This window comes from Thunnus maccoyii, chromosome 8 (assembly GCF_910596095.1).
Source record: "Thunnus maccoyii chromosome 8, fThuMac1.1, whole genome shotgun sequence".
Lineage (NCBI taxonomy): Eukaryota > Metazoa > Chordata > Actinopteri > Scombriformes > Scombridae > Thunnus > Thunnus maccoyii.
The window spans coordinates 16,438,494-16,928,434 of NC_056540.1; the positions used below are offsets into that span (position 1 = coordinate 16,438,494).

Consider the following 489,941-nt stretch of genomic DNA (forward strand, 5'->3'; position numbering starts at 1 on the left):
CAGTCCTCCAAACATGTAAATAGTCTTTTGAAGAAGACATGTTAGCATTTATCATATCATCTATTAGAATACGAAAAATGTGCTGGTGCATGTTTTAAAGGCTTGTGCACATTTGTATGCATTTTTATACTATGTGCCCATCTATGTGGGTTGTTACGTGTGTGTGAAGAGTCTGACTGACTGAGTTATTTGAGGTCTGTGTTTGCTGATTTAGGTGATTCAGTGGGCCATGAATGGCTGGAGCTATGACAGAGAGTGGGGAAGAGAGAGCCTGCGGCTGGTGTGCAGTGACTCACAATGTACAACCAGTCAGGTGGGGTTAGGACACTGCCTCAGCTGGGATCTTCATTCATTACAGGACTGAAAAGCAGAATGCAATATTCTTTTTATTTTTTGCATTTGATTAGTCTAATGTGCTTTGGATTTGTTAAATATAATACAGTGATATAAAACACATACAGTATACAATAATACTCTATGCACATGTCTGAGCTCCTGTTTTCCCCCATTTTGACTGACTGAAAAATAGGTCATATTTTATCACATGTGTGAAGGTCTGCATGCTAGGCTTCTGGGCTGATTCGCTGTTGAACACTTTGTGTTGCCCATAGCAACACACAGGGAGATCCACCTCTCTGAGTCTACTGGTTTCCACAGACTAGCACGCGCTCAACACTCTTAGCAACAGCAGAGGAAGCGGATGAGGGAGGGATAGAGAGAGCATTGTAGAAGAGGGGGGAGGGGAAGTGGCTATTGTATGCCTCATCTATAGAAATCTCACAATATTTAATGAAAATGGGTTTATTTAGAAAGAAACACATGGATTATGTCAAAATCTCCACTGTAAATCAGGCAGCAGATGGTGCAGATATAGAAGTAATAATGAAGGCAGGAATAGTTGAGCTGATAATTAGATATTATATAGCATAGAGATAATCTATTCTTTCGAATAACTGGGTCGCCCTTCGATTTCCTACCTCGAAAATGACAGGCAGAAAAACATATATGGTAAACTGTGTCTAATTTTGCCATCACTAAAAGCTGATGGGATTGCATATTTTGACCCACTGAGCTGCATGTGTGTTAAAGCAGAAAGCCACAGTGGAGTATTAATAGAGGAAAGGAGAGGATCAATTCAGTCAGTGTTGTGACAGATTCAGAGTAAAGCATCACTTCTGCTTCATGAAGAAGAGGCTGAACTATGCAGTTCCCTCTGTCCAGTTGTATTCAGTGCTCTACTATACAGCAATAACTTCCTCTCTGCGTATATGTGTGCATGTATGCATATTTTATGTGCATGTGTTTGTGTGTGAGGCATTATGTGTTTCGCAATACAGCAGCAGTACTAAGCTGCGCCTGGACAGCAGATGCCCCTACAAGATTCATGGATGTGATTAAAAATGAGTGCATCTCATTAAAACTAATAAGTATGCAGTGGCATCAGTGGATCACATCTTTCCGGTTATACTTTGAGCTAGTCATGTATGAGAAAGAATTGTATCTTGCTGCACTTTTATTTATTTGCCATGGCATTTGTGCTTGCATAGTTGGGAGAGAAAAAACAGATGAGAGGGGGGAAGTGAATGAGTTGCAACTAGGGTCATGAGCTGCATTCACAATGAAAGCACATGGGATGAGCTTTAGTCCATTGATGAATCAACAACATTATGTGTGAGGATCATGCTGAATGGTTTTGCCTTGATGAAAGCATAAACAACACAATCAACATTTGTCTCTGCAATAATTAACATTGTTGTTAAACAGGAAAACTGAATGCTCCATGTCCAGTATACTATATTCCTCTCTTGGCAGGGGTGTGGCTGTTTGCTCCAGTGGCTTTGTCAGTCTGCTTGGCTGGCTCAGCAGATCTGTGCAATGGTGTTTGCATGCTTAGTATCTGCACTAGAAATCATTTAAAGTGCAATGACCCTTGTGTTTCATATGTCTGTGTATGTTGTCTTTGTTAAGTGGGTGAGAGCATTTTCCTCATTAAACTGCACTCAGTGTCATATGGAGAGAGGTTAAAAGGACAAGCTAAATGTCAAGGGGAGAGATAGAGATGCAGATGTTTCAGCAGGACTGTATATACTGTAATCCCAGCAGCTTTCGAGAAATGGCTTTATTCTATGTGGTTGCTCTTCTGCATTCACACATACTGACAACTTTCAGTAACTCAAACTCTTCTCGCCTTTGCTTTCTTATTTTTTCTGAAAACATCTCTTACTCCTTTACGTTTCAAAATTGGTTTTGCTGTATTATCTCTCTTTAATTTCACTGTCCATTTCTGGCTCCCCTTACAAACTCTTTCTTTGGCTTTTTTTTTGCTGTTTTTGTTAAATACTGCAATATGAATGTTACTCTGTAAAATGCCATTCCTTGCAGTACTTCCTGTTCTATTCTGCTTCTGCTCTGTTTCATGCAATCACCTGATTTTCCTTCCTCCACTTTTGCAGCTTCTCTTGCTGTCTCCTCACTTTCTCTCCTTCCTTACCCTCCATATTGATATCACTCACAGTTTTCCCTTCCCCATCTATCCCCTCCCCCACTCCACTCATGGCCTCCTTTTCCCGCTTTCATGCATGTGTCCTTCGTTTCCTCTTTCATATGCCACCCAAGCCTGTCTCCCTATCGTTTTCTGCCTTTCTTTCTGCAGTGTATCTCCTCTCCGGGTTCTGCCACATGCTCTTTAGCTCTCTGTTGCTTTGCCCCATGCCTGTGGGGTTGTGCCTGTGGATGCTGCACGTGCTGTTGTGTGTCAGTGGGGCACATTCTCTCTTATTGCTCCAGCTTTGTGGGAGGATGGCGCCACTCACATTGAGGTCAGCAGCAGTGACGCTAATCTTATTTACACACATAGTAGGGTGCAACGACAACAGCTACGATCTTAATGTTCACATAGACACACACACACGCAACAGCACTTCGCACATAATCCACCTTACTGAGCAGCACTATCACAGAAAAAAATAGGTTGAGCATACAGTACCAGTCAAATGTTTGGACACATTTTCTCATTCAAGTGAATGGGAAGATGAGTCAAAACTTTTAACTGGCACTGTAGGTTGAAACACACAGAAAACAAGAAAACAGAGCATAAGAAGAGACATTTCTATCAATCAAAGCCCTGTACCAAAAATCAGATGTCCTCCAGTATTTCTTTCATGATTTCAGAGTTTTTTTCTGAGAAACCTCTATTATGCCACTAGCTTGATAAGATTGTGTCAAACCACTTCGGTCTCTACACATTTCACTTTCCAATCCAGACGGACAAGACAGACCAAACTCTTCCTTTCAGCCACCGACAACAGCTCCAAAACATGCAAAATGAACCAAACAATAACAGCGACTAACCAGTGTTACAGAGTGTGCTCACTGTGTGTGTAGTTACACATGTAACACAGGTGTTTAATACTGGGAGTGAATATAGCTATTGTATCTCATTCTTTCTTGCTCAGTGTACACTACATTATAGTTTGGTTGTTCAGGCCATGATGTAAGTTTCACCTATTTAAATTTTATCTGTGTCCCTCTCTCTGCTGTTGTGCTTTGCAAACTTTAAGTCTCTATATACTCAGTTTCCCTGCCTGCTCTTTCTTTGTGTGAAACATTTTTATATTAATGTCTCTCCCCTGTAAGCCTTGGCTACCTTTGTCCCATCAGGTCATTAACTTAAAGTCACGTACCGAAACCGGACTCAATGATAAGTGTTCCACCTGGCTGAAACTTTGACATTTCACGCCCTCAGCACTATGTCTATCAAGAGCGCAGGTGAACATAGAACAAGTCAAGCTTGCCACTGACAATACTAATTGGTTTAAGAAATAATCCTGGTAGTTTTGTTTAGCAAAACTTTTCTCCTGCACTGGCACAGCACACAAATAGTGCTGAGATAAGCTTGACAGTGCAACAACACTCACAGCATACAATGGCAACTACATCTGTGTTTCTAGAGCAATGTTTTTATTTCCCATTGTGTGCTTTGCTTGTATTTGTCATCTATCTGTCTAACATGTAACCATACTGAGTTAATTCAGAATGCTACATAACATTTTTTTTTCTGTGTCACTGAGCACTGATCTTTTTTTTATTCTTTATCAGCAGTCACTTACAGTTGACAAGGTTGACCGGAGATTGTTTTTCACTAATTAAATGGATGTGGCTCTGTGGATGGAGGGAGGGGACTGTTGCATTAACTCTCACTGTTGAATATTACATTGGCATTGTGTTGATCAGCAGTTACATAAATACTTGCTGTTTTAGGTTCTTTTGTATTTTGCCACATAAACTGTATGCTGTACAGATGCTGCTGGACAGTTTGTTATGTGGGTTGAGAGTAAATTAACTCCCCCTGTGTGTCTGTGTGCTAGTGAGTATGTTTGTTTGCATCAGTAGTTCTTCTTTGCAGACCATTCAGATGATTTGGTGCTGGTGAATCAGGAGGTTGTTACTGTGAATGTCAGCAAGTACAGGCACTGCTGCAGTGCAGCTTATAGTGTTTGGTCAATAAGCTGTTTGTATACAGCTGTGTAGTGTTGTACTTTCGACATGGAGTGGCAGAGAAGGGTTGGACAACAATGAAAAATGCCTCTTCTGTATATCAAGTTTGACTAACTGTAAACAGCTGTTTCCCTGTGTGATCATATTTACATTTTGTGAGTTTAACTTTGAGTCCATGTTTAAAATCTTGGACTTGTGTGTGAATTGATATAAGTATTTTTCTATAATGTGTGAAACTGACAGATTTCAACAGAATGCCCCACTCTTGAGTATCTTGATCAGACTTCATAATGCTCGAACAGTACAGAGAAACATCTTTTTTGTGATGGTGATTATTTGACAATGACATTAAATTAACTATTAACAACACAACTTGCTGATATACTACATTTTTTTTACTGTTGCCTCTGGGTTAACAAGTGAAAGTCAGAGTCATCGGACCAAAATCTTATTGTAGGCTGCATTCACAATTGTGGGCCAAGACTCCCTGGCAGAGCTCCTTTTGCCCTTGTCATTTTTCCTGGAACATGACGAGACTGGTTCAGAGCCAAGTGTGGCTTGATGTGAATTGGCCCAGGCTAGTCACTGCTCTTCAGTATGGAGAGCTGTTTCATTCAAAACCCTACCCAAACCATGCACCACCTATCCAGTCGATGAAGTAACTAAGTATATTTACTCAAGTATTGTACTTAAGTACAATTTTGAGGTACTTGTACTTTACACAATTATTTCCATTTCTACTTTATACTTCCACTCCACCACGTTTCAGAGGGAAATACTGTACTTTCCACTCCACTGCATTTATTTAACAGCATTGGTTACTTTTTAGATGAAGATTTGACACAATGGATAATATAACAGGCTTTTAAATTACAACACATTGTTAAAGATGAAACCAGTGGTTTGCAACCTTTTTGGTTTTTGACCTCTTACAAAAAGGAGTGTGTAGTCGGGGTCACATTTCAGATGTCTATGAGTTGTTAACAGCTCCAACAAATAGTGATTTTTCCCTCTAAACTTCTCACACGGTTTCATTTCAATAAAATGTTCAAATGATCCAATATTTCACCAAAAATCAAAGATTAGAGAAAAAGTCCAAAAACAGATTTGTGTATCAGAACTTTGTTCTTTCTTCTTTCATCTCCCATTAATCATCTCACGACCCCTCAGATTCATCTGGTGGCCCCTTGGAGGGGCCCGACCCCTAGGTTGGGAACCACTGGACTAAACTAGCTAACTGTATATAAAGTAGTTCAAACTAGCTCCACTTCCAGCAGCTACAACAGTAACATGCTGTTTACACACTGATGCTTCAGTATTAATAATCTAATGACATCATATATAATAATATATCAGTCAGATATACTGATATAACCACTACTTTTACTGCAATACTTTAACTACATCAAGCTCATAATACTTATTTACTTTACTTAAGTGGGATTTTTCATGCAGGACTTTTACTTGTAATGGAGTATTTTTACATTGCTGTATTGGTACTTTTACTTTAGTAAAGGATCTGAGTACTTCTTCCACCATTGCTCTTCAGTATATGGGTCAAACTTGGTTCTTCCATCTTGATAACAAAACTTGGCATTTCTATTTGTGAGCTAGTCCAGCAAGCCTTTAGTAACCTTTAGTATCTTGGCAGCATTTTAATAAGGAGTAGTAGTATTTTTTAAATATTTTTTCTTTGTAAATATGTGCATATCTCTTTCTTTCTCAGACCTACTGTATCTCTTGAACGCCTGATATTGTGTGAGTAGGTCTGACCCTTTCTCCTCTCTACCACTCGGTTATATAAGCCCTCAGTTTCATTATGTCTCTGTCCATTGACTCATGGCTGTGTGGATGAGTGCTATAGGTTGGACATTGCCACTCTCATTTCAGACTCACTCCACCGCAGTTGAATCAAGGCACAGAGGCCTTTCTCCAGGGTGTGAGCCTGCTCTATTTTCATGAGCATTAACAACATTGCACTAATAAAAAACATTCGCCACACTATATTCATGTGACATTTTAAATACTTGCTGGATAAAATATGCTTCGCTCAGGGTGCTACATTTTGCTGATGTGTTGACTTACTTTATTTCAGAATCAACTTATCTTTTAACAGTGCAATTAACTGAACAATAAGAAGACTCATGTAATACTGTTGAATAATAATGTGCCTCTATATCTGTATGATGTAATAACATGTGCTTTATTTCTCTGTAAAGTGCAGTTAGCCCTGTGCTATGTTTAATTTTTTTTTCTGAATCAACAGAGATCAGAGCAGATGTAGGTCTGCGCTGCTCTTGTCTGGCATCAGTGCTTATACAGCCACAACATCTGCTGCTGTACTTAGATCATCACTGCCTGCCTGGAGGATTGAACTGACTGAGGGGTCAGCACAAGACTTTATGCAAGACAGTCAGCCATAAAGTGGAAAACTGGTGAAGACACAGTTGGTTGAAAGTTAGAGTTCACCATGTTGCATGTCCTGATTTCTAGATTTAGGGGATGAGGTTGTGATTTCTGATTGAAATGATGTATGAATGGGTGAGGGAAATCCAGAGTCAGCTGTTTGGACAGTGGATGCAGCCTTGGTAAGAGGATTGCCTTCTTACAGCCGTATCCTTGCACTGCTCACTGTGGGGTAGATGGAATATACAGTCACAGTTGCCATATAGTTGTCTGATGAATGCCGTATGTTGGATTTATTTTTGGCCTATGCATGGATGGGATCAGATGTTGGCTGTTAGAGAGATCTAGTCTCTAGCTGCAGGGTTCCTCTTTCCCCCTGTGGCTATTTGTCCCTTACAAGTGCTCCTACTAAGCATCTTGGGTAATTGCTTAGCCTTGTTTTTAGCAAGTCTATTATTTCTCTGAATGTTTCCTGTTTGGATATTCACATCAATAAAGCTCTATAGTGAGAGTTTCAATGTGTTAATCACTTATTTAATGCAGCCACAAAACAGTATTGTAGATCTGTCTTTTTCTTTTAATGCTTTTTTTACATGAATAGCCAGGAATGCAAGAATGAGTATACTGAAAGACAGCTACAGTTTATTTTCTGTGATGTGTGTATATTTGCAGACTGACTGGACTATTTCTCACCACATCTGTTCAGTTGTGATATGACTAAAACAAACTGATCAGAAAACTGGTACAGAGACTACTAAAAGGGGCAAGTTTTTCACTTGACATCAGTGTTACTACAAAACAGTTTTTTTCTATTAAAAAGGAAAATGTGGTCAGCAAGCACTCAGCTTAATGGCCTGTGTATTTAGAGAAGTATAATTAATTGATATCTAGTCTCCCCGGGATGCAAAGGGAGGGAGTCACTGTACTGATATCAGGTGTGTGTGAGATCATATCACATTGATATGGTTATGTAGATACTAAGAGAAAGCCTGTTTTTTTTAATAAAATGATGAAAGCTACAGCTGAATATCTGTTTTCTTCTTATTAAAATGAACCGAATGCTGCTTGACTTCTTCTGGTCATCTTTGTGAGTGTGAACCAGTAAGCTGTGTTGTACAGCGGATGAGTCATCTCATCCCACATGTAGCTTTTCATTTTGTGAAGTTGGTCTGCTGTGTTTATTTTTAGGTGAACCATCTGTCATAAAGAAAAAAAAGAAAAGAAACCAGGAACTTGTGCATTCAGGGTTAGTGCTAGTATTGTTATATCATGATATTAGGGAGATTTGGTTATATGATGCCCTGTAGCCACGCACACACTTGAGCTGTGTATGATTGTTTGTGTGTTTACATGTGTATCGATCGCTAAATGTTTGTCCATGTTTACCGCCATCTTATTAAGTGGGTGCAGTGTATGAATAAAACAATGAGACATGGGTGTGGAAGACGAGTGTTAATGCTGTAAGCCTGACTCATATCCCACCCTCTCCTCCCACCAACTGGCTCTCTCTCTCTCCCCCTTCCCCTGCCTTTGTTCTCGTTATCACTACCTCGTTTTTCTCCAGCCCCATGTGCTTTCCTGCTCGTCTTCACCTTTTACTGGATTCTTTTCCTCTGCAAGCTTGTTTCTTCAACCCTTCCATATCTCTTCAGTCTCATCCTCACACAAAGAATCTCCTCTGATTTTCTACATCCCTCTCCTCCTCCTCCCACGCATCTCCTTTGGCTGGTTCTCTCTTATGCCCCCTCCTGTCTCTTTGTGTGAGTACAAGCTGATAGAAAATGGCTGACACCTTTTTGGAGGCTGGGTTACTCTTTTTCTCTTTCCCTCTCTTCTCTATTTCTAAATTTTAAGCACTCATGATTTGGCTACAACTAATGGACAAAGACTAACTGACCAACCCTTTTGTCCACTTGTCTTTATTCCATAATACTCCCTCCTGTCTTTCTGACCACAGTACTTCTACAATACTTCCTCTTTCTGTAGAAACTGGAGCTGTGAGTAGAGCTGAATATGCTAGAGCACCTTTTTATTTCTCTCTGCCTTATGACTGCGGCAGAAGTAGGGAGATAGGAACCACTATAAACCTTAGTGTGGCTCCTCACAGCAGTCTCAGGCCTGGAGCCAAAGACAAAATAATCTGAAGCTGTTCTCTGTTACAGTGTGTCTTATGTTTGAACCCAGAGTCACTGTTTTGGCTATTTGTTGTTGAACTGACTTGACTTAAACCGATGTTCATGGCTATTTCATTGGCACTGTCAGACACATTGAGAAGACATGGTTTCATATTCATATTCGTATTTGTTAGACTTAAGATAAGTTGTGTCAGGTGAGATTAGTTATTTTGGTTAATGTTAGGGTACACTTGAGATGAAAGATATTTATTTTAATACAAATAAGGACATTTTTGTAAGGTGATGTGTTTTAGTATGATGGGTTTGCAATATAACCTCTAACCATCATTGAGCAATTAGGAACAACTTCCACCTTACAGACTACTAATATACTACTAATACATGTTGCTTTATTGACAGTGCTAATCTCATCATGTCTGATTTAAAGATGAAGCTCTGTGCCTCCTGGAGTACAGCCTTGCACAGATAATGTTATTGCTTCAGTTTGTTTGTTTGTCTGTGTGTGTGTGTGGCCTGTGCAAGTAATGATTATGGTGATCATGATAACTATTGCTACTGTTGACAAGAATCAGTAGATTGTTGCGCTGCATAAAATGGTTCAATTAACGAATTATTAGTGTTTTATTGCTTTGGGGCTAAAATACAAACCAGCCATCTCTCTCTTAGAGCCATCATCATTTAAAGCCAAAGGGCATTTTTTTCAGAAGCAAAATAATCATTCTCAGATGCAGCTGAATTATTTTTTTATACTGTTTTTCTTTCTTCCAATTCTTAGCCTGCTCTTGTTACATTTTCTAAGAGTAATTTATGTTAAGTTGCTTTCTTCCAGACACTGCCTTTTATTAAATATTAGTTGTGGTCATATGAGTGCATGTCACACATTTAAAACCTGTGATCATCCATGCATAATCAAAGAGCTTTATGTATCACTGCAACATTATCTGAGTAATGGCAATTTAGTGATACATTTCACAGACATGTGGATCTTAATTGCAGTAGCATGCAAGTATGATGCAGTTTCAGGTGTAATTCAGGTGTAATTCATTGTTCAGTGCTTTTATTCTTTAAATGTCTGTACCTCTCATCTCATAAGACCTTGAGTTCAGGTCTCAGTGCATCACTGTTTTTGCTGTGATTAGTCTGACGGTTTAGATATCAGCTGGGTTTAACAGCAGAAAACAAGATCAGGTATCACATGATGCATCAAATCGATAAACTAAATCTTTCATGCACACCAAAACTAAGTTGTCCGCAGTAGATGGGCTGGATAATCCATGCATCACATTACAGATAATGAAGCAAGAGTCTGCTTAATGTGAGTAAGAGGTGTAAAACTGAGCAGAGACAACAAAGGCGTTAAAAAACATGATACCAAAATAACAAGGAGTTTGGTGTGCTTGTTTACAGACTACTGTAAATGGGGTTTTCGCGATAAGACTGGAGTTTAATTGTTCCCTAAGCCCTTGTTTACTGCCTAATGTTCGTCTTAATCCTGACTCACATTGCTTTGTCCTCTAACTGAGAGCTGGAGTAGAAAGTTAGTCTGATGATGCTCCTTATGGAACAAAGGTTTATAATCTATGATATGTATTTTTTAAAAATACACTCAGAGACCAGTGAAATATAAACAGAAAACACCTGTATATTTTTATGTAGCCCTGCAGTATATATACAGTAGTGTTACCTATGTGAAACTAAATGTGAAATTACACCTCGATGAATGGGCAGTAAATAGTTGTTGTATGAAATACTTTAAATTCACTGCAAACAGCATCCCTCTTCCAGGTGTTTTTAATTGGAAATTCCTGTCAAAGCATTTTTTCCATTCTGCCACTGCTGTCAGTATTCCCAGTTGTCCTGGATTAAGGCCTCTGTAAAGTGATAATTCTACAATGTTGCTCCTCTAATGCGATTAGGTGGAATCATCTTAATGATGCCATGAAGAGTAGCTTTGGAAAGGCAGCAGCACAGAATGAAATAGGATGCCACTCACCCTTAAATTCCAAGTTAATGTCCAGGCTGCTATCTGTTTTTTTACTTTGTGTTCTACTATTGTCGCTTGTGTATTTGTTTTGGCCCTGTCTGCATTATCTGTTCATTCACAGTCACAGTTATATTAATGTTAGTAAAATTACAGGTGCTTAAAACCAACAAGTCTGTAATACTTGGCAAATGTATGCAATGTGAAGTCTGTTGCCTCTTAGATTTATTTATGGCCTTTTCTGTGTTGCATGTATGATTTATTGTTAGTGGTGATATATTCCAGTCAATGTTACCCCGAGAGGTGCTGATTCAACTTCATGGTCTTTGGAGGCCGTTGTGGTGCTGTTGAATTGTATTGCATTATGCTGAGAGCTATCTTTAATGTTTACTCTGACCAAATAGAGTGGGCAAAATATTAGAAATACCTCTCAGAATAACACAATACAAGTTAACAGCACCACCAACTACAGCCCTGAAAAGACCTGTAGGTTGAATTGACACTTTTGTAAAACAGTTTCAACAAATACTAAACTAATTATATCCTTAATGAAGGTAGGATTCTTTGCAGGGTTGTATCAGTGTGCATTAGTTTTAGCCAGATGTACCTAATAAAGTGGCAACTGAGTGTATACCCCCTCTACCTAACACACACTGACCAGCATATACCACACACATGCAAGCTAAAATGCACACTCATGTTGCACCTAAATACTTATCATCCTCACCACAGCAAGAAGCTGCTGTCCATGTAGCTCTTTAAGTTTTGATGGTGATGAGAGTGGAAGATGGTGTTTGCTATTCTGAGACAGCTCCACTAAGCTGAAATGATGGGCAGGCAAGTCATTATTTTATAAATAGTTATCATCGTTATCTGTGGAAAGTGGAGCAACCTCACAAAACCATTTCAAACATTTCCAACCTCAGACTCTCTGCAGGCCAGCACTCTCCTCTATTATTCAGACCCGCCCCCCCCTTCCTCTTTTTTTTTAAGAAATGGGCCAAGCCCTAGCGCAGCAGGCCTGCACCTGCAGTGCACTTCACATGCAGCACTGCCTGCTGCTTCCTCAGTACTGCATGACTAATAAGAAAGTACAAATACATTACACAATGCTTTAACATATATTGATCTATAGAGGTAGAATGTGGTGGTACATGGAAAATAGAAATGAGACACTCATGTGTGGATAAACTATATTTATAGTTCCTGTGCTGTGTTTGCCCTTCATATGTGAGTGATGTAAACTATCTGTAAGTGCTCTATAAAGGATATAGTATATTCTACATAATCTTCAGCTGTAGCAAATGGAATTATCTCTGTCTTTCCCTCTTTGTTTTGATATGTATCAGGCTGGATGAGAATGTGCAGGTATTGTTGGGTACATTCACATCTCCTTTCCCATCTAAAAGAGCTGACATTTTAATTTCCGCAGGCAGAGCGAATGTGTGGCAGACACCAAGGCTGCTACTGTATCTGTACCACTCATACAATTTTTGGAGTGTGTGAGTGTGCTTATCTAATATAAGGCTTTATAGCTTTGCCTGCCTCTTGCATCACTGTGTGTCTGTCTGTGCATGTGGAACCTGCTATTGGAGAACAAAGAAAAAGGGTGAAAAAGCTCCCCCTTGTGGCAAAAAGTGGAAATTCTTTTGTGCAATATGTGTGTCTGTGTGTCAATACATTCAATTATTTAGCATGTTGCCACTCTGTATGTGGTAGTGTATTGACTGGTATTGTTATTGAGCTTCTGTGTCAGTATTGATCCACAGATAGTGGGGTCCTGTCCCATTTTCCACTCTCTCTAGCTGACCCATGCCCTCTTCCCCTGTGAACTGTTTGATTGACAAATCTAGGTTACCCATGCTTGACTACAAAGCCAGATTTATTCTTAATCCCACAAAAAATGTTTGGTTCAGGCTGTTTCTGTGTGTGAGAGAGACAAAAAAAAGAGGAGAGATGAAGAGGAGTGTGAGAGAGACAAAAAAAAAAGAGGAGAGATGAAGAGGAGTGTGTGTGTTCTCTCTTCTATTTTATATTATACAACTCATCTATTCTATAAAATGAACGAGAGTGGAAAACATAATGTATAATGTAATTCAGTCAAATGTAACCCAGATATTTGAATTTCAATGAGGCAGATGCCCTGTCCTTGGCATATGTACTCATAAAGAGGGGTGCGGAGCAGGTGGGTGCAGGGAGTGGCACTTTCAGAGGCTGCATCTGCGTCACCATGGATACAAGAGGGGAGATAGTGAATCAATTATGGGTGCTCCCTGTGTGGAAGGAGAGATCTAACGGACACTGTCTTTGTCACTAGGCACAACACTGAGCCAATCAGAGTGTCTGTTACAGTCACATTGATTCCACCTGACCAATCAGATTTTCATGCTATACCTTTGTTGTTACTAAAGCTGATTGTAAAACCCTGTTTTATTGACAGCTTTGATTAATGGTCTGTTGTTGCAAAGTATACCATGACTGTGCCTCTGCTATCACAAGCTTTTTGCTAGATTAGATTTTTGGAAAGATTTTTTTTCTTCACAGAACGAACCACACACGACAATCTCCCTGAACTACCATATATGAATGAAATTCATGCACAGACACACATCATTTCTCTTTCTGTTTGTCTCTTTTTCCATTTCTATTTCTCTCACACCTCTCTTACACACACAGACACATGCAAATTACACAGACCCTGATCATTTCTTCCAGCAGCAAATCTCCACACACTGCAATTCATACAGTTTAGATGTGTACTAATAATTACTGTAGACTCACCATTACAGCTTCATTAACACACTCTGTCTTTGTTGACTTTGTGGTTTCTAAAAGAGGCTAAAAGATCAGATAACATGTGAAAGTGTCTCTGACATAGTACATAAATATATAAGGTACTTTATAAAACTGAAACTAAATACTGGATATGTACTTAAAAAAAAGAGTTAAAATCAAAATTCTGCTTTCATGTCTCCCCATCTGGGCAATGACATCTCATGACAGCATCAAATGGAACAATGGCTTCAGCAACAATAGCATGCGGTTTCCCCTGCCTGTTGTTTCACAGTAGAGTAACTAATTATGTGATTTTTTTGGGCATTACTTTCCAAATGAGTGAACACTGTGTTGGTGTGCTGCTATTTTTATCTCAGGGGGGTATGTGCATGTGTGTGTTTGGGCATGCTGCATATTGCCGTGTCCTGGTTTTCATCTTGTTCCGGCTCATGTTTCCCTGAACCCGCCCCTGTCCTACTTACTCCAGCAACCAGTGGAGGCGAGCTCAGATTTGGAAATAAATGATTAAGTGGTAGTTGGATTAAATACTAGGAGGGATTCATCTTCCCCTCCACCTCTCTCTCTCTCTCTCTCTCTATCATATATTACATTTTAGAGGATTTCTTTGTGTATCTGTTTATATATACCTGGTTAGAGTTTGAGTGCAGTGTGAGTCCAGCTGTCTAGTTAATGAATAGTATTCTATAGGGTTAATAAATCCACCCATGAATACAAATTTTAATATTTTAAAACATCTGTGTCATATGTTAGATAGGGAGGTAATTCTTCCATTTGGAAACTATGTTCTCATGAAAAAGTCAATACATTTTCTTGTATTTTTAGATTTCTTTATACTCCGAGTGCCATTTCCTCTCCTCCCTTCCCTCTGACTTAATTCTCTGCTGTTGTGTCACTTCTCCATGTTTCCTGTGGTTCCCTATACACCGTTTTTATTACATTATGTCGATCTTTTATCTCTTTATCTCCCTTCATCTCCTCTGCTTTATCAGAGAATCTAAATCATTAGTGTACTGCTGCATTTAGGTGTGGTTCTAGTCACACTGATGCTAAAATCAAATGCTGTATGAGCCATGTCACAGCTCTTCATAAGATAATCACCAGATTAAAAAAAAACAACAAACAATTAATTTGGTTAATCACCTCAGCAAGTGTAAAAATATCAATCTGTACAATAAGCATGATATGAGATAGGTACTGAATGAAGAAGGAAACATGCACAAGGAGTAGGTTGCCCCCTTGTGCTCTGATGAGCTCTACTCCACACAAAAACAGCCCAATGACATCAGTAACTCGTCACACAAAGCAGGATGTAGTGTGCGGACTGCAGGAGTGGGGGTGGTCTCCAGAGGCCTGGCCCAGAGAGGGTACAGTGGGCTGGGCATAGCTGAATGAAAAGGTCAGGCTCTCTGTGGGCTGTGGGGGTGGAAAGAGAAGCAGGCGCTGCTGCTGCTAAAGTGAATTTGTCATAGTGAATATGCTGCTGCAGTGCAACATTACCAATGCATGAGCAGCCCAACTGCAACCATGGACAGCCTGGCCTGGTATGCATAGGAGTGTGTTTTATGTTTGCTTGGGTGGGTGGGTGAGTGTGAGTGTGTGTGCTTGTCACTATGATGTGATCTGATTCGTCCAGTGAGATGAAAGGGCAGCATGAAAGTGAACAGTAGCAGACAAAAAGGTGGAAGTGGGAAGAAAATCTAGAGTGTTACTTTTCCTACTATTTCCTGCCTTCTGAAAAATAAACCCATAGGCTTGTGCATTAGCGTGTGTATGTGAGTATGTGTGCGCATGCACACATGCATCATGTCTGTGCAGGAGACGGTGTTGCTATAGAGACGAGAGCTGTGCAGAAGGAGAGAGGAAAGGGGGGGAGATACTCGCCTTGGAGCATGTTCAGATAGCACCCTTCCCCCATCTACTCACACACAGATGAATAGTACAGTACACGCCCTCATAACACACACTTACTCACAAGCACACACACAACTGTTGGCTATGACTATGATGAAATCATTAGTATGGAGGAGATACAGTAGCTAATTTGGTGACTCTATGTGGTGGTAGCCCTTTAATAATGCAGTGATATGCCTTAAAAAAGCAGCTACCCGCTGCTTCCACCTGTGCCGACCCCTCCCCTCACCTCCCACTCACTGCTCCCTCTCTTCCTCTCATCACACTGCTCTTGGTGCTCCCTACTGTTTCTCCTATATGACGTGATAGGTAAACCACAGACAGAGAAGGAAGTTAACAGACACACATGAATTTAACCACTAGATTTATTTACACAACTCCCTGTGCTCAGGGAGCAAACACTGTGTATCTTTCTTAACCACCATTTATTCACTATTAATTATTCAGCAAATTCGATTATCATATCCTAAGGAAATGTGACTTTCATCAATGCATACATACAGAGTTCATGATTAAAAATTGGAAGAGTCTAATAAAATAAAGCTTTAACAATTAAAGCAACATATGTGCATCAATTATTGTGTCTGCGCACACAGAGCTATTAGTTAATTAACTGACCCCTCTCAAGATGTCTCCCATTGGAGCTGTATCAGTCACTGGAAGAGGAGGTGATGTGGCAGCTCAGTGTGTTCAACATCTTTAACACCTCTATGACACAATCAGTGTTTCCTCCACAATGGCCAAATGAGCATGCTCCATAAAAAGGCCCTGACTTTGCTCTCAAGATGGATTCAATACTTCAGCCTCTGATATCATCCATACACTATATGTGGGCTATGAAGTACTAAATTCATTTGTACCACTGTACCTTTGTTTTATTGTTTCCTGGAATTCTGTGACAAATGGTGTGTTTAACATACATTAAAATCGCCTGTTCATTTAGCCTACAAAATAAGGTCACAGTGTCAGCAGGCCACAAAGCAGAATCTCCAGTAAGATTTATGAGTTTTAAACGGATAAATTCACTTTACAGAGTTGAGTAAACTCTAACATCAGTGGTCCACGTGTGTGATGTTGATTTTATGAGAAAGATAATCCAGACAGAAGTCCTTCAAGGTTGGAGCAATATAGACAGTGACCTACAAATAAACCATGAATCATTGAATTTCATCATGGGCTGTCTGGGTCTGATGGGCCGGGTGATCTTTGTGCGCTTGTATGTATATAAATAACCAACATGTGCATTCTATTCAGTGTCAATGTAAATACAATTTTCTCTTGCCATACATTAGGAAAATTGAGTATACAAGTCATTGTTTGTGAGCTATTATTATTATTGCATTTTGGGGTTAACGGATGACTGCGGCTCAGTGTGTGATGGTTATTAATATTTTCAAATCAAATCATGTTACCCACAGAGGGGAAATAGGACAGGAGTTTCTGAATCCAGAGCTTAATCCTGGGATTACAAATGAGGGAATGTTCATAAGCTCATGACTACTGTCTCTGTGGAAATGTGGTGAAACACTAAAATACACTGAAATATACCGCAGCACATGGATATCCTTCTTTTGTTCATAGAGTTAAATACATCTATTGCCCTCAAGGCTAACAGAGAAAAACAAAGAGAAAAGGAGAAAAGGAGATGGGGTAATGTGGGCACAGTGGGAAGAAAATAAATAATTTATTTCTACATTGCATTGCATTCATGTACCATCTTGTAAAATATGAATTTTGGCAGTCAGCACACATCCAGGCAGAAATAACAGGTTTTATATTCAGGACATGTCCATGGTGCTGAAAACTCATTTAAAGCTACATACATGAAAATGCAGTTTTTTGTAATATCAGTTAGGCTGTTCAACAGCACATATAATTATGATTACTTCTTGTTGATGTCCCTAGTGTTTTTTATAGCTCCTGTGAGGCCTTAAGAAGCAACAACACACATTCACTACTCTCTGCACTTTGCCACTTTCACCACATGGCGCCAGTGTTGATCCATCAGAGTCAACGCCTCTCTGTGATACAACTAGGCCCCTCCCGTTTTCAGGCAATAGGGATATTTCTTCAGTCTTTGTTATAAACAGACAGAGGACGGTGGAACAAGCACGCTTTATTCCTTCAGTATCCAGAGCTCATCTTCCATAGTGTCAAAAACATTTGACCGCAATTGGATTTTTTTTCTTTTGTTATTTATGCTTCGTTCACACTGGACAGAAGAATGTCTTCGCCTTGTAGATGGAGCTGTTTAGGGATATATCTAGGGCTATTTCTACTGGATTGTTACTGGGACACGGTGTCTGGGCAGCTCTCCTATTCGGTCTCAGAGGAGGTAAACCCGGGGACTCATGTTGGAAATATCGCTAAGGATTTAACCATTAATTTACAGGACTTGGAAACCCGCATGTTTCAAATTGTTACTGGATCAAAGAGGAAATTCTTCGAGGTAAATCTTAAGACTGGTGTTCTGTATGTCAGTGAGAGAATAGACAGAGAGGAGCTTTGCGCAGAGGAACTTAAATGCTCAGTCAATGCAGAGGCCGTGATAAATAACCCTTTGAAGCTTTATAGTATTGACATAGACATTTTAGATGTAAATGATAATGCCCCATTATTTACGACCAAATTGCAAAATTTGTATATTGCAGAGAATACTTTACCGGGAGTGAAATTCGCATTATCTGAAGCAACTGATGCAGATGTGGGGAGAAACGGAGTCAATACTTACAAATTAAGCCAAAATGAACATTTCTCTTTGGCAGTGCATAAAACAGGTGACAGTGTGTCTGCTGAGTTAGTGCTGAAGAAAGCTTTAGACAGAGAGAAGCAGCCTGTTATCACCATGACACTGACCGCTGTAGATGGAGGGACTCCTCCAAAATCAGGCACCTCACAGCTCGTAATCAATGTTTTAGACATTAATGATAACATTCCGATATTCAGCGAATCTTTGTATAAGACAAAGATTCCCGAAAACACGCCCCTGGGCACACTAGTTATCGCTGTGAACGCCACCGATGCAGATGAGGGCCTGAACGGCGAGATTGTGTATTCATTAAGAAGCAAAGATCAAGATCACGTACTTGATATCTTTGAAATTGAAAGTCAAACGGGCGTCATTAAGGTAAAAGGCAATATAGACTTTGAAGAAAGGAAAGCTTTTGAGATACGTGTGGAGGCAAGTGATAAAGGCCAGCCTCCAATGTCCGCTCATTGTAAAGTGTTGGTAGAAGTTGTGGACCTCAATGACAATGCTCCTGAGATCACCATTACGTCACTGCATAATACAGTGAAAGAGGACTCTAATATAGGTACCGTAGTTGCACTTCTGTCCGTCCTCGATAAAGACGGTGGAGAAAATGGTAAAGTGAAAATCCAAATTCAAAATGAGGTTCCATTCAAACTCGAAACAAACTACAAAAATTATTATTCGTTGTTAGTTGATGGGCCTTTGGACAGAGAGAGTATCTCTAACTACAACGTCACCATAGTCGCCACTGATAAAGGCACCCCGCCACTCTCTAGCACGAGTGTAGTTCCTATACACGTTTCTGATGTCAATGACAACCCGCCTCTCTTCTCAGAGCCTGTGATTAATGTTAACGTGAATGAGAACAGACCGGTAGGAGCAGTTATTAAAACGGTGACTGCAACTGATGCTGACACTGACCAGAACAGTCAGGTGAGCTACTCATTTTTACAGAGTAACACTAACTCGTTGTCGTTATCTACAATGGTGAATATCAACTCAGAGACTGGAGATATAATCAATCTGCAGTCTTTTAACTTTGAGGAGTTAAAAATGTTTCAGTTTAAAGTTCAGGCCACAGACTCTGGTGTTCCTCCGCTCAGCAGCAACGTGACTGTGAACGTTTTTATTCTGGATGAGAATGACAACAGTCCAGCTATTCTGGCGCCCTATTCTGAACACGGCTCCGTTAACAGTGAGAGCATTCCCTATTCTGCTGAAGCGGGCTACTTTGTGGCAAAGATCAGGGCTGTAGACGCAGACTCTGGATACAATGCGCTGCTTTCTTATCACCTGTCTGAGTCCAAAGGAAACAACCTCTTCCGGATCGGAACCAGCACCGGGGAAATCAGGACTAAGAGGAGAATGAGTGACAATGACCTGAAAACTCACCCCTTGGTGGTGTTGGTTTCTGATAACGGAGAACCCTCCCTGTCAGCTACTGTGTCTATTGATGTGGTGGTGGTTGAAAGCACAGCTGACATCCAGACTCAGTTCAGACATGTGCCTGTGAAGGAGGAGAGCTTCTCTGATTTAAACCTGTATCTGCTGATCGCCATTGTGTCGGTGTCAGCGATCTTTCTGCTGAGCCTCATCAGTTTAATAGCTGTCAAATGTCACAGGACAGACGGCAGTTTCGGCAGGTACGGCGCCCCAATGATCACCACCCACCCTGACGGGAGCTGGTCTTACTCTAAAGCTACTCAGCAGTATGACGTGTGTTTCAGCTCAGACACACTCAAGAGCGACATGGTGGTTTTCCCTGCACCGTTTCCACCTGTAGATGCGGAGCTGATCAGTATTAACGGAGGAGACACTTTTACCAGGACCCAGACTTTACCCAGTAAAGAAAAGGTAAGAGAAGTATGAAAAATCAAAAGTTCATATTATTCTACTGTCGGGGGTGAAGCTAAAACATGTTCGTCCGTGTTTTTGTTCTCACACATGAAGTTTGAAAAAGTATGAAAAGCCACATGTCTTCATCCTCGAGAGCTGCTGAAAAAATGTCCCTCCATTTTTTTCTTAAATATGACGTGAAAATACAACATTTCAACAACGTACATTTGTAGGGATGTCTGGTTTTTAAATTTGTACATACATGGACCAAAGTAATTACAACCTTCAAGTTATTAAAGAAAACTTCTAATTCATTTTTCGGGAGCACTACTGCAGTGTGTCGTTGTCCATGGTTCTGAAAAAGCGCCACTCTGTTGTGTACAGTCCGCAGGGTGCGAAACTAAAATTTCGTCGACCCAACATCTCACCATTATTACTATTTATGTTTACTGATATGAATTATGCAAAGAAGATTTCATCACAATTAAAAAATATATTTCTCTGGATAATTTAATTGTCTTGATTATATTAGAGGAAAAGAGAGACAGTATTGTGTTTGCATCTTTGTTTAGTTTTTTCTTAATTCTGTAGTATTTGTGAAAAATTAAATAAGGGAAACTGATAGTTTTTGAGTTGTGACTTCTTGTTAGCTGTGTGTGGACTTGACAGTTCTGAAGAATGGAGGTGATTTGTCTGTTTTTGTGGTGAATGTAGTTATTTCAAATGACCACACGGGGACATTGTAGACCATCACATTTCGATGCTCCTCTTCAGTGCTTCAGGCTCCTCCCAGATTCAGAGGATGATGATGTTTCTCGGGGCTTTGTTACAAAGAGACGCAGTGCAAGAGTGAATTGTGTGGCGATCAGTTATTGTCTCTTTGTTACCCCTTAAAAAACAAAGAAACTGGATTCTGGTGTTTCGCGTTCACCCTGAATCATTAGAGAGGATTTTTGAGACTGGGATCCATATGATCTGTTCAGGCTGGATACAAATATGTCGACACGGAGGATACGGAGCCCTTTTGGAATTTATATAGTCGTTGTTCTCTTGGATTGTTGCTGGGAAGCGGTATCAGGACAGCTCTCTTACCCGGTATCAGAGGAGGTAAACCAGGGGACCTCTGTGGGAAATCTCGCTAAAGATCTAAATCTTAATGTTCATGACTTAGAGGCGCGTATGTTTCAGATCGTCAGCGGATCAAAACGAAAATATTTCGATGTAAATCTGAAAACGGGTGTTCTTTATGTTAATGAAAGAATCGACCGTGAGGAGCTCTGTGCGAAGGCTACAAAATGTACTGTCAGTGTAGAGGCCGTGATCAACAATCCACTGAAGCTGTATCGTTTGGAGATAAATGTAGTTGATATAAATGATAATGCACCATATTTCCCTGAGAATTTGCAGTCTCTTAACATTGCAGAGAGTACTGTGCCAGGAGGGAAATTTGGATTTATCGGGGCGTCAGATCTCGACGTTGGTAAGAATGATGTTAGTACATATAAGATAAGTCCGAATGATTATTTTTCTTTAGAGGTTCACAAAGGGGGAGAGAGTGTGTCTGCCAAGCTTGTGCTTCAAAAAGCTTTAGACCGAGAAAAAGAAAGTACTGTAAAACTTACAGTGACTGCTGTCGACGGCGGAAATCCACCCAAGTCAGGGACATCTCAAATTGTTATCAATATTTTAGACAATAACGACAACGCTCCGGTTTTCAGTAGTTCTTTGTATAAGGCACGGGTTTCTGAGAACTTATCAGTAGGTAAAACTGTGATAGTTTTGAATGCGACAGATGCAGATGAAGGTTTGAACAGTGAGATAGAATATTCATTGAGAAGTAAAGGTCAGGATCAGGTTTTAGATGTATTTGAAATTGATTCTAAAACAGGTGCAATTTTAGTCAAAGGAAAGATCGACTATGAAGAAAATCCTGCGTTTGAAATTCATGCACAGGCCAGTGATAAAGGTACTCCTCCGATGTCTGCTGATTGTAAAGTGCTGGTTGAAGTGGTGGACATAAATGACAACGCTCCTGAGATCACTGTGACGTCACTGCTAAATACAGTGAAAGAGGATGCTGAAGTCGGCACTGCTATTGCACTTGTCTCTGTACTGGACAAGGATGGAGGGAAAAATGGTGAAGTAAAAGTCATAATCCCAAATGAGACCCCATTTAAATTGGACACGAATTATAAAAACTATTATTCGTTAGTAGTTAATGGGCCGCTTGATAGAGAGACTAAGGCCCAGTATAATGTCACTATTGTAGCAACTGATGAAGGGACTCCATCTCTCTCCAGCACAAGCATAGTGACTGTTCATGTTTCTGATGTCAATGACAACCCGCCTCGCTTCCCGGAGCCGCTGATTAATGTTTACGTGAATGAGAACCGACCGGTAGGAGCAGTTATTAAAACGGTGACTGCAACTGATGCTGACACTGACCGGAACAGTCAGGTGAGCTACTCATTTTTACAAAGTAACAGTAACTCGTTGCCCTTATCTACAATGGTAAACATAAACTCAGAGACTGGAGATATAATCAATCTGCAGTCTTTTAACTTTGAGGAGTTGAAAACGTTTCAGTTTAAAGTTCAGGCCACAGACTCTGGTGTTCCTCCGCTCAGCAGCAACGTGACTGTGAATGTTTTTATTCTGGATGAGAATGACAACAGTCCTGCTATTCTGGCACCCTATTCTGAGCACGGCTCCGTTAACAGTGAGAGCATCCCCTATTCTGCTGAAGCGGGCTACTTTGTGGCAAAGATCAGGGCTGTAGACGCAGACTCTGGATACAATGCGCTGCTTTCTTATCACCTGTCTGAGCCCAAAGGAAACAACCTCTTCCGGATCGGAACCAGCACCGGGGAAATCAGGACTAAGAGGAGAATGAGTGACAATGACCTGAAAACTCACCCCTTGGTGGTGTTGGTTTCTGATAACGGAGAACCCTCTCTGTCAGCTACTGTGTCTATCGATGTGGTGGTGGTTGAAAGCACAGCTGACATCCAGACTCAGTTCAGACATGTGCCTGTGAAGGAGGAGAGCTTCTCTGATTTAAACCTGTATCTGCTGATCGCCATTGTGTCGGTGTCAGCGATCTTTCTGCTGAGCCTCATCAGTTTAATAGCTGTCAAATGTCACAGGACGGACGGCAGTTTCGGCAGGTACGGCGCCCCAATGATCACCACCCACCCTGACGGAAGCTGGTCTTACTCTAAAGCTACTCAGCAGTATGACGTGTGTTTCAGCTCAGACACTCTCAAGAGTGACATGGTGGTTTTCCCCGCGCAATTTCCGCCTGTAGATGCAGAGCTGATCAGTATTAACGGAGGAGACACTTTTACCAGGACTCAGACTTTACCCACTAAAGAAAAGGTAAGAAAAGTATGAAAAATCAATATGTCTCAGTTCATATTATTTAACTGTCGAGAGATGAGACTGAAAGCATGTTCCTGCGAGATTTTGTTCTTACACACATTTGAAAAAGTATAAAATCAGATGAAGTGAGGCATGTGGCTTTTTCATCCTCAAGAGCTGCTGAAAACTTGTCCCTTCATTTTTTCTTGAATATGAAGTGAAAATACAACTTTTCAAGAGATGTATTTGTTTATTTATTTATGTATTAGCTTATTTGTCAGGGACGTTGCAAAAAACATTGTAACAGGTTAAAATAACATGAAACAGATGTGTTGTATATAGGATTTCTAGCCGAGGCTAATTTGCGACCCCTGTCCCTGGTTAGGCTTTTCTACTTAAAAATCGTCATAACATATCATCAACAGAAGTATATTAGTTAAATAGAGCTCATAATAAATAGTGACATTCTCAATAACAACAGTATTTACGTCACATAATCAATTTACATGTGTTGCGTGTGTGTACACGTGTGTATGTTCCCTAATTCATGGCAATATGTGATTATGTGTATAATGTTTATGTGTGTCCGACATACATGCACGTAGTCTTTATGAGTATGTATGTAAGTTTGTTTATCTGTATGTGTCTGTTCTTCTATCCGTATGTACATGTCCATGACCATGTGTGCGTGCACAAGTGCATGATCATTGATCAGTGATCGCAGGTTTGTTTTCTTTTTCAGCCAGTCTTTCACCTTTTCATTAAACCTTTTCAGATCAGTTTGTGTTTTTATTTCTGTTGGTAGGGTATTCCAAAAATTTAACCCCTTTTACTGAAAAAGATGACTAATCGAAAGTAGTTTTGCGCGGTGCCACCACGCAGTTGCCATTTGCTGATCCCCTGGTGGCCATACATTTTTAAAGATGTTTAGTTTTGAATTTGTAAGAAGACATGGACCAAAGTAATAACAATAATGAAGTTAACATAGAGGAGACCTCTAATTCATTATTCGGGAGCGCTATTGCAGTATGTCGTTGTCCATGGTGCTGAAAAAAAGCGTCACTGTGTGTTGTGAACAGTCTAGAGGGTGCGAAACGGATACTTCATTACTATTTATATTTACTCATATGAATTATACATATCAGGTTTCATCATAATTAAAGAATATATTTCTCTGGATAATTTAATTACCTTGATCATATTACAAAAACAGAGAGACAATGTTGTATATATGCATTTTTGTTTTTTTATTTTTTTCTTTATTTTGTACTGTTTGTGATTAATTAAATAAGGGAAATAGATAGTTTTTGGTGACCTATGAGCTGTGACTTCTTGTTAGCTGTGTGTGGACTTGACAGTTCTGAAGAATGGAGGTGATTTGTCTGTTTTTGTGGTGAATGTAGTTATTTCAAATGACCACGCGGGGACATTGTAGACCATCACATTTCGATGCTCCTCTTCAATGTTTCAGGCTCCTCCCAGATTCAGAGGATGATGATGTTTCTCGGGGCTTTGTTACAAAGAGACGCAGTGCAAGAGTGAATTGTGTGGCGATCAGTGATTGTCTCTTTGTTACCCCTTATCACGCAAAGAAACTGGATTCTGGTGTTTCGCGTTCATCCTGAATCATTAGAGAGGATTTTTGAGACTGGGGTCTATATGCTCTGTTCAGGCTGGATACAAATATGTCGACACGGAGGAAACAGAGCCCTTTTGGGATTTATATAGTCGTTGTTCTCTTGGATTGTTGCTGGGAAGCGGTATCTGGACAGCTCTCTTACTCGGTATCAGAGGAGGTAAACCCGGGGACCTCTGTGGGAAATCTCGCTAAAGATCTAAACCTTAATGTTCATGACTTGGAGGCGCGTATGTTTCAGATCGTCAGCGGATCAAAACGAAAATATTTCGATGTAAATCTGAAAACGGGTGTTCTTTATGTTAATGAAAGAATCGACCGTGAGGAGCTCTGTGCGAAGGCTACAAAATGTACTGTCAGTGTAGAGGCCGTGATCAACAATCCACTGAAGCTGTATCGTTTGGAGATAAATGTAGTCGATATAAATGATAATGCACCATATTTCCCTGAGAATTTGCAGTCTCTTAACATTGCAGAGAGTACTGTGCCAGGAGGGAAATTTGGATTTATCGGGGCGTCAGATCTCGATGTTGGTAAGAATGATGTTAGTACATATAGGATAAGTCCGAATGATTATTTTTCTTTAGAGGTTCACAAAGGGGGAGAGAGTGTGTCTGCCGAGCTTGTGCTTCAGAAGGCTTTAGACCGAGAAAAAGAAAGTACTGTAAAACTTACAGTGACTGCTGTCGACGGCGGAAATCCACCCAAGTCAGGGACATCTCAAATCATTGTAAATGTTTTAGACATTAACGACAACGCTCCAGTTTTCAGTAGTTCTTTGTACAAAGCACGGGTTTCTGAGAACTTATCAGTAGGTAAAACTGTGATAATTTTGAATGCGACAGATGCAGATGAAGGTTTGAACAGTGAGATAGAATATTCATTGAGAAGTAAAGGTCAGGATCAGGTTTTAGATGTATTTGAAATTGATTCTAAAACAGGTGCAATTTTAGTCAAAGGAAAGATCGACTATGAAGAAAACCCTGCGTTTGAAATTCATGCACAGGCCAGTGATAAAGGTACTCCTCCGATGTCTGCTCACTGTAAAGTGCTGGTTGAAGTCGTGGACATAAATGACAACGCTCCTGAGATCACTGTGACGTCACTGCTAAATACAGTGAAAGAGGATGCTGAAGTCGGCACTGCTATTGCACTTGTCTCTGTACTGGACAAGGATGGAGGGAAAAATGGTGAAGTAAAAGTTATAATCCCAAATGAGACCCCATTTAAATTGGACACGAATTATAAAAACTATTATTCGTTAGTAGTTAATGGGCCGCTTGATAGAGAGACTAAGGCCCAGTATAATGTCACTATTGTAGCAACTGATGAAGGGACTCCATCTCTCTCCAGCACAAGCATAGTGACTGTTCATGTTTCTGATGTCAATGACAACCCGCCTCGCTTCCCGGAGCCGCTGATTAATGTTTACGTGAATGAGAACCGACCGGTAGGAGCAGTTATTAAAACGGTGACTGCAACTGATGCTGACACTGACCAGAACAGTCAGGTGAGCTACTCATTTTTACAAAGTAACAGTAACTCGTTGCCCTTATCTACAATGGTAAACATAAACTCAGAGACTGGAGATATAATCAATCTGCAGTCTTTTAACTTTGAGGAGTTGAAAACGTTTCAGTTTAAAGTTCAGGCCACAGACTCTGGTGTTCCTCCGCTCAGCAGCAACGTGACTGTGAATGTTTTTATTCTGGATGAGAATGACAACAGTCCTGCTATTCTGGCGCCCTATTCTGAGCACGGCTCTGTCAACAGTGAGAGCATCCCCTATTCTGCTGAAGCGGGCTACTTTGTGGCAAAGATCAGGGCTGTAGACTCAGACTCTGGATACAATGCGCTGCTTTCTTATCACCTGTCTGAGCCCAAAGGAAACAACCTCTTCCGGATCGGAACCAGCACCGGGGAAATCAGGACTAAGAGGAGAATGAGTGACAATGACCTGAAAACTCACCCCTTGGTGATGTTGGTTTCTGATAACGGAGAACCCTCTCTGTCAGCTACTGTGTCTATTGATGTGGTGGTGGTTGAAAGCACAGCTGACATCCAGACTCAGTTCAGACATGTGCCTGTGAAGGAGGAGAGCTTCTCTGATTTAAACCTGTATCTGCTGATCGCCATTGTGTCGGTGTCAGCAATCTTTCTGCTGAGCCTCATCAGTTTAATAGCTGTCAAATGTCACAGGACAGACGGGAGTTTCGGCAGGTACGGCGCCCCAATGATCACCACCCACCCTGACGGGAGCTGGTCTTACTCTAAAGCTACTCAGCAGTATGACGTGTGTTTCAGCTCAGACACACTCAAGAGTGACATGGTGGTTTTTCCCGCGCCGTTTCCACCTGTAGATGCGGAGCTGATCAGCATTAACGGAGGAGACACTTTTACCAGGACTCAGACTTTACCCAGTAAAGAAAAGGTAAGAGAAGTATGAAAAATCAACAGTTCATATTATTCTACTGTCGGGGGTGAAGCTAAAACATGTTCGTCCGTGTTTTTGTTCTCACACATGAAGTTTGAAAAAGTATGAAAAGCCACATGTCTTCATCCTCGAGAGCTGCTGAAAAAATGTCCCTCCATTTTTTTTTCTTAAATATGAAGTGAAAATACAACATTTCAACAATGTACATTTGTAGGGATGTCTGGTTTTAAATTTGTACGATACATGGACCAAAGTAATTACAACCTTTGAGTTAATAAAGAAAACTTCTAATTCATTTTTCGGGGGCACTACTGCAGTGTGTTGTTGTCAATGGTTCTGAAAAAGCGCCACTCTGTTGTGTACAGTCCGCAGGGTGCGAAACTAAAATTTCGTCGACCCAACATCTCACCATTAGGCCTATTACTATTTATGTTTACTGATATGAATTATGCAAAGAAGATTTCATCACAATTAAAAAATATATTTCTCTGGATAATTTAATTACCTTGATCATATTAGAGGAAAAGAGACAGTATTGTATTTTGCATCTTTGTTTAGTTTTTTCTTAATTCTGTAGTATTTGTGAAAAATTAAATAAGGGAAACTGATAGTTTTTGAGTTGTGACTTCTTGTTGGCTGTGTGTGGACTTGACAGTTCTGAAGAATGGAGGTGATTTGTCTGTTTTTGTGGTGAATGTAGTTATTTCAAATGACCACACGGGGACATTGTAGACCATCACATTTCGATGCTCCTCTTCAGTGCTTCAGGCTCCTCCCAGATTCAGAGGATGATGATGTTTCTCGGGGTTTTGTTACAAAGAGACGCAGTGCACGAGTGAATTGTGTGGCGATCAGTTATTGTCTCTTTGTTACCCCTTATCACGCAAAGAAACTGGATTCTGGTGTTTCGCGTTCATCCTGAATCATTAGAGAGGATTTTTGAGACTGGGATCCATATGATCTGTTCAGGCTGGATATAAATATGTCGACACGGAGGATACGGAGCCCTTTTGGGATTTATATAGTCGTTGTTCTCTTGGAGTGTTGCTGGGAAGCGGTATCTGGACAGCTCTCTTACTCGGTATCAGAGGGGGTAAACCCGGGGACCTCTGTGGGAAATCTCGCTAAAGATCTAAACCTTAATGTTCATGACTTGGAAGCGCGTATGTTTCAGATCGTCAGCGGATCAAAACGAAAATATTTCGATGTAAATCTGAAAACGGGTGTTCTTTATGTTAATGAAAGAATCGACCGTGAGGAGCTCTGTGCGAAGGCTACAAAATGTACTGTCAGTGTAGAGGCCGTGATCAACAATCCACTGAAGCTTTATCGTTTGGAGATTAATGTAGTCGATATAAATGATAATGCACCATATTTCCCTGAGAATTTGCAATCTCTTAACATTGCAGAGAGTACTGTGCCAGGAGGGAAATTTGGATTTATCGGGGCGTCGGATCTTGATGTTGGTAAGAATGATGTTAGTACATACAGGATAAGTCCGAATGATTATTTTTCTTTAGAGATTCACAAAGGGGGAGAGAGTGTATCTGCCAAGCTTGTGCTTCAGAAAGCTTTAGACCGAGAGAAAGAAAGTACTGTAAAACTTACAGTGACTGCTGTCGATGGCGGAAATCCAGCCAAGTCAGGGACATCTCAAATTGTTATCAATGTTTTAGACATTAACGACAACGCTCCGGTTTTCAGTAGTTCTTTGTATAAGGCACGGGTTTCTGAGAACTTACCAGTAGGTAAAACTGTGATTGTTTTGAATGCGACAGATGCAGATGAAGGTTTGAACAGTGAAATAGAATATTCATTGAGAAGTAAAGGTCAGGATCAGGTTTTAGATTTATTTGAAATTGATTCTAAAACAGGTGCAATTTTAGTCAAAGGAAAGATCGACTATGAAGAAAATCCTGCTTTTGAGATTCATGCACAGGCCAGTGATAAAGGCACACCTCCGATGTCTGCTGATTGTAAAGTGCTGGTTGAAGTGGTGGACATTAATGACAAGGCTCCTGAGATCACTGTGACGTCACTGCTAAATACAGTGAAAGAGGATGCTGAAGTCGGCACTGCTATTGCACTTGTCTCTGTACTGGACAAGGATGGAGGGAAAAACGGTGAAGTAAAAGTTATAATCCCAAATGAGACCCCATTTAAATTGGACACGAATTATAAAAACTATTATTCGTTAGTAGTTAATGGGCCGCTTGATAGAGAGACTAAGGCCCAGTATAATGTCACTATTGTAGCGACTGATGAAGGGACTCCACCTCTCTCCAGCACCAGCATAGTGACTGTTCATGTTTCTGATGTCAATGACAACCCGCCTCGCTTCCCGGAGCCGCTGATTAATGTTTATGTGAAAGAAAACAGTCCAGTAGGATCAATCATTAAAACAGTGACAGCAGTTGATGCTGATGTCAATCAAAATGGTCAGGTGAGCTACTCATTTATACAAAGTAACACTAACTCGTTGCCGTTATCTACGATGGTGAATATTAACTCAGAGACTGGAGATATAATCAATCTGCAGTCTTTTAACTTTGAGGAGTTAAAAACGTTCCAGTTTAAAGTTCAGGCCACAGACTCTGGTGTTCCTCCGCTCAGCAGCAACGTGACTGTGAACGTTTTTATTCTGGATGAGAATGACAACAGTCCTTCTATTCTGGCGCCCTATTCTGAGCACGGCTCCGTTAACAGTGAGAGTATCCCCTATTCTGCTGAAGCGGGCTACTTTGTGGCAAAGATCAGGGCTGTAGACGCAGACTCTGGATACAATGCGTTGCTTTCTTATCACCTGTCTGAGCCCAAAGGAAACAACCTCTTCCGGATCGGAACCAGCACCGGGGAAATCAGGACTAAGAGGAGAATGAGTGACAATGACCTGAAAACTCACCCCTTGGTGGTGTTGGTTTCTGATAACGGAGAACCCTCTCTGTCAGCTACTGTGTCTATTGATGTGGTGGTGGTTGAAAGCACAGCTGACATCCAGACTCAGTTCAGACATGTGCCTGTGAAGGAGGAGAGCTTCTCTGATTTAAACCTGTATCTGTTGATCGCCATTGTGTCGGTGTCAGCAATCTTTCTGCTGAGCCTCATCAGTTTAATAGCTGTCAAATGTCACAGGACAGACGGCAGTTTCGGCAGGTACGGCGCCCCAATGATCACCACCCACCCTGACGGAAGCTGGTCTTACTCTAAAGCTACTCAGCAGTATGACGTGTGTTTCAGCTCAGACACACTCAAGAGTGACATGGTGGTTTTCCCTGCTCAATTTCCGCCTGTAGATGCAGAGCTGATCAATATTAATGGAGGAGACACTTTTACCAGGACTCAGACTTTACCCACTAAAGAAAAGGTAAGAAAAGTATGAAAAATCAATATGTCTCAGTTCATACTATTTTACTCTCTGGGGATGAGGCAGAAAAAGTTACCCTCCATTGTTATTCTTATATGAAGTTTAAAAATATGAAAAAGAGACATGTCTCACTTTGTGCGATTTTATTCTCTAGAGGCGCCTATAGTATGCCCCTCCGTTTTTTGTTCTTATAGATGAAGTTTATTACAACCTCCCACGTCATGTTTCTAAATGTTTTCGTGGCTTTGAATCTGTTAAAATCTACTGTCATGGGCCAAGGTAATGACAACATCTGAGGTCAAGTCTCACTGTACAGAAAGTGTATGTCGCTGTCCACGGTGCTGAAATAAGTACCACAGCGTGTTATGTGCGGGCCGCAGAGTGCAACGCGGAAAATGTGTTTACCCATAACCGAAAAGTGTACTGTTTTTTGTACATTTATGTAGATTTTATGGCAATTATTTTTATTTGGTGATAAATGGTGTTCACTCCATTTCATCACAGTTAGGGAACGATTTTTTTTAAACATTCAACTTTTTGTATGTGGAAAATAGGGAAAGCGCTATTTTTATTTGCCACCAAAACCTTCAACTTTCTCTGCATATTGATAAATGTGTTGTAATGGTTCTTTTAAGATGTCTAATTTTATAGCCGGTACATCAGTAACAGGAGAAGCTCTATCGGTATGGATGAAAACCAAGAAAACAAACGTAACAAAGAGAGGGAGAATTAAGTCAAATGGTGGTATTTTTGATAGTTTGACATAGTTGTGTCTTGGAAATTGTCTGAAAGCACTGAACACACATATGAAATAATACACAAAACACTGCTGGGTTGAAGATTAAAAATATTATTGTACAATAAGGAGACAGAACTCACACAAAGGTTAGCATCAGCTTGTCTCAACTAACAAAGAACAAAACTAACCTCTAATAGTTTCTGAGGAACAAAGAAATGATCTGTAATTGGTCAGTGTATATTACCTTAAACACTTTCAACCAATTGGCATAGGGCCATGAGATGTTACATGATCTGGTCACGCGTTTGCCTCATGCATGTCACATATATGGATTTTAACCTCCTTAAAACATAGGAAACCAGAGAGCCCCAAACCAAACATACCTCTTGACATATTTTACTGAGCTTAAGTCCAACACATTACCTTTTTTGGACATGAGACAAGATATCTTCGTTTAGGCCATTCTCACAGAATAAACAAAGGGCCTCTCTGTGGAGCACAGTATGGTTAAAGACAAAGTTGAATCAATGATAAAACAGTACAACTAGGTATTTGACTTATTCTGCTTTCACAGTTGAACACAATTATGTATCTTGTTAGTCTTATGCAATTGTTCTGTTTGCACACTTGGTTAGTCATTCCCGTGTTGTTGTCAGAGGTTGAATGCAGTTATGTTATATCACCACATGGGGACACTGTAGACCATGACATCTGGACGTTATTCCATGAGGCACAAGACTCCTCCCAGAAACAGAGGATGATGATGATGTTTCTCTGGGCTTTGTTACAAAGAGACGGAGGGCGAAGAGAAAGGAGTGAAAACATTTCCAGGCTGGCTGGTAAAATGCGAAAACGTGGATCCGTATACTTTGATTTTAATATTATTGTTTGACGGGAGTGGTTGGACTGGGATTTATACCTTTTCGGGCTGGATATAATTATGTATTTCTCAAGGAGAGCAAACGCTTTTCGGATATATCTTGTGGTCGTGTTGCTGAATTATTGCTGGGAAGCGGTGTCTGGACAGCTCTCGTATTCCGTCTCAGAGGAGGTAAACCCAGGGACTTCTGTTGGAAATATTGCCAAGGATCTAAATCTCAACGTCCAGGATTTAGAGTCCCGCATGTTTCAGATTGTTAGGGGATCAAAGAGAAAATATTTCGATGTGAATCTGAAAACGGGCGTTCTTTATGTCAATGAAAGGTTAGACCGCGAAGAGCTCTGTGCGAAGGCTACAAAATGTACTGTCAGTGTAGAGGCCGTGATCAACGACCCACTGAAGCTTTATCGTTTGGAGGTAACTATAATAGATACAAATGATAATGCACCCAATTTCTCTGACCAATTACAGTCACTTGACATTGCAGAAAATACTCTACCGGGAGTGAAATTTGGGCTCATAGAGGCATCGGATTTGGATGCTGGCAAGAATGGTGTTAGTACATATAAGCTTAGTACGAATGATTATTTCTCTTTAGATATTCACAAAGGCGGAGAGAGTGTGTCTGCCGAATTAGTACTGCAGAAATCTTTAGACCGTGAGCATGACTCTGTTATAAAACTCACACTGACTGCAGTAGACGGAGGAAATCCATCGAAGTCAGGAACCTCACAAATTATTATCAACGTGTTAGATATTAACGACAACCATCCAGTTTTCAGTAAATCTTTATACAAGATTCAACTTTTTGAAAACTTGCCAAAAGGATCTAAAGTGATCATTCTGAATGCAACAGATGCAGACGAGGGGTTAAACAGTGAGATAGAATATTCATTGAGAAAAAGAGGTCAGGATCATGTTTTAGATTTATTCCAAATTGATTCTAAAACAGGCGAAATTTCAGTCAAAGGTAAGATCGACTATGAAGAAAATCCTGCATTTGAGATTCATGCACAGGCCAGTGATAAAGGCACACCTCCGATGTCTGCTCATTGTAAAGTGCTGGTAGAAGTGGTGGATATTAATGACAACGCTCCTGAGATCACTGTGACGTCACTGCTAAACACAGTAAAGGAGGATGCGAAACTCGGCACTGCTATTGCACTTGTCTCTGTACTGGACAAGGATGGAGGGAAAAACGGTGAAGTAAAAGCTGTAATTTCAAATGAGACCCCATTTAAATTGGACACAAATTATAAAAATTATTACTCGTTAGTAGTTAATGGGCCGCTTGATAGAGAGACTAAGACCCAGTATAATGTCACTATTGTAGCGACTGATGAAGGGACTCCACCTCTCTCCAGCACAAGCATAGTGACTGTTCATGTTTCTGATGTCAATGACAACCCGCCTCGCTTCCCGGAGCCGCTGATTAATATTTATGTGAAAGAAAACAGTCCAGTAGGATCAATCATTAAAACAGTGACAGCAGTTGATGCTGATATAAATCAAAATGGTCAGGTGAGCTACTCATTTATGCAAAGTGACAGTAACTCGTTGCCGTTATCTACGATGGTGAATATTAATTCAGAGACTGGAGATATAATCAATCTGCAGTCTTTTAACTTTGAGGAGTTAAAAACGTTTAAGTTTAAAGTTCAAGCCACAGACTCTGGTGTTCCTCCGCTCAGCAATAACGTGACTGTGAACGTTTTTATTCTGGATGAGAATGACAACAGTCCTGCTATTCTGGCGCCCTATTCTGAACACGGCTCCGTTAACAGTGAGAGTATCCCCTATTCTGCTGAAGCGGGCTACTTTGTGGCAAAGATCAGGGCTGTAGACGCAGATTCTGGATACAATGCGTTGCTTTCTTATCACCTGTCTGAGCCCAAAGGAAACAACCTCTTCCGGATCGGAACCAGCACCGGGGAAATCAGGACTAAGAGGAGAATGAGTGACAATGACCTGAAAACTCACCCCTTGGTGGTGTTGGTTTCTGATAACGGAGAACCCTCTCTGTCAGCTACTGTGTCTATTGATGTGGTGGTGGTTGAAAGCACAGCTGACATCCAGACTCAGTTCAGACATGTGCCTGTGAAGGAGGAGAGCTTCTCTGACTTAAACCTGTATCTGCTGATCGCCATTGTGTCGGTGTCGGCGATCTTTCTTCTGAGCCTCATCAGTTTAATAGCTGTCAAATGCCACAGGACAGACGGCAGTTTCGGCAGGTACGGAGCCCCAATGATCACCACCCACCCTGACGGGAGCTGGTCTTACTCTAAAGCTACTCAGCAGTATGACGTGTGTTTCAGCTCAGACACACTCAAGAGTGACATGGTGGTTTTCCCCGCGCCGTTTCCGCCTGTAGATGCGGAGCTGATCAGTATTAACGGAGGAGACACTTTTACCAGGACTCAGACTTTACCCACTAAAGAAAAGGTAAGACCAGCACGCTTGTATCGGCCTACAAATTTAGCTAATAGGTGATGTTAAACGCTGACCTTATTTGCGATTCCTGTATTTAGTCATTAGTTCGTTTTTCCTTCTTTCTTTGACTCTTTGTAGATGTTACACATGTACAACGTGTTGTGGAAACTGATTTCTTCCCTTTTCTTGTACTGAATGTTTTGGAAAAAAGAGAGAAGTTTTGCATCTGTCATTGTCTACAATTTATAAGCCAGTCTCTTCCATTCAAATGCAATTGTCGCTGTCCATGGTGCTGTAGACGAGAACTAGTACCCACCTACAACTTGAGTGATGCATTAACATGAATACTTCATTCTCACTGTACAGAAAATGTATGTCGCTGTCCATGGTGCTGAAATAAGCACCACAGCGTGTTGTGTGCGAGCAGCAGAGTGCAACGCGGAAAATGTTTTTACCCATAACGGAAAAGTGTATTGTCTTTTGCACATTTATTTGGGTTTTATGGCAGTTATTTTTATTTGCTGATGAATGGTGGTCACTCCATTTCATACCATTTAGGAAAGATATTTTAATACCTAATACTTTTTGTGTGAAGAAAATAGGAAAAGAGCATTTTTTTTATTTGACATCAAAACTTTCAACTTTCTCTCTATCTTGATAAGTGTGTTGTAATGTTTCTTTTTATGCGTATTTTTATAGCCGGTACATCAGTTACAGGTGCTGCTCTATCAGTATGGATTAAAACCAAAAAAACAAACATTACAAAAGAGAAGGAGAATCAAGTGAAATCGTGGTACTTGGGATTATTTGACATAGCTGAACACAATTATATATCTCGTTAGTCTTATGAAATTGTTGCGTTTGCACAGTTGGTTAGTCATTCCCGTGTTGTTGTCAGAGGTTGAATGCAGTTATGTTATATCACCACATGGGGACACTGTAGACCATGACATCTGAACGTTATTCCATGAAGCACAAGACTCCTCCCAGAAACAGAGGATGATGATGATGTTTCTCTGGGCTTTGTTACAAAGAGACGGAGGGCGAAGAGAAAGGAGTGAAAACATTTCCAGGCTGGCTGGTAAAAATGCTAAAACGTGGATCCGTATACTTTGATTTTAATATTATTGTTTGACGGGAGTGGTTGGACTGGGATTTATACCTTTCGGACTGGATATAATTATGTATTTCTCAAGCAGAACGATTTCTTTTCGGATATATCTTGTGTTCGTGCTGCTGAAATATTGCTGGGAAGCGGTGTCTGGACAGCTCTCGTATTCCGTCTCAGAGGAGGTAAACCCAGGGACTTCTGTTGGAAATATTGCCAAGGATCTAAATCTCAACGTCCAGGATTTAGAGTCCCGCATGTTTCAGATTGTTAGTGGATCAAAGAGAAAACATTTCGATGTGAATCTGAAAACAGGCGTTCTTTATGTCGACGAAAGATTAGACCGAGAAGAGCTCTGTGCGAAGGCTACAAAATGTACTGTCAGTGTAGAGGCCGTGATCAACGACCCACTGAAGCTTTATCGTTTGGAGGTAACTATATTAGATATAAATGATAATGCACCCGCCTTCTCTGAGCAATTACAGTCACTAAACATTGCGGAAAGTACTTTACCGGGAGTGAAATTTGGGCTCATAGAGGCATCGGATTTGGATGTTGGCAAGAATGGTGTTAGTACATATAAGCTTAGTACGAATGATTATTTCTCTTTAGATATTCACAAAGGGGGAAAGAGTGTGTCTGCCGAGTTAGTACTGCAGAAATCTTTAGACCGTGAGCATGACTCTGTTATAAAACTCACACTGACTGCAGTAGACGGAGGAAATCCATCGAAGTCAGGAACCTCACAAATTATTATCAACGTGTTAGATAATAACGACAATCCTCCCGTTTTCAGTAAATCTTTATACAAAATTCAAATTCCTGAAAACTTGCCAAAAGGATCTAAAGTCATCATTCTGAATGCAACAGATGCAGACGAGGGGTTAAACAGTGAGATAGAATATTCATTGAGAAGTAAAGGTCAGGATCACGTTTTAGATTTATTCCAAATTGATTCTAAAACAGGCGAAATTTCAGTCAAAGGTAAGATCGACTATGAAGAAAATCCTGCATTTGAGATTCATGCACAGGCCAGTGATAAAGGCACACCTCCGATGTCTGCTCATTGTAAAGTGCTGGTTGAAGTGGTGGACATTAATGACAACGCTCCTGAGATCACTGTGACGTCACTGCTGAACACAGTAAAGGAGGATGCAAAAATCGGCACTGCTATTGCACTTGTCTCTGTACTGGACAAGGATGGGGGGCAAAACGGTGAAGTAAAAGCTGTAATTTCAAATGAGACCCCATTTAAATTGGACACAAATTATAAAAATTATTATTCGTTAGTAGTTAATGGGCCGCTTGATAGAGAGACTAAGGCCCAGTATAATGTCACTATTGTAGCAACTGATGGAGGGACTCCACCTCTCTCCAGCACAAGCATAGTGACTGTTCATGTTTCTGATGTCAATGACAACCCGCCTCGCTTCTCGGAGCCGCTGATTAATGTTTATGTGAAAGAAAACAGTCCAGTAGGATCAGTTATTAAAACAGTGACAGCAGTTGATGCTGATATAAATCAAAATGGTCAGGTGAGCTACTCATTTATACAAAGTGACAGTAACTCGTTGCCGTTATCTACGATGGTGAATATTAACTCAGAGACTGGAGATATAATCAATCTGCAGTCTTTTAACTTTGAGGAGTTAAAAACGTTTAAGTTTAAAGTTCAGGCCACAGACTCTGGTGTTCCTCCGCTCAGCAGCAACGTGACTGTGAACGTTTTTATTCTAGATGAAAATGACAATAGTCCTGCTATTCTGGCGCCCTATTCTGAGCACGGCTCCGTTAACAGTGAGAGCATCCCCTATTCTGCTGAAGCGGGCTACTTTGTGGCAAAGATCAGGGCTGTAGACGCAGACTCTGGATACAATGCGCTGCTTTCTTATCACCTGTCTGAGCCCAAAGGAAACAACCTCTTCCGGATCGGAACCAGCACCGGGGAAATCAGGACTAAGAGGAGAATGAGTGACAATGACCTGAAAACTCACCCCTTGGTGGTGTTGGTTTCTGATAACGGAGAACCCTCCCTGTCAGCTACTGTGTCTATTGATGTGGTGGTGGTTGAAAGCACAGCTGACATCCAGACTCAGTTCAGACATGTGCCTGTGAAGGAGGAGAGCTTCTCTGATTTAAACCTGTATCTGCTGATCGCCATTGTGTCGGTGTCAGCGATCTTTCTTCTGAGCCTCATCAGTTTAATAGCTGTCAAATGTCACAGGACAGACGGCAGTTTCGGCAGGTACGGAGCCCCAATGATCACCACCCACCCTGACGGGAGCTGGTCTTACTCTAAAGCTACTCAGCAATATGACGTGTGTTTCAGCTCAGACACACTCAAGAGTGATATGGTGGTTTTCCCCGCGCCGTTTCCACCTGTAGATGCGGAGCTGATCAGTATTAATGGAGGAGACACTTTTACCAGGACTCAGACTTTACCCACTAAAGAAAAGGTAAGACCAGCACGCTTGTATCGGCTTACAAATTTAGCTAATAAGTGTTGCTAAACGCTGACCTTATTTGCCATTCCTGTATTTAGTCATTAGTTCGTTTTTCTTCTTTCTTTGTCTCTTTGTAGATGTTACACATGTACAACATGTTGTTGTGGAAACTGATTTCTTCCCTTTTCTTGTACTGAATGCTTTAAAAAAAAGGAGAAGTTTTGCATCTGTCATTGTTTACAACTTATAAACCAGTCTCTTCCGTCCAATGCAATTGTCGCTGTCCATAGTGCTGTGGATGAGAACTATTACCCACCTACAACTTCAGTGATGCATTAACATGAAGGCTTCATTCATTCGCAGAAAATGATGCTTGTGGACATAATCCAGGCAGCGGTTACGTTTGCCATCGCAACTATCGGGAAAACAGTTTAGTAGTATATAAACGTAATTTCAAGGAGACAGGGTTGCCTTTTCTTACCCGAGAAGCAGACTGTGCTAGTGTTATGCTGTATTTTATACACACACACACACAGACACACACACACAGACACACACACACACACACACACACACACACACACACACACACACACACACACACACACACAAATAAAAGTTACGTTCATAGTTCTTGACCTTAATTGTCAATAATATCACGTTTTTATTTATTATCAATTATTTATTTCCACCAATTATTACATATATTTTCGCTCAGCTGTAAAGAATAACGTTCTTCATTTCTTCTTCTAATAATGCCACTGTTACATGGAGATCAGTGTTTTCTTATACATTTGATGGCTGATTAATTTGCAGTGTTGGTGTGCAGTATTTTTCATAGTCCATGCCTCTGTTGCTATGTAAGAGTCATTTTCATTTGACTTTCTAATTATTCGGAGGTGCACTCATTCAGTTACCTTCAATGACCTTTTGTTTGAGCATATCAACAACGACCCTTTGAGATTTACTGTTATAGCGCAATATCATTTACGGTATATTGTAAAGGATTGTTTGAATGTACTTTACACTCTAGTCAAAGACGTAACATGTCAATCACAAAGAAATGTGTTGACCCTCATTTTGTTATATATAAATCATTAAATATTGACAGACAATCAGACAATTTCATTCAGAAATTCCAAGAAAGCAAGCTGATATTTCCTGGCATTCTGTTCGTTTTGAAACTGGCTATTTCTGTGTTGAGCATTACAGAAAGGCGGGTTTTTGTAATGCTGTAGTCTGTTTCTTTTGGTTTGTAGTGTAATTTGTCAAAAGGCCACGGGGAGGCACTATAGACCATAAAACAGAGATGACTTTACTCTGGTTTTGACGCCCCTCCCAGATTAAGAGCGTGATGATGTCTTGTTGGGCTTTGACACAAAGAGACGCAGAAGGAGAGAGAGAGAAGGCTGGGACATGATCTGCATTGTGGACAAATTTAGATGAAAGGACCATAGTTTTTCCCGTACTTTCCTCGACGGATAACATCCACAACTTGTTTCTATGTTGATTTCACGTCGGATGGGATTATGTCTTCAATTAAGAGGAATCCTGTGGTAGCATACGTGTTATTTGTGCTGCTGGAATGTTACTGGGAAGCTGTGTCCGGACAGCTCTCCTACTCCATATCAGAAGAGGTGAATACAGGGACTTCTGTGGGAAATATAGCCAAGGATCTAAACCTCAGTGTAAATGATCTGGAGTCTCGCATGTTTCAGATTGTTACCGGATCAAAGAGAAAATTTTTCGAGGTGAATCTCCAGACTGGTATTCTCTTTGTCAATGATAGAATAGACAGAGAGGAGCTCTGTGCGAAGGCAACAAAATGCACAATAAGCGTAGAGGCTGTGATAAATTCTCCATTAAAGCTTTATCGTTTAGAAATAAACATTCTAGATGCTAATGATAATTATCCGTCTTTCAGTACTAATTCGCAAAGTATTGAAATACCAGAAAGCACATTACCGGGGGCCACATTTCTTGTGCTATCAGCCTATGATGCCGACGCAGGGAAAAATGGTATTAGTACATACAAGCTAAATCCAAATGACCATTTTTCATTAGCAGTGAACAAAAGAGACAGTGTGTCTGCTGAGCTCGTCCTCCAGAAACCTTTAGACCGAGAAAAACAGCCGGTAATTAAACTTATATTGACTGCTGTCGATGGTGGGACACCTCCGAAATCTGGAACATCAGAAATAATAATCAGTGTCTTAGACATCAATGATAACATCCCAGTATTTACCAAATCATTGTATAAAACAAGTATTACTGAAAATGTACCTCTCGGTGCTCCAGTCATAACAGTAACGGCATCAGACGCTGATGACGGGCCAAACGGGGAGATTTCATATTCACTGAGCAGCAAAGATCAAGACCATGTTTTGGAAATTTTTGAAATTGATGAACACACAGGTTTGTTGACAGTTAAGGGGATGATTGACTTTGAAGAGCACCCAGCTTTTGAAATCCGCGTGACAGCTAGTGATAAAGGCTCCCCTCCAATGGCAGCACAGTGCAAAGTATTAATAGAGATAGTGGATTTAAATGACAATGCCCCAGAAATATTTGTAACATCGCTGATTAACACAGTGAAAGAGGACGCAAAAATCGGTACTGCTGTTGCACTTGTCTCTGTACTGGACAGAGATGGAGGTAAAAATGGAGTTGTTCATTGTGATATTAAAAATGATAGCGCCTTTAAATTGGAAACAAATTACAAAAACTACTATTCTTTGGTAGTAGACGGACAGCTAGACAGAGAGAGTTCTTCACATTATAATATAACGATCACAGCTACAGATGATGGGATCCCTGCTCTCACGAGCACCAGAGACCTAACTGTTTATATTTCGGATGTCAATGACAACTCGCCTCGTTTTTCAGACACTTTGGTCAATGTTTCGTTGAAAGAGAACAGTCCGGTTAGAGCTGTTCTCACAAGAGTATCTGCAGTTGATGCAGACACTGACCAAAATGCCCAGGTGAGTTATTCAATTGTCGAAATTAACAGTAATTCATTGCCGTTATCTACGATGGTGAATATCAACTCAGAGACTGGAGATATAATCAATCTGCAGTCTTTTAACTTTGAGGAGTTAAAAATGTTTCAGTTTAAAGTTCAGGCCACAGACTCTGGTGTTCCTCCGCTCAGCAGCAACGTGACTGTGAACGTTTTTATTCTGGATGAGAATGACAACAGTCCTGCTATTCTGGCGCCCTATTCTGAGCACGGCTCCGTTAACAGTGAGAGCATCCCCTATTCTGCTGAAGCGGGCTACTTTGTGGCAAAGATCAGGGCTGTAGACGCAGACTCTGGATACAATGCGCTGCTTTCTTATCACCTGTCTGAGCCCAAAGGAAACAACCTCTTCCGGATCGGAACCAGCACCGGGGAAATCAGGACTAAGAGGAGAATGAGTGACAATGACCTGAAAATTCACCCCCTGGTGGTGTTGGTTTCTGATAACGGAGAACCCTCCCTGTCAGCTACTGTGTCTATTGATGTGGTGGTGGTTGAAAGCACAGCTGACATCCAGACTCCGTTCAGACATGTGCCTTCGAAGGAGGAGAGCTTCTCTGATTTAAACCTTTACCTGCTGATCGCCATTGTGTCGGTGTCAGCGATCTTTTTGCTGAGCCTCATCAGTTTAATAGCTGTCAAATGTCACAGGACAGACGGCAGTTTCGGCAAGTATGGCGCCCCAATGATCACCACCCACCCTGACGGGAGCTGGTCCTACTCTAAAGCTACTCAGCAGTATGACGTGTGTTTCAGCTCAGACACACTCAAGAGTGACATGGTGGTTTTCCCCGCACCGTTTCCACCTGTAGATGGAGAGCTAATCAGTATTAACGGAGGAGACACTTTTACCAGGACTCAGACTTTACCTAACAAAGAAAAGGTAAGGACATAGTTACATTAAGAACTTATTATTGCAATTTTTCTATGTTGAGAATTGGAGGTGTCCTTTTTAAAGTCACTTAAATGGGTTTGTGCTATGTAGCTGACAAGAAAATTTGAACTTCTGTTCGGGTTAAAATAGAAATTATATCAAGTATAACATGAGTAGAAACTAGCCTGCTGTGCATTTATTGATGGTTTCTCATTTGTTAACTACCTATTTGGTATTGTAACGTGTGAGTCGCTATCCATGGTGCTGAACGCAAGTTTGAGAATGTGTGGTCCCGGCATGTTTTAAACAGTGTTTTCTCCCTCTGCCTTTTGGATTGAAAAGAAACTAGATTTAGACAATTATACGGTTTTAGGTGATTTTTTACACACGTGTATTCTCTCAATTTTTAGCATTTTTGGAGGATTTATCTACGTCTCCCTCGTCTACATATTGCTTCTGCATTTACTGAAAAAAAGAGTGTTTGTGACGGGCTTTTGTTTGTGTGCTTTGTGTGTGCTATACTGATCTGGATTTGTATTTGCATTTTCTTCAGTTTAAAAACTATCTGACTCATTGTAGAAGCATGGTGGAGAGTAAATGAAATAGCTGAAAAACAATAAATAGATGAATATAACACGGGGTCTTATTGGCCATACGTTTCCCTCAGATTTGGTCAAATGTTTTCTAGGGAAATTAATGCGGGGATCTTTGTAATATTGTTTTGTGTTTGACGTCGAATGCAGTTCTTGCAAGTGTCCACATGGGGACATTGTAGACCATCACATTTGAGCTTCCTCTTTGGTGGCTCGGGGCTCCTCCCAGATTCAGAGGATGATTATTTTTCTCAGGCGACTGAAACAAAGAGACTTGGACGGTGAAAGAGGACGGTACCACGACGATTTTCGTGTGGTAGTTTAAATATGCTGACACATTTAATTCGTGTATTTTCTCACTGAGATCCAGTTCTTCGTTTCTGGGCGTTATTGGTCGGATATCTCTCTATGTTTTCTCTCGATGTATGGAATAATGCCTTTACCAAGCAGAACGAGCTCTGTGTGGATATATCTCTTGTTCGTGCTGCTGGATTGTTATTTGGAAGCGGTGTCTGGGCAGCTCTCTTACTCAGTCTCAGAGGAGGTAAACGTGGGGACTTCTGTCGGAAATATCGCCAAAGATTTGAACCTCAATGTCCAGGATTTGGAGTCTCGCATGTTTCAGATCGTTGCTGGATCAAAGAGAAAATATTTCGAGGTAAACCTAAAGACTGGTGTCCTCTACGTAAATGAGAGAATAGATCGAGAGGAACTCTGTGGCGATCAGCCTAAATGTTCCCTCAGCGTAGAAGCAGTTATTAATAACCCATTAAAACTGTACCGTATTGAAATTACAATTTTAGACGTGAATGATAATTCCCCAACATTTCTCAGCACGTCACAATTAATGAACATTAGTGAGAACACGGCAGCAGGAGCAAAATTTCCTCTGCATCCAGCTCATGATGCAGACGTCGGTAAAAATACTGTGAATACCTACAAGCTTAGCCAAAACGAACACTTCTCTCTTGATACACATAAAGGAGAGAGTGTAACTCCAGGATTACTGCTTCAGAGGGTTTTAGACAGAGAAACACAGCCTGTGATTCGACTCACGTTGACTGCTATTGATGGAGGAACTCCTTCTAAATCTGGCACTATGGTCATTATAATTAATGTCTTGGACAGTAATGATAATGCTCCCATATTCAGTAAAACACTATACAAAGCCAGTGTATATGAGAATGTCAAGATAGGAACATCAATAATTACTTTAAATGCTACTGATTTAGATGCAGGCCAAAATGGACAAGTCTTTTATTCATTCAGTGAAGTAGGTAGAGGGAAACAAACTGATCTGTTTGCTATAGATGAAAAAACTGGGACTGTAACAAATAAAAAGGATATTAACTTTGAAGAGAACAATGCATTTGAGATTCAAGTTCAAGCCAGTGATGGAGCTTCTTCTCCTCTGACCTCACACGCCAAATTATTGATTGAGGTTTTAGATGTCAATGACAATGCCCCAGAAATTTTGGTTACATCACTGTTAAACACAGTGAAAGAGGATGCGTCTATTGGCAGTGCAATTGCACTAGTTTCAGTATTTGATAAAGACGGAGGTAAAAATGGCATGGTGCAGGCTAAAATTTCCAATAATGTACCTTTTAAATTAGAGTCTAATTATAAGAATTACTATTCACTGGTGGTGGATGGTCCTCTTGACCGAGAGAGTGTATCATTATACAATATCAGCATCACTGCAATTGACGAAGGCAGCCCACCACTCTCCAGCACTAGTGTTATTCATGTACACATATCAGATGTAAATGATAACAAACCTCTCTTCACAGAAAGCATAATCAATGTCTATGTGAAAGAGAACAGTCCAGTAGGGGCAGTTATAAAAACAGTGTCAGCAATTGATGCTGACATCGATCAAAACGGTCATGTGAGCTATTCATTTTTACCTGACAACAGCAACTCGTTGCCACTTTCTACCATGGTAAACATCAATTCAGAGACTGGAGACATAATCAGTTTGCAGTCATTTAATTTTGAGGAGTTGAAAACGTTTCAATTTAAAGTTCAGGCCACAGACTCTGGTGTTCCTCCGCTCAGCAGCAATGTGACTGTGAACGTTTTTATTCTGGATGAGAATGACAACAGTCCTGCTATTCTGGCGCCCTATTCTGAGCATGGCTCCGTTAACAGTGAGAGCATCCCCTATTCTGCTGAAGCGGGCTACTTTGTGGCAAAGATCAGGGCTGTAGACGCAGACTCTGGATACAACGCACTGCTTTCTTATCACCTGTCTGAGCCCAAAGGAAACAACCTCTTCCGGATCGGAACCAGCACCGGGGAAATCAGGACTAGGAGGAGAATGAGTGACAATGACCTGAAAACTCACCCCTTGGTGGTGTTGGTTTCTGATAACGGAGAACCCTCCCTGTCAGCTACTGTGTCTATTGATGTGGTGGTGGTTGAAAGTACAGCTGACATTCAGACTCCGTTTAGACATGTGCCTGTGAAGGAGGAGAGCTTCTCTGATTTAAACCTGTATCTGCTGATCGCCATTGTGTCGGTGTCAGCGATCTTTCTTCTGAGCCTCATCAGTTTAATAGCTGTCAAATGTCACAGGACAGACGGCAGTTTCGGCAGGTATGGCGCTCCAATGATCACCACCCACCCTGACGGGAGCTGGTCTTACTCTAAAGCTACTCAGCAGTATGACGTGTGTTTCAGTTCAGACACACTGAAGAGTGACATGGTGGTTTTCCCCGCACAATTTCCACCTGTAGATGCGGAACTGATCAGTATTAACGGAGGAGACACTTTTACCAGGACTCAGACTTTACCCAGTAAAGAAAAGGTGAGTCCAATCAAGTGTACATACATTCCTTCTATGCTACTTTGGGGTTTCAGATCCATGCCACATTTCCAAAACACTGCAATAACTATGGCCTTTCATTTGAAATGTTGAGAGAAAACAAATTGTGCTACACATGGTATTGCATTTTTGCAAACAAACATCTAAGTTGCATATACTTACTTTTAGATTAAAAGAACATTGCTCGTATTAGTTAATACTGTATTTCTTGCATGCTATTATAATCTGATTCCCATTTCTGAAACTGAATAATGACCTTTATTTCCCCACACAATGTAATTTATCATGGTTATAAGTAGTAACAGTAGCTTCTAAATACTAGATATTTTGGAAACATGAACTGTTGGCACTGGCTTTCTGCTTTGAAAGTTTGGAAACATAATCTTCTCTATCATAATCTTTCAACCCTTCTGACTACATTTTGCATCTGAGTTAATCTTACTGAGCATCTACTCTCTCCAGATGCTTTGTTTCAATCACAGACCTATTCCAGCCTGGGAGAAAAGCGTTCGGTGCTGTCCGTGGTCCTGAAATAAGGACCAGTTTCTTAAATGAGCCTGTAATAAACAGATTCATTCGGTTTCCTGTTTTCATAAGCTTTAAAGACAGATCTATGTAACTTTGAATGAGAGGAGGAGAGTGATATCACTGAATTCGCTTTAGTAGGGCATGTAACTGCAGATATTAAAAATCACCACAAGGCGACAGTGTAGACCATAACATGGAGATTTCTCTTTTCGTCTTTAATGCCCCTCCCAGAGTTCACACAGCTTAGTAACAAAGAGACGTAAAACGCGAGGGTACAGTTCGACAACTGCCTTTCGAGTCCCGTCTGAAAAGAGGGGAAAAACCAACTACTATACTGTCTTCGCCTGGATTTTTTTTATAGGAACCGTCAGATCTGAATCTATGCCGTGCTTACATCGGAGGAAGTATGCCTTTACCGAGCAGCAAATCCTCTGTCTGGATATATTTAATGCTTCTGATACTGGGTCGTTTCTGGCATGCAGCGTCTGCGCAGCTCTCTTATTCCGTGTCAGAGGAGGTAAATCCGGGGACATTTGTCGCAAATATCGCTAAGGATCTACACTTAAACACACAGGATTTGGAGTCCCGTATGTTCCGAATTGTTGCTGGATCAAAGAAGAAATATTTCGAGGTAAATACGAAGACAGGAATCCTCTACGTTAGTGAGAGAATAGACAGAGAGGAGTTGTGCGCGAAAGCTGCTAAATGTACTGTAAATATAGAGGCTGTGATAAATGAGCCTCTAAAGCTGTACCGTATAGAAATTAATATTATTGACGTCAATGATCATTTTCCCTATTTCATAGCGAAGTCACAGAGTATAGACATTGCTGAAAGCACGTTGCCTGGGATAAAATTTCCCCTACTGCAAGCTTACGATGCAGATGTAGGAAAGAATGCCATAAACACATACAAGCTCAACACTAATGAGCATTTCTCATTGGCAATAAGTAAATCGGGAGAGAGTATTTCCACTGAGCTGGTGTTACAGAAACCGTTAGACCGAGAAAAAGAGCCTATGATAACGCTTACTTTAACAGCGTTAGACGATGGAAGTCCACCAAAGTCTGGAACATCAGATATCATAATTCATGTTTTGGATAATAACGATAACACGCCGGTGTTTGCAAAGTCACTGTACAAAACGCGTGTATATGAGAATGTGCCTATCGGTACCACTCTTTTGACTTTAAATGCTACAGACGCAGACGAAGGGACAAACAAAGAAATCGTATATACACTTAGCACACAGGAACAAGACCGCATACTGCAGATTTTTAAAATCGACCCAAACACAGGCACACTGACAGTTGAAGGAAATGTAGATTTTGAAGAAAATCCTGCATTTGAGATTCGTGCACAGGCGAGCGATAAAGGTACACCTCCGATGTCTGCTCATTGTAAAGTGCTGGTAGAAGTGGTGGACCTAAACGATAACGCTCCTCAGATCACTGTGACGTCATTGTTGAACGCGGTGAAAGAGGACGCTAAAATAGGTACTGCTGTTGCACTTGTCACTGTGATGGACAAGGACGGAGGAAAGAATGGTGAAGTGCATTGCACAATAGATGGAAAGACGCCATTTAAATTAGAAAATAACTATAAAAACTATTATTCGTTAGTAGTCGATGGGCCGCTAGACCGGGAGAGTATCTCTCACTATAATGTCACCGTAATAGCAAGAGATGAAGGCAACCCACCTCTCTCCAACACCAGTATTATTGTTATTCACGTTTCCGATGTCAATGATAACGCACCTCAGTTCTCAGCTCCTGTCATTAATATTTATGTAAGGGAGAACAGCCCAGTAGGAGCAGTTCTCAAAACAGTATCCGCGCTTGATGCTGACATGAATGAAAATGGCCAGGTGAGTTACAATTTTTTAGAAAGAAACACAAACTCTGTCCCGCTGTCTACAATGATTAACATCAACTCAGAGACTGGAGATATAGTCAGCCTGCAGTCTTTTAACTTTGAGGAGTTGAAAACGTTTCAGTTTAAAGTTCAGGCCACAGACTCTGGTGTTCCTCCGCTCAGCAGCAACGTGACTGTGAACGTTTTTATTCTGGATGAGAATGACAACAGTCCAGCTATTCTGGCGCCCTATTCTGAGCACAGCTCCGTTAACAGTGAGAGCATCCCCTATTCTGCTGAAGCGGGCTACTTTGTGGCAAAGATCAGGGCTGTCGACGCAGACTCTGGATACAATGCGCTGCTTTCTTATCACCTGTCTGAGCCCAAAGGAAACAACCTCTTCCGGATCGGAACCAGCACCGGGGAAATCAGGACTAGGAGGAGAATGAGTGACAATGACCTGAAAACTCACCCCTTGGTGGTGTTGGTTTCTGATAACGGAGAACCCTCCCTGTCAGCTACTGTGTCTATTGATGTGGTGGTGGTTGAAAGCACAGCTGACATCCAGACTCAGTTCAGACATGTGCCTATGAAGGAGGAGAGCTTCTCTGATTTAAACCTGTATCTGCTGATCGCCATTGTGTCGGTGTCAGCGATCTTTCTGCTGAGCCTCATCAGTTTAATAGCTGTCAAATGTCACAGGACAGACGGCAGTTTCGGCAGGTATGGTGCCCCAATGATCACCACCCACCCTGACGGGAGCTGGTCTTACTCTAAAGCTACTCAGCAGTATGACGTGTGTTTCAGCTCAGACACACTGAAGAGTGACATGGTGGTTTTCCCCGCACCGTTTCCACCTGTAGATGGAGAGCTAATCAGTATTAACGAAGGAGACACTTTTACCAGGACTCAGACTTTACCTAATAAGGAAAAGGTAAGGACATAGTTACATTAAGAACTTATTATTGCAATTTTTCTATGTTGAGAATTGGAGGTGTCTTTTTAAAGTCACTTTAAAGGGTTTTGTGCTATGTAGCTGACAAGAAAATTAAATTTGAACTACTGTTCGAGTTAAAATAGAAATTATATCAAGTATAACATGAGTAGAAACTAGCCTGCTGTGCATTTGTTGATGGTTTTCTCATTTGTTAACTACCTTTTTGGTATTGTAACGTGTGAGTCGCTATCCATGGTGCTGAACGCAAGTTTGAGAATGTGTGGTCCCGGCATGTTTTAAACAGTGTTTTCTCCCTCTGCCTTGTGGATTGAAAAGAAACTAGATTTAGACAATTATACGGTTTTAGGTGATTTTTTACACACGTGTATTCTCTCAATTTTTAGCATTTTTGGAGGATTTATCTACGTCTCCCTCGTCTACATATTGCTTCTGCATTTACTGAAAAAAAGAGTGTTTGTGACGGGCTTTTGTTTGTGTGCTTTGTGTGTGCTATACTGATCTGGATTTGTATTTGCATTTTCTTCAGTTTAAAAACTATCTGACTCATTGTAGAAGCATGGTGGAGAGTAAATGAAATAGCTGAAAAACAATAAATAGATGAATATAACACGGGGTCTTATTGGCCATACGTTTCCCTCAGATTTGGTCAAATGTTTTCTGGGGAAATTAATACAGGGATCTTTGTAATAATGTTTTGTGTTTGATGTCGAATGCAGTTCTTGCAAGTGTCCACATGGGGACATTGTAGACCATCACATTTGAGCTTCCTCTTTGGTGGCTCGGGGCTCCTCCCAGATTCAGAGGATGATTATTTTTCTCAGGCGACTGAAACAAAGAGACTTGGACGGTGGAAGAGGACGGTACCACGACGATTTTCGTGTGGTAGTTAAAATATGCTGACACATTTAATTCGTGTATTTTCTCACTGAGATCCAGTTCTTCGTTTCTGGGCGTTATTGGTCGGATATCTCTCTATGTTTTCTCTCGATGTATGGAATAATGCCTTTACCAAGCAGAACGAGCTCTGTGTGGATATATCTCTTGTTCGTGCTGCTGGATTGTTACTTGGAAGCGGTGTCTGGGCAGCTCTCTTACTCAATCTCAGAGGAGGTAAACGTGGGGACTTCTGTCGGAAATATCGCCAAAGATTTGAACCTCAATGTCCAGGATTTGGAGTCTCGCATGTTTCAGATCGTTGCTGGATCAAAGAGAAAATATTTCGGGGTAAACCTAAAGACTGGTGTCCTTTACGTTAATGAGAGAATAGATCGAGAGGAACTCTGTGGCGATCAGCCCAAATGTTCCCTCAGCGTAGAAGCAGTTATTAATAACCCGTTAAAATTGTACCGTATTGAAATTGTAATTTTAGATGTGAATGATAATTCCCCATCATTTCTCAGCACGTCCGATTTAATGAACATTAGTGAGAACACGGCAGCAGGAGCAAAATTTCCTCTGCATCCAGCTCATGATGCAGACGTCGGTAAGAATACTGTCAATACATACAAGCTCAGCCAAAACGAACACTTCTCCCTGGTCACACTTAAAGGAGAGAGTGTAACTCCAGAATTACTGCTTCAGAAGGTTTTAGACAGAGAAAAACAGTCTGTAATTAAACTCACGTTGACTGCTATTGATGGAGGAAATCCTACTAAATCTGGTAGTATGACTATAATAGTAAATGTGCTGGACATTAACGATAACGCTCCCCTTTTCAGTCAAACTCTATACAAAGCCAGTGTACATGAGAATGTCAAGATAGGAACGTCGATAGTAACGTTAAATGCTACTGATTTAGATGCAGGCCAAAATGGACAAGTCTTTTATTATTTCAGTGCAGGAGGCAGAGGAAAAGAAACAAACGTTTTCGCTATAGACGAAAAAACTGGGACTGTAACAAATAAAAGGAATATCGACTTCGAAGAGAACAATGCATTTGAGATTCGAGTTCAAGCCAGTGATGGAGCGTCTTCTCCTCTGACCTCACATGCAAAATTACTAATTGAAGTTTTAGATGTCAATGACAATGCCCCAGAAATTTCAGTTACATCACTGTTAAACACAGTGAAAGAGGATGCGTCTATTGGCACTGCAATTGCACTTGTTTCAGTATTTGATAAAGACGGAGGTAAAAATGGCATGGTGCACACTAAAATTTCCAATAATGTACCTTTTAAATTAGAGTCAAATTATAAGAATTACTATTCATTGGTTGTGGATGGTCCTCTTGACCGAGAGAGTGTATCTCAATACAATATCAGCATCACTGCAACTGACGAAGGCAGCCCATCACTCTCTAGCACTAGTGTTATCCATGTACACATATCAGATGTAAATGATAACAAACCTCACTTCACAGAAAGCATAATCAATGTCTATGTGAAAGAGAACAGTCCAGTAGGGGCAGTTATAAAAACAGTGTCAGCAATTGATGCTGACATCGATCAAAACGGTCATATGAGCTATTCATTTTTACCTGACAACAGCAATTCGTTGCCACTTTCTACCATGGTAAACATCAATTCAGAGACTGGAGACATAATCAGTTTGCAGTCATTTAATTATGAGGAGTTGAAAACATTTCAGTTTAAAGTTCAGGCCACAGACTCTGGTGTTCCTCCGCTCAGCAGCAACGTGACTGTGAACATTTTTATTCTGGATGAGAATGACAACAGTCCTGCTGTTCTGGCGCCCTATTCTGAGCACGGCTCCGTTAACAGTGAGAGCATCCCCTATTCTGCTGAAGCGGGCTACTTTGTGGCAAAGATCAGGGCTGTAGACGCAGACTCTGGATACAATGCGCTGCTTTCTTATCACCTGTCTGAGCCCAAAGGAAACAACCTCTTCCGGATCGGAACCAGCACCGGGGAAATCAGGACTAGGAGGAGAATGAGTGACAATGACCTGAAAACTCACCCCTTGCTGGTGTTGGTTTCTGATAACGGAGAACCCTCCCTGTCAGCTACTGTGTCTATTGATGTGGTGGTGGTTGAAAGTACAGCTGACATTCAGACTCCGTTTAGACATGTGCCTGTGAAGGAGGAGAGCTTCTCTGATTTAAACCTGTATCTGCTGATCGCCATTGTGTCGGTGTCAGCAATCTTTCTTCTGAGCCTCATCAGTTTAATAGCTGTCAAATGTCACAGGACAGACGGCAGTTTCGGCAGGTACGGCGCCCCAATGATCACCACCCACCCTGACGGGAGCTGGTCTTACTCTAAAGCTACTCAGCAGTATGACGTGTGTTTCAGCTCAGACACACTCAAGAGTGACATGGTGGTTTTTCCCGCGCCGTTTCCACCTGTAGATGCGGAGCTGATCAGTATTAATGGAGGAGACACTTTTACCAGGACTCAGACTTTACCCACTAAAGAAAAGGTAAGATCATACAAAGTCGATATGTTAATCATTTGCTTTAGTTCTTTGATTTGCGATATTATCTCTTACACTGCAACGTAAAGAGGATTGTCATGTGCTTAATTTTATGTTGGGAATCAGGCTGTTTCTATGCATCTGTAGAATTCATTCACGTCGCAGTTCTTATAGTCAAAGTTATTGCTGAATAACTTTTGAGAATGTTCCTTCCCGTAAACAGTCTCATCACATTTTAATGTGAAATAAACCCCGTAGTTTCATGATTTGATTTTTGTAAAGCTCAAGTCTAGAGGGCAACGTTGTCTTTCGTGTTGCTGACTTTGACGAGTCGGCCGTTCTACAACTAAGTGTAATTTGCGTAAAAACGAGCTAGATACTTCTTGTCGCTTCAACTTAAAAATATAATTTGAAGTGATCTTATTCGGTCCTGTTGCTTTGCAAACATTGAGATAAAATCTATTTTGTAAAGAATTGTAGGAATATTCACTACTTTTCATCTGTGATACCGCACACAAAATATCGCTGTCTGTGGTGCTGAATTCATGTTTTGGATGCAAGACCAATATGCAAAAACACAGTAAAGAGAGAAAAGCATATAGTTTTGATACTTTGCTGATCGGAGTGACCGTCTGATCATTGGTTCTAGATAGTCACAAACTATGTGCCTTGTTGCGTAAACAAAAGGTGAAAAAAATGTCTTTACGTCAGATCAACCATTTTAGGTCTTCTTACAGGATGCTTTGCCACGCTGCAGTGTAATGATGCTCTATCCATGGTGTTGAAATATGTGGCGAATGCACTCCGCTGAAACGGCTTAGTACTCAGTGTAATGAAGATTGTGTCCTTTAGTCGTTTATCACTGACAGTGATTTCAATTCTGGTGATTTCTAAGAAAAAGCAATGGTTGATGTGTTTATTTCTACACGTTGTAGTTATTTCAAATGGCCATGAGGTGACACTATAGACCGTAACACCGCCTGCAGGTCGCTGATGTGTAGAGGCTCCTCCCATATGAGAAGGATCATTATTTGTCTCAGTGCTTTGTTAGAATGAGCAGAAAGGCGAAAGAGAATGGAGCTATGAAATAATCTGACGTTCAGTTTGATGTTCATGATCTTTTGGAGTAAATAGGCGAAAAACACGTCGATATACGGATCTATGCTTTGTTCTCCCTGTATGGAATTATGCATCTGCCGACAAAAAAGACGACTATTGGAATATATCTAGTGCTTGTTATCTTGGAGTATAACTGGGGAGCGGTATCTGGGCAGCTCTCCTATTCCGTCTCAGAGGAGGTAAACCTGGGGACGTCTGTCGGAAATATCGCTAAAGATTTGAACCTCAATGTCCACGACCTGGAGTCACGTATGTTTCAGATTGTTACTGGATCAAAGAGAAAGTATTTCGATGTAAATTTGAAATCGGGCTTCCTCTACGTCAGTGAGAGAATAGATAGAGAGGAGCTCTGCGCGAAAGCTACAAAATGCACACTGAATATAGAGGCTGTGGTTAACAATCCACTGAAACTTTACCGTATTGAAGTTAATATTCTTGATGTAAATGATAATTACCCCACATTCAGTGCCAAATCACAGACTATCGACATAGCAGAGAGCATATTACCGGGAGCGACATTCCCTGTGCTGTCGGCCTACGATGCTGATGTGGATAAAAATGGTATTAACACGTACAAGCTAAATACCAATGAATATTTTTCTTTAGCGGTGCACAGAGGGGAGAGTGTGTCAGCCGAGTTAGTCCTTCAGAAAGCATTAGACCGAGAGAAACAGGCTTTAATTAAACTCACACTGACCGCTGTAGACGGGGGGACACCACTAAAGTCAGGCACGTCAGAGATCATAATTAATGTCTTGGACACAAATGATAATATCCCAACTTTTACCAAAACATTGTATAAAACAAGTATCATAGAAAATGCACCACTTGGCACTACAGTAGTTACAGTGACTGCAACTGACGCTGACGAGGGGACAAACAAAGACATTGTATATTTACTAAATTCGAAAGATCAGGATCATGTGTTGGACATTTTTGAGATTGATTCAGAATCAGGAATAATAACAGTTAAAGGAAAAATTGACTTTGAAACAAATCCTGCCTTTGAAATTCGTGTACAGGCTGCTGACAAAGGCCAGCCTCCGTTAACAGTACAGTGTAAAGTATTAGTGGAGGTGGTGGACCTGAATGACAATGCGCCTGACATCACGGTGACGTCACTGCTCAGCACCGTGAGGGAGGACGCTGAAATTGGTACTGCCATTGCACTTGTTTCAATTCTTGACAGAGATGGAGGCAAAAACGGTGAAGTCAAATGTGAAATATTGAATTCTGTCCCCTTTGAATTAGACACAAATTATAAAAATTATTATTCTTTAGTTATTGGTGCAGCCCTAGACAGGGAACTTATTTCTCACTACAATATCACTATTAAAGCTACTGATGAAGGAAAGCCCCCTCTCTCCAGCACCAGTGTGGTTATTGTTCAGGTTTCTGATATAAATGACAATGCACCTCTGTTTTCAGAGAGTGTAATTAATATGTATGTGGAAGAAAACAGTCCAGTTGGGACAGTTTTGAAAGCCGTATCTGCAGCTGATACTGACATTAGTGAAAATGGCCGAGTAAGCTATTCATTAGTCAGTGATAATAACTTAGTGTTGTTGTCTTCAATGATTAACATTAACTCAGAGACTGGAGATATAATCAGCCTGCAGTCTTTTAACTTCGAGGAGTTAAAAATGTTTCAGTTTAAAGTTCAGGCCACAGACTCTGGTGTTCCTCCACTCAGCAGTAACATTACTGTGAATGTTTTTATTCTGGATGAGAATGACAATAATCCAGCTATTCTTGCGCCCTATTCTGAGCACGGCTCCGTTAACAGTGAGAGCATCCCCTATTCTGCTGAAGCAGGCTACTTTGTGGCAAAGATCAGGGCTGTAGACGCAGACTCTGGATACAATGCACTGCTTTCTTATCACCTGTCTGAGCCCAAAGGAAACAACCTCTTCCGGATCGGAACCAGCACCGGGGAAATCAGGACTAAGAGGAGAATGAGTGACAATGACCTGAAAACTCACCCTTTGGTGGTGTTAGTTTCTGATAATGGAGAACCCTCCCTGTCAGCTACTGTGTCTATTGATGTGGTGGTGGTTGAAAACACAGCTGACATCCAGACTCCGTTCAAACACGTGCCTGTGAAGGAGGAGAGGTTCTCTGATTTAAACCTGTATCTGTTGATTGCCATCGTGTCGGTGTCAGCGATCTTTCTGCTGAGCCTCATCAGTTTAATAGCTGTCAAATGTCACAGGACAGACGGCAGTTTCGGCAGGTACGGCGCCCCAATGATCACCACCCACCCTGACGGGAGCTGGTCTTATTCTAAAGCTACTCAGCAGTATGACGTGTGTTTCAGCTCAGACACACTTAAGAGTGACATGGTGGTTTTCCCTGCGCCGTTTCCACCTGTAGATGGAGAGCTAATCAGTATTAACGGAGGAGACACTTTTACCAGGACTCAGACTTTACCTAATAAAGAAAAGGTAAGAACACTGGCATAAATTTTATTACTGCACTACATTTTGGTTGATAGTCAACTGTGAAATTGTAGTTTTTAATGGTAATTTCAATGGGCTTTGTGCTACCTAAGTAACAACAAGCTTTCATTGTAATGGACTTTATGTGCAGGTTTAATGAAAATTAAACAAGGTTGTTGTGATATGTTGATATAGGTCTGCTGTAGATACAGTATATTATATTGCAGTCTCCTCGTTTTTGGCTGCTGACTGCATTTCAATGTGTATGTAACTGTCCGTGGTGCTGAAAGCAAGATTCTGATCATCTTCTGCCTGCAGCACCCATCACATCTGGAAAAAATATACTTCCTTCCAATAAGTTAGGTCTACGTCCAATGATGCAGTATATCTACAAATGTACATATATATTTTATTCTTTTTTTTTATTTTATATTTATTGTATGATGAGAATAGCATGTGAAAATTCATCATTCAGTCATCCTTTGGCTACTCACTCAAAATTGTTCAAGTCAGTGTTCTTGTGACTTTCATTTGACAGTGCTAGTATTTTTGAGGTGTGTGTCTGACTATTCACAGATTCTATTATTTGGTGTTTCCATTATTATTTTATCTGTTAAAAGTGACTTCTGTAATGACTTTGTAATACCTAAACCAAATAGCAACCCATTACCTCAGTCTATAATTTCAAGTTTTGCAACGTGTAACCTTATAAACTACAAACTTGAATATCTCCATTGCCTGGCTTATATGATGCAAAGTATATCACATTCAGTAAGAGAGAAAAGAAATGTTTTTGTCATGTCCTGAAAATATCAATCACTCCACTTCATGTTTGATGGAAGCCATAATGTCAACGATGAGTATTAGTTAATATCCCTGGTCATTTTGGGTAATTTAATAGAGCAAAGTCACAGTATATTAACTAATATGATTAAGGATCCACATTCTGCCTGCAGCGTTACAAAAACTGTGAGACTGTCTATATGCTTTGAGATATATGGTGAGGTTTTAAATTTGTCATTCATCCCAATACTTGCAATAACTCATAGTGCTGTTTGAAATTGAGTAGTTATCAGCGTCTCTTAATTAGGAGGGGCATTTTAGATATTGTTTTATAAGGTGTGTAGTTATTCAACATCACCACGAAGTGACGCTATAGACCGTAACACAGAAATGTTGAGGCTCCTCCCAGAGAACAAAACGGAATGACTGTGGATTTTTATCACAAAGAGACACGAGAAGACAGGGGACGGCATAACGGAGTATTTTTCTTTAAAATGAAGAAAACTGAAAAAGCGTTGCCTAAAATTTTGTCACATTTCATCATTTCACGGTAGAAACACCATTGTGGATGTATGCTTCGTTCTTTTCCGGCGGAATTATGCCTTTACCGAGTAGCAGGAGGTCTATTGTTACATATCTTGTGCTTGTTTTGTTTGATTGTTACTGGGAAGCGGCGTCTGGGCAGTTCTCCTACTCTGTCTCAGAGGAGGTAAACCCGGGGACTAATGTCGGAAATATCGCCAAGGATCTAAACCTCAATGTGCAGGATCTGGAGTCCCGTTCATTCCAGATTGTTACAGGATCTAAGAGGAAATTCTTCGACGTAAATCTAAAGACCGGATTTCTGTATGTCAATGAAAGGATAGACCGAGAGGAGCTATGTGCAGATGAACCCAAGTGCACTGTTAGCGTAGAGGCTGTGATAAACAACCCATTAAAGCTTTACCGCGTAGAGATAGAAATTAGAGATGTGAATGACCATTCTCCGTCTTTTAACACAAAATCGCAAATACTGGACATTGCAGAGAACACCGTACCTGGATTTAGATTCGCGTTGTCGGAGGCAAGCGATGCTGATGTGGGTAAGAATGGTGTTAGTACGTATAAGCTCAGTCCAAACGAATACTTTACTCTTGCAACACACAAACGAGGGGAGAGTATATCCCCAGAGTTAGTGCTGCAGAAAGTCCTAGACCGCGAGAAAAAGCCTCATATGCAGCTCACGTTAACTGCAGTAGACGGGGGAACTCCGCCAAATTCAGGCACATCAGAAATAGAAATAAATGTACTAGACAATAATGACAATGCACCAATGTTCAGCAGTACTCTTTACAAAGTAAGAGTGTTTGAAAATATCCCGATTGGTACGGCAGTCTTCACTTTAAATGCGACCGACGCTGATGAAGGAACAAACAGTGAAATTGTATATTCGCTTCGTAGCAAAGATCAGGATCATATTTTTGATATTTTTAAAATTGACCCTGACACGGGGATAATTTCAGTGAAAGGCAAAATCGACTATGAGGAAAGAAAGGCTTTCGAGATCCGAGCAGAGGCTAGAGACAAAGGCCAGCCTCCTATGTCTGCTCATAGTAAAGTGCTAGTAGAAGTAATTGATGTAAACGACAATGCTCCTGAAATCACGGTGACGTCACTGCTCAATACAGTGAATGAGGATGCTGGTGTAGGAACAGCTATTGCACTTGTATCAGTTCTTGATAGAGACAGTGGCAAAAATGGTGAAGTGAAATGTGAGATCTTAAATAATGTTCCGTTCAAATTGGAGTCAAATTACAAAAACTATTTTTCTTTAGTGGTTACAGGGCATCTAGACAGAGAGGTAACTCCTCAGTACAATGTGACAATTTCAGCTACAGATGAAGGGACTCCTCCTCTTTCCAACACCAGTGTCATTACTGTTTATGTTTCTGACGTTAATGATAATGCTCCACATTTCCCAGAACCTGTGATAAACGTTTATGTGAAAGAAAACAGCAAAGTAGGAACAGTTATTAAATCAGTGACTGCAACTGATGCTGACACTGACAGGAACGGCCAGGTGAGCTATTCATTTTTACAAAGTAACACTAACTCGTTGCCCTTGTCTACAATGGTGAATATAAACTCAGAGACTGGAGATATAATCAGCCTGCAGTCTTTTAACTTTGAGGAGTTGAAAACATTTCAGTTTAAAGTTCAGGCCACAGACTCTGGTGTTCCTCCGCTCAGCAGCAACGTGACTGTGAACGTTTTTATTCTGGATGAGAATGACAACAGTCCTGCTATTCTGGCGCCCTATTCTGAGCACGGCTCTGTTAACAGTGAGAGTATCCCCTATTCTGCTGAAGCGGGCTACTTTGTGGCAAAGATCAGGGCTGTAGACGCAGACTCTGGATACAATGCGCTGCTTTCTTATCACCTGTCTGAGCCCAAAGGAAACAACCTCTTCCGGATCGGAACCAGCACCGGGGAGATCAGGACTAAGAGGAGAATGAGTGACAATGACCTGAAAACTCACCCCTTGGTGGTGTTGGTTTCTGATAACGGAGAACCCTCCCTGTCAGCTACTGTGTCTATTGATGTGGTGGTGGTTGAAAGCACAGCTGACATCCAGACTCCGTTCAAACACGTACCTGTGAAGGAGGAGAGCTTCTCTGATTTAAACCTGTATCTGCTGATCGCCATTGTGTCGGTGTCAGCGATCTTTCTGCTGAGCCTCATCAGTTTAATAGCTGTCAAATGTCACAGGACAGACGGCAGTTTCGGCAGGTACGGCGCCCCAATGATCACCACCCACCCTGACGGGAGCTGGTCTTACTCTAAAGCCACTCAGCAGTATGACGTGTGTTTCAGCTCAGACACACTCAAGAGTGACATGGTGGTTTTCCCCGCGCCGTTTCCGCCTGTAGATGGAGAGCTAATCAGTATTAATGGAGGAGACACTTTTACCAGGACTCAGACTTTACCTAATAAGGAAAAGGTAAGGACATAGTTACATTAAGAACTTATTATTGCAATTTTTCTATGTTGAGAATTGGAGGTGTCTTTTTAAAGTCACTTTAAAGGGTTTTGTGCTATGTAGCTGACAAGAAAATTAAATTTGAACTACTGTTCGAGTTAAAATATAAATTATATCAAGTTTAACATGAGTAGAGACTAGCCTGCTGTGCATTTGTTGATGGTTTTCTCATTTGTTAACTACCTATTTGGTATTGTAATGTGTGTCGCTATCCATGGTGCTGAACGCAAGTTTGAGAACGTGTGGTCCCGGCATGTTTTAAACAGTGTTTTCTCCCTCTGCCTTGTGTTCGAAAAGAAACTAACTTTAGACAATTGTACGGTTTTATGTGATATTTTACACAAGTGTATCTTCTCAATTTTTTAGCATTTTTGGAGGATGTATTTACGTCTCCCCTGTCCACATTTTGCTTCTGCATTTACTGAAAAAAGAGTGTTTGTGACAGGCTTTGTTTGTGTGCTTTGTGTGTGCTATACTTATCTGGATTTTGTATCTGCATTTTCACCAAGTTTTCTTCCGTTTAAAAACCATCTGACTCATTGTAGAAGCATTGTGGAGAGTAACTGAAATAGCTGAAAAACAATTAATGGATGAATATAACACGGGGTCTTATTGGCCATACGTTTCCCTCAGATTTGGTCAAATGTTTTCTGGGGAAATTAATGCGGGGATCTTTGTAATATTGTTTTGTCTTTGATGTCGAATGTAGTTATTGCAAGTGTCCACATGGGGACACTGTAGACCATCACATTTGAGCTTCCTCTTTGGTGGCTCGCGGCTCCTCCCAGATTCAAAGGACGAAGATGTTTCTCAGGCGAGTGAAACAAAGAGACTTCGAGGGTGAAAGAGGACGGTACCACGACGATTTTCGTGTGGCAGTTTAAATTCGTTTCGTGCATTTTCATGTTAAGCTTCAATTCTTTATTTTTGTGACGCAGTACAACGAATCTGTCTGTATGATTTCTCTCGATATATGGAATAATGCATTTACCGAGCAGAACGAGCTCTGTGTGGATTTGTCTCTTGTTCGTGCTGCTGGATTGTTACTTGGAAGCGGTGTCTGGGCAGCTCTCTTACTCAGTCTCAGAGGAGGTAAACGTGGGGACTTCTGTCGGAAATATCGCTAAAGATTTGAACCTCAATGTCCAGGATTTGGAGTCCCGCATGTTTCAGATCGTTGCTGGATCAAAGAGAAAATATTTCGAGGTAAACCTAAAGACTGGTGTCCTCTACGTTAATGAGAGAATAGATCGAGAAGAACTCTGTGGCGATCAGCCTAAATGTTCCCTCAGCGTAGAAGCAGTTATTAATAATCCGTTAAAATTGTATCGTATTGAAATTGTAATATTAGACGTGAATGACAATTCTCCATCATTTCTCAGCACGTCACAGGTATTAAACATTACTGAGAACACGGCAGCAGGTACAAAATTTCCTCTGCATCCAGCTCATGATGCAGACGTCGGTAAAAATACTGTGAATACCTACAAGCTTAGCCAAAACGAACACTTCTCTCTTGATACACATAAAGGAGAGAGTGTAACTCCAGAATTACTGCTTCAGAGGGTTTTAGACAGAGAAAAAGAGCCTGTGATTCGACTCACTTTGACAGCTATTGATGGAGGAACTCCTGCTAAATCTGGCACTATGACTATAATAGTAAATGTGTTGGACATTAATGACAATTCGCCAATTTTCAGTAAAACACTGTACAAAGCCAGTGTGTATGAAAATGTAAAGATAGGGACATCAATAATTACGTTAAATGCTACTGATTTAGATGCAGGCCAAAATGGACAAGTCTTTTATTCATTCAGTGAAGTAGGTAGAGGGAAACAAACTGATCTGTTTGCTATAGACGAAAAAACTGGGACTGTAACAAATAAAAAGAATATTAACTTTGAAGAGAATAATGCTTTTGAGATTCGAGTTCAAGCCAGTGATGGAGCAGTTTTTCCGATGACCTCACACTCCAAATTATTGATTGAAGTCTTAGATGTCAATGACAATGCCCCAGAAATTTCAGTTACATCACTGTTAAACACAGTGAAAGAGGATGCGTCCATTGGCACTGCAATTGCACTTGTTTCAGTATTTGATAAAGACGGAGGTAAAAATGGCATGGTGCACACTAAAATTTCCAATAATGTACCTTTTAAATTAGAGTCAAATTATAAGAATTACTATTCACTGGTGGTGGACGGTCCTCTTGACCGAGAGAGCGTATCATTATACAATATCAGCATCACTGCAACCGACGAAGGCAGCCCATCACTCTCTAGCACTAGTGTTATTCATGTACACATATCAGATGTAAATGATAACAAACCTCTCTTCACAGAAAGTATAATCAATGTCTATGTGAAAGAGAACAGTCCAGTAGGGGCAGTTATAAAAACAGTGTCAGCAATTGATGCTGACATCGATCAAAACGGTCATATGAGCTATTCATTTTTACCTGACAACAGCAATTCGTTGCCACTTTCTACCATGGTAAACATCAATTCAGAGACTGGAGATATAATCAGTTTGCAGTCATTTAATTATGAAGAGTTGAAAACGTTTCAGTTTAAAGTTCAGGCCACAGACTCTGGTGTTCCGCCGCTCAGCAGCAACGTGACTGTAAACGTTTTTATTCTGGATGAGAATGACAACAGTCCTGCTGTTCTGGCGCCCTATTCTGAGCACGGCTCCGTTAACAGCGAGAGCATCCCCTATTCTGCTGAAGCGGGCTACTTTGTGGCAAAGATCAGGGCTGTAGACGCAGACTCTGGATACAATGCGCTGCTTTCTTATCACCTGTCTGAGCCCAAAGGAAACAACCTCTTCCGGATTGGAACCAGCACCGGAGAAATCAGGACTAAGAGGAGAATGAGTGACAATGACCTGAAAACTCACCCCTTGGTGGTGTTGGTTTCTGATAACGGAGAACCCTCCCTGTCAGCTACTGTGTCTATTGATGTGGTGGTGGTTGAAAGCACAGCTGATATCCAGACTCAGTTCAGACATGTGCCTGTGAAGGAGGAGAGCTTCTCTGATTTAAACCTGTATCTGCTGATCGCCATTGTGTCGGTGTCAGCGATCTTTCTGCTGAGCCTCATCAGTTTAATAGCTGTCAAATGTCACAGGACAGACGGCAGTTTCGGCAGGTACGGCGCCCCAATGATCACCACCCACCCTGACGGGAGCTGGTCTTACTCTAAAGCTACTCAGCAGTATGACGTGTGTTTCAGCTCAGACACACTCAAGAGTGACATGGTGGTTTTTCCCGCGCCGTTTCCGCCTGTAGATGCGGAACTGATCAGTATTAACGGAGGGGACACTTTTACGCGAACTCAGACGTTGCCCAATAAAGAAAAGGTAAGCCATGCCTAATATCATTCATCTAAGGGAGTGAATCTCTTGAATGTTTGGGTTAACATGTTTTGCGTATTTTTTGTACTAATGTTGAAAAACCAATATTCATGCCCCCGTATTCCACATGATTGAAGTGTTGGTTCATTAAAATATGCACATTTATTGCAAAGTCTATTTCAACTTTACCTACAAATAATTATTATCTGCTGCTGTACTTGCTGTACTCTAAATTGTTTGATAGCGTTTTGGTAACTATAAAGAGGGTCTGTTATGAATGAGTATGTGTTGAGGACGGCTAAATGATGTGACAATAATTTTGAGTATAACAAAGTTGAACTCGGTTCACTTACTTTTTATGGTGTCTCTGATACTCTGCTGTCACTTGAGCAATGGCACGACGTGCATTGAAACTGCATTGAGACGCTTTCCGTGGTCCTGAAAACACCTCTTCTCTACAATGCATTGAGATAAGGGCGCTGTTCATGGTGCTGATGTTGTGAAGTGTATTTTTCAAGGTTATATTCGGTGTCTTAATGTTCAGTAACTAATTAGAGATGAAGATAGTGTAAAAACAAATTAAACAAGAGGATATTATGTCAATAAATTTCAAGACAAATTTATTAAACTGCATATTTTACAGATACATGTTTTATAAACAGGCTGCCAGTTGGGTTCAAGTCTTCTATAATCAACCTCATTGATACAGTCTACTGTAGTTTAGATGCAACATTTCCTCTTCTCTTTTGGGCCTTGTTTCTATATAAAAAAGTGTCACAAGATGTCGCTAGAGACCACGCAAAAATCTTGTGTTCAGTGTTTGGAAACTCCTCCTCTATTCATGACAAAAAAAGAAAACGTCATCATCTGAGAGTGCTTTGTGAAAACAGCGTACAGACGAGTCAAGCGCTAAAGGGAGAGGAACCTAAGCAAGAATGGATATATAAAAAGGATATTTTTTCATTTTCCGGGGAGAGGCCAAGAGGCAGAAACCAGGATTCGTTGCATTTTCTTTAGCAGCAATGGCCGCTCGGGAACAATGGGATAATATTGGAGGTCTGTTTCTCACTCTGCTTTGTCTCTGCGACTGGTCCGTAGCTCAGATATCCTATTCCATTTCAGAGGAGGTGGACAAAGGGACAGCGGTGGGAAATCTCGCTAAGGATTTAAATCTCAATGTGCAGCAACTCCAGTCCACGGGTCTTCAAATTACTTCTGGATATAAAAAACGGTATTTTGACATAAATCAGGAATCTGGAATACTTGTCGTTAACGAGAGGATAGATCGAGAGGAGCTTTGTCCTAATACGGTAAAGTGCTCTTTAAATATAGAGGCCATATTGAGTAACCCTCGCAGCCTCCATCGAATTGAAGTTGTAATTAATGACATTAATGACAATGCCCCGTCTTTTCTGGAAGAAATAACTACAACAGATATGTCTGAATCTTCATATGTCGGAGAAAGACATCCGCTGCCGATAGCTCATGATGCAGACGTAGGTGCCAACTCGGTTAAGACTTACAAATTGAACCCGAATGACTATTTCGTTTTGGATATACAGAGCATTGGTGACCAGAGTTTCTCTGCCGAGTTAGTGCTACAGAAAGCATTAGATCGTGAAAAACAGGCTGTTATTGATCTCACACTCACTGCAATAGATGGAGGAAAACCTCCCAAAACAGGGACTTTGCAGATACAAGTTAATGTACTGGATGTAAATGACAATTCGCCTTTATTCAGTAAATCTCTTTACAAGGTCCAAGTTGTTGAAAATGCAAATATTGGCACAGCGTTGTTAACAATAACAGCAACTGATTTAGATGATGGTGTTAATAGTCAGCTTGTATACTCTTTTACAGAAAGGGGACGTATAAACCCTGATGACAAATTTGCATTGAACGATATTACTGGAGAAATTACCGTAAAGGGTAATATTGATTATGAGGAAACTCGGGCATATGAGTTTCGTGTTCAAGCACGAGATAAAGGCAATCCTCCTCGCAGTGCACATAGCAAGGTTATAGTTGAGGTTATTGATGTCAATGACAATGCTCCAGATATATCGATGTCATCACTCATGAGTCCAGTGAAAGAGGACGCTGACATAGGCACAGCTGTTGCTATGGTGACTATCACTGATAAAGACGGGGGGAAAAATGGCCAGACAAACTGCAGGATAACAGGTACTGTGCCGTTCAAATTAAAATCCAACTATAAAAACTATTACTCTTTGTTGGTTGACGGGCCTCTTGACAGAGAAGTTGTTTCCCAGTATAATGTATCAATTATAGCTACAGATGAAGGAACTCCTCCTCTGTCGAGCACAAGCGTCATTACTGTTCAAATTTCTGACGTCAATGACAATCCTCCTCGATTCCTGGAACCTTTAATTAATATTTATGTTAAAGAAAATAGTCCGATTGGAACGACTATTCATACACTGACCACGTTAGATCCGGATTTAAACGAAAACGCAAAAGCAACTTATCATTTATTTAACAGTTCTCCTAAGACCACACAGATAGCTTCAATGGTAACTGTCAACTCAGAGACAGGAGATATAGTCAACTTGCAGTCTTTTAACTTTGAGGAGTTAAAAACGTTTCAGTTTAAAGTTCAGGCCACAGACTCTGGTGTTCCTCCGCTCAGCAGCAACGTGACTGTGAACGTTTTTATTCTGGATGAGAATGACAACAGTCCTGCTATTCTGGCACCCTATTCTGAGCACGGCTCCGTTAACAGCGAGAGCATCCCGTATTCTGCTGAAGCGGGCTACTTTGTGGCAAAGATCAGAGCTGTAGACGCAGACTCTGGATACAATGCGCTGCTTTCCTATCACCTGTCTGAGCCCAAAGGAAACAACCTCTTCCGGATCGGAACCAGCACCGGGGAGATCAGGACTAAGAGGAGAATGAGTGACAATGACCTGAAAACTCACCCCTTGGTGGTGTTGGTTTCTGATAACGGAGAACCCTCCCTGTCAGCTACTGTGTCTATTGATGTGGTGGTGGTTGAAAGCACAGCTGATATCCAGACTCAGTTCAGACATGTGCCTGTGAAGGAGGAGAGCTTCTCTGATTTAAACCTGTATCTGCTGATCGCCATTGTGTCGGTGTCAGCGATCTTTCTGCTGAGCCTCATCAGTTTAATAGCTGTCAAATGTCACAGGACAGACGGCAGTTTCGGCAGGTACGGCGCCCCAATGATCACCACCCACCCTGACGGGAGCTGGTCTTACTCTAAAGCCACTCAGCAGTATGACGTGTGTTTCAGCTCAGACACACTCAAGAGTGACATGGTGGTTTTCCCCGCGCCGTTTCCGCCTGTAGATGCGGAACTGATCAGTATTAACGGAGGGGACACTTTTACGCGAACTCAGACGTTGCCCAATAAAGAAAAGGTAAGCCATGCCTAGTTTCATTCATCTAAGGGAGTGAATCTCTTGAATGTTTGGGTTAACATGTTTTGCGTATTTTTTGTACTAATGTTGAAAAACCAATATTCATGCCCCCGTTTTCCACATGATTGAAGTGTTGGTTCATTAAAATATGCACATTTATTGCAAAGTCTATTTCAACTTTACCTAAAAATAATAATTATCTGCTGCTGTACTTGCTGTACTCTAAATTGTTTGATAGCGTTTTGGTAACTATAAAGAGGGTCTGTTATGAATGAGTATGTGTTGAGGACGGCTAAATGATGTGACAATAATTTTGAGTATAACAAAGTTGAACTCGGTTCACTTACTTTTTATGGTGTCTCTGATACTCTGCTGTCACTTGAGCAATGGCACGACGTGCATTGAAACTGCATTGAGACGCTTTCCGTGGTCCTGAAAACATCTCTTCTCTACAATGCATTGAGATAAGGGCGCTGTTCATGGTGCTGATGTTGTGAAGTGTATTTTTTAAGGTTATATTCGTTGTCTTAATGTTCAGTAACTAATTAGAGACAAAGATAGTGTAAAAACAAACTAAACAAGAGGATATTATGTCAATAAATTGCAAGACGAATTTATTAAACTGCATATTTTACAGATACATGTTTTATAAACAGGCTGCCAGTTGGGTTCAAGTCTTCTATAATTAACCTCACTGATACATTCTACTGTAGTTTAGATGCAACATTTCCTCTTCTCTTTTGGGCCTTGTTTCTATATAAAAAAGTGTCACAAGATGTCGCTAGAGACCACGCAAAAATCTTGTGTTCAGTGTTTGGAAACTCCTCCTCTATTCATGACAAAAAGAAAACGTCATCATCTGAGAGTGCTTTGTGAAAACAGCGTATAGATGAGTGAAGCGCTAAAGGGAGAGGAACCTAAGAGAGAATGGATATATAAAAAGGCTATTTTTTTCCATTTCCCGTGGATAGGCCAAGAGGCAGAAACCAGGATTCGTTGCATTTTCTTTAGCAGCAATGGCCGCTCGGGAACAATGGGATAATATTGGAGGTCTATTTCTCACTCTGCTTTGTCTCTGCGACTGGTCCGCAGCTCAGATATCCTATTCCATTTCAGAGGAGGTGGACAAAGGGACAGCAGTGGGGAATCTCGCTAAGGATTTAAATCTCAATGTGCAGCAACTCCAGTCCACGGGTCTTCAGATTACTTCTGGATATAAAAAACGGTATTTTGACATAAATCAGGAATCTGGAATACTTGTCGTTGACGAGAGGATAGATCGAGAGGAGCTTTGTCCTAATACGGTAAAATGCTCTTTAAATATAGAGGCCATATTGAGTAACCCTCGCAGCCTCCATCGAATTGAAGTTGTAATTAATGATATTAATGACAATGCCCCGTCTTTTCTGGAGGAAATAACTACAATTGATATGTATGAGTCTTCATATGTCGGAGAAAGACATCCGCTGCCGATAGCTCATGATGCAGACGTAGGTGCCAACTCGGTTAAGACTTACAAATTGAACCCGAATGACTATTTCGTTTTGGATATACAGAGCATTGGTGACCAGAGTTTCTCTGCTGAGTTAGTGCTACAGAAAGCATTAGATCGTGAAAAACAGGCTGTTATTGATCTCACACTCGCTGCGATAGATGGAGGAAAACCTCCCAAAACGGGGACTTTGCAGATACAAGTTAATATACTGGATGTAAATGACAATCCTCCCTTATTCAGTAAATCTCTTTACAAGGTCCAAGTTGTTGAAAATGCAAATATTGGCACAGCGTTGTTAACAATAACAGCAACTGATTTAGATGATGGTGTTAATAGTCAGCTTGTATACTCTTTTACAGAGAGGGGACGTATAAACCCTGATGACAAATTTGCACTGAACGATAATACAGGAGAAATTACCGTAAAGGGTAATATTGATTATGAGGAAACTCGGGCATATGAGTTTCGTGTTCAAGCACGGGATAAAGGCAATCCTCCTCGCAGTGCACATAGCAAGGTTATAGTTGAGGTTATTGATGTCAATGACAATGCTCCAGAAATATCGGTGTCATCACTCATGAGTCCAGTGAAAGAGGACGCTGACATAGGCACAGCTGTTGCTATGGTGACTATCACTGATAAAGACGGGGGCAAAAATGGCCAGACAAACTGCAGGATAACAGGTACCGTGCCGTTCAAATTAAAATCCAACTATAAAAACTATTACTCTTTGTTGGTTGACGGGCCTCTTGACAGAGAGGTTGTTTCCCAGTATAATGTATCAATTATAGCAACAGATGAAGGAACTCCTCCTCTGTCGAGCACAAGCGTCATTACTGTTCAAATTTCTGACGTCAATGACAATCCACCTCGATTCCTAGAACCTTTAATTAATATTTATGTTAAAGAAAATAGTCCGATTGGAACAACTATTCATACACTGACCACGTTAGATTCGGATTTAAATGAAAACGCAAAAGCAACCTATCATTTATTTAACAGTTCTCCTAAGACCACACAGATAGCTTCAATGGTAACTGTCAACTCAGAGACTGGAGATATAGTCAACTTGCAGTCTTTTAACTTTGAGGAGTTGAAAACATTTCAGTTTAAAGTTCAGGCCACAGACTCTGGTGTTCCTCCGCTCAGCAGCAACGTGACTGTGAACGTTTTTATTCTGGATGAGAATGACAACAGTCCTGCTATTCTGGCGCCCTATTCTGAGCACGGCTCCGTTAACAGTGAGAGCATCCCCTATTCTGCTGAAGCGGGCTACTTTGTGGCAAAGATCAGAGCTGTAGACGCAGACTCTGGATACAATGCGCTGATTTCTTATCACCTGTCTGAGCCCAAAGGAAACAACCTCTTCCGGATCGGAACCAGCACCGGGGAGATCAGGACTAAGAGGAGAATGAGTGACAATGACCTGAAAACTCACCCCTTGGTGGTGTTGGTTTCTGATAACGGAGAACCCTCCCTGTCAGCTACTGTGTCTATTGATGTGGTGGTGGTTGAAAGCACAGCTGACATCCAGACTCCGTTCAGACATGTGCCTGTGAAGGAGGAGAGCTTCTCTGATTTAAACCTGTATCTGCTGATCGCCATTGTGTCGGTGTCAGCAATCTTTCTGCTGAGTCTCATCAGTTTAATAGCTGTCAAATGCCACAGGACAGACGGCAGTTTCGGCAGGTACGGCGCCCCAATGATCACCACCCACCCTGACGGGAGCTGGTCTTACTCTAAAGCTACTCAGCAGTATGACGTGTGTTTCAGCTCAGACACACTCAAGAGTGACATGGTGGTTTTCCCCGCGCAGTTTCCACCTGTAGATGGAGAGCTGATCAGTATTAACGGAGGAGACACTTTTACCAGGACTCAGACTTTACCTAATAAAGAAAAGGTAAGAGAAAATGCAATCGTTTACGTCTCAGGTTATCTTTTCCTTATGGTATTAATTAATATTCAGATTAAAAAAACAAAATATCAATTTTATGTCATAGTGTAATGAAAGTAAAACCTCTGAAATGCTAGGCTTTCTGCGCGTTTCTTATAATGTTGTATACCTTCATTTGTTGTCTCGAAAGTTTTCCTGAACATGAACATATAATGTGTTGCTCGATTTTTGCAGTCTTCTCACTCATTGTTCACTAATAGCAAAACAATCATTTTGTAAACTGAAATTACGGATATTACACTAACAGCATTAACTTTTTCCAATCTGGTAGCATTTCACTCCAATTTTAACCAGCAGATAAAAATGTGTGGAAATACTCAGCCTCTCTTGGAAATATCGCCTGCTTTCCCATATAATATATATTAATGCAGTTATGGAAGATCTCCGCGTGGTGACACTATAGACCGTAACACTGAGTGTTTTTGTGTGGTAGTTTCACGCTCCTCCCAGTTTTAGAAGACGATTTGGCTTCTCCGGGCTTTGTCACAAAGAGAGAACGGAAGCACCGATGGCAGATCTATTTTATCCATGAGTACAATATTTGACGCAGTCCAAAGTTGTATTTTTCGATACCTGTGAAATTCGTGACGGGGTTTCATTGCATTGGATCTGTTTTTAAACATCCTTATGGAATTATGCCTGTACCAATGAGGACTTCTATTGTTTCATATTTGGTGCTTGTGTTACTGGAGTGTTGCTGGGAAGCGGTGTCTGGGCACCTCTCCTATTCCGTGTTAGAGGAAGTGAATCCGGGGACTTCTGTTGGAAATATCGCTAAGGATCTCAACCTCAGTCTCCAGGATTTGGAGTCCCGTATGTTTCAGATTGTTACTGGATCAAAAAGAAAATATTTCGAAGTAAATGTAAAGACTGGTGGTCTTTACGTTAACGAGAGAATAGACAGAGAGGAGCTCTGTGCGAAGGCACCAAAATGTACAGTCAGTGTAGAGGCCGTGATAAACAATCCATTGAAGCTGTATCGCTTAGAAATAAATATACTAGATGTTAATGACAACGACCCCTTATTCACGGAAAAGTCTCAAATTGTAGACATAGCAGAGAATACGCTGCCTGGCATGAAATTCGCTTTGTCCGAAGCTATTGATGCAGATGTAGGTAAGAATACGGTGAATGTGTTTAAATTAACACCAAACGATTATTTTTCTCTCGCTACAACTAAAGGAGGAGACAGCGTGTCTGCTGAATTAGTCTTACAAAAAACGCTGGATAGAGAGAAACAGCCTGTGATACATCTCACCGTGACAGCTATAGACGGAGGGACTCCACCGAGATCAGGCACGTCACAGGTCATTATACACGTTTTAGACATAAATGATAACCCTCCAGTGTTTAGTAATCCTTTGTACAAAACTCGTATATTTGAAAACACGCCAATCGGGACAACTGTGATTATACTAAATGCAACAGATGCAGACGAGGGGACAAACGGTGAGATCGTGTATTCTTTAAGAAGTAAAGGGCAGGATCGTATACTGGAGATTTTTCACATTGATCCCATAACGGGTGCGATTATGGTAAAAGCTAATGTCGATTATGAGGAATATACAGCCTTCGAGATCCGTGCAGAAGCAAACGATAAAGCCCAGCCACCGATGTCTGCTCACTGCAAAGTGCTGGTAGAAGTAATAGATGTAAATGACAACGCTCCAGAGATCACTGTGACGTCACTGTTCAAGACTGTAAAGGAGGACGCTGATGCAGGTACTGCTGTTGCACTTGTATCAGTTCTAGACAGTGATGGCGGTAGAAATGGTGAAGTGAAATGTACAATCTTAAATCAGGTGCCCTTTAAATTAGAGACAAATTACAAAAATTATTATTCTTTAGTTGTTGACGGGGCTCTTGACAGAGAAATTACCTCACATTACAACGTCACCATATCAGCTACAGACGAAGGGACTCCTCCTCTCTCCAATACTAGTGTTATTGTTGTTCACGTATCTGATGTAAATGACAACTCCCCTCGTTTCTTAGAGCCCGTGGTGAATGTTTACGTGAAAGAAAACGGTAAAGTGGGGGCAATTATTAAAACTGTGTCTGCATTTGATGCTGACATTGACCAGAATGGTCAGGTGAGATATTCATATTTAGACAGTAATAGTAACTCATTGCCAATATCTACAATGGTGAATATAAACTCAGAGACTGGGGATATAATCAATCTGCAGTCTTTTAACTTTGAGGAGTTGAAAACATTTCAGTTTAAAGTTCAGGCCACAGACTCTGGTGTTCCTCCGCTCAGCAGCAACGTGACTGTGAACGTTTTTATTCTGGATGAAAATGACAACAGTCCTGCTATTCTGGCGCCCTATTCTGAGCACGGCTCTGTCAACAGTGAGAGCATCCCGTATTCTGCTGAAGCGGGCTACTTTGTGGCAAAGATCAGGGCTGTAGACGCAGACTCTGGATACAATGCGCTGCTTTCTTATCACCTGTCTGAGCCCAAAGGAAACAACCTCTTCCGGATCGGAACCAGCACCGGGGAAATCAGGACTAAGAGGAGAATGAGTGACAATGACCTGAAAACTCACCCCCTGGTGGTGTTGGTTTCTGATAACGGAGAACCCTCCCTGTCAGCTACTGTGTCTATTGATGTGGTGGTGGTTGAAAGCACAGCTGACATCCAGACTCAGTTCAGACATGTGCCTGTGAAGGAGGAGAGCTTCTCTGATTTAAACCTGTATCTGCTGATCGCCATTGTTTCGGTGTCAGCGATCTTTCTGCTGAGCCTCATCAGTTTAATAGCTGTCAAATGTCACAGGACAGACGGCAGTTTCGGCAGGTACGGCGCCCCAATGATCACCACCCACCCTGACGGGAGCTGGTCTTATTCTAAAGCTACTCAGCAGTATGACGTGTGTTTCAGCTCAGACACACTCAAGAGTGACATGGTGGTTTTCCCCGCACCGTTTCCACCTGTAGATGCGGAGCTGATCAGTATTAATGGAGGAGACACTTTTACCAGGACTCAGACTTTACCTAATAAAGAAAAGGTAAGAGGCATAAAGAATGAACACTATCAAACAGTGCATATTTTGTGTCTTTTATATATAACTTTAGCTGCTTTACATGAGGGCTAAACACATGCCTTCACAAGGACTGAGTCACTGTTATTATCTCTAGGTGTTTTCAATAGATGATTTGATAAATAACTGAAGATGGTGCAGATATCAACCCCTTCATCATTAATTCCACCAAATTAATATCAACTTTCTGGCATTGAAAAAAAGTCTGGTAGATTGCATATGTCCACAATTTTAATAGTGTTTAATACTGCTCAAAGGGAAAGGAGCTCTCCATGGTGCTGATATTTATCTTTGTTTTTCAGTCTTCAGCACATCCTTGACTCCCAGTAAATGCATTCTTATGGTAAACATGTATTAATAGTGCCATGGTTCTGCATATTTTTCAATTAGACATAAGAGATCCACAACATGAATGTAATCAGTCGGTAAAAAATAAGGAGGAGAAAAAATACTTTCTGAAAGACAACTATGGTGCCCACAGACAAGTTCTGCCCTAAATGATCATCTGCTTTATGAAACATACTATATTCATATTTTGGTGGTAGAAGTGTATTGCTAAATATCATGTTTAGTAATACAGAAGCAAAGGCTAGACTTTAACTCATTTATTAAATTCACTTTGTTACTTTACAGCCATGCAAGTATTACAGTCCTTCTGTCCGTTACAGTCGTCTTTTGTGATTAACTTAGACTCAAATTACTTACTATTTTGTACTATTAAATATACTGTTCTTACTGTTTGGTTTTTGCAATCTCAGCGTAAGGCTTGACGGGAATCCGGTCATCACTCATACAAGTGTATACTTTAAGAAAAGACAATATTTCATGTGGTGTGTGGTTAGCAAAGAATCAATTGTGCTTAGGTCTATGAAAGGAACGCAAGATGTCGCCCGAGACCACACATTCAATCGTGTTCATTAATAACCTAAAACTCCTCCTCCACTGTCGGTACGTTTCTTAGGGGTTGGGTTAGTAAACCAGTTCGTCCTGAAAGATGGTCCCGAAATGAAGAGAGCTTGGTTGTCTGTTGGATATTTTTCCGTTTTTTTATGGATGAGTGGCGTTTGCTCGCTTGAATCCCTTGTCTAAACAAAAAGATGATTCGCCGGCAGTATAGAGGGGCCGAATGGATGTTGTGCGCCATTCTTCTTTGTTTATCTGACTGGTCCGCAGCTCAGATTTCCTACTCCGTTTCCGAGGAGGTGGACAAAGGCACAGTGGTGGGGAATCTCGCTAAGGATTTAAACATTCAACCACAGCAACTGGAAGAACGGGGATTTCGGATTGTATCGGGATACAGTAAGAAATATTTCGAGGCTAATCTAAGAACGGGAGCTTTGTTTGTTAACGAAAGAATAGACCGTGAAGAGCTTTGTCCGAATTTACCCAAGTGTTCCTTAAATATAGAGGGACTATTGAACCATCCTATGAATATTTATCGTATTGAGGTCAGCGTTGTTGACATAAATGATAATGCGCCATCATTTCTCGAGCAAACTCATGTATTTAACATCTCAGAGTCTTCCTCGACGGGAGAAAGGTACCCTCTCCCAATAGCTCAAGATGCAGACACTGGCAGTAATTCAGTGAAAACCTACAAGTTAAGTCCGAACGAGCATTTCTCCATAGATGTGAGTAGCGGAGGAGAGACTTTGTCTGCTGAGTTAGTGTTGCAAAAAGCTTTAGATCGAGAGAAGCAACCCATTATTAAACTAACATTGACCGCTGTAGACGGAGGAAAACCTGCGAGATCTGGCACTTTGCAGATTCTAGTGAATGTGGTAGATGTTAATGATAACACGCCATCGTTTAGCAAGTCTCTTTATAAAGTAAGTGTCAGCGAAAATGTGCCCATAGGCAAAACAATATTGAAATTGAATGCAACCGACTTAGACCATGGGTCAAATTCAGACATCAGATATTCTTTAATGAGGAGAGGAAATGTGGACTCCCCTGAAAAATTCACAGTAATTCCTGAGAGTGGTGAGATCATTGTGAAGGCCAATTTGGATTATGAAGAAAGCAATGCATATGAATTACGAGTCCGGGCAACAGACCAAGGTGCCTCCCCTCGCAGTGGTTATTCTAAAGTGTTGGTAGAGGTTGTCGATGTCAATGACAATGCACCAGAAATCTCTGTAACTTCACTAATGAGTCCAATAAAGGAAAGTGCTGAAATTGGAACAGTCGTTGCATTAGTGACTGTGACTGATAAAGATGGAGGACAAAATGGTCTTGCGACGTGTAAGATTAAAGATTCAGTTCCCTTTACATTAAAATCAAATTACAAAAACTACTACTCATTGATGGTTGACGGTCTCCTTGACAGAGAGATCGTATCCCATTACAATATAACTATTACTGCTACGGATGAAGGTACTCCTCCTCTTTCTAGCGCTGCTGTAATTACCGTACAAATTCTGGATATTAATGATAACGCGCCCCTTTTCCCAGAAGCGAGTGTAAGTATTTACGTGAAAGAGAACAGTAAAGTGGGAGATATTATCACAAGAACAATTGCACGGGATGCAGATGATCATGAAAATGCTAGATTGACTTATTCATTGTTAGATAATTATCCAAAAACTTATCCGATTTCAACTATTGTGAATATAAACTCGGAGACTGGAGATATTGTCAGCCTGCAATCTTTTAACTATGAGGAGACAAAAACGTTTCAGTTTAAAGTTCAGGCCACAGACTCTGGTGTTCCTCCGCTCAGCAGCAATATGACTGTGAACGTTTTTATTCTGGATGAGAATGACAACAGTCCTGCTATTCTGGCGCCCTATTCTGAGCTCGGCTCCGTTAACAGTGAAAGCATCCCGTATTCTGCTGAAGCGGGCTACTTTGTGGCAAAAATCAGGGCTGTAGATGCAGACTCTGGATACAATGCGCTGCTTTCTTATCACCTGTCTGAGCCCAAAGGAAACAACCTCTTCCGGATCGGAACCAGCACCGGAGAAATCAGGACTAAGAGGAGAATGAGTGACAATGACCTGAAAACTCACCCCTTGGTGGTGTTGGTTTCTGATAACGGAGAACCCTCCCTGACAGCTACTGTGTCTGTTGATGTGGTGGTGGTTGAAAGCACAGCTGACATCCAGACTCAGTTCAGACATGTGCCTGCAAAGGAGGAGAGCTTCTCTGATTTAAACCTGTATCTGCTGATCGCCATTGTGTCGGTGTCAGCGATCTTTCTGCTGAGCCTCATCAGTTTAATAGCTGTCAGATGTCACAGGACAGACGGCAGTTTCAGCAGGTACGGTGCTCCAATGATCACCACCCACCCTGACGGGAGCTGGTCTTACTCTAAAGCTACTCAGCAATATGACGTGTGTTTCAGCTCAGACACACTGAAAAGTGACATGGTGGTTTTCCCCGCGCCGTTTCCGCCAGTAGATGCGGAGCTGATCAGTATTAACGGAGGAGACACTTTTACCAGGACTCAGACATTACCCAATAAAGAAAAGGTATGTGTTCTTAAGTTTGCATTAAATTAAATTTACAACAATGTTTCAACTAAAGCGTAATTACTGATTGTCATAATTATCATTTTTGCTAAAATCTTTCAGTGTAACTATACAGACACAGTCAACAGAACCTGAAAAAAGCAATGGAAATAACATAAATCGCTTTCCAGTTGTCATAGCAACGATTTCCTGTGTTCACGTACTGTGATTTAATTACTATTGATTACTTGATTGACCAATTGTGATAAAATTCAGCTGCTAGCTCCTCACCCATAGTTGATAGTGTGTGCTCTAAAATACGCATAGTAGTATTGATACACTCAAAGTAGTGTGCGGCCTGCATTTGCAACGCTCTCCATGGTTCTGAAATGAGTCTACATGCAACCTTTTGATCCTCCTTTCCAACCTTTGAAGTTTCTGCAACCTTCTGTTGTTAAACCATCCACGTTTTCTTCACAGAAAGATTGTTTCACTGTATTATATTTGCATTTTCTTTCAATAATTGGTTGATTGATGAGTAGTTGAATAAGTAATTATTAGTTTATAAGTTTGATTAATAAAATAAAGTTGGCCTTTTTCTGGATCCCTGAACTTCATTGTAGCTTCAGACGGCTCCTTCACTGATCATATTTACATCTAAAATTGACATAGTTAAATATGAACATATAAAATATCAAACTCCACATGAGACTGAAAAATATATTTTGATTTCATTTTCACACACTGAAGCTAATTCATGTGCTAACGACTTAAACAAAACACTTTTACCCACATTTATATTGACTTATCTGTCATTTACCACAAGATGTCGCTGGAGACCACAGATATGATTGTTGCACTATGTTTTATAACTCCTCCCTGCACGGAGAACCTAAAACCGTCATTGGCCATCAGATTACAGATTCACTGGGATTGTACTGAGGCGAGGAGGGTTGCTGCTGCTGCTGCTGGAGAATCGTGTTTATGACGGATATATACATAAACTGGAGATATATGTTTAGCGGGATTCAGCGTTTATTGTACAACCATGAGTGTTCGACGACACAGTGAATACGTCTGGATTCACTGTGTTTTGTTTCTTTGTCTTTGTGACTGGTCAGCTTCGCAATTATCTTACTCCATTTCCGAGGAGGTGAACAAAGGCACCGTAGTGGGGAATATCGCAAAGGATTTAAACTTCAATGTACAGGAGCTAGAGACAAGGGATCTACGTATTGTTTCGAGTTACAGTAAGAAATATTTTGACGTGAATTTGCGGACCGGGAACCTCTTTGTTGATGAAAGGATAGACAGAGAGGAGCTTTGTCTGAATGTGTTAAAATGCTCTTTGAAAATACAAGCTGTTTTAAACAATCCAATGACGGCACACCGCATAGAGGTGAACGTTTTAGATATAAACGACAATTCACCTGCTTTCATTGAAAAGGCGTATTCCTTGAATATATCCGAATCGTCTTTAACGGGAGAGAGATATCTTCTCCCAGTAGCAGTAGATGCAGACATAGGAAGCAACTCAGTTAAGACCTACAAGCTGAGCCAAAATGAACACTTCTCACTTGATGTGCAGAGCGGTGGTGAGCACGGTGTGTCTGCTGAGTTAGTGTTACAGAAAGCTTTAGATCGAGAGAAAAAGTCGGTGATCACACTTCTTCTGACCGCTGTAGATGGAGGAAAACCTGCTAAATCGGGTACACTGCAGATACGCGTAAATGTTATAGATGTCAATGACAATATACCGACCTTTAGCAAATCGCTTTATAAGGTACAAGTACGTGAAAATACTGCACACGGAACAGTGGTAATAAAGTTAAACGCAACTGATTTAGACGAGGGCATGAACAGTAAGATCCTGTATTCCTTGGTCAAACGAGGAAATATTGATCCATCAAATATTTTTGATCTAAATTCAGAAACTGGAGAAATCACTGTGAAGGGTAATTTAGACTATGAAAAAACGCCTGCTTATGAAGTGAGAGTTCAAGCAATGGATCAAGGTCCTGTTCCTCGTAGTGCACATGCTAAACTGCTGATAGAGATAACTGATGTGAATGACAATGCCCCTGAAATATCTGTGACGTCACTGATGACCCCAGTAAAAGAAGACGCAGAATTGGGAACAATCGTTGCTTTGGTTACAGTGAGTGATAAAGATGGAGGAAACAATGGTGTAACCAACTGTAAGGTAATGGGGTCTGTTCCATTTAAACTGAAGTCCAACTACAAAAATGACTATTCATTAGTAGTAGACGGACCGCTGGACAGAGAAAACACTTCTCTTTATAATGTCACCATTACAGCCACAGATGAAGGAAGTCCGCCTCTGTCAAGTGTCAGGGTCATTACTGTTCATGTTTCTGATGTCAATGACAACGCACCTCGTTTTATGGAGCCTGTAATTAATGTTTATGTGAAAGAAAACAGTCCGACAGGCTCCGTCATTTATACAATAAATGCTTTTGATCCTGATTTGGACAGTAATGCAAAATTGACTTATGCATTGTTAGACAGTTATCCAAGAAATATTCCGATTTCAACAGTTTTAAATATAAACTCTGAGACTGGAGAAATAGTCAGTTTGCAGGCCTTTAATTTCGAGGAGTTAAAAACGTTTCAGTTTAAAGTTCAGGCCACAGACTCTGGTGTTCCTCCGCTCAGCAGCAACGTGACTGTGAACGTTTTTATTCTGGATGAGAATGACAACAGTCCTGCTATTCTGGCACCCTATTCTGAGCACGACTCCGTTAACAGCGAGAGCATCCCCTATTCTGCTGAAGCGGGCTACTTTGTGGCAAAGATCAGGGCTGTAGACGCAGACTCTGGATACAATGCGCTGCTTTCTTATCACCTATCTGAGCCCAAAGGAAACAACCTCTTCCGGATCGGAACCAGCACCGGGGAAGTAAGAACTAAGAGGAGAATGAGTGACAATGACCTGAAAACTCACCCCTTGGTGGTGTTGGTTTCTGACAACGGAGAACCCTCACTGTCAGCTACTGTGTCTATTGATGTGGTGGTGGTTGAAAGCACAGCTGACATCCAGACTCCGTTCAGACATGTGCCTGTAAAGGACGAGAGCTTCTCTGATTTAAACCTGTATCTGCTGATCGCCATTGTGTCGGTGTCAGTGATATTTCTGCTGAGCCTCATCAGTTTAATAGCTGTCAAATGTCACAGGACAGACGGCAGTTTCGGCAGGTACGGCGCCCCGATGATTACCACCCACCCTGACGGGAGCTGGTCTTACTCTAAAGCTACTCAGCAATATGACGTGTGTTTCAGCTCAGACACACTCAAGAGTGACATGGTGGTTTTCCCCGCACAGTTTCCGCCTGTAGATGCGGAGTTGATCAGTATTAATGGAGGAGACACTTTTACCAGGACTCAGACTTTGCCCACTAAAGAAAAGGTATGTGTTCTTAAGTTTGCATTAAATGATTCAAGTTAACAACAATGTTGCAACGAAATTGTAATTACTGATTGTCATGATTTCCATTTTTGTACATAAATCGCTTTCCAGTTGTCATAGCAACGGTTTCCAGTATTCACGTACTGTAGTTTAATTTCTATAGATTAATTGGATGACCAATTGTGGTTAAATTCAGCTGCTAACTCCTCACTCATAGTTGATAGTGTGTGCTCTAAAATACGCATAGTAGTATTGATAGACTCAAAGTAGTGTGCGGCCTACATGTGCAACGCTCTCCATGGTGCTGAAATGAGGCTACATGCAACCTTTTGATTCTCCTTTCCAACCTTTGAAGTTTTCTGCACCCTGCTGCAGTTAAACCATCTACATTTTCTCCACAAAGAATCCTTTCACTGTATTATATTTGCATTTTCTTTCAATAATTAGTTGATTGATCGAGTAGTTGAATAAGTAATTATTAGTTTATAAGTTTGATTAATAAAATAAAGTTGGCCTTTTTCTGGATCCCTGAACTTCATTGCAGCTTCAGACGGCTCCTTCACTGATCATATTTACATCTAAAATTGACATAGTTAAATATGAACATATAAAATATCAAACTCCATATGAGACTGAAAAATACATTTTGATTTCATTTTCACACACTGAAGCTAATTCATGTGCTAACGACTTAAACAAAACATAATATACTACACTTTTACCCACATTTATATTGACTCATGTCATGTCATTTACCACAAGATGTCGCTGGAGACCATAGATATGATTGTTGCACTATGTTTTATAACTCCTCCCTGCACGGAGAAGCTAAAACCGTCATTGGCCATCAGATTAGATTCACTGGGATTGTACTGAGGCGAGGAGGGTTGCTGCTGCCGCTGGAGAATCGTGTTTATGACGGATATATGCATAAACTGGAGATACATGTTTAGCGGGATTCACTGTTTATTTTACAACCATGAGTGTTCGGCGACAGAAGGAATACGTCTGGATTCACTGTATTTTGTTTCTTTGTCTTTGTGACTGGTCTGCCTCGCAATTATCTTACTCCATTTCCGAGGAGGTGAACAAAGGCACCGTGGTGGGGAATATCGCAAAGGATTTAAACCTCAATGTACAGGAGTTAGAGAACAGAGATCTACGTATTGTTTCGAGTTACAGTAAGAAATATTTTGACGTGAATTTGCGGACCGGGAACCTCTTTGTTGACGAGAGGATAGACAGAGAAGAGCTTTGTCCGAACACGGCGCAATGCTCCCTAAGAATACAAGCAGTTTTAAGCAATCCAATGAATGTGCACCGCATTGAGGTCAGTGTTTTAGATATAAACGATAACGCGCCTGAATTCATTGAACAGTCCTATTCGTTAAACATCTCCGAATCTCTGTCAGCGGGAGAGAGCTATCTTCTCCCAGTAGCAGTAGATGCAGACATAGGAAGTAACTCAGTTAAGACATATAAGCTGAGCCAAAATGAACACTTCTCGCTTGATGTGCAGAGCGGTGGAGAGCACGGTGTGTCTGCTGAGTTAGTGTTGCAGAAAGCTTTAGATCGAGAGAAACAGTCAGTGATCACACTTCTTCTGACCGCCGTAGATGGAGGAAAACCTGCTAGGTCGGGTACATTGCAGATACGCGTAAATGTAATGGATACGAATGATAACGCACCAACTTTTAGTAAAATGCTTTATAAAGTGCGTGTGAGTGAAAATACTGCACACGGAGCAGTGGTAATAAAGTTAAATGCAACTGATTTAGACGAGGGCATGAACAGTAAGATTCTGTATTCTTTGGTCAAACGAGGAAACACTGATCTATCAAATATTTTTGATCTAAATTCAGAAACTGGAGAAATCACTGTGAAGGGTAATTTAGACTATGAAGAAACGCCTGCTTATGAAGTGAGAGTTCAAGCAATTGATCAAGGCCATTACCCTCGTAGTGCTCATGCTAAACTGCTGATAGAGATAATTGATGTGAATGACAATGCCCCTGAAATATCTGTGACGTCACTGATGACCCCAGTAAAAGAAGACGCAGAATTGGGAACAATCGTTGCTTTGGTTACAGTGAGTGATAAAGATGGAGGAAACAATGGTGTAACCAACTGTAAAGTAATGGGGTCTGTTCCATTTAAACTGAAGTCAAACTACAAAAATGACTATTCATTAGTAGTAGACGGACCGCTGGACAGAGAAGACATTTCTCTTTATAATGTCACCATTACAGCCACAGATGAAGGAAGTCCGCCTCTGTCCAGTGTCAGGGTCATTACTGTTCATGTTTCTGATGTCAATGACAACGCACCTCGTTTTATGGAGCCTGTAATTAATGTTTATGTGAAAGAAAACAATCCGACAGGCTCCGTCATTTATACAATAAAAGCTTATGATCCTGATTTGGACAGTAATGCAAAACTGACTTATACGTTGTTAGACAGTTATCCAAGAAATATTCCGATTTCATCAGTTTTAAACATAAACTCTGAGACTGGAGAAATAGTCAGTTTGCAGGCCTTTAATTTCGAGGAGTTGAAAACGTTTCAGTTTAAAGTTCAGGCCACAGACTCTGGTGTTCCTCCGCTCAGCAGCAACGTGACTGTGAACGTTTTTATTCTGGATGAGAATGACAATAGTCCTGCTATTCTGGCGCCCTATTCTGAGCACGGCTCTATTAACAGTGAGAGCATCCCCTATTCTGCTGAAGCGGGCTACTTTGTGGCAAAGATCAGGGCTGTAGACGCAGACTCTGGATACAATGCGCTGCTTTCTTATCACCTGTCTGAGCCCAAAGGAAACAACCTCTTCCGGATCGGAACCAGCACCGGGGAAATCAGGACTAAGAGGAGAATGAGTGACAATGACCTGAAAACCCACCCCTTGGTGGTGTTGGTTTCTGATAACGGAGAACCCTCCCTGTCAGCTACTGTGTCTATTGATGTGGTGGTGGTTGAAAGCACAGCTGACATCCAGACTCAATTCAGACATGTGCCTGTGAAGGAGGAGAGCTTCTCTGATTTAAACCTGTATCTGCTGATCGCCATTGTGTCGGTGTCAGCGATCTTTCTGCTGAGCCTCATCAGTTTAATAGCTGTCAAATGTCACAGGACAGACGGCAGTTTCGGCAGGTACGGCGCCCCGATGATTACCACCCACCCTGACGGGAGCTGGTCTTACTCTAAAGCTACTCAGCAATATGACGTGTGTTTCAGCTCAGACACACTCAAGAGTGACATGGTGGTTTTCCCCGCGCAGTTTCCGCCTGTAGATGCGGAGCTTATCAGTATTAACGGAGGAGACACTTTTACCAGGACTCAGACTTTACCCAGTAAAGAAAAGGTATGTGTTCTTAAGTTTGCATTAAATTATTTAAGTTTACAACAATGTTGCAACTAAAATATAATTATTGATTGTCATGATTGACGTTTTACCAAAATATTTCAGTGTAACTGTGCATACACAGTAAGAAGAACCTTTAAAAAGCATCGGAAATAACATTCATCGCTTTCCAGTTGTCATAGCAACAATATCCGGTATTCACATACTGTGGTTTAATTTTCTATTGATTCATTTAATGACCAATGGTAATTAAATTCAGCAGCTAGCTCCTCACCCATAGTTGATAGTGTCTGCTCAAAAACACGCATAGTATTATTGATAGACTCAAAGCAGTGTGGACTGCATGTGCAACGCTCTCCATGGTACTGAAATTAGTCTACATGCAACCTTTTGATCCTCCTTTCCAACCTTTGAAGTTTCTGCAACCTTCTATTGTTAAACCATCCACGTTTTCTTCACAGAAAGATTGTTTCACTGTATTATATTTGCATTTTCTTTCAATAGTTGGTTGATTAATCGAGTAATTTATTAAATAATTATTAGTTTTACAAGTTTGATTAATAAAATAAAGTTGGCCTTTTTCTGGATCCCTGAACTTCATTGTAGCGTCGGATGGCTCCTTCAGTGATCATATTTACACCTCAAAATTGACAGTTAAATATGAACATATAAAATATCGAATTCCATATGAGACTGAAAAATACATTGATTTTATTTGCACACACTGAAGCTAATTCATGTACTAACAATTTAAATACAACATAATATAATATACTACACTTTTACCTACATTTATATTGACTTATCTGTCATTTACCACAAGATGTCGCTGGAGACCATAGATATGTTTATTACACTGTTTTCTAACTCCTCCCTGCACGGAGAACCTAAAACCGTCATTGGCCATCAGTTTACAGAATCACTGGGATTGTACTGTGGCGAGGACGGTTGCTGCTGCTGGAGAATCGTGTTTATGACGGATATATGCATAAACTGGAGATACATGTTTAGCGGGATTCACTGTTTATTTTACAACCATGAGTGTTCGACGACACAGTGAATACGTCTGGATTCACTGTATTTTGTTTCTTTGTCTTTGTGACTGGTCAGCTTCGCAATTATCTTACTCCATTTCCGAGGAGGTGAACAAAGGCACCGTAGTGGGGAATATCGCAAAGGATTTAAACCTCAATGTACAGGAGCTAGAGACAAGGGATCTACGTATTGTTTCGAGTTACAATGAGAAATATTTTGACGTGAATTTGCGGACCGGGAACCTCTTTGTTGACGAGAGGATAGACAGAGAGAAGCTTTGTCCGAACACGGCGCAATGCTCCCTAAGAATACAGGCAGTTTTAAGCAATCCAATGAATGTGCACCGCATTGAGGTCAGTGTTTTAGATGTAAACGATAACTCGCCAGAATTCATGGAACAACCCCATTCGTTAAACATCTCCGAATCAACGACACCGGGAGAGAGATATCTTCTCCCAATAGCAGAGGATGCAGACATAGGCAGCAACTCAGTTAAGACATATAAGCTGAGCCAAAATGAACACTTCTCGCTTGATGTGCAGAGCGGTGGTGAGCACGGTGTGTCTGCTGAGCTAGTGTTGCAGAAAGCTTTAGATCGAGAGAAACAGTCGGTGATCACACTTCTTCTGACCGCTGTAGATGGAGGAAAACCTGCTAGGTCGGGTACATTGCAGATACGTGTAAATGTTATAGATGCAAATGATAATACACCAATTTTCAGTAAATCACTTTATAAAGTCCACGTCAGTGAAAATACTGCACACGGAACAGTAGTAATAAAGTTAAATGCAACTGATTTAGACGAGGGCATGAACAGTAAGATCCTGTATTCCTTGGTCAAACGAGGAAACACTGATCTATCAAATATTTTTGATCTAAATTCAGAAACTGGAGAAATCACTGTGAAGGGTAATTTAGACTATGAAAAAACGCCTGCTTATGAGGTGAGAGTTCAAGCAATGGATCAAGGTCCTGTTCCTCGTAGTGCTCATGCTAAACTGCTGATAGAGATAATTGATGTGAATGACAATGCCCCTGAAATATCTGTGACGTCACTGATGACCCCAGTGAAAGAAGATGCAGAATTGGGAACAATCGTTGCTTTGGTTACAGTGAGTGATAAAGATGGAGGAAACAATGGTGTAACCAACTGTAAAGTAATGGGGTCTGTTCCATTTAAACTGAAGTCAAACTACAAAAACGACTATTCTTTAGTAGTAGACGGACCGCTGGACAGAGAAAACATTTCTCTTTACAATGTCACCATTACAGCCACAGATGAAGGAAGTCCGCCTCTGTCAAGTGTCAGGGTCATTACTGTTCATGTTTCTGATGTCAATGACAACGCACCTCGTTTTATAGAGCCTGTGATCAATGTTTATGTGAAAGAAAACAATCCGACAGGCTCCGTCATTTATACAATAAATGCTTTTGATCCTGATTTGGACAGCAATGCCAAACTGACTTATACATTGTTAGACAGTTATCCAAGAAATATTCCGATTTCATCAGTTTTAAACATTAACTCCGAGACTGGAGAAATAGTCAGCCTGCAGTCTTTTAACTTTGAAGAGTTGAAAACGTTTCAGTTTAAAGTTCAGGCCACAGACTCTGGTGTTCCTCCGCTCAGCAGCAACACGACTGTGAACGTTTTTATTCTGGATGAGAATGACAATAGTCCTGCTATTCTGGCGCCCTATTCTGAGCACGGCTCCGTTAACAGTGAGAGCATCCCCTATTCTGCTGAAGCGGGCTACTTCGTGGCAAAGATCAGGGCTGTAGACGCAGACTCTGGATACAACGCACTGCTTTCTTATCACCTGTCTGAGCCCAAAGGAAACAACCTCTTCCGGATCGGAACTAGCACGGGGGAAATCAGGACTAAGAGGAGAATGAGTGACAATGACCTGAAAACTCACCCCTTGGTGGTGCTGGTTTCTGATAACGGAGAACCCGCCCTGTCAGCTACTGTGTCTATTGATGTGGTGGTGGTTGAAAGTACAGCTGACATCCAGACTCCGTTTAGACATGTGCCTGTGAAGGAGGAGAGCTTCTCTGATTTAAACCTGTATCTGCTGATCGCCATTGTGTCGGTGTCAGCGATCTTTCTGCTAAGCCTCATCAGTTTAATAGCTGTCAAATGCCACAGGACAGACGGCAGTTTCAGTAGGTACGGCGCCCCAATGATCACCACCCACCCTGACGGGAGTTGGTCTTACTCTAAAGCTACTCAGCAGTATGACGTGTGTTTCAGCTCAGACACACTCAAGAGTGACATGGTGGTTTTCCCCGCGCAGTTTCCACCTGTAGATGCGGAGCTGATCAGTATTAACGGAGGGGACACTTTTACCAGAACTCAGACTTTACCCAGCAAAGAAAAGGTGAGTTGTTTGCATTCTTTCACTCAAGTTTAAGGAGTGAAAAGCCCATTAAAAGCAGCTTCTTCTGTCACCATGTTTTTTATATGCAACTCCTTCTGCTAGTAATTATCTTTGATCGTAAACCGGCCTGCTGTCTGTCGCGAAATGGTCTCTGTTGCTTTCAGGTTAATGCACACACAAATATGGGAGACATTTGCATACATAAGGAATTCTCATTAAAGAACATATCATTTATTAAAATCCAATACACAGAAATGCATTTGCATTCAAAGTGATTAAACACCAGGTCTGTAGGAACTTATTGAGGGGTGGAAAGTGTGAATATCCTGCAACTGAGTATAAGGCGCTTTCTGTGGTGCTGAAACCACTCTGGTGTCTTCTTCGTCCACTTGTACTCACAATCCAAAACTTCTGTCGTGACAGATTTGAATTTTGCCATCACTCTTTTTTTTTAAATACTTAGTCTGTCAATTCATAACTTCTTGGTACATGTTTGTTTTCGCCAGTGATATCGATTAATAGCCAATGGTTTATTACTTCCTGAACTTGTTTTTAAATGGTAGTTCGTTGACGTTTGTGACAACTTAACTATTGGGAAAATAGTGTCCGTGCATTTGAATTCATTATATAGTATGAAACAAGTCTTATTTTTTAGATGTATTAGATTAACGTCAGACTGTCATTTCCACCATTAAGCTTGAACTGTTGAGCTTAATTTCTCCTCTTTACACAACTGGACAAATGAAACTTTTAGTTGCGTTCTTAAATCTTAAAAGGCACAGTATTTCTCAGGTGTTGTGCTATGTGACATGGACTACCCTCATTTTTTTCTGAAAGTGTGTTCATATCTCAGATTTAACGCGTGGGGTCGCTATTGACCACATGTTTTTGTGAGCTCGGTGTTTTCAGTCTCCTCCCTTTCCTTGTGTAGCGTCAGCAGCTGACTGCGAGTGCTTTGTGAGAGAAACACGAACGGCGATGAAAAGGAGAGGACTGAAGTGGATGGGATTACAAATGCTGGCAGATCGAGTGGCGTTTTATGGATGAATATAATTTTTTCTCGCGTCAGATTCTTTGAAGGCAGCGATGGGCAGTGGACGGAATAATCGGACTCTCTGCTGGCTGTTTGTTGTGTTTTTATGTGACTGGTGTGCTGCTCAGATATCCTACTCGGTTTCCGAGGAGGTGGACAAAGGGACTGTGGTCGGGAATCTCGCGAAGGATTTAAATGTCAATGCTCGGGACCTGAAAACGAGGAAACTAAATATCGTGTCTGGGTACAGTAAGAAATATTTCGAGGCCAATTTTAAAACGGGGGATCTTTATGTTGATGAGCGAATAGACCGCGAGGGGCTTTGTCCAAACACGATAAAATGTACATTAAACTTCGAGGCCATACTGAGTAATCCTATGGTACTCCACCGTATTGAGGTGGTAGTTACTGATTTGAATGACAACGCACCTAACTTCGTCGAGAGGTCACATTCACTTAACATATCTGAATTATCACCTACAGGCGAGCATTTCTTGCTTCCCCTGGCTCTTGATGCAGATACGGGAAGCAATTCAGTAAAGACTTACAGGCTGAGTCCAAATGAATATTTTTCCCTAGATGTACAGAACGGTGGGGAACATAGTGTGTCTGCTGAATTGGTGCTGCTGAAAGCTTTAGATCGAGAAAAACAAGCCGTTATTAAACTAACACTGACCGCTGTAGATGGAGGAAAACCTCCTAAAACTGGCACTTTACAAATACATGTAAATGTTCTGGATGTCAACGATAACACGCCATCATTCAGTGAAACACTTTATAAGGCACGTGTAAATGAAAATGCACCATCTGGATCCTTAGTAATTCAACTAAGTGCCACAGATTTAGACGAAGGAGACAACGGGAGGCTCACTTACTCTTTTGTGAAGCGTGCAAACTTCAGTCCGTCAGATGTGTTTTTTATTAATGCAGAAACTGGTGAAATCACAATAAAGGGTCATTTGGATTATGAGGCACAGTCAGCATATGAAATTCATGTTCAAGCAACTGATAATGGTTTATCTCCGAGGAGAGCAAATGGAAAGCTTCTGGTGGAGGTAGTCGATGTGAACGACAATGCCCCAGAAATTGTAGTGACGTCACTCACGAACCCCGTTAAAGAAGATGCTGAGATAGGAAGCGTCGTCGCTTTAGTGACAGTGACTGATAAAGATGGAGGAAAAAACGGACAGACTCACTGTAAACTGATTGGTTCTGCACCATTTAAGCTCAATTCTAATTATAAAAATTATTACTCATTAGTTGTGGATGGACCTCTAGACAGGGAAGGATGCTCTTTTTACAATGTCACGATTACAGCGACTGATGAAGGGACTCCGCCTCTATCCAGCACCAGCGTCATTACTGTTCATGTTTTTGATGTCAATGACAACGCGCCTCGGTTCCCTGAACCCGTGATTCATATTTATGTAAAAGAAAACAGTCCAGTTGGAGCTAGTATCTATACAATAACTGCAGTCGATCCTGATGTAAATGAAAACGCGAGAGTAACCTATTCATTGTTGGGTGATTCAAAGAGTATTCCAATAACTTCAGTTGTAAACATCAACTCAGAGACTGGAGATATAATCACTTTGCAATCTTTTAACTATGAGGAGTTAAAAACGTTTCAGTTTAAAGTTCAGGCCACAGACTCTGGTGTTCCTCCGCTCAGCAGCAACGTGACTGTGAATGTTGTTATTCTGGATGAGAATGACAACAGTCCTGCTATTCTGGCGCCCTATTCTGAGCACGGCTCCGTTAACAGTGAGAGCATCCCCTATTCTGCTGAAGCGGGCTACTTTGTGGCAAAGATCAGGGCTGTAGACGCAGACTCTGGATACAATGCGCTGCTTTCTTATCACCTGTCTGAGCCCAAAGGAAACAACCTCTTCCGGATCGGAACCAGCACCGGGGAGATCAGGACTAAGAGGAGAATGAGTGACAATGACCTGAAAACTCACCCCTTGGTGGTGTTGGTTTCTGATAACGGAGAATCCTCCCTGTCAGCTACTGTGTCTATTGATGTGGTGGTGGTTGAAAGCACAGCTGACATCCAGACTCAGTTCAGACATGTGCCTGTGAAGGAGGAGAGCTTCTCTGATTTAAACCTGTATCTGCTGATTGCCATTGTGTCGGTGTCAGCGATCTTTCTGCTGAGCCTCATTAGTTTAATAGCTGTCAAATGTCACAGGACAGACGGCAGTTTCGGCAGGTACGGCGCCCCAATGATCACCACCCACCCTGACGGGAGTTGGTCTTACTCTAAAGCTACTCAGCAGTATGACGTGTGTTTCAGCTCAGACACACTCAAGAGTGACATGGTGGTTTTCCCCGCGCCGTTTCCGCCTGTAGATGCAGAGCTGATCAGTATTAATGGAGGAGACACTTTTACCAGGACTCAGACTTTACCTAATAAAGAAAAGGTGAGTTGTTTGTCACCCAAGAATATATTTGGGTTCTTTCTGATGATTGTGTCATTCTATTTTTGAAAGATGTGTAGGTCATCGTCATGATTTTTAGTTTCGGGGCATTTTCAACTTTTGTCGCCCTTTTGTAGATTATATTGTATTTTGGTACAATACTTAAAGCCCCGTGATACAAAGTTCTACTTTTAGGGATACTAACATAAAACATCATTTAGCCGTAATATTTTCCCATAAATGCCGTAGTCTGACACTTGATGTCGGAATATTTAGGTGGGATTCTCTTCAAAACTGTTACCTAAGAGTATGTTGAGCAGAGAAGTCATCGGTCAAGAGAGATCAGTGTTACATATTGCTGTCTACTGAGGACGCTGTCCATGGTGCTGACTCCGAATGGTGTTTTTGTGTGCAATAACAAAGACTGCCTCGCTTTTACATGATTTAAACTTTAATTGCAGACTACAAATCCCTTTTTAGCGTGTTTAGTGTGTTTTCTTTATTTTGGTAACACAGAAATTATATAGTATTTTCTTACACACCAGAAACTCCTTTTTGTAATGAACGAGGTTTTGTATAATCTTCCACTGAAATAGATTCTTCCACTGGTTTGACCTTCTGCACAAATATTATAGGCTCTACTCAAGTATTGAATATCCACATCTTTTTAAATTAGCACCAAAATAACAGTTGGTGTCGCTGGAGACCACAAATATTCGTGTGGCTCCTTTCTTTCCACAGACTCCTCCTCTCCTTACGAAGCATCAGTAGTCCACCAGCGCTTTGTCAGAAAGTACACAAATGGTCACAAGACAGAGAAGGATTCGTTTGTTACTCACCTAAAGCGTGGGTATGCTCGCAAAGTATTAGCCTATTTCTTTCATTTTGTGACAGCGATGGGACGTGGAGGACTAACAGTCACGATTTGGATACAAATAATAGCCTTGCTTTCTTTGTGTGACCGGGCTACAGCACAGCTATCGTTCTCCGTTTCCGAGGAGGTTGACAAAGGGACGGTGGTGGGAAATCTCGCTAAGGATTTACAAATTAATGTTCATGAACTGGAAAAACGGGATCTACGAGTTGTATCTGGGAATTCAAATACATATTTCGACGTGGATTTAAAAACGGGTGCTCTATATGTTCGCGATAGGATTGATCGTGAGGAGCTCTGTCCAAATACGGTAAAATGTGTTCTCAATATAGAAGCCATTCTGAGCCACCCGATGTATCTGCATCGCATAGAGGTCCAGATTATTGATATAAATGACAACGCGCCATCTTTTCGTGAAAAAGAGAAGATTTTCAATATTTCGGAGTCGTCTTTTACCGGGGAGAGGTATCTACTCCCGATGGCAAATGACGCAGACACGGGCAGTAACTCGGTAAAGAGCTACAAGCTGAGTCCAAATGAATATTTCTCACTGGACGTACAGAGCGGCGGACAACACAGTGAGTCTGCTGAGCTGGTGCTGCAGAAATCTTTAGACAGAGAGAAACAGTCCGTTATCCACCTGACTTTAACTGCTCTGGACGGAGGAAAACCTGCCAGGTCAGGGACATTAAAAATAGTTGTAAATGTAATAGATATAAACGACAATGTTCCGGTATTTAGCCAACCTCTGTATAAGGCCCAGGTCACTGAAAATGCTCCATTTCAGACATCCATACTGACTGTAACGGCTACAGATTTGGATGAGGGAATACATGGTGAGATTGTGTATTCATTTATTGAGAGGGGAAATTTCAATCCTGAAACTGTGTTCTCAATAAACCCAGACACAGGAGAAATAACTGTAGCTGGAAAAGTAGACTATGAAGAGAATAGAGCATATGATATTCGTGTACAGGCAAGAGACAAAGGCACGCCATCTCGTAGTGTGCATGGTAAAGTGTTAGTGGAAGTAATTGATGTTAATGACAATATTCCTGAAATAATCATTACCTCTCTTCTGAGCCCAGTTAAAGAGGACGCTGAGATAGGTACAGTGGTCGCTTTGGTGACTGTCACTGACAAAGATGGGGGTAACAACGGGCTCATCACTGCTAAAATTGTTGGGTTGGTGCCTTTTAAACTAAAGCTAAACTACAAAAATTATTATTCATTAACAGTCGATGGACCTCTTGACAGAGAGAGTGTTTCTCAATATAATGTCACTATCACAGCCATTGATGAAGGCACTCCGCCTCTCTCTAGCACCAGTGTTATTCCTGTTCACATTTCTGATGTCAATGATAATGCACCTCTATTCTCAGAGCCTGTGATTAATGTATATGTGAAAGAAAATAGTGCAGTGGGAGCTACTCTTTTTACTATAACTGCAGTTGATCCTGATGTAGAAGAAAATGCAAAAGTAACATATTCATCATTAGATGGTATTTCGAAAAGTATGCCTATAACTTCAGTTGTAAACATCAACTCAGAAACAGGTGATATAGTCAGCCTGCAGTCTTTTAACTTTGAGGAGTTGAAAACGTTTCAGTTTAAAGTTCAGGCCACAGACTCTGGTGTTCCTCCGCTCAGCAGCAACACGACTGTGAACATTTTTATTCTAGATGAGAATGACAACAGTCCAGCTATTCTGGCGCCCTATTCTGAGCACGGCTCCGTTAACAGTGAGAGCATCCCCTATTCTGCTGAAGCGGGCTACTTTGTGGCAAAGATCAGGGCTGTAGACGCAGACTCTGGATACAATGCGCTGCTTTCTTATCACCTGTCTGAGCCCAAAGGAAACAACCTCTTCCGGATTGGAACCAGCACCGGGGAAATCAGGACTAAGAGGAGAATGAGTGACAATGACCTGAAAACTCACCCCTTGGTCGTGTTGGTTTCTGATAACGGAGAACCCTCCCTGTCAGCTACTTTGTCTATTGATGTGGTGGTGGTTGAAAGCACAGCTGACATTCAGACTCAGTTCAGAAATGTGCCTGTAAAGGACGAGAGCTTCTCTGACTTAAACCTGTATCTGCTGATCGCCATTGTGTCGGTGTCAGCGATCTTTCTGCTGAGCCTCATCAGTTTAATAGCTGTCAAATGTCACAGGACAGATGGCAGTTTCGGCAGGTACAGTGCCCCAATGATCACCACCCACCCTGACGGGAGCTGGTCTTACTCTAAAGCTACTCAGCAGTATGACGTGTGTTTCAGCTCAGACACACTCAAGAGCGACATGGTGGTTTTCCCCGCGCCATTTCCACCTGTAGATGGAGAGTTGATCAGTATTAACGGAGGAGACACGTTCACCAGGACTCAGACTTTACCCAATAAAGAAAAGGTAAAGATAATATACATAATATACAGAGCTAGGACTTCAAGTTGTTGCCTACTCACATAATTTATTTCCAAAGCACCCAGCCAATTTAAGATTAACCACCCATTCCTTTATTGTATGACTTAAAGAAAATTATTATATTCTGAATGTGTTCTTCATTGCTCTCAGTTACTGTTGACCATTTAACAAGGCTCTTGTCTGCTGCAAAGAAAATTTAAGGACTGTGAAACAAATATTGTATATTTAACCTATTGCTCATTCCTCTTTAAAATTATTGAATGGGACTATTCAGACTATGTAGTCTTGCTAGAATGTCAGGTGTGTGTTTTTGTCACTTTTGGGTTAGTGGTGAATCAATATGGATTTTGTGTTTTCTTAGTTTTAGGAAAACTCCAATGTTTTAATTAATCTGTAATATTTTTCATCATTTTCTTGTCTGTGTTACCACAAGATGTCGCTATCAGCTCATACAGTTGAAACACTTCTGTGCGACGCTCCTCCCTTTTTTACTTAAGAGAAAGGGTTAGTAATTCTTTGTTCGTCGTATTGTACAGAACACCCTCATTGCATTGAGAGGCTCTGATCTGGGTGTATCAATACCAAACAATGTTACCGCTGGAGTCAATAATTTCAAAGTCACTTGTCTAGCGGGCTATGAAAAGAATGCAACGACACGGGAATATTTTCCGGCATTGGATGTATTATTTTTCCCATGCGTTTTACATATGGAGTGTCGCAGCAGCACAGATTGCATATTCGGTTACGGAGGAATCGAGCCCGGGTACCACTGTGGGAAATTTGGCGAAGGATTTACATCTAGATGTACAAGAATTGGAAAGTCGAGGTTTTCAAATTTCAGGACCTAACACGAGATATTTCGAGGTAAATGTTAAGACGGGAATACTTCTGGTGAAAGACAGAATAGACCGAGAGCAGCTCTGCTCTCGCAGCGTGAAGTGTTCTCTGGAAGTGGAAGCCATTGTGAACTCTCCGCTGAATCTCTACCGCTTTGAGGTTAATATTTTGGATATAAATGACAACGCACCCTCTTTTCGGATTCCAGGAATTGTTTTGAATGTGTCCGAATCAGCTTTTCCTGGTGAGAGATTTACACTACCAAAGGCCTTCGATGCCGATGTCGGTAGTTATTCGGTAAAAAGCTACAAGCTGAGCCAAAATGAACATTTCACCCTGGATGTGCAGAATGCAGAAGAGCAGAGTATGTCCGCTGAGATGGTACTGCAGAAAGCCTTAGACCGTGAGAAACAACCAGTTATCAAACTAATACTGACGGCTGTAGATGGAGGAAAACCTCCTAAAACAGGCACGTTACATATCACCGTTCATGTGCAAGATGTAAATGATAATATTCCAATTTTTGATAAGTCGTTGTACAAAGCCACAGTGCCAGAAAACACGCCTCATGGTACAAGCGTAATTTCGGTACATGCTCGGGATTTAGATGAGGGTCTTAACGGAGAAATACTGTATTCTTTTATCAACCAAGACAACGATGACGATGTCAATAAATTTGCCATTAATCCCATAACGGGGGAAATTACGGTAAAGGGTGAATTAGATCACGAAAAAAATAATGCAGTCGAAATTCGGGTCCAAGCGAAAGACAAAGGGCCAAATCCAAGAGCATCTCATTGTAAAGTACTGGTTGAAATCACGGATGTTAATGATAATACACCAGAAATATCAGTGACGTCTTTAGTCAATGTGGTCAGAGAAGATGCACAACTTGACACAATGGTTGGACTTATAACGGTGAAAGATAGCGACGCAGATAAAAATGGAGTTGTTCAGGTTAAAATAGTTGATTCTGTGCCGTTTAAAATTAAGAATACATACAAAAACCACTATTCATTAGTCGTAGACGGAACTCTGGACAGAGAACGAGCTTCTAAATATAATGTAACAATAACAGCGACTGACGAAGGGGTCCCGCCTCTTTCCGGCACAAGTGTTATTACAGTCCACGTCTCTGATGTAAATGACAATGCACCTCGTTTTAAAGAACCTGTGATAAACATTTTCGTTAAAGAAAACAGTCCCGTAGGCGCTGTTATCTATACTATGATTGCAGATGATCCAGATGTGGACGAAAATGCAAAAGTAACGTTTTCAGTTATTAATAATAATCATAAAAACAATGTAATAGGATCTCTTATAAACGTCAACTCAGAGACTGGAGATATAGTCACTTTGCAGTCTTTTAACTTTGAGGAGTTAAAAACGTTTCAGTTTAAAGTTCAGGCCACAGACTCTGGTGTTCCTCCACTCAGCAGCAACGTGACTGTGAATGTTTTTATTCTGGATGAGAATGACAATAATCCAGCTATTCTGTCGCCATATTCTGAGCACGGCTCCGTTAACAGTGAGAGCATCCCCTATTCTGCTGAAGCGGGCTACTTTGTGGCAAAGATTAGGGCTGTAGACGCAGACTCTGGATACAATGCGCTGCTTTCTTATCACCTGTCTGAGCCCAAAGGAAACAACCTCTTCCGGATCGGAACCAGCACCGGGGAAATCAGGACTAAGAGGAGAATGAGTGACAATGACCTGAAAACTCACCCCTTGGTCGTGTTGGTTTCTGATAACGGAGAACCCTCCCTGTCAGCTACTGTGTCTATTGATGTGGTGGTGGTTGAAAGCACAGCTGACATTCAGACTCAATTCAGACATGTGCCTGTGAAGGAGGAGAGCTTCTCTGATTTAAACCTGTATCTGCTGATCGCCATTGTGTCGGTGTCAGCAATCTTTCTGCTGAGTCTCATCAGTTTAATAGCTGTCAAATGTCACAGGACAGACGGCAGTTTCGGCAGGTACGGTGCCCCAATGATCACCACCCACCCTGACGGGAGCTGGTCTTACTCTAAAGCTACTCAGCAGTATGACGTGTGTTTCAGCTCAGACACACTCAAGAGTGACATGGTGGTTTTCCCTGCACCGTTTCCACCTGTAGATGGAGAGCTGATCAGTATTAATGGAGGAGACACTTTTACTAGAACTCAGACATTACCTAATAAGGAAAAGGTAAGATGTTATCCTCACAAACTAGTTTATAGACTACAGGTTTTTTAACTTTTGTATACATTGAAATTACCAACCCCTGTGGGCCCTAGGAAGAGTATTTTCTATTATTTGTCTCAGTAATCCACTTTTCCCTCTGTCTCTGCCTGCTGTGGCACAAGCGCTGTCCATGGTGCTGAAATTGCAGGGCCTGTTAAAGATTCTTTGTCACAATAGTGTGCTTGGTGTCCCCAAGTACTGTCCCACAGAGCACAGCAAAAAGCAGAAGTGGGTCATTCAGCCAAAAATATTCTTAGAAAAGGTATTTTACTTTACATTAATAAAGTAACAGTTGTTATAACTTCAAGTAGAATAAGAGTAAGAACAAATTTACTAAAACGACTAGTGGAACTCCCTGAAATGCAACAGTCAGTCATTTCTGGCGACCAAAAGCTCGGTATACAAACACTAAGCTGATCCTGTTACCTCTTGTTAACTCTCTTCATTGTATAGGTTTAATGAAAAGGTTTAAGACATGTAATTCAATGCTTAATATCCACTCACAGTCTATGCATTATTGCTCGCATTACTTGAATATTATGATGGAAAATAAGAATAAATTAACATATTAGTTAGTCAGTTAGTCAGTCAGTCACACTTTATTGTCCTGACAACATTATCAATATTACACTTTATATACATCATCACATAACAATAACAGACAGAAATAGGGCTGCTAAGGCTGCAGGTACCAAGTTTTTGCCAAAGCAAGCCTTTCTGCACCTCAGGTACCTGCACCCAGAGGGCAGTACAGTGAAGTGGTGACTGAGTGGGTGTGAGATGTGCTATTGTATTTGCAATCAGTGTAATGACCTTACGATTGAGCTCTGAGAGGTTGGGTGTGGGGATACCTATTATCTTGGCAGCATTGTTGGTTATGGGTGTGAGTTTGACCCGTTTTGTGACAGAGAGCATTTTGAAGAAACAGGTGGAGCAGTAGAGCAGGATGGGTTGAACATTACTTTGGTACAACAGTAGGAGGAGGGGGGGGGGCGACATAGAGTCCTTTGGGTTTATGGATGGCTGATAGTCTGTGATGGCTCCTTTTTTTGAATGTCCATTGTATTCTGGTCAAAGCTGAGTTTACTGTCCAGTGTGAGTCCAAGATATTTTAAGCTGTTTTGTTATCAATGAGGATGGGGTGCTGGAGTGACTGGGTACATATTACCATATCCTTTGTTTTCCTGACGTCAAGATGAAGGTGATTACACTCACATCACTGGGTGAAGTGTGCAACAGTATTGTGATAGTCCAGAACAGAATGGTTATCTGTGAGAAGGGCAAGAATGGCAGTGTCATCAGTGTATTTGAGGTAAATGGTAGTGGGTGAGGAGCTAGTGCAGTCATTGGTGTACAGTGTGTAGAGAAACAACAACCCTGCGGTGCTCTGGTGTTGGTGGTGAGTGCAGGTGATGTTGTTTTGCCCACCTGAACAGCTTGTTGTCTGTCAAATTGTGGAAATTGTGCAGGAGATGGATCAGATGGGGGAGAGTGTTGAGTTGGTGTAGCTTCTGAATCATCAGGTGCTTTTGGATGGTACTGAAAGCAGAGCTGAAGTCCACAAAGAGGATCCTGGAGAAGGTGCGTGGAGGAAGAGGTGCAGCAGGCAGATCACAGCATCCTTTGTGCCCCTCTTGGCCCTGTAGGCAAATTGGAGGGTGTCCAGTTGTTAGTTAACAATCAGCAGGATGGTGTGTAGTATAGCTTCATTATCATAGATGTAAGGGCAACAGGGCAGTAATGACTGAGTTCTGTGGGTCTGGGTTTAGTTTTTGTTTTTTTATATTGTTGTATTATATATTTATACAGTGTTAAAATTGTAGATTTAACAACGGCAAAAACGGACTTTATTTCAGTTCTGATTTTCCTCTGATTTACTCCACTCAAACCAGAGTTCACAACCAACGCTCCGTTTATAATCCTCCTTCTCTACGCTATGTATTAATTAATAGAGTTTGTGATCTGTGGCGGGCTCGACTAGGTCTCAAAATTGTTGACAGAAAGCATGTTATTTTGTAAAAATCCAGAGAGACTGGTAGCCTACTGCAGTGTGAGACTACATGGGTCTTGTATCACGAAACGTCAGTTAAGTGCACCTGCTTACTTTTGACCAAGAGGAATTTATCAAAAATATCTGTAACTAACGTCATTATCAATACAAGCTTGAAAGGTGGCACTGGAAACTCTGTAGCTTGCTCCTTCGCAGTCAACTTGAGTTCACAGCAGTTAAGCTAGCCAAATAGATTCAACCCAGTCACTGGAAAAAAGTGTCCAAACATATTAAAACATTTACAGCAACTTTTCAAACCACTCCTGTAGCGTAACCCACCTCTCCAACGTTCATCTGTTAGCTTAGTTACAAATACGCGTAGCTTTTTTGCACAACATAGTTAAAGAAACTGCTTCTGTGTTGTAATCATAGACTATATAAGAGGTTGTAATGTAGCCTCCTCACAGCGCCAAAGCTCCACCGACAGCAGCGCATTTAGCATAATGCTAAATAAGTGATTTACCGGCAAAACGGCTGTTGTTTGGAAGTGATAGCTTAACGGTAACCTTCGGTGGAAAACAGACTTTGCTATAGGAGTGATTTGAGAAGTTTCTCTCCCTCAGAAGTTCGGAGCAGTGATTGTCAATGACATTCAGTGTACATTCAGAGCTCATTAACTTACTTAACGGTCGTATGTTGAAAATATAAACTCACCGGAGGTAAGCTGAGCCTCTTAGCAACCTGTCCGGTGAAATAAGTGCGTGTCATGCGGGTGTTAATGTAACAGAAACACAACTTGGTCTCAGTGAGTGCTTCTCATTCATTCCATACTGTCATCAACTCATGTAAAATCCAAGATGGCGCATCTTCTTCGCTCAATAACTGCTGTTGACATCAGCTCCGCGCTCAGTGCTGCCACTGATGGCCCGAAGCATTACTGCAACCTTTCTGTTAGGAGCTAAGGTTAGCTTTGGGTTGTCTTATTATGCATCCATGTTTGGGCCACCGTTTAGGACATTTTGGACCGACCTCGCATGGGTTCCTCTTCTTCCTTTTTCGGTTGTATGGCGGGTGGCAACCAACATTAAGTTGACTCACACGGGTTGTATTGTGTTTTTCATGAAAATTGCTGTCCTCCAACTGAGTAAGTCTTGATTTTGTTACTTTACGAACGCCTTACATCGTCTTTTTATTGCCACTTTCATCCCAACTAATATAAAATAGTTCACTTGGCCCGTTGATGTGACATTTACACGTTGTCATTACATTACACGTAATTATGAAACCTGCCTCCTTCAGCATGTGAATCAGCTTTTTTGGCCAACTGTGTTACACATACACGGAATTTTACTCCAGTTTCTAGTGGCTGTCAATGTGCTTACTCACAGATCCGCAATGTACATGAAGATAAAGCCACATGGAGATAAAGCCAAAACAAGGACAGACAAGTAAACATAAACATAGCCTATTATGTTCAAGCAAGTAGGTGAAAAGAATTGATACACTAGTGCAATGGTGGGTGTTAGTGCAAAGAAGGCTGGAATAAAAAGGCATATATGGGAAGTGTAGGCCAATAAGTTATATATATGCTAGTGGGTGGTTTTATAGTAGTATATGCGTGTATATATGTCTATGTATACTATATACAGCCTGCTTAGATTTACAGTAGAAAATGATGGATAGCACAGTATGTAAGCTACATGTAATTCCACAATCTACATGTTAAACTCTAATATGATTTGTAGTACACCCAATGCATTAGTGTTCAGGGTGATTGCGTAGGGGTTGCTTTGTGACACTGATTTAACGGTTTATCAGAGTGATGGTTTATCAGTGTTCTGTGTCGCCTACCAGAAGAGAGAAGCTGGAACAGGTTATGTCCAGGGTGTGAGGGGTCTGTAGTGATTTTCCCAACCCATTTGCTGACTCTGAACAAGCTCAGATCTGGGATGGAAAAAAAGTAAATGGAACCAGTGATAACATTTTGAAAGCCTATTGCTCCATGGTATCTGTTCATATCCGTCCATAGTTTCTGTGGCATTGCACTTGCTCGGTGCATTATTGACAGCAGCTATATAATTGTGGTGATGACATTGTGTCAATTCACTTTGGATGTTTAGTCTACACATTTTTGAAAGGTTATACTTGTTTGTGTAAATAGTTCTGCATTGACATTAGCAGTGTCTTTTGTCTTACTGTTAGACAAACTGTTTCTCTTGAAGAAAAACAACTTGATATTTGGCTCTATCTGCCTTTCAAAACCCATTTCTCAGATAGATATTATCACAAGGCAAAACTTTTTAAGAAATTCTGAATTTCATAATGCTTTCCGTGTGTGTGCATACAGCTGTCTGACTTAGCTTTTCTTTGTATTCTGCAAAGATTTTAGTGTTACAGGCCCTGCACAATGTTCACATCCACATAGGTGTTTTCTTTAGTTTTTCTGTCCGATGAGCTCTCAACTCGAGTTGAATCTGTTTTTTATTTTTTTTACAGCAGACCTAGACATAGTTGGAAAAGCACAGGTGTAACTAATAACATTAACGATGGCTCTGTCTGTTCTATTCAAGTCTCCTCATACACCACGACAGTGAGACAGTGATCCATGCAGCATGCGCAATGTCAGGATGCTGAAACCAAAGCAGTTACGGAATTCAGCCAACATTCATTTTCATTATTTACAACATGTGTTTTTCCTACTGTGTCCATTTCGAAATGTCTTCTGTGAAAAAGGCTTATAAGAATGATAAAAGTGTATTTTAACCCACCAAGTCGGACACAACGGGAGAGTGAGGGAGATGTCAATCACGCACAATATGTACATTTTCTTTAGAGGGGGTCTAATTAGGCAAAATATGTGGAAACACCTGCGTTGTTGGATCATGGGTGCGTAGGGCTTTTAATTCTCTCAGGTTTGGAACTGTAGCTCTTGAGCCTTAAGAAACCCTCCATCTTTTTGTCAGTATTTGATTGTGCTCTGCTCATATTTGTTCAGTCCTGCAATCAACTGTGTTTCTCCTGAGATATTTATCTCAGCTTCAGTCATTATCCTTCCTCTATTGTTTGTATAATAAATTCTACCCAGAGCAATTACTTACATAATTGTTTAAGTAATATTTTTAAAAGCTCCATTAGTCTGTAATATAGGCTTATGTTTTCAACTTATTGAGCCATGCTCTCTTGTCTTAATATTGCAGCTCTTAGAGACTACACTTCCAAGACCTCAATGTATTGTGAAACACAGTTATACTTTTATAGGGTACTGTCTAATCATGTGTTACTAATAATAGATTAACACCTTGAGAAAAGTTGGGGATTTTTTCCAATATCTTTTTACTTTCAATACAAAAGATTTGTGAGCCAAGGATCCTGTGTTCATAGGCTATTCTCTGCTCTAAAAATACAACTGCTTTAAATATAAATGTAGATGTTCTTCATTAAAATACCATGCTCTCATCCTACAAATTCTGTATTGTGCAATTGGATCTACTAGTTCTATGTGTAATTCTCTTTACATTTCTATTTTTCTTACAAGTGCCTGCTCCATTTCCCCCTTTTTATTTTGCTCGGTAATATCAAGATATTATTCATCCCAAACCTGCTCCTTTTTCTCTCCTTCCTCCTCCTCATCCATGCTGCCAGATCTCTTTCCCCTCCCCCTCCTCTTCACCAGCAATCCCTGAGAAGGGGAGCAGCTGAGAGAACTAACAGGGAATTAGCGTCCATCTCTAAAGACATGTGTGCTATCAGCTTTAGAGCTCTGTAAACACGATTTAATATATTATCATTAACATTCCTATGACCCTGATCCGCTCATACCGAATAGCGTAGAAGCGCCCTGTGTGTTCTGTTTTGATTGAATTTGTCAGTGGTTAAATCTTCTGTTTTATGTACATTTGTTATATCTATAAGCATTCAGTAATAATGTTATTTCTCTTAACTGGTAGACTGTGTTCAAATAATCTCGGTGAAGTTTAGTGCACTGTGCGCTGCGGTGGATCTATGATGCTTTGAGTCACTCAGACAATATGACCTCATTTCAGGGAGTGGTTCAGCACAAACAAGCATGGCCCGAACTGTCAAAGCTCCGTTCGTGTGGTTGGCTCAGTGTGATGGAGACTCGACCAGAGCTTTGTGCGCTCACACTCAGACTTTGCATTTTGCATGCGATGTGTATGGGCTGTGTCGCTTTTAAGTGGGTCAGCGTGTGATTTAAAGGTGGCAGCGCGCTACATGCGCCATCAGAATAAACCTGCGTTAGGCTGTTGCTTTTTTCCCTCCCCTCCGATACAATCTACGTATGTACAAGCTCTCCATACTGTGTTTCCTCAAACAATGCCTGGGGCTGCCTCTCTGCGTAAAAGTGGTTCAGTATGTGTTCTGTATGCTGCAGCTCTCTGTGAATGTGGGAGAGCGGGGGGAGGGGCAGGTAATTTTCCGCTACTGGCTGCAGTCGCAGCAGCAGCAGCAGGGAGCTTCAGTACCGATCGAGGTATCAGCTCCGCTCGGCTCAGCTTTGCCTCCTGCTCTCCTCTGCGGCTGGGCGGGGCTGACTACACCTAGTCACAGCTAAACCGGTTGGGCGGGGCTAAAGGCCAGGGAGAATGAGGAGGAGAGGCTTTTAACCATGCGGCCATGAGAACATCGTGTGTTTTTGCTGGAGTGTTGTGTTACAGGATATTTTTATGTGGCCGCAAGACTGTGCATGTGTGCACATGACAGATTTTCTTGGCGTGGGTGTTTTATAGAACCACGGTAATGCTAATGATGTGTACACACTGAAGAGCTATTGAGAGAGCAGTAGTTTTCTGGCGGTACATAAGACGATGGTATAGGGTTTAGACTGTCTATCCAATGAAAGCTTCTAACTCTGCCTCCCCCATACTGCAAAATGCTTTAATTATTGATTCTACAGTACATTATCTTGGTTGAGGCACACACACTAAGTGGTTCACAGTTCATAGATTGCAGTCATACAGTAAAGTCATTTTGGTGGAGTAGGACTGCAACTAACGATTATTTTCATTATCGATTAATCTGTCAATTATTTTCTCGATTAACTGATTAGATGTTTGCTCCATAGAATGTCAGAAAATGGTGGAAAGACGCCAACCGCTGCCCAAGGTGATACAGACACACAAGATATTAAGTTTACTATCACACTATCTGGAGTCAGAGAATTTGGAAATTATTTTCTTAAAAAATGACTCAAAATGACTAATTTATTATCAAATAGTTGGCGGTTAGTGTAATAGTTGGCAAATAATTGTCTAATCAGTGCAGTTCTAGTGCACAGATGGGTTTAACAGATGGACAAAAAAGAAATGTCCTTACTGTGGCAGTTTTAATACGAGGTGACATAACAGCAATGTGATTGCCTCTTGGTTATTTGTGTCACTTTTGTGTGGACTGTTATCTGAATATGTTATCTGTAACATCTATACCTCAGTCACTCCCCCTTCTTTATTTTTCTGTCACACACTTATGTGTAGCACTTCCTGTTTTTCTCCCTTACAAGGGTGTGTCCTCTGTGTGAGTGAGGTTAGTGCTGCTGTCTGTGGTTGCCATGGAGACTGTTCTGAGCCTTAATGAAATGATGAACTAGTCTGTTTCCAGGGAGCTGCCAGTATGTACCCGCCCCCACCCACACTTCCATCCCAGCATGTGCTGTAAAGGCAAGCAGGAACGAAACAAGGTGGACACAATAGGAGACAGGAGAGCTGGAGAGAAAGACAAAGAGAAAGATGTACAGCACCAGGAGCAGAAATGCCAAGTCAGTAGACGGATAAAGGAAGTGAGCAAACGAGAGGAAAGTGTGTGAGATTAGAGAAATTGTTCTAAAAAAGGAGAGGGTTTTAGAGAAAGACACAAATACAGCACTCAAGCCTTGAGTGTGAGATAGTGAGAAAACGGGAGCTTCTTAGGATGAGATGGACAAAAAATACACATTAAATACATGCCCTGTAGCTGAGTGAGAACACCACATGCTTACAATTGGTCACAGATAAAGGGAAGAACTTATCACCACCCCACCCCTTTCTCCCCCACTTCCACCAACTCGTCCTTCATCCATACTCCCTCTTAGTGGCATCGGGATGTTGTTGTAGTCATTAGATTAGCTTTGTCATGCTCAGAACCACGGGTTCCATCCTCTCCCATCCGGCAAGGATACAAAGCCAGGGCATCCTAAGAGGGAAGTATCCAAAGCCTGCCTGCATTTCCTGATAGCTTTGTTCAGTGCCACAACAAGAATCTGTTTGATTTATGCACAGGCTGAACCAGGACAACCAAGGAGCTGTTTAACCCCTATCGAGCCCCAGAGGGAGGGATTTGTGCTGCTTTTAGTTTTCTCATGCCCTTTATATTTGAAAGCAAGGTACACGAGGGATCAAGACAAACAAACATACCCAGAGAATGCCTCCTCCACCCGCTTACTGTGTCCACCTGAGTAAAGGGATTGTGGTTACCATGGGACTTTGTTTTGGAGATTTTAAAATGGAAAAGTTTTTTTTTTGCCTAGAAGAAATAATGACAAGAAGGAGGTATGAGAGCACAGCTTTGTCATAAACCAATATGCTAAATAATACCATTCACTAGTCTGTAGAGGCTGATACAACTTAGCAGTCTGTATATCAAGATTTTTTCTGCACATTTTTTTATTCTTGTCATTTGATTATGCTGCCTTAACTGTGATAAAGTGTTGCGTCTAATGTTAAACAATAACCTTAGAGACAAAAATGCTTGAGATCAGCTGGCTTTTTTCTGGCATTTTGAATGAATCATCTTTTAAGTGTCATCTAGTAGATTTATGGTAAATTAATAGTCACTGTTTTCATTAAAAAAACATTGGTATTGTAGATTCTACCATCAGCATGTTTTATATGCTGATGCTTTACACTCTTTATCATTTCACCTCTGGAGGGTGTCTTGCCTTATCTTGCTCTATCCATTTCCTATCACTGTAGTGGATATGAGAAAGAAAATGAAAAGAAAATCTCTCTCCCCCCCCCCCCCCCCCCCCCCCCCTCTCTATTTCTCTCTCTCTTTCTTTCTCTCTCTCTCTCTCTCTCTGTCAAACACACACACACTCAGCTGGGATTATGTTTTAGTGCTCTGGCTTAATGAGAAAGCCTGTGTGGCTGGGCAGTGGGGTGATGATCACGTGTCCAACCCTTGTACTACCGATTTATTCCAACAGAGGGACCAATTTCACTGTCTCTCCCACCTTTGTTCCCTCTTGCTTAGGCTGCCTCTCCTGCTCTATCATACAGTAGGGTTAAATGTGCAGAGCATTCGGCATTACTTTTAACCTCTTTTTTTTTTTACTGGCATAACTGAATCTGAATACACAGCATTTATTACACTTATCCTGAAGAGACTCATTTGTCGTCATCCATATTTTATATCTTGGTTTCAGCAGGAGAGATTACCAAAGGACAACATGAACTGGGCCTAATGCAGCATTAGATTAATTGTTAATGTGATTGGCTTGTGATATTTAAACTATTTCCACTTTCTCTGAAGAATGTTACTGTAATTTTACACATGCCATAACAACACCCATCAAGGGTAGCTTTTTTTTTTTTAACTCATTTTGTATGATAAAGTGCCAGGTTGTGCTATCACCTCTAAGGGCTGTTTCTGTGTCAATTTCTTTATTTCATTGCATCTTTTTGAATTAACTAAATCTGAAAACACATTTTCTGGTACCACAGACACTGGTGTCCACCTACACAACACCCTGAAGACATTTCCTCTATTTCCTTCTCTCCTCTTCTCTCTGAAAAATAGCATGAAGAAAAATGAAGGCATTATTAGTGCCTTAAACATACCAGGACCAATGTAGTCCATAATACGATATGCTTGCTGTCACATTCCATGAAACTAAAGCTTTATGATATAAGGTTTTGAATAGGATTAAATTGATTTCAAACCTTAGGGCTAGCTGTCTTTGATGATGAAAGAGAATTTCCTTCTCCCTATAAATGCTTTAAAATAAAGCTTCTAATGAACTTTTACATGTGAACCTGCAGCCAGTTTAACCTCTAGTGGTCTCTCATTCCCTGTAGCCAGTGCATCTGTTCATTAAAGCCCATGATGGCTGTTGCACTTACATGTTCCCTGCCATTTAAGGCAGCCAATTCACTGTGACTGATGTCTTTTAATTAAATTAATTACAGCTCCTCAGACTATATTGAACAGAAGTCAATGAAAGAATGAGGGGACACAAAAGCTGGCATGCTCTGACAGTCATCCAGACAAAATAATTTAGTTTTTTCTCAATTATCATTTGGGTTTATTTGGTTGTCTTTTACACTGCTTGTGTGTGGGGGAGAGAGTGAGCGTGCACGCCCACAGGCACAAGTGCCCTTTAAGTTTGCATGACTGCCTCTTGTTTGTATATAAGTTGACTGAGGGAGTGATGTAAGGAGCCCTGCTTCATGATAGCCCAGCTGTGACCCATTTGGATCTCTGTTGTCATCTGACTCACTGAAAATGGGGGAATTCCAGACTCTTAGGGGAGGTAATATGAATGGCTTTTAGAATGGTCACTTACAATATTAATGAGGTTGAGTCTTTGGTGAAGGGGATGTTATTAATATAGTGGCCATCTTGCATAATTAATGGACAGGGGGATGTTAATATTCTGGCATAGGGATGATGGAGTCTTAATTTTTAAAAATCTGAATCGCCATATTGCAAATTTTTCTCACCCAGTTTTTTTGTGTGTGTGTCTCTATCAGTCTGTAAAAGGTATGAGCTCTTGTGTTCCCACTTAAGACCCCAGTATGCCCCTCAGCCAGCCCTCAGCTGGCACAGCGGATGTCGAGGACAGGGCCACAGCTGGAGACACTCCAGAGTGGAAAGAGAGGCGAGAGACGATGGGGGGAAGTGAGAGCATGAAGGGATTGCAAAGGGGGTTGAGGACACAAATAGTGTCAAGTTAAGGTAATTGAATTTATGTGGATGGATTAGAACAGAGTTAAGCCAACCTGTGGTTGTTTAAAACAAGGTGGACTTAAAAGAAATACCAATTCGCTAATTATCTCTGAAATCAGTGTTTGTTGATGCGTAACAGGCGTCTGTCTGCTGGTGGACTAATGGTGATAACTTTATTTGCAACACCCTTGAGTGAGAAATCCGCAGCTCCTCAGCGTGTAATTAATGCTGGAACAGATGTGCGTTTTTTAAACAGGTATGAGAAAGCTGTGACATATCCTTAAGCACATCGGAAGTGGAGAGGGAGAGAAAAAAGGTGCAAAGGTCACATGTAAATCCAGCTCTGTGTGTGTAATAGAAGAGATAAAAGTCGTTTTCATTTTTGTGTCATTGCCAAACAGGCAGATCCACACGTCCCACCGGGAAAATCTGCTAAATGTCACAGGTAGCGTGGCGGGCCGTACATGTAGACCCATCAGAGACTACTAGCCCCGGTTGAAAGGAACCCTGTTATCACCGCTGCTCAGAGGGATAATAGTGCAGAGAGAGAAAGTCATGCCAGATATAGACTCTTGCATGTTTTTCAGAAGCACTGCAAAGATAAGCACAAATAAATATTCAAATGGCGTCATACGAAATTATTTTCTTAACAGGCACACTTTGCTATTATTATACTGATACTGTTAGAGATTAACCACACCACAGACTGAGTCTTTTATAAACACATTGTATGTAGAATGGGTTTTTTGTATGTAATAACTAGTCTTCTTTCAAAGGACATTTAGCTGCTTCTCCAACTCCCCGTTTCACCACCTCCTCCTCGTCACCCAGGAGTGTGAAGAGTCGCTCTGTATCTACCCTTCCACTAGCAGCATCCGAGTGAGTCACTGTCTTCTCCCCGTCTCCTGGGATGCTAAGCGCTCTCATCGCCGTGGGCAGACCGGGCGTGGGTGAAAGTGGCAGCATACCAGGAGAGGGGAAAGATGTGGGCGGTGGACGCGCATCTTGGCCTAATGGCCGGGGTGAATCAGGATGGCTCAGGGTCTCACGAGGGCATCTCCACAGCATAATGTTTCAAGAGTGGTGATTGTTCACAGCAGAACAGTGTTAATGTCGGTGGATGAATTCATTTGGAAACCCACATAATTCATTTTTAGCAGATATTAAATTCTTGGAGAGTTATACCAGGAGCTTTTTGAAATTGCGAACATTGAACTCCTCAGGTTTCCCGCTGACGTTGCAGATATCAAATTGAATTGAGTGTCAAAAGATCTTCCATTAGTCTCTGTCATGTGGACTGCATTAGGGGTAAGGTCCCATCCAATTAACATGAATCCAGTTTAAATTATAATTTAATTGAGGTACATGGGTGCTGAGACTAGAGTACTTGGACCACTTGCTATATTACACATGCGCTGTCAGAATGTCTTGGACTCTTAAAAATATGTCTTGTCACCAGAAACTAAGAAGGTCTGATTTTCCTGTGATGACATCTATGAAGTCAGCTGTTTAAAATGCATAATTGCCCATTTGATGTGGTAGCAATATGATGTTGTGGCTGATTATGTGTACAATTATTAATTAAGGCTATAAAGGTGATAACAAATGAAAGCAAAACCCTTTCAACCTGTCACTCTTTGTTAGTGCTGCCTGTCAGGAGATGAGGTCAAAAGTGTATATTTGGCATGATGTGGTAAAGGGCCACATCTGGAGCATCTTGTCACTAAAGGCTGCTATAGTGTCGTCACCAGTGAACAACCTCATGACAGCATGGGCTTTGTGTGTAACTTATGAGGGACTGACCCTGTGGCAGGAAGGGCTCTGCAGCACCCAGCGTCCAATAGCGGTTTTAAGTGCATCGTCAGCTGTCACTGTGGGGCAAAGTGGTATCATGAAGGAACAGAAAATGTTTTTGTGCTGCCATAAATCCCCAGTGTCTCTGCAGTTAACTCACGAACAGACACAAGGTGAAACAGCCAGATTCCGCTGTTGGTCTAATGGCTCATTTCAGTTCACCTGTCACCTCCTCTTATCCCTATGGCTTTTATCTTCATATAAAATAGGCTATACGCTGAAAATTACTGAGTTGTTGCGCTAAAAATCAATTCGATTGTGCTTTTCATCTGTACAGTTTGTTTATTTAACCGTTTTCTCTTATTTTCTAAACATAGTCTGTATGTCAGAAATCTGCTTTGGCTAGAGGGCTCCTCAGTAATTGTGGGTTTGCATCAGTGAAGAAGTCTAATCGCCAGGCTGGTTCATAAATCAGTTTCCCGGCGCACAATGAAAAGGGCGGTGGCACTGACAAAAAGATGGAAAACGGTTGTGTCGAATTAATTTCCCCAGATGACGCTGCCTGCTCCATGTACGACGCACAAAATTTGAAGATAGACATATTGATAAAACTGAAAAATCTTTCGTCTTTGGGGGGTTTATTTTTATTAGATGGTGCTCGATCATTTTATCTAAGGTGCTGAAATGCAGCCAGCATCGTTTCAGCGAGTGGCTCCCCCTCCCCCTTTGCCCACAGACGCCATCACCACATCGCAGGGAGAGAGAGAGAGAGAGGGAGAGGGAGAGGGAGGGAGGGGGAGAGAGACCAATAGGCAGCATCAGTGAAAGGACTCACCCTCGCTAGGAGGATAGAGAAATTTAAAAACATCACCCAGCCAAACAAAGGAAAACATGGATGCACAGGGAAAAATCCACTTTAACCAGGCACCAGAGAGGATGCGGTGGTCGTCCTGCACATAGTCGGAGTTATGCACGGACTATTCCCTCGTTTTTAATGAGGCGGGTGGGGACGCACAGCAAGCTAAAAAGGCGGAAAGATTTCTCCAACCCGTCTCCATATCCTGCGTGCCTGCGATGGCTGTGACGGCGCGATGCTGTTACAGTGTAAAGGAGAATGTGCCTTTTTCTTTATATTTGGTTATGTTCGTACTCGGTGGCCTTACAAACGCACAAATTCGGTACTCCATTCCGGAGGAGTTGGAGAACGGGGCATTGGTCGGTGACATTGTCCGGGATTTGGGTCTGGACCTGAGGAAACTTTCCACCCGACGCGTCAGAATCACACCTGACAGCGGACGGAGATATTTCACCATAAATCACAAAACCGGGAAGCTGGTGGTGAGTGACCGCATTGACCGAGAGACATTTTGTGAATTCAGTGGCACCTGTTCACGCAACCTGGAGGTGGTATTAGAGAATCCGCTGGAGATGCACAACGTGGAGGTGGAGATTTTGGACGTGAACGATAACTCACCGCAGTTCCCTCGAGATGAGTATCAACTTGAGGTGTCGGAATCCGCACACACCGGGTCGCGGTTCCATATCGAGGGAGCTCAGGATGCGGATGACGGCTCCAACTCCGTGAAGCAGTACCGCCTCAGTCTAAACGACCACCTCACTCTGGACTCAATTAAGCCCTTTTTCAATAATAAGCACATCGAGCTCATTCTCAAAAAGCCCTTTGACCGCGAGCAGGTGCCCTCTCATCAGCTAATCCTGACAGCTATGGATGGAGGCACCCCACAGCGAACTGGGACAGCCAAAATCAATGTTCGTATCCTTGATGCAAATGACAATGTGCCTGCGTTTGACAGCTCCGTGTACAAAGTAAAACTGTCTGAAAACTCACCAAAGGGCGCACTTGTGATCAAGTTAAATGCTACAGATCCTGATGAGGGTTCAAATGGGGAAGTTTTTTACTCCTTCAGCAGTTACACGCCAGAAAGAGTCAGACAGATGTTTTCCATGGATACAGACACTGGGGAAATCAGGGTGAAAAACAATATAGACTATGAGGAGACAAACTCATATGAAATGTACATACAGGCAATGGACAAGGGGCCAGCTGCTGTGGCAGTGCACTGTAAAGTAGTAGTAGAAGTTTTAGATGTGAATGACAACATTCCTGACATTGTACTGTCTTCACTCTCCAGCCCTGTACGTGAAGACGCCCGGGCTGACACGGTTGTAGCATTGATCAGTGTGAATGACCGTGACTCTGGACCAAACAAACAAGTAACCCTGGAGATCATGCCTAATTTGCCTTTCAAGATCAAGTCCTTCCGTAACCACTATACCATCGTCACATCCGCTTTCCTGGACCGGGAAACCATCTCATCCTACAACGTCACGGTCAACGCCATCGATGGAGGCACTCCACCGCTGTCATCTCAAATGACCTTTAAAGTCGACGTTGCAGATGTTAATGATAACCCACCTCGCTTTGAACAGACATCATATACTGTTTACATTACAGAGAACAATGCTCCCGGTGCACCTCTGTGTGTTGTGAAGGCCACAGACGCTGATGCTGCAGAAAATGCACGCATCACCTATACTGTCCTCAACGATAACAATCATGGTATCCCAGTAGCGAGCTACGTCAGCATCAAACCTAATACAGGTGAAGCTTATGCTCTGCGAGCCTTCGACTTTGAGAAGCTGAGAGAGTTTCACTTTCAGGTTAAAGCCCAGGACAACGGCGTACCTCCCCTCAGCCGCGTGGCCACAGTCTATGTTTACATCATGGATCAGAATGACCATATGCCCAGGATCGTCTACCCACCTGCCAATGGGAGCCGCACCACAGAGACTCTGATGAAAAACGCCGAAGCAGGAGTGTTGGTAACCAGGGTGATGGCATGGGATGGTGATGCAGGACAGAACGCTTGGCTGCTCTATGCCCTGGAGCAGACCAATGCAGACCTTGACCTGTTCAAGGTTCATGAGCACACAGGTGAGATCCGCACCACAAGGCGTGTCATTGAGGACAACTCCACCTCCTTCGCTCTGACGGTGCTGGTGCGTGATAATGGCCTACCACCACTCTCCTCCACTACCACTATCCATGTACACGTTATGGAGCTGCCGCCAAAGTTGGCCCCTGACCCCAAGCGCATCATCAGGCCCAACAGCCCCCTAATGTTTTCCAATGTCACCCTCTACCTCATCATTGCCCTGAGTGCCACTACCTTTGTGTTCTTGGTCACCGTCTTTGTGCTGGCCATTGTACGTTGCCATGCCTACTGCACCCAGCCTGGTTCCTGCTCCCCATGCTGCGTATCCAAGAAGAGTGCGCAAGAGGGGGGTAACGCAGCAGGTGGTGGTGGGGGTGGAGCAAGAGCTGCAGGTGGAGGTGGAGGTGGAGGTGGAGGTGGAGCCGGAGGTGGAGGCGCAGGTGGGGGGCAACCAAACAATAATGTGGCCATGCGTCGTGACCTCAAAGTGGAACCGCATTATATTGAAGTGCGGGGTAATGGGTCTTTGACCAAAACATACTGTTATAAAACATGCCTGACTGCGACGTCAGGAAGTGACACTTTTATGTTCTACAACACGGGACGGCCCCACAGTGGCACCTGGGGCTCAGGCTACGTCACCAGCCACAGCGGACAGAGCCAGATATTTGTTCGGCGTCTCAGTATGCCAGACGCAACTGCCATTCAGGTGTGTGTCTGGTGTGATGTGTGTATTCGTTATTTAAGATTGTCCCACAGCAGTAAACTACCCAATAAACACAAGCCATAAATGGAAAACTGACTTGAGAGTTATGGTTTAGGTTTTGCTCTGGGGTGAGTTCTTGCAGTAGGGTTGCAGTTGACATTTACAGCTCTAGAGCTGTATACAAGTCTCAGCTGTTCCTCTGGCGTGTAATTTCAAAAATAAATTATCCTGCTTGCTTTTTAGATAGATTGTTTTTCGAGTGGTAAGTTGTATATGAACATTTATTAGGCATTTCAATCATTTGTACCCAAGACATCTTTGTAACAAAAACTGAAAAAAAGGTTCTTATTTGTGTGCCACTCCAATGATTTGCTTAGTCCTTTGAGGTATCTCATACACATTTAAATGATTTGGGTCTATCAGTATAAAGAGATGCCACCATTTTGTTGATGTATATAGTTCCATTATTACCTTTACTGTTTTTTTTCATTACATGACATTTATCCTCAGGTTCTGCATCTTGATATTAGATAGAAAGCTGGCATACTCAAGTGTGGGTAGCTTCTCTGGGTTGTGTGTTTATTTGAGTGGGTGGATGGGTTGGATGTGGTAGATAGTGCCTTTGTATGTCTGTCCTCGGCTTGCTAAAGACCAGTTGTTTAGTTGTTTATTTCTTTCCTCCACAGTTGTGCATAGAGCTGTACTCAAAATATTTTTTAAAAAGCATTCCTCTCTGTCTGTCTCTGTCTCACTCCCCATTACTTATTCTCGCTTCACCAAGACAAACTAGTAGCTTGTTCACCTATGACCTCACACAGCCAGTGTTGTTTGTCTGCTGTGGGTTGTGTGCCACAATATTAAAGTCCAGTGGGTCCAGAGGGCATACAGTGGTTATCTCTACATAGAGGGAGAGTCTGGGAAATAGTGCAGCCTTTGCCAACTTCAAGGGCCACCAGTCCCACTGCACCAAAATATCCTCTTCTGGTCACGTACCTCTCTGGTACGGAACAGTAAGCCAGAGTTTGTGAAACGGTGAAGAAGGCAGGAATGAGGCAGAGACTCTCATTCCTGCCGTCTGAGTTTCATGTAGATTGGAGCTTTATTTCATGGTTGCAAAGTATTTTTTTTCCCCACGGTATTATTTCTCCATATAAAAGGTTGATGACAGTATGCAGAGTTGTTTGCATCATCCCTGGTTGTAGCTAAATAAACAGTATTATTAGGATAAAACAAACATTGTTTGTTTTCAACACATTCATGTTTGCCCCAGAGCCTCTGTGGTTCTGTCTGTACAGTGCAGAAAAGGGTAAGGGAGAAAATAAGTGATAAAAAGAGGAATAAAAAAAATGTTTAAGGTAATTGTTCTGTTATCAATCGACGTGTGCCTCATTAAATGCCAGTCATGTTTGTTCTTGCTATGTAATTAACTGGCAGCGATGGGTTTCTCAGTACAGCGTGTGGATTGGCTGGCTCTGTACAGATGAGGCGGGGGATGAAAGGTGATTGGACACAGTGTTGATGGCGGAGGTGTGAGCTCTGTATCCATGCTAGAAAGTGTTCAGTCTGAGGGAGAGGGAAGAATGGAGGAAAAGGCAAGAAAAGGGTTGAGCAGCCAAACAAACTGCTTTCTTTTTACCTGATTTACGATGAACTGCTGGGCAAGGAAATTAGTGCACTAAAAACCTACAGGATTTTTATTTTCTATCTCCCCTTAATTTGATTTCTCCTTTTCAAATGATGAAACAAAATGCACTGATTTGTCTTCCTCATGAGTCTGATTTTTCTTTCTTTGTTTTATTTGTTTTTATCTACATTTACTGTGAAGACTGGTAATATTTTAGTTTTGCATGTGTGTCTTCTGTTGGGTGTATCTCAGACCGCGGACATGTTTAGGTTCCAGGTGCTCGTATCTAGTATGTGCTAGCATGTGTGTGTTTTAATTTACCCCCATAAACACCATACGGCCAAGCAGACCAGTCTCCCTTCGGCCACTGCCATGCCGCAACAGGGGAAACGTTTAGTAAAGCTCTTTAGTCCTATTTGTGAACAATCTGGCTGTATTTTGAATGTTTTTGTCTCATTCTCTTCCTTTTCATTGTGTAAAAGACAAAATTAGACAGAGGGATTTTGTTAACTCTGTGTTTAACACCATACTAACATCTTTTTCCTTTCAGTATCAATCTAAACTATCGATCCAGCCACTGATTGCTTTTTGATAGGTGATTGTCTTCAAATAATTGCACCTACTTCCAGTATGGATAAGTGTCAGAGATGCTGCTGCACTCCGTGTCCCTGTAGATAACCTGCTCTGCTTGAATGACTCCTGGAGGAATACCAGGCTTCTCTCATTAAGACCAAATATTGGATTTCAAGGGTGATGAATGTCCACTGCAGACTTCATAGAGGTCAATGCAGCTTCAGCGGCAAGTGAACATCTGTCATATTTGAGAGGAAATGGGATTGCAAATGGGTCTCTTATGAACTGCATGGCCAAGCAGGGAGAATTTTGTGTTCTCAGTCAGATTGGTTTAGCTCTATCAGTGGTTTAGGTTGAAATTAGAGAAAATTCAATGTCATATATGATCTCTATATGGTCAGGTTAACAGCCCATTATGCTGCACAATCTACACAATCTCCTCTTACCACATTTGGTCAAGTTTTATGATGTTGTATCTTAATGTATTTGTGGTAATAGGAACTTACAAGAAGCAAATACACTGATGTCTTATATTAGGATGTCACTATTGAATTGCATTAATGGCAGACAGAGGTTGTAGTGATGTGGTATTTCTTTGTGTCCCCCTGTTTTAATGTGTCTTGAGTCTTGATGATGAGTGGTGGGGATTGAATTGATATCTTTACCCCCCTCCCTCTTCCTTCCTCCACCTGTGACCTTCACAGGAGTGAAATGATAGAGGGCGATGGGTGGAGGGTAAAATGTAGACGGGGCTCTGCACAGTTTCCATGGTGAGATTTGTCAGACTGACTCAGGCGGACTGTGTGCCAGTGAAACTCAAGGTTTTGATCAGTGTAAAGAGGATGTAACAGGGAGAAAGAACTCAGCAGCACAAGAAAGGGAGTGATGAATATATAGAGGCAGAATAGAGGAAAAATACAGAAGATAGTGGAGGTTGTTCAGAAACCACTGCCATTATCTAGAATTGCTGAAAAACATTGCAATATTTCAGTACTATTGTAATGGCTTTTGTGATGTCATATTTTGAAAGTAATAAAGAGTAGTAGAGCATATAGAGAAAGGGAGGGACATACAACAATGTTAGAGTCCTGCAACATTTCCATGGTAGTGGACTGTACCACAGCCAGTCTAGTCAGAGTAGACTAACCCTGGACAAGAAGCTTCAGGGCCTTTGTGTCACAGCACCAGGGTCACTTGGCCACTGGAGTGAAATCTTTCAAAGTCATTTTTAAAGGACATGGATAGAAGGGAGGAGGGGGAGGAGAGGAGGGTGTAGGGTGGGAGGAGATGAGTGCACCTACAAGCTTCAATTCATCACTCACTTCCCTCCAAAGGCAGAAGCAAGCTGTCACTGCTATGATTGTGTGTGTGTGTGTGTGTGTATGTGTGTGTGCGTGCATGTGCATGTGTGCGGGATGCACATGCACTAACAGTTGGCGCCATGACTTATTAATGAGACAGTATTGGGTTTCACCTGTACTTAAGACTCTATTCCTCTCACTCTCTCTTGCAGCCCAAGGCGCCAAATGCAGACTGGAGATATTCAGCCTCCCTGAGAGCAGGAGGTGTAATGCAGAGGTAAGAACCCCCATTTTGTTTCTGTCACTTTGCAAGTATCTCATCATACCATACTCATACATTGAAATCATGATTTGTTAAAGACCAAAAGAAATGTTCAGTATTTTTTCCACCTAATAATGTATGAAGATTCGAACAACAACAAAAAAAACAAATTCTGCACCATTTAGTAGCTGACTGATCTTAAGCTGCCCTCCTTGGTTAAGCCTGATTGCTACCTAAGACAATTTACTACCAACAACATGGTGGTCTGTAATATATCCTCTAATAGTCTACAGAAAGGGCTTCAATAAACCATTGAGGCATATATTAAGATCATATATACATAAAATGGCATGTGGCTGCAAAACAGTAAGGCAAAGTCATGCTTCTGTCATCATTAATGGAGAGGAGTGATGGATGTGCAGAGGAGGCCACAGATATTAATTTCATACCAAAAAGTTAATTTCTGTTATAACATGGTTGTTTACAGCAAAGGTGCACATATTCATTCAATGACAATATAATTTGTGGCTTCGTCAAAGCAAGTTGAGTACAAAGTAGTATCTTGTTTTAAAAGATTATGACCCATGTTATCTAACATATCTGGCAACAGTTTTTATGTTGCTTTTCAAGTTGGGTCACCTTGATGCATATATTTTTTGATTTTGATTAGTTAACCTTTGGGTGATAATTTTACCCCTTTGAGAAGATGTAGAAATCATTTGCTGCCAGCTGTTGCTCAGCTGTGACTGCAGCACTGAGGGGGAAACGGGCTCTAACTCAAAATCAGTAATTTTCAAAACAGAATAATGATCATCTTGCCATTTACATTTCACATTTCCCATTGTACATTATATCTATTAATTATACAGTTACAATAAATTGTGAGGAAACCCCAAATGATCAAAATTAGATTACAAACATCACATTTTAATAAGAGGAAATGATTACTCTGATATGGATCGTAGAAAACAATGGAATGTGAAATATGAGAGAGGAGAGACAATGCAGAGAAATGCAGTTGGAAATGGCTCTCTTAATATTGCCACAGACAGATGGAGTACTGACAGGATGGAAGGGTAAGCAGGGGGTCAGTGATGGATGAAGGGCAGGTAGTCAGGTGGAAAGATGGCCTATCACGGACAGGGGGATTGCAGCATGACCACACCAATGATCACATTACCCATAAGACACTGGGCATGCACCTGCTGTGGGATCAGATGGACCAGACCAAATTAGGGGACATGCTAATGAGATGTCATCATAATTACAAAAAAGCTTCCATATAAACAGCATTTGTCTGTTGCTACGCAGAGACATGTCTCCTGAGGCTTGTGTGTGTGTGTGTGTGTGTGTGTGTGTGTTTGTGTGTGTGTGTGTGTGTGTTGAGCAGCATGTGTTACTTTATTTGCACTGATCCAATTGTAAAAGTAATGAAAGACCAAAGGATCGGCTTATCATTTAAACTTGGTGCTGCTGTCCAGTCTGCAAATAATGTCTCAGTGCATATGCAACCAGAGTCATGTAATGCTGTGTAGAAGCACTTCCATTACAGTATCAGTGTAGATACACATATGTATTTATTAATGTGTGTGCACTTTAATGGCAGATTACGAACAGTGAACCAACTGAGTGTCATTAATGTTACACAGATCTCATAATTACAGCAGGGATTAATGCGAGTTAATGTGCATGTGTGAACCAGTCGAATATATTAAATCTTTCTTGTGACTCGCTACCTCTGATGTATTTTAGGTTGACTCTCCCCCATGTACCAAGCCCCACTAATGTTCATCTTTTTATACTCCACTACATAATCAGAGCTTGTATAAGGGGTTTTGGATACCACACCCAAACACCATGTAATGACACTGACCTATTTAATTTCATTTCATTTTACAACCTTTCCTGAGATTTATGAGGTCGTGTTTGGGTTCATTTTGTCATCATTGTAGTTATGATTTGAAACAAATAAAGTTAGCCTAATGAAAAAATATTAACGCTGCAAACAGAAAGTAGAAAATCAGAAAGATCATTAGCATTAGCTGAAAGGTGTATTATCAATCCAGTTATTGCCATTAATATTTGATCAGTGTATCTTGATGACGCTGGTGCTTAACAGCACTTAAAATGGCTTCCAGCACCAAATCACTCGTGCTCTCTTCACACAACCACTGCGCATACTGTAAGCACAGGGATCTGGTCTGATACAACTTATAACTGTGTTTATCCTTTATTAACCACAGACTTGTACATGTATTTACAAAATTCTATTCCTATACTCCTCAAAACCTTTCATAAAGATTGAAAGCCTCCTGCTTTCAAGAAATAAAAAACACACAGAATAAGAGGAAGAAAGTCCAGATCACAGGGACCTCAGTGAAGGTTTAAACTTAAACCTTGTTTCATACTTGAGGACAGTTGGGAGAAGAGTGGACAGGTGTATTAAAGAGAAACAGCAGCAGGTAGAGAAAATATAATCATATCTTGTTAAAGATAAAGCAGAGTCAGTGAGAGAGAACTGTTTTTCATAGCAGCATTTCTGTTTGCTGTTGTTTAGCACTGCTGTTTTTCAGGGGAGAGGAGAGAAGAGGAGGGGAGGGTGCTAAAATCCCACAGAGTGGGTGTGAAAATGTAACGGCCATCTGTAATCCATAATCCAGAGAATGCTAGTGAAATGAAATGTAGGGTGAATACTTAAATCCTAATCTGAAAGTTCCATTTCTGAGATTGCGTTTGCTGCAATCCCAACCCCTCCCCACATGCCCCAGGGTTTGAATTGGTAATATGGGAAACATGCAGAGAAGAGAGAATTGAAAATGTGGGATCTTATATTTTAGACACATGAAGCAATCATCACATAGAGTCTCCCTAAGTAGTAAATTATGTGTATGGATACCTTGTGTTGTGCAGTTTAACACAGCATACTATATACTGTATGTGAGTTACAGTACATTATACTTTCTACTTTTCCAGTGTGTGAATATATGAATGTGTGGTTTTTTGTGTTCCAGCTCAGTGCACATGGAGGAGTCCTCGGTAATGCAGGGAGCCCAGGGGGTCCTGGTTCAGAACTGGCCTACCGCATCCAGTGCCGCTGGTAAGAATCAGTCAGCCCATCTTCACCCAATCAAAACCAACTTAAACAGTGGCATAGACACAGAAAAAAGAGACCACTCACAATTATGTGTAATGGATCTGTGTGTCCCAAGATGCAAACATTCCATGACACAGACAGAGCAAAATCTGACTATTAGTGAATACCAATGACTGTACAGTCCTCAAGAGCTTATCAAACCGCAAAAGAGTAATAAAATGAGGCAAACAGATATCAACTACAAGATCGCCCTGACCCACTCCTTCCACTTCCCACTACTGCAGGGAGAGGAAATGACATGTGCTACGTAGGCGTAGATGGATATCTCTGCTCTCTGTCGCAGGAAGAGACAATACAGAGAAAAGGAGGGAGGGAGAGGGCCAGTAGTTGATTGGATTATCAGCAAGATGTTTACAGAGGCATAAGCCACCAAACCACTGAGGACAAAGATTAGAGAACACATTAGAGAAGAATAATAAAACATAATTACATTCACTCTCCTTTAATGTGGATCTCTCTCGTTCTCTAGCTCTTTTATAAACTCACAAAGACCAACATTAGGGGTGGGTGATGTGGGCTTCAAATATTAATTTTCAATATGTAAATATATTTGTTTTTCATTAATTTTATTTAATGTACAAGGTTATGTATACGTGCATTATTACAGCCATTAAGCGGTTAAATGCTAACCGTTCCATAAGGGTAATTTTCAATATTGCTCACATGTAAGAAACAATCTTTTGAAGTACTTCAACCATCAGGCATTACAATTGCAAGATAGTCTGTGAAATTGAAAATTTGAGGCAAAAAGTGTAATTCAAATAGAATGGTAATTATTGGCAGTGCCTTTGCTGTGAAGCTGCTCCAGGCAAGTGACGCACATGGGAGCTTAAGTTAGCTCACTGCTAGATAAACACTAAGTCTAAATTTAACATTTCACATATTTTGCTGCATTTTGTTGTCAGAGCTGCAGAAGGATTGCAAGGGTACAGGCATATAGTATATAGTTTCCACCTTGCTTAGAAAGATTGGTGCCCTATCCTTATTATGTTAGCTAATGATGACACAACAGAGGGTCACAGTCAATGGCAAGAAATCATGTTATTTTCGTTATTTTCAAAAAATATGAAAACATTTTTTGTTTTCCCAACTGGCCTTCATCAGGATGGAACAGACCTCATCACAGCTCAAAGAAAGGATGGCAATGGTGCTGTTAGTTTAGTGCTAGTTTAAGAACAGAAACATTGGACAAATGACAGCATACTCAATGCCAGATGACATTTTAATGCATTGTAAGTGAATGTCATTGCATATGATGACATATCCACTGCCCTTAACTGAGATTTATGACCAAAGATGCACTGCATACACCGTGTCAGCGCCCCCTGTGCATCGAAGAGAATTCATTTGTTATCTCTTTACTTTTCCTCCCATTCTGTTTATAAAAGTGAAATTGAGAAAAAAAAGTGACCAAGCAGAGTAAAATGAAGGAAGAAACAGGTGAGAGAACAAGACAGAAGTATGCACAAAGAGAGGATTGGAGTGAGGACGACAGTGCAATTCATTTTCGATAAAGATGTGATTTATTGTAATTAAGAATGTAGAGGTGGCCTGGACTGGTGTCTTTTATAGACAGGAGGCGGTGGGCTGGGCAGGCAGACAAACTACCCACACACTGTCTCTTCCTATCCACACACATACGCACACACAGCCTCCTCCGCTCTGCCATCGATTTCCTGCCTTGGCTGAGGACTTACAGCCTGGAGGCACTTCAAAACATGAGAGATAGAGAGGCAAATAGATAGATAGAGAGACAAGGAGAAGGAGAGAGAAAGAGCAGAACAGGCAGTACTGGCGTCATCAGGATGGGTCAGTGGCAACAAGATCAGCTGGTGAGGATTTAAGGTGGTTTAATTAAGCCATGGCAGCTCTGTACACACTAACCCTGATTTGCCTTAGGGTTAACTGTCCCTTCTTTATCTCATTGTTAGCCAGGTTAAGAATGGAAATATTAGCTGGAGGTTGTATCAGCTTCAGGTCAAACTGGGTTGGAGTTGGATTAAAGATAATCATCGGTTGAGAATGTCAGAGAATATGAAGAGCATTTATTTCTAGAGCTTCCTTGCTGGAGGACAGTATTGAGAAAGATTTATGTTCTGACTTTCAGAATGATTATCATGTCGCAGAAATGAGAGAAATGGAGATATTGATTCAATGTGGCCTGTCACATCCCTATGAGTCATAGGCAGTGCTATTTATAGCTAAATTGTGTTGTTTGTTAGGCAGACTGTGGTCCTTAGGTGGGGAGCAGGAGTGTAGGGGAGTTTGGTCTGTTTAGAGAATTGTTTCAGTCTGGGTGCTGTAACTACAAGCTACTGTTCTGCCTCACAGTCTATTTTTTGCTCTGATGTGAGACCCAGAGGTGCAGCCGACAACGCCCCTGTTTCCTCCCTTCTGATTTAGAGCATGTGGATTTGTGTGTTGGTATTAATTTGTTGGTATTAATTTGTTTGTGTAGTTGCATACATGTGCTTGCGCTTTGTATTTTGTGTTTTCGTGTGTACGTGTGTGTTTGTGTGTGTGTGAGTGTTTGGCTGTGTTTCTAAGTGTGTTTTGGCTGCCTGCTCTGTGTGCTGCTCCTGCTGTGACAGATGGAGCGCAACCCACGCCCAGATTAACAGACCCACATTAATGAAATCAGGGTTCTACTTGCTGTCTAACTCTCTCCCTATCTGTTCCTCGCTCCCTTATCGTCTTATCCCTCTGTTTCACAGCTCTGTCTGTAAACCAAGGGCACATAGGGATTCAGAGAGAACTGTGCAGAATTGTAACCATCCCCTAGAGAGATGGGCAGAGAGAGACAGCAGGGAGGAGGGAGTTGGGTGGGTTGCAAAGCGAGGGACTGAAAAAGAACAAGAGACCACGCAATAAAGGATAAGGTGGATTGGAAGGTAGAGCAGCGACAGACATGGACTGTTTGGGAGGGAGTGACGATGAGTAAATCAGAGTGATTGACTGAAGCAAAGTCTGCAAAGGAAAGAGAGGAAGCTGTATGAGGCTGCTGTTGCTAGGGGAGAGTGGTTAGACCAGACAAAGAGAGTGAGAGAGAGAGAGAGCTTGCAGCATTATTCTCTATCAGCACAAGCACTGTCACCATGACTCCTACCAATGTCCTACTGCTTCACTGGAGGATGTAGTTTCCAAGGCAACCATTCATGGCGCCTAATATTGGCAGGAGAGAGAGGAAGGGAGGGGGCTGTTTTATAGAGGGGAGTGCAAACATATGGTGTGGGACAAAAGGTACTGAAAGAGGGGGGTAGAGGGGGAATAGAAAAAGCTGACTGTGGCATCAGGTGAAGGACAAGACAAAAAGAGGTGTTGACAAAAATGCACGTACATGAGCAAAATCTAAAACCAAACCAGAGATAACGGTAGAGTCAAAGGAGGGAGGGATGTGTTTGGAAAGTGAGAGTTGGAGGTAAGAGGTGTAAAGGGAAGAAGAGAGCAGAGGAGTGAGTAACAGAAGGAGAGTGACCTACATTCACTGGGGTGGTGGTGGTGTACTGCAGAGGTGGATGCAGGTTTACTGTTTTCTGTATCAGCCCTGATCGCACTCACATTGAATCATACACACAGAGAAAGATAGATTTGATTAGAGGGAATAGTAATCCTCTGCAGCAACCACCTGTCAAGGCACAAATGCAGGTGGAGGGTGGAGGCAACAGGAAAAGTGAGGGAGAGAAAGTGATGTTTCAAAGCCTAAGGCCTTGGATATGAGAACTGTTATTGAGCAGTTGGGCCCAAGACCTGATCCATATATGTCTACTAAATCATTGTCAGTCACATCAGGAAGGGCAGGTGAGAGTTTCAGGTGAAGTAAATTTTGAGAGATTTTGTCTGAGAGAGGTGGGTAAGGAAAAGATAAAGACAGACAGTTGATTAAATTTAAGGCTGCATGTCATACTTTATGGCTGCAGTCTCACAGGTAAAGTGTATTTGATGCAAAATGTTTTTTGGCAGAATCAGAAAGGCAAGGTAGAACGCTCGAGAAGCTGTCAGGGACTTCTCACTGTATCCGAATCCCTGCGTCCCATCTGTTTCCTATTCTCGACTTCAGTGCTTTGCTTTCCTTTATTGTCACTGTTTTTTGTTCCCATCCTGTGCTCTGCAATTCTTTAAATATCTTGCCAGCTCTCTCTCTCTCTCTCTCTCTCTCTCTGTCTCTCTCTCTCTCTCTCTCTCTCTCTCTGTCTCTGTCTCTGTCTCTGTCTCTCTCTCTCTCTCTCTCTGGAGAATGAACACATTTTTGCTTTTCTTTTTATTCATTTTTATGTCATAGCACCTACACATACTAACATATACACTCAAACTCCCCCCCACACACACACGCACACACACCTACATTGAGTGCTATTTTTATTGTGTTAAGTCCTGTCACTTGGGATAACTTGTGTCCACCATCTGCCACATGATCCAGCAGGTAACAGACTGCAAGGTGCTCAACCTGGCGTGAAACCCAAACAGATGCGCACACATGCACACACACACATTGTACACTCAAACATGCACAGACCTGCTGTTAAGAGCCTATAATCAGTTATCGTTGTTGTGTTCTTACCCATGACAGTTTTATTTATGTATTTCACTTACTTCTAGCAGATTGGGAAATCTATGGTAATTTATGCAGACACACAAATGTATTCTTCTAGCGCTACCCAGGCAAGGAAGTGAAAACACATACACATGGTTAAGAATTAGGTTTTGAATAGACTGCGATATCACATTTTGTTTTTATCAAAATGTACACACATACACTGCACAGTGGACAGACACACAGGTGCTATCTTGGAAAAGGGTGTGGTCCCTCTGAGAGTGTGCTGTCATAATAATCACAGATTATTTTTTTTACCACTGCAGTGTAAAAGAAAAGAGTTTCTCCTTCAGTATCTTTTAATCCATTTTTCCCCCCTCCTCCCACTCCTCCTTTTGGTGGTGAGCATTGTGTTTCATATCTGCATCCTTGCACTTCCTGGCCCCTCTTCCTCCTCCTCCTCCTCTTCTTCCTCAGCTCGTTATGTAACGCTGCACTGCGCTTCTGCCCAACTCGCCGATGGTAGGGCGAGACAGGGGGATGAATAAAGTAGACGTGGCAAAATGGAGCTTGGGTGATTTAAGTGGCTGTGAAAACCTTGGGCGGCACAGGGGAGCCGAGGGACACGCAGAGATGCCGGACTGAAGTCTCAAGAGATCAAACTTAGGGGTATAGATAGAGCAAGAATGACAGTCTGTAATGTTATTGATTACAGTGGCTTGTTTCAGTCTAGTATTTCAGATACAGAGGGATCAAAATAGTGTGAGTTACAGATACATGGAGAGGGTAATACAGTTAGGGGCAACAGCCGTCGTCATCCTCTATGAAGGAAAGAAATCATCCTCGTCTCTAATGTGCCGGGTAGTGATCACTGATGGACAAGCTGTTTAATACCCAATCACATTAATGTTATTACAAACATTGATAGGCATGATTAAGACTTTTGTCAATAACTGGGAGAGACTGGTGTTGGCTGGCTGGGTTTTCACGCTAGATTAGATGAAAGGTCAGGGGAAATGAGTGAGAGAGAGAGAGGGTGGCAGGGAAAAGAAAAAAATGGGAGGGAGATTGGGCAGGAGGAATAGAGAGGAGAGAAGAGAGGGAGAGTTTTGCTCTGCAACAGCCATCGACAAATCAGATAGAAGCAATGGCTGTGTGGGGATCAGTGCTGGGTGAGGTGAGTCTGTTACCACCGTGAAGGAAAAGAGAGGCAGAGAAGAGGCAAAGAGCAAATGAAGTGAGAAAAGACATGAAGAGATACATGAGAGGACAGATAAAAATGATTTAAATATAGAGGTGACAGAGGTCTAGTTGTCATTACAGGTCAAATCACATGTTAGTGTTGCTGGTAACATCAAAATGTACAAAAGCAGCAGTAAAGACTGATATGATATGACCTTTTCAGTTTAGGAGTATAATACAACCAGATAACAGCACATCCAATGATTTGTTTTTTATCTTTTTTTAAGCCAGCAATAAGACATTGACCCTTTTAAGAGAGTTGCCCTGCCCTGTCTTCCCTTTTTGCATATGTCTGCTCTCAGCATGACTCATCACTCTCCAGGGTGTTGTTTTGCTTATGAATGTAAGTTTGCATGGGGGCACTGGTGTCTCATCAAATTCCCACATTGAGTTAGACAGGTAATTTCTTAGAGGCAAGGGCATGGACACTTTAAAGCAAAGCATTGCCTGCACTCTAGTACTCTGCATTTTTGATTTATAATTTTTGTGTGCCTTTTCTTGCGTGTCTGCCATTTGGGAGTAGAAAATCAGGGTCATGTTTCTGCTGGGGGAGTCAGATGAGGACTTATCGTCGGCGGAAGACTTTCGCCTCGTAAATGTTGTAAATGAATGTGACTCTAGCTGTCTCTGTGTCTACATGTGGAGGAAGCAGTGACTGGATCTAGCCTGTCCCGTCCTAATCTTCTCAGTCTCGTTGTCAAATTCTGTCTTCTTTCTGAAGCGCTTGCAGCTGTGTTGTCGCAGTGGGTGAAAGCATGAGAACTTTTTGGCAAATAGTGATGTGCAACAATTCAAATGCATGACCCAGTTAAATCCTGTATGATGGTCCCAATGCTTGATTTTTAGAGAAATCAAACACAATATTAAAAATTACAGTTCAGACTAGTGCTGCAACTAACAAGTCTTTTCATATAATATATTATAGTATGTTACATATATTCAAATAGTGAAAAATTCTCATCATAACACATTGCTTGTTTTATCCAACCAACATACAAAAATACAAAAATATTCCATTTACGATGTTAGAAAATGGGGAAAAATTAGCAAATCATCACATTGGAGAAGCTGGAGTCAGATAATGTTTGTTGTTTTTTGCTTGGCATATGACTCAAACATTTAATCAATTATCAAAATAGTTGCTGAGTAATTTTCTGTTGATCAAATAATCAATAAATCAACTAATCTTTTCAGCTCTCATTCAGACAAGGTATTCTGGATACCCTTTCTAGAGCTGAGGTGTGTGTATTAATTCACGCTTTGAAATAAAATGCCATTGTCTGCTTCGACTCAGGCAGAAGGAGGAGCTTTGCAGCAGTGCGTGCCTCTATGACTGATTAGGATTGTGTGCCAAGCGGGAGACGTCATGTTTTCGGTGGATTTACTGCATGAATCCTTCACTGTGAGCCGATCTCACTGAGAGTTAGTGAAATATGGAAGGGAAAACAAGTCTGAGCAAAGAGAAGACTGAAAAAAAATATGAACAGAAAGCAGGGGGGAATTAAAAAGGAAATAAGTTTGGAGTGCATAATATTTAAAAAAGGGGACTCTAAATCTGAGACTGATCTCAGTTCTATAATCGAGAATTTAAGGTTATCAGTATCAGTGTTTAGAAACGGTATGCTAAAGTCTCCCTGGGATCATTTTGGTCACAATCTGTTGCATCACCAGAGTCATCATAATCTGAGAAATTTCAGAAGAGTAAATTAATTAAAGCCCTTACCACCCTCTGCATGGAGGCAGACCATGTCTTTACCTCTGACAATACATCCATGGTCAGAATTATGTTTCCATTCTATGTGTCCCACTATTTTTAGGATGACAAAGTCTATTTTGTGTAAAAGTTGCAACATGAGGAGAGAGGAAACTGAACATACACTGCATAGTTTGGAGCTGGCTGGGTCACAGAAGGATACGATAAGATTGTGGGATGGTATTCTCTGCCCTGGGTACTGCATTAGGTCATGCTACTTCTTCCAGACACTGTTCCTTCTGGTTGGATGGAGCCCTGCTCATCTAATCTCCCCTTTGGAAAGAACTCAGAAAAAGAGTCAGAGAAATAAAAGGGAATATGGGAGGCAAGTGTGGCAAGTAGGTCACTGCTGTGAGGAAAGAACCAAAGTGATGGGGTCTTTTGCTGGTAGACTGTGTTTAGTTTTGTTATGTACCACACATAAACATTAATACAATGACACACACTCACATGCAACATGGACTAAGGGTGTGATCACTCCTTAATATATGGTCAGGCTGGGTGTCCATGCCCTCCTAAATACAGTTATGCCTGACAATGAGTGAATAATGTTGTATTGGCTTTTGTCCACTTTTCTTACAAGTGTTATTCATGTACATGTTACCATCCTTTGAACTGTGGTATTTATTTGTTTGGACAAGACTTGTCTGTTCATTAGCAAATTGACAGAAATGCTGGAAGCTATTCACCTACACAGCTAAACCCAGTTCACTTTTCTTTAACTCTTTGAACTCTTTAAAATCACCATAAACAGACATCTAAGCAAACAGTAGAAGGACCAAATACGGTGTCAACTGCTGTGGCAGTAAATACAAATTACTGTGGAAAATACTCCATCTGATAAAAGTACAATGTTGCTGTTCTTACAAAACAGTTGAGCTAAATTCCACTAAAATCTTTAGTGGAATCTTTACTCCATGACTGTCCCCAGCCTTTAATACAATGATGATTCTAATGTTTTATTAAATTGTGCCACGGATATTAGCCGTGGCAAGAGGGAGCCTTTGATTCATTGCCACTTAGCAATCTCTTTAAGGAAACCTCCCCTTAAGTTCCACCACCTCCCACCTTTTATAGCATAGTCATGGCCTCTCCTCATGGAATGCCACTTTTTATTGGCGATAAGATTTTTGCAGTGGCTGCTGTGAAGATCAGTGGACTCTTGTTACGGTCAGATTTTTGTCACAGTATGCCAAATTTATGTATATAAAAGAGCATGACCGTTTCATTCAGTTTGTAGCAGCTAATTTTATGGTCAGCTACTAAAGCTGCCTCCCACAGGCACATTCTGCAAGTGACAAGCCTCAGAAGGTTTTAGTTCAGGGTGGGATTTGTCAGACATCAGCAAGACTGAAATGTAAGAGATATTGAAATCGAGATATTCCTTAATAGTCCAAGTTTTGATTAAGAGTGATGTATTGGCACAGATTATTGATTAAATAAAACAATAATGATATTAATTGCAAATAATACTTTTTTCCTTTTTTTTAACTAACGACATCTGTCAGAAGCAAATAAATAGCAAACAATAACCCATCATCCATCTCTTTTTGTTTCTTTCAGATGGTGAAGGAGGAGAGGTGTCACCCCCGATGGGTGCTGGGGTAGACAGCAACAGCTGGCACTTTCGCTATGGCCCAGGCGGTCCTGGTGCACCCCCACAGCACCTGAAGCCTGGTGAGGTTCCCCCAGAGGCTTTCATCATCCCAGGCTCCCCCGCCATAATATCCATCAGACAGAACCAGGGAGGCGAGGACGACAAGAGTGATTTCATCACCTTTGGAAAGAAAGAGGAGGCCAAGAAAAAGAAGAAGAAGAAGAAGGAGAAGAAAGACAAGAAGGATAAGGGAAAGGATGATGGAGATGAGTAGAGGAGCAGAAAGAGAAAATAGCAAAGAAGAAAAGGGCGTTGTTAAAACAGAGGTACCAACCAAAGTCCACTGGGCAAAAAGAAAATGTGAAAACTATTATGGATTTTTCAATTTCATTTTATCACCTATTTTCACTGAAAACATTTTAAAGCTCTTTCTGTTTTGAACCTGGCCTTACCAAGATTTATTTTACCTTCAGTCCCTTACTGAGGTAAATTATTGATCTTGCCTTGATAAACAATAAAAGGATTGATTTTCCTCCATGCCCCTATGTGCCTATACACTATAAGTCAACTAATGTCATCCTTTGAAATAAGGAAGGACCACTCTTTGCCCTCGTCTTGAATTTTTTCTCCTTTAACCCACTGGGCATGTTGGCACCTCTGTCTTACCCCCTCCCCAACTATGATGTGTTAACCATTCTCTGTGAGAGAAGACAACTTTGTACAAGAACAACAAAAGCTCTGTGCCAGCCAAGGAAAAGAAGAAAGACAAAGAAGATTGAGTCAGATGTATGCAATCTGGAGCTGGACACACACTACTTGTAAATAGCACAGGAGCGAGTCACTGAAACTACGGCTAACATGACACTGCTGCAAATTCCTCCGGTAACTACCAACAGTGTTTCCTGAGTTCTCAAAGAAACCACACGCACACACACGCATGCTCACACACTCAAACATGCGAACACTCATACACACACTTATCATGACACGGTGGACACGGAAAGCACTTGAGACCTGGAGAGAGGGAGAGTAATAAAAAAAGGAGAGAGAATCAACTGACATCAAAGAAATGTGCTTAAAACTAGACACTGCAAGCTTTTTGCCCTGCACAGTCACCGATGCGGTGCACATGTGTACATCAACTCTCTCAGGATGGAAGCAGCATCCTTTGCAATCACTCTGTATTTGCTCACTGCAGTTAAAGGACACAGAGAGCTACATCTCTAGCCAGAACCCCAACTGAGGAATGCAGAGAGCACAGGAAAGATGGAGAGATGGGAAGATACCTCACATTCTCCTGAGGATCACAGAGGGGAGAGTCCAGCTGAGCTGGCTTGTGACTCCGCTTTCAGTCAGTGGACTCTGATGAAACCTTACAGAATATTAGGAGAGTCTTGAGATTTTGATATCACCGTCTCTTCTCCCCCTGCTGCAGCAAAAGCCTAAAGCTTTCTGCTTTGAATGTTTGGTAGCAACCAGTCCTTACCTGATACCTTGAGTTTACAACTGCTCACCTGCTTGTACTTGCCCCAAGCTGCCACAAGCCGTCCTCTCCTCCCCCAGCTGCCTTTTTCCCCATGGTCACCCATCCCACAGACTGCCATGTGATGACGAAGTTTGTGAACTTAATCTGTTTTTCTTTATTCTCTAAAGGGACTCACTATTCCATACTTTTTTCATTTTTTCCTCACTGCTTTTTGCATGTCATGCCCGCCCCCATTTGCCCTCAGAAACTGCCCCTTACTCCCGCTCTGACCCCCCTGCTCAGGATCCATCCTGGGAATGGCCTGCTCTGAACATTGTGGTGTGCTGAGAACAGCATGGAGTAATGTGGATGAGGCCTGGGGAAGCCCAGTCGGGGGTCTACACCCTGAACTCTTTGTCAGATGTCTCTCTAAGTGCAAAACGGTTCAGTGCTTTTAACTTGTGAATACTACAGTACGCTGTTCATTTCCTGTTTGTAGCCACTGATGAGAGGGGACCAGGTGGGATGAGGCAGATTACAGGGGTGGAGGACTGGGATAAAGTGAGGAGACAGGTGCCGTGGGCTGGCCCTCCCCCTCCATGTGCAAGAGAAGAAAACTGATTGTTTAGGATCGTTGAGTCACATAGCTTTTATGTACGCTGTAAATGTAGCGTAGACTTTTCATAGATTGTCTCTACACTAGTATTTGAAACCTGCTAAAAATATGGGCATCTTAGGATTCCCATCCCACGGCTATATCCCACCAATCCTCTCTCAGGAGGTTTTGAAAAAGAGACATGCCTCAAGACCTGCTTCTGTTGGTTCCCCTCCCCTGCCTGTAACTTGTCGCCACGTCCCCAAAGTTTTGCGGTTCAGTATGACGTCACTCCATTAAGTGGCTGCTGCATGTACTGCTCTAAGGAAACACATACTATATAGAGAAATATATATATAAATAGATAGATGGCTATGAGTTTATTATTTTGTATTATCATTTTTCTTCATTACTCGCACAGGAGATATTTGTATGTACTTCTGTCTATGCCAAACATCTATGTACTACGATCTTCACGCTCCACAGATGTTGTATGGCATTCACTAAACCTCTTTAGATATTTGTAAATGCTATAGTGTGATACCTTTCAACGCAAGTTTTTTTTTTTTCTTTTCCAAACTATGATTTATGCTTTTGAGATCAAGCAAAGCAAGAAAAAAAACAAAAAAAAAAATAAACCACTCTCTGTGTCCGGCTTTGACATGACGATCTAACTAACACTGTAATATTGTAACTGAAATATGTATGATCCTATGATGAGCTATCACTTCCCTTTCACTCTTAAAAAAAGAAAAAAAAAATGACTGAAAAAAATATTCCAGTGTAAAAAAAGGTATATGTAGTGTATGCTTGTGTTTAGTGAGCGTTCATGCTGTCATTCTTTCCCAATGTATGGTGGTGAAATATGGTGGCAATGTGCTGTCCTAAATGGACCAGCCCAGATCTGTTGTAAAACCCTTTTTTTGTACACCCGCTCATCAACTGTAACAGTGAAGTAGTGAATTTCATTTATTTCATTTACTTTCTGACTTTTTTATTTTACCTAAATGGATACAGTGGTAATGTGTTTTGTTTATAAATCACAAATAAAGTTTTCTTTCTTAAAAATAAATTTGAATTTATTGTCTTGGGGCCATTTGTGTGTGGGGGTGTGTTTTGTGCTCTCTGTCTCTCATTATAAGAGATTCATTACAGTGTGATCAGTTTTAGGACATTACAAGCATAATGACTGGTGGAGAGGAGTAAAAAATAGAGGATAAGATTGAATTTAGATAATGGCTTTGTTTAGGTTTTTATTAAAATGGTGAACATTATGAGTACACAGTTCATCTGTATTTTTTTAAATACTGTGTAATGAATAGGATGATTTAAAATATGCAATTAAAGCTTTAATTCAAAATCAGTATCAGAATTGTATTTACAGAGAAGGCTTTTATCTCAGGGAAGTTTTAAAAAGGTCAATATAACACTCTATAAGAGAGGTAAAGAATTGATCAGTTAGTGGTAGAAGGAGTCTCATCTCATCACATCAGCAAAGGCTGGACAGACCAGCTGCTCTCTTCTTCCACACATACTCACATCCCACTTCTTTCTCTGCATGTAGAAAAGCACCTTCCCTGCAGAGGTAAGGTACACAGGCTGAGTGACCTGCCCAGCACTGATGCGTCATTTCTCCTTGTCGAAAGCCACGGTCACAGATGGTCGAAACAGTCCCTTGTGAAAGGAGGCTTCCAGATGCAACATAATTTAATAGAGTGGCTAAGTAGATTTATTGTATCCCAGTGGGTGAATATCACAATGAGGAGTCATCAGTCATGCTGGCCTAGATAAAATGCAGCATAGATAATCAATACTTTTATCCAGTCGGGCAACTCAATAGTTTCCTAAAAAGGTTATATAGAACTCCAGGAACAACAACAGAATTTCCATTTTGTTGTTACTTTTTCTGTCTGGAATAATCATTCACGGCTGAGTGTAAAATAGATGTGTTTGTGCATTTTTGTCTCTTTATACTAATGCTGCTGTTGAAATATATAAAGTTCATGAAGTCTCCCTCTTTCCAGTTTTGGCTTTCATCTTGGATTCAGAGAGGGGAGATAGCACTGAGAGAGGTTCAAGAGTTCATATTATGTTTGTGAGAATGCTACATCACATTGCCTCTCCAGTAGACACACAAAATGGTTTCCATGGTTACAGCTATTGGGGGAACAGTCTCTATGGCAACTGCCTTATATGCTTAGCAAACACAGGAGCGTCTAACCCGTGGGGTGCCCAGGATGGGGTCATGGGTGTGTCCTTTCATATCACACAGACAGCACAGATGACTGCTGATGTGATGGTGCTATAACACAAACAGCATCTCTGACTCCTTTAGATACACTACTGTTAAGAACGGGTGAACCATGGAAGAACAACATTTTAACAAAAACTACTACCACCCACACATTTAAAATCCCTGCAGTTACATATTCCCATGAGCATTCGCAAAATGTGTTCTGGTCTTTCTGAATTTTGGCTCATTTGAGTTATACAAACAAATTAACAAACAAGCAAACTGGCTCCGTGTGCAGAAAAGTAGCCTGCAGTGTTTGGTCTGCACAGCAGTGAATCTCTGGCTGATGAACATGGATACTTATATTGTGGCAGAGTGAACAGAGAGATGCAAGCAGAGCAGTGGGCCACTCTGCTCACTCTCTTTATAAGCTGTCCAGTGCGCAGAGACAAATGTAAACCAGATCAGACTTGCACAACATAAACACAGACTACATTATATTGTGCAGTGCATAGCCCCATAACTTCATTTATGCAATGGATTAAAACAACCAAGGAAGGCCAAACAGTGAAATAGAAACAACTAAATGGTCTTTATAATCATGTGAAAGGGATATTTGAACATGTGATGAAACTAATTAAGTGTATGCCAAGTCACGGTACAATGGCAACGAAGTGTGTATGTGTTTGTTTTAGTGGGTGTGTTAGCTGGTGATGTTGCCAGCTGCAGTGACTCAGCAAGACCCTCATCCTGCTGAGGAAGGCAAATGGAGTGACTTGGGAGCAGCCAGGATTAAGATGGAGAGATTAATGTGCACAATAATTTTGGCCTGTGGCAATAACAGCGCTAGATGTCACACTGTATAGACACAGTGTGTGTGTGTGTGTGTGTGTGTGTGTGTGCGTGTGTGTGTGTGTGTGTGTGTGTGAGAGAGAGAGAGAGAGAGAGAGAGAGAGAGAAAGAGAGAGAGAGAGAGAGAGTACAAGGGAGTTAATGAAACAGCGTGAGACAGAAGTTGAGAATTAAGCAAGTTTATTTCAGCCTGTCATAATTAATGCAAATGATCTTAATTGCCATTTACGGGTAGCCTAAATATAAGTAAATAATTCATAGGCTACTCAAGAGCAAATTTAGTCTTGGTATTTGGTGTTTTATTAAGTTTTCATTTAACGAAATAAAAAAATGAATAAATAAAAGCTGGGTGTCAGTCTCTTTAGAGTTGCATTTTGAATAATTTCTGCTAAATCCTACATTGGATCCAATGTACAAGATGCCAAAATATTGCAGGAAATAATGAATAAAAAGTTTGGCATGACAAAAATAAAAAATACTTATGGTAAGTTACAATTAGAAAATGAAATAATATATTATGACTTACTTTTTCCAAATAGTGAGATTTAACCCCAAATCGTTTTTCTATCTATCTATCTATCTATCTATCTATCTATCTATCTATCTATCTATCTATCTATCTATCTATCTGTTGCTTTTGTTAGTGTGGGCTATAATGTCATCATATAAAGATCCAATATTTAATTTATTTCGGCGTCGTAAGTTATAACGAGGCTGCGGAAGGATCTGGCAATGAAAAGCTACACATTAAGTACAAAGGGCATATGTACACATGCCTTGATAGTTTACAATGCAGGCTACCACCACACAAACTGTAGTCTTTCCATGAAATGATAAGAAATGATAGATGCACCTGAACAATAACTGCTTTCCATTGTATCAGCCTTTGCCGTAAGACAGACACGTTGCGGTCACAACGCAGAGGTCATTTGATAGTTTACTGCATGTCTATGGTTGTGCTCTGTGTTTTAGAGCTGACTTTGGGACTTTGCCATCTCCCGTGACTAACCTAAAAAGACTCACTAAGCTGAGCATCATTGCATTCAACGCTCACAGAGAAACATATGGATAATATAACACGACGGATGTTGGACTTCATGTACCATGATGCAGCGCGTGCAGAACGTAGAATACCCCCTTGCTTAGTGACGATGGTGCTTCAGCATCAATTATTTCTGTTAAATAAAGCAAACAATGAACTGGAAGAGGATGTCCATGCGTGTATACATTGTAAGATATTTCCCGAAACTGTTGGAGATCCATGTTACAAAAACCTTACTGCTTGAAGATAACCTACATAGCAGCACGTTGCTTTTCCATCTATCCCTAACTGCTGCACCTGTTTTATTTGCAGGAGTGGTGAGCAAAAGGCGCCATCTCCTGGCTCAAATACCTCAGCACATTTTGCCAAACTGACAGAATAACAAAACTGTCTTCATTTCATTTCAGAATCAAACTCACTTACAACAGAAAGTGGTGGGGAGCGAGGTAAATGTAGTAATAGTCATAATTTCATCCATAAAATGTGTGAATTCTAATTAGATACAGTAGGGCCTCAGAGGATGCATGGTGGCTGAGTATCCACCAGTAGTAGGGGGACTTCAGGTTGAGTGGGGCATTTTTGCTGATTGTCTACTGGAAAATATCATTGTCATTTGGATTGGCTCAATGCCACTGCAGTGAGTGTGGTGTTAGTTTGCAAACTGCCTGAGTGAGTCAACCTCATAGGAAGATTGCTGACAAATGAAACACTCTGTTAGAATGATAAGGCTGGCATTCATGCAATTGTCATGCAACAATAAAATTTTTGCTTTTAATCTATATTAATACTGCCAATGTTTTAAAATATGCTAATTGTTTATATATATTATTTGCTTATTATAGTTAGTATAATATTTATGTATTAGTGTTAGTGTGTTAGTGTTAGTGTGTTAGTATTCATATAAAGCACTGTCCCACTCAATCTGATAACTTTAGATTGAGTGGGACAAGGGGTTTCAGGTTGAGTGGGACAGCGCTTCGAGGATAAAAAAAACTCATAGCAACAGTAAAATGACTTCAAATATTAAATAAATGAAATTATTTGTTAATTAAAAGTTGATGATAACTATTGAAATAATAATAATAATAATAATAATAATAATAATAATAATAATAATAATAATAATAATAATGATGATGATGATGATTGATGAGATAATGAAAATGTTGAGGAATCAAATGTTTTGCATTTTTGCAGAGTTGAAATAGTTGCCAATCAAATTTATTTAGTTAATTAACTTTAATTTTCTTTCACTGTGTCCATAAAGGCAGATTTAAATAGGTTTTACTTGAGTTATGAAAACATAGCCCTCCAGACTGGTCTAGTGTTGGTCAGGCTAGTTTTCAGTTGTAGCTTCACCGTAAGTTTAAACCAGTGGTACACTTTATCAACTGGACTGAAATGCAGAATTTTCCGATTGCAGCATCAAAAATGACTATAAACACTCCCTGTAACAGCTTTGATAGAAACCTTTAAGAAGGTAGGATTTATTGTAGGGCTGATTTATTAAACTAACAACTGACTGTATGTCACCTAGTTGCATCTCAAGCCAAACTTGAATTAGTCTGATTTGCATCATCTCTAAGTTGTTATTTTATGGAATGGATTAGTTGTGGTTCAATTATTTTGGGCTGACTCAAGATAAGTTTTTTTTTTGTTGTTTTTGTTTTTTTGTTTTTTTTTACAATAAGCCTTGTACTCCTTTAGAGTAGACAGAAATAGTACTATTATTTCTGTCTTTTTGACATCTATTACATGTCTGGAAGAGGGATCCCTCCTCTGTTGTGCTTTGAGGCACATTTGTAATTTTGAGGTTATATGCATAAAATTCACTTGATTTTTCACTTGATTTTTTTATGACGTAATGGTTTGCATTAAAATTGTGTGAGATGATACTGCTTTATTAGCCCCAACACTGATCTTGTGAATTTGCTTGGGACCTATTTTAAGCAAGCACGGTATTGTGAAGGTCAGAGCCAACGCCCCTCAACTGGTTTTCTGGAGGAATGCCTTAGAAATCATAGGAAGCAGAGAAATAGACCATGCAGGCCAGAGACTGCTGAAGAAGACATTTAGCCAAACATCAGTCTTGTCTTGCCAGTCTCTGTGTTGTGAGTTCTCCCCTGTGCCCAAAATAACCCAATATCACAAATCACAAATTTACCTCAGGGGCTTTACAATCTGAACAGCAATACAGCATCCTCTATCCTTAGATCCTCAATTTGATCAATGAAAATCTCCCTAAAAAAACCCTCTAGGGAAAAAATGGAAGAAACCTCAGGAAGAGCCACAGAGGAGGGATCCCTCTCCCAGAGTGGGCAAATATGCAGCAGATGTTGTGTGTACAGAACAGATCAAGAAAGCAACATTACAGAAATACAGCATGGACAAACAGGATGACAAAATTATAGATAGATTGATAACATATATGAAGAATCTGATCAGGAGGATGTTGAACAACTTCCCGATGCTGCCAAAAACAGGTAAGACCTGAGCCCTGTGACCTCCATCACCATGGAGACCTGGAAAGAGGACAGACTACACATACACACAAGCTCACATCACACAATGCAGAAAAACACAGAGGAAGGAGAGCAAGAAACCACATGCACAAGGGAGAAAGAGAGAGATAAAGACATCATTCACACAAGAAAGGGAGAGACCAGAGGTGCAGCGCATGAGGAGGGAGGAACCAGATAGAAAACCTCTGTAAATGGCACCGACAGCCAGGGAAGCAGAACAGTTCCAGGATGGTTGATGGTCCAAAAGAAAAGAGAGAGAGAGAGAACTCATCAGATGTGCCTTCTGAAAGGGCTGTGAATATAGTAGTATGGCTGAAAATGATCTGGCCTCCAGATCAAGTAGTTGACTATATGAGGAAAACAGCCATTCATAGGGCAAAATGGATCTGAGATAATGGGACAAAACCTCTGTTCGACATTCTTCCTGAGTCTCCATGTTTATTGGATACCCAAGGAATGGTGGGTGTCAAAGTTACACATTTTGAAACCATTATTGTCAGATTTTCAGATACTGAAGTCTGAGGCATCATCAAAACTCATCAAAACCTGGGTACCAGTTTATAGTGCGAAGATGTTAAAGCTTCCCCTAGGAGAGAACGAAGTGCCCTGAATGTACTGCTACTGCTGGTCAGTTAACAGTCCAACTGAGCTGTTGTACTTATTTTTTGCACTATTATGATATGACAGCTGTCAACCACCATTTAAGTCCTGAAAAACATTAAAACAAGAGTACATACTGGATGATTATGAGTGATGGAGTCAAGAATGTGTTTGCTTTGGTGCTGAAATGATGTACATGCTACATTGGGTTTGAACGGCAGTCATAAGAATGACATTTACACATGAGTAAGTAATGTTGCTCTGTTGTGCAATCTTTAGAATTGGCTTCAGCATAACTGACACTATATACTTTAAAACTCAGAGTTTTAGATATTTAAAAATGTTTTAACATAAAACACTCTGTATTGATACTAATGGGGATCCTAAAAAGTGAAATAGATAAATATAACTAAGTATAAAAATGCCCTTAAATTTAAGTGTTGCTCTTCTGAAAGTGGGTTGTCTGGCAGGATGATAAATTTCATAGTGTTGGTGTGCAGTGCAATTTTGGTGGCAATTTTTAAACAGGAGCTTTGTATATAAAGTGATTACTATGTCTCTCAGTGAAGGCCAGTTGACCATATACAAGGTACGGTTGTAACTGGTGTAACTATCTGAAATACTGAATGATAAACTGAATCAATGAGCCTCAGAGTTCAGACAGCATCATGTTAATGAATGATATCCATGTAATTTAGAGCAAATCATTTTCAATAATCATCTTTCTACAACTCAGAGAAAAGCATAAACTTCCAATCAAACCAAGATATTTGAATTTTGTCACACTTTCAATATTGAATTGGGTCATGAAATATGTAATGTATGTATGTTGTCTTTTATTTGAATTAAGTGTTAATCTAAGGTAAGAGAGCCTTACAGTGCATTGGCATAGGCTATTTTTTCAGGCATTACAGACATGAATTCAGACTCAGAAGTTTCTCTCTCTCATTCTTACCAAACCCACAGAAGATAATCTTTGTCAACAACAGAAAGATCAACTGTATTAAGGGATTTTAGTAAAATACTGAGGACTGAGTAGGATTGTTGCACAGGTTTCTAGGTGAGGATAAATCCATAGAGTGTGTAATTGATAGTTTATTGTTAGGTTTGAGCATTGAAAATGGTTGACTGTTAGTTGACAGATGACTGTGACAGTTGACAATGGCTGTCATAATAATAATAATAATAATAATAATAATAATAATAACAACAACAACAACAACAACAACAACAACAACAACAACAACAACAACAATAATAATAATAATAATAATAATAATATTCTTATATTCTATAATATAATAATATTCACTGAGGCCAAAAAAGGGAACTCGGTGTTCTGCTGCTGAAGGTCAGTGAAGGGATTCTCACATGAAGCCCATCCTCTTTTATGGGCTGCTCAGCCAACTCTAGGCCACTCCTCTCTCCTTCCCTGGCAGGTTAACCCTTTCAATGCCATTCTTCTCAACACTTTTGGCAAATCAACTAATATGGAGACACAAAGTTTCAGTGATTATTTCATTCAAGACTGGGGCCTTCTGGATTTTAGCTAGCTGTGTTTGATTAAAACCAGGAATGGCTATTGATAGTCAATATACACCTATCTTCCTTTGACAAGGTTTCAGACAATATGATGATGCAGGGAAACAGCAATATTCAGTAAATAAAACAAACAGCTAATGTTCCTGAAGAATTCAACCTTAGACTTGTATGGGGCAATGGAGTCCATTTATATAAAAATCCAAATTATGGATTATTTGTGCTTCCATTTCATACAAAAGCAGTTCAAAGTGCTTAACATGATAGTAAATGTTACATTTAAATCCATTTAAATCCTAAATAATAAATCTAACATTGTATCCTACATGTAAATGTTTAATCTAAATTGTAAATATAAATATAAATGTTCAGTCTTAATCTAAATCCTAAATATAACAGTGGTGGCACTTGATGAACTAAATACTCAAATTGATATTCAAATATTCAAATTTGTTTTGGTGGATGCGGAAGTAATTAAGGTTACGCTCTGGTCCGTCCATGGGTCCGTCACGCAAACGATGACTCCGGAAGATGGCCGATGCCGTTAAACATACTGTAGAAGAAGAAAAAGAGGCGGTCACGCAAATGAGTCCTCTTCATTTGAATTAGCTGAGTGTGATGCTATGCTAACTCTGTCTGGCGTTGCTGGCCTCTTCTTTTCAATTATCTTTTAAACATCGTTTAAATGTTGAATGTGAAAGTCCCGCAATGTAGCTGAAACGATGGGAAAGACCGCCCCAGTTGTTCAGGACAACAAACTTAATTTCAGCGACATGAAATTATCGGTAAGTTAAAGGAGTTCACCATAGCAAACAAACATGGCAACAAACACGGCTAGTTAGCTCTAAAGCATCATTTAACAGACATTATCTGCTTTGTTGTTGTCTCGTTTTTCAAATGCTAACTGGTTAGATAGTAAAGTTATTGGACTCAACCATGTAACCAAGCAAGTAACATTATTTTATATTTACTTTAATTATTTATTAGAGAGTTAGCTAGTGCAATTGTCTGCTTCAGTTTTTCACAGAACACAGCTGGGCACAGAACATGGTAAACCCCCAAAAGACATAATGCTAGTCTAGGGCTTTTCACACTACACTTAGCCCAGGGCTAAAAGCATTACAGGACCTTCTTAGCCCCAGGCTAAGGGAGCCGCTAGCCCCGGGCTAAAGGGCTTTTCACGCTGAATATTCTTAGCCCAGGGCTATCATTAGCTATCATTATCATTAGTTGACCGTGGGATCATTTAGACACACACACACACATTGTTAACCTAAGCCCAGGGCTACACGATACACACTGCACTTCTACCAGCTCTGGGTAAAATGTTTGTTGGAACACACAACTAATGTTTACATTCTAGAATGACGCGTGACTACTCCACTGTTTACTGTAGCCCGTTTCACACTGGCAACTTTTAGCTCCGTGTTTAGTAGATTTGCATGGGATAGCCCCGCAATTCGGGACTAATCCTGCCCTGGAGAAAGGCCAGCCAGCTCTAGAGTGGAGTCCGGGTTAGCCCACTTTGGAATATACCAGGATTGTGCCAGTGTGAAAGCTTTCTTAGCCTGGGGTGAAGAGGGTTCTAAGAATGCTTTTAGCCCTGGGCCAAGTGCAGTGTGAAAAGCCCTAAGAAAGCTAATCCTGGCGCATTCCATAGTGGGCTAACCCTGACTTTAGCCCAGGATGCTGGGCTAGGTTACTTTACATATCTGCCTCTATTTCAGGACTTTTGTGGGCATATTTAATCTTTGACATATATGGACATGTTTGGGGAAAAAGTGGTCTTTGCACACCAGGTGCGTAGCAATAGTTCCGAACAAAAAATCACCTCCTGCGCACTGTTTACACTTACATGTTGAATTTATTCATCAGCTAAGTTCTGGTCAAGCAACCTTCATCAGACATTTCACACAGGTATACACGGACGTGATACCAAAATAAATCATGAAAAGTGTTAGGGTTTGCCTCTACAATGTAAATTACTTTATTAATTCATTCTCACCAATGTGTTTAGTGATTGTTTCTTTTCTTCATCTGCAGAGGGAACAGGAGCAACTTTTGTCAGTGATTTTGAAAATCGAAGAGGTGCGTTAAACACTTATGCCAATATGGGTAAATATTTCACCCTGACAGCATGGTGAGGTACAATTAGAAATTGTTGTCTTGTAAAGTTTGTGTATTAGGCTCAACTGACATTTTATTTTATATATATATATATATATATATATATATATATAGCTGGAAAGGATAAGGGTCGATTCATACCAAACTCTGCATCAGTAGAAAGTGCTGATTGTACACTAACTTGGATGGTCTTGTATTCTCTCCTTAGGTTTCTGTAATTTCCTGAAAGACAACCCCTGCTTGTGGATACCTGAAGAAGCTGTGTCTGCTCATCTTTCAGAACTACTGTGCTGGTGAGTAAGTTAAGTTGAATCATCTTTTATGTGACAGCTTAGTAGAAATGTACATTTCATAAGAACAAAAACCGGGATGTTGACAAATTGAAAATCATTTCATATTTTATCACATAGGCACTCTATCTTGAAAGTGTGATATGTCGGCATTATTTCTGTGATGACAAGGTAACTTAATGACCAGTATGATATTGCTGGAGTGAAGTTTGTTGATGCTGAAAGAGTGAACAACTAAGATGACCCTTGCAGCAGTTTTGGCAGAAGTGCTGAACTGTGACATTTACCATTTGGAAGTGAAAAAGAAAAGAATGGAGAAGAGGAGACAATCATAGTGGTACAGAGTTACTGCGACACACACTGTTACCTGGGACACATTAGAGTTTAGGACTTACAGTTGCTATATAGAAGCTATCAAGTGGAGAATTTGAAACTTTCTGACTCAGGCACTGGAGCAGACAGCAATGTAATCCAGCTCTCCGGTTTGGCACAGCCTGAGGGATCGGTCAGGCAGCTGAGTGGAGGCATAGGTGTGAGGAGATGGAGGAGCTGCTGGCCAGCTTGTTCCACTGAAACTAAAATATCAAGTGACTAACAGCTGAAAAGCAAAACAGATGGTGTTTGTTTACAGCTTGGAGACTCACAGCTAATTGGGAATGCTTCAGGCCATGGTTTCCAGAACCAGCGGCAAACAACATAATGAGTTTTTTTTTGACATACAGGAAATTTACCTGCAACCCGTATAGAGAAAAAGTTTGGAGTAAATGCCTTAATAATGCATTTGAATAGATTAGATTTTTATCATGTTTAGAGTGTTTACTGTCTTGTTTTTAAGCTAATTTTAAGTGATACTGTTCACTTGCAATGTTCAATGACTTGAAGGTAAATCTTCACTTTTACTTTTTAATTGTATATACATGACCATGCATTTAGTTCCACATCCATGTATTTACCATTTGACTCAACTGATGTTTATGAGGACTGCATGGACAGACAAGAGGAAATGTTTGGTCAATAAGTGACGCTTTCCATGGTGCTTAAACAGTTCATTTCTATCTAGTACTCACAGATCTGTGTGGTTGTTCCTGCTGTCTTATGACTGGAAACAAAATGGTAACCCAGGAGACCCAGACTTTTTTTTTTTTGGTAGAAAAAGCCATTCAATATGAGCCTCCTGTTGTCTCTGTCCGTGGTGCTGAAACAAGTGCAACTGGGAACAATTTTTCTCCCTTTTAGCCATGACTTCTGGATCATTCATTCATAATTTTTAATAATACTACTACTATAGTAGTAATGATAATAATTATGTAAATATTTTAATGTCCCCTCAGTGATAGTATCAATCTTGAATATTTTGTTAAACACTGTAAGATCATCTTAAAATCAAGTATATCTAAAGGCATACACATGCAGTATTTTATTTTAAATGCATCTTCCTAATAAACATTTTAGTAACACATATTTTAAAGCATTCTGTGTGTGAATTGATTTCATCCATATGGTCAAGACTTTATAGCTGTAACATATCGCCAAACCAATGGCACGTTATATCAGATCCTGACTGTATAAGGAGCGGCTGTAGTTTATCCATGGTGCCGAATCATGCTTTATCAGTACAAATTATTATTTTTTTAAAAATGTTTTTATCAGCTATTCAGGTTTTTATCTGCAAGTAAATACGCTTTAGACGTAATGTCAATAAACACAATTTTTTCCACATTGAATACGCTACTCATTTATCTTTGAACATTATCCATTAGATTTGTGTTTTACAAATGGCACACAGTTCGCGTGAAAGGTGGATAAGGCAGGGTCAGTTCAGTATTGCTTGCATGCAGGTGCAAGGAATGAAAAGCGACTCATGGTGCCGCTGTGGGCTAGCACAAAACCATCACAGACATCTCCACCCACTGTTACTGCATTACAGTTGTAATTTCTCACAAGAATCACTTCATTCCATGACTACTATTCGTCGTGTTTGCTTTTACGAAATATTGGATTACTGACTGCTTTTTGGAATTGGATTTTTTTTTTATCTGGACATTAATTTGTTCAAGCCGTAAACGTGTTTTTACGAGGATGGGAGACAAAGGATTTTCAGCGCTAGGCCCGATCTTCTGCTTTGCTTCCTTCTTTGTATCGCTGCACCTCGTTTATGGAGACCTGAGTTATTCTATTCCAGAAGAGATGAAACGTGACTCAGTCATTGGAAATATAGCCAAAGATCTCGGTCTCGACCTGAGGACTCTATCTTCACGAAAGGCGCGTGTTGATTTTGAAGGGACTCGTAAACGGTACTGTGACATTAATCTAAGTACCGGAGATTTGATTATATCGGAAAGAATTGATAGAGAAAGCCTTTGCAGCAAGAGACCCTCGTGTGTGTTTAATGTAGATCTGGTGTTAGAAAATCCTTTGGAGCTTCATCGTGTAACTCTTCATATTCAGGATGTAAATGACAACGCGCCGAAATTCAAGAAAAATTTGATTGAAATGGAAATAAGAGAGTCAGCAGACAAAGGCAACCGGTTCTCAATCGAGGAGGCCCATGACGCAGATATAGGTCAAAATGCTGTTCAAAGGTACAACCTACAGCAGAACGACAACTTTATTCTCGCCGTTGACAGCAACAAGGTTGAACTCGTGCTAGAAAATACACTTGATCGAGAGAAACAAAATGAGCTGAATTTGCTTCTCACAGCTTTAGATGGTGGCTCTCCTCAGAGATCAGGTACAGTAGTCATACACGTCACTGTACTCGATGCTAATGATAACGCCCCAGTGTTTAGCCAGGCCGTTTACAAAGCCAGTCTGCCTGAAAACTCTCCTCCAGGTACCACAGTGATTCGTGTCAGTGCTACTGACGCAGATGAAGGAGTGAATGGAGATTTGACATATGACTTTGGCCATGTGTCAGACGATGATGTAAATGTATTTTCTATTGACCCTACAACGGGAGAAATTAGAGTTACTGGTGTGATTGATTTTGAAGACAGTAGTTCTTTTGAAATGAGAGTGGAAGCTAAAGATGGTTTAGGGTTAACCTCATACGCCAAAGTTATAATAGATGTTACGGATGTAAATGACAATGCTCCAGTGATATATCTGAAATCACTGTCTAATCCCATACCTGAGAATGTGTCACCTGGTACAGAGGTGGGCATCATTAACGTGCAGGACAGAGACTCTGAGAACAATGGACAGGTCCGCTGCTCCATTCAACAAAATGACCCTTTTAAGTTGGTTCCTTCTATTAAAAACTACTATTCTCTGGTGACTACAGGACAACTGGACCGTGAACTAGTGTCTGATTACAACATTACAATCACTGCCACAGACGAGGGCTCTCCACCTCTGTCCTCATCTAAAACTGTTCAGTTATCTGTAGCAGACATCAACGACAACCCACCTGTGTTTGAGGAACAGTCCTACAGCGCATATGTGACTGAAAATAACAAACCTGGCTCCACTTTATGTTCCGTTACTGCCCGAGACTCCGACTGGAGACAAAACGGTACAGTAATTTATTCTCTGTTACCCGTTGAGGTGAACGGAGCCCCGGTGTCCTCCTATGTATCTGTTAACGGAGACACGGGGGTGATCCACGCTGTGAGGTCGTTTGATTATGAACAGTTCAAGAGTTTTAAAGTCCACGTGATGGCCAGAGACAACGGTTCTCCTCCGCTCAGCAGCAACGTGACCGTCAGTGTGTTCATATCGGATGTGAATGACAACTCTCCTCAGATACTGTACCCCGCCCCGGAGGGCAACTCCTTCATGACCGAGCTGGTCCCCAAAGCTGCACATGGAGGTTCTCTGGTGTCCAAAGTGATAGCGGTGGACGCGGATTCCGGACAGAACGCCTGGCTGTCCTATCATATAGTCAAATCCACTGATCCGGGACTTTTCAGTATTGGTCTCCATAGCGGAGAGATCAGGACACAGCGGGACATTTCTGAATCTGACAGCATGAAACAGAACCTTATTGTGTCAGTGAAAGATAACGGACAGCCCTCTCTCTCTGCCACCTGTTCCATGTATTTACTTATTTCTGATAACTTGGCTGAGGTCCCAGAACTGAAGGATATTTCTTATGATGAGAAGAATTCTAAACTGACCTCTTATCTGATCATCGCGCTGGTGTCTGTTTCCACGTTTTTTCTGACCTTCATTATCATCATCCTGGGTGTGAGGTTTTGTCGCAGGAGAAAGCCCAGACTGTTGTTTGATGGAGCAGTTGCCATCCCCAGCGCTTATCTCCCTCCGAATTACGCAGATGTTGACGGCACTGGAACTTTACGCAGCACTTATAATTATGACGCCTACTTGACAACAGGGTCCAGAACCAGTGACTTTAAGTTCGTGACATCTTACAATGACAACACTCTGCCTGCTGACCAGACTCTGAGGAAAAGTCCGTCAGACTTTGCTGATCCGTTCGAAGATTTGGAGGCTTCTGTAGAGGTAGGAACCATTCAAACACTCCTTACAACAGATATCATTTCTTGCGTCTTTTTTGAGTTGTCCTTCTTCCAGTAGTTATCTATGTTAACGAAATAGAAAAGTGGTTTATGGTTGTTGAAGTGTAATGTTATCTTAATGAAGGTGCATTTTCGTTCCAATTGTCACTATCTCATTTGTAAAACACCTCAGCAAATATTTAAATATTTTTTCCTGTTTATCTCCGCGACCATTGAACTCACCATTTCATTTATACTTGTGAAACGTGTCTTTTCTTCTTTTGCTCATGTAAAAACACAGTGTTTACTTATTGTAGACTGTGTTATTTCAGGGGTCTTGCTTTATAAAGATAAACATTTATTTTGACTTCTGACAAAGAATTGTTGATTATATCTACTTCATATCAACATTTCTATAAACGTATCATGTTAACATTTCTACCCGTTGAATAATGATGTTTTATGGTATAACAACGCTGTGGTTAAGGTATGGTTAGGTTTAGGCACAAAGACCACTTGGTTAGGGTTAGGGAAAGATCATGGTTTGGGTTAAAATTAAATAAAGAATAAAATAAAAACGGCTGCAAATGTCCCGATGTCTCACTAAAAACACCCGGTTTTCTCGCCAGAAAAACGGCTGCAAATGTCCTGACGTCTCGCTAAAAACACCCACCCGCTTTTGTCGGTTGAAACGGGAAGCGGGCATTGGTTCCGAGTTGGTCTCGAACCGTGCTCTCTGCTGATTTCCAACTTTAAACTTTCTGCCAAGAAACTTCCTAACCGCCCACCGACCCCTCTTCCAAAGTCAGCTCATATAGATCGCATGTGAACTACGTCACTTGAAAAATGTTGAGATGATACGTATTTTGGAAATGTTGAGATGATACGTTTTGTAGAAATGTTAATATGCTACGTATTACACGTGTTGAAACGTAGATATTCAACGTTTCTGTGGTTTGCAGAAACGTACAATGCCAACGTTTTATTCTGGCGACCAGGCTGGTCAAACAATTGTTTTCAAGGGGGAAAAAGGTATTATGAAAGAATGTATAATTATAAGGATTTTTACGAAGAATCTGCGGTTGTGAGAATAGCAAACACATTTAATAGGATTTAACGGTTACTGCAGCCTATCCAAATATTGACGTACTTGTTCGCTTTATTTTTGTGACTTATCAACAGGTGAAACTCAAATTAGACGAGTTAAAGGACAAATCTTAGACTGGTCGTAATCAGTAGAGCAATGTAAAATTTCTCTGTGCAACCAGCCCTTCAATGACTAATGGTATCTGTCCGTGGTGCTGAAACACTTCTCCGGCACAAGTTCAATTGTATGTTGTAGTGTATGTTTTTTTTTCCTTCAGTCATGTCTTACTGAAGCTAATAAGCCCAGGGAGATTTTCTCATTAATGATAATATTAAGAATAATATTATCAACAACAATTATATAATCGCAATTGTTGCTTTTTTTTTTAAACTTGGTGTGGACATTTTATATCAGCATCGGCAAATATTACATTAATGTGGTTTTGTACTCCGTGAAAAATGCTTTGTTACATACCAGTGTGAAAATAAAAAGCGACTCACGGCGTCGCTGTTGCCTGACAGAAAATATACACACACTACTCCACCCACTACTGCTGCGTGAGAAATAGTTGCAGTTTTTCTGCTGAATCGGTCAAACCCTTGATTATATTTCATCGTATACACTGGTGTAGAGTGTTGATGCATTGACTCTTTTTGGACATATTTAATGTTTCGCACTGCGCAGTAAATTCTACAAGCTGAGGAGGTGCGTTCTGTCAGGATGGGAGACAAAGGATTTTCAGTGCTTCGTCCGATCTTCTGCTTTGTTTCCTTCTTTGTAACGCTGCACCTCGTTTATGGAGACCTGAGTTATTCTATACCAGAAGAGATGAAACGCAATTCTGTTATTGGAAATATAGCCAAAGATCTGGGTCTCGACATGAGGAGTTTATCTTCACGAAAGGCTCGTGTTGATTTTGAAGGGACTCGTAAACGGTACTGTGACATTAATCTGAATACCGGAGATTTGATTATATCGGAAAGAATTGACAGAGAAAGCCTTTGTAGCAAGAAACCCTCGTGTGCTTTAAAAGTAGACCTAGTGTTAGAAAATCCTTTGGAACTTCATCGCATAACTCTTCATATTCAGGATGTAAATGACAATTCGCCCAAATTTAGGGATAATTTGATTGAAATGGAAATATGGGAGTCCGCTGAAAAGGGTAACCGCTTCTCTATCGAGGAGGCCCATGACGCAGATATAGGTCAAAATGCTGTTCAAAGGTACAACCTACAGCAGAACGACAACTTTATTCTTGCTGTTGACAACAAAAAGGTTGAACTCGTACTGGAGAATAAACTTGATCGAGAAAAGCAAAGAGAGATAAATTTGCTTCTCACAGCTTTAGATGGTGGCCATCCTCAGAGATCAGGAACGGTAGTCATACACGTCACTGTACTGGATGCTAATGATAACGCCCCAGTGTTTAGCCAGGCCGTTTATAAAGCCAGTCTGCCGGAAAACTCTCCTCTCGATACTATAGTGCTCACAGTGAGTGCTACTGATGCAGATGAAGGAGTGAATGGAGATGTGACATATCACTTTGGCCACATATCTGATGACGATGTAAATGTTTTCTCAATTGATCCTAAAACGGGAGATATTAGAGTAACTGGTGAAATTGATTATGAAGACAGCAGTTCTTTTGAGATAAGAGTACAAGCTAAAGATGGTTTGGGGCTAACCTCATACGCCCAATTTATGATAGATTTTATGGATGTAAATGACAATGCTCCACTGATATATCTGAAATCATTGACTGATCCCATACCTGAGAATGTGTCACCTGGTACAGAGGTGGGCATCATTAATGTGCAGGACAGAGACTCTGAGAATAACGGACAGGTCCGCTGCTCCATTCAGCAAGGCGCCCCCTTTAAGTTGGTTCCTTCTATTAAAAACTACTATTCTCTGGTGACTACAGGACAACTGGACCGTGAACTAGTGTCTGATTACAACATTACAATCACTGCCACTGACGAGGGCTCTCCACCTCTGTCCTCCTCTAAAACTGTTCAGTTATCTGTAGCAGACATCAACGACAACCCACCTGTGTTTGAGGAACAGTCCTATAGCGCATATGTGACTGAAAATAACAAACCTGGCTCCACTTTATGTTCCGTTAGTGCTCGAGACCCCGACTGGAGACAAAACGGTACAGTGATTTATTCTCTGTTACCTGGTGAGGTGAACGGAGCCCCGGTGTCCTCCTATGTATCTGTTAACGGGGACATGGGGGTGATCCACGCTGTGAGGTCGTTTGATTATGAACAGTTCAGGAGTTTTAAAGTGCACGTGATGGCCAGAGACAACGGTTCTCCTCCGCTCAGCAGCAACGTGACCGTCAGTGTGTTCATATCTGATGTGAATGACAACTCTCCTCAGATACTGTACCCCGCCCCGGAGGGCAACTCCTTCATGACCGAGCTGGTCCCCAAAGCTGCACACGGAGGCTCTCTGGTGTCCAAAGTGATAGCGGTGGACGCGGACTCCGGACAGAACGCCTGGCTGTCCTATCATATAGTCAAATCCACTGATCCGGGACTTTTCAATATTGGTGTCCACAGCGGAGAGATCAGGACACAGCGGGACATTTCTGAATCTGACAGCATGAAACAGAACCTTATTGTGGCAGTGAAAGATAACGGACAGCCCTCTCTCTCTGCCACCTGTTCCATGTATTTACTTATTTCTGATAACTTGGCTGAGGTCCCAGAACTGAAGGATATTTCTTATGATGAGAAGAATTCCAAACTGACCTCTTATCTGATCATCGCGCTGGTGTCTGTGTCCACCTTTTTTCTAACATTCATCATCATCATCCTGGGTGTGAGGTTTTGTCGCAGGAGAAAGCCCAGACTGTTGTTTGATGGAGCAGTTGCCATCCCCAGCGCTTATCTTCCTCCTAATTACGCAGATGTTGACGGCACAGGAACTTTACGCAGCACTTATAATTATGACGCCTACTTGACAACAGGATCTAGAACCAGTGACTTTAAGTTCGTGACATCTTACAATGACAACACTCTGCCTGCTGACCAAACTCTGAGGAAAAGTCCATCAGACTTTGCTGATCCCTTCGAAGATTTGGAGGCTTCTGTAGAGGTAGGAGCTGTGAAATTCCTCATCACAACTTACTAATTTTCTGCTTGTTTGTTGAATTCTTAAATGTCTGTCTGGCTGAAACAATTTAATGTGTCCGAATTTTCAAAGTGCTGTCTAGTTGTTGAAGATAAATTCGTTGTTTATTAGGAAAAAAAAAATCCCTTCTCATTATCTACTTTGTAAATTACGCCAGCAAATGTTAAACTTTTTTCTTATTTCCCCCAAGACATGGACCTGTTAATCAACGTTCTACATGTGAAACATGTAATTTTCACTTTTTATTGTTGTCAATACACTTTGCTTATGTTCAGTGATAAGTTAATTTTGGTGGTCTAGTTTCAGAAAGATACATACTCATTATGACTACTGACAAATACTCTTCACATCTAATTGGTTAATTTCAGAAAACTGTCAGTTAACGTGTGTGACTCCAATCAACTGTGATCCAATTTATGCTTAAACCAGATGTTTTCAAGCGGAAAACATGGGCCCTATGAAAGAATTTTGGTGACAAGGACATTTTACCCAGAAACTGCATTAATGGGAATCGACATTAGTAATAAAAATGATCTGTGCGCTCCTTCAAAAATATTTCACTTCCTGTTTTTTTATTTATTTTTCTCCGTTATCAGCAAGTCTCATTAAATGGTAGAAACACTGCAACTCGTAGTTCTCATTTAATTTAAGAATGGGAGGCAAAGCTTTTTAGCTCTAAAATGAGTAATACTTGACTTTGGTTAAGCTGTCTAACTCACATTAGACCAGTGTAAGGACAAAAGGAGGACTAGTTTAAGTGAGTATAACAATGTGACACATGTCTTCTATGTGCAACCAGCCCTCAATATCTAAAGGTATCTGTCCGTAGTGCTGAAACAAGCATAACTGGCTATACTGTATCTTATTTCCCTTTAGTCTTATTTTCTGAATTTGAATAGGCTTAATGACATTTGTTGTACTACTACTAATGCCGATTGGAAATGCCACACATGCACTTGTGTATTGATATTGTTGTATCATGACATGAGGTTACATCCCTCATTCAATAGTGAGATGCTGTATCTGTCAGTAATTCTGAGCTTTCGTCCCTGTTGAACTGCAGCGATGATTCTGGATCTTAACTTGTTCAGAACAAATTATGTTGTGCTTTTTGGATAATTACATTTCTCTCTGTGTGATAGAACAGTATAACATCAGAGAAAACCTGCACTAGTCATATTTAATCAGCTCTGCTATTTTTCTCTCAGCCTTATCAATTGCAATGTAGTAGGCTATATTTCAACATGTAGTGCGCACGAGGGTCAGTAAATATTACCTTAATGTGGTTTTAGAGTTTGTGCAGAACATTGCCTTGCATACCAGTGTGAAAATAAAAAGCGACTCACGGCGTCGCTGTTGGCTGACAGAAAATATACACACACGCACTCCACCCACTACTGCTGCATAAATTGCAGTCGCAGTTCTTCTCGTGAATCGGTTAAACCCTTGATTATATTTCATCGTATACGCTGGTGTGGAGTGTTGATTTATTGTCTCTTTTCGGGTATATTTGTTGTTTCGCACTGGACAGTGAATTTCACAAGCTGGGGAAGCGCTCTGTGTCAGGATGGGAGACAAAGGATTTTCAGCGCTTGGTACAATCTTCTGCTTTGCTTCCATTATTGTAACGCTGCACCTCGTTTATGGAGACCTGAGTTATTCTATTCCAGAAGAGATGAAACGCGACTCTGTTATTGGAAATATAGCCAAAGATCTGAGTCTCGACCTGAGGACTTTATCTTCACGAAAGGCCCGTGTTGATTTTGAAGGGACTCGTAAACGGTACTGTGACATTAATCTGAATACCGGAGATTTGATCACATCGGGAAGAATTGACAGAGAAAGCCTTTGTAGCAAGAAACCTTCCTGCATTGTCAAAGTGGACCTGGTGTTAGAAAATCCTTTGGAACTTCATCGCATAACTCTTCACATTCAAGATGTAAATGATAACTCGCCGAAATTCAAGAAAAATTTGATTGAAATGGAAATATGGGAGTCAGCTGAAAAGGGTAACCGCTTCTCAATCGAGGAGGCCCATGACGCAGATATAGGTCAAAATGCTGTTCAAAGGTACAACCTACAGCAGAACGACAACTTTATTCTCGCCGTTGACAGCAACAAGGTTGAACTCGTGCTGGAGAATAAACTTGATCGAGAAAAGCAAAAAGAGATAAATTTGCTTCTCACAGCTTTAGATGGTGGCTCTCCTCAGAGATCAGGAACTGTAGTCATACACGTCACTGTATTGGATGCTAATGATAACGCCCCAGTGTTTAGCCAGGCCGTTTATAAAGCCATTCTGCCGGAAAACTCTCCTCCAGATACCACAGTGATTCGTGTCAGTGCTACTGACGCAGATGAAGGAGTGAATGGAGATGTGACATATGACTTTGGCCATGTGTCAGACGATGATGTAAATGTATTTTCTATTGACCCTACAACGGGAGAAATTAGAGTTACTGGTGTGATTGATTTTGAAGACAGTAGTTCTTTTGAAATGAGAGTGGAAGCTAAAGATGGTTTAGGGTTAACCTCATACGCCAAAGTTATAATAGATGTTACGGATGGAAATGACAATGCTCCAGTGATATATCTGAAATCACTGACTAACCCCATACCTGAGAATGTGTCACCTGGTACAGAGGTGGGCATCATTAACGTGCAGGACAGAGACTCTGAGAACAACGGACAGGTCCGCTGCTCCATTCAGCAAGGCGCCCCCTTTAAGTTGGTTCCTTCTATTAAAAACTACTATTCTCTGGTGACTACAGGACAACTGGACCGTGAACTAGTGTCTGATTACAACATTACAATCACTGCCACTGACGAGGGCTCTCCACCTCTGTCCTCCTCTAAAACTGTTCAGTTTTCTGTAGCAGACATCAACGACAACCCACCTGTGTTTGAGGAACAGTCCTACAGCGCATATGTGACTGAAAATAACAAACCTGGCTCTACTCTATGTTCCGTTAGTGCTCGAGACCCCGACTGGAGACAAAACGGTACAGTGATTTATTCTCTGTTACCCGGTGAGGTGAACGGAGCCCCGGTGTCCTCCTATGTATCTGTTAACGGAGACACGGGGGTGATCCACGCCGTCAGGTCGTTTGATTATGAACAGTTCAGGAGTTTTAAAGTCCACGTGATGGCCAGAGACAACGGTTCTCCTCCGCTCAGCAGCAACGTGACCGTCAGTGTGTTCATATCGGATGTGAATGACAACTCTCCTCAGATACTGTACCCCGCCCCGGAGGGCAACTCCTTCATGACCGAGCTGGTCCCCAAAGCTGCACACGGAGGCTCTCTGGTATCCAAAGTGATAGCGGTGGACGCGGACTCCGGACAGAACGCCTGGCTGTCCTATCATATAGTCAAATCCACTGATCCGGGACTTTTCAGTATTGGTCTCCACAGCGGAGAGATCAGGACACAGCGGGACATTTCTGAATCTGACAGCATGAAACAGAACCTCATTGTGGCAGTGAAAGATAACGGACAGCCCTCTCTCTCTGCCACCTGTTCCATGTATTTACTTATTTCTGATAACTTGGCTGAGGTCCCAGAACTGAAGGATATTTCTTATGATGAGAAGAATTCCAAACTGACCTCTTATCTGATCATCGCGCTGGTGTCGGTGTCCACCTTTTTTCTAACATTCATTATCATCATCCTGGGTGTGAGGTTTTGTCGCAGGAGAAAGCCCAGACTGTTGTTTGATGGAGCAGTTGCCATCCCCAGCGCTTATCTCCCTCCTAATTACGCAGATGTTGACGGCACAGGAACTTTACGCAGCACTTATAATTATGACGCCTACTTGACAACAGGGTCTAGAACCAGTGACTTTAAGTTCGTGACATCTTACAATGACAACACTCTGCCTGCTGACCAGACTCTGAGGAAAAGCCCATCAGATTTTGCTGATCCGTTCGAAGATTTGGAGGCCTCTGTAGAGGTAGGAACCGTTCAAAACACTCTTTATTACAGATATCTTTTCTTGCGTCTTTGTTGAATTGTCCAATGTCTGTCTGGTTCTATTAGTTATCTGTGTTAACGAAATAGAAAAGTGGCTTATGGTTGTTGAAGTGAAATGTTTTATTAATGAAGGTGCGTTTTCGGTCCCATTGTCACTCTCTCTTTTGTAAAGTACGTCAGCAATTTTTTAAGTATTTTTGCCTGTTTATCTCCACGACCAATTCACTCACTATTTCATTTATACTTGTGAAACGTGTCTTCTACTTTTGCTCTCGTGAAAACACGATGTTTACTTATTGTAGACTGGGTTATTTCAGGGGTCTTGTTTTATAAAGATAAACATTTACTTTGACTTCTGACAAAGAATTGTTGATTATATCTACGTCTGTTGGTGTCAGTTGTAAAGTGTCCAAAATCGGACTAATTCGTTACTTGGTAAACTGCAAGCAAATGTGACTATGGAATTGGGTCCAACAGTTATTTTTTAAGGGGAAAATGGTCTTCTGAAAGAATGTATAGTTATAAGGAAATTTTAAAAAGAAACTGCGGGTTTGAGAATAGCAAACATTTAATAGGATTTAACGGTTACTGCAGTCTATATAAACACTGACATCTTCGTTTGCTTTATTTTTGTGACTTATCAACAGGTGAAACTCTCAAAGTAGCCAAAGGACAAATCTTAGACTAGCTTTAGTCAGTAGGGCAATGTAAAATTTCTCCTGTTTGTGCAGCCAGCCCCTCAATGTCTGATGGTATCTGTCCATGGTGCTGAAACACTTCTCCGGCACATGTGCAATTGTATGTCGCACTGTATATTTTTATTTTCCTTCAGTCATGTCTTACTAAAGCTAAAAAGCCTAAGGAGCTTTGCTCATTATTGATAATATTAAGAATAATATTAACAACAACAATAATGTAATTGCAAGTGTTGCTTTTTTAATCTTGGTGTGGATATTTTATATCAGCGTCGGCAAATATTACCTAAGTGTGGTTTTGGACTCTGTTAAAGACATTTTCTTGCATACCGGTGTGAAAATAAAAAGCGACTCACGGCGTCGCTGTTGCCTGACAGAAAATATACACACAACACTCCACCCACGACTGCTGCATAAATTGCAATTGCAGTTTCTCTCGTGAATCGGTTAAACCCTTGATCATACTTCATCGTATACACTGGTGTGGAGTGTTAATTTATTGGCTCTTTTCGGATATATTTGTTGTTTCGCACTGGACGGTGAATTTAACAAGCTGAGGAAACGCTTTGTGTCAGGATGGGAGACAAAGGATTTTCAGTGCTTCGTACAATCTTCTGCTTTGTTTCCTTCTATGTAACGCTGCACCTCGTTTATGGAGACCTGAGTTACTCTATTCCAGAAGAGATGAAACGTGATTCTGTTATTGGAAATATAGCCAAAGATCTTGTTCTCGATCTGAGGACTTTATCTTCACGAAAGGTCCGTGTTGATTTTGAAGGGACTCGTAAACGGTACTGTGACATCAATCTGAATACCGGAGATTTGATCACATCGGAAAGAATTGATAGAGAAAGCCTTTGCAGCAAGAAACCTTCCTGTGTTGTAAAAGTGGACCTGGTGTTAGAAAATCCTTTGGAGCTTCATCGCGTAACTCTTCATATTCAAGATGTAAACGACAACTCGCCAAAATTTCGAGAAAATTTGATTGAAATGGAAATAACAGAATCAGCTGAAAAGGGTAACCGCTTCTCTATCGAGGAGGCACATGACGCAGATGTAGGTCAAAATGCTGTTCAAAGGTACAACTTAGAAAAGAACGACCATTTTATCCTATCAGTTGACAGCAACAAGGTTGAGCTCGTACTGGAAAACAAACTTGATCGAGAGAAACAAAAAGAGATTAATTTGCTTCTCACAGCTTTAGATGGTGGGTCTCCTCAGAGATCGGGTACAGTAGTCATACACGTCACTGTACTGGATGCTAATGATAACGCCCCAGTGTTTAGCCAGGCCGTTTATAAAGCCAGTCTGCCTGAAAACTCTCCTCCAGATACCACAGTAATTAATGTCAGTGCTACTGACGCAGATGAAGGAGTGAATGGAGATGTGACATATCACTTTGGCCACGTATCTGATAACGATGTAAATATTTTCTCAATTGATCCTAAAACGGGAACAATTAGAGTAACTGACGTGATTGATTTTGAAGACAGTAGTTCTTTCGAAATGAGAGTACAAGCTAAAGATGGTTTAGGGCTAACCTCATACGCCAAAGTTATAATAGATGTTATGGATGTAAATGACAATGCTCCAGTGATATATCTGAAATCACTGTCTAATCCCATACCTGAGAATGTGTCACCTGGTACAGAAGTGGGCATCATTAACGTACAGGACAGAGACTCTGAGAATAACGGACAGGTCCGCTGCTCCATTCAGCAAAATGTCCCTTTTAAGTTGGTTCCTTCTATTAAAAACTACTATTCTCTGGTGACTACAGGACAACTGGACCGTGAACTAGTGTCTGATTACAACATTACAATCACTGCCACTGACGAGGGCTCTCCACCTCTGTCCTCCTCTAAAACTGTTCAGTTATCTGTAGCCGACATCAACGACAACCCACCTGTGTTTGAGGAACAGTCCTACAGCGCATATGTGACTGAAAATAACAAACCTGGCTCCACTTTATGTTCCGTTAGTGCTCGAGACCCCGACTGGAGACAAAACGGTACAGTGATTTATTCTCTGTTACCTGGTGAGGTGAACGGAGCCCCGGTGTCCTCCTATGTATCTGTTAACGGGGACACGGGGGTGATCCACGCTGTGAGGTCGTTTGATTATGAACAGTTCAGGAGTTTTAAAGTCCACGTGATGGCCAGAGACAACGGTTCTCCTCCGCTCAGCAGCAACGTGACCGTCGGTTTGTTCATATCGGATGTGAATGACAACTCTCCTCAGATACTGTACCCCGCCCCGGAGGGCAACTCCTTCATGACCGAGCTGGTCCCCAAAGCTGCACACGGAGGCTCTCTGGTATCCAAAGTGATAGCGGTGGACGCGGACTCCGGCCAGAACGCCTGGCTGTCTTATCATATAGTCAAATCCACTGATCCGGGACTTTTCAGTATTGGTCTCCACAGCGGAGAGATCAGGACACAGCGGGACATTTCTGAATCTGACAGCATGAAACAGAACCTTATTGTGGCAGTGAAAGATAACGGACAGCCCTCTCTCTCTGCCACCTGTTCCATGTATTTACTTATTTCTGATAACTTGGCTGAGGTCCCAGAACTGAAGGATATTTCTTATGATGAGAAGAATTCCAAACTGACCTCTTATCTGATCATCGCGCTGGTGTCAGTTTCCACCTTTTTTCTGACTTTCATTATCATCATCCTGGGTGTGAGGTTTTGTCGCAGGAGAAAGCCCAGACTGTTGTTTGATGGAGCGGTTGCCATCCCCAGCGCTTATCTCCCTCCTAATTACGCAGATGTTGACGGCACAGGAACTTTACGCAGCACTTATAATTATGACGCCTACTTGACAACAGGATCTAGAACCAGTGACTTTAAGTTCGTGACATCTTACAATGACAACACTCTGCCTGCTGACCAGACTCTGAGGAAAAGTCCATCAGACTTTGTTGATCCCTTTGAAGATTTGAATGCGTCTGTAGAGGTAGGAGCCATTCAATTCCTCATCACGACTTACTAATTTTCTGCTTGTTTGTTGAACTGTCAAATGTCTGTCTGGCTGCGACAATTTATTGTGTCCGAATTTTTAAAGTATCGTTTGGTTGTTGAAGATAAATTCGTTGTTTATTAGGAAAAATTGATATCTCTTCTCATTATCTACTTGTAAATTACGCCCGCAAATGTTAAGCTTTTTCTTCTTTCCTCTGAGACATGGACCTGTTCATAGCGTTGTATATGTGAAACATGTATTTTTCACTTTTTATTGTTGTCAATACACTCTTCTTATCTTTTTTGATAAGTTCACTTTGGTGGTCTAGTTTCAGGAGGACACATATTCATTATGACTACTGATAAACACTCTTCACGTCTAATCGATTAAGTTCAGAAAGCTGTCAGTTAATGACTATGACTTCAATCAATCGTGATCCAAAGTATGCTTCAACCAGAGGTTTTCAAGCAGAAAGCATAGGCATTATGAAGGAATGTTTGGTGAAAGGACATTTTACCCAGAATCTGCGTTCAAGGGAATCGACATTAATAATAAAACCGAGCTGTGCGCTCCTTCAAAAATATTTCACTTCCTGTTTTTTGATCTATTTTGTCCTTTTATCAGTAAGTCTCATTAAATGGTTGAAACAATACAGCTCGTAGTTCTCATTTCGTTTAAGAATGGGAGACAAAGCTTTTTAGGTCTAAAATGAATAATACTTGACTTTGGTTAAACTGTCTAACTCACAGTAGACTAGTCTAAGGACAAAAGGAGGACTAGTTTAAGTGAGTATAACAGTGTGACACAAGTCTTTGTGCAACCAGCCCTCGATATTTGAAGGTATCGGTCCTTGGTGCTGAAACAAGCATAACTGGCTATGCTGTATCTTATTTCCCTTTCGTCATGTTTTCTGAATTTGAATAGGCTTCATGGCATTTGTTGTACCACTACTAATATCGATTGAAAATGCCACACATCTACTTGTCTATTGACATTTGTGTATCGTGACATGAGGTTACGTCCTTCATTCAATAGTGAGCTGATGTATCTGTCAATGGTTCTGAGCTTTCATCTCTGTTGAACTGCAGTGATAATTCTTGATCTTATCTTGTTCAGAACAAATTATTTTGTTCTTTTTGGATGATTACATGTTCTCTTTGTGTGATAGAACAGTATAACATCAGAGAAAACCTGCACTCGTCATATTTAATCAGCTCCGCTATTTTTCTCTCAGCCTTATCAATTGCAAAGTAGTATATTTCAACACGTAGTGCGCACGAAGGTCAGTAAATATTACCTTAATGTGGTTTTAGAGTTTGTGCATAACATTTTCTTGCATAGCAGTGTGAAAATAAAAAGCGACTCACGGCGTCGCTGTTGGCTGACAGAAAATATACACCCACCACTCCACCCACTACTGCTGCATAAATATCAGTCGCAGTTTTTCTCGAGAATCCATTAAACCCATGATTATATTTCATCGTATACGCTGGTGTGGAGTGTTCATAAATTGACACTTTTTGGATATATTTAATGCTTCACACTGGACAGTAGCTTGTACAAGTTGAGGAGGCGTGCTGTGTCAGGATGGGAGACAAAGGATTTTCAGTGCTTCGTACAATCTTGTGCTTTGTTTCCTTCTATGTAACGCTGCACGTCGTTTATGGAGACCTGAGTTACTCTATTCCAGAGGAGATGAAACGTGATTCTGTTATTGGAAATATAGCCAAAGATCTCGGTCTCGACCTGAGGACTTTATCTTCACGAAAGGCCCGAGTTGATTTTGAAGGGACTCGTAAACGGTACTGTGACATTAATCTGAATACCGGAGATTTGATCACATCGGAAAGAATTGATAGAGAAAGCCTTTGCAGCAAGAAACCTTCCTGTGTTGTAAAAGTGGACCTGGTGCTAGAAAATCCTTTGGAGCTCCATCGTATAACTCTTCATATCCAAGATGTAAACGACAACTCGCCAAAATTCAAGAAAAATTTAATTGAAATGGAAATAAGCGAATCAGCTGAAAAGCGTAACCGCTTCTCTATCGAGGAGGCCCACGACGCAGATATAGGTCAAAATGCTGTTCAAAGATACAACTTAGAAAAGAACGACCATTTTATCCTATCAGTTGACAGCAACAAGGTTGAGCTCGTACTGGAAAACAAACTTGATCGAGAAAAGCAAAAAGAGATTAATTTGCTTCTCACAGCTTTAGATGGTGGCTCTCCCCAGAGATCGGGTACAGTAGTCATACACGTCACTGTACTGGATGCTAATGATAACGCCCCAGTGTTTAGCCAGGCCGTTTATAAAGCCAGTCTGCCTGAAAACTCTCCTCCAGGTACCACAGTAATTAATGTCAGTGCTACTGACGCAGATGAAGGAGTGAATGGAGATGTGACATATGACTTTGGCCATGTGTCAGATGATGATGTAAACATATTTTCTATCGATCCTACAACGGGAGAAATTAGAGTAACTGGTATGATTGATTTTGAAGACAGTAGTCCCTTTGAAATGAGAGTGGAAGCTAAAGATGGTTTAGGGCTAACCTCGTACGCCAAAGTTATAATAGATGTTACGGATGTAAATGACAATGCTCCAGTGATATATCTGAAATCACTGTCTAACCCCATACCAGAGAATGTGTTACCTGGTACAGAGGTGGGCATCATTAACGTACAGGACAGAGACTCTGAGAATAACGGACAGGTCCGCTGCTCCATTCAGCAAGGCGCCCCATTTAAATTGGTTCCTTCTATTAAAAACTACTATTCTCTGGTGACTACAGGACAACTGGACCGTGAACTAGTGTCTGATTACAACATTACAATCACTGCCACTGATGAGGGCTCTCCACCTCTGTCCTCCTCTAAAACTGTTCAGTTAACTGTTGCAGACATCAACGACAATCCACCTGTGTTTGAGGAACAGTCCTACAGCGCATATGTGACTGAAAATAACAAACCTGGCTCCACTTTATGTTCCGTTACTGCTTGGGACCCCGACTGGAGACAAAACGGTACAGTTATTTATTCTCTGTTACCTGGTGAGGTGAACGGAGCCCCGGTGTCCTCCTATGTATCTGTTAACGGAGACACGGGGGTGATCCACGCCGTGAGGTCGTTTGATTATGAACAGTTCAGGAGTTTTAAAGTCCACGTCATGGCCAGAGACAACGGTTCTCCTCCGCTCAGCAGCAACGTGACAATCAGTGTGTTCATATCGGATGTGAATGACAACTCTCCTCAGATACTGTACCCCGCCCCGGAGGGCAACTCCTTCATGACCGAACTGGTCCCCAAAGCTGCACACGGAGGTTCTCTGGTATCCAAAGTGATAGCGGTGGACGCGGACTCCGGACAGAACGCCTGGCTGTCGTATCATATAGTCAAATCCACTGATCCGGGACTTTTCAGTATTGGTCTCCACAGCGGAGAGATCAGGACACAGCGGGACATTTCTGAATCTGACAGCATGAAACAGAACCTCATTGTGGCAGTGAAAGATAACGGACAACCCTCTCTCTCTGCCACCTGTTCCATGTATTTACTTATTTCTGATAACTTGGCTGAGGTCCCAGAACTGAAGGATATTTCTTATGATGAGAAGAATTCCAAACTGACCTCTTATCTGATTATCGCGCTGGTGTCCGTTTCCACCTTTTTTCTGACCTTCATTATCATTATCCTGGGTGTGAGGTTTTGTCGCAGGAGAAAGCCCAGACTGTTATTTGATGGAGCAGTTGCCATCCCCAGCGCTTATCTCCCTCCTAATTACGCAGATGTTGACGGCACAGGGACTTTACGCAGCACTTACAATTATGACGCCTACTTGACAACAGGATCCAGAACCAGTGACTTTAAGTTCGTGACATCTTACAATGACAACACTCTGCCTGCTGACCAGACTCTGAGGAAAAGTCCGTCAGACTTTGCTGATCCGTTCGAAGATTTGGAGGCATCTGTGGAGGTAGGAGCTACTTAACCAAGTCCACTGGTTACAGTTGATGAATGTTGGCGTTTGTTAAGTACTTTTATGCCGTTCTGACAGAAAACTGCTTGTCTTTCAACTTAAAGAACGATGTCCTCTTTTTCGCTAAGTGAAATGTTTGCTTCATGACAGGAACACTTTTTTTCTCTTGTCACCATCAACCGTGTAAATCACGTTAGTTAATCTTCCAACATTTCTACATGCCAACCACAACTATGGAACTCATCACTGTATTTGTTAAAACACTCGTGTCTTTTCTTCAGTGTTCGTGTCACCACGTGGTGGTAATGTTTCTTTGGTGGATTTATTTCGATGGTTGCCTTTCACAAAGATCAAGGTTCACCATGACGTCCGACAAAGAGTTTGTCTTCATATATAAATCTAAGTATTTTGGTTTCAGAAAGTTGTCTTTTGTTGATTATCTAAAGCTGGACTAATTCGATGTTTATCAAATACAAGTATATGTGACCAAGAATATTCTTCAACCAGCTGTTTTCTGGCAGAAAATTGTGGCCTTTTAAAGGAAGATTTAGGTAAGAGAACAGTTTACTGGGGAAGTGCAGCTGTGAGAGAAGCCGTTACTGCAGCCTCTCAAATTTCGTAACTTGCTCGCTTGCGCTACTGTTTTTTCTAGTAGTTTCAGCAATTGTCATTTACTCACTGAAACACTGCAGCTTGTAGTTCTGATGTAACTGAAGGCTGTGTGGCTAATTTTTGTAGATCTAAAATCATCCATTTATTTTTAATGGTCTCGCTCACATTCGACGTGTCTAAAAACAAGTCTGACCATCTGAAGTAAATGGAGCAAATGAACATGAATTATGTCTATACAACCAGCCCCTCAGTATCCTTAAGTGTCTGTCCGTGGTGCTGAAACACATCTCAGGCACAAATGCAACTGCAGATACTGTACCTTTTTTCCTTTTAGCAGTGTTGGAATTTGAATAGGCGTAATTATATTTTTGTACTACCACTACTTCTACAACAACTAATAATAATAATAACAATAATAATAATTATAATATTGATAACAATAATATTATTAATAATAGCAATAATAATATATTGATAAAACAATCGCCACAAACACACACACACGAACACACACACACACACACACACACACACACGTATATCAACATTGATGTATAGTGACATAAATGAAAATCACGTCCTTTATTCAGTAATGAGTTGCTGTCCATGGTGCTGAACCTTGGGTGTTTGAGGAGCTGTAGCCATAAGTCTTGGTCTTATCTAGTCTAGAAATAATTATGAAGTGATTACTATGGATATTTTATGTTGTTCTATTTGAATGGTAGAATAGTGTAGCATCAGTAAATTCATGAAAGAGTTATATTGATTCAGCTTTTTGTCATTTTTCTCTGAGTCTTATCCATTGCATTCTAGCTTTTTTCGACACAGAGCACAGTCCATATGAACACGACTGCATATTACTTTAACTTAGTTTAAGACTTTGTGGAGACAATGCACTGCCAATGTCTATCTAAGTAGCGACTCATGGCGTCGCTGTTGCCTAACAGAAAACATACACACACCACTCCACCCACTATACTGCATTGATATCAGTCGACGCTTTTTCCGAGAATCGGTTAAACCCCCAGATATATTTCATCATGTATACCGCTGTGAAGTGCTGATCTATTAACACTTTTTGGACATATTGGATGTTTCGCACTGGACAGTAATTTGTTCAAGCTGAGAACGCGTTTTGTGTCAGGATGGGAAACAAAGGACTCTCAGTGCTTCGACCGATCTTCTGCTTTGTTTCCTTCTTCGTAACGCTGCGCCTCGCTTATGGAGATCTCAGCTATTCTATTCCAGAAGAGATGAAACGCGAGGCTGTTATTGGAAATATAGCCAAAGATCTCGGTCTGAACCGCGGCACCTTTTCTTCAAGACATGCCCGTGTTGATTTTCAGGGAACTCAGAAAAGGTACTGTGACATTAAACTGAACACAGGAGATCTGATCGCATCGGAGAGAATGGACAGAGAAAGCCTTTGTGGCAAGAAGCCCTCGTGTGTTTTAAAAGTAGATCTGGTGTTAGAAAATCCGTTAGAACTTCACCGTGTAAGTCTTTTTATCCAAGATGTAAACGACAACTCACCACATTTCAGAGAAAAATTGATTGAAATGGAAATAAGTGAGTTAGCTGAAAAGGGTAGTCGTTTTCCAATCGAGGAGGCCCATGACGCAGATATAGGTCAAAATGCTGTTCAAAGATACAACTTAGAAAAGAACGACCATTTTATCCTATCAGTTGACAGCAACAAGGTTGATCTTGTACTGGAAAATAAACTTGATCGAGAAAAGCAAAAAGAGATTAATTTGCTTCTCACTGCTTTAGATGGTGGCTCTCCTCAGAGATCAGGAACTGTAGTCATACACGTCACTGTACTGGATGCTAATGATAACGCCCCAGTGTTTAGCCAGGCCGTTTATAAAGCCAGTCTGCCTGAAAACTCTCCTCCAGGTACCACAGTAATTAATGTCAGTGCTACTGACGCAGATGAAGGAATGAATGGAGATGTGACATATCATTTTGGTCATGTTTCAGACGACGATGTAAATTTATTTTCCATTGATCCGAAAACAGGAGAAATTCGAGTAACTGGCGTGATTGACTTTGAAGAAAGGAGTTCTTTTGAGATGAGAGTACAAGCTAAAGATGGTTTAGGGCTAACCTCGTACGCCAAAGTTATAATAGATGTTACTGATATGAATGACAATGCCCCAGTGATATATCTGAAATCACTGTCTAACCCCATACCTGAGAATGTGTCACCTGGTACAGAGGTGGGCATCATTAATGTGCAGGACAGAGACTCTGAGAATAACGGACAGGTCCGCTGCTCCATTCAGCAAGGCGCCCCCTTTAAGTTGGTTCCTTCTATTAAAAACTACTATTCTCTGGTGACTACAGGACAACTGGACCGTGAACTAGTGTCTGATTACAACATTACAATCACTGCCACTGACGAGGGCTCTCCACCTCTGTCCTCCTCTAAAACTGTTCAGTTATCTGTAGCAGACATCAACGACAACCCACCTGTGTTTGAGGAACAGTCCTACAGCGCATATGTGACTGAAAATAACAAACCTGGCTCCACTCTATGTTCCGTTACTGCTTGGGACCCCGACTGGAGACAAAACGGTACAGTGATTTATTCTCTGTTACCTGGTGAGGTGAACGGAGCCCCGGTGTCCTCCTATGTATCTGTTAACGGAGACACGGGGGTGATCCACGCCGTGAGGTCGTTTGATTATGAACAGTTCAGGAGTTTTAAAGTCCACGTGATGGCCAGAGACAACGGTTCTCCTCCGCTCAGCAGCAACGTGACCGTCAGTGTGTTCATATCGGATGTGAATGACAACTCTCCTCAGATACTGTACCCCGCCCCGGAGGGCAACTCCTTCATGACCGAGCTGGTCCCCAAAGCTGCACATGGAGGTTCTCTGGTGTCCAAAGTGATAGCTGTAGACGCGGATTCCGGACAGAACGCCTGGCTGTCCTATCATATAGTCAAATCCACTGATCCGGGACTTTTCAGTATTGGTCTCCACAGCGGAGAGATCAGGACACAGCGGGACATTTCTGAATCTGACAGCATGAAACAGAACCTTATAGTGGCAGTGAAAGATAACGGACAGCCCTCTCTCTCTGCCACCTGTTCCATGTATTTACTTATTTCTGATAACTTGGCTGAGGTCCCAAACCTGAAGGATATTTCTTATGATGGGAAGAATTCCAAACTGACCTCTTATCTGATCATCGCGCTGGTGTCTGTGTCCACCTTTTTTCTGACCTTCATTATCATCATTCTGGGTGTGAGGTTTTGTCGCAGGAGAAAGCCCAGACTGCTGTTTGATGGAGCAGTTGCCATCCCCAGCGCTTATCTCCCTCCTAATTACGCAGATGTTGACGGCACAGGAACTTTACGTAGCACTTATAATTATGACGCCTACTTGACAACAGGATCTAGAACCAGTGACTTTAAGTTCGTAACATCTTACAATGACAACACTCTGCCTGCTGACCAGACTCTGAGGAAAAGTCCATCAGACTTTGCTGATCCCTTTGAAGATTTGACTGAGTCTGTAGAGGTAGGAACCAGTTAAATTCCTTATCACAATTGATATTTTGGCTCGTTTGTTGAGATGTCTGCCTGGCTACAACAATCCAATTGTTATTAAAATGCTGTGCGGTCGTTGAAGTGAAATTTGTTGTTAATGAAGGAACAATTAATTTATCTTCTCATTATCTACTTATAAATTACGCCAGCAAATGTTTAAAATATTCTTTTGCCTCCAAACCATGGAAGTGATAAGTGCTCTGTACGTGAAACATGTATTTTTTCAATTTTTGTTCCTGTCAACCCACTGTGCTTAACATTTTTGATACATTTTGGTGGTCTAGATATAGAAGGACACATATTCATTATGACTCCTGACAAACAGTCTTCACATCTGATTGGTTACTTTCACAAAGCTGTCAGTTGATGAGTATGAGAAGTGGGACTAGTTCAGTACTTGGTAAACTATCAAATGTGGTCAACACCATGCTTCATCCAGATGTATTCCAACAGAAAACATAGACCTTATGAAATAATTTTCAGTGATAAGGACATTTTACCCAGAAACTGCATTAATGGGAATCAGCATTGGTAATAAAACTGAGCTGTGCACTCTTTCAAAAATATTTTACTTCTTGTTTTTTATTTTTTTTTTATCTATTTTTCTCTGTTATTAGCAAGTCTCATTTAATGGTGGAAACAATGCAGCTCCTAGTTCTCATTTAGCTTAATAATGGGAGGAAAACCTTTTTAGGTCTAAAATTAAGTGTTTACTTTGGTTAAATTGTCTAACTCACATTAGACTAGTCTAAGGACAGAAGGGGGACTAATTTAAGTGAGTATAACAATGTAACGCAAGTCTTCTTTGTGCAACCAGCCCTCAATACCTGAAGGTAGCTGTCCGTGGTGCTGGATCACTTCTAAGGGAATTGGAGATACTGTGTCTTCTTTCCCTTTAGACTATTTGCTGAATTTGAATAGGCTTAATGACATTTGTTGTACTAGTACTAATATCGATTAAAAATGCCACAAATGCACCTGTGTATTGACATGAGGTTACATCCTTCATTCAATAGTGAGATGCTGTAGCTGTCAGTGGTGCTGAACCTTCCTCTCTGTTAAACTGCAGCCATAATTATTAATCTTATCTTGTTCAGAACGAATTATTTTGTACTTTTCGGATAATTACATTTCCCGCTTGTATGGTAGAATAGTATAACACCACAGAAAACCTGCAACAGTCATATTTAATGAGCTGTACTATTTTTCCCTGAGCCTTATCCATTGCAATGTGGTATATTTCAACATATACTGCGCATTTTATATGAACATGAGTGAATATTACTGAAATGTGATTTTAGACTTGGTGCATAACATTGTCTTGCATGTAAAAAAAGCAGCTCATGGCGTCGCTGTTGACTAACAGAACACAAACACATACCACTCCACCCTTGTTCCAGAGAATCCATTCAAACCCGGATTATATTTCATCGCGTGCACTGGTGTGGAGTTTTGATTTATCGACTCTTTTTGGATATATATATGACTTTTCGCACTGGACAGTGAATTTAACAAGCCGAGGAAGCGCTTTGTTTCAGGATGGGAGACAAAGGATTTTCAGTGCTTCGCCCGATCTTCTGCTTTGCTTCCTTCTTTGTAACGCTGCACCTCGTTTATGGAGACCTGAGTTATTCTATTCCAGAAGAGATGAAACGCGACTCTGTTATTGGAAATATAGCCAAAGATCTCGGTGTTGATCTTAGTACTTTATCTTCACGAAAGGCCCGTGTTGATTTTCAGGGGACTCGTAAACGGTATTGCGACATTAATCAGGGTACCGGAGATTTGATTATATCGGAAAGAATTGATAGAGAAAGCCTTTGCAGCAAGAGACCCTCGTGTGTTTTAAAAGTAGATCTGGTTCTAGAAAATCCTCTGGAGCTTCATCGTATAACTCTTCATATTCAAGATGTAAATGATAACTCGCCAAAATTTAGGGATAATTTGATTGAAATGGAAATAAGGGAGTCAGCTGAAAAGGGTAACCGCTTCTCAATCGAGGAGGCCCATGACGCAGATGTAGGTCAAAATGCTGTTCAAAGGTACAACCTACAGCAGAACGACAACTTTATTCTTGCTGTTGACAGCAACAAGGTTGAACTCGTGCTGGAGAATAAACTTGATCGAGAGAAACAAAAAGAGATAAATTTGCTTCTCACAGCTTTAGATGGTGGCTCTCCTCAGAGATCAGGAACGGTAGTCATCCACGTCACTGTACTGGATGCTAATGATAACGCCCCAGTGTTTAGCCAGGCCGTTTATAAAGCCAGTCTGCCGGAAAACTCTCCTCCAGATACCACAGTGATTCGTGTCAGTGCTACTGACGCAGATGAAGGAGTGAATGGAGATGTGACATATGACTTCGGCCACATATCTGATGGCGATGTAAATGTTTTCTCAATTGATCCTAAAACAGGAGAAATTAGAGTAACTGGCATGATTGACTTTGAAGACAGTAGTTCTTTTGAAATGAGAGTGCAAGCTAAAGATGGTTTAGGGCTAACCTCATACGCCAAAATTATAATAGATGTTACGGATGTAAATGACAATGCTCCAGTCATAGATCTGAATTCACTGTCTAATCCCATACCTGAGAATGTGTCACCTGGTACAGAGGTGGGCATCATTAATGTGCAGGACAGAGACTCTGAGAATAACGGACAGGTCCGCTGCTCCATTCAGCAAGGCGCCCCCTTTAAGTTGGTTCCTTCTATTAAAAACTACTATTCTCTGGTGACTACAGGACAACTGGACCGTGAACTAGCGTCTGATTACAATCTTACAATCACTGCCACTGACGAGGGCTCTCCACCTCTGTCCTCCTCTAAAACTGTTCAGTTATCTGTAGCAGACATCAACGACAACCCACCTGTGTTTGAGGAACAGTCCTACAGCGCATATGTGACTGAAAATAACAAACCTGGCTCCACTTTATGTTCCGTTACTGCTCGAGACCCCGACTGGAGACAAAACGGTACAGTGATTTATTCTCTGTTACCTGGTGAGGTGAACGGAGCCCCGGTGTCCTCCTATGTATCTGTTAACGGGGACACGGGGGTGATCCACGCTGTGAGGTCGTTTGATTATGAACAGTTCCGGAGTTTTAAAGTCCACGTGATGGCCAGAGACAACGGTTCTCCTCCGCTCAGCAGCAACGTGACCGTCAGTGTGTTCATATCGGATGTGAATGACAACTCTCCTCAGATACTGTACCCCGCCCCAGAGAGCAACTCCTTCATGACTGAGCTGGTCCCCAAAGCTGCACACGGAGGCTCTCTGGTATCCAAAGTGATAGCGGTGGACGCAGACTCCGGACAGAACGCCTGGCTGTCCTATCATATAGTCAAATCCACTGATCCGGGACTTTTCAGTATTGGTCTCCACAGCGGAGAGATCAGGACACAGCGGGACATTTCTGAATCTGACAGCATGAAACAGAATCTCATTGTGGCAGTGAAAGATAACGGACAGCCCTCTCTCTCTGCCACCTGTTCCATGTATTTACTTATTTCTGATAACTTGGCTGAGGTCCCAGAACTGAAGGATATTTCTTATGATGAGAAGAATTCCAAACTGACCTCTTATCTGATCATCGCGCTGGTGTCAGTTTCCACGTTTTTTCTGACATTCATTATCATTATCCTGGGTGTGAGGTTTTGTCGCAGGAGAAAGCCCAGACTGTTGTTTGATGGAGCAGTTGCCATCCCCAGCGCTTATCTCCCTCCTAATTACGCAGATGTTGACGGCACAGGGACTTTACGCAGCACTTATAATTATGACGCCTACTTGACAACAGGATCTAGAACCAGTGACTTTAAGTTCGTAACATCTTACAATGACAACACTCTGCCTGCTGACCAGACTCTGAGGAAAAGTCCATCAGACTTTGCTGATGTATTTGGAGAGTCCGATGAATTTCCAGAGGTAGGAATTATTTAATTTATTGAAGACTCAATTTAAACATAATGTCACTCTGTTTTTCGGCGGGGTTTTCCATTATAGAAAGAATATTTTCATGTCTGTTCACAGATATAACTAAATTCCTTTGGTTATTCATGTCAGATTTTGCTGTTGTGGTGTTTAGTAAAATATCTCCAATGTCTTATATTTTAATGCGTTCCATTATCCGTTAGGCTGCAAAGATCAGATATTTTTGTTTTTTCAAATAAATTGGCAAATCATTGATCCAATTCTCTCTTCAGCCACTGAGGGAACAGGGAATGTATTAGAGTATACTGTGTTGTGTGAAGTTGTACATTCAGTGTATCGATCTAGTGGTGTGGCAATAATAGTATCCTTTTGGACATTAATAATAATAATATTTATAACGATAATACTAATTATTATTATTATAATACGTGAAAAAATGTGAAGTCACGGACAAGGATAGGATGCCTTGTCTCTAAATGTTAAACTTAGTACCCACAAAAAATATATAAAATATAAAGCTAATTTGATTCGTGGGCCTGTTGAATCACAAGCTCCTTTTTGCTTTTAGAGCTGGCAGATTGTGAGGATCTACCTCTTGAGTTTTCTTGACAGAATGTTCTCTCTACATCAAAACACTATTATACTACTTCAGCATTGTTTTCTTTTAGACTGAGTATGAGTATGATGACCATGACTTTGATCCACTGCTGTTTTTTCCCCACGCAGACTTTGGTCAGCTGATTATCTTTCATTCAAAATAGCACTATGTGGCACCACCTGGGTGATACAGAGAACATTTACAGTAAATTTTTGAGAATTTTTTTGGAGGTCTGGTCTGATACTGTGTACCACCATTCAATGTAGTGCTGGTCTGATATGCCCCAACATTACACTTTACTGTCACCATATACTGCTTACCAGAATTCACTGTTTCATTGTTTCACTAGAGTCAAGCACATGTGGTTTATTTTTGTCTTCAAAAAAAATTAAAAAGCCCTAATGATGAATGTTAAAATGCTGGTACTAGCTTGTGAAAATCGAGTGGCATTTATAAAAGGCTGGTTAGTCTGAAATAATATTTTGATTAATAATCTTTTGGTAAATGTGTCTCATCAAGGCTTAAAAATGTTATTTTTTTAGCCACACCGCTAAGCTATACATATGCATTTGTTATGGTAATAAACAGCCATTGTCTCAACTATGGACACAAGTGAAGTGGCCTTGGATATGTTTTGTGCTTGTTTGATTACAATGAACTGTTGTTGTGACACATGGATTAATCTATTTTTCTACAGTCTTAAAGGATGGTAAAACAAATGAAGAAAAGACCCTTGACTTCAACCAAAGACTGATTAACCAAAATGTAACTTAAAAAATGAACAATGCCAAGTATGCAAGTCATTGAAATGTTGGTAGCAGGAAATTCATGAGACCACATATATTGCTATGTACAAAGATCACAGTTACAAAACTAAATCAAAGCAGAAGTGCAAACCATACACTAGTAGAGTGAGAGAGACTGATTCCACCAGTTTACATCAATAATGAGCACACCAGCAAGCATAGACATAAAAAAATCTACCCAATCTTCATGCCTGTCCCCAAATGTGTTTTCAGTGGAGAAGATAATGCTCAGGTCTCCCACAAGCTAACACTAGAGGGATATGACGACACTCATTGACACATTCTAAGAACTGATCCCTATTCATGATAGCCCTTTTAAATTTTACAAAGTAGAACCTTAAAGACTCCTTGGGCCATCAAAACCTGCTTCTTACTCCTCGTTGTAAATATGCCCTTGCCCTGGATGTATCCAGATATGGTAGTTGTATGCAGTGCAATAGGGCTTTCGAGACTGATTCCAGGTAACCTCTCCTTTCTTGTCAATGTGTTGATTCTGAATAGGGATTAGAGATAGTAGTAGATGTTTTGCGTGTACAACAATGGAAGTACATCATTAAAGTACACATGAGCATGATAGATCGCTAAGTTTATGAACATATTCTATAGCAAGACACTTGATTAAGGCTATTTTTTCCAGTGTAGCTCTCAGGTATATGTTTATATTGTCTAAGGACATGAATGGCTGTCATGTGTTAATGTAGGCTTTGTGTATAATTTTTCAATTGTAGCCTTTAGTTTGACTTTTAGCTCTATCCTTTTTACACTTCCTATTCTACTCTAAGATACCGCTACTGTTCATCTCTCTAATACCTTGTGTGAATGTGGTTTATCTTTTCTGCACATCAGTGGTACCCTCGCCAGAAAGTATGACATTTTTACTTGATGCTGAATTTACAGAAAGTAATATTTTTCATCTGCAGCCAGAGATAAAATGGTTTGAGCCAACTTAAAGACGGTTGATTTGCAGGTTGGCTTCCTATTGTCTTTTTTCTTTCTAAATCGAATACTAAACATGGCCTTTTTTAACCAATTTGTTTATTTTTTTCTCTCCATACATAGTATGTGTTTATTATAGTAAAACTCCTAAATAACTATTAATTGACTCAAATATCCATTACATGTCCTTGTTCGTGTTTACGGTACCGAATTATGATGAAATTAACAAATAAACCAGTTAGTTATATTGTATATATTAAGTGTTGATCTTTCACATGCAGAGATTAAATTGAACTCATAGTGTCGCTGTTCACCAGCAGAGGAAAACACCTCCACCCCTTGCTCGTGCTTTGTCACTGTAGGCTCAATCTCCTTGTCAAATTACAGTTCTGGAGGTGCTTTGGTCAACCATTCGCTACATATACGCTGTTTGCAAATGTAACAGATATTGGACCAGATTTTCATACCGGGATAATTAACACCATTCAACGTTATTGAGTTGTTTTCCACTCTTGTCTCATGATGGCAGACAATGGATATTCAGCGACGGGCCTGCTTTACAGCTTTGCTGTCTTTCTTCAGTTGATTCACATCGGTAATGGAGACGTGAGCTATTCTTTTCCCGAGGAAATGAAACCCGCATCTGTTATAGGAAATATAGCAAAGGACCTTGGGCTGAACGTGGGGAAGTTATCTGCTCGGAAGGCCCGCATTGACAGCGAACCGAACCGTAAACGGTACTGTGACATAAATCTTAACACTGGAGATTTGATTGTAGCTGAAAGAATTGACAGAGAAGCGCTTTGCGGCGAAAAGGCATCTTGTATCCTTAAATTTGACTTGATCTTAGAGGCACCTCTTGAATTGCACCGCATTTCACTACAAATACATGATATTAATGATAATCCACCTGTATTTACTAAAGATGAAATCAAGATAGAAATAAACGAATTCGCTCTAAAAGGATCTCGTTTCCGTGTTTTGGAGGCGCACGATGTAGATATTGGCCAAAACACAGTTCAAAGCTATGCATTACAGGCGAACAATTATTTAGTGCTTAAAATTCAGTCAAAATCAGATGGGGGTAAATTTGCAGAGCTAGTGTTGGATAAGGAGTTAGACCGCGAGGAGGAGCAGGAATTGAGACTACTGCTTACTGCACTAGATGGAGGCAGCCCTCAAAGAACTGGCACTGCAACTGTGCATGTGACTGTCCTGGATGCTAATGATAACGCTCCTGTGTTTAGCCAAACCGTGTATGAAGCTATTCTGCCTGAAAACTCTCCTCTAGATACTGTAGTTGTTACAGTGGCTGCAACTGATGCAGATGAAGGTCTAAATGGTGAGGTGACTTATGAATTAAGTCGCATTTCAGAATCAGGAAGAAGAGTATTTGCTTTAAATCACACCTCAGGAGAAATTAAAGTAATAGGGCCTTTGGATTTCGAGGAGGAGTCAATGTATGAAATGCGCGTTGACGCCAAAGATGGATATGGCCTCACCTCAGAGTCCAAAGTTATCATTCAAATCTCCGACGTTAATGACAATCCACCTGAAATAAATTTAAAATCTCTTAATAACCCCATACCTGAGAATGTGTCACCTGGTACAGAGGTGGGCATCATTAACGTGCAGGACAGAGACTCTGAGAATAACCGACAGGTCCGCTGCTCCATTCAGCAAAATGCCCCTTTTAAGTTGGTTCCTTCTATTAAAAACTATTATTCTCTGGTGACTACAGGACAACTGGACCGTGAACAAGTATCTGATTACAACATTACAATCACTGCCACTGACGAGGGCTCTCCACCTCTGTCCTCCTCTAAAACTGTTCAGTTATCTGTAGCAGACATCAACGACAACCCACCTGTGTTTGAGGAACAGTCCTACAGCGCATATGTGACTGAAAATAACAAACCTGGCTCCACTTTATGTTCCGTTACCGCTCGAGACCCCGACTGGAGACAAAACGGTACAGTGATTTATTCTCTGTTACCTGGTGAGGTGAACGGAGCCCCGGTGTCCTCCTATGTATCTGTTAACGGAGACACGGGGGTGATCCACGCTGTGAGGTCGTTTGATTATGAACAGTTCAGGAGTTTTAAAGTCCACGTGATGGCCAGAGACAACGGTTCTCCTCCGCTCAGCAGCAACGTGACCGTCAGTGTGTTCATATCGGATGTGAATGACAACTCTCCTCAGATACTGTACCCCGCCCCGGAGGGCAACTCCTTCATGACCGAGCTGGTCCCCAAAGCTGCACACGGAGGCTCTCTGGTGTCCAAAGTGATAGCGGTGGACGCGGACTCCGGACAGAACGCCTGGCTGTCCTATCATATAGTCAAATCCACTGATCCGGGACTTTTCAGTATTGGTCTCCACAGCGGAGAGATCAGGACACAGCGGGACATTTCTGAATCTGACAGCATGAAACAGAACCTTATAGTGGCAGTGAAAGATAACGGACAGCCCTCTCTCTCTGCCACCTGTTCCATGTATTTACTTATTTCTGATAACTTGGCTGAGGTCCCAGAACTGAAGGATATTTCTTATGATGAGAAGAATTCCAAACTGACCTCTTATCTGATCATCGCGCTGGTGTCAGTTTCCACCTTTTTTCTGACATTCATCATCATCATCCTGGGTGTGAGGTTTTGTCGCAGGAGAAAGCCCAGACTGTTGTTTGATGGAGCAGTTGCCATCCCCAGCGCTTATCTCCCTCCTAATTACGCAGATGTTGACGGCACAGGAACTTTACGCAGCACTTATAATTATGATGCTTATTTGACAACAGGGTCTAGAACCAGTGACTTTAAGTTCGTGACATCTTACAATGACAACACTCTGCCTGCTGACCAGACTCTGAGGAAAAATCCAACAGACTTTGCAGAAGTGTTTGGTCTGCCAGATGAGTCTCCAGAGGTAGGCCACTTCATTTTTTGTATCTAACATGTAACGTTGATTGCGCCCTTCAAATAGTATCGCTTTTCATCTAATTGTTTCAGTAAACATGACCGATTCGTCATGACTTCGTTCCATAATATAGAAGGTGTCATTTAAATTTTGTCTGGTTTGACACATTTAGTCCACTGCTTGAGTATGATTTTGTAGTATTTAACAAATAATTAATGAATCCAATGCTATTGAAATAATAAAAAAAAAACACATATGCCTTTGAATTTCATATTCCAATCTATTTGTTTTTTGTTTTGAATCCACTAAAGGACTTCTTGAGAAAAAAGGAAAACAAGCAAGCTTATTATTTCCTCACTACTTGTTAAGATACAAGCATTTTGTAGCCACTGATAGGTGGCATATTTTGTTTAAAATGGAAACAAGCTTTTGGCTTCTTTGTTTAATAATGTTGTAATATTTCCCCTGTCACTTGTGATGTTAACTCAGAATTACTTTTTATGCTATCATGTGTCCTAGAAATTATGCTTGTATGCTACTAATTTGTAACAGGAATACGTTTACAGGGGAACATAATCCCGTTTGCTGTCGACATAATGAGCAATGTTTTTTATGAAAGTATCTGGCAAGTCGCAAAAATGTTGATACAGAACAAACAAGTAAATGTTCAATGACAACGTAATATCAGATCTTGGGATACAATATCCGCTCGTAGTCGCTACAGCATTATTATACGTTTTTGTGGTTATGTTCAGGAACTGGCAGCACTTGATTACGGTTAGGGAAATATTATGGTCTTTGATTAATACATAAAAAGTCCGCAATGGATTTAAGCTCAAGACACGACGTATCTATTGACATTTAACGGAAACCACAATCTTTCACGCGAAAATGTACTGCTTAATTTATTCGAAAACTCGTTGCCTGTGAAAATAATCCAGGCAGTCATTGCGTGTTCACGGCAACGTAATTGAAAACCTATTTAGTAATATATAAACGCAATTTTCAGGAGACAGTGTACTGCTAGTTGAATAGTCAGTGCAGAAACTTTAAGAGCATAAATGTTACATGAAGGAAATCTGTTGGTCTACTCTTAATCGTTCAGACTCTGTCCATGGTGCTGAACGGTGTTTACTCTGCATACACCTATTACAAACATATCAAAACCTTCCTGGCAAAACATTCTCTGTGTGTTAATAATGAAATATTACGCTGCAGTGTTGAGAACACCATGGCAGTACTGCGGCATCCTATGTTGGTCCAGTAGTTATAAATCTGTAATATTCCAAATAAACTCACGGCGTCGCTGCTTACTTGCAGATATGGGGAGGTTCATTTCTCCACCTACTCCACCAGCATTAAACAACAGGCCTGCCATTGTTGTAGGAGCGGCTATACGTACTGTAGCAATAACGTTTTGATTTAATCGGCGCCTGTATGAAGATTGGCGTGTTCGTATCATAATACGAGAGAAACAATGGACCTCAAAGGACAATCGTTGTGGAGCTTTGTCTATGGATTTGTTCTTTTAGTCGACACCACCGTTGCAGACCTCAGCTATTCTGTTCCAGAGGAGATGAGACCCGGATCCATTGTTGGAAATATTGCCAAGGATCTCGGACTAGAAGTAGGAAAATTGTCTTCTCGTAAAGCCCGTCTTGATACTGAGGAGAAGTACCAGCATTACTGCGATATTGATCTAAAAACGGGAAATCTTGTAATGAGGGAAAGGATTGACAGAGAGGAGCTTTGCGGGGAGAAGGTTTCGTGTATGCTTAAATTCGAATTAGTCCTAGAAAGCCCTTTGGAGCTGCACCGCATTTCACTGCTCATTCAGGATGTAAACGACAATTCACCTGTTTTTCCAAAGGATAACATTAAACTGGAAATAAGAGAATCAGCCGCCAAAGGAGCTCGATATCGTGTCAGTGAAGCACATGACGCTGACATCGGACAAAATACAGTTAAACAATACAGTTTACAGAAGAATGAACATTTTGTTTTATCTGTTCGAGAGGATACTGATGGGTCTAAGAACGTCGAGTTGGTGTTAGATAACGAGCTCGACCGTGAAAAACAACACGATTTAAATTTCGTGCTCATGGCCGTTGATGGTGGTAATCCACAAAGATCAGGAACTGCCATTGTACACGTGACTGTGTTGGATGCTAATGATAACGCCCCTATGTTTGACCAAGCGGTTTATAAAGCCAGTCTACCTGAAAACTCTGCCCTTGAGACTGTTGTCATCATAGTAAGTGCCACTGATGCAGACGAAGGAGTCAATGGAGAAGTGACATATGAATTTAGCCGCATTTCAGAAAGGGCTAAAAAAGTTTTCTCATTGAACAGTAAAACTGGAGAGATAAAAGTCACAGGGCCACTCGATTTCGAGAGTGATTCTAAATATGAAATGCGAATCGATGCCAAAGATAGTTATGGACTTTCCTCTGATTCCAAAGTGATAATTGATATCACTGATGTTAATGACAACGCTCCAGTGATATATATGAAATCCTTGACTAACCCCATACCTGAGAATGTGTCACCTGGTACAGAGGTGGGCATCATTAACGTGCAGGACAGAGACTCTGAGAATAACGGACAGGTCCGCTGCTCCATTCAGCAAGGCGCCCCTTTTAAGTTGGTTCCTTCTATTAAAAACTACTATTCTCTGGTGACTACAGGACAACTGGACCGTGAACTAGTGTCTGATTACAATCTTACAATCACTGCCACTGACGAGGGCTCTCCACCTCTGTCCTCCTCTAAAACTGTTCAGTTATCTGTAGCAGACATCAACGACAACCCACCTGTGTTTGAGGAACAGTCCTACAGCGCATATGTGACTGAAAATAACAAACCTGGCTCCACTTTATGTTCCGTTACTGCTCGAGACCCCGACTGGAGACAAAACGGTACAGTGATTTATTCTCTGTTACCTGGTGAGGTGAACGGAGCCCCGGTGTCCTCCTATGTATCTGTTAACGGAGACACGGGGGTGATCCACGCTGTGAGGTCGTTTGATTATGAACAGTTCAGGAGTTTTAAAGTCCACGTGATGGCCAGAGACAACGGTTCTCCTCCGCTCAGTAGCAACGTGACCGTCAGTGTGTTCATATCGGATGTGAATGACAACTCTCCTCAGATACTGTACCCCGCCCCGGAGGGCAACTCCTTCATGACCGAGCTGGTCCCCAAAGCTGCACACGGAGGCTCTCTGGTGTCCAAAGTGATAGCGGTGGACGCGGACTCCGGACAGAACGCCTGGCTGTCCTATCATATAGTCAAGTCCACTGATCCGGGACTTTTCAGTATTGGTCTCCACAGCGGAGAGATCAGGACACAGCGGGACATTTCTGAATCTGACAGCATGAAACAGAACCTTATTGTGTCAGTGAAAGATAACGGACAGCCCTCTCTCTCTGCCACCTGTTCCATGTATTTACTTATTTCTGATAACTTGGCTGAGGTCCCAGAACTGAAGGATATTTCTTATGATGAGAAGAATTCCAAACTGACCTCTTATCTGATCATCGCGTTGGTGTCTGTATCCACCTTTTTTCTGACCTTCATTATCATCATCCTGGGTGTGAGGTTTTGTCGCAGGAGAAAGCCCAGACTGTTGTTTGATGGAGCAGTTGCCATCCCCAGCGCTTATCTCCCTCCTAATTACGCAGATGTTGACGGCACAGGAACTTTACGCAGCACTTATAATTATGACGCCTACTTGACAACAGGATCCAGAACCAGTGACTTTAAGTTCGTCAGTACCTATAATGACAACACCCTCCCTGCAGACCAGACTATAAGAAAAAGTCCATCAGACTTTCTCGAAGCTTTTGGTGATTCTGACGATTCTTCACAGGTAAGAATTTAAGAATAAACGGTTTTGTATTTCACATGAGAGTTCAGCTACAATTCACCTGTGACTGTAAAGCACACATATAGGCTATATCACATAAGTCTACATATTTAATCAAAAGACAAGAAAAAATCAGTCATTACATTGTCTAACCATAGTCTTAAATTGTTTTCCTTATATAATCATTCAATGACTGAAGATTCATTATGTAAATTAAGCACAAGCTAACTCTAATATTAAGAGGTTGAATTTGTATATACTGAGAATGGGAAAACATGGACCGATGGTTTAAACTGTTTGCTTTTGTAACATTGCCTCTGCATCCTTTGCTAGCCTATTATACTTTCTATTATAAGTTGATGGAATTTTGTTTTACAGCCCTTTAATGAAGTGTCGCTGTCCATGGTCCCGCACACAAGACAAATTCAGACATTCTTACTTGATTATTTTGTTATTATTATAATTATACTGTTAATGGAGCCGACCATGGTCATACTTTATAGCTATACCAAATACTTCTAAAACATCTTATTTTCCAGATGGTTTCAAGTTAAGCAAGTTACCATTAAAACAGTCTGCATTCAGATGTGAGTATAAATAGGTACATCTTGCAATGAAATCCATTCCAAAAATAGTAAATATTATATTTTCTGCTGTGTGAAACGTAGTTTTTAATTGTTGTTGATATTTTGCCTGAAAGTGGAGGTTGTGGCGAAGATACTAGGGTGCGTTGTATTAAGTGTTTCTAATAGGTTTGCTCATCTAAATATTTAAATAAACTGGATAAAACCCATTCAATGTAATGCAGCCTAAAACGCGTCTTAAATAACCTCGAGGACATTAGTTCAAATGTGTTTACATCTTTAGAACTCCCTTCCTTTTTTATAACATGTACCTGTAAATTATTCGGAAAGAAGTGGCTTAAAATCTTCACATTCATCAGTATAAGGCAGACAGCCATCTGCGGAATTGCAGAAATAACCCTCGTGATATATTGGACCCTTTATAGACCTACAATAGACAACACAATGCTCCTACAGTGCTACAACTCATCCGCAACAAGTTACTCAGTTTTTATGCTGGTTAAGAGTTGCTGCTTTAAGTATTATCAATTGTGCTTTCTCGTTAGTATGCTTAATTTCACACAAATTGGCCTTTTTTCTGCTTTACTGACTGTGTTAAATTGGACCCAGGCATACTTTTGCGTACTAGCAACACCCCCAATATTTGTACAAAATTACAAGTTTACCACATTTCAGTGTTAAGTCCGACCAACACCAGTCTTTTTGTTCGTGGTCGCCGAGTTCTGCCACGGAAGCATTGACGTTATTCTGTTATTTTGCGCATATTTCTTTTGGAATATAAATGTTTTAACAGGCTGCTAAGTTTCGTGGGTCATTGAAGAAGAAATAAATTATTTTTTTTAGAAGCCATGCATGGTGGTTTTCTCTTGAAGTGTTTTTAGGAACAGGCGTTTTTGCTGATCTCCTGATTTATCCTAATAAGCTCTGTCAATGGTGCTGAAATCATGGTAGGTTGTTACACGGGAGGCATTTCTAAGGCATGTCTGTATACGTTGCTACCGGTATATCGGTTCCCTTTAAAGACCCATATGTCAGTTAAATGTATACAGAAAACGGGAATAGTATTATTTACATTTTGCAAGTAAGTCTTGAAAGCCCCGTTCAGTATCTTTACATCAAATGTCTATGCGTGTTATACATGTGTCAAACATGTGCTTCGCATTTTATCACCTGCTCAATTTCAAACGAACACACTGTGTCGCTGTCTGCCAGTTTACGAGAGATAGTACAATGTCGTGTAGCATACCGTCTCCACCCATTGTTCTCAAGCTGTGTTTCCAGTTATGTTGCGGCTGTGGAATAACGATGCTGATTTCTGGCTTTGGATTTGTCTGATTTAGTCCATCTTAAACGAATTACCGAGTTAAACGAAGTACCTTTTAAATATTTTGTCTCAGCGGATATTTCTCATTTTATATAATGGAACACGAAGGATTTTCAAAGCTTGGCCTGGTTTCTCGCTTTGTCGTCTGTCTCCTTGCGCTGCAAAATGTATGTGCCGAGGTGAGCTATTCTATCCCAGAAGAGATGAAACCAAGAACTGTCATTGGAAATATAGCCAAAGATCTTGGTCTGGATATAAATACACTATCAACTCGCAAGGCTCGTATTGATACAGAAGGGAATAACGAACGATTTTGTGTTGTGAACTTGAAAACCGGGGATTTAAGTGTCGCTGAGCGGATTGACAGAGAGAGTCTTTGTGGCACTAAACCATCTTGCATTTTATCCCAGGATCTTGTACTTGAGAATCCACTGGAATTGCATCGTATAAATCTACATATTCAAGATATCAACGACAACTTCCCCCAATTCAAAAGGGATTTAATTCGAATGGAAATAAGTGAGTCGGCGGAAAAGGGCACTCGTTTCGTAATAGAGGAAGCACATGACGATGACATTGGTCAAAATTCAGTTCAGAGGTACAGCCTACAAAAGAATGAAAATTTTATTCTAATGATTGATGCTAATAAAGCTGAACTTGTTCTAGAGAATAAACTTGACAGAGAGAAACAACAAGAGATTAATTTGCTTCTAACAGCTGTTGATGGTGGTTCTCCACAGAGATCAGGTACTGTGATCATGTACATCACGGTACTGGATGCTAATGATAACGCCCCAGTGTTTAGCCAGGCCGTTTATAAAGCCAGTCTGCCTGAAAACTCTCCTCTAGATACTGTTGTGATCACAGTGAGTGCTACTGATGCAGATGATGGTGTTAATGGTGAGGTTAGGTATGACTTTGGTCATGTTTCAGAAACTGATGGAAAACTGTTTTCTATTGAAAGGGCTACTGGGGAAGTTAAATTAATTGGCAGCATAGACTTTGAGAAGAAGAATTCATTTGAACTTCGTGTCATGGCAAAAGATGGTTTAGGATTAAGCTCCTACGCTAAGGTTTACATAGATCTTATTGATGTAAATGACAATGCCCCTGTGATACATTTGAAATCTTTGACTAATGCCATACCTGAGAATGTGTCACCTGGTACAGAGGTGGGCATCATTAATGTGCAGGACAGAGACTCTGAGAATAACGGACAGGTCCGCTGCTCCATTCAGCAAAATGTCCCTTTTAAGTTGGTTCCTTCTATTAAAAACTACTATTCTCTGGTGACTACAGGACAACTGGACCGTGAACTAGTGTCTGATTACAACCTTACAATCACTGCCACTGACGAGGGCTCTCCACCTCTGTCCTCCTCTAAAACTGTTCAGTTATCTGTAGCAGACATCAACGACAACCCACCTGTGTTTGAGGAACAGTCCTACAGCGCATATGTGACTGAAAATAACAAACCTGGCTCCACTTTATGTTCCGTTACTGCTCGAGACCCCGACTGGAGACAAAACGGTACAGTGATTTATTCTCTGTTACCTGGTGAGGTGAACGGAGCCCCGATGTCCTCTTATCTATCTGTTAACGGAGACACGGGGGTGATCCACGCCGTGAGGTCGTTTGATTATGAACAGTTCAGGAGTTTTAAAGTGCACGTGATGGCCAGAGACAATGGTTCTCCTCCGCTCAGCAGCAACGTGACCGTCAGTGTGTTCATATCGGATGTGAATGATAACTCTCCTCAGATACTGTACCCCGCCCCGGAGGGCAACTCCTTCATGACCGAGCTGGTCCCCAAAGCTGCACACGGAGGCTCTCTGGTGTCCAAAGTGATAGCGGTGGACACGGACTCCGGCCAGAACGCCTGGCTGTCGTATCATATAGTCAAATCCACTGATCCGGGGCTTTTCAGTATTGGTCTCCACAGCGGAGAGATCAGGACACAGCGGGACATTTCTGAATCTGACAGCATGAAACAGAACCTTATTGTGTCAGTGAAAGATAACGGACAGCCCTCTCTCTCTGCCACCTGTTCCATGTATTTACTTATTTCTGATAACTTGGCTGAGGTCCCAGAACTGAAGGATATTTCTTATGATGAGAAGAATTCTAAACTGACCTCTTATCTGATCATCGCGCTGGTGTCCGTTTCCACGTTTTTCCTGACCTTCATTATCATCATCCTGGGTGTGAGGTTTTGTCGCAGGAGGAAGCCCAGACTATTGTTTGATGGAGCAGTTGCCATCCCCAGCGCTTATCTCCCTCCTAATTACGCAGATGTTGACGGCACTGGAACTTTACGCAGCACTTATAATTATGACGCCTACTTGACAACAGGGTCTAGAACCAGTGACTTTAAGTTCGTGACATCTTACAATGACAACACTCTGCCTGCTGACCAGACTCTGAGGAAAAATCCCACAGACTTTGCAGAAGTGTTTGGTCTGCCAGATGAGTCTCCAGAGGTAGGCCACTTCATTTTTTGTATCTAATATGTAACGTTAATTGCGCCCTTCAAATAGTATCGCTTTTCATCTAATTGTTTCAGTAAACATGACCGATTCGTCATGACTTCGTTCCATAATACAGAGGGTCTATTTTAAATTTTGTCTGGTTTGACACACTTATTCCACTGCTTGTGTATGATTTTATAGTATTTCTTAACAAATAATTACTGAATCCAATGCTATTGAAATGCAGAAAATGACCACCCCATAGGCATAGATTTGCTAATTTGCAGGATAAAGGACGTCTGTGGGTCCAGGTTAAAGTTTGTTTACATGTCAGTGACCACCCTTTCACGTGTAACCAGGACCTGCTACACTCTGATATGTAGTCATCTAAACATGGTTGAAAGAGATATTAAATGTAAACTAGACGTCGAAACCGCTTAATTTTTAAGCAAAATTCAGCGTACTTTGAGCCCTGACGTCTAGACGTCATTTGTCCCGTGCGCAACAACTCAGTGGTCACTGGGCTGCAATATGTTGCTGCGTTTTTTTCTTTGTATGGTGTTAATCAGTTGGATATGGACGTAACACATGGTATTCCACCAAAGATTAATGTAACTAATCAAAGTTTCAATTAATCTATATATTTTTTCTTGTAATCACAAACTGACCAAACACGATCAAGTGACAAAAGTGTTGTGTTTATCTTTAACATATTTCAAGCGACGTTAGTAAACAATACTGATTTTCTCAGGAACAAGATTAAAATGTTAAGTATTAAACATCAGCTGAGTTCATGAAAAACGTGTTTTTTCAACAGATGTAGCCTTCGGGTATATCTGCCTTAATAACAGATATACCTTTGAATTTTATATTCCAATCAATTTGTTTTATTTATTTTGAATCCACTAAAGGACTTCTAGAGAAAAAGGGAAAACCAACAAGCTTATTATTTCCTGACTAGATGTTGAGATACAAGCATTATGCAGCCACTGATCGGTGAACATGTTTTTGCCGTTGTTAATTAATGTTGTGATATCGCCCCTGTCACATGTGATGTTAGGTCAGAATTGTTTTTATGTAACCATGTCTCCTAGAAATTATGTTTGTAGGCTACTAATTTGCAACAGGAATACGTTTACAGGGGAACATAATCCCGTTTGCTGTCAACATCGTGAGGAGTGCTTTTACTGAAAATATTTGGTAAGTCGCAAAAATGTCGATACAGAACAAACCAGTAAAATGTTCAATGACAACGTAATATCAGATCTTGGAATACAGTATCCGCTCGTAGTCGCCACAGCATTATTATACTTTTTTATGGTTATGTTTAGGAACAGGCAGCACTTGATTATGGTTAGGGAGATATTATGGTCTTGGATTAAAACAGAAGAAAGTACGCAATGGATTTATTCTCAAGACGAGACTTATGTATTGACATTTAACTTAAACCACAGTCTTTCACTCATAAATGTACTGCTTCATTTACTCGAAAACACGTTACCTGTGAACATAATCCAGACAGTTATTGCGTGTTCACCGGAACGTAATGGGAAAAACTATTCAGTAATATATAACACAAATTTCAGGAGACCGTATACTGCAGAAATGTTAAAAGAAGAAAATCTGTGGTTCTACTCCTCACTGTTCACACTCTGTCCATGGTGCTGAACGGTGTTCACTCTGCATACACCTATTACGAACATACCAAAACCTTCCCAGCAAACACTTTGTATTTGTGTGTTAATACTGAAATATTACACTGCAGTGTTGAGTACATCATGACAGTACTGCAGCATCCTATGTTGGGCCAGGAGTTATTTATTTGTAATATTCCAAATAGACTCACGGCGTCGCTGCTTGCTTGCAGATATGGGGAGGTTCATTTCTCCACCTACTCCACCAGCATTAAAACCAGACCTGCCATTGTTGTAGGAGCGGCTATACTTACTGTAGCGATAACGTTTTGATTTCATCAGCTCCTGTATGAAAATTTGCATGTTCGTATCGTAGTACTGGAGGAACAATGGACCTCAAAGGACAATCATTGTGGAGCTTTCTCTATGGATTTTTTCTTTTAGTCGACGCCACCGTTGCAGACCTCAGCTATTCTGTTCCGGAGGAGATGAGACCCGGATCCATTGTTGGAAATATTGCCAAGGATCTCGGACTAGAAGTAGGGAAATTGTCCTCTCGTAAAGCCCGTCTTGATACTGAGGAGAAGTACCAACATTACTGCGATATTGATCTAAAAACGGGAAATCTTGTAATGAGGGAAAGGACTGACCGAGAGGAGCTTTGCGGGGAGAAGGTTTCGTGTATGCTTAAATTCGAATTAGTCCTAGAAAGTCCTTTGGAGCTGCACCGCATTTCACTGCTCATTCAGGATGTAAACGACAATTCACCTGTTTTTCCAAAGGATAACATTAAACTGGAAATAACAGAATCAGCGGACAAAGGAGCTCGATATCGCGTCAACGAAGCACATGACGCTGACATCGGACAAAATACAGTTAAACAATACAGTTTACAGAAGAATGAGCATTTTGTTTTATCTGTTCGAGAGGATACTGATGGGTCTAAGAACGTCGAGTTGGTGTTAGATAACGAGCTCGACCGTGAAAAACAACACGATTTAAATTTCGTGCTCATGGCCGTTGATGGTGGTAATCCACAAAGATCAGGAACTGCCATTGTACACGTGACTGTGTTGGATGCTAATGATAACACCCCTATGTTTGACCAAGCGGTTTATAAAGCCAGTCTACCTGAAAACTCTGCTCTTGAGACTGTTGTCATCATAGTAAGTGCCACTGATGCAGACGAAGGAGTCAATGGAGAAGTGACATATGAATTTAGCCGCATTTCAGAAAGGGCTAAAAAAGTTTTCTCATTGAACAGTAAAACTGGAGAGATAAAAGTCACAGGGCCACTCGATTTCGAGAGTGATTCTAAATATGAAATGCGAATCGATGCCAAAGATAGTTATGGACTTTCCTCTGATTCCAAAGTGATAATTGATATCACTGATGTTAATGACAACGCTCCAGTGATATATATGAAATCCTTGACTAACCCCATACCTGAGAATGTGTCACCTGGTACAGAGGTGGGCATCATTAACGTGCAGGACAGAGACTCTGAGAATAACGGACAGGTCCGCTGCTCCATTCAGCAAGGCGCCCCTTTTAAGTTGGTTCCTTCTATTAAAAACTACTATTCTCTGGTGACTACAGGGCAACTGGACCGTGAACTAGTATCTGATTACAACATTACAATCACTGCCACTGACGAGGGCTCTCCACCTCTGTCCTCCTCTAAAACTGTTCAGTTATCTGTAGCAGACATCAACGACAACCCACCTGTGTTTGAGGAACAGTCCTACAGCGCATATGTGACTGAAAATAACAAACCTGGCTCCACTCTATGTTCCGTTACTGCTCGAGACCCCGACTGGAGACAAAACGGTACAGTGATTTATTCTCTGTTACCTGGTGAGGTGAACGGAGCCCCGGTGTCCTCCTATGTATCTGTTAACGGAGACACGGGGGTGATCCACGCCGTGAGGTCGTTTGATTATGAACAGTTCAGGAGTTTTAAAGTGCACGTGATGGCCAGAGACAATGGTTCTCCTCCGCTCAGCAGCAACGTGACCGTCAGTGTGTTCATATCGGATGTGAATGACAACTCTCCTCAGATACTGTACCCCGCCCCGGAGGGCAACACCTTCATGACCGAGCTGGTCCCCAAAGCTGCACACGGAGGCTCTCTGGTGTCCAAAGTGATAGCGGTGGACGCAGACTCCGGACAGAACGCCTGGCTGTCCTATCATATAGTCAAGTCCACTGATCCGGGACTTTTCAGTATTGGTCTCCACAGCGGAGAGATCAGGACACAACGGGACATTTCTGAATCTGACAGCATGAAACAGAACCTCATTGTGGCAGTGAAAGATAACGGACAGCCCTCTCTCTCTGCCACCTGTTCCATGTATTTACTTATTTCTGATAACTTGGCTGAGGTCCCAGAACTGAAGGATATTTCTTATGATGAGAAGAATTCCAAACTGACCTCTTATCTGATCATCGCGCTGGTGTCCGTTTCTACGTTTTTCCTGACCTTCATTATCATCATTCTGGGTGTGAGGTTTTGTCGCAGGAGAAAGCCCAGACTGTTGTTTGATGGAGCAGTTGCCATCCCCAGCGCTTATCTCCCTCCTAATTATGCAGATGTTGACGGCACTGGAACTTTACGCAGCACTTATAATTATGACGCCTACTTGACAACAGGGTCTAGAACCAGTGACTTTAAGTTCGTCAGTTCATACAATGACAACACTCTGCCTGCTGACCAGACTCTGAGGAAAAGTCCATCAGACTTCGCTGAAGTGTTTCAAGATTCCTTGGAGCCCCTGGAGGTAGGCACATGCGCTTGTTTATAGCAGAGTCAATACCTCAATTCATTTTGAGGCCTTGCTCTTAAAAATAGAAATCAGAATTTGTTACATAACGTAAACACCACTTTTATTGTGTAGTTAATATTTAGTTCATTGGCTGGACTGATGCATAAAAACACGTGATTGCCATCAGAATAGTTGGCCTTTTGGCCTAAATTGCTTTTCTAAAACATTTAAAAGTGCATTGTTGTATATTTCTAAGAAAACATACAACATTTTGATACCTGTCAAAGAAACAGTATCAAATTAATTAGGTCATGCTATATATATCAAACCGAGAAGTTTTTTCATGGATCCATCGTATTCCTCAGCTCCCTATTGCCAATATCATCCTTAAAATTTACCAATGTTGTACTCAATTTCTGTTATATTTAACCGTGAAATACAAGTGCTTTTTCTCAATGTTTGTATTCAGAAAAAAGACCACAGCTGGGTCATTATTAATTTCGTTTTGCAGTACTGAACGTCTTATGACACCCGTGATAAACATGAGCTCTGGTCCATGGTGCGCGTTACACTATACTAAGGTATCTATCCATGGTGCTGAAACCAGTTTAACCCGTACAATTCTCACCATCATCACTGATGTGCAATAAAAGCAGTTTTAAAGAGTTAAATACTGGCATTTAAAACAGAAAACTCATGTCTACATTTTCTTATAGTCTTCTATTGATGTTTCAATCTGACTGCAGCCTGGGCTATGATGTTCTATTCTTTCTCATCAGAATTCTTAGTTATTTAAGTCTTTTGTAATACCTACAATTTGCTCACAGTGTCGCTCTCTACCAGGTTTAGTTAACTGTCCTACATTATGATCCACTACAGACATTCACATTTCAATATTACGATAGGTTGTTCTTTGGCGAGAGAAGCGAAGTCACATCATCTACAATCGTACATGCGCGTAGTGTTCGAAGAAGATTCCAGCTGGCTGGTATTTTTTTCTATTTTACAAGTCTTGGTTTTGGTGGAGTCGGAACTGGTCTACCAGGGAAATGGGATACAAAGGATTTTCAGTGCTCGGCCTGGTTACCTCTTTGGGAGTTTTTCTTCTGCCGCTGCAAACCGTTTGTGGAGATGTGGCCTATTCTTTTCCAGAGGAGATGAAACGCGGCTCAGTTGTTGGAAATATAGCGAAAGATATAGGGCTTGATGTGAGCAAACTGTCTGCTCGAAAGGCTCGTATTGATGCAGACGGGAACAACAAACGGTATTGTGACATTAATCTCAGTACGGGAGATATCATTGTTGTCGAAAGGATTGACAGAGAGGGGCTTTGTGGCAAAAAGGCATCTTGCGTTTTAAAACAGGAACTTGTTTTAGAGAACCCTTTAGAGTTGCACCGCATTAGTGTTCACGTTCAAGATATCAACGATAATTCTCCACAGTTTAAAAAGAATACCATAAACTTTGAAATTAGAGAGTCGGCAACCAAAGGAAGTCGCTATCGTTTAGATGAGGCCCACGATGCAGACATCGGACAAAACGCCATCCAGAGCTATAGCATTGAAGCAAATGAAAACTTCAGATTAAATGTTATTGCAAAAAGCGCAGGTGGAAAATATAGTGAGTTAGTTTTAGAGAAGGAGCTGGATAGAGAGCAGCAGCAAGAGCTAACGATTGTGATTGTCGCTACAGACGGAGGCACACCTCAGAGATCAGGTACTGCAGTCGTCCACGTCACTGTGCTGGATGCCAATGATAACGCCCCAGTGTTTAGCCAAACCATTTATAAAGCCAGTCTTCCCGAAAACTCTCCTTTAGACACTGTAGTGGTCACGGTTAGCGCAACTGATGCAGACGAGGGAATAAATGGAAAAGTGACGTATGAGTTTGATCACATTTCTGATGAAAATAACGTGTTTGCTCTTGATCAGGCAACAGGAGAGGTCAGAGTGAGTGGACCAATAGATTATGAGGATTTGTCCACCTATGAAATGCAAATTACAGCCAAGGATGGTCTTGGGTTAGTGTCATCCTGTACATTAATAATTGACGTCGCAGATGTCAATGACAACGCCCCCCTAACGTTTATTAAGTCCTTGAGAAATCTCATTCCAGAAGATACCCCTCCCGGTACAGAGGTAGGCATCATTAACGTGCAGGACAGAGACTCTGAGAATAACGGACAGGTCCGCTGCTCCATTCTACAAAACGCCCCTTTTAAGTTAGTCCCTTCTATTAAAAACTACTATTCTCTGTTGACTACAGGACAACTGGACCGTGAACTAGTGTCTGATTACAACATTACAATCACTGCCACTGACGAGGGCTCTCCACCTCTGTCCTCCTCTAAAACTGTTCAGTTATCTGTAGCAGACATCAACGACAACCCACCTGTGTTTGAGGAACAGTCCTACAGCGCATATGTGACTGAAAATAACAAACCTGGCTCCACTTTATGTTCCGTTACTGCTCGAGACCCCGACTGGAGACAAAACGGCACAGTGATTTATTCTCTGTTACCTAGTGAGGTGAACGGAGCCCCGATGTCCTCTTATCTATCTGTTAACGGAGACACGGGGGTGATCCATGCTGTGAGGTCGTTTGATTATGAACAGTTCAGGAGTTTTAAAGTGCACGTGATGGCCAGAGACAATGGTTCTCCTCCGCTCAGCAGCAACGTGACCGTCAGTGTGTTCATATCGGATGTGAATGACAACTCTCCTCAGATTCTGTACCCCGCCCCGGAGGGCAACTCCTTCATGACCGAGCTGGTCCCCAAAGCTGCACACGGAGGCTCTCTGGTGTCCAAAGTGATAGCGGTGGACGCGGACTCCGGACAGAACGCCTGGCTGTCCTATCATATAGTCAAATCCACTGATCCGGGACTTTTCAGTATTGGTCTCCACAGCGGAGAGATCAGGACACAGCGGGACATTTCTGAATCTGACAGCATGAAACAGAACCTTATTGTGTCAGTGAAAGATAACGGACAGCCCTCTCTCTCTGCCACCTGTTCCATGTATTTACTTATTTCTGATAACTTGGCTGAGGTCCCAGAACTGAAGGATATTTCTTATGATGAGAGGAATTCCAAGCTGACCTCTTATCTGATCATCGCGCTGGTGTCCGTTTCCACCTTTTTTCTGACCTTCATTATCATCATCCTGGGTGTGAGGTTTTGTCGCAGGAGAAAGCCCAGACTGTTGTTTGATGGAGCAGTTGCCATCCCCAGCGCTTATCTCCCTCCTAATTACGCAGATGTTGACGGCACTGGAACTTTACGCAGCACTTATAATTATGACGCCTACTTGACAACAGGATCTAGAACCAGTGACTTTAAGTTCGTGACATCTTACAATGACAACACTCTGCCTGCTGACCAGACTTTGAGGAAAAGTCCATCAGACTTTGTTGAAGAATTCGGTCAGTCAGACAATTCCTTAGAGGTAGGTTCACATATATTTTACCTTTGCGCTTCGTGATTAACCACTATTGGTCCTGTTTATATAATTTGTCAAGTGCATCGGATTTCATAAAGGCATTTGAATATTTTGATGGTCATCTTTTGTACCATTCCATTGTCTCTATGAACTTTCACCTATTGTCTCATTGTACCTCGTTGCTCACTATGGTAACATGTTATGATGCAAGTTTTCAATATATTTCCACATTAATCTAAACAAGTTCTATCAAGTATAATTAATTTCAAGCTTGTTGACCTTGTGTTAGATCAAGACTAATATCTTTTTGACTGGTTTGGCTAATCTAAGAATAACAAAACCTTCTTTTTCTAGCAAATATTTCCTTCAGAAAAACTATACATCAATGAGATCGCAGTTATTTGCACAGTGCCTTTGAAATGTGTTAGACACTATATGTTTGTGTCCATACTGGCTGCAGTATAGGTAAACTACAGGAGTTATAGCCACATTCTATAGTTTGTCTCTTGTTCGTTGAAATATGTTTGGTCAGTTATGCTTTCTGATTATTCCAGCACAAACATCATGCTGCAGACCTAGCTGCCATGAGAGTGGATTGCATTTGGACTGTCATTGTATTTGTTTCCCTTTTATACTTTCATGCACAAAGAAGTACAGTGAGGAAACCCTCTTCCTGTTCCTGTACATTTTGCACCACACTGTATCCTGGAACAGATTAAACAAATTGAAAGCAACACATGCAAAATTTATAATTTGGTATTTCAACCTTAAAATTCACCCTTTGTCATCTGGCAATAGGGTGAATGTAGACAACGCAAACCGCTGCCGAAAACTTGATCACAAGTTTCAAAATTTGTTGGATAATACAATTTAGTAGAGACACCTGTCGCAATTTACTTCATTTTCTTTTGGCGAATAGCATCAAGTCATATAATTACCTTGGTGCTCAGTGAGGCATGACATATCTATCATTTAGTAATGAAAAGTGTGGGTCCATGAATGGCACCAGTGCTGACACACTTTATATCTTGGTTTAGTACAATGTACATATATATATAATATATGTATATATATATATATATTGTTTTTTACAAACTGCGAAGTCATAATGTTACACCAGTATGCCATCTTTTAGGGAGAGTTCTATCAACTTTCTACACAGCTGTATATTTTCATAGGATAATACACAGATTAATACAGAAGAAGAAGTCATATGGATTCAATAAGGGTGTTGTGCTAAAATCATAAAAGCATAACAAACAGTAAAGTGTGTACTCTGAGGAAATCCCTCTGGCTAAGGCCATTTATCACCTCATTTTGACATTTTCAGGTGTATCAAAGCACAGGTTAATACCTACATTAGTAGTTTACTGACAATTGTCAAGTAGGGAAGGGTTTGTCTTTTCTTAGGAAAATGCCTCAGTTATTTCATGATAGGGGACTAAAGTTCTCTTAGTGTACCATGTACTGTACCCAGTGCAAGAATATACTTTACTAGCCTGGTAGTAGTTGTATTTGAATATACAAGTATGTGGTGTCAGTTGGAGTTCATTCTGTCCTTTCAGACGGCCAATTAATGGCTCAAATGTCTAAGGGCATGTGGGGGGCCTTGCCTACTTATGAATTAAGATTTTAAATTGGTGAAATGTTTCCTAAATATAGGCCTATATTTAGTATGATAATGGATAATGTTTTTTGTTTGTTCAGTTGTATTATAGTGGTCTATTTAACAAGGTCAAAGCCATCATTTATATATCATTCAGCTTTAATTTAACCCAGTACATACAACACAAAGGTTTCAATTGTAATATTTGATTTTGGTATATTTGATCAGCATTACAAGCAAATGTTTAATCAAACATATGCAACATATTCTGTTCCTACATAATACACAAAGACAAAACAAAAGCAAAAAACCCCTTTCAAACAATATTTTCACTGCAGAAATGTTGATGAGGATCTCTGTCTCTGTGTTTCCCTTTTTATTAACTCGTTTGTTACTCTTTTGTCTCTGTGATGCTGAGGGGAGTAGTGCTGGTCTCTAATCTGAAAGTCTCTTAAGGAGATGGTTGATACTTACTTAGTGCTGTGCTTTGTGTGCCATTGTTACTTAACCTTACTCTGTCTAGTTGAGGTTCATGGCACAATTTTCTGTCGCATTTTTTTCATGCATTTAATCAGAGTCTTTGTGTGCACATTATTTCATCTTAACGTGGATTAATCACTTTTTAAGTAAATAATCAAATGTAGCACTGAGTGCATTGGAGTACTGTGTCTTTTGCAGTATTGCAGATATTGAGGGTTGCTTTTATTTGCAGACAGCTTATGAAGAATGCAATGCAGAAAAATATTCAGTAGTCACTAAATAACACTGAATCCTCTTACTCAGACACAAAAGATAAAGCATTGACAACAGTTTGGTCATTCATAGTAGCAAATATATGCAATGTATTAGATTATCGTTATAATAAACAAATGACTAAATAATAAAAAACCTATGCCTTAACAATCAGTGCAGTTATCAATTTATTTTACTTTGCAGTGCTATAACTGGATAAAACTCTTGGTGTCACTGTGCACCAAGAAAGGCAGAAAAGGTCAGCTGCTTCATCCCATTTTTTCCACCATTGCAAAGCTTTGTTGCGGTATTTCTGTCGGTTGAGGAGGGTACAAAAGGTCCAAGAAGGAATACAACCGTTCTTGATCAGTTTGAAATCATTTGTCGGGGAAGGATGAACGTTTGTTCTCTCATGGGAAATACGGTGTACAGAGGATTTACTATGAGTCGCTGTTGTGTTGTTTTCCTTTTCATCAGCCTGCATTTCGTGTATGGAGATGTGAGCTACTCTATCGCAGAGGAGATGAAACGCGGGTCTGTGGTTGGAAATATAGCCAAAGATCTCGGCCTTGGGATTCCCACACTTTCCTCGCGTAAAGCTCGCATTGACACAGACAGGAATGACAAACGGTATTGCGACATTAATCTTAGCACCGGAGATCTGATTGTTACTGACAGGATCGACAGGGAGGGTCTTTGTGGTAAGAAGGCGACTTGCGTTTTAAAAGAAGAGCTTGTTTTGGAAAACCCTTTAGAGCTTCATCGTCTCAGTATTCATGTGCAAGATATAAACGACAACGCCCCACAGTTTAGTGAGGACTTGATTTCATTTGAAATACTAGAATCAGCCGTGAAAGGAGCTAGATTCTTACTCACGGAAGCCCATGATGCAGATATCGGTACAAATACTGTACAGCGCTACAATTTACAAAATAATGAGCATTTCACCATTAATGTAGATACAGGGGGTAGTGGAAGGAAACACTCCGAATTGGTCTTGGTAAAAGAATTAGACCGGGAACAAGAGAAAGAACTAAAATTGCTGCTTACAGCTATAGATGGTGGATCTCCACAGAGATCAGGTACTGCGATCATACACATTACTGTACTGGATGCTAATGATAACGCCCCAGTGTTTAGCCAGGCCGTTTATAAAGCCAGCGTGCCTGAAAACGCACCTTTGGATACTCTAGTTGTTAGAGTGAGCGCTACTGATGCAGACGCGGGACCCAACGGTGATATTATATACAATTTTGATCATGTATCTGATGAGCATGTCTCTTTGTTCTCGCTTGATCCTAAGAAAGGAGAGGTAAGAGTCATCGGCTCTATTGATTATGAAACTGAGACCTCCGTTGAACTGCGAATAAGAGCAAAAGATGGACCAGGTCTTACCTCGTATTGTACAGTAATTATAGATATAACAGACGTGAATGACAACCCACCTGCTATCAGCTTGAAATCACTGTCTAACCCCATACCTGAGAATGTGTCACCTGGTACGGAGGTGGGCATCATTAACGTGCAGGACAGAGACTCTGAGAATAACCGACAGGTCCGCTGCTCCATTCAGCAAAGCGTCCCTTTTAAGTTGGTTCCTTCTATTAAAAACTACTATTCTCTGGTGACTACGGGACAACTGGACCGTGAACTAGTGTCTGATTACAACATTACAATCACTGCCACTGATGAGGGCTCTCCACCTCTGTCCTCCTCTAAAACTGTTCAGTTTTCTGTAGCAGACATCAACGACAACCCACCTGTGTTTGAGGAACAGTCCTACAGCGCATATGTGACTGAAAATAACAAACCTGGCTCCACTTTATGTTCCGTTACCGCTCGAGACCCCGACTGGAGACAAAACGGCACAGTGATTTATTCTCTGTTACCTGGTGAGGTGAATGGAGCCCCGGTGTCCTCCTATCTATCTGTTAACGGAGACACGGGGGTGATCCACGCTGTGAGGTCGTTTGATTATGAACAGTTCCGGAGTTTTAAAGTCCACGTGATGGCCAGAGACAACGGTTCTCCTCCGCTCAGCAGCAACGTGACCGTCAGTGTGTTCATATCTGATGTGAATGACAACTCTCCTCAGATACTGTACCCTGCCCCGGAGGGCAACTCCTTCATGACTGAGCTGGTCCCCAAAGCTGCACACGGAGGCTCTCTGGTGTCCAAAGTGATAGCTGTGGACGCGGACTCCGGACAGAACGCCTGGCTGTCGTATCATATAGTCAAATCCACTGATCCGGGACTTTTCAGTATTGGTCTCCACAGCGGAGAGATCAGGACACAGCGGGACATTTCTGAATCTGACAGCATGAAACAGAACCTTATTGTGTCAGTGAAAGATAATGGACAGCCCTCTCTCTCTGCCACCTGTTCCATGTATTTACTTATTTCTGATAATTTGGCTGAGGTCCCAGAACTGAAGGATATTTCTTATGATGAGAAGAATTCCAAATTGACGTCTTATCTGATCATCGCGCTGGTGTCCGTGTCCACTTTTTTTCTGACTTTTATCATCATCATCCTGGGTGTGAGGTTTTGTCGCAGGAGAAAGCCCAGACTGTTGTTTGATGGAGCAGTTGCCATCCCCAGCGCGTATCTCCCTCCTAATTACGCAGATGTTGACGGCACAGGAACTTTGCGCAGCACTTATAATTATGACGCCTACTTGACAACAGGATCTAGAACCAGTGACTTTAAGTTCGTAACATCTTACAATGACAACACTCTGCCTGCTGACCAGACTCTGAGGAAAAGTCCATCAGACTTTGCAGAAGTGTTTGGGGATTGTGATAATTCTCCTGAGGTAAGAGTACCAAACATCTGATCCATTATTTTATCAAAAAAACGACATCTTTTTTTCAAATTTGTGACTAGCAGTGTGAAATTTATGTTGATCATTTAAAAAAATATCAGAAAAGCATATTCCTTCAGTGTCTATACGTTGTAAAGATTTGTCATTAGATAAAAATTGGATTTAGAAAAAAAGTCAATCGTTGGAGTTCTAAAACAGTTATGACATTAGCAATTAATCAGGAATCCCAATTTTTCCCAGAAACATTTACTAATTCATTTCAATACTAAATCTTTTATTAGATTCAGTTTGTTTCCATTACTGAGTAGTTGTATTTGGTTGCATTTGTGGCTGCCTTTACAGCCATTTTTGTAGATGGACACACTTCGAGACTCCATTCTAGGTGAGGTTTTTAAATCTTCGCACATTTATTGAGTGCTGATATGTTTCATTTTCATAAAAGTTTGGTTATTTCCAACATGTTTACAGGAATCAGAGTCATATCAAATCTTCCTCTTTAAAGTATTGGAAATTTTTTCACTGATGATAATTTCCTTGATTTTGTTGACTAATTTAACTTTTGAGGGAACATTTAAACTTGTCTCAGTGTTTGTTGTTGTGGGTAAGGATATGTTGTTCAGATAGACTCTTTTCTTTCTTTCTTTGCTCACAGAAAATAACCCATACCCTGTAAATCATGTTATAACCTATGTTTGAAGGGGTCTCGTTGGTTATCTTTCATGTATGTAGTACATCATCTTCTACAGTAAAACTACATGTGTTTCAGTTTTGAGGAGCCTTCACGAGTAACAAATCCTCAATGTTTCTCTATATATTTCTAATGTCATATTCATATTTAGGTCGCAGATATGCAACCTATTTCCTTTTTACCTGTATGTTTTTTTATTTGCTAGTCTTTGAATGGTCATGAATTTGTTTCCATTTTCAGTAGCGCTTTGCAGTAAAGTCTAGCTCTTTGTCAGAGTTGTGGGATTTTGTAACCACTGCGTAGCCTGTGCAAGATTGTAGTGGAATTAATCAAAGTGATTGCAATTAAACCAATTTTATTCTTTTTGTGCCCTTAATAACTTGTTAATTTCCCCTTGTTTTTCCTCTCTAGAATTTAATGAAATGTCAGTAAAAAGTAATTTGTCAATAGGCTTAAATCATTCCTTACATTAATTAAACAAGTTAGTTGGTAATTTATTTAACAATTTCAGTGTTTGAGAAAAAAAAAAAAAAAAGATGTCATCTTTCTTACTTTTTACAAATAAATTATAATTTGAGGCCAACGCAGTTGTGTGGATAGCTGTCATATCATTTCAAGAAATATTTAAGCACAAAGATCCAATCGCTAAAAGCTAAACGTGGTAGACATATTTTTTAAAACAGGGATATAAATGTTCATGCAAATATGAGTATTTTTCACACCTAAAAGCAGCACTCAATATGAGATCCCCCAGTGAAATAAGGCTGTTGATTTAGAAGTGCCCTGTAGGTTTGATCCTGTTAACAAGTCTCAGGACATATTTCCGTTTAAAATTAATGTTTTCTTCATAGATATCTGTGTTCATTATTGTACGGTTTGTAAAGACAGATAGAAAAACAGCATGTAATTTCTAGAGGAGACTCACGATGTCGCTCTTCACTAGCTGTATATGATTGTGTATCCATATATCCACCCACTGTTGCCGACACATAATGTGACTTGAGACGCTGCAGTTGATCGTCCAGAGAGGCAGAGACTGGGACTTGTATTGTGTCGATTTGGGTCTAAATCCTTATTTTTTGGCTGTGTTCCTGTGCACTGACTAGGAAACGTGAACTGTCTCAGATCGGCGCAATGATGGCTATCACTGCATTCCCATTACAAAACGGTGTCGTGGCTTTACTCCTCCTTTCTTTGTATTTTGCCAATGGAGATATAAGCTATTCTTTTCCGGAGGAGGTGAGACGCGGATCCGTGATCGGAAATATCGCCAAAGACCTGGGCCTTGATGCAAACAGACTATCCTTTCGGAAGGCCCGCATTGATACCGATGGGAGCGCCAAACTTTATTGTGACATAAACCTAACGAACGGGGATCTGACTGTAGCCGAGAGGATTGACAGAGAGGGCCTTTGTGGAGACAAAGCATCCTGCGTGTTAAAACAGGAACTGATGTTAGAGAATCCATTAGAGTTGCATCGAATTAACCTTCATGTCCAGGACATAAATGATAACTCTCCACAATTTAATAAAGATCTGATTCATATAGATATTAGTGAATCAGCGGCAAAAGGTGCTCGTTTTCCAATAGAAGAAGCACATGATGCGGACATAGGCAAATATTCAGTTCAGACGTACAACCTGCAGCAGAATGAGAATTTTATTTTGGGCGTTGGAACAAATTCTGTGGAACTCGTCCTTAACAAAGAGCTTGACCGTGAAACTTTAAAGGAAATTAATCTGCTTCTTACAGCTGTGGATGGTGGTTCCCCTCAAAAGTCAGGTATTGTGGTCATTCACATCACTGTACTGGATGCTAATGATAACGTCCCAGTGTTCGACCAGGCTGTTTATAAAACCAGTCTGCCTGAAAACTCTCCACTAGGTACGGTCGTGCTTACAGTAAGTGCTACTGATGCAGATGAGGGACTAAATGGAGATGTTACATATGATTTTGGACACATTTCAGAGGATGTTAAGTCAATGTTTACAATAGATCACAAGACAGGCGGTATAAAATTGATGACTGCGATTGATTTTGAATCAGTGTCATCATTTGAGCTGCGTGTCACAGCAAAAGATGGTTTGGGATTAACTTCTTATGCCAAAGTCATTATAGATGTTACTGATGTGAATGATAACGCCCCGGTTATATATCTAAAATCACTCAACAGTCCCATACCTGAGAATGTGTCACCTGGTACAGAGGTGGGCATCATTAACGTGCAGGACAGAGACTCTGAGAATAACCGACAGGTCCGCTGCTCCATTCAGCAAAACGTCCCTTTTAAGTTGGTTCCTTCTATTAAAAACTACTATTCTCTGGTGACTACAGGACAACTGGACCGTGAACTAGTGTCTGATTACAACATTACAATCACCGCCAGTGACGAAGGCTCTCCACCTCTGTCCTCCTCTAAAACTGTTCAGTTATCTGTAGCAGACATCAACGACAACCCACCTGTGTTTGAGGAACAGTCCTACAGCGCATATGTGACTGAAAATAACAAACCTGGCTCCACTCTATCTTCCGTTACTGCTCGAGACCCTGACTGGCGACAAAACGGCACAGTGATTTATTCTCTGTTACCTGGTGAGGTGAACGGAGCCCCGGTGTCCTCCTATGTATCTGTTAACGGAGACACGGGGGTGATCCACGCTGTGAGGTCGTTTGATTATGAACAGTTCCGGAGTTTTAAAGTCCACGTGATGGCCAGAGACAACGGTTCTCCTCCGCTCAGCAGCAACGTGACCGTCAGTGTGTTCATATCGGATGTGAATGACAACTCTCCTCAGATACTGTACCCCGCCCCGGAGGGCAACTCCTTCATGACCGAGCTGGTCCCCAAAGCTGCACACGGAGGCTCTCTGGTGTCCAAAGTGATAGCGGTGGACGCGGACTCCGGACAGAACGCCTGGCTGTCCTATCATATAGTCAAATCCACTGATCCGGGACTTTTCAGTATTGGTCTCCACAGCGGAGAGATCAGGACACAGCGGGACATTTCTGAATCTGACAGCATGAAACAGAACCTTATTGTGTCCGTGAAAGATAACGGACAGCCCTCTCTCTCTGCCACCTGTTCCATGTATTTACTTATTTCTGATAACTTGGCTGAGGTCCCAGAACTGAAGGATATTTCTTATGATGAGAAGAATTCCAAGCTGACCTCTTATCTGATCATCGCGCTGGTGTCTGTGTCCACCTTTTTTCTGACCTTCATTATCATCATCCTGGGTGTGAGGTTTTGTCGCAGGAGAAAGCCCAGACTGTTGTTCGATGGAGCAGTTGCCATCCCCAGCGCTTATCTCCCTCCTAATTACGCAGATGTTGACGGCACAGGAACTTTACGCAGCACTTATAATTATGACGCCTACTTGACAACAGGATCTAGAACCAGTGACTTTAAGTTCGTGACATCTTACAATGACAACACTCTGCCTGCTGACCAGACTCTGAGGAAAAGTCCATCAGACTTTGCTGAGGTGTTTGGGGATTGTGATCGCTCTCCTGAGGTAGGAACAGGTGCCACATATCGTTTGATGTACTTGTACATTAAGGATTCAGCGAATACCTTTTCGGTTACAATTTGCACTTCCCTTTCTTGTCTGTTTTCTTTATTTTAATTTATTTAGACAGTGTAACATATGAGTTGATTCAGACTAAAGCAGACGTGACTATGCATTGTGGAGTATGTTAAATAGTAATGTTTTATTTGCTATTTTTCAATCGCTTAGAGTTTTCCAACGTAGCATATTGATATTTCCAATTCTGTGGTCATTCGAGTAGGGGCTGTTCATGTTGTTACTCTTATCTTTTTTCTGAAAATACCATTACTCTTAACACTGAATTGGGGTCTCGGCGTTGCCTCTCGAGTAGAGCTACATCTTGTTCTTTGTGTCTCTGTCCTTGGTGCTGAACCTCGCTGATGCTTTTGTGATGCATTTTCAAGAGCAACTTACCTGTCTTTTCTTTTTCCTTTTGAAATTGTTTAGACTATAGTTTTCATAACAACTTTGTCAATTTAACCTGAGAGGTCTATGTCCACGTTTAGAGTCACATTTGAACTCTGTATTGCAGCTACATTTTACTGTGAGGAAAAACAGGGAGGAGTGAAATCACGTCGGTGAAATAAGTGAAATGTTTCCGGTCAGCAAGTAAACTTTCATGTCTGTAATTGTATCTTATGTACGAATTACTTTAAATTTACAGTTATCAACTTTTGTCTAATTTGCCAGAAGAATCGTTGCAAGCCTTTGTTTTAAATCCCACCGAAAAAAATGACAAAAGCGTATTCTTTCCACCGTCGCACCATAAAGTGCATTCTCTCTAGCATCTATTTGGCATTTTTGTATTTGTGTTGTTTTTGGATGCATCAGTGGTGTTTAATCAGATAGTGTTAAGCAATTCAAGTAGTCTTTTAAGGAAGCTGGAGGTAGAGATTTTCATGTTTCAACAAAAATAATGGAATGTATTATCTTTTATCCTGAGAAAGAGAGCGCGCGAGATTAGACTTGATATTAGTTTCTCAGCGAACCTGGAGTATTGAGCATGGAACTCAGAAGGACATGATCTGTGGTCAAACATCGTTTAATATTTGGGGAACGTTGTGTTATGAAATACTTTAGGTAGATTGCTTTAGGAGGAGACGCAATCTCTTTTATGAACCCTCATGAGACAAAGAACACATATCTCACTTAAAGAAATGAACAAAAAGACATAGCAGCTCCTCGTGACACTTTGATTACCTTATTAAAATCGTTTTTATTCAATCCTTAAAATCAAACGACGTGTTAATTTCTTAAAAAATTTGCATCACTTCAGTAAAACTGTTGTTCTTGATTTGTACTCACGGTGTCACTATAGACCAGCTAAGGAGTTAAATATTCAGCCTGTTTTGCACACCACCCATTACTGGATACGACCACCCCTGTGTTCACTATATCCTTTCACACAGACGACAAATGCTTGGGAGGAACATATAGGTAATCATCGAACAACGTATTTCTCATGCTTGAAACTACCGTGTTTTAATTTGTGTAATACTGTTTGAAGATGATGCACAGGCGGCGCGTTCTTCAAAGCTTTGGCTTTGTCTTTTTCTTTGTTGTGGTGCATTACGCACACGGAGACCTGAGCTACTCTGTGCAGGAGGAGCTGAAACGCGGATCTGTTATTGGAAATATCGCCAAGGATCTCGGATTGGAGGTGGGCAGACTGTCTGCTCGCAAAGCTCGTGTTGACATGGAAGGAAACGACAGACAGTATTGCGGGATTAACCTTCGAAGCGGGGATTTATTCGTTGAGGAACGAATAGACAGAGAGGAGCATTGTGGAGAAAAGCCTTCATGTGTTCTTAAATTCGACTTGCTTTTGGAGAATCCCTTGGAGTTACATCGGTTGTCCCTGCAAGTGCAAGACGTAAACGATAATTCACCAGTTTTCCCCAAAGATGTGGTGAAGCTAGAAATCGGAGAATCAGCTGTAAAAGGAGCCAGATATCGCGTTAATGCAGCACACGATGCAGATATAGGCAAGAATTCTGTTGAAAGCTACATTTTGCAACAAAACGACCATTTTGTATTCAATATTCAGACAACAACTGCTGGCAGTAAATATGGTGAGCTGGTTTTAGATAAGGAGTTAGACCGAGAGGAGCAGCAGGAAATGAAATTATTGCTTATGGCTGTAGATGGTGGCTCTCCTCAGAGATCTGGGACTGTAGTCATACACGTCATTGTGCTTGATGCTAATGATAACGCCCCAGTTTTCACTCAGGCCGTATATACAGCCACGTTACCGGAAAACTCACCTTTGAAATCCCCAATTATCACCGTAAGTGCATCAGACGCAGACGAAGGTGTCAATGGAGAGGTGACATATGAATTTAGCAGACTCTCTGATAAATCAAGAAAAATGTTTTCACTAGATCAGAAAACAGGAGAAATTATTGTGATAGGTGACATAGATTATGAAGAGGGACGAATATATGAAGTGATTGTTGAGGCCAAAGATGGTTATGGTCTCTCTTCAGAAGCAAAAGTAATTATTGATATCACTGATGTAAATGATAACGCCCCTGTAATATATCTAAAATCACTCAACAGTCCCATACCTGAGAATGTGTCACCTGGTACAGAGGTGGGCATCATTAATGTGCAGGACAGAGACTCTGAGAATAACCGACAGGTCCGCTGCTCCATTCAGCATAACGCCCCTTTTAAGTTGGTTCCTTCTATTAAAAACTACTATTCTCTGGTAACTACAGGACAACTAGACCGTGAACTAGTGTCTGATTACAACATTACAATCACTGCCACTGACGAGGGCTCTCCACCTCTGTCCTCCTCTAAAACTGTTCAGTTATCTGTAGCAGACATCAACGACAACCCACCTGTGTTTGAGGAACAGTCCTACAGCGCATATGTGACTGAAAATAACAAACCTGGCTCCACTTTATGTTCCGTTACTGCTCGAGACCCCGACTGGAGACAAAACGGTACAGTGATTTATTCTCTATTTCCCGGTGAAGTGAACGGAGCCCCGGTGTCCTCCTATGTATCTGTTAACGGAGACACAGGGGTGATTCACGCTGTGAGGTCGTTTGATTATGAACAGTTGAGGAGTTTTAAAGTCCACGTGATGGCCAGAGACAACGGTTCCCCTCCGCTCAGCAGCAACGTGACCGTCAGTGTGTTCATATCGGATGTGAATGACAACCCTCCTCAGATACTCTACCCCGCCCCGGAGGGCAACACCTTCATGACCGAGCTGGTCCCCAAAGCTGCACACGGAGGCTCTCTGGTGTCCAAAGTGATAGCTGTAGACGCGGACTCCGGACAGAACGCCTGGCTGTCCTATCATATAGTCAAATCCACTGATCCGGGACTTTTCAGTATTGGTCTCCACAGCGGAGAGATCAGGACACAGCGGGACACTTCTGAATCTGACAATATGAAACAGAACCTTATTGTGTCCGTGAAAGATAACGGACAGCCCTCTCTCTCTGCCACCTGTTCCATGTATTTACTTATTTCTGATAACTTGGCTGAGGTCCCAGAACTGAAGGATATTTCTTATGATGAGAAGAATTCCAAACTGACATCTTATCTGATCATCGCGTTGGTGTCTGTGTCCACTTTTTTTCTGACCTTCATTATCATCATCCTGGGTGTGAGGTTTTGTCGCAGAAGAAAGCCCAGACTGTTGTTCGATGGAGCAGTTGCCATCCCCAGCGCGTATCTCCCTCCTAATTACGCAGATGTTGACGGCACAGGAACTTTACGCAGCACTTATAATTATGACACCTACTTGACAACAGGATCTAGAACCAGTGACTTTAAGTTCGTGACATCTTACAATGACAACACTCTGCCTGCTGACCAGACTCTGAGGAAAAGTCCATCAGACTTTGCTGAAGTGTTTGGGGATTGTGATCGCTCTCCTGAGGTAGGAACAGGTGCCACATATCGTTTGATGTACTTGTACATTAAGGATTCAGCGAATACCTTTTCGGTTACAATTTGCACTTCCCTTTCTTGTCTGTTTTCTTTATTTTAATTTATTTACACAGTGTAACATATGAGTTGATTCAGGTTTTTGATGGTTGTATTTGTCAAGCTATCTTGTGTAAATTATTTTAATTATAAATGGAGTGGTCCACTGTATAGTAATTGCGTTCATTTGTTTCTAAAGCAGACGTGACTATGCATTGTGGAGTATGTCAAATAGTAATGTTTTATTTGCTATTTTTCAATCGCTTAGAGTTTTCCAACGTAGCATATTGATATTTCCAATTCTGTGGTCATTCGAGTAGAGGCTGTTCATGTTGTTACTCTTATCTTTTTTTCTGAAAATACCATTACTATTAACACTGAATTGGGGTCTCGGCGTTGCCTCTCGAGTAAAGCTACATCTTGTTCTTTGTGTCTCTGTCCTTGGTGCTGAACCTCGCTGATGCTTTTGTGATGCATTTTCAAGAGCAACTTACCTGTCTTTTCTTCTTCCTTTTGAAATTATTTAGACTATAGTTTTCATAACAACTTTGTCAATTTAACCTGAGAGGTCTATGTCCACGTTTAGAGTCACATTTGAACTCTGTATTGCAGCTACACTTTACTGTGAGGAAAAAACAGGGAGGAGTGAAATAAGTGAAATGTTTCTGGTCAGCAAGTAAACTTTCATGTCTGTAATTGTATCTTATGTACGAATTACTTAAATTTACAGTTATCAACTTTTGTGTAATTTGCCAGAATCGTTGCAACGCTTTGTTTTAAATCCCACCGAAAAAATTGTCAAAAGCGTATTCTTTCCACCGTCGCAGCATAAAGTGCATACTTTCTAGCATCTATTTGGCATTTTTGTATTTGTGTTGTTTTTGGATGCATCAGTGGTGTTTAATCAGATAGTGTTAAGCAATTCAAGTAGTCTTTTAAGGAAGCTGGAGGTAGAGATTTTCATGTTTCAACAAAAATAATGGAATGTATTATCCTTTATGCTGAGAAAGAGAGCGCGCGAGAGAAGACTTGATATTAGTTTCTTAGTGAACCTGGAGTATTGAGCATGGAACTCAGAAGGACATGATCTGTGGTCAAACATCGTTTAATATTTGGGGAACGTTGTGTTATGAAATACTTTAGGTAGATTGCTTCAGGAGGAGACGCAATCTCTTTTATGAAGCCTCATGAGACAAAGAACACATATCTCACTTAAAGAAATGAACAAAAAGACATAGAAGCTCCTCGTAACACTTTGATCACCTTATTAAAATCGTTTTTATTCAATCCTTAAAGTCAAACGACCTGTCAATTTCCTAAAAAAATGCATCACTTCAGTAAAACTGTTGTTCTTGATTTGTACTCACGGTGTCACTATAGACCAGCTAAGGAGTTAAATGTTCAGTATGTTTTGCACACCACCCATTACTGGATACGACCATCCCTGTGTTCACTATAGCCTTTCACACAGACGACAAATGCTTGGGAGGAACATATAGGTAATCATCGAACAACGTATTTCTCATGCTTGAATCTACCGTGTTTTAATTTGTGTAATACTGTTTGAAGACGATGCACAGGCGGCGCGTTCTTCAAAGCTTTGGCTTTGTCTTTTTCTTTGTTGTGGTGCATTACGCACACGGAGACCTGAGCTACTCTGTACAGGAGGAGCTGAAACGCGGATCTGTTATTGGAAATATCGCCAAGGATCTCGGATTGGAGGTGGGCAGACTGTCTGCTCGCAAAGCTCGTGTTGACATGGAAGGAAACGACAGACAGTATTGCGGGATTAACCTTCGAAGCGGGGATTTATTCGTTGAGGAACGAATAGACAGAGAGGAGCATTGTGGAGAAAAGTCTTCGTGTGTTCTTAAATTCGACTTGCTTTTGGAGAATCCCTTGGAGTTACATCGGTTGTCCCTGCAAGTGCAAGACATAAATGACAATGCACCCATTTTCCCGAAAGATATAATAAAGCTTGAAATAACAGAGTCAGCTGACAAGGGAGCCAGATATCGCATTAATGCAGCACACGATGCAGATATAGGCAAGAATTCTGTTGAAAGCTACATTTTGCAACAAAACGACCATTTTGTGTTTAGTATTCAGACAACAAGTGCTGGTAGAAAATATGGTGAATTGGTTTTAGATAAGGAATTAGACCGAGAGGAGCAGCAGGAAATGAAATTATTGCTTACGGCTGTAGATGGTGGCTCTCCTCAGAGATCCGGGACTGTAATCATACACGTCATTGTGCTTGATGCTAATGATAACGCCCCAGTTTTTACTCAGGCCGTATATACAGCCACGTTACCGGAAAACTCACCTTTGAAATCCTCAATTATCACCGTAAGTGCATCAGACGCAGACGAAGGTGTCAATGGAGAGGTGACATATGAATTTAGCAGACTCTCCGATAAATCTCAAAAACGTTTTTCACTAGATCAGAAAACAGGAGAAATTATTGTGATAGGTGACATAGATTATGAAGAGGGACAGAAATATGAAGTGTTTGTTGAGGCCAAAGATGGTTATGGTCTCTCTTCAGAAGCAAAAATAATTATTGATATCACTGATGTAAATGACAACGCCCCTGTAATATATCTAAAATCACTCACCAATCCTATACCTGAGAATGTGTCACCTGGTACAGAGGTGGGAATCATTAATGTGCAGGACAGAGACTCTGAGAATAACCGACAGGTCCGCTGCTCCATTCAGCATAACGCCCCTTTTAAGTTGGTTCCTTCTATTAAAAACTACTATTCTCTGGTAACTACAGGACAACTAGACCGTGAACTAGTGTCTGATTACAACATTACAATCACTGCCACTGACGAGGGCTCTCCACCTCTGTCCTCCTCTAAAACTGTTCAGTTATCTGTAGCAGACATCAACGACAACCCACCTGTGTTTGAGGAACAGTCCTACAGCGCATATGCGACTGAAAATAACAAACCTGGCTCCACTTTATGTTCCGTTAGTGCTCGAGACCCCGACTGGAGACAAAACGGTACAGTGATTTATTCTCTGTTGCCTGGTGAGGTGAACGGTACCCCGGTGTCCTCCTATGTATCTGTTAACGGAGACACGGGGGTGATCCACGCTGTGAGGTCGTTTGATTATGAACAGTTCCGGAGTTTTAAAGTCCACGTGATGGCCAGAGACAACGGTTCTCCTCCGCTCAGCGGCAACGTGACCATCAGTGTGTTCATATCTGATGTGAATGACAACTCTCCTCAGATACTGTACCCCGCCCCGGAGGGCAACTCCTTCATGACCGAGCTGGTCCCCAAAGCTGCACACGGAGGCTCTCTGGTGTCCAAAGTGATAGCTGTGGACGCGGACTCCGGACAGAACGCCTGGCTGTCCTATCATATAGTCAAATCTACTGATCCGGGACTCTTCAGTATTGGTGTCCACAGCGGAGAGATCAGGACACAGCGGGACATTTCTGAATCTGACAGCATGAAACAGAACCTCATTGTGGCAGTGAAAGATAACGGACAGCCCTCTCTGTCTGCCACCTGTTCCATGTATTTACTTATTTCTGATAACTTGGCTGAGGTCCCAGAACTGAAGGATATTTCTTATGATGAGAAGAATTCCAAACTGACATCTTATCTGATCATCGCGCTGGTGTCTGTGTCCACCTTTTTTCTGACCTTCATTATCATCATTCTGGGTGTGAGGTTTTGTCGCAGGAGAAAGCCCAGACTGTTGTTTGATGGAGCAGTTGCCATCCCCAGCGCTTATCTTCCTCCTAATTACGCAGATGTTGACGGCACAGGAACTTTACGCAGCACTTATAATTATGACGCCTACTTGACAACAGGGTCTAGAACCAGTGACTTTAAGTTCGTGACATCTTACAATGACAACACTCTGCCTGCTGACCAGACTCTGAGGAAAAGTCCATCAGACTTTGCTGAGGTGTTTGGAGAATGTGATGACTCCCCTGAGGTAGGAACAAGTGCTACATATCCATTGGCCTATTGTCATCACAGATTCAGCCAATTTAGACGGTGTAACACGTGTGCTACTAGTTCATACTTGCTGTCAAAGGCTACCGACTGCTGTTTTCTTTGCTCAGTGCGCTTCAAGTTAAAAATAGAACTGATTCAGTGTATAGACATCAGTTGTGTCCCATATGTTCATTGAATGCAGACCGAGCTTGTTTATGGGTAGTTGAACATGTTAAATGTTGGTTTTACTTTCTCTCTAAATTATAGATTTGGTGATTATTTTCTATAGTTTAGAGTAACTCTACTGCCAATGCTTTCACTCTAATCAGTAGCCTGATTATGTTTTGAAGGGTTTACTAAGTATCTGTCATTTTACTGTACATGCAGTGAAGACATTCTTTGCATGAGGACTTATCATTTGCGTTGAAACATGATGGATCTGTCCATATACCCTGCTTTCTACGTCTTCCCCCCCTCCTGTAATTTCAAGTCCTTATTGCTAACATGCAGAGGCCCCTCCATCCCCAATCTCCTTACTTAATTTGTCAACTATGGTATGCCTTAATTGTCTTTGTTTTGTTTATTTTTCCTATCAAGTCCAGGATAAGGCGGCAATAATTTTATTTCCCCCTTTCTCTTTGCATTTAATTGTCGGCATTGATGTGTTTTCTTGTGTATCTTGAGTAGAGCTTTATCCAGTTATTTGCGCCTCTCTCCATAGTGCTATTAGTAACCATGTAGTAATACAAATCAATGCCCTACGTTTTAGATTTTACTTTCCCATATGTTGAGACATCTGTGTTCCACTTTTTACTTAACATCTGACATCTTAATGATTTTCGATGAAGAAGAAAAAAAATCACATCAGTAGAAAAGAGAACAACGTGTCTCGTTATTTAATGTTTTATGTATTTAATTGCATCCCAATCTCCTATGAAACACGAACATTTGAATTTGTTTTTCATTAGTAGTTTACCCTCATTAACAAAACTAATTGTTTCGAAGTGGTTCATGGGAGAATAAAGTATTTTAATTCGACAACAACCCGGCAGGTTTCATCGCACTTCATACTTATCTGACTATGATCTGAAATATAAATTGAAGAACAAAATATACCGGCAATTTAGTAGGTGAAACTATTACATCTTTTGTACCAGTTTACTCTACAAGTCGAACACCAATATTAAAGAAAGTACTTTGTTGTGTAAAGTGAGCAGCATCTAGACAGACAGATAGAAAGATGAATTTCTGTGGGAGCTTGCCTGTACCGTGTTTAATAGAGTAAAAGGAGAAGAGCAGGGACATGAGCGGAGTAATTTACTTAATTTAGTAAAGTGACTAAATTTGCATACAGTGTGATGCGTGGAACAACGAAAAAGCAGTCTTTGGTCGAACTTTCTAAACATTTATGGAATGCTGTCTTAATATTATCATTATAAATGCGGAAGGTGGATCACTTTAGGAGGAGTCACGATTTCTGTTAGAAAGTCTTCCAACAAGAAGTACCGGCATCTCACTTTACTTAAAGAAAAGACAAAAAACAAAAACAAACAAAAAACATAAGTGGTCATTGTTATACTGTTTAATACCTTGTTAAACAGATTTTTTAACATTAACGGTCGAACGACCAGAGCGTTGCTTTGAAATTTTCCAGAATCTCTTTATAGACTGTTATATATCATTTGTACCCACGGTGTCACTATAGACCAGCCTAAGAGTTAAATGTTCAGCCTGCTTTGCACACCACCCATTACTGGATACGACCACCCCTGTGTTCACTATACCCTTTCACACAGACGACAAATGCTTGGGAGGAACATATATGTAATCATCGAATAACGTATTTCTCATGCTTGAAACTACCGCGTTTTAATTTGTGTAATACTCTCTGAGGATGATTCACAGGCGGCGCGTTCTTCAAAGCTTTGGCTTTGTCTTTTTCTTTGTTGCGGTGCATAACGCACACGGAGACCTGAGCTACTCTGTACAGGAGGAGCTGAAACGCGGATCTGTCATTGGAAATATCGCCAAGGATCTCGGACTGGAGGTGGGCAGACTGTCTGCTCGCAAAGCTCGTGTTGACATGGAAGGAAACGACAGACAGTATTGCGGGATTAACCTTCGAAGCGGGGATTTATTCGTTGAGGAACGAATAGACAGAGAGGAGCATTGTGGAGAAAAGCCTTCATGTGTTCTCAAATTCGACTTGCTTTTGGAGAATCCCTTGGAGTTACATCGGTTGTCCCTGCAGGTGCAAGACGTAAACGATAATTCACCAGTTTTCCCCAAAGATGTGGTGAAGCTAGAAATCAGAGAATCAGCTGTGAAAGGAACCAGATATCGCATTAATGCAGCACACGATGTAGATATAGGCAAGAATTCTGTTGAAAGCTACATTTTGCAACAAAACGACCATTTTGTATTCAGTATTCAGACAACAAGTGCTGGTAGAAAATATGGTGAGCTGGTTTTAGATAAGGAGTTAGACCGAGAGGAGCAGCAGGAAATGAAATTATTGCTTACGGCTGTAGATGGTGGCTCTCCTCAGAGATCCGGGACTGTAGTCATACACGTCATTGTGCTTGATGCTAATGATAACGCCCCAGTTTTTACTCAGGCCGTATATACAGCTACGTTACCGGAAAACTCATCTTTGAAAACCCCAATTATCACCGTAAGTGCATCAGACGCGGACGAAGGTGTCAATGGAGAGGTGACATATGAATTTAGCAGACTCTCCGATAAATCTCAAAATCTTTTTTCACTAGATCAGAAAACAGGAGAAATTATTGTGATGGGTGACATAGATTATGAAGAGGGACAGATATATGAAGTGTTTGTTGAGGCCAAAGATGGTTATGGTCTCTCTTCAGAAGCAAAAGTAATAATTGATATCACTGATGTAAATGATAACGCCCCTGTAATATATCTAAAATCACTCACCAATCCCATACCTGAGAATGTGTCACCTGGTACAGAGGTAGGCATCATTAATGTGCAGGACAGAGACTCTGAGAATAACCGACAGGTCCGCTGCTCCATTCAGCATAATGCCCCTTTTAAGTTGGTTCCTTCTATTAAAAACTATTATTCTCTGGTGACTACAGGACAACTGGACCGTGAACTAGTATCTGATTACAACATTACAATCACTGCCACTGACGAGGGCTCTCCACCTCTGTCCTCCTCTAAAACTGTTGAGTTATCTGTAGCAGACATCAACGACAACCCACCTGTGTTTGAGGAACAGTCCTACAGCGCATATGTGACTGAAAATAACAAACCTGGCTCCACTTTATGCTCCGTTAGTGCTCGAGACCCCGACTGGAGACAAAACGGTACAGTGATTTATTCTCTGTTACCTGGTGAGGTGAACGGAGCCCCGGTGTCCTCCTATGTATCTGTTAACGGAGACACGGGGGTGATCCACGCCGTGAGGTCGTTTGATTATGAACAGCTGAGGAGTTTTAAAGTCCACGTGATGGCCAGAGACAACGGTTCTCCTCCGCTCAGCAGCAACGTGACCGTCAGTGTGTTCATATCGGATGTGAATGACAACTCTCCTCAGATACTGTACCCCGCCCCGGAGGGCAACTCCTTCATGACCGAGCTGATCCCCAAAGCTGCACACGGAGGCTCTCTGGTGTCCAAAGTGATAGCGGTGGACGCGGACTCCGGACAGAACGCCTGGTTGTCCTATCATATAGTCAAATCCACTGATCCGGGACTTTTCAGTATTGGTCTCCACAGCGGAGAAATCAGGACACAGCGGGACATTTCTCAATCTGACAGCATGAAACAGAACCTTATTGTGTCAGTGACAGATAACGGACAGCCCTCTCTCTCTGCCACCTGTTCCATGTATTTACTTATTTCTGATAACTTGGCTGAGGTCCCAGAACTGAAGGATATTTCTTATGATGAGAAGAATTCCAAACTGACCTCTTATCTGATCATCGCGCTGGTGTCTGTGTCCACCTTTTTTCTGACATTCATCATCATCATCCTGGGTGTGAGGTTTTGTCGCAGGAGAAAGCCCAGACTGTTGTTCGATGGAGCAGTTGCCATCCCCAGCGCGTATCTCCCTCCTAATTACGCAGATGTTGACGGCACAGGAACTTTACGCAGCACTTATAATTATGACGCCTACTTGACAACAGGATCTAGAACCAGCGACTTTAAGTTCGTGACATCTTACAATGACAACACTCTGCCTGCTGACCAGACTCTGAGGAAAAGTCCATCAGACTTTGCTGAAGTGTTTGGGGATTGTGATCGCTCTCCTGAGGTAGGAACAGGTGCCACATATCGTTTGATGTACTTGTACATTAAGGATTCAGCGAATACCTTTTCGGTTACAATTTGCACTTCCCTTTCTTGTCTGTTTTCTTTATTTTAATTTATTTAGACAGTGTAACATATGAGTTGATTCAGGCTTTTGATGGCTGTATTTGTCAAGCTATCTTGTGTAAATTATTTTAATTATAAATGGAGTGGTCCACTGTATAGTAATTGCGTTCATTTGTTTCTAAAGCAGACGTGACTATGCATTGTGGAGTATGTCAAATAGTAATGTTTTATTTACTATTTTTCAATCGCTTAGAGTTTTCCAACGTAGCATATTATTATTTCCAATTCTGTGGCCATTCGAGTAGAGGCTGTTCATGTTGTTACTCTTATCTTTTTTTTCTGAAAATACCATTACTATTAACACTGAATTGGGGTCTCGGCGTTGCCTCTCGAGTAGAGCTACATCTTGTTCTTTGTGTCTCTGTCCTTGGTGCTGAACCTCGCTGATGCTTTTGTGATGCATTTTCAAGAGCAACTTACCTGTCTTTTTTTCTTCCTTTTGAAATTTTTTAGACTAAAGTTTTCATAACAACTTTGTCAATTTAACCTGAGAGGTCTATGTCCACGTTTAGAGTCACATTTGAACTCTGTATTGCAGCTACACTTTACTGTGAGGAAAAAACAGGGAGGAGTGAAATCACGTCGGTGAAATAAGTGAAATGTTTCCGGTCAGCAAGTAAACTTTCATGTCTGTAATTGTATCTTATGTACAAATTACTTTTGTGTAATTTGCCAGAATAATCGTTGCAACACTTTGTTTTAAATCCCACCGAAAAAATTGTCAAAAGCGTATTCTTTCCACCGTCGCACCATAAAGTGCATACTTTCTAGCATCTATTTGGCATTTTTGTATTTGTGTTGTTTTTGGATGCATCAATGGTGTTTAATCAGATAGTGTTAAGCAATTCAAGTAGTCTTTTAAGGGTGCTGGAGGTAGAGATTTTCATGTTTCAACAAAAATAATGGAATGTATTATTTTTTATCCTGAGAAAGAGAGCGCGCGAGATTAGACTTGATATTAGTTTCTCAGCGAACCTGGAGTATTGAGCATGGAACTCAGAAGGACATGATCTGTGGTCAAACATCGTTTAATATTTGGGGAACGTTGTGTTATGAAATACTTTAGGTAGATTGCTTAAGGAGGAGACGCAATCTCTTTTATGAAGCCTCATGAGACAAAGAACACATATATCACTTAAAGAAATGAACAGAAAGACAGCAGCTCCTCGTGACACTTTGATTACCTTATTAAAATCGTTTTTATTCAATCCTTAAAATCAAACGACGTGTTAATTTCTTAAAAAAATTGCATCACTTCAGTAAAACTGTTGTTCTTGATTTGTACTCACGGTGTCACTATAGACCAGCTAAGGAGTTAAATATTCAGCCTGTTTTGCACACCACCCATTACTGGATACGACCACCCCTGTGTTCACTATAGCCTTTCACACAGACGACAAATGCTTGGGAGGAACATATATGTAATCATCGAATAACATATTTCTCATGCTTGAATCTACCGTGTTTCAATTTGTGTATTACTCTCTGAAGATGATGCACAGGCGGCGCGTTCTTCAAAGCTTTGGCTTTGTCTTTTTCTTTGTTGTGGTGCATAACGCACACGGAGACCTGAGCTACTCTGTACAGGAGGAGCTGAAACGCGGATCTGTTATTGGAAATATCGCCAAGGATCTCGGACTGGAGGTGGGCAGACTGTCTGCTCGCAAAGCTCGTGTTGACATGGAAGGAAACGACAGACAGTATTGCGGGATTAACCTTCGAAGCGGGGATTTATTCGTTGAGGAACGAATAGACAGAGAGGAGCATTGTGGAGAAAAGCCTTCATGTGTTCTCAAATTCGACTTGCTTTTGGAGAATCCCTTGGAGTTACATCGGTTGTCCCTGCAAGTGCAAGATGTAAACGATAATTCACCAGTTTTCCCCAAAGATATGGTGAAGCTAGAAATTAGAGAGTCAGCTGACAAGGGAGCCAGATATCGCATTAATGCAGCACACGATGCAGATATAGGCAAGAATTCTGTTGAAAGCTACATTTTGCAACAAAACGACAATTTTGTGTTCAGTATTCAGACAACAAGTGCCGGCAGTAAATATGGTGAGTTGGTTTTAGATAAGGAGTTAGACCGAGAGGAGCAGCAGGAAATGAAATTATTGCTTATGGCTGTAGATGGTGGCTCTCCTCAGAGATCCGGGACTGTAGTCATACACGTCATTGTGCTTGATGCTAATGATAACGCCCCAGTTTTCACTCAGGCCGTATATACAGCCACATTACCGGAAAACTCATCTTTGAAATCCCCAATTATCACCGTAAGTGCATCAGACGCAGACGAAGGTGTCAATGGAGAGGTGACATATGAATTTAGCAGACTCTCTGATAAATCAAGAAAAATGTTTTCACTAGATCAGAAAACAGGAGAAATTATTGTGGTAGGTGACATAGATTATGAAGAGGGACAGATATATGAAGTGATTGTTGAGGCCAAAGATGGTTATGGTCTCTCTTCAGAAGCAAAAGTAATTATTGATATCACTGATATGAATGATAACGCCCCTGTAATATATCTAAAATCACTCAACAGTCCCATACCTGAGAATGTGTCACCTGGTACAGAGGTAGGCATCATTAACGTGCAGGACAGAGACTCTGAGAATAACCGACAGGTCCGCTGCTCCATTCAACAAAACGCCCCTTTTAAGTTGGTTCCTTCTATTAAAAACTACTATTCTCTGGTAACTACAGGACAACTGGACCGTGAACTAGTATCTGATTACAACATTACAATCACTGCCACTGACGAGGGCTCTCCACCTCTGTCCTCCTCTAAAACTGTTCAGTTATCTGTAGCAGACATCAACGACAACCCACCTGTATTTGAGGAACAGACCTACAGCGCATATGTGACTGAAAATAACAAACCTGGCTCCACTCTATGTTCCGTAACTGCTCGAGACCCCGACTGGAGACAAAACGGTACAGTGATTTATTCTCTGTTGCCTGGTGAGGTGAACGGAGCCCCGGTGTCCTCCTATGTATCTGTTAACGGAGACACGGGGGTGATCCACGCTGTGAGGTCGTTTGATTATGAACAGTTCAGGAGTTTTAAAGTGCACGTGATGGCCAGAGACAACGGTTCTCCTCCGCTCAGCAGCAACGTGACCGTCAGTGTGTTCATATCGGATGTGAATGACAACTCTCCTCAGATACTGTACCCCGCCCCGGAGGGCAACTCCTTCATGACCGAGCTGATCCCCAAAGCTGCACACGGAGGCTCTCTGGTGTCCAAAGTGATAGCGGTGGACGCGGACTCCGGACAGAACGCCTGGCTGTCCTATCATATAGTCAAATCCACTGATCTGGGACTTTTCAGTATTGGTCTCCACAGCGGAGAGATCAGGACACAGCGGGACATTTCTGAATCTGACAGCATGAAACAGAACCTTATTGTGTCCGTGAAAGATAACGGACAGCCCTCTCTCTCTGCCACCTGTTCCATGTATTTACTTATTTCTGATAACTTGGCTGAGGTCCCAGAACTGAAGGATATTTCTTATGATGAGAAGAATTCCAAACTGACCTCTTATCTGATCATCGCGCTGGTGTCTGTGTCCACCTTTTTTCTGACCTTCATTATCATCATCCTGGGTGTGAGGTTTTGTCGCAGGAGAAAGCCCAGACTGTTGTTTGATGGAGCAGTTGCCATCCCCAGCGCTTATCTCCCTCCTAATTACGCAGATGTTGACGGCACAGGAACTTTACGCAGCACATATAATTATGACGCCTACTTGACAACAGGGTCCAGAACCAGTGACTTTAAATTCGTGACATCTTACAATGACAACACTCTGCCTGCTGACCAGACTCTGAGAAAAAGTCCATCAGACTTTGCTGAAGTGTTTGAGGATTGCGATCGCTCTCCTGAGGTACGCACACATTCAATGTCACTAAAATCGTGTTTAACGTCCTGAAGAAGCCATTCTGCTGTTTTATTTTGTCTCTTTTCAGTGCATTGTTATTTTCTTTAGTGATCAATAACCCTTTTAAGGGTGTGAGGGTTGCTAAGAATTCATGATGGTTGTTCAAGACTTTAGACTTCAACTTTTATCGATACCATTTTTAGGAGATGACATAGATTACTTTAATAGAACCTTTACATTTGTTTTCTTTCTTTTCACACCCCACTCCACCCACACAGAAAACAATACACTATGCGCATGTTATCTCGTTTAATATGCCTATACCGCCAATTCTTTGGAATTTTTAAGGTACTTCAAGGCCAGTTTCCTTTTTTGTTTCCATTAAGATAATCTGTTTCTATGTAGTTTCATGACTTGCCCTTTTTTATGTTGAAGAAAACTTTTCGAGTTTCGTTCCTTGTTGCTCTGTCCGTGGTGCTGAATTGCTTTTTGTCTTCTGGTGCTCTTAGAGATAGTTTGCCTCTTGGGTTATTGGCTGCTGTTATTTTTCCCCTTTGCTGATTTTTGTTTCAATACACTTGCAATAATACAGTTTTTAGTAAAATAATCAGGCATTCTTTGCTTTTATATTTTCATATGTTGTTGCTCTAATCTTGTTCCATTCCAAGAGCGTGTTTTGGTTTGATACTTATTCAAAGTTTCTTAATCACTAATGTTAATAGGGCGCAGTCTTAGAATTTTGTGAATAAATGGAGCCTCTTCTATTTTCTATTTTCTAGCGGAGTTTCGTTTCCCTAAAGGGCGCTTCTACATGTAAAATGCGATCTCTCTCAAGCTTATGCTATACCGTCTTAAATACAAATTTATGATTCCCTCATACATGCATTTAAATTTCTTGCTAAGATTTTTGTGTCTATCTACTTGTTAGTTTGATTGATACCATCCATTGTTGTCCAGTATGAAATTACACTACACAAAACCTAAAGCTTTACAATAAAAATGTTTACAAATGAATGCATCCATTCAAATAAAAGTTATTACAATCAGACTTCGACAGATCAGCTTTCAACAAATAGTGTACTTTTATCCTGAAACTGTGATATTGATGTATTTGGTGATATTTTTTTTACCTTCATATAGTAATAATTTAAATCTTCTTGACCTTTGCAACAGATGTTAATCATTGTAAGTCAGCTTTTAGGATGCCTATCTTCGGTGAAATGATACATCAGGGAACAATAATACAAGTATAAGATGCATCTAAAATAATTATTCTTTCGTTATAGATGTTTGATTACGTGTTTTAAAAGTAACAAAGTGTTTAATATTTCAGTCGCTTATTACTAGATATTCAAGAATACATTTAAATACCTACTGTATGTGTGAGAGATGTCTGATCTCACCGCTTAATTTGAAAAATTCTTAAAGGTTTCTGATTATTTCACATTGAATTGTCGTTGATTGCAATGCGTTCACTTAAAGTTAATTAACATTTGTGATATGTTTAAAAGCACATTGCAGTTTAATTCACCGACTATCAAAGTCATCTGATGGTCCAGTAGATTCAAATTCTTTGGTTAAAATGAATGAATACATTTCCACATAATGCTTGAAATCTGCAAAAGTATGAGGCATAGAGTGCTTTCGTATTGGATGAGTACACAAAACCTACTGTATATATGTAGACCTTTAACAAGATTTGCCTTGCTCAAGACTAAACTCAGTAAGGTGTGAACGTAAAGATACTCTAGAGAGGGAGGAAAAATACGCCCACCGTTTCATCAACGAGGGATATGAGGTTTTTGTACATACGTTTATGTTTCCCATGTAACATGTGCAGTGTCGAGATGAAAGGAAACAATAACAGAAATCTAAAATGAAAAAGTTTCCTTTATTTGTCTGTGGGCACTGTCTGTAATGTGTCTACATTTTGACGCATCAAAGTCTCTTGTAAACACGAGACTCTCCGAGACACAACCGCAACAGTTTGATGTTTATCCACATGTTCTAGTGTTTTTTCAGTCACAGTCTGGTGAAGGTGTCAACAGATTAAGGTATCCCCAAAATGGTAAAGGTGTTAATTTATCGATTGATTGATAAACTCCTGAAGAGAATCGTATTTATCTTTTAAATACTTAAAAAAAAAAAAGAAATCACACATGGTCTTGTCATGTCTAAATAAATACTCATGGTGTCAGTGTGTACCAGCAAACGAGAAGACACGTTCATTCTCCACCCTCCTCTGACAACGAATTTAAAGCCTGATAATGGTATTGTACCGCAGCTGACTACAAACGCTTCGTGTGTGACTGCAACGACTAGTTTTGTTAATTAGAAGAAATCACGGATACACCGGTGATATATTCTGACCTGCTTAGTAAGAGTTTTGAATGTGTGGCTCTCTCTCGCAGTAACAATGGGATACAGCAGGTTTGCGCTGCACTACGGCCTTGCTTGTATTTTTCTTGTCGTCCATATCGTCTCTGGAGACGTCAGCTACTCTATTCCCGAAGAGATGAAACGTGGATCTGTAATTGGAAATATCGCTAAAGATCTGGGACTCGATTTGGGCAGACTGTCGGCTCGCAAGGCCCGTATCGATACGGAGGATAACAACGTTAAGTACTGCGGAGTTAATCTCAATACCGGAGACTTGAGTGTACAAGAAAGGATTGACAGAGAAGGGCTTTGTGGGAAAAAGGCATCGTGTGTTTTAAAGCAAGAACTTGTTCTGGAAAATCCATTAGAACTGCACCGTATTAACATCCGCGTTCAAGATATCAATGACAATTCACCGCAGTTTAAAGAGGATTCACTTAAGATTGAAATTCATGAAATGGCAGAAAAGGGTTCGCGTTTTCTCTTGGATGAGGCTCACGATGGAGACATCGGAGAAAATGCTGTTCAGGGTTACTCACTTCAGCAGAACGATCATTTCTCATTAAATGTAAAGACAAAGGGCGGTGGGCGAAAATATGGTGAATTAGTCTTGAACAAAAAATTAGATAGAGAAGATAAAAAAGAGATGATGCTCTTGCTTACCGCATTTGATGGTGGCTCTCCTCAGAGATCAGGCACTGTAGTCATACACGTCACTGTACTGGATGCTAATGATAATGTACCAGTGTTTAGCCAGACCGTCTATAAAGCCAGTCTGCCTGAAAACTCTCCTCTCGATACTATTGTGCTCACAGTGAGTGCTACTGATGCAGATGAGGGAATGTTTGGTGAAGTTACTTATGGATTTGACCATGTTTCAGATGAAAACCAAATCTTCTCTCTAAACCCTAAAACAGGAGAGGTCAAAGTGGCTGGATCTATTGATTATGAAAAAGAATCTTCATATGAAATGCAGATCAGCGCAAAAGATAGTCTGGGATTGGCGTCATATGCAACATTAATTATTGAAGTTACGGATATAAATGACAACGCGCCAGTTATTTACCTGAAATCACTGACTAACCCCATACCAGAGAATGTGTCACCTGGTACAGAAGTGGGCATCATTAACGTGCAGGACAGAGACTCTGAGAATAACCGACAGGTCCGCTGCTCCATTCAACAAAACGTCCCTTTTAAGTTGGTTCCTTCTATTAAAAACTACTATTCTCTGGTGACTACAGGACAACTGGACCGTGAACTAGTGTCTGATTATAACATTACAATCACCGCCAGTGACGAAGGCTCTCCACCTCTGTCCTCCTCTAAAACTGTTCAGTTTTCTGTAGCAGACATCAACGACAACCCACCTGTGTTTGAGGAACAGTCCTACAGCGCATATGTGACTGAAAATAACAAACCTGGCTCCACTTTATGTTCCGTTAGTGCTCGAGACCCCGACTGGAGACAAAACGGTACAGTGATTTATTCTCTGTTACCTGGTGAGGTGAACGGAGCCCCGGTGTCCTCTTATCTATCTGTTAACGGAGACACGGGGGTGATCCACGCTGTGAGGTCGTTTGATTATGAACAGTTCAGGAGTTTTAAAGTCAACGTGATGGCCAGAGACAACGGTTCTCCTCCGCTCAGCAGCAACGTGACCGTCAGTGTGTTCATATCGGATGTGAATGACAACTCTCCTCAGATACTGTATCCTGCCCCGGAGGGCAACTCCTTCATGACCGAGCTGGTCCCCAAAGCCGCACACGGAGGCTCTCTGGTGTCCAAAGTGATAGCGGTGGACGCAGACTCCGGACAGAACGCCTGGCTGTCATATCATATAGTCAAATCCACTGATCCGGGACTTTTCAGTATTGGTCTCTACAGCGGAGAGATCAGGACACAGCGGGACATTTCTGAATCTGACAGCATGAAACAGAACCTTATTGTGTCAGTGAAAGATAATGGACAGCCCTCTCTCTCTGCCACCTGTTCCATGTATTTACTTATTTCTGATAACTTGGCTGAGGTCCCAGAACTGAAGGATATTTCTTATGATGAGAAGAATTCCAAACTGACCTCTTATCTGATCATCGCGCTGGTGTCTGTGTCCACCTTTTTTCTGACCTTCATTATCATCATCCTTGGTGTGAGGTTTTGTCGCAGGAGAAAGCCCAGACTGTTGTTTGATGGAGCAGTTGCCATCCCCAGCGCTTATCTCCCTCCTAATTACGCAGATGTTGACGGCACAGGAACTTTGCGCAGCACATATAATTATGACGCCTACTTGACAACAGGGTCTAGAACCAGTGATTTTAAGTTCGTGACATCTTACAATGACAACACTCTGCCTGCTGACCAGACTCTGAGGAAAAGTCCATCAGACTTTGCTGATGCCTTTGGAGATTGTGATCGCTCTCCTGAGGTACGCACACATTTAATGTCACTCAACTCGTGTTGAGTGGCCTTTAAAAGCCATTCTGGTGTTTTGTTGTGAGTATTTTCAGTTGCATCGTCCTTTTCTATGGTGGTTACTGAAACATTTGAATGGGTCTAGGAGTTGTTAAGAAATCATGTTGTAGTTTAGACTTCATTTTATTACAATTTTTAGATCAAATCTCACGTCATAAGTCACTCTTTAAATATGTCTGCCTTTACATTTATTTTTTCGTAATCAAGACTCTGGTTCTGATGCCGGACAGCTCTCACTGCAACTTTTTTACAAATGCGCTTAACAATCCACACACACACACACACACACACACACACACACACACACACACACACACACACATACACGTGTATATACACCAGTAGCCTTAGAGTATTTTATGTTCGTAAAGATGTTGATCAGTCTCTATGTGGTTGCATGGTTTCTTATTTTAATGTTCTAGTGAGGAAAAACTTTTCTAATGCTTTCCTTGTTACTCTGTCCTTGGTGCTGAACTCCGTCTATTGTTCTGAGCATTTTTACAGATAATTGCCTCGTGTCTTTTTAGGCTTTTGTCATTTTTCATCTCCTTTGGTGAATTTTATTTCACTAGATTTGCAATAACAGTCTTTCTCTCAATGTGTGAGCTTTTTTCTACTTTCATTTTTTCATATGGATATGTCGTTGTTCCGATTTGCTTTCATTGTACGAGGCTCTTCTGCAGTGATATTTATTCGTAGGTTATTACCATTAATGGATAATGGTAGACGGTATTAAACCAGTATGAGCAAATTGAAAATGGAGTCGCTGTGTTATATTTTGCTGGTGGAATCTTGCTTTTCTAGGATGGGCTCAAATATGTAAAATAAATGACATGGACTCTTTTCTGATCTGATTTCGTATTTATATGCTTATGTCCTTTTTACATACCATTCACCATTGCTGTCTGGTAGAAAATAATTCTGTGGCAGTGTACAATACAAGCTAATGCAAATACATTCAAATGCAAGACATTGCAGTCAGGTTTTTACAAAGCACCTTGCAGAAATAGTAATAGTTTTTATCCTATAACGTTAATAATGCTTTATTTCATGCATATTTACTTCTATATCTTAATAAACAAAATTCTAAACTTATTTATTTGACCTTTTCAACAACTGTTGATCTGTTTTAATGATTGCCAAACTTCACAGTTAAATACTATATCATATAATAATAGAACAAAACTTTATCTAAAAGAAATAGTGGTCTGTTACTGATGTTAAAGTGTTTAATAATCATTTATGTTGCTCATCATGGGGGATTCAAGCATTCATACAAGTAGGAATATACATCTGATCTTTCCTTTGAGTTATCAACATTTTTGCAGGAGTATGATTATTCTGAATCAATCTGTCACTGATTGCAGTACGTTGACTTAAAGTATAAAACAGTTTGTGATATGTTTGAAAGTACACAACAGTTCAATTTACAGTCTACAATGGTCCAATGATGATATAGGGTCAGTCTTGTTAATTAAAATACAGTAGTACATTTCCACCTGCTTTAAACCCGCAAAATGACACAGTAAAGAGTGATTTCTCATAGGACGTGAGCAAAAGGACGTACAATTGGCATTTTCCTAGGTTTTAGTTGATCTAATCAATAAGGTGGGAATGTGGAGGAAAAGCGCATAAGAAGGGACAGCAAACTTTTGGACATCAAATCTCATGCTGTGTGTGTATTTTTCACTTACAATGAAATACTTAAAGGGATCTAAAATGAAAAAGTTCTGCATTTTTTCTTTGTACAGAGTATAGTTTCTTTGCTTTTTCAAACATTTCACCCACCAGATTTGATGTAAAACACGTTTTTTCCCCCTCTTAGACACAGTTAAAAGGAACCCATGTTTGTGCTGCTTTTTTCAATCAAAAGTAGGCCAGTGGTGTTACATCTCTGCCCAACAGTCATGGTAAAGTAACCCTAAAATATGAAAGCAATCCTATGCCTTTTATTTAAATAAACACGGGTCACTGAATAGGAAGAGATATCACACATGGTCTTGTTATGTCTAAAGAAATACTCATGGTGTCAGTGTGTACCAGCAAACGAGAAGACACGTTCATTCTCCACCCTTCTCTGACAACGAATTTAAAGCCTGATTCTGCTATTGTACCGCAGCTGACTGCAAACGCTTCGTGTGTGACTGCAACGACTATTTTTGTTAATTAGAAGGAATCACGGATACACCGGTGATATATTTTGACCTGCTTAGTAAGAGTTTTGAATGTGTGACTCTGTCTGGCAGTAACAATGGGATACAGCATATTTGCGCCGCACTACGGCCTTGCTTGTATTTTTCTTGTTCTCCACACCGTCTATGGAGACGTCAGCTACTCTATTCCCGAGGAGATGAAACGTGGATCTGTAATTGGAAATATCGCTAAAGATCTGGGACTCGATTTGGGCAGACTGTCCGCTCGCAAGGCCCGTATCGATACGGAGGATAACAACGTTAAGTACTGCGGATTTAATCTCAATACCGGAGACTTGATTGTACAAGAAAGGATTGACAGAGAAGGGCTTTGTGGGAAAAAGGCATCGTGTGTTTTAAAGCAAGAACTTGTTCTGGAAAATCCATTAGAACTGCACCGTATTAACATCCGCGTTCAAGATATCAATGACAATTCACCGCAGTTTAAAGAGGATTCACTTAAGATTGAAATTCATGAATCGGCCGTTAAGGGTTCACGTTTTCTCCTGGATGAGGCTCACGATGGAGACATCGGAGAAAATGCTGTTCAGGGTTACTCACTTCAGCAGAATGAACACTTCTCATTAAATGTAAAGACAAAGGGCGGTGGGCGAAAATATGGTGAATTAGTCTTAGACAAAGAATTAGATAGAGAAGATAAAAAGGAGATGACGCTCTTGCTTACCGCATTTGATGGTGGCTCTCCTCAGAGATCAGGCACTGTAGTCATACACGTCACTGTACTGGATGCTAATGATAATGTACCAGTGTTTAGCCAGACCGTCTATAAAGTCAGTCTACCTGAAAACTCTCCTCTCGATACTATTGTGCTCACAGTGAGTGCTACTGATGCAGATGAGGGAATGTTTGGTGAAGTTACTTATGGATTTGACCATGTTTCAGATGAAAACCAAATATTCTCTCTAAACCCTAAAACAGGAGAGGTCAAAGTGGCTGGATCTATTGATTATGAAAAAGAATCTTCATATGAAATGCAGATCAGCGCAAAAGATGGTCTGGGATTGGCGTCATATGCAACATTAATTATTGAAGTTACGGATATAAATGACAACGCGCCAGTTGTTTACCTGAAATCACTGACCAACCCCATACCAGAGAATGTGTCACCTGGTACAGAGGTAGGCATCATTAATGTACAGGACAGAGACTCTGAGAATAACCGACAGGTCCGCTGCTCCATTCAACAAAACGTCCCTTTTAAGTTGGTTCCTTCTATTAAAAACTACTATTCTCTGGTGACTACAGGACAACTGGACCGTGAACTAGTGTCTGATTACAACATTACAATCACTGCCACTGACGAGGGCTCTCCACCTCTGTCCTCCTCTAAAACTGTTCAGTTATCTGTAGCAGACATCAACGACAACCCACCTGTGTTTGAGGAACAGTCCTACAGCGCATATGTGACTGAAAATAACAAACCTGGCTCCACTTTATGTTCCGTTAGTGCTCGAGACCCCGACTGGAGACAAAACGGTACAGTGATTTATTCTCTGTTACCTGGTGAGGTGAACGGAGCCCCGGTGTCCTCCTATGTATCTGTTAACGGAGACACGGGGGTGATCCACGCTGTGAGGTCGTTTGATTATGAACAGTTCAGGAGTTTTAAAGTCCACGTGATGGCCAGAGACAACGGTTCTCCTCCGCTCAGCAGCAACGTGACCGTCAGTGTGTTCATATCGGATGTGAATGACAACTCTCCCCAGATACTGTATCCTGCCCCGGAGGGCAACTCCTTCATGACCGAGCTGGTCCCCAAAGCTGCACACGGAGGCTCTCTGGTGTCCAAAGTGATAGCGGTGGACGCGGACTCCGGACAGAACGCCTGGCTGTCGTATCATATAGTCAAATCCACTGATCCGGGACTTTTCAGTATTGGTCTCCACAGCGGAGAGATCAGGACACAGCGGGACATTTCTGAATCTGACAGCATGAAACAGAACCTCATAGTGTCAGTGAAAGATAACGGACAGCCCTCTCTCTCTGCCACCTGTTCCATGTATTTACTTATTTCTGATAACTTGGCTGAGGTCCCAGAACTGAAGGATATTTCTTATGATGAGAAGAATTCCAAACTGACCTCTTATCTGATCATCGCGCTGGTGTCAGTGTCCACCTTTTTTCTGACCTTCATCATCATCATCCTGGGTGTGAGGTTTTGTCGCAGGAGAAAGCCCAGACTATTGTTTGATGGAGCAGTTGCCATCCCCAGCGCTTATCTCCCTCCTAATTACGCAGATGTTGACGGCACAGGAACTTTACGCAGCACTTATAATTATGACGCCTACTTGACAACAGGGTCCAGAACCAGTGACTTTAAGTTCGTAACATCTTACAATGACAACACTCTGCCTGCTGACCAGACTCTGAGGAAAAGTCCATCAGACTTTGCTGATGCCTTTGGAGATTGTGATCGCTCTCCTGAGGTATGCACACATTCAATGTCACTTAAATCGTGTTTTTCTGGCCTGCAAAAACCCTTCTGATGCTTTCTTTTGACTCTTTTCAGTTGCATTGTTCTTTTCTGCGGATGTTGTTCAAAAAATTTGAATGTGTGTGAGAGCTGTTTAAGCATTCATGGTGGTTTCTAGAGACTCTAGACCTCAGCTTTTCTTGATTTTAGTTTGTTTTTAGATCAATCCTCGCGTCAAAAGTTACCCTTTAAATATGACAGCCTTTGCATTTGTTTGCTTTTTCCTGTACAAGATTCACATAATACCGCACAGCCTTTACAGCAACTCTTACAGAGACTCATAAAAATCTTAACCCATCACACACACACACACACACACACACACACACACACACACACACACACACACACACACACACACACACACACACACACAAACGTGCATCCTGTATGCATGCACTCACGAACCCTGACGCACACCAATACTGTCAATTCTTTGCACTTTTTTAGACTTCATTCAGACCAGTTGTTGCTTGTGTTGTCTCTAAGTTCATCAGTCTCTATCTGATCACATAGTTGCTCATTTGAATGTTGTAATGAGTCAAAACTTTTCTAATACGATCCTTGTTACTCTGTCCTTGGTGCTGAACTTTGATTTTCTGATGCATTTTAGAAGTAATCCCCCCATGTATTCTAGGCTGTTGTCCTTGTTCTCCTTTGATGAAATTTGTTTCAGGAGATTTGTACAAATACAGCCTTTTCCAAAAATATTTAGATATTTCATGATTTGATATTTTTATATGAATTTGTCGTTTTTGTGATCTGGCTTCATTGTTAGAGCCTCTTCAGGATTGATACTCATTCGAAGTTTATTAATGTTAACAGATAGTGGGACTCGGCATTAAAGCAGTATGAACAAATTTAAAATGGGGCCGCTGTGTTAGTTTGTTCTGTTTTGAGGAGTATGGCTTTTCTGAGGTGTGCTCTAATATGAGAAATAATCGATACCACGTGCTTTAAATCTGTAAATTTATAAAGTAAAAAATGCTTTCTCGTAGGATGTGAACAGAATAAGGTTACATTTCCCTGTGTTTTACTTCATCCCAGCAGTAAGGTGGAAATGTGAAGAAAGTGCGACAACCATTTCATCAAGAAGAGACAGCAGAGTTTTTGACATCAGTTCCCATGCAGCATGTGTAGTTCTGAGTTTAAATGAAACATCTAAAATGAATTCGAAATGAAAATTTTCACCCTTTTTCTTCGGACATAATATAGTTACTGTGTTTTTTCATATTTTTCACACACCAACGTTGATGATAAATTGGGGGTTTCCCGGCACATAGTTAAATCAAATTTATGTTTTTGTGGGTTTTTTCCAGTATCAAATTAGTCAGTGGTCTTATAGCTCGTCTCAATAGCCATGGTAAGGTAAACCTAAAATAGTAAATGTTACTTTTTTCATTTTTATATGAATACGGGCCACTGAATTTGCCTATTTTTAAAAAGAAATAAAAGGAAATCACACATGGTCTTGTCATGTCTAAAGATATACTCATGGTGTCAGTGTGTACCAGCAAACGAGAAGACACGTTCATTCTCCACCCTTCTCTGACAACGAATTTGAAGCCTGATTCTGGTATTGTACCGCAGCTGACTACAAACGCTTCGTGAGTGACTGCAACGACTGTTTTTGTTAATTAGAAGGAATCTCGAATACACTGGTGATATATTTTGACCTGCTTAGTAAGAGTTTTGAATGTGTGACTCTGTCTGGCAGTAACAATGGGATTCAGGAGGTTTGCGCTGCACTACGGCCTTGCTTGTATTTTTCTTGTCGTCCACATCGTCTATGGAGACGTCAGCTACTCTATTCCCGAAGAGATGAAACGTGGATCTGTAATTGGAAATATCGCTAAAGATCTGGGACTCGATTTGGGCAGACTGTCCGCTCGCAAGGCCCGTATCGATACGGAGGATAACAACGTTAAGTACTGCGGAGTTAATCTCAATACCGGAGACTTGATCATGCAAGAAAGGATTGACAGAGAAGGGCTTTGTGGGAAAAAGGCATCGTGTGTTTTAAAGCAAGAACTTGTTCTGGAAAATCCATTAGAACTGCACCGTATTAACATCCGCGTTCAAGATATCAATGACAATTCACCGCAGTTTAAAGAGGATTCACTTAAGATTGAAATTCATGAAATGGCAGGCAAGGGTGCACGCTTTCTTCTTGGAGAGGCACACGATGGAGACATCGGAGAAAATGCTGTTCAGAGCTACTCACTTCAGCAGAACGATCATTTTAAACTAAATGTTAACACGAAATCCGGCGGACGAAAATACTGCGAATTAGTCTTAGACAAAGAATTAGACAGAGAAGATAAAAATGAGATGACGCTCTTGCTTACCGCATTTGATGGTGGCTCTCCTCAGAGATCAGGCACTGTAGTCATACACGTCACTGTACTGGATGCTAATGATAATGTACCAGTGTTTAGCCAGAACGTATATAAAGCCAGTTTGCCTGAAAACTCTCCTCTCGATACTGTTGTGATCACAGTGAGTGCTACTGATGCAGACGAAGGTTTAAATAGCGAAATTACTTATGGATTTGATCATGTTTCAGGTGAAGATAGCAATGCATTTTCGTTACACTCTAAAACGGGGGAGGTGAGAGTAGCTGGTTCCATTGATTATGAAAAAGTGTCATCATATGAAATGCAGATCAGCGCAAAAGATGGTCTGGGATTAGTTTCATATGCAACATTAATTATTGAAGTTACTGACATAAATGACAACGCACCAGTTATACACATAAAATCACTGACTAATTCAATACCTGAGAATGTGTCACCTGGTACAGAGGTAGGCATCATTAACGTGCAGGACAGAGACTCTGAGAATAACCGACAGGTCCGCTGCTCCATTCAACAAAACGTCCCTTTTAAGTTGGTTCCTTCTATCAAAAACTACTATTCTCTGGTGACTACAGGACAACTGGACCGTGAACTAGTGTCTGATTACAACATTACAATCACTGCCACTGACGAGGGCTCTCCACCTCTGTCCTCCTCTAAAACTGTTCAGTTATCTGTAGCAGACATCAACGACAACCCACCTGTGTTTGAGGAACAGTCCTACAGCGCATATGTGACTGAAAATAACAAACCTGGCTCCACTTTATGTTCCGTTAGTGCTCGAGACCCCGACTGGAGACAAAACGGTACAGTGATTTATTCTCTGTTACCTGGTGAGGTGAACGGAGCCCCGATGTCCTCCTATCTATCTGTTAACGGAGACACGGGGGTGATCCACACTGTGAGGTCGTTTGATTATGAAAAGTTCAGGAGTTTTAAAGTCCACGTGATAGCGAGAGACAACGGTTCTCCTCCGCTCAGCAGCAACGTGACCGTCAGTGTGTTCATATCGGATGTGAATGACAACTCTCCTCAGATACTGTACCCCGCCCCGGAGGGCAACTCCTTCATGACCGAGCTGGTCCCCAAAGCTGCACACGGAGGTTCTCTGGTGTCCAAAGTGATAGCGGTGGACGCGGACTCCGGACAGAACGCCTGGCTGTCCTATCATATAGTCAAATCCACTGATCCGGGACTTTTCAGTATTGGTCTCCACAGCGGAGAGATCAGGACACAGCGGGACATTTCTGAATCTGACAGCATGAAACAGAACCTTATTGTGTCAGTGAAAGATAACGGACAGCCCTCTCTCTCTGCCACCTGTTCCATGTATTTACTTATTTCTGATAACTTGGCTGAGGTCCCAGAACTGAAGGATATTTCTTATGATGAGAAGAATTCCAAACTGACATCTTATCTGATCATCGCGCTCGTGTCTGTGTCCACCTTTTTTCTGACCTTCATTATCATCATCCTGGGTGTGAGGTTTTGTCGCAGGAGAAAGCCCAGACTGTTGTTTGATGGAGCAGTTGCCATCCCCAGCGCGTATCTCCCTCCTAATTACGCAGATGTTGACGGCGCAGGAACTTTACGCAGCACTTATAATTATGACGCCTACTTGACAACAGGATCTAGAACCAGTGACTTTAAGTTTGTGACATCTTACAATGACAACACTCTGCCTGCTGACCAGACTCTGAGGAAAAGTCCATCAGATTTTGCCGAAGTGTTTGGAGATTGTGATCGCTCTCCTGAGGTACGCACACAGTTAATGTCACTTAAATCGTGTTCAACGTCCTGAAGAAGCAATTCTGCTGCTTTGTTTTGTCTCTTTTAAGTGCATTATTATTTTCTCTGGCGGTGATTAATAACACTTTTAATAGGTTTGAGGGCTGCTAACAATTCATGATAGATCCTTAAAGCTTTAGACTTCAATTTTTCTCGATACATTTTTTTGGAGATCACATCTCACTTTAAAGGTTACTTTAACTACAGCCCTTGCATTTGTTTTCTTTATTCAATCAAGATTTGCAAGAAGAATGTTTACAGACTCCCCACTCCACTCACACACAAACCAATACACTATGGGCATGTTATCTCGTTTAATATGCGTATACTGTCAATTCTTTAGATTTTTTACTTTTTCTCTTAGATATTTTTAAGGCCAACTTCTTTTTTTGTTCCCATTAAGCGCATCTGATTCTATGTGGTTGCATGACTTGTCCTTTTTTGTGTTGAAGGAAAACTTTTAGAATTACGTTCCTTGTTACTCTGTCCTTGGTGCTGAATTTCTTTTAATCTTCTGGTGCTCAAATAGAGGTAATTTTCTTCCGTCTTTTAGGCTTTTGTCATTTCACATTTTCCTCCAACCTGGTTTCACTGAAAGAGCCTCTTCTGGGTTGATACTTATTCATAGTTTATTAATCATTAATGGATAATAGGATGCAGTCTTAGAGCTTTGTAAACAAAGGAGCCTCTTTTTTCTGTTTTGCTTGCGGAGTGTTGCTTTCCTAAAGTGCACTTATATATGTAAAATGCCTTCTGCCTTAATTTTATGCTATTTTATTCTTAAACATCAAATTCATGACTCATATATATATGCTTTTATATGTTTGCTAAGATATTTTGTGTCAATGTAATCGTTTCTTGGATTGATACCATTCTTTGTTTTCCAGCATTAAATGGTACTGTCACAAAACCTAAAACGTTATAACATATATGTAGATTAATGCATCCATTAAAATACAAGACATTGTAGTCATTTTGACAGATCAGCTCAGAAAAACAGTGTAGTTTTATCCTGAAACTTTGATATTGTTTTATTTGATGTATTTTTACCTTTATAACTCAATAGTGACAGATGTTATCATTGTAAGCCTGCTTTAAGGTTTGCCAAACTTCATTTAAATAATATATCATGAAATAATAACACACACAATATATAAACTGTATCTAATTAGTCTTTTGTTAGAGATGTTTGATTTCGTGGGTAAAAGTGAAAAAAAAAAAGTTTACTGATGTTGTTGCCTATTAGGGAAAATTCAAGCATTTAAACAGATAATTATGTGAGAGATGTGTGACCTCACCTCTGACTTTGAAAACTTCTTACAAGTTCATGATTATTTAAGATTGATTTATATTTGATTGCAGTGTGTTCACTTGAAGCAAAGTTTGTAATATGTTCAAAAGCACACAACAATTTAATTTACAGGCTATAAAACTAAAATGATGTCCAGTAGGTTCAATTTCTCTAGTTAAAATGCTTCAATAAATTTCTACATAAGGCTTCAAATCTACAAAATTACAATGTAAATAGTACTTTCTCACAGGATGTGAACACATCACGTTTATATGTAGACATTCACTACGATTGTCCTCTGTTTAACTTGATCAAAACTTAACCCAGTAAGGTGAGAATGTAAAGAAAGACTGGAAAGGGAAGAAGAATACGACGACCGTTTCATTAAGAAGGGACATGAGATTTTTGCACATACGTTTATCTTTCTCATGCAGCAAGTCCAGTTTCGAGATAAAAAAGAAACATGAACAGAAAACTAAAATGAAAAGGTTTCTCTTTTTGTCTGTGGGCATCGTCTCTAATGTGTCTACATTTTGACACACCATAATCTTTTGTAAACACGAGACTCTCTCCGAGACAGAATTTCAACAGTTTGATGACATCCACATTTTCTGGTGGTTTTCTTCCATCACAAGATCTCAATAGATTAAGGTAACCCAAAAATGATGACGATATTTTCATTTATTTATTTATTCAGTGATATATACGATTCTATCTACTCTATTCTATTCTATCTACGATTCTATGATATCTTCGAGTCTATCTTTTAAACATATGAAAAAGAAAATATCACAAATGGTCTTGTTATGTCTAAAGAAATACTCATGGTGTCAGTGTGTACCAGCAAACGAGAAGACACGTTCATTCTCCACCCTTCTCTGACAACGAATTTAAAGCCTGATTCTGGTATTGTACCGCAGCTGACTACAAACGCTTCGTGAGTGACTGCAACGACTATTTTTGTTAATTAGAAGGAATCACGGATACACCGGTGATATATTTTGACCTGCATAGTAAGAGTTTTGAATGTGTGACTCTGTCTCGCAGTAACAATGGGATACAGCAGGTTTGCGCTGCACTACGGTCTTGCTTGTATTTTTCTTGTCCTCCACCCCGTCTATGGAGACGTCAGCTACTCTATTCCCGAGGAGATGAAACATGGATCTGTAATTGGAAATATCGCTAAAGATCTGGGACTCGATTTGGGCAGACTGTCCGCTCGCAAGGCCCGTATCGATACGGAGGATAACAACGTTAAGTACTGCGGAGTTAATCTCAATACCGGAGACTTGATTGTACAAGAAAGGATTGACAGAGAAGGGCTTTGTGGGAAAAAGGCATCGTGTGTTTTAAAACAAGAACTTGTTCTGGAAAATCCTTTAGAACTGCACCGTATTAACATCCGCGTTCAAGATATCAATGACAATTCACCGCAGTTTAAAGAGGATTCACTTAAAATTGAAATTCATGAAATGGCAGACAAAGGTGCACGTTTTCTCCTGGATGAGGCTCACGATGGAGACATCGGAGAAAATGCTGTTCAGGGTTACTCACTCCAGCAGAATGAACACTTCTCATTAAATGTTAAGACAAAGGGCGGTGGGCGAAAATATGGTGAATTAGTCTTAGACAAAGAATTAGATAGAGAAGATAAAAAGGAGGTGACTCTCTTGCTTACCGCATTCGATGGTGGCTCTCCTCAGAGATCAGGCACTGTAGTCATACACGTCACTGTACTGGATGCTAATGATAATGTACCAGTGTTTAGCCAGACCGTCTATAAAGCCAGTCTGCCTGAAAACTCTCCTCTCGATACTGTTGTGATCACAGTGAGTGCTACTGATGCAGACGAAGGAGTGAATGGTGAAGTTATTTATGGATTTGACCATGTTTCAGATGAAAACCAAATCTTCTCTCTAAACCCTAAAACAGGAGAGGTCAAAGTGGCTGGATCTATTGATTATGAAAAAGAATCATCATATGAAATGCAGATCAGCGCAAAAGATGGTCTTGGATTGGCGTCATATGCAACATTAATTATTGAAGTTACGGATATAAATGACAACGCGCCAGTTATTTACCTGAAATCATTAACCAACCCCATACCAGAGAATGTGTCACCTGGTACAGAGGTAGGCATCATTAACGTGCAGGACAGAGACTCTGAGAATAACCGACAGGTCCGCTGCTCCATTCAGCAAAACGTCCCTTTTAAGTTGGTTCCTTCTATTAAAAACTACTATTCTCTGGTGACTACAGGACAACTGGACCGTGAACTAGTGTCTGATTACAACATTACAATCACTGCCACTGACGAGGGTTCTCCACCTCTGTCCTCCTCTAAAACTGTTCAGTTATCTGTAGCAGACATCAACGACAACCCACCTGTATTTGAGGAACAGTCCTACAGCGCATATGTGACTGAAAATAACAAACCTGGCTCTACTCTATGTTCCGTTACTGCTCGAGATCCCGACTGGAGACAAAACGGTACAGTGATTTATTCTCTGTTACCTGGTGAGGTGAACGGAGCCCCGGTGTCCTCCTATGTATCTGTTAACGGAGACACGGGGGTGATCCACGCTGTGAGGTCGTTTGATTATGAACAGTTCAGGAGTTTTAAAGTGCACGTGATGGCCAGAGACAACGGTTCTCCTCCGCTCAGCAGCAACGTGACCGTCAGTGTGTTCATATCTGATGTGAATGACAACTCTCCTCAGATACTGTACCCCGCCCCGGAGGGCAACTCCTTCATGACCGAGCTGGTCCCCAAAGCTGCACACGGAGGCTCTCTGGTGTCCAAAGTGATAGCGGTGGACGCGGACTCCGGACAGAACGCCTGGCTGTCCTATCATATAGTCAAATCCACTGATCCAGGACTTTTCAGTATTGGTCTCCACAGCGGAGAGATCAGGACACAGCGGGACATTTCTGAATCCGACAGCATGAAACAGAACCTTATTGTGTCAGTGAAAGATAACGGACAGCCCTCTCTCTCTGCCACCTGTTCCATGTATTTACTTATTTCTGATAACTTGGCTGAGGTCCCAGAACTGAAGGATATTTCTTATGATGAGAAGAATTCCAAACTGACCTCTTATCTGATCATCGCGCTGGTGTCTGTGTCCACCTTTTTTCTGACCTTCATCATCATCATCCTTGGTGTGAGGTTTTGTCGCAGAAGAAAGCCCAGACTGTTGTTTGATGGAGCAGTTGCCATCCCCAGCGCTTATCTCCCTCCTAATTACGCAGATGTTGACGGCACAGGAACTTTACGCAGCACTTATAATTATGACGCCTACTTGACAACAGGGTCTAGAACCAGTGACTTTAAGTTCGTGACATCTTACAATGACAACACTCTGCCTGCTGACCAGACTCTGAGGAAAAGTCCATCAGACTTTGCTGATGCCTTTGGAGATTATGATCGCTCTCCTGAGGTACGCACACATTCAATGTCACTTAAATCGTGTTCTCTGGCCTGCAAAAACCCTTCTGTTGCTTTCTTTTGACTCTTTTCAGTTGCATTGTTTTTTTCTGCGGTTGTTGTTCAAAAAATTTGAATGTGTCCGAGAGCTGTCTAAGCATTCATGGTGGTTTCTAAAGACTCTAGACCTCAGCTTTTCTTGGTTTAGTTTGTTTTTAGATCAATCCTCGCGTTAAAAGTTACCCTTTAAACATGACAGCCTTTGCATTTGTTTGCTTTTTCCTGTACAAGATTCATATAATACCGCACAGCCTTTACAGCAACTCTTACAGAGGCTCATAAAAATCTTAACCCATCACACCTACCCACGAAACACACACACATACACACACGTGCATCCTGTATGCATGCACTCATGAACACAGACGCACACCAATACTGTCAATTCCTTGCACTTTTTAAGACTTCATTCAGACCAGTTGTTGCTTGTGTTGTCTCTAAGTTCATCAGTCTCTATCTGATCACATAGTTGCTCATTTGAATGTTGTAATGAGTCAAAACTTTTCTAATACGATCCTTGTTACTCTGTCCTTGGTGCTGAACTTTGATTTTTCTGATGCATTTTAGAAGTAATCCCCCCATGTATTCTAGGCTGTTGTCTTTGTTCTCCTTTGATGAAATTTGTTTCAGGAGATTTGTACAAATACAGCCTTTGCCAAAATATTTAGATATTTCATGATTTGATATTTTTATATGAATTTGTCGTTTTTGTGATCTGGCTTCATTGTTAGAGCCTCTTCAGGATTGATACTCATTCGAAGTTTATTAATGTTAACAGATAGTGGGACTCGGCATTACAGCAGTATGAACAAATTTAAAATGGAGCCGCTGTGTTAGTTTGTCCTGTTTTGAGGAGTATGGCTTTTCTGAGGTGTGCTCTAATATGAGAAATAATCGATGCCACGTGCTTTAAATCTGTAAATTTATGAAGTAAGAAATGCTTTCTCGTAGGATGTGAACAGAATAAGGTTACATTTCCCTGTGTTTTACTTCATCCCAGCAGTGAGGTGGAAATGTGAAAAAAGTGCAGAAAGGGAGGAAAAGTGCGACAACCATTTCATCAAGAAGAGACAGCAGAGTTTTTGACATCAGTTCCCATGCATGTGTAGTTCTGAGTTAAAATGAAACATCTAAAATGAATTCGAAATGAAAGTTTTCACCCTTTTTCTTCGGACATAATATAGTTACTGTGTTTTTTTTAATATTTTTCACTCACCAACGTTGATGAGAAATGGGGGGTTTCCCGGCACACAGTTAAATCAAATTTATGTTTTTGTGGGTTTTTTCCAGTATCACATTAGTCAGTGGTGTTATAGCTCGTCTCAATAGCCATGGTAAGGTAAACCTAAAATAGTAAATGTTACTTTTTTCATTTTTATATGAATACGGGCCACTGAATTTGCCTATTTTTAAAAAGAAAAAAAAAAAAATCACACATGGTCTTGTCATGTCTAAAGATATACTCATGGTGTCAGTGTGTACCAGCAAACGAGAAGACACGTTCATTCTCCACCCTTTTCTGACAACGAATTTGAAGCCTGATTCTGGTATTGTACCGCAGCTGACTGCAAACGCTCCGTGAGTGACTGCAACGACTATTTTTGTTAATGAGAAGGAATCTCGAATACACTGGTGATATATTTTGACCTGCTTTGTAAGAGTTTTGAATGTGTGGCTCTGTCTCGTAGTAACAATGGGATACAGCAGGTTTGCGCTGCACTACGGCCTTGCTTGTATTTTTCTTGTCGTCGACATCGTCTATGGAGACGTCAGCTACTCTATTCCCGAGGAGATGAAACGTGGATCTGTAATTGGAAATATCGCTAAAGATCTGGGACTCGATTTGGGCAGACTGTCCGCTCGCAAGGCCCGTATCGATACGGAGGATAACAACGTTAAGTACTGCGGAGTTAATCTCAATACCGGAGACTTGATCGTGCAAGAAAGGATCGACAGAGAAGGGCTTTGTGGGAAAAAGGCATCGTGTGTTTTAAAACAAGAACTTGTTCTGGAAAATCCATTAGAACTGCACCGTATTAACATCCGCGTTCAAGATATCAATGACAATTCACCGCATTTTAAAGAGGATTCACTTAAGATAGAAATTAATGAAATGGCAGGCAAGGGTGCACGCTTTCTCTTGGATGAGGCTCACGATGGAGACATCGGAGAAAATGCTGCTCAGGGTTACTCACTTCAGCAGAATGAACATTTCTCATTAAATGTCAAGACAAAGGGCGGTGGGCGAAAATATGGTGAATTAGTCTTAGACAAAGAATTAGATAGAGAAGATAAAAAGGAGATGACGCTCTTGCTTACCGCTTTTGATGGTGGCTCTCCTCAGAGATCAGGCACTGTAGTCATACACGTCATTGTACTGGATGCTAATGATAATGTACCAGTGTTTAGCCAGACCGTCTATAAAGCCAGTCTGCCTGAAAACTCTCCTCTCGATACTGTTGTGATCACAGTGAGTGCTACTGATGCAGACGAAGGAGTGAATGGTGAAGTTATTTATGGATTTGACCATGTTTCAGATGAAAATCAAATCTTCTCTCTAAACCCTAACACAGGAGAGGTCAAAGTGGCTGGATCTATTGATTATGAAAAAGAATCGTCATATGAAATGCAGATCAGCGCCAAAGATGGTCTGGGATTGGCGTCATATGCAACATTAATTATTGAAATTACGGATATGAATGACAACGCGCCAGTCATACATCTGAAATCATTGACTTATTCCATACCTGAGAATGTGTCACCTGGTACAGAGGTGGGCATCATTAACGTGCAGGACAGAGACTCTGAGAATAACCGACAGGTCCGCTGCTCCATTCAGCAAAACGTCCCTTTTAAGTTGGTTCCTTCTATTAAAAACTACTATTCTCTGGTGACTACAGGACAACTGGACCGTGAACTAGTGTCTGGTTACAACATTACAATCACTGCCACTGACGAGGGCTCTCCACCTCTGTCCTCCTCTAAAACTGTTCAGTTATCTGTAGCAGACATCAACGACAACCCACCTGTATTTGAGGAACAGACCTACAGCGCATATGTGACTGAAAATAACAAACCTGGCTCCACTTTATGTTCCGTTAGTGCTCGAGACCCCGACTGGAGACAAAACGGTACAGTGATTTATTCTCTGTTACCTGGTGAGGTGAACGGAGCCCCGGTGTCCTCCTATGTATCTGTTAACGGAGACACGGGGGTGATCCACGCTGTGAGGTCGTTTGATTATGAACAGTTGAGGAGTTTTAAAGTGCACGTGATGGCCAGAGACAACGGTTCCCCTCCGCTCAGCAGCAACGTGACCGTCAGTGTGTTCATATCGGATGTGAATGACAACTCTCCTCAGATACTGTACCCCGCCCCGGAGGGCAACTCCTTCATGACTGAGCTGGTCCCCAAAGCTGCACACGGAGGTTCTCTGGTGTCCAAAGTGATAGCGGTGGACGCGGACTCCGGACAGAACGCCTGGCTGTCGTATCATATAGTCAAATCCACTGATCCGGGACTTTTCAGTATTGGTCTCCACAGCGGAGAGATCAGGACACAGCGGGACATTTCTGAATCTGACAGCATGAAACAGAACCTTATTGTGTCAGTGAAAGATAACGGACAGCCCTCTCTCTCTGCCACCTGTTCCATGTATTTACTTATTTCTGATAACTTGGCTGAGGTCCCAGAACTGAAGGATATTTCTTATGATGAGAAGAATTCCAAACTGACCTCTTATCTGATCATCGCGCTGGTGTCTGTGTCCACCTTTTTTCTGACCTTCATTATCATCATCCTGGGTGTGAGGTTTTGTCGCAGGAGAAAGCCCAGACTGTTGTTTGATGGAGCAGTTGCCATCCCCAGCGCTTATCTCCCTCCTAATTACGCAGATGTTGACGGCACAGGAACTTTACGCAGCACTTATAATTATGACGCCTACTTGACAACAGGGTCCAGAACCAGTGACTTTAAGTTCGTGACATCTTACAATGACAACACTCTGCCTGCTGACCAGACTCTGAGAAAAAGTCCATCAGACTTTGCTGAAGTGTTTGGAGATTGTGATCGCTCTCCTGAGGTACGCATACATTTAATGTCACTTAAATCGTGTTCTCTGTCCTGCAAAAACCCTTCTGGTGCTTTCTTTTGACTCTTTTGACTCTCTGTCTTTGTTAAGCATTCATAGTGGTTCCTAAATACTCTAGAACTCACCTTTTTATTGATATATTTTGTTTAGATCAATCCTCGCATTAAAAGTTACGCTTTAAATATGACAGCCTTTGCATTTGTTTACTTTTTCCTGAACAAGATTCATATAATGACACTTACCAACTTTTATAGCAACTCTTACAGAGGCTCATAACAATCCTCACCCATCCCACCCACCCACCAAACACATGTGCATCCTGTATGCTTGCAATCTCGCACCGAGACGCACTCCAATACTGTCAATTCTTTGCTCCTTTTTAGAATTCTTTCAGACCAATTGTTGTCTTTGTGTCTCTAAGTTCATCAGTCTCTATCTGATCACATAGTTGCTCATTTGAATGTTGTAATGAGGCAACACTTTTCTAATACGATCTTTGTTACTCTGTCCTTGGTGCTGAACTCTGATTTTCTGATGCATTTTTAGAGATCATCTCACCATGTATTCTAGGCTGTTGTATTTGTTCTCCTTTAATGAAATTTGTTTCACGAGGTTTGTACAAATTCAGCCTTTGCCAAAGTATTTAGAAATTTCATGATTTGATATTTTTATATGAATCTGTCATTTCTGTGATCTGGTTTCTGGTTTGGTGGAGCAGTGGCCATCCCCAGCCCTTAACTCCCTCCTTATTATGCAGATGTTGATGGCACAGGACTTCCTCAACATATGTTATTTACCCTCAACTGAGATGTACATTGAAAATATGGATGTAAATGGAGGTGTTAATTCTTTCTTTCTTTCTTTCTTTCTTTCTTTCTTTCTTTCTTTCTTCTCATTAGTAAGGACCATGAGCACTTTCCCATAAAACTATGTTTAAAAGTCCTCAATTAAGTTCTCATTTGGATATGACAGCCTGTCAATTAATTACACAAAGGGAGGTATTCATATCAAGGAAGCTATAAGTACAACAAAGACAAGATATTATTATTGTTTGATTTTTCATGATGCTGTCCAAATCTGATGGGGTCAGAGTCTGGTACTTAGAGAACATATTCAGGAGGATTGTGATTGTCAGTGTTTTGGGTAGCTGTTGAATGTTTAATAAAAGCAGTTCTTGTTAGATCCACTTAGTGTTCAACACACGCCTTACTAGATGTCCAGACAGGTGACAAATTAAAGGAAAAACCAGTCCAGGTCTGAATGCTTTGCCCCTACATTGAGGGGATCTGGCGGCTCTGCTGTGCTGTGGGGGGCATTTTGCTGGCATGGTTTGGGTCCACTTGTCCCCTTAGAGGGAAGGGTCACTGCAAAAGTTGTTCTGAGTGATCACCTTTATCCTATGATGTAACATTCCTATACTGATGTGAATGGTTTCTTCCAGGATGACAATGCTCCAATCCATAGGGCACTAGGGGTCACTGAATGGTTTAATGAGTATGAAAATTATGTGAATCATATGCTATGGCCTTCGTAGTCACCAGATCTCAACCGAATTGAACAGCTATGGGAGATTTTGGATCAATTTGTTAGACAGCGCTCTCCACCATCATCATCAAAACACCAAATAAGGGAATATCTTTTGGGATGAATCCCTCCAGTAGAGCTTCAGAGACTTATAGAATCATTGCCAAGGCACATTGAAACTGTTCTGGCTGTATGTGGTGGCCTAACACCTTATTAAGACACTTTGTTGGTTTTTCTTTTAATTTGTCACTTGACTTGTAAGTCATTGAAGTCAAAGGTTTTGATTAAATAGGCTACACACCATTATGCTTAGATTGCTTCAACATAGTCTGAATGAGATGCTGCATATTCAAGCAACAAATGTCCAAATACAGGGTTTTTAACCATTGAGTGGCAGTTTGCTTTGTAGGTAGTACCAGCTGAGTGTTTCTAAATGTTCCTGAGTTGTTGTTATTGTGGCTTATTGCTTTTTTAGACAGCACATGCAAGCTCACAAGAATTTGACTTTCAAGTTTCTAAGTTTGGCTTTGCATGCTATTTCAAACTTACATGTATTTTCTATCTATCTATCTATCTATCTATCTATCTATCTATCTATCTATCTATCTATCTATCTATCTATCTATCTATCTATCTATCTATCTATCCATCCATCCATCCATCCATCCATCCATCCATCCATCCATCCATCCATCCATCCATCCATCCATCCATCCATCCATCCATCCATCCATCCATCCATCCATCCATCCATCCATCCATCCATCCATCCATCCATCCATCCATCCATCCATCCATCCATCCATCCATCCATCCATCCTCTCTCTCAATGTAATAATATTCTATTAAACTCTGATTTCATAGTGTTCTTGTCCAGGACACTCACTTTGTACAGGTTTGATAGTGTCTTTATGCTTTTCAAAGGATATGATTTGTTTGTGGATTCATCAGTCTCTCTCTCTCTACCTCTTTCTTTCTTTCTTTTTTTTTTTTTTTAGATTACATTATAACAACGTATTGTATCCATGTGGTTATCATTTGCTGTGGTCTGTCAGAGATTTGATCTGTTCGAGACGTGATAATACTTTTTGAGGAGACGTGGCGTTTTAACTGCATTCCAAAATATTTGCTAATATATTCCGTTGTAAAGGTGTTTTAATGCCTCAAATAACTTAGTTACAGTAGCTATATTTTCCCCATCATACCAATAGCCTATAGTGTGTTTAGAAGGTGGATAAAATTGTAAACTTTTAAAATAAAAATTATTATTATACAGTATTGTTATTTCTTAACTCCACTCATGGTGTCGCTATTCGCTAGTCTATGTGAAATATCTCCACTCCACCCTCTGGTGTGCAGACCAATAAAGGGATAATTTTTCAGTTGCTCTTGATCCTACAATGCAGTCAGAATAACCGTGGACTGCTTGCGATTTCCTTGTTGTACTGTAGAATTTTCATCGAATTTGTGATCTACAGGGGGACCGTTTTGTGTAACAAACACAGTCCCATGATGGGGATCAAAATGAGCTTTGTCGTTTTCTTCTTTTTTTTGCATTCCGTGCATGGGGACGTGAGCTATTACCTTCAGGAGGAAATGAAGCGCGGGTCTCTTATCGGGAACATAGCAAATGATCTTAACCTGGACTCGAGTAAACTGATTTCTAGAAACGCCCGTGTTGATGCCGCAGGGAATCGTAAACGTTATTGTGACATCAATCGCAGTACTGGAGATTTAATTGTTGACGACAGGATTGACCGGGAGGAGCTTTGTGGAGAAAAGCTGTCGTGTGTAATGAAACGCGATCTTGTACTGGAGAATCCTCTGGAGCTTCATTCATTCAGTCTACACATTCAGGATATTAATGATAACTCGCCACAATTTAATGATGACTCGATCAATCTAGAGATCCAAGAGTCGACAGTCAGAGGAGCTCGTTTTGTGATAGAAGAGGCGCACGATGCGGATGTAGGACAAAATTCAGTCCAGCAGTACAGCCTGAAAAAGAATGATAATTTTGTGTTGATGGTTGATGGAAACATGATAGAGCTTGTTCTGGATAAAGAACTTGATCGTGAAAAACAACAGGAAATTAATTTGCTCCTTACAGCTTTAGATGGTGGCTCTCCTCAGAGATCAGGTACAGTAGCCATACACGTCACTGTGCTGGATGCTAATGATAACGCCCCAGTGTTTAGCCAGGCCGTTTATGAAACCAATTTGCCTGAAAACTCTCCTTTGGACACTGTAGTGGTCACAGTGAGCGCAAGTGATGCAGACGAGGGGGTGAATGGAGATGTGAGTTATGACTTTGGACATGTTTCAGAGGATGTGAAGAAGATATTTAGTATTGACCGTAAAGTGGGTGAGATAAGAGTAATCGGTACCATTGACTATGAAACTACCACATCGTTTGAAATTCGCGTTAAAGCAAAAGATGGGTTAGGGCTATCATCATACGCCAAGGTAATCATCTCTATCACTGATGTGAATGACAACATACCTGTAATCTATGTAAAATCTCTGGCTAATCCGGTACCGGAGAACGTGTCACCCGGTACAGAGGTGGGCATCATTAACGTGCAGGATGCAGATTCTGATAATAATCAACTAGTTCGCTGCTCCATTCAGCAAAATGTCCCTTTTAAGTTGGTTCCTTCTATTAAAAACTACTATTCTCTGGTGACTACAGGACAACTGGACCGTGAACTAGTGTCTGATTACAACATTACAATCATCGCCACTGACGAGGGCTCTCCACCTCTGTCCTCCTCTAAAACTGTTCAGTTATCTGTAGCAGACATCAACGACAACCCACCTGTGTTTGAGGAACAGACCTACAGCGCATATGTGACTGAAAATAACAAACCTGGCTCCACTTTATGTTCCGTTAGTGCTCGAGACCCTGACTGGAGACAAAACGGTACAGTTATTTATTCTCTGTTACCTGGTGAGGTGAACGGAGCCCCGGTGTCCTCCTATGTATCTGTTAACGGAGACACGGGGGTGATTCACTCTGTGAGGTCGTTTGATTATGAACAGTTCAGGAGTTTTAAAGTGCACGTGATGGCCAGAGACAACGGTTCTCCTCCGCTCAGCAGCAACGTGACCGTCAGTGTTTTCATATCTGATGTGAATGACAACTCTCCTCAGATACTGTACCCCGCCCCGGAGGGCAACACCTTCATGACCGAGCTGGTCCCCAAAGCTGCACACGGAGGCTCTCTGCTGTCCAAAGTGATAGCGGTGGACGCGGACTCCGGACAGAACGCCTGGCTGTCCTATCATATAGTCAAATCCACTGATCCGGGACTTTTCAGTATTGGTCTCCACAGCGGAGAGATCAGGACACAGCGTGACATTTCTGAATCTGACAGCATGAAACAGAACCTTATTGTGTCAGTGAAAGATAACGGACAGCCCTCTCTCTCTGCCACCTGTTCCATGTATTTACTTATTTCTGATAACTTGGCTGAGGTCCCAGAACTGAAGGATATTTCTTATGATGAGAAGAATTCCAAACTGACCTCTTATCTGATCATCGCGCTCGTGTCTGTGTCCACCTTTTTTCTGACCTTCATTATCATTATCCTGGGTGTGAGGTTTTGTCGCAGGAGAAAGCCCAGACTGTTGTTTGATGGAGCAGTTGCCATCCCCAGCGCTTATCTCCCTCCTAATTACGCAGATGTTGACGGCACAGGAACTTTACGCAGCACTTACAATTATGACGCCTACTTGACAACAGGGTCCAGAACCAGTGACTTTAAGTTCGTAACATCTTACAATGACAACACTCTGCCTGCTGACCAGACTCTGAGGAAAAGTCCATCAGACTTTGATGAGGTGTTTGGGGAATCAGATGGGTCCTTGCAGGTATGATTAGCCTGTGACATACTATTATATTTATAAAAATCTTTTTCATCAAAACCTTTGACCATGTATTTTATTGATATCTCATATCCCACCAACTTCTCCTAAATGTAGGTCTTGTCTTTGCATAATATTGTGCACAACTGCTCTCTTTTATGTCTAAATAGGTTTTGCATTGTCCATAGCAATTGGTTGAGGATTCTTTTTCATGTGTAAAAAAACTAATCATTGACTAATGAACTAACTTTAGATACAAGTATTTTTTGTTTCTTTATTCTAAAGTTTAAAAAGAGTTACAGCAAACTTGTTCAAGGCAAGGCACATTTCTTTGTGTTGTAACTTTCAGAATCCAAAGTGTTTTACATGAAATACACTAAGATGAAATGTAAAAGTAACACAATAAATTATAAACAAACACATTTAAATAGAATATAAAAGAGTTAAGTCGAAAATAAAAATGAGCTCAACTAGAATAAGATACAATAGGAGAATAAAAATTACAGTATAGTGCAAGATATGAATAAAAAAAACCCTAAAATTTCATTATCAAAAGGCACTGGTAAACAGAAAAGTTCTAAGCCTTGATTTAAAACAAATGAAAGTTTGAGCAGACCTCAAGTTTTCTGGGAGTTTTTTCCAGATATGTGTTGCATAAAATGGGATGCTGTTTCTCCATGTTTAGTTTTTACTCTATGGAGAGAAAGCCAACCTGTCAAAGTATTGAATCTCTGTCAAAGTCACTAACTGGCTTGCTCTGTATGGTCACTGTGTGTACTTTATTCAGACCATGAGAATTATTTTTAGAGCAAACTGTCAGGATGTGACATGTGGCTTTTTAGTGCTTCAGAAAATATGGCATGTTACATATGAATTCACTCTAGGCATTTACAGGGTATTCAAGAAAATTATTGAGTTCTGGATATGAAGTTGAGACTCATCATTGATGATGGATCTTGTTGTTGATGTTGTTTGGCCTGCATAAAGTATGACACAGTGATATTTCTTTTTTAAGATGTCTTGTATTGTTGTTCGTGTGTAGTTTTCATTTCTTATTATATTAACAACAATAATACAGATTCTGTGGCAGCTTATATCTAAACAAATCAAATAACCGCCTGCAGTACTCTGAAAGTCTCTAAGAAACAAATGGTTTCATAGCAATTCAAAATTAATATATAAATCACTAATCAGCAACTTACAATGAGCAATGTAACTGAGTTGTAGTAACCAGTTTTAATAGAATGACTGTCAGTACTAAATGACCTCTCTTACACAATCACCTGATTGTTGCAGTGGAAATGATGTGTGGACATTTTCTATTATATGTCATTTACAATATTTGACTTTGTTGCTTAAAATTTGTGGCAGGCACTGGTCTTACACTTTAGTCCAGTGTTATTGTGGTATCTAGCAGACTGGCTGCTATGTGGTCTCATGAATTGGCTGACTGAAAACCTTATTGTGTAATGGGGATATGTATGGGTGGAAGGCAACACCTGAAGTATGCAAGTCTTTACATTTGAAGACATGGATTACATTACGAACATGGATGTTAAACCAGCCTCTCCTCTTTTTTGTTTGAGCCTTGTTGTGTTTGATTACTGTCTGATCTGATCAATCCTTAAGAGAGAAGTAAATGTAAAGAAAAAGGTTTTTTTGTTGTAAATTTAATTTGTCAGTGACTGTTCCATTGAGATGTCTTTGGTGCTTGTGCTAACTTAGTGATCCTGCGGGGAAGCCTCTGTATTTACTATGAATGTATGTCAATTACATTATGACAGTCTATAAGCTGTCTTCTTGTGATGATACTAATTGTTAGATGGTATCCCGTATCTTGATTCTGGCGTTTTTTGAAAAGTGATATCATTTTTTTTCATCTATATGAAGAAAGAAATTGCTGCAAGGTGCAGGCTTGTCTCTTTTTTCTTTTCACTATATGTGGAGTAGTAAGATTAAATAACTGTAATCACTATAAATGACCATAAAGTTAGTAGATTGGCAGTTTCTCACAAGTTTGTAGTGGTATACTGGTGGTAGAGTACTGTAAAGAGTAGTATGTCCCCTTGGTATGTTTTCAAACTTTTTATTTTTGCATTGAGTTTCGTCATCATTGTCTGTAGTTCTTTGTAATAAATAGAGAATAGAAGTTGTGTCTTAGTCAGAATTTCTGTTTATAAACTTGATGCATGTCTGATGTTCTTTCTGAAATCTGCAAAATGAAGCATTGGTCATCACAAGTTGAAGCTAGGATGTCAGGCCAAGTAGGGGCAAAGACATCTCTCCTTTCTATTTGGTAGTTACAAACCTGATGATGTCAGCATTTCTAGAGCTGACAGACATGAGTTTAATTCACATACATTTAACTTTTGATGCAGTCAAACAAACTGTATTACAATAAATGACATTGTTGTAGCTTGAGATAGAACTGCAACTAATTAAAATAATCAAATCGAAAATCATTCCCTGGAGACAGTATGCTAAATATGTACCAACCTGTGTTATGGTGACAAATATGATTCAGGTGACATGAGATTTTAATATAAATTTCAAACATGCACATGGACAGTTTCAGATAGAATACAGCAATAGAAGCTGTCAGTCATGACTGTGCTGCTACAGCACATTCAGACTGCAAGCATACTTCAAAGTAAGTACATATACAGTAAAATCAGCATGTTTCTGTGTCAATAACAGCAATTAAGGCAAATAAATTCTGAGTAAAGTGCACAAACCAGGGTCCCACACCTTCTGTTGTACACATCATTGTTATGGTGCATACAGCCTCTCAGTTTGACATATACTTTACTAGACCACATACAGTGAAGATGGACTGGAACCTGGTCTACTCCTTGCTGAAGTGTGCCTCTGATAAGATGACAAAAACCAAAATAAATACACCCTCTCGCAGGATTATCAGATGACTACGAAATATTTTGATTGCAGCTGGATTGCAGTGACACATGAAGGAAATTACATTATTTTACATGTTGTATTATTTCAGTGCATGTTGTTTAAGCACGGTGTCTCTAACATAATATATAAAAAACATGCGACTTTGAAAATTGTGTGTGGTCCTCACTTCGTTTCTCTACCTTTATATACAGCAGGTATAATGCACAAACTAAATGCACACCCAGTGATACATACAGTACGTAGTTGAAAATGTTGTACACAATTAAATTAAATTCATGTTTCATTTAGAGGAAGTCTACATAGTTTTGCAGGTTAAAACCAAGTTAAACAATGTTCCATTTTATTTTTTTTTATCAGTGTGAATATTGAACTTAACTCACGGTGTCGCTGTACACCACCCTTAAAATGTTTTAATTCCTCTGTTCTTTGTGGACGGGCGTTCTTGTACGCCTATTGACTGGCCTGGATATAGGAGCAACCGCGCTGAAGCGCTGTTAGTTTCTAGGTTTATATGTCGTTGAACTGTGTTTGTTGCATCGATTCGTAAACGTCTTAGGAACTCATCCTTGATGATGGATTCAACATTTATCGCGTTTTGGACGCGCAGCTTGTATTTCCTCCTTCTTTGGATGCATGGCGCATATGGAGACATAAGCTATTCTTTTCCAGAGGAGATGAAACGTGGATCAGTTGTTGGGAATATAGCCAAGGATCTCGGGCTGGAGATGGGCGCGATATCCAGCAGAAGAGCCCGCATTGACACGGATGGGACTGATAAACGTTATTGTGACATAAACCTGAGAAACGGAGAATTGATAGTGGCTGACAGGATTGACCGAGAGGGGCTTTGTGGAGAAAAGGCTTCGTGCATCCTAAAACACGAGCTCGTGCTGGAGAATCCTCTCGAGCTCCATCGGATCAGTCTGCACATTCAGGATATTAATGATAACTCGCCACAATTTAATGATGACTCGATCAATCTAGAAATCCAAGAGTCGACAATCAGAGGAGCTCGTTTTATGATAGAAGAGGCGCACGATGCGGATGTAGGACAAAATTCAGTCCAGCAGTACAGCCTGAAAAAGAATGATAATTTTGTGTTGATGGTTGATGGAAACATGATAGAGCTTGTTCTTGATAAAGAGCTTGATCGTGAAAAACAACAGGAAATTAATTTGCTCCTTACAGCTTTAGACGGTGGCTCTCCTCAGAGATCAGGTACAGTAGCCATACACGTCACTGTGCTGGATGCTAATGATAACGCCCCAGTGTTTAGCCAGGCCGTTTATGAAGCCAGTTTGCCTGAAAACTCTCCTTTAGACACTGTAGTGGTCACAGTGAGCGCAAGTGATGCAGACGAGGGGGTGAATGGAGATGTGAGTTATGACTTTGGACATGTTTCAGAGGATGTGAAGAAGATATTTAGTATTGACCGTAAAGTGGGTGAGATAAGAGTAATCGGTACCATTGACTATGAAACTACCACATCGTTTGAAATTCGCGTTAAAGCAAAAGATGGGTTAGGGCTATCATCATACGCCAAGGTAGTCATTTCTATCACTGATGTGAATGACAACGCCCCTGTGGTCAATTTGAAATCACTGACGAATCCCATACCAGAGGACACCTCTCCTGGTACAGAGGTGGGCATCATTAATGTGCAGGACAGAGACTCTGAGCGCAACCGACAGGTCCGCTGCTCCATTCAGCAAAATGTCCCTTTTAAGTTGGTTCCTTCTATTAAAAACTACTATTCTCTGGTGACTACAGGACACCTGGACCGTGAACTAGTGTCTGATTACAACATTACAATCACTGCCACTGACGAGGGCTCTCCACCTCTGTCCTCCTCTAAAACTGTTCAGTTATCTGTAGCAGACATCAACGACAACCCACCTGTATTTGAGGAACAGTCCTACAGCGCATATGTGACTGAAAATAACAAACCTGGCTCCACTTTATGTTCCGTTACTGCTCGAGACCCCGACTGGAGACAAAACGGTACAGTGATTTATTCTCTGTTACCTGGTGAGGTGAACGGAGCCCCGGTGTCCTCCTATGTATCTGTTAACGGAGACACGGGGGTGATCCACGCCGTGAGGTCGTTTGATTATGAACAGTTCAGGAGTTTTAAAGTGCACGTGATGGCCAGAGACAACGGTTCTCCTCCGCTCAGCAGCAACGTGACCGTCAGTGTGTTCATATCTGATGTGAATGACAACTCTCCTCAGATACTGTACCCCGCCCCGGAGGGCAACTCCTTCATGACCGAGCTGGTCCCCAAAGCTGCACACGGAGGTTCTCTAGTGTCCAAAGTGATAGCGGTGGACGCGGACTCCGGACAGAACGCCTGGCTGTCCTATCATATAGTCAAATCCACTGATCCGGGACTTTTCAGTATTGGTCTCCACAGCGGAGAGATCAGGACACAGCGGGACATTTCTGAATCTGACAGCATGAAACAGAACCTTATTGTGTCAGTGAAAGATAACGGACAGCCCTTTCTCTCTGCCACCTGTTCCATGTATTTACTTATTTCTGATAACTTGGCTGAGGTCCCAGAACTGAAGGATATTTCTTATGATGAGAAGAATTCCAAACTGACCTCTTATCTGATCATCGCGCTGGTGTCTGTGTCCACCTTTTTTCTGACCTTCATTATCATCATCCTGGGTGTGAGGTTTTGTCGCAGGAGAAAGCCCAGACTGTTGTTTGATGGAGCAGTTGCCATCCCCAGCGCTTATCTCCCTCCCAATTACGCAGATGTTGACGGCACAGGAACTTTACGCAGCACTTATAATTATGACGCCTACTTGACAACAGGATCCAGAACCAGTGACTTTAAGTTCGTGACATCTTACAATGACAACACTCTGCCTGCTGACCAGACTCTGAGAAAAAGTCCATCAGACTTTGCCGAGGCCTTTGGAGAATTGGAAGATTTTTCAGAGGTATGACTACACATGGTATCAACGTTATATACAGAACAAAACAAAAAACACCAAAACAGCAAAAAATAAAGAAACAAGTCATTCAGACTTTGAATAAATTGCTCATAATAACAGGACAATGTCCAATTCTGAAGTACTGGTTTGCTTAGTATACATTTACTTTATTCATAATATAATAATAATAATAATAATAATAATAATAATAATAATAATAATAATAATAATAATAATGGTTATTGTGCATAATTGTCCTTTTGTGTCTTTCTCTCTCTTTTTGTGGCTGTCTAAATCAGTTGGAAAACTTTTCAAAACATCATGTCAGTCATCTGCCTCAAAGAATTTTAGTTTTTCTGGCTTTGTATGTGAAGGAGCAGCATGTGCTGCATTCAGACACAGAATTCTTTGAAAGCATACTGTCAGATGCAACATTAGGTTTATTAGTCATAGCCTTGTGTAGTTTTAGTTCTAGATCTAGTAATTTTAGATTTAGTTACAAAAAACTTGATTGTTTTAGCCTTGTTACACATGAATACTGACATTTTGAATTTGTCTCTGAGATTTCATGGTTGTTGTCCAACTCCAAGGAATTTTGTATATACATTTTAGTGATATGCATGTGGCTTCACCAAAAGTTCTTTTTTCTTCTAAACTTACTGTAGTCTGCTGTCACTAAAAGGTTGTGCATGAGCCTGGCACCTTGCTGGGATTGTTAATTGTCCGTAGATGTGTTGTTACTGATGTTTGGTCAGCATTAAGTAAGTTTACAGTTTGACATAGTGACAGTTATTTTTAAGGATATAGTTCTTGTACTTTCATCAAAAGCATGGTGTTTTTTTTTTCACTACTGTACTATCATATACCTGTAGTGTACCAAAGACATGATCAAGTGTTTCAGAACAAAATGAACCTCCTAACATTGATCAGCTGGAGCATACAATGTGCACTGTGGTTTTATGACCTTTAACGCATTCCCTGTGTATGTATTAATGTTACATTCTATAATTCACTGTTGTTGCTAAAGTATATCTCCCAACCAGGCAGAAAGGAAATCGTGTCTGTAGCCATTTATTTCTTACGCTTTACTAAAAATAACACAGTCTAATAGTTCTGCAGTAAATACTGTCTTTGTCAAGATTGCAATGTTCAGTTTTTGTGGAAACTATTTAAGAGCTGTTAATTCAGCTTCATGGTCATTTTTACAGGTTGTAGTTTGTGGTGCTGTTAAATTGTATTAATTTATTTTTAATCAGAGGTGTTTCTAATATCAAGTCTACCCTCATTGCAAAAACATTCTGGCAGGTAGTGAGCTTACACTTAAGCTAATGTAAATTATGTCATTATAACATCAATGAGAATGCTATACAGTATATACCTCATGAGCTCAATGACCACATACTTTCATAGACATGCCACTGTTGTCTTAAGTGGATGGCATCATCTGTAACATGTACAGTAGGTGTTCACATTTGAATCCAGTCCACTACCCTTTGTTAACAGATATGTTTATTGGGGCTTTGTTTGAGCTTTGGTGGATTGCTGCCTGGTCTAACCACTGTGATTGTAAAACACAGATAACATTAATGTAGAAATGTCAAAATAGAAAGAGTTTTTTATTTTAATTTTGTCAGTTTTGACTTGAGTTTATGTCATATGGAGATGCAGTGGAGATGCAGTGATTTTGTTAAACTCAGTGATATGCTCTGAATGAATCCCTTTATTGTGTCCATATATTATGTGTATTTTATCTAGTCTTTTAGCTGTGTTTTTTCTGTGAGGGTCCAGGCTTGGTCTTTTGCTGTGGACCAATAACGTTTTCTTCTCTGGTAGTGCCTTGATAAAAGATTAGTCACCTTACTTTTCAGTGTTCACCAAAATACTGTTTGAGTTTCAAACAGGTAATCCAGAAAGGTAGTGCTGGTACAAAGAGGGTTCTTTTGTTTCCAGGTAAGCTCAGTGATCTTTCTAGTGCAATCATTTTCATGTCATCTGTTCTGCCAGATTTTTTTCTATGCATTGACAAGGTTTTTTATGTATTTGGCCTTAACTACATGTGTCTAGGCTATGCTGCCAGTCCAAGTTTTAGATCTAATACTGCTGCTGTTGTCTTGTTGATACTCATTGACAGACTGTATCCTGTATCTCTGTTCTGTGATAGTGGGAGTTTTTTTTTTCTTTTTCTCTTTTTAGAGCAGGGAATAGGCTGGTCCGATCCATATTTAACTGTGGCGTGGTAAGGTGTTGTAATCACCTTAAATCACGCTAGTATTTGTGAATCTGCAGTTGTTATACAGGTTTGTTGTAGTGTGCTTTGCACAGGTGATCTTTAATGGTGGTGACATTTTCTCTTAAGAAACTAGATGCAGTATCAATTGTATCTTGTACAAAAGAAGATTCACACACTCTTTTCTTGTGTTAAAGACATTTAATTAATAAGTACATCAAATTTACATTTTTGGTCCCTGCAGACACACTACAGAGTTATACTTCCTCTTGAAGTCAAGACCAGTGTGCAGGAATCTTCTCTGTTGCTGTATTGCTTTTTCTTGAGATGTTGAGGTTTGATGCTCTGCCATGATAAATATACAAGTGCAAATATTTTCTCTAATCTGTATGAAATATAAAAATGAATCAGAACAAGTGGGGGCCCAAGCTAAACATCTTCTCAACTTATGGGTCTCTTCTCAGATTTGCTTATATCAGCAGGACTAGATCTAACAAACATGCATTCAGTTCACAATGAAAGATTGCGTTAGTACAAACACAACCACTATAGAACTGAAAGAAGTGGTGACAGAAGGTCATCATTACAATAAAGGACAGACAACTACTGGTATGTTTTAAGACTGAAACCAAAATAGATTACCTGCATGTTGATATATTGTGGTTAACATGAGGTAAGGTAACTGGCTGATCACTGTGTGAGGATTAAGGTCTTCAGTACAGAATTGAGACAGAATCCTCACAGCAACGGAACACCAGATAAAGTACACACCTATCATAATTTTATGTAACCATAACATTACAACACAAATGCTGCACTTATCACCATGAGACATTATAATTAAATTATATTTTATTTTTTAAAGGTGAGGTCATTAAGCAATATGCCCATCCAGCACAGCCAAGATCACACAAAAGGGAAATCTATCAGAGATGCACCTGTTGTATGACGGCGAGAGGACTATAATGTACCTCATGATAAAGGTGGTGCACTCCACTTACTGTACTACTCATCATGACTGTACAATATTTTCCAATTTTTTATCAGTTATTGAAGCTGTTACACAGGCAGAAAACTGTTGCATTTTACTGGCCATACTAGTATTTAGTTTGATATTGTTAAAATTGACTGTCTTCTACTTAAGTGTGGTGACTTTGCATATTTGAAGACAACTTTAACACTGAGAAGACTCATTGCATGGTGTATTTATGTAGTTTTTTTATTTTTTATTTTTAGATAAGTATGGCTATAAAAATACATAAATATGTTGTATTCACTGCTTTCACTGCACCATTTCTATTTAGTCTTGAACACAGAGGCGGTCTGCCTCATAGTTTGATATCACCCTGCTTTTAAGATGGATTCATTTCAATTAATACATACAGTAATAATATTGATGTTGCTTGTATCCTGATTGATTATTTGATTTGAACCTTATGGGGAAATGTGGTTGCAAATGTTGCTTATACAACATGGTTGTAGTATTTGTTCCAGATAGAAGATAGTAATAAGAAGGTTATAAACAATTTAAAGTGCAATTTCTTTCATCAATGTTTATATTCAACCTCACTCACGGTGGCGCTATACACCAACCTTAGGATATTTGAATGCCTCTTTCCTTTGGTGGGGACGTACATTCTTATGTTCTTGTGTTCAGATACGGACAAACACCCTGGAATCGTTGTTGCTAGTCGTGGTTTCGTGTTATGACATAACTTGTCTTTGTTCGCTTTATTCTACAACCTGTTAGGAACTACTCGTTGACGATAGATTCGAAAATGATTTTGTTTCAAACACGCAGCTTTTATTTCCTCCTTCTTTGGATGCATGGCGCATATGGAGACATAAGCTATTCTTTTCCAGAGGAGATGAAACGAGGATCAGTTATTGGGAATATAGCCAAGGATCTCGGGCTGGAGACGGGCGCGATATCCAGCAGGAGAGCCCGCATTGACACGGATGGGACTGATAAACGTTACTGTGACATAAACCTGAGAAACGGAGAATTGATTGTGGCTGACAGGATTGACCGAGAGGGGCTTTGTGGAGAAAAGGCTTCGTGCATCCTAAAACACGAGCTCGTGCTGGAGAATCCTCTCGAGCTCCATCGGATCAGTCTGCACATTCAGGATATTAATGATAACTCGCCACAATTTAACGAAGAATTGATAAATCTAGAAATCCAAGAGTCGGCAGACAGAGGAGCTCGTTTTGTGATAGAAGAGGCGCACGATGCGGATGTAGGACAAAATTCAGTCCAGCAGTACAGCCTTAAAAAGAATGATAATTTTGTGTTGATGGTTGATGGAAACATGATAGAGCTTGTTCTGGATAAAGAGCTTGATCGTGAAAAACAACAGGAAATTAATTTGCTCCTTACAGCTTTAGACGGTGGCTCTCCTCAGAGATCAGGTACAGTAGCCATACACGTCACTGTGCTGGATGCTAATGATAACGCCCCAGTGTTTAGCCAGGCCGTTTATGAAGCCAGTTTGCCTGAAAACTCTCCTTTGGACACTGTAGTGGTCACAGTGAGCGCAAGTGATGCAGACGAGGGGGTGAATGGAGATGTGAGTTATGACTTTGGACATGTTTCAGAGGATGTGAAGAAGATATTTAGTATTGACCGTAAAGTGGGTGAGATAAGAGTAATCGGTACCATTGACTATGAAACTACCTCATCGTTTGAAATTCGCGTTAAAGCAAAAGATGGGTTAGGGCTATCATCATACGCCAAGGTAGTCATTTCTATCACTGATGTGAATGACAACGCCCCTGTGGTCAATTTGAAATCACTGACGAATCCCATACCAGAGGACACCTCTCCTGGTACAGAGGTGGGCATCATTAATGTGCAGGACAGAGACTCTGAGCGCAACCGACAGGTCCGCTGCTCCATTCAGCAAAATGTCCCTTTTAAGTTGGTTCCTTCTATTAAAAACTACTATTCCCTGGTGACTACAGGACAACTGGACCGTGAACTAGTGTCTGATTACAACATTACAATCACTGCCACTGACGAGGGCTCTCCACCTCTGTCCTCCTCTAACACTGTTCAGTTATCTGTAGCAGACATCAACGACAACCCACCTGTGTTTGAGGAACAGTCCTACAGCGCATATGTGACTGAAAATAACAAACCTGGCTCCACTTTATGTTCCGTTACTGCTCGAGACCCCGACTGGAGACAAAACGGTACAGTGATTTATTCTCTGTTGCCTGGTGAGGTGAACGGAGCCCCGGTGTCCTCCTATGTATCTGTTAACGGAGACACGGGGGTGATCCACGCTGTGAGGTCGTTTGATTATGAACAGTTCAGGAGTTTTAAAGTGCACGTGATGGCCAGAGACAACGGTTCTCCTCCGCTCAGCAGCAACGTGACCGTCAGTGTGTTCATATCGGATGTGAATGACAACTCTCCTCAGATACTGTACCCCGCCCCGGAGGGCAACTCCTTCATGACCGAGCTGATCCCCAAAGCTGCACACGGAGGCTCTCTGGTGTCCAAAGTGATAGCGGTGGACGCGGACTCCGGACAGAACGCCTGGTTGTCCTATCATATAGTCAAATCCACTGATCCGGGACTTTTCAGTATTGGTCTCCACAGCGGAGAAATCAGGACACAGCGGGACATTTCTGAATCTGACAGCATGAAACAGAACCTTATTGTGGCAGTGACAGATAACGGACAGCCCTCTCTCTCTGCCACCTGTTCCATGTATTTACTTATTTCTGATAACTTGGCTGAGGTCCCAGAACTGAAGGATATTTCTTATGATGAGAAGAATTCCAAACTGACCTCTTATCTGATCATCGCGCTCGTGTCTGTGTCCACCTTTTTTCTGACCTTCATTATCATCATCCTGGGTGTGAGGTTTTGTCGCAGGAGAAAGCCCAGACTGTTGTTTGATGGAGCAGTTGCCATCCCCAGCGCTTATCTCCCTCCTAATTATGCAGATGTTGACGGCACAGGAACTTTACGCAGCACTTATAATTATGACGCCTACTTGACAACAGGGTCTAGAACCAGTGACTTTAAGTTCGTGACATCTTACAATGACAACACTCTGCCTGCTGACCAGACTCTGAGGAAGAGTCCATCAGACTTTGCTGACGTGTTTGGGGACAGTAATAGTTCTCCTGAGGTAGGAACATGCGTCATATAATCTGTCAAAGATGTGCAAAACGTCTTCAATATGTCATTCTGCAGTATTTGATTTTGAGTTTTCTATACAGAGAGAGAGAGAGAGAGAGAGAGAGAGAGAGAGAGAGAGACAGAGAGAGACAGAGAGAGACAGAGAGAGACAGAGAGAGACAGAGAGAGACAGAGAGAGACAGAGAGAGAGAGAAAAGCTTTGCTCTCTTTGTTTGTTCATGTGAGTGCTTTATGTTGTGTCCACTGTTTTCAACCAGGGGAGCATCTTTGACTGTCAATGCTTGTTCCTCTGTCCTTGGTGCTGAACAGGGATTTTTTTCTGATGCATTTTTTGACCCTTTTACTGCTGTAATCTATTCCTCTGTCATGTTATTTTTGTCTCACTTAGTGTTATGATTTGCTATAAAATAACAGTTTCTAAAATATTTAGGTTGTTTTTTTTATAACGTTTTCACTTTAATGAGTTGCTGCTTTTATCTGGTAATGTAAGTCCGTTTTCAGACCCTTGAGGTGTGACTTGTCTAGAACAGATGTTATGTTTAATTTCACATTTTCTGGACAACAAGATTAAATTGTTTATTTTAAAAAATGGAAAAGGTCTGTATTGTTTAAATGATAATGGAGCCATATTAGACATCTAATTAAGTGAAACAATACTTCGCATTTATCGAGCAATAACCCTGTATTCTCCTCAGTAATTTAACAAATCCATTGATAAAACTATTTAGTCAAAGACTTCAACTGAAACTTTTTGTTATTGCAGCAATATGTTGCTGATTTCTTTGTAATATGTTTCTGAAATCATTCTGGGTTGTGGGGTCATCCTGCCATTAAGCCATCTTCAAGCTGCTGGGCTCACTTTATTTTATAGTTATGAATGGTGATGGGGCGAAATGCTATTTAAACTTACACTGGTGTGATCGTGTGAAATTCTAAAAATTAGAAAAACACAAAATGCTGTTTACCGTCGGAGCACCATCTTCTTCATAATTACAGTAGCCCACTTATTAATGCTGCACGTTCACTGGTCCTTATACTTTGGGTTTGTTAAATGGCACGCAACAGTTTAAGGTGCATTTTAGTGCTGTTGTTTGACATTGCAATTATCAGTGATCTATTTAATGTTCAACAGTTTGATGCATTATGAAGTTCTCAGATCAAACCTCCACATTTGTCACAAACCAGAAAAAAACAAATAAAGAAACTTTTCAGTTTCTCCAGCCATCTTGGGCTTTGTAACGTTGGACTTTCTTTCACACGCATGCAGGGGAGCAACACTCACTGACACATGATATTGCATGGATAATAAGTTACTGTTCACTCAGAGTTGTTATTATGAACATATATTAATGGGAGATTATATCTACAGACTAGTAAATACAGTTAAAGTTAGTACGACAATGAAGGGATATTATGTACAAGTTAACTTTAGTACATTTATTTGTACAAAAAAAATAACTGCATACAAAGAGAAAAGATTAATAGAACCAGATTTAGTTACTGATGCAATTAGGTTACAATCCCCCTAGTAACTGTACTTGTCTCAGTTGTTTTGTTGGGTGTAGAATGATCTGTAGCACCTACTGGAGTACAGAAGTTGAGATAAGTCATGTTTAGGGTGTGAGGGGTCTGCAATTATTTTCCCTGCCTGTTTCTGTCAGTTTCCTGACTCCAGAGATATCTAAATCCGGGACTAGGAGGAGGTTGGCACCAATTATATTTTCTGCAGACTGAACTGTCCATTGTGACATCAGTTATGCATTATAAAAACTAGTGCATTTTCAAAGTATATAGGATTTTATAACATTTTTCAGGCTTTGCCTTTACTGTTTCCATCCCCTGTTGCTTGAAACATAAATGTAATTCATCCAACTTGATTTTTGCCTAGTATTATCTTGGTGGTGCAAGATGATATTTTATATTTGAAACATCAAACATTTTATTGCACATTTCTCATACTGTTGTAATTATACTTTCAGTCTCTTGGTGACGCTCTTTTATAATGTCTGACTCATGGATGCCGTGTCTCACTGTATCTGTGTCAGTGAAACTGGAGCATTGGGTTAGAGAGCCGAGGGCTGAGTATGCATGTGTGGGTGTGTGTGAGGGAGAGATGGAGAAAAAGACTGTGTGTGTTGTGTGTGTGCATGTGTTAATGTGTGCACGGAGAGGCAGATAGAGGGAGAGAGTGAGGTTGTAACCAACGAGAGAGTGAGAAAGAGACAGAAAGAGAGAGAGAGGGAGAGCAGTGGTGAAATGAGGATAGAGAGAGAGGAATCCAAGCTGACAGCTTCCCTAATAGAGCATGATTAACTCAGCCACAGAAGCAGGGAACCGTTGGAATACAGCAGCATTTTCAGTTCGATATTTGGATGTATAAATGAAGGATTTAGAAATGATTTCGACAGTATATCTGTGTCTGAAAGCATGTTTAGTAATGGAGCAGCGAATAAACTTAAAACGGTGGCTGCATTTTTTATTGTTTAGCCTGTTTTTTGACATTTCGTTTGGAGAAGTCCGTTACGTCCTTCCAGAGGAGATGCAGCTGAGGTCGGTTATTGGGAATGTCGCGCGGGATCTGGGGCTGGAAGTGAGGGAGCTTGATGCTCGTCGCGCCCGGGTTGTTGCAGAAGGAACCAGCCAGCTGTGTGAACTGGACACTGCGTCGGGCAATCTTTTGATCAGCCAACGAATAGATCGAGAGGAGCTCTGCGCGCAAGCCAGTGTCTGCATCATACAGTATCAGCTCTTACTTGAAGATCCCCTACAAGCATACAGCTTGGTGTTAGATATTGAAGACATAAACGACAACAGCCCAGTGTTTGCTGCAAGGGAGATAAATTTAGATTTAGTCGAATCCACAGTTCTCGGGAGGCGCTTTCCGTTGGAGAGCGCGCATGACCCCGATTTGGGCACGAATTCAGTCCGTGAATATAAACTGAGCCCAAATGATCATTTTGCGCTGGAAATGAGTACCCAAATAAACGGCAATGCTTATCCGGAACTGGTTCTTAAAAAGGCTCTGGATCGAGAGGCACAAGCTGAACATGTACTGAAAATCAATGGAATTGACGGGGGAAATCCAGTCAGATCAGGAACTGCCTCTATCCATATCCGTGTTTTGGACGCCAATGATAATGTCCCAGTTTTTAGCCAACGAGTTTACAAAGCCTCTGTGCCAGAGAACTCGGCCATAGGGACTGTCATAGCAACGCTGAATGCCACAGACTTAGATGAAGGGGTTTATGGAGAGATAACATACTCTTTCAGTCACCTGTCAGACAAGATGGGAGGAGTTGTTGAAATGAATCCTCTCAGCGGAGAAGTTCGGGTGGCAGGTGTCATTGACTATGAAGAGGCTAGTAAGCACGAGCTGGATGTGCAAGCTAAAGATGGCGGTGGTCAGGCCTCTCACTGTAAACTTATAATTGACGTTATTGACGTAAATGACAATAAACCCGTGATAGAAGTAAAGTCAGCTTCGGCTAACGTGGCCGAAGACTGTAGACCAGGAACTATGGTGGCACTGATTAATATTTATGACCTGGACACTGGAAATAGTGGGCGCGTCACGTGTACAATTTCAGACCATGTTCCATTTAAATTTGTATCAGAGGTCAAAAACTATTACATGTTAGTGACTGATGGAATACTAGACAGAGAACTTCAACCAGAGTATAACATCACAGTTACTGCCACCGATGGGGGCTCTCCCTCACTCTCCAGTGTCAAAGTTTTAACAATCGTGGTTAATGACATAAATGACAACCCCCCGACTTTTACGCAGAACGAGTTCAATGCCAACATCTTGGAAAACCAACCCGTTGGCACGTTTGTGATGAAAGTGAAAGCGGAGGACGTTGATGACGCATCTAATGCTAAACTACTGTACTATATATCGAAGGACACAAACTCAGAAGTGTCCTCTTTCCTTACCATCAACTCAGAAACAGGCGAGCTCTTCACATCACGACTCTTCGATTATGAACAGTCAGTTCACTTCCAAATCAAGGTGACAGCTCGAGACGGAGGGGATCCTCCACTCTCCACTACCTGCACTGTAAACGTTTTTATTAAGGACCAAAATGACAATGCACCTGTTATCTTATACCCTGTTCAAACCACCGGGTTCATTGCTGAGGATATGGTGCCACTTGAAGCGCCGAGAGGTTACTTGGTTACTAAGGTGGTAGCTGTGGACGCTGACTCTGGCCATAACGCTTGGCTTTCATACAGAATAATTAAAGCAACGCGACATGACCTGTTTATAGTCGGTCTGCATACAGGAGAAATTAGGACTGTGCGACCATTCATGGAGGACGATGAACCAAAACAAAGTGTTGTAGTTTTAGTGACGGATAACGGACCCGAATCTCTCTCTGCCACTGCCACAGTCAGCGTAGTAATTGGTGACGGGCTGCCAGTTTTACACGAACTCTTTGAGTTTGCGGATGAATCACAAGCAAGCGATAACTTAACACTCTATTTGATTGTCGCTCTGTTAACCGTTTCCTCTCTTTTCATCCTTTTAATCAGCGGAGTGTTTTATTTCAAGCTCTGTCGGCGTGGTTATGTTTACCGTTCAACCACTGATAGTCTCCCGGTTTTCCCCACGACCTACTGCCCCTCCACTTTGACAGATTTTAGCCGTTGTGGGACCCTGCTGAAAGATGAGCGGTATGACTCCTTCTTGACCACTGGTTCTTGGAGGGGTGATTTTCGTTTCGGGACAAATACAGACACTGACACATTGAAAAAAAGGAGTGCAGCCTATCAAAAAAACACTCTTAGGCGTACCAGTACAGACAGATCTAGTCTGAAGGTGAGGGCAGGTCCACCGCATCCTTGTTACGTAGTCACATGAGAGTCGGCCATGACAAGCCAAAGCGTACTGTAAATATGTTGCAAAATACTCCCCGTGAAGTTTATTAAGTGTGGACCTTCTGACTGTCACTGTTGTAATTGCATTAATTGTTTTAATCAGGTTGTATGGAATCACTGCAACAGTATATCTTGCGGTTATGTATGTTTAAAATGTGAACATTTTTCCAGTATTTCTGCATGACTATGTTGTCAATGCAATGTGTAATTTCCTTGGAGTTTTGAATATAATCTCAACCTCATCACCTAAGACCTGACCTTGAACATAAACGGCAATATTATCCCTGTAGAAAGTCTATGTTGTGGGATATTTTCAGAAACAGTGTCATAGTGGCATAAATAAACTAATTGTGCTGGTTCTGTTTTGTTAGCAATTGTTTGCAGATTGCAGCAGAAAGTTACTTGTGTTTACTTTGGTCAGGCTTGTTTTGTTTGCCTGTCTCTCTTCTTCTTCTAAGTCACTAGTTAGTATGTCTCTCTCTCTGCCAGTTTATCTTTGTCTTTTTCAGAATTGCTTGGTTATAATATTTCATTCTTTTCCGATTTATTATCTACAAATATGTTTACTCTGTTACTTTAGTGTGATGCCAAATGTGAGGTCCTGCACTTTTACACTTTTATTTATTCTCTATTTTTAACTTGGAATACAATTCTGCCACGTTTTGATAATGGTGTTATGTTTTCAAAAAAAAATGATTAAAAAAGAATAAAAAAAGACTGTAATAAGATAGTAAAAGCTTTGCACTGAATTTGTCATGAATTGAACAATATGTAAACAGACTGTGTTTGATGAAAAATAAACCTGAAGAGAAAAAATTGTTTTACTTCTTCAATGACCTGATGAAGCTTTTGCACAGAATGTGTAAAGGACACAGGTGTAAGACATTTACAACAGAAACCGAAACTGGTGGTCATCATAACAAAAATCTGAGGCAACTTTCTAATTAACAAGGAAAATAAAACATACTCAATGCCATAGTTAATGCATCAACTTAAGATGAAAAACAACAAATTTATCACAGCATTATCTATCTTTATCTTTATCATTATCTAATGCTTTAAACTGTTTTTCACTAGTTTTGTTACTTTTTGATATGTTTCATAAAAAATATTAGACAGTATCTCAAGTGTAATAACTTCAAAAGGAAGTGGAAGTGCACTTCCGAAAGCTGTTAAAGTCTAATATTTATCAGTCAACAAATATTTGCAACTTACTGTTAAATAAAACTCAAATGAGCCTCCTCTAGACTCTCTTTATTGTGATCCTTTGAACATGGACAGTACAATATTTTCATGCACTCACACTTCATGCCAAAGTCTTTTAAAACAATACTTGTAGGTAGCTGCTGACTTTTATAGTTTTTTTTTTCCATAGTTTGGCAGTGAATTTGAAATACTCCTTTTGAATGATAGATAACTGTAACATTTCAAATGTATTTATTCTATTGTACCATGTGAAAGATGTGGACTAATCTGTGGACATAAGTAACAGACAACAATAGATTTCTATGTTTGTGGTGAAATCATATAACAGATTAACCTGTGATGATAAAAGGATGATTCTTTTTAAAACGTTCAGCTATAGAACGTAAGTTCATAAGTTATATATCTGAGCTCTGCAGTACTGCAAATAGAGGTATGAAAAAAACATTTTTTTTCTTTTTTTTTTTAAGTCAACACATGTTTTTTTCCCTCATCTGAGGCGTACATTGAAAATACAAACATAAATGAATGTTAATTCTTTCTTTCTTTCTTTCTTTCTTTTGTTACACCATTTTTCTGTGTTGAGGTTATCTCTCAATTAGACTTTTCTACGTAAAAAGCACCACCAAGAGACATAACATAACTTTGCAAAAGAGAATATGAGAGTATAAAAGCAAAGCATTTCCAAAGTCATATAACAACAGAAATATGAGTACTTTTATATGAACAAGTGTTGAAAAGTACCTAGTTCGGAGCTGCAGTCAGATCAGTGGTTATAGTCTTACACAACACTTACATGATGTATGTGTTTCTGTGTCACTGTGTATGTATTACTACTTGGTATGGACTGCTTCATGGCAGTGAAGCAGAGAGGTTATGTCATCAACAGAATTTTTATATGTGAGTTCATTGTCTTCCTGATGTAGCTGCAGGCCCATTTGTGCTCCTAATTTCAGCTATAAGTAGGAGGGGAAAAAAACAAGCATTGCTTATTTTTTTGATTATTTGGGTCACAAGAACCCACTGTAGGAAGCAACGTGGTAAACAATATAGCAGAATGCTAGGAAAGTATGCCAATTTAACAGCATGACTGATTTTAATTAACACAAGCATCAGAGTTTTCTGTGTTTTTGAATACTGTGGGTGGATATGCCCTGTCTTATAGACACATCTTGTGCAGAGTGGAGGATGAAATGTAGGAAAACTGCTGAGACATTATGTATGTAATTCTACATTTTTAGCAACACCTTTAAGCTGCACTTAAAGACACACACACACACACACACACAAAGACAAGCCTAAACAGTGACCCCCCAGGTTAACAGTCTAACACACCAAAGTTACCTGCTGGTGAATGACAGTCAAATTATCTGCTAAAAATTTGGAGCAGGCAGGGAATTGAGCAGAACCAAGGTGAGAAACATGAAGAAATATTTCTAAAATGTTTATTTACTGATAGTAGCAAAGTAGTCCTACACAAGGAAGTCGAGAACTAGACAGCTTTATAAAACTGTTGGACTTGGAGTCTGACTATGTGTTAGATGTAAGTCAGTTTGTGTCTATCTTTCTTTTTGCAGCCCCTGAAATTCTCCTACAGCCCCTTGTCCATATTTATTTCAGATAAGGCACAAAATCAGTGTCTGATATGTTATTTTCACCGTCCCACCATGGAAATGAATGCAATGTGACAATATCTGATCAATGTTCTCATCAATTTGTGTTGTATTATCAGGATTCATACTAACTGTTTTCTCTTTTTTTTGTTCTTTCTTTTCTCGGTGCATTCCTTGAATGAAACTTCCATTTCGGTCCCACAGGTAAGAATATTTTCATTTTCCTTTCTCTTTAAAAATCTCACAAGGTGCACTACATTTTATTACTCTGTTATATGACAGCATCACAGCCACATCAACACCATACTCAACTCCCACAGTCAGCATGAAACAGTGTTGACCCAGAATGTGCTTCTATCTGTTCTCTATCACTTTTCTTTACTCTCTCTTTCACCATACACAAACTATATTGGAGCCAACTAATAAACCTAATTTCATGAATGTTTCCAAGACACATTTCATCCCAAATGCTGCTTTGAAAGTCATATTCATACAAGACTGACATTTTAGCTATATCTGTCGTGTAACACAGGGAGCTTCTTTGCTCTTATTGCTGTGTGCAACGCTACCCTAGGCTTGAAAGTACATGAATATTAATAATCCCTGGCTGCTGCTGTGCAGTCTTTGCCTGAATAATGCACAATCATGATGTGCTTAATGTTAAGGTCTGCAGCAATGTATGCTAATATTGTGTCTGAATAGGGGGACAGTGTGAGGCACAATCATGCCCCATTAAAATCTGCATTCTTGCCTGTGCAGGCATAATGTAAGAAATATACTGCTGTGAGATTTGTCAGTATACATGCATGCTTGTGGGTGAGTGTTGCAGTCGTTTCACAGTGGATGTAAGTTCCACTGCTCAAATGTAGGTCACTGGATTTATCAGTCACACTGGATCAGGAGAGAAGAGATTATCTATCTATCTATCTATCTATCTATCTATCTATCTGTCTATCTGTCTATCTGTCTATCTGTCTATCTGTCTATCTATCTATCTATCTATCTATCTATCTATCTATCTATCTGTCTATCTGTCTATCTGTCTGTCTGTCTGTCTGTCTATTTTTGTGTGTATATGCCCATGATTGTTTGTATGCACTGTTAAAAAACAATTCTCTCTCTCATTGACACTGTTGGGGCTGTTACATTTAAAGGACGTGACAGGAAGTTGTGATTACAGGGAACCACTTCCCAACACAATACAAAATATTCACAGGTTTACCCAGTTCTCTTCCTAGTCAACTGATATCTAAACGTGGTGACAAGGGCAAGTTCACTGTACAATCAGATACTGAGAAAACATATAATTAACTTTTATTTGTTTTATAAATGACTTTTATTATTTGATGGTTCTTTCATTCTTCGGCGAATTATTATGTTTTAGATCAGTAGCATTAAAGGTTTGTCGGAAAGGGCCTGTAAAGTTTGGATTCAGGAGACAAGACAGACCAGACATTGGAGCACTGGTCCACACATACCGAGGATGATGTTATTTTACTTAGTCACTGTTGGTGGTGCTGTTGCCTAAGCAGACTACTTGTGTAACATCGGCCTTATCACAGAGACCAAGTCACCACCCGTCGTTGAAAGGAATAGACGATGGTTGTGTGTATATATCCGATGAGACACTAGTGTGGATGGTGGCATTGTGTGGATTTGATAGAAGACTGTATAGAATATACGGTACATATTGTGAGCGAGATACGACGCCTCTCTGCTCATACGGCTAACTGGAGCAGATATGGATACACTGAAGAGCAAAGGCACATCGTGGGGTTGGAGAGTCTCCATTTTTCTTTTCTGCGTTGTTGCTGCGGTTAGCGGACAAATTCGTTATTCTATACCAGAGGAGATGAGGAAAGGGCTGTTTGTCGGAGACGTTGCAAAAGACCTTGGCTTGGATGTTAAAAGGTTGGTTTCTGGTCGGGCTCGACTCGCTATAGACGATGATAACCAGTATGTCGCACTGAACCAGAACAAAGGGCATATAGTTGTCAATGAAAGAATTGACAGAGAAAAATTATGCGCCAAGAAATCTCCGTGTAGCTTTAGTCTAGAAATTGTCCTGGAAGATCCACTCGAATTGTTTTCCATTACCATCGAAATACAAGATGTAAACGATCATGCTCCTGCTTTTCCCAAAAAGGAAATTAATTTGGAAATAAGCGAATCGACGCCCACAGGGACTGTATTCTTGCTTGATAGCGCAGCTGATCCCGACGTAGGAATAAACTCACTGCAGAGTTATTCTTTAAAAGCAAATGAACATTTTGTTCTCAAACAACATGCTCGGGCAGATGGGAGTAAATTCGCTGAAATGATACTTCAGAGTGGTTTGGACCGCGAGAAGCAAAGCGAGCACACGCTCATATTAACAGCTGTAGATGGTGGGGAACCTCAGAGGTCTGGAACAGTAAGGATACATGTATCTGTTCTGGATGCAAACGACAACGCACCCGTCTTTACACAGTCCTTATACAAAGTATCTGTGTTTGAAAATGTTTTGCGCGGCACAGTTATTGCTAAAGTGAGTGCCATAGATGCGGACCAAGGTTACAACGGTAACGTAACATATTCCTTCACGCACCTAGAGGACTCATCCTGCCCTTTTGAAATAAATCCTTACACTGGAGAGGTTAAACTCACCGGTGATATCGATTACGAGGTATTACCAAATTACGAAATAAACCTTCAAGCAAAAGATCCGTGGGGTGTAATGGGCGCCAGCAAATTAATAATCGAGATAGCAGATGTGAATGATAACAGTCCAGTTATCACAATGGCCTCTTATTCGGGTAGAATTTCAGAAGATTCTACTCCTGGCACAGTTGTGGCGTTGATTAGTGTCCAAGATAAAGATTCTGGTAAAAACGGACAGGTTCAGTTAAATATAGATGAAAATCTCCCGTTCAAAATCAAATCGTCTCTGAGAAACTATTACGCACTGGTCACGGAGCAAAGCCTCGACCGAGAAAAGCGTTCCAAGTACAGCATCACTCTCACTGCCACAGATGAAGGCTTGCCTGCCTTATCGAGCATAAAAACTGTCGTTTTAGACGTTACTGATATTAATGACAATGCACCAGCATTCAGCCAAAGTGTTTACAGCACTCAGGTAATGGAGAACAATCCTCCTGGAGTCGAAATGTTGCAGATCCACGCCACTGATCCAGATCAGGGTCAGAACGCGCGCATATCATATCTTCTTATTGACGGGGAGGTTAATGGAAATCCAGTCTCCACATATTTCTCCATTGATACCGAGAGTGGAGTCATTCACTCTTTGCGTTCACTTGACTATGAACAAGTCAAAGAGTACAAAATACGAGTTAAAGCGCAAGATGGAGGCTCGCCACCAATAAGTAGTAACGCTACAGTTATTGTTCATGTCCAGGACCAGAACGACAACCCCCCTCAGGTTCTGTACCCAGTCCAGACCGGTGGCTCTCTGGTGGCTGAAATGGTGCCTCGTTCAGCAGATGTGGGCTATCTGGTCACTAAGGTGGTGGCTGTTGATGTGGACTCTGGACAGAATGCCTGGCTCTCCTATAAACTGCAGAAAGCCACAGACAGGGCGTTGTTTGAAGTGGGCTTACAGAATGGAGAAATAAGAACTATCCGCCAGGTGACTGATAAAGATGCTGTGAAACAAAGACTGACTGTTATAGTGGAGGACAACGGGCAGCCCTCTCGTTCAGCTACAGTCATTGTTAACGTGGCGGTGGCGGACAGCTTCCCTGAAGTGCTGTCAGAGTTCACTGACTTTACACACGACAAGGAATACAATGACAACCTGACTTTTTACTTAGTGTTGGCTCTGGCAGTAGTTTCTTTCCTCTTCATCACGTGTTTAGTGGTTATTATATCAGTGAAAATCTACAGATGGAGACAGTCTCGCATCCTGTATCACTCCAATCTTCCTGTGATTCCATATTATCCACCACGTTACTCAGACACTTTGGGGACAGGGACTCTCCAACACGTGTACAATTACGAGGTGTGCAGGACGACTGACTCCAGAAAGAGTGACATCAAGTATATGCCACCAATGAGTCAAAGTTTGGTTAGTGTTGATGACGCTGGAACTGAAACCCTGCAGAATGGAGAACAGTCATCAGCAGTATCTCGTATGTCTACTCTGGTAAGTTAATCTCTGAGCATAATAAATTGTTGATAGAAAGTCCATGTTCATATTTTTTGTATGTATGCTGTTTATTGAAGCTTTAAGAGTTGGCACATAAATATGTTGCTGCTGTACAGAGAAGAGTGTTGTGTTTACAGTCGTTTCTGCACTCAGCCATGTCGCTGTCCATGGTGCTGAAGCGCTGAACTGATACTTTTGCCGTTTGAGGTCGATAGGTTGGACTGACTTTGAGGAGACCCTGGTTACATCGAAAGCAATAATTCGGTGACTAATAATAATAATAATAATAATAATAATATTTAGTATTTAATAACTTTGAAGCATTAAGTACATGGTTAAGGTTGGTGATTGATTATTTTTACTACCACTTCCTTGCTTTCAGTACACACTTCATGAGGAAGAATGTCTTTATTTTTATTTGTTTGTTCTTATAAATATACTATATAGTTTGGTTCAGATGAAATATACAAAACAAAAATCAGATCTTTTCATACTTATAAAATTGTGTTTTGTTTTTGTTTTTAAATCAGGGAGAGATTAATTGTACCCGTTTATCTTTTTGCAAACAGCAACTAGAGATTTGAGTTTTTAATATTGGATGCCTCCTGATAACGAAACACAGCCATGAAAAACGACATGCCACAGATTAAAATAAGAACCCATTAACGTATTTTAATTCATAAATAAGCCATCCAAGCACAAAACCCACTGGGTTAATGTCTGGTTATACTAGTTTCATATTTTAGCCTCCAAGTGACGCTGTTGCCCGATAAGTCAATTCTACCATGCATTGTGAGGCAGTGTTGTTCCCTCCCCTGTTACTGCGTTTTACAAGAGGAGAGGATCTGTGTTACATATGAGCTGGGGCTCAACGAAGACACAGTTGGTTTACAATATAACGCTCATCTAAATTAACCTGGAATGTATGCGTTTTTCTCACTGAATTGAAATCCTCATCCCATAGTTTCTTTTGCTTGAATATTCTGCTTTCACATGGCATTTAAAGAACATCATCAAAACAGAGGAGTACGATGGCGGCGAGGAGTGTACCTATTTATTTTTCTAAATATTTTTCTTAATCAAGCGGAGGCACAGATCCGGTATTCAATCCCAGAGGAGATGAAGAAAGGGTCTCTTGTTGGTAACGTCGCACAAGATCTTGGTTTGGATTTGAAAAGGCTCCGTTCTGGTCGGGCCCGTATCGTGACCGGAGAGAACATCCATTACACCGAGCTGAAGACAGACAAAGGGACTTTGGTCGTGAATGAGAGAATAGACCGAGAGCAGCTTTGTGGAGACGTAACGCCGTGCAGCTTTACCTTTGAGATTTTATTGGAAAACCCAATGGAGTTGCACCCTGTGACCATAGAAGTATTGGACGTAAACGACAACGCTCCCACTTTCCAAAACAGTCACTTGGAATTTGAAATAAGCGAATCAGCTGCGCTTAGTTCCCGTTTTGTCTTAGAGAGTGCGGATGATGCCGATGTAGGGGAAAACGGTCTGCAGAACTACATTTTAACGCCAAATGACAATTTTGTTTTGAAACAACATGTCAATCCAGACGGCAGTAAATATGCTGAAATGATGCTTCAGAAACCCTTAGACCGAGAAGAACAGCCACGCCTGTCTCTAAAGCTGTTGGCTGTGGACGGCGGAAATCCACAGAGATCCGGTACAGTAAATATAGATGTCAACATTCTAGATGCGAATGATAATGCTCCTGTCTTTAATCAATCAGTATATAAGGCTATAGTGATTGAAAATGCGCCAAAAGGCACTCACGTTGTCACTGTGAATGCCAGCGACATAGATAGCGGTTCATACGGACAAGTTACATATTTTTTTTCAAAAGCAAAAGCAGGAATAGCTGATTTGTTCGATATAGATGAGACTACTGGGAGAATATATGTGTCGAGAGAAATAGATTTTGAAAAAGACAAAAAAATTGAGTTCAGGGTTGAAGCTAAAGATCAAGGCGGACTGACAGATTCTAGCAAAGTTGAAATTGAGGTCATTGATGTAAATGATAATGCTCCGGTCATTAACGTTATGTCATTCACGAGTCCTGTGTCAGAAGACTCCCCTGCTGGCACCACTATCGGCATAATTAATGTTAAAGACCTTGATTCGGGTGAAAACGGACAAGTACGGTGCACGATCGAAGGCAGTGTTCCTTTTAGAATTAAATCCAATGTAAGAAATTATTATGCATTGATGACTGATGCTGCATTAGATCGTGAAAATCTGTCTGAATGTAACATCACTGTTATTGCCTCAGACGCAGGATCACCTCCCCTCTTAAGTAAAAAAACCTTTTATCTGAAGGTCTCGGATGTAAATGATAATGCTCCAGTGTTTCCAAGAGGCCTTTACAGTGCGTTCATCCCAGAGAACAACTCTCCGGGTGTCTCTATACTAAGTGTTAATGCTAAAGACCCCGATGAAAATCAGAATGCCCGTGTCTCCTATATTTTGGAAGAGTGTGAGATCGGCGGATCTCCAGTCTCTGAATATGTTTCTGTTAATGCGGAAAGTGGAGTCATTCATGCAGTTCGCTCATACGATTATGAGCAGATCAAAGAACTGGTGTTCATCGTCAAAGCGCAGGATGGAGGTTCCCCTCCACTCAGTAGCAATGTGACTGTGAAAATAATGATCCAGGACCAGAACGACAACCCTCCTCAGGTTCTGTACCCAGTTCAGACTGGTGGCTCTCTGGTGGCTGAATTGGTGCCTCGTTCAGCAGATGTGGGCTATCTGGTCACTAAAGTGGTGGCTGTTGATGTGGACTCTGGACAGAATGCCTGGCTCTCCTATAAACTGCAGAAAGCCACAGACAGGGCGCTGTTTGAAGTGGGCTTACAGAATGGAGAAATAAGAACTATCCGCCAGGTGACTGATAAAGATGCTGTGAAACAAAGACTGACTGTTATAGTGGAGGACAACGGGCAGCCCTCTCGTTCAGCTACGGTCATTGTTAACGTGGCGGTGGCGGACAGCTTCCCTGAAGTGCTGTCAGAGTTCACTGACTTTACACACGACAAGGAGTACAATGACAACCTGACTTTTTACTTAGTGTTGGCTCTGGCTGTAGTTTCCTTCCTCTTCATCACGTGTTTAGTGGTTATTATATCAGTGAAAATCTACAGATGGAGACAGTCTCGCATCCTGTATCACTCCAATCTCCCTGTGATTCCATATTATCCACCACGTTACTCAGACACTTTGGGGACAGGGACTCTCCAACACGTGTACAATTACGAGGTGTGCAGGACGACTGACTCCAGAAAGAGTGACTGTAAGTTCGGCCGAGCTGGTAGTCAGAACGTGCTGATAATGGACCCCAGTTCTACAGGGACGATGCAGCGGATACAGAATGAAAAGAGCATCCTGGATGAACCAGACTCTCCTCTAGAGGTGAGCTAAACATTAAGCTTCATCTTAGTGCTTTTTTTGCTGTTTAATTTTTTGTTGCATAAACAAATAAACAGTTTCATTTTATACCGTCATTTTAAGCACCATGGACAGCATCTCATGTAAAAAGAATGCCACGTGAAACCTATATGATTTTCATTCCCTACGTATATGCGCAATATTCACTGTTGGGTAGCTAAAAGCCCTTGCTTAAAGTTTGGGGAAAAGCTGTAGTAACGGATAAATATCATAAAAGTGTTAACAATGAGTAATAAGGTATGACTGACCCTATTTCGCGCCTTCTCATTTCACAGTCTAAAAGTTCTGCATTGACAGTGCATTTTACCACTATACATAAATCCTTATAAAAATACTTACATTTTAATACCTTTCATACGAGATTTCTTAATTTCAGTGTCTGTTTTTGTAACATTGTAAACGATTGGATCGTTTTGGGTGCCATCAGATTGTTTTTGAAGGTAATCATGCGTATTTATTTATTTAAAAAAATAAAGATAACCATTTGATCGTTTATGTAAAACTTTTAGTCAATTTGAGGTTAAAATATTCTTAGCGGATGTCTAGATTAAGATTTCAATATATTTTATTGAGTGCTGGTCTTTTTTATTTGCATGTAAATGCTTATCGGTACAATATTTTGTCTTTAAATGTGCTTTAATTTACAAATCATGTCATCAAGATCGACCCCAATGTGATTTAACTCGAAAGATATGTTAAAATAATCTGTTTATTTAAATGTGAGTACTGTGGTAGAATTTTCATTTGATTTTCACCTTTTAGACTGTGAGGGACGCTGTTGGCCAGTGAAATAATTTCTTTGTGTCGTCATTGAATCCCCGCCACTGCCCTACTGACTATACAGTGAAGAAGGCTCTCTGTGTTTTGTCGAGGTTTAGGGCACGTAAGAGAGAACATGGCCACGCAGACTTGTCTGTAAACGTTGAAGACTTTTTTAGATATAACAGGGAAACGGATATTTCAGGAGATTTGCCGTCACATTAACTGGATATAGATCATTTTCCTCGATTTTTGTTGGGATGATGGCACCTAGAAGATCTCTCTACATATTAAGATGGCGTTTGTTTGATGCAATGCAGCGGCAAATAGGACTGCTTGTGTTCCTGCTTCATATGGTTAACATGGTAGGTGGTCAGATACGATATTCTATACCAGAGGAGATGAAGAAAGGCTCTGTCATTGGCAATGTTGCGCAAGATCTTGGTTTGGATCTGAAACGGCTCCGTTCTGGGCGGGCCCGTATCGTGACAGAAGAAAACATCCAGTACACCGAGCTGAAGACAGACAAAGGGATTCTAGTCGTGAATGAGATAATAGACCGAGAGCAGCTCTGTGGGGACGTAACACCATGTAGCTTCACCTTTGAGATGATTTTGGAAAATCCTATGGAATTGCACAGAATAACTGTTGAGGTTTTGGATATAAATGATCATGCTCCCGTCTTCCCAAATCAAGCTAAAGCTATCAGCTTGGAAATAAGCGAATCAGCTGCAGTCGGAGTGCAGTTTCCACTGCAGAGTGCAGAGGATCTAGATGTGGGGCAAAACGGATTGCAAGATTACATTTTATCACAAAACGACAATTTTATATTGAAGCAACATCCAAATCCAGATGGAAGAAAATATGTGGAAATGGTGCTCCAGAAGCCTTTAGACCGAGAACAACGTCCACATTTCTCTTTAAAACTAATCGCAGTTGACGGAGGGACACCACAGAGATCCGGTACAGTAAATATAGATGTGACTGTGTTAGATGCCAACGACAATGCTCCAGTATTTAACCAATCAGTGTATAAAGCGTCTGTGATGGAAAACACAATGAAAGGCACCGATATTATTACAGTAAATGCCACAGACGCTGACAGCGGTTCAAACGGACTCATTACTTACAGTTTGTCTAAAATGAAAGGAAGTGCAGCAGATATATTCAGTATCGATGAAAACACTGGCACGATTTCTCTCTCTGGTCAGATGGATTATGAAAAGGACAGAAAGTACGAGGTGAGAGTGGAGGCAAAGGATCAGGGTGGCCTAACCGGGACCAGCAAAGTTATATTTGAGGTTGTTGATGTCAATGATAATGCCCCAGCTATAAATATTATGTCATTTTCCAGCCCCTTGTCCGAGGATGCGCGTCCTGGTACAACTATTGCGATTTTAAACATAAAAGATGCAGATTCTGAAAAAAATGGGCAAATAAAATGTTCTGTAGATGGGAAACTTCCCTTTAAAATCGAGTCATCTCTGACAAAATATTACAATTTGGTCTCAGATCAATATTTTGATAGAGAATCAGTCTCAGAATATAACATAACAATAACAGCCACTGATTTCGGGTCTCCTCCTCTTTCTACCTCAACAAAATTAAATCTAAAAATTTCTGACGTAAACGACAACGCACCATTATTTGATAAAAACATGTATTCTGCTTACGTCACAGAGAACAATTCCCCTGGAGTTTCAATATTTGCTGTCAGCGCGCGGGACTCTGATTGGAATCAAAACGCCAGAATCTCGTATCTTTTAGAAGACACACAGGTGAGCGGTAGTCCAGTTTCTACTTATGTGTCTTTAAACTCTGAAACTGGAGTTCTTAGCGCGGTTCGCTCCTTAGATTATGAGCAAATTAAACAGCTTCAGCTGGTAGTCAAAGCGCAGGATGGAGGCTCCCCTCCACTCAGTAGCAATGTGACCGTGAAAATAATGATCCAGGACCAGAACGACAACCCCCCTCAGGTTCTCTACCCAGTCCAGACCGGTGGCTCTCTGGTGGCTGAAATGGTGCCTCGTTCAGCAGATGTGGGCTATCTGGTCACTAAAGTGGTGGCTGTTGATGTGGACTCTGGACAGAATGCCTGGCTCTCCTATAAACTGCAGAAAGCCACAGACAGGGCGCTGTTTGAAGTGGGCTTACAGAATGGAGAAATAAGAACTATCCGCCAGGTGACTGATAAAGATGCTGTGAAACAAAGACTGACTGTCATAGTGGAGGACAACGGGCAGCCCTCTCGTTCAGCTACAGTCATTGTTAATGTGGCGGTGGCGGACAGTTTCCCTGAAGTGCTGTCAGAGTTCACTGACTTTACACACGACAAGGAGTACAATGACAACCTGACTTTTTACTTAGTGTTGGCTCTGGCAGTAGTTTCTTTCCTCTTCATCACGTGTTTAGTGGTTATTATATCAGTGAAAATCTACAGATGGAGACAGTCTCGCATCCTGTATCACTCCAATCTCCCTGTGATTCCATATTATCCACCACGTTACTCAGACACTTTGGGGACAGGTACTCTCCAACACGTGTACAATTACGAGGTGTGCAGGACGACTGACTCCAGAAAGAGTGACATCAAGTATATGCCACCAATGAGTCAAAGTTTGGTTAGTGTTGATGACGCTGGAACTGAAACCCTGCAGAATGGAGAACAGTCATCAGCAGTATCTCGTATGTCTACTCTGGTAAGTTAATCTCTGAGCATAATAAATTGTTGATAGAAAGTCCATGTTCATATTTTTTGTATGTATGCTGTTTATTGAAGCTTTAAGAGTTGGCACATAAATATGTTGCTGCTGTACAGAGAAGAGTGTTGTGTTTACAGTCGTTTCTGCACTCAGCCCTGTCGCTGTCCATGGTGCTGAAGCGCTGAACTGATACTTTTGCCGTTTGAGGTCGATAGGTTGGACTGACTTTGAAGAGACCCTGGTTACATCGAAAGCAATAATTCGGTGACTAATAATAATAATAATAATAATAATATTTAGTATTTAATAACTTTGAAGCATTAAGTACATGGTTAAGGTTGGTGATTGATTATTTTTACTACCACTTCCTTGCTTTCAGTACACACTTCATGAGGAAGAATGTCTTTATTTTTATTTGTTTGTTCTTATAAATATACTTTATAGTTTGGTTCAGATGAAATATACAAAACAAAAATCAAATCTTTTCATACTTATAAAATTGTGTTTTGTTTTTGTTTTTTGTTTTTAAATCAGGGAGAGATTAATTGTACCCGTTTATCTTTTTGCAAACAGCAACTAGAGATTTGAGTTTTTAATATTAGATGCCTCCTGGTAACGAAACAGAGCCATGAAAAACGACATGCCACAGATTAAAATAAGAACCCATTAACGTATTTTAATTCATAAATAAGCCACCCAAGCACATAACCCACTGGGTTAATGTCTGGTTATACTAGTTTCATATTTTAGCCTCCAAGTGACGCTGTTGCCCGATAAGTCAAGTCTACCATGCATTGTGAGGCAGTGTTGTTCCCTCCTCTATTACTGCGTTTTACAAAAGGAGAGGATCTGTGTTACATATGAGCTGGGGCTCAACGAAGACACAGTTGGTTTACAATATAACGCTCATCTAAATTAACCTGGAATGTATGCGTTTTTCTCACTGAATTGAAATCCTCATCCCATAGTTTCTTTTTCTTGAATATTCTGCTTTCACATGGCATTTAAAGAACATCATCAAAACAGAGGAGTACGATGGAGACGAGGAGTGTACCTATTTATTTTTCTAAATATTTTTCTTAAGCAAGCGAAGGCACAGATCCGGTATTCAATCCCAGAGGAGATGAAGAAAGGGTCTCTTGTTGGTAACGTCGCACAAGATCTTGGTTTGGATTTGAAAAGGCTCCGTTCTGGTCGGGCCCGTATCGTGACCGGAGAGAACATCCATTACACCGAGCTGAAGACAGACAAAGGGATTTTGGTCGTGAATGAGAGAATAGACCGAGAGCAGCTTTGTGGAGACGTAACGCCGTGCAGCTTTACCTTTGAGATTTTATTGGAAAACCCAATGGAGTTGCACCCTGTGACCATAGAAGTATTGGACGTAAACGACAACGCTCCCACTTTTCAAAACAGTCACTTGGAATTTGAAATAAGCGAATCAGCTGCGCTTAGTTCCCGTTTTGTCTTAGAGAGTGCGGATGATGCCGATGTAGGGGAAAACGGTCTGCAGAACTACATTTTAACGCCGAATGACAATTTTGTTTTGAAACAACATGTCAATCCAGACGGCAGTAAATATGCTGAAATGGTGCTTCAGAAACCTTTAGACCGAGAAGAACAGCCACGCCTGTCTCTAAAGCTGTTGGCTGTGGACGGCGGAAATCCACAGAGATCCGGTACAGTAAATATAGATGTCAACATTCTAGATGCGAATGATAATGCTCCTGTCTTTAATCAATCAGTATATAAGGCTATAGTGATTGAAAATGCGCCAAAAGGCACGTACGTTGTCACTGTGAACGCCAGCGACATAGATAGCGGTTCAAACGGACAAGTTACATATTTCTTTTCAAAAGCAAAAGCAGGAATAGCTGATTTGTTCGATATAGATGAGACTACTGGGAGAATATATGTGTCGAGAGAAATAGATTTTGAAAAGGACAAAAAAATTGAGTTCAGGGTTGAAGCTAAAGATCAAGGCGGACTGACAGATTCTAGCAAAGTTGAAATTGAGGTCATTGATGTAAATGATAATGCTCCGGTCATTAACGTTATGTCATTCACAAGTCCTGTGTCAGAAGACTCCCCTGCTGGCACCACTATCGGCATAATTAATGTTAAAGACCTTGATTCGGGTGAAAACGGACAAGTACGGTGCATGATCGAAGGCAGTGTTCCTTTTAGAATTAAATCCAATGTAAGAAATTATTATGCATTGATGACTGATGCTGCATTAGATCGTGAAAATCTGTCTGAATGTAACATCACTGTTATTGCCTCAGACGCAGGATCACCTCCCCTCTTAAGTAAAAAAACTTTTTATCTGAAGGTCTCGGATGTAAATGATAATGCTCCAGTGTTTCCAAGAGGCCTTTACAGTGCGTTCATCCCAGAGAACAACTCTCCGGGTGTCTCTATACTAAGTGTTAATGCTAAAGACCCCGATGAAAATCAGAATGCCCGTGTCTCCTATATTTTGGAAGAGTGTGAGATCGGCGGATCTCCAGTCTCTGAATATGTTTCTGTTAATGCGGAAAGTGGAGTCATTCATGCAGTTCGCTCATACGATTATGAGCAGATCAAAGAACTGGTGTTCATCGTCAAAGCGCAGGATGGAGGTTCCCCTCCACTCAGTAGCAATGTGACTGTGAAAATAATGATCCAGGACCAGAACGACAACCCCCCCCAGGTTCTGTACCCAGTCCAGACCGGTGGCTCTCTGGTGGCTGAAATGGTGCCTCGTTCAGCAGATGTGGGCTATCTGGTCACTAAAGTGGTGGCTGTTGATGTGGACTCTGGACAGAATGCCTGGCTCTCCTATAAACTGCAGAAAGCCACAGACAGGGCGCTGTTTGAAGTGGGCTTACAGAATGGAGAAATAAGAACTATCCGCCAGGTGACTGATAAAGATGCTGTGAAACAAAGACTGACTGTTATAGTGGAGGACAACGGGCAGCCTTCTCGTTCAGCTACAGTCATTGTTAATGTGGCGGTGGCGGACAGCTTCCCTGAAGTGCTGTCAGAGTTCACTGACTTTACACACGACAAGGAGTACAATGACAACCTGACTTTTTACTTAGTGTTGGCTCTGGCTGTAGTTTCCTTCCTCTTCATCACGTGTTTAGTGGTTATTATATCAGTGAAAATCTACAGATGGAGACAGTCTCGCATCCTGTATCACTCCAATCTCCCTGTGATTCCTTATTATCCACCACGTTACTCAGACACTTTGGGGACAGGGACTCTCCAACACGTGTACAATTACGAGGTGTGCAGGACGACTGACTCCAGAAAGAGTAACTGTAAGTTCGGCCGAGCTGGTAGTCAGAACGTGCTGATAATGGACCCCAGTTCTACAGGGACGATGCAACGGATGCAGAGTGAAAAGAGCATCCTGGATGAACCAGACTCTCCTCTAGAGGTGAGCTAAACATTAAGCTTCATCTTAGTGCTTTTTTTTGCTGTTTAATTTTTTGTTGCATAAACAAATAAACAGTTTCATTCTATACCGTCATTTTAAGCACCATGGACAACATCTCATGTAAAAAGAATGCGGCATGAAACCTATATGATTTTCATTCCCTACGTATATGCGCAATATTCACTGTTGGGTAGCTAAAAGCCCTTGCTTAAAGTTTGGGGAAAGGCTCTAGTAACGGATAAATATAAATGTGTTAACAACGAGTAATAAGGTATGACTGACCCTATTTCGCGCCTTCTCATTTCACAGTCTAAAAGTTCTGCATTGACAATGCATTTTACCACTAAACATAAATCCTTATAAAAATATTTACATTTTAATACCTTTCATACGAGATTTCTTAATTTCAGTTTCTGTTTTTGTAACATTGTAAACGATTGGATCGTTTTGGGTGCCATCAGATTGTTTTTGAAGGTAATCATGCGTATTTATTTATTTGAAAAATATTAAGATAACCATTTGATAGTTTATGTAAAATTTTTAGTCAATTTGAGGTTAAAATGTTCTTAGCGGATGTCTAGATTAAGATTTCAATATATTTTATTGAGTGCTGGTCTTTTTTATTTGCATGTAAATGCTTATCGGTACAATATGTTGTCTTTAAATGTGCTTTAATTTACAAATCATGTCATCCAGATCGACCCCAATGTCATTTAACTCGATAGATATGTTAAAATAATCTGTTTATTTAAATGTGAGTACTGTGGTAGAATTTTCATTTGATTTTCACCTTTTAGACTGTTAGGGACGCTGTTGGCCAGTGAAATAATTTCTTTGTGTCGTCATTGAATCCCTGCCACTCCCCTACTGACTATACAGTAAAGAAGGCTCTCTGTGTTTTGTCGAGGTTTAGGGCACGTAAGAGAGAACATGGCCACGCAGACTTGTCTGTAAACGTTGAAGACGTTATTAGATATAACAGGGAAACGGATATTTCAGGAGATTTGCCGTCACATTAACTGGATATAGATCATTTTCCTCGATTTTTGTTGGGATGATGGCACCTAGAAGATCTCTCTACATATTAAGATGGCGTTTGTTTTATGCAATGCAGCGGCAAATAGGACTGCTTGTGTTCCTGCTTCATATGGTTAACATGGTAGGTGGTCAGATACGATATTCTATACCAGAGGAGATGAAGAAAGGCTCTGTCATTGGCAATGTTGCGCAAGATCTTGGTTTGGATCTGAAAAGGCTCCGTTCTGGGCGGGCCCGTATCGTGACAGATGAAAACATCCAGTACACCGAGCTGAAGACAGACAAAGGGATTCTAGTCGTCAATGAGAGAATAGACCGAGAGCAGCTCTGTGGGGACGTAACACCGTGTAGCTTTACCTTTGAGATGATTTTGGAAAATCCTATGGAATTGCACAGAATAACTGTTGAGGTTTTGGATATAAATGATCACGCTCCCGTCTTCCCAAATCAAGCTAAAGCTATCAGCTTGGAAATAAGCGAATCAGCTGTAGTCGGAGTGCAGTTTCCACTGCAGAGTGCAGAGGATCTAGATGTGGGGCAAAACGGATTGCAAGATTACATTTTATCACAAAACGACAATTTTATATTGAAGCAACATCCAAATCCAGATGGAAGAAAATATGTTGAAATGGTGCTCCAGAAGCCTTTAGACAGAGAACAACGTCCTAATTTCTCTTTAAAACTAATCGCAGTTGACGGAGGGACACCACAGAGATCCGGTACAGTAAATATAGATGTGACTGTGTTAGATGCCAACGACAATGCTCCAGCATTTAACCAATCAGTGTATAAAGCGTCTGTGATGGAAAATACAATGAAAGGCACCAATATTATTACAGTAAATGCCACAGACGCTGATAGCGGTTCATATGGACGCATTACTTACAGTCTCTCTAAAAGTAAAGGAAGTGCAGCAGATATATTCAGTATCGATGAAAACACTGGCACGATTTCTCTCTCTGGTCAGATGGATTATGAAAAGGACAGAAAATACGAGGTGAGAGTGGAGGCAAAGGATCAGGGTGGCCTAACCGGGACAAGCAAAGTAATATTTGAGGTTGTTGATGTCAATGATAATGCTCCAGTTATAAATATTATGTCATTTTCCAGCCCCTTGTCTGAGGATGCGCGTCCCGGTACAACTATTGCGATTTTAAACATAAAAGATGCAGATTCTGAAAAAAATGGGCAAATAAAATGTTCTGTAGATGGCAAACTTCCCTTTAAAATCGAATCATCTCTAACAAAATATTACAATTTGGTCTCAGATCAATATTTTGATAGAGAATCGGTCTCAGAATATAACATAACAATAACAGCCACTGATTTCGGGTCTCCTCCTCTTTCTACCTCAACAAAATTAAATCTAAAAATTTCTGACGTAAACGACAACGCACCATTATTTGGTAAGAACATGTATTCTGCTTACGTCACAGAGAATAATTCCCCTGGAGTTTCAATATTTGCTGTCAGCGCGCGGGACTCTGATTGGAATCAAAACGCCAGAATCTCGTATCTTTTAGAAGACACACAGGTGAGCGGTAGTCCAGTTTCTACTTATGTGTCTTTAAACTCTGAAACTGGAGTTCTTAGCGCGGTTCGCTCCTTAGATTATGAGCAAATTAAACAGCTTCAGCTGGTAGTCAAAGCGCAGGATGGAGGCTCCCCTCCACTCAGTAGCAATGTGACCGTGAAAATAATGATCCAGGACCAGAACGACAATCCTCCTCAGGTTCTCTACCCAGTCCAGACCGGTGGCTCTCTGGTGGCTGAAATGGTGCCTCGTTCAGCAGATGTGGGCTATCTGGTCACTAAAGTGGTGGCTGTTGATGTGGACTCTGGACAGAATGCCTGGCTCTCCTATAAACTGCAGAAAGCCACAGACAGGGCGCTGTTTGAAGTGGGCTTACAGAATGGAGAAATAAGAACTATCCGCCAGGTGACTGATAAAGACGCTGTGAAACAAAGACTGACTGTTATAGTGGAGGACAACGGGCAGCCCTCTCGTTCAGCCACAGTCATTGTTAACGTGGCGGTGGCGGACAGCTTCCCTGAAGTGCTGTCAGAGTTCACTGACTTTACACACGACAAGGAGTACAATGACAACCTGACTTTTTACTTAGTGTTGGCTCTGGCAGTAGTTTCCTTCCTCTTCATCACGTGTTTAGTGGTTATTATATCAGTGAAAATCTACAGATGGAGACAGTCTCGCATCCTGTATCACTCCAATCTCCCTGTGATTCCATATTATCCACCACGTTACTCAGACACTTTGGGGACAGGGACTCTCCAACACGTGTACAATTACGAGGTGTGCAGGACGACTGACTCCAGAAAGAGTGACTGTAAGTTCGGCAGAGCTGGTAGTCAGAACGTGCTGATAATGGACCCCAGTTCTACAGGGACGATGCAGCGGATGCAGAGTGAAAAGAGCATACTGGATGAACCAGACTCTCCTCTAGAGGTGAGTTCAACAACTTATCTTCGTAATTGTGCCCCGTTTTCGCTTCCTCTTTTAGTTGCATTGATAAAAAAATCGTTTCACTTTATGTCGCCATTTTCAGCACCATGGACACATCTCAGTTTGCACAGTTGCATAGAAATGCTGGTTCTGTTTAAGTCTTCATAGATGCAGCATTGGAAAGGACAGGCTCCTAATAAAATTGCGTTTATATGTATCTATTTTGTGTTGCTGATATGCGTCATGGGAAATGTAAAGCTGTATTAATGATGGTCAAACTAAACGTGTCTGCGCAGTGTTTACTGCCAAAGTTTTTCACTTTGTTGTTCATATATCGTTGAGAGATGTTGTAGTTACGGCTGAAGTTCGGAAACTAAAGGCACCTGGTAAAGTTTGAGCAAAGATTTTAGTCACGTTAAAATAATGAAAACATTAATGCCAAGTGATAGCATAAGAGAATAGCCGCACCGCCCACATATTTTCTCTTTAGAATATAAAAGGTACACTAGTCGTCTTCCTGCACTGATACTGCATATTATCACCAGCAATAATGAAGATTAGTTGCATATTCGAGTATTTAAGAGGAAACTGCTTGATTTCCACATCCATCTGGAAGGTCTGCATCATGATATAACACGTTGTAAACCATTGAATCATATGGAGTTTTTTAAAACATATATTTCATAATTGAGACATGTATATTTTAATATAATTTTATGTTATATGTGGGACTTTTATTTGCAATCAGTGATTACATTTTTGTCCGTAAGACCGACTGCATTGTAAGTGAATTGTTTGAGATTCAATTTTCTATTATTTTGGACAGATCGTTTTTGCGGTTTCCTGTTACACATACTTTGTTATAATACAAATATTAATTTGAAATGTGTTTGAATTTAAACATCCCTTATTAAGAGTCATCCCAATGTGATGTCCATACGTTATAGAGATGTGTTCCTTTTGTCATTTTGTGTCAGTACTGTCGTCTTGGCCTCATTTGATGTTCACTTCTTAGACTCTAAGGGACGCTGTTGGCTAGTAAAAAGAATAATTTCTGTGTTGTGTCGTCTTTCAGTCCACTCCCCTACTGACTATACAGTGAAGGAGGCTCTCTGTGTTTTGTCGAGGTTTAGGGCACGTAAGAGAGAACACAGCCTAACAGACTTGGATGTAAACGTTTAAGACGTGATATAACAAGGCACCGGACCGTCATATCAATTGGACATAGATCATCTTTCCCGATTCTTTGTCTCCATCATGGCAACTCGAAGACATCTCACCTACATGTGCGAAAGATGGCGATTGTTTTATGGACTGCGAGGACAAATAGGACTGCTCATGCTCCTGCTTCGTGTGGTTAATATGGCAAGTGGTCAGATTCGTTATTCCATACCAGAGGAGATGAAGAAAGGCTCTGTCATTGGTAATGTAGCGCAAGATCTTGGTTTTGATCTGAAAAGGCTCCGTTCTGGGCGGGCCCGTATTGTGACCGGAGAAAACATCCAGTACATCGAGCTGAAGACAGACAAAGGGATTTTAGTCGTGAATGAGAGAATAGACCGAGAGCAGCTTTGTGGGGACGTAACACCGTGTAGCTTCAGCTTTGAGATGATTTTAGAAAATCCTATGGAATTGCACAGAATAACTGTTGAAGTTTTGGATATAAATGATCACGCCCCTGTCTTCCCAAATAAAGATAAATCTATCAGCTTTGAAATAAGTGAATCAGCTGTAGTCGGAGTGCAGTTTCCACTGCAGAGTGCAGAGGATCTAGATGTGGGGCAAAACGGATTGCAAGATTATATTCTATCACCAAACGACAATTTTATATTGAAGCAACATGCAAATCCAGATGGAGGTAAATATGTGGAAATGGTGCTCCAGAAGCCTTTAGACAGAGAACAACGTCCTAATTTCTCTTTAAAACTAATCGCAGTTGACGGAGGAACACCACAGAGATCCGGTACAGTAAATATAGATGTGACTGTGTTAGATGTCAACGACAACGCTCCAGTATTTAATCAATCAGTGTATAAAGCGTCTGTAATGGAAAACACGACAAAGGGCACTAGCATTATTACAGTAAATGCAACAGACGCTGACAGCGGTTCAGACGGACTCATTACTTACAGTTTGTCTAAAATGAAAGGAAGTGCAGCAGATATATTCAGTATTGACGAAAACACTGGCACAATTTATGTATCTGGTCAAATAGATTATGAAAAGGACAGAAAATACGAGGTGAGAGTGGAGGCAAAGGATCAGGGTGGTTTAATCGGGACAAGCAAAGTTATATTTGAGGTTATTGATGTCAATGATAATGCCCCAGCTATAAATATTATGTCATTTTCCAGCCTCTTGTCCGAGGATGCGCGTCCTGGTACAACTATTGCGATTTTAAACATAAAAGATGCAGATTCTGAAAAAAATGGGCAAATAATATGTTCTGTAGATGGCAAACTTCCCTTTAAAATCGAATCATCTCTAACAAACTATTACAATTTGGTCTCAGATCAATATTTTGATAGAGAATCGGTCTCAGAATATAACATAACAATAACAGCCACTGATTTCGGGTCTCCTCCTCTTTCTACCTCAACAAAATTACATCTAAAACTTTCTGACGTAAACGACAACGCACCATTATTTGATAAAAACATGTATTCTGCTTACGTCACAGAGAATAATTCCCCTGGAGTTTCAATATTTGCTGTCAGCGCGCGGGACTCTGATTGGAATCAAAACGCCAGAATCTCGTATCTTTTAGAAGACACACAGGTGAGCGGTAGTCCAGTTTCTACTTATGTGTCTTTAAACTCTGAAACTGGAGTTCTTAGCGCGGTTCGCTCCTTAGATTATGAGCAAATTAAACAGCTTCAGCTGGTAGTCAAAGCGCAGGATGGAGGCTCCCCTCCACTCAGTAGCAACGTGACCGTGAAAATAATGATCCAGGACCAGAACGACAACCCCCCTCAGGTTCTCTACCCAGTCCAGACCGGTGGCTCTCTGGTGGCTGAAATGGTGCCTCGTTCAGCAGATGTGGGCTATCTGGTCACTAAAGTGGTGGCTGTTGATGTGGACTCTGGACAGAATGCCTGGCTCTCCTATAAACTGCAGAAAGCCACAGACAGGGCGCTGTTTGAAGTGGGCTTACAGAATGGAGAAATAAGAACTATCCGCCAGGTGACTGATAAAGATGCTGTGAAACAAAGACTGACTGTTATAGTGGAGGACAACGGGCAGCCCTCTCGTTCAGCTACAGTCATTGTTAACGTGGCGGTGGCGGACAGCTTCCCTGAAGTGCTGTCAGAGTTCATTGACTTTGCACACGACAAGGAGTACAATGACAACCTGACTTTTTACTTAGTGTTGGCTCTGGCTGTAGTTTCCTTCCTCTTCATCACGTGTTTAGTGGTTATTATATCAGTGAAAATCTACAGATGGAGACAGTCTCGCATCCTGTATCACTCCAATCTCCCTGTGATTCCATATTATCCACCACGTTACTCAGACACTTTGGGGACAGGGACTCTCCAACACGTGTACAATTACGAGGTGTGCAGGACGACTGACTCCAGAAAGAGTGACTGTAAGTTCGGCAGAGCTGGTAGTCAGAACGTGCTGATAATGGACCCCAGTTCTACAGGGACGATGCAGCGGATGCAGAATGAAAAGAGCATCCTGGATGAACCAGACTCTCCTCTAGAGGTGAGTTTAATAATTTAGCTTCGTAATTGTGCCCCCCTTTTCGGTTCCTTTTTAACTTGCATCATAAAAAAATCGTTTCACTTTATGTCGCCATTTTCAGCACCATCGACAGCATCTCAGATTGCAATATTTCATAGAAAAGCTGGTTCTGTTTAAGTCTTCATACATGCAGCATTGGAAAACCAGGAAAAGCAGAGACTTCTAAACGAAATGTGTTTATATGTGTCCATAGTTGCATATTCGAGTATTTAAGCGGAAACTGCTCAATTTACACATCCATGTGGAACGTCTGCATCATTATATGACACACTGTAAGCCATTGAATCGTTTTATGGAGTTTTTAAATACACACACACACACACACACACACAAACACACACACACACACACACACACACATACACACACACACACACACACATATATATATATATTAGAATTGAAACATGTATATTTTAATATAATTTTATGTTATATGTGGGACTTTTATTTGCAATCAGTGATTACATTTTTGTCAGTAAGACCGACTGCATTGTGGGTGAATCATTTGAGATTACATTTTCTCTTTGGAGGGGTCGTTTCTGCGGTTTGCTGTTATACAGAATTTGTTATATTACACATATTCAGTTAAAATCTGTTTTAGTTTATAAATACTTCATTAAAAGTCATCCCAATGCGATGTCCACACGTTATAGAGATGTTTTCCGTATGTTATTTTTAGATTGTCGGTACTGTGGTCTTGGCCCCATTGATGTTCACCTTTTAGACTCTAAGGGACGCTGTTGACTAGTAAAAAATAATTTCTGTGTTGTGTCGTCATTCAGTCTACTCCCCTACTGACTATACAGTGAAGGAGGCTCTCTGTGTTTTGTCGAGGTTTAACGTAAGAGAGAACATGGCCTCACAGACTTGTATGTAAACGTTGAAGACTGATATAAGAAGGAAACGGGGAGCACAACCATTTTAAACGTCATATCTATTGGATATAGATCACCTTTCCTGATTCTTTGTTGCCATCATGGCAACTCGAAGACATCTCGCCTACATGTGCGAAAGATGGCGATTGTTTTATGGACTGCGAGGACGAATAGGACTGCTCATGCTCCTGCTTCATATGGTTAACATGGTAGGTGGTCAGATTCGTTATTCCATACCAGAGGAGATGAGGAAAGGCTCTGTCATTGGTAATGTAGCGCAAGATCTTGGTTTGGATCTGAAAAGGCTCCGTTCTGGGCGGGCCCGTATCGTGACAGAAGAAAACATCCAGTACACGGAGCTGAAGACAGACAAAGGGATTCTGGTCGTCAATGAGAGAATAGACCGAGAGCAGCTTTGTGGGGACGTAACACCGTGTAGCTTTAGCTTTGAGGTGATTTTGGAAAATCCTATGGAATTGCACAGAATAACTGTTGAGGTTTTGGATATAAATGATCACGCTCCTGTCTTCCCAAATAAAGATAAAGCTATCAGTTTTGAAGTCAGTGAATTAGCTGCAGTCGGAGTGCAGTTTCCACTGCAGAGTGCAGAGGATCTAGATGTGGGGCAAAACGGATTACAAGACTACATTTTATCACCAAATGACAATTTTATATTGAAACAACATGCAAATCCAGATGGAGGTAAATATGTTGAAATTGTACTCCAGAAGCCTTTAGACAGAGAACAACGTCCACATTTGTCTTTAAAACTAATCGCAGTTGACGGAGGAACACCACAGAGATCTGGTACAGTAAATATAGATGTGACTGTGATAGATGCTAACGACAATATTCCGGTTTTTAATCAGTCAGTGTATAAAGCGTCCGTAATGGAAAACACGACAAAGGGCACTAGCATTATTACAGTAAATGCAACAGACGCTGACAGCGGTTCAAACGGACTCATTACTTACAGTTTGTCTAAAATGAAAGGAAGTGCAGCAGATATATTCAGTATTGACGAAAACACTGGCACAATTTATGTATCTGGTCAAATAGATTATGAAAGGGACAGAAAATACGAGGTGAGAGTGGAGGCAAAGGATCAGGGTGGTTTAATCGGGACAAGCAAAGTTATATTTGAGGTTATTGATGTCAATGATAATGCCCCAGCTATAAATATTATGTCATTTTCCAGCCCCTTGTCCGAGGATGCGCATCCTGGTACAACTATTGCGATTTTAAACATAAAAGATGCAGATTCTGAAAAAAATGGGCAAATAAAATGTTCTGTAGATGGCAAACTTCCCTTTAAAATCGAATCATCTCTAACAAACTATTACAATTTGGTCTCAGATCAATATTTGGATAGAGAATCCGTCCCCGAATATAACATAACAATAACAGCCACTGATTTCGGGTCTCCTCCTCTTTCTACCTCAACAAAATTATATCTAAAACTTTCTGACGTAAACGACAACGCACCATTATTTGATAAAAACATGTATTCTGCTTACGTCACAGAGAATAATTCCCCTGGAGTTTCAATATTTGCTGTCAGCGCGCGGGACTCTGATTGGAATCAAAACGCCAGAATCTCGTATCTTTTAGAAGACACACAGGTGAGCGGTAGTCCAGTTTCTACTTATGTGTCTTTAAACTCTGAAACTGGAGTTCTTAGCGCGGTTCGCTCCTTAGATTATGAGCAAATTAAACAGCTTCAGCTGGTAGTCAAAGCGCAGGATGGAGGCTCCCCTCCACTCAGTAGCAATGTGACCGTGAAAATAATGATCCAGGACCAGAACGACAACCCCCCTCAGGTTCTCTACCCAGTCCAGACCGGTGGCTCTCTGGTGGCTGAAATGGTGCCTCGTTCAGCAGATGTGGGCTATCTGGTCACTAAAGTGGTGGCTGTTGATGTGGACTCTGGACAGAATGCCTGGCTCTCCTATAAACTGCAGAAAGCCACAGACAGGGCGCTGTTTGAAGTGGGCTTACAGAATGGAGAAATAAGAACTATCCGCCAGGTGACTGATAAAGATGCTGTGAAACAAAGACTGACTGTTATAGTGGAGGACAACGGGCAGCCCTCTCGTTCAGCTACAGTCATTGTTAACGTGGCGGTGGCGGACAGCTTCCCTGAAGTGCTGTCAGAGTTCACTGACTTTACACACGACAAGGAGTACAATGACAACCTGACTTTTTACTTAGTGTTGGCTCTGGCTGTAGTTTCCTTCCTCTTCATCACGTGTTTAGTGGTTATTATATCAGTGAAAATCTACAGATGGAGACAGTCCCGCATCCTGTATCACTCCAATCTCCCTGTGATTCCTTATTATCCACCACGTTACTCAGACACTTTGGGGACAGGGACTCTCCAACACGTGTACAATTACGAGGTGTGCAGGACGACTGACTCCAGAAAGAGTGACTGTAAGTTCGGCAGAGCTGGTAGTCAGAACGTGCTGATAATGGACCCCAGTTCTACAGGGACGATGCAGCGGATACAGAATGAAAAGAGCATCCTGGATGAACCAGACTCTCCTCTAGAGGTGAGCTGAATAATTTTTCTCAGTCTATGTGCCCATTTTGTTCTCTTCCTTTATTTAGTTGAATTGACGAAAAACCGTTGCACTTCATACCGTCATTTTCAGTACCATGGACAGCATCTCAGTTTGCATTACCTGACAGATAAGCTGATTTTTCCTTAATAGATGCAGCATTGGAAAGCATAAACTCCTAAAAGAATCTATCGTATCGTCATATGTAACTCTTTTATGTTGCCTAAATGCAGTTTTGGAAATAAATGCTGCAGTAATTGTGTTCAAACTTCGTTTACTGCCAGCGTTTATTTATCTTTTTTTTCATCCAATACACCTACGCGCCAAGGAATGTTAGGTGTGTTTGGAGTTGGGCATAAAGGAATCAGGAAAAGTTAAGGAAAGGGTATTGTCACGACAAAATTACAAAAATGTCAAAACTGAGTAATAGCATAAGGAATCTCATCTCATACTTTCACTTCGGAATGTAAAGATGACTCTAGCTTACTCCCTGCATTGGTACTGCATATTACCGCTGGACACGTCCTAATGCTGAATAGTTAACATATTAATGTATTGTAGAGGAGACTGCTCAAATTACAGATCAGTCTTCATGCAATACACTGTAAACCACTGAATCGTTGTAGGGAGTCATTAATATTACTGTAGAATTTAAAATGTGTATTTTCTGTAAAGATAGCGATTGTATTTATTTTAGTTGAAACAACTCTTTATTTTTTCCATAAGTCCAACAGCATTATCGGTGAATTGTTTGAGATTGAGGTATAATTTTCTGTCATTGTGGGCCGGTCGTATTTGCAGACTACTCATTTTTGTGATCATGCAATATATTGAGTTGAAACGTGGTTAAATTTACAAATATATTATTAAAAGTCATTCCAATTTTATTCCCACAGTAGATAGAGAGAGATGTTTACAATGTGTCTGTTTTAGTGTCAGTGCTATGGTAGAAATTTCATTTCATTTTCACTTTTTAGACTCTAAGGGACGCTGTTGGCCAGTAAAATAATTTCTGTATTGTGTCGTCATTCAGTCAACTCCCCTACTGACTATATAGTGAAGGAGCCTCTCTGTGTTTCATCGTTTAGGGCACATAAGAGAGAACATGGCCTCACAGACTTGTGTGTAAGCGTTGAAGACGTGTTAAGATGTAACCAAGAAACGGATATTTCAAGACAAGATTTGCCGTCGCATCAGTTGGATATAGATCACCTTACTCGATTTTTGTTGCCATGATGACAACTCGAGAATCTCGCACCTCCATATTCTTAAGATGGCGATTGTTTTCTGCAATGCAACGGCAAATAGGACTGCTCGTGCTCTTGCTTCATATGGTTAACATGGTAGGTGGTCAGATTCGATATTCCATACCAGAGGAGATGAAGAAAGGCTCTGTCATTGGTAATGTAGCGCAAGATCTTGGTCTGGATCTGAAAAGGCTCCGTTCTGGGCGGGCCCGTATTGTGACCGGAGAAAACATCCAGTACACCGAGCTGAAGACAGACAAAGGGATTCTAGTCGTGAATGAGAGAATAGACCGAGAGCAGCTTTGTGGGGACGTAACACCGTGTAGCTTCAGCTTTGAGGTGATTTTAGAAAATCCAATCGAATTACACAGAATAACTGTTGAGGTTTTGGATATAAATGATCACGCTCCCGTCTTCCCAAATAAAGATAAAGATAAAGCTATCAGCTTTGAAATAAGCGAATCAGCTGTAGTCGGAGTGCAGTTTCCACTGCAGAGTGCAGAGGATCTAGATGTGGGGCAAAACGCATTGCAAGATTATATTTTATCACCCAACGACAATTTTATATTGAAGCAACATGCAAATCCAGATGGAAGTAAATATGTTGAAATGGTGCTCCAGAAGTCTTTAGACAGAGAACAACATCCTAATTTCTCTTTAAAACTAATCGCAGTTGACGGAGGGACACCACAGAGATCCGGTACAGTAAATATAGATGTGACTGTGTTAGATGCCAACGACAATGCTCCAGTATTTAACCAATCAGTGTATAAAGCGTCTGTGATGGAAAACACAATGAAAGGCACCAATATTATTACAGTAAATGCAACAGACGCTGACAGCGGTTCAAATGGATTCATTACTTACACTTTGTCTAAAATGAAAGGAAGTGTAGCAGATATATTCAGTATTGATGAAAACACTGGCACAATTTATGTATCTGGTCAAATAGATTTTGAAAAGGACAGAAAATACGAGGTGAGAGTGGAGGCAAAAGATCAGGGTGGCCTAACTGGGACAAGTAAAATTATATTTGAGGTTGTTGATGTCAATGATAATGCCCCAGTTATAAATATAATGTCATTTTCCAGCCCCTTGTCTGAAGATGCGCGTCCTGGTACAACGATTGCAGTCTTCAATGTAAAAGATGCAGATTCTGAAAAAAATGGGCAAATAATATGTTCTGTAGATGGGAAACTCCCCTTCAAAATCGAGTCATCTCTGACAAACTATTACAATTTAGTCTCAGATCAATATTTTGATAGAGAATCAGTCTCAGAATATAACTTAACAATAACAGCCACTGATTTCGGGTCTCCTCCTCTTTCTACCTCAACAAAATTACATCTAAAAATTTCTGACGTAAACGACAACGCACCATTATTTGATAAAAACATGTATTCTGCTTACGTCACAGAGAATAATTCCCCTGGAGTTTCAATATTTGCTGTCAGCGCGCGGGACTCTGATTGGAATCAAAACGCCAGAATCTCGTATCTTTTAGAAGACACACAGGTGAGCGGTAGTCCAGTTTCTACTTATGTGTCTTTAAACTCTGAAACTGGAGTTCTTAGCGCGGTTCGCTCCTTAGATTATGAGCAAATTAAACAGCTTCAGCTGGTAGTCAAAGCGCAGGATGGAGGCTCCCCTCCACTCAGTAGCAACGTGACCGTGAAAATAATGATCCAGGACCAGAACGACAACCCTCCTCAGGTTCTGTACCCAGTCCAGACCGGTGGCTCTCTGGTGGCTGAAATGGTGCCTCGTTCAGCAGATGTGGGCTATCTGGTCACTAAAGTGGTGGCTGTTGATGTGGACTCTGGACAGAATGCCTGGCTCTCCTATAAACTGCAGAAAGCCACAGACAGGGCGCTGTTTGAAGTGGGCTTACAGAATGGAGAAATAAGAACTATCCGCCAGGTGACTGATAAAGATGCTGTGAAACAAAGACTGACTGTTATAGTGGAGGACAACGGGCAGCCCTCTCGTTCAGCTACAGTCATTGTTAACGTGGCGGTGGCGGACAGCTTCCCTGAAGTGCTGTCAGAGTTCACTGACTTTACACACGACAAGGAGTACAATGACAACCTGACTTTTTACTTAGTGTTGGCTCTGGCTGTAGTTTCCTTCCTCTTCATCACGTGTTTAGTGGTTATTATATCAGTGAAAATCTACAGATGGAGACAGTCCCGCATCCTGTATCACTCCAATCTCCCTGTGATTCCTTATTATCCACCACGTTACTCAGACACTTTGGGGACAGGGACTCTCCAACACGTGTACAATTACGAGGTGTGCAGGACGACTGACTCCAGAAAGAGTGACTGTAAGTTCGGCAGAGCTGGTAGTCAGAACGTGCTGATAATGGACCCCAGTTCTACAGGGACGATGCAACGGATGCAGAGTGAAAAGAGCATCCTGGATGAACCAGACTCTCCTTTAGAGGTGAGTTAGTATAATTTAGCTTTGCTGCTGTCCTTTTATGTGTCTCTGTTTTTGTCTTTTTTTAGTTACATTGATCGTGAACCCTTGCACTCTGTATCCTCACTTTCAGCACCATGGACAGCATCTCAGTCAGTTTGGATTACTAGTATGATTATGCTTCTGCATAACTTTTCGCAGATATAATCATTGAGAGCACGTCTTTTCAAGCCGTATATTGCATACAAGTTATGCTAATACGTTTGTACTTTGCACTTCAAAAATATGATGATGTTTTTGGCATGCATCTGTCCAGCCTTTGGGTCACCGATTTTAACTCATACCCACACTTGTAATTTAAAGGATGGTGAGAGTGTGGTCAAAGGTACGCAACCAAAACCACTTAGTAGATGTTGGGAGAAGATTGTAGTCACGATTAAATCATAAATTTAAATAATTAAATAATTAATGGCGTCATCTAACCGGAACCTCTCACGGCTGGTGTTGATGGCATCGCTTATAAGGCCACATCAGGTAGCAGTTAATTTTATTCAGCTAGATTGCTGTACCATGTTGTAGAGCATATTGATTCTCTACTGGAGATTTCTTTTTTTTTTTTCTTTTTGCTTCAGTGCGTTAACGGTATTCTATTATTCACTTTTTAAATACAGTTTTCTATTTAGAAATACATTGATTTGTCAAAAATGATAAGAGCGTACGTCTGCTTTGTATTATTACTATGACAACTCATGTATTTGTTTCAAGTTGTCATGATATTATTCGTCTTTTTAAGACTTTTAAATTGTAGTTATTCAGTGCCTATGAAGATTGAATTTACCATTATTTGATTGTTGATATTCATCGAGTGGACTCTAAGGGACGCTGTTGGTCAAGTAAAAACAAATCAGAATAGTGTTTTAGGCGGTGCCTTTCTTTATTCTGCTCAGTGGAGAGTGGATATGCTTTAGACTGTAAACGATGTTGAGGTGGGCGCAGAGAGAACTGCCTTTGATTTGATACTCGCATTTTTCACTACGCGAGAAAGGAAACCGGACATGTCATTGCTTTTAATCTACACTTGAATAACGTGATTGTTAATCGTTGGGTTTTAGTGTTTGGATAGTGTAATTTTAAGATAATTCTTCATAACATGGATTCCAGAAAACACATCTACCGGACTCTAAGATGGCGTTTTTGCTACAAACTGACGTCGCAAAGCGTCCTCCTTCTAATTTTTCTCAGTCATATGGTCAGTGGTCAAATTCGATATTCAATCCCAGAAGAAATGAAGAAAGGGTCCCTTATCGGTAATGTCGCCTTGGATCTTGGAATAGATATGCAGAGGCTCCGTTCTGGCCGGGCCCGTATCGTGACCGGAGAGAGCATCCAGTACACTGAGCTGAAGACAGACAAAGGGACTCTAGTCGTGAATGAGAGAATAGACCGAGAGCAGCTTTGTGGGGACGTAACACCGTGTAGTTTCAGCTTTGATTTGATTTTAGAGAACCCTATGGAGCTACACCACGTTACGGTCGAAGTGTTGGACATAAATGATAATTCACCTTCTTTTCACCAGCACGACATGAAATTGACGATTGGCGAATCAGCCGCACCGGGAGCACGTTTTGTTTTGCCGACAGCCAATGATCCTGATGTGGGAGTCAACGGGCTCCAGGACTATAATTTGTCTCCAAATGATAATTTCGTTTTGAAAAAGCATTCAAATGTTGACGGAAGAAAATATGCGGAGATGGTGCTTGAGAGACCGTTGGATAGAGAACAATATCCAAGTCTGTCTCTAAAGTTGATTGCAGTGGACGGTGGGACGCCACAGAAATCTGGTACAGTAAATATAGATATCACTGTCCTAGATGCTAATGATAATTCACCTATTTTCAACCAATCAGTCTACAAGACCACAGTAATGGAAAATGCCGCAAGAGGTACCTATATCGTCACTGTGAATGCCACTGACGCAGATAGCGGATCAAATGGTTTGATATACTATTCTATTTCCAAAATGCAAGGCGACATTGATAATATATTTGAAATTGACAAGACTACAGGTGTGATTTTTCTTTCAGGACATATTGACTATGAAAAAGCCAAGAAATATGAAATACGCATTGAAGCAACAGACCAAGGAGCTTTAACAGATTCCAGTAAAGTCATAGTTGAGGTGATTGATGCGAATGACAATCCACCGATCATTAATGTGATGTCATTCACGAGTCCTGTGTCAGAGGACTCCCCTCCTGGTACAACTATTGGCATAATAAATGTAAAAGATCTTGATTCGGGGGATAACGGGCAAGTAAATTGTAGAATAGAACAAAATGTGCCTTTCAAGATTAAATCTAATTTAAGAAATTACTATACATTGGTAACAGACGCAGTATTAGATCGTGAAAGTGTTTCAGAGTATAATATCACTGTTCTTGCGACAGATGCAGGAAGGCCTCCTCTGTCAACAAACAGAGCCTTTAATTTAAAAATTTCTGACGTAAACGACAATGCTCCAGTTTTTCCCCAAAGTGTTTACAGTGCATTTATCACAGAAAATAACTCTCCAGGAGTTTCTATTCTCACTGTTAAGGCCAAAGATCCAGATGAAAACCAAAACGCCCGTATGTCTTATATTCTTGAGAATACTAATATCGGTGAATCTCCAGTTTCTGAATATGTTTCTATTAATTCAGAAAGCGGAGTGATACATGCGGTGCGCGCATTTGATTATGAGCAAATCAAACAGCTTATTTTAATTATCAAAGCGCAGGATGGAGGTTCCCCTCCACTCAGTAGCAACGTGACTGTGAAAATAATGATCCAGGACCAGAACGACAACCCCCCTCAGGTTCTGTACCCAGTCCAGACCGGTGGCTCTCTGGTGGCTGAAATGGTGCCTCGTTCGGCAGATGTGGGCTATCTGGTCACTAAAGTGGTGGCTGTTGATGTGGACTCTGGACAGAATGCCTGGCTCTCCTATAAACTGCAGAAAGCCACAGACAGGGCGCTGTTTGAAGTGGGCTTACAGAATGGAGAAATAAGAACTATCCGCCAGGTGACTGATAAAGATGCTGTGAAACAAAGACTGACTGTTATAGTGGAGGACAACGGGCAGCCCTCTCGTTCAGCTACAGTCATTGTTAACGTGGCGGTGGCGGACAGCTTCCCTGAAGTGCTGTCAGAGTTCACTGACTTTACGCACGACAAGGAGTACAATGACAACCTGACTTTTTACTTAGTGTTGGCTCTGGCTGTAGTTTCCTTCCTCTTCATCACGTGTTTAGTGGTTATTATATCAGTGAAAATCTACAGATGGAGACAGTCTCGCATCCTGTATCACTCCAATCTCCCTGTGATTCCATATTATCCACCACGTTACTCAGACACTTTGGGGACAGGGACTCTCCAACACGTGTACAATTACGAGGTGTGCAGGACGACTGACTCCAGAAAGAGTGACTGTAAGTTCGGCCGAGCTGGTAGTCAGAACGTGCTGATAATGGACCCCAGTTCTACAGGTACGATGCAGCGGATACAGAATGAAAAGAGCATCCTGGATGAACCAGACTCTCCTCTAGAGGTGAGTTTAATAATGTATCTTCGTCTCTGTGCCTTAATTTCTCTTTCTGTGTTTAGTTACACTGATAGTGAACCGTTGCACCCGGTACCGTAATTTTCAGCACCACGGACAGCATCTGACTTTGCATCACTTAATGGGAATGCTGCGTCTGTATTACATGTTTTATCACTTCGTTGCATTTTATGCTAACCGACTGAGAACTTGCTTGTTTTTTGCAATGTTAGAAATCTGCTACATCACTGGGCTAATTTGCTCGTACAGTGAGTGCCATCCCTGGAGTCTGTTTATGAGTATTCACTTGTGATTTTTGAAAAAATATGGTATGTGTGTCTCTAAAATTATTAGTCTAACATTTTTGATACCAACAATCAAAAATGCCCTTTCAATGTTCATTTAACATTTTACCAAATTCCTAGCTTTTCCTCTCCAGTGATTTCTCTATCCATGATATAATTACAGTGGCCTTTTGTTTTTCTTAATTTGGTTGACATGTATCGCGCTGCTTTTAATCACACAATTTCATATTTGTAGATCTAATTACATCCGAGCTGTATTAAATTATAGGTCTAACATTTTTATAATACCAATCAAAAATGCAGTTTTAATGCTTATTTAACATTTTACCAAATCCCTAGCTTTTCCTCTCCAGTGTTTTCTCTATCCATTGTATAATTACAGTGGACTTTTGTGTTTGTTTGTTTTTTTAAATTTATTTGACATGTATTGCACTGTTTTTAATGACACATTTTCATATTTGTAGACCTAATTACATTAGAGCCGCATTATATTAATACTCAGGGTGAGATTATTTTGTGCTTTTAATGGTTTTGCTGTGGAAGTTTTCTTTTTCGCTTCGGTGAATAATCAATACATCTCAAACAAATATAATCAGCCACTTAATATTTCCCAGAAAACAGTCCATGCTGACTGGTGTTACTGATTTTGGACTCTAAGGGACGCTGTTGGCCAATTCAACATCTCTAAAACATTATCAAATAGTCCCCTCCTTTACCACTCTGGCCTATGACAGAAAGGCAGAGACTGTGCATTATGTCGTTTGGGATTCGAAGCAAACAGATTCGCATTAAGTGATATATCCATTCAGATATATAGATGCGCTGAACTGAAAAGACAAAACCGTTTTTATGTGTTTTTCAGAATAAGCATTGTGCTTAGATCGTTGTGGAACATATTTTCGTTTTTTCTTCCTTTTGCTATGGCATGTGGAATGCCACCCTACACCCGGTGCGTAAGATGGCGTTTTGGCTGCGGACAGATTTGGCAGATTCTGTTCTTTCTTTTTTATCTCAACCATATAGTCAGCGGACATATCCGATATTCAATCCCAGAGGAGATGAAGAAAGGCTCCGTCATTGGTAATGTAGCACAAGACCTCGGTTTGGATCTGAAAAGGCTTCGTTCTGGTCGGGCCCGTATCGTGACCGGAGAGAGCATCCAGTACACCGAGCTGAGGACAGACAAAGGGATTTTAGTCGTGAATGAGAGAATCGACCGAGAGCAGCTTTGTGGAGACGTGACACCGTGCAGCTTCAGCTTTGAGGTGATTTTAGAAAATCCTATGGAGTTACATCAAATTACAGTTGAAATAACAGATATAAATGATCATTCGCCCACATTCAAAAGAGACAGCATCCATTTCGAAATCAGCGAATCGGCTAATAGTGGCTCTCGTTTTTCATTGACAAGCGCAGAAGACCCAGATGTGGGAGTTAATGGACTTAGAGAATATTTTTTGACCGAGAATGACAATTTTGTTCTGAAACAGAACTCTAATGCAGATGGTAAGAAATATGCAGAGATGGTGCTTCAGAAGCCATTAGACAGAGAGAAGCAGCCCAATCTGTCTCTGAAGTTAATAGCTGTAGACGGCGGAACTCCGCAGAGATCTGGTACAGTAAACATAGATATCACTATACTTGATGCCAATGATAATGCTCCTGTATTTAATCAGTCAGTGTACAAAGCTACAGTAATGGAAAACGCTCCGAAAGATACTTATGTTACCACTGTCAATGCTAGTGATGCAGACATCGGGTCATATGGTATGGTGACATATTATTTTTCAGATCTTAACAGTGGTCTACGTGATTTGTTTACCATTGATGAAAAATCGGGTGTTATTTTAATAACAGGTTTAATTGATTATGAAAAGGACAAAAAGTACGAACTCAGAATCGATGCAAAAGATCAGGGAGGTTTGACAGATTCAAGTAAAGTGATAATTGAAGTAACTGATGTAAATGACAACGCCCCTATCATAAGCGTCATGTCATTCACTAGTCCTGTATCAGAGGACTCCCCTCCTGGTACCACTATTGGCATAATAAATGTAAAAGATGTTGATTCGAGTGAAAACGGACAGGTAACATGTAAAATAGAACAAAATGCTCCTTTCAAGATTAAATCTAATTTAAGAAATTACTATACTTTGGTAACGGATACCGTATTAGATCGTGAAAGTGTTTCAGAGTATAATATCACTGTAGTTGCCACAGACGCTGGAATGCCTCCTCTGTCAACAAGGAAAAACTTCAACTTAAAAATTTCTGATGTAAATGACAATGCCCCAGTTTTTCTACAAAGTGTTTATATTGCGTCTATCCCAGAAAACAACTCTCCGGGTGTTTCTGTTCTCACTCTACTTGCTAAAGATCCCGATGTAAACCAAAATGCCCGCGTTTCTTATATTCTGGAGGATACTAGTATCGGTGGATCTCCGGTGTCTGGATATATTACTGTAAATGCAGAAAGTGGGGTAATACATTCAGTGCGTTCATTTGATTATGAGCAAGTCAAACAGCTGACTTTCGTCGTCAAAGCGCAGGATGGAGGCTCCCCTCCACTCAACAGCAATGTGACTGTCAAAATAATGATCCAGGACCAGAACGACAACCCCCCTCAGGTTCTGTACCCAGTCCAGACTGGTGGCTCTTTGGTAGCTGAAATGGTGCCTCGTTCAGCAGATGTGGGCTATCTGGTCACTAAAGTGGTGGCTGTTGATGTGGACTCTGGACAGAATGCCTGGCTCTCCTATAAACTGCAGAAAGCCACAGACAGGGCGCTGTTTGAAGTGGGCTTACAGAATGGAGAAATAAGAACTATCCGCCAGGTGACTGATAAAGATGCTGTGAAACAAAGACTGACTGTTATAGTGGAGGACAACGGGCAGCCCTCTCGTTCAGCTACAGTCATTGTTAACGTGGCGGTGGCGGACAGCTTCCCTGAAGTGCTGTCAGAGTTCACTGACTTTACACACGACAAGGAGTACAATGACAACCTGACTTTTTACTTAGTGTTGGCTCTGGCTGTAGTTTCCTTCCTCTTCATCACGTGTTTAGTGGTTATTATATCAGTGAAAATCTACAGATGGAGACAGTCTCGCATCCTGTATCACTCCAATCTCCCTGTGATTCCATATTATCCACCACGTTACTCAGACACTTTGGGGACAGGGACTCTCCAACACGTGTACAATTACGAGGTGTGCAGGACGACTGACTCCAGAAAGAGTGACTGTAAGTTCGGCAGAGCTGGTAGTCAGAACGTGCTGATAATGGACCCCAGTTCTACAGGGACGATGCAGCGGATACAGAATGAAAAGAGCATCCTGGATGAACCAGACTCCCCTCTAGAGGTGAGGTGCAATACATATAATTTTAACCTCTTGAAACATTGTTTCTCTGAACTGAAAAGAAATGGTAAACGTAGTTGGTTGCTGTTTCACCGAAAAGAAGTGCACACGGTTCTCTTCAGCACCACAGTGCGGACAGCTCCTTTTAGGTGCTCTATGGCTTGAAAACATTACACTTCCTTCATAACTTCTTCTAGTACTACTATTACTACCACAACCACTAATAATAATTATAATAATAAAATTCTTCTTCTTCTTCTTCTTGTTATTATTATTATTATTATTATTATTATTATTATTATTATTATTATTATTGTTGTTGTTGTTGTTGTTATTATTATTATTGCGTGTTTTTGAGGCAGATTTCTCAACATTTGCAAATATAACGTGGTTGTGGTCCTCACAATTAAATGCATTCTTTTTTCTTTTTTTTTTTTGGTCAGAAACAGTGCGGTGCACACGTACATATTTCTCCTTTATTCTATGCTTCGGATAAACACTTTATTATTTACTTCCTAACCATTTGGTGTTCACGTTTTGGACTCTAAGTGACGCTGTTGATCAAGAATATAATTTCTACCAATAGTCTCTGTGTTGCAGTATAATGACGTTCTTTGTAAGATGACGTTGAAGTAGGCTTAGTGGGAACATCAGGAAGCGTATACATTTCGGGAAAGAAAGGTTGTGTCGTGTCTACAGGCTTTGTTTCTCTTCGTGAATAAAAGCACATTTGGAAGAGTGGATGTTATTAAATTCATATCGGAGAAGCTCAGCCCTTTTCTTCCCGGAAAATGTCCTCTTCTGATATGTCGTATCAGCAGCCACTCTGCAAAAGGCGTTTGCATTATGGACCTCTACGGGTTCTTTTTTTGCTATACTTCTTCAATATCGTCGCTGGCCAGATCCGCTACTCTATACCAGAGGAGATGAAGATGGGCTCTCTTATCGGTAATGTAGCACAGGATCTTGGTTTGGATCTGAAAAGGCTCCGTTCTGGTCGGGCCCGTATTGTGACCGGAGAAAACATCCAGTACACCGAGCTGAAGACAGACAAAGGGATTCTAGTCGTGAATGAGAGAATAGACCGAGAGCAGCTTTGTGGGGACGTAACACCGTGTAGCTTCAGTTTCGAAATAATTTTAGAAAATCCCATGGAGCTACACCACGTAACAATTGAAGTGTTAGACGTAAATGATCACCCTCCGGTATTTAAGAAATCAAACATTATGTTAGACATAAGCGAGTCAGCTAATCTTGGGGCGCGATTTGTGCTGGAGAGTGCAGAGGATCCTGATGTTGGCGTCAATGGCCTGCAAAATTATATTTTAACCTCAAACGACAATTTCGTGTTAAAGCAGCATGTAAATCCAGACGGGAGTAAATATGCTGAGATGGTGCTTCAGAAGCAGTTAGACAGAGAGGAGGTTTCCCATCTGTCTTTAAAGCTTATAGCGATGGATGGGGGCAATCCACAGAGATCTGGCACCGTTAATATAAACATAATGGTTTTAGATGTAAACGACAATGCGCCCGTATTTAACCAGTCAGTTTATAAGGCCACGGTGATTGAAAATGCAGCAAAAGGCACCAATATTGTTACTGTTAATGCTACAGACGCAGACAGTGGATCGAATGGTTACATCACATATTCCATTTCAAACGTGAAGAGCAATATAGCTGATTTGTTGTCCATCGATCAAGTTTCTGGTGTATTATCTGTTTCTGGCCCAATAGATTTTGAAAAAGACAAAAAGTACGAACTCAGAATCGATGCAAAGGATCAGGGAGGTTTGACAGATTCAAGTAAAGTGATAATTGAAGTAACTGATGTAAATGACAACGCCCCTATCATAAGCGTCATGTCATTCACTAGTCCTGTATCAGAGGACTCCCCTCCTGGTACAACTATTGGCATAATAAATGCTAAAGATCTCGATTCTGGTGAAAACGGACAGGTAACATGTAAAATAGAACAAAATGCTCCTTTCAAGATTAAATCTAATTTAAGAAATTACTATACTTTGGTAACAGATACTGTATTAGATCGTGAAAGTGTTTCAGAGTATAATATCACTGTAGTTGCGACAGATGCAGGAATGCCTCCTCTGTCAACAAAAAGAACGTTTCATTTTAAAGTTTCTGACGTGAACGATAATGCTCCAGTGTTTTCACAAGGTGTTTACACTGCGTTTATTGCAGAGAATAATTCTCCAGGTGTTTCTGTTCTCACTGTTAAGGCTAAAGATCCAGATGAAAACCAAAATGCCCGTATTTCTTATATTCTTGAGAATACTAATATTGGTGGATCTCCAGTTTCTGAATGTGTTTCTATTAATTCAGAAAGCGGAGTGATACATGCAGTGCGCGCATTTGATTATGAGCAAATCAAACAATTGGTTTTCTTCATCAAAGCGCAGGATGGAGGCTCCCCTCCACTCAGTGGCAATGTGACTGTGAAAATAATGATCCAGGACCAGAACGACAACCCGCCTCAGGTTCTGTACCCAGTCCAGACCGGTGTCTCTCTGGTGGCTGAAATGGTGCCTCGTTCAGCAGATGTGGGCTATCTGGTCACTAAAGTGGTGGCTGTTGATGTGGACTCTGGACAGAATGCCTGGCTCTCCTATAAACTGCAGAAAGCCACAGACAGGGCGCTGTTTGACGTGGGCTTACAGAATGGAGAAATAAGAACTATCCGCCAGGTGACTGATAAAGATGTTGTGAAACAAAGACTGACTGTCATAGTGGAGGACAACGGGCAGCCCTCTCGTTCAGCTACAGTCATTGTTAACGTGGCGGTGGCGGACAGTTTCCCTGAAGTGCTGTCAGAGTTCACTGACTTTACACACGACAAGGTGTACAATGACAACCTGACTTTTTACTTAGTGTTGGCTCTGGCTGTAGTTTCTTTCCTCTTCATCACGTGTTTAGTGGTTATTATATCAGTGAAAATCTACAGATGGAGACAGTCTCGCATCCTGTCTCACTCCAATCTCCCTGTGATTCCATATTATCCACCACGTTACTCAGACACTTTGGGGACAGGGACTCTCCAACACGTGTACAATTACGAGGTGTGCAGGACGACTGACTCCAGAAAGAGTGACTGTAAGTTCGGCAGAGCTGGTAGTCAGAACGTGCTGATAATGGACCCCAGTTCTACAGGGACGATGCAGCGGATACAGAATGAAAAGAGTATCCTGGATGAACCAGACTCTCCTCTAGAGGTTAGTTCAGCTTTATCACCTGTCTCAAAAACACAATACCTTTTGTCGTGTGACCTCAGATCCCACAGTTTCCTACCTGTGAATTGTTAACTTTATATGTTTAAACTCACCTGCCAGCTGTTTGGATTTAAAATGATCAACAGACAGCTGAGGTTAAACTTTTGAGCCAAATAAAGGCTCAATAACAAAATCCACAATATGTTTAGATACATATTGACACCACTGAAAATCACTCTTGTATTCTGTATTAAATGACTGACAACTTATTAATGTTCTGCAGCATATGAATAGAGTTTAGCTACCGAATTTTGTCCGATATTAGTCATTTTTAGACTGATATTCTACACCCTTTCTCGTGCTCTTGTTCTCATTTCACTGCATTTGTAATGCTGCTCGTTTCAGAACCATAGACAGCGACATTCCTATACTTTATACATCAAAGTCACTATGTGCCTATTATTTCATATTTCTAACAATACAACATTTTATGGGATGTCACTGTAGTTTGCATACTGTTTTCTGCTGTCGTTTCAATTGCCGAAATGAATCCGTTTTTTTTATTTAAATAAGACGCAAATGTGGTAATAGTAACTGAGTAGCAGCTGTTTATATTCGGAGGGGATGAATACTTGGCCTCTAACTCCCAGTGTGAGGAGTTCAGGTTTTGGACTCTAAGTGACGCTGTTGGTCAGCAAAACGATTTGGGTGTTAACAACCTGCCCATTTCCCTCCCTCACTGCACTACAGCCAATATATTGTCCTTCGTAGGAGGACAGGGCGTTAAGAGGCGATTTTTTTGCGTGTCTTTGGAATACACGAGGGGTACTACTATTTGTTTAAACTGGATTATATGCTCTTGTTTATTTTCTTCAACTGAGGACGCATAATTCGTCAAGATCTGTTGTTTCTAACATGGCACCCCGAGGACAACTCTACCCTAGAAGTGTAAGATGGCGATTGTCTTGTATATTAGGATGGAAAGTAGGCTTTCTCGTTTTGCTTACTTTTATGGGTGATCGAGTGGCTGGCCAGATTCGTTATTCTATTCCAGAGGAGATGAAAAAAGGCTCTGTTATTGGCAATGTAGCACAAGACCTCGGTCTGGATCTAAAACGGCTTCGTTCTGGCCGTGCCCGTATCGTGAGTGGAGAAAACATCCAGTACACCGAGCTGAAGACAGACAAAGGGATTCTAGTCGTGAATGAGAGAATAGACCGAGAGCAACTTTGTGGAGACGTGACACCGTGCAGCCTCAGCTTTGAAATAATTTTAGAAAATCCAATCGAACTTCATCGTGTCACTGTCGAAATTTTAGACATAAATGATAATGCCCCTTTCTTTCCAAATAAAGACATCATGTTTGAAATGAGTGAATCTGCTACAATCGGAGCTAAATTTCCAGTCGAAAGCGCAGTTGATCCTGACGTTGGATCAAACGCATTACAAAATTACATTATATCTCCGAATAATTATTTTATTCTCAAACAGCATGCAAATCCAGACGGTAGTAAATACGCTGAGTTGGTGCTTCAGAAGCCATTAGACCGAGAGGAACACCCAGTTCTGTCTCTGAAAGTAATAGCTGTCGACGGTGGAAACCCACAGAGATCTGGCACGGTGGATATAAATGTGTCTGTTTTAGATGTAAACGATAATGCTCCGGTATTCAACCAGTCAGTTTACAGGGCCGCCGTCGTGGAAAATGCGCCAAAAGGGACTTACATTACAACGGTTAACGCTACTGATGCAGACATTGGCTCTAATGGGGAAATCATATTCAGTTTTTCTAAAATAAAAGGCATTACGGTCGATGTGTTTAGTATTGACGAAAACACGGGTGTCATTTCAGTTTCCGGGCTTATAGACTTTGAAAAGGAGAAGAAATATGAGCTCAGGCTAGAGGCAAGGGATCGAGGAGGTTTGACCGGTACCAGTAAAGTTATAATTGATGTAAGTGATGTCAATGACAATTTACCTGTAATTAATATCATGTCATTTTCTAATACTGTATCAGAAGATGCTCATCTTGGCACGACAATAGCTGTTATCAATGTCAAAGACGCCGATTCAGAGAAAAACGGACAGATAAAATGTACTATAGACAAAACACTTCCCTTTAAAATCCAGTCGTCATTAACGAACTACTATAATTTGGTGGCCGATCAGCATTTTGATAGAGAGACTACTTCTGAATATGATATTACAATAATAGCTACCGACTCAGGGTCTCCTCCTCTCTCTAGCTCCGTCACGTTGCAACTTAGAATCTCTGACGTAAACGACAACGTGCCATTGTTCGACAAAAACTCCTATTCCGCTTACGTCACAGAGAATAATTCCCCTGGCGTGTCAATCATTACTGTCAGCGCGCGGGACTCTGACTGGAATCAGAACGCCAGGATCTCGTATTTCCTGGAGGACACACAAATCAACGGTAATCCAGTGTCTAACTATGTGTCCATAAACTCTGAAACAGGGGTTTTACACGCGGTACGTTCATTTGATTATGAACAACTCAAAGAACTTCACCTCACTGTGAAAGCGCAGGATGGAGGCTCCCCTCCACTCAGTAGCAATGTGACCGTGAAAATAATGATCCAGGACCAGAACGACAACCCTCCTCAGGTTCTGTACCCAGTCCAGACCGGTGGCTCTCTGGTGGCAGAAATGGTGCCTCGTTCAGCAGATGTGGGCTATCTGGTCACTAAAGTGGTGGCTGTTGATGTGGACTCTGGACAGAATGCCTGGCTCTCCTATAAACTGCAGAAAGCCACAGACAGGGCGCTGTTTGAAGTGGGCTTACAGAATGGAGAAATAAGAACTATCCGCCAGGTGACTGATAAAGATGCTGTGAAACAAAGACTGACTGTTATAGTGGAGGACAACGGGCAGCCCTCTCGTTCAGCTACAGTCATTGTTAACGTGGCGGTGGCGGACAGCTTCCCTGAAGTGCTGTCAGAGTTCACTGACTTTACACACGACAAGGAGTATAATGACAACCTGACTTTTTACTTAGTGTTGGCTCTGGCTGTAGTTTCCTTCCTCTTCATCACGTGTTTAGTGGTTATTATATCAGTGAAAATCTACAGATGGAGACAGTCTCGCATCCTGTATCACTCCAATCTCCCTGTGATTCCATATTATCCACCGCGTTACTCAGACACTTTGGGGACAGGGACTCTCCAACACGTGTACAATTACGAGGTGTGCAGGACGACTGACTCCAGAAAGAGTGACATGAAATATATGCAACCGATGAGTCAAAGTTTAGTGAGTGTGGATGGAGATGGGGCTGATACACCGCAGGTGGAAAAGCAACTGTCAGGCAACTGTTCGCTAATGTCAACTTTGGTGAGTAACATAATCGTTCGTTCTCAATTTAATCGTTGTTCTTGCTTTTTTCAACATTTTAATTTAGAGCAAATGGCACGTTTATGGCTGTCAATAGCGCCTCAGTGTCGCTGTCCATGGTGCTGGGAGGGTCGATTAGTGAATTTTGTTGCGATGTTCTTCATGCCAAGTTTTACCAGGTAATATATCAATATATTTTTAAAATACCTTGCATAAATTAAACAAACTACACTATATGATGATTTAATCAAGAATCATCAGTATGGAAATGTCATACACCCTGTTCGTTTTTAAGCAAGCATAGCTAATTCAATTTAAGATAATCCTCAGCAGTGAAGTTCCGCAGATTCATCGATGGGAATGCCATCAATTCCTCAACCTTCCATGCAGGTTTTGTCACTAGATAAAATTAATATTTATAAGACCTATGCCAATAAATACAAATTATGTTTCAATGAGAAAACATATCTGCATATCCACTCCACGGAAAACAATGGAAATCATATGGTACCAGAAAAGAAACCAAAAGAATATTTCTTCTACCTTTGGTTTCATTTACAGATCTTGACAGTACTAGCATTATGATTGTGTTGTTTAAAGTTTACATTTGCACATTTTATAATTATTCTACAAATCATCACTACTGTTCTATTACCTAACATCAGTTGTCATATTAAAAGAGTAAAGGTTTGCTTTCATTTTTAAAACAGTGTGAGTTTGATCTGTTACTAATATTTTGAACGCCACATACATTACCTTCAATGGGCTCTGAGCGCCGCTGTTGATTCATTACTGACGACAACTGTCCAAATAGGCAGTGCAGCGGTCCGCCCCTTTGACTCCATTCAGTGTTTTACTGCTTGGAGAGAAGACGGTCTGTTTCGTCAAGATTATAGGTGTTGCATAACCCGTCGAAGTTCTCTGCTGAAAAATACTCCTACCATTCAATTAAGGGATTTCAAAAATCAAGTTTCTCTTGAAAGGGATTACTGCGTATGTACCTTTGGATTTATGATGGGGTGGATGTGGATAACCGTTCCCAGAGGCCGATGGCAAGCACTGTTTGTCATTCTTTGTCTTTTCACGCTGAGCTCAGTGACTGGACAGGCTCGATATTCCATACCGGAGGAGCAGGCAGAAGGGTCTTTTGTCGGAAACATTGCTAGAGATTTAGGCTTGGATGAGGCGAGGCTCATATCAGGTAAAGCTCGTATTATTACAAAAGGAAGCCGACAGTATGTTGATTTAAACCGAGACAAAGGCACCCTTCTTGTTAAAGAGCGAATCGATCGAGAAGAGCTTTGTGGACAGACGACGCCCTGTAGCTTCAGTTTCGAGATAATTTTAGAAAATCCAATCCAGTTATATCGGGTAACAGTAGAGGTGATAGACATTAACGATAACAGTCCGTCATTCCCAAAGAATGAGATCAATTTGAAAATTGTTGAGAGTGTTGTGTCAGGGACTCGTTTCTCACTAGAGAGTGCAGACGATCCTGATGTTGGTATTAATAATATTCAGAAATACACACTGAAACCCTCAGATCATTTCAAATTGGAAATACAGAGCCAACCGGATGGAGGCAGATTTATCGAAATAGTTTTACAGAACCCGTTAGACCGAGAGAAAGAGGAGACTCACACACTCGTGCTGGTTGCTTCAGATGGCGGTGAGCCACCTAGATCAGGGACGGTACGTATTCACATCACTGTGCTGGATGCTAACGATAATGCACCAGTGTGTAGCCAGCCTGTTTATAAAGCAGATGTCAGGGAAAATTCTCCTGAAGGAACGGTGGTAACCACTGTTAGTGCAAATGACGCAGATAAAGGACATTATGGTGAAGTAACTTACTCTATCGCTCATGTCGCCAGAGAGGCGAAGCAGCTGTTTGAAGTAAATGTGAAAACAGGAGAGATTAAAGTTACAGGTAAACTAGATTTTGAAAGGTCTAAGACCTACCAATTAAATGTACAGGCTAGTGACCACGGGGGACATACAGATACGTGCAAAGTTATTATTCAAATACTTGATGAGAATGACAACATCCCTACAATACAGCTTATGTCATTTTCTAACTCGATATCGGAGGATTCTCTCCCGGGGACAACTATAGCTGTTGTTAACGTGGATGATGAAGACTCTGATGGTAACGGTGTAGTCAAGTGCTCCATTAACTCTGACGTACCTTTCAAAATTGAGTCTTCTTTAACAGGATATTATACTATAGTAACAGAAGACTTTTTAGACAGAGAAAGTATTCCTGAGTATAATATCACCATTACCGTCTCTGACCAAGGCTCTCCGCCTCTGTCTAGCAGTAAAAAGATTAATGTTAAAGTGTCTGACGTGAATGACAGCCCACCCAAATTCGACCAATCAGAATATAGGAAGACTGTACCAGAGAACAACTCTCCTGGATTCTCTGTGTTTACTCTCAGTGCTAGTGATGCAGACTGGGGTCAAAACGCCCGAGTGTCTTACTTCCTGGAGGAGAAAGAGATTAACGGAGTAGCTGTGTCGTCATTAGTGTCAGTAAACTCAGAAAATGGTGTCGTTCAAGCAGTGAGGTCGTATGATTATGAACAAATCAAGTGGTTTGAATTTAATGTAACTGCTCGTGATGCCGGATCCCCTCCTCTGAGTTCAGTGGCTACAGTTAAAATAATGATCCAGGATCAGAACGACAACCCCCCTCAAGTTCTGTACCCAGTCCAGACTGGTGGCTCTCTGGTGGCTGAAATGGTGCCTCGTTCAGCAGATGTGGGCTATCTGGTCACTAAAGTGGTGGCTGTTGATGTGGACTCTGGACAGAATGCCTGGCTCTCCTATAAACTGCAGAAAGCCACAGACAGGGCGCTGTTTGAAGTGGGCTTACAGAATGGAGAAATAAGAACTATCCGCCAGGTGACTGATAAAGATGCTGTGAAACAAAGACTGACTGTTATAGTGGAGGACAACGGGCAGCCCTCTCGTTCAGCTACAGTCATTGTTAACGTGGCAGTGGCGGACAGCTTCCCTGAAGTGCTGTCAGAGTTCACTGACTTTACACACGACAAGGAGTACAATGACAACCTGACTTTTTACTTAGTGTTGGCTCTGGCTGTAGTTTCCTTCCTCTTCATCACGTGTTTAGTTGTTATTATATCAGTGAAAATCTACAGATGGAGACAGTCTCGCATCCTGTATCACTCCAATCTCCCTGTGATTCCTTATTATCCACCACGTTACTCAGACACTTTGGGGACAGGGACTCTCCAACACGTGTACAATTACGAGGTGTGCAGGACGACTGACTCCAGGAAGAGTGACATGAAATATATGCAACCGATGAGTCAAAGTTTAGTGAGTGTAGATGGAGATGCGGCTGATACACCGCAGGTGGAAAAGCAACTGTCAGGGAACTGCTCTCAGATGTCAACCTTGGTGAGTAATTTATTTTTAATCCTTCGTTCTACATCTTGTTGTTGTTCTGTTAGTCTTTTCTCCTACAGTATTTAGTGAAAGTGAACGTGCACGGATGTCAGTATAGCCTTAGTGTCGCTGTCCATGGTGCTGGAACGGTCAGTGGATTCATTTTGAAATAACTTTCTGTAAGACTTGTAGGCCAAGGCAAGCTGTAAATGTTTTCAAAAAATTCTTAGCATGACTCTAAAACGACAGAGTAGAAGAATTTCACATAAGTTCACACTAACCACAGCTTTGGTTTTGTTTTAAGCAGAAGTTTCCACATAAATTAAGATTATCCTCAGCAGTTAGTTTAACAGCTTAATCAGGGGAAACTGCATCAACAAATTTACAAGTTTGTTTCATCCATATTTTTCACTCTTTGATTAATTTGATATTCTGGAGATCTGTCAGTAACCGGAAATTGCGTTTCAGGAAGAAAAAAAAAACTACATACACAATTTACACGGAAAAACAACAACGATACAACCGAAAACAAAAGACCAGAAAAGACTTTCCCCTATTTTTTTCCCTTATCCATATTATTTTTCAGTATTCAGAATTTAGTGCTGTATGTGTGTTAAACGTTTTATTTTTCTTTTTTTTTTTTTTTTTTTTTTCAAATTTTGTAATTCATGCTACAGATGATCATTTTTGTTTCATCACATAGCATCAGTAGTAATCTTTACAAAATAAAAGTTTAGTGAAAGTTGAGGAACAATAATTTGATTTCTTTATTATCTTAAACATAGAATACTTTTGTGGAAAGAGACTTGGTCGATTTATAAGCACAGGCTTCAATCATAATGCTCCTATGTTTGCTTTATATAAGTAGAAGGACAATGTATATGGTTTGAATACATCATTTTAACTGTTCCTAATAATGTGCACATAAAATACATTACCGTGGATGGGCTCTGAGCGCCGCTGTTGATTCGTCACTGACTAACTGTCCAAAGAAGCAGTGTAACGGTCCACCCCTTTATTCCTCTCAGTGTTTCACTGTCTGGTATGAAGACGGTGTAGTCCGTCGACGTTTGAATGGTAGCATTTTTTTCTGGAATTTCACTGCTGAAAATACCGTTGCCTTTTCCATTTTTGGATTTGATTACGACAGTTTTCCATTGAAAGAGATCACTGCGGATTTGTCATGAGGTGGATGTGGATAACCGTTCGCAGAGGCCGATGGCAAGCACTGTTTGTCATTCTTTGTCTTTTCAAGCTGAGCTCAGTGACTGGACAGGCTCGGTATTCCATACCGGAGGAGCAAGCAGAAGGATCTCTTGTTGGAAACATTGCTAGAGATTTAGGCTTGGATGTGGCGAGGCTTATATCAGGTAAAGCTCGTATTATTACAAAAGGAAGTCGACAGTATGTTGATTTAATCCGGGACAAAGGCACACTTGTTATTAAAGAGCGAATAGACCGAGAAGAGCTTTGTGGACAGACGACGCCCTGTAGCTTCAGTTTCGAGGTAATTTTAGAAAACCCGATCCAGCTTTATCGGGTAACAGCGGAGGTGATAGACATTAACGATAACAGTCCGTCGTTCCCAAAGGATGAGATCAATTTGAAAATTGTTGAAAATGCTGCAGCGGGGACGCATTTCTCTTTGGTGAGTGCAGACGACCCTGATGTTGGTATTAATGATATTCAGAAATACACACTTAAACCCTCAGATAATTTCAAATTGGAAGTCCAGAGCCAACCGGATGGAGGCAGATTTATCGAAATGGTTTTACAGAACCCGTTAGACCGAGAGAAAGAGGAGACTCACACGCTCATACTGATTGCTTCAGATGGCGGTGAGCCACATAGATCAGGGACGGTGCGTATTCACATTACTGTGCTAGATGCTAACGATAATGCACCAGTGTGTAGCCAGCCTGTTTATAAAGCAGATGTCAGGGAAAATTCTCCTGAAGGAACGGTGGTAACCACTGTTAGTGCAAATGACGCAGATAAAGGAGTCAATGGTGAAGTAACTTACTCCATTCCTCATGTCGCCAAAGAGGCGAAGCAGCTGTTCGAAGTCAATGTCAAAACTGGAGAGATTAAAGTTACAGGTAAACTAGATTTTGAAAAATCCAAGACCTACCAATTGAATGTTCAGGCTAGTGACCACGGGGGATTCACTGATACGTGCAAGGTTATTATTCAAATACTTGATGAGAATGACAACGTCCCTACAATACAGCTTATGTCATTTTCTAACTCTATATCGGAGGATTCTTCCCCAGGGACAACTATAGCTGTTGTTAACGTGGATGATGAAGACTCTGAGGGTAACGGTGTAGTCAAGTGCTCCATTAACTCTGACGTACCTTTCAAAATTGAGTCTTCGTTAACAGGATATTATACTATAGTAACAGAGGACTTCTTAGACAGAGAAAATATTCCTGAGTATAATATCACCATTACCGTCTCTGACCAAGGCTCTCCGCCTCTGTCTAGCAGTAAAAACATTAATGTTAAAGTGTCTGACGTGAATGACAACCCACCCAAATTCGACCAATCAGAATATAGGAAGACTGTACCAGAGAACAACTCTCCTGGATTCTCTGTGTTTACTCTCAGTGCTAGTGATGCAGACTGGGGTCAAAACGCCCGAGTGTCTTACTTCCTGGAGGAGAAAGAGATTAACGGAGTAGCTGTGTCGTCATTAGTGTCAGTAAACTCAGAAAATGGTGTCGTTCATGCAGTGAGGTCGTTTGATTATGAACAAATCAAGTGGTTTGAGTTTAATGTAACTGCTCGTGATGCCGGATCCCCTCCTCTGAGTTCAGTGGCTACAGTTAAAGTAATAATCCAGGATCAGAACGACAACCCCCCTCAGGTTCTGTACCCAGTCCAGACCGGTGGCTCTCTGGTGGCTGAAATGGTGCCTCGTTCAGCAGATGTGGGCTATCTGGTCACTAAAGTGGTGGCTGTTGATGTGGACTCTGGACAGAATGCCTGGCTCTCCTATAAACTGCAGAAAGCCACAGACAGGGCGCTGTTTGAAGTGGGCTTACAGAATGGAGAAATAAGAACTATCCGCCAGGTGACTGATAAAGATGCTGTGAAACAAAGACTGACTGTTATAGTGGAGGACAACGGGCAGCCCTCTCGTTCAGCTACAGTCATTGTTAACGTGGCAGTGGCGGACAGCTTCCCTGAAGTGCTGTCAGAGTTCACTGACTTTACACACGACAAGGAGTACAATGACAACCTGACTTTTTACTTAGTGTTGGCTCTGGCTGTAGTTTCCTTCCTCTTCATCACGTGTTTAGTGGTTATTATATCAGTGAAAATCTACAGATGGAGGCAGTCTCGCATCCTGTACCACTCCAATCTCCCTGTGATTCCATATTATCCACCACGTTACTCAGACACTTTGGGGACAGGGACTCTCCAACACGTGTACAATTACGAGGTGTGCAGGACGACTGACTCCAGGAAGAGTGACATGAAATATATACAACCGATGAGTCAAAGTTTAGTGAGTGTGGATGGAGATGGGGCTGATACACCGCAAGTGGAAAAGCAACTGTCAGGCAACTGTTCTCAAATGTCAACCTTGGTGAGTAATTTATTTTTAATACTTGGTTCTTCATATTGTTGTTGTTCCGTTATCTTTTCTCCCACAGTATTTGGAGAAAGTGAACGTGCACGGATGTCAGTATCGCTTTAGTGTCGCTGTCCATGGTGCTGGAAAGGTCGACGGATTCAATTTGAAGTAACTTCCTGTACGACTTGTAGTGCAAGGCCAGCTGTAAATGTTCTAAACTAATGTTTTAAATACTTAGTATGACTCTAAAAACGACGGAGTGGGAGAATTTCATATAAGTTCACACTAACTACAGCCTGAGTGTTGTATTTAACATAAGTTTCCACACAAGTTAAGACTATCCTCAGCAGTTAGTTGAACAGCTTTATCAGTGGAAGTTCAATTAACAGTTTTGCCAGCTTGTGTCATGCAGATTTTTGAACTCTTTGATTGATTTAATATTCTCAAGATCTGTGCCAGCAACAATAAATTGTGTTTCATTAAGAAAAAGAACTACATGCACAATATACACGGAAAAACAACGATACAACAGAAAACAAAATGACCTGAAAATACTTTTTCCTCCTACCTATTTTTCCTATATCCATATTATTTTTCAATACTCAGATTGTAGTACCGTTTGCGTGTTAAACGATTTTGTTTATTTTGCAGTTTATGCTACAGATGATCAATTTTGTTTCATCACATAGCATCAGTAATTATCTTTACAAAATAAAAGTTTGATGAAATTTGGGGGGAAATTACTTGATTTCTTTACTATCTTAAACTTAGGGTACTTTTGTGGAACAAGACCTCGTCGATTTATAAGCACAGGCTTGATTCATAATGCTTCCATGTTTGCTCTATATACGAATAAGAACAATGTATAAGGTTTGAATACATCATTTTAACTGTTCCTAATAATGTGCACAACAAGTACATTACCGTGGATAGGCTCTGAGCGCCGCTGTTGGTTCGTCACTGACTAACTATTCAAATAAGCTGTGCAACGGTCCACCCCTTTATTCCTCTCAGTATTTCACTGCTTGGTTAGAAGACATTATAGCCCGTCGACGTTTGAGTGGCAGCATTTCTCCTAGAATTTCACTGCTGAACATACCGTTACCTTTTCAATTTTTGGATTTGATTACGACAATTGTGAATTTAAAAGGATTGCTTCGTCTGTACCTTTGGATTTGTGATGGGCTGGATGTGGATACCCGTTCGTAGAGGCCGATGGCAAGCACTGTTTGTCATTCTTTGTCTGTTCAAGCTGAGCTCAGTGACTGGACAGGCTCGGTATTCCATACCGGAGGAGCAGGCAGAAGGGTCTTTTGTTGGAAACATTGCTAAAGATTTAGGCTTGGATGTGGCGAGGCTCATATCAGGTAAAGCTCGTATTATTACAAAAGGAAGTCGACAGTATGTTGATTTAATCCGGGACAAAGGCACACTTGTTATTAAAGAGCGAATCGACCGAGAAGAGCTTTGTGGACAGACGACGCCCTGTAGCTTCAGTTTCGATGTAATTTTAGAAAACCCGATCCAGCTTTATCGGGTAACAGTGGAGGTAATAGACATTAACGATAACAGTCCGTCGTTCCCAAAGGATGAGATCAATTTGAAAATTGCTGAAAATGCTGCAGCGGGGACTCGTTTCTCACTAGAGAGTGCAGAAGACCCGGATGTTGGTATGAATAATATTCAGAAATACACACTTAAACCCTCAGATAATTTCAAATTGGAAGTCCAGAGCCAACCGGATGGAGGCAAATTCATCGAAATGGTTTTACAGAACCCGTTAGACCGAGAGAAAGAGGAGACTCACACGCTCATACTGATTGCTTCAGATGGCGGTGAGCCACATAGATCAGGGACGGTGCGTATTCACATTACTGTGCTGGATGTAAACGATAATGCACCAGTGTGTAGCCAGCCTGTTTATAAAGCAGATGTCAGGGAAGGTTCTCCTGAAGGAACTGTGGTAACCACTGTTAGTGCAAATGACGCAGATAATGGAGTCAATAGTGAAGTAACTTACTCTATCGCTCATGTCGCCAGAGAGGCGAAGCAGCTGTTTGAAGTCAATGTTAAAACAGGAGAGATTAAAGTTACAGGTAAACTAGATTTTGAAAAATCCAAGACCTACCAATTAAATGTTCAGGCTAGTGACCAAGGGGGATTCACTGATACGTGCAAGGTTATTATTCAAATACTTGATGAGAATGATAATGTCCCCACAATACAGCTTATGTCATTTTCTAATTCGATATCGGAGGATTCTCCCCCGGGGACAACTATAGCTGTTGTTAACGTTGATGATGAAGACTCTGATGTTAACGGTGTTGTTAAGTGCTCCATTAACTCTGACGTACCTTTCAAAATTGAGTCTTCGTTAACAGGATATTACACTATAGTAACAGAGGACTTCTTAGACAGAGAAAGTACCCCTGAGTATAATATCACCATAACCGTCTCTGACCAAGGCTCTCCGCCTCTGTCTAGCAGTAAAAAGATTAATGTTAAAGTGTCTGACGTGAATGACAGCCCACCCAAATTCGACCAATCAGAATATAGGAAGACTGTAAAAGAGAACAACTCTCCTGGGTTGTCTGTGTTTACTCTCAGTGCTAGTGATGCAGACTGGGGCCAAAACGCCCGAGTGTCTTACTTCCTAGAGGAGAAAGAGATTAACGGAGTAGCTGTGTCGTCATTAGTGTCAGTAAACTCAGAAAATGGTGTCGTTCAAGCAGTGAGGTCGTATGATTATGAACAAATCAAGTGGTTTGAATTTAATGTAACTGCTCGTGATGCCGGATCCCCTCCTCTGAGTTCAGTGGCTACAGTTAAAATAATGATCCAGGATCAGAACGACAACCCCCCTCAAGTTCTGTACCCAGTCCAGACTGGTGGCTCTCTGGTGGCTGAAATGGTGCCTCGTTCAGCAGATGTGGGCTATCTGGTCACTAAAGTGGTGGCTGTTGATGTGGACTCTGGACAGAATGCCTGGCTCTCCTATAAACTGCAGAAAGCCACAGACAGGGCGCTGTTTGAAGTGGGCTTACAGAATGGAGAAATAAGAACTATCCGCCAGGTGACTGATAAAGATGCTGTGAAACAAAGACTGACTGTTATAGTGGAGGACAACGGGCAGCCCTCTCGTTCAGCTACAGTCATTGTTAACGTGGCAGTGGCGGACAGCTTCCCTGAAGTGCTGTCAGAGTTCACTGACTTTACACACGACAAGGAGTACAATGACAACCTGACTTTTTACTTAGTGTTGGCTCTGGCTGTAGTTTCCTTCCTCTTCATCACGTGTTTAGTTGTTATTATATCAGTGAAAATCTACAGATGGAGACAGTCTCGCATCCTGTATCACTCCAATCTCCCTGTGATTCCTTATTATCCACCACGTTACTCAGACACTTTGGGGACAGGGACTCTCCAACACGTGTACAATTACGAGGTGTGCAGGACGACTGACTCCAGGAAGAGTGACATGAAATATATGCAACCGATGAGTCAAAGTTTAGTGAGTGTAGATGGAGATGCGGCTGATACACCGCAGGTGGAAAAGCAACTGTCAGGGAACTGCTCTCAGATGTCAACCTTGGTGAGTAATTTATTTTTAATCCTTCGTTCTACATCTTGTTGTTGTTCTGTTAGTCTTTTCTCCTACAGTATTTAGTGAAAGTGAACGTGCACGGATGTCAGTATAGCCTTAGTGTCGCTGTCCATGGTGCTGGAACGGTCAGTGGATTCATTTTGAAATAACTTTCTGTAAGACTTGTAGGCCAAGGCAAGCTGTAAATGTTTTCAAAAAATTCTTAGCATGACTCTAAAACGACAGAGTAGAAGAATTTCACATAAGTTCACACTAACCACAGCTTTGGTTTTGTTTTAAGCAGAAGTTTCCACATAAATTAAGATTATCCTCAGCAGTTAGTTTAACAGCTTAATCAGGGGAAACTGCATCAACAAATTTACAAGTTTGTTTCATCCATATTTTTCACTCTTTGATTAATTTGATATTCTGGAGATCTGTCAGTAACCGGAAATTGCGTTTCAGGAAGAAAAAAAAAACTACATACACAATTTACACGGAAAAACAACAACGATACAACCGAAAACAAAAGACCAGAAAAGACTTTCCCCTATTTTTTTCCCTTATCCATATTATTTTTCAGTATTCAGAATTTAGTGCTGTATGTGTGTTAAACGTTTTATTTTTCTTTTTTTTTTTTTTTTTTTTTTCAAATTTTGTAATTCATGCTACAGATGATCATTTTTGTTTCATCACATAGCATCAGTAGTAATCTTTACAAAATAAAAGTTTAGTGAAAGTTGAGGAACAATAATTTGATTTCTTTATTATCTTAAACATAGAATACTTTTGTGGAAAGAGACTTGGTCGATTTATAAGCACAGGCTTCAATCATAATGCTCCTATGTTTGCTTTATATAAGTAGAAGGACAATGTATATGGTTTGAATACATCATTTTAACTGTTCCTAATAATGTGCACATAAAATACATTACCGTGGATGGGCTCTGAGCGCCGCTGTTGATTCGTCACTGACTAACTGTCCAAAGAAGCAGTGTAACGGTCCACCCCTTTATTCCTCTCAGTGTTTCACTGTCTGGTATGAAGACGGTGTAGTCCGTCGACGTTTGAATGGTAGCATTTTTTTCTGGAATTTCACTGCTGAAAATACCGTTGCCTTTTCCATTTTTGGATTTGATTACGACAGTTTTCCATTGAAAGAGATCACTGCGGATTTGTCATGAGGTGGATGTGGATAACCGTTCGCAGAGGCCGATGGCAAGCACTGTTTGTCATTCTTTGTCTTTTCAAGCTGAGCTCAGTGACTGGACAGGCTCGGTATTCCATACCGGAGGAGCAAGCAGAAGGATCTCTTGTTGGAAACATTGCTAGAGATTTAGGCTTGGATGTGGCGAGGCTTATATCAGGTAAAGCTCGTATTATTACAAAAGGAAGTCGACAGTATGTTGATTTAATCCGGGACAAAGGCACACTTGTTATTAAAGAGCGAATAGACCGAGAAGAGCTTTGTGGACAGACGACGCCCTGTAGCTTCAGTTTCGAGGTAATTTTAGAAAACCCGATCCAGCTTTATCGGGTAACAGCGGAGGTGATAGACATTAACGATAACAGTCCGTCGTTCCCAAAGGATGAGATCAATTTGAAAATTGTTGAAAATGCTGCAGCGGGGACGCATTTCTCTTTGGTGAGTGCAGACGACCCTGATGTTGGTATTAATGATATTCAGAAATACACACTTAAACCCTCAGATAATTTCAAATTGGAAGTCCAGAGCCAACCGGATGGAGGCAGATTTATCGAAATGGTTTTACAGAACCCGTTAGACCGAGAGAAAGAGGAGACTCACACGCTCATACTGATTGCTTCAGATGGCGGTGAGCCACATAGATCAGGGACGGTGCGTATTCACATTACTGTGCTAGATGCTAACGATAATGCACCAGTGTGTAGCCAGCCTGTTTATAAAGCAGATGTCAGGGAAAATTCTCCTGAAGGAACGGTGGTAACCACTGTTAGTGCAAATGACGCAGATAAAGGAGTCAATGGTGAAGTAACTTACTCCATTCCTCATGTCGCCAAAGAGGCGAAGCAGCTGTTCGAAGTCAATGTCAAAACTGGAGAGATTAAAGTTACAGGTAAACTAGATTTTGAAAAATCCAAGACCTACCAATTGAATGTTCAGGCTAGTGACCACGGGGGATTCACTGATACGTGCAAGGTTATTATTCAAATACTTGATGAGAATGACAACGTCCCTACAATACAGCTTATGTCATTTTCTAACTCTATATCGGAGGATTCTTCCCCAGGGACAACTATAGCTGTTGTTAACGTGGATGATGAAGACTCTGAGGGTAACGGTGTAGTCAAGTGCTCCATTAACTCTGACGTACCTTTCAAAATTGAGTCTTCGTTAACAGGATATTATACTATAGTAACAGAGGACTTCTTAGACAGAGAAAATATTCCTGAGTATAATATCACCATTACCGTCTCTGACCAAGGCTCTCCGCCTCTGTCTAGCAGTAAAAACATTAATGTTAAAGTGTCTGACGTGAATGACAACCCACCCAAATTCGACCAATCAGAATATAGGAAGACTGTACCAGAGAACAACTCTCCTGGATTCTCTGTGTTTACTCTCAGTGCTAGTGATGCAGACTGGGGTCAAAACGCCCGAGTGTCTTACTTCCTGGAGGAGAAAGAGATTAACGGAGTAGCTGTGTCGTCATTAGTGTCAGTAAACTCAGAAAATGGTGTCGTTCATGCAGTGAGGTCGTTTGATTATGAACAAATCAAGTGGTTTGAGTTTAATGTAACTGCTCGTGATGCCGGATCCCCTCCTCTGAGTTCAGTGGCTACAGTTAAAGTAATAATCCAGGATCAGAACGACAACCCCCCTCAGGTTCTGTACCCAGTCCAGACCGGTGGCTCTCTGGTGGCTGAAATGGTGCCTCGTTCAGCAGATGTGGGCTATCTGGTCACTAAAGTGGTGGCTGTTGATGTGGACTCTGGACAGAATGCCTGGCTCTCCTATAAACTGCAGAAAGCCACAGACAGGGCGCTGTTTGAAGTGGGCTTACAGAATGGAGAAATAAGAACTATCCGCCAGGTGACTGATAAAGATGCTGTGAAACAAAGACTGACTGTTATAGTGGAGGACAACGGGCAGCCCTCTCGTTCAGCTACAGTCATTGTTAACGTGGCAGTGGCGGACAGCTTCCCTGAAGTGCTGTCAGAGTTCACTGACTTTACACACGACAAGGAGTACAATGACAACCTGACTTTTTACTTAGTGTTGGCTCTGGCTGTAGTTTCCTTCCTCTTCATCACGTGTTTAGTGGTTATTATATCAGTGAAAATCTACAGATGGAGGCAGTCTCGCATCCTGTACCACTCCAATCTCCCTGTGATTCCATATTATCCACCACGTTACTCAGACACTTTGGGGACAGGGACTCTCCAACACGTGTACAATTACGAGGTGTGCAGGACGACTGACTCCAGGAAGAGTGACATGAAATATATACAACCGATGAGTCAAAGTTTAGTGAGTGTGGATGGAGATGGGGCTGATACACCGCAAGTGGAAAAGCAACTGTCAGGCAACTGTTCTCAAATGTCAACCTTGGTGAGTAATTTATTTTTAATACTTGGTTCTTCATATTGTTGTTGTTCCGTTATCTTTTCTCCCACAGTATTTGGAGAAAGTGAACGTGCACGGATGTCAGTATCGCTTTAGTGTCGCTGTCCATGGTGCTGGAAAGGTCGACGGATTCAATTTGAAGTAACTTCCTGTACGACTTGTAGTGCAAGGCCAGCTGTAAATGTTCTAAACTAATGTTTTAAATACTTAGTATGACTCTAAAAACGACGGAGTGGGAGAATTTCATATAAGTTCACACTAACTACAGCCTGAGTGTTGTATTTAACATAAGTTTCCACACAAGTTAAGACTATCCTCAGCAGTTAGTTGAACAGCTTTATCAGTGGAAGTTCAATTAACAGTTTTGCCAGCTTGTGTCATGCAGATTTTTGAACTCTTTGATTGATTTAATATTCTCAAGATCTGTGCCAGCAACAATAAATTGTGTTTCATTAAGAAAAAGAACTACATGCACAATATACACGGAAAAACAACGATACAACAGAAAACAAAATGACCTGAAAATACTTTTTCCTCCTACCTATTTTTCCTATATCCATATTATTTTTCAATACTCAGATTGTAGTACCGTTTGCGTGTTAAACGATTTTGTTTATTTTGCAGTTTATGCTACAGATGATCAATTTTGTTTCATCACATAGCATCAGTAATTATCTTTACAAAATAAAAGTTTGATGAAATTTGGGGGGAAATTACTTGATTTCTTTACTATCTTAAACTTAGGGTACTTTTGTGGAACAAGACCTCGTCGATTTATAAGCACAGGCTTGATTCATAATGCTTCCATGTTTGCTCTATATACGAATAAGAACAATGTATAAGGTTTGAATACATCATTTTAACTGTTCCTAATAATGTGCACAACAAGTACATTACCGTGGATAGGCTCTGAGCGCCGCTGTTGGTTCGTCACTGACTAACTATTCAAATAAGCTGTGCAACGGTCCACCCCTTTATTCCTCTCAGTATTTCACTGCTTGGTTAGAAGACATTATAGCCCGTCGACGTTTGAGTGGCAGCATTTCTCCTAGAATTTCACTGCTGAACATACCGTTACCTTTTCAATTTTTGGATTTGATTACGACAATTGTGAATTTAAAAGGATTGCTTCGTCTGTACCTTTGGATTTGTGATGGGCTGGATGTGGATACCCGTTCGTAGAGGCCGATGGCAAGCACTGTTTGTCATTCTTTGTCTGTTCAAGCTGAGCTCAGTGACTGGACAGGCTCGGTATTCCATACCGGAGGAGCAGGCAGAAGGGTCTTTTGTTGGAAACATTGCTAAAGATTTAGGCTTGGATGTGGCGAGGCTCATATCAGGTAAAGCTCGTATTATTACAAAAGGAAGTCGACAGTATGTTGATTTAATCCGGGACAAAGGCACACTTGTTATTAAAGAGCGAATCGACCGAGAAGAGCTTTGTGGACAGACGACGCCCTGTAGCTTCAGTTTCGATGTAATTTTAGAAAACCCGATCCAGCTTTATCGGGTAACAGTGGAGGTAATAGACATTAACGATAACAGTCCGTCGTTCCCAAAGGATGAGATCAATTTGAAAATTGCTGAAAATGCTGCAGCGGGGACTCGTTTCTCACTAGAGAGTGCAGAAGACCCGGATGTTGGTATGAATAATATTCAGAAATACACACTTAAACCCTCAGATAATTTCAAATTGGAAGTCCAGAGCCAACCGGATGGAGGCAAATTCATCGAAATGGTTTTACAGAACCCGTTAGACCGAGAGAAAGAGGAGACTCACACGCTCATACTGATTGCTTCAGATGGCGGTGAGCCACATAGATCAGGGACGGTGCGTATTCACATTACTGTGCTGGATGTAAACGATAATGCACCAGTGTGTAGCCAGCCTGTTTATAAAGCAGATGTCAGGGAAGGTTCTCCTGAAGGAACTGTGGTAACCACTGTTAGTGCAAATGACGCAGATAATGGAGTCAATAGTGAAGTAACTTACTCTATCGCTCATGTCGCCAGAGAGGCGAAGCAGCTGTTTGAAGTCAATGTTAAAACAGGAGAGATTAAAGTTACAGGTAAACTAGATTTTGAAAAATCCAAGACCTACCAATTAAATGTTCAGGCTAGTGACCAAGGGGGATTCACTGATACGTGCAAGGTTATTATTCAAATACTTGATGAGAATGATAATGTCCCCACAATACAGCTTATGTCATTTTCTAATTCGATATCGGAGGATTCTCCCCCGGGGACAACTATAGCTGTTGTTAACGTTGATGATGAAGACTCTGATGTTAACGGTGTTGTTAAGTGCTCCATTAACTCTGACGTACCTTTCAAAATTGAGTCTTCGTTAACAGGATATTACACTATAGTAACAGAGGACTTCTTAGACAGAGAAAGTACCCCTGAGTATAATATCACCATAACCGTCTCTGACCAAGGCTCTCCGCCTCTGTCTAGCAGTAAAAAGATTAATGTTAAAGTGTCTGACGTGAATGACAGCCCACCCAAATTCGACCAATCAGAATATAGGAAGACTGTAAAAGAGAACAACTCTCCTGGGTTGTCTGTGTTTACTCTCAGTGCTAGTGATGCAGACTGGGGCCAAAACGCCCGAGTGTCTTACTTCCTAGAGGAGAAAGAGATTAACGGAGTAGCTGTGTCGTCATTAGTGTCAGTAAACTCAGAAAATGGTGTCATTCATGCAGTGAGGTCGTTTGATTATGAACAAATCAAGTGGTTTGAGTTTAATGTAACTGCTCGTGATGCCGGATCACCTCCTCTGAGTTCAGTGGCTACAGTTAAAATAATGATCCAGGATCAGAACGACAACCCCCCTCAAGTTCTGTACCCAGTCCAGACCGGTGGCTCTCTGGTAGCTGAAATGGTGCCTCGTTCAGCAGATGTGGGCTATCTGGTCACTAAAGTGGTGGCTGTTGATGTGGACTCTGGACAGAATGCCTGGCTCTCCTATAAACTGCAGAAAGCCACAGACAGGGCGCTGTTTGAAGTGGGCTTACAGAATGGAGAAATAAGAACTATCCGCCAGGTGACTGATAAAGATGCTGTGAAACAAAGACTGACTGTTATAGTGGAGGACAACGGGCAGCCCTCTCGTTCAGCTACAGTCATTGTTAACGTGGCGGTGGCGGACAGCTTCCCTGAAGTGCTGTCAGAGTTCACTGACTTTACACACGACAAGGAATACAATGACAACCTGACTTTTTACTTAGTGTTGGCTCTGGCAGTAGTTTCCTTCCTCTTCATCACGTGTTTAGTGGTTATTATATCAGTGAAAATCTACAGATGGAGACAGTCTCGCATCCTATATCACTCCAATCTCCCTGTCATTCCATATTATCCACCACGTTACTCAGACACTTTGGGGACAGGGACTCTCCAACACGTGTACAATTACGAGGTGTGCAGGACGACTGACTCCAGAAAGAGTGACATGAAATATATGCAACCGATGAGTCAAAGTTTAGTGAGTGTGGATGGAGATGCGGCTGATACACCGCAGGTGGAAAAGCAACTGTCAGGGAACTGCTCTCAAATGTCAACCTTGGTGAGTAATTTATTTTTTAATCATTCGTTCTCCGTGTTGTTGTTCTTCCGTTAGTCTTCCCTCCTACAGTATCTAGAGAAAGTGAACGTGCACGGATGTCAGTATCGCTTTAGTGTCGCTGTCCATGGTGCTGGAAAGGTCGATGGATTTATTTTGAAATAACTTTCTGTATGACTTGTAGTCCAAGGCAAGCGGTGAATGTTTTTAATAAAATACTTAGCATGACTCTAAAATCGACACGATAGGAGAAGTTCATATAGGATCACACTAACCACAGCCTGGGTATTGTCCTTAGCAGAGGTTCCACATAGGTTAAGATTATCTCAGCAGTCAGAGTTTAACATCTTAATCTGGGGGAACTGCATCAACAATTTTACAAGTTTGCATCATGCAGATTTTTTTTATGTCTTTGATTAATTTAATATTCTGAAGATCTGTGTCAGCATCCAGACATTGTGTTTCAGTAAGAAAAAGAACTATATATACAATTTACACAGAAAAACAACAACGATACAACCGAAAACAAAAGGACCAGAAAAGACTTTCTCCTACCTCTTTTCCCCATATCCATACTATTTTTCAATATTCAGAATGTAGTACTGTTTGTGTATCTAACGGCTTCTCTCTTTTTTGCAATTCATACATTAGATGATATTTGGTGATGCGTACAAAAAAAAAAAATTCGGTGGAATTTGGGGGAAAAAATCGTTATTTATCTGTTATCTTAAACTTCTGATACTTTTGTGGAACGAGATCTGGTCGATTTATATGCACAAACTTCATTCATAATGTTCCCATGTGAAGCTTTACTCCAAAGTGCTCTATACAAGAATACATACAATCTATAAGGTTTAAATAAATCATTTTAACTGTTCCTAATAATGTGCACATAAAATACATTACCGTGGATGGGCTCTGAGCGCCGCTGTTGATTCGTCACTGACTGACTGTCCAAATAAGCAGTGTAACGGTCCACCCCTTTATTCCTCTCAGTGTTTCACTGCTTGGTAAGAAGACGGTATAGCCCGTCGACGTTTGAATGGTAGCATTTCTCGTGGAATTTCACTGCTAAACATACCGTTACCTTTTCAATTTTTGGATTTGATTACGACAGTTTTGAATTGAAAGGGATTACTTCGTCTGTGCCTTTGGATTTGTGATGGGGTGGATGTGGATATCCGTTCGCAGAGGCCGATGGCAAGCACTGTTTGTCATTCTTTGTTTGTTCAAGCTGAGCTCAGTGACTGGACAGGCTCGGTATTCCATACCGGAGGAGCAGGCAGAAGGGTCTTTTGTTGGAAACATTGCTAGAGATTTAGGCTTGGATGTGACGAGGCTTATATCAGGTAAAGCTCGTATTATTACAAAAGGAAGTCGACAGTATGTTGATTTAATCCGGGACAAAGGCACACTTGTTATTAAAGAGCGAATCGACCGAGAAGAGCTTTGTGGACAGACGACGCCCTGTAGCTTCAGTTTCGAGGTAATTTTAGAAAACCCGATCCAGCTTTATCGGGTAACAGTGGAGGTAATAGACATTAACGATAACAGTCCGTCGTTCCCAAAGGATGAGATCAATTTGAAAATTGTTGAAAATGCTGCAGCGGGGACTCGTTTCTCACTAGAGAGTGCAGACGATCCTGATGTTGGTATTAATGATATTCAGAAATATACACTTAAACCATCAGATAATTTCAAATTGGAGATACACAGCCAACCGGATGGAGGCAGATTTATCGAAATGGTTTTACAGAACCCGTTAGACCGAGAGAAAGAGGAGACTCACACACTCGTGCTGATTGCTTCAGATGGCGGTGAGCCACATAGATCAGGGACGGTGCGTGTTCACATTACTGTGCTAGATGCTAACGATAATGCACCAGTGTGTAGCCAGCCTGTTTATAAAGCAGATGTCAGGGAAAATTCTCCTGAAGGAACGGTGGTAACCACTGTTAGTGCAAATGACGCAGATAAAGGACATTATGGTGAAGTAACTTACTCTATCGCTCATGTCGCCAAAGAGGCGAAGCAGCTGTTTGAAGTCAATGTTAAAACTGGAGAGATTAAAGTTACAGGTAAACTAGATTTTGAGAAATCGAAGACCTACCAATTAAATGTTCAGGCTAGTGACCACGGGGGATATACAGATACGTGCAAAGTAATTATTCAAATACTTGATGAGAATGACAACGTCCCTACAATACAGCTTATGTCATTTTCTAACTCGATATCGGAGGATTCTCCCCCGGGGACAACTATAGCTGTTGTTAACGTTGATGATGAAGACTCTGATGTTAACGGTGTAGTCAAGTGCTCCATTAACTCTGACGTACCTTTCAAAATTGAGTCTTCATTAACAGGTTATTATACTATAGTAACAGAAGACTTCTTAGACAGAGAAAATATTCCTGAGTATAACATCACCATAACTGTCTCTGATCAAGGCTCTCCGCCTCTGTCTAGCAGTAAAAAGATTAATGTTAAAGTGTCTGACGTGAATGACAACCCACCCAAATTCGACCAATCAGAATATAGGAAGACTGTACCAGAGAACAACTCTCCTGGATTCTCTGTGTTTACTCTCAGTGCTAGTGATGCCGACTGGGGCCAAAACGCCCGAGTGTCTTACTTCCTGGAGGAGAAAGAGATTAACGGAGTAGCTGTGTCGTCATTAGTGTCAGTAAACTCAGAAAATGGTGTCATTCATGCAGTGAGGTCGTTTGATTATGAACAAATCAAATGGTTTGAATTTAATGTAACTGCTCGTGACGCCGGATCCCCTCCTCTGAGTTCAGTGGCTACAGTTAAAATAATGATCCAGGATCAGAACGACAACCCCCCTCAAGTTCTGTACCCAGTCCAGACCGGTGGCTCTCTGGTGGCTGAAATGGTGCCTCGTTCAGCAGATGTGGGCTATCTGGTCACTAAAGTGGTGGCTGTTGATGTGGACTCTGGACAGAATGCCTGGCTCTCCTATAAACTGCAGAAAGCCACAGACAGGGCGCTGTTTGAAGTGGGCTTACAGAATGGAGAAATAAGAACTATCCGCCAGGTGACTGATAAAGATGCTGTGAAACAAAGACTGACTGTTATAGTGGAGGACAACGGGCAGCCCTCTCGTTCAGCTACAGTCATTGTTAACGTGGCGGTGGCGGACAGCTTTCCTGAAGTGCTGTCAGAGTTCACTGACTTTACACACGACAAGGAGTACAATGACAACCTGACTTTTTACTTGGTGTTGGCTCTGGCTGTAGTTTCCTTCCTCTTCATCACATGTTTAGTGGTTATTATATCAGTGAAAATCTACAGATGGAGACAGTCTCGCATCCTGTATCACTCCAATCTCCCTGTGATTCCATATTATCCACCACGTTACTCAGACACTTTGGGGACAGGGACTCTCCAACACGTGTACAATTACGAGGTGTGCAGGACGACTGACTCCAGAAAGAGTGACTGTAAGTTTGGCAGAGCTGGTAGTCAGAACATGCTGATAATGGACCCAAGTTCTACAGGAACGATGCAGCGGATACAGAATGAAAAGAGCATCCTGGATGAACCAGACTCTCCTCTAGAGGTGCGTGTCTTGATTCATCTCCACAAACTTACAATACATAAATTATAGTGTATTTTCAGATTGCAGATACTTCTTAGCTTTATTTCTTGTCTCACTGCCTGCTGTGCATCTTCAGTACCACTAGTGTTGGACAGCTCCTCTCAGAGTTGAACCAGATGACTGAATTGAGAAAGAGTGTGTGAAGAAAATACTACTACTACTACTCTGATGCTGTTTTGTGCCACCAACCTTTTTTCTTTTCTGTACTGCATATGTTTTATTGGGGAAGTTCTTTAATTAGAAACATATGTTGCCTGTATGCTTCCAAGTAAATTTCATTCGGCTGGAGAAATAAAAAACAATAGTAAGATGCTTATCGTGTCACCAGCATGCCTGCAGTTGTACTGCATTTCTCTCTCACTTTTTCTCTACCTGTCTTAAACACCTTATAAAATACATATTTTAAATCAGTTTTATATTTGAATACAGAACACACATGCACACATTAAATTAACCATAACTTAGATGCATACATACAAAGATATCCTGGTCCTACACATTCTCACCAGCTATTCAAAAGGGAGTTTTTCCTTTCAGCACTGGCAGCACTTGTGATTTTCATATCGGACTCTAAGGGCCGCTGTTGGTCTTCAAAGCGCATGTAAAGCTTCTGAAACGCAGCTACAGCTCCATTACTCTTCTCAGTGTACCGTGGAGAGCAGGACATTTGGTCGTCATTTTCACCAATGATTTCAAGACCAACGCATTCATTGTCGCACTCTGGATTATAAGCAGACCAACGGAAGAACGTTACGGGTTAACAGGCAGACTTTTTTACACATACTTGTTTGTGGATTTGGACGGACTGCTTCGGGAATATGCCTTTTATCAGCTGTGAACCCACGAATAAATGGCAAGTGCGGGCCTTAATCCTTGTTTTTCTCATTAAGACGACGGTCTGCCAGATCCGCTACTCTGTCCCAGAGGAGATGAGAAAGGGCTCCTTTGTGGGAAATGTGGCTGAAGATTTGGGTATCGACGCTAAAAGACTGAAATCAGGCGGTGCCCGAATTGTTAGCGGTGATAGCAGCGAGTATATTAGGCTGGATGTAGACAAAGGGATACTGGTTGTGGGAGAAAGAATAGATAGAGAGCAGCTATGCGGGCAGACATCTCCATGCAGCTTGAATTTTGAAATGATTATGACGAATCCAATGCAACTACATAGCGTTGTAGTAGAAGTGTTAGATGTTAACGATAATACACCCGTGTTTCATGAGAAAGAAATGCATTTAGAAATCCTAGAATCTGCTCTTCCAGGAACTGAAGTATTACAAGTGAGTGCAACAGACCCTGATGTTGGTATCAACGCTTTACACGGCTATACTTTACACCCAACAACACATTTTAATATCAAGGTCCTGTCCAGCCCAAATGGCCATAAATATGCGCAGTTGTATCTTTCTAATGTTTTAGACCGGGAGAAAGAGGGAAAGCTGCTTCTCACGCTGACTGCTGTAGATGGCGGCGAACCACAGCGATCAGGCACACTAAAAATACACGTAACTGTCCTGGACACAAATGACAATGCTCCGGTTTTTACGCAATCAATTTTCAAGGCATCTGTTAGAGAAAATGTTCCAAAAGGAACTTTAGTGGTGAGCTTGAGCGCAACAGATGCAGATGAAGGGATGAATGGCCGTGTTACATACCACTTTAACCGCATGTCTAGTAATGTTGCTGAACTATTTGATCTGGATGAAAACAGCGGCGATTTAACTGTAAACGGTCTGATTGATTATGAAGAGAGTAAAATTTACGAGATTGGTGTGCAGGCAAAAGATCAAGGTGGTCAAAGCACATCGACAAATGTAATAATTGAGGTGATTGATGTAAATGACAATGCTCCTGTAATAACGCTAACCTCATTTTCTAGTGCCATCGCTGAGGATTCTCCTAGTGGAACTACTGTAGCTATCATAAACGTTAAAGATGTAGATTCAGGGAAAAATGGCAAAGTAGACTGCTCAGTTAACGGCAATATTCCGTTCGCAATCCATTCATCTCTAAAGAATTATTATACTCTGGTAACAAATGGCGTCCTCGACAGGGAGCGCAATCCTGATTACAATATCACTTTCACGGCTGTGGATGAAGGCACCCCGCCTCTCTCAACTAATAAGATCGTGTCACTTCGAGTAACTGACGTCAATGATAATGCCCCCGTATTCGAACAGAGCTATTATGAAGCTAATATCATGGAAAACAACTCTCCGGGATTATCAGTGTTTTCAGTGAAAGCACATGACTCTGACTGGGGGCAGAACGCACGAGTGTCTTACCTCCTTATTGATACTCAGTTTAATGGTAACCCCATATCCACTTATGTATCTGTTAACGCAGAAAGTGGAGTTATACAGACGGTTCGATCATTTGACTATGAGCAAATTAAAAGCCTACATTTTTTTGTTCAAGGACAGGATGGGGGCTCTCCACCTTTAAGCAGCAATACCTCAGTTAAAATAAACATCCAAGACCAGAACGACAATCCCCCTCAGGTTCTGTACCCAGTCCAGACAGGTGGCTCTCTGGTGGCTGAAATGGTGCCTCGTACAGCAGATGTGGGCTATCTGGTCACTAAAGTGGTGGCTGTTGATGTGGACTCTGGACAGAATGCCTGGCTCTCCTATAAACTGCAGAAAGCCACAGACAGGGCGCTGTTTGAAGTGGGCTTACAGAATGGAGAAATAAGAACTATCCGCCAGGTGACTGATAAAGATACTGTGAAACAAAGACTGACTGTTATAGTGGAGGACAACGGGCAGCCCTCTCGTTCAGCTACAGTCATTGTTAACGTGGCGGTGGCGGACAGCTTCCCTGAAGTGCTGTCAGAGTTCACTGACTTTACGCACGACAAGGAGTACAATGACAACCTGACTTTTTACTTAGTGTTGGCTCTGGCTGTAGTTTCCTTCCTCTTCATCACGTGTTTAGTGGTTATTGTATCAGTGAAAATCTACAGATGGAGACAGTCTCGCATCCTGTATCACTCCAATCTCCCTGTGATTCCATATTATCCACCACGTTACTCAGACACTTTGGGGACAGGTACTCTCCAACACGTGTACAATTACGAGGTGTGCAGGACAACTGACTCCAGAAAGAGTGACTGTAAGTTCGGCCGAGCTGGTAGTCAGAACGTGCTGATAATGGACCCAAGTTCTACAGGGACGATGCAGCGGATACAGAATGAAAAGAGCATCCTGGATGAACCAGACTCTCCTCTAGAGGTGAGGCCTTTGACATATTGATCTTCATCAATAATTATGTATGTGCTTTTTTAAAGCAGTGGGTGCCCTTGGGGTTCTCATGTAACTTTTAACCCATGAAGCGTTTTCAGGACCACAACTCGTGGACAGCTCCACTGACTGGAAGTTAAATGTCCTTTTTGAACTGCTGATTAAATCACTTTAGAAAAGGGTTCTAAGTGTTGTATTAAAGTGTGAGTACTTGATGTTCTCGCTTACCAGAACTTTTATAGATACATTTTCACGTTCAGCTTTTATACCATTTGGTTCAAATGCAAGTTAATGCTGCTGAGGGGAGGGGAAGCCTCTGTTCATAATATAACCTCTGCCTCTGTTCTTTCTGTCACATATATTCATATAATTATTAGTAATATTATTAATAACGTAAATGTGATGATTTTGTTCAAAAAAAGATATACACAAACATGTGAAGAAACGTACATGTTTGGTTTTCTGTTTTATATTAATGGATGACAACGGTTTTGATTTACAAATCTAATCTTCTACACTGCAATGCTTGGCAAATAGATTTTTCTATTTTGCCTTTGCTCATGATATTCATGCTTTGGACAGTAAGGGACGCTGTTGGTCAGTGAAACAAGTGATCATAGTTGATTCAGGGGAGGCAGAACCCTTTCCGTTTAGCCAGGAGAGGCTTCAAACTGTGGGCTTCATAAGCAGGACTACGGCCACAAATGTATTTGGAGCGAGGACTTGAAAATCCAAGGAATACTTGATGCGATTGCCTTTCTTCCTTGTGGATTGTATACAGTAGGCTGCTGGTATTACCTTTTCATCTTTCGGCAATGGCGTTTGAAAAATCTCATTCATGCATAAAATGGCGTTTGTGTTGCAGGTCAGTATTGCCGTTTCTTCTCTTCCTGTCGCGTCTCAGTCACATCGTCTCAGGCCAAATCAGGTATACAATTCCAGAGGAGTTGAAGAAGGGGTCACTTATTGGGAACGTAGCCCAAGACCTTGGTCTGGATGTGCAAAGGCTCCGTTCTGGCCGTGCCCGTATCGTGACCAGACAAAGCATCCAGTACACCGAGCTGAAAACAGACAAAGGCATTTTAGTCGTGAATGAGAGAATTGACCGAGAACAGCTCTGTGGAGACGTGACGCCGTGCAGCTTCAGCTTTGAGGTGATTTTAGAAAACCCTATGGAGTTACACCGAGTGACAGTGGAAATAACTGACATAAATGACAATTCCCCGACCTTTACAAAGGATGAAATCAAATTTGAAATAAGCGAATCTGCCACACTGGGGTCGCGCTTTTTGTTACCCAGCGCCGAAGACGCAGATGTAGAAAGTAATGGCTTACAGAAATACATACTAACTACCAATGATATTTTTGGCTTGAAGCAGCACTCAAGTCCAGATGGTCGAAAATATGCTGAGATGATCTTACAAAAAGCGTTAGATCGAGAAAGCGAGCCTAGAATATCATTGAAGCTCATCGCTGTTGACGGTGGAACTCCGCATAGATCTGGTACAGTAAATATAGACATCACAGTGCTAGATGCTAATGATAACCCCCCCATTTTCAACCAGTCTCTCTACAGGGCTGCTCTATTGGAAAATTCATTGAAAGGCACATATATCACGACAGTGAATGCAAGTGATGCAGACAGTGGATCACACGGTCTCGTCACATATAGATTTTCAAACATGAAAGAGAAGCTGGCTGATACATTTCTTTTAGACGAAATTACGGGAACCATAACACTTGTAGGGCAAGTGGATTATGAAAAAGATAAGAAATATGAAATTGTGATTGAAGCTATGGACCAAGGAGGTCTGACAGATTCAAGTAAGGTTCAAATTGAGATTGTAGACGTCAATGATAATGCACCAGTTATAAATGTGATGTCATTCTCCAGCCCCGTGCCAGAGGATTCTGCCTCTGGTACCACAGTAGCAATAATTAATGTGATTGACGCAGACTCGGAACAAAATGGCCAGATCACCTGTACAACAGACAGTAGTCTCCCATTTAAAATAAAATCAACATTAACTAATTACTATGCATTAGTTACAGACTCAGCTTTTGACAGAGAAGTTGTACCAGAATATAACATAACTGTAAAGGCATCTGATTCAGGATCGCCATCCTTGTCGAGCACAGCAGTGTTACGTCTGAGAATATCAGATGTGAATGACAATGCTCCGTTATTTGATAAAATTAGTTACGTTGCTCGCATTACAGAAAACAACTCCCCTGGGATGTCCATATTTTCTGTCAAAGCACGTGACGCTGACTGGAATCAAAATGCTAGAATATCCTACTTTCTCGAAGACACACAGATCAATGGTAGTCCCATCTCTTCTTACGTCTCCATAAACACGGAAACAGGAGCTATCAGTGCATTGCGCTCATTTGACTATGAACAAATTAAACAACTTCAGTTAGTAGTCAAAGCGCAGGACGGAGGCTCACCTCCACTCAGTAGCAATGTGACTGTGAAAATAATGATCCAGGACCAGAACGACAACCCCCCCCAGGTTCTGTACCCAGTCCAGACCGGTGGCTCTCTGGTGGCTGAAATGGTGCCTCGTTCCGCAGATGTGGGCTATCTGGTCACTAAAGTGGTGGCTGTTGATGTGGACTCTGGACAGAATGCCTGGCTCTCCTATAAACTGCAGAAAGCCACAGACAGGGCGCTGTTTGAAGTGGGCTTACAGAATGGAGAAATAAGAACTATCCGCCAGGTGACTGATAAAGATGCTGTGAAACAAAGACTGACTGTTATAGTGGAGGACAACGGGCAACCCTCTCGTTCAGCTACAGTCATTGTTAACGTGGCGGTGGCAGACAGCTTCCCTGAAGTGCTGTCAGAGTTCATTGACTTTACACACGACAAGGAGTACAATGACAACCTGACTTTTTACTTAGTGTTGGCTCTGGCTGTAGTTTCCTTCCTCTTCATCACGTGTTTAGTGGTTATTATATCAGTGAAAATCTACAGATGGAGACAGTCTCGCATCCTGTATCACTCCAATCTCCCTGTGATTCCATATTATCCACCACGTTACTCAGACACTTTGGGGACAGGGACTCTCCAACACGTGTACAATTACGAGGTGTGCAGGACGACTGACTCCAGAAAGAGTGACTGTAAGTTCGGCCGAGCTGGTAGTCAGAACGTGCTGATAATGGACCCCAGTTCTACAGGGACGATGCAGCGGATACAGAATGAAAAGAGCATCCTGGATGCACCAGACTCTCCTTTAGAGGTTGGCTTTGCCTTTTTTTATAATGTGCTATAAATCTGCAGTACAATGTTAATTTTATCTTTATACCTTTGGTGTCAATCCATATAATTAGCCTTGGTAGATATTTACTGAAATGCCTCGATTGCTCATGATTTCAGTTCAGTTATTCTGCTAACTTTGCTAATCTGAACGTTTGCTGTTTTACGAAAGTATGCCAATGTGATCATTTGAAAGTATTTGTGCTCATACTTAAAGTGACATGTAGGCATCGGTTTTCAGGACGTCGGTAATATCAATCCTGAATCATTCCGCAAAAATGAAAACACATATATAGTCTTTAAAAGATAACTTATAAAACCATGCTTGCATGCCATGTATCTTTTTGAAGTATTTACATCTTTTCCATGGAAATAAGACCAATAAGTCATCTGTTTGATCTGCGGAACCATCATTGATTGGCTAAATTTGGTGTCTTCTCCTCGTTGTTCGACGTTTTTCATTTAGTATTGTTGTCCTTTTTTACTATTATTCATATTGGTATATTATTGATTTACAACAAATTTGAATTTGGTCACGTGTATAGATCTACATCAGAGCCTGTCAGCACCATGGATAGCGCGACATCCAGGACACTTCAGAGGTTTTGCATTGATGTACTCCTGCACCTTGTCAAAGTGTTTTCTCTCTCTCTCTCTCTCTCTCTCTCTCTCTCTCTCTCTCTCTCTCTCTCTCTCTCTCTCTCTCTCTCTCTCTCTCTTCCTCTCTATTTCTCTCTGTCTGTTTGTGTGTGTGTGTCTGTGGGTGAGAGGGTGGATATCAGGTGCTGTGTTTGTGTGTAAAACGGTTGTGAGTGCTCACATAAAAATTCTTATATCGATACAGCATAATATCACATTCCACTGCTATACGCAGCAAACTACTTCTAATTTCTTCTTAATAATTACCTTATAAACATTATTAACATATTTTAAAACATATTGTGATCAACCCCATATGAAGCAGCAATGTCTGTGCAATGTGTAGTTCAGTGCTTTCAACTCATAGGGACGCTGTTGACCAGTCTGCTGAGATTTCAGAGCTCGTTGCAGCTGTACCTCCCCCATCATCTAGAAATGTTACGGAGGAAGAGAAAACATAATCGAAAAGGCAGGTTTTGGAACAGGGGGATTATTAAACACGGAGACACCAGGCGAATTGACAGCATTATTGGGGTGTGGATACTTGATTACTTTACTGACATTTCTATCTGAAATCTTTTTCCTCGTAACGGATTTGATACCACTGTTTTGGACGGGAGAATGTTGGATAGAACAATGAAACGGCAAGTAGGCCTGTTTTTGTTTATCTCGGTCTTTTCTCTCAGCTTGGTTTTTGGGCAGGTCAGTTACTCTATTCCTGAAGAAATGGCGAAAGGATCTTTGGTCGGTAACATAGCACACGATTTAGGTTTAGATGTGAAACGGCTGAAATCAGGGAAAGCTCGTATATATACCGGAGAAAGTGCCGAATACATCGAGCTGAATAAAGAGAGAGGAGTCCTCCTGATCAAAGAGCGGATTGACAGAGAAGCGCTCTGCGGACAGACGACGCCCTGTGCTCTTGATTTTCAAATAATTCTCGAGAATCCTATGCATTTTTACAGCGTCACTGTCGAGATCACCGACATTAACGATAACTCTCCCAGTTTTAAAAGCGGTGAAATGAAATTTGAGATGAGTGAATTGTCTCAAATTGGATCAAAATTTGTTTTAGAAAAGGCAGTTGACGACGATGTAGGTATTAATGGTCTCCAGGGCTATTCGCTGACTTCAAGTGACACCTTTATTTTAACCCCTTATAGAAAAGGCAGTAGCAGGAATGTTGAGATGGTTTTAAAGAAGCCTCTTGACCGAGAGAAACAGGAGCGGTTGTCTTTAGTATTAACTGCTTTAGATGGTGGTGACCCGCAGCTCTCTGGAACAATACTAATTGTCATAACTGTATTGGACGCTAACGATAATGCACCTGTTTGTACTCAAACAGAGTATAAGACTAATGTAAAAGAAAATTCGTCGAAAGGAACTGTTCTAACTACGGTGAGCGCAACTGATGCAGATGAAGGCCCGCACGGCCACGTACAATATTCAATTTCAAACGCTCCTAAGGGGGCATTAGACTTGTTCGATATAGACAAAGATAATGGAGTGTTCACGTTAATGGGAAAACTTGATTATGAGAAATTTAAACATTATGACATAGATGTCCAAGCAACAGATGAAGGTGGCAAATCAGACGTATGTAAAGTTATAATTGAGGTGATGGACACAAACGATAACCCACCAGCTATCAATATTATGTCAACATCTTCCAGTGTATCTGAGGATGTTAAGCCAGGGACAGTTCTCACAATGATGAACGTTCAGGATCCAGATTCAAATGAAAATGGCAAAGTCCACTGCATTTTAGATGAAAATATTCATTTTACAATCACATCAACATCAAATAATTTTTTCAATCTATTGACAGAAGGAGAATTAGACAGGGAAAGAGCTTCTCACTATAATATAACCGTGACCTGCTCTGATGAGGGAGTGCCCTCCCTCTCCAGCAGCGTCACTCTAACCCTACAGATCTCTGATGTGAATGATAACGCACCTGTCTTTGAGAGAAGCTCATATGAGGCCTACATTGTAGAAAACAACACACCAGGCCTCTCTATATTCACAGTGAAAGCCAAAGACGCTGACTGGAACCAGAATGCCCGTGTTTCTTACATAGTGGAGGACTCCTCTGTCAACGGAGTGCCAGTCTCCTCATATGTGTCCGTTAGTGCTGATAGTGGAGTCATCCATGCAGTTCGCTCTTTTGACTACGAGCAGATCAAAGATTTCCAGTTCCGCGTCAAAGCGCAGGATGGAGGCTCCCCTCCACTCAGTAATAATGTGACAGTGAAAATACTTATCCAGGACCAGAACGACAACCCCCCTCAGGTTCTGTACCCAGTCCAGACTGGTGGCTCTCTGGTGGCTGAAATGGTCCCTCGTTCAGCAGATGTGGGTTATCTGGTCACTAAAGTGGTGGCTGTTGATGTGGACTCTGGACAGAATGCCTGGCTCTCCTATAAACTGCAGAAAGCCACAGACAGGGCGCTGTTTGAAGTGGGCTTACAGAATGGAGAAATAAGAACTATCCGCCAGGTGACTGATAAAGATGCTGTGAAACAAAGACTGACTGTTATAGTGGAGGACAACGGGCAACCCTCTCGTTCAGCTACAGTCATTGTTAACGTGGCGGTGGCGGACAGCTTCCCTGAAGTGCTGTCAGAGTTCACTGACTTTACACACGACAAGGAGTACAATGACAACCTGACTTTTTACTTAGTGTTGGCTCTGGCTGTAGTTTCCTTCCTCTTCATCACGTGTTTAGTGGTTATTATATCAGTGAAAATCTACAGATGGAGACAGTCACGCATCCTGTATCACTCCAATCTCCCTGTGATTCCATATTATCCACCACGTTACTCAGACACTTTGGGGACAGGGACTCTCCAACATGTGTACAATTACGAGGTGTGCAGGACGACTGACTCCAGAAAGAGTGACTGTAAGTTCGGCAGAGCTGGTAGTCAGAATGTGCTGATAATGGACCCCAGTTCTACAGGGACGATGCAGCGGATACAGAATGAAAAGAGCATCCTGGATGAACCAGACTCTCCTCTAGAGGTCAGTTTTCCAGAAAGAATGGTGTAAATAATGGCATATTCATGTTTCATATGTGGCCACACGATTCTTTTCTGTTGAGCAGTGACACATCGACCCATATTCTATATGGACTTTTATCTAGTTCTTTTTCTCATTGGTTCCTTCCTTGTCCTTTCAGGTGCAGTTTATTTGAACTGGAGACTTTTCATTTATTCTGTAAAGTTAGTTTCATGTTGACAATTGAGCATTTTGATAACGATATTTTCCATGAATAAGTGAACATGAATAATCCCAATTAATCTTCCTAGATTTGTATTTAACATGTGGTAGTACTTAAACAGAAGAAATGATGTGTACTTTTCAGTTAATGGGGTTGTCCAACCTTTCAAACACATTTCCATGACAGAAAAAAAACTGTTTGAAATTCAGGAATTGTAGCTCCAAACTCTGTATTTGTCTTTTAGCAGTGCTTTTTCAATTCAGCACCACGGACAGCTCCTGAGTCAGCTCCGGCTATGTTGTCTCAGCACAGTTCATTGATGCAGTGTGACTGCGCGTTAGATTTAAGAAAGTCCTTCCACCTTTAAACATTAAACCTTTTAATCTAGCAGCACAATTTTAATTCATGTTCTCATCTTGTTTCCTCTTTTTACAATATAATATATACTTGATTTACATCTAAAGGCCTATACTGTTTGTGCAAACACACAGTATTCTTACCTTTTTTACTTGCTTCATTTATTTGGCATCAGTTGACTCCATGTTGTGGAAAGTTATGCAGTTCCAATTAATTTATTTTTATTGTGCATATTGGGCATACTCGGAAGTAGTATGGTGCAAAGTTTCTCATTTGGTTTTGATGTAATATGAAGTTTAATCTTTTCCAGTTCTAATATTCTGAATAAAGGGCTTCTGACATTGTAGAAGAAATCTGGTGATGTCAACCTTGCAGTTATTACTACTGAGCATCCCCTGAGGGAGATATCACATAAGATATCACTTACTCATTAGAGAGTTATATGTTTAAACTCTGATTGTACTATTTAAACGCACTGTAAATGTTTAGTTATTCATCAGTTGGCGTCATCTACTTTACAGTGTTACACACTCGATTTGTAATTTCCATCAAAGCCTTTGTGTTTTGTGAGGCTTACTTGTAAATTAATAAATAATGACGGGTAAATATAAAGAATGAGGTCGATCATTTTGATTTACTTTTTTTTAAGTATAATAAAGACCGTGAATGTAGCCTGATGTTAAAGCTTTAAAATGGCACAGAGCACATGGATTCGATTCGTGTGTGTGTGTGTGTGTGTGTGTGTGTGTGTGTGTGTGTGTGTGTGTGTGTGTGTGAGAGAGAGAGAGAGAGAGAGAGAGAGAGAGAGAGAGAGAGAGTGTGTATAACATGAAAGCATTTCGTTTAACTACAGTGCGTCAGTACTATTCCTCAACACTTTTTGTACCGAATTCACAAAGACTCAGTGTTTGTTGTTGTTGTTTATACCAGGTTTTTTGCCATGTAATGCAGTTGATCTGTCAGGCTCCTTTTAAAATACACATAAACCTAAGAAGACGTAAACACATGTTTTGTCATATAAATTTTTCGTACTGAATTTACGAAATTTGATAACCTGAGCATAGAAACCACTCACAATCATTTTTCATGTTCCACAGTATTCTGTAGTTCAGCATGATGAACTCTTAGGGCCGCTGTTGGCCAGTCTGTGTTAGTAAAGGGAAAGAAGTCAGCAGTACCTCCCCCATCATTTCAGAAAGAGAACGAGAGAAAGAAACAAGGAACAGTACAGAAGACGAAAACCAGAGCTCTAAATGTTAATTTGGACGGGCGCTGTACTTTTACATTTGTAGTTCACGACATAACTGGTGATTATATACAACCCGAGGACAGAAAAAGGGATTTTCTCTGAAGAAAAATACGTTTTTACAGGAATATCACGCGGTTCACTTCACAGGAACATGACGGACAGAACAATGAGACGGCAAGTGTTGCTGTTTATGTCGATTCTCTATCTCGGTTCAACGTTTGGGCAGGTCAGCTACTCCATTCCAGAGGAAATGCCCAAGGGCTCTTTTGTGGGTGATATTGCGCAAGATTTGGGTTTGGATGTGAAAAGGCTAAAATCAGGAAAAGCTCGCATTTATACGGGAGACAGTGCAGAGTACATCGAGTTAAATAAAGAAAGAGGAGTCCTCCTTATCAAAGACAGAATAGACAGAGAGGCGATCTGCCCGCAGACATCGCCCTGTGCTTTGCATTTCCAGGTTATTTTAGAGAATCCCATGGAATTTTACAGCATTGCTGTCGAAGTTACAGATGTTAATGACAACGCCCCGTTTTTTAAAAGAGATGAAATGAAATTCAGAATAAGTGAGTCAGTTGTTACAGGGACAGTATTTGTGCTTGATCAGGCAATAGATCTGGATGTCGGTGCAAATGGTCTTCAGAGTTATTTGTTAAAGCCAACTGATAACTTCGTTTTGAGACTGCAAAATCAAGCCGACGGAAGCAAGATGGTAGAAATGGTTTTACAGAAACCTTTAGATCGAGAAAAACGTGATCATTTGTCGCTTGTATTGACTGCAGTAGACGGCGGTGAGCCGCAGCTTTCCGGGACAGTGCAGATAAATGTTAACGTGCTAGATAGTAATGACAATGCTCCACTTTTTACTCAGAAGATCTATAAGTCCACCTTAAGAGAAAATTCACCCGCAGGAACGATAGTGATTACAGTTAGTGCATCTGACTTAGACGAGGGATCTAATGGAAAGATATCCTATGCTATATTGAACTCTGTTGATGATGCATCTGAAGTATTTGACATAAACGGAGAAACTGGCGAGGTTAGATTGGTCGGAAGCACTGACTTTGAAAAGAAGCGACAGTATCAAATACATGTCCAGGCCAGTGATGAAGGGGGGCTAACCGATTCCAGTAAAGTTATAGTGGAAATAGTTGATACAAATGACAACATACCTGCCATAAATTTCATGTCAAAGTCCACTGTAGTAACAGAGAACATTCAGCCTGGCACTGTTGTGACAATTGTAAATATCCAAGATCCAGACTCAGGTGAAAATGGTAAAGTGCAATGTTATATTAACGAGAACATTCCATTTTCAATTTCTTCAACGTCAAATAATTTCTTCAGTATAGTTACAGACGGTGATCTGGACAGAGAGAGAGCCTCTGAGTATAATATAACTGTGACCTGCTCTGATGAGGGAGTGCCCTCCCTCTCCAGCAGCGTCACTCTCACCTTACAGATCTCTGATGTGAATGATAACGCGCCTGTCTTTGAGAGGAGCGCATATGAGGCCTACATTGTAGAAAACAACACACCAGGCCTCTCTATATTCACAGTGAAAGCCAGAGACGCTGACTGGAACCAGAATGCCCGTGTTTCCTACATACTGGAGGACTCCTCTGTTAACGGAGTGCCAGTCTCCTCATATGTGTCCGTTAGTGCTGATAGTGGAGTCATCCATGCAGTTCGCTCTTTTGACTACGAGCAGATCAAAGATTTCCAGTTCCGCATCAAAGCGCAGGATGGAGGTTCCCCTCCACTCAGTAGCAATGTGTCAGTGAAAATACTGATCCAGGACCAGAACGACAACCCCCCTCAGGTTCTGTATCCAGTCCAGACCGGTGGCTCTCTGGTGGCTGAAATGGTGCCTCGTTCAGCAGATGTGGGCTATCTGGTCACTAAAGTGGTGGCTGTTGATGTGGACTCTGGACAGAATGCCTGGCTCTCCTATAAACTGCAGAAAGCCACAGACAGGGCGCTGTTTGAAGTGGGCTTACAGAATGGAGAAATAAGAACTATCCGCCAGGTGACTGATAAAGATGCTGTGAAACAAAGACTGACTGTTATAGTGGAGGACAACGGGCAGCCCTCTCGTTCAGCTACAGTCATTGTTAACGTGGCGGTGGCGGACAGCTTCCCTGAAGTGCTGTCAGAGTTCACTGACTTTACACACGACAAGGAGTACAATGACAACCTGACTTTTTACTTAGTGTTGGCTCTGGCTGTAGTTTCCTTTCTCTTCATCACGTGTTTAGTGGTTATTATATCAGTGAAAATCTACAGATGGAGACAGTCTCGCATCCTGTATCACTCCAATCTCCCTGTGATTCCATATTATCCACCACGTTACTCAGACACTTTGGGGACAGGGACTCTCCAACACGTGTACAATTACGAGGTGTGCAGGACGACTGACTCCAGAAAGAGTGACTGTAAGTTCGGCAGAGCTGGTAGTCAGAACGTGCTGATAATGGACCCCAGTTCTACAGGGACGATGCAGCGGATACAGAACGAAAAGAGCATCCTGGATGAACCAGACTCTCCTCTAGAGGTTAGAATTCAACATTGTTCTACATTGAATTTGACATATAATGCAACACATAAAAGCATTGTTTTTAAATTGAGACGTATACCAAATGGTTATTTTTAGTTGTGTTGAGAATTTGCACTGAATCCTCGGTGATTTTACCACAAAACCAACCGTCTTTATCTTACCTTTTCGCATTGTTATTATCATCGCTGCTATGTGGTTTTTAATTGTGTCCTCATATTGGGTCTTTGGCAAGGCCAGGCACTTTTAACCATATTTTTTTCAGAGCATATGTTGTTTTTCCTGTTGCGTTTATAAACAGAGATTTATACTACATTTGAATTTATTGGGTTTTTTTTTCCCCTTTTTAAAAAAAAACAAAAAAATCTAGGTGTATTCAGGATCTCATTTCAGATTCATATTTCAGACTCTGCAGATCTGAAAAGTTTATTGTCAGTTGTTGCTGCTGATTTTGCCATTCCTAACAGAGCCCAAGGACGCCACCTATGCTTGTGTGTGTGTGTGTGTGTGTGTGTGTGTGTGTGTGTGTGTGTGTGTGTGTGTGTGTGTGTGTTTTCTTTATTTACCTGATAAAGGTATTGTTTCTGCTGGTACACGATTGGGCTTATATTGAATACGTTTTTGTACCAACGTCACGAAGGCTGAAAAAAATACTGGTGTGTGATTCAGGGTGGTGTATCTTCACAGTTAAATTTCACCTCTCAATATTGGTTTTAAAGTGGAGCGTTTAAGGCAAATCCGCTGACCTGTAGCTGGGACATTAAACGTCTCCCTACCAACTGAGAGGCTTCAATACTTTTCCATTTGCACAGATGTGTGTAATACATTAGATTGAACTCTTAGGGCCGCTGTTGACCAGTGTGTGATAGCTGTACTGCTGGTTTCAGCAGTACCTCCCCCATTATCTTTTTTTCTCCCTTGAAACAGAGGAAAATAGACACCCAGTGCGAATATTAGACGGTAAGAGACCAGTCATCAACGACACGGACAGCAGTAGTTAACTGTAATTCCTTGATTACTTCAAATTGTTTTATATACCGAGGGAATACAACGGATTTTCTTTCCAATGGAGATACGATTTAGTCAGGATTCGTGTTGCATGGAAAAATCGGGCGGAACAATGAGGTGGCGAGTGCTGTTGTTTATCTCAATCCTTCCCTTCGCATCGGTGGTCGGGCAGGTCAGCTACTCCATCCCCGAGGAAATGGCCAAAGGCTCGTTAATCGGTAACATTGCTCAGGATTTAGGTTTAGACAAAAAAAGACTGACATCAGGCAAAGCTCGGATTTTTACAGGAGACAGTGCAGGGTACATCGAGCTGAGCAGAGAACGAGGAGCTCTCCTTATCAAAGAAAAAATAGACAGAGAGGCGCTCTGTGGACAGACGACGCCCTGCGCGTTGCATTTTCAGGTTATTTTAGAAAACCCCATGGAATTCTACACGGTTGTTGTCGAAATTACAGATATAAATGACAACACTCCAATATTTGAGAAATCTGACATGAACTTCAAAATAAGCGAATCTGCCGTAATAGGAGCAAAATTCTTGCTAGAGAGGGCAATAGATCCCGATGTTGGTATGAATGGTCTACAGAGTTATTTTCTGACGAAAACGGATCATTTTGTGCTGAAATTGAAAGATCAGCCGGATGGAGAAAAGATAGTTGAAATGGTTTTACAAAAACCTCTTGACAGAGAAAAACAAGAGGAGATATTTATTGTGTTAACTGCGGTGGACGGAGGGGAACCAAACCTATCAGGCACAGCACAGATACATGTTACAGTGCTCGATGTCAATGACAATGCACCCGTGTTTACGAAGACAGTTTACAAAGCTACAATAACTGAAAACGCCCCACAAGGTACAGTCATAACCAGGGTCAGTGCTTCTGATGCTGATAAAGGATCAAATTCCAAGATAACTTATTCAATATCCAACACAGTTGCAGGTGTACGAGACATGTTTGAAATTAATGAATTAAATGGGGATTTGATCTTGAAAAGTAGTGTGGATTATGAAAAGGCACGTTACTATCAAATACATGTGCAAGCCAGTGATGAAGGCGGACTGACAGATTCATGTAAGATTACTGTTGAAGTGACAGACATTAATGATAACACGCCAGTTATTAACATTATGTCACAGACTAATGTAATTGCGGAGGACTCTAAACCAGCAACAGTTGTGACGATGGTGAATGTCCAGGACTTGGATTCCAGTGAAAATGGAAAAGTTCAATGCGCAATTAATGAACATATTCCGTTTACATTAAAGCCGGCATCAAGTAATTTCTTTAACCTAGTAACAGACAGTGATCTGGACAGAGAGAGAGCCTCTGGGTATAACATAACCGTGACCTGCTCTGATGAGGGAGTGCCGTCCCTCTCCAGCAGCGTCACTCTCACCTTACAGATCTCTGATGTGAATGATAACGCGCCTGTCTTTGAGAGGAGCTCATATGAGGCCTACATTGTAGAAAACAACACACCAGGCCTCTCTATATTCACAGTGAAAGCCAGAGATGCTGACTGGAACCAGAATGCCCGTGTTTCTTACATACTGGAGGACTCCTCTGTTAACGGAGTGCCAGTCTCCTCATATGTGTCCGTTAGTGCTGATAGTGGAGTCATCCATGCAGTTCGGTCCTTTGACTATGAGCAGATCAAAGATTTCCACTTCCGCGTCAAAGCGCAGGATGGAGGTTCCCCTCCACTCAGTAGCAATGTGACTGTGAAAATACTGATCCAGGACCAGAACGACAACCCCCCTCAGGTTCTGTACCCAGTCCAGACCGGTGGCTCTCTGGTGGCTGAAATGGTGCCTCGTTCAGCAGATGTGGGCTATCTGGTCACTAAAGTGGTGGCTGTTGATGTGGACTCTGGACAGAATGCCTGGCTCTTCTATAAACTGCAGAAAGCCACAGACAGGGCGCTGTTTGAAGTGGGCTTACAGAATGGAGAAATAAGAACTATCCGCCAGGTGACTGATAAAGATGCTGTGAAACAAAGACTGACTGTTATAGTGGAGGACAACGGGCAGCCCTCTCGTTCAGCTACAGTCATTGTTAACGTGGCGGTGGCGGACAGCTTCCCTGAAGTGCTGTCAGAGTTCACTGACTTTACACACGACAAGGAGTACAATGACAACCTGACTTTTTACTTAGTGTTGGCTCTGGCAGTAGTTTCCTTCCTCTTCATCACGTGTTTAGTGGTTATTATATCAGTGAAAATCTACAGATGGAGACAGTCTCGCATCCTGTATCACTCCAATCTCCCTGTGATTCCATATTATCCACCACGTTACTCAGACACTTTGGGGACAGGGACTCTCCAACATGTGTACAATTACGAGGTGTGCAGGACAACTGACTCCAGAAAGAGTGACTGTAAGTTCGGCAGAGCTGGTAGTCAGAACGTGCTGATAATGGACCCCAGTTCTACAGGGACGATGCAGCGGATACAGAGTGAAAAGAGCATCCTGGATGAACCAGACTCTCCTTTAGAGGTTAGTTTTCCAGAAGATACAGATTTTCCTCATTTTCCTCATTGACTTATCATAGGCTTATTTTTGCAACAGAGTGAATTACATCTTTTTCAGTATTTCATATGTGGTTTGTTTCCTTCCTGAATTTGGTTTAGCTTGTTGGGAATAAGTTTGTACTTCATTTAGTGGTTGTTATTATTCAGCACCGTGGACAGCGCTCAGACTCATGTTACTCAGATGCTTCAAGGAATAGGTAAATTCAAAACGGTGTAATTTCGCCATCTCGTCCTGTGTATGCTCATTGACTCCGTGTACTCTATCCCTCTCTACTTGTGTGTGTGTGTGTGTGTGTGTGTGTGTTTCTCTGTGGTGGGGGTGGGGGCGTTTTGCAAGCTCCTCTGTTTGTATTATTAGTTTCCGTCGCTCTGGCTATCTGTAGACATCTGTAATAGACTTGTCATTGGAAAACAAATTGAAAAATCCAATAGGCACCTTTTTTGAAATGTAGAAAATTTAAGGTACATTGGAATCAGGAATCATTGCTTGGAATAGTGTGTTTTCTCATTCAGAACCATGGACAGCGCAAACGTCAGTTTTGTCACTGCAATGCCTTCAGGGTATAGTAACTTGAAAAATCATTTACATTTTAACTTTTTTTTTTTTTTTTTTTTTTTTAAATTTTGACTCACTGATATATAGCTGCTTGCGTGTCTTTGTAGCTGTACATTTGTGTTCTGTGCCGGTACCTTTTTGTTTTGTTGTATTATTGCTTCATATTCTAATTTATACTATTAGTTGCTTTAGTCGTCTGTTTGTCATTTAACAGTATTGTAGACAACTGGGAATTAATATGTTGTATGAGATTTAAATTCAGCAAAATATCTCTAAGTAAATCTTTTTGTTGTATGTATTTGATTTATTTTTTTTAATTGTGATTGTCACAATAATACCCAATGTAGTTCAGACCATTGAACAGACAGGGACGCTGTTGGCCATCGAGTTACCGAGGAAGTGTTTGTTTCAGTACCTCCCCTATGCCTCAACATATTACATTGGGGAAAAAGACAGGCAGAGTTAACAGTCGGGATTGCAACGAACAGCATAAGCCAGGAAGGCACAATGGGATTCCTTTGTTCCACAATTTAGGATAAGTGCGACAATTAGGACCACATACGTGTATCTGCGGCTCAAAATCAGAACCAGGGGCGAAGAAAAAGAGGATTTTCTGTTTTTCTTCACAGGGATGTCGACCGGAACGATGGAGTGGCAAGTGCTGTTGTTTATCTCGGTGCTCTCTCTGAGTGTAGTGCACGGGCAGGTCAGCTACTCAATTCCTGAAGAGATGGCAAAGGGGGCTCTTATAGGTAATATAGCCCAGGATTTAGGTTTAGGTGTGGAAAGATTGAAGTCTGGTAAAGCTCGTATATATACTGGTAACACTGAGGAGTACATTGAGCTAAAGAGAGAAAGAGGAGCCCTCCTTATTAAAGACAGAATAGACAGAGAATCGCTCTGCGGACAAACGATGCCTTGCGCACTACATTTTCAAATGATCCTGGAAAACCCAATGGAATTTTACACGGTTACTGTCGAAATTACCGATATAAACGACAATCCTCCCACATTTGAGAGAAGTGAGATGAAATATGAAATTAGCGAATCAGCTCTTACTGGAGCTCGATTCGTGTTGGAGAAAGCCGTAGACGATGATGTTGGTGTTAACGGCTTAAACAGCTACGCCCTAAAACCCAGTGATAATTTCGCTCTGAAAACCATCAGCCGAGGAGATGGGACTAAACATGTCGAGATGGTTTTACAGAAACCGTTAGACCGAGAAAAACATGAGCATATGTCATTGATATTAACCGCTCTGGATGGCGGTGAGCCACAGCTCTCAGGGACAATGCAGATACTCATAACTGTATTAGACGTCAACGATAATCCTCCCGTTTGTTCAAAACCGGAATATAAAGCAACTGTTGCCGAGAATGCTCCTCTCGGCACTGTAATAACTACAGTAAGTGCTACAGACATAGATAAAGGCAATAATGGAAAAGTAACATACATGATTCCAAAATCCGCAGCAGGAAGTATCTTTCTAATTGATGCTGATAATGGGGTATTAACATTAAGGGGAAATGTAGATTATGAAAAGAGGAGACTTTACGAGCTCGATATTCAGGTGTCAGATCAGGGAGGATTGTCTGATGCATGTAAAGTAATTGTGGACGTGACAGATACAAATGATAACCCTCCGTCCATTAACATCATGTCTAACTCAAACACAGTCTCTGAGAACGTCAATCCCGGAACAGTTGTAACAATGCTTAATATACAAGATCCAGACTCGAATGAAAACGGAAAAGTCATGTGTGTTTTAAACGAAAACATTCCTTTTGCCATTAAATCAACAACAAATAATTTCTTTACTGTTGTCACAGACAGTGATCTGGACAGAGAGAGAGCATCTCAGTATAATATAACTGTGACCTGCTCTGATGAGGGAGTGCCCTCCCTCTCCAGCAGCGTCACTCTCACCTTACAGATCTCTGATGTGAATGATAACGCGCCGATCTTTGAGAGGAGCTCATATGAGGCCTACATTGTAGAAAACAACACACCAGGCCTCTCTATATTCACAGTGAAAGCCAGAGATGCTGACTGGAACCAGAATGCCCGTGTTTCTTACATACTGGAGGACTCCTCTGTTAACGGAGTGCCAGTCTCCTCATATGTGTCCGTTAGTGCTGATAGTGGAGTCATCCATGCAGTTCGGTCCTTTGACTATGAGCAGATCAAAGATTTCCAGTTCCGCGTCAAAGCGCAGGATGGAGGTTCCCCTCCACTCAGTAGCAATGTGACTGTGAAAATACTGATCCAGGACCAGAACGACAACCCCCCTCAGGTTCTGTACCCAGTCCAGACTGGTGGCTCTCTGGTGGCTGAAATGGTGCCTCGTTCAGCAGATGTGGGTTATCTGGTCACTAAAGTGGTGGCTGTTGATGTGGACTCTGGACAGAATGCCTGGCTCTCCTATAAACTGCAGAAAGCCACAGACAGGGCGCTGTTTGAAGTGGGCTTACAGAATGGAGAAATAAGAACTATCCGCCAGGTGACTGATAAAGATGTTGTGAAACAAAGACTGACTGTTATAGTGGAGGACAACGGGCAGCCCTCTCGTTCAGCTACAGTCATTGTTAACGTGGCGGTGGCGGACAGCTTCCCTGAAGTGCTGTCAGAGTTCACTGACTTTACACACGACAAGGAGTACAATGACAACCTGACGTTTTACTTAGTGTTGGCTCTGGCTGTAGTTTCCTTCCTCTTCATCACGTGTTTAGTGGTTATTATATCAGTGAAAATCTACAGATGGAGACAGTCACGCATCCTGTATCACTCCAATCTCCCTGTGATTCCATATTATCCACCACGTTACTCAGACACTTTGGGGACAGGGACTCTCCAACACGTGTACAATTACGAGGTGTGCAGGACGACTGACTCCAGAAAGAGTGACTGTAAGTTCGGCAGAGCTGGTAGTCAGAACGTGCTGATAATGGACCCCAGTTCTACAGGGACGATGCAGCGGATACAGAGTGAAAAGAGCATCCTGGATGAACCAGACTCTCCTCCAGAGGTTAGACCACTTTGTTACCATTCATGATTTAAACTATAATTAATACTACTCTTGTTTTTTAAAGTTACAAAAAGGAGAGCATCATATTTTATGTGACTTTTTAGGGGACTTGGTTTCTACACCGGCAACTTTATCTCATAAATTTTAGATTTATTTTTCGTTTTTCCCCCTCCTGTCTAATTCATTTGTTTTGAGAGTATCGGTGGATCACATTTTAAAATGTTAGTTGAATAATTTGTCTTCTGATTTTATGCGTTTGCACGAATGTTCGCACCATCGCTCTGGACCTCGATTACACAGGTGCTCTGACTTCTTTGGCGTTGTATAATCCAGATGGTTGTTTGTGGATCATTAACGTTAACTAGCTCAGAGTGGAAAATGAAAATATATAAAATTCCCCAAAGGAATTTTCAAGTATATTTTAACTTCAACCTTTCTTCCTGAGAGACATTATGAGTTGCTCTTATAAGTATTGTGTTTACTGTTAATATTTATTGTCATTATTGTTGTTATTGAAGACTTTTCCCTCCTATGAATCAAAGCCCTATACGGCATCACTTTACCTGCAATGTGCATGCAAAGCTTGGAGTTCTGACCGTCATTCAGGGTTATCTCATTTCAGAACACTGGACAGCGACATTAATAGAATGACCACATGTAACATGTCTGTCTCCACGGGTTATCAGTTTTTTTTTCTTTTTGTCTCATTAATTGTCCATTATTATCATGATTTGTGCAAACCTTTGTTTTCTGAACTTTTTTTTATCCCTTTCCAGTCTTTCAATATGATTTTATAAACAAGCTGACACTTGCTATAACTGTAAGATCTCATAAACATGATATTTTAATGACTATTGTCTACTAATAAATTACTATAATAACCTAGTCAGTAAACATGGTGAATTTCAATCATGTCTGCAAGCAGTCTTTTAAGAAATAAAAAAGTAATTTAAGTAGGTATATTGTGACTACATTTCCAGATAATTTACAGTGATTCTTTCAGAGTTAGATTTTAGTTGTTGTTGTGCAGTTTTATACTATGGACTCTTAGGGCCGCTGTTGACCAGAGTGTTGACGACTGAGAGCAGGGTTATAGCAGCACCTCCCATGTAACATCGACATAATACAGAGAGAACACGACGGGCAACGAACAGACAGTTCGGGATATGTATTATTTTTGAAAAAGGAAAAGAGATTTCGACCTGCAAGAGATTTCCTTCTGATCAGTGGATCATGCAGTTGTCAATTTGAAGTTTGACATTGGAATCTAAAGGGTATCTGTTTTGTGGAATATAAGCAGACTGTGGAGCCTCACTGGGGGAAAAAATCGGATAGAACAATGAATCGGCAAGTACTGTTGTTCATCTCTTTCCTTTTCCTCGACTCAGTGTGCGGGCAGGTCAGCTACTCTATTCCAGAGGAAATGTCGAGAGGATCTTTAGTGGGCAACATAGCACAAGATTTAGGTTTAGAAATCAAACGTTTGGTATCCGGTAAAGCTAAGATCTATACTAGGAACAACGACGAGTACATCGAGCTCAACCGAGAGAGAGGAGTCCTCCTTGTCAAAGAGAGAATCGACAGAGAGGCGCTGTGTACAGAGACGGCGCTTTGTGCTTTACATTTTCAGATTGTTTTGGAGAATCCTATGGAGTTTTACAGTGTTACAGTCCAGATTACAGACATCAATGATAACGCACCAACATTTGAAAAAGGTGAAATGAAATTCAAAATTAGCGAATCTGCGATCACCGGGGCAAAATTTGTCTTAGAGAGGGCCGTGGATCTTGATGTGGGAATTAATGATCTTCAAAATTACGAATTAAAACCAACAGATCATTTTGCTTTAAAACTCCACAATAACGCCAATGGTCATAAAAATGTTGAGATGGTGCTTCAGAAGCCTTTAGACAGAGAGAAACACGAGCAGATATCTCTGGTGTTAACGGCTGTAGATGGAGGAGAGCCGCAGATGTCAGGAACAATGATGATTCTTATTACAGTTTTAGACGTCAATGATAATGCTCCCGTTTTTACACAGCACACATACAAAGCTACAGTTACTGAGAATTCACCTAAAGGCACAGTTGTAGCTACTGTTACAGCCTCAGATGCAGATCAGGGTTCAAATGGTAAAATAACATATTCGATCACGAATACATTAGACAATGTCAGGAAAGTATTTGAGATAAATGAAGAAAACGGTGATGTTTCATTAATTGGAAATATTGACTTCGAAAAGTCAAGACATTTTCAAATTAATTTACTTGCTAGTGACGACGGAGGACTCACAGATTCTTGTAAATTGATTGTTGATGTGCAAGACGTAAATGATAACAAGCCCGAAATCAACATAATGTCGAAGTCAAATGTGATATCAGAGGATGCCAAACTCAATACTGTCGTTACAATGATAAACATTGAGGACCTAGATTCAGGGGAAAACGGAAACGTGAAATGTTTTATCAGCGAAAATATACCATTCACTTTAAAAACATCAACAAATAATTTCTATAGTTTAGTAACAGACAGTGATCTGGACAGAGAGAGAGCTTCTGGTTATAATATTACGGTGACCTGCTCTGATGAGGGAGTGCCCTCCCTCTCCAGCAGCGTCACTCTCACCTTACAGATCTCTGATGTGAATGATAACGCGCCTGTCTTTGAGAGGAGCTCATATGAGGCCTACATTGTAGAAAACAACACACCAGGCCTCTCTATATTCACAGTGAAAGCCAGAGACGCTGACTGGAACCAGAATGCCCGTGTTTCTTACATACTGGAGGACTCCTCTGTTAACGGAGTGCCAGTCTCCTCATATGTGTCCGTTAGTGCTGATAGTGGAGTCATCCATGCAGTTCGCTCTTTTGACTACGAGCAGATCAAAGATTTCCAGTTCCGCGTCAAAGCGCAGGATGGAGGTTCCCCTCCACTCAGTAGCAATGTGACAGTGAAAATAATGATCCAGGACCAGAACGACAACCCCCCTCAGGTTCTGTACCCAGTCCAGACCGGTGGCTCTCTGGTGGCTGAAATGGTGCCTCGTTCAGCAGATGTGGGCTATCTGGTCACTAAAGTGGTGGCTGTTGATGTGGACTCTGGACAGAATGCCTGGCTCTCCTATAAACTGCAGAAAGCCACAGACAGGGCGCTGTTTGAAGTGGGCTTACAGAATGGAGAAATAAGAACTATCCGCCAGGTGACTGATAAAGATGCTGTGAAACAAAGACTGACTGTTATAGTGGAGGACAACGGGCAGCCCTCTCGTTCAGCTACAGTCATTGTTAACGTGGCAGTGGCGGACAGCTTCCCTGAAGTGCTGTCAGAGTTCACTGACTTTACACACGACAAGGAGTACAATGACAACCTGACTTTTTACTTAGTGTTGGCTCTGGCTGTAGTTTCCTTCCTCTTCATCACGTGTTTAGTGGTTATTATATCAGTGAAAATCTACAGATGGAGACAGTCTCGCATCCTGTATCACTCCAATCTCCCTGTGATTCCATATTATCCACCACGTTACTCAGACACTTTGGGGACAGGGACTCTCCAACACGTGTACAATTACGAGGTGTGCAGGACGACTGACTCCAGAACGAGTGACTGTAAGTTCGGCAGAGCTGGTAGTCAGAACGTGCTGATAATGGACCCCAGTTCTACAGGGACGATGCAGCGGATACAGAATGAAAAGAGCATCCTGGATGAACCAGACTCTCCTTTAGAGGTTAGACCACTTTGTTAACATTCATGATTTAAACTATAATTAATAGTACAGTACTTTTTAAAGTTACAAACAGGGGAGCATCATATTTCATGTGACTTTTTTAGGCGACATGGTTCGTACACCGGTAACTTAATCTCATACATTTCAGATTTACTTTTCTTTTTTTCCTTCTTCTCTAATTCATTTGGTTTGGGAGTACCGGTGGATCACATTTTAAAATGTTAGCTGAATAATTTGTCTTTTGATTTTACGTGTTTGCACGAATGTTCGCACCATCGCTGTGGACCTCGATTACACAGGTGCTCTGACTTCTTTGGCGTTGTGTATTCCAGATGGTTGTTTGTGGATCATTAACTTTAACTAGCTCAGAGTGGAAAATGAAAATATATAATTTCCCCCAAAGGTATTTTCAAGAATATTTTAACTTCAACCTTTCCTTCTAAGAAACAGTATGGATTGCTCTGATTGGTATTATTTTCACTGTTATCATTTATTATTATAACTGTTGTTTATGTTGAAGGTTTTTTTCTCTAAGAATCAAGGTGCTATACGGCATCACTTTACCCGAAAAGTGCATGTCAAGCTTGAAGTTCTGGGCCGTCATTCGGGGTTATCTCATTTCAGAACACTGGACAGCGACATTAACAGAATGACCACATGTAACCTGTCTGTCCCCACGGGTTATCAGTCTCTTTTTCTTTTTGTCTCATTAATTGTCCATTATTATCATGATTTGTGCAAACCTTTGTTTTCTGAACTTTTTTAATCCCTTTCCAGTCTTTCAATATGATTTTATATACAAGCTGACACTTGCTATAACTGTAAGATCTCATAAACATAATGTTTTAAATTGAATGTCTGTTATCTTCAAATATATTACTATAAAGACCTAGACAGTAAACATGATTAATTTCAATCGTGTCTGCGAGCAGTCTCTTGGGGGAAAAAAACAAATTGTAATTTAAATAGATGTATTGTAACTAGATTTCTAGATGGTTTACAGTGAGTTCTTCCAGAGTTAAATTTGAGTTGTTGTTGTGCAGTTTTATAATATGAACTCTTAGGGCCGCTGTTGACCAGAGTGTTGACGACTGAGAGCAGGGTTATAGCAGCACCTCCCATGTAACATCGACATAATACAGAGAGAACACGACGGGCAACGAACAGACAGTTCGAGATATGCACTATTTTTGAAAAAGGAAGAGATTTCGACCTACAAGAGATTTCCTTCTGATCAGTGGATCATGCAGTTGTCAATTTGAAATTTGACATTGGAATCTAAAGGGTATCTGTTTTGTGGAATATAAGCAGACTGTGGAGCCTCACTGGGGGAAAAAATCGCATAGAACAATGAATCGGCAAGTACTGTTGTTCATCTCTTTCCTTTTCCTCGACTCAGTGTGCGGGCAGGTCAGCTACTCTATTCCAGAGGAAATGTCGAGAGGATCTTTAGTGGGCAACATAGCACAAGATTTAGGTTTAGAAATCAAACGTTTGGTATCCGGCAAAGCTAAGATCTATACTAGGAACAACGACGAGTACATCGAGCTCAACCGAGAGAGAGGAGTCCTCCTTGTCAAAGAGAGAATCGACAGAGAGGCGCTGTGTACAGAGACGGCGCTTTGTGCTTTACATTTTCAGATTATCTTGGAGAATCCTATGGAGTTTTACAGTGTTACAGTCCAGATTACAGATATCAATGATAATGCACCAACCTTTGAAACAAGTGAAATGGAATTCAAAATTAGTGAGTCTGCGATCACCGGGGCAAAATTTGTCTTAGAGAGGGCCGTGGATCTTGATGTGGGAATTAATGGAGTTCATAGTTACGAATTAAAACCAACAGACAATTTTGCTCTGAAACTGCACAATAACGCTGATGGAAATAAAAATGTTGAGATGGTGCTGCAGAAGCCTTTAGACAGAGAGAAACAAGAGCAGATATCTCTGGTGTTAACGGCTGTAGATGGAGGAGAGCCGCAGATGTCAGGAACAATGATGATTCTTATTACAGTTTTAGACGTCAATGATAATGCTCCCGTTTTTACACAGCACACATACAAAGCTACAGTTACTGAGAATTCACCTAAAGGCACAGTTGTAGCTACTGTTACAGCCTCAGATGCAGATCAGGGTTCAAATGGTAAAATAACATATTCAATCACTAATACATTAGGAAATGTCAGGAAAATGTTTGAAGTGAATAAAGAAAACGGTGAAGTTTCATTAATTGGAAATATTGACTTCGAAAAGTCAAGACATTTTCAAATTAATTTACTCGCTAGTGACGACGGAGGACTCACAGATTCTTGTAAATTAATTGTGGATGTGCAAGACGTAAATGACAACAAGCCCGAAATCAACATAATGTCGAAGTCAAATGTGATATCAGAGGATGCCAAACTCAATACTGTCGTTACAATGATAAACATTGAGGACCTAGATTCAGGGGAAAACGGAAATGTGAAATGTTTTATCAGCGAAAATGTGCCATTCCTTTTAAAAACATCGACGGGTAATTTCTATAGTTTAGTAACAGACAGTGATCTGGACAGAGAGAGAGCCTCTGGGTATAACATAACCGTGACCTGCTCTGATGAGGGAGTGCCCTCCCTCTCCAGCAGCGTCACTCTCACCTTACAGATCTCTGATGTGAATGATAACGCGCCGATCTTTGAGAGGAGCTCATATGAGGCCTACATTGTAGAAAACAACACACCAGGCCTCTCTATATTCACAGTGACAGCCAGAGACGCTGACTGGAACCAGAATGCCCGTGTTTCTTACATACTGGAGGACTCCTCTGTTAACGGAGTGCCAGTCTCCTCATATGTGTCCGTTAGTGCTGATAGTGGAGTCATCCATGCAGTTCGCTCTTTTGACTACGAGCAGATCAAAGATTTCCAGTTCCGCGTCAAAGCGCAGGATGGAGGCTCCCCTCCACTCAGTAGCAATGTGACAGTGAAAATAATGATCCAGGACCAGAACGACAACCCCCCTCAGGTTCTGTACCCAGTCCAGACTGGTGGCTCTCTGGTGGCTGAAATGGTGCCTCGTTCAGCAGATGTGGGTTATCTGGTCACTAAAGTGGTGGCTGTTGATGTGGACTCTGGACAGAATGCCTGGCTCTCCTATAAACTGCAGAAAGCCACAGACAGGGCGCTGTTTGAAGTGGGCTTACAGAATGGAGAAATAAGAACTATCCGCCAGGTGACTGATAAAGATGTTGTGAAACAAAGACTGACTGTTATAGTGGAGGACAACGGGCAGCCCTCTCGTTCAGCTACAGTCATTGTTAACGTGGCGGTGGCGGACAGCTTCCCTGAAGTGCTGTCAGAGTTCACTGACTTTACACACGACAAGGAGTACAATGACAACCTGACTTTTTACTTAGTGTTGGCTCTGGCTGTAGTTTCCTTCCTCTTCATCACGTGTTTAGTGGTTATTATATCAGTGAAAATCTACAGATGGAGACAGTCACGCATCCTGTATCACTCCAATCTCCCTGTGATTCCATATTATCCACCACGTTACTCAGACACTTTGGGGACAGGGACTCTCCAGCACGTGTACAATTACGAGGTGTGCAGGACGACTGACTCCAGAAAGAGTGACTGTAAGTTCGGCAGAGCTGGTAGTCAGAACGTGCTGATAATGGACCCCAGTTCTACAGGGACGATGCAGCGGATACAGAATGAAAAGAGCATCCTGGATGAACCAGACTCTCCTCTAGAGGTTAGACCACTTTGTTAACATTCATGATTTAAACTATAATTAATAGTACAGTACTTTTTAAAGTTACAAACAGGGAAGCATCATATTTCATGTGACTTTTTTACGCGACATAGTTTGTACACCGGTAACTTCATCTCATACATTTCAGATTTACTTTTCTTTTTTTTCCTTCCTGTCTAATTCATTTGGTTTGGGAGTACCGGTGGATCACATTTTAAAATGTTAGCTGAATAATTTGTCTTTTGATTTTACGTGTTTGCACGAATGTTCGCACCATCGCTGTGGACCTCGATTACACAGGTGCTCCGCCTCTTTGGCGTTGTGTATTCCAGATGGTTGTTTGTGGATCATTAACTTTAACTAGCTCAGAGTGGAAAATGAAAATATATAATTTCCCCCAAAGGTATTTTCAAGTATATTTTAACTTCAACCTTTCATTCTAAGAAACAGTATGGATTGCTCTGATTGGTATTATTTTCACTGTTATCATTTATTATTATAACTGTTGTTTATGTTGAAGGTTTTTTTCTCTAAGAATCAAGGTGCTATACGGCATCACTTTACCCGAAAAGTGCATGCCAAGCTTGAAGTTCTGGGCCGTCATTCAGGGTTATCTCATTTCAGAACATTGGACAGCGACATCAACAGAATGACCACATGTAACCTGTCTGTCCCCACGGGTTATCAGTCTCTTTTTCTTTTTGTCTCATTAATTGTCCATTATTATCATGATTCGTGCAAACCTTTGTTTTCTGAACTTTTTTAATCCCTTTCCAGTCTTTCAATATGATTCTATATACAAGCTGACACTTGCTATAACTGTAAGATCTCATAAACATAATGTTTTAAATTGAATGTCTGTTATCTTCAAATATATTACTATAAAGACCTAGACAGTAAACATGATTAATTTCAATCGTGTCTGCAAGCAGTCTCTTGGGGGAAAAAACAAATTGTAATTTAAGTAGATGTATTGTAACCAGATTTCCAGATGGTTTACAGTGAGTTCTTCCAGAGTTAAATTTGAGTTGTTGTTGTGCAGTTTTATAATATGAACTCTTAGGGCCGCTGTTGACCAGAGTGTTGACGACTGAGAGCAGGGTTATAGCAGCACCTCCCATGTAACATCGACATAATACAGAGAGAACACGACGGGCAACGAACAGACAGTTCGAGATATGCACTATTTTTGAAAAAGGAAAAGAGATTTCGACCTACAAGAGATTTCCTTCTGATCAGTGGATCATGCAGTTGTCAATTTGAAATTTGACATTGGAATCTAAAGGGTATCTGTTTTGTGGAATATAAGCAGACTGTGGAGCCTCACTGGGGGAAAAAATCGGATAGAACAATGAATCGGCAAGTACTGTTGTTCATCTCTTTCCTTTTCCTCGACTCAGTGTGCGGGCAGGTCAGCTACTCTATTCCAGAGGAAATGTCGAGAGGATCTTTAGTGGGCAACATAGCACAAGATTTAGGTTTAGAAATCAAACGTTTGGTATCCGGCAAAGCTAAGATCTATACTAGGAACAACGACGAGTACATCGAGCTCAACCGAGAGAGAGGAGTCCTCCTTGTCAAAGACAGAATCGACAGAGAGGCGCTGTGTACAGAAACGGCGCTTTGTGCTTTACATTTTCAGATTATCTTGGAGAATCCTATGGAGCTTTACAGTGTTACAGTCCAGATTACAGATATCAATGATAATGCACCAACATTTGAAAAAGGTGAAATGAAATTCAAAATTAGTGAGTCTGCGATCACCGGGGCAAAATTTGTCTTAGAGAGTGCCGTGGATCTTGATGTGGGAATTAATGATCTTCAAAATTACGAATTAAAACCAACAGATCATTTTGCTTTAAAACTCCACAATAACGCCAATGGTCATACAAATGTTGAGATGGTGCTGCAGAAGCCTTTAGACAGAGAGAAACACGAGCAGATATCTCTGGTGTTAACGGCTGTAGATGGAGGAGAGCCGCAGATGTCAGGAACAATGATGATTCTTATTACAGTTTTAGACGCTAATGATAATGCTCCCGTTTTTACACAGCACACATACAAAGCTACAGTTACTGAGAATTCACCTAAAGGCACAGTTGTAGCTACTGTTACAGCCTCAGATGCAGATCAAGGTTCAAATGGTAAAATAACATATTCAATCACGAACACATTAGACAATGTCAGGAAAGTATTTGAGATAAATGAAGAAAACGGTGAAGTTTCATTAATTGGCGACACTGACTTCGAAAAGTCAAGACATTTTCAAATTAATTTACTCGCTAGTGACGACGGAGGACTCACAGATTCTTGTAAATTGATTGTTGATGTGCAAGACGTAAATGATAACAAGCCCGAAATTAACATAATATCGAAGTCAAATCTAATATCAGAGGATGCCAAACTCAATACTGTCGTTACAATGATAAACATTGAGGACCAAGATTCAGGGGAAAACGGAAACGTGAAATGTTTTATCAGCGAAAATGTGCCATTCATTTTAAAAACATCGACGGGTAATTTCTATAGTTTAGTAACAGACAGTGATCTGGACAGAGAAAGAGCTTCTCATTATAATATTACTGTAACCTGCTCTGATGAGGGAGTGCCCTCCCTCTCCAGCAGCGTCACTCTCACCTTACAGATCTCTGATGTGAATGATAACGCGCCTGTCTTTGAGAGGAGCTCATATGAGGCCTACATTGTAGAAAACAACACACCAGGCCTCTCTGTATTCACAGTGAAAGCCAGAGACGCTGACTGGAACCAGAATGCCCGTGTTTCTTACATACTGGAGGACTCCTCTGTTAACGGAGTGCCAGTCTCCTCATATGTGTCCGTTAGTGCTGATAGTGGAGTCATCCATGCAGTTCGGTCCTTTGACTATGAGCAGATCAAAGATTTCCAGTTCCGTGTCAAAGCGCAAGATGGAGGTTCCCCTCCACTCAGTAGCAATGTGACTGTGAAAATAATGATCCAGGACCAGAATGACAACCCACCTCAGGTTCTGTACCCAGTCCAGACTGGTGGCTCTCTGGTGGCTGAAATGGTGCCTCGTTCAGCAGATGTGGGCTATCTGGTCACTAAAGTGGTGGCTGTTGATGTGGACTCTGGACAGAATGCCTGGCTCTCCTATAAACTACAGAAAGCCACAGACAGGGCGCTGTTTGAAGTGGGCTTACAGAATGGAGAAATAAGAACTATCCGCCAGGTGACTGATAAAGATGCTGTGAAACAAAGACTGACTGTTATAGTGGAGGACAACGGGCAGCCCTCTCGTTCAGCTACAGTCATTGTTAACGTGGCGGTGGCGGACAGCTTCCCTGAAGTGCTGTCAGAGTTCACTGACTTTACACACGACAAGGAGTACAATGACAACCTGACTTTTTACTTAGTGTTGGCTCTGGCTGTAGTTTCCTTCCTCTTCATCACGTGTTTAGTGGTTATTATATCAGTGAAAATCTACAGATGGAGACAGTCTCGCATCCTGTATCACTCCAATCTCCCTGTGATTCCATATTATCCACCACGTTACTCAGACACTTTGGGGACAGGGACTCTCCAACACGTGTACAATTACGAGGTGTGCAGGACGACTGACTCCAGAAAGAGTGACTGTAAGTTCGGCAGAGCTGGTAGTCAGAACGTGCTGATAATGGACCCCAGTTCTACAGGGACGATGCAGCGGATACAGAATGAAAAGAGCATCCTGGATGAACCAGACTCTCCTCTAGAGGTTAGAATGCCCCCGTCTTTGGTTATGTCAAAGCTGTATGTTTAAAATGTGTTTGTTCACTGACAAGTTTAGACTGCATTAACATGTTTCTACACACCATTGCTGAAGACATTTTAAAAACTTTAATCAAGTATTTTTTTGTTAGTTTGGTTTTTTGTAGAAATAATTGGTAATAGAAGGTTTAGTGGATCGTCTTCATGTTGTCTTTAACGCTTTGTCCTTACTCTGAAGGCCTATTGTATTAGATTCTGTCTCTAAAATATATGAATTCGGTATTCTAATTTCTTTTTAGACGTCCTTGCTGTGTTCGGTTCTGTGATTTAGCTGGTTCCAAAGGCAGATACACAACTGTCATTTGTTGCATTCTGTCTTTGCTTAATCTAAGAAATCTCAGCTGATTTGTTAAAATACTTCCTTCCCATATTCATATCCGTTTTTCTTACTTCTTGCTACTGATTTTGAGCAGTCACTGACGGGTTCTAAATAGATATGTGGTTATTATTCGTCTACGTAGAGGTCACTGATATCTTCTGTTGGTATCAGTCACTGAAAAGTTTATTAATTTTGGTACATGTATGCATATATTGTAACAGGAGTTGTGCAGTACATTTATGTCGTTGTTCAGGTTTTGTCCATTTCAGGACATTGGACAGCGACATACTCTTTATCGGCATCATTACCGCTGTGTTCCCACTTTATATGTTAAGATCTGTTTGTACATTATTAATATTTTAGGTTAAATTGTTTTGCACGGTTTTGATATGTAACTGTATGTCATTGATACGTGTTTACCTAAATTATGATTTACCTTTTAAATATGAGACAGTATGTAAATACAGCATCCCATAGTTTATGTGACTGTAAATGGAAGTAACAAACATGCAATCATAGCTCTGAACATGGTCAACAGAGCTCAGGGAATAATATTACCATTGTATTTTAACAACTTTAATCCCACTTCAGATTTCAGGAAAGCAAGTATTCTGAACAGATTCATTAATGTTGGATTTCTGCAGTTTTACAGTGTGAACTCTTAGGGCCGCTGTTGACTAGAGTGTCGACGGCTGCGAGTAGGGTTATAACAGCACCTCCCATGTAACATCGACATAATAAAGAAAGAGATCGGGAAAGAACGGACATGCGAGTCATATGGAATATTTGAGAAAGGCACGGCGACCTTTGAGACTTTCCTTTCATCTGTATGGATTATGGAGCTACTAAACTAACATTTGATACCTGAAACGTTATCAGTTTTATGGGATTTAAACATACTGAACCTCACTGAAAATATCGGATAGAACAATGACGAGGCAAGTACTGCTGTTTATCTGTCTCCTCTTCGTCGGCTCAGTGCTCGGGCAGGTCAGCTACTCTATTCCGGAGGAAATGGCCAGAGGATCTTTAGTAGGAAATATAGCACATGATCTAGGTTTGCAAACCAACCGTTTAGCGTCTGGTAAAGCTCGAATCTATACCCGAGATAGCGACGAGTACATCGAGCTGAATAGGGAAAGGGGAGTCCTCCTTGTTAAAGAGAGAATCGACAGAGAGGCGCTATGCAAACAGACGACGCCGTGTGCTTTACATTTTCAGATAATTCTGGAGAATCCTATGGAATTTTACAGTGTTACAATCCAGATTACAGACATCAACGATAATGCACCAACCTTTGAAAAAAGTGAAATGAAATTCAAAATTAGTGAGTCTGCGACGGTCGGGGCAAAATTTGTACTGGAAAGAGCTGCGGATCTTGATGTTGGAATAAACGATCTTAAAAGCTACCAATTAAAACCAACAGACAATTTTGCTCTGAAACTGTACAATAACGCTGATGGAAATAAAAATGTTGAGATGGTGTTGCAGAAGCCTTTAGACAGAGAGAAACAAGAGCAGATATCTCTGGTGTTAACAGCTGTAGATGGTGGAGAACCGCAGATGTCAGGAACAATGATGATTCTTATTACGGTTTTAGACGCGAATGATAATGCTCCCGTTTTTACACAGCACACATACAAAGCTACAGTTACTGAGAATTCACCTAAAGGCACAGTTGTAGCTACTGTTACAGCCTCAGATGCAGATCGAGATTCTTATGGTAAAATAACATATTCAATCACGAATACATTAGACGATATCAGGAAATTATTTGAGGTAAATGAGGAAAATGGCGACGTTACTTTAATTGGAAATATTGATTTTGAAGAGTCCCGAAACTATCAAATAAGTCTACTTGCTAGTGATGAAGGAGGACTCACAGATTCGTGCAAATTAGTTGTCGATGTTCAAGACATGAATGACAACACGCCGGAAATCAACATCATGTCAAAATCAAATGTAATATCAGAGGATGCCAAACTCAATACTGTCGTTACAATGATAAACATTGAGGACAAGGATTCAGGAGGAAACGGAAAAGTGCAATGTCTTATAAGCGAAAATGTCCCTTTCATTTTAAAAACATCAACAAATAATTTCTATAGTTTAGTAACAGACAGTGATCTGGACAGAGAGAGAGCTTCTGGTTATAATATTACGGTGACCTGCTCTGATGAGGGAGTGCCCTCCCTCTCCAGCAGCGTCACTCTCACCTTACAGATCTCTGATGTGAATGATAACGCGCCTGTCTTTGAGAGGAGCTCATATGAGGCCTACATTGTAGAAAACAACACACCAGGCCTCTCTATATTCACAGTGAAAGCCAGAGACGCGGACTGCAACCAGAATGCCCGGGTTTCTTACATACTGGAGGACTCCTCTGTTAACGGAGTTCCAGTCTCCTCATATGTGTCCGTTAGTGCTGATAGTGGAGTCATCCATGCAGTTCGCTCTTTTGACTATGAGCAGATCAAAGATTTCCAGTTCCGCGTCAAAGCGCAGGATGGAGGTTCCCCTCCACTCAGTAGCAATGTGACTGTGAAAATATTGATCCAGGACCAGAACGACAATCCCCCTCAGGTTCTGTACCCAGTCCAGACTAGTGGCTCTCTGGTGGCTGAAATGGTGCCTCGTTCAGCAGATGTGGGCTATCTGGTCACTAAAGTGGTGGCTGTTGATGTGGACTCTGGACAGAATGCCTGGCTCTCCTATAAACTGCAGAAAGCCACAGACAGGGCGCTGTTTGAAGTGGGCTTACAGAATGGAGAAATAAGAACTATCCGCCAGGTGACTGATAAAGATGCTGTGAAACAAAGACTGACTGTTATAGTGGAGGACAACGGGCAGCCCTCTCGTTCAGCTACAGTCATTGTTAACGTGGCGGTGGCGGACAGCTTCCCTGAAGTGCTGTCAGAGTTCACTGACTTTACACACGACAAGGAGTACAATGACAACCTGACTTTTTACTTAGTGTTGGCTCTGGCTGTAGTTTCCTTCCTCTTCATCACGTGTTTAGTGGTTATTATATCAGTCAAAATCTACAGATGGAGACAGTCCCGCATCCTGTATCACTCCAATCTCCCTGTGATTCCATATTATCCACCACGTTACTCAGACACTTTGGGGACAGGGACTCTCCAACACGTGTACAATTACGAGGTGTGCAGGACGACTGACTCCAGAAAGAGTGACTGTAAGTTCGGCAGAGCTGGTAGTCAGAACGTGCTGATAATGGACCCCAGTTCTACAGGGACGATGCAGCGGATGCAGAGTGAAAAGAGCATCCTGGATGAACCAGACTCTCCTCTAGAGGTTAGAATGCCCCCGTCTTCGGTTATGTCAAAGCTGCATGTTTGTTCACTGACAACAAGTTTAGACTACTTTACATGTTTCTACTGTCTACACACCATTAACAATGGCATTTTAAAAACTTAAATCAAGTAGTTTTTCTTGTAGAAATAATTGGCCATAGCAGGTTTATGGGATCATCTTCATGTCGACTTACACTCTCTGTCCTTACTCTGTGGGCCTATTATATTATAATTTGTCTCTAAAATATATGAGTTCAGTGTTCTAATTTTTTTAGACGTCCTTGCTATGTTTGGTTCTGTGATTTATTTGGTTCAAAAGGCAGATACACAACTGTCATTTCTTGCATTCTGTCTTTGCTTAATCTAGGAAAGCCCAGCTGATTTTTTTTTAAGTATTCCCCTCCCATATTCATATCCCCTTTTCTTACTTTTTGCTACTGACTTTAAACATACACTGAGGAGCTCTAAATAGATATGTGTTTATTATTTGTGTCTTCTTAGTGGTCATTAATATCTTTTGTGGGCATTACTTACTGAAAAGTTAAATCACTTTGGTACATGAATGCGTGTATTGTAACAGAAGTTTTGCAGGACATTCATGTCGTTGTTGTTCACACTTTGTCCATTTCAGAACATTGGACAGCGACATACACTTTATCGGCATCTTTACCTGTGTTCTGTGTTCCCACTTTATAAGATCTGTTTATACATTAATCAGATTTGTGGCGAAGTTTTAGAGATTTTTGATATGTATGTCATTGTTACTCTTACTTACATTGTTTCATACCTTTTGAATATGAGACATCATATAAATACATCATCCCATTGTTAAAGTGACCAGTTGTAGAAAGTAAGTACATTTACTCAAGCACTGTACTCAGGTACAGTTATGAGGTCCTTTTACTTTACTTGAGTATTTCCATTTTATGCTACTTTATATTTCCACTCCACGACATTTCAGAGGAAAATATTGCACTTTCTACTCCACTACATTCATTTGACAACTTAAGTTACTTTTCAAATAAAACAAAAATGAGTCAATGGAAAACATAACAAGCTTTTAAATTACAGTGCATCGTTAAAGATGAAACCAGTGGTTTCCAACCTTTTTTGCTTTTGACATCTTACAAAAAGCAGCGTGTAGTCGGGGTCACATTTCAGATGTCTATGAGTTGTTAACAGCTCCACCAAATAATGATTGTTCCCTCTATACTCCTCACACGGTTTCATTTCAATAAATGTCCAAATGATCCAATATATCACCAAAAATCAAAGATTAGAGAAAAATTCCAGAAACTGAAAACAGATTTGTGTATCAGAATTGTGTTTTCTTCTTCTTTCCTCTCCCATTTTATCTGGTGACCCTCTAGAGGGGCCTGACCCCTAGGTTGAGAGCCAGTGGACTAAACTAGCTAACTGTATATAAAGTAGTTCAAACTAGCTCCACCTCCAGCAGCTACAACAGTAACATGCTACTGATACACTGATGCTTCAGTATTAATAATCTAATGATTTCATATATAATAATATATCAGTCAGAGGGAAGAAATGAGAACTTTAATACTTTAAGTATATTTTGCTGCTAATACTGATGTACTTTTACTTAAGTAGGAATTTTCATGCTGGACTTTTACTTGTATTGGAGTATTTTTACATTGTTGTATTGGTATTTTTTCTTAAGTAAAGGATCTGAATACTTCTTCCATTACTGAAAGTGACTTTAAATAATCGTAACAAACATGCAATCATGGCTGTCAAGATGATCAGTAGAGCTCTGGGAATAACATTACCGCTGTAGTTTTAACAGCTTTAATCCCACTTCAGATTTCTTGAAAGAAAGTCTTCTGAACAGATTCATTAATGTTGGATTTCTGCAGTTTTACAGTGTGAACTCTTAGGGCCGCTGTTGACTAGAGTGTCGACGGCTGCGAGTAGGGTTATAACAGCACCTCCCATGTAACATCGACATAATAAAGAAAGAGATCGGGAAAGAACGGACATGCGAGCCATATGGAATATTTGAGAAAGACACGGCGACCTTTAAGACTTTTCTTTCATCTGTATGGATTATGGAGCTACTAAACTAACATTTCATACCTGAAACGTTATCGGTTTTATGGGATTTAAACATACTGAACCTCACTGAAAAAATCGGATAGAACAATGACGAGGCAAGTACTGCTGTTTATCTGTCTCCTCTTCGTCGGCTCAGTGCTCGGGCAGGTCAGCTACTCTATTCCGGAGGAAATGGCCAGAGGATCTTTAGTAGGAAATATAGCACATGATTTAGGTTTGCAAACCAAACGTTTAGCGTCTGGTAAAGCTCGAATCTATACCCGAGATAGCGACGAGTACATCGAGCTGAATAGGGAAAGGGGAGTCCTCCTTGTTAAAGAGAGAATCGACAGAGAGGCGCTATGCAAACAGACGACGCCGTGTGCTTTACATTTTCAGATAATTCTGGAGAATCCTATGGAATTTTACAGTGTTACAATCCAGATTACAGACATCAATGATAATGCACCAACCTTTGAAAAAAGTGAAATGGAATTCAAAATTAGTGAGTCTGCGATCACCGGGGTAAAATTTCTGCTGGAAAGGGCCGTGGATCTTGATGTTGGAATTAATGGTGTTCAAAGCTATGAATTAAAACCAACAGACAATTTTGCTCTGAAACTGCACAATAACGCTGATGGAAATAGAAATGTTGAGATGGTGTTGCAGAAGCCTTTAGACAGAGAGAAACACGAGCAGATATCTCTGGTGTTAACGGCTGTAGATGGAGGAGAGCCGCAGATGTCAGGAACAATGATGATTCTTATTACAGTTTTAGACGCTAATGATAATGCTCCCGTTTTTACACAGCACACATACAAAGCTACAGTTACTGAGAATTCACCTAAAGGCACAGTTGTAGCTACTGTTACAGCCTCAGATGCAGATCAGGGTTCTTACAGTAAAATAACATATTCAATCACGAATGCATTAGATGATATAAGGAAATTATTTGACGTAAATAAGGAAAACGGTGAGGTCAGCTTGATGGGAAATATAGATTTTGAGGAGTCCCGAAACTATCAAATAAGTCTACTTGCTAGTGATGAAGGAGGACTCACAGATTCGTGCAAATTAATAGTCGATGTACAAGACATGAATGACAACAAGCCGGAAATCAACATTATGTCAAAGTCTACTGTTATATCAGAGGATGCCAAACTACATACAGTTGTTACAATGATAAACATCGAGGACAAGGACTCGGGAGAAAACGGTAACGTGAGATGCTTTATTAATGAAAATATACCTTTCACTTTGAAAACAACAACAAATAATTTCTATAGTTTAGTAACAGACAGTGATCTGGACAGAGAGAGACATTCTGAGTATAATATTACTGTGACCTGCTCTGATGAGGGAGTGCCCTCCCTCTCCAGCAGCGTCACTCTCACCTTACAGATCTCTGATGTGAATGATAACGCGCCTGTCTTTGAGAGGAGCTCATATGAAGCCTACATTGTAGAAAACAACACACCAGGCCTCTCTATATTCACAATGAAAGCCAGAGACGCTGACTGGAACCAGAATGCCCGTGTTTCTTACATACTGGAGGACTCCTCTGTTAACGGAGTGCCAGTCTCCTCATATGTGTCCGTTAGTGCTGATAGTGGAGTCATCCATGCAGTTCGTTCTTTTGACTACGAGCAGATCAAAGATTTCCAGTTCCGCGTCAAAGCGCAGGATGGAGGTTCCCCTCCACTCAGTAGCAATGTGACTGTGAAAATACTGATCCAGGACCAGAACGACAACCCCCCTCAGGTTCTGTACCCAGTCCAGACCGGTGGCTCTCTGGTGGCTGAAATGGTGCCTCGTTCAGCAGATGTGGGCTATCTGGTCACTAAAGTGGTGGCTGTTGATGTGGACTCTGGACAGAATGCCTGGCTCTCCTATAAACTGCAGAAAGCCACAGACAGGGCGCTGTTTGAAGTGGGCTTACAGAATGGAGAAATAAGAACTATCCGCCAGGTGACTGATAAAGATGCTGTGAAACAAAGACTGAGTGTTATAGTGGAGGACAACGGGCAGCCCTCTCGTTCAGCTACAGTCATTGTTAACGTGGCGGTGGCGGACAGCTTCCCTGAAGTGCTGTCAGAGTTCACTGACTTTACACACGACAAGGAGTACAATGACAACCTGACTTTTTACTTAGTGTTGGCTCTGGCTGTAGTTTCCTTCCTCTTCATCACGTGTTTAGTGGTTATTATATCAGTCAAAATCTACAGATGGAGACAGTCTCGCATCCTGTATCACTCCAATCTCCCCGTGATTCCATATTATCCACCACGTTACTCAGACACTTTGGGGACAGGGACTCTCCAACACGTGTACAATTACGAGGTGTGCAGGACGACTGACTCCAGAAAGAGTGACTGTAAGTTTGGCAGAGCTGGTAGTCAGAACGTGCTGATAATGGACCCCAGTTCTACAGGGACGATGCAGCGGATACAGAATGAAAAGAGCATCCTGGATGAACCAGACTCTCCTCTAGAGGTTTGTCCTTTCGTTACAAAGCCGTCATCTAATTTATGTATATTTGCCATTTAAAACATACTTATACAGTATTCGTTTGAGCTGAGTTTCCATGGTGAGCTCAAATTGTTTCAGCACCACGGACAGCGCTTGACAAATCATCCTTCATGAGGTTAATGCAAGATTTGTCTAAGAACTCAGTCACTATGTATTTTCTCTGGCATGTTGAAGCTACATGCAATGATTATATGTGTGTGTGCAAGCATTTGATTGTGAGCGCGTGCCTTTGTGTGTGACTTTATGTTACCGTGGTGTATTTTCTTTTCCTGTAAAATGTACTGGAAACAGAAACACGTGGGATACAGTTGACATACTGTGACGTTATTTAGACACGTTTATTCTGTTTTCTCTCTCAATTCTTTGTGCTTCCACAATTTAAAAAAAACAACTATAACATCACGAGGGCTCATGCTACACAAAGCGACTCTTTCTAGTACTTTGAATAATATGTTTTTAACATTACAATGCTGGGGCTCCGTCTTGTCCCAGTCGTGTGCATTTTCATGTTCTGTACTCTTAGGGACGCTGTTGGCCAGTGTGTTGTAGTTCCACTGCAGACTTCACCAGCACCTCCCAGATCATTTAGATTTGTTGGAGGCAAGGTCGACACAATGCACAGTCGCAGTTACAGGGAGCACTAAATACGGGCAAAGGAAATGGAAATTATTTGATCAAGATTTGTGTGGACGGCTCCTTCATCCTTTGTCCTACAATTTGTGGAATACGACTGTCTTCTTTGCGGATTATTTCCTGATTCGTTTTGATCTTAAAGAACCGTCGAGCGAAACAATGAGACCGCAAGTACTATTGTTTTTCTCGATGCTTGTTCTTAGTCCCGTGCTCGGGCAGGTCAGCTATTCTATTCCCGAGGAAATGTCGAAAGGCTCGTTGGTCGGCAACATAGCACAAGATTTAGGTTTAGATTTAAAACGGCTGAAAACAGGAAAAGCTCGCTTGCATGTTGGAAATACCGCTGAATACATCGAGTTAAATAAAGAAAAAGGAGTCCTTCTCATCAAAGAGAAAATAGACAGAGAGGCGTTGTGCAAACAAATGACTCCCTGTGCTTTACATTTTCAAATTATTTTGGAAAACCCCATCGAGTTCTATCGCGTTACAGTAGAAATAACAGATATAAACGACAACGCCCCTATATTCAAAATGAATAATATGTTATTTGAAATCAGCGAATCGGCTGTCAGTGGGGCAAAATTTGTATTAGAGAAAGCATTAGATTACGACGTTGGTATAAACGGACTCAAGAGCTACTCCCTCAACCCAACAGATAATTTTGTTTTAAAACTCAACGACAACGCAGATGGAGAAAAGGAGGTAGAGATGGTCTTGGAGAAACCTCTCGATCGTGAGAAACAAGAACAATTGACTCTTACATTAACAGCAGTCGACGGAGGTGAACCCCAGCTCTCAGGGATAGTGCAGATTCACGTAACTGTATTAGATATAAATGACAATGCTCCAGTATTTACGCAGTCAACATATAAAGCTAGTTTAATGGAAAACTCCGCGAAGGGAACGTCATTAATGACTGTAACAGCCACAGATAGAGATCAAGGCACAAATGGTATAGTGACGTACTCTATTTCGGGTAACACCGACGGAATTATGGATTTATTTGAAATACATGGGACAAGTGGGGAGATACGTTTGATCGGAAAAATAGATTATGAAACATCAAAACATTATCAATTACATGTTAAAGCAAGAGATCAAGGTGGGCTCACTGACTCATGCAAAATAGTATTTGACATTATTGATGTGAATGACAATATTCCAGTGATAGATTTAATGTCAACTACACAATCTATACCGGAAGATGCCACGTTTCAAACAGTTGTTGCTGTTATGAATGTCCATGATGCTGACTCGGATATTAATGGAGTGGTTAAATGTTTTCTGAGTGATAATGTACCTTTTATCATCGAAAATACATCGAATGGATTCTATAGCATAAGAACAAACAGTGATTTAGACAGAGAAAGAGCCTCTGAGTATAATATAACTGTGACCTGCTCTGATGAGGGAGTGCCCTCCCTCTCCAGCAGCGTCACTCTCACCTTACAGATCTCTGATGTGAATGATAACGCGCCTGTCTTTGAGAGGAGCTCATATGAGGCCTACATTGTAGAAAACAACACACCAGGCCTCTCTATATTCACTATGAAAGCCAGAGATGCTGACTGGAACCAGAATGCCCGTGTTTCCTACATACTGGAGGACTCCTCTGTTAACGGAGTGCCAGTCTCCTCATATGTTTCCGTTAGTGCTGATAGTGGAGTCATCCATGCAGTTCGCTCTTTTGACTACGAGCAGATCAAAGATTTCCAGTTCCGCGTCAAAGCGCAGGATGGAGGTTCCCCTCCACTCAGTAATAATGTGACAGTGAAAATAATGATCCAGGACCAGAACGACAACCCCCCTCAGGTTCTGTACCCAGTCCAGACTGGTGGCTCTCTGGTGGCTGAAATGGTGCCTCGTTCAGCAGATGTGGGCTATCTGGTCACTAAAGTGGTGGCTGTTGATGTGGACTCTGGACAGAATGCCTGGCTCTCCTATAAACTGCAGAAAGCCACAGACAGGGCGCTGTTTGAAGTGGGCTTACAGAATGGAGAAATAAGAACTATCCGCCAGGTGACTGATAAAGATGCTGTGAAACAAAGACTGACTGTTATAGTGGAGGACAACGGGCAGCCCTCTCGTTCAGCTACAGTCATTGTTAACGTGGCGGTGGCGGACAGCTTCCCTGAAGTGCTGTCAGAGTTCACTGACTTTACACACGACAAGGAGTACAATGACAACCTGACTTTTTACTTAGTGTTGGCTCTGGCTGTAGTTTCCTTCCTCTTCATCACGTGTTTAGTGGTTATTATATCAGTCAAAATCTACAGATGGAGACAGTCTCGCATCTTGTATCACTCCAATCTCCCTGTGATTCCATATTATCCACCACGTTACTCAGACACTTTGGGGACAGGGACTCTCCAACACGTGTATAATTACGAGGTGTGCAGGACGACTGACTCCAGAAAGAGTGACTGTAAGTTCGGCAGAGCTGGTAGTCAGAACGTGCTGATAATGGACCCCAGTTCTACAGGGACGATGCAGCGGATACAGAATGAAAAGAGCATCCTGGATGAACCAGACTCTCCTCTAGAGGTTAGAGTTTCCCCACTTTGGTTATGTCAAAGTTGCATGTCTAAAATATGTTTACTCACTGCAAACAAAAAAACAGCACCTTGGACAGATGCAGTGGTATGTAACTGGTTTCGCCTTTTTTTCTCTCTTTCTCTCACCCTCTCTCTCACAGTTGTAACAATGTGCTTCCAATTACATTGGTTATTCTCACTTTATGTTTTTTCTCGGGTATACATACCATTTATGTTTTTGCGAAGTTTGGATGGACAAGGCCCCTTTTTGATAATTATTTTTAAAGTTGTTTTATTTGACCAATACTGCATATTCCTAAAGCTATTTCAACTGATATGATGTTTACTTCTCTTGCAATTTCAATTTGTGAACTGTATGGGCCGCTGTTGGTCAACGTGTTGCAGATATGGAGCAGATCCTCCCATGACATACCAGTATTTTAGAGAAAGAAAAGGCGAGAAGACACTATTCACGGACAGATTACCTTTAGATGAACACATCAAGTCAACAGACTCTTATTCGAGATTTGCGGATTGTATCGATATTCTTTGTATCCATACATTTTTGTATGGATATATTTTTATTGTGAACCCCAGTGTAATACATTTTTTGGTGCACGTGAACTGTGGATAGAACAATGAGACGGCAAGTACTGTTTTTCATCTCGATATTCTCTCTCGGTTCAGTTCTCGGTCAAGTCAGCTACTCTATCCCGGAGGAAATGGCAAAGGGTTCTGTGGTTGGAAACATAGCACGGGATTTAGGTTTAAATGTGAAAAGACTGAAATCGGGTAAAGCTCGCATATATACGGGCGACAGTGCAGAATACATCGACCTGAGTAGAGAAAGAGGAGTCCTCCTAGTGAAAGAGAGAATCGACAGAGAGTCGCTGTGCAGACAGACGACGCCTTGTGCTTTACATTTGCAGATTATTTTAGAAAACCCAATGGAGCTTTTTCGAATAACAGTAGAGATTACCGACATCAACGACAACAGTCCCAGTTTTAAAAATGACGAGAAACGTTTTGAAATTAGCGAATCCGCAGTTACAGGGTCTAAATTTGTGTTAGAAAGAGCGGTCGATCCAGACATTGGTGTAAATGGCCTGAAAAATTACAGCTTGAAACCAACAGATAATTTTGTACTTAAAATACAGAGTCAGGCAGACGGAAATAAAAAGGTCGAGATGGTTTTACACAAGCCGTTAGATCGAGAGAAAGAGGAACAGATATCATTGCTGTTAACAGCTGTAGATGGAGGAGAACCTCAGATGTCTGGTACAGTGAAGATTTATGTGACCGTGCTCGATGCAAACGACAATGCTCCTGTTTTTACGCAGTCGGTTTACAAGGCAGCCATAGCGGAAAACTCTCCGAAAGGAACAACATTGACCGCAGTGAGTGCGTCTGATGCAGATAAAGGAACAAATGGGGAAGTTTCTTATTCAGTGTCGACCACTATGGATAGTGTTTCAGACATATTTACCATAAATGAAAACGGTGAGGTGATATTAGTTGGAGAAGTTGACTTTGAAAAAGCCAGGTATTACCAAATCGATATTGAGGCTAAAGACAGTGGTGGTCTTTCTGATTCCAGTAAAATTATAGTTGATGTTATTGATATTAATGATAATAAGCCAGTAATCAGTATACTTTCCAAATCTGATTCAATCCCAGAAGACTCTGCCCAAAATACAATTATAGGTATGTTCAGTGTCCTTGACCCAGATTCAAGTAACAGTGGTCAAGTAAATTGCAAATTAAATGGCAACATACCATTTACGATTACAACTTCTTCAAATGATTTCTATAGCTTAGTAACAGACAGTGATTTAGACAGAGAGAGAGCCTCTGAGTATAATATTAGAGTGACTTGCTCTGATGAGGGAGTGCCCTCCCTCTCCAGCAGCGTCACTCTCACCTTACAGATCTCTGATGTGAATGATAACGCGCCTGTCTTTGAGAGGAGCTCATATGAGGCCTACATTGTAGAAAACAACACACCAGGCCTCTCTATATTCACAGTGAAAGCCAGAGACGCTGACTGGAACCAGAATGCCCGTGTTTCCTACATACTGGAGGACTCCTCTGTTAACGGAGTGCCAGTCTCCTCATATGTGTCCGTTAGTGCTGATAGTGGAGTCATCCATGCAGTTCGCTCTTTTGACTATGAGCAGATCAAAGATTTCCAGTTCCGTGTCAAAGCGCAGGATGGAGGTTCCCCTCCACTCAGTAGCAATGTGACAGTGAAAATAATGATCCAGGACCAGAACGACAACCCCCCTCAGGTTCTGTACCCAGTCCAGACCGGTGGCTCTCTGGTGGCTGAAATGGTGCCTCGTTCAGCAGATGTGGGCTATCTGGTCACTAAAGTGGTGGCTGTTGATGTGGACTCTGGACAGAATGCCTGGCTCTCCTATAAACTGCAGAAAGCCACAGACAGGGCGTTGTTTGAAGTGGGCTTACAGAATGGAGAAATAAGAACTATCCGCCAGGTGACTGATAAAGATGCTGTGAAACAAAGACTGAGTGTTATAGTGGAGGACAACGGGCAGCCCTCTCGTTCAGCTACAGTCATTGTTAACGTGGCGGTGGCGGACAGCTTCCCTGAAGTGCTGTCAGAGTTCACTGACTTTACACACGACAAGGAGTATAATGACAACCTGACTTTTTACTTAGTGTTGGCTCTGGCTGTAGTTTCCTTCCTCTTCATCACGTGTTTGGTGGTTATTATATCAGTGAAAATCTACAGATGGAGACAGTCTCGCATCCTGTATCACTCCAATCTCCCTGTGATTCCATATTATCCACCACGTTACTCAGACACTTTGGGGACAGGGACTCTCCAACACGTGTACAATTACGAGGTGTGCAGGACGACTGACTCCAGAAAGAGTGACTGTAAGTTCGGCAGAGCTGGTAGTCAGAACGTGCTGATAATGGACCCCAGTTCTACAGGGACGATGCAGCGGATACAGAATGAAAAGAGCATCCTGGATGAACCAGACTCTCCTCTAGAGGTTAGTCTCTTGGAATATAACAAAGTGTTGCATTACACCTCTTATGGCACCACTTATGTTCCACACTAATCTGGGGGCTCTTTGAATGCTATAGGAATCATAATGAACATAATTTTCCATCCTTACAACCAACATCTTCAATTATTTTATAAAGGCATCTTTAATATCCACTACTTCATGTTTAACATGCTTAATAAAACCTCCACATAGTTGTCTCCAGTGTAAAATTCTGCAACATATAAGTTTTTGTCCCATTTTGATCCTCATTTTTACTAGTAAATATAATTAGTGGTGTTGCAGAATTAACGTAAATAATCAGTGCATTGTGGTGACTAGGTTGTGTATCATCTATGGTAATGACTTTATAGGAAATTTAGAGTAAAAACTCTATTTGGAACATTATGGAACAACAGACTCGAGTTTCTTTTTGGGTGACATGTCCATCAGCAGAACACCTATTTGGTCGCAATGAGTTGTTGAATAGTTGGTTGAAGTAGTGACAATGCATTCAGTTTGGGAGTGTTAAAGTCACCAAGCACAAACACTGGCAGATCCATAGATCTTCTAGGGTCATTACTGAAATTGCCAGCAAGGAGCTCTGCAGTGCCTTTTTTTAAAATCAGAGCTAGGGACACCTACTAGGATGAGGTTAAGCTCACTTGCTAGGTTCTGTAAATAGTGTAGCTGAATACATATTGTCACCAGCATCATCCATGTTCTAGGTTTTTGGAACGGATAAAGCTGTGGGAAGTAACCAAAATTGTTTAAAAATGTAGAATACTCAGTCACACAGAATTACAATTCAAGTGTGTGGAGAGTAAGTAGAAAATAGTGAGTAAATGTCTAGTATAATGTCACTTTAAATTACCAGAGTAACCAATAAGTGCATATAAATAAAATGAAAAATAGAGAGTAATATGTCCATAGGTGGGTGCATATATATGGTGATGTGTCATCTTGTGACCCATCTCTGTAGCATACAACTTAAGGTGAATATTTTTTTTATGTAACATATCAGCTTGGTACTGCCCATTGTTGACAAGACTGTAATTACCAAGGAAGAGGTCCTGTTGGAAAATGGGTTTTATGGGCTGCTGAAGGACAGTCTAAGATGTTTCTTCTCAGTGGTCAGTTTTTCATCTAAACTGCCAAAATGATTGTTAATTAAAGACAATATAAAAATGTAGGAAGTTCGATGGTATCCTTTTTTCCTCCAATTTCCTTGTAAGAAAAATTATTATTTTTGCAAACAATCTCATCTAATTTCGTCATTAGAAATTGATTATTAAGTTAGAAATCATTTCCAAGATAATATTTTAGGATTTAACTGTTTCTGAATATCTCAACAGGACACGTTTTCTTTTTTCTAGTACTAAATAACTACATAGTAATATTAACCCCAACAACTGGACTCACAATCCATTTATTTTTACATAATATAATTGTCATTGAATCGTTTCATTATTTCAAAAGTAAGTTGTTGCTCCTGAATCACATAACATGGCGAGAACTATCACTTTTGTAATGACTGTAACTTGTATTTCTTCATATTGAACCTCCTACTTCATAGTGTAGTTTTCTGCAGTGCAAGTGTTTGGACTCTCAGGGCCGCTGTTGACTAATGTAGAGCCTTCACCCGTCATTTTGTTATATTCAGCAGAGAAAGAGCCACACATACAGTACACCAGCGTCGATGCCGGAGATATCCGCGCTGCGATTCATTTATTTCTGATTCAAGAAACACGGAGCTAATCATTCTCTGGAACACTTTGGATTAGAGCGACCTTAACACTTTGGAATACGGTACTCTTGTCATCTACAGTATTTGTGGAGGATAAAATGTCGGACAGAGCAATGAGACGGCAAGTACTATTGTTCATCTCGATGTTTTCCCTCAGCTCAGTGCTCGGGCAGATCACCTACTCCATACCCGAAGAAATGTCAAGAGGCTCTTTCGTTGGTAACATAGCGCAGGATTTAGGGCTAGACGTCAAAAGACTGAGGTCAGGTAAAGCTCGCATATATACAGAGGACAATGCAGAATACATCGAGTTGAATAAAGAAAGAGGAGTCCTGCTTGTTAAAGAGAGAATCGACAGAGAGGCGCTCTGCGGACAGACAACACCTTGCGCTTTACATCTTCAAATTACATTGGAGGATCCTATTGAATTCTATACAGTTACAGTCGAAATTAATGACATTAACGATAATGCACCCAGCTTTAAAAAGGATGAGATGAAATTTAGGATTAGTGAGTCGGCTGTGATTGGTGCAAAATTTGTGCTAGAAAGAGCTATGGATCTAGATGTTGGTGTGAACGGATTGCAGGGTTATTCGTTAAAGCCTACAGATAACTTTCATCTAAAACTACAAAATCAGCAAGATGGGGGTAAGAAGGTGGAGATGGTTTTGCAAAAACATCTGGATAGAGAGGCGCAAGAGGACCTGTCTTTAACACTTACAGCTACTGATGGTGGTGATCCACAGCTGTCGGGAACAATGCGAATAGAGATTTCAGTGCTAGATGCTAATGACAATGCCCCAGTATTTATGCAGGAAGTATATAAGGTTACTATAATGGAGACTGCTCCAAAGGGCACGATTTTGAGTACCGTTAGTGCTGCGGATGCAGATCAAGGTTCAAATGGAAAAGTGTCATATTCAATAACAAACACGCAGGATGATGTCCCTGTTTTGTTTCAAATCGACGAACAAAATGGTGTGGTAGCTTTAACTGGAAACCTGGATTATGAAAAGGCACAGCACTACGAAATACACGTACAAGCTAGTGATGATGGAGGACTAACAGATTCTTGTAAGATTATTGTTGAGGTGACCGATACTAACGATAATCCACCTTCTATTAATATTATGTCTAAAACTAATTCAATATCAGAAAAATCTACGCCAGGAACTGTGGTAACTATATTTAATGTTCAAGATCCAGACTCTGGAGAAAATGGCAAAGTCTCATGTAATATCGAAGAACACAAGCCATTTGTGATGAAAACAACGTCGAAAAAATTCTTTAGCTTAGTAACAGACAGTGATTTAGACAGAGAGATAGCCTCTGAGTATAATATAACTGTGACCTGCTCTGATGAGGGAGTGCCGTCCCTCTCCAGCAGCGTCACTCTCACCTTACAGATCTCTGATGTGAATGATAATGCGCCTGTCTTTGAGAGGAGCTCATATGAGGCCTACATTGTGGAAAACAACGCACCAGGCCTCTCTATATTCACAGTGAAAGCCAGAGATGCTGACTGGAACCAGAATGCCCGTGTTTCTTACATACTGGAGGAGGACTCTGTTAACGGAGTGCCAGTCTCCTCATATGTGTCCGTTAGTGCTGATAGTGGAGTCATCCATGCAGTTCGCTCTTTTGACTATGAGCAGATCAAAGATTTCCAGTTCCGTGTCAAAGCGCAAGATGGAGGTTCCCCTCCACTCAGTAGCAATGTGACTGTGAAAATATTGATCCAAGACCAGAATGACAACCCCCCTCAGGTTCTGTACCCAGTCCAGACAGGTGGCTCTCTGGTGGCTGAAATGGTGCCTCGTTCAGCAGATGTGGGCTATCTGGTCACTAAAGTGGTGGCTGTTGATGTGGACTCTGGACAGAATGCCTGGCTCTCCTATAAACTGCAGAAAGCCACAGACAGGGCGCTGTTTGAAGTGGGCTTACAGAATGGAGAAATAAGAACTATCCGCCAGGTGACTGATAAAGATGCTGTGAAACAAAGACTGACTGTTATAGTGGAGGACAACGGGCAGCCCTCTCGTTCAGCTACAGTCATTGTTAACGTGGCGGTGGCGGACAGCTTCCCTGAAGTGCTGTCAGAGTTCACTGACTTTACACACGACAAGGAGTACAATGACAACCTGACTTTTTACTTAGTGTTGGCTCTGGCTGTAGTTTCCTTCCTCTTCATCACGTGTTTAGTGGTTATTATATCAGTGAAAATCTACAGATGGAGACAGTCTCGCATCCTGTATCACTCCAATCTCCCTGTGATTCCATATTATCCACCACGTTACTCAGACACTTTGGGGACAGGGACTCTCCAACACGTGTATAATTACGAGGTGTGCAGGACGACTGACTCCAGAAAGAGTGACTGTAAGTTCGGCAGAGCTGGTAGTCAGAACGTGCTGATAATGGACCCCAGTTCTACAGGGACGATGCAGCGGATACAGAATGAAAAGAGCATCCTGGATGAACCAGACTCTCCTCTAGAGGTTAGAAATCTGCAACAATCAAATGTTTAATTTGAATGCAATATACTGTATATAGTGGTCAACGTTTTATATGCTACAACGTTCCCATTCAGCACCATGGGCAGCGACACTTGTCACTGCTAACTCCAGTCAATGTACTCATATGTTTTGTTTTTATTTTTATTTTTGGCTTAATCTCTTCTATTCATATATTCAAATTGAAAAACATTGCTTTCTGAATTAACACATTCAAATGTGTTACTAAACCACCTGAGAACAATACTATTAAAGTACATATTTCGTGAAATATCAGTATGCCAAATCGACGGCCACATTTTCTCTGGTTGCAGTTTCGCTTGATTACCAGTGTGTCTGTCCACTATACTTGTTTTCTGTGATATTGCTTGTTGTAATTTGTATTTTCAACTCAAAGGGTCGCTGTCGGCAAGCTTGTTGCGATTTGACTAGATGCTTTTTTCTGTCTGTATCCTTCCTTATGATCCTCCCCTTCGTGTCGATGTGTTTGACATAATCAGAGAAAGGCAGAATGCATAGTCCGCGCTCATAAGAAGCGCTGCGAGGAATGGTATAACTGGATTGTTTTGCTTTCCATAGTAGGAGTGTGGATTATTTTTTTGTTTCTACCTTCGGGCTGACTGCATCGGGATTGTTTTTTTTAATGGTGTTGGAAACGAAACGACATCGAATAGAACAATGAGACGGCAAGTACTGTTGTTTTTCTCGGTCCTCTGTCTCAGCTCAGCGCTCGGACAGGTCAGCTATTCCATTCCCGAAGAAATGGCGAAAGGCTCTGTAGTGGGGAACATAGCGCATGATTTAGGTATAGATCTTAAAAGGCTAAAATCAGGTAAAGCTCGTGTCTACACGGGGAGCAGTGTAGAATACATCGGGCTGAATAAAGAAAGGGGAGTCCTCCTTATCCAGGAGAGGATAGACAGAGAGGCTTTATGTGGAGAGACGACGCCTTGTGCTTTACATTTCCAGTTAATTCTGGAAAATCCAATGGAACTGTTTCGTGTAACAGTGGAGGTTACCGATATAAACGATAACACCCCCAGTTTTACAAATACAGAAAAACGCTTTGAAATTAGTGAGTCCGCTGTAATAGGATCGAAATTCATACTGGAGAAAGCTATTGATTCCGACATTGGGATAAATGGCTTACAACAATACTCACTTACTCCAACTGATAACTTTGTATTAAAACTAGAAAATCAGGCCGATGGAAGCAAAAAGGTAGAAATGGTTCTGCAGAAGCCACTAGATCGAGAGAAGCAGGAATATATATCCCTTTTGTTAACTGCTATAGATGGAGGAGAGCCGCAGTTGTCAGGGACAATGCAGATATTTGTTACCGTATTAGATGCGAACGACAACGCTCCTACATTCGCTAAACCTCTGTACAGGGCAAAAATACTGGAAAATTCTTCCAAGGGCACCAGCGTAACGACTGTAAGTGCATCTGATAAAGACATTGGCTCGAACGGAGAAATGTCATATTTGATATCTACCAGCAAACGCCTTTTATCTGAACTTTTTCAGATTAATTCGAAAACTGGTGAAATTATCTTAGTCGGTGAAATAGATTATGAAAAGGCGAACACTTATCAAATGGATATTGAAGTTGTAGACAAAGGGGGGCTCTCTGATTCTACTAAGGTAGTAGTTGATGTTATTGATATAAATGACAACAATCCGTACATGAACGTTGTTTCTAAATCTGAATCCATATTAGAGGACTCACCTCCAAACACTGTTATAGCTATGTTAAGTGTAAATGATCCAGATTCAGAGAATAATGGGAAGGTGGAGTGTAATATAGATGATAACATTCCCTTCAAAATACATACTACATTAAATGGATTTTATACGTTAGTTACGGACATCGCTTTAGACAGAGAGAGAGCCTCTCAGTATAATATAACTGTGACCTGCTCTGATGAGGGAGTGCCCTCCCTCTCCAGCAGCGTCACTCTCACCTTACAGATCTCTGATGTGAATGATAACGCGCCTGTCTTTGAGAGGAGCTCATATGAGGCCTACATTGTAGAAAACAACACACCAGGCCTCTCTATATTCACAGTGACAGCCAGAGACGCTGACTGGAACCAGAATGCCCGTGTTTCTTACATACTGGAGGACTCCTCTGTTAACGGAGTGCCAGTCTCCTCATATGTGTCCGTTAGTGCTGATAGTGGAGTCATCCATGCAGTTCGCTCCTTTGACTACGAGCAGATCAAAGATTTCCAGTTCCGCATCAAAGCGCAGGATGGAGGTTCCCCTCCACTCAGTAGCAATGTGACTGTGAAAATACTGATCCAGGACCAGAACGACAACCCCCCTCAGGTTCTGTACCCAGTCCAGACCGGTGGCTCTCTGGTGGCTGAAATGGTGCCTCGTTCAGCAGATGTGGGCTATCTGGTCACTAAAGTGGTGGCTGTTGATGTGGACTCTGGACAGAATGCCTGGCTCTCCTATAAACTGCAGAAAGCCACAGACAGGGCGCTGTTTGAAGTGGGCTTACAGAATGGAGAAATAAGAACTATCCGCCAGGTGACTGATAAAGATGCTGTGAAACAAAGACTGACTGTTATAGTGGAGGACAACGGGCAGCCCTCTCGTTCAGCTACAGTCATTGTTAACGTGGCGGTGGCGGACAGCTTCCCTGAAGTGCTGTCAGAGTTCACTGACTTTACACACGACAAGGAGTACAATGACAACCTGACTTTTTACTTAGTGTTGGCTCTGGCTGTAGTTTCCTTCCTCTTCATCACGTGTTTAGTGGTTATTATATCAGTGAAAATCTACAGATGGAGACAGTCTCGCATCCTGTATCACTCCAATCTCCCTGTGATTCCATATTATCCACCACGTTACTCAGACACTTTGGGGACAGGGACTCTCCAACACGTGTACAATTACGAGGTGTGCAGGACGACTGACTCCAGAAAGAGTGACTGTAAGTTCGGCAGAGCTGGTAGTCAGAACGTGTTGATAATGGACCCCAGTTCTACAGGGACGATGCAGCGGATACAGAATGAAAAGAGCATCCTGGATGAACCAGACTCTCCTCTAGAGGTTGGTCATTTGGGATACATTTCAGTTGTAAAATGTTTGCTTGTACTATGCCACTGATACATTTGTTGACGGTCGCCATTCATCAATACTGTGCAATCAGCACCATGGACAGAGACACTGGTTTCCCACTGTCTTGTTTGAATTACCGTAATTAATTCTACTGAGTGTGTTTGTGTTTCCAAACATCTATCTATCTATCTATCTATCTATCTATCTATCTATCTATCTATCTATCTATCTCATAGCATTTGTATTATTTACATAGCATGTAAAAGTTGCTCATTTTCGTGGCACATGATGACAAAAAATTGCAGTCTTTCGTAAAGTGTTTTTCCTCCCGGTGTTTTCTGTAGTTCATTACTGTGTACTCTTAGGGCCGCTGTTGGCCAGTGAGTTGATATTTCATGGAAGGTTTAATGGAAACCTCCCCCAACATCATGGTATCAGAGAGAGAAAGACAGACACGGCGTTACAACGTCAGAGAGCAATATCTCAGCATACACTAAAGCGACGACAGAGCAGAAGTCCCCCTTTTTTATCGATGTGGATTATTATGGAATAATACTAAATACGAGCTTTTCACTAAACAGAACGGACCATACATTTCCAGTCACTGTGGGACATAATTCGATCTATTAAAGTGTGCGAGGAAAATGTCGGACAGAACAATGAGACGGCAAGTACTGTTGTTTTCCTTGGCTCTTTATATCAGTTCAGTGCTCGGCCAAGTCAGCTACTCCATCCCTGAGGAAATGCCTAGTGGCTCTTTAGTCGGTAATATTGCTCAGGATTTAGGTTTAGATATAAAACGTCTGAAATCAGGAAAAGCTCGGGTTTATACAGGAGACAGTGCGGGATACATCGAGCTAAATAAAGAACGGGGGGTCCTCCTCATCAAAGACAGAATAGACAGAGAAGCGATTTGCAGACAGACTACACCTTGTGCTTTACATTTTCAGATCATTTTGGAGAGCCCCATGGAGTTCTACAGTATCACAGTCGAGATTACAGATATCAATGACAATCCTCCGACCTTTGAAAAAACTGAAGTCAGTTTTAAAATCAGCGAATCTGCTGTTATTGGAGCAAAATTTGTATTAGACAGAGCAATAGATCCAGATGTCGGCAAAAATGGTCTTCAAAAATACGAGCTTAAACCTACCGATAATTTCGCACTTAAACGAGACAGTCAGGGTGATGGAACAGAAAAGGTTGAAATGGTTTTACAGAAATCTCTCGACAGAGAGCAAGAAGAGCTGATATCTTTAGTTTTAACAGCATTTGATGGAGGAGAACCGCAGATGTCAGGAACAATTCGGATTTTCATCACAGTGTTAGATGCCAATGACAATGCGCCTGTTTTTTCACAGTCCACTTACACGGCCACTGTGTTTGAAAACGCACCAGAAGGGACGGTTGTCACCAGCGTTACTGCCTCAGATGCAGATTATGGGACGAATGGTAGAATAAAATATTCCATTACAAACAGTTTAGATCAAGCCCATGTGCTGTTTCGGATTAACGACACCAGCGGTGAAATTAGATTGATTGGAAATATTGATTATGAAAAAGCACGCAATTACCATATTAACATACGTGCAAGTGATGATGGTGGACTTACAGATTCATGTAAAGTTATAGTTGAAGTGGTGGACATGAACGACAACAAACCAGCGATTAATATTATGTCAAAGTCAAACATGATATCTGAACACTCTAAGCCAAACACTGTTGTAGCAATGATGAACGTTCAAGACCCAGATTCAAATGAAAACGGTAAAGTCCACTGTTTCATTACTGATAACACTCCTTTGACTATAATTTCAACAACAAATAATTTCTATAGCTTAGTGACAGACAGTGATCTGGACAGGGAGAGGGCCTCTCAATATAATATAACTGTGACCTGCTCTGATGAGGGAGTGCCCTCCCTCTCCAGCAGCGTCACTCTCACCTTACAGATCTCTGATGTGAATGATAACGCGCCTGTCTTTGAGAGGAGCTCATATGAGGCCTACATTGTAGAAAACAACACACCAGGCCTCTCTATATTCACAATGAAAGCCAGAGACGCTGACTGGAACCAGAATGCCCGTGTTTCTTACATACTGGAGGACTCCTCTGTTAACGGAGTGCCAGTCTCCTCATATGTGTCCGTTAGTGCTGATAGTGGAGTCATCCATGCAGTTCGCTCTTTTGACTACGAGCAGATCAAAGATTTCCACTTCCGCGTCAAAGCGCAGGATGGAGGCTCCCCTCCACTCAGTAGCAATGTGACTGTGAAAATAATGATCCAAGACCAGAACGACAACCCCCCTCAGGTTCTGTATCCAGTCCAGACTGGTGGCTCTCTGGTGGCTGAAATGGTGCCTCGTTCAGCAGATGTGGGCTATCTGGTCACTAAAGTGGTGGCTGTTGATGTGGACTCTGGACAGAATGCCTGGCTCTCATATAAACTGCAGAAAGCCACAGACAGGGCGCTGTTTGAAGTGGGCTTACAGAATGGAGAAATAAGAACTATCCGCCAGGTGACTGATAAAGATGTTGTGAAACAAAGACTGACTGTTATAGTGGAGGACAACGGCCAGCCCTCTCGTTCAGCTACAGTCATTGTTAACGTGGCGGTGGCGGACAGTTTCCCTGAAGTGCTGTCAGAGTTCACTGACTTTACACACGACAAGGAGTACAATGACAACCTGACTTTTTACTTAGTGTTGGCTCTGGCTGTAGTTTCCTTCCTCTTCATCACGTGTTTAGTGGTTATTATATCAGTGAAAATCTACAGATGGAGACAGTCTCGCATCCTGTATCACTCCAATCTCCCTGTGATTCCATATTATCCACCACGTTACTCAGACACATTGGGGACAGGGACTCTCCAACACGTGTACAATTACGAGGTGTGCAGGACGACTGACTCCAGAAAGAGTGACTGTAAGTTCGGCAGAGCTGGTAGTCAGAACGTGCTGATAATGGACCCCAGTTCTACAGGGACGATGCAGCGGATACAGAATGAAAAGAGCATCCTGGATGAACCAGACTCTCCTCTAGAGGTTAGACTGTAATGCTTACATTGAATACTTACACTTTCGAAATGATTTTATATCTGTTTAGTGGTTTTTATCTTTTGTTATTGTTCGATACAAATCCTTGTATTGTTTGTTTTGGTGTCACAGAGCTGCGGTGGACAATAGAAGTGTTCAAGCAAAGATTTACGTTTTGCTCACCTTTGTAATTGAATATTATCCTTTTTGTTCAAAATCTTACTTAGACTAGCCAAATACTACTACTACTACTACTACTACTAATAATAATAATAATAATAATAATAATAATAATAATAATAATAATAATCATGACTATTATTATTATTTTTTGGTTCATTTCTCCATAACCCACCACATTTCACATCTCCTTATCCCAAAGTTTGCTGTTTGGTATTTTGAACAGAAAGGGCCGCTATCGGCCAGAGTGTGGCAGTCTTCGATAGGGCTGGCAACTGTACCTCCCCCTTAGATTCTGACATAGTAGACAATAAAACACGCACCAACTGCCTGCCTCCGTTAAACGGAAAACTGTCCACGGACATGGAAAGCTGCTATTTTTGTTGAACATTTCTTTGAGATACGTTCGGATATTTCAACGAGATTCATGTGGATTACAGTTTTATTGGAACGACACTGGAATATCCCGATAAAACGATGAAACGGCAAGTACTGTTGTTCATCTTGGCTCTTTTTCTCACCGCCGTGTTCGGGCAGGTCAGCTACTCCATCCCTGAGGAAATGGAGAAAGGCTCTTTAGTCTGTAATGTAGCTCAAGATTTAGGTTTAGATTTGAAAAGGCTCAAATCAGGAAGAGCTCGTATTCATTCGGGAGACAGTGCAGAATATATCGAGCTGAATAAAGAAAAGGGAGTCCTCCTCATCAAAGAGAGAATAGACAGAGAGACGTTGTGCGGGGAAACGACGCCCTGTGCTTTACATTTACAGATGATTCTGGAAAATCCGATGGAATTGTTTCGCATAACAATCGAAATCACAGATATAAATGACAATGCTCCCAGCTTTACATCCAGCGAGAAACGTCTTGAAATCAGCGAGTCAGCCGTCATTGGGTCTAAATTTGTACTGGAGAAAGCCATCGATGCTGACATTGGTACAAATAGTCTTCAAAGCTATTCGCTCAATCCAACAAACAATTTTGCATTAAAACTAGAAAACCAAGCAGACGGAAGTAAAAAGGTAGAAATGGTTTTACAGAAACCTCTTGATCGAGAACAACAGGAGCAGATATCACTGTTATTAACTGCTCTAGATGGCGGACAGCCGCGTATGTCAGGTACAATGCAGATAACTGTTCACGTGTTAGATGTAAACGACAATGCTCCGGTTTTCACTAAGTCAGTATACAAGGCAACTATAACCGAGAATTCTCCGAGGGGAACCAGTGTTATAACTGTTCGTGCATCTGACAAAGATGGAGGCTCTAATGGAGAAATATCATATGCAATCTCAAATAGCAAGCGTCGATTATCCGACCTATTTCAGGTAGATAGAAAAACAGGAGAGGTTATCTTGATCGGTGAAATAGATTATGAGAAAGCGAAGCTCTTCCAAATAGATATTGAGGCTATAGATAATGGAGGACTCTCAGATTCCAGTAAGATCCTGATTGAAGTCATTGATGTAAATGACAACAGTCCTCAAATGAAAATACTTTCTAAATCAGACAGTATTTTAGAAGACTCTCCTGAGAATACTGTCATTTCTATGCTAAGCGTAAATGACCCCGACTCTGAGAAGAATGGAGAGGTCAAATGTAGTATTAACGACGACATTCCTTTTAAAATACAAAACACTATGAATGGATTTTATAGTTTAGTTACAGAGGTAGCTTTGAATAGAGAACTCGCGTCCCAATATGATATAACCGTGACCTGCTCTGATGAGGGAGTGCCGTCCCTCTCCAGCAGCGTCATTCTCACCTTACAGATCTCTGATGTGAATGATAACGCGCCTGTCTTTGAGAGGAGCTCATATGAGGCCTACATTGTAGAAAACAATACACCAGGCCTCTCTATATTCACAGTGAAAGCCAGAGACGCTGACTGGAACCAGAATGCCCGTGTTTCCTACATACTGGAGGACTCCTCTGTTAACGGAGTGCCAGTCTCCTCATATGTGTCCGTTAGTGCTGATAGTGGAGTCATCCATGCAGTTCGCTCTTTTGACTACGAGCAGATCAAAGATTTCCACTTCCGCGTCAAAGCGCAGGATGGAGGCTCCCCTCCACTCAGTAGCAATGTGACTGTGAAAATACTGATCCAGGACCAGAACGACAACCCCCCTCAGGTTCTGTACCCAGTCCAGACTGGTGGCTCTCTGGTGGCTGAAATGGTCCCTCGTTCAGCAGATGTGGGTTATCTGGTCACTAAAGTGGTGGCTGTTGATGTGGACTCTGGACAGAATGCCTGGCTCTCCTATAAACTGCAGAAAGCCACAGACAGGGCGCTGTTTGAAGTGGGCTTACAGAATGGAGAAATAAGAACTATCCGCCAGGTGACTGATAAAGATGCTGTGAAACAAAGACTGACTGTTATAGTGGAGGACAACGGGCAGCCCTCTCGTTCAGCTACAGTCATTGTTAACGTGGCGGTGGCGGACAGCTTCCCTGAAGTGCTGTCAGAGTTCACTGACTTTACACACGACAAGGAGTACAATGACAACCTGACTTTTTACTTAGTGTTGGCTCTGGCTGTAGTTTCCTTCCTCTTCATCACGTGTTTAGTGGTTATTATATCAGTGAAAATCTACAGATGGAGACAGTCTCGCATCCTGTATCACTCCAATCTCCCTGTGATTCCTTATTATCCACCACGTTACTCAGACACTTTGGGGACAGGGACTCTCCAACATGTGTACAATTACGAGGTGTGCAGGACGACTGACTCCAGAAAGAGTGACTGTAAGTTCGGCAGAGCTGGTAGTCAAAACGTGCTGATAATGGACCCCAGTTCTACAGGGACGATGCAGCGGATGCAGAATGAAAAGAGCATCCTGGATGAACCAGACTCTCCTCTAGAGGTTGGTCATATGGGTTTAATTTCTGTCGGAAAGTGTTGTTGCGCGGTGTGACACTGACAATCGTCATTTATACGCAATTTCAGCACCTTGGATAGCGACAATCACAGTTCCACATTGTCCCCTTTGTATACTCCCTCTGCATGTCCCTTTTTCTTCTCTCTGTGTAGTAGCCTCTTTTGTCCAGTATTCCAATCCTAATCTCATATGACTGAGTCCCTATAAGAGTTGTTTATTTATGTTTTTATTCACTTTTTTTTTAATTGACAAGTTGGGCAGGCTCTATTTAAAATGCTTATTCTGTTTCTGACTATATTTGAATTTACATGGCAGTATTGTGTTTTTTCTTATGCACTTTCACAATTTGAACTCATCGGGCCGCTGTTGCCTAGTGTGTTGCAGTTGTGAATTACTTTTACAACAGATCCTCCCTCTCATCGTCCTAACATATTACTGAGGCACAGTCTCAGACGTAAAATGCACACCTCGGATATCAGACCATACTATCGACGGACATCTCAAGCTTGAACTCTGTTTTTTACATGTGGATTAAAACATTTTACATGTGGCGAAATCTTACTCGTTAAACGGAATAAAACACGCTAGCTGCGGTGCAACGGAAGTGTGGGACAGAACAATGAAACGGCAAGTATTGTTGTTTTTCTCGGTCGTCTGCCTCCGCTCTGTGATCGGGCAGGTCAGCTACTCTATTCCGGAGGAAATGGCAAAAGGCTCTTTGGTCGGTAACATCGCACAAGATTTGGGTTTAGATGTAAAACGGCTCAAATCAGGTAAAGCTCGTATTTATACAGGAGACAGTTCTCAGTATATCGAGCTGAATAGAGAGCGAGGAGTCCTCCTTATCAGAGAAAAAATAGACCGCGAAGCGCTCTGCAGACAGACAACGCCTTGCGCTTTGCATTTTCAAATTACGTTAGAAAATCCATTGGAATTATTCCCGATTACTGTAGAAATCACCGATATTAATGATAATGTTCCAGTATTCCAGAAGGACGAGAGAAGGTTCGAAATAAGTGAGTCTGCAGTCATCGGCTCTAAATTCATGCTAGAGAAAGCGATTGACTCTGATATAGGACTCAATGGTCTTCAGAGATATACTCTAAAGCCGAGTGACAATTTTGTGCTTAAACTGCATAGTCAGTCTGATGGGAGCAAAAAGGTAGAAATGATTTTACAAAAGCCGTTGGACCGAGAGAAACAAGAACACATATCTTTAGTTTTGACAGCCGAGGATGGAGGAGAACCACAAATGACCGGAACAATGCAGATTCATGTTACTGTGTTGGATGCAAACGACAATGCCCCTGTTTTTAGTAAACCCGTGTACAAAGCAAGCATTACAGAAAACTCCGCAATAGGAACACTCGTTACTAAAGTGAGTGCGTCTGATGCAGACAAAGGCACAAATGGTGAGGTGACCTACGTAATCGGGAATAGCATGGATACTGTTTCAAAGTTATTTCATATTAGTAATGAGGGCGATGTGATACTAAATGGTCTAATAGACTATGAAAAAGAAAGAAATTATCACATCGATATAGAGGCGATTGATCAAGGCGGGCTCTCAGATTCGAGTAAGATAGTAATTGATGTAATTGACGTGAATGACAATAGTCCGACTGTAAATATGATATCAACATCAGGCTCAGTGCCAGAGGATTCAGCCCACAAAACAGTAATAGCTTTAATGAGTGTAAATGACCCTGACTCTGAAACTAATGGGAAAGTCAGCTGTGTAATAAATGAAAATATTCCATTTGAAATTAAATTTACTTCTAATAATTTCTATAGCATAGTGACAGACAGTGATCTGGACAGAGAGAGAGCCTCTGAGTATAACATAACTGTGACCTGCTCTGATGAGGGAGTGCCCTCCCTCTCCAGCAGCGTCACTCTCACCTTACAGATCTCTGATGTGAATGATAACGCGCCGGTCTTTGAGAGGAGCTCATATGAGGCCTACATTGTAGAAAACAACACACCAGGCCTCTCTATATTCACAGTGAAAGCCAGAGACGCTGACTGGAACCAGAATGCCCGTGTTTCTTACATACTGGAGGACTCCTCTGTTAACGGAGTGCCAGTCTCTTCATATGTGTCCGTTAGTGCTGATAGTGGAGTCATCCATGCAGTTCGCTCTTTTGACTACGAGCAGATCAAAGACTTCCACTTCAGCGTCAAAGCGCAGGACGGAGGTTCCCCTCCGCTCAGTAGCAATGTGACTGTGAAAATAATGATCCAGGACCAGAACGACAACCCACCTCAGGTTCTGTACCCAGTCCAGACCGGTGGCTCTCTGGTGGCTGAAATGGTGCCTCGTTCAGCAGATGTGGGCTATCTGGTCACTAAAGTGGTGGCTGTTGATGTGGACTCTGGACAGAATGCCTGGCTCTCCTATAAACTACAAAAAGCCACAGACAGGGCGCTGTTTGAAGTGGGCTTACAGAATGGAGAAATAAGAACTATCCGCCAGGTGACTGATAAAGATGCTGTGAAACAAAGACTGACTGTTATAGTGGAGGACAACGGGCAGCCCTCTCGTTCAGCTACAGTCATTGTTAACGTGGCGGTGGCGGACAGCTTCCCTGAAGTGCTGTCAGAGTTCACTGACTTTACACACGACAAGGAGTACAATGACAACCTGACTTTTTACTTAGTGTTGGCTCTGGCTGTAGTTTCCTTCCTCTTCATCACGTGTTTAGTGGTTATTATATCAGTGAAAATCTACAGATGGAGACAGTCTCGCATCCTGTATCACTCCAATCTCCCTGTGATTCCATATTATCCACCACGTTACTCAGACACTTTGGGGACAGGGACTCTCCAACACGTGTACAATTACGAGGTGTGCAGGACGACTGACTCCAGAAAGAGTGACTGTAAGTTCGGCAGAGCTGGTAGTCAAAACGTGTTGATAATGGACCCCAGTTCTACAGGGACGATGCAGCGGATACAGAATGAAAAGAGCATCCTGGATGAACCAGACTCTCCTCTGGAGGTTAGACCGTTATAAAATGTGAACTCTCATTCTTATGGTTTTGTTTGCATTATTTACTATGTTGTGCCTTAAATTACTGTCTCCTTAGTAAAATTGACCTCTTCATTTCAGCACCATAGACAGAGATACAGTTGGCTGAAAGAAGCGGTGATAGTTCACTCTCTGAACATGTTTTGTACTTACTACACTTGTGATAAAATGTATACCAACTTATTTTTTAAAAATATTTATAACTGCAATTTTACCAAAAAACACCTATGCTTTTTCCGAACATAAATTATGAAATAGGAGTGGTTCAATCTTCATCAGTTCTTGCTTTTGAAAAAAGAGAGTTATTTTCAACACTCCTCCTGCAGTATTGCTTTTTGAACTCTTAGGGACGCTGTAGTCCAGCATGTTACTCTGTAAGAGTATCCACACCAGTGCATTTCCGTCTTAATACGCCAACGAAGAGAGGAGGATACAGATGGGGAAAATTAAGCGTTACAGTTGAGACTAAAACACTTATCTCGCTGGGACTATTTTCTTTCTTTATTGAGGAATATATGCCCTGACGTTCTGCTTTTTGCTGGGAGATATCTTTGACTCATTTTATCCCGAAGAAAACGTGTATGTCATCCTTTAACATAATAACAAGGAGAACAATGAAACGGCAAGTACTGTTTTTCATCTCGTTCCTTTTTGTCAGTGCTGTGCTCGGGCAGGTCAGCTACTCCATTAACGAGGAAATGCCAGTTGGTTCCTTAGTCGGAAATGTAGCGGAGGATTTGGGTTTAGATGTGGAGAGACTAAAATCGCGCAACGCCCGTGTCTATTTCGGTGATAGCAGAGAATATATTGGCCTGAATAAAGAGAGGGGAGCCCTGTTTATCAAAGAAAGAATAGATCGAGAGACGCTCTGCGGACAGACGATGCCTTGTGCTCTGCACTTTCAAATCATCTTAGAGAAACCCATCGAATTTTACAGGATAATAGTCGAGATCGTAGACATCAATGATAATCCCCCCACCTTTGAGAAAGGTGATATTAAATTCAAAATAAGCGAGTCTGCAGTGACAGGATCGAAATTTGATTTGGAAAGGGCGGTGGATTTAGATGTTGGAATTAATGGTCTTCAAACCTACCTCCTCGAACCGACTGATCATTTTGCTCTAAAATTACACAATCAAGCGGACGGCTCCAGGAATGTCGAGATGGTTTTAAAACAACCTCTTGACAGAGAGAAAAATGAGCATTTGTCTCTTGTGTTGACGGCCGTGGATGGAGGAGAACCTCAGATGTCTGGAACAATGCAGATTCTTATCACAGTGTTAGATGCCAATGATAATGCACCCGTTTTCACAAAGCCCGTATACAAAGCTACTGTTGCAGAAAATTCACCAAAAGGCACCGTTGTGACTACAGTTAGCGCATCAGATGCTGATCACGGATCGAATGGAAGAATATCGTACTCTATCAGAAACACGTTAGATGATGTCAGACATTTATTCGAAGTAAACGAACACACTGGCGTAATCAGATTGATTGGGAATATTGACTACGAAAAGTCTAGAAATTATCAAATAAATTTGCGTGCAAGTGACGATGGAGGACTGACGGACACTTGCAAAGTAATAGTCGACATTATAGACGTAAACGATAATAGCCCAATGATAAACGTAATGTCTAAAACGAATATGATATCGGAGGATATCAAAAGCCATACTGTCGTAACAATAATTAACATTCAAGACTTAGATGACGGTGAGAATGGCAGAGTACAATGTACCTTAAATGAAAATATTCCGTTCTTATTGAAGTCTACTGAAAATAATTTCTATAGCCTTATGACAGACAGTGATTTAGACAGAGAGAGAGCCTCTGAGTACAATATAACTGTTACCTGCTCTGATGAGGGAGTGCCCTCTCTCTCCAGCAGCGTCACTCTCACCTTACAGATCTCTGATGTGAATGATAACGCGCCTGTCTTTGAGAGGAGCTCATATGAGGCATACATTGTAGAAAACAACACACCAGGCCTCTCTATATTCACAGTGAAAGCCAGGGACGGTGACTGGAACCAGAATGCCCGTGTTTCTTACATACTGGAGGACTCCTCTGTTAACGGAGTGCCAGTCTCCTCATATGTGTCCGTTAGTGCTGATAGTGGAGTCATCCATGCAGTTCGCTCTTTTGACTACGAGCAGATCAAAGATTTCCAGTTCCGCGTCAAAGCGCAGGATGGAGGTTCCCCTCCACTCAGTAGCAATGTGACAGTGAAAATAATGATCCAGGACCAGAACGACAACCCTCCTCAGGTTCTGTACCCAGTCCAGACTGGTGGCTCTCTGGTGGCTGAAATGGTGCCTCGTTCAGCAGATGTGGGCTATCTGGTCACTAAAGTGGTGGCTGTTGATGTGGACTCTGGACAGAATGCCTGGCTCTCCTATAAACTGCAGAAAGCCACAGACAGGGCGCTGTTTGAAGTGGGCTTACAGAATGGAGAAATAAGAACTATCCGCCAGGTGACTGATAAAGATGCTGTGAAACAAAGACTGAGTGTTATAGTGGAGGACAACGGGCAGCCCTCTCGTTCAGCTACAGTCATTGTTAACGTGGCAGTGGCGGACAGCTTCCCTGAAGTGCTGTCAGAGTTCACTGACTTTACACACGACAAGGAGTACAATGACAACCTAACGTTTTACTTAGTGTTGGCTCTGGCTGTAGTTTCCTTCCTCTTCATCACGTGTTTAGTGGTTATTTTATCAGTGAAAATCTACAGATGGAGACAGTCTCGCATCCTGTATCACTCCAATCTCCCTGTGATTCCATATTATCCACCACGTTACTCAGACACTTTGGGGACAGGGACTCTCCAACACGTGTACAATTACGAAGTGTGCAGGACGACTGACTCCAGAAAGAGTGACTGTAAGTTCGGCAGAGCTGGTAGTCAGAACGTGCTGATAATGGACCCCAGTTCTACAGGGACGATGCAGCGGATACAGAATGAAAAGAGCATCCTGGATGAACCAGACTCTCCTCTAGAGGTTAGAAGGTTTCAAATCTGATAATCTTACTCACACTTCTATTATTTTTTCAGTGTTGTCATTTACAGCCAATATCGTTAAAGCACCTTGGACAGCGACACAACAGCCTCTTCTCTCTCCCCACTCCTGTCATTTCCTCATTTATCTAAAACGTTTTCTCCTTCGTTCACATCGCAGGTTGAGTGCCCTTATATTGGGGAAACATTTGTTGTCATTCCCTCGGGGAAAATGTTGTTTTATTTAACAATGCCACACCACCAATTGTTTTTACTGGATGATAATTTATTCCGTCCAAAAGAAGCAACAGCAGAGGTATGTGTTTGTTTTCTCTTTAACTCGTGTAGTTTCGTAGTGTGAACTCAGTGGGCCGCTGTTGACTAGCGTCTTGTCGTTTTAATTCATATTTATACTAGTCCATCCCCTGTCCTCTCACAAGGAAGAGGGACTCCGAAGCATAACACACAGTCGACAGTGGATGAAACGCCACGCGAGGAGTATCAAAATGGAATAATTTTTTCGCCAGTCGTCGAATATAATGATCGTTTTGCGTTTCTGATTCGTATCAGTAACGCAGATTGTAGAAGAGAGGAGAACACGTTTGTTTTGTTCGACGGAGGTGTCTGACAGAACAATGAGACGGCAAGTACTGTTGTTTTTCTCGGTCCTCTGCCTCAGTTCAGTGCTCGGCCAGGTCAGCTACTCAATTCCTGAGGAAATGGCCAAAGGCTCATTGGTCGGTAATATAGCTCAGGATTTAGGTTTAGATGTTAGACGCTTACAAGCGGGTAAAGCTCGTATTCATACGGGAGGCAGTGCAGAATATATTCAGCTCAACAAGGAAAAAGGACTCCTTATTATCAAAGAGAGAATAGATCGCGAAGCTCTCTGTGGCCAGACAACGCCTTGCGCTTTGCATTTTCAGATTGCCTTAGAAAACCCAATAGAAATATTCCCGGTTACTGTCGAAATCACAGATATTAATGACAATGCTCCCATATTCCAAAAGGACGAGAAGAAAATTGAAATAAGCGAGTCTGCAGTCATCGGTTCCAAGTTCATGCTAGAGAAAGCAATAGACCCTGATATAGGACTGAATAGTCTTCAGAGCTATACACTGAAGCCCAATGATAATTTTATGCTTAAATTGCACAGTCAATCCAATGGCGTCAAAAAGGTCGAAATGATTTTACAGAAACCTCTCGACAGGGAGAAACAAGAGTTTGCATCATTGTTGCTAACAGCTGTAGATGGAGGAGAACCGCAGAGGTCTGGGACCATGCAGATTCATATTACAGTATTAGATGCTAATGATAATGCTCCCGTTTTTACGCACACCGTTTACAAAGCAAGTGTAAAAGAAAACTCGCCCACGGGAACACTCATTACCAAAGTGAGTGCTTCTGATGCAGACAAAGGCTCAAATGGAGAGGTTAGTTACGTCATCGGAAATAGCATGAGGATCATCTCAGAATTATTCCACATTACTGACGACGGTCATATCATGTTAACTGGGCCTATTGATTACGAAAAGGCAAAAAGTTATGAACTTGATATAGAGGCAATTGACCAAGGAGGTCTATCTGATTCAAGCAAGGTGATCGTTGATGTAGGTGACACTAATGACAATAGTCCCATCATAAATATAATTTCATCATCAAATTCAATAGGAGAAGATTCGCGTTCTACCACAGTGGTGGCTGTAATGAGTGTAAATGATCCTGATTCTGAAGAAAATGGTAAAGTCCGATGTGCGATTAGTAAGAATACACCATTTTCAATTACATCTACATCTAATAATCTCTATAGCATCGTGACAGACAGTGATTTGGACAGAGAAAGAGCCTCTGAGTATAACATTACTGTGACTTGCTCTGATGAGGGAGTGCCCTCTCTCTCCAGCAGCGTCACTCTCACCTTACAGATCTCTGATGTGAATGATAACGCGCCTGTCTTTGAGAGGAGCTCATATGAGGCCTACATTGTAGAAAACAACACACCAGGCCTCTCTATATTCACAGTGAAAGCCAGAGACGCTGACTGGAACCAGAATGCCCGTGTTTCCTACATACTGGAGGACTCCTCTGTTAACGGAGTGCCAGTCTCCTCATATGTGTCCGTTAGTGCTGATAGTGGAGTCATCCATGCAGTTCGCTCTTTTGACTACGAGCAGATCAAAGACTTTCAGTTCCGCGTCAAAGCGCAGGATGGAGGCTCCCCTCCACTCAGTAGCAATGTGACTGTGAAAATAATGATCCAGGACCAGAACGACAACCCCCCTCAGGTTCTGTACCCAGTCCAGACTGGTGGCTCTCTGGTAGCTGAAATGGTGCCTCGTTCAGCAGATGTGGGCTATCTGGTCACTAAAGTGGTGGCTGTTGATGTGGACTCTGGACAGAATGCCTGGCTCTCCTATAAACTGCAGAAAGCCACAGACAGGGCGCTGTTTGAAGTGGGCTTACAGAATGGAGAAATAAGAACTATCCGCCAGGTGACTGATAAAGATGCTGTGAAACAAAGACTGACTGTTATAGTGGAGGACAACGGGCAGCCCTCTCGTTCAGCTACAGTCATTGTTAACGTGGCGGTGGCGGACAGCTTCCCTGAAGTGTTGTCAGAGTTCACTGACTTTACACACGACAAGGAGTACAATGACAACCTGACTTTTTACTTAGTGTTGGCTCTGGCAGTAGTTTCCTTCCTCTTCATCACGTGTTTAGTGGTTATTATATCAGTGAAAATCTACAGATGGAGACAGTCTCGCATCCTGTATCACTCCAATCTCCCTGTGATTCCATATTATCCACCACGTTACTCAGACACTTTGGGGACAGGGACTCTCCAACACGTGTACAATTACGAGGTGTGCAGGACGACTGACTCCAGAAAGAGTGACTGTAAGTTTGGCAGAGCTGGTAGTCAGAACGTGCTGATAATGGACCCCAGTTCTACAGGGACGATGCAGCGGATACAGAATGAAAAAAGCATCCTGGATGAACCAGACTCTCCTCTAGAGGTTGGTTATTTGGGGTTCATTTAAGTTTTTAAGTGTATATACATGAAGTTATTAAAGGTCATCGTCCATAATCGGTGTACAATCAGCACCATGGACAGAGATACTGGTTGCAACATGACCCGCACTCTTCTTAATAGAGGCTAAATCTCATGTGATACTTATTATCAGTTAAAAATAGCCTTTTTGATGTCCACTCTTAACATTATTTCTTAGTTTCAGCACCAAGAATAGTTATAAATTGAAATAACTTTGTAATGAAAATCTCTCTCTCTTTCTGTCTCTTTCTAGATTCACTAACACCTCTGTGTAATAGGTTGTGTTGCAATTTTAATTCTATTCATTCTTTCAAAAATACGCTCACCCATCACCCTCTTAATGTAAACGCAAAGTCTCTCAGTAGGTTTGGTTTCTCTTACTATTTTTTTTTTCAGACATTTTAACCCTATCTAAATATTGTACTTATAAGGTTGGTATGAGCATTTTTCATGTAATTTTGACTTTGAACTCAAAGGGACGCTATTTACCAGTATGTGTCAGTTTTACAGCAGATGTGTAGTAGTACCTCCCACCATCTCCGTTTGTTTGAGCTATAGAAGCAAGAAGAGATGTGTGATAAAGGGGACCCAGAAGAGCTCAAATAACGAGGCGTTGGATTACCATTTCGTTCTTAGGGCACTTTAATAACATTTTTTGACAACGGATTTATCATAAACAAACGTAAAAGGGGACTGAAAGGTTTACAGAAGGAATTAATGACGATGTCGGACATAACAATGACACGGCAAGTACTATTGTTCATCTCGATCCTCTCCCTCAGCACAGTGCTCGGACAGGTCAGCTACTCAATTCCTGAGGAAATGGTGAAAGGCTCATTCGTTGGTAATATAGCTCAAGATTTAGGTTTAGATGTCAAAAGACTGAAATCCGGCAGGGCCCGTGTTTTCACTCGAGACAGCACAGCATACGTCGAGCTAAACAGGGAAAGGGGGATTCTGCTGCTCAAAGAAAGGATAGACAGAGAGGCGCTCTGTGGACAAATGACGCCTTGCGCTTTACATTTTCAGATTTTATTGGAAAACCCGATGGAATTCTACAGTATCACTGTTGAAATCACAGATGTAAATGATAACTCTCCGACCTTTCTCACGAGCGATGTCCAATTCAATATCAGCGAGTCTGCTCTTAGTGGCACTACATTCAGCTTAGATAGGGCGACCGATCTTGATGTGGGAGAAAATGGTTTACAAACCTATGTCCTGAAACCAACTGATATATTTTCTCTTAAAATACATAATCAAGGAGATGGTAGTAAGAATGTCGAGATGGTTTTGAATGCACCGCTGGACAGGGAGAAAAACGACCATTTGTCTCTAGTTCTTACGGCAGTGGATGGAGGCGAACCGCAGATGTCAGGAACAATGCAAATTCACATCACCGTTTTAGACGTTAACGACAATGCTCCTGTTTTCACACAGCCTATTTATAAAGCCTCCATAAGAGAAAATGCAGCAGTCGGAACAGTCGTAATGACAGTGACTGCAACAGATGCAGATCATGGATCTAATGGTAGAATAACTTATTCAATTTCAAGTATGCTAGATCATGCCCGTGGAATGTTTGAAGTAAATAAGGAAAGTGGCGAGATCACCTTGAATGGAATACTTGACTATGAGAAGGCCAGAAATTTTCAGATTAATATTCGTGCAAGTGATGATGGGGGACTGACTGGTTCTTGTAAACTGATAGTTGATGTCATAGACGTTAATGACAATCGCCCTGATATTCATATTATGTCTAAATCAAATATTATATCGGAAGACGCTAAACCTAACACTGTTGTGACAATGATAAATGTTGAAGATGCAGACTCTGGTGAAAATGGCAAAGTGCATTGCGTCATTAATGATGATAATAATTTCATCTTAAAGTCAACATCAGAGAAATTCTATAGTCTCGTGACAGACAGTGAATTAGACAGAGAAAAAGCCTCTGAGTATAATATTACGGTGACCTGCTCTGATGAGGGAGTGCCCTCCCTCTCCAGCAGCGTCACTCTCACCTTACAGATCTCTGATGTGAATGATAACGCGCCTGTCTTTGAGAGGAGCTCATATGAGGCCTACATTGTAGAAAACAATACACCAGGCCTCTCTATATTCACAGTGAAAGCCAGAGACGCTGACTGGAACCAGAATGCCCGTGTTTCCTACATACTGGAGGACTCCTCTGTTAACGGAGTGCCAGTCTCCTCATATGTGTCCGTTAGTGCTGATAGTGGAGTCATCCATGCAGTTCGCTCTTTTGACTACGAGCAGATCAAAGATTTCCAGTTCCGCGTCAAAGCGCAGGATGGAGGTTCCCCTCCACTCAGTAGCAATGTGACTGTGAAAATAATGATCCAGGACCAGAACGACAACCCTCCTCAGGTTCTGTACCCAGTCCAGACTAGTGGCTCTCTGGTGGCTGAAATGGTGCCTCGTTCAGCAGATGTGGGCTATCTGGTCACTAAAGTGGTGGCTGTTGATGTGGACTCTGGACAGAATGCCTGGCTCTCCTATAAACTGCAGAAAGCCACAGACAGGGCGCTGTTTGAAGTGGGCTTACAGAATGGAGAAATAAGAACTATCCGCCAGGTGACTGATAAAGATGCTGTGAAACAAAGACTGACTGTTATAGTGGAGGACAACGGGCAGCCCTCTCGTTCAGCTACAGTCATTGTTAACGTGGCGGTGGCGGACAGCTTCCCTGAAGTGCTGTCAGAGTTCACTGACTTTACACACGACAAGGAGTACAATGACAACCTGACTTTTTACTTAGTGTTGGCTCTGGCTGTAGTTTCCTTCCTCTTCATCACGTGTTTAGTGGTTATTATATCGGTGAAAATCTACAGATGGAGACAGTCTCGCATCCTGTATCACTCCAATCTCCCTGTGATTCCATATTATCCACCACGTTACTCAGACACTTTGGGGACAGGGACTCTCCAACACGTGTACAATTACGAGGTGTGCAGGACGACTGACTCCAGAAAGAGTGACTGTAAGTTCGGCAGAGCTGGTAGTCAAAACGTGTTGATAATGGACCCCAGTTCTACAGGGACGATGCAGCGGATGCAGAATGAAAAGAGCATCCTGGATGAACCAGACTCTCCTCTAGAGGTTAGAAAAGTGTCACATCACACACGCCCTCCCCTTTTCACCTCCCAATAACAAATGCTTTCATCAAATGCTACCGCATTTTCGGAAAATCGTTTGGTCTCGTCTTTTTCAGCACTATGGACAGCAACATGGGTATTTTTTACATGCGTATTATTCAGTGTGACATCAAGAAAATGGTCAGTGTTCAGGTCTATACTTTGAATACCATTGAGGTTTTTGGAAGATTTTTCCACACATTTAGATTTTTTTAAATCAAAATATTTGTTTAGAAGGTCTACACGATACTACAATTTCATTTAAACCTTTTATAAGTTGTTTTCTCAGCTTTTCCACCCATCCCATCTTACAATACATTTTTCTGCAGTTTTTCTTTCTGAACTCCATGGGCCGCTGTTGCCTAGTCTGTCGCAGTAGTGGTATATTTACAGCAGTACCGCCTCTTCATTTCAATGTATTAGACGGAAAGGGCAGGCGCAGACCGCATTGTCTTCGGTAGAGGGGCCGATATACACAACGAGGCACAACTATCATTATTTTGTTCAAAATCTGAGGACTATTTTCGCTTCATATTTTGTCTGAATGCCCGTCCATCTTTCTGTTGGATTTTATGCGCGGTTACTGTTTCGTCTTGTCGGAATAATTTGAAACAATGAGACGGCAAGTACTGCTGTTTATTTTATTTCTCTCTCTCAGTTCAGTCCTCGGACAGGTCAGCTACTCAGTCCCGGAGGAAATGGCGAAAGGCTCTTTGGTCGGTAATATAGCTCAGGATTTAGGTTTAGACGTAAAACGACTGAGGTTGGGTAATGCTCGTGTATATTCTGGTGATAGCAAAGAATACATCGAGCTGGACAGCCAAAGAGGAGTCCTCCTTATCAAAGAGAGAATAGACAGAGAGGCGTTATGTGGTGATACAATACCGTGCGCTGTGCATTTTCAGATCGTGTTGGAGAATCCTATGGAATTTTACAGTGTAACAGTTGAAATTACAGATATTAACGACAATGCACCAGCTTTCGAAAAAGGAGAAATTAAATTCAGAATTAGCGAGTCTGCAGTTGTTGGGGCAAAATTTGTTTTAGAAAGAGCAGTTGATTTAGACGTAGGTACTAATAATCTTCAAAGTTACGTACTCAGGCCAACTGATAATTTTTCACTTAAACTGCACAGCCAAACAGATGGTACAAAGAATGTTGAAATGGTCTTACAAAAACCTCTCGACAGAGAGAAAAATGATTTAATTTCTTTAGTGTTGACGGCTGTAGATGGAGGAGAACCACAGATGTCAGGGACAATGCAGATTCTCATCACAGTGTTAGATGCCAACGATAATGCACCTGTTTTTACACAGCCGATATACAAAGGCACTGTATATGAAAATGCTGCAAAAGGCACGATCGTGACTACTATTAGTGCGTCAGATGCTGATCATGGTTTAAATGGTAAAATAACTTATTCAATCACAAATACTTTGGATGACGTCAGACATATGTTTGAAGTAAACGAGGAAAACGGCGAGGTTAGATTGACTGGACGTTTGGATTATGAAAAGAAAAAACATTTTCAGATCAATGTCCGCGCAATGGATAACGGGGGACTAACGGATTCTTGTAAAGTGATTGTCGATGTCATAGATATAAATGACAATGAACCAACGATTAAAATCATGTCTAAATCAACTATTATATCAGAGAATGCAAACCCCAACACAGTCGTTACAATGATTAACATCCAAGACCCAGACTCAGGCGAGAATGGTAAAGTTCAGTGTTTTATAAATGATAATATTCCCTTCGTATTGAAGTCGACATCAAATAATTTCTATAGCCTCGTGACAGACAGTGATCTGGATAGAGAGAGAGCCTCTCAATATAATATAACTGTGACCTGCTCTGATGAGGGAGTGCCCTCCCTCTCCAGCAGCGTCACTCTCACCTTACAGATCTCTGATGTGAATGATAACGCGCCTGTCTTTGAGAGGAGCTCATATGAGGCCTACATTGTGGAAAACAACACACCAGGCCTCTCTATATTCACAGTGAAAGCCAGAGACGCTGACTGGAACCAGAATGCCCGTGTTTCTTACATACTGGAGGACTCCTCTGTTAACGGAGTGCCAGTCTCCTCATATGTGTCCGTTAGTGCTGATAGTGGAGTCATCCATGCAGTTCGCTCTTTTGACTACGAGCAGATCAAAGATTTCCAGTTCCGCGTCAAAGCGCAGGATGGAGGTTCCCCTCCACTCGGTAGCAATGTGACTGTGAAAATAATGATCCAGGACCAGAACGACAACCCTCCTCAGGTTCTGTACCCAGTCCAGACTGGTGGCTCTCTGGTGGCTGAAATGGTGCCTCGTTCAGCAGATGTGGGCTATCTGGTCACTAAAGTGGTGGCTGTTGATGTGGACTCTGGACAGAATGCCTGGCTCTCCTATAAACTGCAGAAAGCCACAGACAGGGCACTGTTTGAAGTGGGCTTACAGAATGGAGAAATAAGAACTATCCGCCAGGTGACTGATAAAGATGTTGTGAAACAAAGACTGATTGTTATAGTGGAGGACAACGGGCAGCCCTCTCGTTCAGCTACAGTCATTGTTAACGTGGCGTTGGCGGACAGTTTCCCTGAAGTGCTGTCAGAGTTCACTGACTTTACACACGACAAGGAGTACAATGACAACCTGACTTTTTACTTAGTATTGGCTCTGGCTGTAGTTTCCTTCCTCTTCATTACGTGTTTAGTGGTTATTATATCAGTCAAAATCTACAGATGGAGACAGTCTCGCATCCTGTATCACTCCAATCTCCCTGTGATTCCATATTATCCACCACGTTACTCAGACACTTTGGGGACAGGGACTCTCCAACACGTGTACAATTACGAGGTGTGCAGGACGACTGACTCCAGAAAGAGTGACTGTAAGTTCGGCAGAGCTGGTAGTCAGAACGTGCTGATAATGGACCCCAGTTCTACAGGGACGATGCAGCGGATACAGAGTGAAAAGAGCATCCTGGATGAACCAGACTCTCCCTTAGAGGTTGGTTATATGGGGTTCATTTCATTTGTAAAATAAATGTTAGCATTTGTATGTCCTAGTTAATTGATAGAGTTGTTAACAGGTGCCATTGATTGCCACTCTCATATCAGCACCATGGACAGAGACACTGGTGGCGACTTGAGCCAGACTCGTCTTCAGTAAAGACATGTTAATTTTTTTATATACACAATTTCCCTTTATCTAAGTTTCAGCACCAATGATAGTTACAAAGTATATTATTTCTAAAGCATATATTTTTTTCTTGTTTCACTAAAACCTTCACGTGTAATGGAACGTTTTGCAATTTTAACTTTACTCGTTCCCTCAAAAATAGACTCAGCTATCACCTTCAATATCTGTATAATATGATCTCTGTAGGTCTCGTTAGGTTTGTTTTTTCTTACCAAAATCTTTGTTGTTCAGAATTTTGAACGTTGTGTAAACATTATTACGGCACCTATATTTTGTTCACATAAGCATGGTATGTGCATTTTCCGTGTAATTTTGACTTTGAACTCAGAGGGACGCTGTTGGCCAATATGTGTCTGTTTTACAGCAGACATGTACTAGTACCTCCCATCATCTCTGTCTATTTGAGCAAGAAAGAGAAAAAGCACACAGTCGGTATCCCATAGAACTCACATACCGAGATATTGGACAGCTATTTCTTTCACCTTTGTGGGATTATGTACAGCCCGTTTTTTTTCCTGTGGATTTGTGATTGATATAAATAGGTGCTAGAGGGACTTTTTACATATACGATGTTGGACATAACAATGATACGGCAAGTACTATTGTTTATCTCGTTCCTGTCTCTCAGCTCGGTGTGCGGACAGGTCAGCTATTCCATTCCCGAGGAAATGGCGACAGCCTCCCTCGTTGGTAATATAGCTCAGGATTTGGGTTTGGATGTCCAAAGACTGAAGTCTGGCAAGGCTCGTGTCTTTACTCGAGATAGTGCAGAATACATCGAGCTAAACAGAGAAAGAGGGGTCCTCCTTATAAAAGAGCGAATAGACAGAGAGGCGCTTTGCGGACAAATGACGCCTTGCGCTTTACATTGTCAGATCATATTAGAGAATCCAATGGAATTCTACAGTATTAATATCGAGATCATAGACATAAATGATAACCCTCCAACCTTTGAAACAAGCGAAGTCCACTTTAATGTCAGCGAGTCTACGCTTAGTGGTACAACATTTATTTTAGACAGGGCTATTGATCTTGATGTTGGCCAAAATGGTTTAAAAACCTATGTCTTGAAACCAACGAATGCATTCTCTCTCAAAACCAATAATCAAATCGATACGAGTAAAAACGTGGAGATGGTTTTGCATACACCTCTGGATAGGGAGAAAAACGACCATTTGTCTCTAGTTCTTACGGCAGTGGATGGAGGCGAACCGCAGATGTCAGGAACAATGCAAATTCACATCACCGTTTTAGACGCTAATGACAATGCTCCTGTTTTCACACAGCCTATTTATAAAGCCTCCATAAAAGAAAATGCAGCAGTCGGAACAGTCGTAATGACAGTTACTGCAACAGATGCAGATCATGGCTCTAATGGTTTAATAACGTATTCAATTTCAAGTACACTAGATAATGCCCGTAGATTGTTTGAGGTAAATAAGGAAAGTGGCGATATTATTTTAGTTGGAAAACTTGACTATGAAAAGTCGGGAAATGTTCAAATAAATATTCGCGCGAGTGATAGTGGCGGACTAACCGGTTTTTGTAAGGTAATAGTAGACGTCCTAGACATAAATGATAACAAACCTGATATTCATATCATGTCTAAATCTAATGTGATATCGGAAGATGCTAAAACTAACACCGTAGTAACAATGATAAATGTTGAGGATGCAGACTCTAGTGAAAACGGTAAAGTGCATTGCTCCATCAATGATGGTATGTATTTCATATTGAAGTCCACATCGAATCATTTCTATAGTCTACTAACAGACGGGGAATTAGACAGAGAGAGAGCCTCTGAGTATAACATAACTGTGACCTGCTCTGATGAGGGAGTGCCCTCCCTCTCCAGCAGCGTCACTCTCACCTTACAGATCTCTGATGTGAATGATAACGCGCCTGTCTTTGAGAGGAGCTCATATGAGGCCTACATTGTAGAAAACAACACACCAGGCCTCTCTATATTCACAGTGAAAGCCAGAGACGCTGACTGGAACCAGAATGCCCGTGTTTCTTACATACTGGAGGACTCTTCTGTTAACGGAGTGCCAGTCTCCTCATATGTGTCCGTTAGTGCTGATAGTGGAGTCATCCATGCAGTTCGCTCTTTTGACTACGAGCAGATCAAAGATTTTCAGTTCCGCGTCAAAGCGCAGGATGGAGGCTCCCCTTCACTCAGTAGCAATGTGACTGTGAAAATAATGATCCAGGACCAGAACGACAACCCCCCTCAGGTTCTGTACCCAGTCCAGACTGGTGGCTCTCTGGTGGCTGAAATGGTCCCTCGTTCAGCAGATGTGGGCTATCTGGTCACTAAAGTGGTGGCTGTTGATGTGGACTCTGGACAGAATGCCTGGCTCTCCTATAAACTGCAGAAAGCCACAGACAGGGCGCTGTTTGAAGTGGGCTTACAGAATGGAGAAATAAGAACTATCCGCCAGGTGACTGATAAAGATGCTGTGAAACAAAGACTGACTGTTATAGTGGAGGACAACGGGCAGCCTTCTCGTTCAGCTACAGTCATTGTTAACGTGGCGGTGGCGGACAGCTTCCCTGAAGTGCTGTCAGAGTTCACTGACTTTACACACGACAAGGAGTACAATGACAACCTGACTTTTTACTTAGTGTTGGCTCTGGCTGTAGTTTCCTTCCTCTTCATCACGTGTTTAGTGGTTATTATATCAGTGAAAATCTACAGATGGAGACAGTCTCGCATCCTGTATCACTCCAATCTCCCTGTGATTCCATATTATCCACCACGTTACTCAGACACATTGGGGACAGGGACTCTCCAACACGTGTACAATTACGAGGTGTGCAGGACGACTGACTCCAGAAAGAGTGACTGTAAGTTCGGCAGAGCTGGTAGTCAAAACGTGCTGATAATGGACCCCAGTTCTACAGGGACGATGCAGCGGATACAGAATGAGAAGAGCATCCTGGATGAACCAGACTCTCCTCTAGAGGTTAGACATTGATGAGTCTATGTTGCTACGTTGAAGTCAAGCTTGTAAATCTCTTTATTCTCAATTCCAGTACCTCGGAGAGCGACATGTTTCCATATTCAAAACCACGTCTTCTTTGTAATTACATTTCTCGTGTCTCTTTCATGGATTATTGTATTTTAACATAATGGAAACTTTCTAACATTTTCATCTCATGTTACCTTTTTTGGCGCAATTCTATTTCATGTATTTATTTTATATTGAAAAACCTCTAGTATAAAACAATGCTGCACACTTACGGGAGACGTTTTTTCCTTTGTTTTGTTCTTGTTAACATATGAATGTGCCTTTGCATATTTGCTATGTAATTGTACTGCATGAACTCACAGTGCCGCTGTTGGCTAGTTTGTATTAGGTTTACTGCAGACTCGTTGTACCTCCCATCTTGTCTTTATTTATGAGAGAGAAAGAGACAGAAGCAAAACGCATCGACTGGAATTTATCGGAAATACAGCGCGGTTACTCAGTTTTTCATTTTGGGAATATGCTTTAAAAACCTGTTGTTGACTTAAATTGTGGAAGACAAATGCCTAAAAGACATTGATGGTTTACTCTGGGATAACGTCGGACAGAACAATGAGAGGGCAAGTACTGTTGTTTTTCTCGGTCCTCCGCCTCAGCTTCGTGCTCGGGCAGGTCAGCTACTCCATTCCTGAGGAAATGCAAAAAGGTTCTCTGATCGGCAACATGGCCAAAGATTTTGGCTTGGATGTTAAGAGACTAAAATCGGGTAAAGCTCGTATCTTTACACCAGGCAGCGACGAATATATTGAGCTGAATAACGAAAGGGGAGTCCTCCTCATCAAAGGGAGGATAGACAGAGAGGCGCTCTGTGGACAAACGACGCCTTGTGCTTTGCATTTTCAGATTATATTAGAGAATCCAATGGAATTTTACAGTGTAACTATTGAGATCACAGACGTTAATGATAACCCTCCATTCTTCGAAAAGAACAATGTGAAATTCAGAATTAGTGAAACCGCTGTTAGTGGAGCTAAATTCATATTAGATCGTGCAGTCGATCATGACGTAGGCATAAATGGATTGCAAACATATAAACTTGAACCGACAGAGAATTTTGTTGTTAAACTGTATGACCAAGCAGATGGGACAAAAAACGTCGAAATGGTCTTAGAGAAACCTCTTGACAGAGAAAAAAATGAACACCTGTCTTTAGTTCTGACGGCGGTGGATGGTGGTGAGCCGCAGATGACTGGAACGATGCAGATTCTAATAACTGTTTTAGACGCTAACGACAATGCTCCTGTTTTTACACAGCCTATTTATAAAGCCTCCATGAAAGAAAATTCACCAGTAGGAACAGTTGTAGTGACAGTTACCGCAACTGATGCAGATCATGGATCTAATGGCAGAATAACGTATTCAATTTCAAGTATATTAGATCACGGCCGTGGGTTGTTTGAAATAAATGATGAAAGTGGTGAAGTTAGACTGAAAGGAAATGTTGACTATGAAAAAGCTCGAACATTTCAGATAAACATTCGTGCAAGTGATGAGGGAGGATTAGTTGACTCCTGTAAAGTTATTATTGACATAATTGATATGAATGATAATAAACCCTACATTCATATAATGTCTAAATCAAACGTGATATCAGAAGATGCCAAACCCGGTACTGTTGTGACAATGATAAATATTCAGGATGCAGACTCGGGTGAAAATGGCAAGGTCCAATGCACTATGAACGATAATATTCCTTTTGTGATGAAGTCTACAACCAATGATTTCTATAGTTTAATAACAGACAGTGGATTAGACAGGGAGACATCCTCTCAATACAATATAACCGTGACCTGTTCTGATGAGGGAGTGCCCTCCCTCTCCAGCAGCGTCACTCTCACCTTACAGATCTCTGATGTGAATGATAACGCGCCTGTCTTTGAGAGGAGCTCATATGAGGCCTACATTGTAGAAAACAACACACCAGGCCTCTCTATATTCACAGTGAAAGCCAGAGACGCTGACTGGAACCAGAATGCCCGTGTTTCTTACATACTGGAGGAGTCCTCTGTTAACGGAGTGCCAGTCTCCTCATATGTGTCCGTTAATGCTGATAGTGGAGTCATCCATGCAGTTCGCTCCTTTGACTACGAGCAAATCAAAGATTTCCAGTTCCGCGTCAAAGCGCAGGATGGAGGCTCCCCTCCACTCAGTAGCAATGTGACTGTGAAAATAATGATCCAGGACCAGAACGACAACCCCCCACAGGTTCTGTACCCAGTCCAGACTGGTGGCTCTCTAGTGGCTGAAATGGTGCCTCGTTCAGCAGATGTGGGCTATCTGGTCACTAAAGTGGTGGCTGTTGATGTGGACTCTGGACAGAATGCCTGGCTCTCCTATAAACTGCAGAAAGCCACAGACAGGGCGCTGTTTGAAGTGGGCTTACAGAATGGAGAAATAAGAACTATCCGCCAGGTGACTGATAAAGATGTTGTGAAACAAAGACTGACTGTTATAGTGGAGGACAACGGGCAGCCCTCTCGTTCAGCTACAGTCATTGTTAATGTAGCGGTGGCGGACAGTTTCCCTGAAGTGCTGTCAGAGTTCACTGACTTTACACACGACAAGGAGTACAATGACAACCTGACTTTTTACTTAGTGTTGGCTCTGGCTGTAGTTTCCTTCCTCTTCATCACGTGTTTAGTGGTAATTATATCAGTGAAAATCTACAGATGGAGACAGTCTCGCATCCTGTATCACTCCAATCTCCCCGTGATTCCATATTATCCACCACGTTACTCAGACACTTTGGGGACAGGGACTCTCCAACACGTGTACAATTACGAGGTGTGCAGGACGACTGACTCCAGAAAGAGTGACTGTAAGTTCGGCAGAGCTGGTAGTCAGAACGTGCTGATAATGGACCCCAGTTCTACAGGGACGATGCAGCGGATACAGAATGAGAAGAGCATCCTGGATGAACCAGACTCTCCTCTAGAGGTTAGGATGTTTCAAATCTGATAATCAAACTCACACTTCTATTATTTACATACATTTATACCATGGACAGAGATACAGTATCTATCTATCTATCTATCTATCTGCTCTTATGCTCTCAATACGAATTTTCAATATTTATCTATAAATTTCTGCAATTTCCTCTTAAGTCCCTAAGTGCCGCTGTTGGTCAGTGTGAGGAAAATAACATTCTTTTGTAAAGCAAGTTCCTCCCTTTTCTGTCTGCGTATTTGAGTCCTGTTTCATTCGGAAATAGCCGTAAAAAGACACGCCACGAAGAGACTCAGAACAAAAATATTTTGTCGATTTGCACACGGTGGTGTTTTCCCCTTTGGATTTTGCAAGGCTTTTTTGTCATGATGGGTGGATTTTTCTCATTTTCATGGAAGCTGCTGTTTCTCTGCATTTGTGTCGCAGATATGACCGTCGGCCAGGTCCGTTATTCTATACCTGAGGAAATGGCGAAGGGCTCCATTGTAGGGAATATCATTCAGGATTTAGGTTTGGATGTCAAGCGGCTGAAATCTGGGCGGGCGAGAATATTTACCGAGGACAGCAGTGAGTACATCGGTCTTAATTTGGATAAAGGAACTCTTATAGTCAACGAGAGGATAGATAGAGAGGAGCGGTGCGGGCAAGTGTCTCCTTGCTCTCTGCATTTTCAGATCATACTGGATAACCCAATGGAGCTGCACCGCATAGATGTGGAAATTCTTGATATCAATGATAACGCTCCGGTTTTCGCAAAGAGGGAAATTAATTTTGAAATGAGTGAATTAGCTGTTAAGGGAGCTCGATTTTCTCTTGACAGCGCCAAAGATCCAGACGTCGGGCTGAATACTCTCCAAACGTATAAACTTAGTCCGACAGATCATTTTAAATTAAATATGCTATCTCGACCTGACGGAACTAAATATGCTGAAATGGTACTCCAGACACTGTTAGATAGAGAAAAACAAGAAGAACATAAACTAACACTAACAGCATATGATGGCGGCGACCCCCCAAAATCAGGGTCTGTCAAAATTAACGTTATTGTAATGGATGCAAATGACAATGCACCTGTGTTCAGCCAGTCTCTTTACAGAGTAACAGTTGCTGAAAACGCGTCAAGGGGTACTGTTATTTTAAAAGTTAGTGCCACTGATGCTGATAAGGGAACAAATGGAGAAGTGGTGTATTCGTTGTCTCAAAATAGTGATATTACATCATCTCTGTTCAATATAGATCCCCATACCGGGGAAATGACAGTGAGAGGTGAGTTAAATTACGAAAAAGTAAAACATTATGAAATTGATGTAGAAGCTACGGACAAAGGAGGGTTGAGAGACACAAGCAAGGTGCAAATTGAGGTGATCGACCTAAATGATAATGCCCCCGTCATAAGCATAATTTCCCTCTCCAATCCCATACCAGAGGACTCTGCTCCAGACACTGTTATAGCCATGCTCAATATCAAAGATTTGGACTCAGGTAAAAATGGCCGAGTTAAGTGTTCCATTAACCCAGATTTACCCTTCAAAATCAAGTCATCTTCGATTAATTTCTATAGTTTAGTATCTGATGACGTTTTGGACCGCGAAACAGTGCCCGAATATAATATAACAATAACAGCGATGGACGAGGGTTCCCCACCGTATTCTACAAACAAGACTATTAATATAAGAATTTCGGACGTAAACGACCACGCTCCAATATTCCCAAAACCTTTTTTCACCGCTTTCATCACTGAAAATAATTCACCTGGCATGTCACTCCTGTCTGTTAAAGCCAGTGACAAAGATTCTGGGAACAATGCGCGCATTTCCTATTTCCTTGAAGATAGCCAACTGAATGGGATGTCAGCCTCGGCTTATTTTTCAGTGAATGCAGAGAGTGGAGAGATACTTGCTGTGCGTTCCTTCGACTATGAGCAAACAAAAGACTTCAAAATTCGTGTCAAAGCGCAGGATGGAGGCTCCCCTCCACTCAGTAGCAATGTGACTGTAACAATAATGATCCAAGACCAGAACGACAACCCCCCTCAGGTTCTGTACCCAGTCCAGACTGGTGGCTCTCTAGTGGCTGAAATGGTCCCTCGTTCAGCAGATGTGGGCTATCTGGTCACTAAAGTGGTGGCTGTTGATGTGGACTCTGGACAGAATGCCTGGCTCTCCTATAAACTGCAGAAAGCCACAGACAGGGCGCTGTTTGAAGTGGGCTTACAGAATGGAGAAATAAGAACTATCCGCCAGGTGACTGATAAAGATGCTGTGAAACAAAGACTGACTGTTATAGTGGAGGACAACGGGCAGCCCTCTCGTTCAGCTACAGTCATTGTTAACGTGGCGGTGGCGGACAGTTTCCCTGAAGTGCTGTCAGAGTTCACTGACTTTACACACGACAAGGAGTACAATGACAACCTGACTTTTTACTTAGTGTTGGCTCTGGCTGTAGTTTCCTTCCTCTTCATCACGTGTTTAGTGGTTATTATATCAGTGAAAATCTACAGGTGGAGACGCGAGCGCCTGTTTTTCAATTCCAGTGGAAATCTTCCTGTTATTCCATATTACCCGCCCCTTTACGCAGACGTAGGAGGCACCGGTACGTTGAAGCAGGCGTTCAGTTACGAGGTGTACGGAACTACTGACTCCCGGAAGAGTGATATGAAGTGTTCCCGACCCTTCAGTCAGAGCACTCTGAGTGTTGACCATACCAGGACAGTGCCAAGGCATAAAACTGAGTCAGAGCTCACAGAGGTGAGATCTGCCTCTTTCTTGCTGCCTTAAAACCCTTGTTTTGTATCTGTTCTTCAGTTCAGTTTAGCCACTGCTCACTCATTATTTGGATTATTCTGGTACTTTACCAATTATGCCTACATTAAGTACTCACCGACATGTCTACTCAATCTCAGACTATTCTTATTGTGGTAAAGGTAGTCAACATATATTTGGTCTCTTTGCATCACATCTCATGTGTGGCTGGATTTAAGGTTACAAACAGTTATATTTGAGCATAAATATTAGTCAAGGATGGTGGTAAAATTTACATTGGCATTTCATACTATATTGAACATCCGTTTTTCTGTCACTGTTTAGGGAAGTATCAACAGGACTTTTTATCGTGCCCCCTTTCATGCCCCATACTTTTCTACCGCCTCAATTTTGCCCAAATAAAGCATTTGAATAGTTAAAATACTAAATAAAATCACTATCACTAAATCACTAAAATCAGTAAAATACTATATTAGTTTCTTTCTTGCATTTTCCCTTTTCGCTCATTTTTCCTTTTCCTTATTATACATACTCCAACACTGTTCTTGACTTTCTGGTGTGCTTTGTACAGAGGTTGTACATGTATGGTTTTATATGCTTTTTGTAAGATACACCGTCAGAGCCTTGTAATTTTTGCCTTGGACACTACATCCTCCTTGCTGTTTTGTCACATGTATTTCACATTAATCACATTAATTCCATTCTTTGATATTCATATTGACTCATTTATCATCTACTAGAGCTTGCGATTATATGAAAAATCAGGCATTGAAATATGATCTGTGCATACAAACCAAGTAAAAACATGTTGACAGACAGACTTACATAATGTACTATATGCCCTATCAGAGAGCATTGTGTGATGATCTACAGAAATGAGAACAAGAGAACAGTATAGCAGCCACAATGAAAGAAAAAAAGATTCTTGGCTTCATCCCTTCTAAAGCACTTCTACAGATTGCTCTCGCATAGAAACACAACCACGCAGTGTACTACTTTTTCAGTGACCTAATTCCCTCTGTAACATTGTACAGCCATAGGCATTGGGCTGCACACAGAGAAAAAAGTGAAGGGATGGATACAGGCAAACTATAACAAGAGGAGTTAGTGAAAACCAATTAAAAATGCAAACATGACACAATAACATTGATTAAGAGGCTTAAAATGGGGTAGAGGGGGAAGAGGAAACAGTCACTACTGGTGCTGGGGAGATTGAGAACGAGGGAGAAAGGCAGCGTGATGGGGAGGAAGGCAGAGGCAGCGGGGGAGGGGAAGAGACACGTGGTAACCGGCACAATCTACACCATCCCTGTGCAGCATTCGTGTTAGTGATGCACGGCAGCCATTTTGATCTGCAGCACTCTTTGTCTGCTGAGATAGGTGCCTAAGAAAGTCTGATGTGTGAAACAGTCATATCAGGCTATAGTTCCTGCCTGCCCTGAGAGAAATCTTTCATTAAATATAAGGAGTTTAAGACAAGAGATAACAAGAGAGAGGTCTACATACCTCATGTAACACATGAGAAGGGGGTGTCATAAATCAGGAGAGAGTCTGCTTATGTTTGAATGAAAGAATTTAATGATGAAAGAAAACTAAGTTGCCAGAGAAATTTGTCTAGAATGTATTGAAATCTAGCTGTCCACAAAGTAGTGGCAGTATGAATGATAAATATTTGAATCAGAAGGAGTTACACAGTAACAGACTAGATTTTACTATCTCCTGTAAGAGTCTCCATCTGTGAGGGTTTACTTTATGTGCTGCATATGTAAGTCATTCAGTGGGATTTTTTTCCCTAACAAAGAACTTTGTTATTATAAAGATGTGTGTGCTGTGGAAAATAAAGGCATGTGTGCCAAATATCTGATTAATAAATGCTGGTATGATGTGGTTGAGGATGGTCTGTCTGCAATTATATTTGCTCAGTTTTTTCCAGTTTCAAAGGAAGCCATAGATCAACTAGCGTGCTTGGTCTGCTCTCTCTGGGTGGTGTATGTGTTTTAAGTCTGTATGAAGTTCAGGGTATATGCATGTGAAAACAGAAGTTGACAATCCTACAAGGCAGGAATTTAGGTTAATTGTCTTAACCCTCATATCCGCTGGAAGCAGCCTGTGATCATTATCAGACCATATGTGTGTCTGCTTTACCATTTTTAACTGTCTTTAAACCATTATGTCTCATTTTCTCCGGTTTGTTAGCAGCGGAGGTTTTTACTGAGTATCATAAATTCTTTTGACGACAGTGTCTCCATAGGGGTCAGAGCTCACAGAAATGTCTTTGAAAGCAGCTAAATGGTTCCGCCTGTTTTACACCCTGGACCCCTTCAGCATGTTGTTGTTTTATCTTTCTCTTGGTTTAACCTACCTCAGAGCTGTCATTAGCCATTTTGGATCTTACACAAAGCCCCAATCATCAGTTTGCTGTTTGTACTGACCACAAAACTATAATCACATGCAGAAGCTCCTGGTTCCCACAGGCCCAATCTCTTGTTTAATTGTTCTGCCTTCCTGGCGAATCTGTCTGGTGAGCAGCTGTGTGCCCATGTGTACGCCAGCGGGGCTCATCAACTCACTGTGTACTGATTGTGTTTAGGGATGTGGTTAACGTTCATACTACAGTCCTACGTTTGATTTTTGTTTACAAGATATCCCAGATATCTGAGATATCAGGCACTTTTGGGTGTGATTTCTTTCCCATACTGAGTATGATATTAAAGAGAAAAAAAATATGTGTGTATAGCTCCAGTGCATAGTACTCTCTCCGCCTGATGACTGCTGCTGCCTGTCCCTCTGGGACTGGTGTTTTGTTGCTTCATACAAAAAGGAACATTTAAGCTTACAGGATAGGGACTAACAGTTCAAAAGCATCCTTAAACTTAGGCTTAAAGCTCCTTTCAAACAAGCATCCACCTTGCTTAAGTATCAAGAACATGACATTATACTGTAGCTGATGCTGACTTTGTCTTTCACTATGGAAAGGGGGCAAGTAAAAGGGATATTAGAAGGACATTCAAATATATCTGTACAGACAATATTTGTAAAGAATATCTTTTGCATGTAACAGTCACTGATACACTGATTTGTCAAACATGGAGACTTTGTTGTTATTGTTTACTATAATGCAGGTCTCAATTCTGTTGTGTGCCTCAGGTGCATTAGATTTATTTTTGTGCACAGTGTTTATTTGCAGGGAAACAGAGAATACAGCCAAGTACACAGATACTATAATTAACTGTACCTTACTTTGCATGAAGTCAGGTAAACCAGACATATGTCTGCTTAAGAACATACAAAAGATGTTGTCTTTGAATGTGTGCTGGTGTCCCAGAGATGGAAGTGTGGAGTTCAGCACTGGCTGATTCCCTGGGAAGGATTAAACAAGGGATTACCTAGAACAGTGTAATATGGGGCAATGGCAAAGTTGTGTCAAGCACACAAACACTCAGAAATATATCCACATAGACTTTACTAAAATATATCAAATGTCTAATTCCTCAACTTTTGATATCAGTGTACGGCATGGTTGTATGTGTGTGTTTGACTCTTCTAAACTTTCAAGTTATGTGAAGTTCCCAAACTCAACACATTTAATGTGATTTGGAAGAAGGGCAAAGCCTTGTCTTCTAGGGGAGTAAAGATCTAGTGCATTATAATTATTATGATGTTATAATATAGTTAAATTATATGACTTTCATGTAATTTTCATGGATTATATTCACTGTGTTATTGTACTGCATATAATACTGCATATTATACTGCAACTGAGCAAAAAGTATATAAATCTATAATAAATATTTGTGTTGCTATGTAATAGGACACTGTAGTTAACATTGTGTCAAATTGTAGCTAATACTGGATGGCTACTGTGTAGGAGTCATTCTTGGTTCTCAGCAGTCTTCCTTTTTCATCCTGATCTCATTTTCTGCATCCCTCCCATCCCCCTCTCCAGCTGCACCGTTCTGCTGCAGAGAGAGAAAGAGACTGAGAGAAAGGGAGAGGGAGATTGCTCAATGTAGGACATTTTGTCCTGTCTATAAAAAGTCATTAAGCACCATATGGTGTCATTTTATTTCTGTGTAGGTTGCCTTGTTCATGATGAGAAGAAATATCTCTTTTGTACCTCTTTTCTGCCATTTGTCAAAAGATTCTTTATTACCCAGCAGTCCATGAACACATGCTTTTATTTGTAGGACATATTATCAGTCTACAACTGTGTGTCTGTCTGAGCGCATTTCATTTCTCTTCCTATCTTCTATCTTATTCTTTATCCTCCATGTTGTTTATGTAGCTCTTTTTTTCCTGGCCACCATCACCAGCTCACAGGAAGGGTGGGATGCAAGCAAGAGGTTGGATGTGTTACCATAGCAACAAGCTGACTCACTGGCAGGACTGTTCCATTTTTCATTGAGCCACAGGGGGTCAGCAGCAGATGCAGCTTCTGGTGTGTGATAGCTCTCTGTATTTTTTTTATACTTTGAGGACAGGAGACACCCCTATTTTAGACAAAGAGGTACAGCATCCTCAGACTTGGGGTGGCTGATGATGGAGGGGGACAGGGTGATCATGGCTGCTTGTTATATTTGTTCTGATCAACGCTGCCCTGTTTGTTTTTGCATTTCCCAGTTGCAGCAAGTGCATTGACTAATATATAGGCTTAGATTAACCTATATACTATAAATATATATTTGTTTATGTTCTATGGAAGGATCAGGAGCCTTTTGGTTCCGTTTTTGTTTCCTTGTTCCTTCTGGGTGATCTGTTTATTTTGTATGTATGGTGTTTTTAAGCAACACTGTTATCTTATAGTATTACTTAAAATTGTTAATGTGCACAAACATAAGGTATCTTATGTTCAATGTACAGTATCACTGAAACAGGACATCAGTCTAATAAAAACAAGCAATTACTGTTTTGCTTTGTCTTAGCTTAGATTTTCTCTCACAAAGACATTCATGCACACATCAGCAGTGACAAACAGGGTCACAGAGCAAAGAATCTCATTAATAAGGCATGGATTTGTCTCAGGGCATCGCCTCGAGGCCCCCTGCTGTTGCTATAGGGTAGTGGCTTTGTGCAGCAGTGCAGTTCAATATTTTGGTTTTGGCTCATACTTGTTAGTGATAGCAGTATGTCCCAAATTTTTAGTTTCTTCAGCAATCATGTTACTGTTGTGGTTTAGACTGAAGTGGTTGTACTGTACCAAAGTATGTATATGCTTCTGTTTAAAATGATTGTTGTATCCACACATGGCATAATCTAACATACTATTAACTGCTCAACAGCATGTTTAGTGAATGCTGTTGAATATGATATCAAAAAACATGACTGGATATATTTTTGGTAAAGCAGCCACAGAGACCTGTAATTCTGGACTATGTAGTACCATTCTCTATCCACTGAGGTTGAGATATTGCCTTTGTCTTTCTTGACAATATTATTTATTTTTGTTCCTTGTTTTTTTTTTCCTTGTTTTTTTAAAGTATCATCCCTCTTACAAGCATAGTAATGCAAACATGCAAAGTTTTAATGAAGTCCCATTCTCTCCCTTTCTCTCTCTCTCTCTCTCTCTCTGTCACACTTGCGCTCTCAAACTCATACACACACAGACACACACAAATGACAATGCATTTCTTCAGATTCTTTGTATTTGTTTGGCACTGAATGCTCTATGACCTGGAATAATACCTAGCTTGGTTCATCCTGTTATCAATCAAGGTTATAGCCAGTGTCCTGTTTAGTATTGTTTGAACATTTGGCTGTTATTGCTATATCATTATCATAATACAGGAAGTAATTGTATCATACTTTCTGATTCATGCTTTCTGATCAATACTAAGCCATATAAGTTTTCCTAGTTTTTGGGGGTTTTTTGTATTTACTTAAACTATGTGCTGATGGGTACTCATTCTTAACATTAATATACTGACTGAAGAATGGCACAGACACAGATCAAACACATAACTGGTTCCACTTTTTATATACTTAAATAGTTTATGTGTACACACAGTGGACAGTTTCTGTGAGCAACACAATCATGACAGTCAAAATTAAAAGAAAATTCCTTGTCTGTGAATCATTACACAACAACTGTTTGTTGTGCACCACACGGTAAGTATGTTGGTTGCTGTATTTCCAAAATCCAGACCCTGTTTTCTGACCACCAGTCTAACCGGCATCCTTTCTCTCTTGTTTTTCTCTTTTATGTCTCCCCTTGTTTCCTGGTGCTGTTCCTGTTTCCTCCCTGATTCCTGTTAAATCCTGACTCACCAAATAAGGTAAGATATAGTTTTCATCTATATTGTTCACAGCAATACAATCAAACACATACAGTAGGACAAACTTTCATGATTCTCCAAGCAGCACAGATTAAGGATGCACTGACAACTGAACACTATACTCTAGATCACCATACAGTAACAGGATTTTAACACAAACTATAGCAGTGATTTGTTTTACAGTGTCTACACATGAAACATTGGCACTGAGTTAATCCAATTTTCCACTTCAGGGGACACATCTGTTCACATACCTCACAAAACATATCACCTGATGATTACTTCAACCAGGTGTACATAAACGCATTTTCTTGACAACAGAACATGTGTGACCTTGTGAGTGGCTTGAAGCTCAAAATAGAGTTTTTATCAGACTACTGGGGTGACTATGGCTCAGGAGGTAGAGTTGGTCGTCCACTAATCGGAAGATCGGTGGTTCGATCCCCGGCTCCTCCGGTCCACATGTCAAAGTGTCCTTGAGCAAGATACTGAACCCCAAATTGCTCCCAATGGCTGCGCCAGCAATGTGTGAGTGTGCATTAGATTAGATCCTGATGAGCAGGTTGACACCTTGCATGGCAGCCTCTGCCATCAGTGTATGAATGATTGAATGAGTGAATGTTGACATGTATTGTAAAGTGCTTTGAGTGGTCAGAAGACTAGAAAGGCACTATATAAGTGCATTCCATTTACCATTTACAGTCATCATCACATGGACATAATTTACAATCTGCATTGTTTATATGGGGACAACAAAGCTGTTATTCTCCTCTCTGTTAATTAAATGATAAGTTGAACTTTTACCCTTTTAGCCTTAATTAGAGACTATTTTGAGTTTTGTTGAATTGGCATATTGTTCCTTGTACATACCATTGTTTTGCCAGAGTACTTTAAATTGAACAAGACATTAGACTAAGTTGAAAATCTCTTCCTGCTAACAGGCTTATGGAGTTTAAGCAGGGAGGACCAACTGTTAAAGTAACTCATGCCTAAATCAAGTCGTGGTGATTATAATGTCAAGCACTGTATCTTGGTTTTAGCCTGTGTCTTGATGCTCTGAACAACCACTGACTTTATATAGTATTGTATTATAAAGCAAGTTTCAAATGACTTTTATAGTTATTACATTAAATACTGCAAAATAATGCAGAAACAAAGTGAAACACAAGTAAAAATACAAACATATGAGATGAACGTAGCATGTTTAGAAGACACTATAAGTTTACTTGCAGTATTATACATATCAGAAAACTATCACCAAACATTAATAAATGATGATATTGAAAATCCTCCCTCTCAACCAAAAGAATAAAAATAAAAAAATGGGAGATAGGGGAATGATTAAAACATAGTCAGTGTAAATTTAATAAATATCAGCAAATTAATGATTCAACTCTGTATTCATTTTTGAGGCTTTAACTTTTTGAAGTTGGTGTACTGGATTGCATTATATTGTAAGTTTTTCCACAGTAACTGAGGTAAACAAAAATTAGAAAAATCATTTTTATATTATCAAGGCCAACACCAGCACCACACTGTGCAGCCTCAAAATGTACACAGAAACATCTAAAGAGGCTGTCTTAGCAAAAACTAAATATATGTCAGTTAGTATTTATAGGTCTCTTGTATTATATTGCTTTACATCCTACATGTGCTGCTGTTTTTCTAGTCACTCAGTTCAAGTTCATCTGAGGCAGGTTAGGATACTAACTAAAAGTATTTCAAGATGTATCAAAAATAGATAGATGGATGGATAGAGGGATGGAAAAAAACATGACTATCTTTGGTAAAATGAAACCTCTTGAGTCTATGCAACTTCAACTCTGTAGTGTATCTAAACACAAGTGAAAACATGCAGTAATGATGCTCAAGGTGAAATTTTGAGTGTGAATTAAATACATGTGTACTCATATGTGTACATTAGAATTCCACTATGCATATGTTGCTTTCTTCCTACAGAATATCAGCACAGGACGAGCAGCAAAATAGCATTTGAAATATTGAAGTCTTAATGATGATGTGCCTATTTCATATTTTAAGCCAAAAATAATACCATTATCTAATATCTATGAATGTTTATTTTAGTCACTGATAAAATACCAGAATTTTGAAATTAACATAATAAATAAAAATGTCTAATCTCATGACAGGACATTTTTGACCGTTATTTTACTTTTGTATATTTACTCTGTTACCTTAATGCCCTGTGGACATTTACAGCAGTAAAACTTCATTAGGTGTGCTTCTGACACGGTCTACTCCTATATTTTTTCCCGTATACAGTGAGGGAATAGAGTGAGGAGCTTGCTGTTTTGTTTTCCTGTCTGTCTGTTACGTAAGAGCCAGTGAGCCAGTGAGGCAGGCTGCCTCTCCAGCAGCATGCAGCAGCAGCAGTTGGCCGCCTGTGTGGCGCTGTCCACACCCGTGGTGCTGAAAACAGCTCTGGCTCCAGCGCTCTCCCCCTCCCCTCGCTGCCTCTCTACATCTCCCTCTGTCGCCCGCCTCCATTTAGAGCGGATGACTATTAAAACACTTCTGTCAGTGTTTGTATTACATATTAAATTGCATATGTTGAAATTGATTATTTTACTATTGGCAGTAATGAATTTACGCGTTTTGAGTTTTATTATAATATTTAATGTCAACGAATAATGGCTGTTGCCAGCGGAGGGATATTGATATTTTAATAATGATGTAAATGTTACTGATGACCAAACATCTATGAAAGTAAGATTAACACTGGCTAATCAGCCCTCACAATTTATAATTGGTTGGCGGAATTAAGGTAAATAATACTGTGTGTGTGTGTGTGTGTGTGAGAAAGAGAGACAGAGAGACAGAGAGAGAGAGAGAGAGAGAGAGAGAGAGAGAGAGAGAGATGTATATTTGCATTACAAAATATGGTTGACATGGTTGTTGTTTTTGAACTGTAATGTTAACATAATATTTTATTGTTTGTATCTTAAAAACTGTACTTTTCCCTGTTTGTACTTCCCTGTACAATGTGCTGTGGCAGTACTGTACTTCAGTATAGTCTTGCCAATAAAGCCTCTTTGAATTTATCTGAATTGAAAATGGAGAGGGAGAGAGAGCTATATGTATATATAGAGAGAAGCAAAACGAGAGTAAACGCCTCCCCACACCATCTGGGCTCCCCCTCCCTTTTCGTTTGTTCTACAGACCTCCATACGGGTATTTTACGTTGGCTGCTGACAGAATAATTTCTCTGAGGCTTGTAGAGAACTGTGAAGACGTCATGACGCATGCAGGCTGCACTAGCTTTCTCTGGCCACAGGAAGGCAACGAAGAGCCTTGTCAGCCACAGAGGCATGATGGAACATGCCTGCATGCAGGTACATGCAGGCAGGAGGATAGATGTATTTACATAAATCATTATGAGTGGTCATATAATGAGCAATCGTTTACTTTTTTATAATTCACTGTATTTGTTCATCTATTATCTACACCTATAGTCAATAATTAATATGTTATATAGTCCTAATATATATATATACATGTATAGTCTTTAAATACAGATTTTTTTTTTAAAAAAACGTAGGTGATAGGGAGACTGTTAAATGAGTTGTAGCTAATTATATTTCATGTTAGAGTCATAATAACCAGGATCCATTTTCTATGGATGATACTTTTACGTCACTGTTCTGTAGACGTCTACTGATGCCATGATTGGTGGAAATAGGTTTAGTCTGTCCACCAATGGCATCCAGAGCTGTACAAAGAGATCTATTCCCCCTCGCTGTATAGCTTCATCGTCGTAACCATCACAGTGTTCTGCTCAGGAGGGGAGGGATACATATATGCAGACACAAAGCATGACTGTCACGGTCATATATAAGGACCTATCTACATTGGATTATATACCTTCTATCTTTAATCACTTCAGAATTTGGGATTGGAGTGAAAAGATATGGGATTTATGGAACGAGGAATAATGTCGAATAAATTGCCTGCATGGCAGGTGTTTTTGTGGTGGCATCATTTCTTGCTATTGTGGAGTACAATAGACGGGCAGACTCGCTACAGCATCCCGGAGGAAATGAAACAGGGCTCTGTGGTAGGAAATATAGCCAAAGATTTGGGTTTGGCTGTATCTGAACTGTACCGGCGTAAATTGCGGATAACATCGGAAGCTGGTAAGCAGTATTTTAGTATGGACTTGGGGAAGGGAGAACTGGTGGTGATTGATAGGATAGATAGGGAGGAACTGTGTGGACAAAGATCGTCATGTTTGTTGCCTTTGGAACTAGTCATAGATAACCCCCTGCAGTTGCATAGAGTCGAAATTGAAATACTGGATACAAACGATAATTCTCCTAGTTTTCTCACTAAAGAGAAAGTGGTGAAAATTGCAGAGCTGGTCAATCCAGGCGCGCGATTTCCATTAGAAAGTGCACAGGATCCCGATGCTGGCCCTAATTCCGTTCGATCTTACCTTATAAGCAAAAACGACAATTTCAAATTAACTGTTAAAAACCACAAGGATGGAAGAAAAATTCCTGAACTGGTCCTTGAAAAACCACTTGATCGAGAAAAGCTGCCTGTACACAATCTTATCCTCACCGCTGTAGATGGTGGAGATCCGGTGCGCTCAGGGACATCTGAAATTACAGTTATAGTACTTGACAATAATGATAATGCCCCACAGTTTGAGAGACAGGTATATGAGGCTAGTGTCAGCGAAAAGGCAAAACCTGGGACAGAAATATTGCAGGTTAAAGCTACAGACGCAGATGAAGGACTAAATGGAGAAATCGAGTACTACTTTGCAGAGCAAACTACGGATCTGATTTTATCTTTATTTGACATTGAACCTTCTACTGGAGCTATTGTCGTCAAAGGGATTTTAGACCATGAAACAAATTCTTTACATAGATTTGACATAACTGCTAAAGACAAAGGTAATCCTGAGATGGATGGGCATTGTAGCGTCGAAATTAAAATAGTTGATATTAACGACAATATTCCTGAAATAATTATAACGTCTTTAACAACACCTGTTCCAGAAGATTCTGCCATTGGAACAGTTATTGCACTGATAAGTGCAAGAGACCCAGATTCGGGTGACAATGGCAAAGTAACTTTGAGCGTGTCTTCAAAATCCCCCTTCAAGTTAAATCCATCGGTCTCTAACCATTACTCATTAGTGACGAATGGGCCACTTGACCGTGAAAAAAATGGCCGGTATAGTGTTAAAATAAGTGCTACTGATGCTGGAAAACCCCCATTGTCGAGTGAAAAAACAATACTTGTTGAATTATTAGATGTAAATGACAACCCACCAGTTTTCTCACAGTCTTCTTATGCCGTTTATGTTAAAGAGAATCATGCTCCTGGGAAAATTTTGTGCTCAGTATCAGCGACTGATCCTGATTCGGGTGACAACGCAAAGATCTCCTACTCAGTCTTGGACTCTAAAGTGCAGGACGTTTCTGTCTCATCTTATGTTTACATTAACTCAGATAACGGCAGCATCTACAGCATGCACTCGTTTGACTATGAGAAACTGAAGGTGTTTCAGATTCAGGTTCAGGCAAAGGATCAGGGCTCTCCGTCTCTCAGCAGCAACGCTACTGTTCATGTTTTTATCCTGGACCAGAACGACAATGCCCCCGCTGTTATTTACCCCTCCTCCGCTGCCCTGGGCTCCCTCTCTCATCAGAGGATGCCCCGCTCCGCTAAAGCGGGTCACCTGGTTACTAAGGTAACGGCCGTGGACGCTGACTCGGGCCATAACGCCTGGATCTCCTACAAAGTGGCAGAGGCCACAGACGCCTCTCTGTTCACGGTTAGTCTGTACACAGGGGAGGTGAGGACTAAACGTGCTGTGTCCGAGCAGGACGACTCCTCTCAGAGGCTGCTTATAGAGGTCAAGGACGACGGAGAACCGGTCCAGTCCGCCACAGTCACTGTGTCCATCCTGCTGGAGGACGGCCTCCATGAGCCCATCTTAGACCTCCGACAGAAAACGATCGAGCCCAGCAAGAAAACCGGGAGAATCACCCTTTATTTGATTCTCTCTCTGGCCTCGGTGTCCGTGCTGTCTCTGGTGACTTTTCTCATCTTAGCGGTTAAATGCATCAGGAACAGCAGAAGCAGCGGTAGTTGCTGCATGAGACGGACCGACTGTGATGATTACAAGAACCCCAACAGAAACCTGCAGATTCAGCTCAACACTGATGGGCCTATAAAGTACGTGGAGGTCCTGGGAGGAGACATGATGTCTCAGAGTCAATCCTTCAGGTCCTGTATGTCTCCAATGTCAGAGTACAGTGATTTCACTTTGATTAAGCCCAGCAGCACCACTGACTTTAAGGAGGTGATCAGTGTCCTGGATGCGTCTTTGCCCGACAGCACCTGGACCTTTGAGAGCCAGCAGGTGAGCAAAAAACAAAATGCAGACTTAAGTTTCATATAATCTGAAAGACTATCTATCTATCTATCTATCTATCTATCTATCTATCTATCTATCTATCTATCTATCTATCATATGGTTATAATTTTGGAAAGTATAAGTAGTAGGCAAGACAATATCCAGAAACAGTGAAAATATTTGTGTTATAGAAATCTGTTAATGAAGTCTCCCACTCACCCACTTCCATGACCATTTCTGAAAAGTTCAGCACCACGAAGGTGGACAGCGACTGTTGGTGGAATGCAGGGGTGCTTATAGGCTTATGATAAAAGTATATGTGAGAAGGCGTGAGTTTTATCTCCAGTGTTCATCTTTTCTGGAAAATGTGACGAATTCATCAATCTTATTTCACGTGGTTGAATAAAAAAAGATCTCTTCCTGTGGAGATTGTGATGTTATACAGCTTAATGCTTATTCCTTTCTTTCTTTTTGGTTAAAACATATTTTATAGTGCAATGCTTCCTTTACATTCTTTGACGTCCCATAACTCATAATAATTGCCTTTAGTTAAAGTGAAGGGGCACAAAGAGAAAAGATGCTGCGACTTTAAAGGTGTCGATCAGTTTCCTTCTCATTGGACGGTAGCAGTGGATGCTGTGCACCAATAGGATTCTGAACTGTACAAAGCAATCTAGTCCCTGCCCCCATTCAGCCTCATAGCTGTAACACTTACAATGCAAAGAGCCAGAGGAGAGAGAAAGCAATGAGCTCGTATTTTCATATATGAGCTAAATTAATTTCAGCTTAGAGCCATGCTCAGGAATTATGGACAATTTTCTTGTGGAGTAATAACTGCGATGACGGATTTCAGCGTTGTTCTATACATTATGTCGATTGGAATACATGTGTTATAGCGGAACAAGGATGACAAAGAGAATGGGATACCGAGACTGGAGATGGCAGGCGCTTTGGTGGCATCATCTCTTTCTTTTGTGGAGTACAATAAACGGACAGACTCGTTACAGCATCCCGGAGGAACTAAAACAGGGCTCTGTGGTAGGAAATCTTGCAAAAGATCTGGGTTTGGGGCTATCTGAGATTTTTGACCGTAAGCTGCGTGTCGCTTCTGAGGCTGGTGAGCAGTATTTCAGTGTGGATGCGGGGAAGGGCGAGCTGGTGGTGAATGACAGGATAGACAGAGAGACATTATGCGGACAAAGCGCCAGCTGTGTGTTGCCTCTGCAGGTTGTAATTGAAGACCCATTACAACTTTTTCGTGTTGAGGTTGAAATTCAAGACATAAATGATAATGCGCCCAGATTCCCATCAAATGATATCACATTGGAGATTGCGGAGTCTATGGGTTTAGGGGTTCGTTTTCCATTAGAAAGCGCCATTGACCCAGATGTTGGCAGTAATTCACTGAGGTCATACACTCTCAGTAAAGACGAATGTTTTAATATTAGAGTTAAAGAAGTTGCAGGTGGAAGAAAAGTTCCTGAATTGATTTTAGCAAAACTTTTAGATAGAGAGAAAAAGTCTGTTCATAAACTTTTATTGACAGCTCTAGATGGAGGCAACCCAGTGAGATCCGGGACCTCTCAAATATCTATTAGAGTCCTTGACAGCAACGATAACGTTCCAGCTTTTGAGAAAACATTGTATAAAGTCTCTGTTGCTGAAAATGCAGCAGAAGGTGCATTAATAGTGCAAACAAAAGCAACAGACATGGACGATGGTCAAAACGGAGAAATAGAATATTTATTTGGAGCTCACACAACAGATACTATTCTGTCTGTATTTAGTATTGATACTATATCGGGAACAATATTTTTAAAAGCAAAATTAGATTTCGAATCAACTGCAAATTATGAAATAGACGTAAGTGCAAAGGATAAAGGTAGTCCGAGAATGGAGGGACATTGTACTGTACATGTGGAAGTTTTAGATGTTAACGACAATGCTCCAGAAATAATACTCACCTCTCATCCAAAGCCAGTGCGCGAAGACTCGACTAATGGCACTGTAGTAGCTTTGCTCAGTGCCCGAGACCTTGACTCCGGTGATAACGGTAGAGTGACATTACATCTTCCCAAGAAATCCCCATTTGCCCTAAAACCCTCATTTTCTCATAATTACGCGCTGGTTACCAGTGGTGTTTTGGATCGAGAAAATGTCTCGGAATATAATATTGAGATAACAGCCACTGATTCAGGCTCTCCTCCCCTGTCCAGTAAGAAAATTATACCTGTCAGCATCACTGATGTCAATGACAACCCTCCTGTATTCACTCAGCCTTCCTATAATGTGTATTTAAAAGAGAATGGGGTAGCAGGCTCTATACTGTACTCAGTATCAGCATCTGATCTGGATTTTGCTGAAAACGCAAAAATTTCTTACTCTATACTGGACTCTAAAGTGCAGGACGTTTCTGTCTCGTCTTATGTTTACATAAACTCAGATAACGGCAGCATCTACAGCATGCACTCGTTTGACTATGAGAAACTGAAGGTATTTCAGATTCAGGTTCAGGCAAAGGACCAGGGCTCTCCGTCTCTCAGCAGCAACGCTACTGTCCATGTTTTTATCCTGGATCAAAACGACAATGCCCCCGCTGTTATTTACCCCTCCTCCGCTGCCCTGGGCTCCCTCTCTCATCAGAGGATGCCCCGCTCCGCTAAAGCGGGTCACCTGGTTACTAAGGTGACGGCCGTGGACGCTGACTCGGGCCATAATGCCTGGATCTCTTACAAAGTGGCGGAGGCCACAGACGCCTCTCTGTTCACGGTCAATCTGTACACAGGGGAGGTGAGGACTAAACGTGCTGTGTCCGAGCAGGACGACTCCTCTCAGAGGCTTCTTATAGAGGTCAAGGACGACGGGGAACCGGTCCAGTCCGCCACAGTCACTGTGTCCATCCTGCTGGAGGACGGCCTCCATGAGCCCATCTTGGACCTCCGACAGAAAACGATCGAGCCCAGCAAGAAAACCGGGAGAATCACCCTTTATTTGATTCTCTCTCTGGCCTCGGTGTCCGTGCTGTCTCTGGTGACTTTTCTCATCTTAGCGGTTAAATGCATCAGGAACAGCAGAAGCAGCGGTAGTTGCTGCATGAGACGGACCGACTGTGATGATTACAAGAACCCTAACAGAAACCTGCAGATTCAGCTAAACACTGATGGGCCTATAAAGTACGTGGAGGTCCTGGGAGGAGACATGTTGTCTCAGAGTCAGTCCTTCAGGTCCTGTATGTCTCCAATGTCAGAGTACAGTGATTTCACTTTGATTAAGCCCAGCAGCACCACTGACTTTAAGGAGGTGATCAGTGTCCTGGATGCTTCTTTACCCGACAGCACCTGGACCTTTGAGAGCCAGCAGGTGAGCAGAAAACAATAATTCTTCTGAGGTTTTAAGAAGAGATTAACGAGGTTATGTCTTTAAACAGTAATAGTAATGGTCTATTATGAAAGCAATCGACTTGAAAAAAATCTATCTATCTATCTATCTATCTATCTATCTATCTATCTATCTATCTATCTATCTATCTATCTATCTATCTATCTATTAATCCGTCTGACTGGCTACAGTAGGCTATGTTTTGGATAGTCTGACTTTTTTCCTGTCTGTTATTTTCAGTATATCATTTTCTCATTACGCTTTGTCGCAATATGTTTTGAAATTCTTTATTTTAATGTAGGAAATAAATCCAGTATACTGTATATCACACGTACACGTTCGAACATTGCAGCACAATTCGAGTGGACAGAGACTGTGAAATGCAGCCACAATCATGTAACATTGGCATAGTGTTGATTTATTGACTCTATTGACAACAGATTACTGCTCGTTTACTGCTTACTATTATATTTTCTGCCTGCATTTTTTTCTGTGACGTTAAATTTAATTTACCCTCCCAATTTCTTTACGTTGTTGATTATATTGTGGTTTTATTTATTTATCTTTAAGCATGACAAGCCCTTTCCTCGTATCATTTAACGTTGAATTATATTTGACATAATCACCCCAAATGAAAGCTCATAAAGGGAGTAGATGCTGCGACTTTAAGAGTGTCGATCAATTCCCTTCTCATTGGACAGTGAAATTGGATGCGGTGCACCAATAGGATTCAGAACTGTACAAAGCAATCTAGTCCCTGCCCCCATGCAGCCTCATAGCTGTAACAGAGTGCAATGAATTCGATAAGAGAGAGAGAGAGAGAGAGCAATGAGCTCGAATTTTCTAAGAATTTAATGTATGAATTCTAGCATACAGCCATGCTCAAACACTGGTGCAGTTTCACTTTGGGAGTATCTCCTACTATAATGGATTTCAGCATTGTTGTAAACGAGATCGCGATTGGAATTAATGTGTTATAACGGACCAAGGATGACAAAGAGAATGGGATACCGAGGCTGGAGATGGCAGGTTCTTTGGTGGTATCATTTCTTTCTCTTGTGGAATACAGTAGATGGACAGACTCGCTACAGCATCCCAGAGGAACTAAAACAGGGCTCTGTGGTAGGAAATATCGCAAAAGATCTGGGTTTGGGGCTATCAGACATTTTTGACCGTAAGCTGCGTGTCGCCTCTGAGGCTGGTAAGCAGTATTTCAGTGTGGATGCGGGGAAGGGCGAGCTGGTGGTGAATGACAGAATAGACAGAGAGGCTTTATGTGGACAAAGCGCCAGCTGTGTTCTACCTCTGCAAGTAGTAGTTGAAAATCCTTTACAGTCTCATCGAATTGAAGTGGAAATAAGAGACATAAATGACAATACCCCTCGTTTTCTTACACAAGAGATTAACCTTAAAATACCAGAATCCGTTGCGATTGGCAAACGCTTTCCTTTGGAGGGCGCGGAGGACCCTGATGTTGGAGGCAATTCGTTGAAAACTTACTCTCTAAGCAAAAACGATTACTTTTCTCTCAAATTTAAAGACACAAAAAATGGTCAAGCTGTCCCAGAATTAGTTTTAGAAAAGCCATTGGACCGAGAAAAGAATGCCCTGCATCAGCTGCTATTGACAGCATTAGATGGAGGTACCCCTGTCACATCGGGAACCTGTAAGATTACCATTACTGTACTTGATACTAACGACAATTTTCCAATATTCAATGAAAACGAGTATAAAATGTCTTTAAAGGAGAATAGCACCAAAGGGACGTTTGTAATCAAACTTACAGCTACAGATGCTGACGATGGTCTTAATGGTGAAGTTATATATTCTTTCGGGTCCCGCACTCCAGATGTTGTGTTATCGACATTTGAAATCAATGATATAACAGGAGAAATAGTATTAAGGGGAGAATTAGATTATGAAAGTTCTAAATCATACCATATCGATATAACTGCTAAAGACAAAGGCGTCCCAGAAATGGAGGGTCACTGTCGTGTACAACTTGACGTAGAAGACATAAATGATAATGCTCCAGAAATTGTGCTCACTTCCAAACCCAGTCCTGTGCGCGAGGACGCACCAAGTGGCACAGTCGTTGCTTTGATCAGTGCGCGAGATCTTGACTCCGGTGCTAACGGTAAAGTGATGTTACATCTCCCGAAAAAATCTCCTTTCTCTTTGAAACCATCGTTCTCAAAAAATTACGAACTGGTTACCAGTGGTGCTTTAGACCGTGAGAGTGTCTCAGAGTATAATATTGAGATAACAGCCATTGATTCAGGCTCTCCTCCGCTGTCTAGTACGAAAATTGTGCCTGTCAGCATCACTGATGTGAATGATAACCCTCCTCTATTCACTCAGCCTTCCTATAATGTGTATTTAAAGGAGAATGGGGTAGCAGGCTCTATACTGTACTCAGTATCAGCATCTGACCTGGATTTTGGTGAAAACGCTAAAATTTCTTACTCCATACTGGACTCTAAAGTGCAGGACGTTTCTGTCTCATCTTATGTTTACATTAACTCAGATAACGGCAGCATCTACAGCATGCACTCGTTTGACTATGAGAAACTGAAGGTGTTTCAGATTCAGGTTCAGGCAAAGGACCAGGGCTCCCCGTCTCTCAGCAGCAACGCTACTGTCCATGTTTTTATCCTGGATCAAAACGACAATGCCCCCGCTGTTATTTACCCCTCCTCCGCTGCCCTGGGCTCCCTCTCTCATCAGAGGATGCCCCGCTCCGCTAAAGCGGGTCACCTGGTTACTAAAGTGACGGCCGTGGACGCTGACTCGGGCCATAACGCCTGGATCTCCTACAAAGTGGCGGAGGCCACAGACGCCTCTCTGTTCACGGTCAATCTGTACACAGGGGAAGTTAGGACTAAACGCGCTGTGTCCGAGCAGGACGACTCCTCTCAGAGGCTGCTTATAGAGGTCAAGGACGACGGGGAACCGGTCCAGTCCGCCACAGTCACTGTGTCCATCCTGCTGGAGGACGGCCTCCATGAGCCCATCTTGGACCTCCGACAGAAAACGATCGAGCCCAGCAAGAAAACCGGGAGAATCACCCTTTATTTGATTCTCTCTCTGGCCTCGGTGTCCGTGCTGTCTCTGGTGACTTTTCTCATCTTAGCGGTTAAATGCATCAGGAACAGCAGAAGCAGCGGTAGTTGCTGCATGAGACGGACCGACTGTGATGATTACAAGAACCCCAACAGAAACTTGCAGATTCAGCTAAACACTGATGGGCCTATAAAGTACGTGGAGGTCCTGGGAGGAGACATGATGTCTCAGAGTCAGTCCTTCAGGTCCTGTATGTCTCCAATGTCAGAGTACAGTGATTTCACTTTGATTAAGCCCAGCAGCACCACTGACTTTAAGGAGGTGATCAGTGTCCTGGATGCTTCTTTACCCGACAGCACCTGGACCTTTGAGAGCCAGCAGGTGAGCAGAAATCAGTAATAGACCTACTATGTTATCCTTTTTGAGAGAGAGTTAGGGTCTGGATGCAATAAATGAAATATGTCAACATGTTACATAATCGTCATTTCTTCAAGAAATCAAATTTCATGATTTGACATTGTTTGAGTTGCTCATCCACAAGTACCATACAGTCACATATAGTTGTCATCACAGGTAATATGCATCTCAACCCACACAAACATATACATATTTATCTCACACACACACACACACACACACTCACACATGACAAAACAGAACAAAATACAGACGAAACACAGGGTTCCTTTATAATGTATGGATGTTGGGTGAATTTGCGGCTCCACTCAGTCTGCAGAGAAAATTTTCAATAGTTGTAATTTTTTATGAGTTATAAACATTCCCTCATCTTTTTCATCTGCCATACCAAGATCTTTATTCCATTTGTTATGTATGATTTGTAGAAATTCTTCATCGCCATCAGCTTTGATAAGAATATTGTATACAGCACCTATTAATCGTCTCTTTTTATCCCTTTGATTTCGAATATCCCCTATCTCAGTTGAAACCCTATTTCCAAGGTCAAAATTTTCTGTTATCCAGATTTTCAATTGCAAATACTAAAAAAATCTCTTTTATTTATATTTATTCTTTAGTTCCTGAAATTCCACAGTTTTTATCTGTCTATCTACGGTTACAATTTTGGTAAAATATGAGATGCAGGCAAGACAGTGTTCTGAAACAGTGAAAATATGTGTTCAAGAAATCTGTCCATAGTCTCACACTCACACACTTGCATAACCATTTCTGAAAAGTTCAGCACCACGAAGGTGGACAGCGACTGTTGGTGGATTGCAGCATCCATCTATCTATCTATCTATCTATCTATCTATCTATCTATCTATCTATCTATCTATCTATCTATCTATCTATCTATCTATCGGTTATAATTTTGGAAAAGTATAAGTAGTAGGCGAGACAGTATTCAGAAACAGAGAAAATATGTGTTCTAGAAATCTGTCAATACAGTTTCACACTCTCACTATCTGGTGTATCTTAGATTTTATAATTTATATTTTTTGGAACTTTGAGAGACTGTAGTGAGCAGAAAGGAAAATCGATTCCTACATTCTCACACAAGATTCCCTTCATTTTTTGTGTTTCTATTCCCTTTCTTCCTTCGAGGTGTTTGATTTGGTACTGAAGCATAATCACATTCAGGTTTATATTCATTTATTTTTTTCCAAGCAACATATAGCAATATGGCTTTCGCTGACATGTTTAGTGTCATAGATATGTAATTTCTACACACGGACAACATAATATTGTGATTCAACGATATTGAGATTTCATTTTTCACATGATGCAAATTGATGTGAATGTAAATATAGAAAATACAGTATGGATGGACTTACAGGTATTGTTAAAATCATAACTATATATATATATAATTTTTTTTTTTTTTTTTTAAATAACGTGTTAAATTTTATTTTCGTTAACTATAAAATAGCTCATTGTGCCCCATTGTGGCATTTCATACCTCTTGATTTACAGTGCTGGGTCTGGAGCCCACTGCTGTTTCAATCTCATTGGATGAGGGGTATCTTATGTGCACCAATAGCATTAGGAGTTGTACAAAGAGATCTACTCCCTCCCCCATCCATCCTCACCACTGTGGCCAGTACAGTGCTTCGAGCAGGAGATGAGAGGAGGATGCTTTTTTACACTCAGATTATATACTATCATTTTAAATTGCATCTCATGATGCATACATATAGGTCTCTTTTGGACTACAGCAAATTCATAGTTGATGGATTACCACATTGACCTCTTTAATCTGAACAGTATTTCGATGGGAAATAACGTATTGTAACTGATCGGGATGACAAAGAGAATGGGATACCGAGACTGGAGATGGCAGGCGCTTTGGTGGCACCATTTCTTTCTCTTGTGGAGTACAACAGACGGACAGACTCGTTACAGGATCCCAGAGGAGCTGGAACAAGGCTCTGTGGTTGGAAATATAGCCAAAGATCTGAATTTGGGACTATCAGACATTTTTGACCGTAAGCTGCGTGTCGCCTCTGAGGCTGGTAAGCAGTATTTCAGTGTGGATGCGGGGAAGGGCGAGCTGGTGGTGAACGACAGAATAGACAGAGAGGCTTTATGTGGACAAAGCGCCAGCTGTGTTCTACCTCTGCAGGTTGTAATAGAAAACCCGTTACAGTTACACCGGATAGAAGTGGAAATAAGAGACGTAAATGACAATGATCCTAGTTTTCTCAAAAGCGATCATATAATAGAAATAGCTGAATCCACCATTGTAGGTGTGAGTTTTCCCTTAGAGAGTGCAGAGGACCCTGATGTTGGGAGTAACGGATTAAAGACGTACACTCTGAGTAAAGATGATTGCTTTACTTTAAAAGTTAAAGAAATTGAAAATGGAAGAAAAATACCAGAACTGGTGTTAAATAAATCATTAGATCGCGAGAAAAAAGCTATTCACAATTTAGTTCTTACTGCTATGGACGGAGGCAATCCTGTCAAGTCTGGAACTTCAAAAATAACTATCACTGTGCTTGATATTAACGACAATGTGCCATTATTCGAAAATACTTTTTATAAAATTTCTGTTAAAGAAAACAGTCCAAACGGCTCCTTTGTAATTACAACAAAAGCAACCGATATAGATGAGGGTCCAAATGGTGAAATTGAGTATTCGCTTGGCATTCACACACCACCATCAGTGCTGTCATTATTTCATGTAGATCCTGTAACGGGGGATATATTTTTAAAAAAACAACTGGACCACGAAACTCAAACATCATATCGAATAGACATTAGTGCAAAAGACAAAGGTTTGCCTAAAATGGAGGGTCATTGCAGTGTGCAGGTGGATGTCTTAGACGTAAATGATAACGCCCCAGAAATTGTGCTAACTTCAAAACCCAGTTCTGTGCCAGAAGACTCTCTCAGAGGGACAGTAGTGGCTTTGCTAAGTGTCCGTGACCTTGATTCCGGTGATAACAGTAAAGTGAAGTTAGAGCTTCCCAAAGGTTCCCCCTTTGATCTTAAACCCTCATTTTCTAATAATTACGCACTGGTTACTAGTGGTCATTTAGACCGAGAGACTTTTTCTGAGTATAATATTGAGATAACAGCCATTGATTCAGGCTCTCCTCCACTGTCCAGTAAGAAAATTATACCTGTCAGCATCACTGATGTAAATGACAACCCTCCTGTATTCACTCAGCAGACCTATAATGTGTATTTAAAAGAGAATGGGGCACCAGGCTCTATACTGTACTCAGTATCAGCATCTGACCTGGATTATGGTGAAAACGCTAAAATTTCTTACTCTATACTGGACTCTAAAGTGCAGGACGTTTCTGTCTCATCTTATGTTTACATTAACTCAGATAACGGCAGCATCTACAGCATGCACTCGTTTGACTATGAGAAACTGAAGGTGTTTCAGATTCAGGTTCAGGCAAAGGATCAGGGCTCTCCGTCTCTCAGCAGCAACGCTACTGTCCATGTTTTTATCCTGGATCAAAACGACAATGCCCCCGCTGTTATTTACCCCTCCTCTGCTGCCCTGGGCTCCCTCTCTCATCAGAGGATGCCCCGCTCCGCTAAAGCGGGTCACCTGGTTACTAAGGTGACGGCCGTGGACGCTGACTCGGGCCATAACGCCTGGATCTCCTACAAAGTGGCGGAGGCCACAGACGCCTCTCTGTTCACGGTCAATCTGTACACAGGGGAGGTGAGGACTAAACGCGCTGTATCCGAGCAGGACGACTCCTCTCAGAGGCTCCTCATAGAGGTCAAGGACGACGGGGAACCCGTCCAGTCCGCCACAGTCACGGTGTCCATCCTGCTGGAGGACGGTCTCCATGAGCCCATCTTAGACCTCCGACAGAAAACGATCGAGCCCAGCAAGAAAACCGGGAGAATCACCCTTTATTTGATTCTCTCTCTGGCCTCGGTGTCCGTGCTGTCTCTGGTGACTTTTCTCATCTTAGCGGTTAAATGCATCAGGAACAGCAGAAGCAGCGGTAGTTGCTGCATGAGACGGACCGACTGTGATGATTACAAGAACCCCAACAGAAACCTGCAGATTCAACTCAACACTGATGGGCCTATAAAGTACGTGGAGGTCCTGGGAGGAGACATGTTGTCTCAGAGTCAGTCCTTCAGGTCCTGTATGTCTCCAATGTCAGAGTACAGTGATTTCACTTTGATTAAGCCCAGCAGCACCACTGACTTTAAGGAGGTGATCAGTGTTCTTGATGCGTCTTTACCCGACAGCACCTGGACCTTTGAGAGCCAACAGGTGAGCAGATGACAGTTTATTTAATTTGATGTCCACATAATCCATAATTTCAAATTTCTATATTTAAATAATTTACGTGATATTTAGTTGTCTTCTGGTAATGCTATCTTCGTTATATATACTGAGAACTGGCCTGCTCAGGTTTGTTTTACCAGCTGCATAATGCTGAAAAATATACAGTGAGCACTGTGGTATTGTTACACTTGGTTAATGTTGTTATTAACTACGTAGTCAAGAATTTGATGTATTCAGTAACACTTCCCCATTTCATTGCTTCAAAACTTTGTCAAAAGGATTCTCTCTGAATAACTCGATAATTACAAGCCATGTGCTTTAGTTTTGTGATAGTGGCAATGGTTTTTCTTCTTTTTAAAAAAAAAAAAGCCAATATAGGTGATTCCAGATTTTGAGAACGACTATAGCTCTTCACACTGCCTTGTTAGAGAGGTTTGAGTTTTGGACTTGGCTTAGTTCTGTTAATTTGGTGAATATTATTTTCTGGGAATGAACATTTTGTTTGATTATATGATTTGCATAATGTTTCAGCAGTACAATTTCAAAAGGCATAAGAATAAGATGAATCTTATACATATCACACATAACAGTGCATTAGCAGATTCCCATAAGCGCAGCTGTGTCTTTAAAAGCACCACTCAGCCCTCTTCCTATTGGATGCCACTGATGGCTGCTGCGCACCAATCGCATACAGAACTGTACAAAGAGATCTACCCCCTCCTCCTTGCATCCTCAGCACCATAAACGTTAACAATGCAAAGAGCTGGAGGATGATGGGCGATGCAGTCATACACACGGAGTTGAATAAGATTTTTCAATTTAAGGTTCAAACATGAACAAAAATGCATCATTTATTTTTATGGGAATAGCTAATGCTCCTTCGAACTGGATATTAACCTCGATATCCTCGATGGGAAATAACATATTCTAACGGATCAGGGATGACAAAGAGAATGGGATACCGAGACTGGAGATGGCAGGCTCTTTGGTGGCATTATTTCTTTCTCTTGTGGAGTACAATAGACGGACAGACTCGATACACCATTCCGGAGGAACTAAAACAGGGCTCTGTGGTAGGAAATCTAGCCAGAGATCTGGGTTTAGGACTATCAGACATTTTTGACCGTAAGCTGCGTGTCGCCTCTGAGGCTGGTGAGCAGTATTTCAGTGTGGATGCGGGGAAGGGCGAGCTGGTGGTGAATGACAGAATAGACAGAGAGGCTTTGTGCTCTCAAAGCGCCAGCTGTGTGTTGCCTTTGCAGGTTGTTCTTGAAAACCCTCTAAGTTTACATCGGATTGAGGTGGAAATAAAAGATATAAATGATAATTCACCCAGGTTTCATACAAAAGAAATGTCTTTGAAAATTGCTGAATCTGCAGCAGTTGGGACTCGTTTTCTTTTGGAGAGTGCAGAGGATTCAGACGTTGGAAGTAATTCGGTAAAATCTTACACTTTGACTAAAAACGACTGTTTTACGTTGAAAATGAAGGAGGTTGAAGATGGCAAAACGGTCCCAGAGTTAGTGTTAGAGAAGCCTCTTGACCGGGAGAAGAAAGCAGTTCATCGGCTACTGCTGACTGCATTAGACGGGGGAAACCCAGTCATGTCTGGTACTTCGCAGATAACAATTACAGTACTTGATAACAACGACAATTTCCCAGTATTTGACAAAAATACATATAAAGTTTCCTTAGAAGAGAATACTGCAAAAGATACCTTTGTTATCAAAATTACAGCAACCGATGCTGACGAGGGACCAAACGGAGAAGTTGAATTCTCTTTTGGCCCGCGGACACCTGATTCGGTCTCATCAGTGTTTGAAATAAATTCAGTAACGGGAGAAATATATTTGAAAGGAGGTTTAGATTATGAAAGAGCCACGTCCTATAAAATTGAAATAACTGCGAAAGACAATGGGGTTCCCGAAATGGAGAGTCACTGTCGTGTACAGATAGATGTTGTTGATGTTAATGATAATACTCCAGAAATTGTCCTCACCTCTGAACCGCAGCCAGTGCGCGAAGACGCACCAAGTGGCACAGTAGTGGCTTTACTCAATGCACGTGACGCTGACTCCGGTAATAATAGCAAAGTGACACTGAAACTACCCAAAGGTTCTCCTTTCACTCTAAAACCCTCATTTTCTAATAATTACGCACTGGTTACTAGTGGTCATTTAGACCGAGAGACTTTCTCTGAGTATAATATTGAGATAACAGCCATTGATTCAGGCTCTCCTCCCCTGTCCAGTAAGAAAATTATACCTGTCAGCATCACTGATGTAAATGACAACCCTCCTGTATTCACTCAGCAGACCTATAATGTGTATTTAAAAGAGAATGGGGTACCAGGGTCTATACTGTACTCAGTATCAGCATCTGACCTGGATTATGGTGAAAACGCTAAAATTTCTTACTCTATACTGGACTCTAAAGTGCAGGACGTTTCTGTCTCATCTTATGTTTACATTAACTCAGATAATGGCAGCATCTACAGCATGCACTCGTTTGACTATGAGAAACTGAAGGTGTTTCAGATTCAGGTTCAGGCAAAGGACCAGGGCTCTCCATCTCTCAGCAGCAACGCTACTGTCCATGTTTTTATCCTGGATCAAAACGACAATGCCCCCGCTGTTATTTACCCCTCCTCCGCTGCCCTGGGCTCCCTCTCTCATCAGAGGATGCCCCGCTCCGCTAAAGCGGGTCACCTGGTTACTAAGGTGACGGCCGTGGACGCTGACTCGGGCCATAACGCCTGGATCTCCTACAAAGTGGCGGAGGCCACAGACGCCTCTCTGTTCACGGTCAATCTGTACACAGGGGAGGTGAGGACTAAACGCGCTGTGTCCGAGCAGGACGACTCCTCTCAGAGGCTGCTTATAGAGGTCAAGGACGACGGGGAACCGGTCCAGTCCGCCACAGTCACAGTGTCCATCCTGCTGGAGGACGGTCTTCATGAGCCCATCTTAGACCTCCGACAGAAAACGATCGAGCCCAGCAAGAAAACCGGGAGAATCACCCTTTATTTGATTCTCTCTCTGGCCTCGGTGTCCGTGCTGTCTCTGGTGACTTTTCTCATCTTAGCGGTTAAATGCATCAGGAACAGCAGAAGCAGCGGTAGTTGCTGCATGAGACGGACCGACTGTGATGATTACAAGAACCCCAACAGAAACCTGCAGATTCAGCTCAACACTGATGGGCCTATAAAGTACGTGGAGGTCCTCGGAGGAGACATGATGTCTCAGAGTCAGTCCTTCAGGTCCTGTATGTCTCCAATGTCAGAGTACAGTGATTTCACTTTGATTAAGCCCAGCAGCACCACTGACTTTAAGGAGGTGATCAGTGTTCTTGATGCTTCTCTACCCGACAGCACCTGGACCTTTGAGAGCCAGCAGGTGAGCAGAAAACAATGATAGACCTACTATGTAATTTTATATTGTTGTATTTCATTTTTATAAACCATTTGTATAACTGCCTTCTTATAAGATGGCGTTTAAAATGTGCTAGTGGTGTTTCAGAGTACAATACATAGACCCTTAACAAATATTTTTATTTTTTACTTTTCGTTCCTTTAGGCTAAATAGTCATTGTATTCCGGTGATATTAGCTCTTGGCCATTGTACGCTTTGTTTATACTTATTATCACGTTAAATAATATTGTTTCGTTGCGTTGTAGCAAAGCAATAAAATATTCAGGTTTCTACCACTATGTCTTCCTTTCAACCCAGTCGTCTTCGTCAACACATCTTGTCTATTATATGGTTCTGTTGTCCATGCCTTGTTCCTGCTACATAGGACTACATTATATCAAAGTTCAGGTTTTGTTCTCAGATCAGCTCTGTTTGCGTGCAACGGTAATTTCTAATAGGTGTTGGGTATGCTGTTACGGGGCTCTATGAATGCCATTTTGTTTCAGCACCACACATTTGGACAGCGAAACCTTTAAAAGGCTTCCTTACTACACAGGGCTAAACTGCTCTCATTCACCTATAAAAATCCACAATAACAGTTGCTTAGCTTTTTTGAACAAACTAGGATGTTATTTATATTGTTTTATATTTGTAATATATGCTATTCTAACATTATTTGAAATGTTTTGTTACGTTTGTTTTTCTAATTCAAATCTCAGAATACTGGTTTAAAAAGTTCAAATAAGCAGAACACAGACAGTATTTATTTTTTTGACTTGACTTTATTGATGTCCTGCAACTGCTGACATCCTACAATTTCCTTCACACTCTCTTATTGCATTAAGTTAGAATATTTCAAGGGCGGCTGTGTCTTTAAAAGCACTGCTCACCCCCTTCTTATTGGATGATAGAGATGGATGTTATGAACCAATGAAACGTTGAACTGTACAAAGAGATCTACTCCCTCCCCCATGCAGCCTCAGCAGCGTAAACGCTCACATTGCGAGGAGCTGGATGAGAGGGAGTGATGCTCTTATCGGAATTAAAAAGAAAAATATCGATTTAAATTTTTATTATGAAGCGACATCGGAGCTTTGTTTTTGGTTACTGTTTTTTGGCAATGGGTGGCAACTATCTTCGTTTCGATTACCTTATTGGGAAATAATTCTAACGAACCGAGGATGACAAAGAGAATGGGATACCGAGTCTGGAGATGGCAGGCGCTTTGGTGGCATCATTTCTTTCTCTTGTGGAATACAATAGACGGACAGACTCGTTACAGCATCCCGGAGGAGCTAAAACAGGGATCTGTGGTAGGAAATCTAGCCAAAGATCTGGGTTTGGGACTATCTGAGATTTTTGACCGTAGGCTGCGTGTCGCCTCTGAGGCTGGTAAGCAGCATTTCAGTGTGGATGCGGGGAAGGGCGAGCTGGTGGTGAATGACAGAATAGACAGAGAGGCTTTGTGTGGACAAAGCACCAGCTGTGTGTTGACTCTTCAAGTTGTCATAGATAACCCGCTACAACTGTACCGGGTTGAGGTAGAAATACAAGATATTAATGATAATTCTCCAAGATTCCCTTCGCAAGATATAATATTACAAATAGCAGAGTCGACAGCGGCAGGGGCACGTTTTCCTTTGGAGACCGCACAAGATCTTGACGTTGGAGTTAATTCAGTAAGGTCGTATACTTTGAATAAAGATGATTTTTTTAGTTTAAAGATAAAAGATGTGTCCGGTGGGAGGAAAGTACCAGAGCTGGTCTTATCTAAATCTCTCGACAGGGAGAAAAAGGCCAGACATCAGCTTCAACTTACAGCTCTGGATGGGGGAAACCCAGTAAAATCTGGGACTTCTCAGATAACAATAAATGTGCTTGATAATAACGACAATTTTCCTGTATTTGAGAAAAATATTTATAAAGTTTCCATAAGTGAAAATAGTATACAAGGTGCATCAATCATAAAACTTACAGCAAAAGATACTGATGATGGTCTGAATGGAGAAGTAGAGTATTCATTTGGGACGCACACACCAGACATTGTCCTATCTGTGTTTGATATTGATTCATTGACCGGAGAAATGCGTCTTATGGGGAAATTAGATTTCGAAACTAATGCAAATTATGAAATTGACATTTCTGCAAGAGACAAAGGGACTCCGAGAATGGAGGGGCATTGTACTGTCCATATTGAAGTGTTAGATGTTAACGATAATGCTCCAAATATATTTCTGACCTCCCAACCAAACGCTGTGCCCGAGGACGCACCAAGTGGTACTGTAGTAGCTTTAATTAGTGCACGAGACCTTGACTCTGGCGATAACGGTAAAGTGACATTACAGCTCCCCAAGAGTTCACCTTTTAATCTGAAACCCTCTTTTTCTGATAATTACGCGCTGGTTACGAGTGGTGCCTTAGACCGGGAGAGTTTCTCGGAGTATAATATTGAGATAACAGCCACTGATTTAGGCTCTCCTCCTCTGTCGACCAAAAAGACTATAAATGTCACTATTACGGATGTAAATGATAACCCACCTATATTCACACAGCGCACCTATGCTGTATACTTAAAAGAGAACGGGGTACCAGGCTCTATACTGTGCTCAGTATCAGCATCTGATCTGGATTTTGCTGAAAACGCTAAAATTTCTTACTCTATACTGGACTCCAAAGTGCAGGACGTTTCTGTCTCATCTTATGTTTACATTAACTCAGATAACGGCAGCATCTACAGCATGCACTCGTTTGACTATGAGAAACTGAAGGTGTTTCAGATTCAGGTTCAGGCAAAGGATCAGGGCTCTCCGTCTCTCAGCAGCAACGCTACTGTCCATGTTTTTATCCTGGATCAGAACGACAATGCCCCCGCTGTTATTTACCCTTCCTCCGCTGCCCTGGGCTCCCTCTCTCATCAGAGGATGCCCCGCTCCGCTAAAGCGGGTCACCTGGTTACCAAGGTGACGGCCGTGGACGCTGACTCGGGCCATAACGCCTGGATCTCCTACAAAGTGGCGGAGGCCACCGACGCCTCTCTGTTCACGGTCAATCTGTACACAGGGGAGGTGAGGACTAAACGCGCTGTGTCCGAGCAGGACGACTCCTCTCAGAGGCTGCTAATAGAGGTCAAAGACGATGGGGAACCGGTCCAGTCCGCCACGGTCACTGTGTCCATCCTGCTGGAGGACGGTCTCCATGAGCCCATCTTAGACCTCCGACAGAAAACGATCGAGCCCAGCAAGAAAACCGGGAGAATCACCCTTTATTTGATTCTCTCTCTGGCCTCGGTGTCCGTGCTGTCTCTGGTGACTTTTCTCATCTTAGCGGTTAAATGCATCAGGAACAGCAGAAGCAGCGGTAGTTGCTGCATGAGACGGACCGACTGTGATGATTATAAGAACCCCAACAGAAACCTGCAGATTCAGCTCAACACTGATGGGCCTATAAAGTACGTGGAGGTCCTCGGAGGAGACATGATGTCTCAGAGTCAGTCCTTCAGGTCCTGTATGTCTCCAATGTCAGAGTACAGTGATTTCACTTTGATTAAGCCCAGCAGCACCACTGACTTTAAGGAGGTGATCAGTGTTCTTGATGCGTCTTTACCCGACAGCACTTGGACCTTTGAGAGCCAGCAGGTGAGCAGAAAACAGTAGACCTGTTATACACATCATTATACATAGATTTATTTTATTGCCTGAAATAAAAAATTATACCAAAAATCTGAACTAATGTGACATATAATTTCAAACTGTTTTGAATGAACTTGAATTAAATTAGACTATTCTACGGGCAGTGTAAACATTTATGAATTCTGTATTTTGATTTCACTCTATATTTAAAAATTTAAAACTTGTTTCTGCTTATAGAGCCGTGCTTCCTAGGCTTTCTTAAATACAACACCACAATGTGTATGACTAGAGATTTTTTACGGGGTTGGTTTAAGAATCACTATTATATTAGACAGATATTGTGGAAGTAGGTAGTATCCTTCTCTTAAAACTCAAATCTATTAATTATGTCCAGAAATTTGCTTTGAATATGTTTCACTAAAGTAACAACAGCAGGAATGATGATCACAATTTATTATACACTGCGCATAGCCTATATTTCCATTTTTATCAGACATTGTATAAGTGGGATACAACATGTTAAATAGCTTGGGAATTGAATTTTGTAAAATATATTTTACAGTTAAAAGTGTTAAGGTTATTAATTTATTAATAGTATTGGAATGATTATCAATACTTTGGAATTAAGGTGTCCAGTGGACTTGGGGTTTTGAAATTAAAATCTCTATATTTTTCATTAGCTGAATTCTGATTTAATGTCCTACAGAGACAATTATCACACAAATCTGAGGTTTCCTTATGTTACATTTGTCAAAGTGCATTGAGACTTTGAGGGGGTGCAGTAGCTTTATGAGCAGTTAGCGCTCTGTGATTGGATAGCAGAGATGGATGCTGTGAACCAATAGCACACAGAACTGTACAAAGAGATCTACTCCATCCCCCGTTCAGTCTCACCACAGTTACCCTCACAGTGCTCAGAGCTGGAGAGGAGATGCGATTATTCGAAGGCGTACGGAATATATATTTTATCACCAATTATTTAAGGATTTATTAACATTGGAGTGTCCATTATGGCAATGGCTTTGAATTTTGGGTTATGTTGACGAATATCTCGATGGAAAATAATGTATTCTAACGGACCGGGGATGACAAAGAGAATGGGATACCGAGACTGGAGATGGCAGGCGCTGTGGTGGCATCATTTCTTTCTCTTGTGGAATACAATAGACGGACAGACTCGATACAGCATCCCGGAGGAACTAAAACGGGGCTCTGTGGTAGGAAATCTAGCCAGAGATCTGGGTTTGGGACTATCAGACATTTTTGACCGAAAATTGCGTGTCGCTTCTGAGGCTGGTGAGCAGTATTTCAGTGTGGATGCGGGGAAGGGCGAGCTGGTGGTGAATGACAGAATAGACAGAGAGTCTTTATGCGGACAAAGCGCCAGCTGTGTGTTGCCTTTACAGGTTGTAACAGAGAATCCGCTACAGCTACACCGGATAGAAATAGAAATAAGGGACATAAACGACAATTCTCCCATTTTTATAACAGAGGAGCGATCATTAAAGATAGCAGAATCTACAGCCACTGGCATACGCTTTCCCTTAGACACTGCACGGGATCTGGATGTTGGTAGTAATTCAGTAAAGTCTTACACTCTAAGTAAAAACGAGTGTTTTAGTTTGAAAATGAAAGAGTTGTCTGGTGACCGACAAGTTCCGGAATTAGTACTTGAGAAATCACTTGACAGAGAGAAACAAAGCGTCCATCAGTTATTACTGACAGCTTTAGACGGGGGCAGTCCTGTGAAAAGTGGAACTACAAAAATCATAGTTACTGTACTCGACAACAACGACAACGTGCCTGTTTTCAAAAGGCCGTTGTATAATGTAACTGTGCATGAAAATAGTGTCGCTGGTTCTGTCCTAGTAAAAGTTGAGGCAACAGACGCAGATGAGGGTGTTAACGGGGAGATTGAATACGCATTTTCTGAGCACACAGACCAATCGTTGTTATCTATTTTTCAGTTGCATTCCGTTACAGGTGAAATTTCCTTGGTAGGACAATTAGATTATGAAAGCAGTGCAATGCATGAACTACGTATTACTGCAAGAGACAAAGGGGTTCCTGAGATGGAGGGCCACTGTCGTGTACAAGTAGTAGTTATAGACATTAACGACAATGCTCCCGAAATAGTGCTCACTTCCAACCCAAACCCGGTACGTGAGGATGCACCAAGAGGCACAGTTGTAGCTTTAATCGCTGCAAGAGACCTCGACTCCGGTAATAACGGTAAAGTGACGTTAAATCTCGCAAAGGGTTCTCCCTTCAGTTTAAAACCCTCTTTCTCTAATAATTATGCACTAGTTACAAGTGGTGTTTTAGACCGAGAGAGTTTTGCAGAGTATAATATTGAGGTAACAGCCACTGATTCAGGCTCTCCTCCCCTGTCCAGTAAGAAAACCATTCCTGTCAGCATCACTGATGTCAATGACAATCCTCCTGTATTCACTCAGCCCTCTTTTAATGTGTATTTGAAAGAGAATGGTGTACCAGGCTCTATACTGTTCTCAGTATCAGCATCTGACCTTGATTTTGGTGAAAACGCTAAAATTTCTTACTCTATACTGGACTCTAAAGTGCAGGACGTTTCTGTCTCATCTTATGTTTACATTAACTCAGATAACGGCAGCATCTACAGCATGCACTCATTTGACTATGAGAAACTGAAGGTGTTTCAGATTCAGGTTCAGGCAAAGGACCAGGGCTCTCCGTCTCTCAGCAGCAACGCTACTGTCCATGTTTTTATCCTGGATCAAAACGACAATGCCCCCGCTGTTATTTACCCCTCCTCCGCTGCCCTGGGCTCCCTCTCTCATCAGAGGATGCCCCGCTCCGCTAAAGCGGGTCACCTGGTTACTAAGGTAACGGCCGTGGACGCTGACTCGGGCCATAACGCCTGGATCTCCTACAAAGTGGCGGAGGCCACAGACGCCTCTCTGTTCACGGTCAATCTGTACACAGGGGAAGTGAGGACTAAGCGTGCTGTGTCCGAGCAGGACGACTCCTCTCAGAGGCTGCTTATAGAGGTCAAGGACGACGGGGAACCGGTCCAGTCCGCCACAGTCACTGTGTCCATCATGCTGGAGGACGGTCTCCATGAGCCCATCTTGGACCTCCGACAGAAAACGATCGAGCCCAGCAAGAAAACCGGGAGAATCACCCTTTATTTGATTCTCTCTCTGGCCTCGGTGTCCGTGCTGTCTCTGGTGACTTTTCTCATCTTAGCGGTTAAATGCATCAGGAACAGCAGAAGCAGCGGTAGTTGCTGCATGAGACGGACCGACTGTGATGATTACAAGAACCCCAACAGAAACTTGCAGATTCAGCTCAACACTGATGGGCCTATAAAGTACGTGGAGGTCCTGGGAGGAGACATGATGTCTCAGAGTCAGTCCTTCAGGTCCTGTATGTCTCCAATGTCAGAGTACAGTGATTTCACTTTGATTAAGCCCAGCAGCACCACTGACTTTAAGGAGGTGATCAGTGTTCTTGATGCTTCTTTACCCGACAGCACCTGGACCTTTGAGAGCCAACAGGTAAGCAGAGAGTACAGGAAAAAATTAAATGTGCAGATTTTGTAAGATCATTATTTAAGCTACAGGAATCAAAACATTGAATAACGAGGCAATTCAACAGATTCTGGATGTTTGTTACCACGTTAGTCAATATATTTGAAATGAAAATATATACTTTTGTTCTAAATGAAAACTATTGATATTTGTTCTTTACATCGACAACTTTTGTGGCACAGCAGCTGTTATAATTTGACTCGAGGAGTGTGTTGGATGTTGAATGGCTTTTCGAGCTGAGTGTTTCAGCACCACAGCGATGAACAGCGACCCTGACCCGAGGGGCGTACAGAGGGCACGATAATAGATTGTTGCTGATGGCCGCTTACTCAGCTGTAAAGGAGTAACATTGAAAATACATGAACATTAAACTAACACACTTAATTATTTTCACTTATTACATTTACTGAACTTATTTACTTACATATACAGAGATGATGGGATTTACACATTAGAAATCAAAAACAAGGGAAATAGATTTGGTCTCAGTGAAATCAAATGTCAACAGTACATATATTTTTTTAAGATATACGGAGACTGATTTAATACATTGATTTACTTTACATTTACCAAAGTCATGGTAATGTCAATCGGCATCTCCTTGTAGTGTTTCACTTGCTCTGTCATGACAGTGCAGGGGGGCTAGTGTGTCTTTAACAGTGCTGCTCTGTTTCCCTCTCATTGGATGTGAGAGGTAGATGCTGTGCACCAATAGCATTCAGAACTGTACAAAGAGATCTACTCCCTCCCCCATGCAGCTTCAGCACCAAAACCACAATACTCCGGGTGGAAGGAGAGAAGGTAAATGGTTCATATACACGGAGTATAAGGTTGTATCTTTTTTTTTTTTTATCTTTGACCATGAACAAGCATCGTTTTAACGGGATATGTCACTCTCTTGGAATATGGATTTTGTCTTTATGCTCTCTGTTCCTTTGGATTGGAAATGATGTATTTTACTGAATCAGTGATGACAAAGAGAATGGGATACCGAGACTGGAGATGGCACGCTCTTTGGTGGTATCATTTCTTTCTCTTGTGGAATACAACAAACGGACAGACTCGATACAGCATCCCAGAGGAACTGAAACAGGGCTCTGTGGTAGGAAATCTAGCCAAAGATCTGGGTTTGGGACTATCTGAGATTTTTGAACGTAAATTGCGTGTCGCCTCTGAGGCTGGTAAGCAGTATTTCAGTGTGGATGCGGGGAAGGGCGAGCTGGTGGTGAATGACAGAATAGACAGAGAAGCTTTATGTGGACAAAGTGCCAGTTGTGTTCTACCTCTGCAAGTAGTTATTGAGGATCCACTGCAGTTACACCGAATTGAGGTTGAAATACGAGATATTAATGACAATTCTCCAAGTTTCCTTACAAATGAATTATCTTTAAAAATAGCTGAATTAGCATTAGTGGGCTCCCGCTTTCCTTTGGAGAGCGCAACAGACCCCGACGTTGGAAGTAATTCACTCAAATCGTATACTTTAAGTAAAAATGAGTGTTGTTCTCTTAAAATAAAAGAAATAGAGGGTGGGAAGACCGTTCCCGAACTTGTTTTAGAAAAACCTCTAGATCGAGAGAAAAACGCAGTTCACAAAATATTACTAACAGCATTAGATGGAGGGAATCCAGTACGATCCGGAACCTCTCAGATAACCATAAATGTGCTAGACATAAATGATAACTTTCCGGTGTTTGAAAAAAACGTTTACAAAGTAACCTTGGGTGAAAAAGGTGTAAAGGGGGCTGTTATAATCAAGCCCAAAGCAACAGATGCAGATGAAGGTTCAAATGGTGAAATTGAATTCTCATTTGGCACTCGGACACCAGATTCTGTATTGTCAGTTTTTGATATTAACCCCTTAACAGGTGAAATCACTCTGAAAGGGGAATTAGATTACGAAACTACCAAGTCATATGACATTGATATAACTGCAAAAGATAAAGGCAGCCCTGAAATGGAGGGCCACTGTCGCGTACAGGTTGATATTATTGACTCTAATGATAATGTTCCAGAAATTGTCCTCACTTCTCAGCCAAAGCCAGTACGCGAAGACGCACCAAGTGGCACAGTAGTGGCTTTGATCAGTGCGCGTGATCTTGACTCTGGTGATAACGGTAAAGTGACATTACAGCTCACTAAGGGTTCTCCTTTTAATCTGAAACCCTCTTTTTCTAATAATTATGCACTGGTTACCAGTGGTGGTTTAGACAGAGAGACCTGCGTGACCTATGATATTGAATTAACAGCCACTGATTCAGGCTCTCCCCCACTGTCCAGTAAGAAAATTATACCTGTCAGCATCACTGATGTCAATGACAACCCTCCTGTTTTCTCTCATTCCTCCTATAATGTGTATTTAAAAGAGAATGGGGCACCAGGGTCTATACTGTACTCAGTATCAGCATCTGACCTGGATTTTGGTGAAAACGCTAAAATTTCTTACTCTATACTGGACTCTAAAGTGCAGGACGTTTCTGTCTCGTCTTATGTTTACATTAACTCAGATAACGGTAGCATCTACAGCATGCACTCGTTTGACTATGAGAAACTGAAGGTGTTTCAGATTCAGGTTCAGGCAAAGGATCAGGGCTCTCCGGCTCTCAGCAGCAACGCTACTGTCCATGTTTTTATCCTGGATCAGAACGACAATGCCCCCGCTGTTATTTACCCCTCCTCCGCTGCCCTGGGCTCCCTCTCTCATCAGAGGATGCCCCGCTCCGCTAAAGCGGGTCACCTGGTTACCAAGGTGACGGCCGTGGACGCTGACTCGGGCCATAACGCCTGGATATCCTACAAAGTGGCGGAGGCCACAGACGCCTCTCTGTTCACGGTCAATCTGTACACAGGGGAGGTGAGGACTAAACGCGCTGTGTCCGAGCAGGACGACTCCTCTCAGAGGCTGCTTATAGAGGTCAAGGACGACGGGGAACCGGTCCAGTCCGCCACGGTCACTGTGTCCATCCTGCTGGAGGACGGCCTCCATGAGCCCATCTTGGACCTCCGACAGAAAACGATCGAGCCCAGCAAGAAAACCGGGAGAATCACCCTTTATTTGATTCTCTCTCTGGCCTCGGTGTCCGTGCTGTCTCTGGTGACTTTTCTCGTCTTAGCGGTTAAATGCATCAGGAACAGCAGAAGCAGCGGTAGTTGCTGCATGAGACGGACCGACTGTGATGATTACAAGAACCCCAACAGAAACCTGCAGATTCAGCTCAATACTGATGGGCCTATAAAGTACGTGGAGGTCCTGGGAGGAGACATGTTGTCTCAGAGTCAGTCCTTCAGGTCCTGTATGTCTCCAATGTCAGAGTACAGTGATTTCACTTTGATTAAGCCCAGCAGCACCACTGACTTTAAGGAGGTGATCAGTGTTCTTGATGCGTCTTTACCCGACAGCACCTGGACCTTTGAGAGCCAGCAGGTGAGCAGAAAATCACAAGACATAGCGTGATATTGGATTTGGTCTTTTTGTTTTGTTTGAAAAAAAAACAGTACTAAATCGTTGTTCATTGTCTTTAGGTGTGCATAGAAAACATGTATTCTGATTCTCTATAATGGAAACAAATAGCACACAATAGTTGCTACAAACGGAGGTTGTTATGACTAGAGCCTATGGTCAGCACCACGGTTGGGATTATTGCTCTCTGGCAACGTGAGAGGGCACATTTTATTTTTTGCAGTATCATGTTTCATTATTATTAACATATCTTAGCTAAAACATATGATTACCAGTTAAATGTTGCATTCCTTCAGTTTTTTCATCTTAAATTGAAAGGAGATTAGGGTTTCATCAATATTTTTCTGTTCAACCTTTTTTCAATGGCCAATCTTATTAAGCGACTTTTTTATATTTTGCAACCATAATAAACTGTATTATTGCTGTTATAGGTCTCAAACAAAATGTGGTTATTTGATCTAGTATACATGACATGTCTTCTGCGAGTTAGTTTCATAGCTTACATGTGCTTAAAATATTTTGTGGGATGACAAATTTATAATTATGCTCAATTTATACTTTCCATGGATACAGACTGGGTGTAGGGAGAAACCAGTTTGGAAATCATGCCCCCCTGCGGATACAAATAGCATTGCTATATTTACATGCTGGCTGACACACTGTGTCTGTGTTTTGAGGCGCTCTTAAGGAGCACGTGACTGAAATTGTAAACGACATGACAATCATTTAATATCTACTTACATCTCTTTAATTCTTTCTTTCATCATATGAGTGTGTTTTTCCATAGCCCTAAGATGGTTTGCATCCAGTTAGTCAGTTTGCATTGTTTTCTCAAACTTTTAAAATGAGAATGAAGTTGATTCAGTGGAAGTGAAGTGAAGTCACTGAAAAGTTTTCACTGTGTGTGTGTGTGTGTGTATGTGTGTGTGTGAGGGAGCTGTGTGACAGAGCTGGTCCAGCCTGTCTCCAATGAGGGGAGGGCTTCTGTGGTCTCTCCCCGCCCATGAGGGGAGCGAGGCGGAGGAGACAGAGCAGAGAGTTTCAGTGGAGGCAGAAAATACTTTGATTTTCGTCATCGTTTTCTCTTTAAAGACGGGCGTCATGATCACATCAAAACTTCCCATCGCTCTTTTTTTAAAACGGAAATGTTTACCATCAAGCCCGGTAGCCTTGTTTTAATGTGAGTATGGATACGTTACGGTGAAAGAAGTTGTTAAAAACTTTGCCATTCTCCGATCCTCGGAGCGCAGCACAATGGACTCCAGACAGAGGAAGCGCTCTGGAGGAGGGAGGCAGCTGTCGAGGCTCTGCTTTTATCTGGCTTGCCTCTCCTGTGCGTCCGCTCAGCTCAGTTATTCCGTGTCGGAGGAACTAAGCCCGGGCTCTATCGTTGGGAATATCGCTAAAGATTTGTCTCTTACTGCCCAGCGGATTGTTCAAAGGAGATTGCGGGTGGTCTCGGAATCCACCACGCAGTATTTTGAGGTAAAGCAGGCGACCGGCGATTTGGTTATTAAACAAAAAATTGACAGAGAACAATTGTGCGAATTAAATTCAGCATGTTCACTACACCTTCAAATAGTTCTGGAGGATCCTTTAGACATTCAACGCGTTGTGGTGGACATTCTGGATGTAAATGACAATGCACCGATGTTTTCAACTAGCAACATTTCTTTGGAAATATCAGAGGCGGCTGCGCCTGGCACAAGGTTCCGTTTGGAGAGCGCACACGACCCAGACGTGGGTATCAACTCGTTACGCACTTACCATCTGGCAGCAAATGACTTTTTTATCCTGAATGTGGAGACTAAAAGTGACGGCAGCAAGTTTCCAGAGCTAGTGGTGGACAAAGCTTTGGACAGAGAGACGCAGGCCGCTTTTCGCCTGCTGCTCACAGCTGTAGATGGGGGTCAGCCGGAGAAATCTGGCTCAACACTCCTGCTCATTAAAATTCTGGATGTAAATGACAATGCGCCCGTCTTTGACGAGCCGGTGACAAAAGTTAGCCTATTAGAAAATGTTGCACTGGGCACTTTAGTAACGAAATTGAACGCGACCGACGCGGATTCGGGTCGCAACGGAGAAATATCCTTCCTGTTTAGTAAATACACACCGGAACGTGTTCTCAAACTTTTCAGCGTGGATTCTAAAAGTGGGGAGATCCGTGTGAAGGGTGATGTGGATTATGAGAAGGCCACTGCATATCACATCACAGTGCAGGCCAGAGATGGTGGCTCTCCTGCTATGGAGGGCTCCTGTAACGTCATAGTGGACATCACCGATGTGAATGACAACGCACCAGAGGTGACACTGACATCACTGACCAGTCCTATCAGAGAGGACTCAAAACCAGAGACTGTGATAGCGCTCATAAGTGCACGCGACCTGGATTCTGGTATGAATGGGAAGGTTACATTAACTGTCCAACCAGGTTTACCATTCAAACTTAACTCAGCTTTTGGCATGCATTACAGCCTCATCACTGCTGGCAACCTGGACCGTGAGACTGTCCCAGAGTACACAGTGGTCATCAAGGCCACTGATGCTGGTTCTCCTCCCTTGTCATCACAAACAACTTTTGTGGTGAAGCTTTCGGATATAAATGACAACCCCCCCACCTTCTCTCAGCCTTCATACTCTGTGGACATCCCAGAGAACAATGCTCCCAGTACTCCCATCACCACTGTTTTCGCCACTGACCCAGACCTGGGTGACAATGCGCGCATCACCTACTCCATCCTTCCCAGCATGGTCCAGGGCTCACCTATCTCTTCTTATGTCTACATTAACCCAGAGAGTGGCCACATCTACAGCATGCGCTCCCTGGATCATGAACAGCTTAATGCTTTCCGTATTGAGGTGCAGGCCCGGGATGCCGGGGCGCCCATGCTGACAGCCAATGTCACTGTGCATGTGTTTGTGGTGGACGTGAATGACAATGCACCAGTTGTTGTACACCCCGCCTACCCAAAAGACAAAGGATTACAGCTCACTGTGCCCCCATCTGCCGGCCCAGGGTACCTCGTAAATAAACTTGTAGGGGTGGATGCAGACAGTGGGCACAATGCGTGGTTGTTTTACTCCATTGCCCCTGGACCAAATGCTGGCATGTTCCGTATTGGGGCACACACTGGTGAGCTCCGCACAGCCCGCAAGTGGGCTGAGGAGGAAGGGGGCTCCACTTATGACATTGTGATCATCATCCAGGACAATGGTGACCCGCCAAAGTCCAGTTCTGTGAACATTACAGTAACTGTGGATGAAAAGGGCACAGCTAATGATGCTCCAGCAAGCCCTCGCCACACACCCTTCTCCCACCGCACTGGGATGTCGGACATCACTTTGTACCTCATCATCTCTCTAGCCTGTGTATCAGCTGTGTCATTTATCACCTTTGTCATTCTCATGGTACGTTGCCTAAGGCACCGTGGCCCAGGGCTGGGTGGCTATGACTGCTGCTGCTATGGTCACCACAGGTCCAGTCGTTACCATCAGAGGCCCAGCAAGGACCTGCACCTGCAGCTCAACACTGATGGACCCATACGCTATATGGAGGTTGTGGGAGGCCCCCAGGAGCCGCACACACGCACTTATAGGCCCTGTTACTCCACCATATCCAGCCGAAGTGACTTTGTATTTATGAAGACACCCATGCTGAGTCACAACAACACACTCAACATGACACTCAGCAGGAAGCACCTTATGAACTCAGCCAGTGAGGTGAGGGCTTAAAGTGGGTGAGCAAGCATGGCATTGGTGTGATATGCCATGGTGGGAGAAGACCAATACAGGTGTTTGAGTATCTGTAGACTGGTTTGGAAGATGCTTTTAGTGTATCAAGAAATGTTTTTCACATGCAGTTTTTTAATAGCATATCTTTACAGGGAATGGGGTGTTTTGATGCTTTGACTCGTGACAGTAGAGTAATAACCTTGATTTCCTCAGTCACGTAGCTCTGCAGTATTTTATCTAAAAACCCACTTGTTTTAGCAGCAGGATGCCTCTCTCTACATGGTGAAAAAAGCTCTTAGAGCTTTGTTGTCCTACTGGACAGATTTGGGCAGAATGAAGAGCTGCTTAATATTTAATATAACCTGAGGCTAGGAAATGTGGTGACTTTGACTTCCAGTAACTAAACTGGCAGAGAGGACATGTTCTTTATGGATAAGAAAGATACAGATAAAGAGAAAGTGAGGCAGAAAGAAGGCTGTTGGAGATAGCTGAAGAAATGGCAAAGGAAGGGGAAAAGGGGGAAACATAAGTGCTCCTAACAGATGGAGAGGAGGAGACAAACAGATGAAAATAGGTCCTGCAGTGTTGGCTCAGTGCAATGGCTGGGAGACAGAGGGGAACAGGATGACAGAGGGAGAGATGGGGGGTGAAGGAGAGGAAAAGGGCCTAGGAAAGAAATTGGGAAGAGGGGTGGAAGGGGGGCAGTTAAAGAATAAAGCAGTAGCTGAAAAACAGGAATTCATGGGGTCAGTGCCTGACCCCTGACTTCCTGTTGTCCTCTGAACTTTTGGTGATTGGTTCCAGGACTCAGCACCACATGACTGAGGCTGTGTGTGTATGAGTTCTGTACAGACATTCTAATTTCCATTCTTAGATCCTTGGTCAGAGACGCCGCTCCTTAACATTTGTTTAGAATGACGTGTGAAGGGAGGCTAACAAGATAGTAATCAAATGCATAAGACACAGACAGTCCATTTAGTGGTCTGATGCAAGGGAAGAACTGTTATGGAGATAAAATGGCTGACAGTGGTTTTGTCAGGATGATTCATTTTAAGGGAATTTAATGAAAAAAAGTTTGAGGATTTCTCATCCTTAATGCACACATCCTCAGTCATGTCAGGCAGTCATGTTTAATGTAGAGTTGCTGGTTGAAGGTCATTATTTTTTCTGTGGTATTTTAAAGATAACTATTTCTACTCCGCACAACAGGATGTTTAGTTTTGTGTCTGTTTAATATCTATCATATTCTCCTGTTTCTCATGAGTCTGTGTAACATAGGCCCACTATTTGTGCTGAATTAGGTTGTCCCTGAGGTCAGCAGGGTACCATCTGTCTCCCTGTTCTAGTGACACGTGTGCAATGGACAACAGAGGAAAAAAGATGGATAAAGGGAAAGGAAGGATGGCTTCATGCACATGTGCCGCAGTGACAGACGGCATGGTCTATAATGGCTTTAGAGCAGCAGCCATCACTGTGGGTGTTTATGTGCTTGTGTGTGAGATGGTGTGTACAAAGCATCAGGCACAAGAAGTGCTCCAGTCGTGTGTAATTTTAGCAAGACCCTTGGGCCTCGGTGCCTGATTGTCAGTCACTTTCCACTGCCCTTCTTTGTATCTTCTATTCATTTATAGTGTTCTGCTCTGGCAACTAACACTGTGCCAACACAAAGTTTACAAAAAGAAATGTCCTAAACATTGGTAAATAAAATGTTATTGCTTCCCATTGGCCTGCAACATGTAAATCTTTCTTAAAAGAACAATAGTGTTACGCCTCTGTCTCTGCAGTAAAACCAGAGGTGCCAGATTAGGATTGGAATATTGCCATGACTATGGTCTTGGGTTAGTTATTCAATATTTGAGTCTGTTGGAATGTATAAGGGTTGGCACGTGTTCTGACTTAGGCAGAGTGTTTTGTAAACATACTTTTTTATGGATGATATAGCTGCACATGCAACAAACTGGCTCATGCGGTTCAGTGAAACTGTCCTCAAGGGTTTTGTTAGTTGAGTCATGGTGTTTGTTCAAGGGACAGCAATATTAAAGTCAAGCACCACACGCTGTGTTTTCTCCTGTCTCAGTGGTCAGCCTTTTCTTTACAGTGAATTAACAGCTGAATGGAATTGTAAGGGTTATATATCCCAATTTTCACTGGCGTAATCATTGACTAGCAAGGACACTGTCTTTGGAAATAATGCAAGATAGCTGGGAAACCGAATTAATATGTTGGTCTCTGTGCTGTGTGCGTGTGTGTTTGTGTGTGTGCTGAAGGTTATCAGACCAACAGAAAGGACTTCCTCTTTTCAGACAGATCACCAAGTGCAGTCCAGCCATAATTCTTTTAACACCCATACAATTTGTATGTATGTTAGCAAACCCAATCTTCCCGTAAAAGTACCATGGACTTGTGTGTGTGAAGGACTTTTGTATACCTTTGGCACTCTATAAATCTCTAACTCTTCCATTCATGATAAACAAAGTGTTAACCAGTAAGCCAGATATTTTGGAAAAGTTAACAGTCGCATACTTACAAACATGCTGGATGTTGGCAGATGCACCCATATGCTGATGGGCGCAGCTTATTCCCCCTGATGAATCCAGAGTTCTCAGACACTCGCGTCTAAAGATGATAGTACCTCAACTGACAGACATCATGGTACAATAGCTTAAGAGCTCAGTCAGGTAGTAATAAGAGGAACTTGCACAGCCCTTTGGCTCAACTTAAAGATGTAAAGGAAGCAGACTGGCAGTGTTAAAGCTTCAGGGTGATATGAAAGTCTTTCAAACTGGATAAGAATTCAGGCCCACAGAACTGTAATCCCTTCACCTCTCTGCATTGGCTCCCTGAATAGTCTGTCTCACCTTCTCTCCCTCTCTCCTTAAAACCAATTTGCACTCTGAAAAAAATTGTATCGTGCGTTTTGAATACTTTCATCTCATCTATCTTAAGTGATCAGCTCACTTCAGAGACTATGTAATGTTAACAAAAAACAAGCACAGCTAAAGATGCTCAGATAATTAGAGCTGAAAAGGCAATTAGATTTTGATCCTTACATGCCATTAAACCTGGCTTGGGATTTGTTAGCCTTGGCAATTGTTGTCTAAACCGTCTTAACTCAGCAACTCTTAACTATTTGTGGTTTAGTTGAGTGTTTGAAAATAGTCTGACTTTCTTCTTGAGCCGAAGAGAGTTGCATATTTATGGATATCCCCTGTCTGCTTCCGTGTGAGTCCAGACAAACTACCTCAAATGAAGCATACATGATTGCAACACAGCATATCCCACCCAATACGTTTACCTTAAGCTCGCAGTGGGGCCCAATATTCCACTTACCCTTTATTCCACATGCCTGCAGTGGGATCTGACCTTGGAAATGAAGAGTATGTGTGTGTGTGGTGAGAACTAGTCACACAGCTGGAATGCTGGGCCTCTCTGTGGATGTTTGCCTCTACTCATCACTGATTTCTCTCGTCAACAGAACTCAGACAGACTCACATGCCCACTCACACATACGCATCTCTTAGTCCATTTTTAGAGATGACCAAGCTGTGCTCTGAGGTAGGGTAAAAGTTCAGATATGCCCTCCTCTTCTAATCCTCATCCACTATGGTTTCATGTTGTAATAAATTCAACTTATGAGTGCTAGTATTGCAGTTTGTTATGAGGATGTAACCTGGCAGACTTTGCTTTTCCTGAGTGTTAAAGACTCGACTGATTGTGTTGAGTGACCACCAAGGTTAATGGACTCTTTTGTAGACAACAATGAAATTTAATCCTCTAACATCTATTTACAGTCAACACTTCATGCGTTATGGAGTTGTTCAGTAATTGTATTTTATTGTTAAAGGGACATTTATTGCTATGCAACGCCTTTACTTCTGTATCATTCACACTCCCTTTCAGCTGATGTAGTGTCCTTCACTGGTCCAAACAATGAACACACAGTTCCCTGTGTCCCTCCCCTATTTAATTTACTGTTGATTTCTCTGACGCTATCTTTCTCATAGGATGGCACTTCTCATGTGTTGTCTCTGCATGGATACAAAACACTATTCCCAGTTTCACTTGTTTTGACAATCCGTATCTGACTTTTTGTTCTTTTTGTGCATTCAGTAAGTCACCATTCAGTGGGGCATTCATTCTTCATGCACTTATATTTTAACAGATGCTCTAGTTACTACAGTCATCAGCTTATCCCGCAATACTCTTCCTTTGGTAGAGGTATCTTTGAGGGATTCTCTATTTTCTCTCCTGCTCTCCTTGCCTCCTTCCATCATTCACTAGGGTAGAACAGCTCTTTTAATAATGCAGCACATCATCCTGCTGGCCTCTCTCTCCAGGGAGCTCTTGTGTCGATTAGGCAGCAGAATCTGGAGCCAAGCCAAGGGTCTATTCACCGCATCACTGCACAACAAGAGAGACTGGGATAGAGGGAAAGAGCTAGAGAGATGGAAAAGACATGGTGACATGGCCAGTGAGGCTGAGATGGACAAAAGTGCAATGGACTTGAAGACATTAATAGAGAGTGGCAGGGACATATATAGATGAGAGAGGAAAGAGAAGCAAGAGGCTTTTTATCACCACTCAGCTACCATCTTTGCCTTTTCTCCTTGAAGTTTTTGTATTAGAATAAACAGCCTTGTGTTCCAAGGACTCTCTGTGCCCAATTTACAGATATACAGGAGCTTAATAGTTTTGTTTTGCATACATTTTTTTCACCCATGATCAGTTAAATTTTGTATTTAAGACAGATTTTTATGTGTGGTCATGCAGTGAGGGAATGCCTTTCAGATGCAAGTCTTTTGGATGTCTGATTCATCTTCTGGCTACATTGGTGCATTTTGTGGGCACTCACACTGTTATATAGCTGAGTGCTTGGTAATGTTTCTCCTGTGTGGTGCTTTTCAACATTGTCTGACCTTTGTTTTTAGTTTCAGTCCTATTTCATTAGCAGAGCCCTAGTTCGTGTTGTAACAGTCTCTGTGTGTGCATGCTCCTCTGCCGCATTTTATGCTCCACAGCTCTTGGAACAACATGGATGCCTGAGCGTCCCGGTATTTGTTGTCATCTGCAACCATTTGTTGAGCCTTGCTGAAAAACTGTGAAGGTTTTCTAAATCACAGACAGACACACAAAAGGGCACACACAGACATACATCATCACAAACAGATGTGTCAGCCACAAAACAACATCTTATGAACCATAAGGTACACCTCAGAAACGTCTTGCTGATGTTGCAATGAAACATGCATTTCATGTTGCATCTTCTGTTCTCTTCACAGCAAAAGCCCCCCAACAATGACTGGCGCTTCACACAGGGACAGAGACCCGGACCTAGCGGGTGAGTAAACTGACACATGTGCACACACACACACACACACACACACACACACAGGTCAAGTGCTCAGTAATGTCAACAGCATGTTGTTGTGCTGCACAAGGCAAGGTTATCGTAAAGACAGAGGGTGTGATGAAGGTTGAGAAATGAAGAGAAGAGAAGGGGGGATGGTAGAGAGAGCTGTAACCATGAGAACTTGCAGTCTGTACGTCCAGATTGTAAAATTCTGAAGTCATAATGCAACCATCTAAATCTGACTTTTAATTGCATTGTAGTGATGATGCAATTTATGATTGCATTTAAATACATGACTCTACTCAGTGAGTTCTGATTCCTGATACACACTCCTGAATGAGCATCCCTGCCTGTTTCCAGGCGGCTTTATAAAATGGCTGCCGCAGCTTCCTCTCCCCCTCCCCCTTCTGCTCCTCTCCTCTCTGCGCTCTCTGAGCCTGTGTGCCATCACTCAGTACTACTGATGAGGGACGGTGACCAGAGCCAGTGGGGGGAAGGGATAGAGTGTTTATCCTTATTGCTCTCTCTTCATTTTCTGCCATCTGAAAGGTGGAACTGACTGGTTACTTAAAATTGTAATTCTTGACATCAGCGACTTGCCTGTTAAATGACAGTAGATTCATTGTATCTCTCCATTTCAGTTGTGTGAATGAGTGAGCGTGTGCACTGGTGGTTGATTATTTCTATTTGACCGTACCATGTGGGATAAAATGGCGTGCTTGCACTAACAGTTTTCACAACAATGATTACACAACACATTCCATGAGGCAAGGCTTTTCCCTGAAGAGACCCACACAAACACAAGCCACTTCTTAAGGGATACCATAGGGACTACAGATACGTTGGATATAATTCATGTTAGTGAAGCAATGTTAATGAAGAAATAGAAAACTAACTTTCCATCTCTGATATTTTAAAATGATATGACTCAACATTTTCCTTACACTAACCCCAACCTTCAAATACAAAATGATTCTTTCAGACTGTATAACTTGTTGTGTTTTTAGTCCCCACATGCCGTACGGTACACACATACGATGGACGCCGAAGAGTGGGACAAGGTACTAATTTAGATGTAGGCACTATATAGTCACTTTCTGTCCTTAGTAGCTGTTCAGTTTTGTCAAGTCACTGTTCAGTGGAACAGTGACCTGATCAGCTAACAAGGGCAGAGAGTTGTTTTTAGCTAGTGCACTGCAGTTGAGTGCTGTGCTGTGTGTAGATGTACCTAACCCATAGCTTCTGTTAGTCTCCTCAAAACTTTGATGGGGTTTGTTGATCGATGTGCATAGGCCACAATGCTTGCTGTGGTGTAGAAAGGATTGTAACATTTTGTACAGTTTGCGTGCAGTGTTTGGTAGATTTGCTATGCCTTGTATGTGTGCTATAAATATGGTCATTATAGTCTGAGAGCTCTTGTTTTTTTTCTCCTTCAAGAATACCGGCTTACCATACAGTGTTGCCTTTGATGTATGTCTGTGATGGTTGTAGCCCAACATCACCACATTTTTTCATTTGATTTATCAACTGGACGACAACACAAAAGAGACAATGAAGACAGCTGTCTCATGACTGCTTTCTATTTAAAGCCTGTTAGAGATTGAAAGGTTACTCTATAAAGTAAACAGGACTCCACGTTAAACTCTTCAGGTCAACATGTAGATGAGACAGCTACCAGCATGCACACTATGTGACTGTATCGGCTTAAATTAAGTTTGAAGTAAATGTCTAGAAGCAAAACAACACGGAGAGGCAACTGAGAGACAAAACACATCATGTAAGATTGCAGAGGAAAAAAGATAGCACTGTCTGGTCAACTAAAGACATCCCACTGGACCACAGTTCACTATCTTGGCCACAGGAAGTGATAACGCTGACCACAGGAAGCGCTTAACACAACCACAGGATGTGATAAGTACAGTGGGATGCTAATTTAGCACAAATGAAGCATTCCCTTTTATCTTAAGTGATGTAAAGAGTCCCAAAATGGCTGCCCTAGCTTTACTGACCGTGCTCTAACCCAGCCTGTTTCTCATTGGCTGCCTGGCACAGGATGTACATGTTTCTCTCCTTCAGTCTCTCTCTGGCACTGAACTGAAAACCACTTCAGAGTTTTGGCAGTGCGATCTGGCAACCTGCTCTTAAACAGAGCACTGTTTTTGTGTTAGAATTCCTTTTTCACTGGTTCCCTCGTTGTGTCCTTTACTTTCTCTTAACTCCCCAGAGCAGACCAATTTGTCCAGGAGGTTTTAAATGGAGAACATCAAAGAGTGCTCCTTTACATCCCATGTATTTAGCACAGTAATTACACACCTGCAGCCTTGTTTTCCTCATTTATTACTGCAGCCTAAATTTGTTAGAAAGTAGGACCTGAGACCTCAGTGTCCTTTTAATCCCTGATGTGTCATTGACTGTCCTCTTCAGAGTTGTGCAATCCACCCGACCCTTTTACCCATGTCTCTGTGGGCTAATGATCCTCCACTAAATGCCCTCAGATGGTTTGTTATTAGCCAAAACAAATAACCAGTGTATTGGACACAAAGACACATAATTCAGGAGGTTGAGAGAGTAGTTTAAATAATTTATATTGTTTGTAATGAATAACTCTAGAAGCATCATCCATAATGGTTTTCCAGGTACACTGACTGTGTACGAGTAGCATAAAGATAAAATACTGCAGTTTTATGGCAAATCAAACCACCATCTAAAAATCCAGAAGAAAGAAGTTTATTAGCAATTTGGGAAAAGGAGCAGAGCCAGGATTAAAGCTTTATAACCTAGTTGTCAGTATTGTACAGAGTTGTAGAGCTTGTATCGGTGTGTCACAAGTGTGGGAATGGAAACAAGTAGGTGAGCATAATACATCGCAAGTCTGCTTTCTCCTTTGTTCCCCCCCACATGCAAATTACAGACTTTAAATAAACAAGCCTTTGAAGGTGAAGTTAGCCCAGATGGAAATGTTCAGTGTTCCCTGAGCGCTGCATGTGTGACTATGCAGACAGCTATTTCCTTTTAAAAGGTGGGATCATTAAATATTTAATCAGATTTACTTGAAGGCACAGTGCCCATGGTCATTCCGGAGAGTGTGTGAATGTTGTACAATGTTTACTCTGTGTGAATGCTTGAACACGCTTGCTACTGTGCGTCTGTGTGAAGACACTTTTGTACACGCCTTAACAAGAGTGTGTTTTAGAGTGTGTTTGTTTGAGACACACCCTGCTTTGTATACTACACATCCTCCTCGTTATCCTTGCCGAGTTTTCCTCAGGCTGTGTACTTCACTATCAGCTGCTTTGCCTTTACATCGTAAACCACCAACTGTCAAACTCAGTGAGCTAAACAAACACAACGTAGAGGATGAAACACCAGTTGTTTATAATGGTTTTTTCCTCATTTTCGCCACAGGGCTACCGGAGGACCTGAGGTTGCCATGGGAACTGGCCCCTGGCCCCAGCCCCCAACTGAAGCCGAGCAGCTCCAGGCCCTGATGGCTGCAGCTAACGGTGAGTCCTATACCTTGTTATCTTTCTCTTCCCACCCAACATTACATCTCCTAATTTCCAAACATGTCTTCCTCTTCATCGGCTTAATTATGGTGCATGAGTGGCTGTGGTTTATTTAGTTTCCTGTTTGGTTGGAGGGCAACTAGCCAGACTTCCTCACTGATAAAGCTCTCTCAGTCCACACTGATGTTTCCATAGCTTATTGCATGTAGTGGCTGTTTACTAATGAATGTCCAATGTCCAGAGGAATCCTCACATATTATTCAGGCAGTGGACGTAGCTACCTGCAGCTCCTCAGATAAACACTACAGTTTATGTGTTGAATTCAATCATATGACAGAGATGCATGTTTCCACTGTACACACTTATCACATGCACATTGTTTAATCATAACCAAAAGGCTATAGGTCCATATGAATGATTATGTAATATGCAACCTTCACTCTCCTACATAACATAGAGACAGTATTCCACTAGACCTGTACTATTCCTCTGTTCCTGCAATGACTGCTTTGTCGGCACAGAGGACACACACACATAGTGACTCATCTTTGGGCTGTTTCTGTGGAAGGCTTTGTAATCACATCACATGGAAAAATACATAGAAATTTGGCCTTGAAATCAAAGATGAGCAACTTCGGATGCACTGACAAAAGGCAGAAATGGTGGAGGGACAAACTTAATAAGATTTTGTTTGGCAAATTTTATTTTTGGTTTATTGTTTGGCAATAAACAATAATTATTATTCATAACAGACTCAAGTCATTGTTTCCACTGTTATTTAAATCATTGACACATCACATCTCCCTCCCTTCACACACACACACACACACACACACACACACACACACACACCCATCCCTCTCTTGGACACTGCACCGGACGTGGTGTGGAATTTTTCCATCTAGAGTGAACAGGGAGAAATGCTCTGTCTTTGGCTTAGTGGTAATCTGCATGTCAGCACAAAGTTAGACATAATGGACAGTTAGTGCCATCAGGAACAAACGAGTACATGTGATAATTACTGAAGGTTGTCTCTCCTCTTTAGCTAAAGTTACTGAATTGATAAGACGACGCATGAGAAATTATGCAATCAGTTAGAAAAATACTGTGTGAGAGCAGAAAGAGTATCAAAAAAATGATGTTTTCAGCTACTGCCTTGGTTCACTGGAAGTTAATGCAGTTAACAGAGAAGGGTATGTGTGCATATGTGTATTTACAATATATAGGCTGAGAGGAACTACAGGATGGGGGAGGGAGCGTTTGTGTCTCTGGCTCTGCAATGCAGGGGCTGTGGGAGAATTATGAGCTGAGCAGCTACGTCATGCACACACACAGAGTCAGAGCACGCGTTATAGACAATCAGAAACACAGAGGAGTGTGCTGGGGAGACAGAGTCATCATCTCTGTTAAAAACATGTCTGCACACAATCAACCATTTTGTAACACCTCTTCTTCCTTTTTTGTTCTTTTTTTACTATTCATGCCCTTTTTTTAGTTGAGCTGTTGCAAAAAATAAATTCCCTGCGGAGTCACTTTGCCTACGCATTGGGATGAATGTTTAAATGAAATCTAATCCCTTTGACCTTTCATTTCACCACTTGTACATAACACTGAAACTTAAATTCTTGTTGTCTAACAAGTTTCATCCCTCTCTCCTCTCCCATCTCACCCCCGATTCCCCCACTCTGTCCCTCTTTCCCCTAGAAGTGAGCGAGGCTACGGCCACTTTGGGGCCCGGCACCATGGGCTTGAGCACCCGCTACAGCCCCCAGTTCACCCTGCAGCACGTGCCCGACTATCGCCAGAACGTCTACATCCCCGGTAGCACGGCCACCCTCACCTCCAACCCCCAGCAGCAGCAGGCCACAGCTCAGCAGGCCACCCAGCAGGCACTGCCCCCACCCCAGGCCTCAGGCCAGCCCGAGCCCCCCAAGGCCGCTCAGACCCCTGCCTCCAAGAAGAAGTCCACCAAGAAGGAGAAGAAGTAGAGTGGGACAGAAAGAGGTGGAGGAACGATAAATCTGGCTTGATCTGATGAGAAATTCAACCCCCCACACCCCACCATTAGGTATCTTACTGCTCTGCTGTCTAAACATTGACAGTAAATCACTTTTGACCACATGGACAATGTTGATGGTTCTTTGAAAGAGTGTCTTGAGGGCCTTGAAGAATCTGAATGTGCTGAAGGTTGTTGCTGGTGTAACCCGTGCTGTGCTAAAGGTCTAGTATTGCTCTTGTAATCTTTGTCGGTAGATATTTTTGGCAGAGTATGGGGGGTTATTGTTTGTTTTTTTTCTTTTTTCTTTTGGCAAAAATCAAATGAACTTGGACAAAGAGATTCAGTGTAAAGAACCTTGCTGGTATGACAAGGCTATACGCAGTGATGTATTCAGAGATGAAATGTTAATGTCTTTCATGTTGGATTTATTGTGCTCTTTCCTGACGTGGAAAGTCAGCTCTTGTAAAGTACGCTAGTTGCCATCCATTATATTCCTATGTAGGGTCAGCCTTGCAGGATCTCAAAGCCTGTGGATATAAGGCTGTTGTTTGACAGGTATTACAAACTCTTCTGCATGCTCTTTAAGGTTCAAACCACATATACTAGTTTAGAGTTGCAAACTATGCATTTCAAAAGCAAAGAGGAGGATGTCCTCAATCTATTATCCTCCCTCCAATCGCAGGTCAATAGAATGCACATGTAGCATTTATTTGACACAAAAAGAAAATTACTTTTGTAATCATAGTTTAAAAAAGATAAGATTTTAATCTCCTCTGATATTTTTATGACCTGAGCATGCACCCGGAGGAACGGCTGGCAGAGGGCAGGGTGGCACGTCGTCGTGTCATGGAGTCATGAGCCATGCTGTCCATTCAGGTGGTGCAGCAGCAGGGACTGACTTCTTGTATAACACCTCCAGATGGGCACAAACATGTCCTGCTGCCCTGCTCCCTCCACCCTCCCCTCCTCACACCCAGATCGTGTGCTCCCCCCCACTACCCCACGTTGAGAGCCAAACAATGAGAAATGCACTGTTTGTTTTCTGAAGATGAGATGATGTAGGGGTAGTAATCACTTTGGTCTTTAGAGAAATGCATAAATGTGGTAAACTTAAGTGCTTAGGAGTTTCTGTACACTTCTAGACTGCTAGGGCCTCCACGGAGTATTTCCCCCTCACTATCCTGAAGTGCTGAAGAAACTTCTTGATGTGTCACAGTAACTTTTTCTTTGGGAGATAATGATTCAATAGCATAGAGGAGTTGTTTGTATAAGATATGAAGTCTTTACTTTGCCGTCCATCTGTCTGTCAGGGCCCTGGCCAGATACAACTGCATGAGAAAAGGCAGCTTGCAGGCTGGGTCAGTGGGAGTGGAGGGCGTGTGGTGAGGGGTACACAGACTGAGGTGGCACCATTACATTGACTACGGGGGTGGGAAACAACCTTGGTTCTACCCACTGAATGTACAGAGGAACCACTGTTGACCCACCCATCCCCCTAAACCTTCTCTAATGCACTGACCCAGGTAGAGGTCAACAGAGCCAAGTACATCTGTCCCTGTTGGTGAGGAAATGCCACTCCAGAGCCCTTTGAAATATCCTTCCTCCCTTGAAATCAATGGGAAACCTTGGCCTCTCTACCACTCACTTCTGCCCTCCATTTCCCAGTCCTGTGAGGCTCTTCCCCACTGTAAATAAACACAAGTCCTGTTGATGGTAAGAGCCAGTTGTTTGTATAGTAGGGACCACGTCCAGCATTTTCAAAATACAAGTCCCTCTCCACAAGGCGTGGCTTACTACTGGAATGTGTTGCATTTTGTTTTTCAAGAAAATAAGAAAACCACAGATTAAAAAAAAAAAAAAAAACAATAATGAATAAAAATCTGAGATGTTCTTCAAAAGTTTGTGTTGCAATGTAGTAACTAAGCACCATGGAAGCCAACTAACTTCAGTGTAAATAAATAAAGATAACTTTAGATAAGTAAACAAGTGACACACGTAGACTAGTTAACTTGTGATATGTGTTGCGCATATTTTTGTGTTCATTTTCTCTCTACTATCTTTTATCACCCTGTAAAGAAACAAAACAAAAAAAATATGGAAATGTTTCTATCCTTCTGTAACCTCTTAATGTTCTTTTGCGGTGATTTTATCTTGTGCATTTGTGAAAGAATGCCTCTCATTCTCTTTCTGTCCATATGAACAAATGATTATAAATATTATATATGTGTACGTCCGTCCGCTGCTGAATTAATACTACTCTATCCTGCTGTATTATCTTTCTTATCAAATGCTTAGCCCCCACGCTATATCCCTGTGTTACTCTCTTATTTTTATGCTAATATTTATATTGCTGTTTTATTTTCTCTTGAACACTGACATTTCAAATAAAAAGATTCTGAAATCATTTAAAATTTCTTGTTTGCAGTTTGTTTTGTGCTAATGTGTGAAATGTCTATTTAATACGTCTTACACACATCTTACACAGTATGTTGCTTTGGAGTGAGTTAACTTGCTAACCCTATTCATTCATTAGACTCACCTTTGAAGAGTATTAAAACACTGTAAGATCCAGTCTGCTGCGTATTAAAAGTCTTTCCTGGGGCTTTCTTGTCTGTGTGACCCACATTCAGCAGAGCTTCAGCAGTCAACCAATATATCCCAGCAAGCTTTGCTCTATCCCTGGTCTGTTCAAGTTGTCCTTTGTGGCTTTTAGAGAGATGAAAAAGAGGGAAAAAATTAGTCCAAAAAATACTATTTCTAGTCATGTATCCATTCAGAATTAACAGACTGAGCACTGTTTAACTACTGTTCCCTCATCACATGATAAATGATGATGGTGCATTGAACACTTTACTGCCACACTACTTCTTTTTATAAAAGGATCCACAACAATATGCAGCAAATTTGTCAATATATTATTGTATGCAGGTCAGTGCAGCAAGAAAAGTGACTAAAAGAGCAGGAAAAAATTATATTATAGATTATAGTATAATGTGGATTTTTATATGATTTTTTATAATCTCTTTCATTTGGATGATGAAAACCTACTACACATAAGACCTGAAAGACACTTCCCTCACTGTTGTTTACTTCATGCAAACATGTCAGCCAATTTGTCCTCATAGAGTGAGGATTAATACAATTCATTTAACATATTTGAAGCATAAATCTGCCTTCAAACCTTTTGGTTGGGCAATTATCAAATATAAAAACAATAGCTGTAAATTGCACAATACCTTGCCATGTAACCTGTGATGTCCATCAGTGAACAGACTAATGGTAATAAGGTTTGGGGGAAACTATTAAAGTTACACATGTCTGTATTCATACAGGTCATTCTCCACCTAAACTCATCATACTAGAGCCACATGTTTTTTATGTTTCCTCTCAGAGATCCTGGGGCCCCTGCAGGCAACATGGTAGCCTGCTCCAGATCTTCGTGCCTTTCACTGGGTCTTACACAATAACATACATGCCTATAAATAGCCCATGAAACGTCACCAACCAAAACAAAAGGAGCAGACTTTAACTCATTGCTGCAGATGTTGGGGGATGGAAGGAGGGATGGAGATAATAACAGTCATCCATTCTAACTCAAGCTAATGTAGTTTTTCTAATTTAAGGTTACTGCCTGAGAGGGCGAAGCTTATGCAAGACCAACAGCTATAAGACATTTGTAGTAAATACCTGAAAAAATACTTTCCCTATATTATACAATGAGTCCTTCATTTTGGTAAAATCAAATCATTTTCATTGGACAATTTAATTACACACACACACACACACACACACACATCAGCATACCAACAACAAACACTGCAGATTCACATTGACTTCTATCACCCCCCTCTCTCGTTGTATTATTTGGTTGCCAAGGCAATGGTCAGCCCCAGCCTGGATGCTTTTCTCAGTACTCCACTTCTTGATTACAAATCTACGCAGGGGCCATTATTGGCTCAGCTCAAGGCCTGACTGAGCTGAGAGACCTTCAGGAAGACAAACATATTCAGCCATTAGTCAAAGCTGGCAACACTGAATGAAGCATATGCAGGAAACATGGCAGAGCAGAGAGAAGAATATCCCCCACACACACAGACACAAGTGGATGAGTCAGAGGTAATAAAGCAATGTTGGTATCTCCCAGTTTGATTCACTGGAGATCTACAGTACACTTCCATTTAAGAGCTCTCCTAATTTTGGTTTACCTAACAAAGAAAGGAAGTTCAAGTGTTATTCCTATGAGCACAATATGCATAGTATACAGCTTGAAAATAGCTTTGGAGTTACTTTATCAGCTGATATTTGTCATCCTGTGACTCACAGAGACTCCGGTTGTCCTCACTGTCCCCATGTGTCATCCATTTCCCTGAAGGGAGACCCAGCAAGAATAGGGAGATTGTTCTTTTATTGCCCCTTTTACACCCCCTACCCTGTCTCGCTTAATTAAGCACATTCCTGCTGATTATACACACAGAGATGTACACAATACAGCAACACACATACACATAGTCACACACAGGCAAAAAACTTCAAATCAGTGATGTATAGCAGGGCTGTCCAAAGAGGGGAAACCATAGCAGACCGGAACTTGACAATGGATTGACTGTGTGCGGTAATAACATTAGTCAGCCAGCCAGGACATAAGACTGAACAACAGGCATCATCACATCCTGAATGTGACACAAGGCATGTGGCAACCCACAGACACACTTATATACTGTGGTCAGTCAGTGAAGAGGACACTCTTTCATACAAATGCAGACACGAACTGAAAAGCGCATTTCTTGAATATTCTTGTAGCCAAATGTATTCTAATTGGACTTGATTCTCATCAAAATACTGGGGCAGAAAGTAGAGCAGACTCTCTCACAGTGTGTGAGCTGCCAGGCGGTCCCGGTGAGAGGAAACAAGAATCACATTTCAGGCAGAGGAGGATCACATCTGATCCATGTAAGGAAATAGCAGGACGTGATGTAATGGCTGCTTGTGGCGGGACAGGAAGTGAGTTTCCGCGCCTTTTTTACAATTTTTCCCCCTGTCAGAAGTCCAGCGAAAGGAAGGAACCCTCCCCCTCATCCTCCTCCACTGACTTCCTTCCCTGCCCCCCTCCCTCCTTCTTCCATCCTGCAGCTGTCTCTGAGCAGCAGCATGTTGGGTCACCACATGTTGGAGGACAGAGCACTGCTCTGTGGAAATGCACACTGGAAACACAGCAGGGATAAAGACCAGCTTAATCTGGATTTAACCAGGGAGGAACTCTGGGATGAAATGTATACATTTATGCCACAGTATACTTAAGCAGGACCTAAATCCAAATGACACACTTACTGGAGTATATGAAAGGATTGTATATGAAAGTTTTAGAGACCAGAGAAAGAGACAGCAGTGGGTTAATGTGATTTCCCCTCATGCGGAGCAGAGAGAGAGTGTTTTTTTGGATGGATGTTCCTTATAAAAAATTAACAGGAAAGAAAGGAATTGGGTCTTTTTTTCTGTTGGCTCACTCAGCCAGCTCCAAAAATACACCCCGACTGTCCTGCACGACAACAAACAAAGTAATATCCACTGCTTGGCTGAGAAAAGTATGCACACAGTTCATACGCTAGTTGCTAAAAAAGAAATGCACTGTCTTACATTCTTAATCTTAATCTCTTGGGTTTACTAAACACTCTATATTTACCATATTTCTCGCATAATTTCCAAATAGCCTGTTGTCATTTATTGTTTCAGCAGAGAGGAATGTGCCTAACAGGCAGAGTTAACGGGGAGTTCAGAGGTCTTTGGCTGAAAGAAGAGGAGGAGGCCATTGAGCAAGAGCACTGGAGCACTGGAGCCTGAACGTTGCTAAGGCTAACACTACCCTGATTTAAAGAGACACAGTAATGTGCTGGCTGCGGGCTCGACTAAATCACAGAGATGAAGCTGTGGCAATGTGGAAGAACACAATGCTCCCTTTCAAAGCAGCAACCCCATTTTTTCAGTTCATCTGAAAAGCCCTCTCTCTACTCTTTCTTTCTCTAGCTCTCTCTGTCGCTCTTTCGCCTCATCTCCTCTGCCAAGAGTTCTCGCGCCTGTTTTCTCAGCTGGGAGGATGGAAATCAGACAGGGGGGAGACTGGGAGACAGGAAAGACAGGGGAAAGACAGACTGAGGGATAGTGAGGGTTTTATTTAGGGTGACAGAGAAGACAGGGTTAATTGCCTCATTATGATTTTTCCACAGAGAAGTGTCCTTGCATTGTTCTGCAAGGTGTCAATTTTACTAGGACACAAGTCAAGGGTCAAGTGTGTGAAACAAACAGTGAGGTCATGTGATCTACTCACAGGTAGTGCACAGAAAACAAAAACATGAGGAACATTGCAACTGACTGTAATTTGATTTCCATTCACTCAACAAGATAGAACAATGTGTTTTTTAAGGGGATCAAAAGCTTCCATCTGGTGCAATGTGGTTTGAGGGCATCCTCTACCCCCACCCTGTCCCCACAGTCTTTCCAACACACACATGCAAACCCTCAACCATAACCCCAATCCTCCTTTTACAAGCTGTACACCCCATAAGCACCCCCACCCCCCATCCAGCACTCTCACACATACGGCTACCACACCCCCAGCATAGTGCAGAGTATCTAATCCATTTCCTACACCGCTGCGGTTGTCATGGAAATGCAAAATTCCCCATCTGAGTGACGAGAGAAGGAATGGAGCAAAGAGGGAGCAGGGAGAGAAGCAGAGAATAAAAATATGTAAGGATGCAACCAAGAAGCTAAAAATTCTCTCTTTGCTTTAATAATTCACTACTGCTTCCTGAAACACAGTTGCTGGAGTGTGTGTGTGTGTGTGTGTGTGTGTGTGTGTGTGTGTGTGTGTTTGTGTGTGTGAAGGATGCTGAGCTGCATGTATAAAATTTTGTACATTCCAGGACATCAGTTTAGGAAGTAAGTGTGTGTGTGTGTTCTCATTGGCCTGGCTCTTTGTGAATGTGCAGCGCCCTCAGTCATGCAGACATTGACACAGAGGCATGTCGACAACTCAGCGCCATGGCGACAGGTGTTGCCACGGAAATGGTGCAGCTGCTGCATGGATATTTCAGGCTAATAAGCGTGCATTATCAAACTCCTCTCCCCTCCCCAATGCTCCGCTCTGTTTCCCGAACCAACACACCCCTGTCTGATACTGGAGGTTGGAATGCAAACTCCTGAGTCCTGAGCATACAACAGTGTTTATACTGTGTTATTACTGCTGTTTGATAAGGGAACCAGCTGTAGTGGTATAGTTAATTAAGACATTCGAAACAAGATATAAGCCATTTGAAAAATCCTCAGCTACTCCGACAAAGTAACTGCTGTCATGAAAAGAAAAAATACAAAAAATATATCAAACTTAAGTCCTATAATTCCCAAAACACTAACATTTTAACATTTTTATATCTGAAAACTTGATTTCTAAAATCAAATTATATCTTAAATACACAGTTCAACATTTTGGGAGAGATAGGTACCTCTCTAATGTTTGCTTGAGTATGGAGCTTGAGCCAGGAGGCAATTAGCCTAGCTTAGCACAAAGACTGGAAACAGGCAGCAACTAGCTAGACAGACTCTGTTCAAACTTTAAAAATCCTCCTACCAGCACTCTAAAGTTCATAAAGTAACATGTGATAAATCTTGTTTCTTTCATCTGTACACAAACAGTAATGTAAAAACAACATGTTGTGGGGCTAGCTGTTTTCCCCTGGTTGCAGTCCTCTTGGCTCTAGCTTATGCCACATTCATATCATGGATGGGACGGAAAGAATGGAAAGATTCTCATGTTTATGACTTGCAAGCGTTCACATCATCAGACAACTCAAGATGATTGTATGATTACAGAGTGCTGAGTGAAGGTTAAAATACTGCGCATTAACACAACAATATATACATTAAATTTGAGTTTAATCACCATGAATGACAAACTTTGGCTGATGTCAGGTGTTCCTATAGATTTCCAGGTACTTCTATATTAAAAAGTGCCAAGTCGGATATATCAGAGATTTCAGAAAAGTTGAGTTTCCTTGTCATAATTATGACTTGGAGAAAATGCATCTTCAGGGCTTTTAATATTAAGCAATGGATATAAAGTCTGATGTCCCTCGTGATTAGAAACACCATAAACGGAAAGTAAGAACAAACATCTAAATGCAATCAAGAATGACTTAGAAATCCACAATAAAAGGTATTAAACAATAGTATATCCAGATGGAGCACACACACAAAACTTGGAATTATATGAGAAAGTTGCATATTTGTGAAGCACCAGGGAATAACAAGCGGGACCTTAACAGCATCTGAGATTAAACAGAGGGGACCATGGGAACATTTTAAGAGCAATATCTCATATTCTGACAGTGGTCTGAATGTCCAGTGTCAGTGGGATACAAGTGCCGCTGCATGCAAGGACCTCTGGGACAGCTTTTAAACCCATCAACAGTGGAGGACACTCACAAAGCTAGGAACTTTCTCTTGGATCATGAGAAATAAACTCAAACACAAAGCATACCAGAGAGAGAGCGTGAGCCAGAATTGTGCCACTTTCTGTGCTTTTTTGACGCAGTGCAGTAAGATTGTGTACAATTAAACTTCCCAAGTCAGTTCACCGTTTGATTCGGAAATCTGCATGAATCATGACTAGCTTGTTTGCATGAGTGTGTGTGCATCAACAGCAGGCAGAGGAAACAACCCTCCAAGAGGATTAATTAGAAAATACTGCAGGATGTTCTGAGAAATGAGGAGGAAAAAGGAGGAGGGAAGAGAGGGAAAACAAGCTCCAGTGCCCTAATTTACTGCTCTCATGGCACGTCACCCACCCACCCTCCCTTCATCTCTTTCTTTTTGTTCTCCCCCTCCCATCACCTACTCTGCATTTCTGTCAGCATAAAAAAACTCATTTACTTGCTCAAAAACCTTTCATATTATTGTCCCTTCATCCAATTTTGCTTTTTCCTTGTCTCTATTTCAGTAACCCAGATAACCAGACACTCTCTGCCCTAGATAAAATGGAGGTCTGTCAGTCTCCCTTTGTGACCCCGCCTTTTCTCCATCCATCCCTTCCAAGGCTTCCTCCCTCTCCCCCTCTTGTGACCTCTCTGTATTTCCATCTGAGGTGGTGGTGGAGGTCTGGAGAGCGAGGCAGCAGTTTTGTGTGTCATTCGTCTGTCCGTGTCCATAAATCTCAAATATTCATGCGCCTGCTCCGCAACCGCGCAACAGCAGATGATGTCGGCCAGCAACAGACTCCCAGTTTCCATGGCAACCTCCACCATCCATTTCCCCCCCTCCCCTCCCTGACTCAGTTGGGTGGTAGAGAGGGATGGCGGCGGTGGTGATCACCTCCCTGGCAACATGTAACAAAAAGGGGAGACCACAGAGACATGTTGGCATCACAGCCAGTAGATCACCAGGAAGTGAGACAGAAAATTAAGTGAAGCAGGGAAGGAAATGGGGAATACTACAGATGATTCATGTCGATTAGAGAGAGAGAGGGGGGTAGACAAAAGGAAAAAAAGAAACTGGTTTGGTGACTGTACATCAAACAAAAGGCAAAGGATGGAAACAGGGGACAACATCAACAGGATTCTCCCTGTCCTCCTGCCCTCCCTGCCAGCCTCCATCCTGGTCTCCTCCTCTGTGTCACTTCTTTGTCCTCCCCCCTCAATAAAGAAGCAGCCCAGCACAGGGACTGTAAGCTGCTTACTATAATACAGCTGCACAATGGCTTCTAATACTCCACTTTTACCCCCCACCCACCATGCCTGTCTGCAAAATAGATTGTAATGCAGTGCACTGCCCCCTATCTCCATGTATTACTTTACACTGGAAGTCACAGCACTTCATCCTTCCTTTCTGCAGAACTACGTCTCTGGAATAGATTTTAATGGAGCACTTGACCCGCCTGTCCTTTATGTTATCGCTATAGAGCTGCAACTCATCCTGCCTGCACTGTCCAGCTGTAACTGTCCACCAATCTCCTTGTTTACAGGCCTGATCTTCTCTTCTCATCGCCTTTGCTGCAATCATTATTTCACGCCTGACTGAGCATCATCCACAGTGTTTATAACCCTCTGTTTAAGATGCACTGCCTCTTCAGCTGCAGCTACATGTTCACATCTGTGTTTTCTTTGTCTACCGTATGTGGGTCATCTCTATCTCTGCATGTATCTGTCCTTTTTTTCCAATTCCCTCCATTTCCTCTGGTAATATCACCTCAGCCTCCATTTAAGCACAAAACCAAACAGGAGAACACCTTGAAAGCTTGAAGCCCTGCATGTTATGAGAAAGAACAAGCTTTAGGGAATACAGGGGCGGAAAACATGAAAGAAAGACGGGAATGCATAGAGGAGAGGAGGTTGAAAAACACAGAAATGAGGCAGGAAAAGATGAGAGAAGAGAAAGAGACATGACAGAAGAAACAAAGTGAGTTACAGCAGAGAGAAAGGTGAGGAAAGCAGACGAGACAGGCAGGCTGGGAAAAAAAAGGAAAAATCAAGGAAAAAAAAAAAATCGGGTACGGGTGCTGATATTTGCCAGCAGAAGGTAAGTGTAACCATGGTTACCAGGCAAAGAAGTGATGTCATTGCCTCTATAATAGGTGCTTGGCATGGTGGGGGTATTTTGGGGGTTTGGCAGTGTGAGTCTGTCTTCACCCTCAGCAGTTTATTGTCTCACATCAGGAGGAAAATGGCGACTATCCTGTGAATGAGTTTGTGTATTTGGAAATATTTTTGTATCCTATAACCATTAGAGATGATAAAACATGTTCACTGGCACTGCTACAGACATTTACGGTGTTCCAACTGTATCCTCATTGCCTTGCAGTTTCCCTTCATCCTATTTTCCTTCATCTTTTATACACAGACTAAGCAACTGAAGCCAGAATGTCTGCCTGAGGATCATTAAAGAAAATAAATCTATACGCGCTGCAACTAATGATTATTTCAGTAATTATTAATCATTAAGTCTATAAAATGTGTGTTAAAAACAGTAAAAAATGCCCATTTCAATTTCCTAGAAATCAAGGCGACACCTTCAGATTGCTTGTTTTGTCCTAACAATAGTCTGAAATCAAAAAAGTATTAAATTTACAGTTATATAAAACAGAAAAGCAGCAAATCCTCACATTTGAGAACCTCAAACCAGTGAATGTTTAGTATTTTTTTCATGATAGATTACTTCAACAATAACATTTTGATGATTCAATAATTTTCTATGGATTAACTAAGGAATGAATATATCATTTCAGCTCTACAATCTATTTAAAGAAGAGTACGCATGTCTGTTTTGGTTTTCAGATCACAAAGGTTGACATGAAAAATGTTACTCACATAAACATCAGCAACAATTTCTACATAATTACACTATCAGCAAGAATCAGAGACTGTCAATAATTAAGTCACTTGAAAGAATCACAACACACTCTGTGACCAGAAGCATTATGAAAGCTTTAAATATCTGTATTTGTTAGAATCTGCCATGTTTAACCTCTTAATGTCACTGTGGGTGTAGACAAGGTATCTTCACCACATATTCACCCTCTTGAGATGGGGTGATATTTTATGTAGGACACACACACACACACACACACACACACACACACACACACGTAGAAATGAAGGCAGGACACGCTTGCACAGACAACCTCATACACACACATACATGCCACACCCAGAAATGTACTGCCCCCAAAGGAAATCAGACTGCTGCAGGCTCATCTAATGTAGGTCAATTGACTGACAACTCCCCTACCTCCATCTATGCGTATGGACATATAGGGGGCAGGAGGGCAGGACATACACATACACACACGCACACCTAAAAAAAGAAAAACAGATTAATTTCATTTTGATCCTTCCTTTAGCACTGAAATGAAAATGCAACCATTTAAAACAAACTGAATCATGTAAAACAACATACACGTGTGTGTGCGCATGCATACGTAAACATACAGTAAACAACACAGGATGATCTCATCAAATAGGTCAGGGGCTCAGACCCTTGTGATTAGAGCCTGACTAGTCCAGACAGACAACAGCCTTGGGGGTTTCCACGTGAGTATCAGCATCACTTCAACTTCTCCACATCAGTGTTATCAGTCATCATCTATTTCCCCCCTAAACTCCTCCCTCCTCACGCTGAGGTCCAGAATATCTTGAGACAAAAATAAAACCTTAAACTTTTGTCCTATCAATAAATACTATCTATCCATCTGAAACTTATTAGTGGGGCAGCCCTGAGAGAAAATGTGGTTTATTTGAACGCAGGAAGGCACCTTAAGGACCAGAGATGAAACCAACTACATAACAGGGCAGCATTATAATATCTGGATCTTGAAGAATAAAGGGAAGCTACTTATTTCTTCAGAGTGTATGCAGAGACCGAATCATTACATTAATCATAAACCTCTACAGCATTGTCCATCTTCTGTTGGATTAAATGTTTGTATTTATTTCCATTTGAGTCACTTGCTGCTGTAAATATACTATAAAGCCTTATAGAAAGTGTTGGACAGAACACTTGATTCAAATATTTTAACAGTGCTGATGGACCATTAAGGAAATATTCATGGTGAGAGACAGATGTGACTTCTTGTCTCAGGTTTACATACACATACTATGTACTGGTTCACTATGACACCTCAAAATCGGTCAGCTGTGGTCATACAAAAACACTGTCAGAACCATTAACAACATTAGGAATAGTGGCTCACACAGGACTTCTCTCAAGTGTAAGATTATGACATTAAATGTGGCTACAAGTTGTCAACTTGTCACTATAAACTGTGTGTGAGATATAAAATGTCATGTTTTTTGTGTTCACACTGATGTAGTCTGTACTGATATCAACACCTCCCTAAGAGCATTCACCTGTTTCAGCTACAAATAAGCCTCTAACATTAGAATTTGTTTACTATATGTCAGGAATCTACTGAGTGTAGGCATTCCTGACAGCCTGTGTGTGTGTGAGAGAGAGAGAAGAGAAAGTGCTATGGGCATGCATGTGGCTGTGTGACCCCTGGTGCTTATTGATATTCTGTTTGCATCAGCCTTCAGCACAGCCTGCAGAGCACACAGACTCTCCTCTCTCTCTCTCTCAGTTGCTCGCATATTTGGGGAAAAAATTCATCCCCAGAGAAACAATGATCCACTGGGATGAGCCGTGACATTGCAGATTAGGGGTAGAAAATGCACAAAAATATGAAAATTGTGAGTGGTGGTAGCATTTTATGTGTATTCATGTGGTTCGGGGTTGTTGGGGGTTGCATGCCTCAAAAACTGAGGGGAATCTCTGCAATATCACAAATGGTGACATAAACAAGCCTGTTGGTGCATAAATGCAGGTTCACGTCTGATGTTTCTCACAGTTTCATTAAGCTGGACTGCAGAAGAGATTCCTTTCTACTGCTAATAATGATCACATACAAAAAAAAGATTTAAAAAAAGGCGACAAATGATGAGTAGGAGAGAGAAGTGGAGAAGAAAAGGGGACAAAACGCAGAAGAAAGCAATCAAGAAAAATAAGGAAGTAGAGACAGAAAATGAGAGCTGGCCTCATTGTTTCAGTATCTCTTGGTTAATATATGAGCCATTGTCACACTTTTCTACATTTGCTCAGAAAGGCCTGTTTCAGATAATGCAAAATTGTCTTTACAAAAGCTCCATCTGCTCTTTAATGGGATTAAATGCTTATGTTGTCTGTTTAAGGTGGACGTCTTCAGATCTGACACACACACACACGCGTCCTTTTCACAACACAATACCAGTCACATACATTATCTTGCTGATATGTAGGACATACTGACTTTGTATGCACAGATAATATGATGTGCCTGTGTTTGTTCTCTCGGCACAGACATCATATTGCGTCAGTGCAAGACATGGTTCACTTCCAGATGAACAAACACACAAATGAGACACAAACAGAGGACAAATAGGCATAAAAATTGAGATGACAGGCAGATATAGGATGGAGAGATAATCAGGAACACTGGGATGGAGGGATGTGGAGAGCCAGGAAGAAGAGGATGAAGCAAGAAAGAAAAAGTTAACAATGATAAACAAAAGGTTTATGAAAATGAAGGAATGCAGAGACTGAAAAGACAGAAAAGGAATCATATCTGGTATCAGACAACATAAAGGAAATGTACTGTATATATGGAGAAAAACAGACTGCCTGTCATGCATGAGCCTGTATCACTGTTTTTATCACAGCAGCCTGGTGCTTCAGGGTGACATATGGGCAGCGGTGTGATGATGGAGATGTCATTCAGCGGTGTGACGGCACAGCCAATTGGTTGACACTCACTGGCCCGTGTTAATTGTTTGCTAATTGTGTGTCACATGGAGAGTGTTATACAAGCAGCCAAGTAATTCGATAACATGAAGATATGATGACTGATGCAGGGAGTGTGATAGAAGCAGTCAGATACACTTTCACACACCAAGACGCAGGCGTGTGAATTTATGCACTCACTCGCATGCAAATTCAGCACGATGCAAATAAACACACAAATGCACAGGCACACAATTAGCAGATATTTAAATATGTATGCGCAGTCATACACGTACTATCATTCCAAAACATCAGTTAAAGCTCTTTTCTTGCACTCGTCAGCAGTCACTCGAGCTCTGTTTCTCTGGAATGGAGTTTAAATGCCACAGTAGTGTGTATTTCTCTACTGAAGCAGCAGGAAAGTTGAGTCACGGCCAGTCTAAACAAATGAAGTGAGGCTTTAATCCACAGTTCTCTGAAACGGAGACTGAGAAAAAGAGAAGCTTCGGAGTGTACAGCCAAGTTAAAGACAAATGAAACATTTCAGCGCCCTGGCAGTGCTATTAGCAGCCAAAAATGCACACACACACACACACATACACACACACACTCACACATACACATACACACACACACACAGGAAAGATGGGGAAATAGCAGGAGACAGAATATATACAATGGGAGAGAATATGTTATGTGTGTGTAAATTCATTGTTTTCTTTTTTCTCCAACTGAGGTCACATCTCCAACACTCTCCTCTTCCCCTCTCTTCCAGGAGGCAGAGGGGTGGCAGATATGCTCCGAGGTTCACTTTGCTACCTGGAAACCGACAGCCTCCCTTGGCCAGCCAATCAGAGGCTGTGAAAAACAGCCTCCTGCACTTCCATTGGTCCACCGCTCCCAAGAACTCATTCCGCTATCAATGGCCATGTCATTGTGTCGTCTGGCAGTGCTGAAGCCAATTATACTGCCCCCTTTCTTTGTTCAGACCTCTTTTCTCCAGCAGCACCCCCTTCACACGTATAAGGGCATAGACACACAGACACACACACACACACACATACAAATCTCCCCCGACTCCCCAGAATGTCACAACAAGAGACTGAGAGAGTCTGGGAATCAGAAGGAGCTGATCCTCATAGTAATGAGACATCATTATGTGTCCCATGGCAATCCATGCTATAGCCTTAGTCTGACTTTAACTACAACAAACCCACAATCTTAAAAAAAACATTTAGATTCTAACAAATAAACAAAACATTTATATTTTACCTAAACTGAATGAAAAGCTCATTATATTTTATTTCAGTTTACTCTCAAACTTGTGGACAGATTACACGGTTTCTGCTGATAACCGATGAGGCATCTATAAAGCAACGTTTCAAATGAATTGCTTGACTTCTGTTCAATGGAAACATTCAATAGGAAGCAGCAAGTGCAGAGATGGAGGCAATTTGCCTTTGACACCTGTTGTCTGCATCCTGTCTGGTACTAGGAGGAGTCAGAATTGACATCAGTATTATTTATCCATTACCACAATCTGTTCAGTTTTAGTTGCCTAACTTTTAACCATATTTCCTACAATAATTCAATGCAACTTTATTTATCCCTGTAATGGTAATTATATGCAGCAGCTCACCACCCAGATCAACAGATACACACACAACTGATGATAAAGAAAGAAAAAAATAATCACAAAGCTAAAAACAATGAAAGCCTTTAAGCTTAAAAAACTATGTGGAATTGTTGATCAATACAATAACTAAGTCTAAAAAGGATACACAAAGTAATAAGAAAATAATAAGACAAAAAGACAAGTTTAACATAAACATTTTGTCTACAGAAAACTTTAATCTGAGCAGCAATAGAGTTCATTAATAGCTAATCAAAACTAGTTCAATTTCTAACTCTAAGAACACACACGATGTGAGGGTCAGTGTGAACTGCCATTAAAAAAACAAACAAACAAAAAAAATGCTGCATAACTTTTCCAGTAAACCATGCTTATACAAACACTTTTAGTTCAGACCCTGGTGAAGGCAAGATAGCTGCAAACATTTGAATAAAGCAGGGTGTACTGACGAAGAGTTGTGCAATGTGTTTTGGTTATCCAAACTAGTTAACATGGGCACGCACTGTCGACATGAATCTTACTGCTTGAGATTCGTGTGAATTTCACAAACAATTAAGTTCTGTGGAAAAACTGTAACAGAATAGCTTAACAAGCAACATGGTCAAATACACTAAAGTGTCTAATCTGTCAAAATACTGTAGGGCCTGTAATGGACCAATGCTGAAAAACAGTCAAGACATGTAACTTCACATCACTTTGTCCGTCTTGCTCTCAGACATGGACATATAAACTCTGTCAGATATTTTCAGCTTCTGTGCAGTAAAACATTGAAATTAAAGTCAAAAACAGAGTTTGCTTCCTTTGGTTTCTTACAGCTCAGAACAGGATGTGCTCACATGTTTACACAGCTAATTGTGGTGTGTAAACACAGTCATGAGTGGAACATAAGCACACATTCAGACACACCCATATAAGAACACACCTACAGGCTACATAAATGTGCCAAGCAAACTCAACAAAGAGGATGCGTACATAACACATATGTCCAAAACACACATAGAAATGCACACACACACATATACAGAGCCAAGTCATCATTCCTCATTTCATTCATTCAGTAACCTCCCTACTGTTTCCATTTGCTCTCACCTCCTCCCAGCCTCATTCACTTTTATAGTCTCTCCTTTAGTACTTGGACAACCTCTTTATAACAATGTTTCATATTTACTGTGTAATTCATCAAGCCTCATCATCCTCATCATCTTATCCGGACATTCCCTTCAGTCTTACACTAAAACACCTGGATCATCTCATTTAGAAACAATTATTATCCACAGAGGACATACTGTCAAAAGGGTCATGTTTCCTGTTTCCTGACAGAATTTAAGTTCCTCTTTGTACGGAAGGAAAAGTTTAGTGCAGAAAGATGAAGTGTGTGAGAAAGATTTTTATAAACTACAAAAAACTGTGTATGTTGGAAAACAGATGAATGGGTGTTAAAACTGTCCAGTTTCAGGTGAACAATCCCAGATTTTATCCCAGGACTGACTATGGGTAGAAATGAAGAGTTTTGCTGTATGTTGTTCCCTATGAAAACTGCTGCTGGCTCATTACCTGCTGTATTTGCACAATTGTATTTAACTCTTATACCATATTCAGCTTAACATATGGTTTCTGTTACACTGTACATATAACATGACTGCTTACTGTTACTGTATATATCATAACAAGACCCATTCTTCTGTATTTATTAGGTATTAGGTTTATTCTGTTCATACTGTACATATCACAGTTATACTGACAGCTGCTTTACATTTTGTATATGTAACAGTTGCATCCCTTCTCTCAGTCACTACCACATTGGTCTATTCTTCATTCTTTACATTACTTTATTTTTATATACAGTACCAGTCAAATGTTTGGACACACCTACTCATTCAAGGGTTTTTTCTTTATTTTTTTTTTTTTTACTATTTTCTGAATTGCAGAATACTGAATACATCAAAACTATAACGTAACAACGTATGAAACATATGGAATCATGTAGTAAAAAAATGTTTAACAAACCAAAATATCTTTCATATTTTAGATTCCTCAAAGTTGCCACCTTTTGCCTTGATGACAGCTTTGCACACTCTTGGCATTCTGTCAACCAACTTCATGAGGTTGTCACATGGATTGCTTTTACAACCATCTTGAAGGAGTTCCCACATATGCAAATGATGGTCCCACTTAGTGCAGACCAGATGTGATGGCGTTTTCACTGCAGAATGTTGTGGTAGCCATTCTGGTTAAGTGTGCATCGAATTCTGAATAAATTGCCAACAGTGTCACCAGCAAAGCACCCCAACACCATCATATCTCCTCCTCCATGCCTCACAGTGGGAACCATATGTGCAGATACCATCCGTTCACCGTCCCTGCATCTCACGAAGAACCAGAAGGTTGGAACCAAAAATGTCAAATTTGGACTCATCAGACCAAAGTATCGATTTCCACTGGTCTAATGTCCATTCCTTGTGTTTCTTGGCCCAAGCAATTCCCTTCTTATTGATCTCCCTTGGTAGTGGTACCTTTGCAGCAATTCGACCACGAAGGCCTGATTCATTCAGTCTCCTCTTAACAGTTGATGTTCAGATGTGTCTGAACTCTGGGAAGCATTGATGTGGGCTCTAATCTGAGGTGCCGTTAATGGCGATTTCTGGAGGCTGGTAACTAATGAACTAATCATCTGCAGCAGAGGAAACTCTTGGTCTCATGAGAGCCAGTTTCATCATAGTTCTTGAAATTTTCTGGATTGACTGACCTTCATGTCTTAAAGTAATGACGGACTGTTGTTTCTCCTTACTTAGATTAGCAGTTCTTGCCATAATGAGGATTACTACAGTAGCTGCATAGGGATGTTTGCTGTATACTAACACTACCTCAGCTCAACACAACCGATGGTCTCAGACGCATTGAGAAGGCAACAAATTCCACCAATTAACTTTTGACAAGGCACACCTGTTAATTGAAAACCATTCTAGGTGAGTACCTCATGAAGCTGGTTAAGATACTGCCAAAAGTGTGCAAAGCTGTCATCAAGGCAAACAGTGACTACTTTGAGGAATCTAAAATATGAAAGATATTTTGGTTGATTTAACACTTTTTGTTTACTACATAATTCAATAGTTTTGATGCCTTCAGTATTGTTCTACATTGTAGAAAATAGTAAAAATGAAGAAAATCCCTTGAATGCGCAGGTGTGTCCAAACTTTTATCTGGTACTGTATCTTTAAGTGCGCCTTTGCTACTGTCTGTGCTATATGGTGAGATGCTCAACAGTATTTTGTTGTACTGGTACTTAATGTGTGCAATGACAATACAGTTGAATGTAATCTAAAAAGAAAGTTAATTTTACAGTAAGAATGAGTAGTGTGAACTAAAACAAAGGCTGACAAAATCTTCTTTTACAGGTTTGTGTCCTTATTAAGTATTTGTCTTTATTTACTGTAGTGGATATATAGAGGTTAAAAGGTCACGTCAGGGAGGCCCTAGCAATAAAATCTTGAGATACTGTATGCAAGGAAGAAACATTCGGGTCATATTTTAGTAATTCTAAAGAACGGAGAACTGGTACAGTCAACATAAGAGATCAAAGTCATTTAACTGTACACCTTAAAAACCCCTTAAATCTTTTAAGGTGAAATGTTACATAAGAAATAAATTCATTTCCTGCTTTTGCAAATATCTTTAAAGTATGAAAAAGAGGTATGCATAGATCGGAAGACATTTACGATGTAATAAATGTCCTCTAGTGTAGCTGCAGTATCAAATTACAGTTACAGTTACACAGATGTAAACTTTCTCCATTCCACAACATGATTAAACTCCAAGTGCAGTTTACCCACACACACACACACAAACCACTTAAGCCACCATTTTTATGGTTGACATATGGAACACACACACGGAAAACACACACATAAATACCAGTCAAAAGCAAAGAATTACTGGCCCCATTCTAATTAACTTTGATGAGGATCAGCTGCTGGAGAACGACTGCCTATTATTTCTGTCTTCAAAGAGGGAGGAAGAGTGACAAAGACACACACACACACACACAAGAAACAAAGAAACGATGAACATACATTTTGATTGACCATCCTCTTTAGTGTCAAGCCAGAATCATTACTGTCCTGTGTGTGTGTGTGTGTGTGTGTGTGTGTGTGTGCCCATGAACTATCGTAAATGATGAAAAAGAGTCAGGGCTTTCTGGTTAGATTAACAAGGCCAGTAAATGAGGTGAAAGGGCAGGAGGACCAGTTCAGGTTCACTAAAGAGCAAAGGCCCTCGTTCACAGTGCACAGCAGACCTGGGGCCTCATTTATAAAACAGCACGCACCAATGCAAGCATGTTTCCCTTTATAAATCACAATCAACTTGAAAATAGGCTCACGTGGATGAACCTCATATCCCACCCCCTACACTTCCGCAATTAGCCATAAATGGTCAATGCAAAAGCCTTCATGAACATCGATGTACATGTTGTTCCTGTGGAGAACAGCAGCAGTAATAGAAGAAAGTTTGAGAGGCTGATGGCTGCAGCAGTTGGCAATGCAGTCGGTGCGACAAACTAAACAATTCCCGAAATTAAACAGAGTGATCAGACATGGAGGTAGATGCCAAGAGGCATATTTCTGCACACTTTCAGGGTGTGGACTAGTGGTGGCACAAGGACACCAAAGCTCACAGCCTGGTATTTGTTAAGCATCTACTCTATATAGACACATGCGTGACTGATGAGACCACACACTCAATATCTAAAATATAGTAATATTAATTTATATTTACTCCAAAATCAAGCATACCAGTGTTTCTCTAATTTACATAATCCATATATGAGTGCAGGTGGTGAAGATGTACTAGGTGAGATGACTGGAGAAGGCAGAGTGTAAGTGGCAGCCACTGCGGTGTCACTGCAGCGATTTTACACAGAAAAACTATGAAAACCAGGGTCGCCGGATTCATTTCAGAAGTGCGGGGGCCAGAACGTGTGTGTGTGTGTGTGCGTGTGTGTGTGTGTGTATGTGTGTGTGTGTTTGTTTGTTAAGGCTCAAACATCTAATCTCATAGTTTCCGTGTTCACGGAGAGCTGTGGACTTGCACGCAGACCGCGAACGCGCACACGGTCCCATTCATACTCTTTGAGGGTCCGCGGACACAGACGCATTCCACATGTACGCACATGATAACTTTCCAGACTTGTGAATATTACAACCCGCTGTGCAGTTTTTTCCTGATCAGCCTTCAAACGCAATAATCTGTTACTCCAACCGGACTTGCTGGATCATATTTCATTGTCTCACTGGCGCTTCAAACAACACGCCCACACTAACACAGGCCCTTGTATTGCTTTACACAGGACTGTTTTCAGCAAGGGCGAAATCTTCAGTCAGACATTGCTGCTGCTGCTGGTGTATCTTGGACTTTTAGCTACTTAAAATAAAAATGTCCTGACAGCTCTGATGGAGCTCAGGATTCATCCATGAGGGCTGTTTTATTACAAACAATCACACCATATAAACCTGGAATCTGTATATAACAGCTGACTGTCAGTGTGTGTAGATGGGTAGCAGAGCACAGAACAGATTAGATCCTCACCCAGATCCGGTGCAAACGAAGTTACCGCTGACGTACCACATGAGTAAATGCGCACATCACTCTCTCAATTTAAAATACAGTCATCGTTCCAGCTGCTGCGTGATGCTGCAGGTATTTAATAAAGTCAAAGGAGGGAATCTGACACACAGTCAGCTGTGGGCAGCAAACGGAACAACAGAACTGATGTTTCCGCAACATCCCGGATACATTCAGTGACACCTTAACGACCTTAATGCAAAATTTAGATGTTAGTCTCACACGTTTCAGACCTGCCCGAGTCACATTAATAGCTGTCGCCTATTCTGACGGACATTTCAGTAGATTATGTTACAGATGCAAAATACTAGGGAAGTAAAAGAGGCAAAATACACAGGGCGGGTCATGAGAAGAAAATAATATCGCGTACGCAACGGTTATAAATGAGGTCCCTGGTGAGAAATGGACTCCAATTCTCCAGGTGTTTGACGTGAAATGACTTCCAAAAACAGAACCAATTAGTTTCGCAATGACTCAGTGACGTCAGAGAGGAGATAACACCAGCAGATGCTCCATTTAAAATAAAAGTGAAGCAAATTTCGTGTAAGGAAAAGAATGTCTGAGCATTTTGACACCTAAAAAATAATTGCCAGCATGAAAATAAAACTGATCACATTGAAATAGTTAAATTTTAGATTGTATTACTACACATAAAGCAGTGAACGTCGGGTAAGATTTTTTTTTTTTTTAACACTGACTGCTTAACATTTTCCATAAACTGGATGCTCCATTCAACTTTCACTGGGACGTTTCATCGCTCAATAAACATCACAGACAGAGACTAGTGACCTTCACTCATATGGGCAAAGTTTATCATCTTCACTGACTTAGGCTGACCTGTACATGGAGAAAGAGGGAATAAAATTGAATTCACATTTCAGGTAGATTGAACTTAATAGTACCACTACACAATAAAGTACATGATTTATGCTTTTCTCTTTCCGTTTTATATAAAAAAAACAGATGGAAAACTTTATATCTGAACAAGCTGCAGCCAAGTGAGAGTAACCCGTCAGAAAAGTGCAGAAGATTTAGGAGATGTGGAAGGAAAGGTGTTCAAAGAGAGGAATTAACTCATCTCATAGTACAAAGCTGAGACCAGAGAGACTTCTCCAGCTACTTTTCCAGGCCTGCTGTTATGACACAGCATGGAATTTTTGAGATATTCACAGACAGAAGAGGCCAAGACTGGCTTTCACCACAGGGAGCAGATGTGTGGACATTGTGATTTATTAGGGAACTTGTCTGCATTATTGTTGCTGCTGTTTGGAAGAGAAAGAGATGACGA

At 41.3% G+C, this 489,941-nt stretch overlaps 68 protein-coding genes, 1 long non-coding RNA gene and 1 pseudogene across 103 annotated transcripts; all 70 read left to right on the forward strand.

Annotated features, from left to right (window-relative positions):
• The first annotated feature begins 17,915 nt into the window (after nt 1–17,915).
• Nucleotides 17,916–20,347, forward strand: LOC121902513 (protocadherin alpha-3-like). The gene has a single exon (XM_042419847.1). The coding sequence runs from the start codon at nt 17,951–17,953 to the stop codon at nt 20,345–20,347; it is 2,397 nt and encodes a 798-aa protein (XP_042275781.1). The 5' UTR covers nt 17,916–17,950.
• Nucleotides 20,348–20,976: 629 nt separating this feature from the next.
• LOC121902325 (protocadherin alpha-3-like) lies at nt 20,977–24,497 on the forward strand. Its single transcript, XM_042419586.1, has 2 exons — nt 20,977–23,692; nt 24,480–24,497. The coding sequence occupies exons 1-2, from the start codon at nt 21,311–21,313 to the stop codon at nt 24,495–24,497; spliced, it is 2,400 nt and encodes a 799-aa protein (XP_042275520.1). The 5' UTR covers nt 20,977–21,310.
• Nucleotides 24,498–25,247: 750 nt separating this feature from the next.
• Nucleotides 25,248–27,797, forward strand: LOC121902514 (protocadherin alpha-3-like). Its single transcript, XM_042419848.1, has one exon. The coding sequence runs from the start codon at nt 25,360–25,362 to the stop codon at nt 27,754–27,756; it is 2,397 nt and encodes a 798-aa protein (XP_042275782.1). The 5' UTR covers nt 25,248–25,359; the 3' UTR covers nt 27,757–27,797.
• A 4,919-nt stretch (nt 27,798–32,716) lies between these two features.
• LOC121902506 (protocadherin alpha-3-like) lies at nt 32,717–35,286 on the forward strand. Its single transcript, XM_042419839.1, has one exon. It carries the CDS (start codon nt 32,788–32,790, stop codon nt 35,215–35,217), a length of 2,430 nt encoding a protein of 809 aa, XP_042275773.1. The 5' UTR covers nt 32,717–32,787; the 3' UTR covers nt 35,218–35,286.
• Nucleotides 35,287–35,992: 706 nt separating this feature from the next.
• LOC121902326 (protocadherin alpha-3-like) lies at nt 35,993–38,775 on the forward strand. The gene has a single exon (XM_042419587.1). The coding sequence runs from the start codon at nt 36,340–36,342 to the stop codon at nt 38,773–38,775; it is 2,436 nt and encodes an 811-aa protein (XP_042275521.1). The 5' UTR covers nt 35,993–36,339.
• Nucleotides 38,776–40,035: 1,260 nt separating this feature from the next.
• On the forward strand, nt 40,036–130,921 carry LOC121902499 (protocadherin alpha-C2-like). Of its 12 annotated transcripts, none has more exons than XM_042419827.1 (4): nt 40,036–42,614; nt 116,904–116,968; nt 119,965–120,050; nt 129,197–130,921. In XM_042419827.1, the coding sequence occupies exons 1-4, from the start codon at nt 40,239–40,241 to the stop codon at nt 129,502–129,504; spliced, it is 2,835 nt and encodes a 944-aa protein (XP_042275761.1). In that variant the 5' UTR covers nt 40,036–40,238; the 3' UTR covers nt 129,505–130,921. The 12 variants fall into 12 exon arrangements, with proteins under 12 accessions (XP_042275761.1, XP_042275757.1, XP_042275754.1 ...); XM_042419823.1 differs by lacking the exon at nt 40,036–42,614 and adding an exon at nt 46,857–49,344; XM_042419820.1 differs by lacking the exon at nt 40,036–42,614 and adding an exon at nt 50,273–52,746.
• Nucleotides 43,432–46,564, forward strand: LOC121902215 (protocadherin alpha-10-like). The gene is made up of 2 exons (XM_042419474.1): nt 43,432–46,010; nt 46,511–46,564. Exons 1-2 carry the CDS (start codon nt 43,620–43,622, stop codon nt 46,562–46,564), a joined length of 2,445 nt encoding a protein of 814 aa, XP_042275408.1. The 5' UTR covers nt 43,432–43,619.
• Nucleotides 53,816–56,327, forward strand: LOC121902515 (protocadherin alpha-3-like). The gene has a single exon (XM_042419849.1). It carries the CDS (start codon nt 53,928–53,930, stop codon nt 56,319–56,321), a length of 2,394 nt encoding a protein of 797 aa, XP_042275783.1. The 5' UTR covers nt 53,816–53,927; the 3' UTR covers nt 56,322–56,327.
• LOC121902217 (protocadherin alpha-10-like) lies at nt 61,039–63,474 on the forward strand. The gene has a single exon (XM_042419476.1). It carries the CDS (start codon nt 61,081–61,083, stop codon nt 63,472–63,474), a length of 2,394 nt encoding a protein of 797 aa, XP_042275410.1. The 5' UTR covers nt 61,039–61,080.
• LOC121902218 (protocadherin alpha-8-like) lies at nt 70,918–73,404 on the forward strand. Its single transcript, XM_042419477.1, has one exon. The coding sequence runs from the start codon at nt 70,939–70,941 to the stop codon at nt 73,402–73,404; it is 2,466 nt and encodes an 821-aa protein (XP_042275411.1). The 5' UTR covers nt 70,918–70,938.
• LOC121902219 (protocadherin alpha-3-like) lies at nt 91,353–93,791 on the forward strand. The gene has a single exon (XM_042419478.1). The coding sequence runs from the start codon at nt 91,353–91,355 to the stop codon at nt 93,789–93,791; it is 2,439 nt and encodes an 812-aa protein (XP_042275412.1).
• A 9,673-nt stretch (nt 130,922–140,594) lies between the features above and the next one.
• On the forward strand, nt 140,595–143,954 carry LOC121902159. 2 transcript variants are annotated; one of them, XR_006097470.1, is made up of 4 exons: nt 140,595–140,863; nt 142,122–142,166; nt 142,414–142,498; nt 142,616–143,954. It is a non-coding gene; the product is annotated as an uncharacterized LOC121902159 (long non-coding RNA). The 2 variants fall into 2 exon arrangements; XR_006097471.1 differs by having other exon boundaries at nt 142,942–143,954.
• Nucleotides 143,955–144,574: 620 nt separating this feature from the next.
• On the forward strand, nt 144,575–147,034 carry LOC121902327 (putative protocadherin beta-18). Its single transcript, XM_042419588.1, has one exon. It carries the CDS (start codon nt 144,575–144,577, stop codon nt 147,032–147,034), a length of 2,460 nt encoding a protein of 819 aa, XP_042275522.1.
• A 1,719-nt stretch (nt 147,035–148,753) lies between these two features.
• On the forward strand, nt 148,754–151,803 carry LOC121902147 (protocadherin gamma-A12-like). The gene is made up of 2 exons (XM_042419392.1): nt 148,754–151,147; nt 151,552–151,803. Exons 1-2 carry the CDS (start codon nt 148,763–148,765, stop codon nt 151,564–151,566), a joined length of 2,400 nt encoding a protein of 799 aa, XP_042275326.1. The 5' UTR covers nt 148,754–148,762; the 3' UTR covers nt 151,567–151,803.
• Nucleotides 151,804–152,684: 881 nt separating this feature from the next.
• Nucleotides 152,685–155,192, forward strand: LOC121902142 (putative protocadherin beta-18). Its single transcript, XM_042419386.1, has one exon. It carries the CDS (start codon nt 152,751–152,753, stop codon nt 155,190–155,192), a length of 2,442 nt encoding a protein of 813 aa, XP_042275320.1. The 5' UTR covers nt 152,685–152,750.
• A 1,015-nt stretch (nt 155,193–156,207) lies between these two features.
• Nucleotides 156,208–158,847, forward strand: LOC121902329 (protocadherin gamma-A12-like). The gene has a single exon (XM_042419590.1). It carries the CDS (start codon nt 156,427–156,429, stop codon nt 158,845–158,847), a length of 2,421 nt encoding a protein of 806 aa, XP_042275524.1. The 5' UTR covers nt 156,208–156,426.
• A 1,503-nt stretch (nt 158,848–160,350) lies between these two features.
• On the forward strand, nt 160,351–469,514 carry LOC121902128 (protocadherin gamma-C5-like). Of its 23 annotated transcripts, none has more exons than XM_042419365.1 (5): nt 160,351–162,789; nt 461,528–461,586; nt 462,606–462,659; nt 465,004–465,101; nt 466,809–469,514. In XM_042419365.1, exons 1-5 carry the CDS (start codon nt 160,405–160,407, stop codon nt 467,090–467,092), a joined length of 2,880 nt encoding a protein of 959 aa, XP_042275299.1. In that variant the 5' UTR covers nt 160,351–160,404; the 3' UTR covers nt 467,093–469,514. The 23 variants fall into 23 exon arrangements, with proteins under 23 accessions (XP_042275299.1, XP_042275295.1, XP_042275303.1 ...); XM_042419361.1 differs by lacking the exon at nt 160,351–162,789 and adding an exon at nt 211,433–213,826; XM_042419360.1 differs by lacking the exon at nt 160,351–162,789 and adding an exon at nt 215,440–217,833.
• Nucleotides 164,500–167,529, forward strand: LOC121902152 (protocadherin beta-16-like). The gene has a single exon (XM_042419398.1). The coding sequence runs from the start codon at nt 164,550–164,552 to the stop codon at nt 166,947–166,949; it is 2,400 nt and encodes a 799-aa protein (XP_042275332.1). The 5' UTR covers nt 164,500–164,549; the 3' UTR covers nt 166,950–167,529.
• Nucleotides 168,477–171,081, forward strand: LOC121902151 (protocadherin gamma-A11-like). Its single transcript, XM_042419397.1, has one exon. The coding sequence runs from the start codon at nt 168,503–168,505 to the stop codon at nt 170,900–170,902; it is 2,400 nt and encodes a 799-aa protein (XP_042275331.1). The 5' UTR covers nt 168,477–168,502; the 3' UTR covers nt 170,903–171,081.
• Nucleotides 173,684–176,182, forward strand: LOC121902146 (protocadherin beta-16-like). Its single transcript, XM_042419391.1, has one exon. The coding sequence runs from the start codon at nt 173,753–173,755 to the stop codon at nt 176,180–176,182; it is 2,430 nt and encodes an 809-aa protein (XP_042275325.1). The 5' UTR covers nt 173,684–173,752.
• LOC121902220 (protocadherin beta-15-like) lies at nt 177,624–180,026 on the forward strand. Its single transcript, XM_042419479.1, has one exon. It carries the CDS (start codon nt 177,624–177,626, stop codon nt 180,024–180,026), a length of 2,403 nt encoding a protein of 800 aa, XP_042275413.1.
• On the forward strand, nt 182,015–184,426 carry LOC121902221 (protocadherin gamma-A11-like). The gene has a single exon (XM_042419480.1). It carries the CDS (start codon nt 182,015–182,017, stop codon nt 184,424–184,426), a length of 2,412 nt encoding a protein of 803 aa, XP_042275414.1.
• Nucleotides 186,311–188,825, forward strand: LOC121902222 (protocadherin beta-15-like). The gene has a single exon (XM_042419481.1). The coding sequence runs from the start codon at nt 186,411–186,413 to the stop codon at nt 188,823–188,825; it is 2,415 nt and encodes an 804-aa protein (XP_042275415.1). The 5' UTR covers nt 186,311–186,410.
• On the forward strand, nt 189,589–192,268 carry LOC121902224 (protocadherin beta-16-like). Its single transcript, XM_042419482.1, has one exon. It carries the CDS (start codon nt 189,836–189,838, stop codon nt 192,266–192,268), a length of 2,433 nt encoding a protein of 810 aa, XP_042275416.1. The 5' UTR covers nt 189,589–189,835.
• On the forward strand, nt 194,783–197,509 carry LOC121902143 (protocadherin beta-16-like). The gene has a single exon (XM_042419387.1). It carries the CDS (start codon nt 194,959–194,961, stop codon nt 197,398–197,400), a length of 2,442 nt encoding a protein of 813 aa, XP_042275321.1. The 5' UTR covers nt 194,783–194,958; the 3' UTR covers nt 197,401–197,509.
• On the forward strand, nt 199,211–202,952 carry LOC121902225 (protocadherin gamma-A11-like). Its single transcript, XM_042419483.1, has 2 exons — nt 199,211–201,592; nt 202,944–202,952. The coding sequence occupies exons 1-2, from the start codon at nt 199,211–199,213 to the stop codon at nt 202,950–202,952; spliced, it is 2,391 nt and encodes a 796-aa protein (XP_042275417.1).
• On the forward strand, nt 203,133–206,962 carry LOC121902226 (protocadherin beta-15-like). The gene is made up of 2 exons (XM_042419484.1): nt 203,133–205,592; nt 206,954–206,962. The coding sequence occupies exons 1-2, from the start codon at nt 203,133–203,135 to the stop codon at nt 206,960–206,962; spliced, it is 2,469 nt and encodes an 822-aa protein (XP_042275418.1).
• On the forward strand, nt 207,146–209,945 carry LOC121902227 (protocadherin beta-15-like). The gene is made up of 2 exons (XM_042419486.1): nt 207,146–209,546; nt 209,926–209,945. Exons 1-2 carry the CDS (start codon nt 207,146–207,148, stop codon nt 209,943–209,945), a joined length of 2,421 nt encoding a protein of 806 aa, XP_042275420.1.
• Nucleotides 220,244–222,667, forward strand: LOC121902230 (protocadherin beta-16-like). Its single transcript, XM_042419488.1, has one exon. The coding sequence runs from the start codon at nt 220,244–220,246 to the stop codon at nt 222,665–222,667; it is 2,424 nt and encodes an 807-aa protein (XP_042275422.1).
• On the forward strand, nt 229,016–231,928 carry LOC121902144 (protocadherin beta-15-like). Its single transcript, XM_042419389.1, has one exon. The coding sequence runs from the start codon at nt 229,087–229,089 to the stop codon at nt 231,520–231,522; it is 2,436 nt and encodes an 811-aa protein (XP_042275323.1). The 5' UTR covers nt 229,016–229,086; the 3' UTR covers nt 231,523–231,928.
• Nucleotides 233,713–237,497, forward strand: LOC121902153 (protocadherin beta-15-like). The gene is made up of 2 exons (XM_042419399.1): nt 233,713–236,240; nt 237,288–237,497. The coding sequence occupies exons 1-2, from the start codon at nt 233,853–233,855 to the stop codon at nt 237,291–237,293; spliced, it is 2,394 nt and encodes a 797-aa protein (XP_042275333.1). The 5' UTR covers nt 233,713–233,852; the 3' UTR covers nt 237,294–237,497.
• On the forward strand, nt 243,374–245,780 carry LOC121902155 (protocadherin beta-16-like). The gene has a single exon (XM_042419401.1). The coding sequence runs from the start codon at nt 243,411–243,413 to the stop codon at nt 245,778–245,780; it is 2,370 nt and encodes a 789-aa protein (XP_042275335.1). The 5' UTR covers nt 243,374–243,410.
• LOC121902154 (protocadherin gamma-A4-like) lies at nt 255,139–258,080 on the forward strand. The gene has a single exon (XM_042419400.1). The coding sequence runs from the start codon at nt 255,635–255,637 to the stop codon at nt 258,020–258,022; it is 2,388 nt and encodes a 795-aa protein (XP_042275334.1). The 5' UTR covers nt 255,139–255,634; the 3' UTR covers nt 258,023–258,080.
• On the forward strand, nt 260,326–263,629 carry LOC121902135 (protocadherin gamma-A10). Its single transcript, XM_042419380.1, has one exon. The coding sequence runs from the start codon at nt 260,393–260,395 to the stop codon at nt 262,874–262,876; it is 2,484 nt and encodes an 827-aa protein (XP_042275314.1). The 5' UTR covers nt 260,326–260,392; the 3' UTR covers nt 262,877–263,629.
• On the forward strand, nt 267,313–269,859 carry LOC121902231 (protocadherin gamma-A2-like). The gene has a single exon (XM_042419489.1). The coding sequence runs from the start codon at nt 267,451–267,453 to the stop codon at nt 269,857–269,859; it is 2,409 nt and encodes an 802-aa protein (XP_042275423.1). The 5' UTR covers nt 267,313–267,450.
• On the forward strand, nt 270,847–273,282 carry LOC121902232 (protocadherin gamma-A2-like). Its single transcript, XM_042419490.1, has one exon. The coding sequence runs from the start codon at nt 270,847–270,849 to the stop codon at nt 273,280–273,282; it is 2,436 nt and encodes an 811-aa protein (XP_042275424.1).
• Nucleotides 274,431–280,203, forward strand: LOC121902233 (protocadherin beta-12-like). Its single transcript, XM_042419491.1, has 4 exons — nt 274,431–274,714; nt 276,008–276,767; nt 277,855–278,154; nt 279,439–280,203. Exons 1-4 carry the CDS (start codon nt 274,431–274,433, stop codon nt 280,201–280,203), a joined length of 2,109 nt encoding a protein of 702 aa, XP_042275425.1.
• LOC121902235 (protocadherin beta-16-like) lies at nt 281,351–283,869 on the forward strand. Its single transcript, XM_042419492.1, has 2 exons — nt 281,351–281,634; nt 282,928–283,869. The coding sequence occupies exons 1-2, from the start codon at nt 281,351–281,353 to the stop codon at nt 283,859–283,861; spliced, it is 1,218 nt and encodes a 405-aa protein (XP_042275426.1). The 3' UTR covers nt 283,862–283,869.
• Nucleotides 284,922–287,501, forward strand: LOC121902137 (protocadherin gamma-A3-like). The gene has a single exon (XM_042419382.1). It carries the CDS (start codon nt 284,951–284,953, stop codon nt 287,417–287,419), a length of 2,469 nt encoding a protein of 822 aa, XP_042275316.1. The 5' UTR covers nt 284,922–284,950; the 3' UTR covers nt 287,420–287,501.
• Nucleotides 288,308–290,879, forward strand: LOC121902141 (protocadherin gamma-A3-like). The gene has a single exon (XM_042419385.1). It carries the CDS (start codon nt 288,420–288,422, stop codon nt 290,877–290,879), a length of 2,460 nt encoding a protein of 819 aa, XP_042275319.1. The 5' UTR covers nt 288,308–288,419.
• On the forward strand, nt 292,063–338,778 carry LOC121902136 (protocadherin beta-16-like). Its single transcript, XM_042419381.1, has 2 exons — nt 292,063–294,571; nt 338,703–338,778. Exons 1-2 carry the CDS (start codon nt 292,112–292,114, stop codon nt 338,712–338,714), a joined length of 2,472 nt encoding a protein of 823 aa, XP_042275315.1. The 5' UTR covers nt 292,063–292,111; the 3' UTR covers nt 338,715–338,778.
• On the forward strand, nt 295,724–301,950 carry LOC121902236. The gene is made up of 2 exons (XM_042419493.1): nt 295,724–298,217; nt 299,164–301,950. Exons 1-2 carry the CDS (start codon nt 295,794–295,796, stop codon nt 301,948–301,950), a joined length of 5,211 nt encoding a protein of 1,736 aa, XP_042275427.1. The 5' UTR covers nt 295,724–295,793.
• Nucleotides 302,577–305,177, forward strand: LOC121902237 (protocadherin beta-11-like). The gene is made up of 2 exons (XM_042419494.1): nt 302,577–305,012; nt 305,130–305,177. Exons 1-2 carry the CDS (start codon nt 302,577–302,579, stop codon nt 305,175–305,177), a joined length of 2,484 nt encoding a protein of 827 aa, XP_042275428.1.
• Nucleotides 305,756–308,562, forward strand: LOC121902130 (protocadherin beta-16-like). Its single transcript, XM_042419374.1, has one exon. The coding sequence runs from the start codon at nt 305,925–305,927 to the stop codon at nt 308,544–308,546; it is 2,622 nt and encodes an 873-aa protein (XP_042275308.1). The 5' UTR covers nt 305,756–305,924; the 3' UTR covers nt 308,547–308,562.
• On the forward strand, nt 309,302–315,532 carry LOC121902238 (protocadherin Fat 1-like). The gene is made up of 3 exons (XM_042419496.1): nt 309,302–311,789; nt 313,033–315,225; nt 315,440–315,532. The coding sequence occupies exons 1-3, from the start codon at nt 309,375–309,377 to the stop codon at nt 315,530–315,532; spliced, it is 4,701 nt and encodes a 1,566-aa protein (XP_042275430.1). The 5' UTR covers nt 309,302–309,374.
• LOC121902239 (protocadherin beta-16-like) lies at nt 316,478–319,999 on the forward strand. The gene is made up of 2 exons (XM_042419497.1): nt 316,478–318,952; nt 319,991–319,999. The coding sequence occupies exons 1-2, from the start codon at nt 316,541–316,543 to the stop codon at nt 319,997–319,999; spliced, it is 2,421 nt and encodes an 806-aa protein (XP_042275431.1). The 5' UTR covers nt 316,478–316,540.
• Nucleotides 320,133–326,191, forward strand: LOC121902240 (protocadherin Fat 1-like). Its single transcript, XM_042419498.1, has 3 exons — nt 320,133–322,535; nt 323,776–326,084; nt 326,170–326,191. Exons 1-3 carry the CDS (start codon nt 320,133–320,135, stop codon nt 326,189–326,191), a joined length of 4,734 nt encoding a protein of 1,577 aa, XP_042275432.1.
• On the forward strand, nt 327,173–329,849 carry LOC121902138 (protocadherin beta-16-like). The gene has a single exon (XM_042419383.1). It carries the CDS (start codon nt 327,275–327,277, stop codon nt 329,738–329,740), a length of 2,466 nt encoding a protein of 821 aa, XP_042275317.1. The 5' UTR covers nt 327,173–327,274; the 3' UTR covers nt 329,741–329,849.
• Nucleotides 341,501–344,432, forward strand: LOC121902132 (protocadherin beta-16-like). Its single transcript, XM_042419376.1, has one exon. The coding sequence runs from the start codon at nt 341,855–341,857 to the stop codon at nt 344,351–344,353; it is 2,499 nt and encodes an 832-aa protein (XP_042275310.1). The 5' UTR covers nt 341,501–341,854; the 3' UTR covers nt 344,354–344,432.
• LOC121902134 (protocadherin beta-16-like) lies at nt 345,235–347,853 on the forward strand. The gene has a single exon (XM_042419379.1). The coding sequence runs from the start codon at nt 345,321–345,323 to the stop codon at nt 347,802–347,804; it is 2,484 nt and encodes an 827-aa protein (XP_042275313.1). The 5' UTR covers nt 345,235–345,320; the 3' UTR covers nt 347,805–347,853.
• LOC121902241 (protocadherin beta-16-like) lies at nt 348,914–351,402 on the forward strand. Its single transcript, XM_042419499.1, has one exon. It carries the CDS (start codon nt 348,982–348,984, stop codon nt 351,400–351,402), a length of 2,421 nt encoding a protein of 806 aa, XP_042275433.1. The 5' UTR covers nt 348,914–348,981.
• On the forward strand, nt 352,680–355,117 carry LOC121902243 (protocadherin beta-16-like). The gene has a single exon (XM_042419500.1). It carries the CDS (start codon nt 352,715–352,717, stop codon nt 355,115–355,117), a length of 2,403 nt encoding a protein of 800 aa, XP_042275434.1. The 5' UTR covers nt 352,680–352,714.
• On the forward strand, nt 356,388–358,852 carry LOC121902244 (protocadherin gamma-A2-like). The gene has a single exon (XM_042419501.1). The coding sequence runs from the start codon at nt 356,450–356,452 to the stop codon at nt 358,850–358,852; it is 2,403 nt and encodes an 800-aa protein (XP_042275435.1). The 5' UTR covers nt 356,388–356,449.
• LOC121902245 (protocadherin gamma-A5-like) lies at nt 359,770–362,615 on the forward strand. The gene has a single exon (XM_042419502.1). The coding sequence runs from the start codon at nt 360,186–360,188 to the stop codon at nt 362,613–362,615; it is 2,430 nt and encodes an 809-aa protein (XP_042275436.1). The 5' UTR covers nt 359,770–360,185.
• Nucleotides 368,362–370,858, forward strand: LOC121902246 (protocadherin beta-16-like). Its single transcript, XM_042419504.1, has one exon. It carries the CDS (start codon nt 368,420–368,422, stop codon nt 370,856–370,858), a length of 2,439 nt encoding a protein of 812 aa, XP_042275438.1. The 5' UTR covers nt 368,362–368,419.
• On the forward strand, nt 371,633–374,174 carry LOC121902247 (protocadherin gamma-A2-like). The gene is made up of 2 exons (XM_042419505.1): nt 371,633–374,017; nt 374,169–374,174. The coding sequence occupies exons 1-2, from the start codon at nt 371,633–371,635 to the stop codon at nt 374,172–374,174; spliced, it is 2,391 nt and encodes a 796-aa protein (XP_042275439.1).
• On the forward strand, nt 374,637–377,169 carry LOC121902157 (protocadherin beta-16-like). The gene has a single exon (XM_042419404.1). The coding sequence runs from the start codon at nt 374,646–374,648 to the stop codon at nt 377,094–377,096; it is 2,451 nt and encodes an 816-aa protein (XP_042275338.1). The 5' UTR covers nt 374,637–374,645; the 3' UTR covers nt 377,097–377,169.
• Nucleotides 378,867–381,352, forward strand: LOC121902145 (protocadherin beta-16-like). The gene has a single exon (XM_042419390.1). It carries the CDS (start codon nt 378,867–378,869, stop codon nt 381,294–381,296), a length of 2,430 nt encoding a protein of 809 aa, XP_042275324.1. The 3' UTR covers nt 381,297–381,352.
• Nucleotides 384,998–387,409, forward strand: LOC121902248 (protocadherin gamma-A2-like). The gene has a single exon (XM_042419506.1). It carries the CDS (start codon nt 384,998–385,000, stop codon nt 387,407–387,409), a length of 2,412 nt encoding a protein of 803 aa, XP_042275440.1.
• LOC121902249 (protocadherin beta-16-like) lies at nt 391,048–393,461 on the forward strand. The gene has a single exon (XM_042419507.1). The coding sequence runs from the start codon at nt 391,065–391,067 to the stop codon at nt 393,459–393,461; it is 2,397 nt and encodes a 798-aa protein (XP_042275441.1). The 5' UTR covers nt 391,048–391,064.
• On the forward strand, nt 396,795–399,606 carry LOC121902150 (protocadherin gamma-A11-like). The gene has a single exon (XM_042419396.1). The coding sequence runs from the start codon at nt 397,107–397,109 to the stop codon at nt 399,510–399,512; it is 2,406 nt and encodes an 801-aa protein (XP_042275330.1). The 5' UTR covers nt 396,795–397,106; the 3' UTR covers nt 399,513–399,606.
• On the forward strand, nt 403,281–423,690 carry LOC121902158 (protocadherin beta-16-like). Its single transcript, XM_042419405.1, has 2 exons — nt 403,281–405,680; nt 423,168–423,690. The coding sequence occupies exons 1-2, from the start codon at nt 403,296–403,298 to the stop codon at nt 423,168–423,170; spliced, it is 2,388 nt and encodes a 795-aa protein (XP_042275339.1). The 5' UTR covers nt 403,281–403,295; the 3' UTR covers nt 423,171–423,690.
• LOC121902148 (protocadherin beta-16-like) lies at nt 406,065–408,884 on the forward strand. Its single transcript, XM_042419393.1, has one exon. The coding sequence runs from the start codon at nt 406,442–406,444 to the stop codon at nt 408,851–408,853; it is 2,412 nt and encodes an 803-aa protein (XP_042275327.1). The 5' UTR covers nt 406,065–406,441; the 3' UTR covers nt 408,854–408,884.
• On the forward strand, nt 412,167–415,814 carry LOC121902149 (protocadherin gamma-A11-like). The gene has a single exon (XM_042419394.1). The coding sequence runs from the start codon at nt 412,216–412,218 to the stop codon at nt 414,625–414,627; it is 2,412 nt and encodes an 803-aa protein (XP_042275328.1). The 5' UTR covers nt 412,167–412,215; the 3' UTR covers nt 414,628–415,814.
• Nucleotides 424,813–427,423, forward strand: LOC121902131 (protocadherin gamma-C5-like). Its single transcript, XM_042419375.1, has one exon. It carries the CDS (start codon nt 424,813–424,815, stop codon nt 427,318–427,320), a length of 2,508 nt encoding a protein of 835 aa, XP_042275309.1. The 3' UTR covers nt 427,321–427,423.
• On the forward strand, nt 428,161–430,653 carry LOC121902133 (protocadherin gamma-C5-like). Its single transcript, XM_042419378.1, has one exon. The coding sequence runs from the start codon at nt 428,161–428,163 to the stop codon at nt 430,651–430,653; it is 2,493 nt and encodes an 830-aa protein (XP_042275312.1).
• Nucleotides 435,977–438,442, forward strand: LOC121902139 (protocadherin gamma-C5-like). The gene has a single exon (XM_042419384.1). The coding sequence runs from the start codon at nt 435,977–435,979 to the stop codon at nt 438,440–438,442; it is 2,466 nt and encodes an 821-aa protein (XP_042275318.1).
• Nucleotides 439,369–441,858, forward strand: LOC121902156 (protocadherin gamma-C5-like). Its single transcript, XM_042419402.1, has one exon. The coding sequence runs from the start codon at nt 439,387–439,389 to the stop codon at nt 441,856–441,858; it is 2,472 nt and encodes an 823-aa protein (XP_042275336.1). The 5' UTR covers nt 439,369–439,386.
• On the forward strand, nt 443,035–445,535 carry LOC121902250 (annotated as a pseudogene).
• On the forward strand, nt 446,552–449,068 carry LOC121902251 (protocadherin gamma-C5-like). Its single transcript, XM_042419508.1, has one exon. It carries the CDS (start codon nt 446,570–446,572, stop codon nt 449,066–449,068), a length of 2,499 nt encoding a protein of 832 aa, XP_042275442.1. The 5' UTR covers nt 446,552–446,569.
• Nucleotides 469,515–489,941: the final 20,427 nt, after the last annotated feature.

Bases quoted from the DNA above. Each gene is read 5' to 3' on its own strand.
- LOC121902513 (XM_042419847.1), top strand. From the start codon at position 17,951: ATGTCTTCGCCTTGTAGATGGAGCTGTTTAGGGATATATCTAGGGCTA.
- LOC121902325 (XM_042419586.1), top strand. From the start codon at position 21,311: ATGTCGACACGGAGGATACGGAGCCCTTTTGGAATTTATATAGTCGTT.
- LOC121902514 (XM_042419848.1), top strand. From the start codon at position 25,360: ATGTCGACACGGAGGAAACAGAGCCCTTTTGGGATTTATATAGTCGTT.
- LOC121902506 (XM_042419839.1), top strand. From the start codon at position 32,788: ATGTATTTCTCAAGGAGAGCAAACGCTTTTCGGATATATCTTGTGGTC.
- LOC121902326 (XM_042419587.1), top strand. From the start codon at position 36,340: ATGTATTTCTCAAGCAGAACGATTTCTTTTCGGATATATCTTGTGTTC.
- LOC121902215 (XM_042419474.1), top strand. From the start codon at position 43,620: ATGTATGGAATAATGCCTTTACCAAGCAGAACGAGCTCTGTGTGGATA. The intron at 46,011-46,510 runs GTGAGTCCAATC...TTTCAATCACAG, and splicing joins CTTTACCCAGTAAAGAAAAG to ACCTATTCCAGCCTGGGAGA.
- LOC121902515 (XM_042419849.1), top strand. From the start codon at position 53,928: ATGCATCTGCCGACAAAAAAGACGACTATTGGAATATATCTAGTGCTT.
- LOC121902217 (XM_042419476.1), top strand. From the start codon at position 61,081: ATGCATTTACCGAGCAGAACGAGCTCTGTGTGGATTTGTCTCTTGTTC.
- LOC121902218 (XM_042419477.1), top strand. From the start codon at position 70,939: ATGCCTGTACCAATGAGGACTTCTATTGTTTCATATTTGGTGCTTGTG.
- LOC121902219 (XM_042419478.1), top strand. From the start codon at position 91,353: ATGGGACGTGGAGGACTAACAGTCACGATTTGGATACAAATAATAGCC.
- LOC121902499 (XM_042419818.1), top strand. From the start codon at position 110,605: ATGGCTGTGACGGCGCGATGCTGTTACAGTGTAAAGGAGAATGTGCCT. The intron at 113,197-116,903 runs GTGTGTGTCTGG...TCTCTCTTGCAG, and splicing joins CAGACGCAACTGCCATTCAG to CCCAAGGCGCCAAATGCAGA. The intron at 120,051-129,196 runs GTAAGAATCAGT...TGTTTCTTTCAG, and splicing joins TACCGCATCCAGTGCCGCTG to ATGGTGAAGGAGGAGAGGTG.
- LOC121902327 (XM_042419588.1), top strand. From the start codon at position 144,575: ATGGGAGACAAAGGATTTTCAGCGCTAGGCCCGATCTTCTGCTTTGCT.
- LOC121902147 (XM_042419392.1), top strand. From the start codon at position 148,763: ATGGGAGACAAAGGATTTTCAGTGCTTCGTCCGATCTTCTGCTTTGTT.
- LOC121902142 (XM_042419386.1), top strand. From the start codon at position 152,751: ATGGGAGACAAAGGATTTTCAGCGCTTGGTACAATCTTCTGCTTTGCT.
- LOC121902329 (XM_042419590.1), top strand. From the start codon at position 156,427: ATGGGAGACAAAGGATTTTCAGTGCTTCGTACAATCTTCTGCTTTGTT.
- LOC121902152 (XM_042419398.1), top strand. From the start codon at position 164,550: ATGGGAAACAAAGGACTCTCAGTGCTTCGACCGATCTTCTGCTTTGTT.
- LOC121902151 (XM_042419397.1), top strand. From the start codon at position 168,503: ATGGGAGACAAAGGATTTTCAGTGCTTCGCCCGATCTTCTGCTTTGCT.
- LOC121902146 (XM_042419391.1), top strand. From the start codon at position 173,753: ATGATGGCAGACAATGGATATTCAGCGACGGGCCTGCTTTACAGCTTT.
- LOC121902220 (XM_042419479.1), top strand. From the start codon at position 177,624: ATGGACCTCAAAGGACAATCGTTGTGGAGCTTTGTCTATGGATTTGTT.
- LOC121902221 (XM_042419480.1), top strand. From the start codon at position 182,015: ATGGAACACGAAGGATTTTCAAAGCTTGGCCTGGTTTCTCGCTTTGTC.
- LOC121902222 (XM_042419481.1), top strand. From the start codon at position 186,411: ATGGACCTCAAAGGACAATCATTGTGGAGCTTTCTCTATGGATTTTTT.
- LOC121902224 (XM_042419482.1), top strand. From the start codon at position 189,836: ATGGGATACAAAGGATTTTCAGTGCTCGGCCTGGTTACCTCTTTGGGA.
- LOC121902143 (XM_042419387.1), top strand. From the start codon at position 194,959: ATGAACGTTTGTTCTCTCATGGGAAATACGGTGTACAGAGGATTTACT.
- LOC121902225 (XM_042419483.1), top strand. From the start codon at position 199,211: ATGATGGCTATCACTGCATTCCCATTACAAAACGGTGTCGTGGCTTTA.
- LOC121902226 (XM_042419484.1), top strand. From the start codon at position 203,133: ATGATGCACAGGCGGCGCGTTCTTCAAAGCTTTGGCTTTGTCTTTTTC.
- LOC121902227 (XM_042419486.1), top strand. From the start codon at position 207,146: ATGCACAGGCGGCGCGTTCTTCAAAGCTTTGGCTTTGTCTTTTTCTTT. The intron at 209,547-209,925 runs GTGCTACATATC...CTGTACATGCAG, and splicing joins CTCCCCTGAGGTAGGAACAA to TGAAGACATTCTTTGCATGA.
- LOC121902230 (XM_042419488.1), top strand. From the start codon at position 220,244: ATGGGATACAGCAGGTTTGCGCTGCACTACGGCCTTGCTTGTATTTTT.
- LOC121902144 (XM_042419389.1), top strand. From the start codon at position 229,087: ATGGGATTCAGGAGGTTTGCGCTGCACTACGGCCTTGCTTGTATTTTT.
- LOC121902153 (XM_042419399.1), top strand. From the start codon at position 233,853: ATGGGATACAGCAGGTTTGCGCTGCACTACGGTCTTGCTTGTATTTTT.
- LOC121902155 (XM_042419401.1), top strand. From the start codon at position 243,411: ATGATGGGGATCAAAATGAGCTTTGTCGTTTTCTTCTTTTTTTTGCAT.
- LOC121902154 (XM_042419400.1), top strand. From the start codon at position 255,635: ATGATTTTGTTTCAAACACGCAGCTTTTATTTCCTCCTTCTTTGGATG.
- LOC121902135 (XM_042419380.1), top strand. From the start codon at position 260,393: ATGAAGGATTTAGAAATGATTTCGACAGTATATCTGTGTCTGAAAGCA.
- LOC121902231 (XM_042419489.1), top strand. From the start codon at position 267,451: ATGGATACACTGAAGAGCAAAGGCACATCGTGGGGTTGGAGAGTCTCC.
- LOC121902232 (XM_042419490.1), top strand. From the start codon at position 270,847: ATGGCATTTAAAGAACATCATCAAAACAGAGGAGTACGATGGCGGCGA.
- LOC121902233 (XM_042419491.1), top strand. From the start codon at position 274,431: ATGGTAGGTGGTCAGATACGATATTCTATACCAGAGGAGATGAAGAAA. The intron at 276,768-277,854 runs GTAAGTTAATCT...ATTTTTCTTAAG, and splicing joins TATCTCGTATGTCTACTCTG to CAAGCGAAGGCACAGATCCG. The intron at 278,155-279,438 runs GTAAACGACAAC...ATAATGATCCAG, and splicing joins TGACCATAGAAGTATTGGAC to GACCAGAACGACAACCCCCC.
- LOC121902235 (XM_042419492.1), top strand. From the start codon at position 281,351: ATGGTAGGTGGTCAGATACGATATTCTATACCAGAGGAGATGAAGAAA. The intron at 281,635-282,927 runs TGTTGAGGTTTT...TGTGACCGTGAA, and splicing joins ATGGAATTGCACAGAATAAC to AATAATGATCCAGGACCAGA.
- LOC121902137 (XM_042419382.1), top strand. From the start codon at position 284,951: ATGGCAACTCGAAGACATCTCACCTACATGTGCGAAAGATGGCGATTG.
- LOC121902141 (XM_042419385.1), top strand. From the start codon at position 288,420: ATGGCAACTCGAAGACATCTCGCCTACATGTGCGAAAGATGGCGATTG.
- LOC121902136 (XM_042419381.1), top strand. From the start codon at position 292,112: ATGATGACAACTCGAGAATCTCGCACCTCCATATTCTTAAGATGGCGA.
- LOC121902236 (XM_042419493.1), top strand. From the start codon at position 295,794: ATGGTCAGTGGTCAAATTCGATATTCAATCCCAGAAGAAATGAAGAAA. The intron at 298,218-299,163 runs GTACCGTAATTT...GGCCTATGACAG, and splicing joins ATAGTGAACCGTTGCACCCG to AAAGGCAGAGACTGTGCATT.
- LOC121902237 (XM_042419494.1), top strand. From the start codon at position 302,577: ATGTCCTCTTCTGATATGTCGTATCAGCAGCCACTCTGCAAAAGGCGT. The intron at 305,013-305,129 runs GTTAGTTCAGCT...CTCACCTGCCAG, and splicing joins AACCAGACTCTCCTCTAGAG to CTGTTTGGATTTAAAATGAT.
- LOC121902130 (XM_042419374.1), top strand. From the start codon at position 305,925: ATGGCACCCCGAGGACAACTCTACCCTAGAAGTGTAAGATGGCGATTG.
- LOC121902238 (XM_042419496.1), top strand. From the start codon at position 309,375: ATGATGGGGTGGATGTGGATAACCGTTCCCAGAGGCCGATGGCAAGCA. The intron at 311,790-313,032 runs GTGAGTAATTTA...TGTCTTTTCAAG, and splicing joins GCTCTCAGATGTCAACCTTG to CTGAGCTCAGTGACTGGACA. The intron at 315,226-315,439 runs GTGTGCAGGACG...TTTCTCCCACAG, and splicing joins AACACGTGTACAATTACGAG to TATTTGGAGAAAGTGAACGT.
- LOC121902239 (XM_042419497.1), top strand. From the start codon at position 316,541: ATGGGCTGGATGTGGATACCCGTTCGTAGAGGCCGATGGCAAGCACTG.
- LOC121902240 (XM_042419498.1), top strand. From the start codon at position 320,133: ATGTGGATAACCGTTCGCAGAGGCCGATGGCAAGCACTGTTTGTCATT. The intron at 322,536-323,775 runs GTGAGTAATTTA...TGTCTGTTCAAG, and splicing joins GTTCTCAAATGTCAACCTTG to CTGAGCTCAGTGACTGGACA. The intron at 326,085-326,169 runs GTCAGGGAACTG...TTCTTCCGTTAG, and splicing joins CCGCAGGTGGAAAAGCAACT to TCTTCCCTCCTACAGTATCT.
- LOC121902138 (XM_042419383.1), top strand. From the start codon at position 327,275: ATGGGGTGGATGTGGATATCCGTTCGCAGAGGCCGATGGCAAGCACTG.
- LOC121902132 (XM_042419376.1), top strand. From the start codon at position 341,855: ATGACGGACAGAACAATGAGACGGCAAGTGTTGCTGTTTATGTCGATT.
- LOC121902134 (XM_042419379.1), top strand. From the start codon at position 345,321: ATGGAGATACGATTTAGTCAGGATTCGTGTTGCATGGAAAAATCGGGC.
- LOC121902241 (XM_042419499.1), top strand. From the start codon at position 348,982: ATGTCGACCGGAACGATGGAGTGGCAAGTGCTGTTGTTTATCTCGGTG.
- LOC121902243 (XM_042419500.1), top strand. From the start codon at position 352,715: ATGAATCGGCAAGTACTGTTGTTCATCTCTTTCCTTTTCCTCGACTCA.
- LOC121902244 (XM_042419501.1), top strand. From the start codon at position 356,450: ATGAATCGGCAAGTACTGTTGTTCATCTCTTTCCTTTTCCTCGACTCA.
- LOC121902245 (XM_042419502.1), top strand. From the start codon at position 360,186: ATGAATCGGCAAGTACTGTTGTTCATCTCTTTCCTTTTCCTCGACTCA.
- LOC121902246 (XM_042419504.1), top strand. From the start codon at position 368,420: ATGACGAGGCAAGTACTGCTGTTTATCTGTCTCCTCTTCGTCGGCTCA.
- LOC121902247 (XM_042419505.1), top strand. From the start codon at position 371,633: ATGAGACCGCAAGTACTATTGTTTTTCTCGATGCTTGTTCTTAGTCCC.
- LOC121902157 (XM_042419404.1), top strand. From the start codon at position 374,646: ATGAGACGGCAAGTACTGTTTTTCATCTCGATATTCTCTCTCGGTTCA.
- LOC121902145 (XM_042419390.1), top strand. From the start codon at position 378,867: ATGTCGGACAGAGCAATGAGACGGCAAGTACTATTGTTCATCTCGATG.
- LOC121902248 (XM_042419506.1), top strand. From the start codon at position 384,998: ATGTCGGACAGAACAATGAGACGGCAAGTACTGTTGTTTTCCTTGGCT.
- LOC121902249 (XM_042419507.1), top strand. From the start codon at position 391,065: ATGAAACGGCAAGTATTGTTGTTTTTCTCGGTCGTCTGCCTCCGCTCT.
- LOC121902150 (XM_042419396.1), top strand. From the start codon at position 397,107: ATGAGACGGCAAGTACTGTTGTTTTTCTCGGTCCTCTGCCTCAGTTCA.
- LOC121902158 (XM_042419405.1), top strand. From the start codon at position 403,296: ATGAGACGGCAAGTACTGCTGTTTATTTTATTTCTCTCTCTCAGTTCA.
- LOC121902148 (XM_042419393.1), top strand. From the start codon at position 406,442: ATGTTGGACATAACAATGATACGGCAAGTACTATTGTTTATCTCGTTC.
- LOC121902149 (XM_042419394.1), top strand. From the start codon at position 412,216: ATGATGGGTGGATTTTTCTCATTTTCATGGAAGCTGCTGTTTCTCTGC.
- LOC121902131 (XM_042419375.1), top strand. From the start codon at position 424,813: ATGGGATTTATGGAACGAGGAATAATGTCGAATAAATTGCCTGCATGG.
- LOC121902133 (XM_042419378.1), top strand. From the start codon at position 428,161: ATGTGTTATAGCGGAACAAGGATGACAAAGAGAATGGGATACCGAGAC.
- LOC121902128 (XM_042419350.1), top strand. From the start codon at position 431,623: ATGTGTTATAACGGACCAAGGATGACAAAGAGAATGGGATACCGAGGC. The intron at 434,098-461,527 runs GTGAGCAGAAAT...TTCTCTTCACAG, and splicing joins GGACCTTTGAGAGCCAGCAG to CAAAAGCCCCCCAACAATGA. The intron at 461,587-462,605 runs GTGAGTAAACTG...TTGTGTTTTTAG, and splicing joins CAGAGACCCGGACCTAGCGG to TCCCCACATGCCGTACGGTA.
- LOC121902139 (XM_042419384.1), top strand. From the start codon at position 435,977: ATGACAAAGAGAATGGGATACCGAGACTGGAGATGGCAGGCGCTTTGG.
- LOC121902156 (XM_042419402.1), top strand. From the start codon at position 439,387: ATGACAAAGAGAATGGGATACCGAGACTGGAGATGGCAGGCTCTTTGG.
- LOC121902251 (XM_042419508.1), top strand. From the start codon at position 446,570: ATGACAAAGAGAATGGGATACCGAGACTGGAGATGGCAGGCGCTGTGG.